A 494,599-nucleotide genomic window follows, 5' to 3' on the forward strand; every position below is an offset into this window, starting at 1 on the left:
GCTCATTGGGTATGCACACTGACAGCTGCTGGGCTGACTGTACTGTATATTGCTCTTCCAGACTTTATGAGTCGTGTGTTGATTTTAGACCCTGGGTTAAACATCTGACAGTAAAATAGAAACAATGGCTCTCACAGGGCCTTCCAGGGCACTGTGGAAAATAAATAAAGCCAGAATTCCAAGGTAAAACCTGTCTTTGTACACTACTCATAGAGGGGACACGGTTAGTACCAACCTGCAGACCATGGAGCCCATATCTGACACAGACCAGGACCAGGTTCCAGAGGATCTTGGGAAGCTGACTGAAGTAGACAGGGCCCGGATCGGCAGGGTGAGTTCACTGTTGATTCTTGAGTGGCCTTCCTCACTTATCTCAGGTCTAATGAGCATTCTCGTATAGTACTTTTTGATCACTATAAATGCACATTTATATATTAGCTCTGTGATGATGAAGAAGTCTTTCCTAATTTATATCAGCAGCAGTGTTCATGGTATTGCTCTGTACCCTGACCTTTGCTGCCCCTGTGTGTTCCTGCAGGTGAAGCTGGAAATGTATATGGAGTACTTCAAGACCATCGGCATGGCGCTCATCCTGCCCATCCTCTTCCTGTACGTCTTCCAGCAGGCAGCGTCGCTGACGTACAACTACTGGCTCAGCCTGTGGGCCGATGACCCCATTGTCAACGGCACCCAACTCAATACAGACCTGAAGCTGGGCGTTTATGGGGCACTAGGCTTTGCACAAGGTGAACGACCACTTTATTTCACAATAAGGAGCACACAGAATCACTTGCTCCATCCATTGTATGTTTATAATTATATGTTTACAATGGCATGTGATGCTGAGGCAAATTTGTTGTTGTTTTAGGGGTGGCTATTTTTGGCACAACTGTGGCGATCTCAGTGGGGGGCATCATCGCATCCCGTCACCTGCACATGGACCTCCTGAACAATGTGCTGCACTCCCCCATGTCCTTTTTTGAGTGCACGCCCAGTGGCAACCTGCTGAACCGCTTCTCCAAAGAGGTGGACGCCATCGACTGCATGATTCCTGACGGCCTGAAGATGATGTTGAGCTACCTGTTCAAGCTGTTGGAAGTCTGCATCATTGTGCTGCTGGCAACGCCCTTCGCAGCTGTGGTCATCATTCCCCTTGCACTACTCTATGCCTTCATTCAGGTATGCACAAGGTGCCTCTTGGAAAATATGAGTTGTGGTATTGTTGGACTGTACAGATTTTGGTTATAGTTTTAGACAGAGTTTATTCCAGCAGCTGACCCAAGCAGTTTTCAGTGCCACTGGGAAAGCTGAATAATCCTTACTGGTATCGTAGGTTCACCAAAGCCAGCTAATTTTTTCCACTGTGTTGCAGAGTTTCTATGTGGCCACATCCTGCCAGCTGCGGAGACTAGAGTCTGTGAGCCGCTCGCCCATCTACACCCACTTCAATGAAACGGTGCAGGGTGCCAGTGTCATCCGAGCATTTGGGGAGCAGCCCAGGTTCATCCTCCAGGCTAACCACAGGGTCGACCATAACCAGACCTCCTACTTTCCAAGATTTGTGGCCACCAGGTCAGTTTCAGTGACATTGTGATACAAGACTGACCTTGGTAGAAGGTTTAGCGGCCAAAGTCTGACTCTGAAGTCTAGACAATAGGCTCTCTGTAGTGCAGGCCATTGGGTCCACAACATTAGTTATGAGAATGAAATTATAACCCATGTGTTTTCTGTAGGTGGTTGGCGGTGAATCTCGAGTTTCTTGGCAATGGCGTGGTCCTAGCGGCTGCGATCCTCTCCGTAATGGGAAGGGAGACTCTGAGCCCTGGAATTGTGGGTCTGGCTGTGTCTCACTCCCTCCAGGTAGGCAAAACTCACTTTGTAGAGCACAACAAATATGACATTGATAGATGCGGATCCAATGCAATGTGAGAAAAATATCACTGCTCTGCCATTTCCTCATCTGGCAGCATGGTGTTAAAATCAATCAATCCTTAATTTGAGTGAGTATGAAAATGACTGAATGCTATGCAAGTGAGGGTGGCTACAGATATTAACATGCTGCTACTCTGTGTGTTGTAGGTGACTGGAATTCTGAGCTGGATTGTGCGGTCATGGACAGATGTGGAGAACAACATTGTATCGGTGGAGAGGGTGAAGGAGTACGCTGACACTCCCAAAGAGGTGAGCATCCAGCTTTTAAAGATTGCCTTGTTGACAGCAACACACTTTGAACCCTGTAAAATTCATGCTGATCGTGTGTATCCTGCAGGCGGCTTGGACAGTGGAGAGCAAGCCCCTCCCAGCAGCCTGGCCTCAAACAGGCGCCATTGAGTTCCATGACTATGGGCTGCAGTACCGCAAGGGCTTAGAATGGGCTCTCAAGGGCATCTCTTTGCAAATCCAAGAGAGAGAAAAGGTCAGTGTAAACATCTTAATATCCATTCATCCATTTTCTTAAACCATTTATTCCTGGTCAGGGTGAGGTCTATCCCAGCATGCACTGGGCGAGAGGCAGGAATGCACTCTGGACAGGTTGCCAATCCATTGCAGGTCCCACACACCATTGGCTCACACATTTATACCTACATCCAATTAGCCTACTGCATGCCTTTGGTCTGTGGCAGGAAACCAGAGTACCCAGCAAAAACCCACACAGACACGGTGACATGCAAACTCCACACAGAAAGGTCCTCATTAGGGATTCAAACTCGATACCTTCTTGCTTTGAGATTTTTGGAGAAAAGAATACCTTTGTTTAACACCTCATAATCATACGACCTCTCGGTTTTGTCCCCCTCAGGTTGGAATTGTGGGAAGAACTGGAGCTGGAAAATCCTCTTTAGCCCTTGGAATTTTTAGGATCTTGGAGGCTGCCAAAGGAGACATTTACATTGATGGAATCAACATTGCTGGGATAGGACTTCATGACCTGAGGTCTCGCATCACCATTATCCCACAGGTAATGTGAATCAGTTGTGTACACATAATACATTACAGAATACTGAGACCTTTTTACTGAGAGTGTATGTGCATCTAGTCCAATTACGCCCTAGTTACTGAGTAGATGGATGAAATTTAAGGCCACATTTCAAAGAAAGTATGCTTACGTATTGTAGAAAATGCTTATAGGCATATAAATGGTAAATGGTTGGCATTTATATAGCACCTTTATCCAAAGCGCTGTACAATTAATGCTTCTCATTCACCCATTCATACATACACTCACACACCAACGGCGATTGGCTGCCATGCAATGCACCGACCAGCTCGTCAGGAGCATTTAGGGGTTAGGTGTCTTGCTCAGGGACACTTCGACACAGCCCGGGTGGGGGATCGAACCGGCAACCCTCCAACTGCCAGACAACTGCTCTTACTGCCTGAGCCATGTCGCCCCTAATTAATTCTAATTAATAGAATTATTAATAAATTATAAACACAAATGCCCAAGCACAAGACAGCAAAATGACGATACAGTAGAACATCAATGTTAAAACAAATCTTTGAGCCGATAGTGTTACCATTCTTTCAAGTTAAGCCTTTGAACTTCACAACTGGTGCCTGACTGGTCTGATGTGACAGTATAGCTTCTCCACTGCTCCCTCACAGTAGCATGATGTTCCCTCTGCCTCCCTCAGGACCCAGTGCTGTTCTCTGGCTCCCTGCGCATGAACCTTGACCCCTTCGACGCGTACTCCGATGAGGAGGTATGGAGCGCTCTGGAGCTGGCCCATCTCAAGAACTTTGTGTCTGGCCTCCCGGACAAGCTGAACTATGAGTGCTCAGAAGGAGGAGAAAACCTCAGGTAGGAATACCGCCGTGTTTCTGCAGCTGCGCCTTCCAGTCTCCAAGCCGTCTCTCTATTAGCCTGTCCATCTCTGATTCATCCTCCTGATGTCCATGTCATTCTGCAGTCTGGGGCAGCGCCAGCTGGTGTGCCTGGCTCGCGCCCTCCTCCGCAAGACCAAAATCCTGGTTCTGGACGAGGCCACAGCGGCTGTAGACCTGGAGACTGACACCCTGATCCAGTCCACCATCCGCAGCCAGTTTGAAGACTGCACCGTTCTCACCATCGCTCATCGCCTCAACACCATAATGGACTATACCAGGTATGAAGAATTTGACAGTTTATTAGAACACGGTCAAAATGCGAACAACACAGATACAGAAGATTGCAGAATAAAACATTGCAACATTACAAAATAGTACAGTAGAGCATGCATGTCGATTGATGTAAGCAATACTATGAAATATAGTGCACTGCATAGAGTAACTAAACTGGGAGGGCTTAGATACCAGTGAGAGATTAGAACGTGGAATAAATGCTGTTAATTTCAGCCATTTTGAAAAAGATGAGTAATTTTCATCTCCCTTCATAGAGTTATTGTAATGGACAAAGGACACATCGCCGAGATGGACTCCCCATCCAATCTCATCACGAAGCGTGGCCATTTCTACAGAATGTGCCGGGAGGCTGGGCTGGTGTGAGCCCTCCAGGCTGGGGAGAGCCAGAGGCCCTGCTGCTTCCTCCCAGTCATCCTGAAGAGGGGGGACAGACCAGCTCAAACAGGGCAGCTAGGACTTCTGAGGAAATCAAAATGCTTTTTTACAAGCCATAAAAATCCAGTACTAAAGCTGAAGGTGTCATGACCCCCATCTCTGCTGGCCTGTTGCACAGGGCTGTGCAGTGATGTCAGATACCGTGCAGGTGCTCAGAGAGGGCGAAGTCATGGAGGCTGATCTCAGAACAGCAGCATGAGACATTCAGGGGCGACTGTGATACTGGTGCTCATAGTAGGCTTCGGGAGGACTCATTGGTACTGCGCATGCTGTATATAACTGTACATACAAGTCTGGAGACCTAGGAAGAAGCACTACAGGCAAACTGGACAGGTTTGTAATCGCATCAAAACTATGTAGGAAAATGTTAATACCAGTGTCCATTTTATATGACTATTTGTTAATGTTTTACTTTCCAGAGCATTTTTCTCATTTCCAAACATAATTCTTCATGCTAAGGTACTAAGGAGTCTCCACCAAAATGAAACTCTCATATTACTGTAAATAGAGCTTCAGCAGAAAGAGGTCAGCTAATTAAAACCTGGTCTTGTGTAATATGTCTAATGCACCAAGGTTCCCTAAATATTATGTACTGTGGCATCAGTTCTCATTTCAGTACTGTTTTTCTAGCTTAACCTTTAAAACCTGCATTGCAAGAGTCATTGCAATCTCACAAGGCATGTTAGCAAGCATTTTATGAGTGTTATGCAAGGACAAAACACAATAATGAGCCAAGGCATTGGGTTTCAAGTATTTTGTGGTGTTTGCTTTATTTTGAGCAAAGTAAACATTTAAAACAGTAAAAAGACTGCATTTTTTAAGGTAATTTAACTTGAATGCTTAACCGTGGATGTTGCACTGGTACTAGTGACACATACACACATACAGAAAGCAAATGGAAGCCATGCACACAGGGGTGAAGTGCCTGTGCTAGTCAACAGGGGGCAACACATGCCTGCTCCTCTACTTCCCACTCCAAGCTGGTGTTTGGCAGCTCTGAAATGTTATTTTTGTTCACCTACATGTTATTATATTTTCTACTTTCTCATTTGGCTACCGAAGCCAATTTGAAAAAGCAGGCATTCTTGTAGGCTTTTATATAAAAACTGAGTGTAAAATTATTTTCAGGAGAAAGCGTTTGCTGAAATTTGTGCATATTTTTTTGTCTTATTGGTAAATACAAAATGAAAAAATACAAATGTAAAACTATTTTTTTGTAAATGTATGTGCTTATTAATACAAATGTAAAGAATGGAATGATGGAATGTTATATTTATACTTTTTGTATTAAATCTTAATTTTGTAGACTACATTAAAAGGTTTAATTGTTTCTCTGTTGAAAAAAATAAAAATTTGAAAATAGTTGGTTATTGAAATTTTAATGGTCCAACAGTTCATTGGGACACTGATGAGCTTTAGAGACAAAGAAGAACTAATATATATAAAACTGATGTAAAACATCTATTGAAACTTACATACCTCCTTCTTCAGTTACATATCATGTGACTCTATTTATTTTACCTCATACTGGAGGAGTGGCCATATTGTGATATAGATATATGACTTTATTTATTTGATCAAAATTAAACTATAAACAGTGATCTTCAGGTTTTTCTAAGGAAACATTGCTTGTTGACACATTATTTAACTGTCAACCAGAAAAGAGAAGATTATGATGCGCATGTTCACATAACCCACAAGACTGCAGATTCTCAAAACCAGTCTCTCATCATCCACATCCTTGAAATGACACACTCAAAGGGTTTGTGCTCAGCCTCACAATAAACTTTAATTTAATTGCTTTTATTATATACTGTCAGTCCCTTGACACAGCGGTTAGTCATTCACATTGAAACAGTCTGTCTGCAGTCTGTTCAAAGCTGTACACAGTCATTTAAGACATACTGTTAACTGCATATTTGCAAAGCCAGGAATGTATGCACTTTAGTCACATACACAATATCCAATTCATCCAACTAAATTTAAATCTGATTGCTTCACTTGTACATTGAGTAGAACCAATCACGTCAAGAAAATAGCCACAGAATTAACTTAAAGACCAGGCAAAGAGTTTTAACAAGTAATTTTAAGTTGATAGATTGGTAACATGAATATGGTTCATGTTTTTTAATGCCTGGAATCTCTAGAGGGAATTGAGATATGTTTTAATCATATTATGCAATTATGGTTTGTCGACATACACACATATTCAGCAATATACTGAGCATCATTAACACCTACAAGATCAATGTATAAACATTTTGGCACTGCTAATATTCATATAACTAATGCATCATTTTATGAGCTGTATGAACACCAAGCACATCCACTGCTTCCACAAAGCAAGTACATTTAGTTACATTCATATTGCACTGGTCTTCAACACACTAACTTCTAACTTAAATTGTGCCATTTGAGGTAAACTCCATGAATGTTTGAAACAGAAATTTACTCTGAGGCAAGTTAAACCTAAAAAAGAGAGGGAACGCAGAAGAGGAGGGATGTGCAAGAAAGCATAAAAATGAAATGTATACCCATGTTTTCATCCAAACAGATGCCATAGGATTAACAGAAAGTGGTTGATTGTGGAGATTTTGAATAGATTTATTATTAGGTTTTATATTTAATATTTAGATTTACATGAAATTGAGGTAGAGGTGATACATAAAAACAATGTAAACTTTGCAGTAAGAAAAGCCTGTACTTTTGTGGCTATTTTAAGTGTTTTGTACCTGGTATCTGCAGGGCTGTTACTCTGTTGAGCTGCGCATGAAGTGTCTTCCAATGATTCATGTCTGTGTGAGCCTGACATATCAACTGTAGTAAGGAAAAAACAGCAAAGACATGCATGATTCGAAGAGCATGCTTGTATTCAGCATTTCCAAATTAATTACAGAGGTTGCAAAGAGTGTGGTCACGTGAGCATAATTGTGCATTTTAAAAACAGAGACACAATTGTATAGTAAACACAGGTCTAGCTGTTCACAGGGCAACAATACAACATACTGAATGAAAACATTGAGAAGCCTGAAGTTTTTTGGAACAATGTGCTTTGAACTGAGGAAATCAAAATTGATCTTTTTGGCCACCACCAAAGTATGTTTGGAGAAAAAAGGGTGAAGCTTTTGTAGAAAAGAACACCTTGTCAACTGTGAAGCATGGAGGTGGATCCATTATCCATTATGGGGTTGGGTGGCAGCTTGGGGCACAGGAAATATTGTGCAAGTGGAAGGAAGAATGGATTCCACGAAATATCAAGAAATTCTAGAGGCTAAGGTCAGTCCAGACACTGAAGTTGAAGACAGCATATCCCGAAATCAGCCATGAAATACCTCCAAGAAAGATGGATGAAGGTTTTGGAATGGCCACCACAGTCCCCAGACTTGAATATTATTGAAAATAAGAGATCTCAAACATGCTGAACATGAAAAGAGGCCAAAGAATATTTAGTATATAATATGTTCAGCAAGGAAGAATGGTGAAAAATTCCAAAAGTGAGAATTGAAAGAAAAAGCTGGCTACAAGAAGCGTTTACAAGCAGTTATAGTTACAAACTGACAGGGTTCCCGAACATTTTTGCACAGGGCCTTTTTCCTTTTTTTAAATTATTTTGAAACTGTAAAAATTAAAATTAAAAGTAATCCTGATTTAAATTTGAAGAAATGTGTCATGTTTAATGTTGTACCACATAGAGGTCAGGTTTGCTTCTGTTCCATCAGATATTAGTTGTAAAAGGCTTTTTGACCAGGGGTGCCAAAATTCTTGCACACTACTGTACATATACAATAACAAAGTAACATGAATTGATGTTTTGTTAGCATGAAACATTGAAAGGATTAAGAATTATTCTGCAAGTCAAAGGACAAAATAATCAAGGTACACAGTGTTCAGCTGAGTCAGACAGAGTTGAGAGTAAACAGAATCACTGAAAACACACCTGTAACAGCAGGCAGAACAGACTGTCCTACTGGCTCAACGTAACATTACCAAATATAGTGAAACAGATTCAGCTGCAATTGTGGTGCAGCCCAATACATCCCCAGCCCTCAACGGGAGTTACATAAAACCTGAAAAAACAGACACCATTCATAACATACAACACAAATGTACTAAAAGTAAAGTTTCCTGGTACTTTACACTCACACAATCATATACACCTGAACTTTTTTTAAGGAATCTCCGTTTTCCAAGAATGTGCATGTTCACATATATAACATTTAAACCACATCACACATGATGATTCCACTAGATAAATAACTAGCTAAACAGCACAAGCACTGAAGTCTACATGAATATGTGGAAACAAAAAGTCTCATCTCTGCCTTAACCACTAATCAAGCTCATCCCACCAGCTCTAAACCGCATTCACCTCAGGCTGGGCTGGGCTCCCATTCCCCAGACTGTAGTCATCTCTGAGGGATCACAGCTGCACCAGTGGCTAAATCCCTTCTAGTCAAAGCCATGGTATCCTCCTGTCAGCCACATGTTGTAAATTCCATGATATCCACCTCAGAAAACTACTTGCCTACTAACACAGACTTGAGTCTCACATCCTTTTATCCATACAGGAAGAGTAAAAAAAAAAGGCCCAAAACGTACATTTCTCATTAACCAATTAACATAATTAAAATATACAGGATACAGTCTTGGCGGCACGGATGGTGCAGTGGGTAGCACTGCCGCCTCACAGCAACGAGGTCCTGGGTTCGAATCCCCGTCGGCCGGGGCCTCTCTGTGCGGAGTTTGCATGTTCTCCCCGTGTCTGCGTGGGTTTCCTCTGGGTACTCCGGTTTCCTCCCACAGTCCAAAGACATGCACGTTAGGCTGATTGGAGAGTCTAAATTGCCCAAAGGTATGAGTGTGTGAATGAATGGTGTGTGTGCCCTGCGATGGACTGGCGACCCGTCCAGGGTGTATTCCTGCCTTTCGCCCAATGTATGCTGGGATAGGCTCCAGCCCCCCCGTGACCCTGTTCAGGATAAGCGGGTTCAGATAATGGATGGATGGATGGATATAGTCTTAGGAAGCCTCAGTGCCATTAGATGAACACTCACAGTACTTGAGATTGCCTGGGCATTGAGGGTGACAGCGCGTTGACAAGATTTCAAGTGGCCACTATCTTTCCTCAACATTTTGCTGATTGGGCCACTACATCTCTGGAGGGCTCAACAGTGAAATCCAGCATCACGGAATCACCCCTATCATATCTTCCTGTTCTTCTTGACCTCTTGAGAGCCCAGTTGAGGACTTTCCCTCTGAGCCAGAGCCTCTAAAGCAGCCTTAATGGTTTGCTGAAGTGCCTGGCTATGGATCTTGAGCTGCTTTAGCAGCCTGGTGGTTCATGAAAACCCCACATCCCAGTTCCACCAGACTGAACTTGGCATTCTGGCCACGTTGCTGTGCTTCAGCTCAGCTGCCAGCTCCGCATAGCAACGTTTCTTTTGTTTTTTATGCCTCATCCACTGCATCTTCCCATGGCACTGTGAGTTCCACAATGTAGAAAGTTTCTTGGCCTATTTTCCTCTTCAGGGATGAAATGGGAGGTAAGGCATTGGTGGTTATCCTTGCTCTCTAGGGCTGAGGCCAGGCTTTTCAGGACCTGATTGTGCCCCCAAGTGACCATCTCCCACAAGTCTTTCCAGCTGATCATCCTCCTCTCCACACCTTCCCATTGCATCCAATGGGCTTGATTAGCAAGGGAGACTACCTTTGCACACCATGCTGCCTCTTCCAGCCGACACACTTAATTAACCACTAACTTCCTTCATTCTTCAGGAACTGCCTTGCACCAAGTGGATGTACTGCCCACCAGTCTCTGGCCGCCTCTGCCTTGCTGAATTTGTCACAGAATATTCCTATCCTTCAGAGCTAATTTGGCTGGCTGCAGTGCCTTAGCTGGGGTCCATTTCCTGTCAGTTGATAGCATTGATACGCCTCTTAGCATTGGACACTTACTTCAGAGCACTTGAATTCCTCCTTAAGACCAGAAAGTAGTAGCTCAAGGGATCAGTTCCCTTAGAGTCCTACACTGCTTAGTCACCGTGGGACTCCGGGCAAATTCTTCATGCAACGGTTTGCTCCATCTTCTCCACCACTGAGATGGGACTGCAAACACCTGAGACTATACAGAAATAACTATAATACAGTAGGGATATTCAATCCAGGCCATAACCACTGCTTATCTGAACACTGTAATTGTTTGAAGTGTCATAGGGAAACTGTCAAACTTCAAATTCATACCCCTTCTAACCACCAGATGGCAGTGTATATCCATAATAAATTCTAAAGTTAAACAAGACAAAATATGAACAGGTAAGTGACTTTCAGTGCAGTGTTATTAGTATTATTTATTACTAGTTGGTGCGAAAATGATTGTTTTTCTATATAGGAATACTAACCTGGCCTTTTTAATACTCAGAACAGATCCCAGTAAACAGGACCCTGCTATCTCAAAACTAATCTTGACCACTGATCTCAAAAGTTGTTTCCCAGCATAGGATGTTCACTTGAGTGCAACCATCAAACAGACTAAATATACCCTACATCAGTGATATTCAAATCTGGCTCTCAAGGTCAGTAGAAGTGTTTTTTTTCTCCTATGGTTGATAGCCCATAGTCTAATGATGTCACCCAACTGGTGCTTCAGGGTTAAATCAGTCCTTGATGAGAGGGGAGGAATGAACACCAGCAGCAGCCGACTACTAGTCCTGATGGCCAGATGACTTATGTGATTGTCTTCAGTGAACGGAAAAATAGAAAGTCACTGAAAGTTATACTGAAAAATACATTCTGTAACAGTATTATATTTGTAGATGAGTTTACAAAAAAAATTAAAAGACAAACTTTCTTTGAATTGTACTTATTGAAAGTAGTTTGGTATTTTTATTGAATTCCTGCATGGCTGGTATGGTGAAATGATCGCTTTAGTAAATTTCCCAACTTGAAATAAAACAAAATGAAATTGCACTAACAAGTAAGAATAAGGACATATATTCTGTTAACCACAGGAATATTTACTAGAAGTGAGTAATAACTCCCAGATGGTAGAGCCTTGCATGGTAACATTCCTGAAATTATGATGGAGAAGATCTTTTTTTGGCTTGCATAATGCCCTACATTGTGGAATTTGCTAAACAGAATGGTGATATGCTTTAGCAGTTTGTTGGTTTATTTCCCAGGAAGATACACACTAATAAATATCTGTCCAATTGATAATCCATGGCACAAACCCCCAAAATAATAGACCATAATTAATACATATTTTCAGGGTTATACTGAAGTCACAATTTGATTTTGAGTGGAACTAGTCACACAAATAAAGTGTACAGTATTTAGCTGTGGAATTATATCCAAACGAATGATATGCCGGCTCACTTTGCAATTTCTGTTGAAAGTGATGTAAGAGATTATATGTCAAATGGATGGGAGAGTTGGGCTTTGTGAATCCCATAATGACGTTCATCATTTAGGCCCAAGCGAAGTGTCTTTGCTGAAATAGCTCAGACTTTAAAGACCGCACAGGCCAATGGTGTTGGAAAAAATGAAATATAGTAGTGTTTATGCGCTGTACCATGACCTTTTCACTCCTGTAATGCCAAACAATAAATTTAGCAGAACTTAGTCGGCCGGTAGCCTAACGTACACACTAGGAAGACAGGTAGCCTACACATATAACTTTACGCGTATAATCTCGTTAGTTAAAATTCCTTTACGCATGCGTCTGAGCAGGGTGGTTAACCTTTGAACTTCCAATTTGTTGCAACTGTTACGATGGCGACCATCACCGAACTGAAAGCTGGTAAGTTAAAATTGTTATAAGTGCAAATACGAATTCAAGTTTGCAAGTTAGCTCCATAATTATTTGCTTCATTCCATATAAGGAAATTTACCAGTCAGCTAATGTTACCTATAACTTCAACTAGACTTGTTAACATTTCTGTCCGAATTGAAAGCCATGGAAAGTTGCGTCCGTTGAGAGTTTACAAATCGCTAGCTAACATTGACTAGCATTTTTGCGTATTTTATTGAATGTGTCCCACTCTGTTTTCCCTCCATATGAGTTAGCTATTTGATTTAACGTTAGCAAACTTAGCTAGTCATCTAATGTATGATGTTAGCTAGTGACGTGCTAGGTAAATTGCTCTTGTACTGCTAGCACACGTCAGAGCTATAGAAAGAGTTAGATTAGCCGTGGTAACACTGTACCTGTCACTTGTGATCCCAGATTGTTTGCTAATCCAACATTTGACTGTTTGCTAGGGAATCGTTCCGTGCTTATAAAGCTCACACAAAGCTAACTGACTAACGTTATCTACCCAACTATTGGCTAACGGTTGCTATTTTTTGTGTCAGCCAACCTGTCTCTGGCTATAACGTTATGTCGATTATATCAGAGTATAATTTTGTATAGAATACACTGCTGCCACGTAGTAGTGACATAATTGTGAACTGCGAAATAATATTCTCAATTTAGCACTGAAAGAAACTCTTGAAGCTCGGGGTGTCTTGGGGCAATTGAAAGCACGGATTCGAGCAGAGGTTTTCAACGCTCTTGACGACCAGACTGAGACTCGACCTGCTCTGTCACACGAGAATCTTCTCATAAATGAGCTGATCCGCGAGTATTTGGAATTCAACAAATACCGATATACCGCTTCCGTTTTGATTTCAGGTAAGTTAACATTAACTGGGTAACGTATATTGGGTCCATCCTAGCACTATATGAATCTTGATGATGATGATGATGATGACAGGCCTATGTAATGATAGCAAGATATTATGGTTATTATATCATCATGACATGGTGCGATCCTGAACAGTTCTGACAGCTTTTGCGGGCCTGTTTTAACTTGTCTATAAAAAGGTAACCACCTTGGTTAAGAGCAGTTTGTATATGATGCAGAGTCCGGTCAGCCCGAGGTACCTCTGGATCGGCAGTTCATGACGAATGAGCTGAATGTGGTGGAAGACCCCAGTTGCAGATCTGTGTAAGTGAATGCTGTATAGTCTGCTGTCCTGTAGTTATGTCCTCAGCCAGCTGCATTGGAAAAATAGTAAGAATGCACACCCGAACAAAGTTGCTGATTAACAGCCCCATAATCAAATATGAAAAACTGAAAACCCTTCTCCATGCAATTTTTTTTTTTTTCCAAATCACCAACGTGTGGGCAATATGCCTTCATCAGGGTGTTGTAATGGTAAGAGTTCAACAGATCATTATATCATTATATGCATACCAGCAACACTGAAGTTACATAATTAGAGAACGTCTCTTCACCTTTTTCAAGTTAAAATGTTTATGGCATTCTCTCGGTAAGTCTTTGTCTGTGGCTCCTGTTTTCATTGTATTACAGTGTATGGACTCTCTGTGTGGTTTGCTTCTGTTCCTCTAGCCCCCTGTTATACGGGTTGCTGTCTCACTTCCTGAGCAGTGGTGGTGAGAAAGGAGCTAAGCGGTTCCTGCGGAGCTCAGCTGCACCAGCCCCCAGGGACAGTACAGCGTGTCCAGCAGGTGAAGCCAGCAGAGCGGGTGAGGCTACCGTGCAGCTGCAGACACTGCGTCCCACAGCCATGGTGCCGGTCCCACCTCAGACCTGACCTCACTTTCAATTACCTTTCTCTCTCGCTGATGGGTGTGAGCCAGTTTACAATAAAAACACTGCACACGTTTCAATGTGGCTCTTTGCTTGTCCACCCTGTTTAAGCAGCCACCCTGTTTAAGCCTGTAGTGTAGTGGTTAAGGGACATGACTGGGACCCACAAGGTTGATGGTTCGATCCCCGGTGTAGCCACAATAAGTTACGCAGAGCCGTTGGGCCCTTGAGCAAGGCCCTTAGCCCAGTGTTGCTCCAGGGGAGGATTGTCTCCTGCTTAGTCTTATCAACTGTACATCACTCTGGTTAAGAGTGTCTGCCAAATGCCATTAATGTAATGTAATGCAACATGACTCACTGGGAGTGAGTCCGTTTGAAACTGTAATTGCAATGATTTCTCTGCCTTCAGGTATGGCAGAACAAGTTCCAGTTGGGAATACAAGCACAGAGGCTGTTTTCCTGCAGGGTGGATACAGGTGACCATTGCTTCCCATTGCAATTTTCATGTTGCCAAAAGCGGATCAGGCTACTGTTGAATCTCACTTTCAGTTCCTCAGTCAGCTGAACCATGTGCCTTTTGGTTCTTTTATGTCCCGTTTCACTACAGTAAGGACAGAAAGGTCAAGCAATCAGTGCTCATTTAAAATGTACTGTATGTTGTGTACATAGGTTTGTGACGTTGCTGCATATTATGTAATGCGTTAGGTTGTTCTTTAAATCACATATGTTCAAAATGTTTGTGTTTTTTTAATCTACTTTTAAAAGTGTTTCCTCAAATAAATATATTCTGTTAATGAGACTTGAGTTTTGTCTGTTAATCCCATAACATCACAAAATTGCTGAGACTGGTTTTGAAGAACATGCATTCAAACATTTTTTTACAGGAAATGTTTTGTTTAATAACATTAAATGTTATGTTTATGTGATCTGGTTTTGTTTTGTTTGTACCTTGCACTTGTTTTTGTTAGGACGCATGAGTTTGTACAAGTTCAGCTTAGTTCACTATACTGGAATATCTTAAGAGTGTGGAACACCATTTCACAGCTTTACAAAATAACTCCTGGAAGAATTTCAGTCCTTTTGAAGGGTTAGTTCATTCATTTGTTTAGCTTTCTTTTTCATAATGATATATTCATGTTTAGTACAAGGGTGATGTATCAGAGTACAAAAGTGCCAAACCCAGACTTCTGTTCAGAAGTAGGTACAGTGCCTTATATGTGACTGCTGAGATAAATGGATACATTTTACATCTATCTTTATAACTGTGGCACACCATACTTAGAAGTTAGTTGGACATGAATCGCAATCATGTAAGAGTAAACCATTTGTACAGATATTCTCTGCCAGTTATGGTGTTCATAGTACGTCAGCAATATACGATACCAAAGAAAGCTCTGAAATGTTGCATACATCCAACTTATTTCAGATAAGATGCTTCATGTGATGCAGGGCTTTATTTTACAAGGCATGTAATTTAACCTTCCCTACTCCCTCCTATAAATTCCCACCAGCCAGATGCCTGCAGATATGGACACTGGCTGTATAAGGAGAATTTTGAGCTATGATGGTTGCTTCTGGGAAAAAAAAAAGGACTTGGGTATAGCCCAGATCTCTATCTGTCATGATTTGTAACACATAGGGGGACACGCTATGCTGTAGAAACATTTCCCATACATTTCCTTGAAAGAGCAAGGCTATAATCGGTTCGGTTAATCTATCCTGAAGACAAACGACAGAATTCCAATGTACACATTTGTGTCATATCTACATTTTCTATCAGTAGTAGTGATGAACTGAATTAAAAAATGCTATTTTTTTTGTATCATCCATTATATCTATTTTTACCTTGTGGAACACTCAACAATATTTAGACACTATTTTAATTCAGTGTAGTACAGACAAGCAGATGTCTGACAAAGTGTATTCAGCCAGCTGCCCCTTTTCACTCTGTAGCTCAGTGGCTGAGCCTAGCAGTCATGGCATTGGATGATTGTGGAAGGTTGGCACAGGCAGATTTCAGGCACCTGATGGATCAGAGGAGTCTTCGGTGAGGATACAGGGGAAACTGAACTCCAGCTGGCTGAGTCCCACATGGGAATCCCAGCCAGTCAATGCACGGTTGGGATCCAACTCTGGGCCATGGGGGACGCCGCTGCACTGGAGAGCAGTGCTGTAGCCTGATGCGTCACCTGGGAGGACACACAGTTCATATTTCAGCCATATATGGCTGTGCTTTCAGAGGAATTTTGTAATGTCCACCCATTCAGTAAACAAATAAAAAAAAAAACAAGAAGGAAATTGACAAAAAGATTTCTTTAGTATCCTGAATATTGTTGAAATGGAGCTGGATACTGTTATTTCATCAGACTGCCATGCAAAGTGAAATGTGCCCACCCACCCTGTTCAGCCATAGAAGTATGTAGGAGAGTGGAGGCAGTGCCTTTGGCCAGGACCCAGTGCAGGTCACACAAGCATCTGCTGTGGCCAGCTTTTCCCCATGTCATTTCCTCACACACCATAAATGGGAAACGAACACTCTTATCTACTGTTCATGGGCATTATCAAACTTTCTCTCATTGCACTGTGCATACTTCATAGCAAAGGCTTTTCAGCAGTAGTGTTTCGTCAGTGTTTGTGATCATAACTAAAATAGATTTGGAATAAATGAGCAAAATGACCGAGGGATTTGTGGATGTTTTTTGTTTAGGGGGTTTAATTCCAGGGATACTAGAATTATAAGAACCTGAAGAGCTGTATCTAAGCAGTCTATATTCCAGTGCTGTATTAAGTCCAGTGCTTTTCAGGCCTGACTGTTTTCACATACAAGATTGATAATGAACTTGGGAGTGCAGTTACGTGGCCTTCCAGTGCCTCTGAGATCTTATTGGTACTTTCTGTCACCTCTTGGGGCCGGGGTAACTACTGTATGTCAGGACATCCTCTGTGATTCACACAGAGAACACAGCTCCATGATCACAAGTGAATAATTCATCTGAAAGAAGCTTACTGTAGGTTATTTATGTAACCAATATGAGTTGTGCGTGTGTAAAACAGTTATCCAAATGCAGTGAATAAATTTGCCACAATCCACTTGTTTTACTTAAATGCATATGATCCAGGGAGAAGTGTATTTTGTTCTGATCTTAAGTCAGGATTAAACTGCATTCAAGTTGGGGCACAAAGATCTTTTCTTCAAGTGATTTGGAACAGACTGGTGTCGTCTTTATTTGGTTGAATAGCGAAGGGTATAATTTACTTCCAAACATTTTCTTTGAGCAATTAATTAAAATAAAAAAACACAGAGTGCCATCTCTTTTGAGATCATTGTATGTACAGTATATACAGTACATGACTTTCCAAAATCATCTTTCACTTTTACATTAAAAAAAACCCTCTGCACATGAATTGGTAGAAATACAAAAAATGCAGCAATCTTTTTATCATACGGTTTAATTGTACTTTTTCATTTTTATTTGCAATTCCATGATCAGGAGTCACCTGTACTGACCCTCTTAGTAGCTAAATACTCATTCACTGTCCCGATGTGAAAATCCACTTTGTTGAGAGGTGTTCCAAATGGAGAGACCTCTCTATCTCCTCTCATCCCTCATTGGACAGGCTTTTCCTCACAATGGCTTCTCTATTCCTTGTCATCAGGGGTTGTTACATTTCACAGGGGTATTTCGAACTGAAGAAAGGACCCGTGTGTTTTGGCTGGGCTTCGGCTGACAGGTTGTTTTCAGGAAGGAATGAAGAGCTTGTGCACTTGATCCCCTGAAGTTTTTCCATCCCGTGGCTCCCTTGTGCAATGTGCGTCAGCTTGCATCCTGCAAAATGTCCAATATCCTGGTGCCAGTTCCTCGTCCAATCTCAATTTGTTCCGGTGCATTAACAGTGAGCAATAACATACAGATACAAAATTCACATACAAATTCATTCCTTTTTTGCTTGCATCCTAAGATTGCAATCAATACCATACTTTTTGGCTAAAATTAAGAGTATGAGAATCTAAACAAGAGTGTCAGATTACAGTTCACATCATTCTTCGAGATCTTTAGCATTCCTCAGAAGTCTGCGGTCTGGGAAATGTATTACTTAATTAGCTGGACTTACATGCCTGAGATAAAACATTAAAAGAACGGTCAATTCTTGATAAAAGGCGCAGACAGAAGAGAATGAACATAGAGGGAGATGTTAGCGAGTAAATAAGTTAAAACGGTCTCCATGCGTGCCGCGCTGTTTGTCTTCGCAATGGCATGGCCGTTGCACCATATTTAGTCAGCGATCCGTGCCGCTTTCACTCCACTTTCAAACGGAGAATGTTGCAGAGATTCCTCGCGGACGCCACTGTCCATATATGGCACGCCGATCCTGTGCGGCCGCATGTGTCGCTCGCTGCCCGTTTCCCAGATCCCCCGGCTCTCCGCTTCCTCGCCTCATACTATTCCCCGGTTTGATGATGACCAGAGACCGCTGCCCCCGTCCAAACCCTGGTGTCCTCCGTCTCTGTCAGCGCTCAGCATCACTCCTGCACACATACCTATCTATCTTGGGCCCTGGAGAAGCCAGGTGTCCAGATCATGATTTACTGGACAAAATAGGAGGTTGTCCTTATATAGGAAGTTGTATCGGAGAGGAAGGTGGGCTGTTCTGAGTTTGAGATGATAGGGGACAGGCAGATGGGTGAGACTTGTTTTTCCAAGTTGTGTACAAGTTGGAGGAACTGCCCTGCTTACATCTGCAGGGATTCCACCTTTGATTAAAACTGGCTATCCTTTTTGGGCTTGTGTCTGGCAACAGGATTCACACCTAGAGCCAATCTCACTAAATAATGGTAAACACACACTGGCTGCCACATCTGTTCTCCAGCCACATTGCTTATGCTCATTCTTACACCTTCATTTACACAGTGAAATGCTCAGTATCAGCATGGTACTAACTGTACTTAATTTGAGTCGATTTAACACTGATCATTTTACTGTGTACAAAGTACATGCTGTTGACATGATAGAAAATGATTATGGAGTAAATATGTAGGATGTCCCGCTCTAAAGACCACTCTGCTAGCCCTATGAACTATTTAGGTTAACATTTAAAGAGTCTAGTTATTACCTATTATATATCCCCATAGGCCAATACTCATGTATCAGAGCTTACTTGTTCACTGCTTTTCTTATCATTTTATCATCTTATCACGCCATGTTAACTGAAACTCAGAGTTCAATAGGCCACTTGTAATGGATCTTTAAGTAAATCTAATCAGTTTCTTTTTGGAACAATAATGGTGAAAAAGTTGGCTAGTTACAGAGGCACAACCTAGGTAGTACTGTGTCACCGTGTGTATAAAATGTATATTGTGTATTGTGGTGTTGAAAGCTTGTAATGCAATTCAATGCTTAAAATGACTCAAAACAGAAACAGAAAAACATGCCTAGTAAAAAAGTCAATTGCACATGGTTATGTTCAAGTTTCATCTATATATCACAATCCAAATGAATAGCCCACATGCAAAAATAAAATGGCTTCCATATGATAGTTTCATTGGTTCAACACAATTTATAATCATGCACCAATTTGCCTTGAAGTGCACACAGGCTTGATCTTAAAATGACAATTTTGTAAAATATTAATTCTTCAAATGTTTTTTATTTTTTATTTATAGGCTATATAACTACACAGTAGCAACAAATGGCATTAATGCGTCAAGTCTGTGACACTGCCTTCTGGACATCGCACAGGAAACTACGACTGTGGCGATTAGAGGAAATGGTTTAGAATTTTAAAATAAATAAATAAATAAATAAATAAAAAAGCAGAACTACCATGTACATATGTCTAAGGTTCATTTCGCATACATGATTGCATAATACTTAAAATGTTTCAAGTGTAGTGATCATTTGCGTGATCATTTGCGTTCATGTGCTATTGTAAAAGCATTCCTTCAAAACACTACTTTACTCAAGCCATTATTAGCATTTTCTAGAAATTGGCATAGCTTCATAATGCGCGTCCGCACAAACATATTCCTAATGTATATCTGGCAATATACAGCTGACAGTTTGCATGTATGCTAAGTGGTGTAGTGTTTTCAGATGCTCGAGGATGGGAGCAAGGAGAGGAGGAACTGCGCGTGCCGCCCCTCCCTCAAGCGGGGCCGCTGTTTAAATACTCTTGTGAACAATGACAGAAGTAATTTGGACTGTTCGTCTGTGGAGTACCCCGCAAGCACAGAACTCTCCAAATCCCCAAATCCAGGTGATAACCAGTAGTAAATCTTGTGAGTATTTCAAATGTTGTCGCTGCGTTTCGTGAGCTTGCAGTTTTGCACAAATGTCCACCTTTTATAAATGCACATAATCGTTTTTGGTTCACGTAGCACATAAATAGTAATCGATAACAGTTAATTAAAGTTTGAGTTTTTGTTTAGTATATTTATTATAAGTGGTGTGTGACAACCTTTTTGCTGTTACTAGAAGCATGAAACAAGTAACTTGGCTTGACTTGTTATTGTCTCGAGTTTAACAGAAGTCAATGATGCGTTCCACCTGACTCAAGCTCACTTTAAAATAAGTACTTTAATGTACAGTAATGAGAATGAGCTAATAAGGAAGCCAACAATTGAAGACTAAAGCAGGGACAGACATATTTGAACAGACTAGATTCATATTTAGTTTTATTTGCATGAGTTGTGTGTTGTATTAAAACATCTACAAATGTATGACTTTAGTTTTTTAATAGCATTGTTTTTGAAAGCCAGTGTCACTACAGCCTATGAGGAAGTTGGATGCTGTGTTTAAAACAATTAGTTACCGGTCAATTTATTATATCTAGGGTATTTCCACAAGTATGTTAAAGGTCAAACATCATTGATGAACATTTCCAGCAATTTGGCAGGTTTGGTTGTGTAAGTGAAAAACTCTATTGTGCAACCTGTTATTGAACATTTTACTTTAGTGACTATCTAACTATATGATATGTCTTTACTCAATTCATAAAAGTGATGTAAAGGTGTTCCTTTATTGTCTTGCTTTAATGGTATGTTTGGCTGTCTGCCATGTTATGCCTTGTTTTCATCTGTTTCATATTGCCAGTAATTGTCTGACTATTGTTATTTGGACTGAAGACAAATAGATTATATCTAAAAGTGTTCTTAATACAAGGCTCTTGATAGCATATTTGGCCTTAGAGATGTGAACTTTGGGAGGTGTTTACTTTGGCAGTACTCTGTCACTGCTGTGATGTCACCGAGGATTGGTCTGCCTCTGCTCACACAACTGAGCATCTTTGATTAAAATGCTAAAACCTCTAAACTATGAGCGTGTTTTCAATGTTGTGACCTGGCTAAGAAGAGCTTTTCTTTCTATGGTCTGTTTATTTGTTAGAATGAACAATGATGTAGGAAATTGAAGGAAGCTGACATAGTTAAGGGGGAAGAAGCTAAACCCTAACCAAGAGTTTTTCTGTTATCCAAATATGGGTATTTAAAGCAGAGAGCTAAAACCATGTCGGGCAAGAAAATTATGACAAAGTTTATTAATGAGTAGAGCTCCAAGGTGTCATGAAGCACAACAAACATACTTAACCACCAGTATTGCTTGTTTACTGCTTGTTCAGCAATTGCGGCTAAAGTTGTCTTTCAGTTTTGATATAAAACCACATTGAATTATCCTGAATAGTGTAGAACTGAACCTGGCTTAGAAGCCTACAGTAAATATGAAATCCATCTTTCAAGTGTACAAAGTAAATCCTTGCTGCAGACTGTTGAAAATTTGGTCACCAGTATGCATACAATTATACGTTTAGGATTTAGCTGCTTTTAAGCAATAGAGACATCTAATATATGTGAGAAGTTCAGAGTGTGCTATCCAGAATTGCTCTTAAGTTCAACTCCGGCCATTCTGAGTAAATGCAATTAAATGATAAGACATTAAAATATTTGAAGGTAGTGTTTTTGCAGCTAAAGAGTGAAGTTGCAATCTTCTCAAAATCCTTTTTCGTTGGACTATTTATGGTATTGTTTATATTGAGTAGTGTACCGAAAATGTGATGAGACCTTTCTGTTGACTCAAGCTAAACCTGATGAAGTCATTGATTGATTAGTGTCCATAGACATTGTTCCCAAGGCCTAAATTGGCTGCTGGCTGAATTTGAGTTCCCTAACTTTATAATAATAATTTAATTAAGTTCATAATGTAACAGGGATGTGGACCGCCCTCTGTAAAATTGATGAGATCGTCAGTGGGTGGAGTTCAGGGGAAGGTTACAACCTTTCACAGGCCTTGGGATCCTTGCTCTACCCCTGCAAATTAAATGGTCACATGACTTCCTGGGCACCAGTCCCATTTTTGCATAGTCCATTTATCTCACCCCTTCCATAATTATTTTTCATAATGACAAAACATAAGTTAGCCCTTTATTTCATCCTTAATATGTGAAATTGAGATTCCAAGATATAGCCCCCATGTTTCTGAAACCAGCCATAGCATGTCATCCCAAGTGATTAAAGTTTATTTTCGGCTCATGTGAAAGGGAACGTTGCATTTCCTCGTTTGTTTTTGGAAAACCTTTATAGGTCAATGAGTGGACATGGAGCAAGTTACTCTACAGGAAGTTAGTCTTTATTTAGAAAGTTTTCTCTCTAGTCCTTCTCTGCTCTCTGAGAACAGCTTTACCTTCCAACATTACTTTTTGCTGCACTCTGGCCCTTAAAGAGCAGAGGTCACAGGTAGGATTTATATTTGTTTGATTTGCCCCTACGTTACAATGCTACCTTTATTAAAGTAGGATCCTTACCCAGATTACTTCACAGGGGCTATCTTGGTTTTATCACTTTATGATAAAAGGGGACCTCAAGGAGGAGGAGCTTCTGTAGTAGTCTCAGTCTACTACATATCTCTGCTGGTCGCAGTTCAAGAGATCATCAGCACTTTTCTCTATTGTTATATGGATTTTGCTATGACAACACAGAGCCTGTGAATATTTCTGCATCTGAGGTTCCCCTCTCAGCACAGCTGTAGAGATCAGTCAGACTAGTTCCTCTTCTTCCCTTGCAATACAGAATTTCCTCATAATTTTGTTCCACATAAACAAATAACCAAAGGGCTCTGAAAACCAGAAAGTCAAGATAACAGAACTAGAATAATTTTAATACACATCTATCAAAATATTAACAATGACAAAATGGGGGGGATGGAAAAATACTGTGAATTGCTTAGATAGCTCCATCATAATTCCATGGTGCAAAGACATTTCTAGAGATGGTTTAAAGATTTAGCATTTTGCTTTTTCTTTTATGACTCCTTATATAAACAACGACCTTAGGTCAGAATTCATTATTAGTATTGTGTAAATTAAAATGTGGAGACATTGTATGGTATCATTCGTCTCTATCTCTTAACAGTGTTGACAAACAGGGACTTCCGAAAGCTAAGCAGGCCAGCTGTTCTTTGTTTCCAGGGCATCTACAAATTGCTGTCCACTCTTGCTTGTGCTTATCAGCAAACTGTTATACTGTCAACACATCTCAGACATCTGTCTCCAGGTCTGCGGTGAGTGGGGGTGAAGCTGCCTGCATTGAAATGATAGGGTGGGAGAGAGAGTCTTGGACCCTGTTCGCATCAGAGAGGATCAGGGAAGCACGCATCATTTCCAGGGTTGAGGCCAAATAAGTCCAGCATTCAAATGTCACTTCATTTTTGTATCGATCGATAACTTACACATCCGTTATACTTCAAGTATTTTGAACTCTCTGCTGTGCATTTTTTTTTCCAATGTGTTGCTCCCATGCCAAATTCTAAAATGTTATGGTTCAATGGTAAACATTTTGTGTTTAATTAATTGTATACAAACATTTAAATGGCTTTATGGACTATGCCAAATTAAAAAACAAATAGTGGAGCAAATTGCTCCCAGGAGGAACTGTAGTTTACTTGCATGGTTCCCAGTCCTCATGAAAGGATTAGGGCCGGTCAAGGGCAGGCCCTGGGAGTGAAAGGTCTGCTTGGGTTGATTGAGTGGTCTCTGGCTGTGGCTGACGCACTGACCAGTGAATGGTGCTTTGGGGAGTCTGGCCCTTCCCGAGGTTAATGGTGCATAGCAGGGAGTGCACACAGTCCAAGAGATTATGAAAACAACATAAATTTTCATTTTAATGTAATTCACCAGTTGTTGTTATGAAGAACATCTTATTTTGAAATGAGTAACAATTGAAAGTGGATTCTGATAAGCTTTTTAAGCTTTGAAAAAATCTTTGAAAAAATATTACTGAGAAATATTTATGCAAGGAGATTAAAAAGAAATTGAGAGAAGACATTTAAAAGGCCTCATAACATGTTTTCACAGTTCAAGTACAACTGACAGTTAGTGACAGTAAAAGGTGAAAATAGGAAACATTACATGACATTATAGGTGTTTGGCAGACGGTCTTATCAAGAGCAACATACAACAAAGTGCATGCCCATAACCAGGGAAGTGCATGCCCATAGCCAGAAAAACATTTTAACACATGTATTTAATCGCTTTAGTTGCAAAACTAGTCGCATGTACTTATCCCTGGTTATGGGTATGCACTTTGCACTTGTACGTCGCTCTGCCATTAATGTAATGTAACGTAATGTAACTATAAGTATACGGTAATATATTTTTTGTACATTTTTGGAATGGTACATGTTTCCTTGCGCACCTGTCATTGTCCATCCCAGGCTGGGAACTACAGCAGCTAAATCCTTGTACTGCAACATCTCCTCAGAGTCCTATACTATGTGCTGTGTAAAGAGAGGGGAAAATAGCTGTTGTAACATCTAACCCTGCCCCCAGCAGCTCTGTGCTCCATGTTATCATTTTGGCGTAAACCGAGAGGCCAGCTGGAGGCATACTATTCCCTATAAGGGCTTTGTTTGGGAGTTCACTAGCTTTGCTGTTTAGGTCTACAGAAAGAGGGCTGCAGCAGAGAAGGTGCCCTTATATGGTCATCACACCATGGGTCCACTGCCCTGCTCCTTAGAGGAGCCGCTATGGTTTCTGCTGTTGCTATTACATGATTATGAATGTGATTTAAGTTGGTATTCCTATTCTGTATGTGTACTTGTGCATGAAAACTTTTTAAGTGATTAAGAGAACCCAATTTCTTTGTTGCACATTGTATCATTTATCATTTCCCAGCCACAGTCCTAAATTAGGGGTTGCAATCATCTCCCCCGTGGGACGTCTGTGTGACTGTATGTAGCGTGTGTATGTGGAGTGAGGGTGGGTGGGAATTGTTGGGTCTATGAGAAGGTTGAGCACCATAGCAACTGATGGAGAAAGGAAATTAACCCTTTCAGTAACGTCTCATTCTTTTGGAATTGGAATCCACTACAGTTGGTGTATAATGATCAATAACACACGGACCAAATTATGATAGTTATGAAATTATATGATGTTCTTGAAGTTCACTTGGCAGTATTTGCTGTATATATGTATCAATTTTAAGAAAAGAAAATCAACGTTTTTCAGAAATACCTAATGGTGTTACATTTTTGTATTTGGTAGAGACTTTTGTCCAGAGTTGCTTACATAGAGAACACTTTTTTGTATGCATAAAATCTTTTAGATCTGGATTTTATTGAAGTAATTCAGGTCATGTGCTCAAGTATACAATGGCAGCACCCCAGCCTGAAACCTTTGAGTTTCAGCTCCCTATCCTTTGTACTACACTGACACCCCAGTACAGTATTGCTATGCTTTTAATATGATTATTTGTTTATGCTTTTTGGAATTATCCGTCTTTCAGTTGGTCTTTGTGAAAAAATGGTATGATTTGAAACTCTTCCATGGAGTCAATGAATCATACCGCAAAGGATTTTTTTCCCCAATTTGATGCAGATAATTTCTTAATCTCACAATACACTGTTCTAATAATTACCTATGTTTTGCAGCTCATCCCCTGAATTCAAGATGTCCAAAAAAGCAGGCTTGACTGAGGATGAGAAGTTCCTCTTCCTGGACAAGGACTTCATCAACAGTCCTGTGGCCCAAGCAGACTGGGCTGCCAGGAAGCTGGTGTGGGTCCCCTCTGAGAAACACGGGTTCGAAGCGGCCAGCATCAAGGAGGAGCATGGCGATGAAGTGCTGGTGGAGCTGTCGGACAATGCCAAGAAGGTGACCGTCAACAAAGATGACATCCAGAAGATGAACCCGCCCAAATTCAGCAAGGTGGAGGACATGGCGGAGCTGACCTGCCTGAACGAGGCCTCTGTGCTGCACAACCTGAGGGAGAGGTACTACTCTGGCCTCATCTATGTGAGTAAAGCACAAGGCCACTTACAGACATATCCCAATAATTATTGTGCAGGTGTAATTAGTACCCAGATAAAAAGCATGTTTTAGTTTGTATTTCTGCTTATCTGTAAGGGGAAAGCAAGAGTTAGTGCAAAATTTCAGTGTGCAGAAAAAAAAAAGGGGGGGGGGGGTTGCGGTTGGTTGCAGTTGTGATACCCACGGGAAACACAGAAGTGACAATGTTTTCAATGTTTTGTCTATAGCCTATGGTGTGCTTGGTTTGACTTAATGTGTAAAAAACATTCTACTTTTTGCTTGGAAATAAAACTGCCCAAGCACAGAAAACAATGGCTGCGGTAAAGGAGCAGATACTTTGACAGATGGATGTTGATTATTCAAAAGCCACTTCAGTTTATTTTGCACATGGAAAATAGGCAAGAATAAAGAAGATTGTATGTTCGTCCACTTGATTAGATGAGGAGAAAGGACGCAGCGCAACTAATGTAGCCATGCATGTGATATTTTGGACCGGTTGCAGGAGATCTCTGCATTGATGTCGGTGTGCAAACCTCTTGGCTAGTTTGGCCAGGAGGGATGCACTGCTGCATGCACTGAGTTGACTGATGTCAGTGTGGAGCTTTGTTTTCTCCTCAACCACATTATTTTTCTTCGTTTAGCTTGTATGAACTGGCTAAATGTAGTTTCTGCAGCAAGCATACATCCAGCTTTATTGCGCTCCTGATTCAGTGGTAATTCTCTGATTAACTGAGCTGAATCATTGAATGGCTCAACGCAGGTTTGACCTCTATTGTTATTACTGTTGACCTTCTCAATGCGGAGGACTGAAACACACGTGAAATAACAACTTGAAATAACAATTGCAGCTAATCCTTTAAAGTTCTTTGAGAAAAACCCTAAAACCCTAGAAAAGTGCTTTGTTGGCCGCACAGTGTACAGTCCAAGTAAGTTGCTCTTACAAGGCTTCTGGTCACATTGTTATTACATGCCAGCAAACCTTAGTAAACCAACATGGGGGACCCATTTCAAAGGGAATGGCAACAGGCCTTACAACATGTGAGACAATGAAAGCAAGATGTACATGGTGTGTATGTATGCATTTTACTTTACTATTCTGCTCTGGCTACTATCTTGGAGAGATAGAAAAATATATTTTTAAAAATAATAATGAATAAATATTCCTCAAATAAATAATCCTGGCATAAAACCTTCATTAAAACATATTCAGATTGCACTCGTGTACCCAAGGGTATCTCCCCATTTTCTTCCTACCTCATCACATACTGTAAATTGTGTTGTGCTACTGTATAGGTACTGACTGTGCCTTCCCCTCCCTCAGACGTATTCCGGCCTGTTCTGTGTGGTGGTAAACCCCTATAAAATGCTGCCCATCTATTCTGAGAAGATTATTGAAATGTACAAAGGGAAGAAACGCCATGAAGTGCCCCCCCACATCTACTCCATCACTGACAATGCTTACAGGAACATGATGCAAGGTAACAACGCTGGTCATTCGCATCAAGCACGCAATATTCACTGAATGTTGGGCTACTCTATATTATATCTCATATTCTGGTATTGAAGGCTCAGTGTTTGCCAAAAGTCAAGTTTTTTATGTCTTGTTTGACAACTTTGAGTGGCTTTGTTGGAAACTGTGACAGTACTGTAACAGCCAAATGTCTTATTTTAGCCAGCACGGAAATGTCACAACCTGAAACCTGAGATCACCCTGAGCTGATAGCAACAAGATCTCTAGTCACAGATGTTTCAGTTTATTTTCAAGCACAGTTTTATGGGCCTTATCAGCAATGCGTAAGTTAGACAGATATTATGTGCATGTTAATGATATTAAAGGTGTACCTGAAGTGCCATACATTTGTTTTGTCATGAAAACAGGGAGGTTTCATCTGGCCTTGCCCACTTAACCTCGGATAGTTTAGGTTCCCTGAATGCTCTGAAAAACAATGGATGAGTCACAGTCTTCCAGCTGTAGAATCTCCCCACAGATCTTTTAATACCTTTTCAACCCCCTCGTGCAGTTGCATTATTTCCCTGCAAAGATGGCCTTTCACAGTTCATAAAAATAGACTTTTAGGATATTTTCACATAGCAGGTTGTCTTTTCTAATTCCTTTAATAAAATATTATGAGTGCAGTGCACTCAAGTTCATCGCGTGCAAATAATCTTTGTTGTATAAGGCAGAAACGTATTTTTATTCACTCTTTATCAGCATACTGCTGTCCAGGATATAGGCTGCAGTCAGCTGCATCCCTCATCTTCAGCACGAGCAATGTTCAATGTATGTGAGCCCAAGATTAAATGCTGTTGCTGTCTGTGGTATTGTGGTTTCATCACAATTTACACAGCTGCTGGAACTCAAGTTATCATTTGTCAGGGTCTTACTCAGCCACTCAAGTGCACAGAATAGCAAAAAGCAGAAGTGAAGTACTGTCACTGTTGTTGAGGGGTGTTCTTTATGTGCCTGTGCACAGCACTGCATTGACATAGTTGGAGGGCCTTGTTGCTGAACTACAGAGGAATTGTGTTTTTAAAAATGACATCATCAAAATGATATTAATTGAAGTGAATTGCAGTTTCTGGAGCACAATCTTACATATGCAGCTTGTTCAAAACACCGAGTTAAGTCTCACGAATCATCTGGTGTGCCAGAGTAGAATCAAAATGATTACCTCATGTTCTTCATAATGAAATTAGTAGAGCACTGCTGTGAGAACACAAGGAACCATAGTCACAGTGTTTTCACAAATACAATCCTCCATACCTCCAACAAGGCATGATGCAAACTGTATATTGTATATTGACACTGAAGTTTTTCTTCCTTTGAAGCTTTGTCAAGTAATGATATGTTTTATGGCAGTATACACCACAAAATTGGGTCAGTCTTATTGACGGGAATCGCATACCTCCAGTCATCCCAGCCAAAGAGTGTATATTTGCCCTGTGATGTCATTCTGAATATGATCTGCTAGACTATATGAATTGAGAAACATACACTATCCAAGCCATTATCTTTGTTCTGAAAAGTTCCCCACAATGTTGTAATTATTAAGTATGAATGATATAATATCATACTTTGTTTTTGGGAGGTGGGTAGTAACATAAGTATTCATTCTTCACTCTCCTGTAACTGTTTATTGTGTATTCACTTGTTCATCCATTGAAATTGATGTTCAATGTACTGTGCTAGAACTTCCACAGTCTTTTGCCATTCATATATTGTCATTTGCTTATTGTGTTGATGCTGTTATACCTACAGTATGTGGTGGATATGTACAGTATATGTTTAATATTTAAATACTGAATGCTCATGTTTCTTGAACACCATTCTTATGGTCAGCTGTTGTATGGCATCACCCCGTGCAGTTGGTTGGACAGAGCCATATGTACATACTTGACTTGGTACAGTGTTCATATTGTCCCATGAGTAAACACTGTGCAGAAGTGGCATGTAGGAAATGCCTCTTTTGATCAACACAAACAGTGGAGAGAATGTTTATTACTGGGCGTAGCTGTGAGCTCAGCTGGTGCTTTTTCCGCACTGGCTTTGTGGGATGTTGAGATTGTCCAGTGGGTGACACTGAACGGGCCACAGCTGTTCAAATTCGGAACACTGTACATGGACAAGCACCTAATGGATGGCTCTGGAATTCTAGAAGTAGGTGGCTTTCTGTATCTGTCATTTATGTGGATTTAAGTCCACATAAGTCATTTGTTCAGAATACCTATTTTACCTATCTGTGACAGGGCTGCCCAACCGTGTTCTTGGAGATGTACCATCCTGTAGCTTTTCCAATTAGTAGTTAGTAGTTCAACAAGATCTCTAGCGGCTACATGAGGTGTGCTCTGTTGGGTTGGAGTGAAAACTTACAGGACAGTAAATCTCCAGGAACAGGGTTAGGCTGCCTTGATCTACAGTATCTGAAACTTCATCTCGATGAAAATGTCTGTATGACACACACTGTAATCTCTGCTGAGTTATCCGCTATCAGAGGCTGTTTATGTTGATTGTGTGCAATCTGGGGCTCCCACTGGGAAGACTGACATTCCTTCATTAGAACTGAAAACAAATAATCTTTCAAGTCTATCGAGAGGGAAGTGAAATTCCCATGGGCGCACTTTATGCTAACCGGCATTAATTGCCTTGCTAGGCATAAATTGCAATAACTATGATCCTTGGCTGGGAATCAGAAAGAGCAGTAAATTGTGCCTGTTTTACACTGGAGCCATAGCACCACAGCATGTGCAACATTCTCTTCCATGGTGCTGACAGACACAGAGTGCTGAGCATTGCCATCCCTGTCTCCCTGCAGCTCACTCTTTAGCATTAGTTTAGACTCTGGCTGGGGAGTGTGGTGGTGCGACTGCTGTGTTTGGATCTGTTTAGAAATATTTAGGGACCTGGATGCCTTCATTTCTGCCTTAATTAGGAAGAAGCAGGAACAGGCAGCATTTTCTGCAAACCGAACCCAGCCAAGTCGTGTCCATAACGAGGAATAGCAGCCTGTAGTGTTTACAGCACAGCATGCCGTATTATATTGTCCTGCCGTAGGTGTCCAGTAGGTCCAGCAGTAACTCTGTTGAGGTGGTATAAGGAGGGGAAGTGGTTTACTCAAGGCAGATTGTATGAAATCTGAAGTGTCACACCATGGTTCACTGGTTGTGTTTAGATAATCTGTTGAACTAAAGTCCAGTTGCTTTCAGTGATGATGGATCCAATCATGGTTAAATGGCCATCCCTCAACAGCGCACCCAAGAATCTTCCTCACAGCTTGTGTGTAGGGATGCCATTTGAGAAATACCCATAAATGGAACCCCTCCATTCCCCAACAGCTTCACATTTTTCTATTTTTGGAATTATGAATTGACGGTAACCTCACTGCTGAACTCACTGAGAGTCATATTAATTTTCTGTGCTTTCTCTGTCCAACAGTGACAATTTCCTCTTAGATACATGTATTCTTAGATTAACGGTCTCGGACTGTTGGCGTTCTGTATTTTGCCTGTTATCAGATATTTCTCACTTCATAAAAGAATAAGCCTGGCCCTCAAACCTAATTAAGTTTTGTGACGTGATATTTATGTTTTTTTCCACAGACCGTGAGGATCAGTCAATTCTCTGCACGTGAGTAAAAAAGCAATGACTTAATGACTTAATAAAACCACATAGCATTATGTAAGCCTTTCTGTGAGAGAAATTATGTGGGTGGGTGGGTGGATGACGTGAAGGCAGGTTGCATTATAATATCTGGGCTGACCCTTGAGAATTAGGCAGTGTTTTCCTAACCATAGTACTAATTGTATAATATTGCTACAGTGTCATATCTGCATCGAGAGAACGTTATACACGTACAAGTTTGTGGGAATCTGCTTTTGGGACCTGTGGAGATTGGGAAGTCCTTGTGGTATTTCGGAGTAGGCAAACAGGAAGTCCAGTGGGTATATTGCAATTCAAAGAGCAGTTTTGCTGCAGTGGGAAAGAATCAGAGAAGCCTGTGGGGTCAGTTATCCCCACAGCAGTCCCGGTCACAGGAAACGCGCCCTCTGTTCTGATTCTAAAACCAGATTACACTTTCCTTGGAAGTTTGGATGCTATTCTATGTATTTATTCATTCATATTTTAGAGGAAACTACTGTATGGGGTTTTCCCCTGTGTGTTTTCATCACTCATTCTATTATATTTAAGAACATAAAAATATACTTTCTGGGTGGTGAAGTGTGTTCATAGTAGTGTGAAGAATCTGCGGTCTTCATTTGAAGGCATTTGTTTCCATGTGGAGTTACATGATGCCACTAAAGCAGGACTGCATGGGTCACAGTTGAATGGCCCTTTGGGAGTGGGCTTGTACTGCCTGTCTATGCTGACCACAACATTTCCTTAAAAATGAATTCAATGAGTGGTGATTGGCTGCTGTAAGCTACATTCCTGCCAGGCGGTATTGCCTGGACCATACTTTCAATACCACTGGAATAACACAAAACACAATGAACAGCCCTCTAGCTAAAGGCCTCTTATGAATGCAATAAAATGGAGCTTTCCTGTTAATCTTTGAGTTCATGGTGTATTTTCCATCGCTCTTACAATAGAAGCTGGTCATGCTGCATGAAAGTAAGTACGCAGGCAACCCCAAGAGAACATGGCCAGTTCCTTTGGTGCACTGCCAGGGTCCTGTGAGAAAGTCAACCAAGGATAAAATTAACCAGTCTGGGCAGAAAGCTGCCACAGCACCCATACACTGCTGAGAGGGGTTCAAAGCACATCCACTGAACCAGTACACAGCATCCCAAATATTCACTTTTCTCGATATAGTACTCTAACTTCTGTTGTCCAAACCAGCTTTCCTGTCCAGCCTCTTACGAAAGCAGTGTAGGAAATGGGAGGGTGCCTTGACTCAGTGCCTTAAGCTCGCTCTATTCTAAACTGATTGATGCCAGGATACACTATTCTGTGATCACATCTGGCTCCACCCTGCAAGCTATCAACACTTTTCCTTTGGGTTATTTGGGATACTTGTTCTGATTTTCCTGTTTATTTGTTGATGGTGGGACAGGAAGAATTAATTCCAAAATTGAACACATTGTTCCGGGCCTTTTATGGGAAACACACTGCATGAAATCCATTGTATGGCGTACCAGAAAGTACTTTTTAGTATAGGGTGGGTGGCATATAGTAGACCTTATTGTTGAAACAAACTCTATTTGAACCCAGTGTCAACAGCAGTGGAAAAACAGTATTTTTGGTGTTTCTCCTTTCCATCTGAACATTATGCTCTAATATTCACCTCTCTCCTGTTCTTTATACTGCCAAGCATTGCTCAAAATCCATAAGAAAAAAAGCTATACTTGAAATGCACATTACTACTAAAGGCATACATTCATTTGCCAATGTTTTGGCTTGATATATTTAAATGTAATCTTAAACCAAGGTCTTGTTTTTTTGATGTCCTGTTTCCTAGCTTGGCCACAATCATAGTTTTGGCTGGAGTTCAAAGCAAGAATGAACAACCTGGACATTAAAAACAGCCAATAAGTTATCATACTGACAAGCCTGTTCACCATTCCCATGTCTAAAAAAGGCTATTTTCTGTTCAGCTATTGTCAGGATATACTCTGGCACTGATCAGTCATTGCACATTATTACTAAATTCCTACATCCAATTCCTAAATCACCCAAGTATATTGCAGCCTTTCGTTTTTCAAATAATAACATTTTAAACATTGTGTAATTAGAAATTAATGAATTCATACATCAATGTATAGTTTTATAAATAAAAAGCTTGCAGCTGATTGATGGTGGAACATGCTCCATCCTGCATGAGGGGTCTCAGAGCGAGTGCACTGTGGGGAAGAGGAGGGGGTTTAGACCTGGAAAAGGGCGGATACAACTTCCTGGATTCCTCTGCCTGCCAAACAAGCCCCATCACAAGGCCCGTTGAATCACAGACGCATTTTGCCTTTTATGGAGTTGTTAGGACAAGCTGTTTGGCATTCATCTCGCTCTCTTTTATTGGAGATCAAAGGCAAATTAAATGAACAAAACCAAAACAATTGCTACCCCACTATGGTATAGCTCAGATGAAATCTATGCATGTTAAATCTCTCTGAAAAAGGCTTGAATTGTGCCTTGAAATGCCAATGTTGTTCTGAAAATGAGTTAATTTAAGCTTTCCTTAAAGGGTGAAAATGGGATAAATAGAAATGGTCAGAGATAGAGCACAGAAATCTGCTGCATTCCAGCTGCTGGAAGGAGCCGTTCTTGGATAGGGGTTGATTGGCGTGTTTTTCCTAAGCCTCATCTTCTTTACTGTCTTTCAGAGGGGAGTCTGGTGCTGGAAAAACAGAGAACACCAAGAAGGTGATCCAGTACTTGGCAGTGGTGGCCTCTTCTCATAAGGGCAAGAAGGACACCAGTGCTGTAAGTATTAATATCTCACCTTCCCATACTCCCAGGCACAAACACAGGCATGGCTGTAAGATCAAAGTAGCTAATACTTTGGACAATGAAAAAAATAAAGAAATTGTGGTTCCATAATACTGACCTAACTGCTATATCATGCACCTACGTATATGTCAAATGATTTGGGCCTGAAACATTGAAATAGGAACACGTCAATCAACATGACAGACTGGGCTTCACTGTAGCTGTACTGTATTTGTCACTGTTGAGGAACAGCTTGGACCATGACCAGTATGGAGCCGCACAGTAGCCAGCCTTAGAGGGAAATAATTAACTCATTCTTTGTTTCTGGGAAGCTGCAATAAAGTTGTGTCCATCGGAATCGACTGACTGATTGGCCTGACCTTTTTCAGCGTAAGGCTTTGCATTCATCAGTTTTCAGCCCTCGTATAAACAAATCCACAGGCATCATCCTTGAAAGGCAATCTACATCAGTGCCAAAATATTCAGCAAAAATGTTAAAGAAAACAAATGCCAGTGAATTTATTTAATTTTTATATTCCTTTTAACCCTCATCTTTTCAAGCCATTTTAAGGTTTCTCAAGCTATTCTCAGAATTGGAGAAAAAAGAATGCTTAAATTGAAGTTCCTGGTTCACTCAGCTCTTTTCATTCATTTTCAAATGCAGTGCCCTCTCTTATAGAATGGGAACTCAGCCAAATGTCCAGTAAATTGCAAAATGTAACCCCTGTATCACAATTTCCTCCAAATAGCAACAATCAGGATCACAGCTTGCCTACGTGAGTAAAGGAATGGGTTTGTTTGCGTGTGTGTGTGGTTCAGAATTGCATGGTATAGAATCTCACCCGGGTAAAATACTGCAACAGAATTCCCTCAGTGGAGTGACATTAATATCATGGTTTTCACAGCATGATTCTTTACCGTGAAATAATATTGGTGATATAAACTTGCTGAATCGGATGAATGGAACATCCATTACATCACGTGAAGCCCCAACACGCACCAGATTCTGAAAATGCAGCGGTTCCCAGTATTCCTCCATTAATTTACCTACATTGGGTAGATGAGCACACAATTATGGCAGTGTTTTTATGCAGTATTTTCAAAATACAGGGTGGTAGTTGGTGTATAGTAGCCCATGTCTGGGACTGATTCATTTTTGAATTTTTATTATTATTTTTTACAAAAAACCTTTTCACTGTCAGGGGTATAATCTGGCATTGAAAAGGTCTGTCACAGAACAATGAGCACAGTGTGAGCATGCCCATCTCCTTTCTTCTTCAAGAGGACACCATGTCCTGTCACACATACCTGCCCTTCCTCATCACCCCATCATCCAGTCCACAGACCAAATTTAGACGCAGCAGTACACTTTGATGCACAGTGTGGAGTTTTGAAACATTACTCTCATGATGAGCTGCTCATCACAGAAAGAATAATAAAGTGCTTCACTCCAAGCCCTGGCTAAGCCAAAATTCCAGCACTGAAGACGGCGTTCCTGATGGACGTAGAGTGGAAGAGTGAAAGGCCATTTCACTGCAGAGGATTTAATTCAGACTTGAGTTTTTCTGTATCATACGCAGACTTTAAGAACTCAGGAGTCCTGTAATGTAATCACAAAATCACCAGAATTCATTTTTTCTGTTTTGTGTGCATGTGTGTCTACATTCTTGATTGGACACACACTGCATTTATTTCCCTTTAGTCTGCTGAGATCAAGCCTTTCTGTTCTTGCACTTTGCTGTTTTTTTGTCTGTCCTCTCTCTTTCCCTCTCAGTGTCTCATTCAGTCAGAGGTGTGTTTTCCTTCTTTTCCTCCAACGCTGAGCTGTCTCTGGTAGATATCTCCCTTCTTTTGTGTGACATATTCTTTGCAAATCTATTGATATATTTGTAAAATGTCTGTCTGTCTTGTGTTATCGGTGATATTTTTTTACTCACCAGAAGATTCAGTTGTCAGTTTTTTGCACATGAAATAGCTATTATGGATGATTGTGTTGTTTTTCATCATTACCTGCGGGGCCTAGATTTATTTGAAGGCTGAGCACTTTGTCAAGGAGAAAAGCAACATACCTAACTATATGGATTAAGATGTTGTAAAATGAATCTTTGCTGCCCAGGTTGTTCATTCGACTGTGAAGAAACATTCACCATTTTACAAATGGTATGTCACTGACGCGTACACTGCGAGGACCCCTTGGCCATTTGTGCAACATTACAGAATTTGCTGTGTTGCCATAGCCTAATAAACCTTAGTTTATGCAGCCTGTAGCAAAGTGGCTAATGTACATGACTGAGACCCAGAAGGTTATTGGTTCAAGCCACAATAAAAGAGGCCCATTGCTGCAGGGGGGATTGTCCCCTGCTTAGTCTAATCAATTGTAAGTCACTTTGGATAATAGTGTCAACTAAATAACAAATTATTTTGATAAGGTCCAGTGATTGCATACATGCTGCTGCTGCCTTCCTAACACAAGGATATTGTTAGTGGAGCGAGTTTAGCAGGGGGCTCTCCTGCTCCTGTCCCGGGTGGTCAGCTGACTCCCTACCTTTGATCATGGGGATTAAGGCCTCTCACAGTGAGGTGGGGTCACACTGTTTCTGCCCCTCTGCACAGCTCCTGCACACTGACACTACCAATATTCTCTCTAGACAAAGAACAGTTTCATCTACCTTGCTATTACCACAGGACCCGGCAAAACATTATAGTGGTGTACTCATTTTTGCAATCAGTCTTAAATTCCTTCAGCTTGAACCAAATCAGCTGTGAAACATATGCCCCTGTTAACAAGGCTATTGCAAGTGCAATATGTGCATTGAATCGAATGTGCGATTACAGTATAACCCCTGAAGTGCTCTGTACTTAGTTGCATTGCTGGACTCTAGAGTGTATATGAAAATGTTTGTTTTTAGCCAGGCTTTCCGTTTTCAGTTAGTGTGTTGGTTTAAATAATTTTAATTATTTCCTTACCGGTAATTATGCAGTGTTCATAGCGTAATATTTTGTTAAATGTTTTTTCATGTTCATATTTGTATAAATGAGACTTTCTCTTTCTTTCGTCATTCTTTTTTTTTTATTTAAGTTGTCCAAATGTAATGCTTTATTTTGTTTTGCATGCCTACTTCAACATTAGTAAAAATGTTTGTACTGTACTTATGCATCGTGTTTTTCATTGGCTGTTTATTTTATGTTAGCGTAACTCAATGACAACTGTCCTATCATTAATGTTTCACATTTGGAATGTCTAGGGGGAGCTAGAGAAACAGCTCCTACAGGCCAACCCAATTCTTGAAGCCTTTGGAAATGCTAAGACCATCAAGAATGACAACTCATCACGTTTTGTGAGTGTGCATGTATATCATCTGCATAGCTTACCTTTACATCAAGTCAACAAATCTTAAGCTGTATGCATCCATTTGTGTTGCTTTGAAAACCATTCAAAGTTAGAATATCTGTTATATCATGTCCATTTTGTGCTCTCCCTCTAGGGTAAATTCATCCGGATTAACTTTGATGTGACTGGGTACATCGTTGGAGCCAACATTGAGACTTGTATCCTTAATCCTGTGACTGAGAGAGCAGGGGCAACGGAGAAATAATATTGGAGTTTCTGTACCCACAGCAAGGACTGCTAACTCAGATGTTTTCAGATATAACCATTAACTCCGGTACTAGTCTGTATTGATCGACAGTTCTATGCATTCTTGCTAAAAGAGTCACTGGCTGTGTCGGGATCTCTGTTCAAACACTGGTGAATCATTGACATCTTGATAGTGTCACAGTACCAAACTAATGATACAATCATTAATAGCTGAGCTGTGATAAGGGATGATGAGCTTCTGTTGCAAAATTTCTCCTTGACACCTTCACGACTTCAGACCTGCTAGAGAAGTCCCGCTGTATCAGACAGGCCAAGACTGAGAGGGCCTTTCACATCTTTTATTATATGGTGGCTGGATCTAAAGGGAAACTGCGTGGTAAAGAGTGCATTAAATACTTACGTGTGTCCATGAGTGAACTCCATTTAATGGTGCCTTAGTCCAATTTATTTCTCACTTGTCATCAGAGTTTGCTGTTCAGAATGTTTATTTTGACTGGCTTCTAAATTGATCATGATACTATGTCAAGGAAGGAGCCTATTAGTAAATGCAAGCTGATCCCCTGCCATTTGCTTCAGATAAAACTGTCAGTCCACAAATTAAATTCACACACACACACACAATAAAGATTCCATTGTTGTCTCATGCAGAGGAGCTGTTGCTGGAGGGCTTCGGCAACTACCGTTTCCTGGTGGCTGGACATGTCCAGCTTCCAGGACAGCAGGATGATGAGATGTATGATGAGACAATGGAGGCCATGGATATCATGGGTTTCACTGAGGAGGAGAGGACAGGTAAGACATCTGTCTGAGTGACGCATTCACGCCATTGTTGGTTTCATAGCCATTTCATAGAGATTCCTTGGTGTTGTACGGGTTGAGTCTCTGGGTTTTTCCTCAGCATAGCTGTTTCAATGCACTTTGACTGAAGGGGGGGGGGTTCAATCAACCAACTCCAACCAACCACCGGCCATTACACAAATATTCTCCACACCAAGACACTGGAAAACTACTTCTACTTCTTTTCTTCAAGTGCCAAAGCATATTTAATGATCACAATGGAGGCAGGATCTTGGCTTAATGTCTCATCCAAAAGACAGTATCTCTTACAGCGCCTCCCCATCACTAGACCGAGCCTTTGGTTTTTAATGCTTAGGCCAAAGGGCCCCCTGCTGGCCCACAGGGTGATAAGCTTGCTAATGTTTTTTAGGTATCCTGAAGGTGGTCTCCACAGTGCTGCAGCTGGGAAACATTGAATTCAAGAAGGAAAGGAATCAGGAACAGGCCACCATGCCTGACAATACAGGTGAAAGATGGCAAGGCCACACATGCTGGGACCCACTGCTTATTTTGTAGAAAAAAAAAACGCTATAACTCTGTGTTCTCTGACTGCTCATTGTTCTGTATTCAACTTCCAGCGGCCCAGAAAGTATGTCACCTGCAGGGCATCAACGTGACAGACTTCACCCGGGCCATACTAACCCCACGCATCAAAGTGGGCAGGGAACTGGTACAGAAGGCTCAGACAAAAGAACAGGTACAGCCAAGTTCACAAAGACCTTTCATACATTAATATTCTACACATCTCAACAATATGCAGGACTATATGTGATAGATGATGCATCATTATGAGAGAAAATACAATTTTGAAGTGGGTTTCTAATAATGTTTTGTTATGCCTTATATCTAAATGCTCATAGGGAACTAAAAATCTAAACTAAAACTATCATTGTTGTGAGAAAGTCATAATCCAGTGCTCCTCTTTACCTTGCAGGCTGATTTTGCTGTAGAGGCCCTGGCCAAGGCCATGTACGAGCGGCTATTCCGCTGGATACTCGGTCGCGTCAACAAGGCTCTGGACAAGACCAAACGCCAAGGAGCTTCCTTTTTGGGAATTTTGGACATTGCTGGCTTTGAGATCTTTGAGGTGAGAAGCTTATTCTGCCACAACCCAGGGACATGCATACCTTAATCTCTACCTGAAACATAAATCTTAAGAATAAACCTCACTTGATTTCATTTATTTTATTTGAGAAGGCCACTCATTTCTGTGGAGTGTTGTCCTAATGTTTCAATTTGTCCACAGGATAATTCCTTTGAGCAGCTGTGCATCAACTACACCAACGAGAAGCTGCAGCAGCTCTTCAACCACACCATGTTCATCCTGGAGCAAGAGGAGTACCAGAGGGAGGGCATTGAGTGGAACTTCATTGACTTTGGGCTGGACCTGCAGCCCTGTATTGAGCTCATTGAGAGGCCGGTAAGTCTACCAGTCCTACCTCTCAATCTGGACATGTATGTGTGAATGTAAATGGTAAATGGTAAATGGTTGGCATTTATATAGCACCTTTATCCAAAGCGCTGTACAATTGATGCTTCTCATTCACCCATTCATACACACACTCACACACCAACGGCGATTGGCTGACATGCAAGGCGCCGACCAGCTCGTCAGGAGCATTTAGGGGTTAGGTGTCTTGCTCAGGGACACTTCGACACAGCTTGGGCAGGGGATCGAACCGGCAACCCTCCGACTGCCAGACGACTGCTCTTACTGCCTGAGCCATGTCGCTGCAGACCTCCTAATGAAATTGTCCATCATTGCATTTGTACTGAATCTGTTTGTGTATGCATGCGTACCCTGTATTACGGTCTTGATATTGTATTTTCATGTGTCATGTTCTCCCTGCAGAATAACCCTCCAGGCATCCTGGCCCTGCTGGATGAGGAATGCTGGTTTCCCAAAGCCACGGATGTCTCCTTTGTCGAGAAGCTTGTGAATACCCAGAACAACCACTCCAAGTTTGCAAAACCCAAGCAACTAAAAGACAAGACAGAGTTCTCAGTGTTCCACTATGCTGGCAGGGTAAGGAAGAGGTGCAGAATTGTATTTCCACAGTACAGTACAGAAATAAGTCTGTCCTTTTTCTAAATGTAATATGATAGACTGCAAAAAGATTCAATAGAGCAAGCCATTTTTCGCAGAAAGTATATTTGTTGTTGAACTTTTGTGCATCTTTTAGGTGGATTACAATGCTTTCGCTTGGCTGACTAAGAACATGGACCCACTCAATGACAATGTGACAGCACTACTCAATAATTCAGTGAGCATTTTTGTGCAAGATCTCTGGAAAGATGGTAAGCATTTAAACTAAGATTAAGCCTAATTATTGTATTGTATTTTGGAAGGTTTGAGAAGAGAATTAGAGAAATCAGATAGGGTTATTGTACAAATATAAACGCATTATATAATTACATTGATTTGAAGCTACAGTGGGAGTTTAGTTATTAGTCTGTCATTGAATACAGTTATGCTCAGACCATGTTTAGGAGAGGGAGAAAGAGATAGGGAGGATAAGTAAATGCACATTGTAAGATGAAATATATCTTGAAAGTTTGACTGTCTAATACATTGTTGCATTTATTTTGTCTTGTAAATGCATGACATTGGAAATCTGTGTTGGATAAGTGCAGTTGTACCTTTGTAGCTGTTAAGGAGATGGTGGAAGCTGTAACTATATTGTTTATCCCCCTATCCCTCAGCGGACCGTGTGGTGGGGCTAGACACCATCGCCAAGATGTCAGATAGCTCCATGCCCAGTTCCTCCAAGACCAAGAAGGGCATGTTTCGCACAGTCGGCCAGCTCTACAAGGAGTCCTTGGCCAAGCTGATGACTACGCTGCATAACACACAGCCCAACTTTGTGCGGTGCATCATCCCCAACCACGAGAAGAGGGTATGCACTCGCACAGTCTGCAGTGAATACTACTATATTGGCAACCATTCAGTGCCCAAAAAGCTCAAACCTGTAGAGTTTAGCCACAGCTGCTCTGATTTCTCAATACACAGTTATTTATCATCATTTGCAGTAAAATGCAATGCAGTAACATAACACATGAAGTGTGATAGTCTGGTTGCAATGTCTTCAGGCAGGAAAGTTGGATGCTAACCTGGTTTTGGAGCAGCTGCGGTGCAATGGTGTGCTGGAGGGAATCCGAATCTGCCGACAAGGGTTCCCCAACCGCATCGTCTTCCAGGAGTTCCGTCAGCGGTGAGCTACTTGCCACAGCTGCCACTGCCACAACACCTTGAGTAATAAACAGTGTATTTTAGTGCAGCACAATGAGTGTCCAATGTTTTTTTGGATGTCAATAGGATGTCTGTATCCCTAATATCTTAACATTTAGGGGAGTATCCAAGACATGTAACATTTTTCGCTCAATGTCTGTCTTTGTATCCTAGTTATGAGATCTTGGCTGCAAGTGCAATTCCTAAAGGTTTCATGGATGGCAAGCAAGCTTGCTGCCTGATGGTAAGGAAAATCCACTAATCAATCAAATCAAAGTATTACATTTGAAGATTGTTTCTGCTTTTTCAGAAGTGTGTTCCAATGATTTTCCAAAGTCACAGTTAATTCCTCCCAAATCATCCTGCCTGCAGATCAAACACCTGGATCTGGACCCTAATCTCTACCGCATCGGTCAGAGCAAGATCTTCTTCCGCACTGGTGTGCTGGCCCACCTGGAGGAGGAGCGGGACCTCAAGATCACTGTCATTATCATTGCCTTCCAGTCCCAGGCCAGAGGCTTCTTGGCCAGAAAGTGAGTCTGTCCATCCCAGTGCTACATAGTGGGCATGCTCCATTATGTAGAAAAGAAATATGATGTTAGTATTAGGATTGGAGAACATTGCCTTTTATAAACTAATCCACGTTCAAGTGTGCTCCGCTACAGCCAACCATCACTTCTGTTTACAGGGCATTTGCCAAGAGGCAGCAGCAGTTGATGGCTATGAAGGTGATCCAGAGGAACTGTGCTGCATACCTCAAACTGCGCATCTGGCAGTGGTGGAGGCTATTCACAAAGGTGAGAGGATAGAGCTCTGCAGAGGTACTTAATGCAATGTGAGCCCCGGAACAAATTTTGAACCAAGTCCTGTGCCCACAACAGTTTATTTTTTTTGTTTTTTGTTTTTTTACCTCAAATTATTGAAGTAATGAATGTCCCAATATTGCCTTTCAGGTCAAGCCCCTGCTGCAAGTGACACGACAGGAAGAGGAAATGAGCCTGAAGGACGACGAGCTGGTGAAGGCGAAAGAACAAGCCCAGAAAACTGAAGTAGAGCTAAAGGAGATCACCCTGAAGCACACACAGGTCAGGGCAAATGACCAGTGTCATGAATCCAGTTGGGGGAAGCATTTTTCATCTTCAGTCTGCCTCACATACGGGTTCTTTCTACCTGTGCTCAGCTGACGGACGAGAGGAACCAACTGCAGGAGCAGCTGCAGGCAGAGACAGAGCTGTATGCCGAGGCTGAGGAGATGAGGGTGCGTCTGGCTGCCAAGAAGCAGGAACTGGAGGAGATCTTGCATGAGATGGAGGCACGGCTGGAGGAGGAAGAGGACCGTGGTCAAGCCATGCAAGTGGAAAGGAAGAAAATGCAGCAGCAGATCCAGGTGTGATCACATCATGTGCATTCACAGCAAAAAAAAGAAGCAGGCATTTTAATTATGGTTGATACGATGTATGGCTGATATTGCACCTTTTACAGAACACAGAATCCTTTGCATGTTCACCATTTGCTCTGGTGTTCCCAGGACCTGGAGGAGCATTTGGAGGAAGAGGAGGATGCCCGTCAGAAGCTGCAGCTGGAGAAGGTGACAGCTGAGGGCAAGATCAAGAAACTGGAGGATGACATCCTGGTGATAGAGGACCAGAACAACAAGCTGCTCAAGGTAAATATGAGACTCCCGCTGTTTTCACATGCAGAGATTGTGTTATTTCTTAAAATAACAAGAGACCTTCTGTTGATTTTAGGAGAGGAAGCTAATGGAGGAGAGGATAGCAGACTACAGCTCCAACTTGGCTGAGGAAGAAGAGAAATCCAAGAACCTGACTAAGCTGAAGAACAAACATGAGTCCATGATATCAGAGCTTGAGGGTTAGTCTGGCCCTATATATTTTCAAAAATTTAAATCGAGCTTAATCCTTATACATTCCTAAATCACAGCTGTCATCATTCATCGGGCATGTGGCTGTATCTGCATTTTAATTTTTTCCAACATTAATGACAAATGATCTGTGAACACTTGTTATGAATGCAGTGCGTTTGAAGAAGGAGGAGAAAAGCCGTCAGGAGCTAGACAAGGCCAAACGGAAGTTAGAGGCAGAGTCCAATGATCTCCAGGAGCAAATTGCTGATCTGCAAGCCCAGATTGCCGACCTGAAGGCACAGCTGGCCAGGAAGGAAGAGGAGCTGCAAGCTGCATTGGCAAGGTATGTCCCTGATGCAACGTTTGGCGTTTTAGCTGCCACAATCTTCACCAAACACTGGGGATATTCACAAAGCATTACCATTATGTTTACTTCTCCACCTATTTCTCATGTTAAAACAACCTGAGGCAAGTAATCTAAGTAAGATCTTTCATTTGCAATTCCTTAAAATTATCAAAAGGTAAAATAAAAAAATATGTATAAAATGAATGTGTAGTAATTCAGGAAAGATTTTTTTTTCTTGTTTTTTTTCTACATTTGTCCAATTAGTTTGTTTGGTGTTCAGAAATACCTTGATTAATTGCTTTTCCAAACTGGTTGAGAATGCATTGCTGTGGTGGATTTTAATGACTCAAACCCAGTGCCACCTGCCTGCATGACTGAATTGGTGGCTGTTTTATGGCAGACTGGAGGATGAGATGGCCCAGAAGAACAATGCCCTGAAGAAGATCCGGGAGCTGGAGGGACACATCTCTGACCTGCAGGAAGACCTGGACTCTGAGCGTGCTGCCCGCAATAAGGCTGAGAAGACCAAACGTGACCTGGGAGAGGAGCTGGAGGCACTGAAATCTGAGCTAGAGGACACTCTGGACAGCACTGCCACCCAGCAGGAGCTCCGGTAAGGACACCTCTAAACAGTCCAGCAGCCATCCTTGTTATATCGGTTTGTCATGTTCAGAGCCTTAAACACATGAAAAGATGACACAAGCATGGTTTGGTCATGCATCAGGGTGCATATTTGCATCAATGCTGAGTTATGCACAATAAGAACCCGGTTTTCTAACTAATTCTGCAGAATGGCATTACAGAGTTGTTAAAATGCATGCACTGTAACCCTGGTACAGGGCGAAACGAGAGCAGGAAGTGACCCTGCTGAAAAGGGCCATGGACGAAGAAGGGCGCACACACGAGGCACAGGTGCAGGAGATGAGGCAGAAACACACGCAGGTTGTGGAAGAACTCACCGAGCAACTGGAGCAATCCAAACGGGTACTAGCCGTCACCGGTGAAGCACAAATCTCTGCTGCAGTATATTTTCGTGTAAAGGCAGTTTCATGTGCAGTGTGAATTCTGAGGTGTTGAGGTGAGTTTTTCACCTGCAGGTGAAGTCTAACTTGGAGAAAGCCAAGCAGGCTCTGGAGAAGGAGTCGTCGGAGCTGAGCGTAGAGGTTCGCTCTCTAACCCAGGCCAAACAGGAGCTGGAGCACAAGAGGAAGAAGGTGGAGGGGCAGCTGACAGAGCTGCAGTCACGCTTCAATGACAGCGAGAGGCAGAAAGCTGAACTGGGAGACCGCGTCTGCAAAATCACTGTAAGCGCCCCCTCAGATTTACACTGGCAGGACAGAAGTGCCACTGTCATTCACAAGAAAATGATGGTAATGGTTGCACAGTATTAAAAACCTACTTCAATCCTCACAGGTGGAACTGGACAGTGTAACCAACCTTCTCAATGAAGCAGAGGGCAAGAATATCAAACTGAGCAAAGACGTGGCCAGCTTGAGCTCTCAGGTCCAGGACACACAGGTACAGGAACAGCCTTTTACCTGTAGTTCTGTACAACACATTTCCGAAGTGCACAATGACAGCTGTTTCATATATGCTCCTCAATGGAAGTTATCTCATTTGTCTTCCCAGGAGCTGCTTGCAGAGGAGACAAGGCAGAAGCTGAGCTTTTCAACACGCCTGCGCCAGATGGAGGATGATCGCAATGGGCTGCAGGAGCAGCTGGAGGAGGAGATGGAGGCAAAGAGGAATGTGGAGAAACATGTCTCCACCCTCAATGTGCAGGTTAGCCTCTCACTGGGCATGAAAACGGGCAGGAGCCTGAATGAACAGATATGGGATCAGAGTGTTCCCCACACGCCAGCTAAATGGTCGACTACTCACACGTAGCTGGCCAGCTCTCTAAAACATCATTATATCTTTAAATATATAAAATGGTATCTGTAATTATAAAACCAGTTGCCCAATAATATTGTCCGCTGCCAACTGCTTTGTCACATGTGCTAGCTTCATGTTTCAATGTCAGGTTAATTTATGTGCCCTCTTGCACATATTTCACATATTAGCTTGCTAGATAACACATTAAGTTCTATCAGCGTTTACCCGGTTAGTAAACTCCCCACAACAGTAAAATAGTTGCAACATTAGAAGAATAAAGTAAACCATATCATAGGCTACACAATCCCTAAGGTTCACTAGTAGGCCTAACATCTTATATCATCTTCCATTTCATGGTAGCTAACTTTACAATTGGCTACTCTGATACATTCTTGAACAGTTTACTGACTTCGGGTAATGTGATCTCAATTAACATTGATATTAATGAGAATATAGCCTTGCAATAAAACGTCAATTTCACAATTTCATAAACAGGCTTAGAGCGGACAGCGACTTCCTAAAAAGGAAGGCAGATCCCGGAACCGGATAGCAGACAATGACGGGCTTTGTAAAGAAAAGTTATAGATCACTTACCTAACGTAAATGTAAGATATAGATATCCTAGATCAATTAATTTATTAAGATCCGATTTTGTGCACGGAAATCTGTCGATAACATCAGAGACTACAGGGGCTAAACATAAGTCATAACGTTAGTGATATATATTATTCTATATGTCTAGCATAGAAAGGTGGTGAAGCTAGGCAATTGTGCATTGGAGGAGTTCATATAAACCGTATCCAACATTACCTATGTATGAAATATAACTTTTTTGCAACTCATCAATATACTAAAAAATAATAGTTTCATTCAACAAACATGGGCTAACTGCTACCCATACCATTAAACCAGCTCCCACAAGAAATAATAGTGTGTTGCTGGAGATCAGATACCATTTCAAAAAATTGTGCTGTCCACTCTGTACCTAGTTATGTAGAAGAAAATGCACTTTCCTCCGGAGGTTCTTTTTTTCATTAGCTTACTTTTGGAATTTTTTGGTCGGATGTGAAATAGGTCGGATGTTGCCCTGCTAGCGCGACCACCAGTCGTGGTCTTTCTAAAAGCCCTCTAAGCCATAAAATGTGGTGTGCATGAAAAACTATGATATTTTAGCTACATCATCTGAATCCCCCCGGCCAGCTACTTTTTCTCTTTGGCCTACTACTTACATTTCTGCGTCTTGTCCTTCCATGACACCAGCTGTCAGACTACAAGAAGAAGTTGGAGGAGTTTTCCAGCAATGTGGAGCTACTGGAGGAGAGCAAAAAGCGGCTGCAGCGGGACCTGGAAGCAGCCAACACGCAGTTTGATGAGAAGGCCTCAGCCTACGACAAGATGGAGAAGACGAAGAACCGTCTGCAGCAGGAGCTAGAGGACCTGATGATGGACCTGGACAACCAGAGGCAGTTGGTGTCCAACTTGGAAAAGAAGCAGAAGAAGTTTGACCAGGTGAGCATTCATATTTTACTTGGATTTGATGAAAATTATTAGAGAGAAAACACCCAAAGATTACCTTATTCTGACTGGTCTATTTCTCACCGTCTGTGGCTGGCAGATGCTTGCAGAGGAGAAGAGCATCTCCAACAAGTTTGCAGATGAGCGTGACCGTGCGGAGGCCGAGGCTCGGGAGAAAGAGACAAAGGCCCTCTCTTTGGCAAGGGCATTAGAGGAAGCTCAGGATTCCCGTGAGGAGCTGGAGAGGGTCAACAAGGCCCTGCGCACAGAAATGGAGGACCTGGTCAGCTCCAAGGATGACGTCGGCAAGAGTGTGAGCAATCACCTTTTTTCAATTTCTGCTTTTTATACTAAGTATAAAATAAAGCAGTAATTGTAGTAATTGTATTGTATCTTTATTCTCAGTCTCTTCTCTGATAATGTCAAAGAGTGTGATTAGTGCCACCATTGAACAAGCTATTGCTAAGGATCCCACATTAAAGCTTGTGCTCTCTCTTGGCAGGTGCATGAGCTGGAGAAATCAAAGCGTGGACTGGACGCCCAGGTAGAGGAGATGAAAACACAGCTGGAGGAGCTGGAGGATGAGCTGCAGGCGGCTGAGGATGCCAAGCTACGCCTGGAGGTCAACATGCAGGCTCTCAAAGCCCAGTTCGAAAGAGACCTGCAGGGCAGAGATGAGCAGGGTGAGGAGAAGAAGAGGCAACTGATCAAACAGGTATAGAAGCTCCATCCTATTTGCTGATATGTCATATGTACATCCATGTATTCTCACATTCATTAAATCACTGCCTTTCCATTGAAAGTCATGTAAGACATCGCACATATGAATGAGCAGGTGGTATGAGAGTCCCTGTGTGTGTCCTTTTCAGGTACGTGAGCTGGAGACTGAGCTGGAAGATGAACGCAAGCAGAGAGCAACAGTGTCTGCCGCCAAGAAGAAGCTAGAGGGAGACATCAAGGACCTGGAGGGTCAAATTGAAACGTCTAACAAGGGCCGAGATGAGGCCATCAAACAGCTGCGCAAGATCCAGGTGGGCTGAGTTTAGATGCACAGAAATAACTGGTCCTAAGTATGGCTATGCTGTTTGTTTCCCTCATTAAGCTCAACTGACTTGCATCCCACAGGCCCAGATGAAGGACTTCCAGAGAGAACTGGAGGATGCCCGCACAGCCAGGGAAGACGTGCTGTCCACTGCCAAGGAGACTGAAAGGAAGGCCAAGAGTCTCGAAGCAGAACTTATGCAGCTGCAGGAGGTGCTGAATTACACCTTATAATCACTTTTCATTCATTGATCATGAAATCAGCACACACGCGATCATGAAATCAGCACACACGCATAGCCCAAGCTAACCATTCTTTGGCTCTACTCATAGGATTTGGCTGCAGCGGAAAGGGCACGCAAGCAAGCAGAGGCTGAGAGGGACGAGCTGTCCGATGAGCTGAGCAGCAACGCCTCTGGAAAGTGAGTGTTAGAGGAGGAGGGAGTAAAGAGAAGATTGAGGGGTTTATGTCTAACAGGTGCAATAAGAGTGTGACACTGCAACATTCATATAGGTCTGCGCTGTCCGATGAGAAGCGGCGTCTGGAGGCTAAAATCACCCAGCTGGAGGAGGAGCTGGAGGAGGAACAGAGCAACATGGAAATCCTTAATGACAGACTGAGAAAGAGTTCACAGCAGGTAACAAACAGAAACACTGGTTGTGTGCACCTCCAGAGGTAACTGTGTAGGGGTGCAGAATTTGGTGGAATTCACCACAACCTCTTAAGGTGCTCACCTCATTGTTCTCTAAATCAGGTGGATCAGCTCAACAATGAGCTACAGGCAGAGCGCACCACATCTCAAAAGAATGAGAGCGCACGGCAGCAAATGGAAAGGCAGAACAAGGACCTGAAGGCCAAGCTCCAGGAAATGGAGAACCAGGTCAAATCCAAGTTCAAGTCCTCCATCTCTGCCTTGGAGGCCAAGGTGCAGCAGCTGGAGGAGCAGCTGGAGCAAGAGAGCAGGTAACGAGCAGCCATCAGGGAGTAAGCACTCTGTGTCATTCCTGTTGACCAAGCTTTATGAACTTCAGAAAGATATGTGTGAGGTTTCATACCCAGCATAGCTACAACTTGAAGTGTTTATCACACCTATAATGTGGTTATGCTTAGGGAGAAACAGGCCTCAGCCAAGAACTTGCGGCAGAAGGACAAGAAACTGAAGGACTTGCTGATCCAGGTTGAGGATGAGCGGAAGCAATCAGAGCAATACAAGGACCAGGTACTGTAAGCTATCCATTACCTCAGCACACATAGGCACATACAGTGAAGCTATTCCTGTGAATATACAAAAATAGAATGTAGCTATATTTGGAGCTATTGAACGGAGGAGAGACTCATTTTGCTACCTACCCTGAGGCCTACAGAATAAGTGACACTACTGTACCACCCCATAGGCTGACAAGGGCACCGCACGGGTGAAACAACTGAAGAGGCAACTGGAGGAGGCTGAGGAGGAGTCCCAGCGCATCACGGCTGCTCGCAGAAAGCTGCAGAGGGAGCTGGACGAGGCAACGGAGGCCAATGATGCAATGAGCCGAGAGGTCAACTCCCTCAAGAGTAAACTCAGGTAGGACCATATGCCATATGCCATCTTCTGCTGTCCCTCCACCATCCCAATGTCCTGGCATTGGTATGTTCTACATATAACACACCAATTATATTCCTCTCAGGTGGATGTGAATGGGACCCGGTTCGGTTTTTCTGTTATAATTATTTCTTCTACTTCACTTTATCTTTGGGAAGACCCCCATCTTAAACTCAGATTTAAATGTTGGACTGTCTCATGTCTTCATACCTTAGGAAAAATCCATTGAAAAAAATCACACCTTCCTCTAGTTTCCCCATCAGCAGAGATATATGATACAGCACTGCAGAAAAAATAAATAAGTCCTCTAAAGTTTTCTTTTCCCCATCCTTGTTTATAAAATATGGTACAAGATGGCATGATTCAGTCCTGAGAGAAAAGGGGTGGTCGCGAGTGTGTGGGTGTCTGTGAGGGTTTTTTCTTAATTAGCCTGTCTGCCCAGCACTGGCCTAGGCTGGATTCTGACGAGAGAAACCAAGGCCTGTCTGTCTTTATTTCAGAGGCAATCAGGACACCACGCAGTGATTTAGCAGGTACCTCTGCCTTCAGAAGCTGCCTCATTATAACACCTATTTTCCCCTTCACTTATCACCGTCTACTTCTCTCATGCTTCTGCCTGTAAGAGTGAAATATGGTTAATGGATCATAGGACCAAACTAAGGCCATCGGAGCAGAAATTTCATGCAGTGAAGTGTGAAATGCTTCCAGTTGTGCACTTATGTGCAGCTTCCACTGTGTGACCATGTTTCCCTCTATTCTGAGAGCCTGGTTTAGTGCCCTAAACCAAACTCATTTCCCTGTGCTGGGAGTCAAATGAGTGACTAAGATAACTTGGCTGCCAGTAACAGCATTAAAATGATCTTAACCATGTCTGCCGAAAAAGCAACAACCTCTGAAGTGTTCTGCATTTAGGCTGCTGAATGCAGTTCATTTTGCTGCTGTTTTGCAATCAGTACTCACTTTTTGAAGCACAGTTACACATGTAATTGTTTCACAAAGAAAGATTTAGTTTTTGTGAAAAATAATTGCATAAGGTTGTTTGATATCACTAAACCTGGAGTGAAGTCCAACTGGTTTTATTTAAGCAATAAATTAAGAGTACTTCACGAGTCAGTCAGGGAGCAATATTGATGTTCTCCTTGAATGAAGATGTCAGGTAAGTGGTAAGGGAACATGCATATCAAACTTTGGCTGACTCACAAAGGTAGCTTTATTATAAAAGCCCTAAAAACTTTCATCCTTTGTTCTGAAGTACTAACCCAAAACGTGGAACCCATTTTCTGCCTCATCACTTCATGTACATTTAGAAATATTGTACTTAGGAATGCAACTGGCACTTTTAAAAGTCTTAGAAATAAGGCCATGAGTTCCATTTGACAGATGGCGTTGTTCTGAGTGGGCCATGGTTTCATGCTGTGATCATGTAGTTAAAAGTGATGTTCCAGAACTAGTGTGAAGAGACCGGGTCTCTCACTGTCTAACTGCTCTCATCCTCACCTGCACATCTGTGGATTTTCAGACGTGGAAACGAGCCATCCTTCAGCAGCGCGCCGCGACGTATGGGAGGAGGAGGGAGGAGAGGAGTTATGGACAACACCGACGCTTCTGAAGAAGAGGGGGACTTACAGGGGGACTTCAATGGAACCAAAGCTGATTAGATGAACACATGCATCAAAACAAATTACCCCATATATTCCCAGACGTATCTGCTTATCAGTCAAAACAAATAAAGTATTGGCTACTTAATTCACTGCAAACCAAAGGGGTCAATCTTTAAGCTAACCACGAATGGATTGCACCATCATTTTAGGAGAAAGGCCATTCTACCAGCAATTCTTATAAAAAATCTTTTGGGGTGTTTGGAATTTAGGTTTGATTTGCTGTTCTGTGACGCACTGTTCCACCGCACCCTCAAATTACAGTACGTTTCCTACTTGCTCATCATTGATTACACAGCAATTGTCACACATTCGGCAGATACAGTGCTGTCATTTCCCATTTAGGCCTACAACTATAGATGTTTTACTTCGTCTCAGTCAGAAATCAAAGTGAAAGGAAAGGGTGAGATTTGAAATAGTGTTAAACAGAATGTTCCAGAACAGTGGAAACGAATGGCAAAGCTGTCTAGCTCATTCCCATACTACACGTCTGGAAAGGAGAAGGGTATTCCAAACCACGCCATGCATGTGCTCTTCATTTTGTCCATCAAATTAATGTGTTAATTTAAAGTTTTGTCTTGTTCCCGTATGAAATTTACTTTCAAATTATGAATTTCAGTTCTCTGATTATTATTATATAAGGTTGAGGTAATTGGAGACCAATCTTCTATACATTTCTGAAACATTAGGATAGCTGCTGTCTGGCTTTGTAACTGCCAACATTGTAATGCTGTACAGAAGACTATCGAAAAGACATTTCAAGAGATCATCTTTTCTTTCCTGTACACTCGTGCTACATATCCACTGAAGATTCCTTTTTGGTTATCGTTTTAAATCAGGGAAGCCAACCCAGGTATTGAATCTGGGTTATTAAAAGTAGTACTACCATTAAAGACCCCTGCGATATCCTAAATATTACACATTTGTCTGAAAGCAGGTAATTTTGGCCCTGGTCCAGTTAACAATTAAGATTGTGCCATTTCACGGTGCATTTTGTACTCGCTTTTCACCAAATGTATAGATTTTTTTTTTTACATTCTGCAATATCCACATTGGGTAAGTATACGAATGCACCAAAGACTTTCTAGGATGAAGCACCACATTTTAGGAACCCATGCCTTCATGCAAATAGGCAAAACAAGTACATCTCAGTTAACACAAAGTTATAAAAGGCCCTCAAAAATTCCCCTTTAGAGCAGGAATATTATCAAATGTTATTGCAAATGCAAATGTTCATTTAATGTGACCTTTTTCAGATATTTAATAAACAAATAACAAATAAATTATCTATTTTTCTGTACAACACAAATCAATGCACTGGTCACACAAATTATCATTCTTTTTTTTTTTTAAACTTAACTGTTGTTTTGTTGAATCACCTGCACGTAAAATAAAGTGTGTCCACACAACCCAAGCCTTACTGTACCTTTTCTTCAGCTATGTATCGATATACCCCACCACACCACAGCCAGACATGTCATGGTAAATGAATAACTACAACTCACACATTCAAGAATGTCTTTAATGTACACATTTGGATACAAAAAAGCAAAACTGCCTTAGCTATTTTACCGTACCTCAGGTCCGTACAAGAAAACCCAGATTACAAATGTGTTGTGGTGTGGATACCACACACATACTCACACACTCTTTTTGAGGCATATCCTAAGTCATATTATGAGCTGTTGCCCTCCTAGTAACAGCATAATCCATAGAAAAATAGCCCTGCCCCAGTTAGTACTTCTAGTATTATGATGTTTATTTGCGCATTTTGCTAACAGTGCAAAGATCGCATCTGCCCCTGAGTTGTAGTCTGGAACAATCAGGCCTATACAGCCAACTCCTTGAACATAACTCCCATTCTATATTAGTATTCTAAAAGGACAGTAGAAACTAATCCAACTTAATGTACCTTCCTAATCATTCTCCATTTTTAACATAAAATGCATTTTATCCTTCACTGAAGAATTCAAATGTCCTTATTTTAAAAATATGAAATGGTAAATCTTTTCTGGGAGAGAAAAAATGTTTTGGCTCTTAAATGGATTTTCCTAAATGTATCACTACCCTAAAGCATGGTTGCTACAACTACCTCTCCTCACATTCCTGTTCTCTCCATCTGAGAAGCCAGGCAAGCAGGTGCTATACCAAATATGCTGCAGTGCTCCTAATTCAGGAAGCTGAAATAAACCTCTGTACATTCACCAACCATGTTAGTAAACCCCAGCTTCAGAGCACAACATTAGAAACTCTCTTTGTTCCACAGCCCCACAAAGACATAAAATCAGTAGTTTCCAAAACCTGCACCACAAATCTCCTGTAAAGACTACACTTTAACGCAAACGCGCCTCTGAGATATGTGTCTGGAGGCACACCATGTGCCCGCACACAAATATAGTGAGAAGGCTTGATTTCAGGGAAATTGCCTCGGTGTCTAATCATTGTGCGCTTTCCTTTAATGGTTAATAATTCTGTAAATTCAATTTCAGATGTGGCCTATTCAGTCTTTTTACAAAGAAAACTATTTCAGGTCCGGTAGCTTTGCCTGGGAACAAGATTATTTAAAATCACAAGATTCAAAATCCACATAAGCCACTAAAAACAGGTGGACAATTTGCCAATCATATTCGCCAGCTGTGATATCTTACAGCTACAGAACCATCAGCAAAAACTTGTTTTCAAGAGATTAATAACAAAGTTATTTATAACACTTCTGCTAAAATATGTATCATCCCATAAACCAAATCTTTTTTTTCTTCTTTTTTTCTTTTACTAAGAAATATAATTTACTAAGAAACCAATGAATGTGCAGAGCTAGGTTAGATAGTTGGTCACATCTCTTCATATTCTGTTAAATCTGCATTGGATGAGCTTTTCATAGTCAATATTGGTGTTGACTAGGTATATTCCTTTCTGCTCCACAAAGTGTCAGTGAAGAGCTTTGTTTCATCACTGCTTGTTGAGAAAGCTTAGATCCTGTTTTACATGTCCTTTCAGCTTTGCAAAGAAAGAGATGGGGTAATCACACCACGGGCATGTATTGAACACAGTCTAATTACTTTACATAGTCAGGTATATAAGTTGTTTTGTGCAAAGCCCAGTGCTGGCATTGAGCATTAGCTTTGAGCCCTCATTAAAAAAATACATTAAAAAAAGTTCAAGCCTGTATTGACCCAAGTAGGTCAATTGAGAACTCTCATTCGCCATCACAGACTCAATATCATGTTAACTGTGGCAAAGCTTGAGATCACAGTAAGTCAACATACATGTTCTAAAACTAGCATAAACATCTCTGGTAAGAGTGCGAAAAGCATGAAGTTCTACATCAGCTTGATATAATTTCTCCATTTCTGCAATTTTTTTTTTTTACTTCGCAAGAAACAGTAGAAATAAAAAAACAAAAAAAATACAAACTTATTTTTGTCTTGCACATATCCAGTGTTTTGTTTACAGGTTGTGCCACACTGATCAATGTTCAGCCAAAGCAGGACTGTTCCCATTGGTTGTGCATTGTCAGTCTCACACAGACACACTCACTCACACACACTTCACGCTTTTCTTGGCAAGAGACTCCAGAGAGAACTGCCCGCTTCCCCCATTCACCATGCTGAAGACGGCTCACAGAGACAGAGAGAGAGTGCACTGTTAAGTTGAAAGCATTCAGGCCAGGGCCCACAGAGAACATAACTCACGGGAGAAAGGAACGGTGCCTTCCAATGCATTGTAAAAGGCAGCAGCGGATAAATGAGAACTACTGACAGGCTCCACTTCCTCCCTACGGTTAATCCCCACAAAGGAGGACAAGCCGGCATTAGATCCAGGGACAGGGAGGTGACGATAATGGATTATTTCAGAGCAAGGAAATGTTAGCTTGTTTATTCATTCCCACTGGATGTCTAACTGCAGGGCTATCTATTTCAGTGCTTCTCGGTAGAGTCCATCTGGGGACTGTCGGAACTGGGCCTGCAGTAGCCTGGTAAGAGGAACTAAGTCTGTGCACTTGGTAAAAGCAAAGGAATTGTGGTGCAGCAGAGGAAAGAATGCAGCATTGACATCTTCAAGCGATGCTAGGTCAGCCAAGTCTGTGGAGGGCAATGGGAGAGGGGTCTCACAGCAGGATCTTTACCACTCCCTGCGGAGACGGGAGGGCCGAGGAGGCGACGCTAGGAGACGCTGGCGCAAACTCCAACCGCTTCACCAAGCTGCAAGGGAAACGGAGTCCCGCTAAATCTTCACGAGCATGTTTCGGAGCTAAAATGAACTCAATGGGAAGTGAGTTGTTATTACTCCAGACACAACTCACTACACAAAATGCTTAACTAGGAAAAGGCACACATGCTATAGCCACAATGGTCAATTATGTACAAAATTGATAGGAAAATGCTATCGAACATTCCTTGTTCTTTAACCTGGCTTCTGCAGAAGGAGGGAAAGTCTTCTGACAGAACAGAACATAGGAGGACCCCCTCACCCTTTCTCAAACAGCGGCAGGCCGCTGGGGCTGGAGTGGTTTTCAGGTCCATCCCGTGGGATAGTGGGTGTCCCTGGAGCAGCAGTGAGGGTTGTTCGGCCTGGTGTCTGATCATACACAAAATCCCGACAGGAGGCCAGCTTCGACTCCAGGTTCTAAAACAACAGAAAACAGAGCAAGCCAACATGGAATGAGACACTCAGTCTCTTGCCAGAGGACAAAGGGAATTGCCTCCAGATCTACCGGAAAGGTTATGCGCATGCATGCAAGCATGTGCAAGGACATCTCAATTGAGGCTCTGTTCAGGCACAAGGCACGGTTACACAACCATCACATGATGGATAAACACAAAATAAAAATAAAAAGCAGCAAACAAAATAAACTGTCCTGTATTCCAGGGGGGGCATAACACAAAGCAGGATTGCGGTGTTAGCTGGATAAGTTCACCAAGTAACTGCTATTACTTCAGTCCATGTTCCAGTTTTGGAAGGGTTCCGGGACTGACTGTGTATTTATGCAGCAAAGTCAGTTACCCTGCTTCATGATATACCCCACCCCCTGCAAGATGTCAATGTCCATAAATGCTCCAAATGTTTATAAATGGTGTTCGGGCAAGGCTGCTCTTTACCCCAACTTTCCTCAGCAGCTCTCCCACGATGTTGAGGGCAGAGATTCTGGCAGACGTAGTGAGTGGGGTTCCAGTCAGACCATCACCTGAACACAAGCACGCTGCAGTTAGCACTCTGCAGTCTTCCACTGCACTGTCTGCCCTGGCTTTATTACGCGCCATTAGCTTTACACAGTAAGCAAGAACAAGAGTGTAAGTACCTAGCACAAATGTGAATAATTATCTTGGTAGCTGAGCTCTAAGTCACACGTTTAGCCGCAGCGTGGCTGGGGGCGGGCGGTGCTGCGTCTCACCTCGGCGGTATGAGGACGGGGGGGTAGAGAAGGCCCCGTTCGTGCCGCGCTGTCCAGAGGGGGTGGCCGGGAGGGAGCGGAGGCCAGACGGGGGTCGCGACAGCGGCTGGGTTTTGTCGCCGTCCTTGGCCGGCCCGAGGGATGGCTTGCGGTCCTTCTGCTGCACGGCCAGCTCCTGCCGCAGGTCTGCCACGCGGACGGGAACAACAGGCCAGCTCCCGTCAGGTCCCGCACACAGAGCCGCCATTCAACAACAACCCATACATCTCTGCTCGCCGCCTCAGGCACAAAGCCGCCTTTCACTCCGTATGAAACGCACCAAACAATTACCCCCCCAACTTCAACCCCCCCCCCGACACACACAGCACTGCTTTCCCGTCAGCCCCCTTCACCCGCACACCTCTGGCTTCGTCTTTCAGCCTCTGCACAGACTCCAGCAGGTTCTCCTTCTCGTCAAGTTCACTCTCCAGGAAGGCGTTCCTCTCGATCACGTGGTTCATTCTCAGCTCAAAGTCCTCCAGGGACATGATGGTGGCCCTGAGTTAAGGGTAGACAGAAAGAAAGAGGCATGCAAAAACAGCTCAGCCAAAACACTTCACTCCCATGTTCATATCCAGAGAGGCAGTGAAGCGGGAGCGGACCTCTTGGCTCTCTCCAGGTCATCGTTGGACTGCTCCAGTTCTCTGATGTACTTCTGTAGGTGGTCCTTGACAGCGGTGGTCTCCGCCAAGTCTCCCTCAAGTGTGGAAATCTGTCTGAAAGCTTCTGAATGCTGGTTCTCCAGTTTCTCCTAAAAGGGGTCCAAAAATCACACCAATAAACACACTGCTAGCGAGACTTTGGCATAATATATAAGCCAGTCATCATTCTTATTTTCTTTATACCTGGCCTGAAGAAATTCTGCACCTGCCATTTACTTCCATGTAAATGCTTCAGCTAGTTTTTCATCCTTCATAGTTTCCCATTTCAGCAATTGAGAAAACAATTTGAGTATTTCCCAGTCATTTGTAGTGCTCTTCAAATACATATTGTATTGGCATGCAGACAAAGCCTTCAGCCTTCACAGAACAGCAAAACTTCCAGCACAACAAGGCATTCACTCGGCCCATTACTTCACGCTCCCCTCCAGACAGCAGAACAAAAATAACAGTCAGCTGCTTCCTCAGCTCTGAACTGGCCCTCTGTTGACGGTCGTGGAGATGAATCGGCGATTGTGTGTGCGCGCGTGAGAGAGAGAGAGAGAGAGAGAGAGAGAGAGAGAGAGAGAGAGAGAGAGAGAGAGAGAGAGAGAGAGAGAGAGAGAGAGAGAGAGAGAGAGAGAGAGAGAGAGAGAGAGAGAGAGAGAGAGAGAGAGAGAGAGAGAGAGAGAACCGTGTAATAGAGGACTGACCTCACTCACACAGCCTGGCAAACTGCCTCTATGCTGCTGCCACACACAGCATCACAACATGCTTCTACCCACCTCATCCCAGGCCTACCTCAGACAACAAACACCCCACTGCAGCCATCTGCCAGTGATAGATGAATAACTCCCTATAAAGCAGGAAGACTGAGATCTGCCATGGTCAGCTACACATTCACTGTTTAGTACTTACGCATGGGCTGGTTCTACTTGCACTAGACACATTCGTGCTGCGGGCCATACCTTGTAGGTCTCCAGCTCCATGCGCAGGCGGTTGTTTTGGGACAGGAGCTCTCGGTTGCGAGTCTCACACTGCTTCAGCTCTGCCTCCAGCTCAGCCTCATAGTCACGGCTCATCTGCTGGAACTCCTGCAGTTCCTCCTGGGCCGCCTCCGCACTGCACACACACACAGTATGGGTCCGCATTGACCAGTCTGGCTCATCTCCTCTGACCTCTCTCATTAACAACACGTTTTTGCCCACAAAACTGCTGCTCAACTGCTTGCTTTGGATAAATCCGTCAGCTAAATAACATGCAATGTACAGCAACAAGCTGTTGCACAGGTCTTTCACTAACTTTATACACGTGACAGGCTGATCTGGGCTTGTGCTTGTTGATTCAATCTCCAGGCAAATCATAAGTTGTTGCACCTACCTCGTGCAATGGTAGTCATCATTAGAGATAGATTGTAATACATGTGAAGTCACTGTAATTTACCAAGACGCTGAATGCAAAAATAAACTAGGCTCAACCAATACAGAGGCAGTAACTATCCTTAGAGGCATTTCATTCCCCTACCACACAGTAAGAATCACCCAGACTTGCTTACCTCTGCTGCTGTTTAGCAGCCAGTTCCTTCCAGAAATTCAGCTCTTCCACTATAGAAGAAAAGTTTGATGATGTGGGTTCTCCCATATCTTACCGGGAATCTTCAGAACCTCCAGTTCCTTAAAAACAAACAAAAAGTTGATAAGGACACACATCCATGTCAAGTCAATATCACACTCATTTTGTGCAAGACTATTTTTCATTTGTGGTACAAACACATAGTTGTCTGCTAAGGCCAAAGCAGTAAAAATAAGAAGCTCAGTGTTACTGTACATCATAACCACCAGCTCATAATAGGCCCACAGGAATAATATTTAATTGTGTTCCCATTTTCTGCTCTTCGTAGCTATATTTAAACCTACAGTAGAGCCATATGTCCGCATTGACAATTGTTGATACCCGTGTACAATTGTAAATGACGCTGGTAAACTACTACCACCTGAAACAACAAAAACTGTCGACTGTTGATTTTACGTACAACGTACAATATAGGTGTCATTCTTTCCACACCGCCTCGAAATGTCAGCTGATGTTACCTAGCCCAAAAAGGGGGGGGGGCGTTCCTATGGTAAACAACCTGCCGGGCCCTGCCTGGATAACAATCACGTTGAATTATTTCTAATGTAAGCTAGCTAATGTTACCTTGTACAATTGATTTAATTGAATTGCAAATTCAGTGCAAATGTGATAAACATTGACCGAGGGTAAGATGCTGAACACGTTAGCCAAATTACATTTATTTAATCGAACTGAGACAGGTAGCTAGCATGCAAAAATGTCGACAGTCTTGGCACACCAAGCTTGGTTAAGTTAAACTTAGCTAGCTAGCTAGTGGGTAGAAACCAATCTGTCATTTCGTCGGGTCGTTACGCAGTTAGATCTCTAACGTTAAATAAAATTGAACCGTGACACACTGACTTTAGCCAAACAAATCTTGCCAATTGCAAATAGTAAACAAATGGATTTTGCTATGTCACAGATTCGAGCGACGACTTATCAGCTAACGTTAGCTGGCTAGCAAACGTTAGCCTAATGTAACAATTAACGTTACATCCATATCGACAGTTAACCTTAGTTAGCAAATGCTGACCGTGGGGGATCGTAGTGGATAGTTAGTCGACCTAGCATCAGCTGTAAATCTAACGTTACAGTGGCTAAGTGCATGGTTACCTAGCTCTAGCTATAACGTTAGGTCTTAATAGCCTACATCGTCATCATAGTTGGTGTTGTCACAAACGAAAGCAAACTAAAATAATGTCCTTGCTCTGAGGAGATGGCGGAGACAATCTGCCACAAATAGAAAAACATACTTGCTAGCTAGTTTACAGAGCTAACGTTAAGTGAAATAAGAAGCTGCCTACTTAGGAGCTAACTAACTGTTAGCAAGCCAATGTGTATGATGCTAGTCTAAATTGGCATAATATCATCGGATAATGTTAATCCGATGATTTTATTTTTACAACACTGGATAACAAGCTACCTATACAAATCAGGATTTACACAAATAGCTATACACGCTAATGCTGCCCACAACAATAAAACTATATAATTTGACTTGTCAAGCCACAGCTAAGGTTGGGTATCCATGCAAGTAATTCCAACACTCCACACCCAAGTTAGCTAGCTAAGATTAGCTAACCTGCAAGTTTATAACGATAACTAACACTATAGAGTTGTTGCACTAACCAAATCTAGGTGTCAAAGATGGTGGTTTGCTGGTCTTCTGTTACTGGTTTAAGTCCACTTTTATGATATGTAATTTAGCTAACAAGTCATGAAGAAACTAAGCTATTCCTAAGAAGAAATGGAACTTCGCAGGGTGAAACAGTAGGGAGCTGTGGTCTGTTCAGAACGTTCAAATCCAAACCGTTCTACCCTACCAATTACCGTGCGTGATTGGTCGGCGGTGAATGACAAAACCCCAAACCAGGAGGGCATTGGCCAATAATATTTATCCATTGAATTACGTCGTCTACTTTATAAAAATACTCGAGGAGAGGGTCCCATGGGTTTCAAATGGTTTTGTCCTAATAATTAACATTTGCATGGGCACAATGCTGACAGCTACATTGAAAGCGTAACTACTATACATATAATATATATCATACAATATATACACTGCGTGCCTTGTCCACCACTATTCAACTAGCTTTAGTAAATGTATACAAAAACAAAATATTCATTAACTGACCAAAGTTGTCTTCGATCTTGATCAATAGTCATCAATAGTGTTGATAATGGAATTCCATAAACACGTCCGTTACTGTACTGATTTAAAAATAAGGCGCTGCTGTATTCTGTAGTCCTTTTAATGGCTATGTGGTCAATGCTATATGTCAATGTAAGCCTATCTGATTCTACTGCATTTATTTGTTGGTGCAAGTGGACGGACGGAGTGGAGCGTTTTGGTGTGGCGTGTTCTAGTTCTGATGTTCTTTGGGTTGCATTGTGTAATGCAATTGTGTAAATGTGTCTCTAAGTATGCTCAACAGTTGTTGTTTTTATTATAAATCCTGCCGCGCCCGTTACAATAAGGAATTAAACTTATTAAATAAAGGACTGGAAATGGACTGGACCTGATTCAGGTTTGCGACAGTTGTTGTGGTGTTGGTGGCATGCCTCGGTTAGAAAACGGCTGTGGTTTCCATGGAGATAGTGAGGAGAAAGCAAGAGCTTCAGGAGGGAAGTGGGACGGTAGCTAGCTAGATGTGAAGAAATAAGCGAAAGGCTGGTAACTATCTAAACAATATGCATTATATTTCTGAAAAGACACATATGACAGAGGGAATGTGATTAAATTGTTATTTTACAAAATAAAGTCAGCGACATACACAGCTACACGAAGAAGCTTATTGTCGTCGCCAAAAAATACCCCTCAGTAATGTTAACGGTGTAACAAACGCTATTTGGCTAACGTTAGCCAGCCACTTAACGTTTCTGAAAATTTGAACCGAACGTTAGATAGATAGCATCTATTCCACGAGCTTTATAACTGGTTAAATGGATAGTACACAAAACTATTCTTATCGGAAATGTTAGCAAGCTATTTCGTGAGCCGACATGATAGCTAGCCATATCTATTTATGGTGAATATTTAGTTTGCTAGCAAGCTAACGCAACCGAGGACTCACGTAGCCCTAATGTAATGTTACAGGTAATTTACCTGCCAGTTGGCAGTGTTGGCCGAAATATTGTGGGTCGCGAAAAGTTGCCAGGTATATCATTATTTGGTCGTTTTGCCAGAATCATCCGTATTCATGGCGTTAGTTAGCGAGCTTATGGTGGAGTTGACTTGCTAAATCGCTAATTTACGAGTAGCAAGCTGCTGCTAGCTAGCTAAATAACGAATTGGAGAGGGTAACGCAGCGAGTAAGTTAGTACAGTACCTAATTCGTCTCAACGATGGCTAACGATACGTCTTAACCACTCTTGACTGCTTGGATGTCAGTTTAGCATTCTTACTTCCTGTTATCTCTCTTTAAAGGGAAGAATGAGAGAGAAGACAGGCGAGAGAATGTTGAAGGTCCCCGCAAGTTTGTATGATGGAACGTTTGGGAAAGGAAAGTTCCTTTTGCAGTTCTAGACCCTTCCAGTGGTTCGATCACGCAGATAATGAAGCCCCCTCCAGATGGAAACTCACCGATTGCTTTTCTTCCTTTGAACAATCCGCCCCTCTTCCAGAGAAACCGGTAGGTGAACCACTTACTTTCGTTTTTCTGAAACATTTATAGATGAGTCCCACTTTTCTCGTCTTGTGCCTAACGCATGAGACAAATATCGGTGGTAAGAATTTGGCAGGTGGCTGTGTAATTTTTTTGGGTTTTTTTCCCCCCATGTAGGACAAACTCGCTAGAGTTGCAGTTTCACTGTATTTACAATCAATAAGCAATAGTCTGGTTGCCTGCCTGTATAACCATGGCTAAATAGTGACTAATTTCAGTACTGTTCAGAGTAAAATTGGGCATAGCTTTAAATGTTTCTATATTGATGGGATACCTTGGTATTGAATAATGGTATTCTTTGAATAGGTGCAACTTTGTGGGAGATTATATAAAAATAATTTACATAAATTAATTTATAAAAAGAATTAATATAATCACAGCTCAGAAAAAATCCTGAAAATCCTGAAATGGAATTCAAGGAGCTTAATTCAAGGGACAGCTTAAATGTTAAAGCATATCTAGAAGATATGTTAAAGCAGAATCTACATTAAAGCATATCTACATAGAAGTTAAAGCATATCTACATTCCCTCTCTTCAACAGTCCTCTTAATACAAAGTCTGTGCAGTGCAGTATGGACCTTGGAAAATGTGACTTTAATTCAGATATCTCACTTTTAGATTACAGCCTTTGAGATGGATCATATAATTTGATATGGTGGTTTTGTTCATGGTCCATATTGTTATTAAGATGCCTGCAGTGTTTGACCTGATTGTAAGAGCACTGCCTGTGGGAATGCCAAGGGAATGTCCTATGCTATGCTGGGGGCCTTCTCTATCCATGCACATAGAGTATCATTGTGTCTCCTCCTGGAGAGTTGAAGGGACACCAGAGCACAATGCAATTTATGAGGGTGTCAAGGTCCAACGTGGCCACAGGATACCATGTGGATCATGGTTTCATTTTTTATTTTAAGATTAAATCCCGGGCGGCACGGATGGTGCAGTGGGTAGCACTGCCGCCTCACAGCAAGGAGGTCCTGGGTTCGAATCCCTGTCGGCCGGGGCCTCTCTGTGCGGAGTTTGCATGTTCTCCCCGTGTCTGCGTGGGTTTCCTCCGGGAACTCCGGTTTCCTCCCACAGTCCAAAGACATGCAGGTTAGGCCGATTGGAGAGTCTAAATTGCCCATAGGTATGAATGTGTGAGTGAATGGTGTGTGTGCCCTGTGATGGACTGGCGACCTGTCCAGGGTGTATTCCTGCCTTTCGCCCAATGTATGCTGGGATAGGCTCCAGCCCCCTGCGACCCTGTTCAGGATAAGCGGGTTAAGATAATGGATGGATGGATGGAAGATTAAATCCCAATCTGACATTCAATTGTACTGGGTGGCCGTCCATAAACCAGTCTTTGTGTTCAAGGGTGGAGTTTGAGCACCTGTTATCTTCTGGGAAACGCAGGCTGGAGATTCAAGCGAAACATGTCCAGTGATATGAAACTGTTGCACTGACGGTGATTTAAAAAAAGAAGAAAAAAAAAAGCCTACAAACATAATTTAAAGGTACAATAGCTAAATATTTTGTTAAAACATTGTTACAAGACTATTGTAAATCCCCTCCAATCATTGAGAGAGGCTCACTGACATGTTGACTCACCCTCTGCCTGTGTTTCTAGTCCTTAAATTCGGGTTTCAAAATATGTTGACGGTGGCTGACGGTGGACCAAAACATTGTATAGCTGTACAACAATTTAACCCATTGGTGGAAAATTGGTTCCAATTGCCCAAGCCAATGGCGTTTCAACGTCAGCGCGTTGTAAGGGTAATTTTCTTAATTGATTCTTAATTGACAATGTGTGTTAACATAATTTTTAATCCTTATTACTTTTAGACCACTTTCTGAATGAAGTGCTTACTAGGAGTCTTTCTCTGTCTCTCTCCCATCAGATAAATACAAAAGTTAAACTCAAGTATAGCTATCGTTGTTTTACTGGGATCTGTTTCATCAGACGATGCTTTCCCTAACAGCGTTTACAGAGAAGGGGTGGGATGAGCACTGTTGTGGTGTCAGCGTATTTGTTGCTGCAATTCCTCTCTTGACCATTAGAAGTCAGAAATTACCTATTGTACCTTTAAGCATTTAATCCAAATAAGCTCAACTGAAAAAAGCGTGACAGTGCTCCTTTAAGGACTATAAACACAGGCAGAGGGTGAGTCAACATGTCTGACAGTGAGTATTTCAATGATAGGAAGGGATTTACAATGTTCTTGTAACAATGTTTTAATGAAAATCTTGCCTATTGTAGATTTAAGTTTCAGAGGACGTAACGTTATTTATTAAAATTATTTTTTCTTTATATTTATGAAACGATAAAAAAAAATGTCTTCTGTGTTGACTCGGGTTCCTTTTGTCTAAAGATCTGCAATCATTCAGTATGACCAATATGCATCAATAGAAGAAATTAGGATGGGGCAAATACTTTTTCACTGTAAGTTGTCAGCTTTTAGATAAGCCAGTCCTTGTCATAAATGAGCCTGCCCCCCCTTAACTTGACATCGCCCAATCAGGGCATGCATCCTCCTTCCATGCTGTGTAAGGTGTTTATTATGGTCATAGAAACAGTTAATATTAATGTTCACAACATCTGCGTTCTTCTCCCTTGTTTTCTTTTTTTTCTCGCCTTAAAACTGGAACAGGGTAACACTCTGGCAAGGTATGCCTTATCGGCCTCTACTGGAAATTTCTAATTGTTAATGTACGTATGATTTACAGTGCCCTCCATATATGCAGATGTGCAGTAGATATGAAAAGAATAGTTTCTCCTGACACATTTTCCTGTTAAACTCAATGGAAAACATATTCAGGAAATATTCAATTATTATCTACTGCATATCTGGCACCAGCACGGTGGTTTGAGGCTCATTAGATACCTTGGACCATTCATGACTTAAAGCCATTTAGCCAACAAATGTGTTCCATACTGTATCAGCATAATTTACAGCTGAATCTAGTCCCACCCCATTCAAATGCAGTATTTCAGTATTGCTTGTACGACAACCTGAAAGAAAGATATCCAGACTCTGATGTTGCTAGATCACAGACATCAGGAATGCAAATGATATGCAACAAAATACTAAACATGACTACTTTTATTTACATAACATTGCTGTGTCCCAAACATTATGGTGCTCTGATAAATAACCCTGCTGTTATTTCTACATGGTGTATAAAAATACCATTTATTAAAATCTGAAAATGCACTTCACCACACATTCTTTTTAATTACAAATCTCAAATTATGGGGCACAGAGGCAAATAAATAAACAATGGGTCTTTGTCCCAAACATTTTGGAGGGCATTGTATATTCATTGTTCTATTCGACCGAACCTGTTCAGTGAACTAAATTATTTACGACCTGATATAGTTAGTTTTGACTTGGTTGATTTCACCAGGTTACTGTTTAAACTAACCTATTACGAATTTGGAAATTAAAAATGTTATTATTTTTAATGATAATCATTTAAGGGGGCAGTTCACCCATAAATGAAATAAAATTAAAGGAGTGACATTGGTAACACTTTCTAGGGTTTTATATGCAATTTGCACAAGAGGGCGTTGAAAGTAGTTCTTTAGTTTTGGAGAAGCAAGCGTTTTAAATTTTGTGTCACACGAGGATAACCACTCTACTTACCCCTCTCCCATATTTCGTTACTCATAGTTTGTGCCACTGCCCTCCAGGCAAGACAATGCAAATATTTGACGATTTCTGCTTATTGTCATTTAGCTAGTTTGCGTTTATAAGGTGACGTTATGGGTAATGTTAGCTAGCTAGTTTGTTGTCATAAGGACGCTATAGTCGCGCTTTTAGCTGAACTTCGCTAGCTAGCTAGCTAGCAAAACATATAATTGCATAAGTCCTCGTCCATACCTTACATATACTAAGTTATCTAGCTTGTGAAAATTCAGTCTCCCTAAATGAGCGCGTATCATGGAGATGGTCAGAAACAACAGTGTGTGGAAAGTGGGAGTAAACTGTCAATCATAGTGAATTGATTGTTCTCATTACCGCGCCCAGAAAGTTTTATAGTAAAAAAAGTTTTAAAATACATTTAAATTACTGAATAAAATAAAAAAATGCACATTTGTTTTGTTATTGCTAAAAGAAAACAACCATTTTACTCTTAAGGTATATTTACGCTTATCCAGTACCATTTGTCCAGCCTGAAATTTTGCAGATTTGACAAGTTTTCTCTGCAGCTCACACTGATGCAGCAGACCTCAACAGACTCATAATTTGTGGTGCTCAATGTGTTGAACATTTACATTAAAACAAACTCCGTAGCATCTTCTCTCTTCAAATAAAATGCCATGGTCAATCACCAGCATCCACAGAGCTTAATCTGTGCATGGTTGCATCGAGATGTACTACTTCTACTGAAGTACACCTACTTTGTATATCCAAGCAAGTGCAGGTGGTCTAGAAGGAAACTTGAGTGAGGCCGTTTGTTCTAGTTTCAATATAGCAACTTCACAGTTGATATTAACAGGTGTTATGTGTACAACATTTATTTATGTTTTAGAACAAAATGTATCTCACTGAGGCTTATGTTAAATGCAGACCTGGATGTCAAGACAACTCTGCAAAACTATCTGGATGGATAGATGGTAGTCTTGGAAATTTGGAATGTCATTTTTGGGGGAATTGCCTCTTGAAATTGTTCAATATTTGCATACATTTGCAACATTTATGGGTCATTTGTTGCTTGTTCCCTTTGGGTTATTTTTAAGAGGGGTTACCAATTTGAACCGTCCATCCATCCATCTATTATCTGAACCCGCTTATCCCGATCAGGGTCGCAGGGGGGCTGGAGCCTATCCCAGCATACATTGGGCGAAAGGCAGGAATACACCCTGGACAGGTCGCCAGTCCATCGCAGGGCACACGCACCATTCACTCACACACTCATGCCTACGGGCAATTTAGACTCTCCAATCGGCCTAACCTGCATGTCTTTGGACTGTGGGAGGAAACCAGAGTACCCGGAGGAAATCCACGCAGACACGGGGAGAACATGCAAACTCCGCACAGAGAGGCCCCGGCCGACGGGGATTTGAACCCAGGACCTCCTTGCTGTGAGGCGGCAGTGCTACCCACTGCACCATCCGTGCCGCCCAATTTGAACCAGAGAATTAATAATAGAGCTGGGTTCAGAGCTGCCACGCCCTAAATTGTGCAAAATCGACATCGACAGGATGCTGACAAAACTAATATCCTTGGCATGGAATCTTAATCAGTCCCCCCTAAACGTATTGTCTCTTGTCTTTTCAGAAAGATTACATGGAAAGCAGAAAGCCTCCGTTGGAGCTGAAGGATGTTCCACCCCCTCCCCCACCTCTTGCAGTCTCCAAACCCTTTCCCCTCGCCCCCCTGCCCAACCCCCCTACCTGCCTGCAGTCACAGCAGCGGGACCCCCTGCAGCAGCCGGGTAGCACCAAAGTAAGAGCGTGCGCTCACTGCGACGGGAGCCTGAGAATCCAGCACGCCGACGCTCAGCACACCCGGGCCCAGGGTTTTGGTGTGGGTGGTGGTGTTTCTCTGCACTTATCCAAACCCCTCGACGTTCCCAGCAGCCGGCTGGCCTGCCAGGTCGGCTCCGCCCTTCACCCCCCTTTCCCCGGGGCGTCCGTGGCCTGCTCCCAGTCCGCCGTCTCGGGGGTCTGCGACGCGCGCCTGCCCTCAGTGGCCACCTCCCAGCCCCTGCCCTGCCATCAGCCCCTGCCCTGCTGCACGGGGCTGCTCAGGCCTCAGCAGCCCTTCCCTCCTCTCTCACTGCCCTGTGGCCAGGCCAAACTCCTCCCTCCTGCCCCCTCTGTCCCTGCCCCTGTGCATGGGGGGTGCCTGGCCCCCTCTGGTTATTACCCCTGTAATGTGGATTACAGAGCTGCTGCTAGAGGGGACCGGCACTTCCCTGCACTTGGCGGTCTCTCCTCATCACACCTTGGCACCAATCCTTTGCACCTAAATGTCGAGCGCACGGTTTGTCTGAAGGGCACGCACTACTGCAGAGAATGTCTGGGAAAGGTTTGTGAATTTTAATTTCGTCTTCATAGTAGGTTTCTCCATTCTTTGATGCATTTTATTTCTAGGTAATTAAACAGGGAACTGGTCATTTAATGATAGAGGGTACCTGGCTAGTTGGCAACATTGCACAAAATGTCATAGACTGCAAAAAGTTGTGAGGTAGGTTGTGATTGTTGTACCAGAATCTCTTGCTTTTGCATTTTTATTGCCGAGTTTCTGCTGGCACGATTTTGGTGCAGTATATTTGATGGGTGAAGTGGGCAGCTTGTTAACAGGAATTGCCTGTTGCTCAGCAAGATTATTGTATGCAGTTATTAAAGCAGAGTGGGGCAATTTAGTCTTAATTTTCCAGCTGGTAAAGGACTCTTAAAATTAATTTCTGTCTACACTAATTAGGGAAATTACTTTAGCACAAATGGTGTTGATCCCTCCTCCTCTTGCTCTCTCTCTCAGCCGGTCACGGATACAGAGAAAGTTTGGCCCAACATCCCCCCGCTTCCAAGCCAGCCAATCCCTGTGCCAATTCCCATGTGCAACGGCTGTGGTGTGCCTGGAGCATCGTCTGATGGGATGCTAACAGTCGGCTCAAACCTGGGCAAACCAAGCCAGAAACATGGTAACGACTGTGGGCTTATTTGCAGTGCATTGTGGGAAGTGTTCATTTGGATTCATCTTAGCAGTAAAGTGTTGTAGCTTGGAGGGGGGCCTGGGGTTGTTGTAGTTAAGAGGTTCAGACCCAATCACGGCAAGAACGATAACTAACAATAACACATCGCAACTAAAACGTCGACAAAAAATATCTTTGGGATCACTTTCAGAGAGATTTCTTCCAGCTGCATGAACAATAAAACACTGACAGCTAATCAAAATCCAACCGAATTTACAGGGCTCCACGTTCAGCAGTGTGGATGCTCACACCATTACATTACATTACATTACATTATTGGCATTTGGCAGACGCTCTTATCCAGAGCGACGTACAACAAAGTGCATACCCATAACCAGGGCTAAGTGCGCAGAAAGACCCTAGAGGGAAGTACAATTTCAATTGCTACCCGTACAACAAAGATAAGGACCAGGGCCAAAAATTTTTTTTTTTTTTTTTTTTTTAACAAAAAATGAACAAACAACAAAGCAAAAGTGACCAAACTCAACTATCCAAATACTGCTTACCTAGCCAACTAAAAATACCAAAACAAAGTAAATCACAAAGACAACAATTAAGGATCACAGGGAGGTAGGGAGGGATGGGGAGAGGTGCTGCTTGAAGAACAGCACCGTTATGTTGTAGTTGTATGTCTTTGTGTGGATGGCCCCTCACTGTTGTCTGTCGTCCCCTGGGCCCCAGGGTCCCCTGAGGGCGGCGGGCAGGAGAACCTGCCCCCCGTGGGGGTGTTCTGGGACATTGAGAACTGCTCGGTGCCCAGCGGCCGCTCGGCCGTGGCCGTGGTGCAGAGGATCCGCAGCCGCTTCTTCCAGGGCCACCGCGAGGCCGAGTTCATCTGCGTCTGCGACATCAGCAAGGAGAGCAAGGAGGTCATCCAGGAGCTCAACAACTGCCAGGTGCTGACCTCAGGAGCGCGTGCTCTTTTATTGCAGCTATTTCTGGATATCGGTTGTTTTACGACCGCAACATAAAGTCGCGACGGATGCCAAAGGCCTTCCCATACCATCAGAACTATACTTTAACTATGCTTTATTTTGGGGTCTGGTGACCTTTTCCCGACCTGTTCCTTTTGTGAAATGTGACCTGCGTAACCTCCCTGCGTGCAGGTGACTGTGGCGCACATCAACGCTACCGCCAAGAACGCGGCGGACGACAAGCTGAGGCAGAGCCTCAGGCGCTTCGCGGAGACGCACACCGCCCCCGCCACCGTCGTCCTGGTCTCCAGTGAGTCGCTCGGCCCGTATTTAAGTAACGGTAACGTGTAACGGGGTCACGTTGGCGCTAACGCGCTGCGGTGCCGTTGTGTTTTTCAGCCGACGTGAACTTCGCCAGCGAGCTGAGCGACCTCCGCCACCGGCACGGCTTCCGAGTGGTGCTGGTGCACAAGAACCAGGCGTCCGAGGCCCTGCTGCAGCACGCCCACCAGCACGTGGCCTTCGAGGGCTTCGTGTCGGACCTGCCGCCCCGCATGCCCGCCAAACCGCAGGTAGGGCCCCGCACCCGCCGCACTCGAAGCAAACGGGCTGCTTTTAAAGAGCGAGTGCGCTCTGCACCCCCCTCTGAAGCGGCTGAACGTAACTGTTAGAAATAAGAGCGCCTTGAAACGCGGGCTGCTGCTCGCTCCAGAGCGTGCTTTGGCAAATGCAGATGCACGTTTGCAGTTGCCCCACCTGTTTCTTCAGCACATTAATCTTTACCAGGAAGCATGTGCTCTTCCTTTTGTGAGTGGAACCCGTTCCGCTTCCGGTTGGACCTCTGCATGACCATATAAGGCGTTTCCTTCTTAAACATGACTTGGTTAAATAAATGCTTGACTGTTAGAACAGGACAAACCAGGCAGGAGGGCTGTGTGGTGACGTCAGCATGGGCAGTGATGCTTTTCACAGCTGCAGGTGGTAGCAGGGCTTTTGCTGTCCCTCTGGGAGGACGTTACAGACACCGGCCCGCCCGTACAGTGGTTTCCTCTCGTACTTCCATTCAGAGTGTAAGGCAGGAGGCAGAAATCTAACGTGGCTCTCCAGTGAGACAAGAAAGAAAAAAAGGCAGCCCCTTTCTGTTTGCTTTTACCAGCCTTGTTTGAACCTGCTCTATGTCTACAACCTGCCAACCAACCGGGATGGCAAGAGCGTGAGCAACAGGCTGCGGCGCCTGTCGGATAACTGCGGCGGGAAGGTGCTGAGCATCTCTGCGGGCTGCGGCGTGCTGCGCTTCAGCAGCCAGGACGCGGCCGAGCGGGCCCGCAAGCGCATGGAGAACGAGGACGTCTTCGGCAACCGGATCAGCGTGTCCCCCAGCCCCCGGGCCCGAGGGGGGGGGGCGGCGGCGGGGGCGGGCAGGCTCCCGGCCCCCTCCGCCCTCCTCCCCCCCGCGGAGAAGCCCCGCTCGCCCCGGCGCGCGGGACGCACGGCCCGGCTGTGCCAGGCCGCAGAGCGAGCCTCCAGCCCCAGGAAGGGCGGCAGCCCCGCGGGGAAGAGCCTACAGGTCAGCCGCCAGCATCGGCCCCTCCACTGCCATGCCCCGCCAAAACTCATCCCGCTTAGTGCTTAGTGCTTTACTCACCCGCGGCCCCCGCTGGGAGAGGGCCGTCTCCTGCTCCTGCTTGTGTGCCTGTCTCCTGCTTGTCTCTTGCTCGTCTTTGACTCCATTTGTCATCTTTTTATTTATTTATTTTTGTCCTTTTTTTCCCCAACGAGGAACTAGAGAATCGTAAGCTGAGGTACCCAAACTTACGGTGCCTTTATTTCGTGGTTGACGATGGGAGAGATTATTCCCATGAAATGGCACTAGATGTCACCACTAGGTTCGGGCATTGCTGTGTTTTGGGTGCCTCGGTGTGTGCATGTTCCCTTCATGTTGCCCTGCTCCTTTTCCCCCTGCGACCCGTGCAGTTCCTCCCCGTGCAGCCAGTGTCCGTTGAGGACCAGGGAAGGTGTGCCAGGTGGATGTGCAGCAATGTGCATTGTGTACGTGTGCTCTGTGCCCAGGAGCTGTGCAGCCTGGAGCCCAAGGCCGCCTTCCAGCTGGAGAAGAAGAACCGCGGAGAGCTGGCGTCTCCCCAGAGTAACGGAGAAACGGCCCCCTCCAGAAGCAACCTCACCGTGGACTCGGCCTACCGGGGCAGAAGGTACAGCGCATGGCTGTCCTGTAGGGTGGAAACCGTGTGTCTGTTATGTTTCAGATAAAACTGAAATCTTTCTTATACAAGTAAACTAAATGTTGTTTTCCGTGCAAGTGTACTATAGCGTGCTATATAACATTGTGTGCAGAAGTTGTTCAGCCGTGTATGAGTAGTGGTGAACTCCAGTGGCTGTGCACGCCCCCCACAGGAGGGACTGCTCCTCGCCCCGCAGTGTGTCCGACTCCCCCGTGGAGCGGATGGACAGGAGCGTGGGGGAGTTCCAGGTCAGCACGCCCTCCGCCTTCAGCAAGATCAGCCTGCAGAGAACCTTCAGCCCCATGGTGCTCTCCCAGGGCTCCTGGTCCTCACGGTGAGTTGAGTGCAGGGCCTTTACGTGGGCAAAGGAACTGCCATATTGTGTTAAAGCTATCACGTGCAACGGAAGCTAAATGCAAGAAAATGAAGTAATTTATTTGTAGTACACACACGTATAATACGACAAAGTGACTGTTTTGAGGTTTGTTCATCGAATGAGACTATTCTGAAAAAGTGGAACTATGTTGATGTTAAAGGTGAAGATATCCTGAAGTTATGGTTATAAAACTATGCAAAACAAAAATCAAGTGGCCGGGAAATCAGCAAAAATATGCTTGGGTTAACTCAGGTGCCCTCTGTCTGTGGAAAAACAGCCCTGTTTTTGAGTGCTGCTTCCTCACCCTCCGCGCCATGCCCCTTTCTCTTGCTCTGCCCTCCGCTGCACTCATGCCCCCGACCCACCTTCTTACCCCCCCGCTGCAGGAGCGGATCCCCCTGCCTGTCCAACCGCTCCTCCCCCCTGACGACGCTCAGTCGCAGCCCCTGCCCAGACGCCCAGCCGGAGCCCTTCTCCAACGGCGCCGACATCCAGGTGGCCAACATGGACTACAGGATGTCCCGAAAGGAGCTCCAGCAGATCCTGAACGACACCTTCTCCAAGCACGGCCGGGTGAGGGGAAGGGCCTGCAGCTGTGGCCTGTCACTCCGCCGCCTTTAACGCAGCCCTGATTCGTAGCGCATACCCGCGGTATCGGTGTCAGCGGCTGTCAGTATAACATGTTCAGCGCAAGATTAAATGATGCACGCCGCGCGTTTCTTACCCCTCTACGTCGGTGCCGCTTCCCGGTGAAGTGACGCGGTTTAAAACCTGCTCGCTGGTTGGGTTCTCAATTTCGTATTTATTCATATAGCGCTTTTCACAGAGGACTGTCACAAAGACACTTTACAGTGTAACCAATGAAAGGGAAAATAGGAGCGCTACCAGGGTTCTTAGAGTGTGGTCTTTTGAGGGTTCTGGCTTCTGTGTGTGAACAGCAGCGTGATCTGTGTCTGTCTGTCTCTGTCTCTGTCTCTGTCTCTGTCTCTGTCTCTGTCTCTGTCTCTGTCTCTGTCTCTGTCTCTGTCTCTGTCTCTGTCTCTGTCTGTCTGTCTGTGTACGCAGGTGAAGAGCGTGGAGCTGAGCCCTCACACAGACTACCAGCTGAGGGCCACGGTGCAGATGTGCTCCCTGCAGCAGGCCATCAGCGCCGTCAGCGGACTGCACCGCTACAAGATCGGAGGCAAGCGCATCCATGTCTCCCTCATCACTGGTGCTAACAACCGGTCTCTCACAGCGCTCAGGTACCGTGCGCCTCGCGTAACTCCCCGCGGCGGGGTCCGCCAACGCCCCGTTTCTCACGACTGCTCCTGCCGCCGGTCTCTAATGCGCCTTCCGTTTGCCTTTCAGTTCTGAAATCATGGGCATCCTTCAGGATGCACCCGCCTGTTGCCTGCCCTTGTTTAAGTTAACTGAAATATACGAGAAAAAGTAAGTGGGGTTTTTTTTTTTTTTTTGCTTCCTGGTTTTATTTGCTGTGAAAAACCTGATTTATTTTCTGTACGCTTGTTTTATCCGTACAAGCTGCTAAATGGCTAATGCTTTCCATTTATTATTATTTTTATTATGTTTACGGTGGATAACTAGCTGTCATTTTTTGTTGAACAAAATAAACCACATTAACACCAAGTCATAGGAGGGGAACTCCTGAGTTTTTAATTAAATTTCAGCGCAAAAAGGTTCCTCGCATGTGTTAAAATAAGACCGTTATTGTCCGCCCCTGATGGATACGTGTTTTGCGGCGCCCCAGGTTTGGTCATAAGCTGGCGGTGAGTGACCTGTACAAGCTGTCCGAGGTGGTGGCGGTGCGGGACCAGGGCAGCAGCCGGCTAGTGTGCCTCCTCCCCAGCAGCCAGGCCCGCCAGAGCCCCCTGGGCTCCTCCCAGTCCCACGACGGCTCCTCCACCAGCTGCAGCCCGGTGGTGTTCGAGGAGCTGGAGTACCACGAGCCCGTCTGCAGACTCCACTGCACCCAGCACGGCTTCAGGTGCTCCGGCCTCTGCTCCTAACCCTAACCCTCACCCTCACAGGCAGGGCAGATGGGCTACTAATCCTTCTGTCAAAGATACTGAATCTCTGTCATTGACTTTCTTTTGGCAGCGAGTCGGACTTCGACCCGGACTCCTATAAGATCCCGTTCGTGGTGCTTTCCCTCAAGGCCTTTGCCGCCCAGGTGCACAGCCTGCTGCAGAGCCACGAGGGCACAGTGCCTTTGCTCAGGTGCGCCCCCTACTGGCTTCACCAAGCTATTACTTTACAGTTTACCGGAGTAAAAACGCTTCTGAAACTTGTCTTTTTCATGTTGTTTGTTTAATACTTGGGTGTTTTACTGGTCACTGTTTACATTATTTCTCCAGTTTCCCAGAGTGCTACGAGGCTGAGTTCAGTCCCCTGAAGCTGGGGGAGGAGGGGGAGCTGGAGGGTTCAGTCCCTCTGGAGCACCTGATCACCTGCATCCCGGGCATCAACATCGTCACGGCTCAGAATGGCTTCAAGGTCATCAAATGGATCCACAACAAGCCCCCGCCACCCAATGCAGGTACGCCTGTGTCCCACATGTACACAAAAGTACAAAAAGTTTGTGGGGTCACTAACTCCACGTGAAAAGGTAAGTTCTGGATGGTTGCTTACTTCATGACCGTCATTGTATAGAAAATATCTTGTTTCAAGCCCTTCCCTGCTAATTCAAAAAGTACAATTAAAGCAACTTTTTAATATTGGTATTTAAATAGTCACATCACTCTTGAATTTCCGTAGGCAGCATCTCTTGCTAAAAACACTTTAAAAACTGTAAAAACGAGCTCAATTCTCCGAAGAGGATATGCTTTCCACAGTTGCTAACTTCACATAACATCAGCAAATGTAAACCGACAGTTTAATTTGCATGAAGCGGGGTAGTGGGAAAGTTGGAAATAGAAGTCGGGTAGGAAATATAAGTAGGAAATACAGCAGGTTGACTGTGAAACGGCAGGACCGTGGCGCTGAAGTGGCCCCTGTGCGCCTCGCCCCTCAGACCCCTGGGTGCAGCGCTGTAAGAGCCCCGTGGGGAACCCGCAGCTCATCCAGCTGAGCAGAGAGATCATCGACCTGATGAAGAACCAGCCCTCCTGCACCATGCCCATCAGCAAGTTCATCCCCTCCTACCACCACCACTTCGCCAAGCAGTGCCGTGTCTCCGACTACGGCTACTCCAAGCTGCTGGAGCTCCTGGAGGCCGTGCCTCACGTGCTGCAGGTGTGCTGGCGTTACGGCGTGGAGCCCAACGGCGCCACCTACTGGTCCTTTACAACATATTTTATTACATTGTGTGTAATATAGTGCACAGTGCTTCATCACACTGTTCAGTGGCCCCAATGCCATATTACAAGCCTTGAATATTAAATGGTTTTTCCGATAGAATATTTGAAAACAAGATCAATGATTTTAGTATTGATAGTATAATGGCATATAATGTAAAATTAATATTTTGTATTTACAGTTTTTACGCAGTTAAACAGTTTCTGACAGTTAACAATTAAAATTAGTTGGGGCCAGCCCAACTGCTATTGCTCTGTCGATGCTAAAAAGAATTAGCAGGGTTGGCAGCAGAGGAAGGTCTACAGCATGTGGAATTTGCAGTGCTCTATGATGTCATTCTGAATGCACGGCTCTGATTGGCTGCAGATCCTCGGCATGGGCTCTAAGCGGCTGCTGACCCTGACCCACCGCGCCCAGGTCAAGCGCTTCACCCAGGACCTGCTGAAGCTGCTCAAGTTCCAGGTCAGCAAGCAGGTGGTGATCCGGGACTTCATGCAGGCCTACCACTGGTAAGAGCCTCAGCAGTGCTCACCTGTTGGCACTTCACCGTACAGAATGATGAATGTTTTAACAGCTGGGAAAGAGCATGTATTAACGTACAGAGGGGACTCCCTTTCTCATTCAATTTTTAGTTTTTCCGGTTCTGTTTCAAGGGAGGCTGTCAGTGGTTGTGTGGGATCACATTTGTATATAAGATGTATGTGTCTCTGTCTCTGCAGGTGTTTCTCCAGGGACTGGCAGGTTATTGAGTACGGCATGTGCGACCTGATGGATCTGCTGGCAGAGATTCCCGACACAACAATCACCATAACACAGCAAGACAATGACACGCTCATCTCCATTCCCAAGAGAGGTGAGTGTGTGAGAATTACCTCCTGGAAGGAAATCACAGGCGTCCTTTGAAGACTGCTTCTCATGGTTAATACCTGCCCCTGGTTTTATGTGCCGGTTGCCTCCCCTCAGAGAGGACTCCAGAGGAGATGGAGAGAACCAAGCAGTTTGCCAAAGAGGTGGTGGACCTCCTGCGGCACCAGCCCCACTGCCGGATGTCCTTCAGCAAGTTCATCCCGTCCTACCACCACCACTTCGGCCGCCAGTGCAAGCTCACCTACTACGGCTTCACCAAGCTGATGGAGCTCTTTGAGGCCATTCCCGAAGTGCTGCTGGTGGGTCAAACCCTCCTGGCCCTCGAGTCTCTCTCATCTTTGTCTTGATGACATCTGTTCTCTTCATCGCATAACCTGGTCAGATGTTGGGTTATGTTCAGTACCTCCATCTTGTGGCGACCTGCATAACCCTATGTAACTGAGAGGCATGAAACAACATAAAGTAATTTTCATTGTTAAGATGGACACTAGCTGGCCCTGCTCCATGTCAATCCATGTCAGTTTTAATCGTGTAGTGTATTGGGGCCTGTGTGTGCTGAAGCGTGTGACATACGGGCTGATGTTGCGTGTCAGGTGCTGGAGTGCGGGGAGGAGAAGATCCTCACGCTGACGGAGATGGAGAAGGTGAAGGCCCTGGCGGCACAGCTGGTGAAGCTGCTGCGCTCTCAGAAGGACACCAGCCTCCCGCTGGGCGAGCTGCTCTCCGAGTACAGCAGGACCTTCGGCTACGGCCTGCGTCTGCAGGACTTCGACGTCAGCTCCGTCCCCGCCCTGCTGCACAAGCTCTGCCACGTCGTCAAGGTGCGAACCGCGCCCGGAAACGGGCAACGGTGTCTGTCTGTGTGAGTGAGCTCTGCATCGGTCAGTGGGCAAATGCAGTGCTCCACTGTTTCCAACACTGCTCACTAAGCTGATGAGGTATAGGAGAGAGGCTGTTCAGCGTGTGCTATGTAGGGCATTAGTCACCGGGGGCTTCAGTGTTATGAAATTATGAAAAGAAAATTATACCTTGTGGCACCGTTGGAAGGTCTGAACAGACTGAAAAATGTAGCTCCTGAGTGCCGTTCTGCTGATGCACATTTTTACAATGTGACAGCTGGAATAAAATCATTGTCACGATGCAGCATGTTAGCATTTTTAGTTTTTCATTTCATTATTGGCTTCGCAATAAAGTCAAAATTAAGTGTAAAGCCCATTGCAGTCATTTGCTTTCCTGCATGATAATCTGCTATGATTATGGCGCTGTAATGGGACTCTCTCTCCCCCTCCCTCCCTCCTCTCTCTCCTTGCAGGTGGTGGAGGGGGCGCAGGGCCGTGAGGTGCAGCTCATCAGCAGGAAGTCGCTGCGCTCCCTGACCGCACAGCTGCTGGCCCTGCTCATGTCCCTGCCGGACGGGAGGGACTGGCTGAGCGTGGAGGGGCTGAGCCTGCAGTACGAGGCCGTGCACTGCGCCCCGCTCAACCCCTGCGAGTACGGCTTCGTCTCCCTCAGCGAGCTGCTCAAGAGCCTGCCCTACCTCGTCGAGGTGCGTACAGGCATCCCGCATGAATGTGCAGGTCGAATGGGAGGTCAGCTCTGTTTAAAACTGCTGACCTTCACCTTCTGCTGAATTTTTTGGTGCTACCCACCCCCACCCCCCCCTTTTATTTTAAGAGCCAATATCTTTAGGACAACACATCCAAAAGAGGCTGTTTTTTGTATGTTCTCTGTATAATATAACATAATTATAAATAACATATACACAAAGTTTGAGAAAAATAGGAGTGGTCAACTGACACATCTCTGGTTGATGTTTTTCAGAATGACCATTATTGAATTCCATGTGAACTAGCAGAGATGATGACAGTTTGGAACTTAAATTATAATTTATGGCTGTTATCCCTTGTAATCCTCCAAGAATAATGGCATTCTTATCCCTATTTGTCCCTGAGATACTGTCATCTAAAAAGGATGCCTCAGTAGCAGCCTTTTTGGATGATCATTGATGATTTATTTCTCAATCGCAGTTAGGTATCTGGAGCTCCAGCTTCGGTTTAAATCTTTATGGATTGGAAGGGAATGTGTCTGTTATAAATGAAGGGATTCTGAGGAACAGGCCTGACCGCTTGATGCGGAGGGGAATGTGTCCGCAAAAACAAGTGCACTGTCTGCCGTGTAAGCATATCTTTTTATGAGGGTACTGTGCTTAGTTTACAGGTTCACCTGCAAACAAAGCATTCTTTCATATCATTAGTAGCCAGTTAAACAAAAATTGCGATCAGCAAAATTCTTACGACCCGTCTTAATTGGCTAGACTGGCAGCAAGTAACATTTCGCAAACAGCCCTGGGTTTCTGAGCTCCTCAATAAGAAGAGGACTTGCCAGACCTGTTTCAGTCTGTGTTGAACTTGCCGGCCAACGTTTGTGGTCTAGGACAGCAGTCCTACAGCTGGCATTGAATTCCAAGGAACACTTATATTAATCCTTAATTTGTGGGTATAAAGAATTCAAACAAACCCACTAATTAATCCAAGTAAAGACGCAGGTCTAATTTGGATTGGTCATCTGATCTGAATTGAAGTGATTTGCAAGGTTTCTGTGATCAGTGGGCTTGTCATTCGTGCTCTGCTGGGCGAATGAGTGGCGTTAGCTGAGGCTGCTAAGACGCCTGGAGCTTCAATCGAGTAAGGCTTGTGCACACAGTGCTGTCAGGGCCTGCAAATCACTTGTATTAAAATTTCCAGCTTTCGAAAACTATCCCCATAAAAGCAATGGCCATTTTAAGACATAACCGGCAATTGAACTGCAACATGCAGTCAACAGATTTGTGCGGTTTGTGCACATGAAATAAAAAAGTTGTTTTCCCTCTCTGTGTTTCCAGCTGTTTGAGAGCGATCTGGAGGATCGGGAAGAGCGTGTGAGGTTGACCCGGCTCTACCAGTTTGCGTGCAGTGTGAGAGCCCTGCTGCACACCTACCACTACCACCAGATCTTCCTCACCGAGTTCTCAGGGGCCTTCAGCAAGTACACGGGCAGGGGTCTGCAGCCGCGCTCCTACGGGTACAGCACTCTGGAGGAGCTGCTGGCGGCCATTCCCCAGGTGAGGCTGCGCTCCTCAGCCAAACACAAAACACTGCTCTCCTGTTCCACCAGGAAACACACAAAACACTGCTCTCCTGTTCCACCAGGAAACGCATGAAACACTGCTCTCCTGTTCCACCAGGAAACACATAAAACACTGCTCTCCTGTTCCACCAGGAAACGCATAAAACACTGCTCTCCTGTTCCACCAGGAAACACATAAAACACTGCTCTCCTGTTCCACCAGGAAACGCATGAAACACTGCTCTCCTGTTCCACCAGGAAACATACAAAACACTGCTCTCCTGTTCCACCAGGAAACACATAAAACACTGCTCTCCTGTTCCACCGGGAAATGCATAAAACACTGCCCTCCTGTTCCACCAGGAAACACACAAAACACTGCTCCTGTTCCACCAGGAAACACATAAAACACTGCTCTCCTGTTCCACCAGGAAACACAGAACACTGCTCTCCTGTTCTACCAGCAAACACATAAAACACACAGCTCTCCTGTTCCACCAGCAAACACATAAGAAACACACCCACTCCCCTGTTCCACCATCAAATGCATAAAAAAAACACACTGCTCTATCCTGTTCCACCATCAAATGCATACAAAGCACTGTTCTCCTCTTCCACTGTCAAACATTTATAAAAAAAAACATACAGCTCTCCTGTTCATAAAATACATTAGTCTACAAGCAAAACACATTAAGCACAGCTCTCCTGTTCCGCAGGAAAATGCATAAATTACAGTAATCCTGTTCCTCAAGTAAATGTTTAAAATAGTGATTCTTTTCCAAAAGCAAATGCATAAAACCCCGCTCCCGTATTCCAGAAGTAAACACATTAATCACAGCTATCTTGTTCCACAAAAAACAGAAACAACAGCTCTCCTATTGCACAAGCAAACGCATAAAACAGCTCTCCTGTTACAAAAGCAGATGCTCAGTATGCTACACATATCGCTATCATTTCTCAAATTTAAGCAAGTGGCAGAAATGCACTAAATCATTTGATTCATAATAACTATTTCCTCAGATGTGGGCTATAAACTGTATAATGGAGTTTCATATTTTTTTGCATTTGGGGCTGCCTTGAGTAAAGAAAATCTTGGTCAACTAACTGGCAGTGTTTTTTACTAGGAATGGGTTAGTCAAAATAGTTTTGTGTTTTTCCATGTTTTAGGACCAATTAATTAATTAAAATTCCAACATCGTATGCACTGCTATTGTCTCTTCCTATTGGCACAGTCTGTTTGATGGGGCTTATGAAGGTTTACACTAGAGGGACTGCTCAGAAACCCAAAATATACCCGAATATTTAGTGTCGATGCACTGATTCTCTCAGTGCCGACCTGCGGGATCTAAGATATGTAGAATTGAATGCTGCCTTATTTGGCTAACCAAACCCTGAAATAGCTTTCTGATAATACATTATCTAGTAGGCTTATTCTAATAATGCATTAATCCATTTGCTGGTTTATTGGGTTAATTAAACTTGCTCTTGGAACTGCAAGAGCAAGTTAAACCATAATAAGAATAGCTTTTGTCCCATGTGTTTAAAAAACTATTCTTCAGAACCAGAAAAACAACAAACATCAACAAATGCCTGTTTATATGCCTGTTTGTTAAGAATGCGGGAAATGAATGAACCTTTTTAGTCAAATCCCAAGAGTGCCATATGGACTCTGAACCTAATGCCTTTTCAACCAATCAAAATGACTGCTGTACTATTGTTTTGAGCCCCTAATTAAACCCTGCTAAATGTTCTGAATTTCAAAATCTTCTCAACCAAAGCCTTGGGTGGTGCCACTTCGTATCGGGCTTGGGACTGAAAGGGTTAACGTGCAGGCGTGAGTAAATGACAAAAAAAACCCAAGAAAAATGGCGATGTAATAAACAGTTTTTAGAACTGCTAAAAATAATAATTGCGCAAATCCAAACCCAGCTATTCTATAAACTGCACCCAGCAATTACAATCTGCTTACTCAGAATTGTGCGCTGCATGCCTTAGCTCGTGCAGAATGTGAGGGGGGGAACAATTGCAAGACTAATGGAATCCTAGCTCGACCGGCGTGTTTCAACTGATGGACTAAAGGAAATAAGTCCTAGTTTGCGTCAATAGGGTTACTTTATGGGTTTCATTTTATGAAATGCCCGCTTGCACATTTGCAATATTAAATTCCTCCAGTTTCTGTCTCCACTCACGTTAGACTAATTCTCTAAATGCCTCGCAGTTATGGCCTCCCCGGTTATGAATATTCATAGGCTTTGTCTTGTTAGGGCAGCAAGACTACTCCGTTACGCCATTGTTTGATTATTTTGGCCCACAGGTAGTCTGGATTAAAGGCCACGGACACAAGAAGATTATCGTTCTGAAGAATGACATGAAAGGTAATGGCACTGGGGGGCTGGGCTCTTACTGTGCTGTTTGGGAGGGGGGGAATGATAAACCCATGTAATTGGCAGTGGCGCTGAGGTATTGTGGGTTGTGTTTCTAGTGCGGGCGAGCCCCAACACCAGCGAGAGCCCCCAGCCAGACGGGGAGAGAGGGGGGAGCCCATGTGATGCTGTGGAGCTCAGGGCACAGAGCCCAGGTAACGGCATACCTCAGCACCACAGTAAATATAGTACATATAAAAACATCAAAATCCTAGTGCCTGCATCAGTGACTATGCGGCAGAACTGTTGGGATGTGGTGGAAAGGTGTTTGATTCCTTGGCCAGTCAGTGAATGTAATAGGAAGAGTGAATGGAGAAGGTGTTTAGCTGTGTTCGGTGTGTAATGGGGAACGTATTTAGCTGTGTTCAGTGTGTAATGGGGAAGGTGTTTAGCTGTGTTCAGTGTGTAATGGGGAAGGTATTTAGCTGTGTTCGGTGTGTAATGGGGAAGGTGTTTAGCTGTGTTCGGTGTGTAATGGGGAAGGTGTTTAGCTGTGTTCGGTGTGTAATTGGGAAGGTGTTTAGCTGTGTTCAGTGTGTAATGGGGAAGGTGTTTAGCTTTGTTCAGTGTGTAATGGGGAAGGTGTCTAGCTGTGTTCGGTGTGTAATGGGGAAGGTATTTAGCTGTGTTCAGTGTGGAATTGGGAATGTGTTTAGCTGTGTTCAGTGTGTAATGGGGAAGGTGTCTAGCTGTGTTCGGTGTGTAATGGGGAATGTGTTTAGCTGTTTTTGGTGTGTAATGGGGAAGGTGTTTAGCTGTGTTCAGTGTGTAATGGGGAAGGTGTCTAGCTGTGTTCGGTGTGTAATGGGGAAGGTGTTCAGCTCTGTTCAGTGTGTAATGGGGAAGGTATTTAGCTGTGTTCAGTGTGTAATGGGGAAGGTGTCCAGCTGTGTTGCGTATGCGTTGACTGGACTGGGTGTGTCCAGGTGGTAGTGGGACAGAGGCGGAGCTGCTGTGCCTGAGTTCGGGCTCTCCCGTAGACCTGCTGTGTGGGCCCGTCCCGTCCTGCCTGCCCTCCCCTCAGCTGCACCCCGACCCCGTGCTCCTGCAGCAGGCCGACCTGATCCGCTTCGAGGAGCAGTCTCCTGCCCCCCCGGGTGAGCGGCTCCTCCCTCTCTCTCCCTGTCTCTCCCTCCCCCTCTCTCCCTCTCTCTTTTTCTCTCCCAATGCTCTGCTCTTCTCTCACCACCGCTCTGCCATGAAGGGCTGCAGTGTGCACTCCTTTCATGCATTTTACTGTTAGCCACTGACCATATTACACACTGCAGTCCATGCTCTACTACAGGAGACTCGGGGCTGGGTCATTCCGTGAAAAGGTATAATCTACTCCTGTACAAAGAATTGAGTTGATACCGCAATGCCTTTGACAAATCCAGTGAGGCTAATATTGTTGCATTTTTTTCTCTTGAATGTATAAAGAACATTTACGCACAGTTTGAGCAGTTACCTCCCCACCAAAATAACTCAATCTCAACATGTATACAAGTCTTATATTTTAACTAAATTTTATTTATATCATTTCTTTGTAACATAAGACATATGAAATACTGCCAATGGGGTGTGAGGGTGTGACTGATTTCATGATTTGCCATAGGCCATTTGCCATGTGGCCAAAAATAGAGAGGGAAAATAAATAAATAAATCAGTTGCAAGGCAAAATCACAAGGCGTGAAGACTGTCTGCTTTTGCAGTGTAATCAGAGGAGAGGCACATCCCGCTTTCGGTGATATCCTGAGGGAACCTGGCAGCCAGCTGAGAAAAAGTAATGGCTATGTAAACGGAGACTTGGTTGTCTTGATTTCACCCTATCCCCATCAGGACAATGGCAGTTTTATCCCACTACTGTGGACTCAATCATCTCCAGACCGTGACATAGCGTATGCTCAGACCAGCAGCTATACAGTTCAGCTTGGCTTGGTAGCGATTACCTTTCTGTGAATCTGAACGCCCCCCCACCCTCCCTCCTCGTCTAAAAGCAGAGGGTGAGACGGCGGACCCCCCCACAGCTCCTGATGTCTGTGAAACCGCCCCGGTCCTCAAGGACCCTGCGTCCGTGGGAGAGACCCGGCCGCCCCCCGCAGAGCCGACCGCCGCAGCCAGGCCACCGCAGCCCCCTGCCCTGAAGGCCGCCCTGACGGACAGCCCCAGCAAGAGGGCGTCTCGCAACCGAGTGAAGCTGGCAGCCAACTTCTCCTTCGCCCCGGTCACTCGCCTCTGAGCGCCTGCCCCTGCCACCTCTGTACCCACAAGCCCACGGGGCAGGAGAAGCATCGTCACGTTTTTACTTTTTCCTGTCCTATTGAATCTTCACACGTATCCTGTGCTTACTTTTCTTGCTGTATCACTGTACATGTTGAGCATTTTCTTTAAGTATTTGTACACAGTCGTATCAGGGGTTTTTTATTCAAGCTGCGGCTTGGTCTCGGGACTCTTGAGGTTTCCTGGTAGGACACCTCTGCAGATTTTCAGTTTTCAAAGCAACATGCTTTCTGTTGAGGTTCCGTATGTCTGAAAGAGACATGATTGTAACGGATGATTGCGTATTTATCTTGATATTGTTTTAAACCATGTAGTTTACAGTTATACTGAAGGGAACTGGGCAAACCAGTGCAAAAAAAGTATTACAGATGAGTTGGTTGAAACTGCATAGAGGGGCTTCACGAACTTTAACTATTAGGCTATGAAGAACAGGCTCTTTCCCCCCCATCTGAAAATGTCACCCCTTGAGGAATTTGGGAATTTCACAAACACAGGGATTACGCCTCAAAACCCTGTCTGTTCTGCTGATATTGTTTGGAATAATGCTTTTGTTAGAAACCTTAGTGTTTCAAGGTGGCCTCAAACCAATCAAAAGCTTCTCACCTGTTTTAGTCACCTCCTGTCAGGGCTCAGGGATATAGTGTAATGCAGAAGCAGACTGATGCAAAGCAGTGGTAACTCGAGCAAGGCTGAATTTATGTATTTGTAGAGTATTCATAGGTAAGGTATTGACTTAAGGGCACAATTCTAAGTATGAAGATTATTTTCCATGCCCCCTTCTGTTGTAACCTTCTTTTCTTTCAGCGTACAATGTAGCAGCAGTGAATAGTTGATTTACTCTAGAATTCTTTAGAGTCCCAGATTTTCCCCTCGCTTGGAATTTAATTAATGGGGGAGGGAAAACACCTATTTTAGGGTGTTTTTTTAAAGCCTTCATCTCAGGTCATTTGGTTTATTATTGCAGCCTTTTGATGTAATCGAGATCCAATCGGGAACGTGTGTTGCATGTCAGGTTCGGATGGCAGTCTTGAGACACAGCTCACTGACGGAGCTTGTGTCGAGGCGTTTCATGCAGGCTGTTGCAATCCGCTTTGCTCCGGGATGGCGGGAATGTGGAGGCTCCAGGCAGCTCGAGCCTTAGTTCTCGCAGCGATTTCGAGTCTGCCTTCATGAGGCTGGCTGTGTCTCAGGGCGAGGCCGGCCTTGGCTTCGGACTCGAGGGTGCGTGACCCTGGGAAGGCCTAGCACTTCACAGCCAAGAGCCGAGCACAAACTCGTCTTCGTGTTTTTTGTTTCGCGGCACCCCTGGATATGGACTGCGGTTCACACCTCCGTCGGTGGTGTGAAGTATGCACATAATGCATAAATCATTTTATGCATGGGCAGACTGAAGGGAAGCTATGTGTGCCAGTGGTAGAACTCGTTTAGGTGAAACCACATTTTTAATTAAGTTACGAGCACCATTTCCACAGTACTTGACACCGACAAGGGATTATGCGCATCTCCTTTATGGTTCCTGTGGAAATGTCAAGGTTGTTTGCTTTAACCTTGTTGGTTTGTCTCTCTTTTTAACAGAGCAAAAAAGCAAGAGATGTACCTTTTTTGTGTTTGTGTTGGAGCGCTTGATGTGCAGAGGAGCCGAAAGCTCACTCACTTTATTTTTAGCAATAAAATGGCTGGTGTTTTTAGTGGTGTTTGAGCAGACTGGAGCTGGATATGAACTGCCTCGAGTGGAACATCGCCACGGGCCCCCAGGGGCCCCAGGGAGCAGAGGGACAGACAGAGGCCCTCGGAGGTTCTCTGGACAGAGCCTGGCTTTTACAATGGCTTGTATCAGCCACGGCACGAGAGAGCGACTGGAGCAGTTCTCCAGCTCGTATCTGTGCGGTCTGTCAAATCGTTTTTTAGTTGTGTTGTGTTGTCTTGTCTTTTTTTATTTGTGAATCCGAAGACGTATCCCGCTTGTTGGAGCATTGCGTGCAACATACAGAATGTGAAGTCACATAGTCTTCCTGCGCTTGTGCAGGACTGGAGAAAAGCATGTGCTGGTTTGGAAAAAGGAAGGTCAACATCCATGTTACTTTTTGTGTGCTGGGAATCCAGATGTAAATCTAAAATGGGCAAGAGCCCATGAGGTCCATCTCTTCATCGAAGGGTTGCTCTTCTCCATTTGTTCCTGAAGACTGGTTTGTTCTTCAGCATTTGCGTATCCCTCTCTCCAGCCTAGTTTAGTTTATTTATCATTGGACTTCAGTTGGCGACACGAGAATTATTGCCGTGTTCTAGGCCAGATGACTTAACGTTAAGAGTAAGGGGAGGAAATCGCCCTGGAATGGTTTTTATCCCAAGAAATTCCTGTCACCTGGGACACTGGGTGGCAAACAAAACTTCATGAGAATATGAGAGATCTGCAGATGTTTAGTTAATTATTTAAATAATTTTAAGACCAGCTTTTAATTGATGTCAAAACCCTGCTCCTTAGTTTCTTTGAGAGCGGGGATAACTACAGCCAAGACAGAAAACAATTTGCCTTAAGTGATGCATCTAAGCTTTTAGCTGGACATAATCATTACATTTTCTCTAAAAACAAAAGCTGTGTACTTAGTAGCATAAATTATCAAGCCCTCTCATTGCAGTTACAACTCAACTCAAATGAAAATAGATGAATTTTTACATTGTTGCATGCTTCCAATTAATGGAAAGCTCAACCTACACTTTGTTTATGCACTTTTGCATAATTTAGGTTGATTAATTTTGGGTAAAATCCTCCATTGTGATTTGATGAGTAGAAAGTGAAATGTCCGAAGTATTTGAGGCCCTGAAGACCCTGCCGTGTTCCCCTGAATGGCCATGTTCAGATGTTGGGTTTGTACGCGTCTGCTTCTCTTCTGTAGGGCGAGGATCCTTCTGTCGCCCACGGTTGAGCACGCATGTGCTTTGGTTTGCACTCTTATTTGGCACTGCTCTCGTCAGCAGAACCCTGTTGTTCATATGGAAACCCTTCCAAATTGTCGGTTTTTTTTCGTAGATTACCTCGTAGCTGCGCACTTGTCCTTTGTGTATATTTCTTTTCTCTTCCTTCCCCCCCCCCCTCATATTCCCCATAGATGAGAAGTTGCTGTAGGAGTTTGATTTTGTGAAGGGACCAAATGATTTATGTAATAAATCTCACCACAAGCATAACCCTGTCTGCCCGGTGTTTGATTCCACTGTGTCAGCGTCTCACTCTGATGAATGTAAGGGAGGAAACGGATGACAAATAAGAAGAGTGCATTCCAGAAAGATGCATTTATTCAAACGTATATACAGGTTTCATATTTCAGCACAGTGCTGCATAGAGTGAATATTCTTACTTCAGTACCTTTCTTAAAAATTCACAATCACAAATTCACATTTTGTTTGTTGACTCCAGATGAGCTGTGATTGACTATGGCAGGGGTGGGTTAGCCACCGTTGAGGGTTGATACGTATTTAGGGTTCGGTTTCTAGATTCACCGGTTTCCACTTAATGACCTAATTATCTGTATACATGAACGTTAGTCATTCAGGCCATAGTAAAACCATAGAGCATGTTTTTATAGTTGTCCCTTAAACTGAATGTTAATTGCAGCATTGAGCTAGTTTGTACTGGTTATTCATGTTAATGATGTAGGCTAGCTAACGTTAGCTACAACGTTAGGGGATGCTGACAGCTAACGTAACATTAGCTAGCTAGACGACATCGTGTAAATCATATGAATAAAAAAATTGGTTCAGTTTTCACATTATTTTTGTATTCCAATATTGACTTGGTTAAATGACACGGAAAACACTGCCTGCTTCATATTCCTCAACGGCAGTAGACCGCAGAGCCAGAGCGGCAATCCACCCCGAAGTTAACTGCTGATTTTATCTATACCACGCATGGAAAAATAACCGACCGCCTAGGGCAGATGCGGCATTCTGATTGGCCGAGATGTGTCACGTGGGATTAATTTCGTATAACTTGCTAATAAGAACGGATCGAACAGGTGTGAAGAATTTTTTCACTGCTGAAATGTCCAACAAATAGAAAGGCGCGCAACACACACTGCTATGCATTGCATTTCTAATTCATGTAAGTAGTTCGGTTATCATAGCCGACTTGGTGAGACAAATATGTTGCGGTACTGTGGCTACATATTCTGTTAGCTACGCTACACATTGCATTGTCGAACGATAACCATGTAGCATAATGTAACTGAGCGTGTTAACTTGGGCAGCAATAATAAAATCACTTGCAACACACGTGAGGGTGAGGAGAGCAAGATAAAACTTTTACTGGCTGTGAACACTCCAGAAAACAAGGCAGTACTACAAGCGCAGATAAATAATAGGCTACTTAGGAATGCCTCGATTTTTATTTTAGCAGTTTAGCGGGACTGAATGCAAGAATGAGACATGTCAGTCGATTGAGTGCTGTAAAACCAAAGGGAATTATGAGGTCTTTCTATGCTTCCTTTTAAAATGGCTCTGGAATACAGCGTCAAATTTCTATTAATTGCTTGCCATTATACTGCGAGCTAACATTACTAATAGCCTAACGTTATATTTCCTTTTCGGCGATGGTGAGCTAGTGAACATCGGCAATGATGCAGTTAGATTTTAGTGGCAGCAGACAATTTTAGGCTGCGCAAAACATTTTTATCTCGCCAACAGTCACTTTTTTTTCTTCTCCCGTTCAGTTGTTTCATTTAATTAATTGGTTTCTAAACGAAAAATAAATTGTCCACTGCTACATTACTTCGGTAGGTTAGCCGTGGTATAGCCTAAGCCGGATAATACCCTATGAACTAGTTATGATGAAATAACTGACTGAATGAAAGAATGAATATACTTTAAGACGTATGTGTTTGCTTATGAAGAATTGACTGAATTGAGGAAAAGGTGAATTTTGGTCTCAGGTGTTCTTTGAGAGGAACCGGTTTGACCCTCCTTCCCCACGCCGAGAGTAAATCACAGTTTGAGTAAATCCCAGAGCTGCTATGCACTTGCTTATTGATTCTAGAAAACATCCCTCATAACATACATTTTACATGGACTTTTACAAATTGCATACACCTCTTGATCAATTCTAGTTTGTATGTTTAGCATGAATATTCTAACCTCTAAACTCTTAGCATTTTAACATGCAAATGCATCTTCATCCCCTAAAGCAATATTAACGAACATGTTGAGAATGATGGAACTACCTCTAAGGTAAATCAATTTCCCTTCACATAATAGGATTTGATTTACAATGCATGTCTGAAAAACGGCCTGAAAGTGATCATACACATCCTACAAAATATACAGTTTGCATTTTTTTTGTGTGCAGACACGTTTTGTTCACACAAAGATACAGGAGTGGAGTTTCCAGACCATCCCCCAACTTTATGCACTGGTTTCTGCAGTTACAAATATTCCACATATTTAAACTTTCCTGTCATATATTTACAGCGTCCTACCCAGGTCCACCTCTCCTATCAGTCCTATACTTGTCAGTGAAAGGTGGAAAAACCCTATCGCTGTAGTCCAGTGTTATCTTGGATTGAAAGCCAAAAGTGAAATTCTATATATGACACCTATTCCCTGGATGTCATGACTGAATACCATGCAAGACAGTTCTTGCAAACCGAAACTGCTTTCTATAGTCTTGCTTTCAGATTTTCAGTTAATGGCAAATGGAAACTCCATTCAGTGAGTCCACGTTTATGGTCTTGTGATAAAACAGTGAGAGAATGCCTGGTATATTTCCAGTAAACCAGAGATAATTTAGAGGAGGCGGTTGGTGTTTCGACTATACTCTTAAAGGGCTAGTAATAAACATAAATAGCCCTGTTATCGAATACAGAAATATAGCATATACAGTGGACTTTATAAGGACAATGTTATTTGCCTCATTCCCAAGTCTACAGAGAACCCTGGTTTAAATGCATGTGGTAAAGAAACCATAAACTTGAGCAGAAGAATACTTGATCTTCATTCTGGGGTAAGTGACCTCAATAGTAATTACCATTTTGCAGACTGCTGCCACTTTTTTTTTTTCTCCTGAGCTCCTGGGAAGAAGTATACATTTGGCACTTTAATCCATCTGCCTTGTGGCAGACTGCAACGCAGTACATTCCTGGCAATACAAAGCAAATGAATCCTGAAGTGCTTGAGACAAATGAAGCACTTGCCTTTCGCTTAAGTTTCAGAAATGTTGCCGCAAAGTAGCAATCGAATCTGTGCTTCTAAATATAATCTAGGCGACAACAAATTCACCTAAAATGTTAGACACTTACTTGTAAAGCGCCTGTCTGTGCAGTATGTAAGTTGGGCTGCCTGAGTGTTACCCTGTGCACATTGCCTTTCGGAAGATATTCACGTGTGAAATGTATTTGTCTGCCCGTGTAGTTTGGCTGTCGTTGTGTGAAACGTGTCTCTGTATTTGTTCATATGTGAAATATGTCTGTGTAAAATGTTTGTGCAGTTTGTGTATGTGAAATGTGCCTGCTTGTGTGATAAGTTTGGAAGTCCAGGTGTGAAATGTCTTTTCTGTAGGATGTGCTGAGTGTGTTCGTGCCCCCCCCCCCCCGGAGCTGGTGTTCAACCAGGGTTCTCTGGTGTCTGCGATGAGGTGAGGGTTCTGCTGGAGACTTGGGTCGGGTGATTACAGATCACGCTGTTCCCTGGGGCCAAACGGTCCCTGTGGGAGTCGCTGCAGTTACATGATGGCACACTGGGTGGCGCCACAGCAGTCCTTTATTATGGCAGCTCCTGATTTGGCGATGGATGGCTTGTTGGGGGGCGGCTCGGGGACGGCCTTCTTGGGTTTAGGTGGACCTTGGGACACAGACGGAACGTGTCGGTGAGACCTTGGTCACCAGCATTTACAGTCGAGGTGTCAGGTGAACGCTCTCGGTACAATGATATCTTCTCCCACCAACTCGCCTACACATCACGGTGGCACGGGGGAACAAATTAGACTATGGGAAAAACCTACTTGAACATCGCAAAATCAAGAGGCTTTAAAATATCACTTACTCTGCGTGACTTTGGCCAGCTTCTCCAGGGACATGAGCTTCAGCCTCAGAAAGTCAGCCATTTCCTTATCTTCCTCCTGCTCCCTGTGGGGCGGGCAGAGTTAGCGAGCTTAGGCACGGCAGCACCGATCATTAGCTACGTGTGATACGTAGGCAAACAAGGTCCTCAGTCTGTTTCCCCAAAGAATATGATCAGTTAACCCAAGGAATTGCCAGTAGGATTCAGTGACTTAATTTGCCGTAGATGTGAAAGTACTTTCATCATATGCTGGCGGGGGAAGATGGGACATCACTGAATAGTCATAACATCTCTCAATTTGTGTATGCTGTAGGTGCTCAGTTAATGAATGCATCACCGCTGACAAGGTAGTCAGGCACAGAGATATGAGAGATGTAAGATTGGAAGGGGGAGAGCTCTTTGCATGGATCCAATCTCTGCTGTAAATTCTCCCTCTGTACAGATTCTGGGTGATATGGCTCCTTCGTCTGGAAACCAGTTACCTTAATCTCTCTACTTCTGCGTCGTCCACCAAGAAGTCCCGTTTTTGAACCAGTTTATGAATGTTCAGGATTAACTCCTCCTCCCTCTGTCTGTGCTTCTTGGTCTTGTCTTTCTCTGATTGGGCAAGAAGGGGTCAGATGAGTCACATGTTCATAGACTTGTTCTGTTCCACATCGCTGCCCCCTCCACTTAATTTTAGCTCACCAGCAGCCAACACTCCCATCAATTCCACCACTCTTGGAGCCTTTCGTTTGTTAAATCGCTTCCAAGTAGTTTGAGGACTACACAACAAAATGTGCGATGGAGTATAGAGATCGATTATAAGTTGTTAGGGCAGACCCCTAGAATCAATTGAATGCACTTGACCAGTTTCAGGGCAAATGGAATTCTGTTAAACCAGGGTCAACACCACACCTTTTCCTGTTTATTGGATTTTTCTTCATCACTATTAAAGTTTGTTTGACTTAACTCAAAAGGTTGAAATTGCATATACCCTGAAACGAAGTGAATTTTTTTTTATCTCGGCAATGTTTTGGAAAACATTGGCAAAGGTGTTTTAAAAATGTACTGCTGTGTAATGCATTATACAGTGTACCATCCAGTGATTATACATCCAAAATTACCATACATCAATATAGAGGCTGTGGGGGTCAATTACTAATACATATTCATACACTGTGCATACACTCATCATCCTCCTAGAAATAGACAGTTGTTAGGATAGAACTAACTGCAGTTACGGCATACATATCTTGCTTCTTGCTTTGTAAATTCTAATTCTTCAAAATATCAGCTTCACTACTGGTTGAAATCTATTTTGTTCTAGATAAGTGGAGTGCTTATAAAATATCTCTAGTATTTTAACAGTGAAGGGAATACGCAGCTAAATTAATAGTGATGTACAGTAAAAGGTTTTCTGCAATTTGTAATTAAAAAATACATAAATACCAACACCAAAAAAGCTGCTCTTAAAAAGTTGAACATTCCTCAATATTAAAGATTTTTTGAGATGTTCACACTAATATGCTATATGGTGTCAGGTGGAAGCCACCTCTTTGGGAAAACAAAAGTAACACATTGAACTGTCTGTCTGGGATGACCTTTGATAGAGTCCTGCGCCTGAAGGGTCATGAAATAAATACATGATAAAATCAGCCTCAGCTCTGCATGAATGTCTATGGGCTTGAGTGCCTCCCTTGAAGCTCTGACTGCGGCCAATGAGAGACCTGCCCCTCCCACCTCTCCCAGTAGCACAAATAGGCAAATATATAGTGTGAATAAAGTTGAAGCCACTGCGCTATGTACGTGCCTGTACACGTGCACGCATCAGTAATGTATTTCTGTAACTGACATCTCATCACGCTACGGCTATGATCTGCAGTGTTTACTCCTTCACTCTGTCATTTTTATGCACTGGATCGTATTTGTTCTTCATATTTAATTCATGAGGTAAGTGCAGCACGATGTGCCGGCATCGTTCAAAGACGCGCTGCTATTCTCGGCCGCTGACTCCGTATGCAGTGCTCATAAATGCATAAAATATTTCAGCGGGGGATTTATGAAAATGGATTTGTTTGTTTTACTTTGTTGACCTTCACACAGCGCGAGGAACAGGAAGGGGAAGAGGGGAGGGGGAGAGCCTCACTGGCCGGGGAGCAGCGTGCTGGAATATGGAAGAGCAAAATCAGCTCTTTTTGCAGAAGGAAATTACTGGGGAGCCGTGCAGAATCCCCATAAGTGAAGCGTCATGCACTCCCACAGGTGCATAAATCTGAACGCCGCTGTGGGATCGTGGAGCCGCCTGGCTCGGGGTGTGTTGGTGTGGAGCTGTGCTCTGCTGCTGTCAGGGCAGCTTCTTCAGCTCTGCCCAATCACACACAGTGTCACTGAGCTTTCCTATGACTGTCCTTCAGCTCTGCCCAATCACACACAGTGTCACTGAGCTTTCCTCTGACTGTCCTTCAGCTCTGCCCAATCACACACAGTGTCACTGAGCTTTCCTCTCACAGCCCAGGGGCAATTCCTCGGACTATCACCCACAGCCATAGATTCACAGGTACTTTATTATTCACAAGTAATGCATCATTCAGAAATCAATCTGATGATTTGTCTTCATTATGGTCCTAGTATAACCCTAACCCAGAGATTAATGTTAAAAGCAGAGGTGGAAAATCCAGGTTCAGAAAGTCTATTTTGTTCCAATTGCCTCTGTTTGCTATATAGTGCAATTCTTCAGCCAGAAGGTAGAAGTAATTAGTGAAAACAGCTGGCTAAGTTCATGGTTGGAAGAAACACACAGCAGGACTTTACCTTAGACCCTGCACCTCTGATTAAGTGGAATGTAGAACTCTTTTCAGATAAAACTCCCTATGTTCTGCTGCGTAACTCCTCAGAAATTAAGTGTGTTATCTTGTGTCTAGTTATATACTGTAGGACTGTAGGTCAAGTTATTTCACATTAAAATCACGTATAAATCTGCCAGCTGATCTTACCGGGTACTGCAACAATCTTCCTCAGCTCCTGTTTTAGGCTCATGATGTCTTTGCACAGCTGAATGTCGTCCATCCTAGGAAAATAAATTCATGCACTCAGACCAGGGGCCTGTTCCTCAAAGCAGGATTACTGAGTTAGCCCGAAACCCCACCCAAATCTGGAACATGGACTGGAGTAACAGTAACAGTAGCTGTTTCAGGTTTTAGTTATCTGGCTAACTGTGGAACAGACCCCAAGAATCTAATGTGATATCACAATCCCACACAAGGCACACGCATACATTTATATACACTGTGTTTATATTAAAAACATTTTCATGGCATGATTTTACCCCAATTTGCATTTGGTTGTAGGCCTGTGTCATGGCTGCGGATTCAGTGGGGTATGTGCATCTGCTGAAGTTCTAGCTTTTTCTCAGCTGGGCAGTTGGTGCATGGAGATCAGACCACAAGCAGCGAGTTAACCACAGTCATCACAACTATAAGATGAGGTGGAGAGACCTTCAACACGCAGCCAATGAAATCTGTCATAATGCGGTAATTTTCTATTGATGCATACAAATTAGAATGCAGATTTAGCAGGGATTTAAGAATTCATTCACAGTGCCATCACAGATGTCACATTGAAATTAAATGTAACAATTCTCCACAATTGGAACGGTATTTAGGATTTTTTTTGCATCATAATTTCAGTGCTGCATTATGTATAATAATATGTTTTTGATGTATTCAAATGCATTGTTTAGTTATACTGTAATAAGTTGCCCTGCTATTAAGACAGTTTAGAAATTCAATAATAAGGAACATAACTCTTAATTCAGTTTGAAGGCAGTCGTTAGAGGAGAAATGTGTAGTTAATGAGGTGGTTTCATTCCCAGGCCGCGCGCGGTTGAAGCAGATCTGTTTGGTGTACCCCACGCTCTCCCACCCCCAGTGCTGTCAGCTCCCTGTAAATCTGCTCTGCCGCCCGGGGAGAGAGCGCCTGTCTGTGGCGTCAGCGAGCAGTGCCTTTAATCTCCGTGCCATAAATCCGAGGCCGATGACTCATCGCCGCTCTCCCACCGCCTCCCGCACCCCGCCTGTCTGCTCCCCAGCTGCCGCGGACTGCAGACCCCAGTGTGGTGGTCTGTCGCGCGTGCGCGCCTCTGACTCATAGCGCACAGCTCAGAAGAAAACTCCCAGCACCACCCTGGCAAGGTGTGGCGAACAGGAGGTGAGGTCACACAAGAGGCATGGCAAGAGCCACGCTATCTAGACTGACATTACAATGGTACATTAGTGATGGGATTTAGCCTGCTATATCCCATCATGCACCTTTTCTTTTTGAGGGCCACTGACTCCTTTGCCTGCCTCTCAAGCCAAAAAGCCCTGCTGACAAATAACATTCATGCAAATAAAAAGCTTGCTGCGCATTGCCATCACAGAGCGCGACAGATGTGGCGGTCTATTTCCGATGAAAGTGAGATTTAAATCAGTTGAGTTGCTGTTGCAGGAGTCTGACTGAGGTCTGCAGCCCTGTATCTGCTCTTGCAGAGTTCTGTGAAAACCACCCTCTGCTTGTTATCTTTTTTTTATGTGAATGAGAGCCAGAAGGGGGAAGTCCTCACAAAGCCTGGCTACTGAAGAGTTGCAGTCTGTTAGAGTGTTTGAAGTCTATTTATTGCATAACCATCTGGTCTATTTGGGTATCTGGGACTGTTTATTGGTGCTGGGATGCAGCTCATTACCCAAATTCAAATGTGATGCAGACAACACTGTCGCATTCAAATCCGACAAACCCCCCATCTCATACTCCCTCTCTCTGCCCTGACGAGCAGTGGTTTTGACACGGGAGTTTTGATCCTCCCATCAATAGTAATCAATGAGAACAGAAGAGGAGAACAGAGCTGATGTCAGCTGTCCCTAAAAACACTTTTTTACAGCTTACTCAGCTTGTCAGCATACCATTGCTCAGACACTGAGATCATCACTGAAAATTTACTGAGATGACCGCAATATTCTTAGTAATGTGGTTTCAACAAAACTTCCCTATGGACATATAATGTCATTTGTTCTTTGTGCTCACAAAAACCTAAATCTAAAATTCCTATATTAGGACATCTGCATTTGCATATGAGAATGCTCTTCTGTGGGTCAACAAGAGATCACATGACTAACATGACCACATGTGACAGTGCTTACATGAAGCGCAGTTCAGACTCCCGGCGCACAAGAACCTCACGAAGACGCTGGATTCGTGCCATCTCCACCTCGATCTCGTCTGGAGACATGGAGCTTTCAGCCATGGAAACGTCGGTCTGGGCTAAGAGAAGAAGTGAAGAGGAAGCTGGGATTTAGACTCCATAAAGCTCTGTGAGAGACACTGGCATAGAGTCATCAGACAGGCCTCTAAAGCAAAGTGAAGAGGGTGACATTACAATGTGTTTTAGGGCCCTGTGAGTAATACTGAATTTCAATTCAGTAATTGCCTTGCACTCAAAGACCTGATCAGTGACTGCAGAACCTATTAAATTGGTGGTTGTGGCTAGTTTTGCTGATATGACTTTTAATCTGTTACAAATGTCTCTAGAATATGGAATAAATCTAGAATAACTGAAGCCTTAATCAAACAGGACTGTTTCTGGAGGTGATGTTCCAGGCCAGCCATACACAAAGCTGGTGCAGTCTAGGACAGCTCCTACTGTCACAGTGATGTCTTTACCCATCAAGTAAGAAGAGTGATTGCATCAAAGCAAAAAAAGTTAGAAGGAACCAACAGGGACCAACCATTGGTCTGGGAAATGCATCACAAGGGCGAGATCAGTTTTTCTATGAAGTGACAGAGGTGACAACTTCATACGAGGTTTAATTCATGCTAACAGACTCCAATAGTCTAATGTATGTATGCAAAACCTTGGTGTAAAATCCAGCAATGAGGAGCTTGAAATTACCAGCTACCAGCTCTGCCAACATAGCTCGAGCTGGTCTGAACTTGTCAAACAGCTACCAGCTCTGTCAAAACCTAGTATAAGCTGTTTTTTTTTTCAGCAGGGAAGTTAAGCTGCCCATTCTGTATAAAAGTGCTGTGTTCCTAGCTTCTGGCTTACAGGCTTGCAGTCATGATTTGGCCTGGCCTCTCCTGTTATTCACCCTAATGGCTCTCATTAGGCCAGAGCCCTTTTGCTGCGCGCATCTTGTTAACAGAACGGCACAGCTCTGCACAATCTCAGGGGGAATGATGCCTGTGGGCGGCACTCCTCCTGTTCCCACCGGGCTTAAAGACCAGAAAGCGACACAACAAAAAACACAACATCTTTCCAGCACCACACAGTTGTTTGTTTATGGCTGTTATTTATTTTTGTGCAGTGGCTTTTCTTAACAGTATTTCAAAGACTAGACTATTAATGACTGAGCAGTTTCAGTTTATCAGAAAATAGATGTTGCTATATAACCTTGTTGCTTCCTCAACAACCAGCTCTTCCACTGATGAACATAAGCCTCAAGAAATATGATTAATTTCTCTCTACCCTGGCCACACATCCGAACCCTCAGCAATACAATTTAAATTCATGTTGCTTTGCATTGATTGAATTTTTTTAGGAAAAAAAATTATAATTAAAAATAGCTTTAGAGTATAAGTGTCTGTCATAATGCTGCCTAGTTGACTCTTTAACAATCCCCCTGCATGCATATGTGTACAGCCTTATCTACAAGGAAAGTCACAGCCATGACTTAAACGCACTATTAAAATAACAGACAGCAAAGGTGAGACAGTAACATGTTGGCGTAATAGACATGCCTGGTGTAATTTCTGGCTGTTGACACCGACACAATGAAACCATCGTTTCACCATGAGCTACTGGGCACACGGTGGGACATTAGTCTGGCTTGGCTGAGCACACTGCAGCCCGCTACACTGTGGTCCTGCCACCTCCTCACCTGCTGCACTGCACGCTGGGCTCCATCATCATTCCCCCTGAAAGCGCTGCGATTCAGCCAACCTCCAGAGCGCCGTAACACTATCTACTGTCTCTCTGTGCTTATTAATATTTCACAAGCTACACCAGAGGGAGCCAAGCCATCCTGAGGTCCTGGATGTAGTGAGACACTGTGCCCTGTCTTTACTCCCACTGAGTGACAGCTTCATGATGGTTGAGCAGGTAGAGACCAGCTATGCTCTGTAGGTCTAGCTGGCTTCTGTCCACCCGGGAACTCCCTATAAGCAATTAGACAGCAGAATTTAAAATGATATTCCCCTCTGCTGCGAGTTTCTGCCAGACTTGCTGAATCTGCAGCTTCAGTGCTACATTAATTTAAACATGTTTACGAACCATCTAGCTAGGTACTGTAATTGTGCTGAGCGTCGCTGTGACACGTGTGGCGATAGCCAACAGCTTCATTTGTTTGTTGAAGTTGTTCGCGGTGAAGTTGCTTGCAGTGGATTTTCTAGATTTCTGTAATGTTAAGGTAGCTAGCTAGTTAGTGAGCTTGTTTGTTATGTCCTACCAATTTTTCTGGTTAAATTACCTCTGGTCTGAAGTGGTCTAAACACACTTTAATTTGCGAGGATGGCTGAAAATCCTTAATGTCTAGCCATTCTTCACCTACGTTTAGCTACTCAGCACCTCCGTTTCTGGTCCTTCATGTTAGTTAATTTAACAGTTAGTGTGCAATAACATTAAAAGCTTATATTGATGGACCCTGTTGGCTCATTGCTGTTGTTGCTACATGCATGCATACCATTTTAGCTACAGTATCTGCTGTAGCTAGCTAGCAATCTGAACTAGTGGTATTTCACAAAGCAGGATAACTGCGCTGAATAAACCCATAAGGGCTGTTTTTATTTCTACTTTCCTGATTTGGTGGAGCAGGGTTCTATTCAGTGCCGATATCTAACTAATTCGGCAATCCGGCTTCGCTAAATATCCCCTGAATGCTACTGTCAAGTCAGTTTGTCAAGCCTACAGTTATAGATTGTTGCTTCTACAGTATGTCAACAAAATGGCGGCCAGAATGTTAATTATGTCAGTCAAATACCATCTATTGACTGGATTGTACAACACCTGAACCACTATTCTTGAATGTACACTCATGAAGTCATCATGATACTTCATATGAAGACACGATTTTGTAATAATGTATACCGCAGTATGTAAAAATACCTTTATTTCAGCACCATCCAAGCTGCTGCTGCACAGTTTTTAGAGTGCATGTATTAACAATGAGGTTGAGAGCATATAAATATATGAGACCATTAACTGAAAACTCACCACTGATTCTACTTTATTGCATCTGAGACCTCCAGAAAACCAAGGCCAAAATGTGTTAAATGATTAAACTATGTTGATTGATATTGATACCCATAAAAGCGAAATTGTAATCAAACAGCACAGTGGTAAATGCACTGCAGCACACACACACCATGCTGAACATTATTTGATTTCTCCTCAAAATTAGAGTGGACAGTTCATCACATTCCTTCATAATTCCTATTGCTTTATGCAGACATGGGTAAATCAGAGAGGGATTAGGCGGTCAAAAGTGCTATCGCAGAGGATTAATCCCCAACTGCACAGGGAGACTTGAGAGTCGGCTGCCCCATGGAATATCTAATATATATCTAATATCTAATATCCGTGTTAGCCATTAATGTGGCCAGCCCCAATAGCATGCTGACCAAAACACCAGGAATTCTACTCACACAATTTAATTGCTTTTTAACCAACTGTGATCAGTGCTAAGTAATTTAGTTTAACACATCCCACACAAATCAACTGCTCAAGAAGATTCTCAATACGTACATTTGTGTGATGTGTGGGCGTTTCCAAACGTTCATTTTTATTACTGTTGACTGAAGCACGCAGTAAAATCGAGTTTGCAGTCATTCTACACTGAGCTTAAGATAAAGAAATACTACAGTCCCCTCCAAAAGTATTGGAACAGCAAGCACTGAATACAGTTGAGGTTGAGGTAAAAAGATGAACACGACACAAGAGTTCAGAATTTCAGCTTTTATTTCCTGGTGTTTACACAGAGATGTGTTAAACTACTTAGAACATAGCACCTTTGGTATCAGACAACCAAATTTTTAAATGAGCAAAAGTATTGGAACATTGGAGCTATCATCTCATGCACATCTTTTAACCTCAAACACAATTGTATTTTGTGTGTAGCAAAAACAAAGGAATTGACCTTGCTTTTCCAATACTTATAGACGGGACTGCAGATCAATGAAGAAAGGCAGCACACTGCGTTTTCTAATGACACTGTCAATTTCCCGTTATTTCACAGACCCAACTGCTGTCATCCTTTCTCCTTCTATTAGAAACACTGCACGGTGAATGCACTTTAGTTCACACACAGGAGAAAGTCTTGTCAGGACTGCTGTGGCTGTCTGTAAGATAGGAAGCAGGCAGCAATCAGGCCCGCCCCAGGCTGCATGTGGGATGTGGAGCACAAACTGCAGCGGAGTTTTTCACGCAGTAGATTATCCCAATCTACAGCGTGTCAGGGATGCCACAGCTGCTTATTGAGAGTGTTGGAATCTAGTAGCAATTACACTGACCAAGCTAATCTTCACCCTTCTTATCTCAAATGAGAAAAAAATAGAACACAAAAATCATGAAGGCATACATCTCAGATAACTAGAATAAAATTACCAAGAGCTGATTTATCTTCCTACTCTAATATAAATAATAATACTAAATAATAATAAAGAAATACACATAGGAGGAGGTCAGTTAGATTTCACTTCTGTTCTAAATGTATGTCTTAGAGCCTTATTTCTTTATCCTGGAGTAAATTGGTGCTAACATATTTCTGAAAGATGCATTTGGGAGAGAAACACCTTTATCTACAGACATGCCTCATACTGTATCCTTCTGTTACAGTGTTTGGTTGTTTCGTCATTTCAAACCAAAAGCTCTTCCAGAAATGCAAGATAATTTATTCAGAAATATCCTGTATTCAGGCAATTCGATAAAATGGGCTTCCTTTATTTGTTATTTGAAGTTAGAATGTGGCAGAGGTGTAATCATAGTATTTCCCTTTGTCATGTTTACATATTAGTCAGACGCCACTGTGTGTCTCTTGCCTTATGTGACTACATACCTTGTTTTGGCTGAACTGTATTTCTCATTCAAATATGCTGAACTCCACTGCCAATTATTTGCATACTATGAATACTGATTTTCTCATTTAGAAATAACTCCTGAGATTTGGTGATAGAAGGACATTTTAAGAGAAAAGGAAGTTGGTTGTATACATGCAAAAAGAGCATCCTTTTGCTTTCCTGCCAATACATTTTTTAGAATGCAAACATCGCAAAGATAATGTTGTTTTGAGCCAATGTCATCTGTGAACAAGTGCATAAGATAGTAGCAGAATGTGGGCATCAGAGTGGGTTTTCTCACAGGCTGCTGGAATGAAATTTAGGTTCCTCCAGTGCTGAAAAGGAGGAATCGGATCATGTATGACATACAATATTGACCACTGAAGAAAGACCTAGAATTTATACGGACATCACTTCACACATCCTACAAAACAGGAAGAAGAGCCCATATTGATTTTCTTTCAACTAGTCATTTTGTGGAGGCCTTGACAGAGTTGTACCTTCCAAGGTTGCCTCTTCCTGGAAAAACATTCAGTGCAAAAATCTGTAAGAAGAAGATGCCCGCTACACTACATGAATGCACTGTCTATTTCAGAAAATAGCTAAAGATTAAATAAGTGAATCAACAACTATACAGAACATTGAACCCATCATCCTCCAATCCTTATTTCCTTTGATGCAATCTTTGTGCAATCACAACAAAAAGAGAACCCAAACCAAAGCATCTATGCAAGTGAGTGTGTGTATATGTGTGAGGAAGAGGGGAGCATGTCAAGATGGTGCAGATGACAAATGCATAGCAAAATGGGTCAAATGCAGTGAAAATTATACAAACACTACCTTACACAAATTTAACTTGGAACATTCCAGAATTTCTCCAATGTCTTCGAACACATTGGGGCTTAGCAGACGTATGCATGTTATATATAGTAACAGATTTGTCACCACAATTTCCAAGTTTGTCCCAAATTTCAAGTCTAAAACTTTTGCCCCAATCCTGTGTATTAGACCTGCTCAATTACATCAGCAATCAAAGCATCCATGTCTTCTGCTACACCAGGACAGAATAGGCACATGCGTGCCATGAACAGTATTTCCATTCATATTGTTTCCATTCAAATCTTACCCAGGTTACTCTTTTGCTATTTTTTGTTCAGTCATGCTTGACAGTAACTTTGGAAGCTGTGGAAGTTTGGCCCCTAAAATAAAATAATTTCAACAATGGAGTGATATCTTGCTCTATTTGGATCATGTGTCACCACCATGTATGACACTAAAATGTTGAATGCGTATTTCAGCCAAAGTTACTAAGCACATACAGTCAGAGACTATAACATTATTGACACATTTTATGTTGTCTGCCTACTCTGCACAGTAGAAATAATAACTGCACACATAAATGAAAGATGACACAGACTTTGTTGGCCCTGCTGTTTGTCCACATAAATAGAATTAGAATAGTAATAATGATGTTACTCGGTTTGAAAGAATACTGATAATATCAGAGCCTTTTTCATTGTCCCTGTTGCTGTGGCATGGAAGTGTGATATGTGGACTGATTGCACCATATGAATTAGCTTAATGACACAAACATTTATGCCTCCAGCAAGAAGGAGCAGAGATTGCTAGTGGGACATCACATATCAGTGATCAAAGCATGCTGTGAAACCTTCGCCCTCATGTTATTTAGTCATCACGATCTCATAAATCTTGTTGGAACACTCACGAAACCCCATCTCATCGTTATCATAACATGTCCCTCCTGAGGTGAATAAATGCTACCTCAATCAACCTGCAACACCTGCGACAGAACTGGATCTAAGTTACCGTATCCAATTTGCAGATACCAAATGCACCGTAGCAGACACCGATCATTTAAGTTTATATTCCTACAACACTCAATGACGCAAACAACGTTAAAATATCGTGGCATAGCACTAGAACTGTATTAACATTGCGTGTTGATTTGTAATACACGCTTTTATTCAGAATGGCAAAGGCAACACACACCAGTATTTTAAAGAACACACTGACTCCAGATATTTCGTTCGTGCCACGTTCAAGTCATCCAGTGAAGGCACAATAGCTGATATGAACGACGCTCACCTTTGTCCATTTGCCACTCTGTCTCAAGCACAGCGCCGTAGCTCTTCAACGTTCGGTCAGTTTCCGAAATTGATTTCTTTAACTCCATAGTTGGTGCCAGATGGTTTCTATCACTGTCTCTTTGTATTTTCAGTCGCCTGTTAATCGTACTATGCTTTTACGTTTTTGTGTTATTTAAGCCGGATTACTTTCGCTCAATTCTCAGATTCCACCAACCCAAGGCGTTCAGCATCGTTCTCCTCCGTTAAGGGACTGGAATGCACTGAGGCACTCCTGACATGTGATGCGTTGGAGGATGCAGGGAGCATGCGCACAGTGGATCCAAGGTGAGGAAAGAGGTAGGGGCTGGGTCTGAGTCTTTTAAATGTAAAGCACAATGCTTTTATACATCCAATATACCGTTTCTCTATTGATGCTTTGCTGGGTACCTACCTACTACATGGCTTTATTTGAATTTGTGGCTAAATTAAAGGCTACAAATTTAATATAGGGTCGATATATTTGGGATGAAACTGATTACTTGTTTGCAGTCAGTGACTTATTTCGTGCTTTTTCACCTAAGTATGCAAAATATCCACATGGAAAATGTACATTGTTTACCACCATTGCAAGTAAAAGTAAGAACATTGAGTTGTAGCCTATTTGCTGCCGTTCAATTGAAAAATAAACGGTCAAGTTTCAAACGAGAACTCCAAATTCAAGCTATACAATTAATTCAGTTTAATACAACAATTCAGTTAAACATTACAAATTCAAATTATTGCAATACAAATTATGTAATTAAGATTCCATTTCTACAGCCACAAATTTCTACCACTAAAACAAGGTAGCATTACCAGACTGCATGCATTCTCAGTAATGTATAGTTTATGAGAATTTATTTAAATGCATACAAAAATAATAACAAATCACTGCTAACGGTTGTTCATGTGATATGGACACGTGTAAAATACATGTGTAAATACAATCAGTTTTTGATACATTTTGGTGTAACTACCCACAAATGAAATTACACTTTTGCAAAACATGGAAAGGTATGCCATTAAAAAGTGAAAAAGCTGGGAAAAATGGTTGATTCTGCTATGTGACATCCTAGAGACACACTAGAATTTTGTTGGATGTTTTTAAAAGCCCATAATAAACCGATTACTATCCATGTGCATAACAACATGATTGCTTGAACATGCTTTTCTTTTCTTTAAAACAACAAATCACAGTGCCCCAAGACACAAAATATTACCCTGACATAAACTATTGTGGTATAGTATATTGTTTTGATAATCAGATATGTTCCTCTAAAACAGACAATCACAATACTTCCAAGACCATTACACATTTTAATGCTGTTATAAATGACAGTACATACAGTAATCCATAAAAGTCTATTCATACAAATGTCTCTACACAGTAGGGTAACAACACCACAAGTGTCTGAATTACTTGACTTTTGCATTTTTTATTTTATCTATGCCTATAGGAGAATAAAAAAGACTGTATTAAGCTATCGGCTAGGGTATCTGAACTCCTTGTGTGCTGTTGGCCTGTCACATTTGACCTTTAAAACAGAAAAACAATGAGACACAAACCCCAAAGTAGACACATTACATCAGCCCCAATGAAGGATTGAGAATGGAAATCCAGAAGTTTCCAAATCAGAAGAGCATTATACATATTTCTGGAGAAGCAGAACAAAATGAGTACACAAGAGTGTGCAAAGTAAAAATGTCATTTATGTCATTAAAGCAAATGCTGAATTGAACAGTGTTAAAGAGAGCAAGGATCACAAGGCAAAAATGACACAAAGACACACCAAGAAGCCTGGTTATATAATGGATTCAACCAAATATGCTACACTTTTTATGACAAACTAGTATTTGGTGAATCAAGATGAACTTCAGTAAGCCAAATATAGCCAAACTGTATGTCTGTGTAATCTATAAACAGGGTCATAATATAAATCAGTTACAAAGAGACCAAAGGGCTAGATTCTGGAAATATTATCCATTAAAGATCCAAGCACTGATATTAATTACAGTTGCACCACTGGCATATTCCGAAGCTTGTACATGCTTATATGAACTCCTATACATATTCATGATATGTATAAATGTGCATGTACCAGTATGTTGATTTATTATCTCTGTTTCTAAAAATGTATTATTAAACTCCTGGAAATCATTAAAAATGACACTGATTTGTATGAATTCACGCAACTTCAATAGACCATTCCATTGGAATTATAAGGTACAATACTGAATTAATTGGCCACAATATTTTTACATTACACATTTGCATCCAAGGTAATGTATAACTTAGACTTCACTACACTAATTTGTACAACACAGCTCATTATTTACTGAAGCAATTTAGCATATGCTATTTAGCACTTGAATATGCTGTTTAAAAAACATACATCAAAACACCACAATTTCTAAGTAAACAAACATATATAGAATAAACATATATTTAAAAATGTGTTGATATTCATGGTAAATGATATCAGCTCTTTCAAACTCATTTGGAGGAATGTGGAAAAGGAAAGCACCAAAAATTCCAGACATACGCTCAGAAATAAAGTGACAGTCGAGGTACAATTATTGTTCTTCAAGGATGATCAAATTTCCAAAATGTATGTTTTCCAAGAAAAAAAGGTACAAATGAATTATATATTGCTTAGGCACTTTTCATACCTTTATTTCCGAGAGTGTAGCTGAATAATTGTGCTGACTAAAAACCGGAACAGCTCTTTTTACTTCGGTCCATGTTCCTGATTTGGGAGCGTTCCGGGTTTTATCTAGCTCACTAACTCACCTGTCACGAAAACAATCAAAAACATTAATCTTACAGATTGGCAATTTAAAGACAAAAAGTATAGAGTTTCTGGGATGAAATACATGAAATCTTGAAGTAGAAATAGAAAAGCCATTCCATCATATTGTTTAAAGTCCAACACAGGTGTCTTTCCACACAAGTACATACTGAACAAATCACGGTTTCTTTCCCTCTGAGTGGCCCGTTTTATCGACCATCTCTGTCTGAGAGGGTTCACTTCCCTTCGATTTTTCACCTTCTGCTGATGGGAGCCTCTTTTTGAGGTCCAGGATCCAGGTGAGGGCGGCGGTTGCTGTGCCGTCCCCGCTCTGTCGTGAGAAGCACAGGAAGATGGCCCACACGAAAGCACAGCCGCCTGTGAATGTTGTTCTCAGATACAGAGGCACCAATGTGAAGTTCAGAAACTGAAGGCCAGAAAGGGAGGAGGGCGAGGAGAGAATAGACGTAAGGTACCAGATTAAAGATAAAATATCATAATGAAGCCTGACCATCACTTTCAGCATGTAAGTTGCGTAACATATTATCTGATATTAATTGTACAATTTTACTTTCTGTAATACAGTAGCTACTACCATTTTAAGTACAATTTAATAATTGAAGGAATATCCCATGCTCAATAATTACTATGACTAGGTATTGGCATGTTTATAAGTAATGACACAATGACACATGAATTTTAACAAATATGATGCAACTCACAATGCACATGAAGTTTTAGTTTACAGAGCAAAAATATGGCCATAAACAAAAGTGTATGCAATTTATTTTACCCCCATTCTGTTGCACACTCCAAGCCTGCTGAGTATGCACCTGTTGAATACCTAGAGGGCATTATATCCTTAGGACTGTAATCTAGACAACAGGGCTCAGCCTGTCCTGGAAGCCACTTGGAGGGCCCATTACATGCTTAAATGAAAACATAAATGCACACATACCTATATTGGCAACATTGTTAGTCCTGTGCACCTCAAAAACATCATTTAATTTTCCATAACTATATAAATTGCAATGGCTTTACCTGCACAAACGGCCAATACATGAGTCCAGTCTACAATTGAAAGGAAACAAAATGACAAAATATCTATCAAGCAGTTTTGAGAGTATTTCAGAATGTGGTACAGCCAGTGTTAAAAGCGGCATAACCCAAAAGCCCACATGTATTTAAATGCTGTTGATCCAAAATATGAACATTTAAGAATAAAAACTTCATCAAGGGTGTTTTTTTTCTTTCTTCATTACCTTATAGGTGTTAAGGAATTTTTCCCTCCAGTCCTGGAAAATGTCGTCTTTACCCTCTAACAAACTCATCCCTGAAGAAAAGGAAGATGTTAAATTAAGTGAAAGGGGCAGAAATGTAAGGGCTGGGCATTTCCACATGGCTGTTGGTAAACACAATGGCCTAGCTATGCATTTGTCATATTGTCGACTTTATCTCACTCCAGTGTTATTTTTCTCTTACCTGTATGCACAGCTCAGTAAACTTTTTGTGTAGTTGGCTAATATTGAATAACCTGATGCAGTTTTTTTTTTAAGTGATTACAATTTTGTAACACAACCCCACTGATAAAAACTTTTACACAACAAACGCATTTTATTTGCAGTTAAAACTAAAATTCCCCAGCTTCGACCTGTATAGAAGGCACTGGTGGCTATCGGTGAAGAAATCGTTTGGTCCAGGATCACTTTGCGAAGTACCATTCTGGCAGAATTTCCCGGAAACCGCCGCTCCAAACCGCGCATCCAGAAGTAGTTGAAGTTGCCGTGGAAACTAAAAGCCACCACAGCAACATTTCCAGTTTGCCGCCAGTCCATTTCGTCTCTTCGTGAAAACCACTGATGTACGAAATCCCCACCAGCGAACAAGCAGCCAAACAGACTGACATTCGTTATCCATGGAAACCTTTTTACTTGTTTTAAAAAAGCCTTCCTCATGATTTGTCTGAAATTGCTAAAATTGACTAATTTAGCTATACAGGATTGACTAACGTTACACCAAAAATATCCCAAAACTAGCACTTCATCTTCCTTTTATTTAAAAAAATGTCATAAAAGATATTTTATTCTACAGGCTATTTAATTCAGGATTAACGAGCCATGAAAAACGCTTTGTCTAACAGTTCAATACAACACTGAAGTATAAATCATCAAAATGGCATTTATTGGCCGGTATACACAAACACTTCCCACAGACATCGAAGAGAACACAAAATGCGTCAACCGCTCAGTGCTCATGCTGGCAGCATATACGACATCGAACAGATCACGAACTGGAACGGATACCTAAATACCCTAGTCGCTAATGCAACGAGGTAGGGTAGTGGTTTGGGTAATGTTTGGACAACAGGGAAGACTATGATAGTCTAGTATTAGTACAAATACATGTACAGTTTTAATAATATGCATTTAATTGTTATAATAAGGTTAATAGTTTTGTTTATCTGTCGAAGACAGATATTTTCGTAGCATCCGCCATATTGAAAGTATTTGTAAAGGCAAGTGAATACTGGTGCTGTGTATCCAGTTGGTATAGAAATCCCTTGCGATTGTTCCTCTGCTGACCAAACGAGCTATGGAACAGTCTCGCGTGTTATCGTTTATCCTCGTGCGAAATATTAATGTGTTTTCTTTGGTCATAGTAACTATATTAACCTTGCCATTTAAACAATAGGGGAGATTCTTTTTTTCTGTAAATATAAGATGCTTGAATTGATTAGGTTGATAGATTGATTGTCATACGTGGGTATACACTGTTCCTGAAACCGAAATGATCTTTATACCTAATCTTTATTAGGTATACCTGTACACCAGATTGTTAATGCAAATATGTAATCATCTGCCAATCGTGTAGCAGCAACTCAATGCATAAAAACATGCAGACATGGTCAAGAAGTTCAGCCTAACACTCTCTTAGAGTTTGCCGAGAAAACCAAAAAACATCCAATGAGCGACAGTTCTGTTTCTGTGGGCAAAAACGGCTTGATAATGAGAGAGGTCAGAGGAGAATTATCTGATTGGTCAAAGCTGACAGGAAGGTTACTGAAATAACCATGCGTTACAACAGTGGTAAGCAGAGGAGCATCTCTGAACACACAACACATAGACCTTTGAAGTGGATTTGCTTGGGGAAACGGGAGTCAAGCATTGATGTTTCAGATAAGCAGTGATGTTTCTCTTACTTAACAGCCTTGCTATTTTCAGCTGAAGTACAGTATATTTAATGTCATCACTACTGCTGGTGAAGAAGTGCCACCATAGCTAGCTAGCTTAATGTTTACATGAGCTGATTTATTTTGTATTAGTGCGCTTAAATCCCACAATTAAGAGTTTGATGTAGTCCATTACATTACATTACATTATTGGCATTTGGCAGACGCTCTTATCCAGAGCGACGTACAACAAAGTGCATACCCATAACCAGGGATAAGTTCGCTGAAAGACCCTAGAGGGAAGTACAATTTCAACTGCTACCTGTACAACAAAGATAAGAACAAGGGCCAATTTTATTTTTTTTATTTTTTTTTGAACAAACAAACAAACAAGCAGAGCAAAAGTGACCAAAGTTAACTATCCAAACACTGCTTACCTAGCCAACTAAAAATACCGATACACAAAGCAAGTCACAGAGACAACAATTAAGGTTCACAGGGAGGTAGGGAGGGATGGGGAGAGGTGCTGCTTGAAGAGCTGTGTCTTCAGCTTGCGCTTGAAGGTGGGGAGAGATTCTATAGTTCTGACCTCAACGGGGAGTTCGTTCCACCACCGTGGCGCCAGAACAGACAGTAGTCGTGAGCGTGAGGTGGAGGTTCTGAGAGGGGGAGGTGCCAAGCGGCCTGTGGAGGCTGAACGAAGAGGTCTGGCAGGGGTGTAGGGTCTGATGATTTTTTGCAGATAAGCTGGGGAAGACCCTTTAACTGCTTGTCCAGACCTGAGAGTATAAACTTCTTAAAACATTTTAGCAAGTTATCTGCGGCATTACATTTCAATCCACTTCACAATTATTGGTAAAGTGTAAAAACTCATAAACTAATGTTTAACTGATGTATCTAAAATAACATCAAACTCATTTCAGTGCAAAAAAAAAGCTTCCCTCTGTTTTTCATTTCAGCACTTAAGTACATTTATAAGTTGGTTCTGTATTTCCCAATTTTAAGTTTGTAATCAAACAGTGCAGATGTGCTTAAAATGCACATTCCCAGCTTTTATTAAAGGGTATTTCTATGCAGTTTGGTTTTGCCTATGACAGCACTTTTTTTACATAGTCAGCTATTTCAGCGGATCAGTTTGGGACAAATGGATTTGGAGGTGCTTCTGATTATTCAGGTGTATTCAATTGCTTTCTTGGAGCAGGTATAAGAAAGCTTTCAGTATCTAGTCTTGATTCTAGGCTTTTGGAGTCTGTTATTGGTCTTTGTCTGACTGCGGACTAGAGTTGCAACAATGAAAGTCAAGGTAGCCATTATTACGCTGAGAAAAAAAAAAAATAGTCAGATACATAGGCCAACATTAGACTTACTAAACTGTTACATTAAGAGTGAGTGAGCTCAATAATTGCAAAGGACCCGGTAAACCAAGGAAGATCTCTACAGTTGACGACCAAAGATTAATAAATAAAAAACCCCAAACACCTGCCTGACAGATCAGAAACACTTCCACGGCCCGGCATGGATGTGTCAGTGACTACTGTCAGCAGAAGACAGAAATACTGTCGGTAGAAGTGACAAACAGAAATACAGAGCCAATGCTACCAGTTAGCTGCAAAAATAAGATTACAGCTTGATAAGAGCCTGCAGTTCTGGGAAAAACTGTTTTTTTCTTATAATAATGGCTTTCTTGACTCTGACTGGCACAGCTCTGGTCCTTATGTTGACACACACCGAACAGTCTGCAAAGGCAATCAAAAGCCAAGAATCAAGACTAGACTCTGAAAGCCTTCTTATACCTTCATTACATCACAGGATTTGACTAATGATTTGACACAGGATTTGACAAAAACAGCTGAGAAGTCTGTCAAATTACTTTTGGTACGCTAAAATGTGATGTAATTCTTACACGGGTCATCCACTATGGATGTAAATACCATTAAATCAAAGGTGACTGCACTTTAGGCTCATGCACATTGTTTCATTTTAAATCCAATGTGCTTGAGTACTGAGTTGAAAACCCCCCAGAAATTGCACTACTGTACAATACTTGCGGACTCCACTGTATTTTCAAGAAAGCAATGCAACGCTTGTATCTTCTAAGTTCATTTAATTGTATATGCTTCCTTCTGGGAGGCGTTATCGAGCTCCCACGGCAGCCATTAACTGATACAAATGGTCTTTCACCAAATGCCAAAACCATATAGGATACCTAAATTGATTCAACCTCATTGCTCAAATGCAATTGATATTGCTAACTGTGTTCTTTATTTATTACTGTTGTGTTGTTGCACTTGTTTTAACCAACTTTGTGAAGCTGTTGGCACATTTCCGCTTTCCAAGTACTGTTTTATTACCCATTAACTATGAACAATGATAATAGTGACCATGTTAATCAATAAATACATTTTAGTCACATTTCTAAGCAGTATCTCGGGCAATATTTCAAAATATGATTCAGTGCTCTTCTTTATTAAATAATTGTATTAATGTGTGTCTATAATGTGCTTGGTTATTTTGTTGTCTATAGTTTCAATTAATCACAAGTAATGTTTAGCAGCAGACATGGTCAGGAAAACGAGTAGGCAGTTAAATATCATTCAGCTCTATGTTCTTCCTCTGTGCAGCTGGAAACCTGCATCAGGTGCAGTGCATCTTTATATGAGCTTTCTGGGAGAGCCACTCGTAACCAGCACATTCTCTTCTTTCCACTAGCAATTTAAGCAACTGAAGAAGTCATTTAAAGAGCGCGCGCACGTTTGCGGTGGGAGCTGAGGTTGTGTCAGAAGCTACAGCAGTAACAACGTGAAATACGTCAACGCTGCCAGCGTGGAATAGCTACGGACCGGCTTTCCAGGAAGTAAATTGAGATAGCTAGTGGTTCGGCAAGTACATAATCAGTGAAATTCATGAACTGGTGGACACGGTCGCATACATAATACTACTCAATTATTACTATAAAGGGGACCCAAACGGGATAGTCCTGACCTCCCGACATCATGGAAGAAACCTATCAGGTACTGTCATACCGGTTTGAAGTGTGTTGGCTCTGGTTTGTTAGATCTGTGACGCGGAATGCTGGCACTTGTTAGCTTTACTGGCTAACATGCGAATGCTTTTTTCTGAGCGTTATGGATATGCTTCAGTGTTAGAAATTGCTGCTTGTCATACACAGATTTTATTTTGATCTACGGGCCTCTTCGGAGAGTGACGCGTCAGAGCACCCAATGAAAGATAACAGTGCTCCATGTTGATCGCTAGCAAGCTAACCATAGGTTGCTACGCGTATAATACTACTCTTGCAGCAGTGTGTTGTATGACGTTGGGCAGAGGTTAAACGAGGATTTTGGAGCTCTTGAAAGCACCTCTGTCTCGTTCGTTATACATTTCTAAATTTGACTGTGGAGATGATTTGTATTCAGGGAAAGGTGATTATGTGTTAATATACGATTACTTTTAAATGTAGGGATTCCTCCATATCAAACGTTACACCAGCCGTCCACGTTCTCGGTGAAATCATATCGATGAAGGAACGTTTCTTTAAAAAAATGGCACATTTACGCTGTAAAGGTGACCATTAAGATCCAGCATTTAAGAGAAGGGCTGCTGGCGGTCCCACGGTGTGCACTGACTGGCTCTTAAACTAGCCTACTACTGTAAAATTATAAATATTTTCTCCCAAATAGGCTATGTGGCAATACCAATGCGATTTAAATTGTTATATATTCATTGGGCACATTCAAAAGTATAAAGGTGTTATTTAGAACTTGTAAACACGTTGCTGATTGCGGGCAAGACATAAAATCGTTGTATATTAAATCCATTATTACATTTCCATTCCAATACTAATTTGAGAGTTCATTGGGTAAAATGTTAACATTTTATTACATGGAGGAAGTATGTTCTATAATTTATTTTCTAATCCGTGCCCCATTAAAAGTGACACGCATTACATATCTTACATATTACAGTTATGTTCACTTTATGTTCAATCCAATTCAGGGTACAAGGTTTTGGGGGCCAAAACTCAAACTGTCAGATTGCAAGCTAAATTATATCTGCTAAATTTGCAAGCTAAATTATGAACTGCTAATCAGACCATTATTTAGTAACATGAGGATGATGCTTTTATGTATTTTTATATATTTTTCTGAAACTTGAAAGTGCTGTACAGTGATCAGGCGGACTTCTACTCAACCACCACCAGTGTGTAGTACTCACTATGTGCCATACACAGCGGCCCTTTTACACCAGAATGGTCACCACACATCAGCCAATTAAACTGGAGGATGATTGGGTTGCAGGTTGAGAGTTTAGCCAGGACACCAAGGAGGCCACTACTACGACTAATAAGTTTAATGTGTTTTTTAATGACCGCAGTGAGTCAGGACCTTGGTTGCATTCTAAAAATGGTGTCTCCTATGGGCCAGTGTCCCTATCGCTGCACTGGGGTCGTGGGGTTTATTTAAGCTAAGGGAAGGTCACCCCCTAAAGCTACTGTAGTGAAATTGAGCATGCCTCAAAATATGGCCATAATCACTTCAAATCCAAATATTTTTATAGTTTTTAGGAGGAGTGAACCTTTTGTGTTTGATAGGATCATGAATACAATTGATGAAATGCTTCCAGAATATCCAAACCTCAATGAACTCAACATGTGTCTTACATTGGCTGTCTAAATAGTATGGAATGTGATGTTCATGTGTCAAGTTTGTAAAATAAATAAATACAGCAAGCCAGAAATTGTTGCAGTCTTGTGTCATTTGCTGTCGTACTTCCCCTAGAAAATTAGTTATTTTGCTTTTTTCTAGATGATTGTTGACCCCATGCTTGCTGAAATGGGTAAGAATTTGAATGAGGCCATGAAAATTCTTGAGGATGGTCAAAGGTGAGTTCATTTCCGTGGATATCATCCTGTAATGGTCAAGTCAACACGTAGAGGCATGTACACACACCACACTGTTCCTATTATTATTTTATTTTTTTACTGCTCTCCTCCACTTTGAAATACTAAATGAGTGCACCCCTGTTTGTGTATAGGTAGCAGGAATGCCCCTTGACTAACTTAAGTTACTGTAAAGCCACTCCCACCTTGGGCAATTATTGTGCAATGTTTGTCATTCCATTTTGTATTCCCTGAGCTGCAGCTGAGTGAGATCTCATATTAATTTCATGTTTTTCTCTCTGCCTTTAAGGGAGGTTGAGGAGAAACGGAGGTACAGCCGAAGGGACATTCCAGGGCCGCTGCAAGGAGGGTAAGTGGGGTGAATAAACATTGGCCGTGGCTATTACTGCAACTCTATACCACCAACTCGCATTCAGACTGGTACAATGAAAGCTTACTGTCTTTGTGGTGTAAGGGGGCTTCAGTGTAATTAGCAAGCAATACCTGTTGCCAGGAGGTAACCAGGGAGTACTCTGTGGGACATTGCTGTTGCATTCTTGTGCATTTTACTAAACCAGAATATATGAATTAAATATCCAGTTCTATTAAATAATAAGTCAATCTGTCATCTGTAAACCAACGTGGTGTCAGTTAAAGTAAATATAATGTAATATAATAATAATAAATACAGCTCACACTTTTATTTCAGTATTTTTAATTTCACATTAAAACCCTGCCATCACAGTTAAAACGGTTATCTCTCCTTGCAGTGGTCAGGATGTGGCCAACATTTTGCAGTTGGTCCAAAACCTCATGCATGGAGACGAGGAGGAGGAAAATCAGGGTCATCGGTAAGGACATGGCTGTCAGGAAAGGGCTGTCAGCAGTTTTTACTGAAAAGCAAAAAACGTACTGACATCTGTGGTGTTGTGTGATGTCACGTAAGGAGTGCCCCTGGGGTTATGCTGTGTCTCTGTAGCAGGATGCAGAATGTTGGGGAGCAGGGTCACATGGCCCTGCTGGGGCACAGCCTGGCGGCCTACATCTCCGTCCTGGACCGGGAGCGATTGAGGAAGCTGACCACCCGTATCCTGTCAGACACCACACTCTGGCTCTGCCGGCTGTTCAGGTTTGTAGTTAAAGCTCTCCACACTCCCAATTCAGACAGTTTGGCCATGCGGTTTGGATATTTGGAGTGTGTTTGCACTGCTGTGCTCTAAATTGATTCGTTGTTTCTTTTGTTTGACAATACAAACAAAGCAGGTTTGCCCGGTTCATTGGGTGAATTAGTAAACGCAGAGCGGTATTCATCAATTAAATTTAGAAGAGCACAGTAAAGCTGAAACAGGAAGCTGAGATCGGCTGTAGCTTTAAGAGGAAGTTAAATTAATGTTTACTTTTATAGTTCTTATTTCAGTCGTCTACTCTGCTTGGCAGGTATGAAAATGGCTCCGCGTATTACCACGAGGACGACCGGGAAGGGCTCATAAAAGTGTGCCGTCTCGTCGTTCACTCCCGCTTCGAGGACTACAACACGGAGGGCTTCACAGTACTCAACAACAAACAGCCTGTGGTCTACCAGAGCGCGGCATGCCGGCCAGGGCTGGGACAGCACCTCTGCAGCCAGGTACGGCACGCCTGTAATCACCCCGGGCCTCCTCTGCCTGGGGCGGTCCTGCAGTGCTGCGAGAATGAGCTCGGATTATTTAGTTACTCAGTAGCTTGCTATTGTTGAGAATGTATCTTGTCTTACAGGATGCTGAGTGGAAAGACCAGTTTAGCCTGTCAGGCCCAGGAATGACAATGAGTGTGATGTGCTCTGTAAGCACTACTCACAGCAAAGCTTTGAAGCCGCACTTTAATAAACACAGGCGTTAGAACGGTCTGTGATTTGTCATTTGTGGCCCAACATCGGAACTTTAGGTCCAAACTGAACTGCTTTGGTATTATTGTCCATCAAAGTATACTGTATCCATCACTTTTACATAATTCAGCGTAGTACCAGTAAAATGCTTGCAACAGCTGTTTTCATACTATTGTTTCACATTATACACTTTTTCTGCTGATATGTTATCTACGTAGTATCTTGTAGCATTGACTTATTGTGCCTCTCTCTCTAGCTGGGTCTGCCCCTGTCCAGCCTCTGCACAGTACCCTGCAACACTATGTTTGGATCACAGCATCAAATGGTAGGTATCAAGATTCCCAAGACTCCTGAGAGGTGAAATTACTTATACATTTTGACATAATACAAGTGTCTTGGAAGACATTAATTGAGAGTGAATATGGGGTCTGGGTTTTACCTGGATTTGCACAGCAACATATTAAGAACAGGAGTGGCTAGCTGTGATGTGTGTCACAGCAATTGTAATGTGGAATGACTGACATGAATGACATCTCTGTTCTGAGCCAGCCTTCTTTCAGGAGATACCCTCAATCTACAGGTGGTATAAATGCCTTTGCATAGTTCCGACTCTAATATTCCACTTGTCATTTTCTAGACCATTGTGTGTTTTTATGTGTGTTTATTCCTCCTGGGACCTTTCACTGCATTTGTATTGATATTATAGATTTAATGATTGGGTTAACATCTCTTCCATTGCTGCAGGATGTTGCCTTGTTGGACAGACTTATCAAAGATGATATTGATTCTGGGAAGCTTCCATTGCTGTTGATCGCAAATGCAGGTGAGGGAATGCTGTTGAGAATTTTATACAGGACCTTATGTACATGTACCTTTTAGCACACCAGGTGTGTAAACAAATGTTTCTGTATTTGTATGTCCACAGGAACACCAGGTGCAGGACACACTGACAAACTGGGCCGTCTGAAGGAGCTGTGTGAACAGCACAGCATGTGGCTCCATGTGGAAGGGTGGGTTTTAACTACACACATATTGTAAATATACACCATGTACACTTTCTTTCTCCCACACCACACACACACGCACCCTAACCATCCTGCTTAATTTTCATTGTTATGGTCTCATAGATATGATTATACACTGAAAGCTCCATTCTAAGATTCCTATTAATCTTCATCTTCACGTATCACTCCTCTCTCTAATAATGTTGTGTTTTTTTCAGGGTCAACCTGGCGACACTGGCTCTGGGCTATGCAACATCCACGTCATCAGTGATGGTAAGTCTCCATTCTAATTTGCTGGGATTCACTCGAGCAATTGAACTGAGATTGGTTTTGTTTGTGCGTTACTCCCATTTGCACTCATATGACTTCTTCCGATCGGCAGGCCGCCACCAAATGTGACAGCATGACCCTGACCCTGGGCCCCTGGCTGGGGCTTCCTGCCGTGCCTGCCGTCACACTGTACCGCCACGAGGACCCGGCCCTGGTCATTGTCTTATTTTTAACACTAGCGTCGTCCATAATTCACAAACATGACCGTCAGGTTAGAGTATGCAAAGTGGCCCTTTGTAATATGTGCTTCCTTCTTTGTGGCGTGTTGTCTTGCAGTCTCTGGCTGCAGGCCTGACGTCCAGCCAGCCAGTGGAGAAGCTACGTGCTCTGCCGCTCTGGCTGTCCCTGCAGTACCTGGGGCATGATGGGATCGTGGAGAGGATAAAGCACGCCTCCCAGCTGGTTAGAGCAGCAAATATTTTTTCCTTGCCTATGATACTTAACAGTTTATGAAATGGAATGCCTGTTCTCCCGAATTACTGTGCGTTCGAATTATCTGTGTTCTGTCTCCTCAGAGTCAGAGACTCCTGGACCATTTGAAGAAGCTGACCTCTATAAAAACATCAGTATGTAATTTCAAGGCTGTCTTATTTGCTGTGATTTTTTTATAGCATTTATCAAATTGCTTGCTTGAAACTTACTTCCTTGAATGCCTTTTTATTTGCTAGTTTATGATGAAACTATAACAATTAAATGGAAAATATTTTACGATATTTTGCTGTTTCGCCAATATATCTTGGGGAAGAATTACTGGTTACAGAAACTTCAATGCGTTAAAAATCTGGTATAATAAGCTTCCTAAATCAGTGTTTAAATTTGATTTGTTTGCATAATGCTAATATGCGCTAATGCATATGTGACATGCAACCCCCCTACCCAAAGCAGGCTTGCATTTCCACCCAAGCAGCAGTAAGGCATCTCTGAACAGCATGAACAGAGTTAATGTGAGAAACCAAGCTCCTGTTTTGTGTTGTTATCATCAGGATGACCTTGACATGCAGATGTCTCTTCTCGAGGCTTTGACCATGGTAAACCGCAAAGCTTGTTTAACAGTGAAGCTCTGTTAACCAGTCATAACCAGTAGTGAGAGTGGGTGCGTTGGTTTCAGGGCGTGGTGTCTCGCTCCCGGGTTCCTCTAATCTCCGGGGGCTCTCTGCGGGATGTCCTGGGCTCTCTCATACTGTCTATTGTAGGTTGGATCTACTCTTTTCCTGCCTGTCCACCCATTCTCACCTCCCTCCCTCCTCATGGCCACTCACGCATCCTGAGGCCTTCATTGGGTGTCACACCAGGCTCTTGATGCTGCTTACGTAAAGGCATGTCAGCCCTGCTTGTTCAAAGGCATGCCGTGCCTCACTAAGGTATTAGCCTAAGGTGGCTAAAGCCCAGTGCCTCTGCCTTCCCTCTATGGCCAGTACATCAGTGATAGATAGTGTCCACTGTTTCATAAAACTCAAATGTTGAGTCCAACTATTTTCCTGGAGATCTGCTGTCCAGTTTGTTTTCCCTAAATCACCTGTCTGTGTAGGAGCAGGACACCTGTTGATCACTCACAGTTAAGTGGTTCCATAAAAGAATGAAGGTTGTTGATTTCTCAGTGATATAATATATAATTAATAGGTCATTAACACAGTGCACACATCTATATTTTTTCCCACATAGAACCGCATGACAATATGTTTGGATGCTGTGTTCTTTGGAAATGAAACATGAAATGTATTGAGAGTTTAAAGAGCTGACAGCTCCTTGATTGGATTACATTATGTTCTTACAAAATAATTTGAGTCATAACTCCTGAATCATTTTCAGGAGTTTACAGGTTGAACCAGTTCTGCAGAATCCAGGGGATTTAGTGTGATGGAAAGCAAACTAGGTGGACAATATTATAGGACCAGGCCTGGGGGCCATTGGCATACATACCCCAGAGTAATCCAATACTTCTGAGTCTGAGTCATAGATGGAATGCAAGCCATTTTGAAAAGCCCTTTCATGAGCAACGCCATCAGCAAACTCTCAGGATTGCAGCAGATTCCACATTTCATCCTAAGAAGATGAGAGAAAGTGTCGATTTGCATGCTACTCTTGTCCTGCTTTCGTAAGTAGCAGCTTCGGCAAGCTAACTGTCCATAGTTTGATATGGCTAAGTCTCGCAGGGGGACTGATATGGCTGACTCCTGCCTTATCAAGCAAATAAACCACTGACCTTGAATTTGCCCCTTGAGTAGTAGATGGAGTTGGGAAGGAGGGATATGATGTTACCCGTGTTAATGGTGGACTTGAATGTAAAAGCATTGGTCCTGCTGAGCAGGGTGGAGGTGTTTTTGAGACCTTTTCATGCAGGCTGCCCACTTCTCAGCGCTTGTTCTCTGTAGCTGCTATGTGACTCCTCTGTTACTGGATGTCGGCACAGCACTTGGTAGCACAACGCAGTCACTGCCCTCATGTGACACTGTTACCTCTCATACTGAAGTCTGCATGCAGGGAAGCATGTATCTCTGAAAGAGATACTGTACTATTCACTGAACTGTACTTGCGGCATGGATCTTCTATAGATCACTGATTCAACACGGCAGAGTATTAAGTGTATTATGTAGAGGACTTCACTGGACAGGTCTCAGAGGAAGACTGTGTACTGGCTCTGTATTTTAATGTCTTAAGTCAATGCCTCTCATGCTGTGATCACGCAGGTTAACATGACAAAAAAAAATCGTGCTCATCTTAACCTGTGGTTGTATTGCATACATTCTACAACTTTATGCTTAAATTTATTATACTCAATACTTAAGAATAAAATTGGCTTGAGACACCAATGCTGTTGAAGTGAATAGTTCAAAGCCAAAGCACATGATTCAAAGCCATGATTTGGTTTGCTCTCACCAGATCTTTTGTATGTCAGCCCTTCAGTGGCATCCGTAGTTCATGGCCATCAGGCCTTACCTCTCCTCTATCGATCTGTCCATCAGGTGGAGGATGAGATTAACTCTCCAGTGGTGGTATTCAGGTTCTCGCAGGAGACGAGTGAAGGTAAGGAGCCGTGTCCCACTGTAAAATGAACTTGAGATTTGAATTGTGTCCGGTGGATTTGTGACTTGCGCTGTGCATTTTAAATGAAAGAGCGTCTGAGGTGAGAATGGTGACACAGATCACATCTCTCTGATCCTTCCCCACCTCAGCATCAAGCAGCGATGGATACTGTGGAGGTGACCGAGAGGTGCAAGATTCCCTCAACAGATGGGTACGGTGTCTTCATTTATATAACCTGTTGTCTAACTGGCGTAACAACTAAAAGATATTCTTTTTCAGACATCTCAAAAAACAAATGTAATGTCTACGACTGTAATAAGCTATATTATATCTTGGTTATATATTGGTTTTGTGAGTTTTCAAGCTGAGTTGTACTGTACTGTGCTAGTGCTAATGCTAGCCCACCTGCGTCTTCTCGCCCCAGCTGGGTGAGCAGTTGGTGCGTTTGGTGCCGGCCTGTGGGGTAGATGTGGTGGAGCTGGAGGATGAAGGCACCTGTGTTCGGTTCAACCCCCTCATGACTGCTGCAGGTAAGGGCTATGTGTGAATGTTATTGCCATCATATTAGGTCATGGAGAACAGATGACCAAATGGTGTGCTCTTGCATGGGGGATAAGGATGGGGGCTGTTAAAATATAAGTAAAAAAAAAAAAGAATATACCTACTGTATGTTTATTGTATTATCTTGTCACTCCTGTTCCTCAGTGACAAGAGAAGTGTCTGAGTATAGAAGGGATAACGTACTTGGCTAGCTTTACCCTGAACACATTAATGAACGGGGTAGACTCGCAGTCCATGACACCTTCCTAAAGTGTCAAGAGAACCTGGGTGGCTGAGTGTCAGGGCCTCGCTGGCCACCATACTGACAGTGCTGCATGCTGTCTTGCGTCCACAGTGCAAGGCACTCAGGAGAGCGACGTGGACACCCTGGTGGAGAAGTTGAGTGAGATGGTGCCTCTTCTCAGCAGCACACTGCGCCTCAGACAGGACTTCAGGGAGGAGATATACCGCCACTCAGGCCTCAATTACATCGAGGACCTCAGCTGGCCAGGGCTGGGCATCATCAGGTGAGAGGGGAGAGGGGGACTGAAGATGGGAGACTGATATGGACTGTGGGTGGCACGGACTATTGCCTAAACACCAGAGTTTTGTGGCAGGTACGAGCCCATCCGGGATGAGCTTGATGACAGCAAAAACCAGCTGGAGGTGGAGACGGTCAACTGTAATCTGCTGAAGAAACTGCAGGAGCTGGAAACGGACTTGACTTTCTCCACTGGTATGTTCCCATCCTTTTCATCCCATGAGTTCATCATAGGCCTCAGAAGTTGTGTCATCATCAAGGCTCGTTTGCATTCTTAGGACTTTCGGGTCAAAAAAAATGTGAGTTTTTCTAATTCCTTAAAAATAACATTACATTGGGATGTTTTGTATTTATATGGAAAAAAAATCCATCCATCCATCCATCATCACCCGCTTATCCGGAGTCGGGTCGCGGTGGCAGTAGGCAAAGCCGGGTATTCCAGGCGTCCCTCTCCCCAGCAACGCATTCTAGCTCCTCCTGGGGGATCCCGAGGCGTTCCCAGGCCAGGAGAGATATAATCTCTCCAGCGGGCTCTGGGTCTCCCTCGGGGTCTCCGCCCAGTTGGAAAAGAAATGCTTTTCATAATAAAATATAACAAAATATCTATATTATTGTGAATTAAGAATAGTGTACTCCATGTTTCTTGAAGGAATGTAATGCCAACAAACTAACAAACACTCCCTCTAACTTTAAAATCACTAGGACCTGAGTTTGGGCAGGAAAAAAACTGTATATTCATTGGCATGGCAACGGAGGACCTTGATGTGGCAGAGCTGACAGATACCATTGCAACAATGGGGCGAGAGATTGAGGAAAGTGGCAAGGTGAGGAACCATAATTATTTACTCTTCTGTTTTATCGTGTTTTGTTTGTTCAGTCTTGTTTGGTCTTGGACTATCATGTGTGATGAAACACTTTTGTCTTCACACTGCTGTTGATGTGTGTGGCGTTAACTGATATTCCTCCTTTCCTGCATGTTCCCAGCTATTGGAGAACATGACAGAGGTGGTGCGGAAGGGTATCTTGGAGGCTGAATTGCAGCTCCAGAAAGCCAATGAGGAAAGGCTTATGGAAGAGGTATGTTTATTTTTCACAAGTCTGTGATAGCTTATGTGCGCCAGACACTATATTATATAGAAAAAAAATTCTTTAGATATTGGAACAATTTAAAAACATTTACAGAGAGAGAGAATTTTCAAGGAAATATGTTACTTACGAAAATGTATAATTATTTGAAAGTTGATTATAGTTCTGAATATTGTAAAAACAATTATTTGAAAATAGTCAACATTTCCACAAGTTTTACTGGTGTCTAAAGGGCCAAAGTATTTAAAATAATTATTTAACCAAGGTCTAGTGTGTATAGGAGATTCCTGAGAAATACCCCATTCTGTACAAAATTGGGGCAGAAAAATGATGAAAGAGTAATTTCAGCGTCCTTTTCTTCCAGGGTGTGCTGCGTCAGATCCCCTTGGTGGGCTCTGTACTTAACTGGTTCTCTCCAGTCGAGAGTACTGTTAAAGGCAGGACCTTCAGTCTGGCTGCAGGTATTGACTCCTTATGACGGTAGCTGGAAGAATGTTCTGTCTTTCATTAGAATGTACAACAAACTCAGGGAAAGTATTTTGCTGGAATTATCTTGTATATATAAGCCAGTCTTTTAAAGGCTTTTACTTGATGTATGCTGGGAACATCCATTAAAAGGCTTTCTGCTGGAGTCCTTATAACTTATTTCCTGGGGTAAAAATCACATTACCTGCATGCCTCAGTTAAATACACACATTAAACCCCACTTTTAAGGTTACTGATTATGTTTCAGCGAACAACCAGAGATTACCATTAATTGGGCATGTAGCAGTTTATGGCAGACATGAACTTTCAAGCTGAAAAGGCAGACCTTGCAAAAACTAGTCTGAGCCAGTATTCTAGTCTTATATTCAGACTTAAAATCATATTAGACTGCAAACGTATTGCCAGTGAGGTGAGAGCTTTCAGGATATGTCAATGGGGTAACAAGCTAATATCTATTCTATTTGAGAGAAAAGAATCAGATCATTACAAGACTAAAATGCTTAAGCTTTTTTAAAGTGGAGATATCAGTCTCAGTGATGTAGAAATGGCTGTCTGTTGCTGTTTTGAGTGAAGAATGTATGTATATCTTCCAAAGGCTCTTTGGACTCTACAGAGCAAACCTACTCCATGAAGGCACAGGCTGTCAGAGGGACCCCTCCCACCACCCCCAATGCATCCAAGCGACTGCCAGGCAAGCCTTCCCTCCCTCCATTACCCTCAGTATCCACAGCCCTTCTGTGTTTATTTCAGCCATATGCTGCTGTTGAGATTTTCAATGTGGAGTAGGCAGGCTCATTTACGTATTGCGAAGGGGAACTGCCCACACAAACTAGACTAGCACAGCTATTCTGAAGGGCTTTCACATCAGAGAGGTGGAGTGGTTGTTCAGTCTCTGACTCTTTCAGTTACAGGGTTTCATAGCGTCAGCACATCCGCTCCTGCTTGGAGGACTGGTCTCCCAGTCTGTAAAACTCTAGTACTCAACCCTACCGATTTACATATCTGGGCCAACAGACATTAATGAGAGTAACTTATGTATCATCCTCTATCCTACATTTGCCTTTTTGAGCATTGCCTGGATTCCCCTCAGTCAAGCCTGCCTGAACCTACCTGTGTGTGTGTGTGTGTGTATGTATCTGTGTGCACGCACGTGCTTATGTGCATGTGTTTGTGCATATTATAGTGGTCTGTGAGCAATTGGGGAAATGATTTTCTTTGAAAATCTTGATTCCAGGTCAGAAGTTGTTCCGGCGCCCTGGAACAGGTTCTGACATGCTCAGTGAGACCAGCTCTGTTGGCCATCCAGAGGAGGAGGAGAGGGAGTCGGTCCAGTCTCCAGCCCCAGAAGGCGCGCCCGAGCCCGTCCCAGAACCCGTCCCAGAACCCGTTCCAGAACCCGTCCCAGAGCCCATCCTGGAGCCCTCAGAGGACCCAGACACAAGCCCTGAGGTCACACAGCCAGCGCCGGAGGAGCAGATCGAGGAGAGACAGCCAGAGCTGGAGGCTCCAGAGACACAACAGGAAGTGTCCATCAGATAGGGGAACCCACAGGTGCAAGGCCAGGGCTGGGACGCCAGGATGGGGTGGAACTCACACAGATGTAGGGCCAGCAAAAGGCTCCATTTTCTCACAAACTAGGCAGCAAGGAGAGATGAGAATTAAGCAGCTTATATGCAAGTAATTGATTAAAATTGTGATTTAAGTTTCATATCTGTAAATATGTAGTTTAAAACCATCATAGTTTAGGCTTGATCACTGAGTGTATGGTTAAACTACATGAGGCTAAGGGTGAAATGCACATTTATGGATCAAGTCAGATTCCTTTAATAAGGAAAATCACGATCTTGATCAGCTTCTAAGACCCTCTGGTGAGCACTATGTTTCCGTAGTTATGGAGTAATTCACAATAGCCGAGGGAAGAGATGCACTGTTTTTGGTTCATTTTCCAGGGTAGCAAAAGTGTGGCCAGTGACAGGAAGGGGCTCTGCTAGGATCTTTGGGAAGTGATGAGGGGTCAGTCAATTTATGGAACTAAGAAAAACAAGAGAATTTCTGACTTATTGCTGCTTGCTTCCACTGCCCTAACACTGTTTGCAGGCTTTGTTTATATAGCATATGATCAGGATAATTTGCTTCAGGACATTTGATCCTGCTTTGAAGCTTTCCGTCCATATTCAAACAAATTACAACCAATTCACAGTGTTTCAATGGATTCACATATACAGTGAGCAGGATTACCTTTTTAAGGAAGGTATCACTATCCAAAGATGCACAAAGCCAACAGTGAGGTGAACAGAAGTAACCAAATAGCAGAAACCAAACACACTTACCAGAGCAAATACAAAAAGATGTACTGCTCATTTGCTTCATTTTATTTTTAATGAGCAAATTCTATAGTACATTAAAATCACAAGCGTTTATTAATAAATAATTAATATACTGTGTATTTTCCACTGCTAATGTCAGATATTCCTGCCACTGTGTACATAAATCCTAATTATTCCTGGCCACCTTTCCCTATATTCTACAAAATATGATCATTCTTAGAATGTAGTCCTAATCTGTAACATCCATCTTAAACCACATTTGAGTAGTCCAGTTGCATTCCAACAATACTGAGCTGCATTACATGTGGCTGTAGGAACAAGCAACATCTGAATTGTTAGGTATCCATAAAAATGTTGAATCAGATATTTATTTTCAAATCTTGTCAAATTGAAGTCCTCTTAAGTAAAAAGTTTATTGTCAGACACTGTGCCTGCAATGAGAGGGCAATTATTGGGTGAGTTTTTTTCGCTGTGTGTAAACTGCTAGCTATATGGATTGAAGCAGCTTGATTTTATGGAAACTTGAGCCTTATTGCACTAGGTGTGTTCTTTTTTTTTTTTTTACTCTGTACAAAATCAGTAACTTTATTTAATCACAATGGCAGCATTTTTTCCTGAGAAAGATTATTATTTATTAGTGATGAATTTATTTATGCTCATCTTGATTCGAAAATGTCCATGTGGTACATAATTCAAAAAGTAACTCATTATGGGAAAAAAAATGGGACATTCCAAATGTGACTTGCGTTGAGTTCTCTCATTGTCTTTTCAAAATGTCCGCTCATTGAACATGTAATAAGTATGAAATGAGAATGTACTCAACTGTGTCCCTTTATCTCTCCTTTTTCTTTTTGTCTGGATCCAGAATGTTTGCCTCATGACCATGTCTTTGACCTCTGTGGAGCTTTTATAACTCTGGAGTTACTGGAATAACGACTGCTACAGAAATAACCATAGTCCAAAATCAAAAAAGTTTATGGTCTCTCATACCTGTATATATTACATCTTTAACTGCAGTACTCTGCCTTTCAAACGGTTCTTGTCTGGGGAGACATCTTGGTAGGGCCTTGGCCTGAGGTGGATGCTTTCTTTGCATCTTTGTAGACCTTTTTCTGCCCTGACCCATCGATCCAGTACTCTTGCATTGCGGAGAGCATTTATATCTACTTTTCTATAGTTGCTAGCCTACTGACAGTACAGTCATTTTGTTTTATGTTCCAATACACACAACTTCATAGCAATATCTGCTCTCTGCATATTGAAACATAAGACAGATTTACAGTACATGGAATGTGATCGGGTTTCCATTTATTTTCTTTAACATATTTGTTATTTCGGATTCCTTTAGGGAAGTGCAATTTTTAAGTGCTTTCAGATCTTGATGGTCTTCCGTTTTATATATTTTATTCTTTTGGTGCAATGAAGATACCTTATTTAGATAGAACATACCTTGCCGATTTTAATATATATTGTGAGAACATTTTATTCATCTTGATATTTTACTTAACAGCATTTTGCTTGTTTAAATAATCTTATAATTGTTGTACTTTTGTTTATAAATTTGTCTTTTTTTTTTTTTCCCCCAAAGCTCATTAAGAACCAGTGTCCTTGAAATTGTAATGCTGGAATCCAGTTAACTTGATTAAAAACTGCAGCTTAAATTGTATTTGTATTGTTCCCATTCATTGAATGTACTACTGTGCAGCATGTGTCTGGACCTCCTTATAGGAAACGTCTGGTTCTGCTGTGTGTGAATGTGTGTATAATTTCTTCAACCCTTTTCACATGGTCAATACATTATGCTGGTCTACAGATAACTTCATTAGAAAACATCCATTGTCTGAAGTGTAAATAATCTTCATAATTGCTTTGTTTTTACTGAAAAGACACATACAGTTGAATAAATAAGAACACTGGGGGTCTGAAGAATGTAAAGCAACATGTAACAGTCCAGACTTCTGTTAACTCAAGGAAAGAAATGGGAAAAAATTAAAAATTAAAAAACTAATCTCCAAGGAGCTTGTCCCATAATGTTTATGGTAATATGCAGTCAACTGAGGCATCGGCTAGAGGCTTTCTAACAGCTGACAAATGTTCACACCACTTTCAATCAAACTCAGGAAATCAAAGCAAAAGATAAAAATAAAATAATGAGGAAAAAATAAACATTCTTTATGACTTGGGATTTCCCCTCAGTTCAAGTAAGACAGTCACAGTGACTCCAGGTGTCGGGGGATGTAAGCAGTGTTCCACACTCCCCCAGAGAAAGGCTCCACTGCTAAAGCACCCTCTCCCAATCTCCTGGCTCCGTCCTGTGGTACAGCTGGGGCTGCCCCTTTGGGAAGAGGCTGTCGGGGTTGGGGTGGTCCAGAAGAAACTGGATAGTGGTCTTGATGTGCTGCACGAAGTGAGGTGGCTCAGCCAGAGGAGACGTTGACAAATACTGGAAAGACCAGAAAGCAAAAATAACTCAACAGGCCATTACACTGCACATATACTCAGTGAGCACTTTATCAGGTATTTATTAAGACTTCTTTTTTTAGACTTATTGGTCTTCTGCTGCTGTAGCCTATCCACTTAAAAGTTTTGACGCCTTGTATGTTCAGAGATGCTCTTCTGCATACCACTGTTGTAATGCATGGTTTTTTGCATTACTGCCACCTTCCAGTCAGCATCAACCAGTCTGGCCCTTCTGCTCTGACCTCTCTCATTAACAACTGGATGTTTTTTGGTTTTTCGCACCAGAGACTGTTGTCCATGCAAATCACAGGTGATCAGTTTCTGAGGCACTCAAACCACCCTGTCTGGCACCAACAATCGGTCAAAGTCAGTTAGATCACATTTATTCTGACATTTGGTCTGAACAACAGCTGAAACTATTGACCACGTCTGCATGCTTTTATGCATTTAGCTGCTGTCACGTGATTGGCTGATTAAATATTTGCATTAACAAGCTGGTGTACAGGTCTAAACTTGCTCAATGAGTGTATATTACACTAAAACAATTCAATTTCCACCCTTACCTTCAATATTGTTTTGTCATCCTGTGTCAGCCAGAATTTAATATCCTTATTGGGTGACCATTTGCACGGGCCAATTTTCACTTGCTGTTTACTTGAATCATAGAGGTCAACCATCTGTAAATACAATATATGTTCTTGTGAGACTGGAACTCTTTTGAGATATTTAACAAAATAGATTCCATCTTCCAAAACTTCCATCTTACTATTCTTAAACCCCATCCACACATACAGTATATGCTATCCATCACTCTCAGTTATCTAAACATCACAGATGGTAAATGGGTTCACTGTTGCAACTAAACACAGAACAAGTCTACTGAAAGGTCTGATCTTGTATGTTCTGTAGCATTCTGTGAAGAGTCATAGGCCTTCTCATGTTTAGGGAACAAAAACACATTTCATTACTGAACCTGTGCCTGGTGTTTGGGTGAATTTAGATTTGTACAATTTTTAGATATGATTTTGCTATGGAATTTAAAAATCCAACTTCTTTAACATAACTTAGTCTAAGCACTTCAGTTCTTACAATATGCTTGCGACTTATAAAAACAATTTTAAAATGTCATGAATGACTGCAGACTTGTGTACTGCTCTTCCCAAATGAACAAAACCATTGAATGTGCAATTGACAGAAGTAATTTCATTTAAATGTGAAGCCCCAGCACGGTTTCCTCATGCAAACAGGCTAATTGACTTCAATGAGGGAGGCGCAGTCCCGAGACGGCACACACCGAGCCCCCTGTGAAGGTCCGTGCTGAGCGCAGCTGCTCGGCAGGCCCTCTGCATGGGAAAGAGGCTGGAAACACCTCTCCGCTTTTAACATCCACTCCTGTAGAAACACACCAGCAAAGTCAAGCCACCACACAACAATTTATATTGACTTTATTCATTCCAGGAAAACACCGTACCTATTCCATATACAACTGGCCTGTGAATCCCATCTGTTAAAATGTCATTCAATTCTGTGAGGGCAGAAGAGAAACCATTCAGAATACAGGCCTTGAGAAAATAAATACTCTTAAAATTTAATTGGAACAAAGGCATCCAACCTGTAATACAGCATGTTACCAAGTGAATGTCTTCTGTCTGTTTCTGGAAGGCCGCTGCCAAAGACAAAGTGAAAACTTGTTAAGGACATCAAGTTGTGGAAATTTCCACTCACCTCCATTCATTCCGTATTCATGCAATTCACAAAAACGACAGTGGGGCTACTCACCCAAAATACTAAGGCTCAGATTATGAGATGTCTTGGCCTCATCATCAAAGCCACCGACAAGGTGCAGCTCTAGCCTGGACAGCAGCAGAACCAGTGTTACTCAAAACCAGAAGTGTCTGTGGTATTTGCCGATGTGTAGGTGTATGTCTGGCATCCATCCAGAAAGAGACCTACCTGCCCTCTTTGGCATTACTGCTCAGAGTGGTGACTGCTTTCACAATGAGAGCAACTTCACTCTGTGTGCTAGAGCCATCACAGTGTGCCAAACAAGCTGCTCCACTTCCTGTCAAAGAATGCAAGGTTTGTAAGCATTTGGGGCTGAGACAGATCCTTCAAAAGAATAGACTATTGAAGTATTTAAATATAGTGGAATCACACCCTCTCAGTTTGTTAGCTGTTGGGGTTTTGGAGCTAACCCAATTATTACCAATTTCTGCTTGCATTACAATTCACTAAAACTCATTGTTGAGTGACAATGTGCTGTGCACTTACCTGTGTGTCGTACTAATACCAAGTGGCAAGTTGTTGCATCGTCAGATCCAATAACAGTAACAGAGTCTGTGAAAAGGTACAACAGCACCCACACATCAAAAGGCATAAACACAGTGACTATCAATCTAACAGTGAACAGTTCTGTCACAAATTTAACAAAACTGACTCGGGCAAAGCACCGTGTTTTTTGGGAAGGGAAAGTTATGAAAGTTGGAAAGCTTACGATACATAATGCAACAAGACGTCAAAACAAGCGCAAACACCACTAAATTAAAGTGGCGGGTGCCAAGACAAAAATGGATCAATGAGGCAAGACGGAATTGGAGTAAGTTAACTTCCGAACTTAGGCTTCATAGAATTTCGTTCAGTTGTCAACCTCCGATAAAATACATAGCTATTTGCTCAAACATAGTTCTACTGTATTTTGACAACACACACTTGACAGTTTACTCACTATCAGCTGGGGTAGTGGCTGCAAATTCCCTCTGTTGCACATAGAGGAGGCGCTTGGGGTCGACGTCCACAAGTGCTTTCACGCGAAATGCTCTTGCATTTTCCTGCAGAAAAACGAGTTTGTCACAAACTAAAAATTTCCCAAGTAGCTAGCTACGTTAGCCAGTCACATAGCAAGCAAAATCCATGCGTAACTCCTGCAAACGGACAATACCTGCAAATGTGGATATTTGGCGAATAATTCTGCCGTTGTACTTGTCCGTTCGATTTTGTGGTTTTCAGTAAGAAGGGGCATTTCTTCACTGAATATAAACAACCGAGTTCCTTATGTATAGCTACCTAGCTAGCTAGCTACTGACCCTACCCTAACATACTCGATGGCAAAATACTATTTACGTTCCCGAAACCAAAATCATTTCTTCCTGTTTCTTTCGTCAGACCGGACTTTTCAGAGCTTGTAGTTTTGTCATCTCATATACTAAATGTTCTTAACTGAAATATTATTCACCAGAAAACAGCATTATCCAGAATACATTGCGGGGGGTTAAGTATCGCGACATCAGAACCACCAGGACACGCCTGGCGTCTACTTGACCACAGGCAGATTCAATATCTTTGAATCTGCATTGAATGTCTACAAATAACTGTAACGTTATGTTCAGTGTTGTCTCAGTGTATAACGTGTAAGATTCGTTTGATTTATGGCGGTTAGTCAAGCTGTCAAAGAGACACTGTAACATTATTTAAAACCCAAGTTGAAGATGTACCTGGCTGTCAAATTCAACGACAAAATTAAACATTTTCAACCACTTGAGGGCGGTATGAGATTATCAAATTACGCCAAGCAAGAGTTTTTTTTTGTCTGAGTTATATTAAACATAGTTTTCATTCGCATACTAAGTTTGTGTGTAGCCGCCAAATGCTGTTGGAAATGATCTGACAGTTACAGTTTTTCTCCAAATGCATGTATAGAGAAATATAGAGAAATATTTTGCAGCTGTGTAGAAAAATGCAGAGGTACAAAACTTTTGAATCAATAACCAGTATGAAGTCACACATAAAAGTGTGTCTTCAAGGGGGAGAGCCGCCAAGTACTACTGTAACCACAGAGCTATGAACCAATTACAGTGTACTGCCCTACATATGCCAAATGCTGTACATGTAGCTTGCTTTGACATTGTTTTTGCATGATGTACTACTACGATGGGAAATATGTTTTATTGTACACTATACTGTAAGGTTGAGAAAAGACCATATGCTGCAAAATCTGCAGCTGAACAGGAGAATGTTATAGTAAACATGGTCCTTGAAAACAATGTCCTCTGCCTGAAAGACATAAAAATCAAATCATTAAAGACAATGCTGTCTTTCAAAATATCACCACTGTAAATTTGGCCAATTATTGACTGAATTTTGTAGAGGAATGTGATGGTAAACATTAAGCAAGTCCATAAGGTACATTTGAATGGAACACTGCCATGGTGAAAGAACTGTGGTGTCAATAAGTTAAGGTATTCACTGTATTGTCTGTAATTATATGGCACACTATTGGACTGTGTGGTTAAAATATATAGCCTAATGCAAATGACAGGCAAGATATGGGGTAATAAACATATATGTATGAACTGAAAACAGCCTAAAGCATTGTAAACATTTTTCTTTCTTTTTTTTTGTATCAGGACTAAATTATTGCTGGGTCTTTTGAAAAGGAGTGAGGGGATTTTGTGATAGTGGTATCTAACACAAAATTCCCAGACTACATGCTTTTGTTATTGGAATTAAGAGTTTTGAGAAAACAAACACATGTTCTGCATGCATTTACTGTTTTGCTAAATTAAATACAGTTTTGTTATGTTTGTTTTCTTTCCTCACCTATTGTAATAACCGGAACAGCTGTTTCTATCAATGCATCCAAACAATTAAGAAAAACTAAATAAATAACCAATCGAAAAAACCCTACTGTCTATTTAGAAGCATCAATTTAGAACAGGAATAGGATAGTTACATTTACCCAATGCCGTGTCAGCCTATGCATTGCAAAATACATGCAAGTCTTCCCTGCCTGCTTCAAAACAAATCAACTGACTTGGTAGCTGAAATCTAACCCATGTATGGAAAACATATGGGTTAGCAATTCATAAATCACCCCCCAAAATAAACTAAACACCATGTCCCAGAATGCATTGTTGCCGGCTCTCCTCTTGGATAAGGGAGGCTATCGGTAAAATTCTAACTGCCAGGTTTGCCTTTTTAAATAATATTGCAGAACTGTCACAGATTTTGTAGATTGAAGGATGCAGACAGACAGACGCAGCTGAAAAGCCATTTATTCTAATTTACTTTTAAAACAAAAACATTGCAACACTTAATGCAAGCCACCTTTTGCCTTCAAATAGAAAGAGTGACTTATGCCTTGAGTAAAGATCACATTTATTTCTAAGAACAAAACTAGTAAGACGTAAGAAGTTCATTAATTAATTCCAGAACCAGTCATTTTATTTCGGCCAGGTGATGTCACTGCCACTTGGACATGGAAAACAGTCTGGCAACCCTAGTACACACGAGGGCTCGCTTTGAGCGTTCAGTCGAAGCTCCCTTTCTCTGGTGTCGCCGTGAGAAACCGGCTCTTGCTGTGTTCTTTGAAAGAAAAAACGATTTACATGTTTTATAACGTCAGATACTTGAAAAGAACGTTTTGGAGGTGGTTATAAATCCAACTGGGTGGCTATTATTCACCACATAGCTAGCATAGCTTATACATAAATACCCACGATGGACTCGACAGACACTGCCCCTGATTCCTGGGAACAGGAGGACGATGTTGAGGCCCCGACCGACCAACTTCAGTCTGCCTTTACCGGGCTTAATGTCAACGCGAGGCCGTTCGTTCCTAACATTAACGCCCCTGAATTCGTACCGACTTTTTTTCAGGAGTCTCCAGAAAACAAAGGGTCCAACGGTAAGTTCACGGTCGCAATCTTGTGACATAAACTATTTGACACTAGGTTTTCACTTGAAGTTCGCTATCCAGCTATGACATGCAAGTTGTATGTCACTAGCTAACGTTGGTAACATTATGTTAGCCGGTTACTGTTAGCCAGCGAATGTTAGCAGACAATCTATTAAAGGCTACATGACGGTGCGTAAGTTATAGCTACATACAGTATATGCACCGTCAACTAACTTTAGGGTTTATTTGATTATTTCAAATAAATTATTTTAGTTGATTTGCTCGCTATGACAGTGACGTACAGTGTTGCGGTAAAGTTAATAAGTTGGTACAAGGTGTTTGTGAGATTGAAAGCGCGAGCTCGGTAACAAGCTGCTGCTGTGGCATATTTTGCTAGCTAGGTTAGCAGCACAACAGTGAAGTTGCCCAGTTTGTCAATTTGGTTTACAGTAGCTAAACGTCGACACGACGAATTGAGGGTGACATTCTTACAGAATTGCCACAACGCTACATTTATGGCTTATGCACGGCGGGCAATCTAGCATGTAACGTTAATTTAGCTAAATTATCGAAGCAGGGATCTAGCTAGCTAGCAATCAAGCAGTTTTAGTTGGCGAGTAGTTACAGAAGCTAGCAACTGTACTGTACCGACATTCCAAAGTTTGCTTGCAAGGCAGTTCATTAACATTATAATAACCGATATTCTAACTCACTAAGTATATGTTTAAGAGGCATTAAATGTCATTTACACAAGCGATATAGCTAGGTAACTTAGTAACGTTAGCTCTACCCTCGCTGTCAAGGCTGCTGGAACATAGACTGCCGCTAGTGCTGAAATGGTAATGTTGCCGAAAAGAAACCTAGATAATATAACTGAAGTCCATGTACAGAATAAATCTGCGAGTGATGTAGCTAGCAGGCGTAGGTAAACAGCTAACCTTCCATTTATGGACAATTTAAAATCTAGCAAATGTCTTTGTGAACGTAAAATACTAGCTAATCTATACTCTTATTATTTAACACTTGGTGAGGGAACTATAGTTTGTGCGCTATTTCAAATATTTTCTTTTTAATTATTAACACGGGATAATGCAAGAAATTAGCCAAATCTAAAAACACAAAAACACATTTTCTTTTTGTGGGGGGAGGGACGTGTCCAATTAACCTTAAAGTGAAATTATGTACTCTTTCTCCGTATAGGTACTGAAACTGTCGTTAGTCTGGAAGATTCGGAAACGGTTGGTATGTACCTGTGCTATAATGTTTTTTTCCTTCTTATAGTCAAGGAGTATTGATGGAAATAATTGACTGAGGTGTTGGACATTTTAAAGCCACGTTGCCTTTTCAAAATATCGTCAGTGTCATGAAGAAACCATACAAGTGTCTTTTTTTACACTGAACATTCTCAAAATAACTCAAAACAAAATTGTTTCTGATTAGTCAGCTATATTCAATTGCTTCCTTAGTGCAGACATAAGAGAGCTTTCAGTGTCTAGTGATTCTAGGCTTTTTATTGCCTTCTGTAGCCACGAGGACCAGAGTTACACTAATAAAAGTGAAGGAATCAATTATAGGGCTCAGTAATGAGGAAAAATATCCAGATACATAAGCAAAGCTTATGCTTACCAGCTGTTTAGAATATCATTAAGATTAACATTAAGCCCATTCTTCGTTTGAATTGAATGGCATCCATTGGGTAAGTTAAGGGAGTGCCTGAGCCATCTCTTCCTTTATTCTGAGAAGAATCCAAGTGGTATTGAATAATCAACACAACCCTTATGTTAATGTGAATTGTCCTCTGTCATAATGCTGGGGCTTGTATCACGAAAATATCTCAACTGAGTTGAGAGAAATCCAAGACAGCTGGGTCACCATCCGAAACAAGGCAATCCCGGATAACCAGTATCACAACGCTGGTCGTATAACTCTCTCTGCCAGTCCTGGAACGATGAGTCCAAAGCTGTCTGTGTTCACATAAAATGGGTGTGCCAATCGCACAGAGTAACGGAGAGAGCCAGAGTTCACTGTAGGCCTATGTATAGCGGCATTTTTTTCCCCCGCTGGATGAATTTGGTAGGTTTGTGAATTTATAAACGCAGCAAATTGACGGATGGAAGAGGGATTAAGACTTGATTACTTAAAAGTACAATAGCTAAGATTTTGGTGTTAAAATATTGTTACAAGACCATTGTAAATCCCTTCCTATCATTGAAAAAGGCTCACTGACATTTTGACTCTGGCCTCTGGCTGTAATTATAGTCCTTAAATTCGGGTTTCAAAATATACAGTTGATAGCCCGACACTCTGTACCAAAGCATTGCATAAATTACAATAATTCAAGCTCATTGGTTGAAAATTGGTTCTAATTACCACAGCCAGTAGTGTTCCAACATCAGCGCTTTTACAGAGAAGGGGGAGGGATAAACAGTGTTGTGGTTTGAAGGTGTTTGTTGCTGCTATTCCTTTCTTGACCGTTAGAAGTCAGAAATACTTTACCTGTTACCTATTGTGCCTTTAACTTTGTTAGATCCTTTAGCCTACTCATTTTTGTGTTTTTGAGTGAGATTCTCACATGAAGATCCTCACTGTTATGAGCATCAGGGATGAACAGTGTGGGATGATGTAGTGACCAGGGGTGCAGGGGAGCACTTGACTGAAGTTTATTTTACATGTTATAGTGGCAGTAGAGAGGGGTCCTAGCCTGGCATAGCAATTTTGATGGAATTCTTTGTTGCACATTTCATTTGCTTCTTTATTTGGCGACCTTCAGGATATTTTGTAACCTTGTGCCATTTCATTCAGATTGTCTTTGGCAAAACAATATATCATCATTTTTTAAGTGAAATGATATTGTAGTAGTTTGGTGTATTTGTATTTAAAATGACTTCAATCACGTCTTGAGTGTTCAAGAGAGGAAAAGTCTGATATCGAGAGCTGCATGGTTTGGTTTTCGCAAACAAACCAGTTTAGTAGAAACCAGGAAAAATGTTTTTCTTGCAGTAATTTTCTTTAATTGATCAATTCTGTGCTGACTAACAAGCAAAAATAGGAAACACAGAAACCCTGTGACTGTCCTGGTCTGGTTGTTGCTAAAAAGAGAAAGTTATCTGAGTAAATTGTCTGCAATGTTATTGTCAGAGAACCATCAGAATATTCTTTAACAAAAGCCTAGCATACAGTGCAGTGTTGCTCTTTGTGACCAAGCGTGCATGTAGCCTCTGGACTAGAAATGGACACCATCAATTTGAGCAGAGACCTAAGTATTTCATGGATCAAATGCTTGCAAAGTATATCTTTGTGTTGGAAAGGCAGCAGTGCTGAATAAGGGTGTTCCAAATGTATTTGTTACTCAGCCATATAGCTGCCAACTTGAGCGAGCTCCATAAGGCTGAGAGCACAGCAGACGTGCTCAGGTTACAGGACCTGTTTATCTTTAGTTTTAACACCAGCAGCAGGACTGCAGGGAATATAGAGAGGATATGGAGGAAGCCCTTTAAAGGAAGACATTTTGATTGGACTTTAGTTGAAAAATGAAAAGAGGGAATTTGGTGAAAATGTGTGGTTGGAATAGTGTGTGTCTTGATTTTTGTAACGCTAGTGTGTAGTGTCTGTTGTATGTTGTGCATGGAATGTGAACAATTAAAAATATTTTTGATATGAGAATATCAGTCAAGTCACATGTCAACAAAAAGTGCATTTAAATTTGGTGTATGACACTGCTTACCATGCCATGAAGGTTCATATTGGGCAAACACTCTTACCTTGAGGGTATTGGTGTTTGTTATCAGATTTGAATCCATTGTATTTGTGATTCCTTTTAATGTTGAGAACTCTGGAAAAAATTTTCATATAATTCCATTACTTCCTTTTATTGCTCGATGGATGCATTATACCAGTTTAGCCTTTGTCATTCTATTGTTTGCTGAAGCTGTTTGTTAACTGTTTAGCAAAAGTAGAACAGGGCTTTGTGCATGATCGCTGAAGTGCTTAATTCATCTGACAAGGCATTGCTTATGTACTGACGGAGGAAGAGGGGTTACTCTTGTGTACAGTGCCTAACCAGTGTAGCTCATACTCCTGCGATGGAAGAAGAGTTCAGATGTCATGCAGTTAAAAGGTGATTGGATGCTCGTCTTGGTTAGTAATTCGTGAATCCCCCCCACACGAGCGTGTTTGAGCTAACTGACACATGATCTCCGTGGTGTTGCGGGTCAGGCGCACCCGGCTCAGGTAAAATGCTGTTTTCACAGCGCCGGTGGAGAACGGAGCGGCAGACATGAACACGGAGGAGACGTGGGAGCAGAAGGAGGAGCCTGGAGATTCGGAACCCGGAGGCGGGCCCTTCAGAGACGGGGACACCGCTGATACCGCTCAGCAGGAGATGGAGGAAGAGGAGGAGGTGCCAATGCCAAAAGTAGCCCCCGCCCCTCCAGATGCCCCCAAAAAAGAGCATGTCAACGTGGTGTTCATTGGACACGTGGGTGAGTCATTGTGCTGTTCAGTCATGCTCCTGGTGGAAATATATTTCTGTATATTCTGTTGTTTATACCCTCAGTGACCACTTTAGTAGGTATTTATTTGACTTAATTTTTGGACTTATGGGTACTTCCTCTTCTGAAGCCCATCCACTTCAAGGTTTGACGTGTTGTGTCTTCAGAGATGCTCTTCTGCATACCATTGTTGTAATCTGTAGTTATATCTGTCACCTTCCTTTCAGTTTGAACCAGTCTAGCCATTCTTCTCTGACCTCTGTCCCTAACAAACCATCAAGCCACCCCGTCTGGCACCAACAACGATTCCACGGTCAAACTAACTGTCACATTTCTTCCCCATTCTGATGCTTGGTCTGAGCAACAACTGAACCTCCTGACCTCTACATGCGTTTATGCAGTGCATTGCCGTCACACAATTGGCTGATTAGATATTTTCTTTAACAAGCTGGTGTACAGGTTTGCCTGATAAAGTGGTCACTTGAGTGTGTGTGTGTGACAGATTAAGATGGGTATCTTATAAATGCATCTCCATCAGTACATAATGGCTGCTGTCAGATGGCTCAGATACCTCTGTTCTGAATTTAAACCGTGTGTGGAATAAAGTGCTAATAATTGGTAACACAGAATAAAAGGAGGTGAATGGTTTTGTCCTTGAAGCAGGGCCCTCTGCTCTTCAGGGTGATTGGTGAGACCAGTGTGAATAGAGAAATGACTGTGTGGGAGTGACTTCATCTACTTTAGGCCGGCTCTTGTTCTCTGTGGCAGGTTAAGTTTTATGTCTAAGACTGGAGACAGTGTTCCCTTTTTAGAACCCAACCCCCCATCCCCCCCCCCCCCCGCCGTGCACACAACTTATGTCTATGATTTTTCTTGTCTCCCAATATTCAGATGCTGGCAAGTCAACTATCGGTGGGCAGATCATGTGAGTGGTCCCCTGTGTTTTATATGGTTCATGGTTCACTTGGGATATAGACATAAGTTCACTCCTGCACATGGTTAAAGGGGTGAATTCTTTGTTAGAAGAACGTAAGGGGCATTTCTTAACATGGAGCTTTTAGTCAGTCTGCAATTTTTCAGATTCACTATCACAAAGCCACTTTATAGAAAAAAACATATAGACAAAAACCAGGCCTGAACCCCTCAAGCAATTAGGGTTAAAAACTCCCCAGTGGCAAGAAAAACACTCAAATGATCCCATCTATATGAGGTTTATCACTGATGGAATGAAAACTAATTCTGTTTCAGTTGAAAATAAAGCTTTGTCATTGTCTTGCAGGTACCTGACAGGGATGGTAGAAAAGCGCACGCTGGAGAAATATGAGAGAGAGGCGAAGGAGAAGAACAGAGAAACTTGGTAATTCTGTGACACTGATGTCCTTTTCAGGACGTTGGTCAGCCTGGCCCTTAATTTGAGTTGTGCATTATGATTCTGTGCAGTGTGTACTCTGAGAAACCTCACTGGTTATCCTGCACAGCGCAGCCTTATCCTCAGGGTGGGGGGACTCCCCTGGTACTGCCCTGGCAAGGTGCCACTTGCAGAGACCATGTCCGTACAAACCTCAGTGGTTTTAAAGCTCGTCTTAACACTGCTCTGAGATTAATGTCATTTTTCTTCCATTTATATCATGGGATAGTGAAGTTGGTAATGGTAAAATGTATAATTGAACATTCCGTTTTGTTTCTTGGATTTTTGTTATCAGCAAAAAACATGATGTTTTTGTGGGGGTTTTAGACCAGGGTATGCACTGAAATGTATTCAAATGAATTTGCGTTTGATTTTGACACGCACACAGAACAAAGATTTTCATTTCTTATGTTTGTTCTCTGCAAACTCATAGCTTTAATATTGTATCACTTATTGGTATGCAATAGATTAATCTGTAAGCCTATAAAACTACTTGAATGTTTTGAGTAATTTAAAAAATCTGTTGCTGGTTACAAAACAGGTAGGGTTTGGTGCTACAGTAACAGGTTTGTTGTTCTTGGCTTTGCACCAGAAATCGAGGCATTAACACATCCACTACCATTTAGTTCAGATTAACCCATTTAAGAAGTAAAAAAAACCTGCTTCATTTCCCATGGGTGTCTGCAGATGTATGCAGTCTTTGAAAGTCTTTAAAGCATGTTTCTCTCTGTGAATCTTACACAGGTACCTCTCCTGGGCCCTGGACACAAACCAGGAGGAGAGGGACAAGGGGAAGACGGTGGAGGTGGGGCGGGCCTTCTTTGAGACAGAAAAGAAGCACTTTACTATCCTGGATGCACCAGGCCATAAAAGCTTTGTCCCCAACATGATTGGCGGTGCGTCACAAGCGGACTTGGCAGTGTTGGTGAGTTTTTCCAGGCAGGTTTGTCACTCAGCCTTACAGAAACTGCTGGCAGCAGTTCAGTCCTGCACTGCAGTGGCTGTATGCAGGGTTCATTGAACAGAGTTTGCATAGTTCGGTATGCACTACTGGAAAATCTTCAGTATTGGGGGGGAAAGAAAATAAATAAATAAACAAAACATCAGTAGCTATTTTTTGTCACTTCAATGCTTGAAAGGGAAAATCCATATGATTAATCAAGTAAATGCCTGCTTGCATACTCGCTCAGAATAGCGGTATTCAAATGAATACAATCTGAGTACTGCAGTCTGAAATAATCTATAAATATGATGAGCGGTTTAGTGATTTTGGCACAAGTTTTAGAACTGCTTCCACATAATTTAAATTTGTCAGGGAAAGTAATGGTGTAATGGTGAACTGTAGTTATAACAAAGGTTATAACAAAGACTGCAGGGTAAACCTGCAAGGCAAATGTGTATTACATGAGAAATTCAGCATTCTTCAGAAGAATTTCAATATGGTAATGGAGTGTAAATAGAACCGTATTAAAAATTACGGATATCAAGAACATGAAAGTGGTGTGTTATTCGAGCGGTATGCCCCACAGTCCATAGGAGATGTTGAGTTTCAGTGCACAGATTTCCCCTCTCATTGTGTGAGAGCTCCTACCTTTACCCATACACCAGCAGAAGAGTAATGACTGCAGTTCTGCTGGTGGACTGAAGCCTGAAGAGAACCAACAGCTGGCAGCTCTCACTTCAGTGGACCCGCACACAAACCTGCACCTGCCCTCACTGATGTGGCTGCTGCAGCCAAGAGACAGCCCTGCGCAATACCACTGGGCAAACCACACTGGCAGAGACAATTAAAGATGGCTTCTGATTTGAAAAAAAAATAAAAAAATAAAAACCCAACTTGCTGACATGGAAAATTATGTTTGTGTATGTAGGAGTAATGCTAGAATCATTGCAACCATTTTGTTTTTGTGTGACATCATGACATTAAGCGTAACACTGTCACTGCTCACTGCAGGTCATCTCTGCCAGGAAGGGAGAGTTTGAGACTGGCTTTGAAAAGGGTGGCCAAACCAGGGAGCACGCCATGCTGGCGAAAACAGCGGGAGTGAAACACCTGATAGTTCTCGTCAACAAAATGGATGATCCCACAGTGAACTGGAGCTTGGACAGGTGGGACATCACATGCAGGTTATGTGTGGGGAAATATGGCTGCTGGCGAGTGAATTCAGCTGCCAGGACCTAGTGTCCTACCCAGGCTAGTGCCAGATGTGGTTGGCAGCTCGGCAGGGGCAATACTGCTAGCCACAGGGATATATGGGAAGGGATTCACCCGGCGAACCCTGTTGGCAGCCCAGGTGCCAGAGTCTGCGTATGATTGGGTCTCCTCCACCCCTGCTGTATGTGTGACATCACATGTTTTGAAGGAGAACCGCGTGTTGTCTTCATTCACCCAAGTCGGCAGCAGGGGGCAGAAATGAGCACACTTCTGCATAGTTCACAAATTGGATATTTAAATAAAAATGATAAAAAATGGGATAGCGGACACAACCTGCTTTGCCATAACCGGAATGTCCGGAAATTGAATCATTAAAATAAGTACTCTGAACGTAATGATTGTGTAACTGAAGGGAAACCTTTGTGAACTGGTCTACAGATATGAAGAATGCAAGGAGAAACTCGTGCCATTTTTGAAGAAGGTTGGCTTTAACCCTAAAAAGGACATTTATTTCATGCCCTGTTCTGGACTCACAGGAGTCAACCTGAAGGAACCTGCAGACTGTTGCCCTTGGTATACGTAAGTATAGCCTGCTCTTCACACCACACTGAGCCTGTGAGGATGGAGCTAATGCAGTGATGACAGGAGGCCCACTGCCTGACCTCTTTACTCTTTACCTCCTTCAGTACAGCTGCACCCACAATTCCTGAGCACATTTCAGCCAGTATTTCTCCCTGTAAGGCTATCTGAAGTAGTTAGCTTAATTAAATCGATCAACTTCACTCAAAGTGAATATTATTTGGATGTCATGCCTCATTTGTGGTGGGTTCCTCCCAGATACAGGGCACCTCTGCTATTTAAAAAGTCTTAAGTCGATTCAGACGACTAGTGATTGATGTTTATATGATTATATTTGAGTAATGTCATGCAATGAGGCCAGGCAGTTTTCTTATATTGTCACTGTTCAATGCCAGGGGGTTACCATTCATTCCACATCTGGATAGTCTGCCAAACTTCAACAGATCAAGTGACGGACCAGTCAGATTACCCATAGTTGACAAATACAAGGTGAGGAACCACTTTTGCAGGTATGGGTCCTGTGTGGGGGTACATTGATCTGTAATTCCTAAAGACAAAAATACGGCAGATAGTAGTTTGTATTGAAAACCTCATTTTGACTGAAAGACAGTGAGCGCTGTGATGTTGACTTTGTTGCATTTCTCCATTCTTTCCCCCTGACTGGCTTTACTGCATAAATAAAGGCTGATGCACTGCAAGTCCTCTTTCCCCCACCGCTCACCTTCAGCGCATGTGCTCAGGGCTCAGGCACTCACCCCGTCTGATCAGACATAATGCACAGAGAAAATATATTCACAACAAAGATCTGATCAAGGACTTGGCTCATTTTCTCAGCAGGCAGATGGAAAACATGGAGATAGATGGGTACATTTCTGCATGTGAGGAATACAGTACAGTAATACAGTACTGTATTAGAAATACAGTATGATGCTTTCATATATTTATTTGTTTAATAAACAGTACTGTTAAACTTTCTCAAACATCCTCATGTCAAAACAGGTCTGCTTATGTCCTTCCAGTTCACCTAAAGCTTTCCATGTCGCAAGATATTTAAATTCACTGGTTTAAAGTTGCAGTTGTGTGTGGTTACGTTTTGGCATGAGGTTTACTTTTTTCATACTGTTTATTTCATCTATTTTTTCATCTTTTTAAGACCTCTCACATTAACGAGGCATTTTTGCCCACAGAACTTCTGCTCACTGGATGTTTCTTGTTTTTCATACCAATCTCTGCGAAACTCTAGAGACTGTTGTGAAAATCCGAGATCATCAGCAGAGACATTCAAACCACCCTGTCTGGCACCAACAATCATTCTTGAAACTCTTGGCCATGTCTGCATGCTTGTATGCATTTAGTTGCTGCCACATGATTGGCTGATGAAATATTTGCATTAACAAGCTGGTGTACCTAATAAGTACTCAGTGAGTGTATATTCATTTTCTTTACTATTGTTAAAATATTAATTCACGGATGTAATTACAAATGAACAGCCATGATGGTAAGTTCACTTGTGCCATAAGCGGCTTCCTGTTCACTAACTCTTGACTGCAGTTTGTGCAGCATTTTGTGATTACTGTAGATCTGCATAATTATATGTCATTGCACCCCACCTAATATTTTAGCTGTATAAACTATAATTTCACAATAGTAGTATTAAACTAGTATTGCATACTATTTATGCACAGTTAGACATATATAATTAAACAGTGCTTGGGTCCAGCCTTTAAACTATGCCTTTGGGTTAAAAGGTTTAGAAAATCTTCAGTAGTCTTCCTAAATGTTCTGTCTCTTGTGACAAATGTAACCTGCAGCTTGTGCTTTTTAAACGCATATGAATAAAATGTGTAGAAGCACTGTATTCAAATCAAACCTATATGTCAGCATTTCATTTCAGTATGAACATTTAAATTTAAATGCAAAGTTTTGGTTTGCCCTTGCAACGTTCCATGCATTTTACAACCCTATGAACCATCACTTCCTACTGGTACTATAGCATTTTTGTTTAATTATTTGTCAAAACGGACAGACTCCTTATCATAAGACATTGCACTCCTTACCAATCTCCTGCCTCTTGTTTACATTTCTGTACAGGATATGGGCACAGTGATCCTTGGCAAGCTGGAGTCTGGGTGTATTAGTAAAGCACAGCAGCTCGTCATGATGCCAAACAGGGTAAGATTCAATGTGTCAGTAGTTAGTCTAACGCCTCGGGGGGGAACATGAACGAGAGGTGGGGGCAGTTCAGCATGTTTGAGGGTGAGCTGACGTGCTGTGTTCACCAGCACACGGTGGAGGTGCTGAGCATGCTGTCAGACGATGTGGAAACGGACGACGCGGACCCCGGGGAGAACCTGAAGCTGCGGCTGAAGGGCATCGAGGAGGAGGAGATCCTGCCCGGCTTCATCCTGTGCAACGCCGAGAACCTCTGCCACTCCGGGCGAACGTTCGACGCCCAGGTAAACAGCCTTGCACTTAATTTTACATCGTTGAGGATGTAAATTTCTTAATTGTTGGATTTTTTACATTTGTATTTTATTCTTTGTCCTCGGTTTTCAGATTGTGATCATTGAACACAAATCAATCATCTGCCCAGGTTACAACGCAGTTCTACACATCCATACTTGCATTGAAGAAGTGCAAATTTCAGTAAGTTATTTACACAATCCAAAGTGTTTATCATGCGTGGATTTAATGGCGGATATGAGGAATTAATTTCACTCTGGGCTATTCAAGTTGAAATGTTGATATATATATAGATTGAATACGATTTGTCAACAGGGATATTTTTATTCTGCATTTTGCTCCTGTAGCACTGAGCCCTGGAGCCCACCTTCAGTACACACTTCAGTTATTTAAAATGTTAGGATAACCTGTCGCACACATTGTCACTGGTGTCCATTTTAATTAATCCCATAGAGAATTTTGCTCCGTGGGTCTCGCGTGGGGTATTTTCATTATTCAAACTAAAACTGTTGCTCAATTTCTCCCTTAGGCCTTAATTTGCCTGGTCGACAAAAAGACTGGTGAGAAGAGCAAGACGAGACCTCGCTTTGTCAAACAAGACCAAGTATGCATCGCTCGCCTGCGAACTGCAGGAACAATCTGCCTTGAGACCTTCAAAGACTTCCCCCAGATGGGACGGTTTACCCTGCGAGATGAAGGTGAGGCTAATTCTCACAGGACAGGCCAAAAAGTAAACTGAGAATATATGATGCAGAACACAAACACACAATAGACATTTGATCATCATCATAAATAAAATAAAAATATTGTTAAACTGATTGTTTCCACATATACCAGACTAAATGTCATGAATGTAGACAGCTAACTGGAGGTGGAGCCAATTGACAGAAAATCTTAGTGACTTTAGAGAGTTGTATTCACCAACAAGTATTTGTTGCAACATCTGTGGTAGACAAGTCATTTCATTTTATTTAATTGTTGAAATGTTCTTGTTTCATAAGAGGTTAACTTTGCAAAGGCACGTTCTCTACTAAGCAGAGAAAACACAAAATGGCTACCTAGTGCTCCACTCACTTCATTTTGGTTCCAGAATGAACTTAAGTGTGATGTTTACTGTTACTGCAGTGTGCCCTTGGTATAACTCAGATTTCTTCTTGCAGGCAAGACCATTGCTATCGGCAAGGTGTTGAAGCTGGTGCCAGAGAAGGACTAAATAAAATGCGAGGAGGTTCTGTCGTAGTCGACTGATTACAGAGGTGGATCCTGCGAAGGTCCCCTTCCCAGGCCTCCCTTCTTATCGAAGATTATTTGAAAACACCTTTAGGAAACCAACCAAGTGAAAGAAATCAGTTTTTAAGAAAAACAACATAAAACAGAACCACCTCCATGTGTCAGCTTTCTCATATTGAGAGCTCAGCTATGCCATGTTCCCTGACCATGACAACCTCCCACCCCAGTGATCTGCACTTCCAATGACAATGAATGCCTTTCTTCTAAACTGCTTTGCTTCCTTCAGAGAGAAAGTGGCACAGTTGCATTAATGTAGACCTAAGGTCTGCTTCCAAAAATATAAGAGAAATTCACTGAAACCAAAATAATGTAAGACTTTGGTTGTACATGTCTCCCTTGCTTAAATACGGATTGGTTTGTCAACAGGAAATGTTCCAGCCATGAACACGTGTTCACGTGTTATTAAAACAACCACAGTGACAATAAAATATTAAATTGAATAAGTGTATTGTGTATAGTGTGTTGCATTCCTCATTCCTTCCTTTACAGTATAAAAAGACTGAACATTCTCGTATTTATTTCCCCCCATGACAACAGTTGACGTTGGCCAAATGGTGCAGTATTTTGCCTACCACCATCAATTTATTTTAAAATTAGGCCTGAAGTTCAGAGTCATGGCCCAAAGTGAGGGCTGTTTAATTTATGTAACCTATAAATAAATTGCCTAAAAGTGACGTAGGCCTGTTCAAAATTAATTTCATGTTTTTATCTTCCATTATAAACCCAAAATGTATATAATTTCTGGCAAACTGGGATAGAGAGATCATTTTTGTTTAATCAAGTAAAAAAAAGTTGCTGTAAATACATCAACATCAATAAATGCATCTCCCTCGTAAAATAACACTCCACATTTTGGGCTGTACAACCATAATACTTAATTCTTAAGACCGAGAGTCCACATATGTGGACATCATTTTTCTCAAAAACTACATCATGTCAAAAGATGATGCTTCGTTTTATACTTATCAGGTCCCAATAAGCCCAAATAGCAAAGAGAAATTAAAAATGCATACCAAAAAAGAGTGCGGGTCTTAGGAGGATAAGGCAAGATGTTGTGAGAGTCATGTAACAAACATTAGACCATATGCACGCATCCAGTCACTGAAATATAAAGACCCGAACGCAGTCTTAATAGTAAGACCGGCGCAGCCTTTTTAAATAAAGTTTTCTGAGTCAAATTTCGCAGGCATGCTTGGATCTGCGCATGTTCTGCTGACGACACACACGTGGACGACATGGCGAGTGATCAGGACGAAGTTATGCTGGACCAAGCTCAGGTATTGACGCGAAATTCGAAGTTAAAGCAGATCTTTATAAATTAAAAAGGAGGAAAGCGTGACGGTTATTGAACTGTAGCATCGAATACCACGAATTTCCAAGATTGTGAATACTCTGATGGATAGCTACCCATCAATCCGTTAAGTTGCCTCGTGTTTACGATTAGCGAAGTTACTGTTAGCTCACTTACCATTAATTCATTGAATTTCTGGCTTTGATTAACATTTTTAAAGTAATACCGTATTTGCAAGGTGATGTCACTTTGTTTATATTGTTAATTTGCCTTTGCGATATCTAACTTGGTACTTTGTCATGTTTAACTGAGCTGTGAAGGACTTGACTGCCCATCTACCATCTATTCAACCGAATTGAATACACGTGGTCACATCTAAATAATAGATTTCGTTGAGTTTCAGCGTAGTTGAGGAAATTGCACTATTTGCTGTGCTGTTAGTGAAAGGCCACCTTTTAGTCTAAGTGAATGACGTGCTGTTAAGGGAATGTCTGCTGATGGCAATGCGAGTCGGTTTTCACTGGTGTCTGTGTTTGAAATTGTAAGAGAACCCTTGTATGTTTTTCCACCTTGTACAGGTGAAGAAGGCTGTGCAGGCATTGCAGGCTTACCTTAAGAGCACATCCACGTCCGAGTCTCTTCTACTGAATGAAAGCCAGCACATCTCCTTGCTCTTCACGCTATGGAGGATCCCAAAAAAGGAACAAACCATCCGCATGTGAGTTCTCTTCCTTTTATTGCTTTAGCCCCATGCATAATCTCCCATGCAACACAGAATGGTTAGGCTGTATCTATGTGCAGTGCTATATGTAGTCAATAGACCTGTGATGTCTTTGGTAGTGCACTCCAGCAAACCCTGTCCGTCTGTGTCAGTACTGGGCCAGGGCAATGCGAGGTGCCATAGTGATCCAAGGTATATCCAGACGGGCCTCCCTTCTGTTGGGGCTTGTCTCTACAACCTTGGCACATGAACAAAAAAACACAGGATAAGGACAGTTTAGAGCAGGAGTCAGCAACCCTGGTCCTGGAGAGCTACAGGGTGTGCTAGCTTTTGTTGTTACTCAGCACTTAATTGATCAATTAAAGCAGTGGATTACTCAGTTAACTGGCCTCACCTGGTTTCTTCAGTATGAATCAGTTGCTGGTATTAAGGCGAAAACAAAAACCAGCACACTCTGCGGCTCTCCAGGACCAGGGTTTGAGAAGTGTGAATGTGACGAAGCACATGAAAGTGCAATGGGTTCTGCGTCCCCATGTAATTGCGTTATGATAAAGACATCTGTACCTGTCATCTACACAACAGATATTGAGACATTTTGATCCCTTCCTTCATAGCCCTTTGCCACATGGCATGCGCACAGACACAGCAGAGGTCTGCCTCTTCACTAAAGATGAGCCGAACATGACTGGAGACCAGACCGAGCGCTTCTACAAGAAGCTGCTGACTGTGAAGGGGGTTGAAAGAATCACTGAGGTACTGCCCCAGTCACTACAAGATATTTATTTTCTTCAGAAAATTGTTTATATACCTTTTTTGCTCCCAAAACAAGAAAGCATAATATGTTTATCTTCTGCTTATCTCTCAGGTGATCCCTTTCAAGGTGCTTAAGACTGAATACAAGCCATTTGAAGCCAAGCGAAGGTTACTGGGGAATTTTGACCTCTTCTTGGCGGATTCACGCATTTACCGCCTCCTGCCCTCTCACATCGGCAAACACTTTTACGAGAGCAAAAAGTAAGCTCAGTATCAGTCAGTGCACAGTTTCTACCTATAGTTTACATTCTGCTTTGTCGACTTTCAATTAATAGCACTATTTTGACAGTTTCAGCTTCAAGTATACCTATCTCAATACCCCGATTTCCAAGTATACACTGGCCAACAACATTAATGCAATGGTTGAATTGATTGAGCAGTGGATTTGAAATCCAGGTTGTTTTAGTCGGTTCTTGTTTGATAACCTCTCTAATGGATGGTGTGTAATCTCCCCCCCACAGGGCTCCCCTCTCTGTGGACCTGCAGAGTAACCAGCTGGCCCGGGACCTCCAGCGGCTCATCCAGGGCTCCGCGCTGAAGGTCAGCAAGAAGGGCAGCTGCTGGTGAGGATTCGCTCTTCTGCCCTGCACTTCCGTCCTGCTTAACCTCCTTATACTCACTGCATTACTATGTCAGAGAAACGGGGTGATGTAGTATTTATCACGAGAACATATGGAACCTGTGGACCTTCCTCCTGTGTCTGGTTAAACCCTTAATGCAAACCTTTTGATGAATATGCAGTGTTCATCAGCTGTCTTTGAGTGGATTATTGCAAATGTGGCTAATTGTCCTCTGGCTGAATGTCAGCATGCCAGTTCCCCTCCCCTCTTCGATTTCTTAGACTGTCGGTTGCAGCTCCTAAAATTCAGGCTTGAATAAAGAAATGGATGATTACATAGCTGAAGCTCTTTTTTCAATAACCTTAGGGTTGGTTTCAATTTGTCAGTAGCTTGGCTAATTTTAGGCGTGCAAGAACAGGCAGTACGCTAGCGAATCCTTGGCCAGGCTAGCTGCGTGCCTGTGGTCTGTGACCTGTAAGTGAAGAGCTTTCTCCACTTAATAATTATTAATAAAAAACATTCTTATGAGAGGGAAACATCACGGAAAAGCTGGTTTTAACTCACTGGAATTGTATCTTCTTGCTTTCATCCCGTTGCTGTCCATAACTAGGCAAGTTGTTGCAATGTGAATAAATAGCATAAATATTTGATCGCACACAGGAACTGGACCAATCGGAAACATGCACCGAAACTGAAACGAAACCCCAAAAAATCCAAAGTAAACTGTCCCTTGAAGGGGATTCTTTCGATCCAAGGCAAACTCTCAATGTGGCTCTTTAAAACTGTCCATCTGACCATCATCATTTTACACGTGGTGGTGATTGAGGAGTTTTGTTATAGTGAGATATTGGGATGCTGGAAAGGGATACATGTATGCATAAACCAAGTTAAACGCTTGTCTGTGATAAGGGGCACCCCAGCAAACCCTACTCTTCTGTGTCAGTGCTGGGCTAGGGTAATGATGGTGCCATAGTGATCCAAAGTGTATCCAGATGGGCCTCCGCTACATTGAAGCTTGTCTCTACAACTTTGACACAGTGCATAATGCACAAATAACGCAGTAGCCATGCCTGTTTAGTACAGCCATTACATGGGCTCTCTGACCAGGCTCTCTCTAAGGGAGGGTGTGTTTGTTTTGCAGCATGGCCCGTGTGGCTCATTCAGGTATGACGGCTGACGAGGTGGTGGAAAACATCATGGCTGCAGTCAGCACTATTGCATCCAAGCTACCCCTGGTGAGTCAGCAGTATTGTTTGCTTGTGTGTGTGTGTGTGTGTGACATGCAACATGCAACATGCACACTGCATTTTCCAGCGTGTGCCTGTGTGTGTAATTTCCACACTGCGTTTTCCCCCACAGAAAGGACAGAGCATCAAGATCATACACCTGAAGAGCCAGTCCTCTGTAGCTCTGCCCATCTACACCTCTAACCTGAGTCACCAGGTCCTGGTGGAGGAGGCTGCTGCCAAGACTGACTCTCCTAAGGTAGGTCTGCACAGCTGCTGCTCCTCCTGCACTGTGCACTGTGCCCTGTGCTCTGTGCCCCTGCACTGTGCCCTGTGCTCTGTGCCCCTGCACTGTGCCCCTGTCGAATTTGAATAGAATTTTTTTGTTGTGTTTTTTCAGAAGGCGAAGAACAAAGCAAAAAAGAAACAGGTTCAACATCCCGCTGGAGAAAAGCAGCCTTCAGATGAGGAGATTCCACAGCTGGTTCCCATTGTGTCTCCAAGCAAAAAGGCCAAGCTGGAGGTGAGGGCTTCTGACTGGGGTAAAGTCAGAGTGAAAATAGAGACAGGACAGACTAGACTGCACTCCATGACATCCAGTCTTGAGTGTCCTGAACACCTGCAGATCTTAAAGGTCTGCTCTGTGAGAACCTGAATGCGGTTCAGATACTGTGGGCAATGATAATTGTGCCCCTGGTTGCAAGATGGATGGAAATGCAGCCTGTTTCCATGTGCTGGAAGCAAAGTAGGATGTCCTTACAATTAACAGAATATTGTGTTAGTTTACCAGTCTCTCGTAAGTGATTTTGGTCCATTTGCCCAAAATATGTATGTATAGCAGAGGGTTTATCATGCTATTCTGTACTACAGCGTTTCCTTACTGAATATTTTCTTTTTAAAATCATCTCTAGACTCCATGCACAGAAGGCCTTGAGAAGGCACCCAAGTCTCCGAGAGTGAAAGCAAACAAGAAAAGCCCGTCTTCCAGAAGACCTTCCTCACAGGCCAACAGCAAGCCTGGCACTCCGGCCACAAAGGCGCCCAAAGGGGGTGTGCCAGGCGAAGGACTGAAGCAGAAGACCCCCAAGATGGGCAGAGGAACCCCTGGAAAAATCAAATCCGCCAAATTGGCAAAATCTGCTAAGAAGGCACCAAAAACCCCAACACAGAAACGGATTAAGAAAGTGCCTCAGTCGTGTTGACACCCTCAGAGGAAAAGGGTTACCAGATCTTTGGACTTACAGTAGGGGGGAGGGGGAGGGCAGGTGCTCATTTATCTGTACATGCACAGTTGTTGAATTAAATGGATCACGCTTTCATATGAGGTTTGAGAGTCCTTTATTATGAGGTCCTTAAATGTGCATATCCTGTGCAAATGTGTTGTCCAGTCAACACTTTATGTACCGTAGTCTCTTGTATATGGAATATATTTGTGTTATTGGTGCATTTGCAGCAATTCCCAACACTGAAGTTAGATCATGGCTTTAAGGATATTATTAGTAATTATCTTAACTTGCCTTGCCTTTTTTTTTTTTTTTTGCAGGTCATCATATCTTTGTTCTTGATTTGAATTATCTTAAGGCTGGCTATAATGCTTTGAATGAAGAGCAGTATTTCTCTTTATATTTGCGATACAACAGGCATCTGCCATGTTAATGCATGTGCATTTAAATGAAAGGTGTGCTCATAACTGCCCGCAGTATGCTTCCATGCAAAGTATTCACCGCTTTATTTACACATTCCCGTCACACATTGTCAAACTCCTACTCGAGCTCTCAGCTTAATCTAGGTATAATCTTTCTGCAAGCATATTTGAATGGGTCTTTCTTGTTGACATTACTTTGCTTTCCAGCAAGTAATTGCATTCGTGATGCAGAGAACTTTGTACAAAGGCTGCAAATTGAATGTATCGGATGACAGGTGTGTGGTACAGAAATGACCTGTTGATTTAGTCAGCTGTTTGGTTTGTAGACTCTAGGCTAGTACACGTTGTGTACACTAATAGGTCACAGTTTTTGGTGTCAGTCCAAATGTGCTCAAATTGTCCTGATTTATTCTTGTGGATATTACTGCTCTAAAACATTTAGATACTGTGTTGACAGAATTATCTGATTAAGGCAAACCACTATTCAAAGGAGACACACAAGGTAATGGACTTGATATCTCAGATTTCCTGGATTGCGAGTTTTCATAAGAGAAAATAAAAGCAGTAATTGGAAAAAGGCTAAATGTTAATTTAGTTAAATAGTTAATACATTTAGCTAAATGTTTTATACTGTTCATTTGGTTACTGTATATTTAGCTAAATGTTTCAAATACTTCGCTAAATAATAAAAGCCATTGCATGATTAAACATTTTTCTTATATATAATTTTGGGATAACACATTTCATATTTACCTGTCATTTAAAATATTGCAAATGTATGACAAAAAAATAATTTTTTGCTTAAATATTTTTTGCTTAAAAACGCATATAAATTTTTTATATAATGTTGCATTTGTCACCCCATACTATACTACTTTATTTTCTCATTGCAAAACTAAATTTATTACAGGTTTTTAAGTATAATGTATTGAATCATTTTAATTTAAAGATTAGATGGAGGAAACAGACATATGTATAAACCTCAATGTTCTTTGAAGTGTCAATGCTCCAGACTGACTAGCTCTCATTACAAATGGAAGTGCTCTCCTGGATGGAGTTTGAAAGGCCAGTAAATTGCCACTCCCTTAAACAGAAGAGGATGAGCAAATCATGTTTTTCAAAAGACATCAGAAGCAGACACCGGTGGCAGCATCAGTTTTGACCAAAGGGGTACAGAAAACACTAGATTTAGGTAAGTGAATATTTATTGTTGAACGGGTTATAACTGAATAAGTAATTTAATTGATGAGTACAAATGACATTTCAGGTATTTTGAAACGCTGAAATACTGTGAAAAGATTCAATTTAATGACTGATAATGCAGTGATGTGTACATAGAGCAACCAGTTTGTGCAGTTTTCCACCACCAAAAGACAACAATAAAATAGCATTGGATGTAATAAAAATATTATGCACACAGTTCTAAAGTTTATATTTAAAATGGAAAGGTTTGTCTTTTGAATTAGATTTAGAATAATTCATATCCCAGAATTCACTCAGTGATATTTAAGTACTATTTTCTTGTGAAAATAATTTGGAATTGCCCAACCTGGATCTACACACTTGGAACCTGCAATTGAGTCTAATGGGAGGATTGTCACATAGTCTGCTCACTTGCTTGGGAAAAGAAAACCTGACAGACTTAATGAATTGTTGAGCTGGTTGACAGAAACATGTCTCATTCTTTATTGATCAGGGTTGTAATGCATTGTATGTTTGTCCGCAAATTCATAGAATATCTTGGCACATGTGGCTCATTGTAAGACATTTTTCTGTTCCATCTGTTGATTTCTCTGATCTGATATACTTTCAGTGGTTTTGTTCTTTAATTTAGATTTTATGCAAAGCAGTCATATGCAGCACATGCTTCTGTTGAAGTTGTCTAGCTGACGGAATTACCCTTCTGTTGATTCCATTCTTGTTGAAAAATGTTCATAATTCAGGATTGTCCACTTTTCTAAATGGAATATTTGCACATAGGAATGCATTTGTTAAATTCTGAATGACATCCAGCCACTGCTCAAAGCTGTCTATTCCTTTGATGACAGATGATTCCTGTCAGTATTAATCTCGAACCTTAATTCATGTTTTTTGTTGTAGTTAATTGTAGGTCTATTGCACAATTATTTGCTTGATTTATTGCTGAATTACAAGTTGTGCCAAATTACATTTGTGCACAGAGGAAATCTATTGCACTCATTCATTCAGATCAGCTGGTCACAGTGTGTGAATTGGACATTTAATCCATGTTCACTTTCATTCTTTTCACTCTCCCTGTAATAGGTCAAGAAACTCTTGTACTAAACATCACAATAAACAACTCAATTGTATAGTGACTTAACTGTCTACAGACCCCCCCTGGTGGATAACAACTAAACTATAAATTTAGTAGTTATCCTAGGTTCTATTTTCCAGTATGAATGTTGCATGGTGCCTGGGTGCAGTCCATGGTGTGGGGGTGTAGGCACACTGGATGTGGCTACTGAATGTTGGTATTTTCATTAAAACATGGCCAATGGCCTGGATTATGCTGAATACATTATCAGAATATTTATTGACATATAGTTAACTGCATAATTACTGGTGCCCTCAATAAAAATAAAATGCATAAAATAAACAATACCAATAATCTATATTTTATGTTCAAACATATGGAAAAGACTAGATCCATTTATTTCAATACATTTGCTCTCATATTTCAATGTTTTTCTTAAGTAATAAAATAAAATTATCAGCACCCCTAACAATTATTATTACAGAGTTGAAATCGAGGAATCCGAGGAATCGCCACCTTAACGTGGTGGAGGGGTTTGTGTGTCCCGGTGATCCTGGGAGCTAGGTTGTCGGGGGCACTGTTAGCCCCCAGTAGGGTCTCCCAAGGCAAATTGGTCCCGGGGGAGGGGCCGGACTAAGAGCGATTCAAAGACTCCCATGACACGGCCACACAAAGACCCAGTTACCTCGCCCGGAAAAGGGAAACCGGGGCCCCCTGCTGGAGCCAGACCCGGGAGGGGAGCTCGTCGGCGAGCGTCTGGTGGCCGGGCCTTATCCCATGGGGCCCGGCCGGGCACAGCCCGAACTGGTCACGTGGGGTCGCCGCCCTGTGGGCTCACCACCTGCAGGGGTCGGCATCGGAGTCGGGTGCTTTGCCCAACGGGCAGTAGGCAAAGGCGGGGATCTGGGCGTGCTGATCCTCGGCGTCGCAGACTGGTTCTGGGGACGTGGAACGTCACCTCTCTGGTGGGGAAGGAACCTGAGCTAGTGCGGGAGGCGGAGCGGTACCAACTAGATATAGTTGGGCTCACCTCCACGCACAGTACTGGTTCCGGAACCAAACTCCTGGAGAGGGGCTGGACTCTGTTCTTTTCTGGAGTTGCTCAAGGTGAGAGGCGCCGGGCGGGTGTGGGGATACTCACAAGCCACCGGCTGAGCGCCACTGTGTTGGAGTTCCACCCGGGGAACGAGAGGGTCGCTTCTCTGCGACTACGTGTCGCTGGGGGGAAGGCTCTGACTGTCATTTGTGCGTATGCACCAAATGGCAGTTCAGAGTATCCGGCCTTCTTGGAGTCACTGGGTGGCATCCTGGAAAGGGTGCCACCCGGAGACTCCATAGTTCTGCTGGGCGACTTCAACGCTCACGTGGGCAATGACGGAGAAACCTGGAGGGGGGTGATTGGGAGGAACGGCCTGCCTGATCTGAACCCAAGCGGTGTTTTGTTATTGGACTTCTGTGCTGGCCATGGATTGTCGATAACAAACACCATGTTCGAGCATAGGGTAGCTCATAAGTGTACTTGGTACCAGAGCACCTTAGGCCAAAGATCGATGATCGACTTTGTGGTCGTATCATCAGACCTGCGGCCGTATGTCTTGGACACTCGGGTGAAGAGAGGAGCAGAGCTGTCAACTGATCACCACCTGGTGGTGAGTTGGATCAAGTGGCCGGGGAGGCTGCCTGACAGACCCGGTAAACCCAAACGTGTAGTGAGGGTGAACTGGGAACGTCTGGCGGAGGCCCCTGTTCGCGAGGTCTTCAACTCCCACCTCCGGAAGAACTTCTCACGCATCCCGGGGGAAGCTGGGGACATGGAGTCCGAGTGGGCCATGTTCAAAGCCTCCATTGCAGAGGCGGCAAGCAGGAGCTGTGGTCAGAAGGTCATCGGTGCCTGTCGGGGCGGCAACCCAAGAACCCGCTGGTGGACACCAGCGGTGAGGGAGGCCGTCAAGCTGAAGAAGGAGGCCTTTCGGGCTTGGCTGGCCCGGGGGTCCCCTGAAGCAGCAGACAGGTACCGGGTGGCCAGAAGGGCTGCAGCTTCGGCAGTCACTGAAGCAAAAACCTGGGTATGGGAGGAGTTCGGGGAGGCTATGGAGAAGGACTTTCGGTTGGCCTCGAGGAAGTTCTGGCAAACCATCCGACGACTCAGAAAGGGAAAGCAGGGCTTGTCTCAGGCTGTTTTCAGCAGGGGAGGAGAACTGCTGACCCGGACTGGGGATATTGTCGGACGGTGGAAAGAGCACTTCGAGGAGCTCCTGAACCCGAACAACACGTCCTCTGTGGAAGAGGCAGAGCCTGAAGACTCGGGGGAATCTGCACCTATATCCCTGGCGGAAGTTGCTGAGGTAGTCAAAAAGCTCCTCAGTGGCAAGTCGCCGGGTGTAGATGAGATTCGCCCTGAGATGCTGAAGGCTCTGGACATTGTTGGGCTGTCTTGGCTGACACGCCTCTTCAGTGTCGCGTGGAGATCGGGGACAGTACCTGTAGAGTGGCAGACCGGGGTGGTGGTCCCCATTTTCAAGAAGGGGGATCGGAGGGTGTGCTCCAATTACCGGGGTATCACACTCCTCAGCCTCCCTGGGAAAGCTTACTCTAGGGTACTGGAAAGGAGGCTCCGACCGACGGTCGAACCTCGGATTCAGGAGGAGCAATGTGGCTTCCGTCCTGGCCGTGGAACAGTGGACCAGCTCTTTACCTTGGCAGGGTTGCTGGCGGGGTCATGGGAGTTTGCCCATCCAGTCCACATGTGCTTCGTGGACTTGGAGAAGGCTTTCGACCGTGTCCCCCGGGGAACCCTGTGGGGTGTACTGCGGGAGTATGGGGTACCGGGGCCGTTGTTACGAGCCATCCGGTCCCTGTATAACCAAAGTGAGAGCTGTGTCCGCATTCTCGGCACAAAGTCAAGCACGTTTCCGGTGGGTGTTGGACTCCGCCAAGGTTGCCCCTTGTCACCGGTCCTGTTTGTGGTATTCATGGACAGGATCTCAAGGCGCAGCCGAGGTCAGGAGAGTGTCCGGTTTGGTGACCTCAGAATCGCATCTCTGCTTTTTGCGGATGATGTGGTTCTGCTGGCTTCATCGGACCGTGACCTTCAGCACGCACTGGAGCGGTTTGCAGCCGAGTGTGAAGCGGCCGGGATGAGAGTCAGCACCTCCAAGTCCGAGGCCATGGTTCTCTGCCGGAAAACGGTGGATTGCTCCCTCCGGGTTGGGAACGAGTCTTTGCCCCAAGTGAAGGAGTTCAAGTATCTCGGGGTCTTGTTCACGAGTGAGGGTAGAAGGGAGCGTGAGATCGACAGGCGGATCGGTGCAGCGTCAGCAGTAATGCGGGCGTTGCACCGGACCGTTGTGGTGAAGAAGGAGCTGAGCCGGAAGGCGAAGCTCTCGATTTACTGGTCGATCTACGTCCCAACCCTCACCTATGGTCACGAGCTTTGGGTAGTGACCGAAAGAACGAGATCGCGTATACAAGCGGCCGAAATGAGCTTCCTCCGTAGGGTGGCCGGGCTCAGCCTTAGAGATAGGGTGAGGAGCTCGGACATCCGGAGGGAGCTCGGAGTAGAGCCGCTGCTCCTTCGCGTCGAAAGGAGCCAATTGAGGTGGTTCGGGCATCTGATCAGGATGCCTCCCGGGCGCCTCCCTTTGGAGGTTTTCCGGGCTCGTCCAACTGGGCGGAGACCCCGAGGGAGACCCAGAGCCCGCTGGAGAGATTATATATCTCTCCTGGCCAGGGAACGCCTCGGGATCCCCCAGGAGGAGCTAGAATGCGTTGCTGGGGAGAGGGACGCCTGGAATACCCGGCTTTGCCTACTGCCCCCGCGACCCGACTCCGGATAAGCGGGTGACGATGGATGGATGGATGGATGGAGTTGAAATGGCAATAACATTTCACTTCATTTAGTTAATCTCTGTCTAAATAAACTATATTGTGTAATTTCACCACTTCCTGTTTCACTAGAGTATAATGATCAGGTAACAAGGATGCTAAATCCATTTGTCATCCTTCAGCTCGGGAAAACTGTCAATTCAGAAGAGACACTGTTAAATTACCTTCATAAGTCAGGGAATGAAAACAAAAAATATACATATATGGTTAAACATACCACTTAGCACTGTAAGGGCAATACGTTATCCCCACGGGCAGTGAGGAAGATGGTAAAGGAGGCTGTAAATAACCCAAGAATGACAGAGATTGATTGTCTCAAAATGAACCATAAAACAGCACATCCATACTAACTTTTTGGAAGGGCAGCACCTGGAGAATCAAGCATCTGGAGCCTGTCATTGGAATTATGGCTGGAAGAGAGTGCTATGAGATGAGACCAAACGTTTTAACACTTTGCCAGTGCTACAGCTCCCCACCCGCCAGGCACTGCCCAGAAAATAGAGCCCATAATCTCTGCATGTCGTGTAATAGACACAAACTGGTGACTCTGCCAACACTGAGGCATGTGTCACACATGGTAACACATCATCCAGTGAATTATGTTTTTTGATTGACAGGGTAACCTCTCCAACTCATATTGCCAATAGAGCTCTTCAGCAAAGCCCGTTCAGCTCTCTCTGGCCTCTCTCTGCAGGATGCTGTCAGCGGGAATTCTGGGCTCCCTCGGTGAAAACAGGGCAGGTCTGGAGGACACAGCGCGACGCTCCTTGTTCCCAAAGCGTGGCGACGGGGCGGTGGAGCCGCCTACCTGGACGCATTTCCACAAACCCGTCATTGTTATGGTGCTGGGGGGCCTGCTGCTGGGCACGGGCTGTGCCCTGTCGCTGCTCCAGTACACTCAGGTGCTGAACGTGTCGTACACCATGGGGACGGTTTGTCTGTCCATCGGCCTCATATTCCTGGTGACGGGGATGGTGTGGCTGCCGGTCATCAAGCAGAAGCTACAGCGCAAGCGAGCGGCCCAGAAGGAGCATGCCAGGTCCACTGCCGGCTGAGTTTGCACTTCCTATCTATAATTAAGATCTTATTATTATCATCTTCAGATATTTAAGCAATCTGGCTGTGCCCACATGGAATCTGCGGCAATGTATTCGGCAGAAGTTACAAAGCCATTTTCATTGTTGTTGCTGTAGTGCAATCTTAGCACCATATCGACTATCAATCCCGCCAATGTCTGTCGCAGTGAATTAGTTCTGTTTATTAATTTATTATATTTATCAAGGACAGTTATATTAATCAACATTTTCAGTTTCCACATAAATGTAAATGCGCAAGAGTTAGCTAATTAGTTCATTTTCAAGTTAAGAACGTAAGACTGCTTTTTTTTTGGGGCTGCTTTTCTCGGACATGGGTTAAGCCTAAAGCCTAAAAAATGAATTCAGTGGAGATCTTCATTGATTTTTTATTTTAGTGTAGGCTTACTTTTATACTGAATCAGCAATGTTTGGTCTTTTAAACTGTTTTCATGTATTTTACTATTATATCGATGTCAGAATAAAAAGGCAACCTATTATTTATTCTTTTCAATTTTCACAAATAAAACCTTCAAGTTTTATTTGTAGAATACTGATGGCTCATTTCCACTATAACAATGTCTACAAATATAACAACAGAAAGTGTTGCATTTAAAACAGGTGTTCTACATGGAGATACAAATGACAGTAATATGGGAAGTACTAATCACAGAATGACTACTTGAGAAAGTTTCACAGACTGTTTACTGGATCTCTTTGTAGGGGGTAGATTTAAGTAAGAATATACTGTTTATTATAAACACAATAATTCCATCGTATAAAGATGTTCAATTTATTTTCTATATTTATAATGATCCATGCTAATTATTTTCTACATATAAACATTTAACTAGAGCCGAGATTATATTTGCATGTATACATACACCAAAATGATTCAATTAAATGTTTGCTTAACGTTTGAGCTAATAGTCTGTGGGCAACTAGCATGGAGCAGGAAATAACTTTTCAACCTTTTTATCATCGTATTTTGAACCTTATTTTTATTATCATGTTCATTGTCAAGTTAATAGAAAAAGCTCCATAGAATTGTGTTTGGGCATGTAATAAATATGAAGAAAATTGTATTTTAAAAAAAGGATTTAGTTCGAATACAGCACCATCTAGTGGCTAAAAATAAAGTAGCAAAATAATATAAACACTCTCGGCAATGTCTTCAAGAATGGGTCAAGCAAATTACAGGATTATACACTGATGGATTGAAACAAAGAGTTTGAATGTAGGAAGTATACCCTAATGTTTCCTGTAATACATCACTTGTACTGTTTTCTCTATAAATGCTACCACTGAACAATATCTGTTGAAAGTTATATTTGCTTTATTTGTATTATTCTATGCTACAACACTACACTCTTTCAGGTTCAGGTTAGATATGCCCATGAAGCTATCAATACATTTCTACTTCTTTCACTAACAGAAGGATTTGTGATTCAATATTCTTTTATTTGGTTTTGTGCATTTTCATGGTGAAGAGTGATTCTGAAAGAATGTATTTGATTTGCAGCTAATTATCAACATTTTTATTTTTGTTCCTTGGGTACTTTCCACCTGTACTGTTTCACATAATTTGCTACACTTTTCTACAAATAATGCAGTAATAACTATTTAAATGTAACTAGTTTATGAAATGTTTTCTTAATAACATATTATTATATTTTATATTCTGTAAGGCTGCAGATGTGTTTGTACAGGAAATCAATAATAAAGTGATTCTGAAGGACAATCTTTTTCCCAAAACCTGTATAAAGTTACTAATGACAGGTCATTTTCTCTTATGAGATTAGATACAATATATGGTTTAGTTCTGGCTTTCTGTGATTACAAAAGTTACCTGAGACATCCTGTTGGCTAATAAAATTCAGCTTTACACCTCCACATTGTGAATATTTTATTTGATAAATACTAATAATTTTATTTACATATTAATGTACTTATTATTACTTTAAATACATTTAGCCACAGGAAATCTGTCTGGGTTTTATGGCTTCTGGATTCATATCGCTAAAGCTTTACATATATTCTGTTTTCATATTTTTTGACTGTGTCAAGCACATTTGGAGTGGTATGACATTTTTTATTTTAGATTTCTTTTAGAAGGGTGCAGTATTTAAGATTTTGGAGGCTCCAAGTTTCTTCCTTCCAAAGTGGGGCTTTCCCCACAGTGTAGGTCATTTACATGTCCCTATTCCCCTATAAAACAGGGCCTGTGGTTTGAGCCCCACTTAGTCGAAAGCTGCACACGAGAGAATGAATCTGAAGCTTTAGTTTCATTATTAGCATATTAGCATATTGCATCCTGTTACAAATGGCGAGAAGCAAATGCACCCAGAATAATTTTTATGATGGCCTGCTGGAGAAATGCATGCCCTGCCAACTACGCTGTTCCAACCCACCGATCAGCTGCACCACATACTGTATGAGACGTAAGTTAAAATGTTCTTAATTGTTTAATACCCACTGCTTTTATTTTCGATTTATGTTTAAAAAAAAATCATTTTAGAATGAGCTATAGCCAGTCCAATTTTACCTACATGTCAAGGGTAAAATCAAGGCTACAATACAAAACAGATGCTGATTTATTTTACCAATATTGTTTTGTTTGTAAAATGAGAAAATGAAATCTTGGTGGTAAATGTTTATTGTCTGCAGTCAATGCCATTGAAACAATCAGAAGGAAACATGCCCATTTTACATTTTTTTAATTTAAAATTTTATTTGTGCTTTTGCCCTTAATCAAGTTCTATGTGATGCCATGGAGTTTCATTGTTGTTGTACTCTGGGGTTTTGCTCTACAGCTGCAGTCAAGCCCAACTCCAACTCCAGCTCTGTGCCTGAGAACAACAACCTGTGGCTGATCCTGCTTTTCTCATTGCTGTGTGCCTTTACAACACTGACGCTGCTCATTCAGATGCTACGCAAAAGGAACTGCCAGCCATTCCTCAGAAAGAAAGGTGTGTAGGCAGGTGCAGGCCAACACCAAGATAGGCTTATGAAACAAACTGGATACGAACTTAATATGCGGTACCCACTTCCCACATAAGGAAAAAAAACTAAAAAACAAACAGGACAATTAGGGTAAACTAAATCAAAACAGTTTACTTGTGTTGATTGTAGCTACAACTGATATGTAACTCTGTTGCAGATAACTATATCCCTTATATTATTTCAATATTATGTTGGTTTCTCATTTACAAACCAATTTGCCTATCCTCATGACAGGGAGACACCAAAAGCAAGGGGAAGACTCCGAGCATGACAGAGATTTGGAAGAATCAAAGGAGATGGATGTGGCACACGATAGGACCATGGTCAGTGAGGAATCAGAACCAAAGTACAACGACACTTATAATTCAAGTCTACCCCTGCCATCCACTGAAGAGGGAACCACCATCCTAGTCACCACAAAGACAGCACGGACCTGCAATCACACACATTTCTGTACACAAGACAGGACTCTGGATGTATGTAGGTCTGTCACCCTAGCCTGATAAGCTTCAAATGGAACATGAGTGTTATCAGAATAAAGAAGGGACAAATAAGCTGAAAAATACCAGGAGACTGTAGTTATCAGCATAGCATGTTGCTGAGGTTTATGAACTTTGGTCACACATGTGAATTATTCTTTATAAATGAGAAGACTCTTTAATTTAAAAAATTCTAATTTGACAGAACATTTTCAAGTTATATTGCCTTTCTTCGCAAACTCGGGAGAAAACTTGTATTTGAACAAGGATTGTAATGTTAAGGATAACTGTCGAAAAAATGTTTATGAACTTGAATAAGACCAACTAACTGTAGCCTACTTTGTGTTACAGCCTATAGTACGGTCATTTCCTGCACAAACCAAATGCCACAACGCCAAACAAGTTACAGAATTATTTTTGCCAGATGAAATGATCTCCAACAGTGGAAACATTACCTCCATGTGACACTCGTTTGTCAGTCATGTGACCATGCTAACGGTGGTCATGTGACTTGATGGTTTTGTTTTGCCTCTGTTGAGAGCAATCTGTATTTTTCATTTTAAAGTCATCTTGTGGTTACCTCAAAGATCAAGGACGCTAAACTGGTCACTTGCCACTTTTTTTGCTGTACATTGTCTCCACCAATGTATGTTGCTGCCTCGCTAACGATAGTCTGTAGACTTCAAAACCGCTGTTACACTCACAGATGAAGAGGCCTTTCTGAATTCAGAAACAGGAGTTCATAGAAACTCGGCGGCACATAATAGCAAATTGTGGCATTGCGACAGACTGTTCTGCGCTGCACCTCTGTATATTCTCCGCTTCAATGTATTTATTGATTGTAAGACAATACTGAATGTTATTCCAAACTGCAGCAAACGTAGGTTTCGCTCAGCCACGAAGAGTGCAGGAAAGAACTGTATACCAGGCCAGCTAGCTGGCAAGCTAGCCATCTTCATGGTGAGGAATAAATTGATTGATAAAATCTGAATTGGACTGGCAGAATGAACGGTGAGTGGTGGAGTCATCGTCTTTCAATAAATTCAAAATGTTTCGCTAAGCAGTTCCACGCCTTGGACAGCTAGCCAGCCATGGCAATGATATTTACGTAAGCTAACTAATTGCGTTTGCTAGCTAGTTAAAACAGAAGGTAACCGTGTATGATCCTGTTTTAGTGTGAAGTTACTGTTTATTTCACTTCTAAATTCCTATTTTATTGTGAATGGGAGCCTGGCGTATTTTCGAAAATACTGACAAAAAATGATGAGGCGAAAACTTTACCTTGCAGTATTATCACACATTAAAACCTATGATACTTTCATTTTCAGTTCCTTAAACCGTACATTAGCTAGTCTGATGTAGATTGTTGGAGCTCATCATTACCACAGATTAATTGTGAACGAGCTGGCTAACTAGTCAGTTAACGTTAGTAAAGTTGTATCACTTCAGTTTTATAGTCTTAAAAGTTGTTCAGTAAACGCCCAGCTCTTTGTAAAACTGTTAGACTGCCTCGAGTGTTAACTGAATGCTTGTACTGCAGGGCCAACTTATGTGGACTGAGCATTAGCACACACGTAGCCCACCTCAGTTTATAATGAAAAAGTTCGCTCCCTTTATTTAATAGGCTAGTCTCTCGAACTTAGGGGCAGAATGTTAGCAAAAATGATTACTGAACATTATTCTTTTGCTTGAATGAAGACTGATGTTAGGCAATTCGCCAACACGTTATTTGTTTCCATAATGTTTTAGGCTAACTAGGCATTTGGGGGTTTTGTCCAACGCAACAGGTTTATTATTTCACTGATCACTGTCGGATCTAGGCTATGTATATGCTAACGTTTTGAAGTGGTTTTATGGTGTATGCATTTTGCAAGCATTTTTACAGATTTGCACTCGATTTAGTAAAAAAAATGCTACATTGCTGTGTTGGTGAAACTTCTGTTTTTTGCCTCTGCAGCATTGTATTTGATATAACCAAATCTTTCAACAATAGCTAGGACAGCTTTTTCCTGTTTATTAATTTTATATTTTGCCAGACATTCTTGGATATCTTCACGTAGCCTTATGCATTACGCAGCTGAAGGGGCTGTTGATATTGTCTTCATAAACCTGTTTCCATTGCAACTTTTATGATGGAGAAATGGCAGAAATGTCCACTGACTATACACTCAAGCACAACAAGGTCCATGCACGAACCTTTTACCTCTCGGAACATCATAACATGTCCTTTTTTAATACGTTGCTTCAGTTGTTTTTTGGAATGTATTTAATTCCTCGTAGGGTTGGGGATTTTTTTCTTTGTGTTGTTTTTTAAGGAAAATATAGAATGTATAGAGAATATTTGCTTGTAGTTTCAATGCACACAAATAGTGTATGTATAAAATTGTTGTTTATCTTGTGCTGTATAGCAGTTTGGGGGAAAAGAAAATGTGTTTGCTTCTATCTTCTATCTATTTCTCTTGGGTTGTTCTCTGCTACTTTTGCAATAATAATAATAATAATAATAATAATAATAATAATAATAATAATAATATGCATGTAATGTTATAGATGTATTTTCTGCATTTTGCATGTATGCTCTTAGAATAATAAAGAAGTTGTATAATATTTTCACTAGTACTGGTTTAATATTATTTCAAATGCTCAGTGATTGTGCATTTATATCCATATATACACTCAGACAATTTGGATGAGTTCCCATTATTTTTGGAGGTTCTGGACAAAATGAACCAGAATAATCACTTTTGGGTTGTCTTTGATCTTATTTTAATATTTGTGTAGGTTTTCAATTGTAAAAGCAACTTTCCTGTGTATTGAAGGATATTGTGGATGTTTACCGACATTTCTGAGTACAGTACCTACCATTATGGGGCTATTGTTAGTTTATGGTCTAAACTAAGAAATTGCAGTTGAAGTAGGCCTAACTCCCAACAGCGTGCTCATGACCTTTTTTTTACATATACCTGTAGACATCAGGAAGGCAAGACATCCTTATTACTGTTTATGAGTTCTGCTTTATGTTAAATCAAGCTCTGCATTTGGCTAAAAATGTCACCGATATATTGCTTTGTTTGAAGTTATTTCCTAACTTTAAAGTTTAAAGGAAAATGTTCAATTTTACAGTCTTTAATTGTGGAACTGCTGAGTGAAACAAAATTTCCATAATGGAAAATCAGTTGTATCCCTTGTATGACTGAACCCCAAGCAATGATAGTAACTTATTCAGCATCTTTCAATATTTTTGAGGTCTGGTTGTAAGCATTACAAAGCTGCAATAAAATTGTAAAATATAACGCAAAATGCAAAGAGTAATATACACTCAGTGAGCACTTTATTACATGTGAACATTAACTGAAGCTCCTGACCCATATCTCCATGTGTTCATGCATTGCACTGCTGCCACACGATTGGCTGATTAGATAATCGCATGAATAAGTACTGTACCGGTGTTCCTAATAAAGTGCTCAGTGAGTGTATGTTTGAAGTTCTGAAACTTCAGTGGTGTCTAGGTCCCTCAAGATGTAATTTCTATTGGGGTTGGGTTCTCCAAATGACTTGTCACTTGTTCATTTGCTAGATGAACAATGAGTATAATACAGTTTTATTTGCATAGAATATCAGAATTTAGCCTAAACCCTCTGCTGTAACAGGTTTTTAAAATGTGGAGCACAAATAATTTCACTAATTGTAGCTTGTAGTTTTAGCTTGTGCAGATGTACTGTTAAGGGATTGAGTAGAAGGCAGTTTGGACCTGGGGAACATGACCACAGCATTTTGTGTGAGTTAAATTTCTTGCTGGCCAGTTTTATGAAGCCATTGTTCTTCAAATAAAGTACTGAAATAATTTGTTTAATAATCTGTTTACCAGTGTTAATACTGTCCATGCAGCTCTTAACCTGTTGAGTAAACTTGCCTTATTCTGCCATAACCTGCCCAAATCTCTGGCTTTTTAGGTACACAGCAAAATGACACAAAAAGGCAGCATCTACTCGAGAGGCTGTTGGATGCGGTTAAACAGGCGAGTACAACAGAACCTTTGGTTTATGAATATGTGTTCAGTAGCGCTTCATTATGCATTTCAATCTAAATGTAATTGTATTGTTTTTTATATCCTGATAGTGACCCCCTTCACTCACATCTGCAGTCTTTGTCCTGATTCGGACTAAGACTGACTCAGACAGTGAATCTTGTTTTCCTATGGCAGAAAGCAAAATGCATTATACGCTGGGTACATTTTACATTTTACATTTTAGTCATTTGGCAGATGCTTTTAATCCAAAGCGACTTACAAGTGCATAGGTTCTACCACAAGTCAAAGCATCACATCCAGAACTAGGAAAATACACCTGGACTGCTGTTCTAAACATATAGTCGTCATCATATTGGCAATTATTTTTATTTTATTTATTTATTTATTTATTTTTTTGGGGGGGGGGGGGAGGGTTAGACAGGGATAGGGGTATCAGAAGGGGGGGGGGCGGGGTAAATCAGGAGGGAGGACTAAGGTAGAGTTTGAAGAGGTGTGTTTTGAGTCTGCGTCGAAATAGGGGGAGGGATTCTGCTGTCCTGACAGTGGTAGGCAAGTCATTCCACCACTGAGGAACCAGAACGGAAAACACGCGTGAACGTGCAGCTCGACCGCCAGGTGCCCGTAGAGAGGGAACCGTAAGGCGACCAGAGCTGGCAGACCGGAGTGGTCTAGCTGGGGAGTAGGGAGTGATCAGGGATTGTATGTAATGTGGGGCAGTCCCCTTAGCAGCCTGAAATGCCAACACTAGGGCCTTGAATCGGATGCGTGCGGCAATAGGAAGCCAGTGGAGGCCAATGAGAAGCGGGGTGACATGAGCCGACCTGGGCTGACTGGTGATCAAGCGGGCTGCAGCATTCTGGACCAGCTGGAGGGGCTTGATGGCGCACGCTGGGAGACCGGCTAGGAGGGAGTTGCAGTAATCCAGGCGGGAAATGACGAGCGCCTGGACTAGGAGCTGGGTGGCTTTCTCCGTCAGGAGATGACGGATGCGGCGTATATTATACAGAAAGAACCTGCAGGTTCTGGCAGTGGAGGATACTTGTGGAGCTAGGGAGAGGCAGTTATCAAGAGTCACCCCAAGATTCTTTGCCGTACGGGAGGAGGAAACTACAAAGTCCTCCACAGTCAGTGAGAGGTCGATTGACGGAGAGGATTTAGCAGGGATGTAGAGAAGGGTACAGGGAGCCGCATTGCCACCTATTGCTGTTGGTTATGTGAATTGGGCTTATAGAGCAGGTTATTAGGTATTTCTTAGACTAATTAAGTCCTCTGCTGCTGTAACCTATCCACTTAGAGGTTTGACGTGTGTTTAGAGATGCTCTTCTGCATACCACTGTTGTAATATGTGGTTATTTGCCTTACTCAGCTTTGACTTGTCTGGACCTCTCTCATTTACAACACATTTCTGCTGCTCACTGGATGTTTTTGGTTTTTTGCACAATTCTCTGCAAACACTAGACACTGCATGAAAATACCAGGGGATCAGCAGTTTCTGAGATACTCAAACCATAATTCATGTTTGGCATTGAAGCGGAGATGCATAAAAGGAGAGATGCAAGTTTCACACAGAAATTTGGTAGTGGGTCAGTGATGTTATGGGTGGTGGTGAAATTAACGTGTCATTTTTTGCTGAAAGCAGGGAATTTTCGCTTTCAATGTCCGATGGATAAATAGCCTAATGATAATGTATTTCTTTATTTATTTTATATCGATACCACATAGTGGAAAGCGAAGTTCAGTTTGCAGGTAGTTGAATTTGCGTGTCTTCGAATAAACAGGGAAAAAACACAGAAAGTTACAATAAGCAATAAATCAGGCAACAGCTACAAAAATTATTTGATAACTCTAATACTGTAGCATCCAATTCCCTGTGGTTTTTGCATTTTAAACTCCCTGAAATGGCCAGATTGCTTGTTCGAACCTCTGAAGCTAGTCGACTGCTAGTTTAGAACAGCAATAATATGCCTGGCGATGAATGTGCATTTCTTTTCAACTGAGCTTACAATTTCACCTTCCGGAAAAAAATATTGGTTATCAGTTATACATTTTTTGTAACCGTTTAAAAATCTGTTTCGGGTAACTGGTTAAACGTTTATCTGTTCGCACCCCTAGTTTGGGATGGTGTATAGGTTCTGATAATTGTTGAATATATGCAGAGGCTCCCTTTACTGCCTAGTATGCCAGCACCAAAGTTGCAAAGTCCATAACAGGCAGCCAGTGGAGGTCGCTGAGCAGGGGGGTGACGTGAGAATGTCTGGGGACATTGAATACCAGACGAGCTGCGGCGTTCTGCATCAGTTGTAAGGGTCTGATGGCAGATGCTGGAAGGCCAGCCAGCAAAGAATTGCAGTAGTCCAGGTGTGACAGGACCATTGCTTGAACGAGGAGTGGAGTTGGTGGTGAGGAAGGGCACCAATGCAATGCTAGTGCTTTGTCTTGGTTGGCATTTTATATAGCGCCTTTATGCAAAGCGCTGTACAATTGATGCTACTCATTCACCCATTCATACACACACTCACAATGGCGATTGGCTGCCATGCAAGGCACCAACCTGCTCGTCAGGAGCATTTGGGGGTTAGGTGTCTTGCTCAGGGACACTTCAACACACCCAGGGTGGGATCGAACCGGCAACCCTCCGATTGCCAGACGACTGCTCTTGCCACCTGAGCGGTCTTATTCTGTATCTTCACTGGTCTGTCCTTCTCATGTGTCTTCTGTCATGTTGCTTCCCAGACACCTTCATAGTACACTGCTGTCCCCATCAATAGCTGTCCCAGAATGTCAATTTTACAAAGAAACCAGTTTTTTTTCCATAGTCTGCTGTTTCACTGTAAGCTCAGTACCACAACTGTAGATAAAGCGTTGTGTGTGTGATACTTCAGTTACATACCTGCCTGGGCCTATGAACCCCGTCCATGTTGGGAACACCGCAGACTTATGAGGGGCAAGCATTTGGCTTATTTTTTTCTATTTTGAACCACTGTTCACAAAAATTCCTTCAAACAAAACTGCCATGTGTTCTTCTAAAAGGCTCCTGTATTGCTGGTTGAGTATCAAGGCCAACTCGTAACGAGAAATATGTTCTGTTTCAGTGCCAAATCCGCTTTGGGGGAAGAAAGGAGATTGCCTCAGACTTAGACAGCAGGTAAGGCCTTTGCCTGTTGGGCAGGTTGTTATGTGAAGCTTTTCTTATTGTAGCAGCAGCAGCAACTTGTTTTTTTCATTAAAAAGTAATGAAAAAAGGTATTTGCTTTGTCCTCGTTTTTCTTTCAGCATCATTAAGCACCAGGGCATTTTATTTTGACGCAGAAACTGTTCCGCCAGGGCTTTGAACTCCAGACAGCTCAATCAACACAGCCTAAATAGGCTTCTGTTGTAACTGAAATAAGATTTTTTTCTGTCAAGGTGGCAAGCTCCTTGGGGATCACACACTCGCACTCATTTCACTTGCTGTCAATTTGTTAACAACTGAGATTCTCTTTACACCTTTTATGTCAGTCCAAACCTCAAGTTCGTATTTATAAATAAAAACATGTGTTTGAAGCAAGTGCTGTGAAACTGAGGCAGTGGGATTTGGACTGCAAACTACCATTTGGATTACCCTTTGGAAAGGTGAAAGTAAAAATGATTTAGTGCTTGTCTTTGTTGGGTAAGTTCTGCTCTAATGAAAATCCATGATCTTTTTTTTTCTTTTTTTCCCTGAGGGGGCTCTGGGTGGCGTTCACAGCAGGGTTGATCGATTTTACTGTGTGTGTGCATGTGCGATTTATGTGTGTGTGCGTGCGTGCGAGTGTGTATGTTGGGGTCTGTGAGTACGTGCGAGTGTGTTTATGTTGGGGTGTGTGCGTGCATGCGAGTGCATGTATGTTGGGGTGTGTGCGCGCTTGAATGTTGGGGTGTGTGAGTGCGTGCGAGTGCGTGTATGTTGGGGTGTGTGAGTGCGTGCGAGTGCGTTTATGTTGGGGTGTGTGAGTGCGTGCGAGTGCGTGTATGTTGGGGTGTGTGAGTGCAGGCGAGTACGTGCGTGTCGGTGAAGCAGCGCTCCGTTGACCCCCGCTCTCCCGTCTCTCCTGCAGGGTGATCTGTTTGTGTGCGCAGTTCGAAGCCGTCCTCCAGCATGGGCTGAGGAAGAGCCGGGGCCTGGCCCTCACCGCCGCTGCCCTCAAGCAGGCCGCCGGTTTCTCCAGCAAGGCTGAAGCAGGTCAGCAGCGCGGAGGCAGTCCCTTACACTACAGTGAGACTATCCAAACCCAAACCCAAACCCAAACCCATACCCATACCCATACCCATACCCATACCCATACTGATACTCATACTCATACTCATACTCAGACCCAAACCCAAACCCAAACCCATGCGCTGGATGTCTGGGCAGGGCTCCACAGGTCTCGATAGCGAAACGCAGGGCGTCTTAATGCTCATCTCAGTCGCGGAAACAGATGCAACACGTAGTGCCCTTGTGTGTGAAACTAGAAACCTTATGCAACAGAATGGTTCATACGAGGGAAAAAAAGGAAATACTATTTCTCTGCGGTTTGCTGAACACCTGCTGTGGTTTATTGAAAAAAACACTAACACTAACAAAATTGACTAACACTGATACTGACACAGCTGATTATAGTGCCGTCTAAAAATGATTTAGTATCATCTAGTATTTTTGGTCATTGCAAAATAAATGGGGGACACCCCAAATGAACAGCATGTGTGTCTGCTAAATTAAATTAGTGTCCCATAATCTGGTTGGGGGGCATTTGTGATATGCGCTGAGCAATATGTTCACCCATGGTGTCATAATGATGACAGCTCTGTTAAAGCCCCTTCTTTCATTCTGTCTCAGCCTTCTACTTTCCTGTGCTACTTCATTTGATTGATAGTTTTTCCTCCATTTTTTTCAGCAATTCACTGTCGCTAAGGTTGACTGCCCAAATCTCTCAGTATTTCAGTCATTTCCTCGGCCAACCTGTTGTTTTTAGCAACACCTACCATTTTCCCAGATGGACCTGTGCACAATAAAAATGACATTGGGCAGGTTATGTGAACAAAGTGTTTATATGCCTGATTTTGGAGCTGATTCTCCAAGATATAGGCCAGCCCTTTCCTGTCGTTCTATTGCGGCAGATATGTTTTTATGAGAATGAGTGTTCATTCTGACTGCAGTTTATTAGGCTGCTTGTTAAAGCAGTCTCTGTCTAATGGCATCGATGAGAGAATATAGTGTTGCTGAATGATCCATTAATAGACCAGAGATCCCTTACTGCCAGTCTCTCATGTTTGACCTCAGTAATGGGTCTCTATTTATTTCCTCTATTGAAAGTGGAAGATGGAGTGACAGGCCTCTGCAGTTAGAGCTGAAGAGAATCCCTCTGCTATACATGCCAGTCATGTGGTCCTGGTAGCTCTCCCCAAAGAGTTCCCTCTGATCAGTACTGCTCACACAAACATGACTTTCGGGGTGGATATACCGATGGTGTTCATTAAGACTACGGGTGTCAGACAACAGTGTGACAGACAGGGCTGCCGTGTCTGCTGGTTTTCAGTCCGTTTCAGCAATAGAGATGAATTTATATGTTTCATTGGATATGTGCCTTGTTCCCGAGACCATAATTGGCTGCTGAAATGAAAGGAAACCACAAAAATATGCAGACGCTGCAGCCCTCCAGGACTTCAGTTTGACACCCCTTATCTCGTCCTTGGCAAGCATGTGCAGCAGTGTTGGGGAATAACAGGACACTGTTCAGCTCTTCACCCCGTTCATAATCATGAGTGTTGGCAGAGACATGATGAAGAAAATAACACCTGATTCTTTAATTCAGTCACTCTAGGCTGAAAATAGATATGCTAAACCTAATGACAAGACGTTTGGGGTCCATATGTTTCGTCTCTGGAAGTGGGACACAGTTTCCTCTCTCTCTCTCTCTCTCTCTCTCTCCCTCTCTCTCTCTCTCTCCCCTCTCTCTCTCTCTCTCTCGCTCTCTCTCTCTCATCCTGATTTGCATGCACTTGAAACTGAGAAAACATGCATCAATTGAATGTGTACTAGAGAGAGCACTGTTTTTTTTTTGCTATAAATACACTTAGGTAGGGGGGAGGGGGACTGTGGACCTGCAAGCGTGCTCCCTTGTGGTTTTATAAAAAACCTTTTTTGTTAAACTAGGCTCCCAACAGGTGCTCAAGCATTCTGTCAGCAGTGTATGCTGAAAGAATGACAGTCATGATATATCATTGTTGACTGAAAAGACAAAATAAGTGTTTCCTGTCAGATTGAAAAGATTTCCGTGTCGAGCTGCCAGACAGAGGTCCTTTCTGACTTCCTCATTTCAGTCTGTCATGTGCCTTTCTTTGGCTCTCTGCTCCGGTTTTGTGCATTGCCTGTAGTCGCTGTGATGGGCTGTTTGTGCTTTAGTTTAGGTCAGATTAATCTCTACTTTTGTGTCAGGAAACATTTGAAAGGACTTTCACAATTGTGAAACAAGAATTCACAATTCTGAGGATGGAATAAATATGCTTTCCTGTAACCTGGCTGTCCCCTGAGTGAGCATGGGCTGAGACGAGTACCAGGCATGCTTTACACTGGTTGGGCCTGGTCCTAGGAATGCTAACAAGCAAGCTATAACAGGCCCTGCTCCTGGGCTACCTTTCCCACGGCCCGTCAGCTCTACTTTCAGGATATTTACATTTGATACATTAGTGTCAGAATTGCAGCTTTTTAAACATAGGTCCCAATTTTAGGGCTCACCTGCTTCCTGGCCAGATGTGTGTCTTTGCATCATTAGTTCATGCACAAGAACGCTAACTAAAGGTCGAGAGTTGATACTGGGTGTGACATTGGCGTTTGTTGCTCTTGTCTCTCAGTTTACTGTGTAGGACACAAGAACATCTTGGGCCATTTTCGCAGACATAGATTAAGTCTTTCAATTTCAATGTGACAATGGGCATCTCAGTCTCCAGATTTAAATTCCATTGAAAAACCTGTTGTCTGAATTGACGAGGGTGGTCTATTAGCGCAATCCCAAGGATATCAATGATCATGAAAAGTTATGGAATTATCAAACTTATTATTCCTTCAAATGTGTTCTCTAGCCTTAAAATGAATTATAGGAAAAGTCTCATGGCTGTTATCTTTGCCAGCGGTGATTGAAGAAAATACTGAGTCCGAGCTGCTAATAATTGTGAAATCTTTTTTGGGAAATTCATTTTTTATTTGACTTTGGTTGAATCCATTGAATCATTAATAAAGCACACTACTTTACAAATGTTGGAAAATAAAGTTTATTTCAATAACAGTATTATTCTTTAGTGCACAGTAGTCTGTGCATATATGGCAATAGTAGAGCTAATAATTCTGCGGCCCACTGTATATTTGTTTGTCAGTAGAAATGATAACGCATGAACAAGAGGTATTATTAGACAAAGGCGTGTGCAGGTGTCAAACTCCAGTCCTGGGGGACTGCTGTTTTTTGGTTTTCTCACCACCTGTGGTTCTATCATCGATTGGCTAAAGAATACACACAACTTGTTCTCAAAGACTTAATTTGCAGCTGATTGAAAGGAAGCCACAAAAACCTGCAGTCAGTACGGCCCCCTAGGAATTTAGTTTGACCCTGGCCTTGAGGAAAATATGTTTTACAAATCTTCAGCATTCTGAAACCAGAATAACAGTACTGCACGTCTGTCATTTGTGTTATGTAAGCAGTACACTGTTGTACACCATACACAGAGTGCTTGGGGGGCATAACTGCTGAAAATGAGGTGCTGGGGCCTGGGGTGGCAAAATGAGATCGGAAAGGGCTCCTGTGGCTTAAAAAAAAAAAGACAAACACAAAAGGTTTGCTTTCTCAGGTCAGAGGACATGCGTTTCAGCATATGGAAATATTGATCAGTTTAGTGTCGGAGCCACCGTTGTTGACCTGGCTGTGGCTGTGGCTGTGTGTCTGTGTCTGTCTCTGTGTGTCTGTGTGTCTGTGTGTCTGTGTGTCTGTGTGTCTGTGTGTGTCTGTGTGTGTCTGTGTGTGTCTGTGTGTCTCTGTCTCTGTGTCTCTGTGTGTCTGTGTGTCTGTGTGTCTGTGTGTCTGTGTGTCTGTGTGTCTGTGTCTCTGTGTCTCTGTGTCTCTGTGTGTCTGTGTGTCTGTCTCTGTCTGTGTGTCTGTGTGTCTGTGGCTGTGTCTGTGTGTGTTCATGTGCTTGTGTGTTTGTTCCAGAGCTCTCCTTCTGGTTCTACGTGAAGGAGCACTTGAACCGGCACGAGCTGCAGCGCTTCTACTCCCTGCGGCACATCTCGTCAGAGCTGGGCCGCGGCCGGGCGTGGCTGCGCTGCGCGCTGAACGAACACTCCCTGGAGCGCTACCTGCACACGCTGCTGGCTGACCGCACACGCCTCGGGTACGTCTGCGCATTCCCACTCACAGATCCGGCTGAGGGCACTGTTACTGCGCTGTAATAATGATGATAATCAGAATAATAATGATAATGATGATGATATATTTTGTTTATGTAGTGCATTTCATCATGCAGGGATCATCTCAAAGTCCTGACCTTGGGATTATAAGGTTCTATCTGCGTTGTGAGTGGATTTGAGATATTGAGCTTCAAAGATACCAAAATGAATGGGCTCCAAGCAGATACAACCTTTTAAATGTAGAATTTTTTCATACTGTTAAACAGTCTTTTTGTGCAAAGCTTCACGCTGATACTTAGTGCCCTGACAAACTAACTCATGACTAACTCATTTTTGTCAAAATAGTCAGAACCTGAATAATTCTAAGGACTGTACGAAAAGTACTCCCTACTGTACTCCCTACATCCATATTCAGGGGGAGGGGAGAGTGGCTCTGTAAGGCAGGGTGTGGTGTCTTGCCTGTTGAGATGACTCCAGTATGGTCTGACACTAAGGAGTAGGAGCTGTCCTACTCACCCCTGAAATGCCACAGGTACCCATTGGACACTTTTTTAAAATCTTATTTTGCAGTACATTTTATGAAGACTGGGCGTTCATCCTGGATGAAGAGCGAGCCAGTATGTTACCCACTATGGCTGCAGGTAAGAGCGGCCCGTTGACCCTGAGATAAGGTCTCACTAGTTTCAGCCGCAGAAACTTTTCTTTGCTTCAGCGTCGAGCTGACGTGAAATGGATATTAAATTTATATTCCGATTTTATGATTTTCTTCTTGCATTAAGTGTTCTCGGTGTATCCAGATGGCTCTTTTTTGGAAAATTACTCCGATGTGGGCTATATGGCAGTCAGTGGTCAAACAAATTGCACGGCCAAACCGCATCAAAATTGCCTTGCAGACTTCAATTAATTGCATTCAATTAATCCACATAATCCCGTAATGATATTTAATTTAATATGGAGCACTTCAGTGACTGAGTCTGGCTTTAATTAATTTTAAGTATATTTTCCAAATGGCAAATAGTTTTTGACTTTTCTCTGAGGCACTCAGGACAAACTGAAGCTCACTGTGTGGTTTATATGGCATTTTTTATGGTGGCACACTGGTGCAGTGAATGGCACTGTTGACTCACAGCAAGAAAGTACTGAGTTTGAACCCCAAGTACTCTGATTTCCTCACAGTCCAAAGACATAGGCTAATTGGAGACTCTGAATTGCCCCCAGGTCTGAATGTTTGAGTGAATGGTAGGCCCTGCGATGGATTAGTGACTTATCCAGGGTGTATTCCTGCCTCTTGCTCACTGCTCACAGTTTTCCTCATGACCCCAAACTCTGCAATTTGTGGCTTTCACCATGAACTATGACATTAATACACTAAATGCATGTAGAACATAATGAAATGTTGGTTTTTGTGTGTAATACCCCTTTAAATGCTTTTATTTATGTATTTTGTCCAGGTAAGCATTGTTGTCCATTTTGCTTTTGCATACTTCTACAAAAGTACTAATACATAGAAATGCTATTATGTAGCTTTTGTATTGTATTGTGAGGTCACGTACGAGCTTCTCTGCAGTTGCAGTAATGCAGTTGCTAGGTATAGGCGTTCTCCCCATCCATGCGCAATTAACTACAGTATAAATTCTGTCCTGCAAAGAACTGACTACGTGCATGTTATTGAAGTAATGCTTGAAAAGCATTTTAGCTAATGCCATTACATTTCCAAAAGTGTGTAGTTTGTTAGGCTTGCGTAAAATAACACCTTTTTTCATCTGCGTAACGAAACTGTAGCATTTTCAGGAGACTGTTTCGAATAAGAAATAGTATGCAAAACTGTGTTTAACTTGTTGACAGGGATTTGGGTATTTGACAAAAACTTCAAGCGATGGAACTCAATGAGTGTATTGGTATACAGGATGTTGTTATTGTCATTATTGTACAGCGAGGTAGGGGAAGGGTGACAGACGGGGAAGTGGAAACATGTTTAAAAAATGTTGGATATTTTATTAAGCAAACTCCAGCATTTTAAATGGTAAATGGTTGGCATTTTATATAGCGCCTTTATCCAAAGCACTGTACAATTGATGCTTCACATTCACTCGTTCATACACACTCACACACCAATGGCGATTGGCTGCTATACAAGGCACCAACCAGCTCGTCAGGAGCATTTGGGAGTTAGGTGTCTTGCTTCGACACACTTATGATTATGATTTTATTTTACACCTCAATAAGACCCATAATATCATCTATAATCACTTTTGTAGTCTCCAAATGTCCTTTTTGGAAAACTGCCTAGACATATCTTAGAAAAAACTATGCACAACGCTCATTTCTGGTGATATTGTTTTCAAATTTGAAAGGGCATTTGTCCAATGTTGTGGCTCCATTGTGCTTTTAACCACATCATCCACAGCCCCAATAATCTGTATCCATTCAAAAACAGAACTTATTTTCAGTGAAGATAAACTTCTTTCTCTGTGTTTGGGCTTCTGTGACTTTGTTTGTGTAATATTTGGAGTAATTCTGACTTGTGGACAACAGACTGAAAGGTAACCCCAAATGCTTGTGTCAAGAAAAGGGGTGATACTTAAGGCAGTCAATTGCACAGGTAACTCACCTCACTTAGTTTCTTGGGTCTGAATTGGTTGCAGATATTAAGGTGAAAACAAAAACCAATTCAACCCGTGGCTCTCCAGGAGTGATGAAGTTGTGATCAGATACAGTGGCACAGGGACACGTGCTGTAACATCTGTTTCTGTGTTGGCACAGGACTGAACTCCATCCTTTTCGCCATCAACATCGATAACACGGACCTGAACGGACAGAACCGGACGGGGCCCTCAGTGTCCAACCTGCTGAAGGAGTCCACGCAGGGCGTGAGCAGCCTCTGGAAGGAGTCCACTCAGGGGGTCAGCACGCTCCTGCGGGAGATCAGCACCGCCACCTCAGTGGTGCCGGGGTTCAGCCCCCGCCCTGACTGCCACTCCGATCCACTGCCTGTGCTACCCCGCAGCACCTCTGCAGGTAGGGAGGGGAACGGCATCCTGGCTTTTGCGATTTCACTAGATTGTGATCGGAATGGGATGCTCTAAAGCAGCCATTAAGTCGGTCATTTATTTAAAGTGCATTTCCCAGACGTTTCCAGGCACTGTTCTTTTAAAAAGAGAATAAAAGATGCGAAATGGTAATATGCAGCGCGTTAAGAGGCAACGACAGTGCTAATACGCAATGCGGTAATAAAAGCTAATACACAGCGCACAGCAGATTAAAGCCTTATTAGTGTTTTAATTTTTTTCTCTGGAGAAGTAATTACCGTCATCGATTGTACTATAGCTTTTATCCCTCACTACAGTGTATTTGCAGATGGAATTGTAATGGTGCACATTGGTGGTGTCTTAACCAGACTTTTCTGGGCTTGGGTTTTGTCTCTGCCTTCCAGACTCCGGCTTGAGGAAAGAGCGGAGTCGGAGGAAAAAGAAAGTCACCAACATCATCTCCTTTGACGATGAGGAGGATGGGGGCGCAGAAGACGAAGAGGAGGACATGGGACACAGTCTGCGGAAGTGCGGGGCCCCTCACGGGAGCTCAGAGGAGGCCCTGGATCACCACTTTCCCTCGCACACGCAAAACGGCGTGCTGGAAACCGGCATCGTCAGCTGGGGACGGGACCACGCCCATAACGGGGCGCCCATCGACTCCAAGAGCGTCGACAACGAAGAGGAGGACGAAGACGTGTACGGCAAGAGCCGGCCGGAGCCAGAGGAAGAGCAGGGCGGCACGGAACAGTGAGTTCTCAGGGAGCAGTCGCTGCAGCTGCTTATGTGTTGATTGTTGTGTTCTGTTGATGGCTGTACATTTGGGCAAATATTTAGGCTTTTCACTGGGTAGAGCACTTTTTGTGAGGGACACTGGGGGACGAAAGTAAATGCAAAAACTTTCCTTCAAAAAAAAGAAAAAGTGAAGCTCTTTGCATTTGTGGTCTAAGAATATTACTTTCAGTGTACCTCAGGAATGGAAAACAGAGCTTGCGGTGTTTTTTATGCATAAGTGTTTGGTAACTGTGGCAGGATGAGACTGATAAGTTTCCCCTCAGGGTGGTGGTGGGGAGCTTGTCGAGCGTGTCCACCTGGAGCCCCCTGCAGATGATCAACGACAACGACAGCTCAGACCTCCTCATCCCCCTGGCCTCCACAGACTCCTACTCCCAGACCGGTGGGTCTCCTCCCCCCTCCCCCCTCAGTGTGTGTAAAGGCTGCTGCTCATCAGCTCCTCAGCACGTGTTCACAGGCATCATTTCTCTCTCAGAGAACTCTGCGGAGCCCCTGGACCGAGGGGAAGCTGAGAGCAGCGGGGCTGCGACTGACCCCACGCAGACACAACCCCCACTGCAGTTCAAGTAAGCCCTCAGGATCACTATCACTCCCTATCAGTCTGCGCTCTGCCAGAAATCTGTCTCAGTCTTGACTTCAAATCTTACTGTATTTTTCACTTTCAACCAGAAAATATAAACTTAAGTTAAACTTTTTGGTTGACAAGTGAAATTTCCTTACCATGTGTCAAACTGTCTCCCCTCATTCTCCCTGCAATCCTTTTGTCTTATTTAGCAAAAAATAATAGATATGTATAAAAGTAAGAGAAATACTTTCTTTAGAAATCTTATAAGATATGAGATATGAGCCAAAGAGATTTGGCTTTTGCCTTGCATATGTGGTGTGTATTGATCCTCACACTGTACTTGTGGAAATAACCATTCTCTCCCTCTCTCCCTCCTCCCAGTATGGAGCCCAGCCCCCCTGTCCAGAGTGCCCCCCTGAGCACCATGCTGCCCACCCCAGGCCTCCCGGAGTCCATGACCGTGGGTAGGTGCCCGTCCTCTCTCCCTCTCTGGTGATTGGGACGTGACGTCCGCGGGTTGGTGCCGTGTGGAGTTTAGCTTACAGCGCGTAGCGTGCGCAGAGTGTCTGCTGACGAGCCTCCTTTCTCTCCCAGAGCTACGGAGCCTTCTGCTCCCGCTGAGAAAATGCCAAACTCCCTCCGGCCAAATTTTCAGAAGGGGACTGCGACCTGTTGTTCCTGGTGTGGCATTCTGGGGAGGCGTATGGTCGATTCAGCAGCTTGGGGGGTGGTGGTGGTGGGGGGGGAGCACTTTACTGGAAAAGGATCATATAAATTTAGGATTATCTGGAGAGAAGCTCTCGGAGAGACTTTTTGAGATCGGTTGGCTGCAGTTCCTGTTTGTGCCAGCAGGGGCAGAAGTGGCCTTTGCAGAAGAGCGGTAACCCAGATGGGCTGAGTGGCCTGTGGAATATTCACACTCGCCCTATTGGCCCAGCTGCCTGGTCCAGGCTGCTGTACACAGCCCTGTTGAATCCTAGTGGAACAGGGAGCAGAAAATGGAAGTAGAACAGGTTATAATAGCCTAGAAATGAGTCTGAAAATACATCGTAAATTTGTTGTTTGTTGATTGATTGAGAAGATTTATTTTAAAGAAAAGCTGTCAGTTTTACCTCGTTTTTGTTTAGATAAATATAATATCTTGTTTAAGGGTTGCATCAGAGCATTGAGGAGGTGGTGGGTAATGTGCTGTAAAATCATTTTTTGCAATGTTTTCAAATTGCTTTGCTTTAACATGTGGAATGCAGCAATAAGGGCAATATAATCTGTTTGCCACAAACCTGTCTTTGGTAAGCTATGTTGATTGAACAAACTGACTTGGGATTTTTAAGATACATCCATGCTTGCACATTTGCTGCCATACTCTGTACATTTGACTTGAACATTTCATGATTTGATTCTCTGAATACCGGATTGTATTATCTCAGTGGGCATATTTACATATCGTCACTGTTGTAAAAAAAAGAAAAAGAAAAAGAAAAAAAAAATTACTCCAAAACGACGACTTTCCAGGAAGCGAGATTGCTGCTTTATTACATGAAAGAAGATTTAACTTTGAATAAATGTTATTAGTTAGAGACCTGTTGAGATGATGTTCTAACTGTGATTATTAAGAATAGGGACTGTGGACATGGCCTTTTAATATTAGTCCTAATAACAGGATTCATTGAGCGTTCGGATTCATAACTTAATGCGCGCGCACCGCAGATAACGTTTTTATAAAACTACATAAGGTTCATCATTATATGACGACTGTCACCGATAACATACAGGCAAGGCAAACAAAGCCAGAAGTGAATGGAGGCTTCGCTCTGCAATGGATGTGGATAAGTGTGTCGTACTTGTGAGGCGAGCCTTAAATGACAACTTTTATCTAGTGTGTTAGTGTGTGAGTATGCGTATGTATGAAGCTTGCACACGTGCGTGTGCTGTGCCTGTACATTAGTAGTAGTTGTGTACGCGTGGGGGCACACGCATACGTGCGTTTGTATTTCTCCACTACGCTCGCCTGTGGCAGATGCGATGGCTACAGTGCGGAGCTGACTGTGCCCCGCGACAGGAGATGATGCCTCTCTTTCCCTGCCAGTTAATTGGCGGATCCAGGCCGTTTTAATTGGAGGCCCTGTCAGCTGTGCCGATTCTCCTTGGTCGCAATGATCCCGCAAATAAAGACACAATGTCTTAGTTCCGGAGCCTTCCAGATGTCAAGACAAAGCCCTTCTTAAGCTATTCTGGTGCGCTCGGGGCTTGGGGGGATATTAATAACCGCGCGTCTGTACGGCGGGGTTGGGGGCTGAGTGCGTCTCCGCTGCTGCCTGCTCCACAGCCCTGTGCGGGAGATTACTCTCCCGTTCAGAAAAGGATCATTTCTCTCCCCTTTGGTTCTCCTGAGACTTACGTGTGGGACTGTCTGTTCCCTGATAACATTTCTCTCGTGTTTGTTTTCTGTTATTAATGGCGTTGCGTCGTGACATTGCCGCTTTCGTTCCAGATATTACGTTATGAGCGGCTATTCTCGTGAATGATAAATCATTTTTTTATTTTTTTTCTCGGAGTAATTGTAGCAGGTTGTATTTTGCTAGTATAAGTTTACTGAATTTGGGTGGTAACTGTAGAATTAGTCACTGATGGAAAGCAGTGCAAGCGGCGTACTGACCCTGCTCCACCAGCAGATGGCACTCTTGGCTCGCGATCCCAGGGCCTCTCGTGTCTGGTATCGGCTGGGGAGAGGATCAAATGAAATGGGCCAGGAGATGAAATACCCCATTTTAAGAGGGTATTTTTATAAATAAAAAAAAAGAAAATAAAAAAATGAAGAAGAAAAGAAAAAAAAATGAAATTGAAAGCAGGAGAAAATTGGAAGAAAGTTGACGGCGGGAGGTTTGTTTTGGTCCTCGGAGAGTGCTGTGGGTTTTACTGCCGACCCGGCGTCCCCTGCCTGCCATCCCTGGGCGCGTTAGCGCTCCGCTGCCCGCGCCTCGCCACCTGGACGCCATCGATCGGCGGACACGGAGGCTTCACGAGCGCACGGGTGACACGGCTCTTTGAGAAGCGCCTCGTCTTTTACGACGCAACGCCCCGCCGCAGACCCGCCTGTGATAAAGTAGAATCATTCTCTAAAGTGGGTCATTAAAGTCCCACTCAACCGTTTTCCTTCCCTCCCAAATCAAGATGACAGTGAGTGTTCCACGAGGGGTTTCTCTGACCTGAGTCGCTCTGTGTCCTGTACACACGAGGCTCCTAAGGCACGTGACTGGGACCCGGAAGGCAGGTGGGTCAAGCCCCGGTGTTGCCACGATAAGATCTGCACAGCTGTTGGGCCCTTGAGCAAGGGCCTTAACCCCATATTGCTCCGGGTGTTGGCCCCTGTTCATTGTGTAAGTCACATTGGATAAAAGCGTTAGCTAAATAACAAATTATTATTGTTATTATAACAAGGTGCAGGGGCAGGAAGAATGTTGCCTGCGCTCCACGTCTCAGCTGGTGAGACAGCCCACGAGAAATAGGCAGCACGTTTGAAAATTCCCCGGAGGCCTGCTGCAGCCATGGCTAATGTTCCTGTAGGCGTTTCAGAGCCCGTGAATCGCACCCAGGGCAGACTCCATGGTACTGATGCAGCCCTGTTTTATTTGGGCTCCTCATTTCCACCGGAGGTGTGCTCAGGGGGCCACGCCAAGGTGCTGGGACCAGATTATGTATCAGTAACACATTAACACTGTGAAATCTGTGTGCAAAACCGACTCGTACTCAATTAGCACGTCAGCTAGTGCAAATTGGTAGCCAGTGTCAATCAGTGCTTCCACTGTGCCCTGTCAACGTGGCTATGCTGAAGGGTTTTGGGCATACTGGTATGGTGCCCTGTGTTTAGACTGTCGTTTGTGATAACCGTAAGTTGTGGGTTCAGTCTTTAGGGCTGCACTAGGGCAAGCCATGACAGCTTAAATTGTCGTCTATATTCGAGAGAGACCGTCCTTATCATAGACTCACGTTCTGTCCAAAGTCAGAGCGCGTTCCAGAAGTGTGTAAACTATAACCGTGTACTGCCTGCTTCCATGAAATGACATTTCAGAAGCCTGTGGGTCTTTAGCCCACTTACATTGGATAAGAAAAGTGAACTGGAAATTGTGGCAAGTGTCTGCTGTATTACACTGCTCTACTGGGCTGAGAAACCACTTCACCCAAACATGTCTTATGTTCTGCAGCAGGCTGCTGGTTGTCATTGTGTGTGTTTGTGTGTTCGTGTGTGTGTGGTGGTGTGTGTGTGTGTGTGTGTATGTGTGTATGTGTGTATGTGTGTCTGTGTGCTTGTGCTTGTGTGTGCGTGTGTATGTGTCTGTGTGCGTCTGTGTGCTCGTATGTGTCTGTGTGTGCGCACGCGTGTGCGTGCATGTGTGTGTCTGTGCGCTTGTGCGTGTGCGCACGTCTATTGGAGAGTTGTGAAGTGCGTCTGTTTCTCTGTGAGCCTCTCTCTCTCAGTGCGGAGCGAGGAGCAGGGTTCGGGCCTCCCATGGAGAGGGCCTGGATCTGGCTGGCTCCCCTTCACAGCTCAGCACACAGAGCACCGATCTGCCAGAACTCACCGCCGGCTCTGACGCACGCAAAGCTTGACCCGCTAAACTGGGAGAAATCAATCAAGCTCGTCATTTTCCATCAGTCATTTTTCACTGAATAAATTAGCACTCATTTTCAGGTGCATGCAGGCATCATGTAGTGTTTTTCATGGAGTGTTCTACAAATATATTTTGGGAACATAGGAATTTTGCTACCGAGTTAGAAGATATCCATATTCCAGGAGACTTCCATTTGATGTATTATTGATTTATGCAGCCGAATACACATTCGGAATTGAACTCTTCGCTCGAGGGTAGAACACCAGGATCCCACTCGCAATTCAAAATTGCCCCAACTCGGTTACGAGCCCTGATTCTAAATCAATACCCCACACCCCTGGCCTCCAAAAGTTTTGGAATTGGTGTGCCTGCTTCACAGTAACAAACATTTCCAGAAGTCAGTTCATTAAAGAATTGAATTTGTCAGGAAATGTGTGCCCGGGAACCACCAGTCGTTTTCCGGAGCCTTCTGTGGGTTGGAGGTGCTGTGGGTATATGACAGGACTCGCTGGGTTATGGCGCAGTGTTCACACAGTGAGGGAATGGCGGTGCTCTGCATGGTGATGGGGTAGCTCTGGAGCGTGTGTGCAGGGGGAGGGCTCTGTAAGGTGGGGTAGCTCTGTGTGTGCAGGTGGAGGGGAGAGTGGCTCTGTAAGGTGGGGTAGCTCTGTGTGTACAGGGGGACGGGGAGAGTGGCTCTAAGGCAGGGTGTGGTGGTGGGGTAGCTCTGTGTACAGGGGGAGGGGGGAGGAGGGAGGGCTCTGTAAGGCGGGGTGTGGTGGTGGGGTAGCTCTGTGTGTACAGGGGGAAGGGGAGAGCAGCTCTGTAAGGTGGGGTAGCTCTGTGGTTACAGAGGAGGGGGGAGTTGCTCTGTAAGGTGGGGTGTGGTGGTGGGTAGCTCTGTGTGTACAGGGGAGGGGGGAGTTGCTCTGTAAGGTGGGGTGTGGTGGTGGGTAGCTCTGTGTGTACAGGGGAGGGGGGAGTTGCTCTGTAAGGTGGGGTGTGGTGGTGGGTAGCTCTGTGTGTACAGGGGAGGGAGGAGTTGCTCTGTAAGGCGGGGTGTGGTGGGCAGCGAGGCGCTCCCAAGCAGGACGGGGGGAAGGAGCCGCACGCGATAAATCATCCCGGGCCGCGTGTCGGAGGTGGCAGGGAGGCACGGCGGTGTCTGTTCCCCTTCCAGACGGACTCTCTCTGGGGTTAGGGTCATCTGCTGGCCTCCTCAGGCACATCCTCCTCTCCACACGTCTGTCCGCAGGGACTGTGTCACGGTCACGGTCCGACAGAGCTCTCTGCACACGGAGCGCAGCCACACGCACCGTGAACACGCACACACAACGAGCGCACCATTCAAACACAACGCACACACACATGCACACACACTGGCCCATGCGCGCACACACTCATGCACGTGCACTTACACACATACACACGCAGAGGCACACACAAACGCACACACACGCAGTTGCCACACTGGCAAGCAGCATGCCGAATGCCAGACATGTTTGGGTGAAGCGGTTTCTCAGCCCTGTACAGCAATGTAATACTGTAGAAAATCACTTCAACCTCAAGTTTGCTTTTGTAATCCAATGCAAGTGGGCTAATTATCCCAAGCTTTTGATCTTTATGCTGCATATTGATTGCAAAGTAGGACTGCTTAGGGAACGGTAAATCTCCCTTTATTTCATCTTTCCCGGATTTCAAAAGAATGTGCTTCATTAGGAATTTTTGGTCATGAAAGAATAGAACTGAGCCTGCTAAACTTCTGTCTCTTCTCCCATTCTCCCATCACACATATGCTGCGGTCATACACTCGGTCATGAGTGTGCTTCTGATGTCTTACGGCCTTTAATTACACTCCCGTTTAAAAAGAAGGCGCAAAAAATGCGAGCCAGCCCAACTCTCTCTTTAAATTTCACAGAGTGAGGTAAAAAGACGGCCCTGGTCTTTATAAATAGCTGAGCCGAACTCCCGTGGTGCTTAATTTGGTGATTAGGGGGTGATGGAAGTACAAATGCATTGTTTCCTGCAGACTCTCGCACTAGCCCAGGATCTGGCATTGATCTACGAAAACAGTGCGAGAGCACTGCTGGGCTCTCTTGCTCTCTTTCTGTTTATCTCTGTCTCTCTGTCTCTGTCTCTATGTCTGTCTGTATATCTCTGTCTGTCCGTCTGTTCGTCTGTCTGTCCAGCTGTACAATTGTATTTGGTCTACCCAGCTCAGTAAATGTCCTCGGTCTACATGGCCATAATGGTGTGCAAATCATTTGTCAATAGAATGCAGAAGAACTATGGCAATACTAGTAAGTATTATTTGCCCATCTTCACACTTTCTAAGGACTATGGATTGTGAATGTGAATAGGGAACAAATGGTCAAAACCTTGGTCTTATTGATCACTGTTCTTGTTGGATTTCCACTATGAATGTAAACAGTAGAATGCTAATGCATGCTGATTCCTCAGGAACATAAGTACGGTATGTAGGTCAGAAAATGGTGTTTCCCTCATTTCTCCGCTCCGTGCTCAGCTTTCATATTATGATATTTTGCCCCCGCCCCCAAAAAATAATGGACTAAGCCTTTTGTAATATTGTGATTGTCAGTATTGCTATAAATTATGATACTGCAATTTGTAAGAATGAGGAAAGTGCATGCCAAAACAGCAGGATGCCTCTCTACTTCATCTTTAGTGCGGTGTTATTGTAATTCCTCTTGAAATTGCTGGGGTGTTGTTATTGTTTTTGTGGAATTGAATACTGTCGCACTTCAGCGGAGCTGCTGCGATCGGAAGGAAATGGTACTCCGCAGAATTGTAAAAATTATTAGTATTTTTTGTTGTTGTTGGTTGGTCTATGCTGTTGGTAAAATCGGTTGTTTCTTCTCCGCAGTTGAACTACGTCAGGCCATAGTAGCCATGATGAACAGGAAAGATGAGCTTGAGGAGCAGAACACGTGAGTACACTGCAGTAGTAACAATCCATATTTCAGTAAGACGAGCTGAAGCATCGGGAAGTCTTCCTCCTCTGGAGTCATTGTATACAGTGCCATGACAAAGTATGTGCCCCCTCCTGATTTCCTCTACTATTGCATATTTCTCACACTGAATGGTTTCAGATCTTTAAATAAAATGTAATATTACACGTGGAACCTGTGTAAACAGATTCTAACCTGAACACATTTTCTAAACTATTGTTTCATTGATTTAATGAAAAAAGTTATAAAACATCCATGTCATACCTTTGAAAATTCTATTTTCAATCACTGTGGTAACAGGATTTACTGTTTGAATGTGTTAAATCTCACGGTTCTATCTGTATAACCTATTTTAAAATGTGATTTGCTTTAGCGACAACAGTTCCTTATTTTGTAACATGGGTGGCAAAACAAGCGTGGGGGGACCTCACACAGACAACACAAAATAAGGTAATGCCAGTGTCCTTTTCACAGCATGGGTCCAGCGAACCAAATGCATAATAGTAAAAAGTTGGAGAAACACAAAATGCAATGTTAATGGTTAATTTCTCCAAAGGAATTATCATTGTTGTCCATTTGTCTGTTGCATATTTCTACAAAACTACTTGTACATAGGAATGCTATTATCTATGTTTTGTTTAGGCTCTCTGAATCACAATGAGCCTATGTACGAGCATCTCTGATCAGAATCAAAAATGCAGTTGATCAGAATAAATGTTCCCCCCATCCATGAGCAAGAAAATACAGTACCATAACTTCTGCACAACGTACATCTATCTAGGCATATGCCATTTGTGACTCATCTCCTCATCGAACATTAGCCTGAAAGGCTTGGGGATCACCCAGGTGCTTTTTTTTTTTTTTTGCAATTGTGAGATGTTTCCTTTTTCTAGTATTATATTTTGTTTAAAGATCTGAAACCATTTTGAAAGGACATCTCACCAAAAATATAAAAAAAACTGAGGAAATCAGGAAGGGGGCAAATATTTCTTCACGGCGCTGTATAATGGAACGGGAGTGGGTTAGCAGTGGGCCGCTTGGTTTGGTTTTGTGTGCTGATGGTCCTGGCAGTGCCTGAGCTCTGTGACTGAGGGGCTGTGGTTGGCCAGGTCTCTGCGGGGCCTGTTGGACGGGGAGATGGAACACTCGGCTGGGCTTCGGCAGGAAGTTGACGGTCTGAAGAAGCGTCTGGGCGAGCTGGAGGAGCGACACACGGCCAAAGTGCAGGCCCTCGCCAGGTAGGTGGCACAGTGAAGAGACAAATTTCCCCAGTAGAGCTGCAGAGCATCATGGATCTGCATTTGACACTCGCGTGTGCTTGAGCTATTTTTATGACTCATGGCATTAATCTGAGTGTAGAAATTTTTCCTGTATGTGACCTTTTCATATAGCTCCCAACTAGTTCTGTACGGCTCAGTTTCCTATAAATACAGCTCTGTGAAACAGTGCCTGTTTTTTTGCATGGAAAAAGTCATCCTTGGAATATAGTTGGTTTGCCCGATGATATACATCACCCCAGAAATGATCTACCTGCACCTCACTGCACATACACACCCACTCTACCTGTGGACTATAAATGAAGACTTGTAGGAGCTTTGCAGGGTTATCTCTGTGCAGGGCACCTGTTCTCTGAATGCATGACACTTTCTTTTTGCACCTGATTGATAACACAGTTCCTGCGCTCTGCCATCGATCCTCTGGCAGATTTGACCCGAAGGTCGCACCGTGTACACGTTGTTAATTACCCTCATCAAACAAGCAGCTTGCTCTCTAATCCCAGTCACTTGTCAAGTTGACAGCAGTGAACCGGGGTGTGGAAGCCAGTGGGATAAAAACGGCCTGAGAAGCGGGTGGAGTTCTTCTGAGCGCTGCCTCGCGCTTGCAGCACGCTCGCTGTCGTAGACGCGGCTGAGAACGGGAAGTGCTGCTGTCACTCCCAGATGTTTTAGTTTGGTGGCTGTGCTCAATATTTAACCAGGCCTGTTAGTTGCTGTAAATATATGTTGTATGTCTTTGTGAATTGATTTATTTGTACGGCTTTGGAGAAGGCTTCTCCCTGGAGGAGGCCCGGATCTGCAGTGGAAGATCATGAAGCTACGAGGGCTTCTTTGTACCCCTACTCCCTCTTCTCCCCTCCTAATCCATCCTCTGTCTTGGAGAGCAGAGCTGGTCCCTGGCCATCTGTAATTTTACATTGACTCAACAGCGTTATCCAGTCTGTGGAAAACAGCAGCCAGAGGAAGCCATTTGATAAAACAAACCTTGCACTAACCTGGTTTTCTTTGTGCAGGCAGAAGTGTGCGGCTTTCTCTGTCTCCTCAAAGCATTTGATTGCTGTTTTAATGGGACTTGTCACACGTGGTCAGTTTATTTTGGGTAAGATGAGCTGAATTAAGCCGAATTAAGCAACAACAACGAAAAACTGGAAGTGCTGTAGAGCAGAAAAGCATGAAATATGATCATGTTTTTATGTATGATTTCACAGGCATATTATTGTTATTTTAGTGTCTGGGGATGTTTCATTAAGAGCTAAAGAAGATCAGAGCATAAAATGAGCATAGTAAAAAGGCTTTCTAGTGTTTTATGTCAAAATCCTACAAACGGAGTACTACTGTTGAATCTATAACTGAATTGCGGTATTAAAGTAATTGGCCTGCTTCAAATGTGCGCAATGTAAGTTTTCCCTGTAAGAGCATTAGCTCAGAAAATAGTTGTATATCGTATTGATCATTCTTAAATGCTTTCTTGAGGAAATGGTATGGATAGATGCGACCTAATTTTTTAATTTGAGTTAGCAAAAAAAAGGTACATTTCAGTTCAGGAGCCACTGGTGAATGAATTACCACAAATATTTGATGGTGAACTGTTTGGAAAATATGTATTCGACAATTTCATACAACATAATGCATGTGCTGCATAGCTTTAACCTTGAAAAAGCTTTAGAATGACATTGGTGCTTTATCATTGTATCATTGTATCATTGTAACACCAGTTTGTGGAATAATCAGCACGTGGCATGAAATTACCCTCCAAGAACCCAGTAAACTGTGTGAGAGACACAGGTGCCTGGAAGTTCTTCAGTCCTCCTCCTCCCTGTGGGTAAGGGCACGGTCTCATGTTTCTGGGATCTTTCTTTCAAAATATTTGATTTCCCTCTCAGATATAGAGGAAATGAGTTCACCAGCACCAGTGGGGCCTTAATGCTGGACAGTGCTGATTGATGGCAGGTAGGCATGAAGATGGGAGTTTTCTGGGCATGGACTTCACCAGATTGGTGGCTTGTTGCTCAGGTCCATCTCTTAGTTGATGTAGTTGTAGTAGTTGACAAGTAAGGGGGGTAAAAACCCTGGTTGCCATGTTGTTTATAGATAAATTAGTACATTTGTTCATTCATTGGGAACCGTTGATACCGGAGATAAAATCTGTGTTGTGTAAGAGGGGAAATGCATGCATCCCAGAGTCTTTGCATATTCTCATTTTCAGCTGGTTAGTTTTCCAGCAGTTCTCTCAATTGCATTTTCTTATTTCAAACTGAGGCCTTAGGAGGTATCTACACTCAAAATAGACTTTGGGGAGATGGAACACCTGACAAAAAGCATGCTGTATGTAATGTTTTGTGCAACTTGCATCTCGATATGTCAAAACCCAGTACATCTAGTTTCCCCTTGGACTTATAGGGAATCATCGGTTAAGTGACAAGAATGCGGGCCAAGTTTGACTTCATCAAAATTCTTGTTTTCCAATTACAAACTTGAATCAGAATTATGGAGGCATTGTTGCCTAGCGGTTGAGAGCAGAGAGCATAATTCACATTTGTTATAGATTGACGTAGAAATGGCAGGGAAAAGATCTGATAAATTGGTAACCAAGGAAAATGGCTTTGGAAGTTTCCATTTTTGCCTCTACTAATGAGGATGGTGGGTCTGGAAAGACAGAGCATTTGCCCTGAGGTAATGCTCTGTCTCTGTATAGATATATCCATCGGCAGAAAAGGTTCAGTGATTTTCATGTTTACTATTTTTAGTGTCAGAAAATGTTTGATTATTCTTAGGTCCATCTGTAAAAATAATAACATTGTGCATAATATGTAAACCAGTCCTCAATATTCCGATGTTCTGTTTTCATTGAGTACACAAACATGGCACACTATTTGGCAATTTGGGGTTTCATTTTAACATTATTTTTTCATGTTTCTTTGAAATGATGCATCTCCTTTTAGTGACCTGCTTTGACCTCTCTTTATGTTGTGCCAACACTACTCCTTGGTATTGAGCCAAGCCAGCCCTGAAGTACTTATATCAGGGATTGGATTATTATTTTGGAATCAGAGAATCGGATGCATTCACGTCCAAACAGTTCAATGAGTACACTTTCACTCCGTGGCTGGTGTGACATGCAAATCCCTTCAGCCTCTGCCAATGTCAGAGCAACGTTTTGAGGCTGCACATGTGAGCAGATTTTATGGGGTTTATTCACAATTTTTAATGTTGTGCCAGTGTGTAGAACGGCGTAAGAATGCTCTGTAAAAGGAATGCTCTGAAAAGCCACAAATAAAATGTATTGCGCTAAAATCAATCAATGGGAAAGAAATGAAGTTAAAATACAACCAGAGATTTTCAAAATAATTCAGATGAAATCCTCAGCTGAACAGGGAGCCCTCCTCTTTTCATGCCAGTGTTGTGCCCAAGGTCAGCTCACCTTGTTTATGCCATTACAGCGTCTCACTTAGACTAAATATTCTGCCTTTGTTGTTTGGGTGCGACTCTGTATTAAATACTCTCCAAGTCCTGGTAGTTCAGCAGATACATTCCTGCCTTTCTCCTCAAGGACATTTAGAAAGTTTCTGCTTTTGAAGAGGTCATTTGGATTTGGACCTGATTTTGTCTTTGGGAAAATAAGTTTAACCCACAGCAAGTTTGTGACTCTCTCCATATCCAATATCGCTAATGGGCCAGGAGGCTTGGGGGAAGGTTTAAATTTAGAGAATTAATCCAAGCAAGCAGCTTTTAGTGAGGCATATCCTATTTTAGACTCTCAAAAAGTTTGGTTTCAGGTTAGCTATTTTATTTTGACTGAGTCATTCAGTGTGCTGGTACACACACGCATGCACACACACCTACTGTCATGTATGATAGTGACATGCACATACATTGCAACAAATATGGCTAACCATTGTTGTTCTGGTCCTGCAGTGAAAGACAGCGGTTTGCATCTTTGGTCTGTAAAGTCTAAATGACCTTTGTGGATGAACTGGAATTCCATGTGTAAATACGGTGCTTGTTGTTGAAATAACCGCAACGGCTTTTGCAGTTCAGAGTAACCAGTGTCGGTTATAAATATGGATTATTTTCATCATTGCCATTGTTAGTTGAATTCAAGAGTTGTAACCCTTGCAACCTGCGATCCCTCCTCGCTTATGACTTGTTCACAATTTCATCAAAGGAATTTTTTCGCGTTAGGAAAATGGTCTTGTGCTCAGTAACTGAGCTCTTCAGGACTTTGCTGCAGGTGCACGGAGCCAATAACAAATAAAGAAAGTAGGAATGAGGACCGCAGATGAGTTGAGAGGAGTGCGGGTCAGTTCTCTCTCCTTTCACATTCTTTGCCTTATCCCGACGGGCAGAAAGAAGGGAGGGTATCAGATGGGGACGCTCTGCTGCTGAGAAACAGCCATAGTGCGGATGGAGCTCCCACCGGCGCTGTGGAATTGCCTACGACTTGAGAACCTGCCGCCCAACTGACTGTGCCTCACGTCCTCCCACAGGCTCAGCCTTTTAAAATAATTTTTAACGGAAAACCAGAGGAGGGAATGGGGAAAAAATATATTGTAGTGAGCTATATGCAATAAGAGGAAAAGCTTTTGCTGGGATATTGATTTTTTTTTTTATCCCAATGGAAATGGGATATCTACTGAAGATGAACATCATGCAGGTTCTATCACTGTTTTATGTTTCTCGGTCTGGAAAACAAAATCTCCATGACTTGTGCTCTAATTGAGGTGTCCTTTTTGGCAGACTATTCAGTAGAGTATCTCGACAAATAACAACACTCAACAATCAATGATGGGCTAATTAACTGAAATGTTTTAGATGGTGCTGACAAGGATTAGTTATAATTCGACTGACAACAAATCGAAACTGACAACATTATCTAGCGAGTGATCTTTTCATGTTAGAATGCAGTTCCGTCTTGTACTGTTGCTCCGTATATATGGGGCCTTCCAGCCAAGCTGAAATCGTATTCGTATTTTTAATGAAAGTGTATGGTTTAATTCTTTGTTTTGCCTTTGCCTTGCAAGCTGGGAGTGGTACACATGCCACAGTGTGGCCCCCTGTGTAAGGGTCCCACCATAGTTTTGCCTGTAAAACCAGATTAAATTGCACCTTTTTTATGTGTTAGTTTATGGGCACATGGGCACAGGTTCCCTTGTATTTTGCGGCAGCGGTAGCTTGGAATCAGCAGTCAGAACTGGGACTGAGCCATGGAGCAGCAGTACTGCCATTTTCAGTCTATCAGGATTCCTAACTGTGCCCTACATACCAACTTCTGTTTTAATGTCCTGTAATATATGGTGCTGTGTGTGTAAAATAGGAGCCTTTGGGAAGAGAACAGTCCAACCCTGTTGGGGTGCGGGGTGGATTGCAGGAAGTAACACTGCCATTTTAATTAAACTGAAAGTAAGTAGTTTCTTCCACTGGGATTCTACTGCTCAGGTGTGTCTCATCAGTCTTCCAGTGTTGCAGTTTCTCCCACAGAACCTCCCAGCAAGCTGAACTGTCACTAATGAGCACTGCCTGCAAACGTAAATCTTAACATTTACCAATCCCCCCTGGGAAGGTGTGAGAAGTCTCCGGCAGTCCTCCTAAGGCTTTTCTCCTGGGATATCTCTTGGAGTAGCCCGCCAAGGGAAATGGAAGAATGGAAGATTTCTTCACGCGCCACTTCTAGCAATCTCTCTCTTTCCCACACCCCCACATCGGGCCCTTTGATAGCGATGTTGAGTAATTAGATATGTAAACATATTTACTCATGTTGTCTGGCTGTGCTGGATTAACACAAAGTCATCCTCAGTTTGAAGACAATGGCCCAATTTGAATGAAATGAACCCGATGCCTTTGGCTGTTTTCTTTCAAAGGAACCTTTTTCAAACTTCTGACTCATTTGCTGTTCAGCGAATCTATTCAGCATGCCCACTCACACCAAACTGTCATTCTTACGCACCTCTTTTCCAGTGAGGCATTTTACAACGTACAGATCTTTTAATGAGATTCAGCGCTTTGCTACATGAATTCCCATTTGTAAACCCAGTGCCTTTGCGGAAGCAGAATAGCAGGCTATCTCTAGTCTCATGAGGGCTCCGATCAACTGACTTGTGATGTGTGTTGAGAGCCTCATTTTCACAGGCACTGCAAGTTCATGTAAAATCCTTAATACATGATTGAATCTGAAATATTCGTCTTGAAGCCCTCTCAATGTATCCAATATTTACAACCTTTCTAGGATCAGTACACCTTTTCTTCCAATTGAAGAAGATTAAATCAGTACCCTGATCCTGATAAATAAATATGCACTGGAAATAAAAACAAAAACAGCTAAAATATTCACTCTACAAAATGAACATGGCACTCCTGAGTTTGTTTAGTAATTGAATTGTACAGTATAGTTGTTTATAACAACAGTGGATGCCCACATATCTCTTTATTGAATTCCTTTATAACATACAACAGGACAGCAACATTGTCCCTCCTGTGTCACCTCATATTTGATGAGTTTGCCAAAGGAAAGCTGAATGATCGTATGTGGTGAAAATGTACTGGAAAATCGGCATATAAAGTGCTCCTTTGGCAGCCATATTGGATGTGGCCATTCATTACACAGCATCTGGTGTCTTGAGCAGGATTGGAATTTATTTATTTCCACATAAGAAAATGTGCTCTTGGGTGTTCTCTCATCTTTTTGTTGGCACTTTATTACGGATACTGATAGCAGCAGCTGGATGTGTTTGTGTCTCTACGTGCCCTTTTTTCAGGGAAAGAAGTGGAGACATTAGCTCAGTGAATGTATTGCTCCGCCTGAGATAAGAAGGATAACTCTTTCCTCTGCAGTATGTAGCTGCGAAATTGTGTGTAAGTGGCGAGTCTGACAGTAATTTGCTGTTTGTCTCCCAGGGAGAATGAGGTGCTGAAAGTCCAGCTGAAGAAGTATGTGGGTGCGGTGCAGATGCTGAAGAGAGAGGGAGGCCAGAGCAACCACGGTAAGGAGCACATCGCTGAAATCCTGCCCGTCAGAATCATCCTCCACTCCTGCGAATGTTAACGGGTGCCTGTGGTCAGGCAATAGTGTTGAGTGGGACTCCGAGTTACCATGGTGCTGCATTTAATTTTAGTAATTTTTAAAAATATATTTTTTTATTTTTTTACAACCTGAATGCTACCGCAGCTGTGCTCATGTGTGAACCCCACTGCGATGAAAGGTGGACCCCTAACTAGAGCTGGGCGAGAAACCGCATCGTCAATTAATATTTTTTTAAGCATGATAACAGTAATCTCTGCTATGTGTGGTATTGGCTTTTATCATGATTTAATCATACCTGATGTAGAAGTAAACATCGAGTCTTCACAGGCCATGCTTCTGGTGGGGAAAAAAAAGCTTATGATTGACAAAAACACATCACATGATCACATGGAAGCTGTATGTCCTTGCTGCTGATTGGCTGTCTTGTCAACACCCAGTAGATATCTGCGATGATTTTCCAGATTCATTTCTAGTGGTCTCTGAAGAATCATTGTTTACTACCACATCAGGTAAAATTAAAGAAAAGCAGACCTACGCTGCATGGCAGCGATGATTCTTATCACGCTTTTAAAAGAAAACCTTATGATTGCAAATATATGACTGCATCATACCTGCATCATGGCATGGTACCTTACCGGAATGAGCCACCCAGCAGCCATGGTAGTTCTCAGCCAGTACGCTGTTGCACGACAGGCTTAGTGAAATGATTCATTGGTTGGGTTCGAAGCTTGCTTGTGTATTGCAAGCATTTTGTTACACTGTTGGCTTGAACATTTGGTGAAAAAAAAAATACCCGCTTTTTCTAAATTGCCTGAGGAGGAAAATTTAAAGGGTGTTCAGATAAGGTTGCTTAATCAAAGGCAAACAAATGAGGCAGATTTCTGGAGAAAAAAAATACTGAATTATATTAAAAAATTGTGAATTGCTTCAGCAATCCTCCTGCCCTGGCTGGGATGAAGCTGTAATGCAGTTATAAGGCCAGCCTCCTGGCTGTGTGGACAGCAGTGCTTCATCTTCCTTTGCTGTGAGTGCTGAGTTCCGGTCTCCGCCATTTTGTGCTTAGGGCTCGCATAAGGGTTGGTGAAGGCCTTGGAAGAAGGGACTTTGTGTCTGTGGACATCCACTAGTGCAGAACTTATGTACTTATCTCACATAATAGTGTAAACTGTGTGAGGTTTTTAAAGTGATGTGTGTTTTCTCGTGGAGTGTTTATTGTTTTATTTTATTTTTTTAAATTCATATGATGCTTTTTCCAGTTTATCGGCAGAACTAACAAGTGAAAGCATTTCACAGCAGTTTAGCTAGAAATGATCTCATGAAGTGTGATAATCCTGCATATTATGCCGACGTATATATGAGCCTGTGAAAAAAAAAAAAAAGAGGATGTGAATTTTAACGTCTGGAATGATAGGATATTACCCACGTTGTGGTGACAAGGCTGGACAGTTTTATCTTGTTGATTGTAAATATGTGTTGCTGATCATCTTTGACGCTGGGGCAGAGTCCTGGGTGCCAGTGCCAGTACAAACAGATAGACATGTTGAAGCCTGCAGGCTTGCAGACTCTGTTCAAACCAGTGCCTGTCAGTTGGCAGATGCTGAACACATCTGCAGTGAGCCATGTTTGTTCATCTGTGTGCTTATGTAAGCACAAACCCCCTCTTGTGTTGGAATACAACAATACAACAAATAGCATTGGACAGTCCCATAATTGCGGTCCATGTTTCTTCCGTAGATTAGATAAGCAGGTGCATTTTTTAAGAGCATCTCGATCTCAGCTGCGGTTCATCGTGTTTCTGCTTGCAATAATTGTATTATCAAGATCTTTATCACCACTGCTACTGATAATTTATGAGCAATATGTCCCTGGTGGGGGAAATCTAGAATCTTCCATGGATCACTAATAAAGCCTGTTTGCACAGCAACCTTATGGATTACCCTCAACATTTAATTTCCCAATGTGGTAATCATTCTGTTGTTGTTTTTTTTTATTCTTAAACTGCAGAGGAACACAGAGGCTTTGAATTGTGAGCATGCGTGTTCCTGCATGGCTGACTGTGTAGCAGAATATGTAGACTAATATAGATTAGTTCAAGAAAAGGATGGTTGAACTACAGGAAATTGATCGACTCTCCCTCAGCAAGTGCTGATTTCTGAAACTATCATCAAAATGTTTACAGATCATTGAAAGCCTTTTCAGACTTCCCTAATCCCATTCTGCAACAGATGCGATTGAGACTCGTCTTTTGAGAAAAAAAAAAAAACCCCCTGACACATTGTGAACAGCTTAAGAAGTCAAACTGTTTTCAGATTTTCTTTTATTGAGCATTGTTTCTTTATCATGTGTTCTTTCTTGGCTACTGCCGGGTCTGTTACAGTAGGTTTCTGTTTGTTTCTGGGCCAATGCAGGAACAGCCAGTTGTGTGGCTGGGGATTCTGCATTTCCCCTTGATGGAGTGCTGTGAGTTATGGGAAGATGCCCTTTAGGACTGCACACAGAAAGTAAAACAAACAAGCAGTAATAATAGCAGCCAAAAGGCTGAGCAAGCGTGACGGAGTGCTCGGCCATTCGGGAGATCATATTAACAGCCAAAGCAGCCCCCAAGTTGCAGTAATTTCTCAGTTGCCAGCAATTAAAAATAAGCGATGTCATTTCCTGGGGAATGTGTTAAACCCTGAACCTGACAAGCTGGACCCCCTCCAATTTGTCTATGACAAATGGCACCCTCTCCCAGCAGCACACAAATGCTTATCTTGTTCCTTTAAGGTCTTTGCTGAGCAGATAGCTGGTGGCTTTGGCTTAGGAATAGGCCAGGTGTAACTCTAAACATTGTAGTGCTGAGGCCAGGGCACTAACCCTGGGGCCAGGGAGAGGTCAGACACGGGCACCATTTTTGTACCTGCTGATTCATGAGGCTGCTGTCAATGTGATACGAAGGAAATGCTGATGAAGTAGAGGAAGAAACTAGAGATACTGGCATAATAATATGCGTGAAGCCTCGGGTGTTTGGGAGGCAGCTTGGGTTTGTGAATTAATGGTGCTGGTGCAATTTCCTGTTTACTGTTTATAACTGTCCATATAACTGTTTAAGGGCTCCTGAGAAAATGATTAATGTTGATCAAAGATGACAATGCATACGTTACGCCACGAGGTCACTTGCACAGTCGAATGATGACTGTGTGAAGGATTGCTTGTGCCGTGATATTACCCGTGGCTTATTGTATCCAAGTTAACTTTTTCAGAAAAGTGTGGAAAATGGGACATGGATGACTGGGTGTAAAATTGTTAACTTGATCAGTCACTTTCAAAAGAGCTAGTGTTTATGTAGTGTCATAAGTGAGATAAGTAAACGTGTTGCTTTCTCTCTCTGATATTTATTCAAGGTTTGCACATGTATGGCCAATAATCACACCTGTGAGTGAATCAATGGCATTTAAAGTAGTCAAAACATGTCTGACAGAATACTACTTTTTCCTGGCTGTTCCTGGTTAATAATATGACGATTTCTGTGGAATGGGTTATTCCATTGTATGAATAGATCACTTACTTACATATTAAATCTTTTTCTCTTACTTTTTTATTTTGTGTCAGTGCTCGGACATTTGTGTCACCTTGATTCTGTGTGAACACGCACAGCTGAACAAATTCACAATGAATCAGCTCTGTGAAGTTCAGAGTTGGTAACAACTACTTGCTCTTTATTTCTGTTCTGCCATATTTTTACCACGACCTGCATGGTTGACAGAACACACCGTCTACATTTTCAGTATAGCCTGGTGATATTCATTGTGGATGTGCTTTGTTTTCAGTTTTTAATTTTTTAACTTTTTTTGAGCGTGTGGGTAATTTAATCCATTTTCACCTCTAATATGATGGGGTTTCTGTTTGAGGCTTAAGTGTTTTTTGAGGATCAGAAGAGCTCTTGGTCAGATGAGATAATACATTTCACAGAGGCTGGAGCCTTTTGGATGTTTTTACAGAGAGCTCAAGTGAAATGAAGCTCCAGTCTTGCTTCATTAGCAAAGCAGACCTCTGGTGTAACTGGGTGACTGCCAAATTAACACAAAATGTTCAAACACTTCTTTATTTACCCTGATTTTAAACTGACCAGAAGGTTTTTGATTTATTTAAATACAATATCCTATAAAACATTTTGCATTACTCACAACCGTCAGCTTAAGTGAAACAGTGTAATTCAACCGGGGACACCCTATTAATTGTAACTGGTTAGTTTGTGAACAGTGTTTTTAAATGCAGTAGATATGAGTACAAAATAAGTAATTATGTTTTTTCTTTTCTTTTTTTGTTGCAATGAATGCATAGCCAGGCTGTATAAAATAAAGGCTAGTTCAGTTAGCCTGAGGCATCTGGACTGTGGATTTAAAAGACATCCAGCTTAGCATTTAAATTATATGCACATCTGAGCTATGTTGGCTGAGACATGTTCTAGTGACCTCTAATGTATTGGGCGAGCCTGTTACTTTGGGTAGCCAAGCCAAAATGGCTCCTTTTTTTTCCTGAAGTGCTGCCGTTTTGTTTTAGGATGTGACCAGGGTGTGACCTTTAAGAATGTTTTTCTTCATACTAGGTGTTGTATAATAATGTTTTATTTAACTTGGAAAACAATCAGTAATGTTAAATCGTATAACTTGGCTTCAGTTTTAAAATCATGGAAAAGAATAACAATGAACTCAAACAACTAATTTATTGTGACTGGGAAAAAAAAAAAATATGATCTCCCCTTGACCTTTCATACAGACCATGGAGGGTGGTACCTGAAACCACCTCCAAGCCTGAGCTCTGTTCGTGGACATGGCAATATTTCCTTGGCTTTCTCCAAAGTGTGGTTTGGAGTTGGTTGTAGGTATGCGTTTCTTTCCCTGTAGTCCAGCACAGTAATTTCTGCTAGATCTTAAAAGTAAATCCATGGTTACCCTTTAGATTGGTAGGAGGCCTAATCTTTTTGCACCATTTTGCCGCTTATGATGACATGATCTCTCGCTTGAATTTACCAAAGAGATTTCTACTGCATTTGACCTCGGAAAAGATGTAAGGGGATGCAGCTCATTTCACAAGGTTAAATCTGACCGTTTTTTAATAAAGTGGCAGCCTCAATTCATCAAAGTTGACGAAATAGATTGTGGTGCCAGTTCAAAATGAATAAACATAAAAAATAGCGTAGCCTCTCCTTTGGCAGCTGTGGTTAATGAGATAATTAAGAATATTTTTCATCAGGCCACATGAAAGACATGAATAAATGCATGTTACAAATTCATTACACATAATCGCAAGTCCCTCATCCTCCCTCCCACTGCTCGTCTCCATCCAGCTGACGAGGCCTTGCGTGCGGAGCTTCTGAGCACTTTGGAAAGACTCGCTGCGGGCTCTTCCAAACATTGAGAATTGGGTTTATTGTGTTTTTTTTAGCTAATAAAAGCTCCCAGCAGGTTGTGGGCTGAGTTTTTTTATTAAGCAGAAGTTGCGTGTTTACGTGGGAGGAGAGGTGTGAGGGATGGCTGAGCTCCGCGCAGGTGGGGCCAGGTGGTCGGCGATATGGGGGTGACAGATCCAATCACCTGAGCTGTGCGGTGTTAATGAACATTTTAATCAACACCTGCTTGTTAAACAACATTTTAATATCTCCCCCGTCGCTGTTTTCAATTACCCTGGAATGGCTGGCTTTAGCCTTGAGGGGGAAGAGCGAGCGGGGGCCGGTGCTGGCGAAAGTTGGCTTTGAGCGCCTTTGGAACCTTCTCCTTAAAGGACTGAGGTGTGAATTCCCCACCTGCACCTGTTGCCTCCGGCTGCCTGTGTTTTTCAGACGGTAAATAAAGAACGTCCCACACCTCAACAGGTGCTTCCGCCATGATCTGGCCCACGAGAGCAGCCCCCCGGGCTCCTCACAAGAACAGCCCAGCCCACCCGGCCTGCCGCCTGCTTAGCGGCTCAGCGCTACGCTCAGCAGCTAGCGTGTAACCCCAGCCAGCAGAGAGACGGGTGGCGCACGTCTACCCATAGAGGCAGAAAACCGTTTTAATGGATGTGGTTAGTAGCTGAATACGTTAACCAGCACACACACTCATCAGCGGCTCAACGACAGCTCCACATTCAGTGGAGAGAAAGTGCCCTAACTGCATGAGACTGAAACGCACATGGTTATAATTGGTTTCATTTTTATATTTTCACACTGGGACAAAGTCACCGCTCCCTAGCCCACCACGCCTCCTTTTTGGCGGGGGGGGGGGGGGGGGGGGGGGGGGGGAATTAAAGAAACGGAAGCACGTGTCAGGGCACTGCAGTTCAGTGACATTATGCAGATAGGATCCAATTTAAAAGATATCACAATGCGACTTCAGTCAAGCATGACAGGTGTCCCGGGAAGGTGTCATGTGTGCCAGATTGACTTTATCTAATCTGCATCGCTCATCAGAGGAAATCCACGCACTGTGGTACTCCCCCTGCTCGCTCTGCAGCCTTGAAATCAGCTGGAATTCAGTGGGAAAGCCAGTTTAAATGTGACACTGTTGAGATGAATAGCATACTGCTATGCAGATGGAATCTAGCCTCTCTCCCACACCACCCATGCTTTTTACATTGCCACCGCTTACAGTGCAGTTCTTGTTTCCTTTTTTAAAGTTGCTTGATTTTGATAATGCGTGGGATATAGATGTTGCAAGATGCTGTGGGATTGTTGATGTAGATCTATATATATCTATATTTTTTTTTACTACAGTATTTACAAGTACAAACAGCCTAGTTTTCCCATCTTTTCTTGCGTCCTGGCAGTGCCTGCCATCCTTCAAACACCTGTGGGCTTTACACTGGCCGGATTTGAGTGAGTCACTTAAAGTCCCCTCTGCAGTTCCTTTGTTCTGCTTGCTTGCGTGCTTGCGTGCGGGCGGGCGGGCGGAGCCACATGGTGTCCGGCTCTGCTGTGTGCAATGAAATGGCAGTTAAGTTTCCTCAACAGCTGGCATGACCTGTTATTGGGGTCTGACCGATTGAGTGGGACTCAACTGGTGATCATCTTCTGGTTGTAACTGTGTACTTTGGTGGTGGAGAAGGTTCTTTGAGTGTTGTATTTTGGTAACAATTATCCAGGTGTCTGCTTCAGCATGTGCATTTCCGTTCTGCCTTATCAGGAGTGGGTTAATGAGCGATCAGTGAACACGATAATTAGTTCCATTTGACAGTCACTTGATACCCATTTAAACCCCATTTACCCCCTTGAATAAACCATTTAAACATATTCTGCTATGTAATTATAGCAAAATGGTTGGCTGAATGCTCATTATTTTTGTTTTTGAAAAGTTGGTTTCAGTGGGAAGTCTGAGTTCTCCTGTTTTAAGATGAATGAAACATGTGTAATCATTTTCCTGTTAGCAAATTCACTGTCACCGCTCAAGATAAAGTGCATACCTTACATTAAAAACTGAAATTAGTTTGGGTAGCTTAATTAGATTTAATGATTGTACTTTTGATTGGGTTAATTATATTTTAATGTTGAGCCACACTGGTTTGCTATGGCTTCCTTGATTAGTGAGTATATGTTAGATGCTCGATAAGAACATTAAATTAAATTCTTATTAAAGTAATGTAATAAGAATTATGGCAAATGACAATTATGGCAAATTGTTCTTTTTGAAAATTATGTATCTCAGTTCAAATTGATTTCCTTCTAATAATTTCACCCTGAGGAAGACTCAAAACATCTCTCAGGATGAATCGGTCTCTCATCCTGGTTTCTCAGAGACCCAGCACATTTGCCCTTTGGAAACCCAATCTGACTAATTACATTTGGGAGGAATAATTGTTTTAATGACAATGTGAACAAATGAAAAGCTCAGACTCCAGCCGTGTTCGTATTTTCATGGCTCAGTCTTTATGACAAGATACCTGGAAAAATGCCTTGGGCCAAGGGCCAGATGGAACCTGTAGCATTGAGGACTATACCAGCAAAGTTGTGTTCATCTTTATGGAAAAGTGTGCCTTTTTAATAACTTTGACAAAGATGCATTTATTTGGCATGTCAGGTGTTGAGCTGTGTCACTTTTTGAGAGCACGTTGTTAGTGCATGCATGGGAATGGTCTCTCCAAATTCAGACTCTCCCTGGCCGTGTCTTCTGACCTGGTTTGGAGCTGCCAACCATCACCAAGTGCACACATTCATCTCGCACAGGAAACATTTTGGTTTGAGGCCTAACAAAGTAATTTCCTTCCTGTTCTCAGAAAGAATGGTTTGAATTATTCTGCTTTCCATTTTGTCTTTTTCAATTTATGCATATGACATGCAGTATGAAATCAGCAGGAGCCAGGCGTTGTCAGAGAGGCTGTCAGCACCAGTGAAACTCTTCTTATAGCTTGCTTGAGTGATGAGTCTTTGGCTGCTACTCGAGCAGAGGAAGCAACAAAACAGAGAGAACTTTGAAAGAAGGGCGCACTCTCTACCCCAGTTCACCATTTGGGTCATTTACACAGACTTTTATTGACTACTGCTTTTCTCTGATTACGTGACAGTGTGGCTTTCATTCATTACCATTAATTCTTTTTTATTTCCTTAGTTAACAGGTGTTTATATAAGAATCTTTTTGTTATAAAATATCATACTGTATTCCACTGTAATTTGGAATATAAAGTCTGCTATTCCAGCCATGTTCATGATAGTCATAATAGGAGTCCACTAAGCTCTGATCTCTGTTGCTTGACAACTCGGACTTTAGAACTTTAACTCCGTTCCTCAAAACTCTGGACTCAATTAAAAAAAAAACAGCCATGATGGCTAGAGGCTCCATTTGGTTAAAGCGGAATGCAAATGCGAATGCAAATTCTGATCAAGGATGTTTGCAAAAGGCCTGCCGTTGTTGTTTGTTTAGCTCTTGCCGTGGGTGGGTGGAACGTGGCTAGGTGGGTAATTTTGGGAATGTGTAATGGTGCAAATGCAAGGTGACATTTTAACAGATTCAAGTGAATCTGTTAAAGATTATGCCACCTGAAAAGGGTGCCACCAGGAGCCTGGTCGGAATGGAGGCAGCCATGCCCTACAATCTCAGTCAGATGGATTATGAAAAGAAAGTGTAATTGGTTGAAAAGGTTATTGAGGCATCACCACAGATACCACTATACTAGCAATGTCATATTTAAATATCACAGCAAAATAAATTATTGGCACCCATGATAAAAATGGAGAAAAAAGGCTGCATATAATACACAAATCAGGTATGAATCTATATGTTATGTTCAAACTTTAAACAATATATTTAATTTCAATACATTTACTCTCAACTCAAAGTTTCAACTTTTAAGTGATGCAATTTATTTATGTAAACCACCAGTGTCAAAATTATGGGCACCCCTAACAATTATTGTAAATAAAATCAAAGAAAGTTAAACTGCCGATAACATTTTACTTAATCCTTTAAACCGAGATGAATTAAAGTTTCATAAAATATTCACAATAAATTCAGAAACCTGGTTTTGAGCAGTGCTATGGAATAGATGCTGGTAGTATATAAACCAAATATGTCATGATTTGCCTCTGAGAGCAAGGTGTCCTCACCTTTACTTAACTGAGGCCATAAAAGCTGCATCTCCTCCATAGACTTGTGTTGCCTCTAGTGATATTTAAGCATATATGTGAAAATGTGACATTTTTCAGTAATGGCATTTATATGAAGGGGTTGATTCTGTCAGTGTACAGCTGGATCATCATGCAAAATCTTCCATGTCTTACAGGGTCCCCAGTTCTCCCTGATCTACAGAACCATTTCATTTTTACTGGCTGTTACCTTTCAACTGAAATTTGCAGATGAACTTAACCAGACTGCATCACAGTTGTCATCCATTCAAGACGCGAGGGCATTTGCCTTATCTGATGCCTCCATGCACAGCTTAAAGATAACTTTGGAGCTGTCAGTCATGGGCTGTCAGTGGTGTGTTAATGTCCTTGAGATGCTGAACTGATTTGAACATGCTTGTTTTTAATCTGTGCTAGTGCCTGCCTGAGCGTTTGCCAACTGCCTTTGCATTTACGAAACAGCCTCGTATATGTGACTGAAGGTGTCAATCTTAATTAACCCGAGCCTCCTAAATGAATAAGCTATGCATGCGTATTAATGGATTTTAAAGTAATGGGTGCAAAATATAATGTGTTTTCTTAATGTGATTGAGGTTTCTCCTCCATAAATTTCTGTTTGTGTATATAGCCAATGGTGAAGGGGTCCCTGCTCCTCAGCTGTAAGTGTATTTGTCATCCGGTTGCAGTGTATCCACTGTACCTTCACAATAATGTGCTTGAGTATTCCTCTCCCTCCTGTCTCTGTTCAATACTGCATTGGTTCACCAAGCACAAAATCTGACCCCCTTTCAGATCATTTTACAATTAGCATTCTTTTACACACCAGGGATAATTCCTCAGTCAGTGAAATTAAACCCAGAAATCCCCATTCAGCCCCACACATTGCTATGAGTTGAGCCCCCCCCCCTGCAGTCTCTAACATCTGTAAAATCTCTGAAAACAAAACTTCAGCTATGGTTTTGTGTTTGTGCCATCTGTAGTTTTGACATTCAACACATTCAAATGTTTTAACTATTTATACACCCAGTGACCACTTTATTAGGTAGACCTGTATACCAGCTTGGTAATGCAAATATTTAGTCAGCCAATCATTTGGCAGCAACAAAATGCATAAAAGCTTCATCAGTAGCTTCCCTACACCTTGTTATAGGATATAGTCTGATTCTGTCAGTAAGCAGTAGGCTTGAGGTTAGCCCATGGTGTTAAATTGAATATTTATAAAACAAATTGGCCAACAATTAAATAAAATGCAGGCTGTTTGGAGGAATATAGCCCTGCGAGAAATAATAGTTTTATACAGGTTCAGATTTCTGAATTAGATAAAATCTTTAGGTCGGGCGTTTGGTGGTTGAGTGATTGATGAGTGTGTGGATTGAAGTGAGGTCAGGGCACCTGCTATTCAGTTGGCTCACATTACTTTCATATTTTCTGAGACAGAAAATTGTATTAGAAATCTGTCTGCGAAATGTTGGAGACAACATGTTGGGTATGTTTTTGTCCACTGTAGAAATTAAAGGGATGCTATCTTGTGTGCAGCTTTGATTCATGGCCACACCTGTCAGCAGCAGATCAGTTAAAAGTATAACATTTGAAAATAATTTAAAAAGAAAATCTCAGCTATTTCCATGGACACATTCCAGTAGTGCTCAACGTTTCTTCTGGAAATAGCCAGGCCTGTTTTAAATGTGACAGACGGCTACATGGCTGTGCCGTGTGCTCCACCCTCCCACTCACTCCACCTTCTTTAGTGAGGCCGCGTTTCCTTAAAAGAAAAGTACAGGTGACGTGAACCACATTTGCAGCTCCTAAGTTTTTTCCGCAGAGCTCCTTTCATGTTTGCTTTGTATCTAATTGCTGCCTTTGATCTCCAGTCCCTTTCGAATAATTTATTTTACGTGAAGTCGCTTGTTTGTTCTATGAACAGAGGCATTAGCTTGCAGCATAAACTTGTGGAAGCCACTTCAATGCAGCGCAGATGGCTTCTGCAGTCAAAACCCCTGTTGACTTCTGCTGTCCAGTTTCTCATAGGGTTAACACGGTATCTCCGTGAACTGAGATTAGGCAAGTACAAACATTTCCCTGTGTACTCTTCCCTGGACTCCTTTAGTAATGTAAATCCACCCTCTTGTTTGCTCTTCGGTTTATTCTTTTCTCCATCTTCATTCCCCCCACCTTTCCTTATTTTTTCTCCTTTCTCCTTCAGTTTCTCTCTCTATTGTTCTGCACCTTTCTTCCCCTGAGATCGGTGGTGTGACTCAGGGGGTCAGCTGGTCACAGAATGAGTGATGGCATGTTGGCTAGGCTGAAACCTGTTTGATCGGGCCATTATCAATAATTAAAATCTTAGTTATAAATTGGAGAGGATTTGACTGGGAGGCAGGAGATGGCAGCCCCTTGGTTGTTAATTAACTGGACCTGGAGTCCTGTGCAGTTCACACAAGTTGCAGGGATTCATCACTTTTTCTGTCTGTGGCAGCAGTGAGATATCGCTAATTTGTACTTGTGAGAGTTCACCTCTGCTTACGCTCACTTTGATTGCTGCGCTTTTCTGGGACTGAACTTTTCCCCCTTGATCGCGACTTATCTGCATGTCCTGTCCGTCGCGGCACATCAAGGGGAAGGAACAGTTCTTAATATGTTTGTTTGATTTACGTCAAATATCTCGCTAATGCCGGGTCGGGCAAAGGAATATCGTAGCCTCCACATTCATCACCTCAGGGGATATGAGGCGAGCTCTGTCGTTTGCCGGAAAATGGAGGCTGGTGCTCTCTGTTCAGATTGTCGTGTTAACCATTCCAGGGGGGCCATTTTTATCTTCTTTCATGCAATATTATTTATTATCTGCTCTGCAGGCCTGGAGAGTTCAGTATGGCAGAAGACGGTGTAATCCCGGGATGGATAATGTAGCTGAATATCTTCATTACTGCATGCCTGTTTCACATGATTACGTGCCATTACTGCCAAGCTCCCTGGGCCAGCCATTTGCCAATGAAAAGATTCTCTTTTAGCTGAATTTAAAATGAGAGATGCTTTTAAATGCCTGTTTGTTATACGTCCTTTCTGTAACATGCAAGCAACAAGAAACGCAAAAAATCAGTGTTTAATTGCTTGGAAAGACACTTGATAACCTTACGGTAATGTACCTGTAGGTTGCTAGACTGCATATCATGTCTATGGTTTCTTTTGTGGTGTCCCTTAAAAGCCACTGCAGATTATTTTAAATCAAACGCGCTGAATGCAATTGAAAGTTCAGGTTTAATTCTACGAACCCTTGAAGCATTTCTTCTTTTTTGGCTCTTTTATGAATCACCTAGAGGAAGTAGTCTCTTCCTGCTATTGTTTGGCTGTTAAGTATCAATTAGTTCCACTCATGGAGAAATTCAGTGAGGTGTGTTTTTTTTTGTTCGCAGGTTATTATATCCCAGACTGTAGCTAGAAATAGGGCGATGAAAAGAATTCAATTGTAATTGAAATTGGAGAGAGATGTGAGCGTTTGGAATGAGTCATTGGCTGGGAGCAGATGTACGAGCTGCTTATTGCAGGCTGTTCTCCCTGTGCGCCGAAACAAAGAAAGGGGAATGTGCTGAACCAGTCTAGAAACTGTGTACATATGTAACACATTGTGATATGCTTAATGTAAAGTCCAGTGATCATCCATGTACTTGGGGAGGCCTTTTGTCCAGACTCCACCTACTGTCTACAAAAAATGGGTTGTGATCGGGGTAAAATACTTTTCCATAACAATGCAGTCAGGATTTAGTGGAGTAGGAAGTTATAATCTGCACATTCCCTTATCATGTTGCTCCCCTTTTCTTTATGTTGTAGTCTGCTCTGTGGCAAGGTTCATCTTTGGGATTTAATTAACCTTCATATTATTTTCTGTTTCTTGTGAGTTGCCTTTTCTAGTTTGTCTAGTTTTTAGTTTGCCTTTACATAAGTTTGTTTCTGTCCATTAAATGGATGAGAACACACATGCATATTTTTAAGTGTGTGCTTAAAATTCTGTACTTAATGCTGCTCTCTATTGACCTCATTTTGACAGAGCATTTTGTAGAATGAGGGTTGTACACACACTCTCTGCTATATATATATATATATATATATATATATATATATATATATATATACACACATATATACATATATATATATCTGTCTTCCATACTGTATAAGCATAATTTACAGCTGAATATTGTCCCACCCCCTAATTTCCATAGAGATCCATTCAAATGCAAAGAGTTTTAGTATCACTTGTATGACAACCTGCACATAAGATATCCAGACTCTGATGATAAAATAATGTAAACAAAGCTGGTTAATGTCAGCTAACGTTAGATTCAAGAGTGGCATCTGAAACTCCATTATGCTACACAATGAGTTAATAGATGAGACTAATTTTCAAGTGATACTCTTTGCCACTAGGTAGCTGAACTTACTCGGTGAGCAAAAGCCAGAATCTTGAGGTCTAGCACGGTGGACATCTAGCTTGAGAGCTGGTTTGACATTCAGACCAACTTACGTTCCAATAGCTATAACCCCAACATAGTACAAGTCATTTAGTGAGGCTTTGACTTTTCACCAAAAGTAGCTGGATTTCACCTGAAAGCCAAGATGTCATTTCACCGACTTGACTTGAAACATTTTCAGTGGGTAACATTTGGTAGTTGTACTATAATAATACTTTGTTCACTTTGCATTTCTTCCAAGTCGTTCTTTTTATTCACTATTGAAATGTATGTTGTCATTATCAAAGCACAATATGTTATTACTAGTTTGTGGTCTTGGTCAGCCAAGTAATGCTAGCTAGTTACTGTACTTTCAGCCTGGTGCTGCATTACCACCCTTGAAATAATTCCCATTGGGCTTCGTTACCTACGTATTATAATTATATGTATATTAAGTTAGCATTGGATTCTGCTTGATGTGAAAAGAACACAAAGTACAGTCACCTGCAGCCAAAGGCAGCGCTCAGTGCTCTGTGTACATGCTGCAGCCTCAGCTTGTGCCTGTTTAAGCTCCTGTAGGTGGTGAGAGTTCTCAGGTTTGATGAGAACACAATCATGCCAGTGACTTTGCATTTTCATGCATTTCACCTCATGTGGGAGGATTAGAGAGGGGAATGTCAGAATATATTTAATGATGCATTTTCCCCAGCTTCCAGGTCACCATTATAATCTGCATTAAATAAGAGTGGTTGTGCTGTTCAGTCTGAGGACAAGTGAGGTACTATGGATGATAGAAAATAAAATAACCATGAAGGGTTTTACTTACCTCAGGGTGATGTAGAGGAGTTCCCAGTTCTGGGGATAGTGGTACAGTGTTGTCAAAGGGCGGCTGTCGTGGGGGAGGCCCTGGCAGTAACAAGCTGCAGTGTAAGGCGTGAAGCCTCACAACTCTGACTGACGTACAGTACAGGAGTGCCCTTCAGGCCTCTCCAAACTCATCTGCTGAAGAAGAAGCAAACTTTCCTCAGCAATAGTTAGTGGAAGAGTGTCTTTAATCATGCAGCCTGCCAGGCGGACTGGAATTGGCATGGGCTGCACATCGACTGCCGCCACAGTAGTACTTCTCTGACTGATGGTGCGTGTGCGCGTCCTGCTAAAGCACAAGAGCCGTTTGTGTGCATGCATTTTGCATATCCGTGTAAGAGGCAGCAGCTCTCAGTCCTTATGCTGACTGTTTGTATTTGGCCAGTCACAGGGGAATGATACAATTAGCGGTGATTTTCAGGAATACTTTTATAAAAATTCACTGGATATAAGTTGCTGGCAGATCCCTTTTTAGGGTTTGAGGAGACTTGGTAGGTGAATCGGTATGTGACGCATGCTGTCATATTTATGTGGATGTGAAGCTACTGTAAATGTATGTACCTACAAACTTCTATGCGCAAATGACGTCCACAGTACAGAAGTAACCAAGTAGGTCTTTAAATAGTGACCCTGGAACAGCAGGAACTGCTGCCTCCAAGGAGGAAACAGGCCATTCAACCTGGGCATTTTTACAGTAAATTTTATAGCCTGGAGTCCAGTGATATAATGAATCCCTGCAAGCAAATGTAATTAAAAAAAATTCAGCATTTTCCTCAGTACTATTTATAATGATTTGGCTGATGGAAGCCTGGCTTTTAAGACTTGGAATGAACTTAAATGAAATTCTGGGTTCTGTTTTCCACCACTTTAATTGTGGGCTTTGTAATGGTCCATGGAACGCAGCATTTTGCTGACCTGGCCTGGCCTATCCATTGTTCTCTCCCGAATACCTATGGTGGGCAGGAATCTCATTTAACGCAGTGTCAGGCTGCTTGCTTTTATAATAGGCAGGTGATAAGATCATAATATCATAGAGCCTGCTGCAACAGAGATAGGGGCTCATCGCTCAAAAAACCCTGAAATAGGAAATGTCTAAATTACACTTGCTAATGTGATGGAATGAGTGTTTTTTCCCTTTAAAAAAAAGACAATTCCGTATCAGGTACTGAACATATTTGAACTGATATGGAGAGAAAGGGCTTTTCTTCTCAACGCTAAAAGTAATGTTGAGTGAGGTCCCACTGAATGCTGTGAGCTGTGTTCTGTAGCCAGGAGGGGTAATTTGCAGACTATCTGTACAGACAGCAAGCTTCTTCGTTCAGTTTTCATGCAGAGCTCCTCACTTTCTTTCTGTAACAGATGGCACCATCAATACTTTATGTCTGTGAAGCCGCTCTGGCAAATAAGTACTCAGGCGTGAAATCAGACTGGTCACATCAAAACCTATAAAATTAAACTCACTAAGAATGTACTGAGCAAGTATGTTTCGCTTCTGCGAGTTGTTTTCTTTCTTAATGCAAGACATTGATGAACTTGTTTAATGCACGTGTTTGAAATGGAACACGAAGGTGGTACTCAAGAAAGTTTTTTCAGGTCTCGATGAACCTACTCTTAATCACAAATTCGAGTTTTATAATGGATGACTTAAATCAACCTTACCTTCAGAATGTATTTGCTTCAGTCTAAAGTGCCTTTCATAACCAGTGCTATTTAACCAGAATGGATTTACTGTAGTAATGGGTTCACTCATGCAGAACTTGTGATCTCCTGAAACATCTGCAGCAGTTTCAAAGCCTGTTTCTAAACAGGCTACTATTTTCTGTAACTTTGTCTGTTCAAGTTCTTAGTGTCCTGTTCCTTTCATTGTAATCGTAAATAAAATGCACATATTCATTGTTGGTATTTATTTACTGTGCATATTTGTTTTATATAAAAAAGTGATTCAGCTAAATTGTGATTATGGTTGGCACACAGCATACGAAACAGGGCTATCGTTTACCGCAGACAGTGAGATAGCCTGTTTCCCTCCACATACTTTTTACTGCAGACCTAATCTTAATTGGATCATTGTAAGAATTATACCATTATTTTAAGAGGCAGTCAGCCATGCTGGGATACTAATCATTAGTTTTGATGAAGACAAATAAAAAGTGTCCAACCTCAGATTATTCTGCTCTATCTAAGATCAATGTTTCCCGAAAGCTTCTCTCAATGTTCTCTCTCTCTTTGCTTGTTACACTATTTGCCTATGAGGTTTAAAACAAAAAAACAAAAACGACCTGAATTTAAAGCTATTACAGTAATTGAATTGACCAATTTATGCATTTGTCGTTGGTCAGCGCAGAATTGATTGGCTGCTGAGCACGTAACGATCACAGCGCCCTGCGTGCTCCTGTCATTGAGATGTTGTCAAGGCTATTATTGGAGCGTTGAAGGTCGTTAGTCTCACTTTGAAAGTTCTGCTGATTACAATGCGCCAAGGGGGACCCCCATCTTTGATAAACCTACTTTAAAAACACCGTCACACTTTACTTTTTATTTTTGGGCAATCAGACAATGATAACATCAAACTCTGGTATGGCTTCAAGGACTTTGCTGTCAACAACGTTTGTATGTAGTGCATAGCAGGTTCGTCTTTTTGAGCTCAGCAGGTTGGATTGGAAAGCAAACTAAAGGCAGGTATTCAGTTAGCATTTGTTCATGAATAAGAAAGTGCAGTCCTGTCCATTTCAGCTGGTTCCAGGTTCCTCTGGTAATGGCAGCTGCCTCCAGCCGAGAGTTCATACCGTACTTTGTTATTTGTGAAAGTGGCAGACTCTTGGTCCTCATGTTTCAGTGAGCTGGGGGCAGGCTTTTCTTCTAAAAGGCTATCCAATTAATGTGTCCTCACCTGCTCCATTCTGCGCAGCCGGCCAGCTGTAGTGGGACATGTGAGCGCTAGCTGCTCGCTCCTCTCATTCACTGCAGTGACATTGAGCCTGGTGAGGCCCATCAGTCTTTTATTCTGTGTGAGTGGAGAAGGGAACAGACGGTCTCTGATCGTTCCTGAGTGGCCGTCATTAGAGTCTTGTACCCAGCTGCAGCTCCAGCCCGTATGACTCTCTTTTAGCCGGCAGCACTTGAAAGTAATGGGCCCCATGAATGCCGTTTCTTTGCCCTAATATGAGAATCTCTATCGCACATATTGTGATAAAGATGAACAAAACCGATTGTTTGAAATACATAATGCCTGTACTGAACTATTTCCGTTCTTAGACCTAAATAGTGGAAATTACTCCACTATTTAAAAACTACTTTTGTAATAATTCAATGGGAACGGCCAAAATAACCAAAATAACACACTTTTTTTCGAATTGCACATTCACTTTTTTTTTTTTTTTTTTTTTACCACCTTGTGTGCCCTCCCTTTGCAAATATAACCGTATTAAGTCATCGTCAATAGAGTTTTATTAGTTTGGCTAATAAAAACATAGAGATTTTTGCCCATTCCTCCCCACAAAATCTTTCAAGGGCCTTAAAATCCTCCTGTTCTTTAACAAGGATGTGAATCATTTTGGACTGAGTGAATCATGATACAGTACGTGGTGCATCATGGTATAACACATGTCTTTTCTGGACATTATGAAAACAGCATCTGTTGTTTTCGATTTTAACTGAAGATGAAAAAGAAAAAACAAAAAAAAAAAAAAAATTCCAAGCCCCAAGTTCTATCTATGATAATGGCAGTTTCAGCTGTCTGGTCGTCTTTTTGACGGCGATTAGATAATTCAATCTTATACCTGAGAGCTGAAAAGAAGGAAGCCCACACACTGAACTGCTCCTTACGCACCTTTTCCATTCCGGCATTGTGCTGTTAATCTGAGGCTTTTGTCTGGGCTGCGGCCTTTCCTCCTGAGTCATGTGCATTCATTTGTGATCAACTTTTCTGGGTACCCTCTTTGTCTGAAGTGTGTGTTAATTATTATTATTATTAAAAAAAAAGAAATGTTTTTCAGAATGAGATTGCTTCCTACATATTCTATGAATGCGATATGATGGGCAGGCCCCTTTTTTGAGGTGTAGTGTGGAAGCTATTACCATGCCAGGAGTTCCTGTCTGTGGGCTGACTGTACGAATCTGTGCTGAACCCATTAGCCTCTCTACTGAATGGAAAATCTAAAAAGCCGGTGTGGCGGATGGTTCACACTGTAAAGACACTTGTTCCTCAACAAAGTATGAGCCTTTGGACTGGGTGTTCGAGTCCCAATTGCACCATTGCTGGCGATACCGTTGGTCTCATCGCTCTTTAGCAGCCACTCCTGGTCAGAACAGGCACCTGCAGACACACTAACTAATAACTAATAACTATGCTGGCATCCTTGTCCTCCGACAATATGGCAGTATATGAATGGTGGTGCGTCTATATCGAGAACCGGTGTCTCACGAATCGGAAGAGTTGTGTGTCTGTCGTCTCCTCCTGACGAATAAGTGAATAAGCACCTGACCTGTTTCCGTCTCCTTTAAAATTATTATCAGGCTTTTGTGGAGTTACAGGCTACAGAAATGTTTTTGGTAAACATTTCATTCAGCTATTCTGGGAAACAAAGATGTAAAAACAGAGGAAGCTAAGATACATCTTAGGTATAGTGTATAAGTTTATGTCTCTTGTGTACACTGCATTCGATCCAACGGCGGACAGCAATATAATATATGGCAATGCTAGCTGTGTCTGTGCTGGCACAGTAATCCAGAAAACAAAGTGCTTTTTAAAATGTATTATACTAATATTCAAGTAATCGCGTAGTCATTCAGCCTTAAATTAAATCAAGCCACGGTTTAATTGAACGGCATTTCTTTTACTGTTTGATCATTAGCTTTATTTCTTAGTGAATTTTTATGTTGCATGGTCTTCGGATCTTGAGGTCAGAGAGTATTAAATATTTCGTTTAAAATATGGAGAAATATTATTTTGGAAAATTGGAAGATTGACAAATATGCAGTACTGTGCAAAAGTTTTAGGCAGGTGTGAAATGGTGTGAAGTAAGAATTCTTTCAAAAATAGAAATAGTTTATTTTTATGAATTAACAAAATGCAAAGTGAGTCAACAGAAGAAAAATCTAAATCATCGAGTCTGTCTGATATTACATGAAGAGATAGCATTTGAGGCTGCCTGAATCCACAGAAGAACTGTGGCTAGCTCTTCAAGATGTTTGGAACAACCTACCTGCCGAGTTCGTTCAAAAACTATGTGCAAGTATACCTCGAAGAATTGATGCTGTTTTGAAGGCAAAGGGTGGTCACACCAAATATTGACTAGATTTAGATTTTTCTTCTGTTCATTCACTTCTTCTGTTCATGCATTTTGTTAATTGATAACATTTTTTGAAAGTATTCTTATTTTACAGCATTTTTTCCACACCTGCCTAAAACTTTTGCACAGTACTGTACATGCAACAACAAAGGCAATTGCTCCTCCACATATGTGGAGTCTTGCTGTCCACAAACATTAATGACAGATTGCTTTGCTTGCAGCTGTAAATCATTCCGAAGGCTGACAGTCTGCACTTCCAGTGGCACTGTCAAGGTTAAGCGGTGGACTTATTTGTTCAGAAATGGCAGTAATGTCCACTTCCGTTTTCAGGGGTTTGAAATAAACATCAGGAAAGGCTCCAGATGTTCATAATCATTGAATGTGTCATTGAACTCAGATCGGGTCAAGAGTTCACTTTCCATGACTTGTTATTGTTCAGTAAGCCAGCAGCAGCAGCTTTATTTTCTGCTAAAGTTTGGACAACAGGAAGAAAATATTTTGCATATTTTCCCTCTGCACTTGCTGTATGATAAGGTAAAATTTCACTTTGAAGGGTGTAATTGTACAAAATGTCTTCTCCTTTTATTCCACCATATACTGTTCAGTTTCTCTGTCACATCTATTATAAGTGCTAAATTGCAAATATAATTTAGTCTTACCTTCACCTATTGACATTGGGAAAGATTTGATATGCAGCAGTGATGATTCTGAGCCAAATAATTAGCAGAAATAAATTGTGATACTTGACATGTTTCTCAACCTTTTACAAAAATCTAATGGCACACCAATTTTTCAAGCTCAAAAACAAACAAACACGCAAATTAACAATAATAAATAAATCAGGCAGCGTAAATTATTATGTCTGTGATGAAGCTCTCTTTGCTTTCTGTTTGACAGCAGGACATTTGCCATTTCTTATATTTTACTGTTTTGTTGACTTTCACTCATAATATTAATTACAGTACTTATATTTTCTGAAACATGTTTTTAGTAATTAGTGCTCATTTATTAAAATCTAAAACTGAAATCTCTAATTTATTTAAGTATTCAGACCCTTAATTCAGTACTTTGTAGAAGCCCCTATGGCAGCAATTACAGCTGGGCCACACAAGGACAGTCAAGGTCTGACCAGTCTCCCTGTCCCTGCCTCTGAGAAGCACTCTCATAGCATGATGCTTCCGGCAGTTTCTCCCGCCTCTGCAGAGGACCTCTGATGCTCTGTTAGTGTGACCATTGGGTTCTTGGTCAACTCCCTGACCAAGTTACCCGGATACTCGGTTTGGCTAGACGGAGTCCTGGTGGTTCCAAACTTCTTTCATTTCTCAATTATTGTGGCTTCTGTGCTCTGGGGAACACATCGAACTGTAGAAATGCCCTTTCCCTTACCCTTGCCCTCATCTTTGCCTCACCACAATTTGATCGCAAGGTCTACAGAGAGTTTCTTGGACTTCATGGCTTGGTTTTTGTCCTGACATGCAGTGTGAATTGAGGAACCTTATATACACAGGTGTATGCCTTTATAAACAATAGCCTATCAATTCAATTTGCCACGGGTGGACTCCAGTGAAGCATCTTAGACACATTTTAAGGGTAATTAAAGCAAACAGGATGCACCTGACCACAATTTTGAGTGCCTCAGTGAAGGGTCTGAATACTCAGATGGCAAAAATGGCAATAAAGTGTGCAAAGTGGATGAAGGGGTCTGAATACTTTAATATATGAACAATTGAACAATTGTGTGTGATTTTTTGTCTTCACAACAATTTCAGAGCTTAGTTCATTTTTGTCTGAAACAAAGACGGCCATTCTGATCAAGAATGTTGTGATGTGGCATGATCAAGAAAACATGATTTGAGGTTTTAATTAAACCATCCAGATTTTAAAATCGATTATTCTGGATTGAATAAATGGGATTAATTAATTTGGCATTTCTCAATTAACATTGTTTTTTTAATTTATTGAAATATGATTATAATATGAAATGCTGTGATGTAAGGATAATGTTTTCAGAGGTAACTAACATTAAACTGGACGCATTGAATGAATAATTATGATAACAGGGGACACAGACCCCTGATCAAACCCCAATATTCTGGCACAATGTCCTTTTTAGGGATGATCCGTGTCAGCTGAAAAAAAAAGGAAACCAGTGCCTGTTTTGCAATGAGTTTGATGAAATCTTGTTGCCATCTGTTGTTATTGCCACTGTGTTCACCCATGATTAGCCTATTGTTACTTAGCATTATTTCGAAAATGTTTCCTGACCTTGTTCTAGATCTCAGGCAACATTTCACCTCAGAATGAATAATAACTCGAGTGACTCACAGCTGAACAGTGTTATTTGTGCCAGCTTCAGTGAAAAGAGCTGCTTTTATCTCCAATTGTTCCATTGTATTTGCAGATACAACATCTTGGCAAAAATATTCTGAAAGTGGCTGCATAAAAATAAAAAATATATATTTATCTTTCTATAAGGACTTGGCCACCAGGGGCATCCCACCTTTAACAATCACTGCTTCGTAAATGTTACAACATTGAAAGATACCACATTACTTTTTTTTCATAGCTTTTTTCTTTAAAAAAAAAAATTCTTCTATGTGCCTTTTTAGCCCATGCCATGGTGCATCCTACAGACTTTGATGTATTGTCTTACTGTTAATATACACTTCTTTGCTTGGACGGTCTATTTCACCAGCGAGCTTTATTTCACCCTGACACTGGGCTGGCCGGCGGCCGATATGTGCCCCGTCTGGTCGGGTTCCTCCTGAGATTTATTCCGAACAGGGAGCTTTTTGCACCACTATTTCAGTGGTTTTTTTCTTCTTCCCACCGGGAGTTATTATCGCTTGCTGGTTTTTTTGGGCTTTGTGTCTTTGGTCTTTGCCAATTCCCCTTTTTTATGTTTCCCTGTAAAGCGTCTTTGTGACTTTGAGAGGAATTTGTATTGCAGTTTTTACTGTCGACTTGTGCACTGTTGCAAAGCCTTCCACAATGCAAATATTGATACTCCTTTCAGATATAAACAGTGTATGGATCGGCCTCTGAACCCATAATGCTGGCACGGTTGCTTACACTAGTTGTCCCACGGCAGGCCTGCTAGCTTACAGTGTTTTAGCACTCATTACAAGAAATCTTCCTTTTTCTTTGTATTGTTTTACAAATAATTCATTTGAGCTAGCCATAATAATCTATACCGACAGTGTATGATGCCATGTGAGAACTTGAGAGGCAACAGGATTCAGGTCAGCAGGCTGCAGTAATCTAAACAGACTTTCTAAAAAACCCAAAAAAATAAACATTTGATTTCAAAGCACTGCTAGAGTATGGATCGTAAAGCAGTTAGCTAAACATTATTTGTGACCAAATACCTCAAACAATTCAAGATGTGAAATGAAGGTCTGTGTGACAGAACAAAAATATTCACATGGTAGGGTAGTCAGCGTTGGAAATGTTGGACCCAACATGGAACTGAATACAAAGGAATACACCAGGGAAGAATCCTACATGGCCACCCTGGGATAAGCATACATAACCTTTGGTTTGAAAAAATGTAATTGATGTTTTTCTGCTTTAATCTCCTAAAACTGTCTGAATGATGAGACTGTGATTCTTTGAATTCTTTGAATCACTTCACAAGAAGTGCCTTGACATTTCTTTTTGGACATTTCATTTAGAAAAATCCTCATTCTGCTCATGAAGCGGCAAGTCTTGTTAGCAAAAACAAATGGAAGAAAAGAAGATAAGGAAAGTGTTTGTGAGAGGATTAGAAATTGCTTTGAAATTACTCTGTTTAAAAAAAAATATATATATAAAAAAAAAAAGAAAAAAAAAAAAAAAGAAGAAAGTTTTTACTAGTTTGCAGCCTGGCAGGTGTAGATGGCTCTGAGAAATGTATGATGAAGCAGTGAGTTATCACAACTTTGAAATTGCTTCAGAAGTGGGCTTCATGACATCTGAAATTGGCTGCATTCCTCTGGTAATTCTGGACTACTGACTTTTCAAGTGTCCTGCCTTTGCCAGTGACCCTGTTGAATGTTTTTTTGTACTTATTTGACAGAATAATTACCCCAATTTAAATTGGACTTGATTTAAGGTCGACTGAACAGTACAGGGTGCCTGGTGAATAAAAATGAATGAATTAACTCTTCTGTTTTGGTGCTCAGCAAGATGTTTTTGCTATTGCCATATTCTGTGCTTGTCCTCAGCATCAGGAGGCAAAAAATAATTATTATCTGTGCTGTTTATTATATGCTGCATTTTTTTCTTGATTTGTATAATTTTTCAGAAGAAGAAAATGGCTCTAATTCTGGGGCCCACTGTATCTACTGTATTCAGAAATTCCGTCCATCTAGTTGTCTAAATTGTATTGGTGAAAAGGTGAAACATTACATTCACATTTGCCATGACTCCCATACAGTGTGTGCACCGTATACGGTACAATTTCAGGTCTGCATATGAAATTACATATGTCATTTAGCATTATTAGTGAAGGCGTAGCCCCTCATGTAGTGATATGCTGCCTTTATCAGAAGACACGACGGTGTTTGATTTGAAAATGACTGCAATACTTCAATTAGCTTGGTCGGTTTTCTCCGGCTTTCTCATAATTGACCATCAGTGTGCACATGCGCTATTGGAAAGCCTGAACTGTTTCAGCTCTGCTGTGCAGAGAAGACCACACATGGGACTGGGTGCATGAAAGCAGTGGCAGATGTGCGTGGTATTCGTTTATGCTCATTTATGGCTCATTGGCGAGACTTGACCGAGATTCTTACCGTAGGTGCGTCAACGGAAGCACAAATAATCCATTTACAAGGGCTGAATTCATCAGTCCTTAACCCCCATCCCCATGTGGCCATTAGCAATTGGAGCGGTTTAAAATAGAAAAGTTTGTGGCGGAGTTACTTAAGCGCTCAGCCTGCTGTTGATGAGAATTTTTCCCCTCTTGCTTAATGAGTGAAGGGCGGCCCGAGGCCTTGTGCTGTGGCTTGACAGGGTTATCTGGCTCTTCGTCGTAAATGATAATTGCTAAATCCCCTCTCATTGACTGCACCCACGTCTGAGACAAGCGAGACTTGGAGAAAAGGTGAGACGTCAATGTGTCCCCGTGGCTTTTGTGGGCCGTTGAACTGTAACTAATGCTGTTCCAGTCCACTCTGTCCCTAAAGGAATCTTAGGCAGCTGGGCTGAGAATCCATGCCCATCGGAAAGCGTGTCATTTGCCATTAGCAGAAACATGAAAGCTTATGTATTGATGGAGCTTCAAGCCATTCAATTTTGGTTGGATTATTTCCCTTCCGTTCCCTTCCAAACACAATGGCAGTCATGCACACACTACAGAAAGAAGGAATTAAAATGTCTTTTGAACCTAATGGAACTAAAATTTAACTTTTGCAAAGGACATGTTTGAGTGGTTATATTTGTACTTTTTGTGCAACGATTTTGAACTCTGTATTAGCATCTCGTGCCAGAAATTGGACTGTCGTCTGATCATTTATTGGACTGAGCCTTGTGGTCTAGTTTAATTACTGGCCTGCTAGAAGGTGATGTCAGATGTCAGGTGATGTTATGCTGGTATGTACTCTCCATGTGGGCTGCCTCTTATAGACTGAATGCACAGCCTTGCAGGGATAAAGGAACACTGAGATAATACACGATTTTATTACCCATTTGGCCATTGGAATAATGGAGTGGCATTTTTTGTACTTCCTGTAGAAGTGTAACATGCCGTGTTCGCACACTTGTACACACACACACACACACACACATATACGCCTGCACATTCACACTCATTAAAATAATGCAGGCCTTGTGTTACTTGTGTTATTATGCGGGCCTTGTGTTATTCATACCTGTTATTATGTCTTCTCTGGATGATACTGCTGAATCTTGAAGCCAATTCTTCATTCCTGGATGAGCCAAATTGCCACAAATTGGGTAGAGCTGCAAAATGAGAGATGCACCACAGATATTTACAAGAGGGAGTGAGAGAGAATTGTGTGCCTTCATTGTGCCAGGGGTATGATTCACGACATAGCCACATAGCATTTGTGCTCTGAGCCGCTGGTCAACACTGGGTTACACATACAGTACAGTATAGGTGTAAACTTCACTTCATTTTGCAAATGACCATGTGTTGATCATATTTTGCAAACCCAGTCTTGGCAACATTTCCTGATCAGTTAAAAAGCACAGAAGATTAAATAAGTGATGAAGTTGCACAGCCATGTGGAAGGCAGCCCAATGCAGACTCTCATTTTGTCCCACTTATATTAGTTATTGGGCTTCTGTGTGCTCTTGCACACACGAGCGTAAGCGCGCGGACACAAATACACACTCGCATGTGCGCTCACGTACGCATTCGCATGCACGCACACACCGACAGAGGCGCATGCATGCATGTGCACTTACGTAGAGGCATACACACGTGCGTACGCATGAGCTCATCCTTAATCGTGCAGATGTTCGCTCCAGTTCGTCCGTTTGCAGCGTTAGCATATGGGGGTATACCCTAGAAAGCACACGTTCACTGGCAAACACAGACATACACACACACAGTCCGACATCTGCTCTAGATCAGCGCTGAATTAGCACAGTTATTACAAGCCAGCTGCCTCTTCCATCTCCACAGTATTCTCTCTCATCTGTGCTGCCACTCACACACACAAAAACACACACACACTCACACACACAAACACAGTGCATCTTGGTACTTCACGATAAACACATGATCGCCGTTACAGCTGATGAGTGTCTGAACAGGAAGCAGTGGAGTTGAGAGTGAACTGACTGTGTGAGGATGCCCATTAGCCTAGGTATACAGAGATATGACACTTTCCAGAAAACGCAATGCTTGAGACTGTCATTCCTACAGATTCTTTTACCGTGCGTTTCGTTGGAAATAGTACCATTCTCAGCCCAGAATGTATATCTATATAGCACAGAATGTATATATATATATATTTGTATATATATATGTATATATATATATGTATATATATATGTATATATATATATGTATATATATATGTATATATATGTATATATGTATGTATATATATATATACATGTGTATATATATATGTATATATATATGTATGTATAGCATAAGAATGTATTGACCTAGCACCTTGCTGTGGCATCGGCTGCCTTATTTCGCTCTGAAACAGCAAGTCTGTATTTCAGTAATGGGCACTAGGACTATTTAGCTATGCTTGCCTGTCAAATCCCACAATCAATCCCCTAAAATGTGTTCCTTCCAAGACTGGAAATTCAGTTTTGATAAAGATTCAATCTACTCGATTCTTCTCACAGTTTTCCTTTTTCTCTCCAAATATAATACTGTTTATTTTGTTGCTTTGCTAGAGATATTGCTTTTTCCTATGCCCTTGGCTTCTGAAGACAAAATATTTTCTGTTGCAGAGCTGTTTTGTATTTGTCGAGAAAAAGTTTTAATATAGTTTACAGAAGGAAAAACAGCCAGTCTTGCTCTTCATGAAAGGTATTGAGCCCAACTGTTTTTTGGACTTCGTATCTGCACTAAAATGGATTAGACTGTGTTTCCAGGCTATCTAAGACTGTGGACCTATGCCTGTTATCAACTCAGATGATAGACCTCTTTAGAAAATTTGTGGAGAGCAAGGAAGTTTTTCAATCTGATAACAAGTTGAAAGCTCGAAAGAAACTCTTCAAACTAACTTTGTGATGGTGATTAAATGAATTCTTCGCTTGCCACTGCTGCCAGATAATCACCTCTGTTCACAAGAGGGTTTTTAGCAGTTTTCAGCAAATCCGTCCGTCTCGGTTTTTGATTTGACTGTAATTTCAGGGTGAATCAAGGTTCGTCACCCTGTGAAAAGTATTATTTTAATGCTCTTCTGATCACCCTGTTGAAAGTATTATTTAAAGGTTCTTTTGATCATACGGATTTTTGTCAGTGCAGAATTTCATGTTATTTGGCAGTGAAGATTGCACAAGCTGCTTAACCCGCTATCAACAGGCGTGTGGCAGTCAGGCTGGATACTTGCTTACAGATCGGGTTTGGTTTGTTATTTTTCTACTTCTAAATGTAACGGTGTCTGTCTTTCTCTCTCTCTCTCTCTCTCTCTCTCTCTGTCTCTCTCCTCTCTCTCCTGTCTCTCTCTCTCTCTCTGTCTCTGTCTCTCTCCTTTCTTTCTCTTTCTCTCTCTACCTCTCTCTCTTATTTTTTGCCTCTGAATGTAACGGTGTCACTGTCTCCCTCTCTCCCGCCTGTCCCCAGCTCTTCCCCAGCTGAGAAACTGTGACGGCCCCCCTCTGGCCCCTCAGCCCAAGTCGGTGGGTGACGTGGAGGAGCTGGCCTCCAGCTACGAGCGTAAGCTGATCGAGGTGGGTACTGTGCCCCGCCACAGGCACTGGGACTGGGGAGGCCATCTGTCAGAGACACTCAAATGCTCTAGACCCCGTATGAAGAAGGGGTCAGTTTCAAATGTAGATTGTGCGAGCAGGCAAAAGGAATTGCTTGTACTTTGTTGCGTAATGAATCGGTCCTCCCAGTTTTGTGTGAGGATGGGAATAGGAGATGACTGAGATGTTTGGCTGTGGTGCTCCACAGCATTGTGATTAAATGTGGGATTTGGGAAAGCACCTCGGTGGTGAAATGCAAAGAGCTTTGGTTATGACACTTGTCGAAATGCCCCATTTCCTTAATGAAAAATAATTCTGCTTACGCTCCAAGAAAGCATCCTTTTACTCGTTTATATATCGGAGCTTTCTGCATTTGTTTGTCATATTTATTTATCCATGTGTTCATTTACTTGGCTGTCGGTCTCAATAGGCATGTAGAAGGAAGCAAGCCTGCTTCATGAATCATCTTTCAGGAACGTAGCTTTGTTTTTCCTAAGCGGATTCATTATTTCCGTCTTTACAAACGACTGTAATGCGTTTTTTCCCTTGATGAAAATGTTCACTAAGCAGCAGTATGGAACTCATAACGGACTCATACAGTTGGAGAAAAGGTTGGGGCCTAGAGTACTGGGAGGGAAGCAGAGGAGCTCTTCCTCAGTTGTAAACTATGAGATGAGTCAAGTAAACAAGGCAGGTGAACTTTAATTCATCGTTGAATAGGAGTGGGTGAGCGCTATCCTTGTTGAATTCTACGCAGGACAAAGTAGTGTCGGCCTCCCCACTGCGTTTCCGTATGTCAGACATGTTCCAGCGGTGTCCTGAGGAGGCTCGGCCGTGGCTGGGTCGAGCACCGGAACGCCTCGGCTTCCGCTTGTCGAGGAGCAGGAGGAGAAAACGCGGCCGGCATAAATGGGGAAGAGTAATTGATCCCCTCCAGGATCAGCTGTCGTTTTCCCTGCGAGATGACGGGGCCGCCGGCCCTTTCAGACGAGGCTGGGAGGACGGCTTCACCCTCCAGCGCGCCCCGGCCCGCGCCCCGGCTCCTAATGCCTCCCATCAATGATGCACATTATCGCTTCAGAAAGTTCCTGTCATCTCCAGCTGCATTGTGTTCCGTCTCTGAATGTGATATTGGGCTCAGGGCCCTACTTTCCACCGTCACTTTGAAGTAGATGATTGCTTCCCCCCCCCCACCCAGCTTTCTCATTTAGATTTGGCCTGGTAAACGTGGTGCGGTCGCTGCTCTGATCTCTGGAGCTGGAGCCTCAGGCGTGGCTGGAGATCTGGGTTCACGCTTCCCGCGCACAGCTCCACGCCCGGGATCCAGGCACCAAGGTCCCTGGGTAGGCAGAGAGGCCCCTGCAGGGTCAGCAGGGCTCAGGTGGAGACCACAGCAGGAAGGAGATCCGGACGGGTTTACACCTGTGTCTTCTGCAGCTCACTGCCTGCTAACGTGCTAATTTTACCCATGGTGAAACCAGGCTACCCAGTCAATTTTGTGGAAGATATTAAACCCTGCTAACTGCAGGTAATAATACAAAAAGTTCCGTAACATATGCATGTTCTTTTAGCTGCAAGGAATCAGAAAAATCCACTAAGTAATGCTCAGTAAAATGGCCTTCTTCTAGACAGACTTGAGACTAATGACTGAACATTTTCGCTCATTTTGAAATGACCAAAAACTGTGCTCCACTTTCCTTTCTTTTCCCAGTGTTATTGTTCTGAATGCTATCCAGTTCAATTTCAACAACTTAAGACACATTTTTGAAAACGTTTTCTTTAGCTTTTGAAGGTACCAGGTATCTGGCATCCCTTCCTTATCTATAACTGTAAATGCCAGGCTTGTGAGCGGAGGAATCCACAGGGACAGCATGTATGGATTGGTTCACAGATGAAAGGAGTGGCTTTTGGCGGTTGTATGTTTGCAGGAAGCAGGATTGTGTTGTAGCGTAGCGTGCATAGAGGAGCTTTGTGATCTGGGATCAGTCATGCCACACAGACCAAGCCAAACCTGGTCCCTGGAGTCTCCGTGCTGCCGTATGGGAAGAGGAGAGTGGCTACCTTACATTTGGCATCTCCGTGGGAGAGGAGCTGGGTTCAAACGCCTGTATGCTGTGGGGCACCCAGAGGAAAGTGTTGGCGGGTGGAGGGTCGGATTGACAGATCAGCAATGTGGGTCAAAGTGCCTAGCGGGAGCCTAGCGCACAAAGCATATTTCCTTTGATCTCTTTGCTCATTAACATCAGAACATATGAAAAACCAAACAATTAGCATTCTTGCTAGGCCCCCTCAGGGGAAAAGAAGGTTGACGTGCGCTACCTTCAGCATGTGGGCTGCTCGCTTCCGCTGCCTGCGTGCGGATAGGATCTCTCTTCTACTCCCACAACCTGGGAGAGACGGGGATGGCCTTTCTCTCGTTCCGTGAACAGAATAATGTCGAGACGGGCCCAAAGAACATGGGAAATTAATCGGGTGATGGGGAGGCAAGCCCTTGTAGCAATGCAGAACTCATAAGGCAGTATTTAGATCAGGAGATCTTCTTTGAGTGATCTTGAGTCTTTTTTGAGTGACCTATAAGGGCGAAATTGGCTCAGGCGGTAAGAGCAGTCGTTTGGATAAAGGCGCTGTATAAATGCCAACCATTTACCATTTACCTTGAGCCGAACTCTGTGCCCTGTTTGCTTGTACTCTGCTGTGCTCTGTCCTTGGTTGCTACTACCCATTGGCTGTTACCTTTTCCTGATAAACTCTCTGGGCTGTTGGCTTTGGCACCGTCCTCCTGATTGAGTTATAACTGTATTTCAGTATACGGTATGAATTAGCTAGATCAGTGTGGGTGAGTTATAATTAAATGATTATGAGGATATTTCACACTCTTCCTCTCAGCAGGAAATATGTTCATCTGTCAGCTTTGCCATAATGTAAATCTGTCTGCGGGAACATGTTATTGAAGCTTACAGTTTCTTGGCATGAGCAGCGAAATCAGAGCTCACATATGGTACACCGTGGCAAAATGCATATGCCTTGGTTTGATTTCATGGCTCTTATCCTGTTTTTTAGAAATAATTTATTGCCTGGCCTTTTCTCCTCATGTTAACGAGCCTTATTTAAACGGGAGTATTGTATTGTGTACTTACACCAGTTGCTGTAAAATGTGTGACTTTTCCCTCGAAGGCAACTAGCCTGATTAGAGAGCTGTGCAAATCTGCTCCACTGTCTTTCCAGACAGACTCAGGCGTCGCCTACAGGCCTAGCTCTCATTCTCGCTTACACAGACTCTTACTCGTATTGCTCTTTCAATTCAAAGGTTCACTGATCCATCACACAACTTGACGCATGGTTACTTCTGGAAGGGGTTTCCCTGCACAAGGATGAAATTGTACAGGAAAAAAGGATAACGGAAAGAAATGGCTCACAATACTGATGGGTGGCTCTGGGTTAAGGGGCAGTCCGGTTGGTCCCTGTCAATCTGTACATTGTAATTATATAATATCAGCGATGCGTCACCTCGATGACTGGGAGTGATGTGAACCGCGAACGAACAAAGTACAGTTATTCCAGAGCCGAAATGGCTGCCAGTGATGTGCTGTAATTGGATGTAATCTTTTAAGAGCAGCAGTTTGGGGGCAGGCTGTACAGTAGCTATTGCTCTTTACGGGAGCAGGTCTGGCTGGGGGTGGCGATGTGTGCGTGATTGTGGGAAGTGTTGAGAGCGTGTGTGGATGTGTCTAGGGGGCGAAGCGGGGCTTTAGATAGATCCTGGCAGGCTCCTCCACTCCCCCGGTGGGCTCCGCTCTCCTACAGACCCCCTGTTCTAGCGCAGGGCGTGATGAGGGCCCTCGTCTCTGGCAGCCAAATGCAATCAGCAGTCTGCCTTTTTCACAGAATGTCTGGAGTGGGCTTCACTCGAGTAAGCAGGAAGGGCTCTAATTAATTTCCTATATCATTTACAGCCCTTGGGGGTGGGGGGTGGAGACTGGTAAACAAGCTATTATATTTAGATATTAGCTGTAGCTGCCCACTGTAATGAACATTAGAATATTTTGGGATCCTTTATGAGTTGTTAAGACCAGTTTTCTGAATGTTATGAGTGGTCTTTCCGGACTTTTCTCTCACTTTTAGCCAATAGGAGCAGCACATTAACAATGCCTTTGTTATTAGAGAAAGCCTGGGTAATTGGAAGGATCTTGGTTGCTGTGGGAAGTGCTGGTTAAGTTTGCTTTGGCTTGCCTTCTAACATATCACTGATTAATTGAGAAGCTGCTGATAATTGCCAGTTGGCAAAGGACACTGGAGGTCTGACTAATTAGACCTCTGATTGATGATTTATGATTTATATATTCCTGCTGTAGCTGTGTGTGTGTGTGTTTATATGTGTGCTTCTGCCTGTGTGTGTCTGCATTAGTGTTTGCTTGTGTGTGTGCGCATGTGTCTGCATGCATAATGTCGGTCTGCATTTCCATGTGTGTGCGTGCATGCATGTGTGTGTGTATTCACTTGTGAAGTGGACTTTTTGTATAAAACTAAAATTGGAGCCTTATACTTCATCTTGACAGCCGTTTTTCTATTTTAATAGAATGGCCATCTGTTCTCCCCACTGCAGCTGTTTCTCTGCCTTTTTCAGGCTGGGTTGTACTGTGATATTTTCATATTGTTGAAATGATCAATACAGGCATATTTGATCATATATTCTAAATTTGTGTCTCTGCTGATTGCAGTTGAAACATGCTGAAGCTTTATTAATGAAGAAACACACCTTTATGATGTTATGGTCTCATTTTGTGCTGCAAAGTAATGCATAAACCAATACAGGCTTTACTGTACAGGAGCATATGGGAATAGTGAGACAAACCCAGTTGAAATAGTTTCGACTGTGTGGCAGACATGCACACATTCTGTGTGTTTCTAATGAAATCAATGGCAGACTCCATTGTTTTTAATCGTTCTTTATTTTCCCAACTTTGAACCTTTTTATCTACTAGTGAAGACTTGGTAACTGTGTCATATTGTAGACTTAACTAAAGATAAGTCAATCCAAAGTATTTTAGTACATGTATTGAGGCATATTAATTGTATTTACTAAATAAGACAGAACTATTGCCAACAAGGTAAGACAATTTGACTAATTTCAAGATTTGCCTGTGGGATGTAAGATTTTACATCTCAAGCAGATATTAACTTAAAACAAGGTAATATTTTCTACTTGAGAAAACAAAAAATAAGATCTGAAGTCTCATCATAAGACTGAAAGCACTTGTGAAGACAGCCTTTTTTGCGGTGAATACATTTTAAAAAAGCGCTTAAAAGTGCAGAGTTTTAAAGGAAACTTAGTTTGAGGTGCGTACGCCCGTGTTTTATTAAAGCTAAAGCACACTTGGAGCGGCGGCTGCGGCAGCAGTAATCAGTCTGATTATCACCATTAGGTTCATTAGTGTTGTTAATGTGCGGGGCCCCGGACGAGCCGCACAACCGCGCCTCTGACATGCGCCAGTGTCAGAGGTGGTATAATTAGCTAATTGTTTTGATGATGATGGCTTGCTCTCTCTGGCTGCTTCGCCTCGGCAGAAGTCTAATTAAAAAAACGCCTCGGCCTCGTGTCCGCTCCCCCGCAGCCCTCTGTGTGAGCGGACTGTCCAGTTCTGTGTGTGATTTATATTGTTATCCCTCTGTTTCTCTCCCCCGGTCCCCACAAGCCCATCTTCTGCTCTCTGCTCTTCTGCTCTCTGCTGGGGCCTTTGAGAGCCATCACTGAAGTAGAAGCCCCAGCATCCTCCTCCCTCCTCCCCTCTCCTCCCTGTCTCTGGGGCTGGAGGGAGCGTCTCCTGCCTGTCTCTGTCTCTGGGGCTGGAACGTGCGTTTCGCCCCTGTCCCTGTCCCTGTCCCTGTCCCTGTCTCTGGAGCGTGCGTCTCGTCCCTGTCTCTGTCTCTGGGGCTGGAGCGTGCATTTCGCCCCTGTCCCTGTCCCTGTCCCTGTCCCTGTCCCTGTCTCTGTCTCTGTCCCTGTCTCTGTCCCTGTCCCTGTCTCTGGAGCGTGCGTCTCGTCCCTGTCCCTGTCCCTGTCCCTGTCCCTGTCCCTGTCCCTGTCTCTGGAGCGTGCGTTTCCCCCTGTCTCTGTCTCTGGGGCTGGAGCGTGCATTTCGCCCCTGTCCCTGTCCCTGTCCCTGTCCCTGTCCCTGTCCCTGTCCCTGTCCCTGTCCCTGCCCCTGCCCCTGCCCCTGCCTCTGTCTCTGGAGCATGTGTCTCGTCCCTGTCCCTGTCCCTGTCCCTGTCTCTGGAGCGTGCGTCTCCCCCTGTCTCTGTCTCTGGGGCTGGAGCATGCGTCTCCCCCTGTCTCTGTCTCTGGGGCTGGAGAGAGCGTCTCGCCCCTGTCTCTGTCTCTGTCTCTGGGGCTGGAGCATGCGTCTCCCCCTGTCTCTGTCTCTGGGGCTGGAGAGAGCGTCTCGCCCCTGTCTCTGTCTCTGTCTCTGGGGCTGGAGCATGCGTCTCCCCCTGTCTCTGGGGCTGGACGGAGCTTCTCCTGCCTGTCTCTGTCTCTGGGGCTGGAGGGAGCTTCTCCTGCCTGTCTCGGTCTCTGAGGCTGGGGCTGGAGGGTGTGTCTTACCCCTGTCTCTGGGGCTGGAGGGAGCTTCTCCTGCCTGTCTCTGGAGCATCTCCTGCCCATTTTGCTTATACTCGAAGCCGGTTTTCACTTCCAATCGGCCACACAGTAACACAGGTCACTCTTGCTTACCGTTTCTGCTTAGGGTCTTGTTTTTCCCCTCTGAGCACTTGCATCAGCAGAACCGCTCCTGAGTATCGGACTGAAGAGTGGAGACCGGAGAAAGGGGCTGTCAGCATAACCGGTGTCAGGGCGTATCGCAGCGCAGTGAGAACGCTCTTCTGGTGAACTACCCAGAGAGCAGCAGCCTTTAAGCAGAAACTCTACACCGTTTCAGACACAACCTGCCCTGGCTCATTAGTGCATGCACCGGGTTAAGTCGTGCAGTGCATGGCTTTGCTGTTGTGTGTGTGTGAATCGTTGCTCAAGCATTGCAGAAGGTTGTGTTCCATGTTGTGGTTTCATGTGATAATAAAACATTTAGATGCTCTGAATTATTAATAGGAGAGCCCAGGGAAAGGGACCTTTTGATATTATCAAAGGAGTCTGTGTAAACAAACAGCTGGCAGCTTCTCTTTTAGATCACCCAACAACCTGTGCGCCCCCCCCCCCTCCCCCCAAACTCATAAAATAGGGCAACCCCCCGCCCAAAAAAAAAAAAAATTAGACACGCATATGCACACGCAGAATTGTTCTACCGTTATCAGAGCCCCTGACAAACCAGCACAAGAAAGAGAAATTCTGCAAATAGCACAAAAAGCAAAACGGACGAGGGAAGCTGTTCATTTAATCTCAGACTCTCTCACCTGTAAAATGACTGCATTTGGATGCCTTTGTGAGTGTCATTATGACGGTCGCCTTCACTGTCTCCGCGGTGTTTAATTGCGCCCTATCTGCTAAAAACAGATACAGTTGTTCATGCTCGTCACTCACCTTTGTCCCTCCTCATTCTTTTCTTGCGGCGGCATTGAAGCCGAAATACAAACGTATGCTAATCTGCTTTATTTTTAAATGGCAGTTTATGGCGGGGATCTGTTGTTTTATCTCTCCCTGCTCAGGCTTTAAGTGGGTAAAAAGTGGAAAAAATGTTCCGGGAAGGACGGAATCGATAGCGCGGACTTTCTCTGCTGAAAACAGCATCACGAGCGAGTGGGGAGAGTGGGGGAAAAGGCCGTTTCCTGAAAGTGAGTGGAAATAATGAGGCTTGATATTCCCGCTCAATGGGAATCAGTGGGAATGGGAATCGGAGTCAATGGGAATGGGAATGGCACTCCGCGCAGATTCGGGGGAGCCGCAGCACGTGTCCTCGGAGTTTCCGAAAATACCCCAGCATGTGCCGAGATCAATCAGAGCAGCGACGGAATAACAAACTGATTAGCTCTCACGCAGGGAAATAATTACGCTCCGCCACGCTTAAAATTAATTCCTGTTTTTTTTTTTATGTCCTATTTGAAAGTTTGAGCACAAATAAATAAAGGAGATGAATGAACGCTGAGATTGGACCCATAATTTCTGCAGGTTTCAAAGTGCCGTTCCTTTGTGCTTAGGGAGAATACAGACATCTTTCCTGTGGTACAGTCCTATGGAGGGACAAGTATCGATACAGTGCCCTCCATTATATGTTATATTCACTCTACCATTACCATACTGTATGTGCACCTGACATTATTTCCCAGTGAACAATTTTGTGGTGAAAGCCATCTAGGCATTTTATTATTTCCTATTCCCAGGTGAATCCTGAACTATACAGAGGTTAACCATGTCTGTTTATGTCGAAACGTCTCTCAGCCTACCTAGATTTTCATCCCCCAGACTAGATTTGCACACTGGCTAGACGCACATTTTTTGGGTTCACTTTAACATTCCAGTATGCGCCTGGCAGTGGTACTCTAGTGGTCATGGTATAATTCACACATTTGTCCTGGAACACGATTGGAAAGCTCTTCATGCCCTGATAAATACCAGGCACCACCATCATCACTTGCTTTTCCCCTTACTTGGGTGAGTTTGATTCTTCTTGTGTAGAAGAAGAATTGATTTGAATTTGAATTGATCCTAATGGAATTCGACAGCAATGATTACCTTGCGTTAACTTGCCCGCTTGGTTTGCGGCGTATTTATGATAGAGGTTCATCACGTGGGTGTGTTTTCTTATTTTCAGCAACTTGTGTGACGCTAGTGCCCCTGTAGTCCCCTGCGGTGGAGAACAGAGCCTGCGGTTTGATTGCTGGCCTGTCTGCGGTGAATTGAGGGAGGAAAACGGTCCTGGGGAGAGCTCATGGTTCCTGATGTACTCGCCCTGTGATGGGATACGTGTGGGAGATAAATGCACCTGAGATCCAGGCAGTTCTGTACTATCAGGAGATCACCATAGGACTCAAGCGGTGCCACTTTCACAACGCACGCAGGGTGATTGAATCATTAAGGTGATTTGACTGTTGCAGTTGTTATGTTTTCTGTTTTCATGCGGAGAGATTGCAGATGGAAAATAGCTCAAGTGTGGATAAGTTTTCCGTGAACGTTGAACATAAGTTTATAAATGTGGAAAAGTGCAGATTTTTGGTGACACTGCCAGCATTGTGATAGTATTTGAGGTGTTACGGTGTACCTGTAACTGAATCTAAAAGGGTTAACCCTCAACACAAAGACTGGATGACTCGCATTGTCTTTATTTCACAGAACAGTGGGTAGGCTGCCCTCCTGTCATATTTTTCTTAGAGAAGTGAAAATCAGAGGTCACAAGATTCGATGGTGGAGTGTTGAATCTCTGCCCCCGTATATGACTCCAGAGTTGGCTTAAGTTGATATTTCACTTTGGTATAACGTATGCCATTTTGTGGCACTTACTCCACTTTATTTGCATTGTGTGAAAACTGGCAAAATCAGCTGTCCCTACCGACCACCAATGCCATCACCTATTTCCCATTTGTCCGGCTCCCAATTCACTCCCATTCATTTTTGAGACCTCGTGAAAATGAAGCACACTCTACAGTAACTACGGAAGATAAAAACGTTTTCATTCACTTTTCATTCACAGACCCTGAAGCTTAGCAGTAGCGTATTTTTTTGGTTTTTTAGTTACTTGGCTAACCTTGGGAGCATGGGAGGCCTAGATAAGTTTGCGGTGAACAATGATTGGCTGGCATTTGCACAAGACCTTGAAGGTGGCATGCTTTTTATTTGATTTCTTTGATTTCCTTACGCAATTTAACAGAAACCTGCAGGCACATTCAGTGTATGAACAATTGACATTCATCTTCTGATACTGGAATTCACACAACATTGAAGTTCTGTGCATGCTTCATGAATCTCATGTTGTATTTTCTAAGTTGTAAAACTAAGAGGAATTTAAGAGGCTTTGAGAAATGAGACCCATTGTCTTTAAAGCTCAGTAGGGTTTTTCGGTCCTCATAAGGTGGAGAGCACCTGTACGCTTGTTTAAGAGGCCTATAGAGAAATGCATTGCGCCTGCATTAGTCAAAGTGCCCCCTGCTGTTTCCATTTAGCAGTTATGGAAGACATCAGCGATATCACACTGTTTCTCAAGTACACTTTGAGGCTCAATACATTGAAATGGCTTTGAAAGCAGAGCTAGTGGGGTTTTGATGGCAAAAAGCTTCAAAGCTTTGCATTAATTCTGCTTTTCATGGCTGGATTTTCATTTGTGTCATTTATGTTCTGCGTAGGGAGTGTCATAATGAAAAAAATAGGTTTTTATTCAGATAATTATGGATAAAACAAAAATAGATATTACATAGTTTTCACCTGGAATTTATTTGTCGTCTTTTATGGATTTTCTCACGTTATGGAAGCATGGGGTTGTTTGGTAAGTAAAAGTGTATTAACATTACTTCTGTATTAATAATAACAAGTTTTGGCAGGTCCATGCTAGAAATAGTGTGCTTCCACACATCAGAGTAAGAACATCAGTGTAAGAACATTACAGTTTAATATACTGAATGAATACAATAACATTTTTTTTATATCTGCTCAGTTGAGCGAATTCTGTGTCACAATGACATTACAGTCTATCACTGATGGCTTCTGATTGTAAGGTTGGACTTTTGGATGCCATGTACTGTTCCCCATCTGCCATCATGGATAGAATGCATTGCTTCCTTATTGCTTTGCATACGCTTGGCTCAGAGCACCATCTCATTCTGATATACATCCCTCTGGAGATAAACAAACCCAAGATATTTAATTCCCAAACGTGGCAGGTTGAGTTGCTGCTACTGAGATGTCATTATCATGTAAATGGTACGATTGATTGACAGTTCTACTCTCACCATGAAAACATGTAAGGAACACCTTGAGGAAGGTTTAAATACTGATCCTTACCATCAGACATTTTCTGATCTCTTCCATCCGTTTCGTTACGGATGGCATGCCTGCCCTACATCTGCTAGAAATATAAAATGTGGCTGGGGTAAAATTGTAGGTGTAAAATTAACACGTTTGTGAGAGCTTTGGATGTGTCATCACATTTACTATTTCGGAAACATGTCAGTGTTCTTCTTGACAGGGGTGGTTTTATAATATTCATCAGGCTGTGACACGGAATTGCTATTGTACATGTCATACCTGAATGGTCTGGGTGACTAAGAGGCAGGGAATGTAAAAGTTGTTTTAACGACAGACGAGTGATGCTATCATTCTGTGCTGTCTTATTGACCTAGTTGAAAGCATGTTTGCAATTATATTTTCTTGGCAAAAATGGCAAATAACCAATTTAGGGATTGTTGTACTTTTATGGGATCATTTTATGCTGTTACTGTCCTATGGGGCCCTAGGCTCTGAGCCTTTTCTTGGTTGCTTGTTAAGATCATTGAAATGCTGCTGAGGCTTGTTTTTGCGTCCGTCCAACCTCCAGTTAACGGATCAAGTGCCCATTATGTCGGTACAGTGGCTGAATAATCAGGTACCAGGCGAAAACTGGCCAATGTTTACTCCAAAATACAAACGAGACATTAACTGTGCTTGTTCATTGTCATGCTGTTTTGTGCCACCCAGTTGGGGCCACTAGCCTATTGTGGCATGATGGGCATGATGTGAATCCAGAGCAGATTTTTTTCTCTTTTATAATTTATTTCTCACAGTTGCCATGGCAATGTGACACAATTAACCCCTCCCATCGCCAAGAAAATAATCGAATTACAGAAACATGTTTGTTTAATGAGAGAGCAGATCTAAAAATCAGAGCCAAACAGGTCATATGCATTATTCATGAATTAAGGTTGTTTTTGTGATCTGCTTTCATTAAAGGTGTTCTCTTCAGGTAAACAAATTAAAGGGGCACTCCACCCCAAGGTCATTAATTTGTATTTAAATTTATTTGTAATTATACATGGGTATGGGCATAATCTTTAAACAAAGAGCAAAGACTGGTCCCTGAAGGTCCCTGGATGTGTAGAGCGATCAGCTATCAGATGAGCATCATTTTCACAGAGGATGTTGTACAAGACTGAACGGGCCGATAGAGTGCTTAAAGATACCGTACAAGTGCAACTGACAAATTGGCTCTAAGCATGCTCGACTGCTCCCACACCAATTGTTTTTTACATCACAGTATATGTTTATTCATCACAGCTGCACTAAAGCTTTCTAACATGCAAGAAAGTGCCTTGAAATTGTGTATATTTCAGTAAATACAGCTTTGGTGCACTTATAATGAATAAAACAACTTGATCGTTTTTGTTTTATTGCACTTTGTATGAGTCAGTTACAGTTACTGTATAAGCAATAGCACATAAAAAGTGTTACAATGTCCCTTTAAGTCAGAAGAAATGAATGAAGTCACTGAAAGTGTCATCTTCGCATGGTTTTTAACAAATTAACACAAATTACTTTCCGTATTTCATTCACTTGATATCAATGATGTTTTAGAAAAGAGTTAATATGTTCATCTGGCATACATAATTGTCCTGGAGCTTGCAGGGAGGTTTACAGATATTTGTCATGAATCTTGCATACTTGATAATTTTGCAAATGTATTTTCAAACCATGGACACTATTCCATTATACAATACCCTTGTCAGACCACAATTGGAGTAGTGTTTGCAGTTCTGGGAACTGCACTACAAGAAAGATATAGAGGTGTTAGAAAAGGTTCAAAGAAGGGCAAACAGATTGATTCCATGTATAAAAGATATGAGCTAAAACTTACTGTAAAATTCTTAATCTCTTTAAGCTTAATAAAAGGAGGCTTATGGGGATTTGATTGAGGCATTTAAATTCAGTAAAGGGATTAACAAAGTGAACTACAGGCATTTTTCCGGATGAGCAGAACGAGCATACATGGATAAATTCTGCACAGGCATTTAAAAGTATTTTCTCCACACAGAGTTGTCACTGTGTGGAATAGCTTGCCAGGACATGTACTGGAGACCAGGCTTGATACGGTGTTAGAGTAGGTACAATTTAGTGGTAGGAAATGGTGTGCATTTGCTGGGCTGAATGGCCTGTTCTTGCCATTATTAAAATATTATAAAAATATATTTAATTAAATTAAAATGATTCTTGTTAAAACAATGATGTGCTGAAGTGAAATTTTTTTTGGGTAGAAAAACCTACAAGATAGTCTTGAATTTTTCTTGTTTGTTTCTTTTTTATTTTATATAAAAAAACAAAAACATATTCTGCCAGTTGACCAACAGAACAAAACCAACAGCATTCACAGTAATACGAAGCCCACTGTGCTTGTTTTGAAACTGTGGCTCTTGAAAATGTTTTTTAGGCTCTGGGGAGAAGTGTAAACATTTCAGAGCTACAGTACACAGCGTTTAAAGCTGGCCTGAGCCACACTTCACAGCCCCGCATACTCACCTGCTAAGCCCTCCTCAGATACAGCGCTGTGCCCCTCGCCCCCTCCCCTCAGTAGAGTGACCCAGGCGTCCCTGGGTCTCCGCTGTGCACTGCCCCCCTCACTGCGAGCGGCAGGGTTCCTCCTTCCAGCTGCTGGAGAGCGGTTTGAACCGCATCTCCTCCTGCCCACTGCCCTTAGGCGTGGGGTGATTTACCTTCGGTTGACCCCTGAAATACAACTAGGACAGAAGCTCTGTTGTCAAACAGAAATAAACTCTTATTTGCATTTTGAAACTGCATGTACAGTATATCCAGGCATACTGAACTTTATTTGTTTTCTTTGATCATATACTGTGTGTGTGTGTGTGTGTGTGTGTGTGTGTGTGTGTGTGTTTGTGTTTGTGTTTGTTTGATTGATTGTGCGCGCGCGTGCGCATGCATTTATTTTCTACTCAAAAGCATGGCTAAAATAGGGTTAAGCAGTCCTGTCTTTACTTATTTCCAGCCTGCCAGCACATTAGCTATTGTTTGTGATGCAGAGTGGGCAGATGTTTACGTTGTGGGGACCGGCCTTGTGAGAGCTGGAAGGACTTCAGTAGCAACAAACACATCAGAGCTAAACAATTCAACTGTCAAATGAAATGTCAACTCTGTAAATATGCATTGACTTTATTTTCATAAACAAATTAATGTTTGCAACAGCTGTCAGGCTGGCTGTTTCTTTTATTGACTGTGACTTGTCGTAATCTCTTTGACGGACTTCCTGTCTCCCAAGCTTGATGACGACTGACAGCCAGCTTGGCAGGAGTCAGGCCCAGTTCTGTCGACCGCGTCTTAACCACGGAATCCCTCCTTCCTAAACCGCTAACGTGCTAACTGCTCATCGCTGTCACTCCATAATTGAAAAAATTTCAGTCGAAATTTACACACACACACCCACTCACACACACACACACACACACACACACACACACACACAATTGCATTCACACAGCGAGAAATATCAAATAGGAGCTTTTTCAAGTGACTGGAAAATTGTAAAATACTGTAACCATCAATTATCACAGAGGGAGGCATCTACTACACATCCACCAAATATCTATTAAAAAAAATAGATTTTTTGAAAACAACAGAACTAAACACCTCCCAAAATTGTATTGGAGAAGGAGAGAGACTAGAAGAGGGATAAAGTTGTTAGAGGGGGATTAAGAGCTGAAAAATAGCTAGGTGCAAGCTTCACACAAAAAGACCCTTGGTCTGGATTCCCAACCTAGACATTGTTATGAGGCGACGGTGTTATCCACTGCACCAACATATCGGCACATTGCTCACGCTACAAATCTCTATAAAAATCTCATTAAACTATGGGAGGAGATATGCAACAAGACTAAAACATTTATTGGCCATTCGGTCAGGGAATTCTTGTTGTAAAGATTAGTCTTATAAGTTTATATTGCAATGCATTTGATTTCTCTAATGTTGCTGATGCTTAATACATACCATACTAACGCCATTCATTATAGTTTGAAGCCATTGACAGATTTACCTTAAGCATGATTACACATTTAGGGTTTAAATAGTTTTACATCTGAAGACATTTTTGTCTGTGAACCTAAAGCATCGTATGGCACAGGGCTGCTGAAACTGGCAGTGGCGTGCGGAGGTTGACTGGGTGACTGGGTGCGGATAGCTGTTTGAAACTGGGAGTGGGGTGCGGAGGTTGACTGGGTGCGGAGAGCTGTTTGAAACTGTCTTTTCCTTTCCAGGTGGCCGAGATGCACGGGGAGCTGATCGAGTTTAATGAACGACTCTACCGTTCGCTCATGGCCAAGGACCACCTGATCAGCCAGATGAGGCAGGAGCTCATCGACCTGCGGGGCCCAGTGAGTGATCCCCATCCCACGCACACACACACGCACTCGCACACGCACGCACGCGCGCATGCACACTCCTATCTCTCCTCTGCAGGCTTCCTCCTCCCCAGGCCTGGCCTCCTGTCTCATTGTACAGTCGTTCAACAGCTCGATACCGCTCCGTTTGTGCCAGGGTCCCGGTGCTGGTAATTCATTGGAATCGTCTCTCCGGTGCCTGACGAGACATTGCCCTTTTTCTCACCTGCCTGTTTTCCCATCCGTCAAGCCTTGTTTGTGCACTGTGGGGAAGACCGGCCACTCAGCACTAAATGAATTAGATTGATGCGTAGCCTTAGGTGAGAAATTGGAGCTCTTATCCCTGTCTCCCTCCGACCTGTTCCCTCCTCCGTGTGGAGCGGTATTGGCTGTTGCATGTGACCTCCTCGATGTGCTCTGATCCTGCAGGTCGCTGGGCGTGACCGCAGTGTAGAGAGCGCTGCTAAATTCGGCCTGCTGAGCCCGACTCCTCCAGGCCTGACTTCATATTACACTGCTGCTGAGGAGAGGGGGCTTTGAGTCTGCTTTCACCCATGGCACAACACACACAGTCACACAGTCACACACACATACATTCACATACACTCACACATGCACGCTTACATTCACTCACACACACACCCTCTCTCACATACGCATATACACAGACATGCACACGCAAACATACTGTACACACACACACAGGGATTTTGGCATTAAGGAGCGCACACAGTAGCAGGTTTAAAGAGTAGAAGAGAGAATCAGGCGGTATTTGGGGAGAAATTAATCTGTCACTTTTTTTAATCAATGAAGGATTAGCTATTTGAACAAATCTTTGGGATTATAAAAGGTGATTGATTAGGGCATATATTTGAAGCAGAAGGTTGAGGTGTCATATTGCTTTTTCCCATGCTTATTTATTTAGAGTGCTCTTCCTAAGTGCTCAGAAAGTATTGGGCTTACATCAAACATTCCTAATCGCAGTTGAAGTACCGTGGATGCTAACTGCTGCGCTTCTAGGATGTGCCTCAAATCATCTCCTTATCTGCATGATATACACTTGTTAATGGCTTCAAAATATATATATATATGTGTCCCTGGGTTCCTCCTGCTAACTATTACAGACCGATCTGCGGGCCCATGTGAGAGTCCTGAAGTCCTTGTTTTATCACTGTCATCACTGTCATTACCTTGCCAGTAGTTACAAAACATTAATTGGCTTCCAATCCCTTTATTGCCTCTAATGATGTGTCAAAAGCTCCCTGCGGGCACATTTACACATGTTTTATTTATTGATAATCATTGCCTAGAAAAAAAAAAAAAGAAGACGCTGGAAGGTAATTTATTTCTGCAGCGGTGCAGCTCCAGTAACTCCGTGGTTTGATTCACATTGACACAGCCCTTTCAGCGCGTGTCAGAACCCCGTGTATGGGTTCCAGGGCACATTGCTGTTAGTCGGTACACCGTGTACAGAGATGGACTCCTCCCTGTTATTACCGCACGTGAGAAGGGGGAGGGAGGGGGGGTCTGGCATTTCAATGAGGTCAGTGTGGTTGTCTGGCTCTGTCAAGGGTCATGTGTGTTAATCTGAGGAACAATAGTTGGTAGTATTAACAACACCAAGGTGAGATATACAGTGAGGTCCAGAATTATTGGCACCCATGTTGAAGATAACTCAAAATATATAAAAGAAAATTGTATATATATGAATAATATCTATGCAAAATAAATGAGGACATAATTGAAACCCAGCTACTCTCATGAAACATTATAGAAGAGGAGTATAATTATTCTTGCAATGACGGTGCGCAAAGAACTGAATACAGGGATGCCAGACATTTTTACACCTTTTTGGGAAATAACATTATTACTCGTTAAAAACAAAAGTTGAACAATTATATTAGTGTAAAAATATGTACCATTTTTGAGCCTGCAGTATAGCTCATGAATGGTGTTATTTATTTTACAATATACTGTATAGTCTTTGTTTATGTCATCTTTATCATGGTTTCCTCTAATGGTGGACCTGACTGTATTTATTACACTCTGGGACATTGACCGTGTCATGGATGGCTTGCTGTAGCTAAAAGTGTTCTGAGTTCAGTTTATCATCTCTCCATTTTTTGTGTTCAAGGTTCCAGGCGACTTGAGCCAGACTTCTGATGACCCCAGTTTATCGGATTTCGAGACGTAAGTCTCTTCCCTCTGTAACACCTGAGCTGTGGGAGGGCTGGAGATGTTGTCAGGCATCCATCTTAGCTCTCTGTGAAAGTGTGCCTGGCCAACAGTCAGATGGCTTAGATGATCCATTAGCTTCTAATAGATGCATGTGAAAATTGAAGCGGAATGAAATCTCCACCTTCTGTGTTATATGGAGGTCATCGTGTTATAGGGATAGATGCCTTTTCTTTGTATTCCATCTGTTGTGTGCCTCTTTGTTTATTGCAGTAATTGGTGGTTTTCATGTACAAGGATAAATGTAATCACCATTATGTCTTTGGGCATTAATGCAAATGTTGACTCTATCTGATGACTTCATTCTGTTCTCTGGATGTTTGTACATTTGGCAATATGCCATTCTGCAGCACACACTGCTGATCCCTGCAGCATTAACTTAATTCTTGCCATGTTATATCATGCAAGTGTCTAATGTGTGCAAATTAATTCCGTCCATCGCAGGAATTCCAGATAGTGTTTACATTGTCACGTCGGCCATCTTTTTGTGCTCCATTCGGAATGAATAAAGTACTTAACTTCACTGAGGAGCAGATATGAAGTCAGAACGTGATTGACAGTTTAATGAATTATGAAGTGGAATGACAGACATGATCTCTTGAGTTTTCTTCTTTTTCAATCACCGAATGAAACCCTGTGCAGTGCTGGTTCAGTGTATGTAATGTTAAAAAGTTGCCTTTTGTTGACTGAAGCACGATGCATGTTGACCATGTTGTGTGGTTGTTCAGGGCTCACCGCGCCCTCATCAACGTGTGGATCCCCTCCGTCTTCCTCCGGGGCCGGGCGGCTAATGCCTACCACGTTTACCAGGTAGGACAGCTTCATCCCTCTGTCACTGTATGCTTTTCCTTCTTTTTCTAATGTACGATTGTCCTGCTTTGTAACATGCCTTTATTTTGGAGAACCTTTGGTTAAAAGGGTTCAAGGGACAGAGAATTTCGGTAATGTGCACCGATACAAAGCTTCCAGCGAGCCGTAATGGTTCACAAATTTTTGATTACTGTAATATGCCTCATTTACTTTGAGAGTACTCTCCACAGAACATTGGCTAAGATAATTTAATTTAAATTATGCTGATATAATTTGATTTGGTTTGAAAATGTTTTACTTACAAGGAATGCCATCAGGTGGGTCTAAACCCATCCGCACATGTCCTATTTGTGCAATAAATTGCAGATGATGGATTCACTCGTGGGTTTATGGGTTTGATGGTTCACTTTTATTATCCGCTTCTTTAGATCGGCAGATGAAGCTGAAGCGACTGTAATCGGAAGTTACATTTTCCTTTTGCTATTTGTAGTCTAGCTTGTTCAGCCTTGGCATTTTGGCAACGTTTTGCCCCGCAGATGAACCTTTAATGATCTACGCATGTAATGGCACCATATGAAAGCGCTTTATTGTTACTAGAGGACGTGATTCATGGTGTTTGCCTGCCTCCCGTAGTTTTACATTTAAAGGTCATATTGTGATTCTTCTTTGCCTTCGATTTCCTGCCCGTGATGGATCGCTCGGGGCAGAGAGTCCCGTTCCGTACCCAGGGCCTCAAGGTCTTGGCACAGAAGGTGAAAAGATAGTGAAAAGATACGAAGACAAGAAGTACAGGCTGGGAAAGTACCAAGATCCCTCTCCTCCCTGCATTTGGGTCACATTAACTCCTCTTTATTCCGATTCTTAAGCACTGCCATCTATTCCACTCAAGAAAGTACCGGAACATAATGCATCATGTTGCGCGCCGGATTGAAACGGTGAAGAAAAACACAGCTCCCCCGGCTGCCAGTACGAATTTCCTTCCCATAGGTTGCAGGAGATTATCAGGGAAGCAAATCGCTGCCATTGTCTTCTCTGTCTTCGCGTTTCTCCAAAGCCGATTGGCTCGGGCGTTTACGGCGCGCTGTGAGATAAGGCTGGGGTTCGGCCTCCCGCTGGAGAGACCCGATTGATCTTCGTTATCGTCACCGCCGCTGTTTTGTTTTGCGCAGAAGTGCCGCATTTCTTTTCTCGGCTGTCATCAGTTGCATAATGAGAAAATGTAATGGCGCTGAGACTTAATCGCTCCGTTCCTGCACAGCCTTAGCAAAACACTATGTAATCAAAAATGAATCAATGGCAGTAAAAATCGTTATTCCTGTTCGAGACGGCATGTTACGTACGTATGATTTTTACGACGTTATGTATGAAATCAACCCTATAGCATAGGTCTCTTTATTATTCCTTGTTGGAGGTTTAACCCACATGTGAGTGTTCCATATCGACATGTGTTGGTAAAAAGCAGACCCTCAAAATGTAAATTCAGTTAATTTGCTGCAGTACTTGTCCAGTGTAAACCGTGGCCTGTGTTTCAGCTGCAGCGGGGTAGTTTAAATATCACGATCACTCAAGGCCTCTAGACAGGGCCATCCCCACCAGAGACTCTTCTCAGTCAATATGCCAACAAAGTCAGTCAGGTCATTGGCTGCATTCAGTTACACCGTCCTTTTCAGTCTCCTTCCCTAACTCAGTTCAGCATCCTTGCAGTGTTCTGACTGAAGGAGGAGTGTTACTGCACTTTCTCTCTGACTGAAGGAGGAGTGTTACTGCACTTTCACTCTGACTGAAGGAGGAGTGTTACTGCACTTTCACTCTGACTGAAGGAGGAGTGTTACTGCACTTTCACTCTGCGAAGGAGGAGTGTTACTGCACTTTCACTCTATGAAGGAGGAGTGTCACTGCACTTTCTACTTTCTCTCTGACTGAAGGAGTGTTACTGCACTTTCTCTCTGACTGAAGGAGGAGTGTTACTGCACTTTCTCTCTGACTGAAGGAGGAGTGTTACGGCACTTTCTCTCGGTGAAGGAGGAGTGTTACTGTACTTTCTCTCTGACTGAAGGAGGAGTGTTACTGCACTTTCTCTCTGACTGAAGGAGGAGTGTTACTGCACTTTCTCTCTGTGAAGGGGGAGTGTTACTGCACTTTCTCTCTGACTGAAGGAGGAGTGTTACTGCACTTTCTCTCTGACTGAAGGAGGAGTGTTACTGCACTTTCACAATTTTCATGCATTTTTACTGCAAGTAGGAAATGTGCGACACCGTTTTTCTTTGAAATTATTACCTCGTATTTTTGTGAAATTTTAGAAGCTGCAACCCTGACTGCTCGAAATCCGTCACAATCTCAGTGTATTTAAGTGATCAGATAGTTTTACTTTGATATGATACAAACTCTTGCCTCCCATATCTCCTCCATTGAGGCTCAGAGAGTGCACTGATTCAGTGTTATCATTGTGTCTCTCACCCAGCATGGGATCATTATGTGGGACACTGAGTCTCCCCAGCATGCAGGCAGCTCTTTATACATATTATTTTTTTGGGTCGTATAATCATTTGAATGATATGACCTAGCTGAAATGACTCCATCCCCTGTAATTCTACCACAATTGAATGCCTGTAGTCATGAGGTTATAATGAGTTCAGGAATGGTACATCGGTTCAGCAAGTAAAGATGTGCGAAACAAAGCTTGTGCTTTAAGATCGATGTGAATTTCACTCCAGCCGGTTCAGGAAAGACCGCAATGACATTCCGTTATCAAAACCTGCTATCAGTTTTGTTTTTAAAGTTTTTGTATTGGGTGTCTTCAACAGCAGTTGTAACTTTATCCCTCTGATATGTGTTCACGTGGAAAACTATGTTTGATAATGTAAGAAGTGCAAACAAATAGTCTGATTGAGCAGTGTGACACCAGGAGCAACACACTGATGTGGAGAGCTGATGGAATGACCCGGGGTAAGAAAGGGAGAGGCTGCAGCTATGGCATGCTTCATTGAGTCAGACATCCAGGATACAATGGGTAACCTACCTTCATATTATCACAGATGAATTCCAAAAGTCACATGAAAGGCACACAATCAGATTGAATATGAAAAAAATGCGATTGAAAGATCTCAAGGTTTAAGCCATGCGTGAGTGAAACCATGAAGAATGGCCTGGGCCAACTGAATGTGCAGCATGCTGTAAGGAGAAAATGGCGCTTTTACATCCGATGTGAGCGCATTCAAATAATTAATGAATCCAATTAAACCTGAACAAGCAGCATAGCATATCATTTACAACACAAAAATATAGAATTCAGTAATCCCTCGTGTCATCCAAGAATAGTTTACACAGTGCTCTTAATTAGCGGTGCTACAGTCTACTGTGACTGATTCAAGAGAATTTTTTTTTTTTATAGATGTTCTTAATCATCTTGAATATATTGGTCTTAATTTAATAGTCTTCAAATGTACTATGTTTAAATTACACCATTTTCAGTGTTCGCCAACACTTGCCTTTGAAATGTGCTTTCTTTATAATCACATTGGCATTGTAAAGTTCTGTTGTCAGATGCACACACACCTGGGACCTTGGAGCTCATTTCTGAAGTGTTACGCATTGATGGTCTCCATAATTGTTTCAAATGAGGCCTCTTTAGTAGTGCACAGCTGCCAATAAGACTTTTTTAGATGGTCTCAAAGGATCATTTCTTTGGCAGATGCCCTTATCCGATTTACAGCGCATTTAGCAGTAAGAAAAACTAACGTCAGATAAACAAGTATAGTATTATCCATACCGAGACATGTGAGAGTGCTCTTAAGCAGTTAAAACTGCAGAAAGCTAATGTAACGCCAGTCCTGATGAATAGTGCTGCATAAAAAAAAGTTTATTTCAACTGGCAGATTAGGGCAGGTTTCAGTTGCATGAACACCGGTGCCAGGGGGTGTATCTTGAGAAGCTGATGCAAGGTGCCTCATCTCACCACCAGGGGGCCAAGGCTGGGAGTGAGCCCTGTCTTAAAGAGGGGCATCAGGAAGGGGTGAGCATCACAACCGGGGACCGAAGGGCCAAGCCGTTGTGTAGGGGACAAATAAGGCTGCAAGTGGAGTAGTGTGGTTAAGGGCTTAGTGTGGTACCAGGTGTTGGAAGTGTGTGCGAGCTGTGATTGTCTGTGAGAAGAGGGACACGAGAGGGCTTGCTTAAGCGGGACAGAAAAGCCAGTAGAGCTGTGGAGTCCTGGATGTGTTTTAGCATTCAGATGGTATTAGCAAGGGTGCCAGGCAAAAGGCAGTTGCTGTAGGCCAGGTTGGTCAACACCAGAGTGTCGACCAGTAACTATAAGGAGCCAATGGCAGGACCCAGGCAGGGTCTCCATATCAGACTTACTGTCAAAGTAGTATAAAGACATAAAGCCAATGTATAAACGTAATTCATTTCACTCGGTTTGGAGTCTGCGTTTCAATGCTCGCTAGCGACCCCCCACTGTTCGTTCGGGCACCATCAAAACCCCATATCAATGGCCTTCCTCCGACTCCACTGTGTGCTTGTTTCGGAGAACTACGGATGTCTACAGTCTCCCAAATCGGCAGTGGGGTTCACACATGAAGGCAGCTGCGTTTGCACATAATTGGACATTACTAATTAGGGTGGGAATTGGACATAATCAGCCCCAAGTTTGGAGAAAAAAAGAAAAAAAAAAGACTCCTTGTGTAGTTGGCTGTTGGAAATGCTGTGGAGTTGACTGGTGTTTGGCTTGATAGAATGCTGGGGAAATGTTCGTGTTGTGTATGGATCTAATTTATATTCTGTCCAGGCAGAGAAGGACCAATGAACAGAATTCAGACTCCTCATCTTAAAGTGCAACACGGATTTTCAAGGTTTGGGTGTCTGAAGTAGTGGTCTTCTCCTGCAGTCCAATGTATCTGTGGTGAGCTGAGTACTTCCTCCAGCTTTCTTCCTGCCCAGCTATTGCAGTAAATATGGTATGGCCCAGATAGTTGGATGGAAAACATTGTTTCTGTATGGAACAGAGAAATGGGGTCATAATTTCACAGTGAAGAACGGAATGGCAGCCTTTTTGAAATGGTGATTTTAATTTACTGGGCTTGTTTGTTTTGAGGACTTAGCAGACTGTCAGAGATTCCTCTGACACTGTTGATGGCAGCACTGCAATTGACATTATAAATATCAGACTGAATTAGTGTCACAAAAAGATAATGACCGGAAGTGGTGGCATGTCTCCCATTGATCTGATGCACCAGTATACACTGCTTTTTTGTTTCCCTAAGTAAACACTGCATATAAACAGGCTGCCCCCCACACCCTGCATCCCGCATAAAAAAAAATAAATACAAAAATGTGTGAGCCTCATTATATCGTCATGGTTTTCTCAGAGTGAGTTCTTCCCTTTGATCTGCAAAATCAGCTGAGCCAATTGCTCTCTACCAAGGTCTGCCCAGCAATTTCTCATGAGATGTAAATAGCTGAGAAATTGCTGCAATGTTTCAAAACATGCATGCAGTCATCTGAACCTGCATATTGGTCAGTTTTATTCTTCCAGTACATGCACCATGGTTTATCACCCTCAGCTGGCTTTGCGTCACGTCAAAAACAAGTGCAAGTGCGTCAAAGCTTTAAACTCGGTCTAAATGCTTGTGTGTGGGTGGGACTATTGTTTTTTCATTGCCCGAGGGATCTTCTTTGCAATATTAAGATATGTGCATTTTAAGTGACATCCATTAAAGTGTTATTCTCATAAACATCCTAATTTACAGGAAGCTGTGGTTGGTCGTATCTTATTTGATATTTTTGTGGTGATTATCCAATTCCCCAGAGAGAACTGTAGCATTATCTTGTCCTTGTTCTCTTGTGGTTTGATAATATCTTGATATTGTCTTTTATTTCAGCCTCTTGCTTATTTCAGAGTCCTTGCTGTTTCTCTTCTGAGCAAATGTAGACATATGCAACATTTTTGCTGGTGTGTATTTTATATACTGCATATTTATATACATGCTTATTACTGTATGTGAGAATTGTAGAAGTATTGTTCTGGCACTTTTCTTTTGTTCTTTTGTTATTCCACGGTCTTGCTTCTCTTCACACGTCATTCAAAACCAGCCTTATACAGCACTCTCAATGTTGTAAGGTGTCAAAATTGTATATCTCTGCAAGATTGTGGATGTATAATTCATTGTTTTGAGCATTATTGGATGCATTAATGAATGAACAGGGCTTGAAGCAGTTGAAAAAGTGGCTTGTCAGAAGCCTCCTGCTCGTCGGCTGACCGGTGCAGCCCTTCCAGCGTTCCCTTCCTGATGCTGTGTGTTTTATGACACTGCTATTTCCATCCCTAGCTTTACCCTGTCGAATCTACAGTATGTGTTTTCTGCCTAGGGCCTTTCTTGGTCAAAAACCCTCAGTGTCTCTGAATTGGACACATGCATCCTTTCTTTCTGACATTTAAACCTAGAATTTGTCATGTTTTTTTTTTTTTTTTCATTTTTGAGCAGAAGAAGGACAGTTCTTTACAATGCTCTTCAGTATTGGTATGGTGGTAAATTGGGAGTCAGCCACAAAGGCGAGTTGTCTGAGTCAGAAATCCAACAGTTTTTGAAGGGGGTCTAAAATTATGAAGAGCAATGGACAGTCATGGACTTTTCGAAATTGCAAAAAGAATGCAATGTTGAAAAAAATTACAAGATAAAGAAAAATAAACAAAAAGTTGAATGTTCCCTCACTAGGTCAGGAGATAATTTTCTGAGCTTGCAGTTCTCTCAATTTGTAATACATTTAAATGTCTTTATAGACTAAACTTTGATCCTGTTTGGGTTGAAATGACTTGATATAAATGTTCCAATGACTGGACTGAACATAATGGCTCTGTTTGAGTTATTGTTGACAGGGCTGAACATGACAGCCGGGCATGACTTTATGGAGTTGGACAGAGCTGTACATGAGAACTAGGCGTGACTCATTATGGAGCTGGATAAGGTTGAACATGAGAACTAGGCGTGACACGTTATGGAGCTGGATAAGGTTGAACATGAGAACTAGGCGTGACACGTTATGGAGTTGGACAGGGCTGAATAGGAGAACTAGGCGTGACATGTTATGGAGCTGGACAGGGCTGAACATGAGAACTAGGCGTGACACATTATGGAGTTGGACAGGGCTGAACATGAGAACTAGGCGTGACTCATTATGGAGCTGGATAAGGTTGAACATGAGAACTAGACGTGACACATTATGGAGTTGGACAGGGCTGAACATGAGAACTAGGCGTGACGCGTTATGGTGCTGGACAGGGCTGAACATGAGAACTAGGCGTGACACATTATAGAGTTGGACAGGGCTGAACATGAGAGCTGTGTGAGACTCGTTATGGAGTTGGACAGGGCTGAACATGAGAACTAGGCGTGACACGTTATGGAGTTGGATGGTTTCTCATTCATCCCCATTGTCATGGCTCTGAAGCTCATGGTCAATTTATTTGGGAGAGTGGGAACTTTTTCTGGTAAAGCACCCCTGCATGTGGGGACTACAGAGATCAGTATGTTGACCGTAGATCAGTATATAGGCTTGCCACAATGGTGGCACACATACACAGTTGTCATCATGATTTCACTAGTTTCATGCACAAGTCTCTGAAAGTAAATCTGCATTCAAATGGAGCAAAATAAAGCTAAGGGGAGCACAGGGGAATGTGGTGGAACAGTGTGTGCACCAGAAAAATTATCCCACATTCGGGCGAAATATTTTTGTAGCTGTGAAGCATTCATGGTACAGCAACTGTCACAGTAAACTGGCTTCCGTGTGTGGATTTACTTTGCTTACAGGCCCATGGTTTATAGCCTAACTCTGAGATGTGAAGCATGACGAGGCAATATCTTCCATTTAATTGACAAATAAACATTTCACTTTTTAGTGCCCTCCTTGGCAGCCTGCACACTTAATGGATCCTTTTGCTCCCCCCAAACTCATCCAATTTCTGTGTTTTTGAATTCCTGAGGGTCCTCCTAACAGCCACCAGCCATTAGTACCCTCTTCCACAAGTCGGCAGGACTCATGTTCCGGTTCTGTCGGAGGTTTTTGAAGTTGCTGTACTTTCAATTTCATGCTCCAGGCAGATAAAAGGCTGGGTCAATTACTAAAGACTACAAGACCTACAAACTTCCATGATTCTACAAAGTCTCTTTTAGAAAGACCTGTACATGTCTCACACACATTTGGGGTGGTAAAGATGATCTGCTTTCCCTCATCTAATACATTAGCAGCCAATAGCTGTGGTATTGGACACAGGACGAGCACCATTCCCAGTGTTAATGAACTCCACTTGAAGGTCAGAAGCATTGCTGTGTTGCTGCTTTTCCCTGTGTGTCCATATATTATTACGGGGTTTCTGCCATTCATTTTTTAATATCTTCTTTTTTGTTTTTGTTATGTTTCGTATAATTATTTTGGCTCTTGTTTTTATCGCAAGACTTCCTTGACTTAGTACATTAAATATAAATTATAAATAAAATATGAAACCCCCCCCCCCCCCCCCCCCCCCAACCAACAAAATCCCTCCCCCAAAACGAGGGTATAAATATAGCCCCGTTATGCAGGACGGTGTTTTGGTCTCTGAAGTTTTGGTGTGGCAGGCCTGCTGAGCCTGAGGAATCCCCTGCAATGAGCAGCGTCCTGCTGAGCCAGCCACTTTCAGCAGCACACCCGAGACTCCCTCATATTTATTTATTTATCTGTAGATTTTCCTTTCCTCGTCACGGTAATGTATTCGGTGCTTTTTTAAAATGTATTTCCCGCCTGAGCTTCCTGACACCGGGGACACACTGTACAGTGTTGGCTGGTTCCTCACTCATTCCAGCCACGTTGAGCGGTGGCCTATGGAAGGTAGTGTGCAGTGATGGCGACCCATTCAAGGAGCTTGACGTCAGTGCTCAAGTTTCCAAGGTTAAAAAATCGAGCACTGTCCCTTAATAAGGTAGCACGCATCACTGGATAATGCGGTGTTGAATTTCTGTTATTTTTGTTTTTATTTCTCTAAAACATTTTTCAAGATATGCCAAGATGTCTCCAAAGTAGAGGTCATGTCGCATACGAAGGAAATCTTAGGACGGATTGTTCTCCAATAGCTGTTCCCCCTGAAAGAAAATAAGCCTCAATTTAAGTTGAACAATCTGCCGATTCGGAACGATTGCTGGGGAAATGCATATCACCCTGGTGTGCACAGGCGCAGGAAGGGATGCTGTTGCAAACGGCAGCTGAAAGGGCTGCTCCCTGCTTCCTCCAGGGAGCCCTGCTCTCCTCCTGGGCATGAGAGATGAGCGTGATGATGGGCAATCAGGGCCTCACTCCCCTCTCGCCCTTGGGCTCCACTCTCTGCAGCTCCCTTTGCCTCTTTCACACGATTGTATCATGCACCCTCCGCCGTTTCACCAGCAAGCCTGTGGTGCTCCACTTTCCGCTTTGAGTCAGCACATTCTCGCTCCCTCGTTAGGTGTGCTGCTAGTGGCCACGAGGCATTGGTCTCTCTGAGAACTCCCCGAGAAAAAGACAGGCCACCAGCACAAACAGATGGGCTGAACACGGATAGGACAAGGGAAGGACTAGGGTCCAAAGTTTCTTCCCACTGTGGCCGATAACTTTGTGCCAGTGGAGTGATTTGTCATGTGTCTGGGATAATGGGGAGCCATGTGTTGTATATTTTCCTGTCAACAGTTTAATTAAAACCACAGGGAGCGGGCTGTGTGGCATCTTTTGTTGTGAAGTCGGAGCATTTCCACAAAGATAGGAAAACTTTCGCTTTGTAATGGCAGTAAAATGATATTAGTCTGACAGTAGTGGCTGTCTAAAAATGTGATATTGTAACTTTGACATTTATGTCTTTCTAAACTGGGCTTGTCTGATTCTTGCAAACTGTATGGAGGCCTCCTTTGGGAACTCAGCTGAATATTTAGGTTTTCAATGGCATGGAAGTGTAAAGGACTTGACAAGACTACTGATCGAATTCTTTTTTTCTGTACCTTTCTGAGAGTAGAGTCCTTAATAACAGTTGCCTTTGACATATTGTACTGTAAGTATGCTTCAAAAACTGACTCTTCACCGTGGATGTGTTGGGCTATGATGGGGATGTGATGAAACCTGCTCACAGCCTACTGTATTTTCCCAGTTGAGCCCAAAAATGTTAAAGAAACACTTTTTCTTAGATGGTGTAATTACTGTAAGCTGTATAGCAACTCATTCTTTGTCCTGTAATAAAATAAACTACATAAAAACTTGCCATTTTCACTGTAAAACAACGCTTTTAGTATTCAGTCCTTTGCAAGGACTGTATTTAGGTTTTGTTGTTATTCATTAGGTTGGTATTAATTTGATTTGGTCCTGTGCCTCCCTAAGTATATTTTTCTAAGTCTCATGAAAATGTGTGATGCTCTCAAATCACTTGTAGGTCATGGTGCCCAAGGAGAATGCTTTAACCTGTGTACCAGCACAGTGTGAATGTTTACAAAGGCACTTAATCTTGGTTCTAGACACAGACATGCAGATAATTGCATCTTTATTTGTAGCACTTGCGCCTTAATGGGAAAAGTATCAGACTGATTTAAAGCCGTGCTGTGGCCAAACTCTGCAGGATCAGCAAGGATGTTTTGTCTCTCCACGCTGAGAACACTGCATTGAATTATACTACATGCCTGGATAAGACAAGCTCATTTTTTATTGATTTTACATGACCCATAGGTGCTGTAAATACTGACGGCTTTTTTATGGTTTTTCTGTTGTGATTTTTGTGGTCATGCACTGTGCAGTCATAGACTGGAAATATACCGCTGAAAATGTTTGTTTAATCTCAGTCTCCAGGGTGACATACGAGGGGGATTTGGATGGAGATAAATACTCCCTAAAGCATTACCGGTACTGAGTAGGCTTGTTTAAAATGACCGTGTCATAGACTATCATTGTCTTTAGGTCTGGGTGATCCAGCTTATTTAGGTCTGATGTTTTTCTGCGAAATTCATCTGAGAAAATGTCACTGTCTGTTCAGTTCACCTCTTTTGTATTGTAATCAGGTGTCCAAGAAGTGTCTTCAGTTCTGGAGATTATTTATGAACATCGGTATGTGCAGTGTTGGTTCCCTTTTAGGCTTGATTTGTGTACACTGAACAACCTGCAGTGCCAAGCTTCCGCAACAAATTAACATAAGTCAGCCATATATTACAGTTGCTATTAGAATTTATGTTGTTCCATAATTTCCACATCTGCAGTAAATTAACGAGAACTTCATTAGCAGCATTGCTGTATGAGTTGTAGTTCTTCATTCAACAATTTAACGGCATTGGTACAGGTACCATTGGGAAATGAAAACCTTTCAACACGTTTTCACATCCAGTCGTGCTGCGGCCTATTTATACTCAGTGGCCCACGCTACTCTTTCCCCTCAAGGAATATGGTCCATGCTTATTCTAAATTACCTCCGAGCACCCGGAGTCCTTCAGTGCCTCTGTTCCCTGATCTCCTGTCGTGTCACACTGGCAGGCTGATCAGAATGACTGCAGCGTCCCTCAAGTCCTGTAATGAGCCCCTTACTACAGCTAAGATAATAATCACCTCATTCCCCAGTTCTGGCACTTAAAGCGCCAAAGAATAACGCAATTCATTAGGCCATCTGCCCAGGCCTTGAAGTGTACGATTTGCTTGTACTATACCATTTCTCTCCCTTATACACACTCGACCTAATTTTATTACCCGCCAATAAAAATCTCCTGGCTGCGGCCCACCGAGCCCACTTACACTAGATTTGACTAGCGTTTCAATTTGTTACTTTGGCCACAGAGGCAGTCTGGGTAATTGGTCAGAACAGTTTAAATGTAGCAGAAATGTATTACAGTGTCGCTCTTCAAGCCTTGGAGCCACGGCGATCAATACTCATCAGACCCAAAGGTCACACCGTACGTACGTTAGCGCCATTTCCCTGCTCCTGTCCATTTCCCATGCGTCTGATGAGGAAGGAGGGAGCTGAGCATAACAGAGACAGATAGTTATCTTAGTGGAGCTGCTTCAATGTTCTTCTCTTTTATTCTCTTTTCTCCCTGCATGCCTGATTTAGACTGGGTTTATAGTGGCATTGACAATAAGCTCGGCGCCTAACATTAATCAGCTTCCCCGTCTCTCAACTAGTTGGCCCATCACAGTGCGGTGACAGCGCGGAAAGTTTCTTTGAGCAACGTCGAAACTATCGTCTTTAATGTTCGCCAGCTCGGTAAAAGACCGGTTCAGTTTAGTTCATGCATTAAACCCAGCAATGTAAGCATCTGCAATTGGTAGCATACCTAAAGATTTTAACACACTTTAAGATTTTTTAAAGGAGCTTAACTAGCATGATGTTAAGTAAAACCGAATTAGCCCAAATCTGTTGAAAATGTAACGGTCCTCCATGTTTCATATGGTAACTGCATGACAAGGAACCTGAAAGGAGCTCAGAGAAGATTTGGAGGATCAGAGGAGAAAGAGATGGGTATGAAGGAGACGCGATCAGTCATCGATGGGCATCCTACTCTGTTTCCTGTCTTTTTCCATCCCTTGCTCCCACCCGTCTCCAGCAGCTGTGTCCTGCTCTCTGAATTACATGCGGGTGGCAGATGCTGCCATTGAACATTCCTAATGGCAGATTTCCTCCTCTCCTTACTGCTCTCTCCTTCCCTTCCCTCTGTAATTTTCCAAATGGATTCTATTTTCTGCCTAATTTAGCAAATTTTCTGTCCTGATGTCACTGAAGGGGAGGGGGGGGGGTGTCATGTGAGTGGTTGGCTAACTCAGCGCCACTCTGCTTTAATGCGTTTTCCCCATGAATCCTCTGAAGATCATTTACTGTAAGATTGAGATAACTGTCTGAACCAGAGACTAAGATAGCACATTGTCTTTGGTGGTACAACCATCTCTAAGGGTCTTGTTTTTCTTTTTTTTTTTTTTGTTAAATTTCCTTTGGTAAAAGTAGCGCTGTCATCCCTTTCCAAGATTTGAGTATACTCAGGATATATTTATGTGGGTTGTGTTAGGACCGTGGTACATGGCTTTGTAGTGTTCGCCTTGATTCCTCGAGCTGTAGCGCTGGGGCCTCGGCTGCCGACAGGATCTGCCTGCGGCGGTGTCTGTCCCCAGCCTATGAGAAAGCAGACGTGTCATCACTCCTGTCCTGTCCTGTCTCTTCCTCAGGCCTCCACTCACCTGCACGGAGCAGAGGAAGCTGTGAAACGAGTCTCTCTGGGAATGTTTCCGGGCCTAAAGAATCCTGACGGTTGTCGGACATGTCACTTTGATGCCAGGCGCGTCGTCTTGATTTCGGAAGGAGACTTTCGTTGAAAATTATGCGTCAACCTACTCATGGCGTGGTGCGTTGAAGGGTGTCCTGAGAGTCCTCGGGTTTTCGTCTAAACTGCGTGAATGTTGCCTAAACCCGGCGTCTCACAGCGCTGCCGTCTAAAGTAGCAGGTTGTTAGTAATAGAGAGGTACCCAGGTGAGAATGGCACTCAGACAGTCGGAGACAGTGGCGCGTTGAAGCCGCTTGATTGTCAAGAGCGGGATGAGTGCCGCAGTTCTCAGGGTAAAAGTTCCAGGAGAGAAAGTTCTACGTCTGTGCAGGAATGTGACCTGTCACACTCACTGAAACTTTCCCAATTACCGTTAGTACTGAACTAAAAACTCATGTCGCGTGTGGAAGGTACTGTTTATGCGTGAGTCTAGAGTTTAGATGAAGTATGCTTTGGGCAGCAGTCATGTTCGCTTCCAGTGCTATCTTAAGACATATTGCTCACAAACAAGGTAGCAACACTTGCGTTGGGTACGTGTCATCTTGCGAAGCCAGCAAGCGTTGTCGGTGGTCTGTAACAGAGGGCTCACACGGAGCATATGAGTGAGATGAGTGAGTGATAAGTCATTAGCAGAGCAGCTGGCTGCGACAGCTGTCCACTTAGACGGCTACTGATTATTGGTCTTAAAAGAAAGCATAGGGTAATGCTATGATACCACCATTTTCTGTGCTTGGAACGCAGAAAATTACTGTTGCCTTTTCCGTTGAAGCAGTTACTCTGCTTCCCGCCGCTCTCCTGTACTTTCTCAGCGGAAGGCTGCTCACTGAACAGAATAGCGTCTTCATTTGAAATGTATTACATGGAGCATTCGCTCCCAGATTCGCCTGTCTGTAATCTTGGGGTGGGGGGGGGGGCGATAAAACATCTGAGTTTCAGGGAGTGACAGTGTAATAACGCCTCTCGTGATGGTGTGGCGAGCGTTAAAAACACACGCTGCGGAATAACAATGAGGTCTGAGAGTAAAGCGGTGTCGCGCTCAAACCAGCTGCAGGCAGAAAACGGTTTGAAGTGGATCTGGTTTTGGCTCTGATTAGATCAGTTTTTTTTGCATTTTCTTGTTTTCACAGTGAATTTGCACAGCAGGGTATGGATTTCAAATTTAAATTTAAAGAAGAAAAGAATACACAGTTGCTTAATAGCGTTGCAGATTAAAGGCTTTTTTGGAATTTATGGGTGACGGGACCGCATATTGATTTGTAAAGATGTTTTATCAGATGAGAGAAAACCAGTTTGAAAGAAGATTAGAGTGTTATATATGGGCATATATGGTATACATCTATTGATAAGGCTGTTCTGTTTATATCTTGTTATGTTTAGGTTTTGCCAGATATGCTGTAATCTTTTCTGGCTACAGCAATGTAAATTGTATCGTAAGTGCAAAGAAAGAAATTGTCATGATCACAGTGCACTGATGGTAAAACACAGTAGTTCACAATATGCCCATTTCATTGTGCTGAAATATTACTAATATCCTTTTTGTGATTCACAAGCTGTCGTTTACATCCAGAAAAAATATAGAACGGCAGATTTCTGTTAATATGGCTGCAGCCAATGGCTTGTCCAACATGAGGAGCTGAATTTTTAATAAATGTAAATATGAATATGATAGAGTTTGTGGCTGAGGATTCTGGTGATGGCAGAGGAGTCAGTTACTGCCCTCTTTGTGCATTCAGTGTGCTCAGTGGCACACATGAACGGGTACTATAGCTCAGGTTCGAAAATACAGGGCTGGGAGCTTTTTTGCTGGAACCCATGACAGCTGGGATGTTAGCCTACAACCAATGATTAATCGCTCCCCTGCATTTTCATGGATCATTGCAACAGGCCCCTGCAGTGCCATCACAGCCTCCATGTTGGGAAACAGTGCCAAAATTACGCCACACAAACATGTTGCACTCACACCAATCTGCAGCAGAAGATAGGGTTATTCCATCAACCTAATATCACCCTTAATGTGCACTCCAAAGCACATTGTCTCTGATCCTATAGTATCTCCTTCAGTCCCTGGGCTCTGGAGAGCTTTGGGGGTGAATTAAGAACATACGCTCAGGAGTGAAGTGAACTGGAGGACATCTGTAGGTGCTTTAAGGGAATGATACTGAGGGTTCAAAAATAATATTGCAATTGATTTTTTTTCTTTTGAAATGTGTTTTTAGCAATGATTCAACAGTCATTCTATATGTAAAACTTTTTGATTGATATTTCCCAAAGACCAATCCGTTTTTAATTAAGTGGATGAACAAATGCAAACCACAGGAGACATTAACAAGCTTAATTGCTGTATTATAATATTCATTGATAATAGGTGCTGAATCAACATTTACCCTTAATTTTGACTTTCAAATAAAGGAAGCATTACAACTTTTTAACACAAACTCCATTTTGCAAGTTGACTAGTGATTGCCACATTCGGCAAGTTGCATTTGTAAAATCTTTCTTTTAATTGTTCGTCCCCCAGAAAATTATGTGCTGTGCATTGTGCTTGTCCCTTGGCAAAGCTCAGCACACATTACATTGACAGGCACCCCTATAACCTCATCAGGAGGGACACTGATTGGCTGTTTCCTGTTGGGAGGTAACGACGAGGGCTCTGTTGGATTCCTCTCTGAGATGGAAACCGTGTGACCACAGCTTTTACCACAGCCGGGGTCCTACAATTAAATAACCTGCTGCATTTCCTCTCTCCTGGGAGAGAGGAGTAGCCCAGGCTCTTCACCTTTCATTGCCGAGCTCTGAATTACAGCGTCCCAGCGAGGCACACAGCGCTCTGGGGACCTTTCACAAGTGCACTTCTAAACACCTCTTTGTTTTTCTCTTTCTTTTCCTATTCAGGAAAAGGTTTTAATGAGCTGCTGTTGCTCAGTGTGATGTGTAATATTGACAAATTGCAGTATCGGGCATGGGAGACAACCGTGGTGATATCACGCTTGGCAGACTGCTGTCTGCAGCATAGGTGTCTATGTTAGGGTTGACAGATATCCAGTAATACAGTATACCATGGTATATAAAACATCTAAACTTTTTTAGAGTGCATGTATCAATAAGCATTCCTTTACACAATGTCTGACATTGGCATTGTGATGCGCAATGTTACAAGTGACCGTATTGACTTGCTGAATTGTTGCATTCAATCAATCAATCAGTCAATCAAACTTTATTTATAAAGCACATTTCCTACAGCGGGTGCAACCCAATGTGCTGTACATAAAAGACGGAAAAAAAACTGGGTGATTGAAACATTTAAGACCAGAGGACAGAAATAAAATCATGATAAATATTTATTGATATCAAGGGTACCCTGTATTTTGACATTTTGTCCTGGTTTCCTCAAGGATGTCAATGTCCTGCAGTTGAATTAAATGATAAAATGATACATTTAAAAGCCATGTTAAAAAAACACGTAACGTAAAAATAAAATCTATTTCATATCAGTCATTCTCCAAAGTTGCACTGAGCATCTGGTACCCCACTCACTCATTGTCATTCAGGAAGTTTCTATGGGAACAGTGCTACATCATATCTCCAAGATGCAATTTGCACCAGTCGAGGAATCCGATATTGATATTGCTAGCTAGCTATAGGGATTTTCATATTGGCGCTACAGAGAGATAAAGAGCTGGATATAGTCTATGCCAGTCAGACCTGGTCAAATACGTAATTGAATTATGGATTTTTTTATTTTTTTTATGTGGTCGATTGATCTTGCATGGTGCAATTGAGCCAACCAAGAGGACCTGAATGTGGGGTCTTCACTTTTAGTATTTAGTATTTCAAAGGTTCCGATACACCAGACAAGCTCTGTAAAGCATAGAAAAGTATTTGAAGCCAAAACAATTATGTATTTGATCCTGGCCTGATGACAGGCAATGTATAAAGGGAGTAGTACATTTCTCAGTTTTCCACAGAGGGGGATGATTTGTGATCTGACATGTCGCCAGTGATTCTCGCCATTAAACTGTCATGCCGGAATAAAGAAGTACATACGTTTAATGTAAACTTAAGCATCTGTAGATGCAGGTGAAAAAAACAGCATTTACCACACTGGGCAACACAGCCTCAAGATACAGGATAGTATACAGCTGCCTGTAGCAGCAAATCATTTCTGAAAGTATCGGTAGTTTGTGATGACGGGTCAGCTTTCCAATGGCTGGTATAGGGAACACTGGGGTTTGTGCAAAATTCTCTTCACTTTGCTCCAAAAACAGCTTGTGCAGCGCGCGACGAGGCCCGGCAGCGGCGTGTTAATCTGTCCGCTAACAAGCGGAGACTGTCGCAGCCCCGTGGCCAGGCGGGAGGTGGACCGGACTCATTAACGGGCCGCGTCTTATCTGCGCTGTAGTAGCGGTACCGCTGGTTCTGACGGACGCCCGTGGCGGCTGGTGTTAATCTGGAGACATTATCAAGTCAACGCCACAGGAGCCACTTATCAGTGTCAGAGTCTTTGTTCTCCCAGCAGATTGAATCATACATGAGCGTTGTGAGACAGGTGCTGCCTTACTGCCGGGAGGGACAGAGGTACTTAGATATCCTCACACATACGCACACTCACACACTCACACACACACATACACACACACGCACACACACACACACTTTCTCTTTCATACTGAAGCGATCACACCGTTTTGCACTGACACCGCGCTCGAGGCTTAGGAAGAAGTTATTATTTATTAATTTCTGGCTGATCTCGTTTGCATTTATTTGCATTTCATTTGAATTTGGTGTAGCTCACTGCCGACCGTGGGTTTCAGCAGTCGCACGACTGATATTACCATGAATATTTTCAGCGCTCTGATATCAGCATGAATATTTAATCTCAATATGGAATTGCGACTTTATTGCGTTGGGCCGATATTGGAATGCGGCGGCGGACTGTGTTCCTGAAATGATTCGGGGCGGCCCGCTTCAGAGGGTTCTAGCGTGTTCTGGAATATTGTTGTGGGTGCGTGCGTTCCGCTCCAGTGGGCGGAGCCCGTGGCGGAGCGTGATGTCACCTCCGCTGCTCGTGCCCAGTCGGACGGCAGGTGTCATCACTTCATATTCCAGACACAGTGCTTCCTCTGCCTTACTGTCCTCGCCAGGCCATCTGCTCGGAGGAACAGGGTTAAAAACACAGACGGCAGAAGTTGGGGCCTAGCCCTGCTGCCCACAGCATCTTTTCCTTCATGTTTTTGGCAGTCTGCTTGAAAAATCCGGATTAAAATATTGTCTTTCCATGTGCCTGAAATGCAAATGGTGCCTACGGTGTAGGACAATTGAAACAGATGGTCTTTTTTTGGGGGGTGGGGGGGAATCCGCATAGTCAGGGAATCTGAAAAGGCCTGCAGACAAACCTGGAACAGACCTAGGATACGATTTACAGTGACATATGGAAAAAAAAATTTGAACTGGTTCATACATCACTCCTTTCCCTCAGAAAACAATCGTGCCCTTTGGCGTTTAGATTCTTTTTATTCCCTTGCTTATCTTTCCCGTCTTAATTTCCCTTTGGCTATATGTCAAATCCTGTCATGTGTTCAGGGCATTCCAATACAAATATCTGTTAAATGGAAACATCACCTTCAGGTGTCTGTTGTACGCTGCCCTCACCATCTCTCACCTCTCGCTGAAGTGACAAGCAGAGCCGCAGCGCAATTCAGAATAACCAAACGGATAGGTGTGTGTTCAGTGTGTGTGCGTATATATAGTACGTTTGCTCTTCAAGAACTTAATTTGCTGTAAAGTTGAGTTATTCCACCTATAGCACCACCCATACACCAGTCCAGGGTCTGTGTATTAATATAAATACATATGAATAATAATACAATAAATAATATATCTTATTTGCTGCCTGTGTTTAGCATTTGGATACTTAAAGTATGTGTACCAGAGTGCATTATTCCCAGATTGAACCCTTGAAGGTGCTGTTGTGGGCGTCATTCTTGGATAGATTGCATATTCCTCTGGTCATGACCTAATTAAAAGAATATTTTTTTCCTCTGAAATGTTGCTCTCCAAGGATGTTTTAATGAGCAGTATCATACACTCAGACAGCTGACTGCTCGCCCTGACATGGACACGAATGCTAATTTAAGACACAGCTGCTGTTCGTATGCAAAGCTGCTATCTCCAAACTGAACTCTCACCTCTCGCCGCGCTCTTTGGTCTGAAGGCTGATATCTGTGTTTTACGTCTGCCTTGCTTTGGCAGTGCACTGGCAATTAGGGACGTGCCGCTTGTGTGTATGACCTTCAGGACTTGTTTTTCAATTTGTTTAGTCTTCATCTGTGCGGCCGCACTTATTGGTGCAATTATGCAGTTTCCGAACTTCAGGCTGAATATTTACAAGACTCTTTACTCCTTTCTTTCTTTCCCCCCATTCCTTTTGTGAGTTCTTCCCGTTATTTTCGCCGCAGACGACTGCAGTCTGTAGTGGCTGTAATTAGCCAGGTAATCTGAACAAACTGTGTAATTAGTATGAAAGTTATAAGAAAACCAATTTAGAACACTCCTTATAGCTTTCTGCACAATGGAAGGTAGGATTGACTCGACTGCACAGATAATGGTGTTTCTGTCATAACCTAAATATAAAGGCTATGGAACTTCCCAGAACAGACCAGAAAATATTTCACTTTATTTTTCAGAAGTGTAAGATGGCTGCACATTTGCATTTCAACAGGCATTCATCAGCTGCTCTAATTTTATTTTAGGTTTTGTGAATTCTGCCTTCCAATCACTAGGATAGCTTAACATGACTCTTGTCAAGTTTCTATAACAGGAGCGAGTAGTTTCTCCAAAAACTCATAATGTCTTCCCACAATGTCCCATTTGCCTCTTTTTGTGTTTTCATCTCTTCCAAGTTATGGTCGGTTGTCGTCTTTGTCCTGTTGTGTCTTGATGCGTCTTGATGTGGTCTGTGCATCCAAGTTTCACTTCCTCTACACTTTTCTGTAACAGTCAATTAATAATGTATCTGTGCTTATTACATAAGTTCCCAAAGAACTTTGAATGCCTACAAGGACACCTGGAGGGTAACGGCTGGAAATCAGCTTGACAGGCCTTCGTCACACAGAATTTTAAGCACCAGCAGGCTGGCCCAGAGAGAAGTCAGACGTGTCCATGTTTCATCACAGTGTATGGCGTGTGTGAAAGCATTACTTGTCAGACATGTAGTCAGAGAGGAGTGCATTCTGTAGCTCAAATAAGTAAGAGAATACCCTTTCCAAAAGGCTTTTTGAGTATTTGACCCACAGCAGGTTTGTAGATTGGATTTTGAAGCTTTCAACTCGACACTTCCAGCTTTTTGACATTACAGGTACCTGGAAGCCAGTGATAGACAAGTATATTGCACAGAAAAAATCTTAAAGCCATTTTTATATAAAGCTTTAAATTTGCTTCCCGGCTCAGCACAAAAAGCAGAAATGTGTTCTTAGTCTGCTATCGGAAATTCTGCCGAAATCAATTCATTACATAATATAGGCTATTTAAAGTAAAGAAAATCAATAATGAGATGTCTTGGATGAGTTATTTTCTGGCGCTCTCCTCAGTGAATCAGAGCGGGCTGTGCGGTCACATGCTCACTCTGGAGCTCGGGGAGAATGACGGCGATGTGGAGGCCGCGGTCGGTGGCGTGTGTTTCCACGGCTGCTTTGTGTATCACCCTCCTCGTACGTCCAAGTGTTCTTGGCTCCGGTGTCGGCCCTGGTGGAACGGAGGCGGTCAGCCTGTTGGAGCTCCATGTGAGTCCCAACCAGCGTGCGCGGTAAATAAATGTGAGCCGTGGCCCTGAGTCATCCCAAGAAGCGCTCCCTGGTCTCTCTGATGGACGGGCCCTCCGGCCGCTTGGTGCTGTGGTGTTTGTAGTTTGCCGGGGCCTCTCTCCAGAGTTGCTGATTGGCTCCGCTCAGGCATGTTGTGACTGAGCTTTGGGACTCACGGGTTGAGCAGACTTGTTAAGTCTTCCCTTATGGGCATAGTGTGTGGGAGCAGCAGAGTTTCCCTGGGGTTTTAGCAGCCAGGCGAGGCTCTGGGAAGGCATTATGCATGGACGTACACCATGTACATGCTTTTATGCTTCTCTCCCCCGGGTGAGTCCTGCTTGACTTGATGTGGAGAGGCAGAGGGGCCGCCATCCCCCATGGGGCTAGCCTGCAGTCTGGGGCTCTCCCAGTGGACTCAGGGGCAGTCTGCTTCTCTTCTGAGTCTCTGTGTGTCTTCTCCCATCGCCCTCTCTGCCATTATAAAAACATGGTATCTACCAAACAAACGCCTTCGGCATTTTAATAAAGTACTAACTTTCTGTTAAACTTGTGATATCAGTGTCATGCCAAGTGTTGGCGCATTATGTTTTTAAGAACCATACAAAGCCCCCTCTTTGCTGAGTGGGAAATGCAGTGGCGCTTTCAGAGTGGTTCGTGTACAGGGGATATGCAATATGTATAAAAATAAACCGAATGTTCATTATTTTAGTATTTTTTCAGACGATTAGAGCTGTTCTGATTTATGTTAATGCAAATGCCATTTCATGTGGAAAGGCAAGTGTAGGATTTGTTCAGGACTTGAAATCGTCAAGGACAAAGAAATAATTAATTTGCAATTACTGATGAGGGGGAAGCAATTGCTCCTTAGAAGATCTGTTTCCATAAATATGCATGGTAATGGAGAAGTGGAAATTGAATTAGGATGCTTATCTTCCTAATGTTTTTCATCTTTTCCTTACATTTGCTGGGAAGTATGAAATCCATCGCATTAGGTTTTCTTTCAGTAGCCATGCTGAAAAGCCCCTGTATGATCTTTATATATTGACACACAAGTATCCAGAGGATCATTCTGTAAAAAAATCAACCAGGGGTGAGGGGTGACCACTCAACTTTGAGCAACATTGCTCAAACTTTGTGTAAATGTTCCTTATATATTCACTACAGAACATGCAAAACATTTGCCTCATTGGGTTTGCCGTTGTAGAGATAATGGCTTTTAAAAATTTGGGGGGGGGCGCCCAAAAAGTCGTGTACAGAGTTTTGGCTTTGTACTCAAACGTGTTTTATCTATACAGGTTGTTTGGATTAAATAATACATTTCAATAACACTCATGGTCATGGAAGTAATTTCAATGCCTGTTCTTTGAGAGTTACATTTGTTATTGCAGGCATATTTCTTTTTATTTTCTAACTGATTTATTTTAAGTTCACAAACAGAAATTCTGCCTTTCTGTTTATTTCTCATACACACCGTAATACTCATCCCGGTTTTGCCTTTTGTAGGTTATTTGTGCTGTGCTGTGGTCTTTCGTGTTTTTCACATAGGGGTTAATATTCTACAGATCCTTCCTATATAGCTTCCTTTATATCCCTTTAACTTATTGTGCAAACAAATCCCTGCCGAATTAGTGTACATTTATTGTTATATATTTCAATAGCTTGGCGCCGATGAGAGGGATTACCATGAAAGTGTCTTGCAGGCAGAAAGCAGAGCTTATGTCTTTGTCATAAGATTGTCTTGCAATAGGCCAGTTGAGAAAAGAGAGCAGTCTTGACTTGGGTAAAGTAATAATACGCATGTATTGCAGTCCATTACATAATGAAGTTGAAAACTGTAATCTTAGTATAGCAGTTTTGTGTGTGTGCATGCATTATGTGTGTATTATATGTCGTCTTCCCCTATATAGAAATTACAGAATAAATACTTGTAAATGTAATGCAAATGGGTCTGTTGTTTTGAAAGCTCAATATGGTAATTTTGCTCAGTGTTTAACTAAATGGGTTGTTCCCTTTCTCTGTATAATGCTAAAGTACTGCACCTCAGATCTTTCTATTGGTTTTCATTTCATCTTGGCTTCACCTGGTTGAGCAGCTGAGAAAAACGGAGTGTTGTCTAGATATAAATCCTCTCGGTGCCGTGGACCTTCGTGGTGTTGTTATTGTTCAGCTGTATATTCTGGGAGGGAAACAATAAGAAAATTACTATTGGCATGTAACAATGCTAACAAATGGCATTATTGTTTTTTCCGACCCTTGCTTATTTTTTTGGAAAGTTAGAGCAATCGATTTCCCAAACACTTGAAAACGCTTTCCTGAATTCTTGGGTGAAGGGCAAAATGATTTCCCGCTGTTGGTTCTTGAACCTGGGGGCTGAACTGCTAGTGTGAAGAGGGCTGAGTTGTGATGGTACTCCAAACAAAGTCACTCCAGCAGGAAGAGCTCAAGCTTAGCCTTATCGAGAGCCTGAAAAAACGTTGTAGCCCAGAAAGTCGGAAGGGGGAATGTCCGTATTCTACAGATGACGCCTGGCAGAAGAGCCAGATGGCACCGAGTGTTGTATTAAATCTCTGAAATCCCAAAGCCATCTGCACCAAAATGTTAACTGATTAGTTCTGGCTTTAGCCAATCTCAAGTTTGCAGGTGTCATATTGTGAGTGTTGATCAAAGGTCCCATAATCCAGTACTGCGTGTGCTCAAGACATCACGCGGAAAACACCACGGCAGATAAATCGGTTACACGAAAGTGAGGGAAGATTGGTTGGGCAGAAGACACGGTGTATGTCAGAGACATGCCACGTTGTCGTGAGGAGACGTCCGGACGGTGGATGGAGTCAAAAATCCAAGAGGATTTCAGACAGTGAGTGACAGGCATCCGCTGGTGTGAAATGCAATTGATCTTATCAAAGCTCTGGAGCAACTGACAGTGTAGTTTATTCAGGAGAGAAGTACGGTCAGTCACCCCCCTGTTCTCTCCCCTCTCAGTCCACAGGAGACAGTGGGTTAGTGCACTCTCACAGGGGGATTCTCCATCTTCTCCCTGCTCATTATTGGTGAATGTGCCTTTAATCTGCTGTTCAACAGGCTGGCCCTCCCAGGAGACCACGCATCCACCCACTCTCCCCTTTTCACTTACGCCTTTGATCAGACCAGCGATGGGCCAATCACTCCAGGTCTTCCAACGACCCGGTGGAAATGTATTCATGTGCCACGCTGGTGGGGGAAAGAAATAGAAAAAATAACTGACAGTGGAAAGTTCCGGAACTACAGGTGAAGTGAAATGGTTTTCGCAGGTCTCTCCCCCCTCTTAAAAGCGTGTTCACACGTGTCGCCTCAGATGAATTTGTCTGCTCGCTGCCCTCTGAGAAAGCGGAGCCCCAGCCCCACGACGCCGCTCGAGTGTTGAGCGAGGCGCCCATGATTGACTGCTTCCTCGGTTGGGAGCGCAGCTTCTGCGCGGGCACAGCAGCTCTGAGCGGCGGTCCCCTGTCGCCGCGGTCTGCCGTCAGAGCGTGAGGGAGCGTAAAGAGTTATTGCGTGTATTGATGTGGATGAAAGCCCTGTCATGAGAGCTGTGAGAAATGTTTGTGCGGGACTTTTATAATGTTTCTCCGGTGTGTGTGTGTGAGAACCTCAGGTTTCCCGTGTGCTCACGCGACGACACTCGCTAAACCGAAACCTCACGGAAACAGGCTCGAAGGGAGAAATGTATGTTTTGCATCCCTGGCAGAGATGGTGCCATCTGTAAGAGCAGCGAAGTGTCGGTCCGCTATTAGGAGGGTTTATTGTGCTAATTTGTGCAATATGCTACTACAGTGTGCAGTTGTGGAGGGGAGAGCGCGAGGTGTGAAAACTGCATCTTCTCCTTTCCTCGCTCCTCAACTTTATTGCTTTTGTTCTGCTCCCTCCCTGCCCAGCTGTCTGGCTGACACAGAACATCACTCAAAGGAATTATTATCTAAGCCATTTTAAAAAATGCATGAAATAAAACTGAAAAAAACGGTCTTTAAATTTTTGGTGCCGAAGTAAGTCTGTTCACCGCCTCCGCTGCGGTTATCATCTCTGAAAGATTGTGTTTTTTTCAGCAGACCATCATCCGTTTACGACCGTTTTGGCAATGTCTGTGCTGTGGCCTTGTACACACTTAAGCTCATGTGTCTGATTGGAAGGAGCGGGAACTGCTGTGCTGTTTCCAGGGGTTTATTTACGAGGTGTTTCTCTCTCTCTAGGTGTACATCAGGATTCTGGATAACGAGTGGAACGTGTACAGGCGCTACAGCGACTTCCGCACACTGCACGGCCGTCTGAGGTCACAGTTCCCCCAGGTGGACACCTTCAACTTCCCACCCAAGAAAGCCATAGGAAACAAGGTACCACTCAGGGGCGTGCTGCCCTTTGTAGAGCAGAGATGAGTCTCGAGTGCAGCCTGCCTTATGACTGTAGTCATCCTACTATCCCAGCAGGGCGTGTACCAAACAAATCCCTTGTGTTCTTCATAATGTTCTTTTTGTGGCAAATGCGCTCCCTCAACAATCTGCGACAGCAGTGGCAGTCCCGTCTCCTGCCGTGAACGCACGAGTGTGTGAGTGTGTGAGTGTGTGAGTGTGTGTGTGCGCGTGCGTACATGTGCATGTGCGTGTGCACGAGTGTGTGTGAGACTACGTGTGGCAAGGGAGCCATTTATACTTTTGATGAGAGTTGGTGTTGTATCACGGCTCAGGAATAAAAAATAAACGGAATGTTATTGGCAGTCAGAATGGGTGAGGTCAGCTGGAATACATTTGTCTGGACTTGTGTGAAGTCACCTTTTTAGCAGTCAGTGAACACAGCAGGATTAATTTCAGTTGCAGAGTAGGTGAATGGGCTTTGTGGAAGAAGTGCTAACAGCAGCATGTTGGTGCTTTAGGCTGGCCCTCACAACTAGCATATAATATTCTTAACTCTGTCCGTTCCAAGCTTGGTCACTTGCCCAGATTATCAATCTGGCTGCTTTGCTGGTCTGCTGATATCATTCCCTGTACTAAGCCCAATATACATAAAAACAGGGTGGTGGCAGGCTATTCTGCCATAGCTGTGTGATGTGGAAGGAATGTTCTAACCGTTGACAATATTTCCTCTCAGTATGCAATTGCCTACTTATATGTATAGTGTTGTCTAATGCTGTTTGAACTTTTGACAGCAAACTCCATGACTGGGCTCATGTCAGTTGCATTATCAGTCACCACTCTACTGTAGTTTTGTTTTTATGTTCTGTTCCAAAGGTGTATTAGGTCAGAAATAGCTGTTACGGCACTAAAAGCTGTATTTTTACCCGCTGACATTCTTATGTCTGGAGTGATTAACTAGCCACTGTTCTTTAGACTGGTGGAACTTTCTGTGTATGGTGGTCTATTTTGGACTTGTCAAAGAAGGATATGGATTCAAAAACTTTAAAGTAAAAGTTCCAGACAGAAAGGATGGTGTTGATAGGAGGGAGCCAGCAGGAGGAGAGTGTGAAAGAGTCACTCACAAAAAAAGTGTCTTTTCACATCAGCATCATGCAGTGCTATTTTATTCAACACTGAGGAGAGTGCTGACAACATGAGAAGCGATATGCAGATTTTCAAATTATGTCTTGTTGGTGATTTTTCAGCAATGGCTGAATGTAGTTTGTTCATAGGACCCGCCCCTAACTTAGTTTGATACCGCCAGTGCACCTGTCCCAATTCATTCGACTACTGAGGAGTGTTTTTCTCTTCACTTCATTTTTATATTTTGTCATTCTTCCCAGCACTACTGTAAAAATGTGGTAATCTTTGGTGCTAATGCTTGGACTTTTACTTTAACCACTCTGCTAATGAGGAGGGGAAACAGAGCAACCGAGAGAGAAACGCACATCTTGTACCGGCATAAAAAGGGTCTGAAGATGTACTTCCATTGCTTCACTTTTTAAATTCTCCTCTCAACCTCATAAAGTAATTTGCCTGTGGCACTTTTTCCTCTCCGTGACGTTGAAATATTCCAGGGAAAACTTGTTCTGCGCTGCGACCTTCAAAGGCAGGTTTTTTAGAGCATGAAAGTGAAAGCTGATACGCTGGAGCATGTGCCGTGCGCATGTGTGCGAGAGCCAGACGCACGACCCCAGACTTCATTCTCAAGGACGACCTGTCACCAGGGCCACTGTGGGAGCAGCTTGAGAGCGTGCTGCCGGGGGTTTCTCCCGCCACGCTAGTGCCCCCGACCTGTTGCAGTGGGCGTGCACCATCAAATGAAAGCACATTCGTTTTCATTTGATCGCACCGTCAACGGGTTCCAGCCAATTGGTCGTGTCGCGGGTGTCATTGTCTCATCGAGGGATTGAGAAACAGGACTTTGCAATCTAACTTTGAAAGAGCCACCCACAGAGTGGCTACTACATCTCACCAGTTGAGCATCATTCAAAATCCATTACTGCTTCTGAAATATCCACTACTAGAACAAAAGTCTAAAACAGCACTGTGAGGTGTACTCAAATAAGAAAATAAATCAGGCCGTTTTCACCATGTTCCTCTAACCTAAGAGCAATAGGATTTTGCCAGTACCAAGAACACAGATACTCCACAGCCCCTTTCTAAAATCACCTTCTTAGAGCTCCTCATACTGTCTGAGCCTTGAAAACATCTCATAGTTTCTTCCCATACTGTATAATCCACTCTACAGTCCCTGCAGTTACCTGTGTGCTTTAGCTCGTTTGCTATTTCCTCTAGTGATGTTACAATGTATTTCTTCTGATTGCCAAAGTGCTCTAATCATTTGGAATTAGTGTAATGCACTTTAAGTGGAAGATGCAAATGCATTTAGTGTACCTGTCGCTACTTTTGATGCTCCTTTTTTGAACTCCCGTTCTCTTCTCGTTCGCTGGTAGCAAAATGGCGGCCGTGTGGCCCTCGTGCGCCAGCTAAGTTAGAGGCCACGTTGTGTTTTGCGAGCTGCTGCTCTGGAGCAGTGCAGCACTGGGGCTGGGAGCCGAACTCGGCTGTGCCCGGGGGAGGGCGGGGGAAGAGGGAAGACCGTTGCACGTCGCGCCGAGCTCCGGGATTTCATGTAACGGGCCCGGAATAATCTCCTGGCCGCGAGACTCGGGTGAGATAAGAGTTGACGATCTGATAATTCTCTCCTATAAAAAGCTTCACAGCTCCGGAGGTGTTGTATTCTTCAGCAGCTCGTGAGTCAGCACTGCAAGCTCCACATGATGCAACCATCTGACACAGGCTGTTTGTTATCGTTAATCACGGTTATTATCGGCACTTGTTTATTACTGGTTGTTTACCCTGCCTTGAAAATTGCCATGGAGGTTGTTACTTTTACCCTATATCTTACCTAAGTATATGTAACCGTGGTGTAGTTGGTCTGATCTACGCTGGCCTTGATGCGGCCGTGCCCTGTGCTACAAACTCCTCTTATACCGAAGGGAATGCTCTGCGCTTCTTCCTTTCTTCACGTTTTCTCTCGAGTAGCTCCGGAATACAGAAATAATATTGGCGTAGAAGTTTTCTGCTAACTTTGACATGCAAATGCGCTCCAACACAGGGGCCCCGAGGGCGATATTTAAAGGAGAAAGCGGGAGGGAACGGGAACGTGTCTTTAAAGTTGAAACGAGCGGCACCAGAGATTCCGCGGCAGCGCGATTGTGTTGGTAATCACTCGGTCCGCAGAGATTAGCTGTCATGTTGTTTTTAATCCCATTGTTGTTTTCTCTGATTCGCCTTTTCTGCGCTCTTAAGGAGCATTTTGTAGAGATGGGTCTCATTTTTTTCCCTTCGGTAGAGAGCAGTGCATTTTCTAAAAGCGCTTTTTCCCTTGTTTGTTTAAAGCCTCTTCATAAGAGCGATTGCACCCTTTGTGTGTGCACACTGAGGGACTGCTGTGTTTGATCAGGGGAAGTCTGCCATTCATTTTACACTGCGGTTTTCTCATTCCTCTGTGCCAACCAACTGCTCAATCTCACAGCCTGCTGGGCAAGATGTTGGCCTGTGTCTAACCTTAGAAATACCATAATTCACTGATTTAAGACCAATTTGTGAATGTTATTATCTGCGAGGCTCTCATTTATGAATGCGCTAGCATTCAGCACTCAAGCTTAGATTTCCCTGATGTTCAGTGTGAACTTTTGTCTAATCCAGCCATAATTACATGCTGTCGCTGGTTTGGAATTTGATGATGAGTGTTCGGATTAGATGCAGCAGTTTTCTGAAATTAAGCAGCGGCTGGGTCAGTTCCCCTGAGCTCCTGTAGTCTGTTCTGCCCAACCCGTTCTGCTGTTTCGAGCTAATGGGAAGTAAACTGTGGCAGGGCTTGGCCTAGGAGTGGAAAACGGGCCATGTGACCATACTGGACTGGTTAAGTGGGCACACACACACCACACTTGTGTTAGGTAATCAGCCCAAGCTTTTAAAATGTGCTTCTTTTCGCAGTAAGTGTCCAAGACCGGAATCTGCACGCTGAGAGAGTGAAGGCAAATTGAGCTGAAAATCTGTCATGGTGTTTCAGTTTATTTTGTCTGTGTTATTTTAGTTTGTTATTTTGGCCAGGGTCCTGTGAAGGTAAACGGTGAAGATACGTGTGTTTGTTTGTTTGTTTAAGAACTTTCTCTCCCATAAAACACCTGTGCAAACTGGAATAACGTATCTCCCTGTGTCCAACCGTTCTGTCCCTCCCGAGGGTGTCACCCGGAGTGTGACACAAATATTTGCAGAACATTTTATTTGGAAAGCCACCTCATTTGTATTCAATTATTTATTCAACTACAGCAGGAACATTAGTGTAATGTTTTGTTTAACCATTTAAATTATTTTAATGTTTTCTTTGTTCCCTCACAGAGCACAAATGCGTGATATAATGACAGTATTTCGCTTTTTATTGTGAAATGCTAAATGACTGAGCAGGACTATTTAGCCTTGCGGCATCGTGACACCTGTGTCTAGTGATGCATAAGTACTTTAAAACTGTACATTAGCACAGTTTAAAATGTTGCGTGTAATTACAATGTGCCACCTATCTCTGTAACCGAAAACCACTACAAAAAAAACACAATTTGCACTATAAATGCAAATGCCAATCTGTTTAAATTTTGTAGCGGTAGAGGAGGGAAAATAGGACAACCGTTGAAATCCCATCAAATATGTGTGAAATGGGGAAGTGTCATTTCAGTTCTACGTCTCGCATCCTTATCCTCCTCATTGACATTCCGAAGCAAAAGTAATTAGACACCAAGGAGCCTTTCACGGCTGTTTAAGACACTCAAGATCTTGAATAAAATATAAATCTAGCGCTGAAGCTTAACCGTAGTCGAGAGTCCAAACCGCCACCGTCCTGCTTTTTACGAATGCAGTAATGCCTTTACACTCGAAGTAAAAGCCTTTTTTTCTTTCCGTTTGCCTAATTTTCTGCCTACAACGACCATCTCATCTGAGATCACGAGCTGACAGCTTTCGTCATGGCTTGAGAATCTCGTCATGGCACTGGAAACGGTCGTATTTTCTCGGTGAGAGGTTTTGTCAGGTTGCCCTCCTGTGCTGACCAGTGCCATTGTCCACAAGCATGTCAGCTCTCTTTGTGCGCATGCATGCTGACAACTCATAAACAGTTGATTAGTCGGGGGTTTGCTCAGCATACACGCTAACTGCTCCCCAGTCTGCCTGTCAAACCCCGACTAACTGCTCCGGGAAGATAGCAGGCGACAGAGTGATGACATCACACTCAGACTGTCTGGGCCGAGAGTTTCGCTGTCTGTTACGGAGCTCCTTGTCGACTTGTATTTTTGGACCTGTATTTTTGCACAAAATGTGTGTGCTTTCCGCCATTTATTTTTTTGTGACAGGTGCCAAATGCATTTGACAGCATGATTAAAATACGAAAACAAAATCCAGCAATGATGATGGAAATAGCTACTGTCACGAAGACTGACAGGAAAACGGTTAACTGAATTACCTATAGTTTAGGCATTCGGCCATTGGGTGCTTTGGCCTGGTCCTGTCTGCGTACAGTAGTTCTCGGATATTTTTTGGAAAATATATATGTTTTTGATGACCTGTCAGATTTATAATGGCAGGACATTTTTAAAGGTACAATAGGCAAGATTTTTGTGTTAAAACATTGTTATAAGACATCTTTATAGTCCTTAAATTCGGGTTTCAAAATATGCAGTTGACGGGCCGACACTCTGTATCAAAACATTGCATAGTTGTACAATAATTCAAGCTCATTGGTTGAAAATTGGTTCTCATTGCCACAGCCAATGCCGTGTTTTCTTGCATTAGACCACAAACTCCCAAATACCCTATACATGCCATTGTGAAGCCAACAGGTTGTCAGATTTATTTCTGTAAATATGTAAAGTAAAAAATATATATTTAATAAAAAAACTTGTCTGGGTCAATTGAACACGTACACAAAAACTTAAATGATGCCAAAAATCCCCAGAAGGTGAACTATCTCCTTAAAGCCTCTTTAATGTTAATGGGCTAAATACCAAGTTTTTGGTACACTGTTATGAATTCATACAGCAGTATACAGTTTTACAATACCGTTGACAGTAGTTTTTTATCCTTTTTCACCCAGTGTTAAAAAATGACACATTGTTGCAACAGTTTGATAAAGAATTTCCGGCATAAACTTAAGGTGAAATGTCTGTTTTGAATGCGACTCGCACCATTCCAAAAAGTGTGAAGTGACTTTGCAAACAACAAGAGGTTTGTGTCGACGCGTGTTTGTGTCTGAGCGCAGTGGCACCAGTGCTGAGAGCTCTCAGCCTCTGCTGCGTCTGGCCGTAGGGGTGTGCACTCTGCTGTAAGTGCTGCGGGCTCCAGGGCCCTGGCCATCGGCCCAGCGCTGTGTGTCACTGCAGAGATAACAGCAGGGTGTGTCTCTGAGCACCGGGGCTTTTCCTGGAGAGCGCACGCAGGATTAGAGAGCGATCCGGGTCGCCTAATAGCAGGGTCTCTGTCCGGCACGCAGCGGAGACCGTGCCCGTGTCGAGCTTATCGAGGCGTGGGTGCGATCGATCCCTCTGAGAGGCCTGTTAGAGAGAGCAGGGTGTGTGCTGGCCACAGACCACGGGCCTGTCGCTGTCTGTGCTGCGGTACAGAGCCAGTAAGCAGCCGTGCTCAGTGTTACAGAACACCGTGGTGCTCTGGTACGCCCTGCTTTATCCGTGCTCTGTGGTATGACGTCCTGCTGTGCTCTCTTAAAATGTTTTTGTTTATTTTTATTTATTTATTCTTTATTTAACCAGGTGAGTCCCATTGAGATTGTTATCTCTTTTATGAGGGAGCCCTAGCCAAGGGAGGAACAAGCAGAGATTGCAACATAATGTTCAATGCAATACAAAGGCACAACACAATTACACATTAATACAATCTCAAGTAAAAACAGTGTCAGGTAAAAACAGTCTGAAGTAAAACAGCTGCAGACCTCAGTTTTTAGAGTCTGAAGTAAACTTTTAAAATGACTCTCAGGAATGAAGTGATCCCAAATTCTGTGCATGGACGAGGGACAGTAACAAGTGGCAGGTTCTGGGAGCGGAACTTATTTTCCAATTAAAACGGCAATTTACATAGCCTGGGAGTTGCCTAATATGGCGATTGGTGGCACCTGGAGGGTGTGTGTATTACACCAGCACTTCAATTCCCACACCTTTTACCATTATCCCGTATTGTTTTAAATATATATATATATATATATGATTTGAAACCATTTTTTGTTCTGCCTCCTTTACGGGCTGGCTGTAACACACTGAGACAAAGGGGCGCAGCACTGTGAGGTCACACGCACCCCATTACTGCTTGTCCTGTAATTTCCTCAGAGTCTGTCCCCATGCGTTTCTCTCTCACCGGTAATGCGGATGGCGCTGACCCAGATTAAAATGGCTGCCCCCGTTCCATCAGCGTTTGGCACTGGAAGCCGCGTCACTGTTCCTCTCACCGCTCCTTCTGCTGGCTCAGCAGCTGTTCCTCCTCAGCTTTTTGTCGCGTCTTGTTTGGGCCCGGGACGTCCCCTTCAGTCTTCATCTAGCAGCAAGGGTTGGGGCTCGGTGACTCACCTGTCATTGTCTGCAGTGATTCCGCTCTTGCTGATCTCTTTGTGACTCATTCCTTTCCCGAGTGATTCACTCAACAACACTCGTTTGTCACCAAAGCAGCTTTACATCATCGGCAGAAAGCGGTTTGTATCCAGTGCCGTGAAAACGTATTTGCCTCTTCCTGATTTGCTTTCATGTTTTAGTGGTTTCATATCTTTAGACAAAATTTCATATTAGACAAAGCACATTTTTAAAATTATTTGATTTATTTAATGGAAAAGGTTATCAAACACCCATGTATGTATTTTATATAATACTGTGTGTATGTTACATACTTATTTTACTTGCCAAACTTTAGGTTGAATGTTTGATTGTGGTGCAGGGATTTATGATTCATGAATGGCGTTCATCATGTAGGCCTAATTCACCATCGACAGAAGGCGTAAGCAGTTTTCCCACTACATTTTTCTGTTTTAACACTGCAAATTACAGCCTCCACACGAGTGGAATTTCAGGCTGTGTGAAGAGCCATCTTACGCAGCCTCTGCAGCAGAGTCGGTTGTGTCTGGAAGTGTACCCCCAGCTACTTCCTTTTCCCTCACAAATTATTCATAATAACTGACATCTCTGAAGTCGCAAACAGAGAACTCACTTTCTTCCAATGAACGCGTTCTACAAAAAAAGCCGGGTATGATTTGTGTATTTTGACAGCAAATAAGGAGCTGAGATGAGTGAAGGAAATTTTAGTTTCCTTCAGTCCCCTCCTGCAGATTTAACAGGAGGGGGTGCTGACCATACCATGGAGTGGAGGGAGTGAGACAACATTGGTAAGAGCCTCTGTGAAAATACCAACAGGGGAGTTTTTCAGTATGCTGTGGAGCGGAGGGCGTCTGACAGTGTGGGGGTAAGAGCCTTGGCAAATGAACAGGGAGTTACTAAACGTGCCGTGAAGCGGAGGGAGTTAGTCTGTGTGGGTAACAGCCTAGCCAAAAATGACAGCATGTTCTGTTTGAGGGGTGGTCCAAGGGCTGTGCCAAAGCCTCCCTCCCATTCTGCAACTAGCTTATTGCTTCAGCAGCGGGCGAAGCCAAGCCTTTACAAAATCGCCTTTTTACGCATTTCTGGTGTAAGCGCCCTGTGACATGCATTATGCTAAAGGTCCTTTTGTCAAAATTGCAGGCAGCATTGCTTTTCCTGCCTAGATGATGTCCCTGCCTGCAATACTGAATGCACTAAACGAGTCTCCCCTGTGCCCAACAGGGAGCTAGCTTTCCCTTTGATTGTCAACATTTCTGTGCTAAATCCATCAGTAGTTCAGTTTTTTTGCCATTATATTCCTCATTTGCTCAAAAATGCCTGTGGGACCCCGTCAACAGCGGTCCCCAACCTCTCTTATTATATATTTTTTTATCCCGTAAAAAAAAAAGAAAAACGAAGAACAAAACAGTGGCGCTATGAATAATACAATAGCGATAGACCTGTTACGTCTGTGAATTTCCAAACCATTAAGAGCGTGAGGCTTGTTTTAAAGACGCGTCCGACAGAGGCACGACGTCGACGATGCGGTGGGAAGCTGAAAGCCTGTGCACCGGGGGTCTGAGAGATCATAATTAAGCTCTCCGCGCTCTCTGCATTAAGGGGACATTAAGGTTCCTTCCCCCCCCCGCACTTCCCGTCTCCGCGATGTTTCAACACCACGCATTTTTCTCCCGTCCACACCTTGAGTGCGAGGCGTGGGGTGAATAATTTATGGGGCTCGCATGTTGCCTCCAACATTACATTGTGCCGCCTAATGCATACATAATGCGCACTTCAAACATATGGCGAGAGGCCCGTGAGAACGGGCGCTACGCAAACGCTCCCTGACAGTCTCGCTCCGGAGGCGATGTCGGAACAAGTGTTGAATCCCATTGTCTTGTCACGGCACGCTCGTCCCGCTCACCGGCGGAGACGCCGTCGTTAGGTGAGAATCAGCTGAGGAGCGTCTTCGGATCTCGCCGAGGGTTCACCCCGTGTTCCTGGGACCATCTGGCCCGTTCCCGCGCTTGAAACTTTAGCGCTCGCTCGTCTGTCGGCGCTGTGCGTCGGGGCACTCCCGTGACGTTCCGAGCCTCCGTTCCCGCTCTTCGGGAATCTCTTTAACGAAGAACGCGACAGCTGTCGCGTGTCTGGTTGTTTTAATTGATTGGTCGATCGATTGATTTATACCCTTAGCTTTAACTTTACATCTCCTTGAATAGCCGAGGAATGACAGAGAAAAATGTGTGTGGTGCTCTCACATACCACTGATAAATTGTTATTAATCATCATTAATATAACAATAATGGTTTCTGGAAGGAATATAATTATATATTTGCTTTGTAGGGCATGCAGTTTATTTTTTAATAAAATGCACTGCAGCTTGGATTTAGTTTCATTGTTCCTCAGTTGTGGTGGTGTGTGCGTTTGTGTGTGTTTACGGTATGCAGAAAATGAACTTGGTTCTGTATGGGACAGAGGTTAATAAGCCGGGCTGCATCAGAGCATGGGCTGCAGCCTGTGAAATAGACTTGTTACTGGCAATGAGGAGGGGATAGGAAGGTAATTCAATCTCACACTGAGTTTAAAAGAAACTATATTATACACGGCTTGGCCACTGGCACTGTGGAAACGATTCTCAGCGATGTCTCTGTGGCAAGGCTGGAAGTTATAAGAAATGTGCTACTGAGAGAAACCTAGGAACCAGCCCCACTTACATAGCCCGACATGCATATCTTCTTATAAAAAGAATAATCTTGAGAAATGCAAATTGAGATTCATAGAAACAAAATCTTTTGCCGTTTGAGGATTGTGGGGCGTTTTCTCACTCTCTCAAAGCTCTCGAAAAGGTACTGTTTACACTCCCAGTCAGAGTAATCCCGTATATTTACATCTGATTACCACGTTTGTAATTATATGCATTCCCAATGAGATGATGAAGTCAAGCGCTTTATTCAATATGTGTGTGATAATAAGAGGCAGTGTGAATAACCAGATCAAAACTGATGAAGAAAGACCTTGAGTAGCTGGATTTGCGAGGATTAAATCATCTTCCTAATTTTGTGTTGATGAAATGGCTTAGCCCTACAAAAGAGTTGATGTTTCTTCATCAGCGGAAGGGACTAAAGTGGGTGAAGTGATTGTTGCCGTTTTGGGAACGCTGTTCTGAGTGGAAAAGTTGAAATGATTTCAGTTCTCTGAGAGCTGACTGCACACGCGGATGGATGGCCGGGTGAAATAAGCAACCGGGTGGAGCAGTTTGGCAGCAGAAATACAGTCCTTATCGTAAATGAATATGTTTAATGTTGTGTATCATTTAAATGTGTAATATCATTGGTAAAGTAACTTTTTTATTATTGGCATGGGATGTCAGGGGGAGGGGGTGTGTAGAGGAAGTGTATTAAAGGAGAAATGTACTACAGGAAAGAAATGTCTACAGAAATGTATTCTGGAAAAAAACGCCACTTCTGTACACATAAATAAAATAATGTGTAATAAAATAATAGTACCTCTTTTAGCCCAATGCACGTAGAAGAGAAAACCGCTTCTAAACATTAGTTTTGAGTCTGAGGTCACCAGTCTTTTTTTAATAAAAAGGAGAATTTGTATTGCCTCTATGCTGGTCGGCCATCTGTGGTATTAAGCCGTGTGATTTAAGGTTTACTGGCAAAGTCCTGACATTTAACAGGCAGTGCAGCTTTGATGAGCAGTCCGAAAGCTGGTTACGAGCATCTTTTACGTGACATCAAACAGGTTCGTTTAACATGAACGTCTTACTGACAAGTGATTTTATTATAGAAATCTCCTTTGGGGGAAAAAGCACAAGATGAACAAGTTTCATGTCCTGCTGAATGACAAACAGGCTAGTGCTGAGCGCAGAGGAAATGAGGGCAGTGAGGCCGGGGAGGGAGGCGGTGAGTGCCTCCTGGCAGCTTTGACATACTGTACTGTATCTCACCTGTGGGAGTCGGACAGTATGTTGTGGTGAAAACCCTCAGTGTCTCTTGTAGCCCTGCCTTGGGGTTTAGTGGCTGTTTTTATTAGTGGGGATGTGCAGTGTCACTTAGTCATAAAATATCAACTGCGGGAGTTTCATGCCGAACCGCTACTTTTTCAGTACTTAACTTGGGGGTGCTTTGGTGAATATCTAATGTTGTACAATGATTATTACGATACAGAGGAAATGAAACATTGAATCCATACAGTGTATTCCACCCTGGGTAAGGAAATAAGTAATGTAACCTTGTACTTGAGCTGTAATCACACTAAAGGATTCCTGCAGCCCTCATTAGCATATGCACTGAGATTGATGGCGGAACCAATAATCTGCACTATGAGCATAAATCAGGCCTTAATTACAGCTATCGCTGAATTTGTCTTCATTGCCCTCCTCTCATTGCTTGAATATAATTAGGACGTGTCTCCTTACAGGACACAAGGGCTCGTGTTACACCCATAACGATGTTAACAAGTTGTACCATAAGGTAGACCTCATCTGTTTCCCTAGATGATGTTTGTAAATGTTGACAGAGTCCATCAGAATGTTTTGAGCTTATTGGGAGATTTCTTGATCCGGTTCTCCAATCTGTTCATACTGAGAGACTTCATTTGTAGACACTGTGTTGTTTAGAAAAGTTATATATTTGTTGCACATATTATCACTGCTCCTTTTCACTAAACTGCCTGCTTAGGGTTTGCTATTAGCACTTTTCTGTGCCCTGAGGCTAATGTGTTTTGACTGAGGTTTACTCATGAATGGGACTTTAAATGACCATTGTTTTAGCGTGCATTATTAACGTATAGAATGAGTCTAGCAGAAAAAGCAGCATTTTAGCGCTCACTTCAGAGAGCTTGAGTGGCAGAATTAGTAATAGGGAAAAGTGCTGCAGTATGTATGGACTCACTGGAGCAAAGATGGCAATATGGGTGGCTATGGAAAAAGGTGGGTGAGTGACTGATGGTGAATTACACTTACAGAGGCACTGTTCGCAGTCATCTGTGCTAGCTTTGCGGCAAACATAGAGATTTTTAATACATTTGCAAACATTTTGAAAAACATGTTTTTCCCTTTGTGATTATGGTTTATTGAGAGTAGATTGATGGGCAAAAATGTTATCCATTTAAAAGTACAATAGGTAATTTCGGACTTCTAATGGTCAAGAGAAGAATGACAACACCTTCAAACAACAACACTGTTTATCCCTCCCCCTTCTCTGTAAATGTGCTGACGTCGAAACGCCAGTGGCTGTGGCAATTAGAACCAATTTTCAACCAATGAGCTTGAATTATTGTTCAGCAATACAATGTTTTGATACAGTGTCGGGCCGTCAACGGTTTATTTTGAAACCAGAATTTAAGGACTATATACACAGGCCGAGGGTGAGTCAACATGTCAGTGATGCTTTTTCAATGATAGGAAGGGACTTAAAATGGTCTTGTAACTATGTTTTAATCCAAAAAAATGGAAGAGTATCAATTGTGAAGATGTTGCACAGTCATGGGTGGTCAGTATTCAGACTGATGAGATTCAGTAGGTGTGAAATATCAGAAGGGTCCTTAAAACAGAAGTCTTGTACACACTCAGTGGCTTTTCAAAAATATGATATCAAGTTTAGAAGGAGTGAAAGCGTTGTGCATGACGACTGGACAACAGCAGAATCGGGGGAGTTGGGAAGGGGGGCTATGTAGCGTGTCATCACCCCAGGACTCCCAGCAACCATTTCACAGCCATATGGTGCCGCCCACATGTCACCGATGGCGCCCTTACAAATGGGCAGCATTATCAAAAATACGTAAGCATCGATAAATGTGTCCACAACACTGTGTTCTTTCATTCCACACTGCTGGTTTCAGTTCCCTTATTGTTTTTCTTAGTTTGACTGAGGTTTTTTTTTCTCAGTTCTTTTTTTCCCTCTGATTGTAAAACTGACAAACTGCCTGAGGACAGACACTGGGCCCTGACTGTTTTGTTTCATCAAATAGTTTTATATGACTGCAAGTTTTCCTGCAATTGTGCTCCTGGGAGTACCATGCAGCCTGCGTTTGTGAAATGAGCCTGACATCCTGTCTTCCTGCCCGGTCGATCCATTAGGCAGTCCCCGGGGGGTTTCATCCTGTTCTGACCCAGGGAACCCCACCCTTACTCAAAGGCATCCGGATAGCCAGATCGGGGCAGCCAGTAGCCTAGTGGTTAAGGTACAAGACTGGGACCTGCCAGGTTTGATCCCCGGTGTAGCCACGTTACGATCCGCCCAGCTGGGCCCTTGAGCAAGGCCCTTAACCCCACTCTCCTCCAGGGGGGATTATCAGTCTAATCAGCTGTAAGTCTCCTTCCATAAAAATGCTAGAGTTTTTTTTTGTAAAGGTTGTATAAACAAAGGTTTTATAAAGATTGGGGGGTTGAGTTTGTGTGATTGCAGTCCACCTGCAGAGCTGGGCTTTCGGTTGAAAACTCCATGAGGAACATCAGCTTGTAACTTTCCACTGCTTTGACTTGCATTGAACTCAGGGATGGATGTCAGATTGCAGGTGGAGGCAGGGATGGACTCCTAGACTAGGCTGGGGTTTTAGCTCCAGGTCAGCATCAGAGCTGTAGTGAAGGATGTCAGGCTTGGGGAGTGATGGAGCGGATGGAGCTTTGGTGGCAGCACTCCAGGGGGGAACACGACAACATGATCCCACGTGCCTTCAGTTAAAACCTTGGAACAGACCGTCTCCATGTCTGCCAGTTCCTCAAACGGTAGCTTGACCTGACAAAACAATTGACGACTGGGGTCAAATGAACGTTTGGATCTGTTGTTTCTCCTACCATAGGTCCATTCTCGTTCTCCTGGAGTTCCTCTTTAAGCTCACTAACTCAGATTGTTGTGAACCGTTACCCAGGGAAGGCCCCTGGTTTTTCTGTCAGGATGCCAAAGCTTTTCACTGCAGTGATATTTCCCACAGTGCCCTGATCTGTGGGCCAACTATTAAATTAGCCTTGGCAAACAGGGGAAAGGCTTGTGGGAAAGCAGGCCTGACAGCTTCACTGTTGTCCACACATCCTCTTTGATAAGCAACTTTTATGCTTTCTGTCATGGCTCAAAGAATATAGGATCTTTATTACAATATAAGTTCAAGCCATGGCCATACACTATTTCTATAAGGCTCCACGATGGAAATCTTTTAGCGATAGATTTCAGAAAAATAAAGAAACGCCGTTTGACTTTCGCATAAACACGGTCAGTTTCCATTTGTGTCTCCTCGTTAATCGGCGAAGCGGCCCTGAGAGGAACGGGACCGCAGTCCCCGCATGGTCAGGGGCGGGAGAGCTGAATTACGGAGCGTAGCGCGCTGGCGCTAACCGGCAGAACGGAGCCCATCCGTCAGCTGTCAGCCCCCTGCCGGGCTGGAGATTTACAGCTCCCTCACCCTGTCAGCAGACTGGAGGAGCTGTCTCAATCACCGCGCCTCCTGCTCACTGACCCGCCCTCGGATCGGTTCAGCTCCCCCCGCATCGCCCCCTCTACCGGCCGACTAGGGGGGGGGTTCATTAATTTGCTGAGCGCAGACCTCTCCCTTACGTCACCTCTTCTCAGAATGAGAAAAGATGGGCCTCTCTGAAGGAGTCTGCTTTAATGGTAGTGTATGGTAGCTGTCTGTTCTATTCTTAATGAGATTGTGTCGGTCACTTTTTGAAGGGAATATGGCTGGCTGCTGTTGTGTCTGGGCATCTTCCAGCTTTGTGAGTGTGTGTGAGTGTGTGTGAGTGAGTGTGAGTGTGAGTGTGAGTGTGAGTGTGAGTGTGAGTGTGAGTGTGTGTGAGTGTGTGTGAGTGTGAGTGAGTGTGTGTGAGTGTGTGTGAGTGTGTGTGAGTGTGTGTGAGTGTGTGTGAGTGTGTGTGTGTGAGTGTGTGTGAGTGTGTGTGAGTGTGTGTGAGTGTGTGTGAGTGTGTGTGAGTGTGTGAGTGTGTGTGACTGTGTGCCACCCAAAAGCCTGGAGCATTAGGCCTCATTAGTTCAGCACACCACAAGCAGCTTGTGCTTACGTATTCTGTTTGCTTCTCCGTTTACCTCCCTGCTTGCACTCATTCACCGTTATTACAGCCAGGGATGTTCTGTTATGTGCCCACTGTGGCCTTTGGGTAAAAATGGCCGCAGAAGAGTCATTATGAAATTTCATAAATAGTTTTATCTCTTACAATTTACATATGGTCAACCAATACACAATGCTTAAAATCACAATGCACCATGTATTTCAGATCCTGCAGCTGAATTCTATTGCCTCATTAATCTGAATATGTTTGCACTAATAAATACCATTTTTATTGTATTGTATTGATTCATCATTGTATGAGTTAGTTGACTATTGTTAATGCAAAACACTGATTCAACACAGTCTAATCTGCGTAGCAAAGAAGCATTGTAAACGTGTCTCTGCATGTAATAATACCCTTTATTCCTAAGTATGTCAGAAACTCACTGCATTGTTGATCACCATTATCTTATGAAATGTGCTTAGAACTTCCTCTTGGTCTAGTTTTAATGGGCAATGTCATCTCCTTGTGAAATGGCGATGTTTATTTATAGCCGTAAGTCCATGTATCTGTGCGTGAGTGTGACAGATGGTTTCTTTGACATTCTCTTCAGGATGCCAAGTTTGTGGAGGAGCGGCGTAAACAGCTTCAGTGTTATCTGCGCGTCGTCATGAACAAGCTGATTCAGACCCTGCCCGAGTTCTCTGCCAGCCCGACCAAGGAAACCCTGCTGCAGCTTCTGCCTTTCTGCCAGTGAGTGCCCGTGCCCACGCCCGTGCCAGCTGCTCAGGGCCCGCTGACCACTCCTGCATTCTCCCTGTATGGGTACTCCTGTAACCAGTCCTGCCCTTTGAGCCAACATGGAGGGATGCAGAATTTATTGCGTCTGTGCTGCGGGAACACGGCTTGCATCTTCCATCAGCTCACTGAACCCGACAGTTCCTTATCTGTGTGTGTGTTTTACCTTGGAGGAACAAATGGTTACAGGTGTAGAATTGTTACATATTTTATTAAAGTGTGCTCTCTCTCTCCCTCCTTCCCTCCGCCTGCCTCGTTTGAAGATGTAAAAAATCAGTGTTCCCTGTCGCATCCATTCACCCCAATCAGGATCTTATTTTTCATCGCAGAGACATTTATTTAAAAAAATGAACTGGACAATACGGTATGCTGTCTCAGAATGAATATAAATATTGACTGTGGAGGTTAGGCTGCTTATTTATAACGATTATGCAGGCTTATATAAAAGACTTGATGAGGAAAAACAAAGCTCTTCCTTCACTATTAATTGATAGAGGAACATGACAGATTAATCTGTGGATTGTAAATGAATGTCATACATTTCTATTTCAAGCAGTAATTAAGATGGCAACAAACTGTCTGGCATGGAAAGTGTCTGGGAAGCGGGATGGAATGAGATTGCTTTTCCATGAATAAATGGCTTAGCAAACCAGGAAAGGACCAGGGATCATCGACACCAATGAGAAAATGACAGAGAAGGCACAGCCTGCTCTAATTACTCTGTTTTTCTTACATTTGATTTGTTAAAGTAGGTTTCTTGCATTTTGAGTGCGCTTTTCTTTGATAAGAACTGGAAATGACTTGCATACGTTTGGTATCTACTGCAGAATTGGCAGTAGTGGTTTTAATGCGGAATAAGCACAGAGCTCTTTGTTTTTAATGCAGAATAAGCACAGAGCTCTTTGTTTTTAATGCAGAATTAGCACCAAGCTCTTTGGTTTTAATGCAGAATTAGCAGGGTGCACTTTGGTTTTAATGCAGAATTAGCTCAGAGTGCTTTGTTTTTAATGCAGAATTAGCACAGAGCTCTTTGGTTTTAATGCAGAATTAGCGCAGATCGTTTAGTTTTTAATTCAGAATTTGCACAGGGCCCTTTTGTTTTAATGCAGAATTAGCTCAGAGTACTTTGGTTTTAATGCAGAATTAGCACGGAGTGCTTTGTTTTTAATGCAGAATTAGCACAGTATATACAGCATTGTAGTAATATGAGGCTTGGCATTAAACACAATCAGACCGTCATTACAGCAGTAAATACCAGCCCTTTCTGAAGGCATGATGGAGGAGACCACGGTGATCAGAGCAGACAGGTGTGGGCACGGGAGCCAAGTGAAGGATATTGTTGCGCTTTCAGGGAACAAAATGGGCTTTTAAACCTTAAGGGACCGGCCTTTCTAAAATATTAATCACCCTGGCTTTAATTATTCACCGTATTATCACCATAAAAGAATGTTTTGTTCTTTCAGGAGAGTGCTGCGTATTGGCTTGTAGTCCAGGACACGGGGCAGAGAGTTTCTGAGAGGCAGGACGAAGCACGAACACGACCTTGAACAGGATAATGCGGGGCAGAGATGGCCGCCATTTGTCAGAGTTACGACTTGTGATTTGTGCCCGGTTCCACCTGGTCTTTCTCCTCCTATTGCAGTGTTTATCTGTACCGACAATTTAAACAGGACAGGCTTCCTGGCTTTCACACGTGAAAGGAGCTGCCCTGTTGAAAATAGACACTGTAAATAGTGATGGACTTCCTCTGGGAGAGACCAATGCCCTGTGTGAGATGAGCTCACACTGTAAGACGCCGTTTCAGCTCAGGAAGAAATGGCCAAATTCCCACTATCCCAAAAAAAGGAAAGTGGCCACAGGGCTTAAATCGTAAAATCTTCAGAAGCTTTCCACATGGAAAAACTTCCAAGTTGCTGAGTCTATAGAGGAACTTTGTGAGGGCAGGCTGAGCCTTGTAGTCTAGGCCTCACTGGGCTGGTTCCTTTCATTGTCATTAGCCAGCTATGACAGGCAGGTCACTGCAGTGGAACGTGGCTTCGTCCTGCCGGGGTCGGTTACGCTTCAGTTTACCAGGATTTCTGTGCCTCTTCGCTCCTCACAGAGGGATACCAGTGGGAAACCAGTGCTGAGAAGTAAGAGATACAGCTCTTCTCCAGTCAGGGAGAGCTCTCCTGTAGAGCGGTATCTCAGAGCAGAGCCCGGGCCCAGCTGCACTGCTCCCTCTGCAGGTGCAGGTTCAGGTGCCAGTCAATAATGAGAGCTCAATTACTCATGATTACAAAATTGGGAGAAGGCAATGTTTATAATACTTCAACTATTTTGTAAAATGTCATACTTTTAAACAGCCTGGCAGTACCTTACATCTGTGTTCTGCTGTTACAACAGTTCAACTCTATTATTACAGCCTGATATGGTGTTCTGTGAGCATGCTCAAACAATTGGATAACATAACAGCCGTTCTATAATAGAATAAAATAACATCTGTAACCTTATTATATAAATGTTAAGTCACATAACTTCAGGTATGGAAGATTGTATTTATACGAAGAGTTGATATTAATGTGGCTTTTTTTCATCAGATAAAGTAATCCATTTAGCTCTTATAATTGCATAGATATGCTTTTGTCTACACACATTTTAAGCCTCAGGAATATGTGCCTGTTCCTTCACTCTTCACTTGAATGAACAGAAAAGAAGATTTTAGACAAATTCAGAAAGGGTTAGAAAATCCAACATTTTTGTCAATTTCCAAAAGGAGCCTCATTTAGAAGCAGGCTTTTACTGGAAGTCTTAATTCAATTGCACATGCTGAAAAACATACTGTACTCTGGGAGAAAGGGGAGTTGAGTTTCCGGACCTTCTCTTTTCAAAAGCCCTTAGTTCAGATTGTCTTTTCTTTCTAAGCAGTTCTTTTTGGTGCAGGTTTCTTTTCTTTCCTTTTTTAACTTTTTGAAACCTCTTATTTACTGTCTGTCTGACTAAAAGACACAATTCTCTCTGTATTTAATGGTATGAAATGGAAAAGCAGTTCATAAGAAATGTGAAGGGATAAAGTGCATCGGCTAAATTCTTGAGGACGACTTAAATTGCTTTTCTGGCCTCGCAATGATTGTGTGATGTGATTCCTGCATGTTTACAAGCAACAGCACCTTTATTCTGTGGTCACAAGCATCCATTAGTGGAGAAACACATCTGAGTGTCTGTAATGTGGGCTTCTTACAACAATTGACATTTATTTCATGAAAAGAATTAAGACTCAATGCAGCAACAATTTTAGTTTTCAGGCTGGGCTTTGAAGATCACTGATGCAAATCTGTTTGTGAAGAGAGGATTCTCACATTTTAAAGTTGAGGCACCAAGTACAGCCACCTCCAAAACGACTGGCGCCACTGATAATTATAAACAACGGGGTATGAAATGAACAGTAAATCTAACAAGCAATGTGTATGCTCAAAGTAAAGGTGGCAAGAGTTATCGGCACGCCTATTTTCAGTACCTCCCTTCACAGCCGTACCTCCTCAGTCATCTACTTGGAATAGGTAAACATATTGTGTGGATTTCTGAACTTTCCTCCATACTATATCCATCAGATTGTTCTGTTTGTTCTTGCCCTCTTCAGTTCAAACCACCAATTTTAGATCAGGTTCAAATCGAGAGACTGTGCGGCTCTTGGCCATTGTGAAACACAATTTCTTGGCTGATTTTAGGGTATGCTTGAGGTCACTAACTTTGGAAAGATCTTTTTACTGCAAAGTTTGAGATTCTTGGTTGTTTGCAGGGTTGTTTGTTGTGTTCATGCTTATTGATTGTGTGCCTGGCCAAAAAGTAAAAGTTTTGCCTCATCTTACCATACCAAATTGTTCCAATTAGCAAATTCAGCATTGTCTGGAACTTTGAATGCGACAGAGTGGTGTATCTGACGATTGTTTTCATTGAATCAGCAGTGTGTCTTAAATTGGGTTACACTTTCAAGAGAGAGACAGAGACAGACAATGCTATGCATGCTTTATTGTAAGAGTAAGATACAGGGCAGTTGATATGTTGACCGAATACACTGGCACCACTCCCTTTACTATTAACATAGACCCACCTAGCAAAATGGCTCTTTGGTTGGGAAATTAAGGGAATTTTTGTTTGTGAAAAAGAGAATGGAGTGCCTCTGGACTTGTGTATTAGGTGAGCCGTGCACGTTGTATGCCACCAACAGTCAGAAACCAAAATGAGTCCAGAGGAGAGAAGGACATAGAGAAGATGAGAGAGGAGAGAGCTGGGGATTGGGGACCGTGAGCTGAATGGCATGGGAGATGACAGTATTGGGAGGCAGGCTGCATACATGGCTGATTTTACACACCCGGGCCACATACAGGCATGGAGAATGTAGACAGACAGGCTGCAGAAGCTGTTTCTTATTAAAGCTTTATGTGCCTATGCAGCACTGATAGTATACAGATCTGTAGCTTCCACAACATTTAAACCGGCACTGTACTCACACTCACTTTCAATTGATAGCTCCAGTTCTTTTTTGGCCCCCTTTGTTTTAATTGTTGTGATCTGGGTAATGTTTTGCTTTACTGCAAAAATATTAATGTGCTTATTGTTACATTTGTATTTCTGACATCACAGCTATTGATTGGTGGACAGCCCATAGCCTAGCCGATGCACGTAGCGCTGCCATAAGATCCATACAGCTGTTGGGCCCTTGAGCAAGTCCCTTAACCCCACATTGCTCCAGGGGGATTGTCCTCTGCTTAGTCAAATCAACTTTGGATAAAAGTATCCACTAAATAACTCTGATGATGATGATTGTGCCTGTATAAAGAGATACATTTTCAAAATGATGATGGACCTTAAAAAGTCTCTGATGAAACCAATTAAAGCCACTCTAAACGCTATCTCTGGTTGTCTTCAAAAGTTTTAACGTTTTGAAATTGAGTATCTAACAAAGTATTATTTAGGTATATTAAAATGTGCTGCCCTGTGAAGTACAAAATTCAGTTCAGCTCATTATTAGAAGAAATATCCTCAAAAATAGTCAAGATAACCAAGGCAATTCTTGGCAAGCCTGGCACTGAGAGATTTGATTCATGTGACAACAGATGCAGAATGTCCATCTTGGCCTGGAAGTCAGGATGGACACAATGAAATGGGAAATTGGTGCCTCTCAGCCATAAAATGAACCAACCTCAGCCACGTTACTGTGTAAAACCCAGTCAGAATACGACCAGTGAAGGCACCATTCAGAGCTCAGTCTAATTCCAGCTGTCAGAAATATACGGTTATTTCATTTAAATTGAACAACCAGACAAAAGTCAAAAGTGACAGATCACCCTGAAGCTACTCTGGCTATGTGCCATTGTGCCTTTCCTGTCTGTCATTTGGTAAGAGGGATCGATGCGTCTTTGTACTGGACATCGACGAGAATGCCGTCGTGTAGTCACAGCGTCGCCTTATTGTTTCCTGTCAAAACCCCTGAATACTGGAGGAGAAGTGTTTATTTTACTCTAGAAATTGGCCATTTTGAGCTGTGGTGATGGACGCCTGGCGGAACAAAGGCAGTTCACAGTTCTGCAAAAGCCCTGCTGGAAATGAGAACACAATGAGCTCTGTTCATGTACTGTACTATATAATCTGTTTTGGGATAGTAGCATGCTTGCTGTCACAAACTCAGTCTGTATAATATGGCATGCGAGTCGATCTGAGAAGATCTGTACGTGCTGGTCCTGCGAAATGTGGCATGCAGTCTCTTCATGCTAAATCCACAAACCAGCTGAAGCCAGAAGCTTGCCTTATAGAGGCTTAAGTACTGTAATTGGCAATTTTGTGGGAAGTGTGTTTATTTTTGTGTTTCCTGCCTTTTATGCTTTCTTCTCTCTTGAGCGGGAGTGGGTAAGGTGTGAAGTATGAGTTGGGGATTTGTGAAGGAACCGATTTGATTGTTTGACTGTTGATTGAAGCAGCACACATGTCCAGTGATTTCCCTCTGTGGTAGCTTGATCTATTCACTGTGCAGGTAATTCTCAGGTAAAGCGTTTAGGAGTGTCTTGTTTGTGCTATTTATGTTTCAATATTGGCATTTATGTATGCTCATTTTGTATACTCTTAGCATCCATTTTTTGTAACCTCTTTGATTTGTGGCATGGTTAAATCATAAATGCAATTTGTTTTAATTTAGTTAAAGAATTCATAGTGTTTAGCATTGATTCCTTGGGTTGATTACAGCACCTGAATGCTACTCTCAATATATAGTAACACTTTTAAATCATATTTTGTGCGATGCCTAGTGTTTGAGAAAGACGAGAGAACAGGTTGTGAAGCAAACTGCGATTAAATGGGCACCACCACCCCTACCATCAGTCCACTTCATGCAGATTGATTGTGTAACAGCTCTGTTTAAAGTGTCTATAGTATCGTCGGTGGCAAAATCCAGACGTGGGCTCTGGCCCTTGATGCATGGCTAGATTGAACTGTGTCTCCGTAATAAGAGGGTGGATTAACATCAGTCTGCTACCTGGGGCTAGTTAGCCCCCCGCTGTTTGGTCTTGATTGAAAGCCACGAAGCAGAGAGCTCCTCAGGCTAAGTGAGCCCATTCCAGATGGTAGGATGTTGGCAGTGCAGTCCCTGGCTTTCCGTCACACGAGATACGTGAAGCGAATGTCACCCAAGCGCTAAGTACCGTTCCTGGGAAGAGCCTGCTCTCGATGCTCACTTTTTCCTCCCCTCAATCAGCCCCCCACACGGTGGCTCAGCCTCCTCCAGCGCTGGCATTATTAAATCTGCACGTAGCGCCGCACGGCGGGGAGCCAGCCCGGAGCACCCTTCATAAAGAGCCGTCTTCTCCCTCTTCTGAGGAGCCCGTCTGCAGCAGGAAGGAGGATGGGCGAGGCTCACAAAGAGCTGGCTCCACCAGGAGGAGATGAAACACTGAAACCTGCCCCAGCCACGGCAAACCCGTGGTCAATATTTTTACAACTTCAAGAGAGCTGAAGAATGCGCTAAACTGGATCCCCGGTTGTGTACGGGGAGAGGGAAAGTGCTTGTTAAAGTTTCCTGTTTACAATTTGACAAGGATATACCCCACACGCTACTGGGTTCCAAATATAAAAGCTGTACACATTCACATTCTGACTTGTGTTTCAAACTCCAGATAGAAATGTCTGCATTTCCTTCAGGAGACAGGACTTTGGCTTTCTCTCTCTCTGTCTTTCTAGCATGTGCCACAAAGGCAGGAGGCATGAATTATTAAGGCGGTCCATTGTACTGCAGCTGGAAGGAAGCACAGTCACAGCTAGTGACAGAGTGCCTGGCCTCGGTATTCCTGATAGCCGGGCGCAGGTGTTCTCCTGCGACACACTGACCCTTTCAATCCGTATGATTTTTCCCGCGGCCGGGTAGAGGGGGGGTGCTCTCCAAAGTTGCGGATTGATTTGGGCTTCACTCAGACACTAATGAGGCGGTTTACAGAGCCTCCACTCCTCTGCCAGACCTGCCAGGGAATCAGTGTGGGAGAGGCCCACTGGGCAGCACCTGTTCACGGCCCGTTCACCGGCGACAAGCAGTTAATGCGGACTGTGGGCTCATTAGCGTGGAGTAGGAAGGTGGACCGCAGTGTCCAAGGGAATCTGGGAGTTATCTCTTGATTTCTGGCGCTTTACAAATGTCTCCACTCCATTTTAAATGTGTCACTGTCTCCGAATGAAGTCGTCAAAGAATGAAATGTTTTTTCCGCTTGAAATTAATAAATAAACCATACAGTATTTCAGACGGGTAACTGGAGCGTTAGGCAATTTAATGCATTTTTAATAATCTGCCTACAGGTACCAGCTTTCTGCTCTAAATCATGGCCGGGTTGTAGTTTTTGTTTTGAAATGTCGTTTTGTCTCTTCCCAGGGACGCCCCGCAGGCTAACGAAAGCGGAAGCAAACCCAGCCGCTCCAGAGTGTCCTCCAGGTTTCCCAAACTGGGCCGCAGCCAGAACCGGGAATCGCGGAACCCCGAACCGCAGAGCGGGGACCTTTGACCTCTCGACCATCGGGCCAGGAGTAGAGACGAGACCTGAGATCCACCACGGACCCTGTTGCAGAGAGTTGGTGGAGCGAGGGAGAGGGGGAGGGCAGGATGCTGCCCTATTTCCTCAGTTGCTGATGTATGCCGTCGTCTGACTTTCATGGAAGGAAATCCAGCTCCCTTCTCATTCCAGGATGATTGAATGACCACAGAGAAAGACTAACAGGATGTAGGACAGAAATAGACGGAAGATGGGTTTTACACAATTTTATTGAATTTTGTGGAGAAATGTTATTAATCATTGTGCCTACAGCAGATTTTTTTCAGGTTTTCTTTTTTGCTCAGACAAAAGAGGGCCTCACTCTTGCTGTGCTAATTTTTTAAACTAAACTGAACTTTATATTGTGGTGCCAAATGGAAACAGCCCCTATCCAGTTCCCTGCAGGAAAACGGTGTCAAGAACTCGTCCTTTCATTTCTGCAAAGCTGAGATTGTTCAGGTCTGTTAGGCACAAATGATCATGTAACTTTATCTAATGAATTTATCAAAAAATGATAGTCTGGCCTGGTGGGTCCTTATCTGGATCTTGCAGTTTCAAAAGTTGCGATAGTGATATACTGTAGCAAGAAAAAAAAGTGATACATTTATCGTGGATGAATGTTTTATGGTGGAAAAAACTTGAAAAGGCTGCTTGGAGTCTGAAATGCATGTTAAGGAAAGTACTCCTCCTTGTGTGGTTTGTGTGCGGCACTGTGCACAATGAGACAGCAGAGGGCTGAACAGACCCTGTGTTTATGAATCTACCTTGTTGAGTAATATGTACAGTATATAGCCGGGGAAGAGGACCAGTAATCATAGTTCGTGGTATCAGCTGTGATTGGACTGTAAATGTTAGAGGCACTGTACTGGCATCAATAGGGGAAGCTGCTGGAAGTTGTTCAGATTAAACATTTGTGTGCTCATTATTTCTAAGGACAACCGTAAAGTCTTAAAGAAACACATAATATAGTGCATTATGTTTACTAATGGCAGTTTAGCACATTGACACTTAACCTTAGAACACAATCATAAACAGTAGACAATGAAATCATTACACAGACTGTTGTAACCTTAAAATACATGGTTCCTTATCCAAATAATAGCTATTCTCATTATACACAGATACGTCTATTTCCTGTCAGTAAATAGCAAGTGTTTGTCTGTTCACCTATCTGTACCTGCATCCTTAAGGCAAAACTTCAGACATTACCTGTAATAACCGCACATGTAATCTTTAATGTTGCCATTTAAATACCACTAATGTGTTGACTTTCACTTGCAATCCAGGGTGACCTGTAGCAATTTATTCTTATCAGCTACTGCCTTCTGTTGGCTTCACATGTAATCACTGTCTGTATTAGCAATGCAGTTGGCCTTCAAATGAATACAAAAATAAACATGCAGTTGGAGAAAAATGTAATTGGCTTGGCTACACTGTTTTTGGTGGTTATATTTTGTGTATGTTTTAATATGTGTTTGAGGGCATTACATCTACTGCAAGTTCACTGATTTAATAAGCTTGTAAAATGGCAACAACCTCCACTTCAGTAAAATCAATTAGCCTATCCACAGGTACATGACCCTGGAGGTTACTGTGGCTATGCTGGAAAATGACTTCCAAATATTCAGCAAAATGTTTCAATGATTTACATCTAGTGCAAATTGTGTTCTCCTGATTCACAAAAACATACATTTGTGGTGCTACAACAGAAATGTTGTTGTGACTAACATTAGCTGACTAGTTAGTTTGCTTTTCTGTCGCTTGGTGACATTGTGCATAAGCTATCATCGGAACCCAATATCACTGCTACTGATATACAGTAACAGACTTGCTGGAACAAGTCGAAGGCTTTGCAGCCTTTAGTTGAAAACCAGCATTAATATTTTAAACATTTTTGGTAGGTGTACTACTTGACGTGTTTTACCAGAGAGAATGGACGTGTAATGTATTGGTATTTATTTGAACACTTTCACTGGGAGGATCACATTCTGATACTGCTGTAATTATATGGAGGGAGAGTAGGTTATTTTTCAGTTCTCTATTGCAGTAAGTCTAATATTGTATTTTCTTATTTCTCCATGAAGAATGTTGTGTCTATATTTGGTTACCTGTCCATTGTTATTGATAGCTGCATTTAGCTTGCACTCAGAGGACCTCTGTGTTTAAAAGCAGGGTGCCTTGCCAAGCCTATGCTGTTGCTGTTTTTAGTTCTTGCTTGTAAAACGGTTGGTGTTCTGCCCTAAATGAAAAGCAGGCTCGGGACATCTTAATTTATTTATTTTCCCCTGATGAACAATTATTTTGTTTAGCTTTTCATCCCCTGCATCCAATTCCAAGCAGTACTAGAGGATTAGTGGCATCATAACAGCCTCATGGTCAAATTGTATCTTAAATAGGGTATAGTTCAACCTTAGGAAAATTACTTATTGGCCACTGTAACATTTTTCATTATTGCACGTTAATGTGAATTTCTCATCATGAGATTTATACAGTATATAACAGGTGCCTACGGCACAGCTACATCACTTTAAACAAACTCAATAACTTGAGACTCGGGCCTCAGTTATGATTATAAATTGAGCACAAGCACACCTTAGTAAAATAATCTTTAAATGATGCTGAAATTTAATCCAAGAGCATTTTTATAAATTAGGTCCCAGATTGTAAGACTTCTTGTGTGCAAGTCCTTAGTTTCGACTTTCTAATTTATTTATTTTATAATAGTACAATGTTTGCATACAGGGTGCTATAACAGCTTCTATATTACAGTGTATTGCATTGGCTCTATGATGATGGTTGTTGGCATACGTTACATTGGAAAGTGCTTCTCAATAATTATAAATGAATTTTCTTCTACATAGCCAGAAAACATGTTTCTTTGAACATGTTCCAAATTCATTATCTCACCATCAATATTTATGTATGCTTTGGGAAGTTGCTCTGGATAAGTACTGTAATGCAGTGTCATGCATCTATAAACACAAGTGAACCTGACACAGATACTGTTACAGGATCCAAACCCATGTCGTGGCATTACCTACAGTTTAAACCTGTACCCTGCCGCCCTTTTGCTTATGGTTCGTCTTTGTTGTTTCAGTCCGTAACACCTGTTCAGAAATTCTTATTTCTATGCTTATATGCAAATTCTGCATATTATGGAGAGGAGTAGCATACATATTGCAGAGCTGCCTTTGTAATGCTGCTTCCTCTGTTGCCGTAAACCGCCTGTTTAACTCTAACAAAGGGTATACGCGTCCAAGAGGGACCGAGTGTACTCTGAGTCGATTTAATACTGAGAATTTTCTGTGCTCCCAGCACTCTGGACATTATTGGTGATTCAGCTGTTGTTGAAGTTTTTCATGGCTGCTTTGAGCGCTTGTCTGCAGCCAGCTACTGATGTCGTCCTTGGCTGATTTGATTGCAGTTGATCACTAGAACCCCCCAGTGATTTCTTCATTTAGATGTTCCATATTGTTTGTAATGTTTAATGTATGTGCTATAACTATTTTCTTAAAGCATAATTGCCGCTAATAGACGCTTAGTCTGTGGCAAACGGTTCCTTAGTTATTATATTGTTTCATTATTTGTAAGACTGAACATGAATGCCAAGGCAAGGGATGGTATTGTAAATGTAGTGAAACATACAGTACTTAAGCATTTCATTTGTGCACGACCACTCCTCAATGAATAGTCAATAAATAGACAAACAGAACAACTATGCACAGTCCCCTCCATAATTATTGGGACCGGCACTGGATTCTAGAATTATTGACACCATTAATAGAAATAGAGACAAAAAGCTGCTTAAAATAAACATTTCAATGTTTTTGTAACAGTCTCAGCATGCACATTGAAATTGCTGTGGTTTTGTTACGCAGGCAAAAAAAGGTTTTATGCAAGCTTAACTTACTATACATCATTGGAAATGTAATGTTATTAGCTAAAATGCTTCTTAGTTGTTACTTCAATATCATACAACTAGCCGGTTCTAGGGTAAGCTGAAGATAGTTGTCTTTTACACAAAGATTCACTTGTATCAAAATAATGACAAGAGCAAAGTGTGGAGACTTTCCAAAATTCAAACCATCCCACCGTATCTGTGAAATGTGGGCGACATGGCTCAGGCAGTAAGAGCAGTCGTCTGGCAGTCGGAGGGTTGCCGGTTCGATCCCCCGCCCGGGTTGTGTCAAAGTGTCCCTGAGCAAGACACCTAACCCCCAAATGCTCCTGACGAGCTGGTCGGGGCCTTGCATGGCAGCCAATCGCCGTCAGTGTGTGAGTGTGTGTATTAATGGGTGAATGGAGAAGCATCAATTGTACAGCGCTTTGGATAAAGGCGCTATATAAATGCCTGCCATTTACCATTCACGTAGTCATGGTTTGTGCATGCTTTGCTGCCACAGGTGAATTCTGAAGTGTACAGAAACATTTGGCCAAGTTGATCTAAATCCATTTGAACATGTATTTCAAGTGCTGAAGAGAAAATGCCTAGCCCCAGAACCAGCAGGAGTTGAAGATGGCTGCAGTAAAGGCCTGGCAGAGCGTCACCAGCAAAGATACTTGGCAAACATTATGGTACCCTGGAATGGAGGGATATGTATAAAAAGTCATTTCTACACAGGGAACCAAAATGTATCCTGTAAAAATATCCTTTAATAATATAAAGTCTGCATTTTATTGTTTGATTACAAATCTAAAATTGCGGAGTTCAATTCAAGAACCAAAGATAAAAAATTAAGAAGAAATACTGTACTGTATGTCTTTGTCTCAAATATATATATCGAAAATGGTTTGATTTACGTTTCTCAACTTTTTCCAGCATAATTTAAGAAAATAATTTTTCTACAGACTTGGTTAATGCCGCTAAATAATGGTGTCTCCATTCCCTTTCAATAAAAAAATTAAATTGGATTGTGTAAGGCAGTCCCCATGGACTAATATATAGTACAATAGTGACAGCTGAGTCATTTCCCACTCAATACTGCCATTGAAACTCTTTCCATCAGCTAACAATACTCCACACATGCTGGAATGGGTCATTTAAACCAGGGAAACCTTGCATAAAAATGGGCGTCATTCATGGTGCACTATTGAAATAAATACTTTCACCTAAGGAAATTTACTTGAAATAATGAAACCCAGAATTAATATCCAAATTAACAGATGCAGAATGAACATCCAAAACTATGAGGAAAATATATTATTGGTGGGTTATGTAACTGAATTGTTAGTCAATATTATATCCCTTCTCATTTGACAATTCTGTGTTACCAAGCGTGCCCATTGCCTGGTTTACCTGTCCAACCATGGATTACAGCTGGCAGGCTGGAATATGGAATAATCACTGTCCAATGAGTTTTGTCTGAAAAGTACTTATAGGTACCCTTGATATTAGTACCCTTGATAATGATGACCAAAAATGGTTGTATGAAATCGATAACACAGCTGCAACATAAACATTCTTCTTCTAATTCCAAGCACACCACTGGTGTATCTGGCCAGAAATGTGGTCTCAATTTTCTGGACCTAACTGCATGTGCATTTGAACAGCTGATATGCAAAGAGCCTCCTTCATACCATTGCAAAGTTACCTTCTTTAGCTTTCCGATTTCAATTTGCCCAGGTTTTCCATTTTCATATGCATTGCTTGCAAGCAAAACAGGTTCTTGTTGGTAATGGAACAGAAGTCTGGTGAAACGAAAACCCTCTAAATTAGAATTTAAAATAAAGCTTTTTAATGCAGTAATTAGATATAATTTCTATCTATGTATAGCTACATTCAGGCAGTAGTCTTCTTTGGTAGGATTAACATTAAAAGAGATTATGCACCAGTTTGTTCTCTCCCACTCAGAGTAGGCCGTGGCGATGAAAAGCATGGTCCTGTTCTTGGTCCTGCGGGAACCTTAAAGCACTCCACAGCAGCAGATGGGTATACCTGGGAATGCTTGTGTTTCTCTGCATGTCCTCTGTCTTTCCACTGTCCTCCTAATAAAAGTGACATATCCCTGCCCTGTCATATGCATATACTGAACTGTATATTCAGCTATCAGCTCTGAAATTCCTCTGCATGGTATCTTTATTTTTCTGCAGTGTTTGAAATCATTGTTTAAATCAAATGAAAATCTAATGAAAATCTAATCGAATCGTCAGATGTCAGCTGTCAATGAGACGCTTAGTCTGCAAGCAATCTCTTACATTATGTAAATAAATAATTTTAAAATAGATTTAAACAGAATAAAAATAATAATAGAGTAAACTATACAAAGATCTAGGTATACTATACCTATACTATACATATTATTCAAAAGGAAACATTATATGCAGAATATAAACAAGAATTGCACAGAGTAAATAAAATAAAAACAATCTCTAATGAATGATGATGATAAAAATACAGAATTGCACAGAGATACAGTATATTACTGTACACACAAAGTTACATCATGAATACAATGTTAGTGATATGAAGATGAGTGAGTGTATGTACAGATAGCAGGAGTGATGTACAGTATAGTCTAGGGAGACTACGGGTATCTGTGCTGGCGGTCAATGCCTTGCCTTTAGGGAGTGTAGGGGGCAGGGGAGTTGAACAGCCTTATGGCCTGGAGATAGAAGCTGTCTCGGTGGTTGCTGGTCCGAGACTGGATCCACTGACACTGTTTGCCAGATGGTAGCAGAGAACACAGTTTGTTGCTGGGGTCCTTGATGATTTTCTGAAGTAGTTGTCCTGAAGAACTGACGGCTCACTCCCTGTGATGAGTTGGGCTGTTATCACCACCCGCTGTACAGCCTTGCGGTCAAGGGCGGTTCAGCTCCCATAGCAGACCGTGATGCAACCGGACAAGATACACGCGATGGTGCAGCTGCAGAAAAACTGCGAGGATGTGGGAGCGAATGCTAACTTTACTCGGCCTACAGAGGAATAATAGGCACTGCTTTAACCACAGTGTTGGTGTGATGTGACCAAGTCTGCTGCGATGTTGACACCCAGGAAATGAAACGTCTGATCCTCTTCAGCACCATTGATGTGAATGGGGTGTGAACCCCCTGCTGCTTCCAGGATCCCACGATGATCTCCTTCGTCTTACTGATCTTCAGAGAGAGGTTGTTGTCTCTCACCTCTCTGGAAGCACACTTGTCACTGTCAGTACTCAGCCTCAGCCTCAGATGCTACGATGGTGTTGGAGCTGTGGGTGGTGATGTGGTCCTGGGTCAGCAGGGACTACACAGTCCTGGGGGGCTCCTGGGCAGAGAGTCAAAGTTGAGGAGATGTCAGTGCCCACCCTCATTACCTCCACCATTTTCTCGATAGAAAGCATTTACAAAGCAACCATTTTACCGCGTTATCTATCTGTTCAACTGGGTGTTTACTGAAGCAATTCAGGTTAAGTACCTTGCTTAAGGGTATAATGGTAGTACTGTACTCTCCTGGGAATTGAACCTGCAATCTTTGAGCTACAAGCTGAGTTCCTTCTTTTAACTGGGACATTGCTTGAGAATGAATGAGCATAGAAATGAAGCACAATTAAGATGCAGTGAACTTTTTCATGTATTTATTTATTTTATTTCTCCTTTGTTTAACCAGGTGTGTCCCATTGTATTCCGCTTGAATAAATGTGCAGTAGCAACTGACACTGGCCTAATTTCATTAAAGAGATGTACAATTACCATAAAACTGTTTTCCATAGGTTCAAATATGTTAAATACTGTAAATGAATTCAAATGTTCATATAATTACTTTACATGAAAATAATTGTATTTGTGGGAGTAGAATGAAAACTACTAGGCCACAAAAGCTTAAAGGGGCAGTGCACCCCAAAATGAAGTAAAGCTATGTGCTATGTTAGAGTGCTCGTCATCCATCCATCCATCCATCCAGGTAACTTGTCGATATCCACTGCAGCTCACCCTTATACAATACAACAGGCATCAATGGGACAAAGTTTTTGTGGTGTTTAAAGTGCCAAAAAGCAAATATATAATGGCATGGTTACTCACAAACATCCACAGAGCTTGTTGTGTATAACTGTGTTTATGCTCACAAAGTCTCAACCAAAGCATATCAGTGTTATGGGGTGCTGTAATTGTTTGAAAACATTGTTTCAAATGTCAAAATTATCTGGATGGATGGATAGCACTCGGGACAGGGGAAATAGCTTTATTTCATTTTTGTGCCCCTCTAAGTTTTACGTTATCTCTATCCAGAGTTATTTCTTTGGCGAAGGTAAATTTAATATACTGTATTAAAGTTTAACTTTGAAAGGCACTTTAAAAATGTTTGATACCTCTGAAGTATTGTTCTCTTGATTGACAGCGGCAAAGATCAGCCCAAACATCCCAATCGTCTCTGAACAGACATGAAAATGTCAAGCAAAACTCAGAGATATTCATGCAGATTTTACAACATTGCAAGCATGATTAGATCTGTTCAAATGGATTCTTTCAGCTGCCTTCACACACAATAACCTTCACTTTAACTGCTCCATATTAACATGTGACAACTCAATAACTCCGTACTGCTTGCAGCGACGACTGTAACTGTATTATGGTGATGTTTGGGTGTTTCCAATGAATTATGATGTGCAGGATTTTCCTATAGAAAATACCTGTCTTTCTTTGTAAAATGCATTCTTGTATTGAAGATGGTACCCATTCTTTTATTTCTGAAAGATGGTTTCCTGTGGTGAAATCAGAATTGAATAGCAAACTAAAGGCTTTACATCATAACTGTTATGGACTTCTAATTTTCAGGGAGAGCACGGCTTCAAAATGTTTACACTGATGTGCCTCAGTTCAGATACTTGAGTTAACACACAAATGTCTCCTGTAGAATGAGACATCACACCTGATACAGCAATAAAACTCAGTTAGCTTCGGTTGGGACTCTTGATCTTTACAACATATAATTGAATCATGTTACACTTTTAACCAAAGTGACTTACCCGAGTGCATTTGACATGATCAGAGCATATAATAGTCCCTTTTATTGTGTGGAGTGTCTATGGATTAATTGGTTTGAATCTGCCCCCCTTGCACTTACTGTGTGCTTATGCTATACTTGAAATGAGCCAGGAGCAGTGAATTCACATAATATATGAAGACTTAAAAGATAAAGTTAATTGGAACAGATGTTTTGCTTTGCTATTCAGGTTAATTTTTCCCAATATGTTGTGAAACTCATGAAGTACATCCTTTTCAAAGCAATATCCTTTACTATACTCATTGCCACAAGAGTTTAGTATTTATTGAGGTGCATCAGCTTTGTTCCAATTTTTTTTCAGCACCATTAACGGGCCAGACTGGCTGTCTCAGAGCCCCGAAACAACTACAGGGCCAGGAGCTGTTTTTAGCTACTTACTCTCACTGGGACCCTGTGTGCTAACAATGCTAGGGAGAAAATGAGAGGGACAGGCAGAAGAGGTGAGATGGGGAGAGAGAAGAGCCTGCAATGATAATGGGAAAATGGAGACTCACTAAGGAAACACAGTTTGGCCTTGCTGGCATCAAATTTGTGGGTCAGCATCGGGCAATTTATAAAATGTTGTATATTATAGAATGTATTTGCTGAAATTTTATCAATACATGAAACCTCACATTTTTGCCAGCTTTGGCAGGGTGATCAGTACTTTAAATTAATAATGGACAGAAACTTGTCTGGTAGAATGTATCTGATACAGTTCACCTAAATATAATCAGCCTGAGCACGGGAATTTGTCTTCATTAACTTGCTTAATTATGCCTCACAGTTTAGCTAGTTGCATTCTTGGCCTTTCACCTCAACTGAATAATACGAACAAACGTATTCCCCCAGAACGTGATCGTTTGTTCAGTGTAACTAATTGCAGTGCTATTGTGCCCCAGTCCTGTCCTTCACAGACCTGTAGCTCTATAGCTGAGCTGTCAGGTGCTGGCTCCTGCTGCATGATGAATGGGCCCCAATGAATCATGGTCTTCAGTCTTTCCCTTGATTAGCATGATTAATAATAGAATCGTGCAGCCTAACTAGCTAAAATGGCTCTTTATAGAGGGGAAACCAGAACAGTAGACCCCACACTGGCACCTGCACAAGCAGGAGAAATGAGGACAGCACACCTGCTCTGAGCTTGTATTGTGTCCTTACTGCTATTGCAGGGTGCTGTGGTTACAGGAACCTGTTACTCACTCAATGGATGTTTGATTGAAATGATGATTATCATGCTCATTGATTGTACTAAACCTGAAATACAATATGTTCTTTTAAGCTTTCAGGCAGAATAAAAATGTGCCACATTTGCTATAGCTATGGTTATGTTTAAAACAACTTAGTTGTGAAAGGTTTTTACAAAATAAATGATGTATTCATGTGTTACAGAATGAATTATATACAGTACATAGATAAATCATTATGTATAACATATCACACTGTGTATATCACACATTACTGTTTTCACAGAACAATGTCAATTAATGATAATAGAAGGAGATGAATAGAAGTAAAATAGTACTGTTTTCAAACAACCATTTTCCATTTCATTGTCTCTTTGCAATATGTAGATATCATATGACAGCTACAGCTTGGTATTAGTTGATTGAGGCTGTGCTGGTTGGTTAATGGCAGCAGGGGTTCATCGCTGCTGTGGCATTAGCTCTCCTGTTGTATTGTGCTGCCTGCTGTCTTTTGTATGATAGTCGCTGGCTCACATGCAAGTGTGTCCGCCTATGATGCAGTGCTTCATATGCATATCCAGGTGGCATGATAATTCAATAGGCATGGCTGCCAATTCCAAATTTGGGAGAGTAAAGGGGGAGAAAATGTTTGCCTGCTAGCCAAAAATGGAACAAACAATGGCAACTGATAGGGTATTCCTCATTTGCTGTCTGGGTGATTTAGCAAATGTGTAATTTGTAGCCTGTAATATTAATATTTTTTTCAAAGGGCAGCTTATGAGGAGGGTGGGTTGACATGTTGCTGCAAGCAACACTTAATTACAATTTGTAAAACCAGTCTCTGAAAACACATAGCCCCAACCATAATATTTATACTTTTCTCATAGCAGTTGTTGAATGTAGGTGATGATTTTAACATTTGAAATGGTTTCCTTTTAATCGAGATGATCCTTCAAAAGAGCAGATGTCCTTAATTTGTACATAATGTTTATTAATGAAGTATGGGTTATTATTTAATCAAAATATTTTTCCTGCCTGCGATCTGTGGGGACTTACAAATTCAGGTCCTGCATAAAGACTGATGGTAATAAACAAATTTACGCCAAGAATCTATGCTCGGGTATTGCATCAAAACGAGGCATAAAAGTTGCACTGAAATAGTAAGGTTATCTTGTCTCGTAGTGGCTTTAAAAATCACAGAAGAGAAAGAGAATAAAGAAAGCGAAATTAATCTTCTGTTAAACCTTTTTAAGGAAGCCATTGGAATGCGGAGTAAATATTTTATGGGAGCAGCCTTATTACGTTCACATTGGTTTATGTTAGAGATTGCTTTGTTTTTCTCGCCATGGTTTAATGGTGGAGATTAAGTATGGCAATTCACATTTTCCCAGTTGTGCTGAGACAAATAGGTGCAGGGGAACACATATATAAACAGCAGTCCCAGGAAAGAGCATTTTATTCTCACTACCTTAGTCTGACTTGATTCTGGAAGAATTTTCAGAACATTGTTATTACAGATTTACAGTATATACAGTAAACTGTGGAAGCCATTACACTTTTGACATTTACCACCTTGGGCACTGCTACATTTTTCAAAAGGCCAGATCTACATACGGAAGAGGTACAGTCATGTTATATTTATGTGAAAGCTCCTAATCACTTTAGTGTCTCTAAACAAATGTTCTGAAGGTTAACTATACAGCCCCCACATCTCTGTACTCATTCAACAATCTTTTCAGTTTGAAGAATAAGGTTGCAACCAGCTATGTGAAATGTCTATATGAAGTATTAACTTATTCGTCATTAGTTCAAAATATCTCAATCTTCTATGTTCAATAAGTGCCATGTTTTTATTCATTTTTCTGTGAATACTGTCTGAATAAATAACCTGTGGATCCATCAAATATTTTTTTCTTCACTAGGAGCAGCTTCTTCTTAAAGACCTCTGGTGATGTAGTTTGGTTGGCTGGCATGAGATGCTATCCAGGACCTCATTTGTTGTAGCAGAAAATGAGTAGTCATTCTCAGTCTGTTCCTGCAGCTGTGCAGGCTGGACTGGTTCTCTCAGAGGACCAGCTCTGTGCTTGCTTTGCAACTCGTAGCCCTGAAGACCATCTTCACTCTGTGAAAGCACTTGAATATAGAAATATAGATTGTAATTGGCTTCTTCATTTTCTTGGCCGAAACATCCAGAAGGTATGGTTTTGCCCCAAAATTGCAGTTCGTCAACAACATTCATTCATTTTAACTTTTTTTAACAACCGGTTTAGCACAAATAATAATCTACTCAGGGGCTTTGCATGCTGCTTCTAGCTTATTTCTGAAAGAATCCTTTAAATAATGTAGTGAATCTGCCAGTCCTGTTTGGAATCGTATTCTGTTTACATAATCCTCTTCTACTCCCATGCATTCTCATTTAGCATGGCACCAATTATCACCCTGACCCTCTCACCACCTCTGCTTAAGATGTCAACAGCCTTCTTAAAAAGCCTGTAGACAAGCAAGGTATTAGCTTTTGAGAAGTCCAGATACATATGTATCAATGAAAAAATCAGCATGCCAAAATGAGCACTTCAGCATGAGGGCACATAATTGCAGCTCGGCCCAACAAAAGAGTCACTGGGTATTGTTCTAATGGAACATTTGTGTAGCCTCTTGAGCATTTCTGCCTGAACTAATTGAGTAAGCTATCCTCACTGAATATCTGCAGTATTCACATCATAATTTCAGTGCTGCATTTGTAGTGTAACATTTCAGGTATTTTCTCTTTATAGAACACATGGAAATCACTATAGTCCTATCACAGACAACAGTGCAATCCAGCATGAAGAAGTTATCTGACTCATGTTAAAGATTTATTTTGTTATACAGTGCCACAGTTCAACAGCACAATTGATGGAAACGGAACAACATTACCTGTCAACTGTCAATGTTACATTACAGCTCGCCTGCCTAATGAAATGCTTGGTTCAGTCTCAGGGATGCAGAACACATCAAGTGTTGAAACAGCCGACAGGTTTGTAAATACAACATGAGCCATTTGCATCAGCAGTGAGGACTGGAAGACAAACCTGATTTAGATGATAATTTGCTCTTGGTTGGGGATCATCTGTTCATTTTGGCTCCGTCTGCCATCAACAAATAGATGGGAATTTGAAGGTTCTGGCACAGCTTAGAGAAACAGAGGAACACCCTTCTGTTTGCTCCGCTTGATTGCTGTTCCAAAGCTCTCTATCCCATACACCACGTGACCAGCATGAGCCAGCATACATGTGTACATTATGTTCCCTTCCATCACGATTAAACAAGTTTCTGTTGATTCAGCTGCTTGTATACATAACCCTACAGTAAAGTGCACCTATTTTGTGTGAATGTAAGAAATGTAACAGTAACATCAAGGTGTGAGTATAACCCCATACTATTATTAACTTTTTCAGTAATGAACATTGTGTTCTGTATCTTTTTCACAATTCCTGTTTTCCCATCAACTGGCTTGAATGGGGTAAAGCTGGCACAGGCTTTGTGTCTGTTACTAAGAGGGTTTGTATTTGTTACTCAGGGGGTTGTGTCTGTTACTCAGGAGTTTGTGTCTGTTACTAAAGGGTGTTTGTGTCTGTTACTCAGGGGGTTTGTGTCTGTTATTCAGGGGTTTGTGTCTGTTACTCAGGGGGTTTGTGTCAGTTACTCAGGGGTGTTCTGTGTTACTCAGGGGGTTTGCGTCTGTTACTCAGGGGATTTGTGTCTGTTACTCAGGAGGTTGTGTCTGTTACTAAGGGGATTGTGTGTGTTACTCAGGGGCTTTGTGTCTGTTACTCAGGGGGTTTGTGTCTGTTATTTGGGGGTTTGTGTCAGTTACTCAGGGGTTTTCTGTCTGTTACTCAGGGAGTTTGTGTCTGTTACTCAGGGGCTTTGTGTCTGTTACTCAGGGGGTTTGTCTGTTACTCAGGGGCTTTGTGTCTGTTACTCAGGGGGTTTGTGTCTGTTACTCAGGGGCTTTGTGTCTGTTACTCAGGGGGTTTGTGTCTGTTACTCAGGGGCTTTGTGTATGTTACTCAGGGGGTTTGTGTCTGTTACTCAGGTATACTAAAGGGAAAAAATAAAGTGAAGCTGGAGTTTTGCAGCTCTATCTGGAGAAATAGTTGGCAGGGGATATGGCTTCGGGCCCCTTAAATTATAGAATGACTTACCTCATCATGTGCAGGAATCAGAGACTATCTTAATATTTAAAGCCTGATTAAAAACCTCATCTCTTCAGCCTTTCTTAAGGTTAAAAGCCACCTTCTCCATAATGGGCAGTGTTCTATCCAGCTAATACCCACAGTTTTGCAGCTTCCAAGGTTCAGTCATATCCTCCTGGGACCCAAAATAAAATAAAAGTAAACATATTTGCATTTACATTTTGACATAGTGCAAGTGTTTTGGATGATAAAAACATATTTTTCTAATTATATCAATTCAATTTTGTTAATTTGAATATGTCTTGTAGAGTATGTTTCACCATGGAATAGAACATACAGCCAGATATTAATTAATTGTCTTATGTCAAGAGGATATCACCTTGGTGTGGGCTGTATTATGTATTATCTCACTCCTACGGTATTATATTTCTATTTCTATTCCACAGCTGACCAGCTACCAGCTCATACAAGCTACCAGCACTAGCTCATACCCTTCTAGATCACCTTCATGACCTTGGACATACTGATTGACCAGCTCATAGCCATCTTAATTTTCAAGCTGGTCAAGCTGGCAGTGAATATCTGCTATAAATAACATTGTTTCAATGAAAAGTTTTATTTTTTTAATTTTTCTTCATTTTTGTCAATAGTGTAATTTTATGAGACAAAGCACCTGGCATGAATCAGCTGTTTTGTTTTTAAGACAAAAAGGAATTCCTGAAAGTATTGTATGAATAATATCCCTGTTTACTATATTCACCTGCCTGCATTCCGTGTTTTCAAATGTAGAGTTTGTGTACTAGAAATATTGTTTTCAATAATCGCAGTAATTTTTTTGACATTGATTTTGATATATCTTTGAAGTATAAAATGCTGTCTGAAAATCACAAAACAGGGAATGAAGGATGTTCAAGAGGCAAATCCAATATAAATAGAAAGGAACCTTCAAACTATAATAAGCAAACATTTGCTGCCTTTGTATTTAGCAAAAGGCTAGTTATTACTTAAGAAATACACCAAAATCCTGCTTTTGCTTGCTTATCTACAGTATGTGGTATGTGGAGGGACTTTGAGACATCTTGCCAGGCTAGCAGAAGAATAGCTTTTGCACTGACTGTCAATACATAAGTCAATAGATGTTTCTATGTTACTGTTGAAGGGTTGCTGCTTTCCTTTTTATCTATAAGTTACAGTATGAAACACTGATGTTAACTGTACTTGTCAGACCTAGACAATATGGAATCCAGTGTTGGGGGTAGAGTGAGACAGACTGTCATAAGACAGATCTGTGATGTGGCTCAGAGCTTTGAATATTGTCTCATTTTAAATACGCTTAGCCAAGTGGAATACTGCATGAGTAGCTTGTTCCCATTTCATAGCTTAAAAGCCTAGGAATAGAGAAGCTGCATAAACAACCTTTTGGTCACGTTGCTCTGAAAAAATATTAAGAGAATAAATAAAAGAATGAACATAAGATGAAGGGGTAATATTCACATTCCTGTTTTTGTAGTTTACAAGCCATCATTGTGGTCTAACCTGATTACTGTTCTCTGATTCAGACCTCTTATGTGTTCATTACTTTCATATACCTTCACTGATCTACAACTAGCTTGCTCTGCTTATTACCTACACACGGGGAGGAAATCAGGAAAAAAAGTTCACTGGAACTATCGACACACCTTATAAAAACATCTTCTGTTCTGCAGAAACTCTGTGGAAGGGCTTCAGGATTCCCATGCGCACCGCCTCTCAAGACATTCTGTATTGTAGTCTAAAAAAGTTAAGCGGGAAACCTAATTGGGCACTTAATCATGTGGGAGCTGCCCTCCCTGAAGGAAAAGCCAGGAAATGAATCGGACACAACAATCGGATGGCCCAGATACCAGCCGTGTTAAAACTACTGTGTGACGGCTCCCTCCAGCTCTGCCTTGCCTACAGGAGGACAGTGCCACACATAGTCAAATTCCCTGAATGGTGCTGATCTGATTTTTGGTCAGATTTTTAGTAGGACAGGAGATCCCACAGGAGCCGTGGATACAGAGCCTCTCTGCAGCCTCTTGTCATACAGACTTTTATTTCTGATTCATATTGGGGAAGGTCAACATCAAGGCGATCCGTACTGCCAGAGTTGATTCATTTTACAGTGCAGTGTCTGGAGGTCAGCTTAATTTATTTAAGACTTCAAACACCATCTCGCTGGCCTGCAAGGACATATGAAAGATGGGACCTGAAAGCAAACACATGCTGTGTTCTTTCTCACTACTCTAGTTCTGCCCACACAAAAATGTTAATCAAAACATCAACAGTGAAACTGCTTTCTGTGACCAGGCTCTCCAGACATTCCAGTTTTGGTTTTTTGTTTGGATATTGATTTGGCTAATGAGTGCTCTATACTCTTGTATTCTCTATGTTCTTGTCTGTTCTTTCTATCATGTTGTGAATTGAGATGGAAATGTATACAGTATGTAGGTGCAGGCCATTATAGTAATAATGCAATAGTGCCATATTTATATTAATGAGTAATATCCAATATTTGCATGTTGACTGTATTTTTCCCATAAATAAATATTGGTTAATAATACACCATTTGTATTATTTCAGCCTGGTCATTTATGATTCAATTCAATTTGATTCATTTGTATTTGTATCGCACTTTTTATAGCATTAAATAGAATAGCATTTTAGAGGCTACTTCATAAGAATCAGATGCACATGAGTTAATTTAATACTGAGGTCTCAAATTTCAGTCTTGGAGGGCCAGAGTCAGTTTTTGAGCAATTTCCTTTCAATCACATATTGGAAACATTATGTGCAGATTCTTTAGCCAATCAATGACATTGAGACCCAGCAGAACAGGCCCTCCAGGGTTTGAGATTGAGATCCATGATTTGATGGAAGCATTTATACACTAACATCCTCTTGCAAACCTGTTACATTTTGAATGTGTTGTTGCATCGGTATTTGTTATTCACTGATGCCAGATTTGTCCCTGCACAGCTGTGCTAAACAGATTTTTGGGTTAATGCAATTTGATGATAACATCTTGTTTGCAGAAGATCACAGTAACATACAATAATGTGACCTAACTTCAAATAAATATACTCTCACTGAGTGCTTTATGAGGAACACCTGTATGCTTAGTTATTCATACGATTATCTAATTAGCCAATTGTGTGGCAGCAGTGCAATGCATAAAATCATGCAGATACGGGTTAGGAGCTTCAGTTAATGTTCACATCAATCATCGGGATGGGGAAAAATGTGATCTCAGTGACTTTGACCATGGAATGATTGCTGATGCCAGACAGGGTGGTTTGAGTCTCAGAATCTCATAAACTGTTGATCTCCTGGGATTTTCAATTATCAACACAGCCTGAGCCAGATTTACAGCTTCAGTCAAGAATAGGGAAACCCTAAGAGTGCACAGTCCATTAAAGGGCAAATAGAATGTAAATGTGCGTTCATGAACCCGTAAAGTGAGGTTTATTGCCTGAATTTGTATTGTCTGGGCTCCACAAATTCTATTATCAACCCGAAACCCAGCCAATCAGTTGAAATCCAAAATATCTCCTTTCTGGCCGTGAATATAAGGGAACCAAGATGCAGCTGGCAAGCATGTGCTCAGCTCATCTGTTCATCATCCATTCACAGCCCACGCTGAACTACACATCATACGACCATCAGCACAGCCCACGCTGAACTACACATCATACGACCATCAGCACAGCCCACACTGAACTACACATCATACGACCATCAGCACAGCCCACACTGAACTACACATCATATGACCCTCAGCACAGCCCACACTGAACTACACATCATACGACCATCAACACAGCCCACACTGAACTACACATCATACGACCCTCAGCACAGCCCACACTGAACTACACATCATACGACCCTCAGCACAGCCCACACTGAACTACACATCATACGACCCTCAGCACAGCCCACACTGAACTACACATCATATGACCCTCAGCACAGCCCACAATTAACTACACATCATGTGACGCTCAGCTCTTTTGTTAATCCCGCAACGCCACTCTGATTGGATAGTGAATATGTCGGTGTGTGGATAGTGAATGAAGTTAGATTATTCAGCTCCTCCATGGGCATCTTAACTGTACGTACATTCACCAGAGTGGCTTGAATCTAGGAGCATCCAGTTTGAAATTCGAACTCATTTGTCAGTCTTATTTTGAATATCCTGTATGTACAGTGTGTGGTACTGCACAATTAGTGTTTCCCTGTATGTACATTGTGTGGTACTGCACAGTCAGTGTTTCCCCTGTATGTACAGTGTGTGGTACTGCACAGTCAGTGTTTCCCCTGTATGTACAGTGTGTGGTACTGCACAGTCAGTGTTTCCCTGTATGTACAGTGTGTGGTACTGCACAGTCAGTGTTTCCCCTGTATGTACAGTGTGTGGTACTGCACAGTCAGTGTTTCCCCTGTATGTACAGTGTGTGGTACTGCACAGTCAGTGTTTCCCTGTATGTACACTGTGTGGTACTGCACAGTCAGTGTTTCCCCTGTATGTACAGTGTGTGGTACTGTACAGTCAGTGTTTCCCCTGTATGTACAGTGTGTGGTTCTGCACAGTCAGTGTTTCCCCTGTATGTACAGTGTGTGGTACTGCACAGTCACAATTTGCCTTCGGGCACCCCGCTATTGATCCTTCTGAAGGACAACTTTTGTTTGTCTGCTGGGAGTGAGTAGAGGCTGGGCTGTGATGGGAGATTCATGCTGTGACATTGACGCCTATGAACCACCTTGACTTTCAGTAACTAGACTCTTTTGTACCACAGCACTTCTGACCACAGAACACAAGAGCCGGCTGAAAGAAGTTTCAGTGGAGCCCCAAACACGCCTGTGATTCCTGTTGATTTACAGAAATGTGTCTTCAGAGAGGATTCCAAGAAGCAAAAACAGAGGCAATACAAAACAGGAGACTAAAAGTAAAATGCACGGAGTGGCCACAGAAAACAAAAAGTGCAATAATAATGTAATGGGTTCTGGTACTATAAACAATTTTAGCTTATCTATGCCTTGGGGCTCAGGTCAGGTTAGGCTATTATTCTCCCATTAGTCATATAATATTATGACCCTATCATTAGTCATTTTTGAGTCATCTGCATTCAAATGTGACTCACTATTATGTCCTCTAGCCTATGTTAATGTTCAATGTTAGTGCTAATCTAGAGGAGGGTTGGACTGAAACCATCAACATTGGATGCAATTCTCTTCCTCCCTGAAAATGTAATACACGATGGTAAACAGTTCACTAGTTATTTGACTGTAGTCACCTGACGGTAAGCTATATGCTAGGCTACGTTAAACAGAAAAGGTGTGGTTTTTATTGTTTTGGATATAATGTCAGTTTATATGTGCAGACTTGGAGTTAGTTTTTTATTTTTATTTGTAATAGTAATGGTGCTACAAGTAGGAAGAGGAAGGTATTTGTCCAACTGTGTCCACTTATAGACTATATCAGGGCTACTTATGTCAAGGTCGTGTGGGCCACAATATCAGCAAGGATTTGCTCCAGCCATCGACAACACCACCTGATTTCTCAAATGATCTTACAAGGAGTGGTGTAGTGCATGGCTGGGGCAAATACCTGCAGACATTACTTTCCGCACTGGTCTTGATCCTGGATTCTGAAATTTGGTCTTCAAATCCAAATCCAGCTCTGGTTTTTCTTTTCTCCCAGGTAATTAACTGGACATTTGCTGCTACTGATTGGCCAGGCTGTCTTCACACCTGACTCTCAGGTAAAGTAAAGAGAGGTTTGAAAACCACTAATTCTCAGCCCTCAGGGACCATGATTTGAGAAACATGGCTCTAGTTGCTACACTAAAAATAGCTAGAGACATTAGCTTTCTAACTATTTGGCTCACGGGAATGGTACCTAATGTACTACTGTTCATGAAACATCTGAAGCGTAGCTCTCTAAATAGGTTATTGCTGCGAAGTAATCCAGAGAATGATAGCATACGAATATATATATTTTTGCAGACTGGAGGAAGTTGGGGGAAGACCTTTCTTATGTGGGCAATTGACCAGTGGGGTCACTGAAACATGGCCTAACACCCCTAACTGACAGAATCCTCCCATACCCTAGGTGACACAATGGGCAATAGTGCATTGCCCAGTAGAGCACAGCTGGCACTGGCATGGTTTAGCCTTGGGGTGCCTCTATTCACCACAGCATGGTGCCTGAAGTGAATGAGCCCGGCGCATGCAGTTTCTGTATGCAATTAAGGGTATTTTAGACATTTTGAAGGTATTTTGAGAAGTTTCTGACAACCTGCTGGCTCTATGATGGCTGGTATAGGGGCATTTGGGGCTGTGTGGTCTAAATCAAGTAACTGCTAAGCAGTGGCGTTATGCCTCCAGAAGTTGTATATATGTTTGTACATATATTGCCCAATTATTCTTTCAAAAATTACATTTAATCTGATTTTCATTAGTTTCCTTCAGTGCATGCAACCTCAGAACACTGTACTCATAAATATTGGTGCAATATCAAAACTTATATTTATGTTTATATTAGTGAATGTGTTCACATTTACAACCTCTCAAAACATTCTACTGAGCAAGCTGCTTACTTGCCTATCTTAAGCAGCGATAAACATTTCTAAAACAAATTCCTCATGATAGTATTTTAAAGGGCAAGATACCAATATAGAAATGTAAAAGTGCATATTTTATTAATTTACCCCATAGTGTAAAATGTGCTTTATTTGCCAGTGATGGCCATAACGCTGTTAGCTTCAGGATATTTGCACTTGCCCTGAACAGATGTCCTTCTTCATCAAACATATCCAACTGAGTCTTTTTAGTATAATTCCCTGTTGCTCACTTGCACCATCATCTCCAAGAATGCATAAAACTAAGTGGGAACAGCTGGGGTAAATGTGAGGCAGGCAAGGTTTTACTGATTTTGCCTCCTCTCCAGATTTTCATTCCTGGGAACTGCGACTACCTGGCAACTCAACATGGCTTGTCATCAAAGCACTAATTCCCCCAATGTCTGAAACCTGCCCTCTCAGCTACTGTACTGACAGCTGCAAAAATAGAAAAACACCTACAAGGCTGTTTGGAATTAATTTTGAGTGTAACTCAGAGAAATCATAGCACTTACAAATAGTGTGGAACTTCACAAAAACATTTTTTTGTTGTTTTTCCAAATCAATCCAATTCAGCTTTTTGGTCTTTCTAGCTTTATTTCTTGTATTTCTCAGTAAATCGAGAACCTTTTCAGTAGCGAAGTCACAGGCATAAATAGCAATAGTGTCAATTTCTAAATCTTAACAGCAGTGTCTTTGCTACAAGCTGTTTTATATTTAATAAGATTTAGTCCAAAAGCCCCAGAGTTGCATGAGAGGAAACAAAGCCAGCTCTCTAGTGCTGCTATTCTACAGTAATCCCCCTTGTGTCTGTACCCCTCTGAAAAAAAGCAAGTGCCCGGGCAACAGTTATCTCTATTGTTGTATGTTTTATGCTTGGCTGTAAATGTTATTTCTTGAGGATTTGTGCCTCATTCAGTGCCTTGGCAGTGGCTCTTGGCCCTGCCAGCATGTGATTGAATAATGTCAGTGGCTCTGACACTTCCATTCCTTACTCTGATGATGTCCACTTTGGTGGCTGCAGCCATAGTCAAGGGCTTGTGCTCTCCAGGCCTCAGATATTCACTGTGTTTATAACAGAGGTGTTCCCTCATTAGGTTTATATAAAGATTTAAATGCTAAAAGACTGAGGGCAAGTTGACTGCCATTGTTAACAGCTGAAAGTCAACAGTGATTCACTGGGTAGAGTGAAAAGTGTGGTATAAATGACAACTGCTCAAATTATGATGGCATTTGTTAATTACTGTCAGTGGCCTTCCCGCCCCATTTGGTGTTTTGTGTTAATTTAGAGAGCTTTTAACCCAGTAAATCCCTGTCCTCACCCCCACCTCCAACATAGCTATTTATCTCATTTATCCTGGCCTGCCTGGCAACTCGACAGCTTAATGGAGATGTAAAAACGAACCTATATTTGTGTTTCAAATGGATCTAGAAAAAGTTTTCATGATTCAAAAGGCAGTAATGTTGCATTTTCTGAAACTTCTTCAAGTCAATAAATTACACCCTGTACTGTGTGTTTGGAGAAACAGAAAAAACTGTCACATGAGTAATAATGATAATCACTTTATTTTATTGCATAATTGATCCCAAGGTAGATTTCTCACAAAAGGTAATCATTCTAAGTTCTCTGTACGCATGATTGCCCACCAACAATGCATTTTCGGCGCCAATTCTCTATGAAGCCAAATTGTTAGCCGACTATTGACAGTTAAGTTTTTATGCTCAATCTAACACTATTGTTACAGAACAAACAAATACAAACAAATAAAACCCATTTGCCAGCCAAGTTCTTGTGTTATGCGTTCCTGGAAGAATAAATGGATGTTTTAATGTCCCTTATTCATAGGATACTTTTGCAGAGAGGAGGCCTGGCAGTGATGTTCCCATCGGCAAGCTCTTAGGGTGGCAGCCTATGGATGGATGTGAGCTGAATGCTGTCATAGACATGACTCTGCTGTTCTAGGGCCATGTTTGGGAATTGTGCATAGCCATTAGCTATATTCACAGCTGTACATCTGATAGCACAGGCTGGGGAATATGGGAGCAGAATGCACAAGCCAACACAAATGAATGCCGCTGAGGTAAGATGGTGAGGAATTTCCCAGTGGAAAAATTCTTCTCCACAACATGGTTAATATGGAGGTTAATGAAATTCATGTGATGCTGAGACAAGATAAGTTTATTTGAATCAGATGATTCTGGAAGATAATACATATTCCTTTACCACAATAATGAAACTGGCACTAAGTGTTTGGTTCTACATTCTTTGAACTTGTAACAGGGGCATGGAAAAAAATTTAAGTTGGGTTTGACTATTAATGCAGAGTTCCACTCAGTGAGCACTTTATTAGGAATTTATTAGACTTTCCAAGTCTTCTGCTGCTGTAGCCTATCCACTTAGAGGTTTGACATGAGTTCAGAGATGCTCTGCATACCACTGTTTTAATGTGTGGTTATTTGCATTTATTTCCCCTTCCTGTCAGATTTGACCAGTCTGGTCCTTCTCCTCTAACCTCTCTCTTTATCAACACATTTCTGCCAACATAACTGCTGCTCACTGGATATTATTTGTTTTTTTGTACTATTCTCTGCAAACTCTAGAGACTGTTGTGCATGAAAATCCCAGGAGATCAGCAGTTTCTTAGATACTCAATCCACTCTGTCTGGCACCAACAATCATTCCACGGTTAAAGTCACCTAGACCACATTTCTTCCCCATTCTGACATGTGGTCTGAAAAACAGCTGAACCTCTTGACCACGTCTGAATGCTTTTATGCATTTAGTTGCTGCCACATGATTAAACATTTGCATTAACAAGCTTGTGTACAGGTCTACCTAATAAAGTGATCACTGATTGTATGCATAGCAGAAATGGCTCTGTGGAAGAGCAGTGTGGAAATAGCTTGATCTCACCATGTGTGCTGCAGTGCTGCAGAGTTCCAGCTCTCTGGTGAACCTGTATTTTAAGGTTGAAATGTAATGATATACTTGCATGTATTTAGGCAGGTTAATGTCTGGTGTGAACTTGGCAATTTATTGAAAGATATACTAAAATACAACTATTTGACAGAAAAAATTAAGGACATTGAATTGCAACAAATGCCGATTGAATCCAATCATTTGGTTTAGATATGTTTTTCATCACAAGTACAGTTTTGCAAGCTCAAAGATTGCTAAATTTAACTCATGAGGCTGTTGTTTTTTATTTGAAAGCGAATTTCAAGGACAAAATATTTATTGAAGACAGGCTGGACTTCGCCCTGTGTGAAATATATGTCTGCCATTTTCTGTGGGTGTATGGCCAGCCATTTGACATCCAGACTTCAATTAAGTTATGACTTTTTCGTTTCATTGCACTTGGTGCTGTTGATTCGAAAAAGTAGTTTGCATCACCTGGAAGTGTGCCGATTATGATTTTTACATAGCTAGCTAATGATTGATAAGAAAAGATGTGTGTAGGCGATACATGTAGGTGATACTATTAGCCAGTCACATTAATCTTATATTAAAAGCTCAGTTTAGTTTTTTATTGCCAAGTTTTTCACCACATGAAACTAAACAAAATATCCATGTAAATACACATAATACTGGAAAGAGAACCTGTAAATTGTTGTGATGTACAGTAAAAACACTGGGAAGATTAGCACTCAGTCTGACATAGATAGTTCTTTCTGCTACTGTATGCTTGCAGAAGTCCTGAGAAATCCTTTGTCGGACACTTTAGATCCAGAAAAGGCTTAATAGCCTAATCCACAATTAAAGATTTGCACAGCTGAGTGTTCTCAGTGTATTGTGTGGCTGAAGCAGAAAAACTGACTACAGGTCTAATTAAGAGCACTTAATTTCTCACACATATTATGAAAGACCTTTATTTTGTCATCTGGGAAGATGCAGAGAGAAATTGCATATTTAAATCATAACATTTGAGCCTAGGAAATTGGAATCTGCCAGAAACAAATCACTAAAACAAAAGCATATGTCTTGCTTTGCTCTCAGTATAAATGTTTTTATTCACATAAAACGAATTCTCAAATACAAAGTCTGGGTGCTAATAAATGTGATGTTGTTGTGTGTGAGATGGACTGAATGTGATTTTGGCCTGTACTTCAAAGAGCTTCACCAGACAACATGGGAAGTGTGTTGTACAGTGGGGGGTTAAGATCATTACTGTAAACAGAGTATTTCCACATCTTCTGAGTAATTTAAGCGTTTACTTATAATAGTGTCCTTTTATAGTTTGCATATGATTTTCATATAAATTGTATACATTTCATATGTATTTATTTCCAATTGCCCATTGTAATACTTTCACCATCTATGTGTATGTCATTGAAACCTGCAAACATCAATAACAATGTAAACATTAGTTTACCTTTTATCAGTAAGGTAATTATTCCCAGTTTTTCACTCTCACGATTTTAAGAATCAATTTCAAGAAATCAGCTACAATGGGATGGAAAATTCCTTTCCTGAAGGGCTGCTGTGTATGCAGGTTCTTATTTATACAAATTACTCCGCCACATTGATCTATTTAGAAGTATTTACCAGTTCAGCTGTATACAGTATAAGACCACATTAATATGTTTCATATAGGATAGAAAATACAGCTATTAGCCGTAAGCCATGAGGTTATTGAAACAAAACGCTGATTGAATAATTCAGAGGAGAAGATGGAATGAAATTCAGACACAAATATGGCCTTCCTTGTCCACCCGTGACCTACAGGCATAAATTAAGTTTATTATTATTATTATTATTATGTTACATACGCACACAGACACACGCACACACCGCTTTATTTATTTTCAGGTAAAGTGGATGCCATAAACAATGGTGTGCTTTATTGCTATTTGCTGTAAAATATTCTGGATGCGAATTCTACCATGGCATGTATTACATTATATTCACTTTGTATTATCTATACCTACAACTGAAAGTCACATGAAAGTGACTTTCAAGTTTCTAGGCACCAATGTGGACCTTTTAACTTATGCTATATTTAATAGTAGCCAATTTATACATCTTTGACCTTCCTCCCTGCCACCCCAAAAAACCAAGAATGTATATTTCCCCAGTGATGGCCGTTACTTTTGATCTGAACTAATGTTTAACCACTGAGAGCCAATAACTGTGTCATATCCAGCACCCTGCTGAGTGGTGATCATGGTCAATAACAGCAGTTGGCCCATCGGACGCATGGTTGTATTACATACCAGAGCAGAGTCCAGCCTGCCAATAGATTTCAAGACCACTAAAGCGAATGCATGCACTATTTCAAAACTAGTTTTGTCAGGCTATGGAATATATTTTGACATTTTTACTATAAATATCAACTTCTCTTTCATACAGTACATTTCACTCTTATTTTACTTAAAAATACAAATCTACCAAGGCATACAGAATTCACCTTTTAAATGGCATCCCTCACTTGGTGATGTTATTTACTGAAAGCTGAGTGTAAATTAGTAGCTTGTCATTGGGGGTGGTGAATGTGTTGAGGGGGATGGCTGTTAATCGCAGCTGGTGTATTCACCACTGCACCATATCACTGACACACATCTGGAGGTTTGCTGCTGTTCAAAATCCCATTTTCCTGTCTGCCCTTGCTTAAGTGGAGGTCATGTTTCTCGTGCTAATTTGTTTGTTTGGAGACTGCATGGAAATACACGTGAAAAGAAGCTGTCAAATGGCTGGGTATGGCTTTTATGCAGCTATGGCAGTGCAAGCTTGGGATTTAACAGGGTGAGGCCTGGTGAAAATAACTATAATTTAAAAGGAAATAGATGGAATTCATGACAGCTTGTAGTGCTGGCCAGTACAATCAGTTTGGCAGAAAAAACACAACTTATCATGAATTATGTTATTCATAGGCCAGATGCTTTCTCTTGATTATGACCGGAGGTCTTGTTTGTGTGTTTAAAACACTGACTTTAGTGATGTCAATTATTTTCCTTCTTGACGTTTAGCCATAAAGCCTTTTTTGTGTCTTTGAGCAATTTACCTGCAGCAACTGGAGCATGGCTAACAAAGAAAATACTTTAGTGTGTGTACAGTAATCAGGCGCTTAGCAAACCACCCAGAGAATACTTACACTGTGTGGGTGTTCATGTATGCAGTGTGGTCTTTTACATATATGCACTGTACTCAAAGTATAATACCTGCTGTAGAACAGATATTTACCACAAATGTAAGAGCTACTTAACGTACTGTATATCAGAGATGGACAAAGGATAAATCCACGTGTCTTCTGGGCTAGCAGCCACATGGTAGCCCAGCCCAGCTGAATACTCATTGATGTAATTCCAGGGGTATTAAAAAAAAAAAAATAATAATAATAATAATAGAATAATAGAATATTAGATTTATTTGTAAATGTGGAGCAAATTCTGAGCCAAATTCAGAAAAGAAAAATTGTCTTTGTCCAGAGACTTACAGACCTGTCTATATACTGCAGCTGGCATGCCTGCGCTAATGTTAGTTAAGAAATTCTACATTGCTCTCTGGCATAAAATGAAAATCAGTGCTTTGCACAGCCAGAATATAATGCCTACTTATGACTAGTTCAGTAAAAAGTTTGTAAACCATTTTTAACCAGGGCCAAGAGATTTCTGGTTGTCCCTGGGTATAGGTGCAATACAGTTTGGTTGTCCAAATCTAGACATTATTTTACTGTTACTGTTATGTTACAAATATATTCCCAATATAACAATTGGAATGTACCCCTGCTGATTGGTTGATCTGCTTCTTTTAATAGAAATTCCCTATGTTCTGAATTTATTTTAAATAACTTCTTGGCTGCATATGCTCTGATGCTGTAGTTGCCAAGGCAACCAGGAGTCCAAAAACATTTCAGCACAGCTTCTAAGTGGAGAAGCACAATTTCCTAGCTTCTTTCGTCCAATCTCTGAGACCTTTTTTGTACAATTTGGGTTTTGAACACCAGTCGGAATGCCATGAAAGGACGTCATTTAAATCAAGGAATGAAAGAAAGAAAGAATGAGCCGTAAGTAGCAAGGAAGACTATTGGCAAATTATTTGTCAGTTATCTCAGGTAGTGAGGGACAGGGAAATTACAGTGCACTGTCTGGCACGCAGGTGCAAGCACAATAAAACCTGAACCAGTCTAAACTCCACCAGCTGGCTCATGGTCCTCCCAAACAGCAGAATACAGCTGAGATATTAATAGCATTCCAACCCTTGGGAAGGTGCTTTCTGGTCAGGAAAGTTCAGGCCACTGACCCTGTACAGGCCTGGCACTTTCTTTTCTCCATTTCACTGGAGGAGTTTGTTTGGTGTTAAAAAGATGGAAAACAAACACAAAGCAGGTAGTTGCGCGAGTTAAAGCAAAAAGGAAAAGGAACAATGAGGCCGCAAAAACCTTCACTGAACTCCAGCTTCTACCAAAAAGCACGATTGCTGTCTGGATGATCCAAGCTTGGAGAAATGTACTGAATGGGAAAAAATCAAAATAAAAGTAGAATAGTACATACTTGTTCAGATTAAATGTTTGAACCTACTACCAATAAGAAATAACACAAAAAAAGCCAAGAACAAAAGCCCCCCCCACAAAAAACTACTGTGTTATTTTATGTATGTGCTTGCTTCATTTTGTTTTACATTATATTATTAAACAACATGAGAAGAATTACAATTGAAAACAATTGATTAGTTTGTAATCAAGTGTGAAGTGACTAAATACCAGAATATTAACGGTACACACACCTTTCGTCGGGGCAGAATCACAAATAATCAAATGTGCTATTGGTGAAATTTTCGTGTAGACAAAACATTAAAAGACATCCAGAGACATCAATATGTAACCAACAAAATCCCTATAATCCCTATAGAGCTCTGGGCAAAATTTCATTAATAAAAAAATCTATTTTTATGATTTATGTGTTATTCTGATTGTGCTGGTGTCTTCCTGAAAAGGCAATTGCATTGTTTCCAGATCTCAACCAGCCTCGCTTCCATCTCATGTGTCCATGCAGAATGCAGGGGGCTGGGTTTCTTTTGAGGCCATAATGCTACTAGTCTGCTGTGTCTATTTCCAGCTTCGTTCAAAAGGCTTTCTTGCAAGCTCATTGGTAGTTGTTAATCACCAGTCATACAGCTTGTCAAGACCATGGTTTGAGGAATCTGTCTGCTACCTCCATTTAAGAATGTGGAGTTATGTTACTCGGATATGTCCATAAAGGGGTGATAAAAGAAGGTGCAATCAGGACTTTCCAACTGTCAGCTGAATCCCTGGCTCGTAATGAATGATTTATCAAGTGAAGGCATTGAGCAATGTTATGATGGCGCAAATGTTATGCTGGGCAACATGCATGGAGTACAAACTATCATTCATAAAGAAGTGTCACATGTTGCTTATATCCACTGTCATGTGCGGAGATTGAATCTTCTGCTCATGAACTCAGTATCTGAAAAGCTTGAAATGTTTTTTTATTACCATTTTGCAGGCTTGCACAATATTGTATTGCTATTAGTATTATTGCAAATAGCAATACCTGGCTTATGCTTTTCGTTAATGCTTAGACTTCAATTCACCTCTAAGACCAATGCAGAGGAATCCATGGAAGATGGATGAAGATGCTGACATTGTCTTTTCTTGTCCTTCTACGTTTCTCTAGAGGAAGTCCTGAGCCTTACTTATGGGTTGTCTGAGCAGCTTCAGACAAGTGGCATTGCCATCACTACAGCTGCCATTCATATTGATTGGCAGAACACATAAAACCATTCAAAGGCAATCACTAAATAAGTGGATCTTCCATGCCATACGCCTCCTCCTCTAACCTTCATGAGCAGGTCTTTTTAAAGCTGGGTCAAGCAGTGGCCAGTGACAAACAGATGATTACTGAGACCATTTTTTCACTTTAATCAGTGCTTCACAGAGAATGAAGAGCTTATCGATGCAGTCCCCCATTATTCAAATGTGGGTACGATGGAAAAGTTTGCCAAAGTCTATGAAAAGCACATTTATACCACCTTGCTTCAGGCCCATTGCCAAACTGCCAAAGTCTCTCAAGGTTGAGCAGAGACATAAAAATAAGAATGACAAGCAGACTGCAGTTTTGGTTTTTGTCTTTGATTCTCTGTATTTTGCTGCATTTGCATTTCAACTTGGCATCATGGCTTGACTTGATATTATTTTACATAATTTAATCAGTCAAATCAAATTGCTCGTCAAGATGGATGTTTCAAGGCCTCTCGTTTTGTGATGCTTTAAGATCATAGTTTATGATGACTGCTGTATTTTTTATATTTACATGATCAGGGTGAGAATTTGGGGAACTTTATTTAATGTTGTTACATGATTTCAGAGTTGATGCTGTCATCAACCCTTTTGGTGAAATTGATGCCCTTGGCTACAGAGGTCTGATGGCAGGGGTAGGGGGGGAAGCAAGGCTCTACTGAAATTGATAATATTAGCTTGCCAAATTCAGATTTAGTTACCTACATTCAAAGTATAAACAATTTAATAAAAATCAGTTTTGTCACAAAGATTTTAATCACTGCATACAAAGCTATGAGCAGGGCCAGACTGAAAAAAAAAAATCTGACCATCACAATAAATGCCTTTACCATCCAATTCTCTAATGAAATGCAGAAAAAAATGTTGTTGCACAGCACATCTGCAATTTATAGCACAGCATGGGACTATGGTCAGCTTCTTGCCTAAAGCCTTCATTTTCCACCAAATTAATCATTGACTCTAATTCTTCAGGCTCTTGGAAAAAAGTAGATTCAAACTCGCCATTGTCAAACTTTGCTTGCATTCTGTCGGTGATGAGATTAGCTTCAGACTAATGCTTGTTTGGGTGATGTCTGTTCAAATGGTCTCGTAGGTTGTTTGTGTTCCCTGAGTAATATTAAAGTCTTGCTTTGGTCGAGTCCTTTGTTTGCGCCTAAAGTGAGCCAGAATGTCAGCTTTGTAATATGAGTTTTTTTCAGCCAGTTATTATGTAAATAATCTATCAATAGGCGATGATGAAAAATTGATGAAGAATCGTGAAATATAGAATTGCATTACTTGATTTATTTTCACAGACCTAAAGAGAGTGCCATGAACCTTTAATACAGATTCACATCCTTAGAGTGCAGTCACTTTCTTATCCCATGAAAGACTTTACCTGGTCATTTGTTAAAAGGTTCCGTGAGAATCTGACAGCATTTGTATCTTACTCGCTCACCGATGTTCCCAGTACTAGGAAATGGCTCCCTCTCTTTCCCCTATGCACTGATCTCATTTTTTTTTTTATCTTCCTCAGGACTGGCCAGATATATCAGTGTTTTGTGGACAGGTCAATTATTCAGTGAGTAGAAACTATAAATAACAAGTGTTTGTTCTAATCAGTTCCTCGTTTTAGCAGTTCAATTCTTCCACCTTCAGATAACCTCCTTCATGTAATCTGAAAAGGATTGACCTTGCTTTGTTGGGCCTTGCTAGGTTCTGCCTTACTGATAGGATGACCAGGTGTCCTGCACAGCATTTTGACCCTTTGTCCCGCATCCCATGTATTGAGACAATGTTGTACATTTTGCAAAATAAAATGTACAACATCCTCTTACTGGCAAAAGTGGCAATATGTAAGATTCCCATTTTTGGTTGTTTAAGTGGCATCAGCTTTGGTAAGTGGTAATTACAGTGGAATTGCAACTATGTGGTATGTACCTGAATAAATACATTTGAAAATATTTTTCTGGTATCCAAGTTGTGTTTAAGCACCTACACCCATGACAGCATTAAAGACTGACTAGTCTACAAAGACGAGGCTTGTTTGCAGCACTGAGGTCATGTATGCTATATTTATATTTTTCGTTGTACGTCGTTGTACGTCGCTCTGGATAAGAGTGCCTGCTAAATGCCTTGTAATGTAATATTTTAGAAAATGGCTTGTCACTATGCTCTACTTGTAAGGATCTGGCCTCTACTATAACCATGGATGTGTTTTGGATTTGGCAAGAACATACTGTCTCATTAAAGATGCTTTAATGCAAACATAAAACTTCTCAACAGTTTATCTGTACTTCAAAATTCACTGAGTTTTCAGATTACAATTAGCATTACAGAACAGAGAGCTGATTTGGAATGAGACAGGGCTATGAATATATTAAGCAGTTTTTATAGCAGGCAGTTAATGAATGCAAGCTGAAAAACAACTTCCTTTTATTGATGGGTTTATTTATTTATCATCTGACTGACATACTCAACCAGGGCTATTACGTGCAATTAACAACAAGGCACCTAAATTACACAGCATGGGTAAATCCTTCATATGGTACAGGGCAATGTTTCCCTAATGAGAATCTGTTTTTGAGTTAACTGCATCTGCAGAAATTACCTATGTGAAGAAGCATGTCCTCTAACTTGCCCCCTGTCAAAACAAGAGTGGTGAAGGAATTTTCACCAGAACCTACATACACAGTTGCATTTTTAACTGTAGTACTACCTGTCCACCACCAAATCTGCATTACTTTCAGGCAGCAGTAATTATTTTAATTTTATTTTAGAGACATGCATGGGAAAACCCCCTGCTAGAATTCTCTCTCTCTGGCTCTCGCGAGTACAGACTCTGAGAGAAGGGTTTGGTCTGGAAGGCTCACACTTGGAAGACTAAACTTACACAGAGCACAGCATCAAAACACAGCATTGCACCAACTGTGATGCAATCATTGTTGCACCACAGCAGATGTGTGGACTGATTCCACTGTTTCTCGTTTTTGATAATGCTGGCCAGCTATCTTGTTTTACTGTCAATGAAATTAGGCTCCAAATCACAGCTTCCCTCAAACCAGCTCTTGTCTTGTCAACAGTCTGTGGCAGCAATCACACATATTTACCATCCACCAGTCAGACTAATTTGTTATCAGGGTTTCCACATGTTCTTTTTTTTCCCTTGCTCTGGGCCGTCTCCTCTCATTTTATTCCAAACAGCACACTGTATTTTCTGTCAGCCTGACGAGGTTGCTGCAGCCACATTCCTTTTTAAACCATTCCACATAGGCACAGTGGAAATCAGGCTCATCAAAATTCATGAGCTCATACTTAGCTATATTTCAAGTGCCCATGTTTAACCTGTTATCAATCACTCTGCCCTTACACTAGGTTCATTCAAACACCTCCTGATACTGGCGCTCCCATTCTCCACTCTGCGAGTGGTTCTGCTGGGACTTTCAAAGCGAGCTTACCACAACAACCAGTGTTGAGGTGAGGTGAGGCCTGTGGGTGATGCACACTCACTGAACACTTTATTAGGTAGACCTGTACAGCATTCGTTAATGCAAATGTTTAATCAGCTAATTCTGTAGCAGCAGCTAAATGCATAAAAGCATGCAGACATGGTAAAGAGGTTCATCTGTTTTTCAGACCAAATGTCAGAATGGGGAAGAGTCATATCATATCAACACATCATAAGTCTAAGTGGATAGGCTACAGCAGTAGAAGTATAAAAAATAAGTCTTATAAATACCTAATGAGGCGGCACGGATGGTGCAGTGGGTCGCACTGCCGCCTCACAGCAAGGAGGTCCTGGGTTTGAATCCCCGTCGGCCGGGGCCTCTCTGTGCGGAGTTTGCATGTTCTCCCCGTGTCTGCCTGGGTTTCCTCCGGGTACTCCGGTTTCCTCCCACAGTCCAAAGACATGCACGTTAGACTGATTGGAGAGTCTAAATTGCCCGTAGGTATGAGTGTGTGAGTGAATGGTGTGTGTGCACTGCGATAGACTGGCGACCTGTCCAGGGTGTATTCCTGCCTTTCGCCCAATGTATGCTGGGATAGGCTCCAGCCCCCCTGCGACCCTGATCAGGATAAGCGGGTTCAGATAATGGATGGATGGATGGAATACCTAATGAGCTGCTCACTGAGTGTATAACTCATCTACATACCTGTGAGTAGATCCTGTAGATGTGAGTAGATCCTAAAAGAACATTTACATTTACATTTATGTTTATGTTTCTTTTTATTTAAGACATTTTCTGACTTCCACCATCATAGTTGTGCCAGCATGATTCGTCAGCAGTCCATCTGACGCAGGACTAATATGCTTTTGCTGAAGAGCATAGGCACCCATGTAGAGCTGGGGTTGACAGCTGTTTGAGGCACTATGCAGGAACACATTCTTCCTGCCGAACAATACCCAGCCCAGCCTCCCATTCGGCACCTTGAACAATAACCACCCTCTTCTAACCTGGTCTTGGCTGTCTGGCAAGTGGATTCTAGACTTAATCCTTTATATTTGGGTCACATCTTTATTGGCTGTTAAATGCAATATTTTGCTCTTCCAGAATTATTAGTTGCCTTCTAATAATTTTCGTCTGGGTTGTTGTGTGAACATTTTCATTATTAGCTGCAAATATTAAAAATGGTACTTGTTGCAGTATGCCCATAATAATGTGCACTGGGATAGTCATAATCACTGAATTCAGGGGTACTCTTGCAAATGAAGGAGAAAAGTACATCTAATTCAATCTGTTCTATCAAAGAGTTCAATTACTGGCAATATTTTTGGGTCTTAATGATGCACCAGCAAGAGTTTTAATTAGGTCATTACACTACTTTATATCTGTAAATGTACAGTAATTCTGTCTGTCCTGCAGATGGTGGTTAAATGCTGCGATGAAAACAGCATCAGTGGGGAAAAAAACATTGTTTAGAAAAGAAAGAAGAATCACTCCTGGCATTTTCACCAAGCAGCCACATTACAGAGAAACATAATGATGCTTGTTAAAATGGAGGTTCATTAAAAATGCAGACACAGACCAACAGCAATGGCTGTGATTAATCCAAGGACTTGGAATGCAATAAACATGCAAATAACTGCTGTCCTTTTCTAAATAACAAAAATGGGAATACTTTGGGTTCTGCTTAAATATCTCTCTCTAAATATCTCTCTCTCTCTCTCTCTCTCTCTCTCTCTCTCTCTCACACACACACATACACACACACACACACATACAGACACACTCATTCACACGCACACACACAATATGATATCCTGCTAATTCTGATCAACAACTTGTTGTGTTTTAAAACAATTAAATGACATACATTTGTCCAATAGGCAGGAAAAAACAGGAATTATTTCTTTTCTGAATTAAATTAAAGCTTTATTGATACAGCATCACAATACAAGCTTGAAGGATTCAAGCACTGAAGAGATGACAAGTTGCAAATCAATTATTTTTGTGCCATTTAATCTCAGTTGTAGCACCCAGCTCAATTTAACATTTTCAAAAACAGCAAAAACAAAACAATTACTCCAATCACCATTTTAGAGCAGGTACCAAACTAACATAAAATGCATTCATTTTGCAAGCATTACTCCAACATTTTCCCTCACATTTTCACATACTGTACAAATCCTTTTCCAGTCTACCCACTGACTCCACATCTTCCCCTGCTTTCCTCTCTCTCCTCAGCACATGACTCTCTCTATCCTCTTGTCTCCAGGCCTGCTCGATCCTCCCCTCCCAGCCCATGGATTTCCAACCTTCTACGTACCTCCAGGGCCGGCCTATGTGCAGCTGAGAGGAAGTGGGGGAAACACCTCTCTTCCTCCCAGTCTCTCCGGGCGGCGTTCTCTTCCACTATCACTACCGGCAAAAGAAACTACCATCAAACTAAAAGTCATAAGTCCACTTCTAACCCTTGGCAACATTTTATCCTCTCTCCTCTCCTCTCTCCATTTTCCCTCACGTTTTACAAGACATCCCCATCGTCTCACATACAGTATAAATGTGTCTATATTCTTTAAACACTGGGATCAATAAATTCATTTGTCAACCTTAATATATACAGATTATTTAGTAAACCTTATAATTAACAAAATATTGAAAATGATAAATGGAATAAGAAGCTTTGACATTGGCAGTTATATTCAATTCATTTTCCTTTGTATATGGCACCCTGTAGTTGGTAACAGCAATGAAAACCTGCATGCCTACAGCTGGTGGTGGAGCCATATCATGTGTAGCCATATGAAGGAAAAATGATGTAAAATACGGATCAGTTACCAGAGATAATTATATTTTTTAATAAAAAATAGTCAGGTTCCGGATCTGAGCTCCATGAATAAAAATTGAGAACAAATGTATTTCCTGGCAAACACCTGACCCTCCCCTTTGACAAACAGCTCTGATTCCTGTTCTGCCTGTCCCAGCTGTGTGCCTGTCTGAGGTTCCTGTCCTGTGGTGTGACTGTGCTGATTGAAAGCTGATCTAGTTTGGTGGATGTGTGTTCAGTGCTCATGCCCTGCTGGGTCGCAGCAGTCAGGCGGTGGAGGTGGAGGTGGAGGCGGGGGTCCGCCCGCACACCTGAGCCCTTCTTTAGGCCAACTGTCCATCAAACCGACTCCACTCATCAAACCGTGTCAAAGGCCTTCCTTTGGAGTGACCCCTGTGCTCTGAATCACCAGCAGCCCGGAGGAGTTTCTTCCCTCCATTTCCTCAAGTCCTCCCTCAATACCCCCCACCCAGGTACCCCTAAAGAACACCACAACCTCTTGCAGATAAGCATTGCAGGAGACCTTTAGGAAAACTAAAAAACACTTGTTTGATTTACACATCGACAAAGCATGGAGAATAAACCAAAATGAAGGTCAGTGATGTTAATCACCTGCATTTTAATAGAAGTCAGACACGTTTTAATACACAGTGCTGCAAGGCATGGTACTGCCAAATCAGTGAGGTGTAGATGATTGATTACATTGTTGTGTTTTTCAAGAAACAGCTTCTCTGCAACAAGTGACAGCACCTGTCAGCTGTACATCTACATAATATATGGACAGCTAGGTGATAGGGCTTTTATAGCCAGTGTATGGTGGTGTTTAACATGGCAGTGATTCCATCAGTGATATATGACTCTGGACGCATTCATCATCTTGATGGCGCATGCAGAATTTGGAAATGTGTTTGGAGGGGGGAAGTGGTATCATTACTGTTCATTAAAAAGCTACAAAGCTGTATAAAGCATTTAGTCAGGTTGTTATGTTAAACATGGGGTGGATTAATCTCAGGCAGCAAGAACACGGGACTAGGTGCAATGGATTAGTGTTACTACCTGCACATTTGATTGTTACTCTAATACATTTTTGTAATATTTCCCTTGCTAAAACAAAGTCTACATCAGGGCCATAAAAACAATAGGTACAGTAGCACGGGATAAAGCAGTTTCTGTATGGACCATGCAGGAGTCATACCCCAAAGTCTTTACCTGCTCTGATTCAGTACATGCTGAACTCACGCAGAACACGTAATCCTGGGCACAAAAGGTTAACTTTACACATGGATAATTCTTATACATTGCCTACACCTACACAGAACAAAAGTCACTTCCAATTTGCTAATAAGGGCTCACAGCATTGATTGTGCAGCCTACATGCTTGAGCTGGTCACAGGTCCAGCTTGTCTGCAGTGAAGTATGAATTCTCTTGTGTGCAGGAAGGGGAACGGAGGTGCATTATGACAGGCTGGGACACAACTACAGAACACATTAAAGAGAAATAACGTAGCGTCACATATCTATTATGTAATGTGCCCGCACAGATGTTCCAGGCTGGACCCAACATTTGAGGATTTCTACAAGTAAATGAATGATGTCTTTGTTCAAGCCCCTGGAAGAAGGGACAGTTTACATAATATGAAATGGACACAGAAACATCATGTCCCTGTCACTACAGATGTTTACTGATGTCAAGCCTGTCACGTACTTTCTGACTCTCCTGGAAGACTTAGCCATGTTGACCTTGCATTATATTTGCTGCACAATGGTAATGAGTGTAATGTAAAATTGAAAATATTCTTATATTATATATATTAATATATATTATATTCCCCTCCGAGGAATCGCCACCTTAACGTGGTGGAGGGGTTTGTGTGTCCCGGTGATCCTGGGAGCTAGGTTGTCGGGGGCACTGTTAGCCCCCAGTAGGGTCTCCCAAGGCAAATTGGTCCCGGGGGAGGGGCCGGACTAAGAGCGATTCAAAGACTCCCATGATACGGCCACACAAAGACCCAGTTACCTCGCCCGGAAAAGGGAAACCGGGGCCCCCTGTTGGAGCCAGACCCGGGAGGGGAGCTCGTCGGCGAGCGTCTGGTGGCCGGGCCTTATCCCATGGGGCCCGGCCGGGCACAGCCCGAACTGGTCACGTGGGGTCGCCGCCCTGTGGGCTCACCACCTGCAGGGGTCGGCATCGGAGTCGGGTGCTTTGTCCAACAGGCAGTAGGCAAAGGCGGGGATCCGGGTGTGCTGATCCTCGATGTCGCAGACTGGTTCTGGGGACGTGGAACGTCACCTCTCTGGTGGGGAAGGAACCGGAGCTAGTGCGGGAGGCGGAGCGGTACCAACTAGATATAGTTGGGCTCACCTCCACGCACAGTACTGGTTCTGGAACCAAACTCCTGGAGAGGGGCTGGACTCTGTTCTTTTCTGGAGTTGCTCAAGGTGAGAGGCGCCGGGCGGGTGTGGGGATACTCACAAGCCACCGGCTGAGCGCCACTGTGTTGGAGTTCCACCCGGGGAACGAGAGGGTCGCCTCTCTGCGACTACGTGTCGCTGGGGGGAAGGCTCTGACTGTCATTTGTGCTTATGCACCAAATGGCAGTTCAGAGTATCCGGCCTTCTTGGAGTCACTGGGCGGCATCCTGGAAAGGGTGCCACCCGGAGACTCCATAGCTCTGCTGGGTGACTTCAACGCTCACGTGGGCAATGACGGAGAAACCTGGAGGGGGGTGATTGGGAGGAACGGCCTGCCTGATCTGAACCCAAGCGGTCTTTTGTTATTGGACTTCTGTGCTGGTCATGGATTGTCGATAACAAACACCATGTTCGAGCATAGGGTAGCTCATAAGTGTACTTGGTACCAGAGCACCTTAGGCCAAAGATCGATGATCGACTTTGTGGTCGTATCATCAGACCTGCGGCCGTATGTCTTGGACACTCGGGTGAAGAGAGGAGCAGACCTGTCAACTGATCACCACCTGGTGGTGAGTTGGATCAAGTGGCCGGACAGACTGCCGGACAGACCCGGTAAACCCAAACGTGTAGTGAGGGTGAACTGGGAACGTCTGGCGGAGGCCCCTGTTCGCGAGGTCTTCAACTCCCACCTCCGGAAGAACTTCTCACGCATCCCGGGGGAAGCTGGGGACATGGAGTCCGAGTGGGCCATGTTCAAAGCCTCCATTGCAGAGGCGGCAAGCAGGAGCTGTGGCCAGAAGGTCATCGGTGCCTGTCAGGGTGGCAACCCAAGAACCCGCTGGTGGACACCAGCGGTGAGGGAGGCCGTCAAGCTGAAGAAGGAGGCCTTTCGGGCTTGGCTGGCCCGGGGGTCCCCTGAAGCAGCAGACAGGTACCGGGTGGCCAGAAGGGCTCCGACTTCGGCAGTCGCTGAAGCAAAAACCCGGGTATGGGAGGAGTTCGGGGAGGCTATGGAGAAGGACTTTCGGTTGGCCTCGAGGAAGTTCTGGCAAACCATCCGACGACTCAGAAAGGGAAAGCAGGGCTTGTCTCAGGCTGTTTTCAGCAGGGGAGGAGAACTGCTGAACCGGACTGGGGATATTGTCGGGCGGTGGAAAGAGCACTTCGAGGAACTCCTGAACCCGAACAACACGTCCTCTGTGGAAGAGGCAGAGCCTGAAGACTCAGGGGAATCTGCACCTATATCCCTGGCGGAGGTTGCTGAGGTAGTCAAAAAGCTCCTCAGTGGCAAGTCGCCGGGTGTAGATGAGATTCGCCCTGAGATGCTGAAGGCTCTGGACATTGTTGGGCTGTCTTGGCTGACACGCCTCTTCAGTGTCGCGTGGAGGTCAGGGACAGTACCTGTAGAGTGGCAGACCGGGGTGGTGGTCCCCATTTTCAAGAAGGGGGACCGGAGGGAAAGCTTACTCTAGGGTACTGGAAAGGAGGCTCCGACCGACGGTCGAACCTCGGATTCAGGAGGAGCAATGTGGCTTCCGTCCTGGCCATGGAACAGTGGACCAGCTCTTTACCTTGGCAGGGTTGCTGGCGGGGTCATGGGAGTTTGCCCATCCAGTCCACATGTGCTTTGTGGACTTGGAGAAGGCTTTCGACCGTATCCCCCGGGGAACCCTGTGGGGTGTACTGCGGGAGTGTGGGGTGTACTGCGGGAGTATGGGGTACCGGGGCCGTTGTTACGAGCCATCAGGTCCCTGTATAACCAAAGTGAGAGCTGTGTCCGCATTCTCGGCACAAAGTCAAGCACGTTTCCGGTGGGTGTTAGACTCCGCCAAGGTTGCCCCTTGTCACCGGTCCTGTTTGTGGTATTCATGGACAGGATCTCAAGGCGCAGCCGAGGTGAGGAGAGTGTCCGGTTTGGTGACCTCAGAATCGCATCTCTGCTTTTTGCGGATGATGTGGTTCTGCTGGCTTCATCGGACCGTGACCTTCAGCACGCACTGGAGCGGTTTACAGCCGAGTGTGAAGCGGCCGGGATGAGAGTCAGCACCTCCAAGTCCGAGGCCATGGTTCTCTGCCGGAAAACGGTGGATTGCTCCCTCCGGGTTGGGAACGAGTCTTTGCCCCAAGTGAAGGAGTTCAAGTATCTCGGGGTCTTGTTCACGAGTGAGGGTAGAAGGGAGCGTGAGATCGACAGGCGGATCGGTGCAGCATCAGCAGTAATGCGGGCGTTGCACCGGACCGTTGTGGTGAAGAAGGTCGATCTACTGGTCGATCTACGTCCCAACCCTCACCTATGGTCATGAGCTTTGGGTAGTGACCGAAAGAACAAGATCGCGTATACAAGCGGCCGAAATGAGCTTCCTCCGTAGGGTGGCTGGGCTCAGCCGTAGAGATAGGGTGAGGAGTTCGGACATCCGGAGGGAGCTCGGAGTAGAGCCGCTGCTCCTTCGCGTCGAAAGGAGCCAATTGAGGTGGTTCGGGCATCTGATCAGGATGCCTCCCGGGCGCCTCCCTTTGGAGGTTTTCCGGGCTCGTCCAACTGGGCGGAGACCCCGAGGGAGACCCAGAGCCCGCTGGAGAGATTATATATCTCTCCTGGCCAGGGAACGCCTCGGGATCCCCAGGAGGAGCTAGAATGTGTTGCTGGGGAGAGGGACGCCTGGAATACCCGGCTTTGCCTACTGCCCCCGCAATCCGACTCGGGATAAGCGGGTGATGATGGATGGATGGATGGATGGATATAAGAATATATCATATTTGCAATCTCCAAAAACAATTCCCAAACACAGCAGCAAAGCTGCCACCACCGCCGTATTATATTTTGATGTAAAAGCAACGGAAAAGTGTATTATTGAGATTCTGCCACACTACATGTTGCTAATATGTATATACAGCCTAAGGTGTTGAATTTCCCATTACCTTTGTGCAAGTCAATTTGCTTGCCCACATGGCAATTCTGAATGAAATGTGAATTTAATTTGATATTTTATTTTTTACATTCAATCAGACCGACAGTTGTACAGACTGACTGGTATATTGTACAATATGTTACTTTCCATATAACGTTTTCACATTTTGATTATTATTTCATTTTTTTCTCTGCTATTTTATTATATATTACAATAGCATATCCTTTTTTTTTTTTTTTTACATATAAACATAAAAAGTCACATTTTCTGAGTAATGTGACATTGCATTATACAGGTGCGGCCAAGATGAGATGCCTGAAACTGAATTCATCTTTTTTTCTCCAAACATGCCTTGTTTGGTGGCCAAAAAGTTGCATTTTGGTTTGGTCAGTCCAAATCACATTGTTTCAAAAGGCTGTTTTCTTTCTACTTCTACTTTTACTTCTTTTGCATACTTCAGTTGCTTAATGAAGCCTCCCCATAAGGGGTGGCTTATACCAATTGTTCAGTTTCTTTCTACATTGATTTCCAGCAGGAATTATATACATCAACAGACTCCAACAGTCCACCCACCTGTCTAAAACCACTCTCCAGAATTGTTCTTTTTTTTCTTCTTCTGGCCGGGCGGCAGAATCTCAGAAACCCTGGAAGTAGTCCTTGTACATCAGAGATGTGTGTTTACTTAAGTTGTGCAACATCTATTTGTTTTGTCACCTTGACCTACTTTTCCAAGATGGTTATATGGCCCGTTGAAAAAGAGGTGCAACAAAAGTTGACACTTTTTCGGGCTAAAAATATAATTGCCTATATATACTCATGGTTTGCACTAATCTATGCTGTAGCGCAAGAAGGTGAAAAGCATTAAGCCCAGTTATTAAATCTGGACATGAACATACTTTCAAGATGGATTTCAACTTAACCGCCTAGCATAATTTACCCATCTCAGTGTCCCAACAAGGCATAGTTTTCCTGTGGTGAGTCATGGTCTGCAATATAAAAGGACCTCTATTGAAATTGGAAGAAAATGCTCAGCCCTGAAATTATACTCACCTCACTCATTGAAGCCCTTTTGAGTAAATCACCTGGGTCTGGGCCTTAGTAATCATCTTTTTAAAAAGTAACAAAGCATAATCCAAAAGGGCCCTTTTTCTTTTTTATAATTTTAAAAAGCAAAACATTTTGCTTTTATAAGCTTTAGAATTTGCTGAAAGGGCTCATGTTTAACTCCATTTAGAGTTCAGGTTTGCTTTCGATCATGTGCAGATACATCGTAACAGACCGGCGGTGCCCAGATTTCTGCACTGGACTGTAAGTCGAGTAAATTTAATATAATATTAACTTACCATGTATGTGTGTGTATGTGTTCTCTGTCAAGCATCCCCCTACATAAATTCCAGTTTCAGAGTTTGCCTATTTCTCCTGACATCATCAACAGGATTGATTATGTGTGTTAATACCTTGTAAATAAGGCTTAGGAGTAGGCATTAACTGTTTATCAACACAGTGCATCTGCCTCCTTCTGTATTCTTTCTGCAGGTCCAAGTTGGACATGATTAATTGCTCCCATTTCTTCTTAGTAAGTTTACTATTCTTATCACAGTGTGAAGCATCAAGAAAACATCAGGTCCAGGCAAGTGATCACATTTAAAAGGCTAAAAATGCAACTCAAGAAAAGGAAAAATAACTGAAAATGATTTGATTCTGAATTTCTTTATGTGTTTGTGGTGTGTGGGTGCATTTATCCCTAGGGGCCAATACTGTGTGTGTGTGTGTGTGTGTGTGTTTCTATGTGTTCTGTGTGTGTGTGTTTGTATGTATGTGTGTGTGTGTGTGTGTAAATACAGATGGCTTTCTGAAGCCAATTTGAACAGACCCAGCTGTCTCGACTCTAATCACATCAAACAGTAAGAAAGCCCGTGTGAGACACACATCTCTTATTTTTCTGATGATGAACTGTCAATGAATGCAAGCTGAATACACAGTGCCTGTTACAACAGGAAAATCTGTGCTAGCTGAATAAACTCAAACAGCTGGCTGAGACCGAACATGGCAAGGGTCAGTTCCTTTTTCACTCTGAGACACTGGGTGGGCTCAGGTGCTGGACCCATATATCTGTTTCTGACCACAGAATGAACTTCACACCGGATCGTCAGAGGAGGAAAGGGTCTGGACCGCAGAAAACAGCATATACAGTATTATAATATATATATAATTATAATAAGTGAAGTGTGTGCATGCAAGTGTGTGTATGTATAAAAGATGGAGGGCTTAATTATAACTGCTGTTGTAAGAATATAATATGCCTTCATAATGGCCATCAGTGTGTATACCCAATAATGTTATATTCTTATTTTTTATTTTGGTTCATCAGACAATATACACTTTATTAGGAACTCATGTACACCAACATATTCATGTGATTATCTAATCAGCCAATTGTGTGGCAGCTGTGCAGTGCATAAAATAATGCAGATACGGGTCAGGAGCTTCAGTTGATGTTCATATCAACCGTCAGAATGGGGGAAAAATATGAGCTAAGTTACTTTGACCGTGGAATGATTGCTGGCGCCTGACAGGGTGGTTTGATAATCTCAGAAACTGCTGGGATTTTCACACACAACAGTCTCTAGAGTTTGCAGAGAATTGTGTGAAAAACAGCTTGTGTCAAGAAAAGGGGCGATACTCAAGGGGTTAATGTATTTGTACATCATTAATTCATGTTAACAACTACAATAGTTATTCACAATTCATATGGGAATGAAAAGTCAGTTCATTTATTTGTTAATGATTAACTAGATTATTTTTATTTTCACATTAACGAATGAAAAGTAATTTCATGCTTAATTAATGTATTTGTCCATCATTAATTCATGTTAACAACTACATTATTTAATGTCAATTCATGAACCTTATTGTAAAGTATAACCCTACTTGGCTTTTGCAATCTTCTACTTCTCAATCTTCAATGTATAGGTCACATTTCCCAACTGTGGCTAACCATTGGTGGAAAAAACAGCATTCCATTCCAAGAACCACAAAATGTCTTATCAATCTTTACATCTCTAGTTCTCAAAGTTGAAGTGGATGTTAATGTATGGTATACTGCTCAGTTGATATTAAAATGTTAAAAATACCTCTTTATTTGCTTATTTTACAATAATTTCCCCATGCCTCATTTAATGACTTTAATTTATCCTGAAATATCTGAAATGACCTGACGTTTACCTTTTCCTTTCACTTTCTGCAAATTATGCTTAAATATTTATAACAGATACAAGAAGAACACAACAACAATCATGTTGTCTTAATCCCCTGTCTCAATCAATATAACCATATGTCCGATCAAAATAATACGCTGTAGCCCACATTCCTGCTGTGTAAAGAAAAAGTTTCTTCCCAAGCAAACCTAGCAAGGCAATGTTATCCTCTGCCTTTGTTGTATCCCAATAACAGTACCTCCAGGGCTAATGGAAAAGATAACTGTTAATGAGCTAAACATTCACAGATTGAAAAAAGAAGGTATATATGTCAAGCGGCCTGGGTGTCAGTCAGTGGCTGGGGCTACGACAGGAGCAGGGGGGTGAATGAAATGAGAGGCGGGTTCAGAGCAGGGTGGCTGCCCTATTGAACTGTTTTTATTAAATTGTAATGAAGACTCTGCTTACCTTATCCCTGTGTCCTGGGTCCTGTACAGCTACTGTAAAACATTTTTTGGGTTTAAAAGCTTTCTCTCAAAACAGGTTGGTCATTGTTTTGAAAGCTATTCCATGTGTGACATTGCGAAGAAACTGAACATTAAAGGTTTGCACTACTGGCTTGAAAGAAGTTCAGGATCATAGACAGCCATTCAAATAACAAAACAGATAATCCAAAGCCAAAATATAATTTTCTACAGGAAAGAGGTTGACATCTTTCTAAGCAACAACAACATCAACACCACCAACAACAATAAGAACAGCAGTGGACATGGTACATGAATGGCATATATCTCTCTGAAGCTCTTCACCCAAGGTGGTAACAGTACCACTGCATGGTAACAGACTCTTGGTGAAGGAATATCGTTGTCTCTCTTTCCATTGTCTGCCCCGCCTCCTCTTGGCTTGCTCCTGTGGAGTGTGGACTGACTGACAGGTCAATGGAACACTGCAGCAAAAAATGAACTGTGTCTATTATTAATGGAAATATGGGTCAGAAGTCAGCAAGGGTGGGAAATGAACAATAAGAGCTTGCAAGGTTTTAAATCGCCCTTTCCTCTCCTCTACAACCCTACATTCCATCATCCTCTGTGACCCCCATTAAATGTATTTCCCTTTTGATTAGAGACAGTGCCACAGGTATGCTACTGCTTGAAATTGAGCATGGCCCTCGTATTCATGAGCTACTAAGACAACCAACCTTATCCTCTTTTTTAGCCCCACTTTCATCATGACATTGTACCACTGTCCTCACTGTTTGCTGGAGAGGCTAAGTACCAAGTAATCCCTGTTCTTACCAAAATAAAAAATGGGAGGTAGTTTAATCTTTGTTCTTGCTGTCATCTGGTCCCTTTTCCACTGTTCGGGTGTCCTAATTTCTGGCAGAACAGAAAATCTACTTTTCTACAAAGTCAAACCTCCCTGCATTTTTGCAGCATTATCCTTCAGTTGTTGGGCAAAATGGCAGACTTACAGATTACTGTATATGTGCTATCAATACTTTTTTTTAAATACATTCTATTTACCAGTGGTTTCAAGTTTCCATAGTTAGTGTTCATACTTTATCATTAACTTGGGAATTATATATTTACTCATTGTTTCATTTATACTTTACAGTAGTGTCTAGATAACACAGCCAATAGTTTACAGTATTCTACTGTATGCAAAAAGTCAGCAGTATCTAACTGTATTGAATCGGTAGCATTTTAATTGTTTTCACAGTGTTTTGCATGCAAGTTGTTAAAATTTATTTGAGGGGAAAAAACAATGTTTTGGCATGGGACTGGGTGTGGCACAACAGCACCCCAGCCCATCTGACCATCTTTCAGCGCACGCAAGCCTGCATCCCACTCCAATCAGCCACTGGGACAGCGGTGCTCTGCCAAAGACCATTACAGTCCCTGGACAGCAGCAGCAGACCATTATTCAATCAAAGCCTTGTGAAATTCACCACTGCCGCAAGTTCAGGGACCGATTGGCAGGTGTGCCATGAGAGAAGAGTCATGCCCAAGCTCTGGAGACCTGACCATGGCTTCCCCTGGTGTTGTAACTCACCCCCTCTCCCCTCTGTTTCTGTGTTGTAGAATCTGCATGAAAAGCCTGGAAATTGCCTCTCCCGGAGCAGGCCTGCCTCACCCGTCTGAACGACCCTTCTGATGAGGTGGAAGATTTCACCTGTATTTTTGATTTGCTCTTTAACACTCCCATAGTTTTTTACAATACTCAAAGGTAGTTGTATTAAAATCTTTTTTCTGTAAATAGACTGGCTGACCAGCCTATTTTCCCCTGTATTGGTCTCTTGACGTTCCTGCCTAGGCCGACAGCCCCTTGTCAGTGCTGCAATGTGTTTTCACGTTCACCTTACAATTTTGTGGCTTGGTTATGGGGGGGCAGGATAACATAAATGTTTACAAAATGTTCTTGCCCCACCTGGAACCTGGACTCCTTGAAAGTACTGTACAATACGTACATGCATAATGTCCACTAGAATCTTGTTAAATAGTTATATCTTTACCCTAAAGCTATTTCTTTGACTGCGCATTAATGATTTCTAAAACACTTTATAAAACACATACTCTATTTAGTGCTCAAAGCATTTCCAAAAAAACAAAAACAAAGTGTTAAAAAAAGGAACAATCAAGGCTCAGATAATGCAGTTGTCGGAAAAGGGAACGATCATGTCATTTTCATCTTGATAATCTTTCCATTGTGCCTCAGGAAATAGCATAAATTAATTTGACCAATTCATGTATCTGTAATGGAATGCTATCTCTGCCACTGGAATTGTAGGGCTCTATCTGCATACTGTCAAGAGGGAGCTAATAACAAAAGAATGGGCTTTGCATTGCCTTTTTTTGTCCAAGGAGATAAACACCTGAAATGGCTTTTTAATATGCTGGACCATGCATGATGTAGTGTACAAGAGGGTCGTGACATGGGACAGGAGTTTTGAATATGCTTCAGGACTATATTGGTCCATTAGGGATATACAGTATGTGTACATCGTGGTACATAGTGCATGCTTCAATTGCCCGCAATAATAATAGCATAAATCACACAATTTACTTTATATATGCAACTAAATGTATTATCTTTTGTGTGTCCATGTACATTTATTAATTTGTTAACTTCAGGCACAATAGGTACATTTGTGGTTCTGATTGAAATATGAGCATATTTTCCTTTATATCAATGATAAAATGTATAGTTTACGGTATAAGATGTCAGTAAACACACAAACATCACAACATTGACTGAAGACACATTATCATGGGACTTTGTCTAAATGCTCTGCTGCAAATTACTGTGCTTTTGTGAATGTTCTTGAAAGTACAGCATTTAGGTAAGAAGGAACCTTCTAGAGAAGAGCCTTCTCAAGAGCTGCACCTTGCAATGTGACGACAGCCCCTGTTCCTCTATTTCTTTTAAAACAGAGAACCTACAGTATGTAGTCTTCCTTCCATATGCATAGGGTGAGTCCGCAGAGAATTCACTGAAAGCAACATATTTAAATTATAACAGATCATCGATTTCAACTGCTTGCATCACATATGTTTGTTGCTGACTTAATGTTCCAAAATAGAGTGAAATCCTTTAATTGTATGCAAATCATAGCTTTAATATTCAATATTTTGACACAAGTATTTAGTAAAGATTTTTTGCAAATTCAACTACATGTATCATTATGCAGAGAATTGTGAAAAATACAAAAAACATCCAGTGAGCAGCAGTTCTGCGGGCAGAAATATGTTGTCAATGAGGGAAGTCAGAAGAGAAGGGACAGACTGGTTAGAGTTGCCTGGAAGATGACAGTAACACAAACAACCACACATTACAACAGTGGTATGCAGAGATACAAACACACAATGCACCAAACATCTAAGTGGATAGGCTACAGCAGCAGAAGAGCAATAAGTCTATAAATAGACTAATAAATACCTAATAAAGTGCTCAGTGAGCATATATTATGTTCCCTTATTACATTGCTTGAATATAATCATTATATGAAAATTGAAATAGAAAACTTTGTTTTAAATGGGTAATGTTGAATGTAATGTTAAAATGTGTGAAAAATGAATCCAGCCTACAAATGCATGTTGGGTAATAATTTACACTACTGTTGATGCTACTTCTACTACATCATGAGAAACTGATCAATCGATCTTGGTAATCAAAGAGAGAGAATGGTTTTGTGTTGACTGCTTAGATCACTTTTCCAAAAGTCGAAATTTCTCAATTTAGCCTAAAATGCGGATACAGTCCAGGTCGCTCTTGTTTGTTATGTTGTATGCGTGGAATTGTATAGGCTGTGGGCTATAAGCAACATATAGTGATATGGTTTGGTGGATGGGAGCATTGGGGAGGGGGTCCATGGTCAATTTTTGCCCCAGGACCCAGTGTACACTTGTTCTGCCCCTGTATGTACATAATAGATTTAATAGATTTTGTAAAGTAATTTCATGGTTTAAAGCACTTTTTTTCAAACTGTACAGATTCAGTTATTACCCAGTCTCCTACTTTGGCACTTGCATTTCAAAGAAATCCATACTCAGCACGTTTATACACATGTCAAGAGGGAATATTCAACATAAATGAAAAGGGGCCTGAATATTGATACCTTACTCACAGGAAGAATAAATAAAATGACCTTCATGATTAAAGATAGCTAGTCAGTTGCTGACTCATTATAAGCACTGATAATAGACAAGCAGTCCTAAAGGAGATAGCTCAAGCTCACGCTGGGTTTAAACCAGGGACCGAGCCTTAGTGTAATCAGCATTGTACTGTTCTTTGTTATGCTTTGTAGTTTTTATTTAAATGGCACCGGAATAAACTTTCATCACCTGAATGTCTTTAAACTTTCTACGCTGTTGAAAAGTTTTGTTTCGTATCTTGACCCTATTTTGCTCAAACATTTTAATCTCACTGGACTTACTCATGCCAATGTATCAAGCCCCTTTGTTGATTCCCTCTACTGTGGTATAAAAAACCAACACCCAGTGGAGCTACCAGGTGGGGAGTGAATGACAGAGGAGTCCATCAGACTGCTGTCAGAGCGATTACCCTAATAGCTCCAATTCCTCCAGTTGTTGCAAGCCTTGAAATCAGGGCCGGTACTCTGCTTCAGAAAGTGAATGCTCCCTGTAATAACTAGAACATGGGGATAAGGTGGGGCAGTTGTACAACAGGACACGGCTCAGCAAAGTCTGGTTCAAGGCTTTTCTATGGCAAGTAGAGGAGACTCAGTCACACACACATGCCCAAGAGCACTGGTACTTTTCTGTCAAAGGAATCCCTGTGTTGTAATTGATCAAGGTTCGCCTTGAAGCCCATGACCACCTGAGGTCAGATGATGAACTGTCTTTCAGTCTGTAGGAACTGTGAAGTAATAAGAAGCTTTCAAGAGTTTGGATGAAAGAGACCTTTAAGAGAAGCAGAGTTTTTTTGTGAGAATGTAGATAAAATAGTTTTGTCAGGAGTGTGTGTGTGTACAGTACTGTGCCAAAGTTTTAGGCAGGTGTGAAAAAATGCTGTAAAATAAGAATGCTTTCAAAAATAAAAATGTTAATAGTTTATTTTTATCAATTAACAAAATGCATGAACAGAAGAAGTGAATGAACAGAAGAAAAATCTAAATCAAATCAATATTTGGTGTGACCACCCTTTGCCCTCAAAACAGCATCAATTCTTCTAGATATACTTGCATACAGCTTTTGAAGGCACTGGGCAGGTAGGTTGTTCCAAACATCTTGGAGAACTAGCCACAGTTTTTCTGTGGATTTAGGCAACCTCAAATGCTTCTGTCTCTTCATGTAATCCCAGACAGACTCGATGATGTTGAGCTCAGGGCTCTGTGGGGGCCATACCATCACTTCCAGGACTCCTTGTTCACCTTTACACTGAAGATAGTTCTTAATGACATTGGCTGTATGTTTGGGGTTGTTGTCCTGCTGCAGAATACATTTGGGGCCAATCAGATGCCTTCCTGATTGTATTGGATGATGGATAAGTATTTGCCTGTATTTCACAGCATTGAGGAGACCATTAATTCTCACCAAATCCCCAACTCCATTTGCAGAAATGCAGCCCCAAACTTGCAAGGAACCTCCACCATGCTTCACTGTTGCCTGCAGACACTCATTCTTGTACCGCTCTCCAGCCCTTCGGTGAACAAACTGCCTTCTGCTACAGCCAAATATTTAAAATTTTGACTCATCAGTCCAGAGAACCTGCTGCCATTTTTCTGCACCCCAGTTCCTGTGTTTTCATGCATAGTTGAGTCGCTTGGCCTTTTCCAAGTCGGAGGTATGGCTCTTTGGCCACAATTCGTCCATGAAGACCACTTCTGACCAGACTTCTCCACACAGTAAATGGGTGTCACTGGGTCCCACTGATTTATGTTAATTGATAAAAATAAACTATTAACATTTCTATTTTTGAAAGCATTCTTACTTCACAGCATTTTTCACACCTGCCTAAAGCTTTACACAGTACTGTGTGTGTGTGCCTGTGAGTGTGTCTGTGGATACGTGTGTGCATATACGTGTGCATGAGCACATGCGTGTGTGCCTGTGTGCGTCTATGTATGTGTGTATTCGATGAATAAACGGGTAACTCTCTAACAGGCTTAATTTTTATATTTCTAGATGCCTCCTACTTCAATCCCTCCCAAAATGACACATATGTCATCATCAAAGGCTTTCAGAGGCAGATCATACCTACCAACTTCACTCATGTTTGCTACTAATCCCGTGTATACACTTCACTGGCATGTGTACGGTCGAACATACAGCATTCCCATTTTTATCCACTCCCACCCTCCCCCCACCACCACCTTAAACCTAATCCTAACTCTAATCCTACCTCTTAATTTAACCCATGAAACGTGATTTCATTAATTATTTAAACTATTTTTAGTTTGAAGATCCTTTATTCCACAAAGGTTGGTACATGTAGTGAAATAAACCCGGTCCACAAAGAATATGTATTTCCTCCTTCCTCATTAAGAAAACCAAAAAAGAAAATAATGTAATGTAGGCTGAACATTTCATTACATATACTTTACAAGCGTGAGACATTTTTCCTATGCACCTCCTCGTAATAGTCAGCTAATTCTTATTTCCAGTTCTTTTATGACAACATGTTGTGGTTTATAATTGCAATGCTCTTGAAAATGCAATTTGTACTCATTACAATAGCTGGACTGGCACCAATAATTGTGTGGAAAAGGTTGTTTTTAGTCAGCATTGCTTTGTAGGACTCACTGTTGATGCCCTCTGAACTGAACAAAACAGTTACAGTTTCAGCTCCATGTGCAGGTATTTTCTTTTCCTGTTGAATTACTATGGAATGTTCATGAATAATTCATAACAACCATCCCAGCTTATTTTAATGTTATTTAAAGGTACAATAGGTAAGATATTTGTTACAAGACCATTGTAAATCCCTTCCTATCATTGAAAAAGACTCACCCTCAGGCTGTGTTTATAGTCCTTCAATTTGGGTTTCAAAGTTTGATTGTTTGTGTAGCTGCCCAAATTGCACTCCAGACAAGTGATCACTGAAACTCTGTATTTGTTATTATCCAAGTGAAGAATGCATATAACATGTTGTGGTTTGAGGTTTTTTGTTGTTGCAATTCCTCTCTTTACCGTTAGGAGTCAAACCAGTTGCCAGTAGTCTTATAAACGATTTCTTAAACCTCACTCAAAAACGCAAAAAAGCAGGTAGGCTAAAGTATCCTACAAAACATTGCATCCTCTGTTTGAAATCGCACGGATACGCTCCTCGCTATTGCATTCAGGGATTTCTCCATTGCAGAATGATCAGTGCTCTCTCTAAGGTGGATCTAACACCTGCAGAAACACACAAATACAAGCAGATGCTCACACACAGTGGTAATACAGTATTCAGTACATTTTGAAGAGCCTGAGTTTGAACTTCATAAGCATGATGTATTCTGCCCTCTTCTATTAATAAAACAAGTACATTCATCTGTCAATATTTAGCTAAATCCATTTGAACATGGCTGGGTCGCCAGCGGGCCTGATAAATGAACACTGCTCGCACTGGTGACTGTGCCATTACTGCCGCTCCTGGGAGATGAGGAGTCAGAACAGGAAACTCTTTCTGCTTCCAAATGCTATCTATAACACTCTGTCTCAGAATTGCTCTCTTGAGGTAAAAGATGATACAAATCTGAGGAGGGAAAAAAACACTCATTCTCCTGTGAAAAACATTGTTATAGTTCAGGACACATATGGCCCACATATCATATAGTAAAGCCAGGTTCTCAGTTAATCTCTCAGTGGTATTTCTCATTTATCACAGGCTGCTTAAGGATATTTGACTATTCTACTATTATGCTATATCCTACTGAAAATAGGAAAATACAGTAGTATTTTCATTAATATAGTGTACGAAACAGACTCATTTACCAAACTCAAGTAATGTTGTTCACCTGCAAGGGAGTTTCCAACAGCACTGTTTTAATCATGGAGGTTGATGCCTAGACAATAATTCAGGAAGGAGATCCAGGAGTTCCTGTGCATCCACTAATAATTAGTTATTGAGTGCATTAAAAGCTGAGGCTGCCCCAAGCCATCTACTCGAATGACTACGTAATTAGTTTGAGAATTCATTGAGGGACAGGGTAGCTACATAGATACATAAAGCAGATGAAGCACAATCAATGTATAATCACTATATTGATGCCTCAGTCCAATTTATTCTAGAACCAGCTAATCCCAGTGCTATAAACCAGTGGATCTGAACTGATTAGTATGTGCCACAAGCACAAGTAGATATCCACAGCTAGATGCTATATTTTCTTAATCAAGAAAGCTATATATATATTAAAATCCGTATTTATTACATTCATTATTTATGCAGCTGCAATTGACAGCTAATATTGAAATAACTTTGATGTTTTGCTGACTTCATTTGCTAAGTAAATGCTAGTGGAGAGGTGTTTTGAAGATCAATTATATGAGTGCTAAATGCTAAAGGACAAACAATCTGTACAGAGTGGCATGGAGTATTTGTCTATCTCTTGAAAGATGAATCTACTTGACCTGTTGCAACCTTCTGGGATTGGCCAAGAGGCTACAGGAATTAGTCTCCTGAAAATAAAAAATGAATTCCTGGAGATTTTTAGATTCGCTGAAATTATAATAAATTGAAAACATTTCAATTAAATACTTGGGTTGATGATTATGTATGCTGAGTTGCCAATGAAAGTAAATTTTAAGTAAATTAGGTAAATTTCAACTTTTGTAATTCATTACATAATAAATTTCATAAACTAAGACAAATGAGGCTCTGATAGCATATACCCAAGGGACTCAAAGAGTTAAATAAGATCATTGTTTAACCCCTTAAGTATCATTCCTTTTTTTACCACAAGCAATGACATACCAATAATAAAATGGATACTGTTCTTGAACCCTTTTGACTACAGGCATAATCCTGGTGTTCTGAAAGGTCTTTGGCATTTGTTTTTCAAGAATCATATTTCCTCTAAGTCTAACTAAAACAAAGTTACAGAAGCTCAAACACAGTGGAAGTGGACAATTTTTTTTCTCACTGAAAAGATTTTCTGTTTTTAGTGGATACAGATTATTGTGGCGGTGCCTGGTGCATTTAGAAGCACAAAGGCAAACACAGAGCTAAAGCCAAAACAATGAACAATTCCCCTTTATCACCAAAATGTAGCAACTGTCTGTAAAGCAGTCACAGTCCTTTAGTAGGACTGGCTTAGAGACTGACATTTCACTTAGAGACTGGCTTTATTTAAATTCAAATACACATTTTAAAAATGATCAGTAACATGGCTTCAAATCTGCTTACCAGTCACAACTGCAGTGGAAGGAAAAACATATATATTCATGGGTAATCAGAGGTATTGGCTTAAAAAGAAAGAATTAAATGAAAATCTGATATGAAATCTGTGAATATCTAAGACAAAGGCCATGATCAATATGTTTTAAACAAAATATTTCCATTACATATTTGGAAAAAGCACAAAGCAACTGTGCATTTTGTCAATTTGAAACATTTTAACACCGATTTTATTCATATGGCTCAGCATATTTATTTTCAGATAATGGTATTTTGGAATGGGATTACAGAGATAAGCTTTGTTACAGCCAGCCTGCTTGATTTAGGAAGCGTATAATTGAGTGCAGTGCTGTGGATCACCATTTAATGGATTTATTCATGGTTAAATCAGATTGCCAATCTGAGTCAACTTTCCGGCAGAGACCTCAGTGCAGGTCTAGTCTGGGTTTGGCGTACTGTGAAGCACAGCATGTTCCAGCATGTTCCAGCCCTGGTGTGTGTCACCGTGGAGACAGATGTGACAGTAGAGGACAACCAAAACAGGAATCTGTAAGGCTGGAAACAATATAAGATTCAGATAATGAAATCAAGGAACCAGAGACTGCACAAATCCATTCTAGTGTTTTTGATTGTTTCTGATAGTAGGCTACAATGTGCAATGAAGCACCCTAACAGACCAACTCATTAGATACAATTTGTTATACTGCAGGTAAAATAGAATAAATTGATCCATTTGTGGCATTAAATAGTAATTAAGAAATCTTGCACACCATTCCCTTACTGTAGAGGCAGCCTGATCCTGTTCTGGTGCTTGCCAAATGAGTACATTTGAAAAGTACAGTGTATGTGAATGATCAGCAAGTGTAACACTGGCCAGTTATGCTAGTGAAGTTCTGGTCATTCCATTGTGATGTGGGGTTAATTTTCCATAATTAGGAAGCTCTCATGTCCTTAGAAGGCTGCCTATGGATAATATATTATATAAAAACCTGCCCTGCATAAGAGCAGCAAGAAATGTCATTCCTGTCTGACCATGACACAATCATGAGTCATAATCATGATCCTGTCAGTGCCTTATTATGATTCTGATTTGGATCAGAACCCGTGGTTTGTGCATCACTGCTCCAGCTAAACCCTGTTCAGTTTATGTGATAATTTGTTGAACTCATTAGGATTAGTCTCTCGTTATCTAATGAAACATCATTTAATCACAGCTAATTACTGTATTACTCAAAACTTTTTAGCTTTTTAAGGCTTCTGTTTAGTCACTTTGCTTGTGCGTTTAGGAGTGTTGATCTAAGTGACTTTGGAATGAGTGTTGGTGCCAGATTGGGTGGTTTGCGTATCTCAGTATTTGCTGATCTCCTGGGATTTTTATGCACAACAGTGTTTGCAGAGAATGGTGCGAAAAACAAAAAACATCCAGTGCGCAGAAGTTCTGAAGGCAGAAATGCCTTGTTAATGAGAGAAGTCAGTGGAGAAGGGCCAGACTGGTCAAAGCTGACAGGAAGGTGACAGTAATACAAATAACCAGGCATTACGACAGTGGTAAAGCAGAGCATCTCTGAACACACAACACATCAAAACTCTAAGTGGATAGGCTACAGCAGCAAAAGACCAATAAGTAAACCTAATAAAGTGGTCACAGAGTGTACATTTCAAGTTACAAGTATGTAAAATGTTTTCGAAGAAATTGATGGCAAAAAATAAATAAATGATGTATTCTAACCATAACATTTGGACCCTTTCAATTCAGTGGACAGCTCTAGAATTCTAACTGATAGCAAGGAGACTGAGTCATTGCAACCAAATCCCATTAAGTGAGGCCATAGCCATACTGTAAATGAGTCTTACATATGGGTGCTCTGTTTTTGTGTTTCAGGCTTCTGTAAGCCAGCGGACACAAAGATTCTGCAGTTGTGAGAGAAACGTCAGTGGAAGTACAGAGGATCTGATGCAAAGAGTGAAAAAATAGAAGAGAAAAGACTTTCTCCAAGGATCACTGCGTACTTTGGGGAGAAACTGTCACGTTTCAGGTCTGTCTTGCCATGTTTTATGTTTATTCATTTTGTCTTAGTCACGTATTGTCTTATCACGTATTATGTTAGTCTAGGTTCGTCATGTTGTTTAGTTTATTTCTTGTTACGATTTATTTTCTCGTCATGTCTAGTTATGTTTCGTTACGATTATATTACCTTGTTATGTTGAGTGGTTATCGTCTTAGTTTCGTTTTGTGTTATGTTTTGATTTATGTTTATTGTTACGTAGACTGGTTACTGTTTAAACATACACTTTTACATGTCTTTCCGCAAACCTTGCGTTCCGCCTTTCTCTCTCTCTCTTTCTGTCATTCACACCCTAATTGTTTCTATTTGGCGATTTACTAAAACTACTAACGCTAGATCAGGATTGGGTAGAACTAACAAACTAATCATGTGTTCATGTTACCTTACGTTTCTCGTGCATGTCATTTACTAATTTACTAATGCTAGGGCAGGATAGGTTTATTACTAACGATTACTGATTACCTTGTTTAACTTTCTTTTCTATTTTCTTGCTGCGCTCTAACTAATTGTCTACACCTGTCTACACCTGCATTTATATCCCAGTCGCGCTACTGTTCGTTGCGAAATTGTCTGCCTCTTGTTTTCAACGCAACTCTTGAGCATTATTTACTGTTTGATTCACGTTATGATCCAAGCCTGTTTTACCGACCATTGTTTATTGATTTCTGTTTCGTTGACCATCATTTGTTTTTTGACCACGTCTTCGCCTACCGTTTTTGTACCTTTGCCTCGCTGATTGTTTCATGGTTTCGACTTCCGCATCACCTTTGACTACGACTCTGCCTGCTGTCCGCGTGTACTTCTGCCCCGCTGACGGCTCTCCTGCTACCGGACCTTCCTGCACGTCTACCGACTACGAGTTTGTCTCTTCCCTCGGCACCGTGCTTTTTGTTTGTTTATTGTTTGTTTGGCTGGATCTACGTGTATGGACTTTGCCTGTTTTGACTACGCTCCTGGGATTCGTCCCGAATAAAGCCCTGATGGGACTTTATTTTACCATTGTTTCTGAGTCGTGCATTTTGGGTCCAACCTCCACACACCCGTCTCAGAACAATTTCACCACAATGGACCCTGCTGACTCTACTGCCATGTTCCACGCCCTCCAGGAACAAGGAGCCATCGTCCGGCAGCATTCACAAGGGATCTCCGAGCTTCACCTGGAGATTCGTGAACTGTGTGCGGAGATGAAGAGGCTCGCCGTCGCGGTCCTGCCACAACCACGGGAGGAGCCTACCCACCCACCCGCATCCCCAGCATTCAGCCCCACGGGAACGTGGCAATTCCGGGAGCCCCAACAACCCCGGTGGAGAACCTGAGAGGTGTAAGGCCTTCCTACTCCAATGCGACTTCATGTTCAAGCAACAGCCCCAGACCTACAACAGCGATGACCGTCGGATTGGCTATGTGATGGGGCTACTCAAAGGGAGGGCGCTGGACTGGGCTACGGTGGTGTGGTCCGGGGATTCATTCCCTTCTCATTACCCAGTCTTCGCCGACGAGATTCGGAAGGTCTTCCAACACGCATCCAGCGACCAGGAGCCATCCCAGAGACTGATTGCTCTGCGCCAGGGACGGAGGACCGCGGCAGATCACTCCATCGACTTCTGCACCCTCGCGGCGGCTACTAGCTGGAACGATGTGGCGTTGGCGAATCTCTTCCTGGTCAGCCTGAGTGAGACGCTCCAGGACGAGTTGGCGCGACTGGACCCCATCACCCAGTTCGACCAGCTCGTGTGCACCACGATCCGCCTGGACAACCGTGCCAGACAACGTCGGTCTGAGAGACTGATCCCTCCCGGCAACCCGTACCCCAGGCATGGGCCAAGTCCTCGACGGGAGGAGCAGCAGCCTGAGGGATCTGAACCCAGGGACCTGTCTCAGGCTCGGTGCCCCTTCAAGACCAAGAGACCAGTGGAGGTGAGAGCATTCAACAGACAGGAGGGTTCTAATAGAGACAACCATCGTCCCACGCTCACCACCCTGCTTATTCTACCCGACAGAACAACCCGGGTTAACGCGTTGGTGGATTCTGGAGCGGACGCCAACCTCATTGATGAAGCGTTAGTGTCTGAACTGAACATCCCCACCCTCCCTCTACCCCACCCTGAGAATGCGCGGTCGCTGGATGGAAGGACTTTCTGCCGCATGACGCACATCACCATTCCCATTCAACTGGTCATTTCTGGGAACCATCGGGAGATGATCCAGTTCCGCGTCATCCAGTTCCCCAATGACCAACTAATCTTGGGATTACCCTGGCTCCAGAAACACAACCCCACGATCAACTGGAGTTCTAACCAAGTGCAAGCCTGGAATCCTAAATGCCATCTGTCCTGCTTGCGTTCCGCTCCACCACCAGCAGAGGGAGTGCCAGCTCTACCACGGACTCCCAAGCCCTCCCTGGAGAGGGTTCCCACTCCTTACCACAACCTGGGCACAGTATTCTCCAAGACTCAAGCTCAGTCACTGCCGCCTCATCGACCCTACAACTGCGCCATCGAGCTCCTTCCCGGTTCATCACTCCCCTCAAGTCGCCTATACAATGTCTCCAGACCAGAAAGGGAGGCTATGGAGAAATACATCCGTGATTGCCTGGCTAACGGACTAATTCGCCCATCTTCCTCTCCCGTCGGTGCGGGATTCTTCTTCGTACAGAAGAAGGATGGCTCCCTTCGCCCGTGCATCGACTACAGGGAGCTGAACAACATCACGGTGAGGAACAAGTATCCTCTGCCCTTGATGGACTCCGCGTTCCACCCTCTTCACGAGGCCACCATCTTCACCAAGTTGGATCTCCGCAACGCTTACCACCTGGTCCGTATCCGTGAGGGCGATGAATGGAAGTCCGCCTTCAACACCTCTCTCGGACACTTTGAATACCTGGTCATGCCATTCGGCCTCACCAATGCTCCTGCTGTGTTCCAGGCCCTGGTGAATGATGCTCTTCGGGACCTGTTGGGCCGCCATGTGTTCGTCTACCTAGATGACATCCTAATCTACTCGACTAATGCCAAGGATCATGAGAAACACGTCAGGCAAGTGCTTCAGAGACTCCTGGAGAACAGAATATTCGTCAAGGTGGAGAAGTGCGTCTTCCACTCCGACACAGTTGAGTTCCTTGGGTTCATCCTTGAGAGGGGACGGATCAGGGCGGATCCCAAGAAAATTCTGGTGGTCACCGTCTGGCCCACACCCACCTCACGTAAGCAACTCCAGCACTTCTTGGGATTCGCCAACTTCTACCGAAGATTCATCCGTTCCTATAGTCATGTGGTCTCCCCTCTAACCAAGCTCACGTCCCCTGCGGTGCCATTCTGGTGGAGCCCCGAAGCTGAGACGGCCTTCACCAAGGTCAAGAGACTGTTCTCTTCCGCGCCCATCCTGGTACACCCCGACCCCACCCGCCAGTTTGTGGTTGAGACGGATGCTTCTGACACGGGGGTGGGAGCTGTGCTCTCTCAGGTGGCGGCCGCGGACAACCGACTACACCCCTGCGCCTTCTTCTCCAAGAAGCTGTCCCCGGCGGAGAAGAACTATGACTTTGGTAATCGAGAACTGCTGGCAGTCAAACTGGCGTTGGAGGAGTGGAGACATTGGCTGGAAGGGGCCGAGAAGCCATTCATTGTTTGGACCGACCACAAAAACCTGGCATACCTCCAGACAGCCAAGAGGCTGAACTACCGACAGGCCAGACGGGCACTGTTCTTCGGGAGGTTCAACTTTTCACTCACCTACCGTCCTGGTTCCAAGAACATTAAACCTGACGCCCTTTCTCGCCAATTTAACACCTGTGTTGAGCGTGAGGTTCCGGAGACCTGCCGGCCTCCTGCACCGTGGGGTCTGTCACTTGGAAGATCAAGTCGGTGATCCAGAGGGCTCTACGGGAGGAACCCGATCCCAGATCCAACCCCAGATTACGCCTATATGTGCCTTCAGCCGCTCGGACACAGGTGCTGCGATGGGCCCATTCATCGCTCCTTTCCTGCCATCCCGGCTTTACCCGCACCTTGGCAGTGCTTAAGCGTAGATTTTGGTGGAGTTCCATGATCCCTAACACCAGACGCTTCATCAAGGCTTGCACCACATGCGCCAGAAGCTACCACCCTCAGTCCAATGGTCAAACTGAGAGGGCCAATCAGGACCTGGGGGCCGCTCTACGCTGCGTATCGGCCAAGAATCCTGCCGCATGGAGCAAGCTGCTCACCTGGGTGGAGTACGCACACAATACCTTACCCTGCGCCGCCACCGGGAAATCGCCGTTTGAGGTCTCCCTGGGCTACCAACCTCCACTGTTCCCTGACCAGGAAGCCGAGATCGCTGTTCCCTCCCTCGCCATCCACATGAAACGGTGCGCCGAGGTTTGGAGGGATGCCAAGGCCGCGCTGTTAAGCACGGCAGACCGTAATCGGCGTGTTGCTGATCGCCACCGCAGTCCAGCTCCTGCCTACAAACCAGGTGACTCCGTCTGGCTGTCCACTAAGGACATTCCCCTCCAAGCCACTTCTCACAAACTGCAATCCCGCTTTATTGGTCCCTTTAAGATCCACAGCATCATCAACCCTTCCTCTGTAAAATTGTCACTCCCTGCTTCCCTTAAGATTCACCCCACATTCCATGTTTCTTGTATCAAGCCTGTATCCTCTCACCCCAAATGTCCCCCGGACCCCCCACCACCTCCCCCCCCGCATTATTGACAACCACCCTGCATTCACTGTTAAAAAACTCTTGAACATTCGTAAGAGGGGCCGTGGGGTGCAATACTTGGTTGACTGGGAGGGCTATGATCCTGAGGAGCGTTCCTGGGTCGCTCCCAGTCTCATTCTGGACAATTCGCTCATCAAAGACTTCCATCGTGACCACCCTGACAAATTCAAAGGACCCCCAGGAGTCGGTCGTTAAGGGGGGGGTCCTGTCACGTTTCAGGTCTGTCTTGCTATGTTTATTCATTTTGTCTTAGTCACGTATTGTCTTATCATGTATTATGTTAGTCTAGGTTCGTCATGTTGTTTAGTTTATTTCTTGTTACGATTTATTTTCTCGTCATGTCTAGTTATGTTCGTTACGATTATATTACCTTGTTATGTTGAGTGGTTATCGTCTTAGTTTCATTTTGTGTTATGTTTTGATTTATGTTTATTGTTACGTAGACTGGTTACTGTTTAAACATACACTTCATACATGTCTTTCCGCAAACCTTGCGTTCCGCCTTTCTCTCTCTCTCTTTCTGTCATTCACACCCTAATTGTTTCTATTTGGCAATTTACTAAAACTACTAACGCTAGATCAGGATTGGGTAGAACTAACAAACTAATCATGTGTTCATGTTACCTTACGTTTCTCGTGCATGTCATTTACTAATTTACTCATGCTACGGCAGGATAGGTTTATTACTAACGATTACTAATTACCTTGTTTAACTTTCTTTTCTATTTTCTTGCTGCGCTCTAACTAATTGTCTACACCTGTCTACACCTGCATTTATATCCCAGTCACGCTACTGTTCGTTGCGAAATTGTCCGCCTCTTGTTTTCAACGCAACTCTTGAGCATTATTTACTGTTTGATTCACGTTATGATCCAAGCCTGTTTTACTGACCATTGTTTATTGATTTCTGTTTCGTTGACCATCGTTTGTTTTTTGACCACGTCTTCACCTAACGTTTTTGTACCTTTGCCTCGCTGATTGTTTCATGGTTTCAACTTCCGCATCGCCTTCGACTACGACTCTGCCTGCCGTCCGCCTGTGCTTCTGCCCCGCTGACGGCTCTCCTGCTACCGGACCTTCCTGCACGTCTACCGACTACGAGTTTGCCTCTTCCCTCGGCACCGTGCTTTTTGTTTGTGTATTGTTTGTTTGGCTGGATCTACGTGTATGGACTTTGCCTGTTTTGACTACGCTCCTGGGATTCGTCCCAAATAAAGCCCTGACAGGACTTTATCTAACCATTGTTTAGTCAGTTATTGTCAGAAACTTGATTGTTTTTTTAATTTATTTTTTTAACAGAAATAATGTTTCATAAATACCAGGCCTAACCTGAAGATTATTTTCAGTACGCATTTTTATATTATCTACCGTAATGTGATCAAGGGTGTTTTGTGCAGGCGGAGGAAAGGCCATTAATTTTCTCTTGCTTAAATTCTGAAGCTTAAATCATGCAAATGTTTTGGTTGTACACTCCTGCTTCCATTTTGTTTATCTGCAGTTCCTTACATACATAAGAATTCTGTTGTATTTTAGTAGCCTAAGCCAAGCGAAAAAAAAAACTAATAAAAAACCATTACTTGTCTATATATTTCAATTAACCAATTACATATGGGATTGTAAGCCAAAACAAATAACTTGTAAATGGATGCTGCATACGCCCAGATTCAATTTAAAATATGACATTTAATTTCCCTACACATTCAGCCATTAAAACACAATTTTTAATAGCAAAACATTATTTTCTGGCAAAACAGGGATTCCCCAGGACCTTAAACCTGATCACTGTTTGAAAAACGTAGTGCTGCAGAAGTGGTAGTCCATGACTCAATATTTTTATATTGTAGATTTTACGCAGCGATGCCAACCCCAGGACAATGTATTTTAAAAATGTTTTTTATTTCATTTATTTTACTTTTTTTTTTAAATCTGCAAGCGGTTCATGTAGGGTTATATGTTATGTCCTCTATTATATAGCACTACGTTTTTATCAATCAGAGATTGAAGTTTATGTCAGTTTAACAAAGTATGAAATAAACAGATAATTGTAAAGAATTTAAAGGCAGAAATTCCACTCAACCTCAAGTTCTGCAGTTCTCACCTCAGCTACTAGATAGAGTATGAATTTAAACTGATTTACATGTACTGCATACATTCTTGTAGGATACATGCTCTACAACAGGCTCATTTTCACTAATAAAATAACTCCCATTAGGAGAGACAACTCATTTTCAAAGTTTCTGAGAAGACAACAAAGAAGACAATATAAGGAGTCATGGGCCATCTCATTTCTTGTTCACACTTTCTCACACTGAGGTTTTGCTCAACAGAACATTTAGATGGTATGAGTTCATTAGACCTATTGAGGCACTGACATTTCCGCACAGGTTATGCGTACAACCTATTTTTATTTGGATGAAAAATAGGATTAAGCAGCTTGGGCTGTAAACTTTCTATCCCAACAAGCAGCCTTTACCAAATTTTCGAATGACTTAATTAGACCATAAAGTAGAGACTATTGTGCCACTCAGATAATTTGGAATTTAACACAACAAAATGTGATGCAGCAAAAGGGAATACCAAAGAGCCCGATGGAGAGCACTTTTAGTTACATTCACAGTCAATGTGTGGGAAATGTCTGGAAATTATATGTTTCAGTAGGTGTGTGGCATACATAATTGCTATCATTGCTTGGATGTACAATATCCAAAGATTTGGAGTACCATATGGGCACCATATCCAAAGAGTTACAGCTACATGAAATTTCAAGGCTCCCAGGATCTTCAGTTCTTGGCGCAATGCAAAACTGAGTGCTTATCCTAAAGGGATTTTACAGCAGGTTGATTAAATTCCTTCTTCACATTCTCATCCAGCATGTCTAGTGGTTGGAATGTCGTCCTGATGCATGCATTTATTTTGTTCTGTATTGCTTCACAGATTACTTATACGGGTAGCCTAGAAGTAGTTTTACAGCCATTCTGACACATTGGAGGTAGCTTTGGAGCTTTTTGTAATGGATATTTTTCAGCACTTTCACGTTTATGATTCTCTAAAGGGGTAGTCCAGTCGTTAGCCCAGTCATTTGGCAATAACTCAACATCTTCTAAATACTACTCTGCTTTATTTAATGTTGCATTCAGGAAACACCTCTAAACTAAAAGTACCAAAGTACAAAAGACTATATGATGTATACTTGGCCTAAGAAGATTTTAGGAAATGTTCCCCAGGGTAGTTATGTATATAGCGTAAACTGTAGAGAATATTTTTGGTGAAATATGAAATTAGATTTTCACTTCGGAGATGGGATTGAAAGAAATAAAAAGAATGACTGGTCCTTTACAGACATGGTTGGTGTTCCAGGATTGACATCATAATCACTGGCTATTAATCAGTTGCTCTCAAATTATGATGAGCCAAATGGGGTTCCTTCTGTTTCTGCAGTTTTAAAGCAACATATACAGTACACACTGTCAACAAGCTTCCAGAATTAATGCAGAGCTTCAAGAAACACGGTTACAGGAATCCAAACACATTTGCAATTCATTTAACACAGAAGCAGCAGATTTACTGCCCAGCCAGCCATCTGTGACTATTGGCCTGAGGCCCAGCACTGGGATTCAACCGGTATAGCCAGGTCGGAGCGGAACTGAGATGTGAAATTTACTTTGGAATTGGTGGCGTGCATAAACACTACAGCATAACTTTATGCAGAATGCTGTTTTTTGATTTTATTACACAATTGCTGTTATTGCAGTACTCCCCGAATATCATCTTTAGAAATCATTTCCACCCAAACTGGACTCGACTACTGGGTTGTGTATCAAAATACAATATTTAAAGTATGTGCTTTACTTTAAAACTGTATTGTTCACATTTACTGACACTTTACCAAAATAAACCAGACTAGACAACTAAAAAGGCAATGCACTTTAACAGCACTGTAAATCTTAAATATGAAGAAATGTGGAATTACATTTCAATAAGTATCATGTTTGAATGTTTCTGACTATTGCACTTAATTTTTAATTTAATTTCTTGCCGTGAATATAATTTTGCAGTGCTTGTGTGCAGCATACTGTGAAGTAAAAAAGGGGTGCTCTCAAACTGTGAGCAAACAGCTCTCAATTATATCACAGTTGCTGAAGCCAATATTTGTGGAGTGAAATCACTGTCTTTAATACAAGAGCACAAAAACAAAGGAAACTTAGTCCTGTGCTCGCTTCTCACAAGTCTGTGCTCATGATTCTCAGTTCTGTGTGCTCTGGATTCTCACTTTTGCTCACGTTTCTTAGTTCTGGGCTCTAGTTTCTCATTTCTCTGGCTTCTTACCTAGCATACATAAAAGCTAGATAGTATCTAGCATGGTATCAAGCCTGGTCTTGAAAACCCCCAGCTAATTCTGTTAACCGAACTCAACCTGAAGAATCTCTGGTAGTTCACCTTGTAATCCCTTTAATAAATCTAAAAGCAACAATCAAATATCCCTTAAAAAGTTTCCTTTTACTAATCTTGAAAAGATTAAGCATCTTAAGCGTCTTTGCTCACAATGTTTAACTTTTATACCAGGAATCTATTTGATTGCCCTACTTTTAACCTTTTTCCTCTGTACCCTCCTTGTAGTATGGTCCCTAACACAATTCTCTGAGTGTGGTCTGACAAAGGCATGATATGACAAGGGAAAACTAAACTCAAGCTTAATTGGAAATAATTTTGATATGAGATATTTCAGAAAACAACATCAGGCACTCACTGAGCACTGTACCTACTCATTAATCTAATCAGCCAATCATGTGGCAGCAGCATGTCCATAAAATCATGTAGATATGGGTCAGGCGCTTCAGTTAATCAACCATCAGAATGGTTTTGACCATGGCATGATTGTTGGTGCCAGACAGGTTGGTTTGAGTATTTCTGTAACTTCTGTAAAAATGTAGCCTGGTCTGATGAATCTCGATTTCTGCTGAGACATACAGATGGTAGGGTCAGAATTTGGCAGCAACAGCATGAATCCATGGACACAACCTGTCTTGTGTTAACTGTCCAGGCTGGTGGCGGTGGTGTAATGGTGTGGGGAATGTTTTCTTGGCACACATTGGGCCTGTTAGTACCAATCAACCAACGCTTGAATGCTGCAGTCTGTTTGAGTATTTTGCTGACCATGTGCATCCCTTCATGGCCACAATGTACCAATCTTCTAATGGCTACTTCCATAATAATGCAGAATGTCACAAAGGAAAAGTCGTCTCAAACTGGTTTTATGAACATGACATGAGTTCAATGTTGTTCAGTGGCCTTCCCAGTCACCAGATCTGAATCCAATAGAACACCTCTTGAATGTGTTAGAATGAATGTGCAGCTGACAAATCTGCAGAAATTGCATGATGCAATCATGTCAACCTGGAAAAGAATCTCAAAGGAATTCAACATCTTGTGGGATCCATGCCATTGAGTAGGCCTCCATTTGCTCTAAAAACAGCCTCAACCTTTATTAGGAACACAATACTAATACTGGGTAGGTATCAGTATCGTGTACTTCATGAAGTGCTCAGTGAGTGTAGCTCCACTTCAAGGAGTCCACAGTGATCAAAGTTAATATTTAAAGGAAAATAAATGATCAAAATGAATAATCTCATGACTTTTTAATGTGTTGTTTTTCACCCCCAGCGTCTGCCTATGTTCTTCATCAGGAACATAAGTGTCAGTTGTTGAATTGGAGTGAGAGTGAAGTATTCTGTCTTCATAAATTACACTAAAGCTTGCGACTCACACTTTATTATCAGCCGCTAAAGGTGCAATTGAGGAGTTTTTTTCCTGGTTCCCTGGGTAGCTCTGAAAAAAAAAAGAATATATCTGTACTATTATTTAATTTATCATTCCATTTATTTCCTCAATTTATCGCTATTGAGACACTCTTCATTATGAACTAAGGCAGCTGTGCACAGTGGTGTCTCCTGAGCTCAAAATTGGTGGGGCACAAAACTTTTCTTCAAACTAATTGATCTCAAGCTGTTTTCTTTAATTTTGCCAATGATCTGACTAATCAATCGGAAAATAACATGCAGCTTCTTCACATTGTGTTAAATTACAAATACAATTGAGAGAAATCACTGAGCAATGGTGGAGATTTCCCCTGATTTTCCCCTGATGAGTATTAATACAACAATGAATTCACAAAATACCATGAGATATAGCCAGCTCTCCCCAATTAGGCAGTTTAGTAGTCTATGCATTTATTTTTTATTTGGGTTACGAAATTGTGCACATTTTATCCACATTACTTGCGGACACATGTACACTTATTTATCTGCGCTCACACTCAGGAAATAGAGTGAAGTGGAAAAGATCTGCAATGACTAGATTGTATTGGTATTAGTCTCAGGTCTCATGGACACAGCCTGCATGCAGGTGTAGGCACACGCACCTTGTAAAAATACATTAATCTCTATTTTCACAACAGTGTAAATGTTTTTTGGCCATATAAATACTACCGTAAAGCAATGAGATTTGTGGTTTGGAAGTTCTGTGCTCTTTCCAATGTTTTATTCCTGCGCTGTTATGCATTCATGAATATTTTATTCACTAGAATGTGTAAAACACAGATGAGCAGTTTCTTTTTTTGTTACATTTTCTCCAATGCAGACTCCTTAATGTGACCAATTCCTTACACGTCTCTCAAATCCATGTATAATGGTGAAGGATGATAATGTATTTCTTGATTCTGTACATCATTTTTGTATAGTTTCTTTCAAATGACAACTGACGACTGAGTGATTTGTTCCCTTTCTTGCCCCTGTCAGTGCTTCTGACAGTAAAACCTTACTCTACAGGAATTCCTCATTCATCAGTCAGGAACTATATTATTTGATATGTTCCCTCACTTGCTGGCTTATTCAATATTCTGCACAGTTTGAATATTTATTTCTCTTTATAATGATAATGTTGAGTCCATATGTCATTTATCTTGTCTACTACATATTTTCTTACATTACTGAAATATTTTAATGGTTGAAGAATAACATGGCAAGCATGGCAAGCACGCACAGATACAGTTCATCGAAAATTAATGAACACAATTTAGCCCATATTTTGTCTTGTTGGGTGATCATTACATTAAAGAACATGCATGTTTTTATCTTTGAGTACTGTTTATACACAGATTCAAATTATGTTCAAATTATTTTATCTCAAATTATGTTGATTATATTATCAGTAGATTATATTTTAATGAAATAAACTACATTAGCCACTGATTTAACCATACACTTGCTGAAAGCTGTGGGGATCTTATTGTGGCTACATGGCTTAGAGCAAGAAAATACATTTCAAGTTTTCTACGTTTTAGTTCATTCAACTAACAATGCAGAGTCCCCAGGTTGCAACCCAATATACAGAAGAGTTAAATTGATGATAATGTTTCAAGAATTATGTTCTGCAAATTAATCCTCCTATAGCTGCAGAAGAAGTTGGTAAGTACTGCAGGATGTTGCAAGTTATTAATAATAATCAAAGTTATTATTGGCTGTGATGCAAACTCCATGTTCGGTTGTCCGCTGTCTGTTTCTCTCACTCAGGTAATTCTTCCTCTGTAAATTCCAGTTACAAATTCCTGTAAGGTTGTATCTTTTCATCAAATTGAAAGGCCTCCACACATAATTTAAGCATTTAATTCAAATAATCACAATTGAAAAAAGCATGACAGTGCTCCTTTAAAACAATATTGACACTGCACCCCATTATACTCATGAGCTTTGGTTGAGACTGTGTAGATATACACAGTTGGCATAATTCCATAGAAAGTGGTTTTCAATTAAACAGTATACTGTGGTCAGGCAGCAGTCAAATCTACACACATGCATAAATATGACATGAATCATATTTGTGACTCCAATGAAACTGCACAGCCAGTGACACATTCTTAAAGGGCAGAATATTAGTTGGGCCATATTGAACAGCTGTGCTTATGAGCTTCTTCTGCTTCATTAATACACTGTAATGCTTGATCTATTTCCTTCAATGTTATGCAGGCTTTTCATGGTCCTGCCCAGGACTTACATGGGGGATGTGGGATGGAAATCTTCCTATATTCCTCTGCATGCCAATTTGCGGCTGCTATGCAAGAAAATATACCTTCTATATATCTGTGCGGTATTTATCATACCTCAACTGTCTGATTAGCACTGTGAGGGGAAGAGGTATTATCTCAGTGTTCAGTTCAGCTGCCCCCCCTTTGAGCACTGGATTAAAGAGGAAAAACTCAGGCATCTTAGCTTGATTGGTGTATTTACTAAAAAACAGATTTTTAGCCAAACATCTTGCTGCTCTTAAATGTTAAATTGACATGGTTTATGACAAAAAACCTTTTCATCAATTAACTCTTTGAAGCCTAATGACTCAATTTATGTCAAAAAGCACTTAATCTCCATCGAATAACTATTATTTGTGAATGTAAAATCTTTTTTTTTGTTATGCAGGGGAGACTTGCCAATCTCAAATATGTCGAATTGATGGACAGGAAAGCGGGGTTGTGTTTGAAAATCACACCTACATTTAGCTAAATTTAGGCTGTTTCCTCACTTTCTGGGGTTGTAGAGCAGAACAACCATGCAGCTGAGCAGAACATGCAATTGAAAAAGAACTTAAAATTAAACTAATGTGAATTGCACTCGTATAATAGGCTACATGCTGTTTTACTGTTTGTGTAATACAATACAAATATTAATATTGAAATTTATAAAGTAATGGCATGTCCTATTGACATGGTTGTATGATGTGGAACATAATACTTCTAATGCAGGGCGATACACCTGAACAGACACTTTTGATTTTGGAGATATACACAAGTGAACATATTTTTTAGTAAGACAAAAGTTGGGCTCACCAACTTACAGTAACAATGTCATATCCAGGCCTACGCTTGACCTTTTGGCAATAGGGACAGGTCATGTGAAAAATGAGGGATTGCACAAGGGGTTTTCTATTAGATAAACCTGTTTAATCTGTTAAACTGAGAATAGTGAGAAAATAATCCAAATCACCCAAGGTCTCAAAGGGTTAACAGGGAAAACATTTTTTAAACATAGGACACTGTGAGGAGAAAGTCTCTGCTAGTTCACAAGTGAGAGGAGCCTTCTGTGTTCTGTGGCATGGAGCCATAAGCTGGCAGGAATGATGATTGATCTTTTCTTGGGAATAAAAAGTACACTTGTTTTTATATTTCAGAGGCTGGCTTTTCTCTATAAATAAAGACTGTTTGACTTGTGCTGTGACAATGACACATATTATGGATAGTTTGGATTGTGGATTTGAATGCTATATTAAAATAAGTAAAGTTGATCTGTACCATCACTGAAACATTTGTTTGACAGCACCATCATGCTTTCTGTCTGTATTTTTCTGTATGTTATTTGGAATCACTGGTCTCTCAATTAGACAGTGACCTACTGAAGTTTTTAACCAAATGGCCTTGAAAAGTTAAGCCTTTGGTGAAGTCTGAACAGTAGATGTCTCAGGATAAGGAAGGGACAATGCCACTTCATTCAAGCAGCTACAGAAACTGTGTCAAAGGAAAATGTGCAATGATCTCTTTTAGATAGCTGTGCATCAGCTGATAAATATACAGGGTAATTTTGGAAAATATGTTACTGAAAAGCTGATACAGGGACTACATCTGGAGGTTGTTAATAGGTTTTAATTAATTAACATGGAAGAATGAATTAAAACAGGTCATTACCTTGTTATTGCAGCTTAAAGTTTTCTCGAGTACTTTCCCCAATAATAGACAGCCAACAAGATATCAATTAAATTACATTTTCTGTCTCAATCAGAAACTGATAATAGTATTTGTCAAGAAAACAAATCCTTTTTGCAGTTATTTAGAGTGCTGTAGTATAAGAATATACTATATCGTCATTTACAATACTTTCAGGCAATATTGATTGGAATATTATTACATATTTCAAGTAAGGTAATCGGAGATTCATTAAAGGATGACAAAAGATGTTGGCTACATTTCTTAGTGCTATATTTAGAAGGAAATCTTTAGAGAGAATAAATTCAGTTACATGAATACATTTTCTTCCAGTCTTTATTCCCATAATATTTACACTTTATATTTTTCTCCTAAAGGTTCAATAGCTGAGAGAGAGAGGGTGTCACATTTCAGGTCTGTCTCGCCATGTTTTATGTTTATTCATCTTGTCTTAGTCTTGTATTGTCTTATCAGGTATTGTGTTAGTCTAGGTTCGTCATGTTGTTTAGTTTATTTCTTGTTAGGATTTATTTTCTCGTCATGTCTAGTTATGTTTCGTTACGATTATATTACCTTGTTATGTTGAGTGGTTATCGTCTTAGTTTCGTTTTGTGTTATGTTTTGATTTATGTTTATTGTTACGGAGACTGGTTACTGTTTAAACATACACTTCCGCAAACCTTGCGTTCCGCCTTTTCTCTCTCTCTCTTTCTGTCATTCACTCCCTAATTGTTGTCTATTTACTAAAACTACTAACGCTAGATCAGGATTGGGTAGAAACTAACAAACTAATCATGTGTTCATGTTACCTTACGTTTCTCGTGCATGTCATTTACTAATTTACTAATGCTAGGGCAGGATAGGTTTATTACTAACGATTACTAATTGCCTTGTTAAACTTGTCATCCATCGCACCTGTTTTCCATTTCCTTGCTACGCTCTAACTAATTGTCTACACCTGTCTACACCTGCATTTATATCCCAGTCGCGCTACTGTTCACTGCGAAATTGTCTGCCTCTTGTCCGTCAAAGCAACTCTTGAGCATTATTCACCTTTGATTACACGTTACGATCCAAGCCTGTTACCGACCATTGTTTATTGATTTCTGTTTTGTTGACCCTTGCTTGTTTTTGAGCACGTCCTCGCCTACCGTTTTGTACCTTTCCCTCGCTGATTGTTTTATGGTTTCGACTTCCGCTTCGCCCACGACTACGCCTCTGCCTGCCGTCCGCCTGTTCTTCTGCCCCGCTGACAGCTCTCCTGCTAACGGACCTCCCTGCACGTCTACCGACTACGAGTTTGCCTCTTCCCTCGGCACCGTGCTTTTTGTTTGTTTACTGTTTGTTTGGCTGGATCTACGTGTATGGACTTTGCTTGTTTTGACTATGCTCCTGGGATTCGTCCCGAATAAAGCCCTGACGGGACTTTATTTTACCATTGTTTCTGAGTCGTGCATTTTGGGTCCAACCCCCACGCACCCGTCTGAGAGAGAGAGAGAGAGAGAGAGAGAGAGAGAGAGAGAGAGAGAGGCTTGCCAATGCAGTGTATTTTCATTGTACTTTAACTGAGAACTTTATTTTAACATATCAACAGATCAACGTCTTAAAATAAATTCTGTTTTCGCTCTGCTAAAATATTTGTAATATTACGCATTCTTTAGAACAGTATTTGAATCAGTAATAGGTAGATACATTACACATTTTTAGGATGTTTCTTTCTATTTTAGATATTCACCTTCTTTACATTCCTGCATCATCATCAGTTTCCAAAGTTACAACTCTGATACGAGAAATAAAGTGGTTTTATCCTCACAATAACTTCAAAAAGATCAGCAAACCTCTAGTGGCTATGCTTTAGTAGATATCAATTATGAGGTTTCAACATATCTTAACCTCTCTGTAATATTGAATTAGGATGCATTAGGATGCACTGTTCCAAACTGCTAGAGTATGTTCAGCACTTTTAAAACTGTATCTTCAAACTAAGGTTATTGGTCTTTTTGGCCAATTTCCAGGTATGTGTCTTTGTTTTTTTATTGAATGCAAGCTTATCCTTTTTGATGACACTTTACAGCCAAGTTACAGTAACATTAACCAATTTGTTACTCGTGTCTGTTAAGTTAGTCATCGACACATATAACCATGTTTTGTGGGATTTCTTTGATATTACAGTATTATTGAAGTTCTATTAACAAGCATGAACTATGCTTCTGTTTACTGTACATATCATTTAACCACAAATCAGTATACAGTATAATAGCTACTCATGATTAGTCATGATTGAGGAATGGGATTGATTTAGACTTTTGGATTTTTGTTTTCACTCAGTGTGGGTTACCTTTAAGATGGCTTCATTCACTAATTACAGATCCACTTATCAAATCATGTCACAATAAAATATATTGGAATATTGTTGCAAGTAGTTTTTATTTTCCAGTTAAAACACTGTTAAGCTTTACTTAAATGCAATGCAATTGGCCTGAGGCCTGGGCCTGAGGCAGCCTTCATCCCCACCTACATTCCAAGTGATAGAGTATGCTCCACTCCTGCACATTTTGCCTATGAGTTTGCCCACGACTGGGTATGCTGTGCTTTTTTGTCAGAAAGCTGTAATAGGCTATGTAGTACACCTTGTTCATAGCTTTTAGATGACTTACAGTTGAAATGTTGAGCTATGGCTTTTGCACTGTATCCAGGTGGATTGAAAATCTAGCTATACTTATCTGAGCTCTGTCTGCGTTAATTTATATGTCTGGGTAACTGCTTTTCAGTGTTTGAATATGCGTATATGGGCTCAGTATATTTGTTTATAAACAGGAATGTAGTGATATACAGTAATATGTATGGTACAACCCACCTCACCACTCAGCCAGCCCATTTTCACCCATCTACAGCTATTGCCGTGGAAACATCAAGAGATTTTCTGAGCAGTGGCTAAGGGTTTTGTCACCGTGGCAACAGTTGGCTTTATTCTAAGCGCTGGGGTCCTGTCTCTGTCTCCCTAAATATGTTAGACTGACCACCTACAGAGGGTATCCTGTCATTGATGGTTTGTGTACCTCACTGGTCTACCTAAGCTAATTTATTACTACGTAATATGGTGCTAATTAGAATGTAATAATAATAATACTATATTTTCTACTCTGTAACTTCATGTGAACACATGCTGCAACTGACAATTCTTTTAAGTAATACATATAGTTATTAAAAGCAGATAAAAATAGTTTAATGGAGGCTATTCTCAAGCATACTTAGACTTAAGAGTTTGAGGAGTCAATGAAGTAACCAAACATCAAGGAATCAAATGAGACATGAGATGGCTAGATGAAGAAAACATGAGTAGCATTGCTTTGGGCTATGATGTGCTTAATTTCTGTGGAACATTTTGATGAGAAAGCTAGATGTAGCATCATCTTGATATCATTAAAGTGATATTTGGACACAGCACTAAATGCAGAAGGCAGCGGGGTTGCAGCTGTTTACATACGCAACACTTTTTTAGAGAACCAAATTGAATTTCCCGAAATAAAAGTCAACAACATGTGCAAGTTTAATAGATAAACTCATTTCGGGTAACCTTTGATAATGACAAGTTAATATTTTGGGCTTGTTTCTGATGATGTCACTTGTTGGTCACTCACTTGCCTTTGCAATATCTGCCAACACTGAATCTCATGCTTTCCAGCAGTTAAAAGTTAGCAGCTTTCTAGGCTACCCATGAGAAAGTCAAAGCTTTAACCAACATTTGCTTGCTACCTATCACATCATTATAAGTTGAAATAGTGCTGATGTACAATTCATCTTGTCTATATGTTATTTCAGTAAGTTGGCCTCTACTGACTGCTTGAATTACTATTAGGTGAATCAATTATTAAATGAACTTCATGGAAAATCACTACACCGCTGTGCAGGTCATAAAGTCTCCCAGGGAAGGAGGGATCCAGCTGGCTGGGAAGAACGTGTCTAGCGACACCCATTGGTCAGTCTCCTAAAGGAGGAACAGCATTTAAACAGGATAAAAGGACATTGCAGTAGTTGAGCCTTGATGGGATAAAACATGAACAATATTTCTGTGTCATTAAAACATAAAGTTACTCTGGTTTTAATCAGTAATCAGTAGTCAGCTGTATAAAATGACATCCACTAATTCATATCTGACAAAAAACACAGGTACTTGAAATGTGTCACCTGGATTAACTTAACATTTGCAAATGCTGTCTCTGCAGACAACGTGTTAAGAGAAAACTGAACATGCCCAATAACTGATCCTTGATGGACTCCAATGGAAAGCATGACAAAAAGCACTCTTGACAGTTTTAACAGAATTCTATACTTCAGAGATACAATACTTTAAACTCAGTTTAATGGATACTAAAACTCAATGATAAATTCAGCCTTTGCCTCAAGCTAAAGTATATGAAAGTTGAAATGTATACTGTATGTATATGATATTAAAAAAGATCAAGAGAACTAAAACAAGTATACAGTATGTTCAGACACAACATTATGCTTGCCAAGTATACATAGTATAGAGTTTCCAGACCACAGGACTATGGCCTTTAATTAAAGAAGAGCCTTAATTAGTCCTTAACAGTGCCATACTAAATAGGAGACAAATGGAGGAAGAGGACCATAATGCTGCCATTAACAAGAAAGAAGAGTTCAAAGATTTAATGATGCAGCCGTTTGGTTAATGTCTTGCCTTTTTATTAACTCTCTCTCACTCTCTCTCTCTGAATATGTGTGTGTATGTGCATGTGTATGTGTATGTGTGTGTGTGTATGTGTATGTGTATGTGTATGTGTATGTGTTTGTGTATGTGTATGTATGTGTATGTGTGCGTGTGTATGTGTATGTGTATGTGTATGTGTGCGTGTGTGTGTGTATATGCGTGTGTGTCTGTGTGTATGTGTGTGTGCATGTGTATGTGTGTGTATGCGTGTGTGTCTGTGTGATTATGTATGTGCGTGTGTGTGTGTATGCATGTGTGTGTGCGTCTGTGTGTGAGTGTGTGTGTGTACATGCATTTGCCATGCTTGACCCTGTGTTTCAGGACACTTGTCCCTCCATAGCTGCAGCAGTTTGTCAGCTCCACGGGAGAGCAGAGGAAGGTGGACAGCGATGTTCCTCTGAGATCTCAGTTTTGTCTCTTGCCTCCGGGTTAGCAGGAGGGAAGGGCATTAGTCTTAAGCACACTTGGCATCTTCACCATGCGCTAATGAAGTCTCCACCATGGCTCCTCGGCAGCTATTTCTGCTGTCGTGTAGCTCAGTGAATAAGCACCAGGCTCCTGCTCGTGACCCGAAGGGGCATCTGGGAGCCTGTGCAACTGCTGCTCTGGTGTCTTGAGGGAATAGACTACTGCTTAGCGCATAGCCTTTCTTATTTCAATGATGCATGGGCATTCATGGGAAGATTAGTTTGTATTGATGTCCTCTCCTGGGAGTGATGGCTCCACTTTAGGAGACTGTGTTCAACAGTAAGTGAAGTCTATGCGCACCTGGCCTCCAGACAGCTTGTCAATACGTTAATCTCCTTGTCCAGTCTCACAGGAAATGAACTGCAGAACGCCAGACCCTTTTTTAATTACTCAAAGTTGATAGGCTACATCCAGATGTTCTTTCCTAGCAGTCAAATTAAAGTCTGTGCTTGTGTCGAAGGGTGTGCTTGTCTCAAAGATGGAAAACATGACTATTATACATATTTTATTTGGATATCCACTCATTATACTATTCTAGTTTTTTAACAGCATTCTGAGTACTATCCCTGTTATTGATCATTAGAGATCATTAAAGTCCAACCACTGATAACAGTGCATGAAGAGTGCAAATTCATTTAGATTTAAATTCACAGAATTTTTTGCAAATGTGAAATAAGTCTCAGCAATGTTGGAAGAGCATTAACATGTTACAGTATAGCCGCATACCATGAGCATAGGTAAAGCCCTAAAGCCAAGGCATTTGCCGGTTGGTTGGTGTGGCCTGCTGTGTCTTCAGTGTTCAGTCATATCCAGGCGGGTAACTGCTTGCTGATTGAAGGTAGCTTTGAAGGTGAGAACGCTCACTCGCAGTGGTTGTCATGCCTTTTGTTCTCTTTGGGAATGGTAATTTCTTAGAAGGTGAAACAACAGTGAAGACAAAGCAGCAGGTTTGACTGTGGTTGGTACATCACAGTGGGCTGAAATCCAAGGGCACGTTTAGTCACAGTGCTGCTGGAACAAAAACAGAGCTGTTGGAAGTGCAGCATTATTGAAAATAGACAGTAAGACTGGAAAATAACCAAAAATAAATACAGGCCAACTGCATTTGTTTAAAGAAAGTGTGTATTCAGTTTTATTGCCACGTAAGAAATTAATATAGTACAGTGAATATATAGATTACAAATCAACAACCTTAGGGCAGAAGCCCCAAACAGCCAACAGAAACAAAATAAAAGAGAAATCAATGTATCCACATTATTAGTATTTTTAATGATATGATTTGACAAACACAGGTTTACCGTTTCTATTTAGATGTAAAAATATTATCCAAACATACAAATATTCTATTTATGAATCCCACAAATTGAGGGTGAGTTCTGGGTAGGACTGTCAACAGTGGGGTAACACTGTGTACTTCATTAACTGTGCAAACATGGAGAGGGAAGGGGAACTACAATAATCTTTATTAACTCCAAATGCAGTGCAAAGTCATTCTGACAATAACAATACCAATATTTATATATATATAAATATATATTTACCACATGAATATAATATATGTATATTTTGTGTTACTGCATGACAAACAAACAAAAGAGCATGGAGTTATGGAATTGATTTAAAAATTGTAATAGTGTCTCACTTGGCTGTTTAAAATTCAGTAATATGTGATTAGAATGACAGCTTCTTGAAAAATATGAGAAGAATATATATGTATGTCTCTTTGCAGGTTACATGTAGCTACAGTATGCATAGTATGTGATTTTATTTGGGATTTCAAAGTTATTGATGTACCTTAAATGTGAATTGGTGTATCTTCAACTTGACCACATCTTAATCTGGAAACATTTCTTCTCAGAAAGCCATGTATGAATTTGGAACAATAAGGCGTGGAAGAATAGTCAAACTAAGATGCAATAATCATTCATTATGAAAACAAATGAAATTTACAACATGTATGTTCCTATCCGTATACAGTATGAATATGCATATGCATGTGCATAATTACTGCTCCAAGAGCAAATCGTGTTTAGGAAAATATGATATTGGACCGGTTAAACATGTTATTAGATTTAAATATGCTTATACTCCTCAAAATGTGGTTGCAAGTTTTTTTTAAGGAAACTAAAATAACTGTCTATTGTTCAGATACTGGGTCAGGGTATTATATTTGACAGAAGTTATTTATACAAGATGGTCCAAACAGATACATCTCTTAAAAATGGAACAGTGCTAAATTAGTATCTATAAATTTTAAAATGTCTTTCTAGATCTATGCATGCCAATTATTCCGCAATTTTCTGTGTTTAGTTGTATATTAGATTGATAACTTTTGATGGTTTATAATACTTCAATTTTGAGCATGAGTGTGTTTTTAGCATTGACATAAAAGAAAATTGGACCATCAAAACAAGTTCTTCATATACCCATTCAGTATTTATTGTTTTAAACTAAGTAACGAATTCACAAGGATAATAAAATGATTGCAAAAAGTTACCCACTCCTTCAACTTAATTAGTTGAAATACCACCTCCCTTCCACCTGACAGTTTAGTGAATAATTTAAAAAAGTATAAAAGTAATGAAAAAGCCCTTGAAATAACATTCTGAATGCTCTCAATTGCAACCTTTTCAACAGTCTTACTTGTATTTGTTGGTATCATTTTTGTTTTGTGATATTCAATATTAATGTCCAGTGCAGTATGTACTTTCAGTAATCTCATGATACAACTCTTGGATAGCTTTGCTTTAACTATAAAAATCACAATGCTGTATTTTCTCCCCTGAATCGTGTTTATTAATAGGTAGCTGTATGTTTTTTTTTTAATTGTGGAGATTACATAGATGCAATATTTTGCTTTCTGATATCTGAGGACTGAAAATATTTAATGTTTACAGTCATTCCAGCAGTGATTTTCAACAAATTAATTGGGAATTAAGTTTAATTGGTTCATCTGACATTTATAAATATCACACTTCTTAAAACAACATGAATATTTTAATGAATATAAAAAGTTTTACTTGCATTTTCCTTCACTTCATTCTCAACAGCATTCTCATAGTAAGGAAGAGCTGCAGTGTAGTGTGTGTGTGTGTGTGTGTGTTTCCTCATATGAAATGTGGAGATGCTTTCATCAGATCACCGGGCTCTTAAATCATCAGAATAGGATAACATGATTCTAGCCCCATTAAAGTAAACAGTTGAAATAGTTAAACTCAAGACATTTGAGAAATATACTATGTAAAGCCACTATTGCGTTGATCATGATTCTCTGGTGTGAAAAAATATGTCAGTTGAAATTGGGATTGGATACAATACATTTTCAACTGGTTTTATGCTCGTGCTGAAGGAAAATAACTGCAAGTAATGTTGGCTGAAGAGCAACACATCATTTGAATCCCAGAGATGACCATAATTAAAAGGTTTTCCGTTCTTCTGAAGATTGTGGAGATTACATATATACTTTTTGGATTAGAGGTGGAGAGAGGGTAAAGCCCTTTTTAAGGTCAAGCTAGTGTACGTGTGTATGTGCATATATGTGCATGTACGTGTGTGTATGTGCATATATGTGCATGTATGTGTGTGTGTATGTGCATATATATGTGTGTATGTGCATATATGTGCATGTATGTGTGTGTGTATGTGCATATATGTGCATGTATGTGTGTGTGTATGTGCATATATGTGCATGTATGTGTGTATGTATGTGCATATGTGTGCATGTATGTGTGTGTGTATGTGCATATATGTGCATGTATGTGTGTGTATGTGCATATATGTGCATGCACGTGTGTGTATGTGCATATATGTGCATGTATGTGTGTGTATGTATGTGCATAAATGTGCATGTATGTGTGTGTATGTGCATATATGTGCATGTATGTGTGTGTATGTGCATATATGTGCATGTATGTGTGTGCATGTGCATATATGTGCATGTGTGTGTATGTGCATATATGTGCATGTATGTGTGTGTATGTGCATATATGTGCATGTATGTGTGTGTATGTGCATATATGTGCATGTAAGTGTGTGTGTATGTGCATATATGTGCATGTATGTGTATGTGCATATATGTGCATGTAAGTGTGTGTGTATGTGCATATATGTGCATGTATGTGTGTGTATGTGCATATATGTGCATGTATGCGTGTGTGTATGTGCATATATGTGCATGTATGTGTGTATGTGCATATATGTGCATGTATGTGTGTGTATGTGCATATATGTACATGTACGTGTGTGTATGTGCATATATGTGCATGTATGTGTGTGCATGTATGTGCATATCTGTGCATGTATGTGCGTGTGTATGTGCATATATGTGCTTGTATGTGTGTGTGTGTGTGATCGTACTCTGCTACCTAGAGACACTGCTATTATTTCTAAGGATGAGGAAGAGGAGAAGCAGTTTCCAATTAAAGCTCAGGCCATATTCTACAAATGTCTGAGAGTAGGGAATTGAGTAAGAACTTGGCAGAAAAGCCCCACCTTTCTCTGGCAAATGGCCAGTAAGTGCACATTTGGGACAAGCGGATTAAGGGTGGGACTCAATATTTCCTTTTTACAATTTGTACTAAAATACCTTTTGTTCTGGATTTCAGTTTCTCAAGGTTTGCCTTTTTGTCTTGATTGAATTCACTCCCTAGGCTTCTGATTGATTTACCCTGTCTGCTGAACAGGGGTGAGGATAAGGAAAGTTTGATTTGGCTTTTTGCTAAAGAAACACAATGGCGAAAATGCTCCTGCAATAGGCCAGCGAGCTGATCTCTCCTTTCAGCCTCTTGTTTTAATGGCTAATAAAATTTGGCTGGAAATCTTATTAGCTGATTTATACTTGTGCTCAAAGCATAAAGACTAATCAATCAAAGGACCTTTGTCTCTCCTCTATTTTATTTAGCATCCCTTCCACTCCCCCAGTTCTCCAGGGGACTTCTACATTTCACATGCAGTCGATGAATCCTCTGCTTCATGACAATGGGATGTTTTCCAGGACTCTGGATTCTAAACCTTGGTCTCTAGGTCACCAGGAAGGAATTTACCTTCAAAACCTATTTATACCATGAATTTGTATTTTGTATCAAATGTATATCACAACAATAGTTAATGAAACTTATTATTATTATTTGTGTTCTTTGTACTGTATTAGTGTTGGAAAAGTCAACTGGAGTAATTTCACCATGCTCTCTCTTCACACTCGTAGTTGGGCCTGCAAACAATCAACTCCAGAAAAAAAGAGCTTTTCCTGGAATGAAAGAAACTACCACGTTGAGACAAAAGAAAAGATGGCCATTAGTTCAACCATCGAGTAAAACATCCCCTGTGAAATACTGCACAACTATACAGCTGCTTCAGGAAAGCAGGCAAAAGATGGGGAAATGGACTCCACTACTGCACAAAATGCACCCACATTCCGTACAGCACATACTTTTAAAATATGGTTTCATAGCATTAAGAGAATAATCATAACACTTTTTAATGTGAAATGAATGCCTTGGACATGGTGACTGATGTGCAAGTTCTCTGCCCATTTTCCTGTAATGATAATTGAATACTTATTAAAAATGCCATAAATACTAAAAAATACATTAAATATTAAGTGTATTTAATCGTGAAATAATTCTGTCATTGTATATACGATATTAATATATGTTTAATATAAGTTTATTTCAATTATAGCCATACTAGAGTGGTCATCTCCACAGCCAATAAAACATTTCAATTACTCTAACATTATCTTTTCAAGGTGTCATTTGGGTATGAGGTGGCCTTGTAAAAAAACATAAGGTGCTGTACATCATGTTAAAATAAGTTAAATATCAAAGCTTGATAAAGACTTTTTAAGTTACAAAAAATAAGATTATCCATATCGCAAGATAATATATCTCCAGTAAGAAAGGAAGCTATTGCAATAAACTGTGGAAATTGTTCCACACTTCTCATTATTGAATATATTTGGTAGCAGAATTCTATGAGAGCCCTGTCTTGCTGTGGAATGATTTGCAGACTGTAATGGCCAAAACAACAGTTAATAAACTGACTGAAGTAAAGTCACGTCAAAATAAACTTCTTGAACTGATTGAGGATACAATGACAAAGAAGAATAAAGAAGCACCTTTTTGTTCCATTACAGCAAGCAATATACACTCAGTGAGCACTCTATTAGGTATTTAATTTCTCCTGCTGCTGTCAGCTTTTTCACACGTTGTGTGTTCAGAGATGCTCTTCTGCATAACACTGTTCTAATGTGTGCTTATTCGCATTACTGTCACCTTCCTATTAGCTTTGAGCAGTCTGGCCCTTCTTCTCTGACCTCTCTCATTAACAAGGCGTTTCTGCCCGCAGAACTGCTGCTCACAAGAGACTGTTCTGCGTGACTGTTCCAGGAGATCAGCAGTTTCTGAGATACTCAAACCATCCTGTCTGGCACTAACAATCATTCCATGGTCAAAGTCACTTAGATTTAAATTTCCCCATTCTGGTGGTAGATGTGAACATTATCTGAAGCTCCTGACCCGTATCTGCATGTTTTTATGCATGACACTGTTGCCAGTGTATATATTTTGAAAACGTTTTTAAGGGTCCTGTCAGTCATTCTGAAATTCTCTAATTATCAACACAAATTTCATATTTAGAGTCACCAGTTACTCAATGTTCTCTCATTTCAAAAATCTCACCACCTATGTGATAGCAGACAGGGCTAGACGTCATATTAATACAGTGATAACATTGCTGTTAATGTATCACTTTAATTAAGTCTGTCTTGTGTTTAGCTCTCTGAACCGATTTGCAGGATGATTTCATTTAGTCATTTGAAATGGAGCTTCAGGGCCACCTGTGATGACTGATGGACCCAGCTAAAGGCAGAGACAATGAGCACAATGTGGAGCACACATCAGGGCCTCTCTGCTCTGCCAGCCCGGCTGAGAGCAGCCACTCAGCCTCTATATATGGAAGTAAGATGTACCAATGTGCTATAGGGCAGGGCCTGAATCACTAGGCTGGGTAGCACATCAGAGATCGTGAGCCCTTTTTATCTGAATGCAAATATCATTTTTCTACATATATTCACAAGAAGTAATTTACAGCCCTGACATATGATTGTTTTTTTTGGGGGGGATTGCTAAAGGATAACCAGATGGCAAATTAAGCTAACCTAAAGATAAAGATCCAAATGCTGACAGTATTTAATGTAATGTAATGTAATGTAATGTAGATTGTGTGCAATCTGTATTCGTCAGTGTCAGTTCCTGTTTTTTTTTAGACTATATTTAATAGGCAGGAGCAACCTTCCCTTTGCATAATTTCACAATGCCTTTTTGAAAAACAAACAGAAAAACCCCCCAGTATTTTTAATGCTTTTTATAATGTTTGAATACTGCACAACTGGTCACATTTTCAGTGCCAATTTTACCCCCTATATGTTTACCCCCACAATGAGGAACAAAAACAAAAGAATCATACAGCTAAAAAAATTGTCAAAAGGGAGGTTGGGGCTCATTCGAATACAATGACCTGGTTGCACTATTATCAGTCACCATTACCATATGTCCTTTAAGTAAGTACAAAGGCATCTCTGTTCTCTTTTTGAGCATTATCACTAAAGGAGGCTAGCAGTGGGGGAAAGGAAAATAAGCTTTTAGAGAAACCACAGCTTGACACAACATACTATATACTGTAGACTGCATGCATTCAGCGCCACTAATTTTAATGACACATCAATTCCCTCAAGTACCAAGAATATTTTTCCCCTTTAAAAAACAGGTCTGTAGGTGAGATTTACTTGGCAGTCTCAGCACAATGATTATATGATTGGTTACTTAGCACACTGAAACTGTCAGTTCCCTTAATTCGATATATTAGTTAGCAAATATTTCAGTCATCATATTTCATTGAAATGTACAGCAGCATAACCTAAAGACAGCCCTCTTGGTTTTACATTGTTAACCCTGCGGACTGTGAAATCAGCACAGACTTTCACTATAACATTTAGAACAGAGAACCCCTATCTCCCTGTTCTCTCTCCCTGTGGTTTTAAAATGAATTCATGTAGAACTAAAATTATTGCAAATGGATGGCAAAAATGAAATGAACTCTGAAGGAAAGAGAAAATAGAATGAACATTTGACCAAACAAGTTCCCAGATACCAGTGATCTCTGGGGATGTGTTTTTGAGAATTAGTCCTTCAGTTTTATTTTCTCCATCCATCTATTTACACTCAACAGAGTTTTGTGAGTTTGACTCTCAGACATAAAGCTACCTGTAGCAGTTCCTAAGAGCACAAGAAAGGCACAGCCCAAATGTAGAGGATGGAGCCCAAGGCGGTACCAGCAGAGTGTGACGGTGCATTCTTCGCTGATCATAGCGTCCCTCCTGGTTCGTTGTGTTGTCGCAGGATAAATCCATGTAGTCCTCGGTCTCCACTTTCTGACCATCACCCATCACACACCATGATCATTGTTCTCTGCGCTAAGATTCAGGGAGAGCCATAATCTTTCACAGGACACAGATGGTCATGAAGGTTCCATTTATAGTGAGGTACAGTCTCCATATTAACCTCCTTTTCCTTAGGGCTTCCTTACTGTGACTGCGTGATGGATGTGACTCACCCAAAGTTGTGGATTCAAATATAAAATAATACAGTTTGAAATTGTAGGAATACTCTTTCAATGCTTTCAATTTTACTAACTGGATTTACACTTGCATTCCTATTGTTATTTTTTCCACCCAACACCACTGATACCACTAATCTATTGCTTGCATGTTTTGGTTTATCCTTTCTTGGAAGTCACTCTCGTTTAATCTAATTATTGTTGCAAATAATCTTATGGTTTATAATTATAAATTGTTTAGCAATGATTTCCTCATGGTTTTGCCCTCTGCCTGACATAAGTCCTGTGCATGCCTGTCAAATACAGTCACACAAAACGCCACACACACTTCTTCACTGGGTCCTGTCCTCAAGGGTTATAATTCGCACCCATGCCCCGGGACAGGTCCCGAGGGACGCCTGTCGTAGGACTCGCCATTCTCTCGCTCTCTCTCGCTTTCTCTCACACGGTTTGGGGGGTATCAGGCCCTTTCACACAGTCACCTCTGTCTTGCTGTTGGTAACAAAGTAGGGCTGTGGGGGCAGATAGTGCTGGCTGCGGGCGGAGTGGAGCTCGTTGACCTGTTCCACGGTGCAGTGCTTCTTCGGGCCGTAGCTCTTACGCCTGCCCACGGTCTCTGTCCCGTTCCAGCCTTTCACCAGCCCGGTGTTGGCGATGGTGTTGGAGCTGTAGGCCAGGGGGTGGGGGCCATGGCCCTTGCTGCTTTTGGACTTGTGCCCGTTCTGCTTTGGGCAGGGCATCTCGGGGCTGTAGGGGGGTCCGGGTTCGTGCTCGTGACGGATGGGGTGTAGAGGGAGGCTGCCTTTCGCTGCCAGTTCTGCCAGATGGCGGCGCTTGCTGTAGAAATCGTCGTTGGCCTTTTCAGCTAGAAACATACAGAAATATAAATTCCAGAAAAATGCAAAAAAGTGAGAAAAACAAGTAGAAAAGGTAGGAGGATTAATGTTTTTAGTATGTTTAGTAGAGGACACTGGAAATATGAACCTCATTGAGTGTATTATTACTGTTCATTAACAAAACTAGTTGTGCGTGTGTGTGTGTGAGCATGCATGCTGCCGTATATGTGGGTGTGCATGCATATGTGCGCATATGTTCACTTGGGTGTTGGGGTGGAGTATGACTGTCATGTGTGATTAATTTCAAACACCCTCACACTCCCCTGTTCTGGGGTCTAATTACTCATGTGTTCAATGTAAAGGTCACTGATCAGTAGGGTTGGTTATTATTTTTATTTTATCGATTATGTTTTCGATTCCAATATGGTTAAAAAAAAAAAGGTCACAGATTGATAACAAAAAACATAATTCTTTTAAATGTTTACCTTACAACCAAGTATGTTCTTTCATTAAAATAACTAAACTCAAGATCTTTTTAGCTTAATGTTCACAAAGTAAACACATACAAAGAGAATAAACACTTATTACTAAAGTGTTTTGTTTTTTTTATCCTCAAAATCCATAGATAATCATTATCTAACCAATAAATGAAACTTAATCAGTAGCCTTTAGTTTATACACTGCACTCACCAACATATAAATAACGTTTACAACGCTATCTCTATCGTTTTTGCTTATTGGAGTATATTCAGATAAAACTTCTATTAATTTAAGTAAAGTTGCAATGACAGCAGCTATCCAGCAAACGTATCTATTTATCACAACCTAGCTAACTAACTATATTATTACTGTTACAATTGTTTCATCGTCGGGTCAAATGCAAGTCTCTCCACTAATAGCGTTAAATGGATGGAATGTTGACACATAAGGTTGGAGAGCTGGCTTCAGAGAGCTGGCTAGAACAATGCTTAATAGCATGGACACTATAATGTTCATGTTTATGATTTATACATTTGGATGGTCTGTTAATATATGTTGGTAAAATGGGAAACCACACCAGTTAATGATGTTTTTGGCAATACCTTCTTTTTTTAGCAAACCCTAACCTGGCTGTTCTGTTCGTGAAGCTTACCAGTGTTTTGCATCTTATGGTGATGTTATGCTGATGTTATGCTGATGTTGTCTTCTATTTATGATAGTTTTTGACCATGTCTAAATACTGGAGAGTAATTTTTTTGCTTTTTGTTGGGGATGCCTATAAAGGCCCCACTTCATCAAATTCCCCGGGGCATTCCTCTTTTTTCAGGTGAGTTTATAGGTCCAGGGTCACCTGTGAGATAGCACAAGTCTGGACACACTCTCAACATATATTGCTGGATTTTGTTATACGTGGGCTCTCCTGTGGCTGAAGCCGCTAAGAAGGTGAGGGTAGAAGTCAGAAGCTGACCATATTATACCAGGGAAATTCCCACAATAATGAGGGAACATGCTGCTGAGCTGAGATGTTTTGTCAGACACATGAATCGTCTGCGGGGACTAAAATATTCTGACTTTAGGCTATCCGTTTTCTAGGAGATAGGTATACCTCAGAATTTTACTTTCAAATGACAGAGAAAAACAGAAAATCTACTATATTTCAATTCAAGAGAAACAGTGTGGTACCTCAGCTACCTAGGTTGACCTTGCCTCATGTGGTGGCAACCTCATGCAAAATAATAATACAAAATAAGTGTGAAATAACATCCTTGACAATGCTTTTTTATCCACTAGCACAATACATAATAGCCAGTTTTCCTTGCTAATGAAAGATGTTCCCAGAAGTTTACTGTTACTTCAGTTTTATTATGAGTTCAGGGAATGTGCTTTCTGACAGTCCAACAGATGGTTGGGTTAATTGGAAAAAGTGCACTGGGTTATTTCTATTATGTGCTGATTGATGTTGGGATTTTTCTTTTTAATTGAAACAATAGAAGCTACAAGCCATTTAAAAGTTTTAATGAATTATTCATGCTTCCAGAGACTGATTACCTGGTATTTATGCTGTTTTGTTTTTAGTAACCTATTGTACATTAGTATCATGATCGAGCACACATTGAAACACTCTTACAGTGGTCTTACTTTTTTAAGCTGCAGCAAATGCAAATTTACCTGTTACTTATCGGTCATCATTGGGCATTTATACTTTGCACTTGCAAAAACAATATGCTTTACATTGATATTTGCTTCTGATGACGGAAATGTTTTCAAACCTGAAACTTCAATATCTCACTAACACAGTGAACACATTTATTAATTTTCTGTTTAAAATTGATTAATTTTATAAAATACATTTTAATCAATTAAATTGTGGTCACAGTTTTTTTAGCCATTTCTTTGATTTAATTTATTCCAGTACCCACTAAAATACCTGATCAATTATTTTTTTGTATAATCTCAATGGGTAGTTATAACCAGTATTCACATCACAGTCTTCACTGTTTCAAACCAAATGCTAGAACTCACAGTTTTGTTATATTTCCCCAGTCGTAATCGTCATCGTGCTTTTACAATGAAAAAGCGAAGCACTCGTGCCATCATGTTTAGATCTTAGCAGCTTAGTAGCAGTACCACTCCCATTCATCGGTTACTGGAGAGATTCATGAAGTTCAGGCTAAAGGACTGCAGCATTCCATAGAGCTCATTTTGAACAGTTTGGCCTCTCACCTCACTGGCACTCTCCATTGTTTCCCAATAACATCTCTATAGAACTGAACCTCATTGGAGAAAAATGGGAGCAAGCCTCACATTTCACAGAGAACTTTGGTGCTCACACTACTGAATGCGTAATCACAGGCTGACAGCCATCAACTGACTGGAGGTGTCAGCAAAGGTCTGGGTTTCATGGCAAATGAATGAGTCTGATGGAATCCTTAAACACCTTTGTTAAACTCAAAATATTAGAGTTTCCTCCGGCAGTTAATACTGTGGAATCTCTCTCAGCAATAATATACAGTATATGGCTATAAGGCCATTCCTCAGACTGTTCATACTTTGCGTCATACCACTAATTTGAGTTTTGATCTGAGTAAACTCAATGAGTGTTTTTCCATTTGTGTTTGATAGCCCATCACTTTAACACCCCCTGAAGATAAAGATACGGTATGCTCAAAGTCGCCTTTCCTGTTCAGTCATAAATTTTGTTAACTGCTTCTCTAAAGAAGGCAAATCACACACTGTGCACTGTGGAAGTACCTGGCCTTGGCATCACACTCAGCTGACAGGTGACTCTGTTCAAGAATTACAACGTCATTACTGTAACAACACACCCATTGAGAGCCATTACGAGTCTGGATACTGGGCTTTCTGCAGATTTGAAAATGCAGAAATAAATTGTCATGGTGTCATTATCCTCATCCAAATCAAATTTGATCAACTGAACAGGGACAATGGGTTTTTTTTCTGGGTGGCGGAGGCATCATTTGAATTAATTGGTCGCAATTTTTGCAGGAATGAGATTTCCAAATATCTACAGACTAAAGTGCCTGGTACTTTCCTTTATTAGCTTGCTGTATCTGCTTCACCATGTCTGAGAGGAATCCAATAGTGTGACCTTACAGATGCATTTAGGGACAGGACAGAAACTATTGATTGCAAGGATTGTGGCTGGTCTGCTCTCAGGCCTGAGATTTTGGGTTTTTCGGGAATTTGAGGAAGCACATCATACTGCACCTTCAACCAAATGTTAGTAGACGGGAAATACAAAAATGTACATCTTATCAATTAAAAAATCTGAAAACTGAAGTTTACAAAATATTATGTCACTAAGAAAGGGGTTGTCTTGTTTGGAAGAAAAAGTCTAATGAGATCACAATGGCCGTTGGTTTCATTATTCATTGTAAACTTAAATGGATGACTAAGTGCAAAATTAATAATATCAGTCGAATAATGAGAACCACAAATAATACAGTTACATATACTCTTCTTATTATATAATAATAGCATCATCTTCCCGAATGTCTTGATAATAATAAAAAAGATCACAAATCAAAATTATAGCATCATCTGTCAATTCTTTTACAGAGAGTTAAACAGATTCAAGGGCCAAATCTGCTTAATTAATCTTTTCTATTCATCTCAAAATACTGTTTCAACACTATTGTGTACAGATCTGTCTTTGAACAGAAACAGTGTCATATAATTAAACATCTCTCAGGAAACAGCCAATCTTTTCATTTGATGAAAATAGGAATGAAGGCAAAGGTTGGAAATGATAATTAGAGTTAACCGCACATTTTCAGGAGCTCATATATTTTATATTTGCACAGCTTTATCTGCAGTGTGACAATTGGCATCTCTTTTAATCTTTTGATTTTAGTCAGCTTTTTTGTGCAGCTGTGCTTATATGGAACTAGCACACTTCAACAAGATATAGTACTTTGCCAACTCAGCTAAATATTACCAGAAAAAAATATTCAGTGTTTTAAATAAGGACCCAGTTTTAGTCGATGTGCTGTGAATTGTTCCCCATTGACTCAAGCAGAATGTTTGCACTTTGCCACATGAGATTAAAAAAACTTTCAATATATTGAAAGTCCAAACCCGACTCCTAAGTGTAACAAAATGAGTCAGCGCAAGCTTTTTTACTAGTGAGAGCTGGTCTTGCTGCTAGCTGGTAAAATAAAAATAAATAAAAAAGGCACTTTTGCTGTCTCAGGGCCGGGGACATATGCTTCAGCATATGCTGGTGGCGTCTATCCGTGCATGTGCCAATACCTTTTCACAATAAACAAGAACTGTGCAACTGGGGGTGTTGCAGCCATGCTATTGTACTTCACTCAACAAACCTACACAGGGCTAATTTGGGCAGGTTACAGATGAGGAGTTCTCCAGAGAATAGTGACAGCTGGTTGGTTCTTACCCACAGCCTTGAGTGAGGCGTACTTGTTGAGTTCCTTGCTTGGCTGCTGCTGGTCGTATGCATGGGACAGCTGGCTCAGAGCAGGATACGAGTGTGGCTGAGTCATAGTGGGCAGCAGAGGTGAGCCAGGACCAACATTGTTCATTTGGGTGCCCTCTGCAGCAAAGAAAATAGGAAAGAATGAGCAGGGTATACGCTTCTAACATGAATAATAAATATCTGCATTAAAGGAAGGATGTCTTTTAAAGGAATTTCTGTCAAAGGGAACTGAGAAGAAAAGTGATTAAAATAATGATCACATGGTACATTTCAAATACACTGGCTTTTAATTTCATGTGCCTTTTAATATAGAAATAAACCTGAAAAATGGGAAAAAAGACAGAAGCTTTTCCCAAATGTGAGGTAACACCCTTATGCACACGCATGCACACACACACACACACACACACAGACACACACACAAACAGTTTTTCCTTTCTATAGTGACAAAAAGAGAAACCATGTGTTTTTGCTAATGCTTTATTGATTTTTACAGATAGTTCCACATTTCATGAGAATGGATTGGACAGCTATGAAAACGTACAGATCAAGGATGCCAAACCTGCCTTCCACAGTCATCACAGAGCACCTCATTCAGCCACTAATTAATCAATTATCCTTGATACAGAGTAGCTGACACATGTCTCACTGGAAATTATCACATAATGAAGTTCAATGCTTAATGGTTCAGTTCAGTACAGAATTACAGTACAAACGCATATAATTTCCTGTTGATATGTGTGGCTCTTGTACAATACACTAATGCCTTTCAGTCCTTTTAAAAAGATAAATTACTCACCAATGGTGGACAATTCAATACATTGGGCAACAGATGTATACTACAACTACTATGACAAGTACTACTACTACTACATCTGATACTGCTACTACAACTACAACTACTGCCATTACTGCTGCTACTACTACTACTACTACTACTACTACTACTACTACTATTAATGTTACTGAAACTACTCTGGCTACTACTACTACTACTACTACTACTACTACAACTACTGTTACTGCTGCTACTGTTCCATAACTTCAAGGAGGTGGGTGAGGCTCCTATCTACATGCAATGAGAACTAACACTCACAGAGATCTCCACATGGTGGATAAATCAATACATTTGTCTACTACCAGTACTGCTACTGCAACTGCTACTGCAACAGCTGCTGCTGCTGCTGCTGCTGCTGCTGCTGCTGCTGCTACTACTACTACTACTACTACTACTGTTGCTGTTGCTGTTGCTGCTTGTGGTTCTGTAACCGCAAGGATGTGGGTGTGGCTCCTATCTAGATCATTGCCTTTATACCCTTGTGCAAAGTACTCAACAACTAATTGCAATTAATGTCCAGCTGTCATATGAATTATATTTTAAGAGATCCATGCCACCCCAGATACGTGTAAATCAATAGTGTAATGTAATATATCATTGTACAGAGAATGCTCAATTGCTCTGCCATTTCACTTTGAATATTTATGTATTTTCATTGCCACAGATGGGCCAACTGTGATTCATCAATTTCCTTTGTTAATTGGAGCTATTAAGGTAAGATTTACAGCTGCTTACACCCAGGAAGAAAAACTCTGCAGCTCTCTGAATTATCCCACCTGGTGCCTACAGCTAAAAAACAAATCTGGCATCGATCTAAACCAGCCCCTTATTGAAATACCAATGTCATCTAGAGGGGCTTTCTGACAGGGCTATTTTCAAAGCAATGGTGTGGAAAAGCAATTTTATGACTCTTTGTTTTAGTTATTTAGCTGTTAAGACATGAATGATGTGTTTTTGAGGACAGTTCTAAATGATGGGGTTGAAATGCAGACCTGGACTAGTAGCAGGTATTTAACCCATTAGCCCAATGTGCTTATTTTTCCAAAATATTTTCATTGGGTTAAGGACAAAAAGGGATCCATCCATCCATCCATCCATCCATTATCTGAACCCGCTTATCCTGAACAGGGTCGCAGGGGGGCTGGAGCCTATCCCAGCATACATTGGGCGAAAGGCAGGAATACACCCTGGACAGGTCACCAGTCCATCACAGGGCACACACACCATTCACTCACACACTCATACCTACGGGCAATTTAGACTCTCCAATCAGCGAACATGCAAGAGAACATGCAAACTCCGCACAGAGAGGCCCCGGCCAACGGGGATTCAAACCCAGGACCTCCTTGCTGTGAGGCGGCAGTGCTACCCACTGCACCATCCATGCCGCCACAAAAAGGGATAAATATTCTAATTAAATTTTGTGTGTGCCTGTATGCATGAATGTGTTTTCTGGGTGCTTGTGTCTGTGTGTGTGTTTGTGAGTGTTTGTGTTTGTTTGTCAGTGTGCGTGCCTGTGTGGGTGTGTGTGTGCTGGGAGGGGAGCTGTAGGTGAATATGATTGCACAGATACACATCATCTACGGGGAAATATGCAGGTTTTTGAAAGCCTTTGAAAATGCAACATCAATTCATATTGATTACTGTTTTTATTTCCTGTGGCACGGTTCGTAAAGTCTGTAAAGTCTGTACCTCACTCCATTTGACCTCTTGAGAGGCAATGTAGCAGAGCAGCATGTATATACAATAGTGTACATGCTGTACACGAGAGTGTAGCACATGCATACAGAATTCACAAAGGACTGACAGCCTTCCATTTAAACAGAGAGCGAGGTGCCAGCAAAATTCTGAAGATCAGCAAGCTTCCCAAAGCATTCCCAAAACGTCAAAGGCCAAAGGTGGGAATGCTTTGGGAAGAGTGGGAGGTCCCTGGCATTATGCCTGACTGCCTTGACACCAAGACTCTCATGTAAGTGGCCTTGCTCTGGAAGATCAGTTTGTCCTGTCATCTGTCATTGTGGAGTCAAGGATGGGTCAGTGTGTGGTCTCTCAGGACCTGTAATATGGTACAAAACATGCAACGAGAACTAATGGATTTTGAACAACAACATCTAATTTAACTTGATTGCTATGTTGTCATGCATGCTGTTCATTTTTATACAGCAGATTTTTCATCCTACTCATTTTGAAATTAACACGAGGTGGGAGTTTACTCAACAACTGTTAAATGCTTTGGGCTTGTGTTTGTTTTAGGACGCTGACTCACCACTCTACCCATGGACTTCCCTGTTCTTGCTATCTTTATTTGACTATACCAAGGTAAATTGCACCATGAAGTACTGTAAGTACAGTAATTTGGACCATGCACTTTTGATATATTGGTCACCAGATCAAAGTTTCATACTCTTTTACGTTTTTAATTGTAATTTTTTTTATGTACAGATTATCAGGCATTGTACAGTATGGATCTCAGGACACATTATGCCTTCTAGCATCTTTTGGGATATAACTGCTCATCTATAAGGTCCAACCCAGAGGTGAAAAGATACATCAATATCTTTTTCAATCTGGATATCCCTCTAGCTCCCAGTTTATTATATTTTTTGTTTGGAAAAAAATGAAGCAGTTAGTCAACAAATAAAGGTGAAACATCTACTGTTATTCTCTGGCTTAGTCTACGAGGTAGCTCAATGGAAGTTCCAGCACAGCATTTCGTTATTGTCAGGGGAATGCAGTATATGCTTCAGAGGAGGGGCATATGAGATGGATTGGCATTACCTGCTCACATATACGTAGAACAGAGAAGATGCCCATTATGTGCATGAGTACAGTACCAGGTGTTCTCTGATGAGCAATAGGCACATACTCTTTGGTTTGATAAGCAGCAGGGTAATCTCTCACCAAAAAGATGCCTCCAGCCATCACTCATTTTGAAGCCCTTTGTGTGATATGGAGAAAGGCTGCACCTGTAGATTACACATGCAAGTGCTGCTCTACAAAGATATTTCAGTGAAAGTCCTCTTTAATTTCATATGTCGTGGGAAGAAACCCCGCAAACCATCACTATATTTAAAAAATAAGGGGACAGCTTCCATTCTTCACTTGCTGTGGCATACACACAGACAAACTGCTATCACAAAATCAGGCTGGTTTTGGGCAGATAAAAGTCATATAAATTTCTACATATTCAGTACCACATTCTCAGTGTCTTACACCATCTTACAAATGCCACTCCACCTCAAGCCATCGATTAAAATCAGTCAGGCAGTTTTAAATAAGCGTATAATCAGTCAATCTTTTCTAGCCTTTATAGACAGGGATACTTTGTCTAACCTGTCAGTTTTCCACCACTGAAATGACTCTTGTACCAGTACAGAAGAGACTTTCTTGATGCTATCGCTTCCCTTTCCTTCCCACATCTACAAGCCTGTATCTCACGCTATTTCTGGAGAAGAAAAACACATTTAATTGACTGAAAGGATGCATTTCAGGGTGGATAAACCCATAACACAGATATACTGAGGTGGACTCATTTATATAGAAGCGGTACAATTACCTATTTAATTTAAAAGGTTTGGGAGAGATACCTTTTACCAGCACTGAGGAATGTACTTGTGATTTTCCGGCAGTTCTGTGGATTCCCTACTGTGATCTGTTATTGCATCTGTGCCGTAGAGAGCCTGCATCGTGCCACAAGGGTTTAAGAGCCAAATGCACCTGTTTTATCCACTTTATTTGTAGATGAACAAGATACACAACAAGCACAAGCTTCAAGCAGGAGCTTCTAACCTTACTATATATGTAATCTTGATATGGTATTCTGTAGTCCTAAGTAAGGCAGAACAGACAGAATAAGAGATATATTGTGTATAGAGGGATAAAATGGAAACAGAAGGGTAAGAGAATGGCATCTTTTTACATGTAATTCCCTTGGTGCTCATGTAATACTAATTTGCAGGTAATTGTTGAATAATTTAACTAGCAGTTCAAAATAAAAAAAGGGTAATAAATGTTATATATAACAGAGTATAAGGGTCAATGGAGGATAAAAGGCTATGTTATCTATATAGTCTATGCAAATATTTGTTTGCTGCAGTAAAGATCACAATAATGTAATTGCATGTAAAAAGTAAGAAAGTAAGAAGACTATACTCATTAGCCAAACCATGGGTTGAGTTGGCATCATTAGCAATACTGTATTTCCTTTGGGGGAAAACTCAAATTATGAAAGAGTTGAGCAGAGAGCTTGAATCAATTTGAACACCATGTGAGATCCAACTAGCTGTTGGATGTTGGATTTGTTGGTTTAGCACATCAGGGACATCAGAGAGAAACTGAGAGGATAGATGGCCTCCAGATACAGTTGAAAATGTCATAATCCTGTGTAATGAGTGAGTATCCTGGGCTTTATATGCCATGGCCCATGAAAGCTAATGGAGACTCTCACAAGGACCACACAGACCTTTGTATGCTATGAAAAAACTAATGGACGCTTTAATGGACAACAGAGCAATGGATAAACAGTTAAGTACCACTCTACTAAATTTGACATGTATCCTATTCCGGTCACAACCACACCACGCACTCACATTATAGCCGCGGTCTGTTTCACTTCGGAGCAACCGACTAAAGAAAAACAGAAAGAAGACATTTTTGTATTGTGTCGCTTACATTTTTAATCTGGTCATTACACGTGGTAGACAGCGGTGCAGGTTTAAAATAGAGTGCAGCTGAATGAATGGGGGATGAGCCCACCCATCCACTGCCGGGCACAGATTATGTTGCATGGCATGGCTGTCTCGCCTCCAGCCTGCTGAAAAGCAGCAGGGCTCAGATTCTGCTCTCCGTAACGAGGGAGCAAATGGCCTCTGTGAGGAAGCTGCTGGAAGGACCAATGGGATCGCTCTTCTTAAAGGAAACATAATTTCACTTCTCTGCATTGAGAGAGTGAGATATGTGCATGACAGATTAATTGTGCCTTATGAAATGTGATTTTGTTTTTATTTGTTGTTTTTTAGGAAGCAGAACATTTGCTAATGTAACTAATTTATGTATGGAAACGTCTTGACTTGATTTTGTCTGGTTGTGAAGGAAAGTGCAGGTGACATGGGGGGGTGGGCTGGATGCACAGCAGTGAAAGACTGGGGGCTCATTCTAATGGCTTATTTATCTTATTATCTCCTCCTTTTCTTTTTCTTTTCTACTTTTCTTGCCCCTAGCTCCACCCATCGGGAGAGAATAGGAAAAGCTGAAAGAGTAAAGTTGAGAAAACGTGAATTAAGCAAATGGAATGTCCTTGCTCCTTCAAACATCAGCTCAAAGCCACGTCAGTTACATATATGACAGCTGCGTGGCAGATGGGGAGAGGTGTTATCAGTTATACGTCAGGCTTTCCAAAAACATTCTACCGCTGAGGATGTGCTGATTTTTTGCTCATTTTGATTGGGAGTTCCTAACCTCTACTTCTATCTCCAAGAATGAACATTTATGGGGTTGGACTGTCCTCAATGAAAAAATAAGTGATTGGAATGAGCCCTGCATCTTTGTAAATGGTAAATGGCAGGCATTTATATAGCGCCTTTATCCAAAGCACTGTACAATTGATGCTTCTCCATTCACCCATTCATACACACACTCACACACCGACGCCGATTGGCTGCCATGCAAGGCCCCTGACCAGCTCGTCAGGAGCATTTGGGGGTTAGGTGTCTTGCTCAGGGACACTTCGACACAGCCTGGACGGGGGATCGAACCGGCAACCCTCAGACTGCTAGACGACTGCTATTACTGCCTGAGCCATGTCGCCATACACTGCACTGCCTTTCTACCAGTGAGCCTCCAACTCCTATTCTCCCCACTGTTCATTCCTTCATTTGACCTTTGAACTGAGTGGAGTGCTGTTGGCAAGACTGATAATGGCTCCTGCCATTGCACTGCTATGCAAATAATAAATAAAGTAGCAGGTGACCTTTGAGCATGATGGCATTTTCATTGATCAACACAGAATGGGATTAAATCCACCTGTGTACAACCCACACTACATAACCTGTGTCTGTTATAAAGAATCAATGACGCAGATCCAATACACTTATTATAATCAGACTTCATTCTATATTCCATCTGTTTTTTATATTTTGACTGTACTCAAAACTCATTAATTTATTCATTATTTAGGAACTGGCAATGTCTCACGGGCAATAGCAGGAAATATAGCAACTCTAAATTTACTGTAAAGTTCCATTACTCTCAGCTATTATTGGGCATACCAGCTTGTGGCAGGAATGGAATTTCTCATATCCGGAGACTGTTCATTGTATCTTTTGTTTGGCATGTTCATTATTCAGACAGATAATTAGAGAGATGCTAAACATTACACAATAGATTGCCACAGTGAAGTCTCTTCATCAGATCCAAGTACCATGATATTGTAGGAAAATACACTCAGAGAGCAATTTACTAGGTAGACCTGAAAACCAGCTTGTTAATGCAAATATTTAATCAGCCAATCATGTGATCTAAGTGACTTGTTCTAAGTGACCGTGGAATGATTGTTGGTGCCAGACAGGGTGATTTGACTATCTCAGAAACTACTGATCTCCTCAGAATTTCACGCACAACAGTCTCAGAGTTTGCAGAGAATGGTGCGAAAAACTAAAAACATCTAATGAGCAGCAGTTCTGCAGGCAAAAACACTTTGTTAATGAGAGAATGAGAGTGGTCAGAGGAGAAGTGCCAGACTGATTGAGGCTGACAGGAAGGTGACAGTAACACAAATAACCACAAGAGTGGTATGCAGAAGAACATCTCTGAATACACAACACGTCAAACCTCTAAGTGGATAGGCTACAGCAGAAAAATAAGTCAAATAAATACCTAATAAAGTGCTCACTGAGTGTATATCTATTATCATTTAAAATATTCTATCTAAATTGGTTGGGTGAGAGCTGGGTTTCACCTTAGGACTATATATTCCTGATGTATTTTTAAATGAATACCTCCAGGTCACTAACACAATTCTCAACACTTATATTCATCACAGGGCTAATGGCTAAAGGTCATGTAAACTTTAAAGACAAATGAGAGTCAGAAATTGTGGGAAAAATGGTTATCAGTCTAAAAATGAATAACTCACAAGTTCTTTTTACAAGGCCGATACTTCTCCAAGGATCCGATAATCGATAAAAGAAAGCAATTAGTATGAGAATTAGACTAATTTTGAACAATTATTCAGTTGCATCCAGGCTGTCATAGAGAATGTCAGTCCCCACTAATTACTTTGAGAATACACTAACTTGGTCTCTGCATTCCCATGAAAAGGCAAGCATAAAAATAAGTTTTACATAGCTGTCAAATAACTATCACCTTCCATATTGAATAACGGTATTCATGTGCATGTTCAATCAAATACATTAGTATTTGGATTCCCTCATGAAGAGTCTCAGTTTCGACATGCGGTAAGGTAATGGCTTTATAAAACTGACTGCACTCTCTTACTTGTCCTCTAGACAACAAATACGGCACCACAAGGACAAGCTCGATGACAATACATTCTAAAATGGAAAACATTTACTACTTCCACCATTTAACCAAGTGTTTGTACATCACTGCCAAATAAACCACTATTCTGTGCTCTACATAGCTATTGAAAATGCTGGTGTTGATTTGCAAATACCAGCTCTTTGATCTGAACAATCCACCCAGTCCATCTGCTTGGGAGACAGATGCATTCTCTTGATGAGTAAGTTTGTGCCCCCACATTTCATTCTTTTAAGACTTTACAAGCAGTAAATAAAAAGGAAACAACAGATTGTTTAGATTAAACAAAAAAACAGGAATGATAATTGATTATCTAAAATGTGTTAGGTGATTAATTGGATGGTACAGCCTTATGTGTGTGTGTGTGTGTGTGTACGTGTGTGTGTGTGTACATGTGTATGCGTGTGTGTGTGTGTGCATGCATGTTTTTTTGGGGGGGCCATTTCTTTAGGGTATTTGCCTGGGGTTTTTACAAGGCACAAAGACAGAGTGTGAGTATGTGTGTATGTGTGTGTGTGTGTGTGTACATGTGTATTTGTGTGTGTGTGTGTGTGTGTGTGTGTGTGTGTGTACATGTGTATTTGTGTGTGTGTGTGTGTGTGCGTGTGTGTGTATGTGTGTACATGTGTATTTGTGTGTGTGTGTGTGTGTGTGTGTGTGTCTGTACGTGCATGCATGTTTTTTGAGGCCGTTTCTTTAGGGTATTTGCCTGGGGTTTTTACAAGGCACAAAGACAGAGAGTGAGTATGTCAACACACCAGGATGAGATACCTCCCCTACAGCTTATAAAAAATGCAGGAGAATATTTCCTGAGTGGATGCCCCAGAGGGTCTGGTACTATGAGAAGGGCACACTTGCTCACAGGTAATTTCCTGTCCAAACTGGAACAAACTCAAGGACTCAAATCCAAGGACTTTTTTGGGGGGAAAATGGAAAGTTTCCAATGACCTAATTTTGAAATGAATAATGTGAAAAATAAAATTTTAGACATCTTTAAAATTTGAATTCTAGTTAGCCGTCTATTTTCATTTGATGTTAATATATTGACGCAAATACCTACAGTAGAAAACAACTTCGGGGTGTATTAATGAGTTGACACATGAGTCATATAATACGTAACATATAACATTCTGTTTCCCCTCTAACTACCCTTGCAAGTTTGCTGTGATTATATGCACATGCACATTAGGCTATCTTGATATATTTAGTGCAATGGTAAGAGATTTTATGCAATGGGGGGGGGGGGGGGGGGGGGGGGGGTGATGGAGGCCAGTAAAGTAAATAACGTGTTATTTAGCTGACACTTTTATCCAAAATGACTTTTAAATCAGTTGATGAGACTACGCAGGGGGACAACCCCCTCTGAAGCAAGCGCCCAACAGCTGTGTGTATAGTGTGTCTCTGATGGCCCCAATCCAGCAGTAGCCTAGGTGCAGTGTGTGATAGGTTCACTTGTTCGCTGATAATCTTATGTCTGATGTTATTCTGTCACTTGTGTCAACAATCATTTGAGTCAGTTTAGATAAAGATACAGCAAATGAGAATCCAGCAGGAAGTTGGGTCAGGCTGCATCAAGGAGACGTGACACAGAAATCAAAGGTTCAGCGATCACATAACAGGAAGGAGTTGCATAGAATAAAAAGGGAATTTATTATTATTATTAGGAGTAGTAGTATTAGTCATAATAGTAGTGAAAGTATAATGATAATAATGATAATAATAATAATAATAATAATAATAATAATAATAATAATAATAATCATCATCATCATCATCATCGTCATCATCATCACAATAATCATAATAATTAATACAATCCTCATTTTCAGATTCTAAAATAATCACATTTTGATATGTGTACAATGAAATTTCTGTGCATAATCTAATTGTTGATTTTCAATTGTGCAGATCTATGTTACTTGCCCTATCCTTTCACAGTGTGAACCAAGCCATGAATGCCCTATTTAGAGCTCCGTTCCAGAACTAGAAACAAAGCATGATTGGTTCTGGTTGCATTAAGTTCAATTTGATTTCATTCTACAAGTCATAATACATCATCATTCTGCTGAGTCACTGTATTTCTGTACCAGCTGTTTTGGTTGGGCCACTGTCCATCCATTTTAGTCATGGTGTCAGCATCAGAAACCAACCAGCAGAGCAAGCTAAACAGTAAGGTATACCAAATATGGCTTTTGGAAACAGGTATAAATAGACTGAACATTGTAGGATGACAAACGAAGGAAATTAGTACCTTATCAACACATTAAAAGACGAAACTGAGTGTGACATTTGGGCTGACTTCTATCTCATACAACACGGGCATAACTAAGCTTTCTGAGTCATTTGCACTTGTCATAGACACACCGTGCTTCACAGATGGAGCAGCCCTGTCAGTCTGAATAAACAAAACCCTTCCCTCCCAGGGATTTACCAGCATGCAGGCTTTACCTGCCACAGACGACAGCAGCATCAACATGTGTCCCCTATTTCTGCTAATACACGGGGAAACATGGATCCACACAAATTCCTATGCTTTTACATTTCTGTCAACAGTGAAACTGAGGAAGGATGTGAGTTTTTAACAGCATACATTTATCATACAAAGAGAAAAACTCACATCTCAGCCAAATAATAATAATAATAATAATAATAATAATAATAATAATAATAATAATAATAATAATAATAATAATAAATAAGGTGGCACGGATGGTGCAGTGGGTAGCACTGCCGCCTCACAGCAAGGAGGTCTTGGGTTCGAATCCCGGTCGGCCGGGGCCTCTCTGTGTGGAGTTTGCATGTTCTCCCTGTGTTTGCGTGGGTTTCCACCGGGTACTCCGGTTTCCTCCCACAGTCCAAAGACATGCATGCCAGGCTGATTGGTGAGTCTAAATTTCCCGTAGGCATGAGTGTGTGAGAGAATGGTGTGTGTGCCCTGTGATGGACTGGCGACCTGTCTAGGGTGTATTCCTGCCTTTCACCCAATGTATGCTGGGATAGGCTCAAGCCCCCCTGCGAGCCTGTTCAGGATAAGCTGGTTAAGATAATGGATGGATAATAATAAATAATAATAATATTTTATTAACATATATTAATAAGAATAAGTCAAATGATGCATGCATATGATCATAGATATGACACATACATATTCAAAAAGTTATCAAGATATCTCTACAAATATTTTGCCTTAAATTTGAGTATCTGTCTGTCAATAAAACCTGACAGCCTCCCCTTCTTACTTCAATCACTGGATTCATTTTATTCATTTTGGCAAAGTACCGAGTACCAGCTGCTACTGTAAAAACTAACAGTAGGTTAAACTGACAAAAGCTTTGCTGAAATGCATCCGATTCTTGATTATACATTTCCATGGGGACACATAAGTTGTTTCAGCCAGCAAGAACATCTTGAACAGATATGGCAGACAATTCTTCAGCAAACAAAGCTGGAGCATTTAACTGTCAATTTGTTTTCCGGGTATTGCCTGTATCTAAACACAACACATATAGTCATAATAAATATTTATTACTCAGTTACTCAATGCCACAGTTTAATAAACTGTCATAGCTAATTCGAGCTAGTTAGCTGTCACTATGGTAATGAGTTTGCTATCTAGCTAGCAGAGCAGGGGCCTGAATCACAAAGCAGGATAACTAAGGCCCAGAACCCTCCCAAATCTGAAACTGGACTGAAGAAAAAAGAGCTGTTCCAGGTGTCACTGAGTGCAGTTACTTTACTGAGTGCAGTATTTTCTATCAATGAAAGGTATGACACCAGGTTTTACTTCATCAGTGATGATAAAGAGTGATTATAAAAAACTTGATAATGGCAGAGCAAAATTGTGTAGGCTACTAATTTTTCGTCTGTCAATCTGCAATGCTGAGGTTCTATGCCATGTCCAAATAGATTTTATGCATTTTATGCATGATATTATGGTTGTATCGGGGAAGCAAGGCAAAATGAACGTCTCATTAACTACACAGGAGCTGGACTTGGGGGCAATAGACTGTTAAGATCTGCCATACATTTTCTTTCTTTCTGCAGAATAGAATAAAACAGGGATATTTTACCACTTACAGTATTACAAGACCCTACACCTTTCCTCCTTTGTCATTGTCTCATCAAATATTATTAAGTATAATCGAGGAATTTATCAAGCCCCATGATCTTCATTGTAAATTCACATTTCTATGAAGACATTCTGGTGGTTATTATTAAAGCATGAACTTTCCCTCTTTGTCACTGTCTTCTTCTTTTTCTTACCTGCAGGTTTTGTCATAATTGCTTTCAGGCCTGTCGTGAAAACAACGCCCCTTGTGGAATTTGAAGTGAGGGACTCTGGGCACTCTTCCAAGTGAATTTCTGCTCTCTGTCAGAGCCTCTATCAATGCAGGCATTTTTATTATAAAAATCCCTGGCAACGCACGATTGCGACAATTAGAATCGGATATAGCCTCATTCGCCCATGCATAGAGGAAAAATTAGAGCTAATAGAGCAGGGGATCCAAGTGTGGGGGAGGAAATTATAAGCCCAACTTGGAACACAGGATATCTAGAAATATACTCTAAGAGAAGTACTAAGAGAGGTATATGACGCAGAGCAAGAGATTCCAAGCCTTTTGTACTTTTATGTGAATTTGTGGCTTTCCACTAGACCACCCTAACATGAAAAAATCATGCTTCCGGTAATTAGAAAGTACGTTAAAATTGACCAAACATTGGAATATCTGTCCATACTTTCATCTATGTAGGAAAATGTTTGTCGCTTTGGATTAAAACATCTGCTAAATAAAATGTAATGTAATGTAAATTTTGGCAGCCTGTAATGTCATGCAACATTTGAACCTGTCTTGTGACAGTGTGCATGGTGTATTCATACAGCATTGAACTGTGCAAGGAAAGTTGTACATTGATGTGTAGTAAAGTTGCTTCACTGATGTACAAATGACAGCAAGGTTTGTTCAAGCAGACCCTGTACAAAATTGTATTATTGAAACATGGAGTATAAATAATTGCAATGCATATTTTAATGTACGGACACAAAACAAAGACGACTGTTTAACGTCACATTAAGATAGCCACATCATGACCTGCCACTGTCAAGAACTAGGTGCTATTATATTACTATATATAATTATTGAAAGAATAATTATAAGTAATAAAACCTGCAACAATATTCTCATTATGACCTATTCTCCTCTGAGCATAAAGATAATTTTTATTTCCGACAAAGAATCATTTTCTCATTACATAAAATATCTATCTATTCACATTCTACACCCATTATTCATCTTGAATAACTTTTAATATGATTTACCTTTATTTTGCATGATTTATTTGAATGTGCAGCAAAAAAACAGTTCATTGTGGCATGTTTTCAGGAGAAGCCAAGAATTCAGAGGATTGTTCAGACTGTACTACTGCAGCCAACCTTGACCATCTGTGGAAAAAATATGCTAAATTTGAAGGATGCTCTTTTGTCTTGCTAGAAGCTGCCTGAATCCCATTTACAGAATTGTATATTCATGTAATAATATGAGAAATGGCTGGAAATTAAATAGGCTACTGTATAAAATACAGACTTGAAAGAGTGAATAACTGTAGTGCAGAGGTCATTGTGCAGTCCTAACTGAAAAAATCATACCGAATACATGAATATTGTAAGAAATTATGAATACTTCTGGTGTAGCTTGGTAGTGCATCTTCAGCACAATTTTCTTAGAACATGTTGCTTGAATGTTGTCCAAGATATTACAATTGTTTGCGTAAGATGACATTCATTTTATAATATACACTCAGTGAGCACTTATTGGTCTTCTGCTGCTGTAGTATATCCACTTAGAGGTTTTACGCCTTGTCTGTTCAGAGATGCTCTTACTCAGATGTTCAGTGCATACCGCTGTTGTAATGTGTGGTTATTTGTGTTACAGCCAACTTCTTCTCAGCTTTGTCCAGTCTGGCCATTCTCCTCTGACCTCTCTCATTAACAACACTTGCAGAACTGCTTCTCATTGGATGTTTTTTCACACCATTCTCAGCAAGAGAATGTCGTGCGTGAAAATCCCTGGAGGTAAGCAGTTTCTGAGATACTCAAACCACCCTGTCTGGCACCAACAATCATTCCTTGGTCAAAATCACTTAAATCACATTTCTTGTGCCACATAATTGGCTGATGAAATATTTGCATTAACAAGCTGGTGTACAGGTCTACCTAATAAAGTGCTCAGTGAGTGTACATACTGTATCTCTCAGCACAAATATGGATGGTCTCCTGATTAAACTTTCTTCCCTGCTACATTTTTATAGCCTTGTCACACTCACACCACGGTGAGAATCTAGTCCTGAATTAATTACTGAATGTACAATCATAATGGGCAACACAGTGGTGCAGTGGATATCACTTCCGTGAGGACTTTGCATGTTCTCCCTGTGTCCTTGTATGTTTCCTCCTGGTGCTCTCCTTTCCTCCGTCCATCCAGGTTAAGTTAACTGGAGAGTCTAAATTGTCTTGGGGGTACTAATGTGTGTGTGTGAATAGTGTGTGGGCTTTGTAATGGATCAGGATTTTAGTGCAGTGATGTGTATTTATTCCCTCTGAAAGTAAATACAACAAATCAACCCCCCCCCCCCCCCCCCCCGAAAAAAGTGAAGTGCAATCATAACAAAACAAAAACACAACAAGGGAAATAAAGTAAAGGGTTATAAAAACAGGAGTCACAAAACTGCAACTCACCGATCGCATGCGGAACGCATGCCAGAAGACCAGGAGCAGTGGTCTTCTGGCCAGTGAGTAAACATTGTGCAAACAATATTTGCAATTTCATCAGATAGCAGCATGTACATATCAGGGAAATTTCTACAGGAGTTTAAAATTCTGGGTTGATTACAGGCAGCTTATCTCACAGATGAGAGAAGCTGTTCCAGCTCTAAAGTAATTCTGTGGTCTAGTCTAAACTCTTAATGTTTGCAGTTACCTATGCAATGCTATCAGGTTTAATAAGGGAAATATTGATGATTTTACTGTAATTTTTTTATGGGTAACAATGAAAAATGTAGGTGTAAAATATTGTCACATCACAAAGACTAAGCAATTCTTATTTTTTTAATCAATTCATTGGCTGATTTTGTTTTGTATTTGTTTTATTTTGGCTGCAACCAATTAAGCCCCTCAGGAATGACGATTATCTCAAATTTTTAGTTGATTAATCAGATGATACCGCCTTGCATATGCATGTCCGCTACAGAGGCCTGCCAAGGTCCCCTAACATGGGGGACGATGTATATAAAGGCCTGTAATTCCTAGACAGTCCACCCAATATGGATTTAAATACCCCTAAAGCTGATCAAAGCCAAGCCAAATCAGCACCCTTCATCTGTGAAACATGTGGCATGTATAGCTGTCACTGGAACTGGCTCACTTGGGTCTTCACTGATTATGTGACCGCTGATGGCAGCAGAAGGACGAATGCTCAAGTGTATAGAAACATCTTATCTGCTCAGATCCAACCACATGCCTGAAACCCCATTGGGGGGCTCTGCTCCTTGCAGCAGGGCAATGATCCCATTCAGCCAAAAGTAGAACGTTCCTGACTGGCCAGGTCAATCACCCTGCCTGAATCCAGCTGAACATGTTTCACTTGCAGAAGGCAATGCATACGTATATATGCATACTGGCTGCATATACTGTTTAGAGAGAAATGTATATGGACAGATTTTAAACTGTTAAGCAGTATCAAACATTAGAAATAGATATTGGTGGGATGTAGGTTTTATGTGTGTATTATGTGTGACAGTCCCTCAGTAGGATGGAGCGCATGGCTGTGCAGTGTTCTGGCTACAGTGGGAGCAAAATACTGCCTCAAGCAAAATATCTCCTTCTGTGGCATAGAATTAGCCCCTGCCAAGCACATTACCCTTTTATAATAAGAGGGAAGTAGGTCAAAAAGCAATCCCATATGGGGCTGTTTTCCCTCACTGCAAAGATTTCAAGTACTTGCTCTCCGCTGCAAGCCTTGCAGCTTGATATACAGTAGGTCCACAGGATTCAGAATTATGGGAAAGGATTCTCAAGAATGTCACACAAGAGTATAACAGCAGTTGAATTGTAACTGTATCGCAATACTAAACACCTCTACGTTACGTGTTCTTTCTGTGGATTCCTTCCTTACCCTCATTGCTATTCAGAGAATCCAAATGATATACTTTAATGTACAGTGCATCCAGAAAGTATTCACAGCGCTTCACTTTTCCCACATTTTGTTATGTTACAGCCTTATTCCAAAATGGAATAAATTCATTTTTTTCCTCAAAATTCTACACACAACACCCCATAATGACAACATGAAAGAAGTTTTTTTGAAATTTTTGCAAATTTATTAAAAATAAAAAACTAAGACAACACATGTACATAACTATTCACAGCCTTTGCTCAATACTTTGTTGATGCACCTTTGGCAGCAATTACAGCCTCAAGTCTTTTTGAATATGATGCCACAAGCTTGGCACACCTATCTTTGGGCTGTTTCACCCATTCCTCTTTGTAGCACCTCTCAAGCTCCATCAGGTTGGATGGGGAGCGTCGGTGCACAGCCATTTTCAGATCTCTCCAGAGATGTTCAATCGGATTCAAGTCTGGGCCACTGACTGGGCCACTCAAGGACATTCACAGAGTTGTCCTGAAGCCACTCCTTTGATATCTTGGCTGTGTGCTTAGGGTCGTTGTCCTGCTGAAAGATGAACCGTCGCCCCAGTCTGAGGTCAAGAGCGCTCTGGAGCAGGTTTTCATCCAGGATGTCTCTGTACATTGCTGCATTCATCTTTCCCTCAATCCTGACTAGTCTCCCAGTTCCTGCCACTGAAAAACATCCCCACGGCATGATGCTGCCACCACCATGCTTCACTGTAGGGATGGTATTGGCCAGGTGATGAGCGGTGCCTGGTTTCCTCCAAACATGACGCATGGCATTCACGTCAAAGAGTTCAATCTTTGTCTCATCAGACCAGACAATTTTGTTTCTCATGGTCTGAGTGGCTTCCGTCTGGCCACTCTACCATACAGGCCTGATTGGTGGATTGCTGCAGAGATGGTCGTCCTTCTGGAAGGTTCTCCTCTCTCCACAGAGGAACGTTGGAGCTCTGACAGAGTGACCATCAGGTTCTTGGTCACCTCCCTGACTAAGGCCCTTCTCCCCCGATTGCTCAGTTTAGACGGGCGGCCAGCTCTAGGAAGAGTCCTGGTGGTTCTGAACTTCTTCCATTTACAGATGATGGAGGCCACTGTGCTCATTGGGACCTTCAAAGCAGCAGAAATTTTTCTGTACCCTTCCCCAGATTTGTGCCTCAAGGCACTGTCAACTGTGGGACCTTATATAGACAGGTGTGTGCCTTTCCAAATCATGTCCAATCAACTGAATTTACCACAGGTGGACTCCAATTAAGCTGTAGAAACATCTCAAGGTTGATCAGTGGAAACAGGATGCACCTGAGCTCAATTTTGAGCTTCATGGCAAAGGCTGTGAATACTTATGTACATGTGATTTCTTAGTTTTTTATTTTTAATAAATTTGCAAAAGTTTCAAAAAAACTTCTTTCATGTTGTCATTATGGGGTGTTGTGTGTAGAATTTTGAGGAAAAAAATTAATTTATTCCATTTTGGAATAAGGCTGTAACATAACAAAATGTGGGAAAAGTGAAGCGCTGTGAATACTTTCCGGATGCAATGTATATAAATATTGCAATGCTGAATTCGATTTTAACAGATGTTATATTAATGAATCAAAGTGTTACTTGAGGCAGAAAGTCTGATTCTGAAGTTAACAACTGAAGGAAATTATTTTTCAAGTAAATGTATTTCCTATGTGTATTGCAGTTGCATTTTATTCTTCATCACAAATTTCAGAAAAGCAGTGAATTTTTGTGTGTAAGTCAGCTCCTGAGAGACGACCCCTCCCATTCCATGCATGTGCAGCACATGTGTGCACCCTCACATACAGCACATGCATCTGTCGGGAGAGAATGGCATGAGCTTTGCTTAAAATGAGCAACGTATAAAACTGCAGCCAGCAAGTTCTGTCAGGAAACTCTTGCTGCAGCACCCAACCATTGGTTGGCCATAGCAACCGCATGTCCTCATACTCAACCAGTGACATACACACACCACAACATGTTCTCATACTCAACCAATCACATGCACACGACACTAATGGAGCACTTGTTTCTACTGTGTTGCTGACTGCCTGCTTTGCTTGCTGCAGCTTACAGAAATGTGCACACCCTCCAACACCCTAGCTTCCACCTGTTGTTTGGATCTGCTTCTAGGTACCGAGAGGTTGTTGGTATTTCTCCCACTTAGCAGGGGAAATGTATCATGTTCCCTGTTCAGTAGGTAGCGCACAATGATGTGTGCACACAGAATACCTAAAGCAAAAACATTTTACCAACTGCAGCATTAAAGGCATGCTATACCAAATTTTTTTGCCTTGTCAGAAGTCTCCTCCTCACTCTTCAACCTCTTCAATAGTCAACAAATATAAAACCAAAGCTTGTTACGCATTTACTGATGATAATTTAGTATTAGTTAATCAAATTCCCGCAGTTGGTTCTTTGCTATGCAGAAGTTACACTGAATTTTCTTACACACGGATGGGGATAACGCATTTTCTCTGCAACTGCATTACCCTTCTGGTCAGAGACCCTGGGTAATGCAGTTAACAAACAATTAGGGAACAATAAATTATCATTAGTAAATGGTTAACCCCTTAAGTGTCCCAGGCCCTGGGTCGATAATTTATTGTTCGCTAATGTAGTTTCTGTACCCTATTGTGTAAATTGTTCATATCTTTACCAATGATTAACTAATATAAAACTAGAGCTTTTAACTGATAAATTATCATTATTTTATCTGTTTCACATTAGTTGACTTTTAGTAAATATGAAACTGACACTTCAAAAGGGTACACAAATTGGATTTAATAATGACTAATACCATTAGTTAATGTACTTAAGCTATGGTTTCAAATTAGTTAATAATTGAGTATGACAGGGTGCCCTGCCACATAGAACTCTCTCTCTCTCTCTCTCTCTCTCTCTCTCTCTCTCTCTCTCACACACACACACAAAGACACCTACAGTAAACCAATATATTAATAAACAGACATGTGGAGAGGCAGTATGAGGTATTAACCTACACATTATATATCTTTGCATATTCTCAACAAGCCTGTCACAAAAGGCAATGGTTCCTGGAAGCTTTTCGAAGGATGTCTAAGAACTGCTGGCCATTTAACTGATTAGTGCGTAACCTGTAGATATGCAGAGCTGTTTGGACAGGCAAGATCTGTTGACACAAATTAAAGCCTATTTAAAAGAAAAACAAGAAAAACATGGCATTGCATTGGAAGTCAAAATAAATGTTTTTGTTAATTTTTTTTACTCCACCACTATGCTTCACTGTAGGGATGGTATTGGCCAGGTGATGAGTGGTGCCTGGTTTCCTCCAAACATGACGCATGGCATTCACGCCAAAGAGTTCAATCTTTGTCTCATCAGACCAGAATTTTGTTTCTCATGGTCTGAGAGTCCTTCAGGGGCCATCTGGCATGGCATTGCATTGGAAGTCAAAATAAATGTTTTTGTTAAATTTTTTTACTCCGTATTTTCTTAACCAAATAGCAGTTATTGCAGCTAATATTGATTGGAGGTAGGCAAGCAAGGTTACTATGATATTAACTCTAGTATGTACAGCTTCTGGTGGTAATTAAAATGCAAAGCTTGTGCATTTTAATGAAACAGTATGGATTCAAATATTCATTCTAACCTGAGGGAGAGCAGCAACTAAAACTCCTTAAAAATATGAATATTTTTTTATTTTACTTGCAACTTTCCCCCAAGAGTTTACACAGTTAATTTGGCCAAGACAGATAATTGCACACCTTTGAAAGGATGGGCCACATACATACAAATTATCATAGTCTATTATCACAACGGTCCATGCATTGTCATAACTGTTCTATTAGTGCTTATTAATTAAGTTCATACCATCAGGCACAAGCTGTTGACACAATAAAATGTTATTTTTAAATGCACATCATTTTTTATGGCTCTCTTTTTGGCAAAAAGTGCAGAGACTTTCATATCCCTTTAGGTTGGCTCTCTCCTTGATAACATGGTTGTGGCTTCCAGTCTTTGATTGACTGCCCCTCATCCTGCATTACCTCCCATTACCTCCATGAGTGATCATGTAATCCAAATTGCTGGCAACAATTCCTTTTTCTGTGGTGGCACGGATGGTGCAGTGGGTAGCACTGCCGCCTCACAGCAAGGAGGTCCTGGGTTCGAATCCCCGTCGGCCGGGGCCTCTCAGTGTAGAGTTTGCATGTTCTCCCTGTGTCTGCGTGGGTTTCCTCCGGGTATTCCGGTTTCCTTCCACAGTCCAAAGACATGCAGCTTAGGCTGATTGGAGAGTCTAAATTGCCCATAGGTATGAGTATGTGAGTGAATGGTGTGTGTGCCCTGCGATGGACTGGCGACCTGTCCAGGGTGTATTCCTGCCTTCTGCACAATGTATGCTGGGATAGGCTCCAGCGACCCTGTTCAGGATAAGCAGGTTAGGATAATGAATTAATTCCTTTTTCTATCCTACATGCTGTGTTGTGCAAGCAATATGTCCTCCCTGCTCTCGCACTTGTCACCTGCATTGGTCTGACATAGGATGTAGATTTAATTCTGTCACACTATGCAGCGCTTTGAGTATTTCAATGCTTGAGCCATCTCTAGTTCTTCAGCAGACAACTGACCTCCTTGATGTTGTTTGGGTATTTGATACCAGTCTGGGTTATGGTGCATTGGATTGGTGTGAAGGCCTTGTGGGCCTCAGAGGTGACCCCTGGCTGATGTTTGGTTATGCTTTTGGCTTTCACTTGCCTGGCTAGATGCCAGCAGAAATGCTTGGTTGACCCTGTGCTCCTGGCTCTGTTTGACTGACCTGCCGTCCAGACCAAAATCTGACAGCTTGTGTGCCTTATGTTTTGAGCCTACTTTTTTGTCTCCCTTATGGCTCCTGTGCCACTTTCTTTCTGGTTCAGACTGACAACCTAGTTACATGATTATTATATTTATGGAGCCTCCCATTCAGTAGTACCTTGACATCAATGTAGCAGATCACAAAAGTCAACCACACAGACAAACATGAATATAATCAATCAGTTTATAAAAATGTGCAGAAAATGCCATTTCTTAGGTTTCATGGAAGTTATATATCCTGTATTTCTGGTTCGTTTATTGTGGCATGACAGGGGACAATTGCTCCATGGCATGCACGGATGCATTTTTAATGATGCGTGCATCATTAAATGATGCGATGTCATACAAATCGGTTTATTAATATTTATTGCTCAAGCACTGGCTACTGCTTTCAAATCAGAAAATTAGACTGGATAATTCAGATGAATTTGTAAATTACTTTCATTCATATTATCCTTTAACATATATTTCAGGAGCAAGTCAGTAGGCGTGCAATTTCCATACCTTGCTTTCCTCTGCATTTTGAATTATTTTATTTGGATAATGCATCAGCAGGAGGTAATTATGCTTGATGCCTTTGCATCCTCGAAAGGGAAAAGGGCCAACTAATGCCTGGTGCACACTGCAGGCTAATCGGGCTGATTTCGGCCCACTTCACCTCCCTTGACAATCGGATGGGCGTTCCCAATTTGAGTCCTGGCTAAACCACTAATCCATCCAGATTATTCCAGATTTACACGGTGGTTTCAAAATGTAAATTTCAATCCTGCAGTGTGAGGTAAGTAGTGATGGAATCTCACATAGAAACCCGCAATAGCCAATGAGAGCTGACTGGGAAGCTGAAGCCAGGGAAATCACAATTTCAAAAGAAACAAGGCGGCAAATACACTTCTACTCCCGCCTGATCCAGGTGCATAGTAAATATGGAAAACAAGCTAGAATAATTACGGCAACAGTATGAATGCTTATTTAAATGTGCCTCCACATTTGTTTTGCTCTAAAGTCCTGTTGGATCATGGATGCTTCTACAAGGTTCCTAGATTGATCAGGAATATAAACGTTAAGTGTCTAAACATTTGCGTCTTAGCCACATTTTCTAGTGTGTGTGTGTGTGTGTTCTGATGTCTGAAAGACAAAAAATCTATGAAATCTGACATTATCTGTGGGATCTCCCATATTTTCAATATTGGTTTGGATTTGAAAAGTTGTGTGATGTGCACCAGGCATAACATATGCATGCATGCTGTTGACAACTTCTGGAGATGCTGGCAAACATCCATAGCTGTTGCTGTACTGTATGTGGGTATGTGATTAAATGGATCTATTCCTTAAAAAACAATTCAATGATATATAGTGTTATATGTAATGCAATGAACATGCTAACATATTGATGCACTAAAATCACACAATAAAAAATAAGAAAATATACAGTCCCACTATCTGTCTGAATTGAGCGCCTTAACGCCGAATGGTAAAACTGTCAAATCTTTGGCAGTTTGTTCTGTGTAAGAGTGAATTAAGAAATCTCTATATCTGCACCAACAAAAGGGGTTTGCTTCTGTAAAGGCTAAGCAACTCCACTTGTTGGGGGACGGGATTGTGTATTTCATCCTCACAAACAATGGAATGCATATTTCTGAATAAAATGATATCACCTGCATTATGGATGTATACCTGGTGTGATACTACCTTCAACACGGGTCTGTCTGTCTGGAATGTGTGAAACTGAACTCAGTGTAACAGGATGTGATATGGTTGTGGTGCATCACCTAGGGCGATTAAGAGCAGGAACAGTGCCGAGGCTTAGTGCACCCATTAAGGTGAAAAGAGTGGAAGGGTGATGGCAATAAATCCCCTGATCCCTCAGGTCAGTGCAGAATTCTAGTGATTCTGTTGAAGGGCTATCTCCCCTATTAGTATACACTAATGGAAAAGCACAGTCAAGAACGGGAAGGACAAAGAAAAATCGATCAAATGGCAGGAATACATGGCATGTAATGTTCCTGCCGGCGGGTTTTACATAACAGAAGAAACAAAAATCATGCTATTCAGATAGAATAAACAGGGTTCTCTAACTCATGGGGATACAATAAAAATGGATACAATTTTGTAGATAAATGAGTAATAACATGTGAAGACTATACTAAGGCTTACACAGATATAGATTGATTTGATAGGATTTAATCACAATTATATACATACAATTCAGTTCATACATCCTGATGGCACTTCTTTTGTTGGAAATATGTATATAGAAGCTCTTCCCTCCAAGGGACCTGTGTAGTTTTCAGAAGCAGTTGTCATCTTTGGTTGAAACTACTCCCTATGGTCATGCAACATGTGTGTTTTCTTGATTTAGGAACCCCCAAATTCCCTGATATCCACCATTGGATAGCCAGTTGGCCATCAGAAACATATTTAAATATCAAAACACCCTTCATCACACACACACAAAACTGCTTAGATCAAAAAACATACACTAAGACTATTCTCAAAACACTCCAGAAAGTGAACTATCCCTTTAAGAAAGTAGGAAATGTTGCTGTCTCAGTGGAGCTGGTTTCAACTTTCTTATCTTCTGAAACTCCAAGTGGGTACCAAGGACAAAAGTGTCAAGGATACATTTCCAAAGTATTCCATATCAACTGGCACATAAATTCACCATGGTACTTTTCGGTCCAAAAACACAAATGAGGTAGTGTTGCTGTCTGGTAAAGATAAATCGATGATGAAAACCTTATATTTGTGAATATACACGTTTATATTTATTAGAAAATATGAGACAGGCAAGGCAATCATTCTTTGTTGATTAGTTGTTCAATGATCCTTGTAGAATGTAAACGGGAAAATGGAGAAATAATTATTAATGCAAATGCATGAGTGAGATTAATTTTAGGCACTTTCAGTTTTCTGAAGTATAGACTTGATGTATAGGTTGTCGATCATCAAAGGAACATGGTATTAGTTCTCAGCATTGCATGAGATGCCATGCGATTGAGAAATGACCTGGCAGGCTCCAACCACTGTGCTGAATAATGACTCGTATACTGTATGTATTTCTGTTGAGGAGAATCACTCAAAATGAGTATTTGCCTGCATAACGCTGGAAAGCCATTGTAAAATGTGTTATAACAACAACCTTGTATTTGAATAGCTAGCACTCAGGCTTTTACCACAGTAAATGTGGAGTGACTTGAACCGAGGTGGCATTATCAAGGTCATTCCGGCAAAGGACAAAAGGGTTGGTTTTGTAAATGAGTTTCCACTTAAGCACATAGGCTTTGTCCCTGGAGTTATGTTCAGCACAGGCTAATATGCTTTTAAAAATACAGGTTCAATTGGAATGCCTCTGAAATCAAGACCCCAGATCAGAGGGTTACCTTGAAAAAGTACTGTTTTATTGTCCCCCAAATAATCATATTACTTTCTTGGCTCCAGTCATTGTATTTGAAGGGCATCTTCGGCCATTTTCAGAGGAATAAAATGCGATAGATGGAACGGCAGATGGAGTAACACATGAGGTTCCTATTAAGATGGTTTATATAATTTCTGAAGTTGCTCTAAAAATCTCACAGAAGGAACAACTTCGACAGGCTTTTGAAGGTTAACGGATATTTGTTCCATCAGTGCCGAATCAAGTGGTTCTGTTCAACTACCTAAAAAGTGGCCCTATCAAAATCATATTGGTCAAGTGTTTGTTTTTGTTGTTACAATTATGTGTATACAAATTGTTATGCTTGAATGATATTAATGTTTGATTTCTAGAGCATAACAGGAACCAGTAAAATATTTGTAAGAGTACAGTCATCATGCCAGCCATCATGAGTATTTTCACTCAAAAACATCTTGCAATGGGTTTTTAATAGGTTGTGCTGCAGTCTTTTTCTGTCTCTTTTGTCCTCTGACTTGCTGGAAGTCTCCCAATGCAAATCGTTATGTCACTGTATTCCAGTTCATTAGCACTCAAGAACATTTAAGTAAAATTCACAGTTTCACAGTGCTTGTAAAATCCAACAAAACCTAAAGTACACCCTTATAGCTGATTGGAAGCAAATTGAGGATAAACATTTGGTTACAAATGTATAGTGAAGTAAGAATGTAAAAATAATTTGGTATTGAGTATTAATAATGAAACAGGCAATAAATTGGTCATCCAAACAAACACATTTCCAGGACTAGCCGGAAAATAATAAAAGTACAACTTGCTAGAAGCTTCAGGCACACAGAAGAATGTTAAAAAGCCTTTATCATAATGGAATATCTACTGATATAGTAAAAAAAAAAAAAAGCATTGTTTTGAAACGCAGGGTCTTCATCAGGGTATGAAGAAGAAATGTCCAGATTTTTGTATGACATTACTTCTTCTTTAACAGCTTCTTTTTTAATGCAACTTCTTTAGCATTGCCAACAGCACCAAAACCGTTTAGCACTGTTATTTTCAGCTCAGTATTAGCTGATTATTTAGCTCATTTTTTTTTCAATCTATCCATGCCACATTATTATTATTATTATTATTATTATTATTATTATTAGTAGTAGTAGTAGCAGTAGTAGTAGTAGTAGGAGTAGGAGTAGGAGTAGGAGTAGCAGTAGTAGTATTAGTAGTAGTAGTAGTAGTGATTGCAAGGTTAAACAAGCATTTCCTGAACAAAAGACAAAAGCTTGCGATTCAAATTAACAGTGGCATATCTGCCACCCATCCCCTCCCAGGACAGGAACAGCACCCCAGGACATGGGCCGGCAGTCTGTCAGTGTTGGCAGTGAATTCAAAGCCAGCCGTCTCCAGAGCAGTGCCCTGAGAGACTGCAGGCCTGGCTGCCACAGGTGTGCTGGCACAGGGGGCCTCTGCGACATGGGCACAGCGGCGATGGTGGCGGCTGCTGAAGACCCAGCCTGCACCCAGGAGCATGAATCATGGCACAGGCTTGTCTGAGGGGACTGTGGCTCCTATGTGGACAATAGCATTTCTGTGGAGGCTTTCCCACAGCCAACAGCCCCCAAAAGCATCCCTCCCCCCCTCCATCACATGGGACCAAGCCGAGCAGAAAGAGAAAGGAACTGTGCAGTGAATAACGGAGTCCACCCATAAAGGAACAGCACAGTACTCGACACTTTTCACACGCTAAACACTATGTACATGTATACAATCTAACATTGTAGGAGTGACAATAATCCAAATGATTTTAAAAAGGTGATGTGTAAGAATGTAAAATGTATAAAATAAAAAAGGTGAGACAGTCAGAAATGCATTCAATACATCAAGTCAGTCTGAGCTTCTAAACGTTTAGTCCAGAATGCAATTGTCTGTTTTAGTTCCATTCGATTTTGGGAGTAAACCATAACTGCAAAATATTTGTTTTTCTTTACTGCAATGAGAGTAGTCAGTAAGAATGCACAATTGGACATGGATAACCCCAGAGTGGATGTGTACAGAAATACTGTAGGGGATGGCTGTACCTTAACATGAATAACCTCAGCTATCACCTTGGTGACATAGAGCCAACATGTTTTTATGATTGGACATGTATAAAATGGATCAACTGATGCGATAGATTTTTTGATGAATGAAAAGCATTCGCCCAAACTCTTGTCCAATGTAGAGTTTCTCCTATCCCATACAGAAGTTACACTGAGGGGGCTAGCATTATGCTCTGCAAATCAGTGATATACTGTAGATAAGAAGTCTTTTATTAGGAACCATTGTATAATCAGATGTTCTAAGTACTGCAGATCTAATTGTGGAGCGGTGCCGGAGAGAAAAGAAAAACGATGAAGCTAGGAGAGAGTAGGTATACTTTATGGAATGTATGCTGCAGTTTGGGCCAAATACGTAGGTCTTTAAGAGCATGGATGCTTTTATCAGGAGGAGCTGTTAACACATTCTCAACACATTTACATATTTTCAGCATTTGTCTCACAATAGAGCCTAATTTCATAGTTTAATTTTGTTTTATAACTGGTAAAAACAATGTCTTGCGATCTGTGGGGGTGTGCCAGAGAATTCAATTGTCCTCCAAGGCACCTGCACATTTGGGGTGCACCAAGTTTACACAGTCTCCAATTGGAAAGCCCAATAATATAATTTAACATTTGGACCTGAGTTATTTAAACGGAGCAGTGAAGAGGGTCTTCATCTTTAATATCAATGTAATCAATGACTGGTGTCTTCCTCTAGAACTTCCCTTTGTGTAGTACTCAAAGGGGAAAATTACATTTCCCAGCAAAACCTTAAAATGATCTTCATCAAACTGAACTTCAGATGTACAGTATACAGTTTGTATGTCCTTAAAGATAAAACTGATTTGTTTAGGGTTTCTAAGTAGATAGTTCTCCTCATCCCTAATAGCGTTAAAATGAGTGTCACTGTCAATCATACACAAAGTGGCAATCACCTTATGCATGGCATGGCCTGCAAACACCAGCTATTTCAAGCAATGTGAAAATAAATCACTAATGCGACTGATTGAAGAGAATCATCAACTAATTTTCTCTTATTTAGATTTTTTCCTTAGGTACATAATAATTTGTGGTCCTGACCTGCCGTACGAATTATGTAGCCTACACTTACCCTGCTGTTATTCATTAGCTGAATGACTGAAATTCTTTCTCTGGGTATTATTTATACTATTTATACATTTTGTGCATGCCTGAATATACCATCTTTACAATAATTCAGGATGTTCTTTAATTGTCCTCCACATATTAATGACAACAAACAATTCAAAAACAAATAATGCACTTAATAAACCTTCCTCCACACACAGCTTTCATACTGAGGCCAAAAGTAAGCACACCTTTTGGGATGACCAGTCCTCCTGGGTTTAAATTGGGACAGTCCTGATTTATGAGCATTCATGCCATGTGCCGACAGATTAATTAAGTGGATGAGGATCAGGGGTCCTGAAAATTACACTGATGGGAAGATTTCGACAGAGAATGCGATGCAATGGATGGGGATGGGCTAAGTAGTTTTCAGTTGGTTAAGTTAATAGCACATTAAAAATAAATTAAAAATGCTTTGCTTAGTGAAAGGTAAACACTATGTTTCATTTGTGAAGGAAAAATGTTGCCTTGAAGCTGTAAAATCCTTGCAAAGGTCACACTTTACAATAAGGTCCCATGAATTGGCATGAACGAATGTAGTTGATAACTATCTACTACTGAGAAGTTAATCTGTACTGTAAATGTATTTGTATCTGCTCTGTTAATGTATTTGTACATCATTAATTCATATCAACAACTACATTAGTTAATGCCAATTAATATTGGAATGGAAAAGACAGTTAACATATTTGTTAATGCTTAACTAATTATGCTACGGTTTGCTAATGTATAAATATTCATATACAAATATGTTAGTTAGTTGTTAACTAATAAAAATTGTATTTCATGCTTAATTAATGGCAATTCATGAACCTTTCTGAAACTGACACTATTATCCCCACTTTTTTCTGCAGTGTAGAGGTCAGTTGAAAGGAGTGGGACGTGGGAAGTACACTAGTGTAGAATATGAGTGGGATGCGGGAAGTACACTAGTGTAGAATATGAATGAGATGTGGGAAGTGCACTTGTGTAAAATATGAGTGGGACGAGGGAAGTACACTAGTGTAGAATATGAGTGGGACGTGGGAAGTGCACTAGTGTAGAATATGAGTGGGACGTGGGAAGTACACTAGTGTAGAATATGAGTAGGACGTGGGAAGTACACTAGTGTAGAATATGAATGAGATGTGGGAAGTGCACTTGTGTAAAATATGAGTGGGACGAGGGAAGTACACTAGTGTAGAATATGAGTGGGACGAGGGAACTGCACTAGTGTAGAATATGGCAAGACCGTAGTGTTTGAATAGCATCACAGGATATAACACCAAATTTACAACCACAACACATATTACTGAAATCTTTTGAGGTCACAGTCTGCAATGTCTTAATTTATTGACAGAATATGAATATCTGTTGCCAGTTTGAGCACTTTATGTACATTTTAGCATTTTCTAAACATTAAATAATTACCATAAATATGATATTGATATCATTACATTGCTTTGATATTGTTGACATCTTAGCCCTTGCATTGAATGCATGTGGGGTGTCCAGATGTCATCTCTCCAGTTTTCTGTAGTCATAATGTTGTTAAAAATGCTGTGTAGCAATGGTATGGAAATGTGTAAATCAGTCCTGCTTTGGACATTTTAAGCATGATATACCAACTCATTATATTTTACAAATAGATCATTTCATTTGTGGTGACAGACACATATTAATTATGCTCAAATTGACTTAAATTAGATTTGAGAATATGGCAGTCGCTATAATCAGGCCCATCTGATACGACTTCTGCTATTTAAACATGTGAGGGATACTGCAGTTGCCCCTCACTACACATCAAACATATATATATATATAAAACATCAGATGTGTGTAGATGACTCAGTGGAACACGTCAAACCACTAACGGATCAGCTCAGATCCTCTCAACAGCACCTGCTGGAATGCTGCTGATTTACAGGGAAAATGAACCCCCACACCTGTCAACCTTAAGCCCCCCTTTACACCTGTCATAGAGATTTGACTAGTGGCTGGTAATGAACTGATAATTATTCCAGGGGGCGGTGAAGTAGAGAGGTGGGTCTCTGATTAGAAGATTCATTATTTGCCCATCAAGTCTGGCTTTCTTCTCAGTGCACAAAGGAAGAAATCTGAGTTAGGGGAAAATAAATGGTTGCATGACAACTTGTAATTAATCCCCACGTTTCTGCACAGTACATGTTATGTTTTATAGCAAGAGCAATGCAGGCAGGAAGAAGGGAGAAAGCCAGCACTTAGAGAGATCTGTTTTGCCTTGACATTACATAACTGAATACATTTTTACACACAAAAAAGGATACATACAAGCAATCGAACTGCACTCATAGATATGTCTCATACTACTGCTAAAAACAGTGCAACTAAAGATGCTGCATAAAGCTGTTTTCAGTGCAATGTATTCTAAAATTTTAAATGGAGAACAGTAAGATATTTATAATTATTTCCATCACAGATTAATTTTATTTTCTGGCATGCAACACTAAAAATAAACTCAACATTTCAGTACATGGTTTTGCTACAGGTTGTTTGGTTGTTTGCGTGACCTCAGGATTTATCTATCAGGAAGTGATACAGTGAACAGTGTTTCACTGATGATGCACTGAGTACAATATAGAGCTTACCTAACTGTACCACCTGGCTCTGGCTGGGTTACCATCGGGAAGGGAGACCAACCAGGGTTACTCCATAAAGCTCTCATTCTGATCTGATCATAATATTGTAGACAGCCTAAATGCCTAATAAACCCCTTGCCTATTCATTGACCGGTTGTGTGGTCAATATGATCTCGCATTCATTTTTCATGCCCTGGAAATCAGTTCACATACCGAATCTTGGATAAGCACCACCCAACACAGACATTCTGCAATTGCAAGGTGAAATATAATAGATATAAATATGAGCAGATATATTAAATAATAGATGTACCCCTGTCATAATTTACAGTAACTGTATTAACACCCACAGTGCATAACAAAGCATTCTCCTCATACTTCATCCATAGAACACATACACTGTTCTTGTCAGAGTTTTCACTCAGTACTCAGAAGTCAAGATCCAGAAGGAAACAGACAAAGCACTTTTTTAACCTTTTTTTAAAAAATATTTTCACCGCACAAGGGTGTAAATTCATTACAACCTGATGTCAACAACAGCAATATTCTACCCATAACCATCAGAGGTGCAATATATTGTGCCTGATTAAATCCTTTGTGACCATACTGAAGTATACACCTTCCCAGACGAGTGCCCTGTTGGTAACACCTTTCTCAGATGCATAATTTTCACCTTGGTCCAATATAGGGCAGATGTTCCCACACGCCTCACCCCCCAGGGTCACCAGCACACAGCAGCCCCTCACTATACACGGGCCGCCCCCTCCCTGAGATGATTTCAAAGGCAGGTCGATTTCACTCATATACGGCGGCACTGGAGCCTTATACACAGAGCATAATGAATTTCTACTGTAAGCCTTTCTGTGGAAAACCACATTAAGGTAATTAGTTTAAGCAGAGGCAGTGTGATGAGCTACTGAACTAAAGTGTCAGTGCATGGAGATTGAAGCATTGAGAATGGGAAATGACACTGTGTCAACACAAAATCATCTCAGTGACCGATTTCCCACATGTCCTCCAATGAGACAGGGTGATAGCCCATACGGTTTCATTATGCTACCTGCATCATGTAATTTTATTTTCCAGCCATTGAATCATATACAGATAAATATACTGCCAGTCTACATTTATTTCAAAATAACTTAATAGTCTTTACTACTATGTCTTCTATTTGAAAGTGAATATATTGGCTTGCCTGTTAAGTGGTTTGCTGCATTCCCAGTACACTACCTCATCCTGTGACTATTGGTCAAGCTCTGCATATTCTTTAAGATAAGCACTGTCTGTCATCATTGATTCCACAAGTTGAATCCATCCCAGTAGACAGGCTGTAATATTAAAATCTGTTGGAATGTGCTTTAAGTAACATTCTCTGTCCCTGGGATCACCCAGCGCTCCTTTCTATCAGGGAGCCCTTGGAGTTTAAAAGGTATTCATTCCTCCTAGGACTCATCTTTAACGTTATCTGCTCACTTACATTGTATTCATTTATTTATTTTTAAACAATAGTGGGCTAATGTAATGTAATGTAATGTAATGCCTCCAGAATTATTGGCTAAATTTGATATTGATAAATATGCACAAAAACTGCAGTAAACTCAAAAAAATTATTATTGGCATAACCTTTATTTTCCAACATGTGTAAAGTAGATATGATTAAATAATAATAATTTTATTTTTTAAGTCACATTGCTGTATTAAATAATGTAGAGATATTAAGATTGATATCATGTAAAAGTCGGCGCTTCTCTCGAACCACTGGACTTTTTCTGTGCTTTCACCCTCGCAAATTCCGTAATGTCCGTAAAGTCCAGCAGCCAGTTGTGTACCAACCCATTCGCGCCCATGGGTTTCTTTCCAAATTGGGCTTGACATCGGTTGCAGGTTGCCATCGTTTGGCCACTGATAACACAAATGTATCCAATTTGTAATCAAGTTTATCAGTTAGAATCATGGCAGTTAAGATAAATGAATACAGACACACTGTTGTGGAGATTTCGTCACTATTATGGGTGGCTGAGCTTTAGCATCTCAGCGATCAAAGAACGCAGAAAAAGACTTTAAATGAACTGAAATCTCATCGTATTCAGTACATAGCTATGTATTTAAACCATGAAAAACATACTTTTAATCCAGACTTCAATGTTACATAGTTTGTTTATATTTAGCTTTCACCGCTCTATTTAATTGGGAGCAGTATACCGGAAGTATCGCTCCAGATACATTCACTTTACCTCCCTATAAGCTATCAGCGCATTCGCCGCGATAGATGATTAGTATGATGATTTAATTTGTATGATGTAAAATGTAAATGTAATGATGACTTTTACATCCACTGAAACTGAGAAAATAATGATGGCGCAATTTACTCATTAGCCGTAGCAAAGTTGTTAGTCTCATTGTCTCTCTAACTAATGTTACCTGATGTAATGTTAGCATTTTAGGTTTGCCACCTGTACTCGTGCATGACTCTTCCATTTAAGGTAAAATGTTAATTTTGTTTTGTACTTCTTCATTTATCCTGATGTTAGACGACATGCTAGCTTACAATGTGATCCGCAAATAACTGAAAACTATGGCTTGTATGAAAGGCCAATCAAGAGCATTTGTTTTAGATGCAGAGAGTAGACCTTTGCAAATGAGAGGAGGCAGTGGGGAGGAGGGAATGCAAATAGGCCTACATTTTGTGTAAGGTTTTGTTCATTTTATTAAATGTAGTTTTATATGTGTTATATACCACATGCACACATATTTGTTGTACTGTAATTAACATTAGACACAAGCCTATGACTGATGAAAAAACGATTGAACACATCCTGGGGAGGCCCATTGGTTTAACGCGGCCGTGTCTAACATTCCTGGATTTTGAGAAGGAAAGATGAGGAAAACTTTTAAAGACAAAAACTTTAAAAGTATATTTCTGTACATGAAATGCAACATTTAATTTGCAGAATTTTACCTAATTCTGTTAAAATTATATTATAAGGGTCTCTCCTGGAACATCGCAGGGATGTAGTTTGTCCTTATTATTTATCAATTTCTGCCAGCTCCTGTTCTAGGTGGACAATGGTCTACTAAGGTATCAACACCATAAATCCTTGATTCTTCACAAAGAGCTTTTAACAACACTGAGCAGAATTTTGATAACAACGGGGCAGAGAGAATTACAACAGCATGATTGATGCTAATGTCCAGCCGTTTTCAAACAGACACTTGGAGCTAGAAAACACCATACTTCTTACCACTGCAAATGAGGAGGTGTAGCTGGTGTAGCTTGGCTAGTTAGCTAGTACAGTGAAGTGCAAATTACCATGGCAACACACTCTGGTGGCAAAACCCTCAGGTTCCAAATAATGATGTTGCACATAGCTAGGGGCATTTTCTTTTCTTTTGCTGACTGGTAACGCTTTTGTCTTTGGAGTCTTTGGGCAAGTGAGAGACACGGGTTCAAATATCACCTTGGGCGAGTGCTTCTAACTCATAACATTGGTGCCGTGACCTGGAACAGAATCATAAAAAAGTGTTTGCTGCCGAGGTTCAAATTGAGGGGAAGCCAAAGGGGAATTAGCGTAGTAGGTGTACACAGGTTCAGATCCCCCCTCAGATGAGTGTGTCTAACTTCTTATAGAAGCAAAGGCTTACCAAAAGCTTGCTTTGTTTTTGTGGACCAGCTTAATAGTTTTTAATCATTGCAATCATGCAAGACTTCCATAATGAACTGCAAATACTGTGAGCAGCAACAGTAAACGATCAATGAAATGTGTTCAGTTCCCCATGAGGACCGTACAGATGACACAGTTACAGATTTATTGCGGGGTGGCAAGGGTGTATTTTTCCCATTACAAGTAATGAGAAATTATCTCCATTTTCCATTTTAACAACCATTAGCGAGGAAGCCAAAACTACTAAAGCCAGCTGCCATACCACCATGCTCCTGCTGAATGGTCAAAGCTGAGCAAGTGTGGGATTGGCTAGCGCATGGATGGGAAGTTGCTGCTAGAAGTGACCGAATAAGGGGTGATCTTCCTGGTCAAATGCCCCAGTCAAACCCCAATGCCCCAGTACAGTGTTGGGGACACTGTGCAGTGGGAGACACAGGATTTTGGATTAGTTGTTAAAATTTTGTCCTGGCTCACTGTGGTCAAAGATCCCATGACACTTATTCCAATGTGTAGGGGGGTTCCCCTGGGGTCCTGGTTAAATTCCCAACCTGGCTCTCTCAACCAAATCATCCCCCAATCTAATTGGTTAAAAACGGTCCTCTCCCTCTCCATCCCCAGCTGATGTGTTGTGAGCGTTCTGGTGAAGAATGGCTGCTGTTGCATCACTGCATCAATGGTGGCAAGTTTCCCCTTGATCACTGAGAAGTGCTTTGAGTCGCTGGCAAACTGAGCACTATAAAAATGCAAGGAATTATTATTATTAAGGATAATATGCTGAGCACTGAGAGAAGAGTGGTGGTTCTCTTATTTATGTTTTACCAACAATGAAAAGTAGTGCTGATTTAAATGGTCTTTTTAAGCTGTGGATTCCTAGGCCTAGATCAGTATGCCCTTGGATATTTTTTGCCTTAAAACTCAGTAAAAAGAGCCATTTAATTGCTTTTTAGCAAAGAAAATTTATCCAGCAGGGCTGGAAGGATGTTCACCTCAACCCCTCCAATGTTATTCTAAAGCTTTGTCATGGCTATTAATGATGAATAATTACTAAAATGGGAAAGACAAAAACAATATATTATTTCACTGCAAGTCCTGCAAAGATTGTGAGCTATGACTGTATAGTATAATATGTTGCAATGAATGGCATATAAAATGTAGTAGTCTTTAAATTATATTCATATATGCTCATATAGCCCAGGACACAATACCCTTTTGGTCATAATAAAGACTTCATGCATAAATATAGGGTAATTGTTTAGTAAAATAATATAAAGTGAACCACTGAACCACTGAAGTTCCTCCTATGACTGGAAGTGGCTCATTAACCATAGTGCCGGTTCACAGAGATAGACCACACAGGGGTACAAGCTACCTATTTCACACCACTTCATGTATAAAAAAATATTTTCCATCTGTCAAAGTAGAGGATTCTTACAAGGATTTCTTGTTCCAAAGGAAATTAGGCCAATTTATTAAAATGTTTTGTTGTTGAGCAATGCCACAATACATTTTTAAAGAGATAAGACATTGTTCATTTGCATTTAAATGTAATATTAAACACTGCATTCACAATTAACTGCACACCACTAGCAGGATGCTTACAGGTTCTGGGTTTATTCTAATGTAAATTATATTCATCACTTTATCTTCTTAATTAATGCCATGCATTGTATTTTAGGTGCGTTTAGAGGTTCTGGTCACCTTTGAATAAAGTGGAATACATCTCTACATATTTTTGCTCTCTTACTGGGAGCACAGTTCTTGGCCATCTCAGAGCCTATTCTCCTCTGTTGTCAACCCCTGCTGGTTTTCTCCTCCTTTTTCCTTGACAAAAGTTATTCCTTTCTACCATCACATCATACTTCTGCTGCTTTTCCAGGTGTTTTCACACATTCATTTTGCAACTGTAACCTCTCAGGTGACTTTCTGACTGCACCAGTTCCATTCTAAACATGGAGTGTTGAATTTGACACAATTCTTTGAGCTGGTTTCTTTTGCCCTCTACTTATATTTTCTCAATCATGATTCACTTACCCCATGACTTGTGGTGCCATCTTGTTCTGTGATCAAAGCTCATTGTCCATACGGTAGCTAAGTCCATTGTGTATTTTTGTGGCCTCTAAGGTCCTCTCAGATCTTCCCTTTACACTTTCCTCTTACAGCTGTGCTCTTACCATCCCTTTAGCCTTACCCCTTACCCTTCCCAACACTGATCTGCTCCTGTATGCTCCTCTCTGCAAGAACTAAATACTGCTATACCAAAAAAAGATAATAATAATCACTTGCATTTGTGTTGTACTATAACCCCCCCCCCTTTTTATATTTAACATACTGCAAGTCTTATTTTTATTTGCTATGTGTTTCAACTCTTCAATTTCCACAAATGGTTCAGTCTCAGTGACCTGGGGGTCCCAGATGTCAATAATTGAATTAATTTGAAATATAAACACTTTTCAAATGAGCAATGTCTCATATAACACAATACAAACAATGAAAGCATTCACTGGTCTGAGGGATTAAATGTCCCAGGATGTGAATATGGAACATCTGTTGTTCTTAAAGTTTAACACACTGTAGCAAAGCATTGATGGTGCAACTAGCATTCACATTCGAAGTGTCAAGATATCTGTATCTTGCTGTTGAAAGTTGAAATCAGTTTGTTACCAGTCAGAGGGTGCAATAACAGTTGACATGAAAGCCGGTATACCGAGCGGCCCCTCAGGACTGACTTTGAGAACCACCACTTCAGCAATTCTCCCATTCCTGTAATTTACAGTGGCTGATTTAGCCTCCCTGCTTTTACTGCTGTGAGCAGCAGTGCTCTTGGAACTCCCTCCATACTGCTGCTCAGGTGTTCAGCTGCTCTCCACTGGAGAACCATAACAATGCATTATCTGCCTCTCACTCTCTAGGCCCTCTTGCTGCCTCCCAAATGCCTGCTCTTTCAAAGCAGATGATGTAGATTTATGTCTCACCTTCTGGTTTGCTCGTTTTCAGCTTAATTTGGACATGTCCTGTGTGTATTCAAACGCCTTGAGCAGACCCTGTTCAAATGGTGTCCTTGATGTATTTTCCTGCATCGCTTACTTTAATCTGATAGCCCTCAAAATTCCTTCCTCCCTCCCAGAAAAATGTTTTTAATCATTAGGCATTAAGCAAATCCAAATGAGGTTTCCTTCAAAAACAATATAGGATCAATGAAAAAGAAAACTGAATTCAACTGAATGTTTTGAAATGCAAGCAATTTTTATTTACCTGTGCTATAACATAATTTATTGAAATATGTTTATTTTTCAAGCATGCAACTTTGATCACACCAGCAAGGGAAGGTGTAGTATCAATGCTCCAATGGCAATCATTCATATTCTCTTTCAAGTAGTACCAGTAAAGTCAATGAAATCATTGAAAATAAGTGCAATAGGATCAGCACTACCACCTGTACAGTGCAATCAATAATACATTATACATAAATCAGTGCCTAATTATTCAAAAAGAAAAAATGTTACACCATTTTACCAAATAACTAGTCATTGTAACCCACTTTAGTCTTCAAATAACTATGCAAAAATGGCACAACTAACAAGCAAAAACACATGGAAATCTATACTTCACTGTTAGTATTAAACCCAGTGTTAAATGGAATATCTGTATTTGGAATGTTTCACCTGTGCATAGCCCAATGAAAAAGCTATCACACTAAACATACTATGGTGAGGTTATCTGCTGCCACTGTGTGAGGCTCCTGTGGTAAGTGCAATAATAGGTTTGGAGTGGAAGGCGCCAGCAGTGTAATGCTTTTATGCTCCTGTGCTCTGTGACATACCTGGCTCCCAGCAGCCAGAGACTCAAAAGTGTACATTTTTATTTGTTTTATTTTTATTTGTAATTGTCTTCTTTGTTTAGTGACACATAATTTACTGGTGGTTTTGTGTCCTTAGTGCCTATGATGGCATACAGAAGATACATATTCATACCAACCAAATGGTGTTTGTGGGCATTTACGATCCCAGACTCACCCTTTCTGATCTGAATATTATCATAATTTTTTGCTTGGACTTTCCAGCTAATTCAATACTTCAGGCTATAGTTTGCCCAAACACTATTTGCTTGGATAGATTTGCCATTAACAGTCTATTACCATGTTGCATATTTAACTATGGCCAACAGAGAATGGACTCATCCTCTATAGCTGCATCCCTCTCAAAATGTATTTTCACTGGGTCTTTTGCCCTCCGACTGCAGGGTGTTTTAACCGAGCCAATTTCTTTAGCTGAGACAAAAAGATATGCAGAGGGAGAAATTTAGGAACCCCAAACTGCACAAATGCTGCTAGTTTCACAGAGCTGACATTACACGTGTCATGCTAATAATGTGATAAAAAATTATCTGCTTTAGCATCTCACAACTCTTCACTTAGCAGCATCAACATTCACAGGAGTTTCATTGAAAATGTATCTATTTAACTGAAATCGAAACTCTCCAACCGCCAATGAGGGTAGACTCAAATTGAAACTGAAGGAAACGACTCCTCGGTAATCCTCATGAGAAATTGACCAAACAAATTGTATTCCATGTCTCTAAACCTGCTGAGATGCCATTTATTCCTCTCTCTGGTTTGTGATATGGGTCTTGGTGAACCCAGGGAATGTTCCACTGCAGAACTCAAATAGAAACCGCCAAAAACATGAGCACAGTTACGATTCAGTTGTATGCAGGTACAGCTGCAGCAAAGCTCTCTGAAAATTGTTTCTTTGTTTCTTTATCTTAAGGTCTTTGGGCGTCTCTAATTGCGTTCCTCAGCAGAACATTCCAGCTTTTACCCAGACTCTGTGCTGCGACTCGGGAGTGCTGTAAAAATAAGTGGGTAGGCCTCTTCTAAAGGTATACGCTTTAACTTACCAGTTAGTTTATGCAAACAGTCTGGTAAAAAAAGGGAGTATACAGTGTATACTTGCATATACCCTTGACCTCGCTCAGCAATATAAAATAAAACCTGTTTGGGTTTTTCCCTTTTAGAATGGCTATACTAATACAATATAATTTATCAAACTGTAAACAGTTTTACAATTGTGTTAATAAAATGCTTGTAACAGCGCTCAACCTGCATCACTGTGTATGCCTCATTACTTGTATGAGATTGGGTATACTGGATCAATGAGGACCCTTACCTTAGTAACATAAGGGAGGTGTACTACTCCCACATGGAGACACTACACAAAGTTACACATTATATATATAATATATAATATAAAAATATAATCCCTAAGTGTGCTACAAAAAGACAACATTCAGTGCAGTTTTCCTGTCAGTCGGTGTGAACCAACAAATGTAGATGCAATTACCAAAGCCAATAGTGAATATTTTTTCAGTGCTGAAGGGTATTCAGCTGAGTGTAGGCACATGACTATACACACATCATATTGCCTCCCCCCAAGAAACATGTGTACAGCAACCAAAATCATACTTAAAGTATGAATGCAAAGACTGCATGAAGAGAAGTGTTAGGGTGAGGTGCCCAGGACACAAACACATCAAGAAACTGTTTAATCTGTGATGAGGACAGGGCGCGGAAGATAGAGAAAGCCCTTAGGCAAGCACCTCAATGAACACCACAGAGCAGTCAACGCGTGCAATTTGGTTTAATGATGTTTTCAAAGCTTGTAGACATACCCCATAGTTATATGATTATTTTTATTTGTTTATGATCCTGCCGTCTTCATAGAACACAGTGCCTAGGGGGTAATGATATGTTCACTTTAAGTGATGTTTAAAGTGACAGTTTGCTGCTGTATTCATTTGCATAATTAAATATAGTGAATAGTCTTCTACTCTGTGCATTTCGAACAAGAATGAACACATTTTCTTTTAATATATAGAGCAATTTACAGTTTCTAGTCTGTCTCTTAATGACTTTCACCTAATCCTGGTACAGGGAGTGGATAATTAAATGTACAGAATATCTTGTTCTTATAGTAACCTACGCAGTAAAGCCTGTCGTATATGGGGTAGTTTGCATTCAGTTTGGGTTATATGACTGCTTCACTTGTTAAAAAGAAGTACTTCAATCAGTCTGTCAGTTGAAACATATTTTGTATGTTGGCCTTGTTCCTCTCGTCATCTTGTGTCTTTCTTGACACAGCTTTCTCTCTCTTTATGTCTCACTCATTCAGCTTTGAAGCCCTGGCTTTGAAATGTGGGATTTTCATCTTTCATCTGAATTAAAAATATGTTCAATCTGAAAATGGCTTGAAAGGCAGTATCTGATCACCAGCTCAACTGGGATTTCATTGTTTCAGGGCCATGAAGCACACACTAAATTGAACCTTTTTAATATATACAGTATGTAGGGCTTCTCAGACCTACAGGGCATAACAAAAACATTGACTGATTTGGACTGCAATTTTACAAAGGTTAGATTCTGAGGCAAGTTTCATTCATTAATTCCCAATTTAATTTATATTATCACAAAATGATCAAATAACTTGGCATATTTATTGTTCTGAAAATATGCATTGTACGTCCAGAACAGGGACAGCTGTTCAGTTGGATACAAATCTTCAACCTGGTTTCCTTAATTAATAAGCAAACAATCAATTTGCTTAAAATAATATAAAAAAAATAGTTGAGTTGCCCATTTGAATTAGTGAGTGCAGTGCTTTTCTTTACACCACATTTTCATCACAGGCTAATTCAACTTTCAGTAATTATTCATAACATAATAATTTGTTATTTAGCTGATGCTTTCATTCAAAGTGAATTACAGTTGATTATACAAACAGACAATCCCCCCTGGGGCAATGTTGGGTTAAGGAGCAGGGCTCAACAGCTGAGTGGATCTTATTGTGGCAACACCAGAGCTTGAGCCACCAACAGGGTTCCAAAACTTTTGCACAGGGCCTTTTCCCTTTTTTTTTTATAATTTTGAAACTAAACTAACTTTACTAAAAAGTAATTCTGCTTTAAAATTTGAAGAAATGTGTCATGTTAAACATTGTTTTTAGAGGTCCGGTTCGCTTCTGTTCACTTAAATATTAAATGTAAAAGGCTTTTTTGCAATTGCTTTATTTTAATAACTTTTAACTTTTTTTACATTGAAAATATAAGTGTTCATTATACTTTCGGAAGGCCATGAGGAGGTATATGTATGCTGAACTATTTGCGTTTTCAAGATATTTAGTATTCCTAGTCATTTTTATCAATCAACAAGAAGGTTACAAGGTTGTGTGCAGAAGACTGATCTATAATGTGATAGGAATTAGTGTTCCTAAGTTTGGCCATTAAGACACACAGTAATTAAGGGCAGAAAAACTATGAAATCTGTTTTTTACAGGCAATTTGAAAAATCACTGGGAATCATCCATTATAAAGATGTGGATGATATGGAGGAAAACATTAATTGGTGTATCTCGGTGAACATGGTCTAGAATCACATACTGACCATCAAAATATGAACTGTAACTGGGTGTGTTGCACGGCATTGCATGCAATAACTCTTGTAGCCTTTCAGACTCTTGCTAATAATTCATGCATTATTAAAAGATTGTAGGGGCTATCTTGGGGTTGCAAGTAATAATTTATAATTTCACATTTTTGGAATGAAAAAAAAAATTCGTAGTTATGAATACAATCTAATGGGACATGATAATCCACGTCTTTCTGTGAGAGAGATACAGTACAAGTAAGTGAATTTACATTAGACGCATTAAGCGTTAAATTACCTTTCACGTTTTGTAGCTGTAATTGTCTTTAGAGGGAGGCACATTAATTTTGCATTTGGTCAAGCTGGAAATGTCTACATCAGCACAAATTGCTTCCCTCTCTAGAGAGCACTGAGGAGATGTTCCCACAGCCTGTTTTAGTCTTTTACTGATGGTCTCCCATGAGAGCAGGTTCCTCCTTTAATGAATAGATTTAATCTTCTGGTGGAAGAGGAACTGTGAGATATACTGACTGAACAACTGAACTAGCTGTCAACATCGTCTCAAAGGTTCTTCACATCGTAGCTCTGAGGCTTGCATAAAGATAAGCTTTTGAACTGCTTCAGAGGTCCTCTTTGGTGAATTCAGACAGAGGTCAGGTTTGTCTTATGACCACATTCTGGATACTGGAGAACTCATGCAGAGCACTTTTACTGCAAGAAGCCTAGGGGAATCCCTAGATGATTAACTCCTCTTCCCCTTTCATGTAGTGAGCAGGGCAGGCAGTTTCTTTATGTACAACATCTGAAGAATCCACATTTTCCTCACAACCTACTCTACACAGCTCCTAGTACAGGTCCTGATACTCTCAATCCTACTGCAATTCCATTCTCACTGGTCTTATACTGTCTGTACCAGACATCCACTGAAGACCACACAACTTGCCTCATCTCAAGCCTGTTTGTGTTACAACTCTCATCATCTCACTTCACTGGCAACCTGTTAACAGCTCACATCAAATGTAATATCTTACATTTACAATATCTTACACCAGGCTACAACAAGGCATAGTAAATAGAACAACTCCAGCATATCTCCAGTGAAAACCAGCCAGATCTCCCAGTTCCTCAATGGGCAATTAGCTGTTCCCTCCCTGTTTGATTGCTCTTCATAGTCAAGTTGTCTCTCTAAGCTAGAAAGAACGTCCCACAATAGTCCATCCATCCATCCATCCATTATCTGAACCCGCTTATCCTGAACAGGGTCGCAGAGGGGCTGGAGCCTATCCCAGCATACATTGGGCGAAAGGCAGGAATACACCCTGGATAGGTCGCCAGTCCATCGCAGGGCACACACACCATTCACTCACACACTCATACCTACGGGCAATTTAGACTCTCCAATTAGCCTAACCTGTATGTCTTTGGACTGTGGGAGGAAACGGGAGTACCCAGAGGAAACCCACGCAGACACAGGGAGAACATGCAAACTCCGCAGAGAGGCCCCGGCCGACGGGGATTCGAACCCAGGACCTCCTTGCTGTGAGGCGGCAGTGCTACCCACTGCGCCGTGCCGCCTCCCCACAATAGTCAGGATGGCAAATTAATTAAATTAAATTAATCCAATACCGACTGAAGACCAACCTCTTCAAGCTGCATCGTGGCTCTCCTCCAATCATTTCCTTTAACCATCTCATTGAATATTTCAGATTATGGTATTTCTATGTTTTATAATATGGTTTATTATGGATATAATCTATGTCCTGGATTTAATGTGTTCTGGATCTGTATTTTGATGCTTTGTTAAACTGTACACTCTCTGGTCTGGGAATAAGAGCACATACTGTATGTTCTCTTAAATTACCAGTTTCTCTGGATAATACCATATGCTAATTTAACTGTAATGTACTGTAACATGGTTTGATACCTGTGTCATGCTGTGTCCTAGCTAATGCTGTAAAAGAAAAAAAGTAATAATAATTCAATATTTTCATTTAGTAGATTAAGTTATTTTAATTTGTTATCCAAATGTTTCTCAGAAGACATCTTTGTTACATCCATTTTCAACATTATGTAAAAGACTGCATCAATTGTAACAGTTTGACAAAAAGGCAAATACCGTTTTCTGGGAAAGCACATCGGTCAATGAATGTAAAACTTTGTATTCTCAGATGCCAATTTGTGAATATGAAATATATGTATAAGTGCTTGCCCCCAGTAAAAAAAAAACAAAAAAACAGACACACACAATTAAATAAAATATTTGGATGCCTTCCACTACTAATGGAAAAATCTATCTGGCTCTTTGACACATGAAAAGCCATCTCTTTGGCTCACAAAAGCTTATCCTCACCCAAGGGTAAGTAAGCATGGAACTGGTGACAGGACCCTTTGTGCGATAACACAAGATCTCAAAGGTGACTGAGAGTCATTCTAATCCAATGGATTGAAGGACAGCGGCGTGTAAGGAGGGGCCTGCACAATGGCAGAGATTACCTGGTGCCCAGCGCTACGCCCGCCTGCACACTGAAATCCACATTGAAATCCACAGCGCCTTTGTCTCTGGCTGCCCTGCCCTTTCCGAGCTCTCACTGCCAAACAATGCCCGGGCTGACAAGTCCCTAATTGCAATGGGCTTTACTCGCACACAGCAGGCTGGTGCCTACTCTTTCCGTCTTCATCTGTAATTCCCATCCACACAGAAAGGAGATAAATCAGTCAGGGCATGCCACTATGCTGGCTCCTTGCCCTGTGGCCATTGCAGATAATAAAGGGGTAAGCCCTTCATGAGAAGAATTAAAGTTGTGGATTGCAAAGCTATGATCCTCAAGCCAAAGGTTTTGAGGCATTTGGCTTCCCAAGCTGCTCTCAGAGAAAGAACTGTCAGCACCTTTATATCAAAGGCTCCAAGGCAAGGCCAGTATTTTTACCTTACACTGATAATGTTTTCTTATGCATTTACCATTTTCCTGGTTTCATATGTGCAGATGACCACATGATGAAAACACACACACACGCACACACGACAGTCCAATATTGTCGGAATTCTCACTATTTAATTTTTTATGATTAAATATACCAGTCCTCTGAATATTTTAATTAAACCTTCTTGTTAAATGTGTTCCAGAGGTCCTACATGTGTATACTACTGAATTAGTCTTTAAAAATAAATGTAATCTTACTTTTAGTGGGATGTGTTTCCTACAGTCAAGCAACTAGAGCTCAAGGTAACTGACATGGCTTCCTACATCAGTATTTCTATATGGGGCTTTGAGAGTGAAGAGCTTGTGTTGCTTGAGAACTGAAGGGAAGGAGGCATGATAAGAACTGATTTCAATATTTATAAATCATTCATAAATTCCATAAGATGTAGTTATTCTGTTGGGAGCATAACCTTGCTGTCCAACATGCGTTGGAGTTATTTCAAATGTATTTTCTTTTTTTTAAACCACAATCCCTTGAATGCCCTGATGCCTACTATTGTCATCCGGCAGGTCGTCAGAATCTCCTATAAGGAGATACAAATATTAAAACATGACACACACATAAAATATTTTACACATTTTAAAAGATAAAGAAAAAATAGTGAAGTTATTAATCATTTGTAGCTTGTGCCAATATTGAATGAATCGCAGAATAATTACAGTAGACTCTTCCTGAGGGATCTGAAAAGGTTTTTGTTGTTCTTGCCGATTAATTGCATTAGCATATAAAAAAGGTATTCTTTATCCAACAGGAGTTTTTCTTTTTGGAGTGTATGATACACATGAAATGCGGTTCTGTTTCAAATACTGTTTGGAGAAAATATTCATGAAGGCCTTTATGGGGAAATCACTGATCACTTTGTCAATTTGATGCTTGAATATCATAAAGAATGTGCAAAGCAACACCACTATTACTTAGACCCTTGAGGGCAACTGTTTTCACATGGTGTGCCCCCTGACTGAGAACATCTTGAAAGCTTAGAAAACAGCCATACTGTATTTGATTTCTCCCCTTGGGACTTTCTCATTCCAGTCCAAAATTGCAGAAGTGCTGCACCTGTCTGATAAGTAACAGGGTGATGATGACACAAAATTGGCCTGAAGGTTCAATATCAGTCTTGCATAGAAAATAAAATGACTAAAAGTCATCAATGACACATCTTGAATCAATGAAAACTCGACTTGATGATCTGTATGTCTCTTCTACTTTTTCTACCTGTGACAAGACTGAAGGTATTTCCAACACTAACATTCATCAATGAGTAAATGATTGGACTGATTAAGATCTTATTTTAACAGTGCAGAATATTAATTGTGAAAACAGTTTTCTAGGAAATGCATTTCATTTTGAATAGTAGTTTCAGCAAAAGTATCAGTCACACAACAATAAAAGCTGCAGCAGCACAGACACGGGATTTGTGCATTTGACATTGTGTTTAGCTATAGATGAGGCTAAATGTCTTTGCAGTATTTTTATCTGCTTAAAACCAATCATGCAATTTTCCAATGAAACTAAAACAGTGAAGCATTAATCTCTTTCCAAAATAACAGGTTGCGCATTGTAGTGTGTGACATACAAATTCAATGTTCGTTTTGGGTCCTATTTCCGCAGTGATGACGCAATTGTCACACTAGCAGTAACCCAAGGTGCTGGGGAAAATTAGCGCATGTCCAACTAAATGAAAGTAATTTTGTCACTCTAGCACCACTGTGTGAGAGTGACTGCAGGGCAGTTGTAAAAGAAGCAGGTTTTACAAGAATAAATTAACTGTGGCCGTGCTCCAGACTGTGACTCAACAGTCACATTTAGTGACCACTTTTTTTGGTGGTGCCACTCATTTTATTTTTTTAAAGGACACAGCTATGCAACTACAAAGGTAGATAGAAAGATGAGACTGGAAGTTACATATTGAAAATGTATTCCCCAAAAACAAAATATATATATTTCCATGTATATGCCAGTACTAAAATGATAATAAATGGTTCCTTGATTCCAAGAGCGAATATTCCCCAGGAACAGGAGGCAGCCGGCAGCCTTTCCATTGTGCTGCTGCTGCCCCTGCTTCAACTGGACAGCCATTGTGCTTGTGAACCAGAGGGCACAAAGGAGATGACACCACTTCATCTAAGTTTCATCCATGCACTTGATAAGATGAATGTATACTCCCTGAAAACAGCTCCACAGCTCCCTTGTGCCCTCCGTGCCTCAGTAATCTCCGTCACAATCATCACATTCAAATTCTGTCTCTCTCCATATTAAAGTCCTATAATGTCCGCTGTGAGGTCTATGTCACAGCCAAGGCCAATGGCTACGTAGTGTAGAACACATCAATGCCACAAATACTTTGCTGTCTTTCTCAGGGCTGTACTGTAACGTGCCACCAGACCCATCCAAACACCTAGCCCTGCCAATTACACAATTAAATGCTCCAGTGTGTTTTGGGCTCAATGTGTAAGTAGCCACTATTTTGAAAATACGAATGATACAAATTTGCACTTGCTCCTGACACATCCCCTATTGCGCTGCCAGGTTGACACAAGAAGGTTTACTGCAAATCATAAAACTACTGAACATAGAAATATTCAATTTTCAGGAGATGAAACTAGAAATTCCACTTGTACCCAGGCACATTTGCGCTTGCATTGTCACCAAAATAGGGCCCGTTGTCTGTACCAGGACATTCACATGTTTTGCTGGTACTATCCTGCAGCAGAGACAGGGATAATTAGAGATAATTAGATACTTTTAGTGTTATGCAATTACCGTATATCTGAGCAACTGCTGCTCTGGCTCACAGGACTTACCAGAAATAGACCATTTCCATATGTTTGTTTCTCCAGTGGAAGCACAGAATCAGCCAAGGCCAAATTTAATGGGGAGGACTCTACTGCAGCCACTTTAACAGAAGCAAGTACTAAAGAACAGCCAAATGCATACTGTAGGTGCTGAGAACCACAACTTTCTGCCACCATGCACTAAAGCTTACATCTTAATTTTTAATTGAGCTATGCTGGGCTATGCTGGGGTTCATTTTTATGTAAATTATAGGTTTCAGAGGATAATTTTATTTAAACTCGTTGCAATCAGTAAAGGCCTATAAAATCCTCACCACACCAAATAGGTGGCTAAGTGGGACCATAATTCAGAACTCCAGTCAGCTCACCATATTTTATTATATCTGGTTTCCATAAAAGATAATTATTGTAACTTGCCGCCCAATGATACCAACATTATTCAAGCAATCTCACAGAGAATCACAGAGCAAAAATCATGTTATCATAGAGCTGCATGCTGCGTGTAATTTCAGAAAGTGATCATAAAATGAACAAGTTGATTTGAAGCTATAGCCATATTTCGTACATACTGTCAACTGCATAATGTTGTCTGGTCATCACTGGGGCAAATGCCTTGGACTAAAATATTTGTAAACTTTTTTCACATTTTAAACATTTGTCATGTCATTTGTGATGTTATTTTAGATAATTTCTGGTATTTTTAGATGTATGGTATTTATAGAATTTCATACACATACAAATACGTATGTGTATGTGTCTGTGTGTGTCCTTTGGACAATATTTAAATGTTGTGAGAATATTTAAAGCATTTCTTTTGAGGAATATCACCTCCCTACACCCTATATCTGTACATGTCTGATAAGTACTGTTTTAGCAAGTAGCACTACTTCCCCAAAATTACTACTTTTGTGGATGAAACATTAGCTGATAGCATTAGAGACACCCTTAAAACATAATAATTGATGTTTGCTTGTCTTCATCTTAAAATGTATCTTTCATTAACCAAACAGGGTAATATTGGGAAAAAGGTGCATTCAATTGCAAAATACATCATCATAAAACTACATACATACATCAAATAAAAATGAATTTGATGAATTAGCCACTCGACTTACGCAGATTGTTGGCCTTTGTTCGGGCTTGCACATTCTCGTAATGTTGCACATGCATGCCCAGGTTGTCTTCCCGATCCAGATGCTCTCCTGGACAGGGGCCTTGCTGTCGCATCACATTTGCGAGAGCTCTGCAGAAAGAGGACTTTGTTGGTTAGTAAGCCAAATATGTAGACCTTTACTTTTTTAAATATGCCAGAGAGTGAAGAGCAGGACAATCCTTTTATAGTTATATATTAATAAAAAGAGGATTTTCTTAAATGTACCTATTGCCTATTATTCACCTCTCATGCCCCATTCTACCCTCTAGACCCATCTGCTGGCCATATGTATAGGCTAGTGTCTCTATTCCCCTTTTTTACTCTTTGGTGATAGCTTCATTTGCACTCATGACCTCCCTACTGGTGTCCCTCAAGGCTCTGTACTCAGACCCCCCATCTTTCGGTTTACATTAAATCTCTTGAGGTATCATCTCCTCTCATTGTGTTGCATACCACTTTGATGCTGATGACAGTCCTTTCCTCCATCAGACACACAGACAGTTTACCTGAATGACATCTCGTGCTGAATGGCAGACTATCACCTAAAGCTCAGTCTGAAAACTGAAATTCTTTTCATTCTCTCAAAGTCCTCACCACTGTAAGACTATTTGATATGACAGGAGAGGTCATTTACAGCACTTCTACAGCATGAAGCTTAGGAGTAAATGTAATAAACTGTCCTCCTTCACCCAAAGAGTAGCAGTGAGCCAGTTTGTTTCTAGAAAACATTTTCCACTTACTCCACGCCATGGTACTCTCGTGTATCACCTATTGATTGTCGCTCCTCTTAGTCAAGACGCCTTTTTGTCTGTACCCAATGGTGGAAAGAACTTTACATGGTGGTCAGGATAGCAGTATTGTTGTTCCTCTACCTCATCTTGATTTCCATCCCTTCCCCACCCCCTAACACTCCTACTGTTTGTACCAGTTCCGATTATGCTATATTTATAGTTTTAGTTTATTTTCCTCAGGGCTTGTTATGGATGATTAGTATGCTGTGGTGCGGGGATGCTTAGCCCCATCCCCTGCAGAATTCTCCCTCTCCCCCATCACCTCCCCCACTCTCCAGCAGCTCTGGCACCATGGGCAGTGGCCACAGCCCAGAGCGGCTCTGTGCAGACAGTGCCCGGCTAATGCAGTGATTATTCAATCACTGAAGAGCAGCCATCGACAGTCATCAGTGCCAGATGCAGGAAATCAAAAGCTCCTCAGCTTTCCTTTAGAAAGGCAGATATATTCCTACTCCGTACATCAAATAATCTCTTTCCAGACACAGAAGCAGAGGAGCTTTTGCCATGGTGAAACCGAATACTGAAAGTTATTCCATTCTATTTCATTAAAGGTACCATAGGTAATTTCGGACTTCTAATGGTCAAGAGAGGAATTGCAGCAACAAACACGCTCAAACCACGCAATTAGAACCAATTTTCAACCACTGAGCTTAAATTATTGTACAGCCATACAATGTTTTGGCACAGAGTGCCAGCCCGTCAACTGTATATTTTGAAACCCGAATTTAAGGACCATAAACACAGGCAGAGGGTGAGTCAACATGTCAGTGAGCCTTTTTCAATGATAGGAAAGGATTTACAATGGTCTTGTAACAATGTCTTAACACAAAAATCTTACCTATTGTACCTTTAAACCTGGACTGTCCTATTCTGGTGTCCAACTGAGCCAGGAGACTCACCCTTTTTGAGTTTTCGCCTAAATTTCTGCTTAATCTCCACTATTCCTTCACATGGCTGTGCAACATCGACTAAATAAATCATGCATACAATAAACTTGTCTCTCACCTATGCTGCCCCTCTGGTGTCATTTACATGATACTTTCACATTGTATTCTGCATTTGTATTTTTGTTCTTGTGTCATGGTGCCATGTATATACTCATGGGTTTGGAAATGTTGTTAGTCAGGTCTGTATATATAAATAAATACATATAAATCAAATGAATGCAATTATGTTATCTTATTATGTACAAGTCTGAATAAGAGCATCTGCTAAATTAATATGTCATGGGGTTTTGTTTCCAGAACTCAATTGCCAAAAATCCTCAAAGCAAATTGCAACTTGCAAGAATGAAGAGATCCATACACAAACTCAAATATATGTTTTACACATTTTAATTTGGGTATTTATGGTACAGAAACAAAACTAAAAGAACCAGTATGGCTTGTAAAATGGAGAAAATATGCAATGTACAACCAATCAAGTGGCAGCAACTAAATGCATAAACGCATGCAGACATGGTCAAAGGGTTCAGCTGTTGTTCGGGAAGGTGACAGCAATGCAAATAACCACACGTTACAACAGTGATATGCAGAAGAGAATCTCTTTTTATTTTTTTGCCGATTTTTTCCCCTTTTTCTTCCAATTTGGTAGCCAATTGGACCCCGTCTGATTCAATTAGAACTAGTATTAGATACACCGCCCACACCCCGTCCCTCGGCGGCCAACGGGAGAGCGACACGCCTTCTTCAAGCCGTCTCGCCTCCCAAGCTGTAACCGTGATTCCGAGGAAGTCCCTCCCTCTGGAGCAGCGAGCCAATTATTGCTGCTCCACGTGAGCCGGCCAAACTTGGCTTTTGGCAGGACCGAGAATCGAACCCCGGTCCCCGGTCCCCAGTCCCTAGTCCCCGGTGTGCAACTGCAGCAAACTGCAACCGCGAGTCTGCTGCGTCTTAGCCTATTGCGCCACCGCGGCTCCCCCCAGAAGAGAATCTCTGAACACACAACGTGTCAAACCTCTAATTGGATAGGCTACACAGCGGAAGACCAATAAGTCTAAAAAATAAGTCTAATAAATACCTAATAAAAGTGCTTACTGAGTGTATATCCTTACCTTAAAACAGTTTTTCTATTGTAATGATTACATTGTTGCTGCTTCAGTTTCATTTAAAGTTGAACATGGGGAGCATTACTGAGTAAGACAAAAATGAACACACACAGTAAATCTTTTCCCCGCAAGCTCTACATGATTTCTGCGGGAACATGGTGGAGCTGCTATAATGAGGAGAGAGTTAAATGCAATCCCAAAAGTTATCTTTTCTTAAATAAAGTGTTCAGGTCTTGAGTACATTGGCTGCAGTCGCATACACCTGGGAGAACCATACCAGACCCCACCCATGCCTGTGAAACAAGTTTGCACTAGTTCTGTTCAGGAAGACTTCAGTGGTCAGTAGTCACTAACATATCCAAGCGGGTCCATTGAGGGTTTTCCTCAATTATGTGAGAATTCATCGGTAATCAACTGTAGAGGTCTTTCTTGCCTACCAGGCCCTCTTTGTGATTGCCCAGAGCTTACTTGTCAATAATATTTAAAAAGTTGATTTTGATAAGCCTAAGATTTGGCCAATTTCTCTGACTTTATTTATTTATTTATTTATTTATTTATTTATTTATTTATTTATTTATTTATTTATTTATTTTTCTTATGTCTCATATAATGCTTTATAATGGCTTCCTTGACTTTCACTGATACAACTCTGGTCCATATGCTGACAAACACCAGTAACTGACCCCAAAGGCAATCAAAAGCCTAGAATCAAGAGTAGATACTAAAGGCTCTCTTATATCGGCACTCAGGAAGCAATTGAACACACCTGACTAATCAGAAAACTGTTGAAGCCATCTGTCCCAAATGTTATGGGGCCCTGAAATGGGGGGACTATATATTAAAACTACTGTAATTTCTACATGGTGAACCCAGAATGTATTGTTGAGTACAGAGCCAGATCAATAAAAAAATGTCTTTGTTCTATAAACATTATAGAGGTCACTATACTTACAAGTTATGTTGTTTATACAGATACAGTATTTATTATTGAAATGCTATACTGTATATCACTCATAACTCATACAAGCCACCAGTGGCGTTGTGGTGGGACACCGATCGGCTTGTCAAGCCTAGCAGTGACTATTGTGAGCCTCAACACAGTTAGTTTGACACAGTGATTAAACCCTTATAACACACTAGACAAAAGATGTTCAAATTCAGGATGAACAAGAAATAACATGGTTCACGGTTTTTGCCAATTTCGAACTTGATCACACAGGAAGGTAATCAAGTTAGCTGGTATAATTATATGGTCATATTGTTGGGAACCTGATCTGCAACTGCACCATGCAATATCACAGCAAGCAATATCACAGAATTATTAAATGAAAATGAATCTAGCAGAAAGGGTGGTGCAAGCCATTTTTTTCTTCTCATTTCCTTAATTAAACTTTCTGGTGTGAAATTTACAAAAGCACCGCATGTCATTAGCCCAGCTAAAATGTAAAAATTGGTTGTGTCAAAGGATTTAGCCAAACGTAGGATAGCTACTATAACGTTACAACATGCACGCTTTTTCAAACTGCTAAATAAGCTGTTAGCCAGGGTTTCTTCTGATAAAGCTGTGAGTTTTATCCTTTCCTGCTTGGGTGATGCAAATATTTTCTGGATGGTGGGGTCCCCTTTTGATCGCCAGTTTCTCTTCAAAAGGTCACGTGAGAGAACAGAATTTTGTGGCGAAGAGGTTTTCAGCCTCGTTGATGGTGATATTTTAAAAAGCTACTGACAGTATAAACTACTATGGCTAAAAACTTTGGATAAAAGCATTCGCTAAATAACTAATATAAATATAGCTGTAATGTAATACAGCTAAGCTACTACGAAAGTCTATCACGAGTTATAGCACTATCTGATAATAATATAACGTGATAATAACAAGTAACAAGCTTCTGCTACTATGAGAAATATCTAGAGCTAGCTAGGCAATTGACGCATAGCTATGATTTCTGAGCCAGGCACTTGACCTTTATGTGGGCATTACCAGATGTGTGGCGAAGACAATCAGGCCCCACGGGCCAACCTATGAGGACAACATTGAAAACCTGTTATGAAATACGCCTAAGGGGTACCTTGTCATACTGTCAGGGCTATTGTCAGATATTTGCCAGCATCAAGTGCCGTACATTGCACGAACAATTCTTTATTACATTGAGTGCGTTGTGAAAGAGGAATAACGGATAATTTCTAGCAATGGTTGAGTTATTTCAAATGAATTCGCTTAATTGAACTGCAGTTCTTGATATTTGGAAGTCAATGAGAGATAAGAACACAATACCGCCATCTAGTGGTGGGGCCAGGCCCCACTGGCCCCTAATGTAGAAATGCCACTGCAAGCCACTAATATAAGCCTCATTTGTAGGTTATTGCAAGTTTCTCTTTTCAGATGGCAAAAAGTACAGAACAGAACAGCTGGAGGAAACCCAATATCCCCATAAGTAGAACTCCCTGTGCGTGCAAGCTGCTGCCAGAGATGATGCTTAGATCATTATGGTGAGAGGACATACTGTATGGACACATCTTACAAAGCAGTGGTTGTACCTGACCCTGAAAATCCAATCACTGAATATAGCAGTTCAATATATTTTCCATTTAAGAAAAATGTAATGCTTCTCTTTGAGTATTGGCTACAGTAAATAATTAAAAGAAAATATGCATATGCATGTTGCACATTGGTGGAATGATTGAATTTGAACTGTGAAATTGTGATACTATGTGGGGATGCATAAAAGCAAATGCAATCAAGTTTTCCATATATATGCTGCTAGACTATAACACTGACCATAATACCATGATTCTCACTTGAATGTCATTAGAGCAATTCATAAAATGATATACCCACAGGTTAACCACTAATCTCTACTGTGACACCTGGTCGTGTCTGGTCTTTAGCAGATGGATGAACAATTTATTAGGCTACTTGTCACAAATAATCATGCTGAATGTGTTATTTATTGGTGACCAAAAATGAATAATACTTCAATGGTCATTTGAAGCCAAAACACATGAATCAGAAAATAAGCAATGACCATGTTTCTGTGCAGTCGTGATAGTGGCAAGCACTGATGCTGCAATACAGGCGGGGAGTCATTATCTCACGCGCCAGTGTGCTCTCTGTGTATTGTGAGCTGGGCGCACAAATACAAAGTAATACATTTAATAATCATTTTTCATTAGGGGTGTGTAATGTTCTGTGGTACAATCAGAATTATCTTTAAAGTTACACGACTGTATTTTCGTGAAAAGGACAAAAAAAAATCGCAAACATAATCTTTTATCAAAAACTGCCCCTCCTAAACTTAGCGCCGACATAGAGGGATTGAGGCTGTCTGATTTGCAGATTTGCTATGGATTTGATTTCCCTTGAAAATTCAGGGGATTTCCCTAACCTGTATCCTTATCTCCTACTGATTGTAATTTCCTACTATCGTGATTTCATCGAAATTTGCGGAAGAAATAAGACGAGGTATTAAGCCTTATTAAATTACAATGTGGGAGTAGTGTACAGAATTAAATGTGTTTGTTGTAAAGACAAGTGCAATAATGGGCGGTGTGCGTGTAGGCTATACAAATAGCCTAGTATAAGTAGCATCAATAAGCTAAGACCTCACTACGCATGCAATTGGGTAGCATATACATGCGTTATTCAAGAGTTATGGAACTTTTTTTGTGAATAAAAAAAAAAATTATTCAACAAAAATTCTCAAACGGAACATTCAACACATCTTCTTTCCTCTTAAAACATTCCCTCTGACCCCGCCATAGTGACACCTCAGAACTGATTTTTAGAACCCCGCCCCAATGCGCCTCCACAACTCCACCACCTGGACAAGCTCATTTCTGTGCAAGAGGAAACCTCATTTTTAATGGAAAAGAGGCCTACGCTTGCCCGGGCCATAATGCATATATGTTACTCTGAATTTTATCACATCCTCGATGTCCAGAGCAAACTGACTGAACCTGTGACCTAATGCTTCAACTGGCTATATTAATTGATGCTATACTATATTTCCAGCTGGGGTTCGACGAGAAGATACCGAAGTCGCTTTAGAATGCGTTGTCCTGCCGCGCCATCTCCTTAGACTAGGTTGCTAATATATGGACACAAGATAAAAAGCATCAGTATTTAATTTAAGTCAGCTCACCTTCAGCCATTCATCTGTATAATATTATAAAGATATATCGCTATTACCGCGCTCCAGCTGAAGGAGATAGGCAAGTAAAGAAGCATGGAGGGTTGGCATATAGGCTCCCTGCCAGGCGGGCGATAGCCTAGGAGAAAGTAGTGTGGCTAGTTTTTCAGTTTAAATTCGTTTTCAAATCAGTCCTAATCATTACAATATGGAAATGCGTGAGGGAACTGCATTTTATTTTGCAAACCAGCGTTATCTTGCATCTCCAGTAGAATACTTTAGGTAGCGATAACTTTAATTGGCGGTAGATTGTGCGTGTGCGTTGTATGGGGGTTGGGATTCTTACTAAATGTAACGGATATTCACACCCCATTGAAGTGACTACCGGGTGACTACGCACACACACTTAGGCTAGATATATGCTGAATTGTGAAGACATTGGTTTCAGGGCACTTTCCTGGACTGATGATTTTAGCCTACTCCACACACAAAATTCTGATTAAGGTATGGATGTATTCGACTGGTTGAATTCCCCACCTGGCTGGGACCCTCAATCAACAACAACCACGTTATATAATTGGCTTAGCACACATAAAAAAAGATTGCTCGAACAAAGTAATCTTTTATTTTAATAACCTTTTTTTTCCCCAACAACACTTATCTTTACAAGTATTATACTGACTGTTAATGGTGGCTGACTTCAATGGTTGACTCCACATCGCGTACGCCTGCCTTTAGAACAGTTGAAGTAAGGAAATACACGAAATCACCTTGAGCTGCACATAGCATATGATGATGATGATGATGATTGTTGTTCTTGTTATTATTATTGATAGTAGTAGTGCTAGTGATGGTGCGGTTGAAGCCTACTCTGATTAAACTCCAAAATGATGTCAGTGAATGTTATGCAGCGGTCAAATTAGAAAACTGCTAAACGTGGATCCTATACCAATCGGCTCCAATTGCATAGGCTAGCGGAATTTCTATAAACAATGATTTGAGTGCGTAGCTCGAGTCTGACAACGACTTGAACCCACTTTTCCTGATTCGATTAGTGCGCGGGAATTCATCATGTTTATCTTTGAGGTGATATGCAACGGTGTATTAAAAGTAAACATACACTGAAAGCAGATGTTGGACCGGATAATCCGATTTTGTAACAGGAATGCGTACCAATGAGATTTGAGATTAAATATCAAGACAACTTGCAGTCGGAGGGGCAGGAGGAGTTAAATCTGGAATGTAGTTTGGTAATGTCGGTTTTTGTGTTAAAGTAGAAAGGTTTGCACATGTGCCCAATGAGATTTGATTTATTGCACATTTCTCGATGCGATTATAACACGATGATCTTTCCATATACAATTTAGTGGAATTCGTCACATTTGGCAAAGACTTGAAAGACATACTACTGCGCTTTTAAACAAGGCGATTTTGAACGAGGAAAGGAGATCCTTCTAGCCTACCTGTTGACCCTGATCTGTATGTAGCCTAATTTCCACTCAACGGCATCATTTGTATTACATAAGAAAGGTATTTCTCAAATGCACGGCACATTCAAAAGCATGTTATGCCATGTAAAAGGTTTATTTCAGTCTTACAAAATTAATTACAGCGCTTAATCGGGGGAAATAGAATTAATCAACTTGTTCAATTACGTTATGTAGCCTACATTCAGTTTCAAGTTTAATTGTGATTAGGCACAGTGGGTAGCTGGCTGTTTAAAGCTTTCAACTTCAGTGCGTATACACTTCGCTTCAATCCTTCCCTCTAAGCGACATTGCCTTGCATCTTGCGCAGAGTGCCCTCGAGTACCCAAGCAAACCAAGTGCGCAGAGCGCTGCAGCGATACTATCAGAGTTTAAACCTACCTGGACATGTTTTCTCTCTGAGGTCTGTGTGCCTTTTCTAGTCCAAGTTTCGTGAATATCCCAACAAGTGCCATGATAGCCACTACTCCGCAAATGATGTAAACGATCAAGTTAGTTTTATCCTTGGTGGGGTCGTGTCTGGCGTCATTTTTCTTGAAAGGGGTTTGACCTGTCATCATCCATACAGGAGTATCGTAGTTGTTACAGGTGCTCTGGTCCAACCGCGAGCTCCTAAATGCGCAACAGAATCGGAAGCCACAGGTCCCGCAGCAGTACAAATAATTGCCCGTTTTGCACACAAACGGTGGATCCCATTGGCCCATCACATCGTAGTATCCCCGACATCTGTCTTCTACATGTGGGGTTTCAGAAAAGGCATTTTCTTCTCTAGATCCGTTGGACGCAGAAACCATAACGAAACCATCGAGCTGCTGTCCGGTTTCACCTTCTGCGTTACACACCAGAGCCAGAACTTTGACCAAAAAGTAACCAAACAGTAACCCAGTGTTTTTCATCCTGCAGTCTCCTTTTAGTTTTCTTTTGCGCGGTGAAAGAAAGAAAGGAAACAGCCTGAAGACAGCCTGGTTTCATAAAAAGTCAAGAAATATATTCCCAATGAGCACGACATCGCCATTCGGAACCACTATGTTTTTACGCATTTATCTGGATGTATGTTTCCTATGAATCCCCAAACTAACGATTCGCTTCGTTGATACCATATAGTAACCGTGCAGGTAGTATTTTCCCTACTGCCGTTCCAACGCACACACAGGTGTATTATTAAAGAGAAGTCTCTCACGTGACCCTTGCGATGTCTGAACTCCTTTCAGTAGCTGTACTTCTCGCGTTTCTTCCCTTGGTAGTCCTGGTTATGTGCGCTCCTGCAGTTCACTCAAGAATCGATGGAGACGAAACTGAACAACCAATTCAAGAGTGAGTGAGTGAATAACAGAAAGAGGAAGGGAGAGTGTCAGTGGATCTAGTGAAGGGGGGGTCACCATTGCCCCTACATCATAGCAACAGATTTCGGAACAATACATTGTTTTAAACTAGATTTAAGATTCACACAGCCACACCACCCCATATGATTTTATTATATAACCCTTAAGGCATATCGAACATGTTTGCGTAAATGGCGGTGTCTCTGGCATACCTGAGGCTATAAACTAAATGTAGCCCAATGGAACAACCGGATCTTACGAAGTGTAGTAGGCTATGGCGATTATATTCATGGATATATAGATATGAAGACATCCGTGTTACTAATATGGAGCAAAACGCGTTTTTACAATTTCCTTAAATTTTTGTTCATTTCGCAAAATACGGTGTTTTCTTTCAACCATTACATTACATTACATTATTGGCATTTGGCAGACGCTCTTATCCAGAGCGACGTACAACAAAGTGCATACCCATAACCAGGGATAAGTTCGCTGAAAGACCCTAGAGGTAAGTACAATTTCAACTGCTACCTGTACAACAAAGATAAGGACAAGGGCCATTTTTTTTTTTTTTTTTTTTTTTTTTTTTTTTTGAACAAACAAACAGAGCAAAAGTCACCAAAGTTAACTATCCAAACACTGCTTACCTAGCCAACTAAAATACTGATACACAAGTCACAGAGACAACAATTAAGGTTCACAGGGAGGTAGGGAGGGATGGGGAGAGGTGCTGTTTGAAGAGGTGTGTCTTCAGCTTGCGCTTGAAGGTGGGGAGGGATTCTATAGTTCTGACCTCAACGGGGAGTTCGTTCCACCACCGTGGACCACCGTGGACCACTTCTTCAAGACTGTTCTGAAATGTGAGAAATGACACGACGTAAACAGCCTCTTACCATCAGTGGTGCGCAACTTTGATATTCCTAGATAGCCTACACATGACTTTGAGGCAGATGTCTTTTACACCCAGCTGTGAGACACAGTTCAGCCCGTCTTTGTACCCATTGACTCTGAACATTTTGTAATTTCAAATGTAGATCTGCAAGAAGAGGAATTCTACCATAACCGATTTAGCCTACTTAATGATTTGAGGTAATAATAAGGGACTAAATGTAGCCTATCTCAACAGAAAACGTATAAAGTGTCCTTGTTCAATGTGCCAAACTTAAATTTCTGTTAATTTAATATTTTCTTAGCCTTGATAGGCCTTAGGGCTATATTCATTATTTTATGCTTGATTTATAACAGGAAACAGGATGTTCGGTGCAATATATTTTTCCGTTCTGTATTGGCATGTTGTAAATGGTAAATGGTTGGCATTTATATAGCGCCTTTATCCAAAGGAGCATTTAGGGGTTAGGTGTCTTGCTCAGGGACACTTCGACACAGCCTGGGCGGGGGATCGAACCGGCAACCCACCAACTGCCAGACAACTGCTCTTACTGCCTGAGCCATGTCACCCCTGTGTTGTACAATATACGCCTAATAGCATATGCAGCTATGTTTGTACACTGTTACGTTTCTATTACATTGTTAAAGTCTTGAACATTTTATCTAAGGATTCATTCATTTAGAAATACATTTTGTCTGTAAAAGCATACACTCATTGGATTAAGGAAAGTTTTTGACTTGTAGCGCCTTTTCTGCCTATCAGTTCTACACGGATTAAGACTTGTAGGCCACTTTATGTCAGAACGCCCTATACCATTTACCTCCACGTACAGCTTTTAAACTACGGTAGTTGCCAAAATGTAATTAGCTTCCATGTGCTTATGTTGTGGTACACATTTCTGATTAAAAAAAAATTCTAAAAAGTTATTTATTATTAGTGTGATTGTGAAGCCATTTTTTGACGGCCTACTATCGACACCAACCAACCGGCTTGGTCCACAATGGTAAAATTCCCATTAATTTCTGCAATATTTAAGGTTTTCCAGGGAAAAAGTCCTATAGGAATGAATGGCGGAATGTTCAGGTTCTAGAGTGGTGCAAGTTGGAATTCATACTGATTTACACAATGTTAGCAGCATTTGGGTAGTACTTATACTTTTTGAATTATGAGCATTTGCTGAAAACAGCTTTGTTTTCTTCTCACTCTAGCAGACATTCTGCAGTTCAACCAATCCAAATTATTTATGCAAATTACCTGTGTTCTCATGGAAGCCTGTGATATCCCAATAGCCTCTGCCCTTCAGCAGAGTTCATATACACTCTTTACACTTTATTAGGTACACCAGTACACCAGCTTGTAAATGCATATATTTAAATACCATAGTATTAGCAGTCGGAGCAATAGTCCACCGATTTGCCGCAATCACACTCCTCATTTTCTTTAGGAAAGGCACATCTTTAGTTATTATTATTAACAATAATACAGAATTCAATTTATGAGTCTTCATTTTTCATAGAAAATGAAATCCAATGCGAAAATGGTCTCAAATGAAGGTAATTTCAAAATGCATCTACTACTCACGACTGTCAACTGAACCAAAAAATGTATTTGAAGGGAGCCGCAGTAGCGCACAGCTAAAGTAACGGACCTTGATGCAGGCATCAGTTCGTTACAGTTCGATTCCCGGTTCTGCAAAAGCCGAGGTTGGCCCGCTCTCGTGGAGCGGCATAATTGGCTTTTCGCTCCGAGGGAGGGATAGAGGCAGATAAGGTACAATTCATATAGGATTGGTTGTAAGGCCATGAATATAAGTCCAGTACACAAGGTAGATAGGCCAAGTCTGTAACTACCATACCAAGACTACAACTTGCAGAACTTGCAGTAACAAGATTCATACAAATTCAAAGCCCTAGATTAAGGTATACAAGTGGGTAAAGACAGACAGGTGTAAAACAATTGACTATAGATTAGGGCACAGTGTGAAGATATGAGTCTTCAGACTGCAGTGGAAAACGGGCAGCGAAGTGAGCAGTTCTTATGGAGATAAGGAGGCCATTCTACCAGTGGGGAGCTCCGCATTTGGGAGACTGAAAGCCATTCACACGGCTGGCAGGATGAGCAAGTTGGCCTGTGGCAGCTGAGTGGAGTGGTCGAGGTGGTTGTAGGGCTGAATTATGTCCTGTAGGTTGGGAGGGGCCGTCTTGTTGGCTGCAGTGTAGGCCAGAGTCAGAACTTTGAATCTGATCCGAGCAGCAACTGGTAACCAGCGGAGTGACTGTAGCCTGCTGTTCCAATTGTAATTGTGAACTTATGTGATTTATGTGCTTTCCATTTTTTCAGAGATTATTTTCCCTTTTAACTCACATCAAAAATAGCATGCAATGCAATGAAGAATAAAAGCCCCATGTTGTGTTTACTGTGCTATATTGTAAACCATTTTTGTGTATTTTTATGATTTTATTTTATCAGTAGGCTTAGTTAGTGAACACTATGACAACCAGTTTAGTAAATAATGAAGAATTCAAAGACATTGCAAATGATAAGGAGGCAAATCTGCACTCTGTTAATCAGTTTAAGGGGGAACATTATGAAAGAATTAAACACATGTGAAAATCCTCTGTACGGTTGCACAGAGATGAAAAGAATATTGGATAAGCTTTCTTAAACACTGTCCAGTTTTTAGCCTCTCTTCCTTGGTTTCGCAGAGAAACCGAACTGCTGCATTTATCAAACAACAGCAATTACTTGGGCTATGGAGCCCCCCTGGACACCCTAGGTAAAAAAAACATTGAAAGACAGAAGTCTGTACTCCCAGTTCTGCAACCCCTGAGTTCAATTTGCCGATCTGTACACTCTGTTTTTAAAAACATTTGCTAGGTTTTCAGTTTTGCAAACCTGCTTTCGGTTTGCCTATCTATACCCTCAGGTTTGCAAACAGGGCACAGATTGGCGAATTGAGGTCCCGGTTTGCAAAATTGAGGATACGGATTGCCAAACCGAACACAGAAATTGCAAAACCAAGAGTACGCATTTCAGCATTTAAATACTGTATTTTTTTTTAACCTTTTTTACCTACCATACTTGCAAAACGCGGCCAGGTCCTAGGGACATCATGGACCTGTCTGCATAGATCACAGGAGAATGAAAAGGGCTGGAAAAAGATGGAACAGTCATCATCTGATAATTACTTGTCATTACAAATTATAATTAGCAAGATGTGGTAAATCTGATCACATGATCATGATGAAAGTACCTCCCTATGCCTCATTTCGAGTCAGGAAAAACCCTGGACGTTAACTGGTAGCCAGCTAACATAGCACCAGTATCTGATGTCAAAGCTGACAAACCATATTGAATAGGCCTATTTGAAATTCCAAATAGTACCGATGGTCTGTAGTCATAGCAAAGAGATGCATCTTCTAATATTTGCTCTAATATGTGTATATATTTTTAAATCAAGTGAAAACCTAAAAGTTTTAGGTTGTTCCCCAGGCTCCCCTACTCCTAAACCATTGTTTTTGTTTTTTTTTTATGGGAAAAAAATTAAATTAAATTAAATTAAATTAAATTAAATTACATTTTATTTGTATAGCGCTTTTTACAAAGGGCCTTTGCCGCAAAGCAGCTTTACAGAGGAACCGGGCCCCAAGAGTACGCCTAGGGCAACAGTGGCAAGGAAAAACTCCCTGGAAACAGGAAGAAACCTTGAGCAGATATATCTTTTTGGATAGCATATCCAGTTGGTAGGTACAGTTTGACAGAAGGAACAGCTTGGAGCCAACCCACAGTACTTATCGGAACAAATGTGTGTATACGGTTTGTGTGCTGGTCACAGCTTAAAGGTAAAGGCCATTGACCAACCAATCTACAGGATAGAATGAGAAACATAGAGAAACATTGGAATGCCAACAGAAGGAAAGTGGAGACTATGATGGGTCACTGGGATATTATGTAATAATTGTGACCTACGGGTACACAAGTACAGTAAAAAATAAAGCATTTATTCAAAATGGAGAATGGTACAGGCATCAAGAGAAAATTAGTAATTAGTAATTAGTAATTAGTAATAACAGTCCTTAAGCAAATAAGATAAATAATTGAATGATACAAAATAATTTGAATGGCATAGGATGAAAAAGTAATAGAATGGAAAAGCATTAAGACAATAAACTATATGAAACATTAAGATTTTATCATATTATTACAGCTTACAGTAAAGCATAGCCTCAAATTCCAAAATTGTAGGGAAAAAAAAAATTCTATTAAGTTTTTAAACCTTAAAGAAAGAGAGAAATGTGTGGCATGGAAATTATTACATGGAGATGAACTCTTCCTTACATTACCTTTCTACAGAGCACAGGTTTGCTTTTTGAGAAAATACTGAGCCTGGGCTGGGAAGGCCTTGCCAGTAAACATGAGGCAGAGATTGAGGATCAAATATATGGTAAGATGGATGACTGGAGTTCAGTGAAACATCAAGAGGAATCCAAAAGTATGTGTAGAAGTTCTACAAACTTATTAATTTTAGCATGGAAGGGATAGATTTGTGTGGAAAAGGGCTCCATGGTCTGCCTGCTTTGTCAGTTGGAGGGTATAAAAGGAAAGGCATGTATGTAAAAAAAAAAGGAAAAGAGAGTGCCAAAACATACAGAAAACACAACACTGCACTGAGTGACCACTTTATTAGGTATACCATTCTAGTACTGGGTAGGACCTCCCTTTGCCCCCAGAACAGCATGAATTATTCATGACATGGATTCAATAAGGTGCTGGAAACATTCATTTATTGGTTACATGTTGACATGATAGCATCACACAGTTCCTGTAGATTTGTCAGCTGCACATTCATGCCGTGAATCTCCCGTTCCACTACATCCCAAAGGTGCTCTATTGATCGAGGTCTGGTGACTGGGGAGCCCAGTGCACTAAATTTGTTGTCATGTTCATGGAACTAGCTTGAGATGATGTTTGGTTTGTGATAAAGAAGTAACCACTGTGCTCATAAATGGATGCACATGATTAGCAACAATACTCAGGTAGGTAAGTTGACTACAGTAGTCTTTGGTGATCTACCAGGTTGTTGTTTTTCACAGGGGTGATATGGGTGTTTCATAGCTTCTTCTTTTTTGTTAATTTCATTTATTTAATGAAAATAAGCAACAAGCATTTGTACTTTTTTAGGCAATTTTCATGGCTTGTGCATGCATCATATACTTGGTGGGATTGTTGCACTGGACACCACCAGTGGAAAATATCATATAGAGGAGAAATTTCAGAAAGCAAACACTTTGAATCAATATTGCTGCAAATAGGCCTGAAAAGGTATCACATATGTCATTTTTATATGAAAACATGAAGGATCGGCACTTCAAATTATTTTATCTGGTATTTTGTATTTTCAGAGCATTTTTATGATTGGTTAAGCAGAGTTGGAAATAAAATGAGTAACATTAACTTGAAAAAAGCGTAGTATATATTTTTTTTGGGGGGGCTAGATCGAGTCCCATTGTGGCGAAGTCATCCTGCCATCCACGTCAATTTAATGTAACAGACAGAAATAATGTACAACCGATGTAATGGATCAATGAACGAGGGAGGCAAAGTCTGAGTTCTAAAAGTACACTGGCTGAGAATAGATAACGCTAACTTTCAAAGTCGCAATTAGTCATGGCTGCAGATGAGAACATGTTTCTTAGAGCGAAAGATAGGACCTTTACAGGGCTGACTGAAGGTATGTGCATGTTCAACTGCGTACTTTGGAGATATGTGGTTTGTGTGAGACTGGAATCAACGTCGGATAGCTAAGTTAGCGATAAGATAGCTACAGACTATAACGCCAGTCGGATCAGGTGTAGCTAGCTATATATCATATACGCATCAGAAGCTAGCTAACCAGTCTAATTTCTCACTGCCAAACTCAAACAGAATATCCATGGCATGGAAATTATATTAACGTTAGCTAGTGTAATCAAAAATGCAGCTAGCATTTCCTCGTCGGAAGCCGTTCTCTGTTCAAAATCTGAATCTTGTGGAGTTGGCGAGCGCTGTTACTTTATACAGGAATTACTCACAAAACTGATGTTTAACTAACTTACTCGTTGTTTTGAGTTCGCTTCAGTATGTGCTAGCTCTATAGTATTTGACGGTATCCACGTAGCTAACTAGCTAACGGTACCTAACTTAAGGTCAATTCTTCGAGAAGCTAGAAAGATAAAGCGCACAAACCAACCTGATTTACTATTCACAGTTAAGCTTACTGCAAATGTATTTGCTTCGCTAGTTAGTATCTAGTTTACGTTACTATTGTTGGGTGCGTGTTTAACAGAAGAATCACGATCACACTAATAATCATCCGACTAATAGCTTGCCAGGATGGCGTGTTTTCGAGTGATACTTTTTTCTGGTGCATATATTTTCAAATTGTTCAATCATCGACCAATCATCGTGATATAATGATGTTAATATCGTTTTTACGCTGTACACCGCACATTACAAATTGTTTAACCATAAACCTTTTTTTTTGCCAAACTTTTTGTCGAGATAACGTAATAGCTTTAACGTTTGAGCTAATTCGTAACCTAAACTAAACATGCGGTGTTAATTGATATATTTCTATCATAGCTTAAACGCTTTGTTTAACATACAGATTTGCCTTACCATATTACTCATTGGCCATATGCTATAGGGTAGGGGCAGCACATGCTATACAGATGTTGTTATCCAAAATAGAGGAAATTCTCCCACATGCACACTTGAATCAATATAAATAATAATTTAGCGTGATTTTAAATGTTCTTGTTTGACGGCATCACCTAATTTGGGGGTAGGTGGACAGTTAAGTTTGTTTTCTGCGGACTTTGAAAGTTGTTTTCTGAATAATGAAAAAGCTAAATACTAAATTCTATACCATGAATACTGATTTTGCCCCAGATCTGGTACTCTTAGGCCAATGGTTGATTGTATGTGGAATCAAAATCAAAGGTATATCAAACACGTTCGGGTTGCCTAACCCTCACATCACAGCTATACTCACAAGAAATGAGTTTTTTTTTCAATTAACTATACACTCAGTGAGCAATTTATTTGGTATTTATAAGATTTATTTTACTTTTACTGCTGTAGCCTATCCACTTGGAGTTATGGTGCGTTGTGTGTTCAGAGATGCTGTTCTGCATACCATTGTTGTAATGTGTGGTTATTTACGTTAGTCACCATCCTGTCAGCTTTGACCAGTCTGACCATTCTCCTCTTACATCTCTCATTAACAAGGCGTTTCTGTTTGCAGAACTGCTGCTCACTGGATAAAAAAATAAAATAATTTTTGCACCATTCTTTGTAAACTGTGTGCGTGAAAATACCTGGAGATCAGCAGTTTCTGAGATACTCAAACCACCCTGTTTGCCACCAACAATGATTCCATGGTGACAAAGTCACTTAGATCACATTTTTCCCCCAATCTGATGGTTCATGTGAACATTAACTGAAGCTCCTGACCCTACCTGATTGTATGCATTGCACTGCTGCCACATGATTGGCTGATCAGATAATCGCATGAATAAGTAGGTGTAATAATGTAAAAATGTTCCTAATAAAGTGTTTGGTGAGTGTATATAGATTTTTAATAACTTTAGCAGTGCTAATATTATATTAGTGATTCCTACACTTACATACTACTTATGATAGCTACTGCTCTCATTGCACCATGTATACACAGAATTAATTGATACCCACTATCTCAGAGGGGCAGATTAATTCTTTTGTACAGTGCCATACATTCGTCTTAAGCCTGATTTATACTTCTGATTTATGCTCCTTTATACTTCCTGATTTATACAGAAGTGAAAGTGTCTCATAATGTTTTGCATTCATACTTTGGCAGAGGCCTGCAGGGAGGATTCTGTTGTCTCTATGGTGATGAGACGCCAAACTGCTGATGTTTACATTTGTGCAAACATAACGGCATCGTAGCCTCTCCACTGTAGACACAATGAATTCCAGTGTTCCATCTGGCTGTCCAATTAACACTGGACAAAAAGTATGACCTATATACAGTGGTGTCAGAAATTATTCAGACCCCATCATTTTTTTAATACACTTTATTGTGTTGTAGATTTAATTGTAAATGGATAAAATTGACAAAATTAACATGTCTGCCTATCAATCTATACTCAATAACCCATAATGACATGAAAACATGTTTTTAGAAAATGTTGTAACTTTATTAAAAATCTATGTACATAAGTATAAGTATGCCATGGCAAATTGTGGTCAGGTACATCCTGTTTGCTTTGATTATCCTTATTATCCTAGAACTTGATTGGAGTCCACCTGTGGCAAATTGAATTGATTGGACATAGTTTAGAAAGGCTCCCACAATTCACGCTGCTTGTAAGAACAAAAACCAAGGTATGAAGTCCAAGGAACTCGCTGTAGACCTGTGCGATAAAATTATGGCGAGGGATTGATCAGAGTATAAAACGTTTTCTAAAGCTTTTAGTGTTCCCAGCACTCTTCCTAGAGTTGGCCTTCTGGCCAAATTGAGTAAGCAGGCAAGAAGGGCCTTGGCCATCCAGATGACCAAGAACCCAATGGTCACTCTTACAGAGCTTCAGAAGTCCTGTGCGGAGATGGGAGAACCTGTTGGAAGGACAACCTTTATGGTAGAATGGCTAGATGGAAGCCTGGCGAACACCAGGCACTGCCTAATACCATCCCTATGGTGAAGCATGGTGTGGCAGCGTCATGCTATGGGGGGTGCTTCTCAGCGGCAAGGACAGGGAGAATGGTCAGAATTGAGGGTAGGATGAATGCAGCCAAATACAGGGAGTTCCTTGGAAGAAAACCTGCTCCAGGGTGCATGGGACTTCAGACTGGGATGATGGTTCACTTTTCAGCACACCAATGACCCGAAGCATAAAGCCAAGATAAATCTGACTGAGTGGCCCAGGCTTAAAGCCCATAGACCATCTGTGGACAGACCTTGAGATGGCAGTGCACAGACCTTTCCTATCTGACAGAGCTTGAAAAATCTGCCAGGAACAATGGGATAAACTGCCCAAATCCAGGTGTGCAAAGCTTGTAGAAGAAGACTCAAAGCTGTAATTTCTGCCAAATGGGCTTCTACAAAGTACACTTTCTGCACTTTATTAGGAACACCTACTTATTCATGAAATTATCTAATCAGCCAACCATGTGGCAGCAGTGCAGTGCATAAAATCATGCATATTCAGGTCAGGAGCTTCGGCTAATGTGAATATTAACCATCAGAATTGGGGGAAAATCAGATCTCGGTGATTTCGAACACGGCATGATTGTTGGTGCCAAACGGGCTGGTTTGAGTATTTCTGTAACTGCTGATCTCCTGGGATTTTCATGCAAAACAGTCTCTAGAGTGAGCTGAGAGAGGTCAACAGAGAATGGCCAGACTGGTTCAAGCTGACAGAAAGGCTACGGTAACTCAGATAACCATTCTGTACAATTATGGTGAGCAGAAAAGCCTCTCAGAATGCACAACATGTCAAACCTTGAGGTGGATACGCTACAACAGCAGAAGACCACATTGGGTTCCACTTCTTTCAGCCAAGAACAGAAAGCTGAGGCTGCAGTGGGCACAGGACCACCAAAACTGGACAGTTGAAGACTGGAAAAATGTAGCCAGCTTTGACTTTTCCACATTTTAGATTAAGAAACCATTATAGGGCGTGATTGTTTCTTCAAGCTTGCAGCAAGCTATCATCCTCCATTTCAGGAATTTAGGAATCCGCTATCCACTATCAGGATTGTCCATGATACTTTGTAAAGGTTGACTGGTTTTCTTTTTCTTGTGAAAAGTCAGCAGATAGAAACATGTATGCGGTGCCAGATCTTATTTGAAAGATACATTTTTTTTTTTCTGTGATTACTGTTCAAGCAGAAATAATTCTCTTCAGAGAAGATAATTACAGAGTCAAGAACTTGTTAGGGAATTCCCAGTTGTGAATATCTCTTTTTGTGGGTATATTGTGGAGTGGAGTGGAGTGGAGTGGAGAATTACCAGAAACCTTCTGGAATGGGAAGCACAGGCTGCAAGTCAAACATTTTAGATGCAGCTGAGCAGAAAGCCCTGGTGACTGAAGTCCAAACTATTGTAATATTAATTTGTCATCCTTTGCTTCAGAGGGCACTGCATGGGGGAAAAAATGCCTTACACTGGTAGCTTATAAACCAGCATGACCAACTAGAGCTAGATTTCTGAAACATGGTAGCTTGTAGTTGGTAGCGGGTAACCAGCTAGAGTTGCATTTGAGAGACCTGCTGGCTGGTAACCAGATAGGGCTGGGTTTGTGAAACATGGGGCTCATTCCACTCACTTATTTTTCTCTTCTTTTTGCTTTTATTTGCTCCTGAACCAGAAATTGATCGCAGTCCACCATCTTTAAATGTTTCTTATAAGAGCTAGAAGTAGAAATGAGGAACTCCCTATCTTTCCTTTGAGCAAGAAAACATCAGCGCATCCTTTGCGGAAGTATTTTTTTCAGAAAGCCTGAATTATTAAATGATCAACCTGTGGGTCACCTCTCCCCATCTGTCACGCCTGTAACTGACGTGGCTTTGAACTGCATAATTTCTCGATTTTCCTGTCTTCATTTATTTTCTTTGCCTCTTTTCCGAGCCCCTCTTGATGGGTGGAGCTAGGAGTAGAATAAAAAAATAAACAATTGGAATGAGCCCAAAGTAGCTGGTAGTTGGTATCTAGTGACCAGCTTGAGCTAGGTTTGTGAAGTTGGTACTATAGCTCATTGTTGGTAGCTGATGACTGGCTAGAGTTGGGAGGTGGTAAGCAGCTTAGATCTGGTTACACAGTTAACAATGAAGAGTTTTAAATAATGTATATAAATGTGTACAAATGTAATCGGGATAATAAGAATAATGAAAGGAAATAAAGGCAATAGCAATTCCTGTAAAGATAATTGTATGTGTGTGCATTTCCATATACACAGATCAGCCCAGCTCAGGTACTCCTGCTAAAACCAGCTTGACTAGCTACATTTCTACAAGCTGCTCTTGAGATTACATTACATTATTGGCATTTGGCAGGCGCTCTTATCCAGAGCGACGTGCAGTTGATTAGACTAAGCAGGAGACAGTCCTCCCCTGGAGCAATGCAGGGTTAAGGGCCTTGCTCAAGGGCCCAATGGCTGTGCGGATCTTATTGTGATCTTATTGTGTCCCAGTCATTTACCTTAACCACTACGCTACAGGTCGCCCTAGTCTTATAGGTAATTAGAATAACTCGCATTAGTTGTTTGCTGGGAAAGCTTTTCTGTCTTGATGGCGGAAAGACATGTTCTCCCCTCTTTCCCCCTCCCATAGATGAGCAAGGAGAGTGGAGGGGGCCATTCTGCTTCATCCAGGCAGCCGACCCTCAGCTGGGCCTGATGAAAGCCTGGAAAATGGGGGACTGTGATAGTGGAGGTGACGAGTGGGCAGATGAGGTGCGCCTGACCAAACAGGCCGTGCAGGCAATGAACAAACTGAGCCCCAGGCCTCGCTTCATGGTGCTGTGTGGGGACCTGGTTCATGCCATGCCAGGTAAGCCAGGCGAGGGCTTTCTTTGTTTCTCACGTGGCTCATTGTTCCTTTTTTCAAGCCGTGTGCTGGAGGTCTTTACATGTAATAAAAATGCAACCTTTGACCGTTGACAGTTGTGTTATATACAGTGCCCTCAATAATGTTTGGGACAAAGACTCATTGTGTATTGATTTGCCTCTGATTTGCCACCATTTTAGATTTGGAATGACACAATTAACATTAAGGTTAAATTGCACATTGTCAGATTTTATTAAAGGGAATTTCTATACATTTTGGCTTCACAGGTGTTTGTAATTGCTCAGGTGGGTTTAATTGCCTCCTTAATGTAGGTAGAGAGCTCTCAGCACCTAGTCTGACAGTTGATTAGACTAAGCAGGAGACTATCCTCCCCTGGAGCAACGCAGTGTAAAGGGCCTTGCTCAACGGCTGTGCGGATCTTATTGTGGCTACACCGGGGAGCGAACCACTAACCTTGCGGGTCCCAGTCATGTACCTTAACCACTACGCTACAGGACGCCCGTACATCATTTAGAAGATGATATGACTGCTGATGTTAGTAGCAAAATTAATTCTGAAGTGTATAGACACATCCTATCTGTTCAAGAAGACACCCAGCAACTGGTGATGACCACGAATCACAGACTTCAACCAGTCATTGCATGCAAATGATATGCAACAAAATATTAATACATGACCAGTTTAATTTACATACCATTGCTTTGTCCCAAACATTATGGTGCCCTGAAATGGGTGGACTATGTATAAACACTGCTGTAATTTCTACATAGTGAAGCCAAAATGTATGAAAATGCCTTTTATGAAAATCTGACAATGTCCACTTCAACCACATGTGGGTTTTTTTATTACAAATCTCAAATTGTGGAGTACAGAAGCAAAAAAATAAATGATGGGTCTTTGTCAGAAATATTATGGAGGGCACTGTATGCTTTTTTTTATATTTTAGGGCATTATGTTTAATTAATAAATGTAAAACCAAATGAATTAAATTATTTTAGAAGATACATTTTCATGTTTGTTTGTTTTTGAAATTTCAGGTAAACTCATTTGCTCTTTGTACAGTATATCATTTAGAGAGAAATTTTCTAATACAGATTTTTGTATGTTTTGTAAATCCTTAGAAATATAAGTATGTATAGACTGTGTTCTTAATACATTAAGACAGTGTGCGAAACTACTGAGCTGAAACATTCAGACTGCAGCATGTGACAGTTGATAAGGGGAAGTTGGATTTTGGGCTTCAAAATACATTGGGCAAATGGAAATATTGACTGAGGAAGATGGATATTCATGTGGGGGAGTAACATGTTTACAAAAAAAGATACACACTTTCCAAAGCAGAAAAGATAAGGCATGGCTTCTGTTTATTTAATTGGTCCACACCAACCCAACCCCCTGATCAGCAATCATTGTGACGCATACCCTTTGGTAGTAAACATCTTACGAAAAACTGACATTGTAACTTGGACATTAGTGGCATTTGGCAGACGCTCTTATCCAGAGCGACGTACAGTTGATTAGACTAAGCAGGAGACAGTCCTCCCCTGGAGCAATGCAGGGTTAGGGGCCTTGCTCAAGGGCCCAACGGCTGTGCGGATCTTATTGTGGCTACACTGGGATTGGAACCACCGACCTTGGTGTCCCAGTCATTTACCTAACCACTACGCCACAGGCTGCCCCATTGTAAGACTGGTAAATGGTATGTGTTAGCCAAAGCAACCGGTATAAAGGGGGACTGCCACTCTTGCACTTTAGGGAAAGTGTTGGAAAGCATATACCCCCATTCTTTATTGGCTTGCAAGTACGAATAAAGTCTCAAAATACTCTTGTGTTGAACCGGGTTCTTCACCCTCTACTGAAATAGGAAAAAGAGGATATTTCCATGACAAACAGACCAACAAATCTGTTCTGGATAATGTTAGAACTTGGCTGCTTGCTGTGTGGTTTTAAGAGTGCACTGTGTGCTTCTTCAAAATAGGTAAAACAAGATTCTGCCAGGGCTGTGGCCACTAAAATGTAACTGCCCTTCTAGGGAAGAAGGATGCAGCAGTCCAGAAAGGGTCACACGCTGTTGTTCTGATGCATAAAGTGACTGTAAAGTGGCTGTAAATAGTTAAAATAACCATAAATTCTCCACAACACATCCACAAACTATCTACTCAAAGTAATGTAACTATAATAACACACATTTCACATCAGATATGAAATCTGTATTGAAAACAGTATTAGGATTGCAAGGGGCCTGGTCTGGACCGCCCCACCACCCTCCCTATGGAAATGTTTAGACTGATACAAGTTGAGATTGCAGTGCATTTGATTTCTCTAATTTTGCTGATGCTTAATGCATGCCATAATAACCCCATATGATGTAGTCTGGATTCACGGATCTGCCTTCACTTTAAGTCACTTTAGTCATTTTAGTGATAGATACTTTGGAAAGCCAAATTATCAGATTATTCAGTAAAAATATTTGTTTAATTCCCATACAGTAGTAGTGATATTATTAGTATCAGTCAGTGGCACCTGCAGCCGTATGCACTGTGTGTACCATCACACCTACACAGTTGGAGGAAAAAAGTGTTTAAACCTTTTTTCATCCTATCAATAAAACTGCAGAAAGGCTTACGGATTCAATTTCGCTGTTTGGAAGTGTCTGCAGTTTGTCATCTGCCATTAAGCTTTTCCGAAAAAGAATGATTGGCTTGTTATTTTTTGCATTGGACTGATTAATTACTGGAAAAAGCAGCAAAGTACTAGGTAGATGCAGTGGTTGGTAGGAAGTAACTAAGATGGAAGCAAGACTGAAAGCATGAAGCAAATAATGTGCAAACATTAAACAAATCTCTTACAATTTGTCCAGAAAAGGAGGACGTTTGTGATATATAGTCTAACTGGGATTCATCAACAGCCTCGTCTGGCAGCGAAAGCTCTCCACCAGCAGCTTGGCTGAATTCTGCGTAATTATACACTGTGTTGAAGATTATGCCAACAATGGCGGTCTCGCCCGCCTCTGTGGAACACTCATTTCGCAGTTTGCATCGTTTGCAGACAGGCCTACTTATGCAGTTCAATGACTGACAAGTGATTTAATTTCATTTGCATTACGGAAGATCCAACATGGGGCGGCACGGATGGTGCAGTGGGTAGCACTGCCGCCTCACAGCAAGGAGGTCCTGGGTTCGAATCCCCGTCGGCCGGGGCCTCTCTGTGCGGAGTTTGCATGTTCTCCCTGTGTCTGCGTGGGTTTCCTCCGGGTACTCCGGTTTCCTCCCACAGTCCAAAGACATGCAGGTTAGGCCGATTGGAGAGTCTAAATTGCCCGTAGCCATGAGTGTGTGAGTGAATGGTGTGTGTGCCCTGTGATGGACTGGCGACCTGTCCAGGGTGTATTCCTGCCTTTCGCCCAATGTATGCTGGGATAGGCTCAAGCCCCCCTGCGACCCTGATCAGGATAAGCGGGTTCAGATAATGGATGGATGGATGGAAGATCCAACATGGCATCAAAATAGAGAGTGAGGTAGTTCTGCGTTTCATGCGACACAGAGATGAAGAGTTAACTGCAAACGGGTAGGAAACGTGTGTTATATCATCACACAAGCTGTGTTGTGCATGGGTCTAGTGGTTTTGGTTCTGGTTTTGAAATTAATTGTAAGGTGTGGACCGGAATGATCCCAACCCTCCCTCCCCTCCTACCCGCTCCAAGCCCCAAACTTCCATGCTCAGTACATTTTCATTATTGGAGAGAATTCATCAAAAGGCCATGTCTAATCACAGATACACAACGTTTATTGTGAGAGGGTTAGCAAATAAAAACCAGGATCCTAGATGTTCCAGTTTTTAGTAGATGTATTAGTGTTATTTATACCTAGATATCTCAGTCTAAACCGATTAGGCCTGTAGTTACCTGTAAGTGCTAACAGCAACTCTAATATAGTTGAATATAGTGTACTTGTTCTTTACTGGATGAGAAAAGCTCATGCAGACCATGTGCCTAATCATGGTTCTAGTCCACACTCTGCAACATCTTATCTGCTTGGCTGGTTTCTCAGCACAAATATTTGAAAGAATCCTGTGGTATCATGAAATGTATGACACCATGGGTTGCGAAATCGTATAGTTTGTGCACTTCTATCACTGAAAGACCAGTGATTTAGAAAAGACTTGTTAAATGACTGTGTGGGAGGCCTTACCCAAGGGGCAGTGTAACACATGTTATTACTTGTGTAATTCTGCAGTGTTTCACATTGAAACCAAACATTTCACTCCATTGGAAATAAATAGGTAAATAAATAAACAAACACAGGCAGCAGATGCATCCTGAAAACAGACGTGTATGTATGTTGACATGCTGTATTAATTAGGTGTTGTATAGTGTCAGATTGCAAATGCTTAGCAGTAAAAATAAAGAATGTATTTAATAAAGAATGTCTTAATTTAGAGATGGAACTTATACATTATTTGACAAGTGAAAACTATTTTGAGTGTTTACCACCCACATGGAAAAACACCCTTTCTTAACAGATTTCAGCAGACTACAGTATGCGACACAGAATAACAATGATAATAAATTGCAGCTGTTCCTCAGCTCCCATTTCCGGGTGTTGCCATTTGCTGTTCTGCCTGGTATTTAAAGATGAAATAAACAGTATTATGCAGTTTTTAAAAATAGCACAGAATGCATGTACCAGAATAATATAAATCAGCATGATGCAGATGGAAACATAAAGGCAGATCCTGGGATACCTCACAATGTCATCCCTCAGGTGAGACAGAAAAGGCTATAATGTGGTGTTGTGTTGACACACTTTTTTGATCATGTCGTGTTCACAAGTTCTTGTGCATGTTTTATTTTTGCCCATTGTCTGTCTTATGGAAAGGCAGGCGTTTCATGTGTGTTCCTACCTCTCTGCCTCTCCTTATTGCCTGGAAAGGTAAAGAGCTGAACACATTGCTTCGTATCGCAGAGCTTTGTATCTGGACGATAGCAACAATTTGTATGTGCAAAAGGCGACAGCTGTTTATAGAACATGACTGTCTAAGGGGTTTTGTGTTCGAATGCAATGCAGTTTCCATAAGGTGTGATCAATTCGTACACATTTTATGAAATTCTCTCTTTTCTCAAGACTCCAAACTGTTTGTCATGACATCTGATACATTCAGTGGCTTTTGCCATTTCAAACTGTCAAAAAGGTAAAAGACAAGTGTTATTAAAATGATGATTTTTGTGGGGATGCATAACTATATATTGCTATTGCTATACATTTGATATATAACAACCAAGTTTACACTTTACACTTTAACCACATGTGAGTTGTTTGATTAAAAATCTCTAATTGTGGAGAACAGAGCCAAATGGAGAAAAATGTATTTGTCCGAAGACTTATGGAGCTCACTGTGTGTGCTTCAGTTTTCCAAACCATCACTATTCATTTCCAGACGGTTCTGTCTTTATAGTATTTATCAGTGTCTAATTTCTCTGCAATATCCCATGTTTGTGTAATAAGGTAACTTAGTAGAAACTAGAGTAGCTTGGTTTGAGGCCTGTATGATACATGCCTTTACAGCTTTGAACTTGAGCTTTTAGCTTATGTTGTGCATAGGAGAGTGTTGGGTTTATTATAGTCTTGAGGCAGGCACTTTGAGGGCATCACTTACATGATTATAACTTTGTCTAGCTATAGTGGTGTTTGCTTATCATGCGCAATTAACTTTTGTTGCATTGTTTTTGTCACATTGCTTTAAATCAATTGGCCAAAAGTATCTCCCAAATGAGTTCAATGGAGACTGTTTTATTTGTATCATTACAGGAAGTAAGATTCAAAATCGTTCAGCTGTTGTCACATTTATAACCTTTCCTGGAGTGGGAAAATTGTCAGTTAGAAAAACATTCTCAGAGCACTTTGCAATTGTGTTTGTATTATAAGTCACTCTGGATAAGATGTTCTGCTAAATGCCAGTAAAGAATGGTTGAGAGCTTGACTTTCTTTCTTTTTAATGTGGATAGTATATACCATTGTTAAGCTGTGGTGAAGTGGTCATGCAATACTACATGAGAAAATATTGTGTCTGATTACCAGTCCTAACCTGATTGCTGGGTTGTGAAAAAATGAAGTTCACTGTTATTTCTTGTCTGCTTGACATGTTTATAAGCAGCAGCATGTCTAGCTGAAGGGGTCCTGTGGCTGGAGTCTTAATAGTCTTGCCCATGACTGTTCTTATATCTTTGTCATAATGCTATTAGACATTAATCCTGGTGGGTTTGTTATGCCTGATACAGTAATATTAGCTAGCTACATTAGTTGGCTGTCTAACATTATGGCTAGCCAGCCTAGCTAAATTCACCCTTCATCAAATTGCAAGCGGATCAACAGGTCATTGATCAGAGAGAGATGTCCAGATCATAAGTCATAAGCAAAGTGTGCTATACGTGTGCTATTTTTCTGATTTGTCAAACAGCAGACAATACCAATATGTATGTGCAGGTAGGCAAGGATGTATATAACTTTCAACCGGGCACAAATCATCTCAACCTTTGCTTTCAGTTGTCTAGCCCAAGGACACTGGCTCCCAATGAAAACATTATCACACATTCAAATCGGAGACAAGTGCTGCCATCAGAAGTGGAGTGGCTATGTTTAGACTACTCACGATGCAAAAAATAATCACATGATCACATAGCCTGCATTTACCTTTTTCCACATGTCATTCAAAAAACTAGTGAAGATTTTAGATAAGAAACCATTACAGAATGTCAAAATAACAGCGTGTCCTACGCATCAAACAGTGACGGGACTCAACAAGCTGAAAAGCTGGTCAGCTCCGAGTGGCAAGCTGAAAGGCTGCTGCTCCGTTTCGCTTTCTTTTGTCGTCATCTCAGATTATTATGTTAGTTTGTTAGTTTTGCCTTGAACCTGTGGGGGAAGGGCAATTACTTTTCATTACTTATTTTCTGTTGGTGTGGGTGAAATCTCAACAATATTTTGGAGGTTGAAGTTTTGGTTCTTTCCTGCACTTGAGAACTGGTCTCCATTTTTACATCACAGCCTGAAATTTATATCACAATATATTTTCAATTTTGGACAGTATATAACGATATATATCACGATGTATGCTTTTTTTTTTTCCCCTCCTAATTTCAGCAGAAGCTGCTTTGAGAGGAAAACAAGGCTCAGTGTACAACTGTTGCCTTAAGTTAAGCGGAGTTAGTCAGTGTAGCGATTTGCTAAATACTGGAAGGAGAGCACTGAGCTGGACATTAACCTTTTTTTCACCAATGTTCTACTTGCCTAATAGGCCGATATTTCCCCTGGGCCAGCTGGCAAAATACATATACCCCATTTTTTCTGGAGATTATAATATTAATAATTTGGTATTTTCTAGTTTTCAAAAAGGTGCACCATTTACATGGTTAAGGTGTATTATTTACAGTGAACTAAATGGTGACATTTGGTTAATGTCTCTTTAAGAAATCATGCGCAGTTTAGTAAGAAAAAGAACAATAGAGCTGCAGTTTTTGAATTCATAATTTAAGTATACATTTTTAGACAATGTCAATATAATTGGTTAGATTAACTGCATTCATTGAATAAGTTTGTTTGGATCTTTAATGTGGAAAAAAATACCTTCTTTATTTTATTCACAAAAAGTCATGGTGTGGTTATGCTCGATTAAATCAGCGACACCCGTCAACTAAAGTTTCACCTTATACATACAAGCATTGGAAGCTACAAGTGCCAAACGCCACAGCGCTGGTTTCAAAAAGAATGTCTTATGAAACTCATCTTTAATAAAATACTTTTTCCACTGACACTGTGTAGCCATCAAAATCCATTCTCTACCGATATACGTAGACGATGTAGCCAAATCCATCTTGTGGCCCATATTTCTATCGTTATATAGTTTTTATCGTTTTATCGCCCACTCCTAGCTGAAAGGGCCATGTACTGTTGACAACCTGTGAACTACTACTAAGTGTTCATCATTTTCTTCATTGTGAGCAGTGGAGACAAACCAGGAGATGAGATTGAATCGATTACAGGGCCTTCAGCTCCATCAACCGGCATCAGAATGTTGGTCTAATGTCTTATTTCTGCGAGAAGTGGAAAATGGGAAAGTGTTGATGTACATGTTCCAGAAGGAACATGGGGTCAGAGCAATGTATTAGTTACACTGTCTTATCAGCCCTGGTACCCAGAGGTAGGTTGATGCATGGGTGACAATTTAGGCACATCCAGCACCTCTAATCTGATCTCTGAATTTCTCACTCTGTGCCTCCCTGCACTCTCCAGAGACCCTGTGAACGAAATTGCCTTTATATGACTGGGTCAAGAGAGGACACTGTCTAACTTAGGGTACAGGTACCCAAGGAAGAAAAAGAATAACAAGTCAAGATTGCAAAATTGATGTTTATTTTGAGGAGAAACATTTATTCTCAAAGGAAAATGAAAGAATTTAGGTTATGGGGAACCTCCACTGAAATCAAACTAAAATGCAGAGAATAGTAAATTAATACATGTCCTTTGTTTCCTTCTCCTAGGACGTATCCAGGCTATGTCCAGGGAAAGGCTGAACTATTTGGATTAACATAGTCCATTTATGTCAACGCATCTCTTAATATAAATTTCCACCTTTATAGATATAGATTCTGCCTCATTCTCGCTTGTTTGCATAAGCAAAAGGCTGCTGTCCTTTTTAGTAGCCATGGAATATCTGCAATAAGACATACTTATCACTTCTTAGCAGCCAAGAGTTCTCGCCTGTTTGGCTGGAGAGTTGGTGTTTTTCACATGTCTGAAGGGGGTAGTATCCCTAAGGCCTCACTTGGCTGGCACTGAAGTCTCCCTAGTGTACTGTTATACACACTTGTTATACACATCCTGTGTTGGAGAACACCTGGAGAATAGGGGTCCATGCCACATGTGTTTAATTACTACATTTTAGATTCTGAATAGAAATGTCAATGTTCGAGATCATCAAAGCTAGTTTTAGTATTGACAGTGACAGGAGGGTGTATGAAAAGGGCTGTAATTCCTACATGGTTCACCAAATATGGATGTAAAAACCCTCAAATTGAAGCTGAAAGTCTGCACTTTAACCACATAGTGATTATTTCAAGTGTTTGTTTGCTAAAGTGCAGAGTGAAAACAAAAATGCGTCACTGTCCAAATACTTATTGTACACTGTTTATTTTTTGAGCAACCGTTGCAACCTTTAATTGCAATTTACTCTCCTGTTGTTCACCTCTGTGTTATAAATTGATAAAGGATATGCTCATTATCTTAAAATGTTTTAATAAATAGCTCTGACTACCTTTAAATGGAGATTTTAAATGAGTGCATTAATGCTTCCACAAAAACAATTACATTTTTAGCAATTGGTATGTAAATTGGCTTCATTCTTTAAAGAAGACATTTTAGAATACTTTTGTCTTTTTTTTTTTTTTTTTTTTTACATTTTAGAGTGGGTTTTCTGGTTGTTTGTTTTACCAAACAAGTAGCTCTTTTATAATGTGCCTCTGCTTTGTGTTCAGTATCAAATGTCAATATATGGTGCAAAGTTATTATGCATATTAGGCAGTATATGTATCGTGGTTTTAACCTTGGGTGTTGTTATGTACGTGTTGTATAGTATTGTCACAGATTGCCAGTGTGGTAGCCTCTGCGGAGTCACAAACTGACCTACAAACCTGGACTTCCCTTCCTCTAGTCTATAGCGCGAGACCTAGGGGTATTTGAGAATAGTAACATGTCTCAGACATTCAGCCATTTTCTCCCGTCAGGGGAGAATAAATGGAACGGATAGTGAGAAGTGATCTCAGAATCCCAGGGTGCCTGTTGACCAAAGTCATTTCCACTAAACAAGCACTAACACAGCTTGCCAGTAACTTCACTGTATTTGCTCACATGTTCAGCTACCTGTCACTCAGAAGACATTGTAGGCTTTTTTACTCGGATGTGCTTTATAGATACAGTGGAGCCAAGAGTCTCATCTTAACAAGCAAGAGTTGAATTCAGTGGAAACTATGTTTTCTTGACAGAATCTATTATCAGTCTTGGTCAATGTGCTTAAGTGGTGGTAGTGCGTTTAAATGTGTTTGTGTGTACGCATGTGTGCTTGCATGTATGTGTTCATGTGTGTTCTTGTGTGTGAACACAAGCATGTACGAGTGTGCATCTGGACAGTCCACAGTGTCATAGGCCCTTATTGGCTTTCTCATGTAATTATCTCAATACAAACAGCTTAGCAGAGGGTACACAGCACGGCTTCACAAAAATAGCATACTTATCTTGGATCGGATGAGTGGACTTCTGTTTGTTTCAGCAGTGAATGAAATTTAGTCTGTTGGTAGTTTTGCCAAGATTCCATTTTTTTTGTTTTTTGTTTCACAGATAAAATCAGTGTTTCTATTTTTGATTTTAATCAACACCTCTTTTCAGAATGTCACAGCCATGTGTTGTCAAATATCAATCATTTCAGCAATGAAACTCATACCCTTGTTGTGATGAAGCCGATTTGACTAGTTGATAAGCATGTGGAAAGGTACTGTTGTAATCGCCTTATCCAAGTAATGTCCTGTTGGCGGCAGAAGGGTTGACCAGCAGCACATGAAAATATAAAGAGTAGATGCCTAGTGTTAGGGAGCCAAGTTGTATAAGTGTGTATTTTCCTTTATGATTTATATTGGTCTGAAGTCTTGGCATGCTCTGGGGTTTGTCAGTTGAATTTGGTTTGTATTCAATTGCAGTGATGCGTGTTCTATCAGTAGGGCGTTTGCCGGAAAGAGCAGACTAAAAGGTCCCTTTAGATCATGAGAGCACAATGAGGGTTGATCCATTTCAAGATTTTGTGCCAGCTTCGCTTAATTTAATTTGCTCAGTAATTTTTTGGATCTGCCATTAAAAAAGTAATCCCTTACAGCTGTAGACTGCACATCTGTCCTAGGTGTTAAAAAGTGTACTCAAATCCAGTACAGGAGTGAAACCAGCATACAGACTGGTCCTCCAGTTGGTTGTGAATTATGGGAAATGGTAAATGGCAGGCATTTATATAGTGCCTTTATCCAAAGCGCTGTACAATTGATGCTTCTCCATTCACCCATTCATACACACACTCACACACCGACGGCGATTGGCTGCCATGCAAGGCCCCGACCAGCTCGTCAGGAGCATTTGGGGGTTAGGTGTCTTGCTCAGGGACACTTCGACACAGCCTGGGCGGGGGATCGAACCGGCAACCCTCCGACTGCCAGACGACTGCTCTTACTGAGCCATATCGCCCGCCATTATCTTGTTCAGTGATAGGACTGCTATGTTTGTACAGAGTGATTATTGATGCAGACAAGTTTGGCGAACAGTGCGTCTTTTGTTTAACTAGGTAACCCTTTAGCTTTATTGTTTCATTTGCATGCATCTTATCAAATTTGACCCTTTTTAAAGTTTATGAATTCATGTATTTTGGAACTTGAGTTAAATTGAACAGTTTTAATTAAAAAATGAAATTGAATGTATTACTGTATGTTCACTTCATGCAAAAACTAATTGCATAGAAGCCATTCAATCTTTTGCATTCCTGGGCAATTCACATTATTACATTAAAATTTAAAATGTGTATAATCACACTTTACTTATTAATATGAAGCCTGTGGTAATGTCCTTTTTATGCACAAAACAATTGTGTGCGCAGTGCTACAATGGACCAAGCAAGCAATTATATTTATAGTATTCTACAATTTGCTTCTAAAATGGGCCTGCAGTAAGCATTTTTGATTAAAAACTTGACTGTAGGGTTCTTCCTTCAACTCTCCGGACTTTCTTTTTATAATTTTATAGTTTTATTTTGTGTCTCCACTGGTAGTGCCACGCACTCCTGAAAGCGCTTTAATGTTCTGCTCACAGCCTTACTTCCCATGACCATTTGATGCAGTTTTGCATACTAATAGACCAGCTGAAGGCTTGACTTTCATGATGTGAAGAATTTGTAGCGTGACTTGTGTATTGTTTACAGGAATCTCTTTCCATCACATTTAAAATGTGAGGGTCTCAAAGTGATGGGTTTATTATTTGTAATTTAATGTATTTCTCTAAGCCTTTCACTTTCTTTAGTATAACGTCCATAATTCTACCTGCTAACAGGTGTATTATCAAGATTAATTATTTCCTGAAGAACTTCCTGAAGAAATCAGTTCCTGATGTTACTGTAGCACTGCCGTTCTCCTGAAGGTGTCCTTCCCCAATGCTGTGCCCTTCTCTTAAGTTAGGAAATGAAAGAGTGCTGTGAGCCTTAGCAGACAAGCTGTGGGTGATGTAAAGGTGTATAGAATAATATTCATACTTTTATACACTCAGTGAGCACTTTTTAGTTGCATTCATTCAACTTCATTTTAGACTTATTAGGTCTTCTGCTGCTGTAGCCTATCCATTTTGTGTTTTGATGCATTGCGTGTTCAGAGATGCTCTTCTCTAGAGACTGTTGTCCTTGAAAATTACAGAAGATCAGCAGTTTCTGAGATACGCAAACCATCCGGTCTAGCACCAACAGCACAGTCAAAGATCACATTTTTTCCCAATCCTGATGGTTGATGTGAACATTAACTGAAGTTCTGACCCGTATCTACATGATTGTATGCATTGCACTGCTGCCACACGATCGGCTGATTAGGTAATCACATGAATAAGTAGGTGTTAAGGTGTAATAATAAAGTGCTCAGTGAGTGTAGATTGATTGATCAATGCCTTAATCTTGCCTCTGAGCATGGCTGACTCCCTTCACTTTTTTAAAGCAGATTGAAAAGACAGAATAGCTATGATATAGCAGTCTCATATAGGATAAACATTTTTGATTGGTCTTCAGAGTTACACTTTATCACTTCAGAAAAAGTTCTGATAGTTAATCCTTCCATATTATTATCCCATTGTCCAGGAAGGTTACACAGATGTTTAAATCTTATTCCTTGCAATTTTACGTGGGACAATATCCTGTAATTTATTGTTATCTACTTAATTTATATTTACGCTAGGATAAACAACCTCTAAATGCTTTGAGATTTTTTTCTGGGAACACCTGGGATCTTTAAATGGTCCAGTGTCAACACGCATTACTGTCAGTCTCTGAGCAGGTTGTGAGTGCCAGGCACATTATCTGGCATGTCCATTACAGCATACCCTCTCCACCATTCTCTAGGGCAGAGCTGCTCAACCTTGTTCATGGAGATCTGTCATCCTGTAGGTTTTCACTCCAACCCTAACAAAGCACACATTGTTAAACAGCTAGAAAGCTACTAATTAATACAGGAATCAGGTGTGGGGCATTCAATCACTTTGCATTCACTTCACCATTATAGATTTCACATTCATACATTTTTTTAAACATGCTACAGTATTTATGAGAGTGTTAGCATGTGGTTTGATGAACCAGAATGAGGGTTAGTGTGTTAGACTGACCTACCCATCATACACTTAGAAGTCTGCTATTGCTCAGCTGATAGTGGGCACAACATGGAAACGTCTGGAGACAGAAAAAAAATATTGAAATTGTGGATAACCTTGTATTTAAGCTTTCCGATAATAATAGACCCATGCCATATGCACTCACTGAGAACTTTATTATGTAGATCTGTACACCAGCTTGTTAATACAAATATTTAATCAGCCACTCATGTGGCAGCAAGTAAATGCATACAAGCATGCAGACCTGGTCAAAAGGTTCTGCTGTTTCTCAGACCAAATGTCAGAATGGGGAAGATGTGATGGAATGGTGCCTGACAGCTTGGTTTGAATATCTCAGAAACTGCTGATCACATGAAATTTTCACGCGTCTCTAGAGCTTGCAGAGAATGGTGCAAAAAACATCCAGTGAGCAGCTGTTCTGCAGGCAAAAACACCTTGTTAATGAGAGAGGTCAGTGGAGAAGGGCCAGACTGGTCAAAGCTGACAGGAAGGTGACAGTAATGCAAATAACCACACATTACAGAAGTGGTATGCAGAAGAGCATCTTCTGCATACAGACAACGTGGTAAACCTCTTAAGTGGATAGGCTACAGCACCAGAAAACCAAAAAGTAAAAAAGTAAGTCTAATGACTAAGTCTAATAAAGTGCTCACTGAGTGTATCTGTGTCTTTATATGGGTCAATATCGAAGGCCCCTGAATGGTTGGTCATTCTGGTTAATCAAACCATACTCTAACACTCTCATATAGGTAAACATATTAAAAAACAATTTAATATTGAGGTGAGGTCAGGAAGTGATTGATTTTTGGCTTTATGCCCCATGTGCCAGAGTACTGTAGGGTTGATATGAAAACCTACTGAACAATAGATCTCCCGGAACAGGGTTGGGCAGCACTGCTCTAGAGTATATTGCCCAGTTCCACTATTTCTATAATTTGTTTTGTAAACTTCTTGTTTGACGAGCGTTTTGTTGGGACCAAATGTAGCAGAAATATTCCTGTTTGTTGCCAGTAAGATAACCAAGGTTATTCATCACTGCCCTGGTGAGCCACACTAGTGCATGGTGACTCAGGTACTTTGTGTTCATTCTCATGATAAGGAGCTGGCCATTCTCATTTATCTTTCACTCTAATATATGTTAATTAGCTATTAGTGATGGGGCCTGACCATTGCGGATATAAATTGCTTCTGATCGTGGAGGTGAACTTGAGAACAGAGGATTTGAAGGACAGTAGGCAAGGCTTGATCAACCTCTTCAGTCACCATCGCCTTCATTAAACACGCCCAGGCTGGTCACACTGAGGATCAGTGCAAACCAAATCTGATTAAATTTCAAAACACCCTGCACTCATAAGTCTTTCCTTGTAATGATCGGCCTGCAGAACGTGTAAGATGAGTGAGTAATTGATGGCTCGTTCCTCCCTTCCAACGAAAGTCCTTGAGTGTTCAATCTCCGGGGCCATCTTTCTTGATCTTAAAACAAAGTGTGGTAACATGATTAGATTAAGTATGATGCTGGAGTTTAACCTTAATGAGCATCCCTCTGGGATTATGTTGGAAGCTGGCAAGGTGGGGGGGGGTTATGAAAACGTGAAAAGGAGGGCATTTTCATCCAATCTGTAGCACCAACACGTGAGCCCTGTAATTGCTGTTGACAGTTGATAAAGTAAGGATCTCTGGGATTTCAGCACTTCAGTGGAAATGACTTGTGGGAAATCAGGTCAGAGGCCCACTCTGTGTATTTTGCTGATAGGAATCTATCTGGTCTACTTTTAATGGGTTTCTTTGGGGTTTGGAACAGTAAAAAGCAAGAGCGGGGTCTGCCTGACCAGACTCCCTTGTACTGTGGTCGTGCAGTGAATCTTTCATCCAACCATTACCCAACAGCTTTGTACAGTACAGAACCATGCAGTTATCTATTTTTTATTCATTACAGATATTCATAACAGGGATTATGTTAACATTAGCCGATACTAGAATTCAAATGTGAATATGAAAAGTAATGACGGAAGTATGCCATATCAGTGACCCCAGAATCATTTAAGATGGAATGGAATATTCTGTTTTTCTTGAAGTTGATCAGCACTGTAGGTGACTACTTTCAACAGTTGCCATATATTTTCATTGGAATATCAGTAATCCAGATTAGCATGCCATTTCTGCCAACAGGAGACTGATGTCCAGCTGTTGATTTATTGCTAAAGGTCTATGTGCCTGTATTTGCACTGTATTTATGTAGCTGTGTTGTCCCTTTATTTCACAGGTTGTCCTCACTTTCACCAACACGGTAAAAGCCAACTCATTCCAACTCCTGGCACATTAAAAGTAAACAAAGACTGTCCGTTCACAGATTCACAATTGCACTGCCATTTGGGTGTCAGCTGAGAACATTCTTTGCCACTTTAGAATGAATCCTCTTTTCCATTTTCTTATGTTTGATAACAGGTTTTGTTTTACTTTGTGTCATTTTTATTGACAGTTTTGTGATAAGAAATATTCATTTCCTCAATGCTCCATTTTCTCAGAAAAATTTAAATAATGCGGACAAAAGTTTAGTCAGTCTCATGAACCAGGTGAATCAGAATGAAGCACATAGTAGTGTGCAAAGATTTGGCCAAAAAGCCTTTTACAATTAATGTCTAACTCAGTTAGTACTTTGTAACTCGTCCTCAGGCAACTATAACAGCTTGTAAACGCTTCCTGTAAGAGTCTTTCAATACTCGCTTTGTCTAAATTCCTGGCAGAACACCACAAGCTCAGAAATATTCTTCGGCCTCCTTGCATGTACGGCATGTTTGAGATCTCCCCACAGATTTTCAATAATATTCAAGTCTGGGTACTGTGTTGGCCATTCCAAAACCTTCATCCATCTTTCATGGAGTTATTTCATGGTTGATTTCGAGGTTTGCTTTAGATCATTGTTTTGCTGGAATACCCAACCTCTCTTCAACTTCAATGTCTGGACTGACCTTTGAACATTCGCCTCTTGATATTAGAATTTCTTGATATTTGGTGGAATCCATTCTTCCTTCCACTCGCACAATATTCCCTGTGCCCCCAGCTGCAAAACAACCTCTAAGCATAATGTATCCACTTCCATTCTTAACAGTTGTGTGTTCTTCTCTACAAAGGCTTCACCCTTTTTTCTCCAAACATACCTTCTTTAGTGGTGGCCAAAAAGTTTAATTAGTTTTATTTAGCAGATACTTAATTTTGTGTTGTTCTTTCTGGTAACTCTGCCATGTAGGTCTTTGTTGTTTAAAGTATGTTGTATTGTTGTCCTGTGAACAGCTAGACCTGTGTTTGCTACTCTTTTTTGCAGCTCTTTTGCAGTGATGTAAATTATAAACTGTAAAAAATGAAAATAAAAATCAATCTTGCTTTAAAATGAGCAGAAAGTAACTGTACCATTTAGAGTTCAGGTTTGCTTTCGATCACATACAGATTCATTGTAACAGATATTTAAATCAGGTGTGCCCAAATTTTTGACCTTCATTTCTGCAGCAGCAATATTTGACAGTGTTTATTGCAAAATGGAATCACTTCCTCACTGGATCATTATCGACAGCGATTGCCCAAATTAAGGCTGTGTGATACGGTCGTTTTTCAAGGCTGAAATAAAAGGTTTTGCTTGCAGGCTCAAGTCTGTTGTTTTTCCTGCTGGGGTTCAGAAGTTTGAACAGATCTGTTTGTAAAAAATAATGGCTGACGCTTATTTAATTCCCGAGTCCCCCAATCTGCCCCAGGCTCCACCAACCACTGGATATTTGATTGTTATCATATTTCATTTTATTTTCTTTCTTGCTGGAATTGGTTCTCTGATGGTTTGATTTTACCCTGGTGGGCCAGGTGTTGTATTGGCAAAGATTTCCTTCTCCCCCTGCCCCCAAAATTCATTAAAGGTACATGCCATGTCCTAAGCGGCATGGGCACAGATGGTGTCCCTGCCGTGATCTGCTGCTGTTAATAAAAAATCACCATGGTATGAGTTACTTTAATCCCTTTGTCATCACAGATGCTAAAATGTTTCAAAGAATAATGCAGCAAAAAAAAAAATGCAACAGCTTCACCCAACACCAGGAGCTGTCATCCTCATGATTTGTGGTCTTTGTTTAGCCTTGTAGCATTCATATCACATAATCGCATCATCAGAGTAGAAGTCAACTCAACTCTGTGTGTCACGTTTATTGAAAACCTGTTGGAGGAGACCAATCAAACTCTAATACTCACTGTGTCATATAATATGCATCAAATATTTACACCCGTGATTGACATCCGGCTCCACGGCCCCTTCTCTGCCTCCTTTTGATGAGTCGCCTGGTGTATCTGCCTTATCAAATTCTGCCATGTTTACATGGTGAAAAATTAATGAGCCTGGCGGTTTCTTCAGAAAAAGCATGTTCTTGTACATGCACATGCTAAAGATTTGTATCTACTTTAGCGGAATGTCTTTAAGTATGGATAATTAGCATAATTTGTTTTCATATAATCATGAGTACTGTTGTATAAATGAAAAATAACAGTATGAAAGCTAAATGCATATGATAACTGAAATCTTGGAATCACCAATATGAGATTTGGTCTCGAAGCCTGGACAGAGAACTGGATTACACCAATGTGAATTCATTTAATAGGGTGTTGGTTTGGCCCATGTCCTGTGGGATAGGGTCTGCCGGTGTAAGATATTCTGCAGAAGGTGCATAACTCCACTTTCCCTCAGAAAGTTCAACTCAACTCACGCTTAGTTGAAAGAAGTGAGAAGTGCTCTCGAGTATCATTCCAAAATATCCTACGAATGCTCTTTTGAATTCATATCTGCTGATGGGGAGGCTATGACATGGGTAACATCATTGTCACGCTGATTAAGCCACAGGCAGACCATACCTGCTCTGTGGATGGGGGCATTGTCATCATGAAAGACCTCTGCAGGAAATAAATGGTGTAATGTGAGGTGTACAGTATCACTCAGTACCATTAAGCAATGATTCATTCATATCAACCGTGCCTTCTGAGGGCATGAGTGCACCCAGGCCATGCCAGAAAAATGCACCTGCACAATTACCGAACCATCAGAACCTTTCACTGTTTGAACAATGTTCTTTTTCAGTTTTTTTGTTCAATAGCTGTATATAACAGCACTTCAGAGTCCTGTGGATCGTGTGCAGAGTCGATTGGGATTGAGTGCATGAGGGAACAGATGATGCACCCTTTATGGGAACATCTCCACTGAAGCTCATCCCACCCGTAGTGAGCTGTGTGCAGATGGACTCATCCCAGCCTCTGCTTGTTTTAGGCACGCCTTACAGGGACGAGCAGGAGCGGGACCTGAAGGAGGCTCTGAAGGGCGTGGATCCCGCCATCCCGCTGGTGTTCGTCAGCGGGAACCACGACCTGGGGAACGTCCCCACGGCCGAGTCGGTGGAGCTGTACCGCCGCAGCTGGGGCGATGACTACTTCAGCTTCTGGGTGGGCGGGGTGCTGTGCCTGGTGCTCAACTCCCAGTTCTTCTTCGACGCCTCGGCCTGCCCCCACCTCCGGGACGCCCAGGAGGCATGGCTGGAGGAGCAGCTAAAGAGGGCAGCGCGAGGCCCCTGTCGCCACACCCTGGTCTTCCAGCACATTCCGCTCTACCTGTGCACCCCGGACGAAGAGGACGACTACTTCAACCTGCAGCGAGGCATCAGAGAGAGCCTTATCAAGCGGTTCCAGCAGGCAGGTATGAGTTCTCCTCACCCTGTCCCTCATAGACGCCTATTCATATCACAGCAGCACAGTTCTTTCAATTAGCCACGGGACAGACCCCATCACCAGTGGCGCTCTTGTTTACATTTTGTGACTTGCTAATGCCTGCTAATTTGTTCCTTCAAGTGCTATTTATGATTATATGACTTAAGTTTCAAAAGAAATGATACATGTCACTTTCTCTCTCCTACTCACAATGTCAGAATGAATGAATGAATGACTAGTATCAGTTGTGTATCAAACTTACATGGAAGTGTTGCAGAGCATTTCAATGGAGCTCACAGACTTGCATGTGTGATTACAAATTTGAGTCAGGGTGGGTGCCGTTTTATTTAACACCAAGTTGGATCAACATGAACATTCTTCATTATATTGAATCCGTGGTGTGGTTTTAATACTTTTCTATTTCCAATATTTGTGTAAAATCTTTTTGGCTCCCTGATTAGATTTTAGCCGTGACGAAAGTTTTACATCTCATCTTTGTGATCTCAGATATTTGCTGGCCTGTAATACTGCACCGCTTCACTTCACACTGCAAGTGAGGGCTTTTTATGTGTCAGGAGCTTCAGTAGACTTAAATGCACCCTGGGTCTGGAAGCCAGGATGTGCATAATCTGAACAGGAGAACTTCAGCCCAGCGGCTGTATTCAAAGGGGGTAAATTTGAGCGTCCCCACTTGATTGAAATGCGCAACCCTCAAAAGAGCCCAGTGATATGACCTCACTCCCAGCTTCCACATTCTGTTGTGAAAAACATCCAGTGAAATTTGGGAGCAAATGAATGGAGAAATAGGCCCGACACAAGAAGTGTTTATGGTGGTTTGTTAGGATAGTCTTTGGGCTCAGAAAGGGGAGGGAGCGACACAGCTCTATGAAGTGGTGCCCTTTTCTTGGCCTGCAGTCTGTTCTGGTGTCACATCTGTCTCAGGTCATCTGTCTCCCGTGTATACAGGCAGGGACAGATGGCAGATCCATGTGCTGTAGTCTAAATTGGAGTCATTTCAAAAGTGGGTCATTTTTTATCCTGTGAGGTCACCTGAGAGATGAGGAATTGATTGCTTGCACCTATCAGATATGAAGGATAGTCATCTTGTACTGGGGTTAAACTCATATCGGGCAGTGAGTTTATGTCCAACTTTTTCCCCCACTTCAGAACTTGATGAAGCACTTGTGGATTTATGGCCAGGGTCTTCAGACTTGTCTTTTGTTTTGCTTGACCCTCGGTGTCATTATGAAATGAGGTTTGTTTAAGAAAATGGATGGGTTCACTGTCAAAACTAGCTCACTCCTATTAGCCTTCGCAGCCTGCATGTTTGAATGCATAGACATTTGGGAAAAGGGGTGGCATTGGTTTCAGGTGAAAGATGAGAGGAATTTTATGTTGTCATGTAAAGGAACAAAATCACGTTTACCATTTTTATGGTCCAAGCAGTAGTCTGGTTTGAGCCCAAGTGAAATTTCTTGAAGTAAAGCCAAGCAAATTCAGTCAGCCACTGCCCATTCCAAGCCTTTCTTTTATCAGCTGGGACAGTGCACCAGGTGTCAGATTTTAAAAGACTTTAGCGCCTAATCCTCCCGCTCACCGGGGACAAGTTAACCAAGTGCCAAGTCTCAGCATTGACAGTCATGTCAATGAAGGATTTGGCCTGTCTTTTTTTTCCCTCTTCATCCCTTTCTCTCTGCTCTGAAATGCTTACACTGTTTGTCACAGTTCCATGGCCACAGTCCATGTCTCTCTCTTCCTGCTCGCGGCGGTGATTTGCCTGTCACCTGAAGAGAGGAGCGATGCAGGCGCATAGGCACGGCACTCTCCCCAGTCTCCGTCCCGACACCTGCCTGTGCTTTCCTATTTGACATGTATGGAAATAATTTCCCTGTTTCCTTTGATGAGGATTAATCTCCCCTTTTGTTACGCTCCTCCACTCCGTTGTTTTCCCTTCCTGCATTGGCAAACCTTTCAGGACAGTGAAGTTGTCTCCTCTGGGCATGTCCAGTCATCTGAGAGATTCAAATAACTGCTCAATCCTATTCAGTTCCGTTTGAAACCTCAGAAGCCGTCGTAGTGTGTTTGCTTGGTGAAAGTGTTTATGCTGGAAAACATTGATAGAATTGCACTCCTTTGAAGGACAGAACTGGCCTTTTCAAAGGCCTGTCAAGCTGAGATAGTCAAAAATGCATTTATAAAATAACATCTACGCATCTGTGGCATTATTTTTTCCTATATTACTGTTTAGAATGATATTGAAACAGCAAATGGAGTCTTGTAACACTGGAGTCCTCGCAAACTCATTTCCCAATTCTTATTGGAACCTTCAGATCTAATATAACAAAGCAATTCCTTTCGTATGAATTCTGCAATATTTTATACAAGTTGGCTTGGTTGTGGGAAGCTCATTCAAAGACATTTGCCCCCAGGCTTTTGTTGCTGATCAGTCTGTGTTATCAGAGGGATTGCTGGAATTGCTTCCATTTATAATCATCAACATCATACTCTATTTCTGATTTCTTGCTTTGTTTATATAACTTCCATTCTTCACCTCGTATTTTCCATTCTGACAGGGCTCTGGAGGATTTCCTGTTTTTAAACTATTTTTCCACATCCAGTACCTCTTCTATTACAGCTAAAACTGTAATGGGCATACTGTATTCTTTGCTGTAAGAATCTGTACATTACATTCTTTATGGAAAAGAGGTCTTTCATCCTATGCTTGGAGTTTTCAGCAGCAAATAAAGAACATGCTCTTTCCCCAGTTTCTCTTTTAGTCTTTTTTTAGATAAAAATTAAACAGATTTTTGCATTTAATGGCCAATATTATTTGAACAATGGTCCCCCTTTTTGCCACTGGAAAGTAGAAAGAAAGGTGTTTAGTGCTTGGCTCAAACCTTAAATGGGTATTTCATATTGGCTAATAAAAAAGTATAACAGCATTAGTTTCATTTCCATTTGAGTATTGTGATCTGATTATTATTCATAATTTATTTGCTTAGACACTTTTATTGTGGTGCTTAACCTTTTGTTTTTATAACATCTCGCAGAAAGAATACTCTTTCACTGACCCTGAGGGTAGAGCATGTTTATTCTTTGACAGGGACACAGCTATTGCTTTGAAATGGTGTGATTTCATAGAAAAAAAACAGTACAGTGTCACCGGTTTTGTGTGCCTGTTTCTATGAGTTAATATTTCCAAGCTTGCACTGCTTGCAAATAGATAGACTGTAATAAGGGAGATTTCAAAGCTGATTAGTGTTCATTTACCCATTCAACTCCAACACAGAAAACAGTTTGGTATCATATCATAATAAATCAGTGTGCAGTGTATATATAAAAGTGGAAATATAAATTACATGATAGTTATTTAGCTGACACTTTTAACTACAGTTGATTCAACTCAGTTGATTAAACTAAGCAGGTGACAATCCCCCCTGGAGCAGTGTGGGGCTAAGGGCCTTGCTCAAGGTCCCAACAGCTGCGCTGCGGCTTGAACCATCAGCCCTGCAGGTTTTATTAGTTTTGAGTCTTACTACCTTACATTTTTTATTTGTTTAGCATTTTATTTGTCCTCTGCTAACATACAAAAATAACAGTCAGACCCCAGTGAGTGTTTTCCAGCAATATACCGTATTTAACCTGTCAGCGTTATGCCAATTAATTATACAGCAAGTATAAATCAAACCTCTCACTTCATAATAATCTGAATGAACTCATAGAATCATTTAAAATCACACTAAAGTGGCAGAACTGCAAATATGCTGTGACAGCAGTAGTTTGTTTTTGTTTTTAGGCTATTAAGTTCCATTCTTCTATTCTCAGCTATGGACACCTCAGATTTGGATAATTGGTCACAGTCAATCCAGAAAGAGTGCATGGTTGCAACAAGTTAGTCTTTGGAATTTCAACAACAATATTGAGTTTATTTACATATATATAACTCGTGGTTGGAAGTTCATTTTGTCTCTCTTCTCGTTTTTGCATCATATTTGAAGAAATTGGGATAAAAATGCATATTTCACTGGCATTTGATTCAACCTCAGCTGATAAGATTGTGTACACTTCAGTATTCATTCTGCTGCTGCTATCAGAAGTTACTTAATCATTGAAGAAAAGTGAGCCAGTACCAGTGTTAGCCAAACATGGAAAACAAAGACACCCCCACCACTATGTTTCACAAATGCAGGGCTGCTTTGGCTGTGTGCTTCTGAGGCAGTTCCTTTTGACCTCCACATTTTTCTCTCGCCATCACTCATCTGTCCACAAGTCCTTTTTCCAGAACTCTGCTGGCTCTTTTAGGTACTTTTTTTTTTTTTTTTTTTTTTAGCAAACTGTAACCTGGCTATCCAGTTTTTGGGGCTAACTAGTGGTTTGCATCTTGCAGTGTATGCTCTGTAGTTCTGTTCATAGAGTCTTCTGTGGATAGTACTCACTGGTACACATGCATGCGTACCTCCTGTTTCTGATCTGTCGGACAGGTGTTTTGGGGTTTTTCTTCGTTACGGTGAGAATTATTCGGGTATCAACAGTAGAGGTCTTCCTTGGCCTACCAGGCCCTTTTGCGATTACTGAGCTGACCAGTGCTGTCTTTCTTCTTAACAATGTTCCAAACAATAGATTATTTAGGCCTTTAAAATACTTTAGCACTTTTGCTCATTTACACCTGTCCTGTGTCTGTTCCAGCCCACATTCTCACTCAGTCAGTGCAATACTGAAACAACAAAAATGAACATTTTGGTATGAGCTGCACTGCAGTTGCACCTTTCTACTGAAAGCTCAACAGAGGTGGGAGCATTGCTGTGGGACTTGGGACCTGGTCATAAATAGGACTAAGCCAGATAGCACAAGCCTGTGTAGCATTGTACTTTTGCTTCTTTTTATTAATCTCATTATGTTTGTGGCAACATGCATTGCATAGCGCTCAGACCAATGAATAAAGACCTCAGTGAAGATATAGAAGTGAAGGCAGTATACTGAAGCACCTTTAATTGCAATTCCCTGAGGAAACAGCAGTTGCTGTTAATTAGTTTCAATTTTATAAATAAATTGAAATATAATTCAGTTTAATTTTCTTGGCCATGGAAAAGAGGGGTATATTTCTTTCTTTGATGCAGTGAAATATTTTCACAATGGCATAAATAAGAGAGTTATCAAGGTGAAGCAGCTTCACAGATGGGAGGTGACACCAATTATTCTTCATGCCGGAATGCTGGCCCCGAATTATCAAGAATAGCTTCTAGTTACCCGGCTAAAAGGCTTCCCTCAGCTTGGATAAGTATAGAGAGGATAAAAGCTCCTGCCAGATAATTACCCTGGGAGCATTTTCAGCACAAATCTGTTTGTTTGTAGCCAAGCTACCATACATTTTTCTGGCAGGTTTTATGCCCTTTAATCTGTTTATATTATATTTGCGATAGTTCTTCTTAAGTATTTGTAAACAACTGGATAATAAAATGTATTTAATTAGACAGGATTTGCCTTTTCTTAACATTTTGTTGAAATTCAAAATGTGTACCACTGAAGTGTGATATTTAGTGTGTAGTACTTAATTGACAGGATGTGGCAGTCTGCAATGTATTGACCCAAGTAAAATAGAGGAACAGCATCTGACAGGGTAAGCCCATTCAAAAAACACAAGATAATGTTTAATTATACTTTTATTTTATTTGATCATAATTGTGATTTCATCATGATTTTTTTCATTGCTATGTCCTTTCGGTCACAAACCAATAGAATATGAAGTTAAGATACAGTGGTGTGCAAAAATTTGGGCACCCCTGGCCTAAAAGGCGTTTACAATTCATATTTAGTACAGAAGCGAACCTGACCCCTAAATGGTACAAAGTTAAACCTGAGACATTTCTTCAAATTTTAAAGTAAGATTACTTACTATTTTTTACAGTTTCAAAATAAAAATAAAAAAAGGAAAAAGGCCTTGTGAAACGTTTGGGAACCCTGTCAGTTAGTACTTTGTAACTCCTCCTCGGGCAACTATAAAAGCTTGTAAACGCTTCCTGTAGCCAGCTACAGTCTTTAAATTCTTGCTTTTGGAATTTTTCCCCATTCTTCCTGGCCAAGCACCTTTAGCTCAGGAATATTTTTGGCCACCTTGCATGTATGGCATGTTTGAGATCTCAAATTTTCAATAATATTCATAAAATGTGATCTGTATACAAATACTGCTGTATGCTACATTAAGGTTGAAAATCAATGAAAACACTAAGAACTGAGTACATTGCGGAAATGGGAAAAGTCACAGAAAAGCCAACAAAAAAAAAAAATCACGTGACTTCAGTGCCAAACAACCAGCTTTACTCATGTTCATTTCACTTGATGTGTTTGCAATGAAAATAGAGATTTGTGCCTTCAAGGTGTGTTTCCTGATTTTAACCATTTGAAGTGTAACCTTGTAGAGAACACCAGGTTATGTTTATTTTAAATTTAAGTAACTTGAAGTTCTCTAAGGGAACTTCCATACAGCTTCTCACCTGTATTCTTAACATGCATCAATGTTGCTTTCTTTTTGTTTTTTCTAAAAGGCATCTGGATGGTTCTATCACGGCTATGTAGCAGTACACTTTACATTGTGGTGGGCCATAAATCTCCTGAAGTGACAGTTAAATGTTCACTCTCTGAGAAATATTATCCGAAGTATTATCTGGAAATAATGCATAGCACAACACATTCTGTTAACCAGAATGAAGACACTCACCTGTGTTTTCATTAATTTATCATTTATACATTTTGGAGAATGATTTTTTATTTAAAGATGTGCATCTTATGGGAATGTTTATTTGCAGTTTGTCAGATCTAGGTGTGGTTAAGGATGGAAAGTAGGTGGTATTTTGGCATGTCATTTGAAAATGTCATATGCACCAGTCGATGGGTGTTTGTTGGTTGATTGAGGATATAGAATGATATATGAATGGTTTGCGTGCTTCGAACATCTTTTTGTTTCTTTTTAAATCCATTCTGTTCCTACTGATGTTCGCCCTCCTTGGAGACAGTCTAACAGTAATGAGCTCAAGGGGGAATTAAAATGAATTCCTCTCAGTTTGGATATTTACTATTGACTTTCCTTTCAGTAATCTCTCAAAACTCACTCACAATCACCATTTGACCTCTCTCCTTTTGATTTTAATGGATTATTTCCACACAATGAAAACCCCATGGGCTGAGAGTGTCACAAATGAGGTAAAAAATTATCTGTGCCTGTATTGATTTCCATTGGGAATGACCCTATTTGAACAGCATTCTTCCATTCTGCTTTCCAGTGTCCCTATAAAATTGTCAACCATTGTATTTTGACTGAAAAATGATATATGACAAAACCAGTAAACCCAGCTTTGGGGTCTTAGAATCAAGTTTGGCTTTCAGGTGCTTTTATGGATATTAAACAAATAAAAACAGCAAATATGTAAATAGATGGATTTTTTAACCATGTAAACATTTATATTTTAGCAATTAAAAATTCAACCAGGCAGATTTGCAATTAGAAAGGATTTTATTGAGTTGCCAGAAAGAGACCAGATTACTCCATCTTTAGTTAGCTCAGGAAGTATGGATTCACAGAAGGTACGATATGCATGCCTAAAGAGACCTTGTCTATGACCAGGATCAGTTCTGAACTGTCGAGCACATCATTGAATCGGGCGATTGTGCTTCATGTTGGTGTGTCTCCTGGGAACCTGGAGAGTATTAATTTGACTGTTTCAAGAGTCTCAAGAGTTAAACCTCAAAAGGTTGTTGAATATATTTTCATCGTGTGAATAATTTGAATGTCACTGTTGAGAAAGTATAAGTGGCTGAGATAAATTAAAAGCGGCAGATTTTGAGTTTCCTATTTCCGATTTCTTGTGTTCCCAAAAGCTTGCTTCTTGCAAGAATCAAACAGTAACTGTGGAAATATTGAAGCTGAAATACCACCTGTGCTCAGGAAACACAGATGCACAGAGTTTGCCTTTTTGTGAACTCACATGTACGTTCAGCTTTTTCGTCATGAAGTTCACCATCGATGGAAATAGAATAAAGACAGTGGTATTGTTCTAAAGCAAATTAACATAGCTGCCATGTTCCCTGATTCAGGATTGTTTTTTTGTTTGATTGGGTTTTTTTTTGCCAGAGGGAGTGCATATGAAGGGTGTCTATGTCTGTGTCTGTGTATGTGTGTGCATACTGTGTGTGCATGGTGTGTGTGCCATGCATATGCAATATATGCAATATTTGTGTGGGTGTGTGTGTGTATATGTGTAGGTGTGTGCATGTGTTTGGTATTAAATATCTTACTTGGAATGTCAGACACCCATGGGTACATCATCAGAGATATCCTTTTTATATTGCTTGCAAAATCAGTAAACTGGTCTGTAGGGGATTTTGGCTGAGTACTTGTCAAAAATGACATTGGCATAATAGCCACATTCCCAATGTAGCATTCTCTATCTCTATCACCTAATCACTCCCTACAGTTAACTGGCTGCACGATACCATGTGGTCCTTTTTATAATAAGTGCTGGTCTCCCTGCTCATCCCATAAAGAAGGGAAATGCAGTGTCCATGCTCACGATAAACAAACCCACTGACCAAACCATTGCATCAAATGCTAGTTACTAAGCACAACTAAGCCCATAGTTTTTATTATAATAATAGTGGTATATGCACCCTACGACCTGTCTCTCTTGTGTTTCATAGGCTAACTTGAAACTGCTTCCATTTAGAATTCATAGAATGAATCACTGATATACTGTTTTTTTCAATTATCTTTATGTTTAAAGGTGCAAACTACAAAAAAGGTAAACTGTTTGTACCAGTTTTGAAATCATTATTAAAATATTGATTTTATATACCTGTGTGGTTTACTTTCCTTGTGGTGGAGACTTTCAAATTGCCTCCTCTCAAGGATCCACTATGGAAGAATCTCCAAGATGTATTGCAAAATTTGCAAAAATGAAGTAGGAAAGTAGAGTATTGAGATTTTGTGGCAGTTGAAAGGAAGATACTGCTTTTAAATTCATGAAATCTTTACAAATGTAATTATAGGATTACCCTACAGCCCCTAGCCTTTAAGCTTATGAAATATAAAATCAAGCAAAATAAAGCTTTCCTTTACAATAACCAAGATAAACTTTCTTTTTCAAACGGGGACAAATCATAAATGGAGTGGAGGATTCCGAGGTCGATCAGTGTTGACCAGCTGTATCTGCTGATCGGGGCAATACTGGTTCAGCTTTCTCATTGTAACCTTATCTCCCACAGGAGAGCTCCATTAGTGGAAACCTTCGCTGTAATCAAAAGGGGTGAGGTCAATTGGCAATTGATTTCAGATGGATTCACCCTTGAGTAATATGAGATCAGATTAATCTGGACTCCGGGGCCATAAAATGAGGTTTCCTCTTGGGTACTTCTACAGTTTCTGTCTATATGAAGGAACAGTCTGACATTTAGCGTAATTTGTCCCTGCCCCAACCAGAGGAAACCAGAGCAGTTGGGCAATGACAAAGCAATGAGGTGGATAGGCTGTGAGAGAAGGCTTATCTACTGGAGTGCCCTCCTATGGCTGTCAAAGTATTGTATTGCTGTATGTACAGAGTACAATCAAATCCTGTCTATAGTGCTGTTTAAATATTGGGCAGCGACACATTTTTGGTTGTTTTAGCTCTGTACATTGGATTTGGAATTAAAATATGAGCATGAAGTTAAAGTTATTTTGAGAGTATTTAGATCCAAATCAGGTAATGTGTGTAGGAATCACAGCCATTTTTATAAATAGTACCAATATTTTAGTGGAACAAAAGTAATTGGACGAGTAACTTAATCTTCAATAATGCTGTCTTATTTCTTGCTTGTTGACAAAACCTTTGTATTTCATGACTGTCACCAGACATTTACATTTACATTTTTGTCATTTGGCAGACGCTTTTAATCCAAAGTGACTTACAAGTGCATAGGTTCTTTCACAAGTCAAAGCATCACATCCATAACTAGGAAAATACACATGGAATGCTGTTCGAAACATATAGTCGTCATCATAAGTGCAATTTTTTTTTTTGGGTTAGACAAGGAAGATAGGGATGTCAGAAAGGGGGGGGCGGGGGAAATCAGGAGGGAGGACTAAGGTAGAATAAGGTAAGACACTCAGGTAAGACACTGAGTATCTTCCATGGTGATGGTCTACCAGGCCTGTACTGCAGCCATTTTCAGTTTCTAATTGTTTGTGGGGTGTTTTGCCTCCAATCTTGTCTTCAGCAAGTGTACCGCATGCTCAATTGGTTTCAGGTCAGGTGATTGCCTTTGGGCAATCATAGCCATTTCACTTTTTAACCCTGAAAAACACATTGGGTGTTGGCGTCCTTTCGCAAGGTGAAGTTCCGTCCAGTGGGTTTTGAGGCATTTAGCTGGACCTGAACAAATGTTTCAGTACACTTATGAATTTGTCCTGCTGCCGTCAGCAGTCACATAATCAATAAAGACAGTGAGCCAGTTCCAGTGGCAGCCATGCAAACCCACACCATAACACTACCTCCAACATGTTTCACAGAATAGGTGGTATGCTTTGGATGATGAGCCGTTCCTCTTTTGGGTGGATAGCTAAATGCTAAAAGTAGAAAATGCAATGAATTTCACATTTGAAGTGAAATACTCTCCATACATGCTAAATATATAATCTACAACTTGGAAACCTGTGGTAATTGGCTTGTGATAAACACCAGGCTTTTGAAAGGCCATTTTCCTCAGGGGACAAACAAGATTTAATTTGACTGTCGTAATATTTAATATTAAATAATGATGTCATGTAAATTGTGAATTATCCGCAGGGAATGATATTTTTCAGTAAATTTTTAATGCAATTATGTGCCATTGAAGTCTTTCGGGTTATAGCCCTTCTGTCTCTGATTGCTGCAGGAGTGATATGACTCCTGATATAGCAACTTCTTCCACTAGGGCAATGCTGGGAAATAATTTCTTGACACCACAAAATGGTGGGCAAAAGGCACTCCAGGGGGGAAAAACTAGGAACTGGAGATAAAGAAATAGACTTGTAAACTAAATGGAAATGGAACTGTCCATTGATTAAAAAACACTGGAAATACACATCGTACTCCATAACTGCATGCATGTTGGGTCCATTTCAAATCAGATAGTTCCAAATGCGGTGGCATAATGAAATGAAAACGATAATTCCATTCATGCAATCAAACATACATTGTAACACATTTCTTGACACAGACAGATGTATGTAAGAAACAGTGCTCTGTAATAGTTTCTCTATAATCTACGTGGGCTACATTCTTTATAACCAAAAGGTTACTACGGTTTGATAAACTTATATCTCCTCCCCTTCTTTCTTCTTTTATCAAGAGCAATCATTTCCTTCGGTTGGCATTTTTCTCCACAACCGAAGGGTTAAGTCACACACGTGGAGCTGTTGCTGGGCCATTGTGTGTTTCTGTGAGGAATAACAATGGCACAGACCACAGTCTGAGCAGGCTGTTCCTCACCTAATGTTACCATGAAAGGCTCCAGAGGGATAAATGACTTATATTTATTGCCAGCTCTGCGATGCGTGTCTCCTGCATGATCTTTGTCTCACCTGTCATACAAAATATCTACTGGCAGGGGCTCATTTTGGGTGGGGGTTCATTTTCATATATATATATATGTGTGTGTGTGTGTGTGTGTGTGTGTATGTGTGTATATATTTATACATTTAGCTGCCATTTTATTAAGTGAACCTAGCATTGGGTAGGGCCTCCCTTTGCCCCCAGAACAGCCTGAATTCTTTCTGGCATGGTTCTGGAAACATTTCTTTGAGATTCTGGTCCTTGTTGACATGATAGCATCACGCAGTTGCTGCAGATTTGTGGGCTGCACATTCATGCTGCGAATCTCCTGTTCCACCACATCCCAAAGGTGCTCTATTGGATTGAGAGCTGGTGACTGTGGAGTACCGTGAACTCATTGTCATGTTTGTGGAATCAGCTTGAGATGATGTGATATCTGGCTTTATCCTGCAGGAAGTAGCTATCAGAAGATGGGTAGACTGTGGGCGTAAAGGGATGGTCAGTTTGTATTAAGGGCTCTAATGTGTAAACCACCAACAATCAGTCATTTTTTCTTCCGTATTCTAATGCTTGGTCTGAACAACAACTGTATCTCTTGACCATTTCTGCATGCTTTTATTCATTGACTTTCATTGGCAGAATTCTGGTCATCATGTTGACAAGTGCCAATAACACACTCCAAAGGCAATCAACAGCCTAGGATCCTAACTAGATACTTTCTTATCCCTGCACTAAGGATGCGATTGAATACACCTGACTAATTAGAAATGGCATAGAAGACCACTGTCAAATTACTTTTGGTCCCTTAGGAGGGGGTTGTATAAAAAGGAATTTCATTCTGAGACAGACATACACGGGTGTAAGTGTAAATTAAAGGTGACAGTCTGCACTTTAACCTCATATTCATTATTTCATTTCAAATCCAATGTGCTGGAGTTCAGAGTACAGTACCACTGTCCTAATACTTACAGACTGCACTGTATATGAAACAGAAGGAATCGATCATTTCCTTACCATTCAGGCTTTGAGAGCAAATTGCATTTGAGAGTGACAGCTCTGTTTAAGAGAGGCTCAAGGACAAGAAAAATCTACGTTTTTTATATATGGACATATGGACTAGAACTTAATTTGCTGTGGTGTGATTTTCCCTGAGCTCATTATTTCCTACACAGTTTTCTGGGCTTTTCCTTTTTAGTTCCTACTTGTGCACATTTGTGCACGTTTTCCCTTTCTCTGAGGATGTCCCTAGATTCCTGTATTTGTAGTAAGTGGTCCATAATGGCTGACAGCTTAATAGATTTGTTGGAAAAACCTAAAAAAAAAAATTAAAAAAAGAGATGTAGAATGCTCAGCAGTTCTCGTTTGCCCTAGGTGACCACCTATGCTAGAAAATAAATACGAAAAATATTGACAGGGGTTTGGGAAAAGCACAGCTGTTGACATGGCTTCAAAATGAGAAACTCCATCAGCTGTCCGAGGAACAGTCTGTCCTTTGCCATTTAAAATTTTGTGAGTGACAAAAATTCGGCTTTTAAAAACTGAATGGGCTGTCGTTTTTTGTTGTTTAAAGTCATGTCTGTTAAAACTTATGTCTGTTTAAAGTTATGTCCTTTGAATTGCGCATCTTATTAACCCTTCGATTAAGTAAATTAGAAGAGTAATCTTCAAAGAGCATGACAAGTGTGAGCCGATTAAGCAGAAAAAGTACACTTTTGTTGAGATTGAACTTTGAGCTGAAAATTTGACAGATTGCTCACAGAATTTTGAATTGCCTAGCAGAAGTTATCATTTCTATGCAGGTGTGCTTTGATATTTCCAGGAAGTCTGTGATATCTTGGATGTTTGGTTCATTTTCCAGTTCACAATGCTGTTGAAATACAGGGGTTTCTGTTAATGCTTTGTCTGTTTCCCTTCAGCATGAAATATTGCATTGTTCAGAAACCACTGGAAGGTAAGGTCTCATGATTCATTTTAGGGAACCAGAAGGAAAATAATGCATTGATTAAAAGGATGAAAGTGTTCCATTAGTCTTGGGCTACACAGTTCGGTGCAGCAGCTGTGGAGAAAGCAGCCAGTCTTTGCTGTTTATGAAGACTGATATCAAAACAGTTCACATTACAGCTGGGGTTTCCATGGAAGAAGAAATTACATTTTATACATAAAATTACCAGTGTATTAAAATATGACCAAAGAAGGATCCATCTCTGATTGGTCTCTGGTCGATATTTACAGGACTTTCCGCAAAGCTAGGCTGCAAGCCATTGTCTGCATTACATTGATTTGAAGAAAGTGGACACCGCAGGCAGTTTTTGACCTCCAAATTATTATTTTTTCATTTGAAACATCACATTAACACCTGTGTTGGCTACAGCCTCTTAACAGATTTAGTGATATGGTATGTACTCTCAGAGCTTCTCGAATCAATGTTACTTGAACTATGTGAGAGCCAACATGGTTTTTATAAGGGTAGGTAATGCCTGACAAACCTTTTGGCATTATTTGAGGAAGCTACTAAATGTTAGCAGGGCTAATGATATTGTATATTTAAATGACAAACTTATAAAAATGAGGATGGTAGGAATTACAGGAGCCATTTCAGAGTGGGTTCGGAACTGATTACAGAATAGAATACAAAAAGTAGTAGTAGGACCTTATCTGAGCAGGGTGTTGTGGGAAGTGGAGTCCCACAGGGTTCGGTACTGGGGCCACTGCTCTTCCTCATTTACATAAATGACCTCGACAGAGGCATTGAAAGTACTTTAGTTAAATTTGCAGATATGATATAAAACTAGGAGGTTTAGTGAACAGTTTGGTCTCTACTAAAGTTATCCAGGGAGATTTAAACAGAATCCAGAAGTGGGTGGATTAATGAAATTGCTGTGACACCACAGTAATGGAAATTTCCCAGGAATCAAGATTGAAGAAAGGATGTAAAACATAAGGCCAGCATGGGTTCAGAATATATTTAATTCTTATGCTATACCAGCGTCACAGTGCCCAGAGACTCTGCAGAAGCCTGCCTGCTAAATGTAACATTCTGCATGTGGGAAATAAAAACATTAGGCAGGATTATTTTGTGGGTGGTATAAAATTGGGAGGTGTTCATGTTGAAAAAGACTTGGGGCTAGTAGTTGATTAAAACCTTTCAGGCTCTAGTCTGTGCGGAAGCGGTAAAAAAAGGCCTACAGGATGCTTGGATATATATAGCCAAGAGTATTGAGTATAAATCTAAGAAAGTTATACTCACTATTACAATCCCCTTGTTAGACCATACTTAGGGCCAGATTTATGTACATGAACGGAATACATAATCAGCCACACTTACAATCTCTCCACTCATTTGCGCGATCCACCCTTAAATGCATTTGCATTAAGGACATAAGCACATCTTGTGATGCCTAGATCACAACGCATGTTTCCTGGGCAGAATGCATCATACGTGAGCCTGAAAATCATTGCAAAAGGTACATCTGGCAGTTCCACCTTACAGTTCTGTATGCAGTTCTGGGGACCACACTATAACAAAGATATAGAGGCACTGGAAAATGTTCAGCAAAGGGCAACCAGGTTGATTCCATGTATAAAAACGTTATGAGGAAAGACTTAAGATGCTTAATATCATTAAGCTTAGTAAAGACTTAGGGGGGATTTGATTGAGGCTTTTAAATTCATTAAAGGTATTAACAAAGTGAACTACAGGAAATTCCTCAGAGTGAATTTGGTTAGCAGAATGAGGGCATAAATGGAAATTGGCAAAGAATACATTTCACACTGGACAGCTCTATTTATAGAATGTGCAAATTTCTCACCATCCTCTTTCTATAGCATATGACAGTGCCTACATTCCAATGTAAATGCTGAAATGAAAAGTTCATGCCATGTCCCAGAGACAAATCTGTTGTCTGAACACATATGGTCTTCTTCAGTTTGCCATACCTGATTAGAACAGTAAATGCAACTCTTAATTGTCATAAACGGTTACCTTTCGCAGTACAAGGGCTATTCATACTAAAGAACCGTTCATTAAAGAAAGGAATAATTTGGAGAAAATAAAATCCCCTTTTTCTCAGTTTTTCAACTTAGACTGTGACCACAACAGGAGGCGCCTACATTTTTAATCGAGCGCTCTATCTTTAGTTAGTCCAAGCTGACCTACATAGGACAATGCATTGCTTTTTATGGATTTGTCACTCCCAAGCTTCTTAAAGAAGAACAATGAGGGAGTCGAATTACGGTATTTCTCTTTTTTTCTCCAAATATTTCTGACAGGCAAGGCGCAATCATGTGTACCATCGATATACAGTACATACAAGCTTGAGCCATTCTTGGTTTAACCAGGAGCTGGTTATGGCATTGATTATAACTGCTTGTTGGTAGTGTCGATGCAGTATGTTTACCTGTTTCTAGTTGGTTGGTGATGATTTTAATGATCTGTAACCTTACTAATTTCTTAATGGAGATAATTGTTCTGGTAATTCAGATGGTGCAGTCATTAGTACTGTAGTGTCCTCTGCAACTTGAGAAAGGTAGTCTGTGTAACTGAAATGTTTAAATAAGAAAGCAGAGATTTGGACCTTTTCTCTGCCTGTGTTATGATGATGGTCCTGTCTATTTTATACTGATACACATTCATTTTATATAGCTTTCAAATTAACTGATTTGACTTCTGGATCCTCCTTTTTATTGGATGAAACAGATTTTATTAATTTGCATTGTTTTCACAGTGCATTTCTTGTTTGTCTGTTCTTCATTACTCAGCTCCTTAGGGACGAGATAAGTATGTGGAGGCATTTGTATCAAACTGTGCACAACACACTGTACTCAATCGTAATTAGTCATTTTTAATATGAGGTGTTTAGCTTCAGAATATCATTGGAACATACAGACCACAATCAAACCATGGCCCAAGGTTTTACTTCCAACTTTCTCCCTGGAAAGGCAATTACTAAAATTCCATGAATGATGATTATAATTCAAATGTGTGTTATAGTTTAACACTATAGGTGTTTTCCAGATATAATGGTATTTTATCAGCATGTGTAAGAATGAGTGCTGCTACACTCTCTGAGCATTTTATTAGGAACCTGTACACCTACTTATTCATGCGATTATCTAATCAGCCAATTGGGTAGCAGCAGGGCAATGCATAAAATCATGCAGATATGGGTCAGTAACGCAAAAAACACACATTACAACAGTGGTATGCAGAAGAGCATCTCTGAACACACAGCGCATCAAACCTCTAAATGGATAGGCTACAGCAGCAGAAGACTTAATGAAGTCTAAAAAAATAAGTAATAAATACCTAATAAAGTGCTCACTGAGTGTATACGTGGACTGGATTCTTTCTTAATTTTCAAGACAATTGTGCTAATTACCTTCATGCAAGAAAACATTTGTGAGAGTCTCTTCTGTAAAATTTTTTATTTATGTAGTGTTATCAATCTTCTCACTTGATTGTTATTGTCTTGCACAACCAACTTGCTGCGTACAATAAAACCATTCCACCTCACATTTTCGGCAGTAGAAAAGTATAAAAACGGAACAATTCTAAATTCACCAACTGCTCTAGGGGACAGATGGAAGTCATCTTGATAATGATGTGTTTTGTAATGGAAAATAAATTGCAAAGAAGTTCCATTCATGAAAAAGTTACCATATCATTTCTTCCCCATCTATAAATAAAGGCAGCCATTTCCAGCATTTCTCACACTTCTCACGAGGAAAAGACAAAAAAAATTTCAGAACATATTAATTTACGATTCATTACAATTTACAATGTTGCTGCATTCTGTAAACACATATTAATTTCTGATCATGTTCCAGTTTTTAATGCTGCACTATAAATACATCTCGTTATCTGTGAGAAATAAATCTTGTGTCATTTCATGCTTTGATCTGCAGTTGAAGCAAAAATGTCAGGATGCCAACAGATCTCTGATGGGAAGATGCAAATTAACTGAATATTTTATACTATATTTAATAATGTTGTTGTGTGGTAAAGAGAAGTAGTTTTGACACAGAATAAAGCTCCATTTCCCTTCCCTGACTTTAAAGTGAACTTATCTTAGATTTGAAATCAGTATACTGTGGTGCCTATCTTATTGATATGAAAGTAGCCTTCATTTGTGGTGAACTGGGGTAATAAAGTTGCTGTATCTGTTTTAGTGCTGCAGCCACCTCATATTTACCTCCTGTCTCTCTTATCTAGGAGTGAAGGCGGTTTTCTCTGGACACTGCCACCGGAATGCTGGGGGGAAGCACGATGGCTTGGACATGGTGGTGAGCTCAGCAATTGGCTGCCAGTTGGGAACAGACGTTCATGGTGTGCGGGTCGTGGTTGTGACCGCTGAAGAAGTGGTCCACCGATACTACGGTCTGGACCAGCTGAGCGAGAGTGGGCTTGAGGAGGATCTGAAGAAACTGCTGGCTTGAGTACAGCCCCTCACAGCCTTCTCAGCCTATGGCGTTCAAGCTCCCACTGTGAGGAAAAGGACTGTCTGTCTTCAGAAATCCAGCAAGAATGAGTAAAAATAAACTAGCCTAATCATCTTCCCTGTTCCCTGTACATCATTACTGTGTTCCACCTCACTGCCCAGCTACATTTGTGGGCAGTAGAATTGTCTCAGGGGAAGTCTTGCAGAATCCACAAAATGGTGGCCAACCTACCATATTCCAAGGAACAGCTTTTTAATTCCTCAAGAGCTGCTCTCGTTAGCTGATGAAGAAAACTGCAAATTCAGGTTATTTGTTTAGTTATTATTATTTTTTTATTATTGACTGTTCCAATCATGATGGCTCCTGGGGACATAAACATGTAATTGATTGTCTATTTTCCTGAAATGCCAAGGACATCTTTGTTCATGATTGGAAGCGCTAAAAGTGTGATTGTTCCTTTCCTGTATCACTGTGCTTTTATTTAATCATCCAGCCACCTGTTCCTGCCTGGGGTACTATTGAGGTAGTATTTTGGGTAAGAGAGCATGGTTGTTGTGTGTACATGTTGTGATGTAGCCCCCTTTACCATGTACAGATTTGCCATGGACAAATATAAAACACAGCCTAAATGGAAAGCTTGCTTGAATACCAAAGACAAGCTTTTCAAAGGAGAATTGTCCCCATTTCACACTATAGCAGATTACTGTCACAAGGCCCTCCACCTTAAAATAATATACTACACATGGTGAGTGCTCAGTCAAAATTGCAGGGTTATAGTTACTAGCCCGAGCACTTCTGTATTCTGCCTAGTTTATTTTTAGTCTGAATCTGATTTCCGAGTAATGTCACATTTCCACTATTAAGAATGATTTTTAGATTTGTAGAGCTTTGATATTTTAATGAACTTTTCATGCAGTTCAGTTAATGCTGGTCAACATAATATGCTGTGCATTTTATTGCTGAAATATTTTAAGTGGTATTTTTGTCTTCAAATAAATGATCATTAAAACAAAATGTAATGGACCATAACAATGATTTTACTGAACTTTACTAATATGATTACAACTGTAATTCAAGGCTTGGAATGTGTGCCATACAGGGAGTGAAAAATGGTGTTCAGCATAAATTGTAAATGAATCTTCTCAACTAAACGCATCAAAAGTGTGTCAGTTTCCCTTCTGTGCTCTCAAAGGAATTTGTGAACAAATTGCTTAGCAAAGGGAAACAAGGTGACAGAGAGTAACACAGGGAATGTGTGAGTGGAGTAGCACAAAGCAGCAGCAAATATTGCATATGAGGTCTCCAGTAGCCAAATATGTCATTATTCATTACAGGCGTAACAGAAAGTGTCAGGATGACCGTGCTGCTTTGAATGGGTTACGGAATGCAGGAGCATATTGATTTTGTGCACCTCAAATTTGGCCATCTGGTGGCCGATTGAAGCTGAGGTGTGTAATTGGTTGCTGCATGTGTAATTATCAGTGTCCAGGGTTTAGTTGGGCTGGTGGAGGCTGTCTGGGGTGACAGACCCCCCCCTCCCCCTCACCCTGACTCACGCTCCCTGACTGGCACATCCTAACAACCTCATCTCTTCCCTCCCCCCATACTATCAAATCTCATCCCCACTGTCTCACACACTCCATCTCTTCTTTCTGCTTCTATTATGGGCGACATTGAGCAGGCTGCTCTATTTGGAAAGTATTGACCAGCTATCATTGGATGGTTTTCCTGAACTATGAGTCTTATTATAGTATAACTATGCCCAATTAGACGGACCTGGGGCAGGGAGACAGGGGAGGAGGGGTATGTCGTGAGTTGGGGGGGAAGGGATCGGGTAAAGGCTCATCCATTTCAAGGAATTTGTTCATTCTTTAGTCTTGTCGAGAGATCATTACATTTGTCTTCCTCCCCTTGCTCTTTTGCTCCTGAGGTGATACTGGGATTTTACTGATTTCTCGTGAGCAGCATTGTGTAATCCAGGAAGTGGTAGTGGTCTGTAATTCTCAAAGTTATCATTCTTTTGTTTTTAGCCTTCATTTTGCCTCAGCAAATTCAGTTAGCATTATTTTGTTTTTACCCTTCATTTTACCTCAGCGCATTCAAACAGTGCTTATGGCTATATTGAGGAGTTGAGGTGTTTACAGGATTGTCAAGGTTGACTCCTGGCTTCTTCCTGGATCAGAGTAGGGGGATTTCCCTGGTGGTGCCAAGTGAAAGTAAGCAGTATCTTATCGATCACATCTGACCTGTTTCTGCCTCCTTTGCCACCTGCAGCTCCACCAGTGACTTGACATTAGATGGCTTTAATGGAATAATACTGTACAGCAGCAAATGCCTCTCCCTCGCTGTGCTCGCCAGGGAAGTTAGAAACATAGAAACGGTA

The 494,599-nt window shown here is 41.6% G+C and overlaps 14 protein-coding genes, 1 long non-coding RNA gene and 2 other non-coding genes across 26 annotated transcripts in view; 13 read left to right on the forward strand and 4 right to left on the reverse strand.

The window, feature by feature from the left end:
* LOC133113547 (multidrug resistance-associated protein 1-like) overlaps window positions 1–5,812 on the forward strand; it is a 25,479-nt gene extending 19,667 nt beyond the window's left edge. The window contains exons 21-32 of the mRNA XM_061222966.1: window positions 1–9; window positions 214–331; window positions 539–746; window positions 869–1,179; window positions 1,373–1,572; window positions 1,734–1,860; window positions 2,080–2,181; window positions 2,270–2,416; window positions 2,801–2,959; window positions 3,636–3,802; window positions 3,912–4,106; window positions 4,377–5,812. The exon at window positions 1–9 is cut by the window's left edge and continues 66 nt beyond it. Coding sequence (XP_061078950.1) covers window positions 1–9; window positions 214–331; window positions 539–746; window positions 869–1,179; window positions 1,373–1,572; window positions 1,734–1,860; window positions 2,080–2,181; window positions 2,270–2,416; window positions 2,801–2,959; window positions 3,636–3,802; window positions 3,912–4,106; window positions 4,377–4,485 — 1,852 coding nt within the window. The 3' untranslated portion in view covers window positions 4,486–5,812. The remainder of the gene's footprint in view (window positions 10–213; window positions 332–538; window positions 747–868; window positions 1,180–1,372; window positions 1,573–1,733; window positions 1,861–2,079; window positions 2,182–2,269; window positions 2,417–2,800; window positions 2,960–3,635; window positions 3,803–3,911; window positions 4,107–4,376) is intronic.
* A 6,431-nt stretch (window positions 5,813–12,243) lies between these two features.
* On the forward strand, window positions 12,244–14,949 carry cep20 (centrosomal protein 20). Its single transcript, XM_061230642.1, has 5 exons — window positions 12,244–12,355; window positions 13,031–13,228; window positions 13,460–13,544; window positions 13,950–14,086; window positions 14,560–14,949. Exons 1-5 carry the CDS (start codon window positions 12,328–12,330, stop codon window positions 14,628–14,630), a joined length of 519 nt encoding a protein of 172 aa, XP_061086626.1. The 5' UTR covers window positions 12,244–12,327; the 3' UTR covers window positions 14,631–14,949.
* Window positions 14,950–20,339: 5,390 nt separating this feature from the next.
* myh11a (myosin, heavy chain 11a, smooth muscle) lies at window positions 20,340–53,323 on the forward strand. Of its 3 annotated transcripts, XM_061232279.1 has the most exons (42): window positions 20,340–20,427; window positions 26,066–26,429; window positions 27,766–27,922; window positions 31,542–31,569; window positions 34,260–34,359; window positions 37,611–37,703; window positions 37,851–37,914; window positions 38,241–38,339; window positions 38,612–38,755; window positions 39,171–39,266; window positions 39,379–39,497; window positions 39,735–39,887; window positions 40,047–40,220; window positions 40,653–40,826; window positions 40,984–41,098; window positions 41,504–41,697; window positions 41,891–42,012; window positions 42,204–42,273; window positions 42,402–42,562; window positions 42,718–42,826; window positions 42,983–43,114; window positions 43,210–43,416; window positions 43,558–43,695; window positions 43,778–43,901; window positions 44,065–44,236; window positions 44,640–44,852; window positions 45,079–45,223; window positions 45,337–45,543; window positions 45,653–45,757; window positions 45,869–46,021; window positions 47,375–47,623; window positions 47,730–47,942; window positions 48,132–48,344; window positions 48,499–48,660; window positions 48,755–48,883; window positions 49,004–49,092; window positions 49,185–49,308; window positions 49,426–49,634; window positions 49,782–49,890; window positions 50,066–50,238; window positions 50,757–50,789; window positions 51,776–51,912. In XM_061232279.1, the coding sequence occupies exons 2-41, from the start codon at window positions 26,085–26,087 to the stop codon at window positions 50,779–50,781; spliced, it is 5,808 nt and encodes a 1,935-aa protein (XP_061088263.1). In that variant the 5' UTR covers window positions 20,340–20,427; window positions 26,066–26,084; the 3' UTR covers window positions 50,782–50,789; window positions 51,776–51,912. The 3 variants fall into 3 exon arrangements, with proteins under 3 accessions (XP_061088263.1, XP_061088261.1, XP_061088262.1); XM_061232277.1 differs by lacking the exon at window positions 50,757–50,789 and having other exon boundaries at window positions 51,776–53,323; XM_061232278.1 differs by lacking the exon at window positions 50,757–50,789 and having other exon boundaries at window positions 20,364–20,405; window positions 51,776–53,323.
* A 95-nt stretch (window positions 53,324–53,418) lies between these two features.
* Window positions 53,419–61,402, reverse strand: LOC133122337 (nuclear distribution protein nudE homolog 1-like). The gene is made up of 9 exons (XM_061232281.1): window positions 61,224–61,402; window positions 59,539–59,656; window positions 58,952–59,105; window positions 57,948–58,096; window positions 57,707–57,843; window positions 57,307–57,492; window positions 57,014–57,099; window positions 56,386–56,540; window positions 53,419–56,116 (listed from the first exon to the last, which is right to left on the reverse strand). The coding sequence occupies exons 2-9, from the start codon at window positions 59,622–59,624 to the stop codon at window positions 56,023–56,025; spliced, it is 1,047 nt and encodes a 348-aa protein (XP_061088265.1). The 5' UTR covers window positions 59,625–59,656; window positions 61,224–61,402; the 3' UTR covers window positions 53,419–56,022.
* A 792-nt stretch (window positions 61,403–62,194) lies between these two features.
* LOC133122093 (meiosis regulator and mRNA stability factor 1) lies at window positions 62,195–88,597 on the forward strand. Of its 3 annotated transcripts, none has more exons than XM_061231794.1 (26): window positions 62,195–62,268; window positions 63,022–63,226; window positions 68,525–69,277; window positions 69,731–69,893; window positions 70,626–70,840; window positions 71,051–71,168; window positions 71,258–71,430; window positions 72,929–73,068; window positions 73,271–73,432; window positions 73,861–74,047; window positions 74,540–74,718; window positions 74,825–74,905; window positions 75,225–75,461; window positions 75,575–75,694; window positions 75,832–76,013; window positions 76,488–76,708; window positions 77,138–77,280; window positions 77,491–77,624; window positions 77,735–77,937; window positions 78,232–78,459; window positions 78,951–79,184; window positions 80,520–80,738; window positions 83,058–83,118; window positions 83,226–83,321; window positions 84,093–84,263; window positions 85,143–88,597. In XM_061231794.1, the coding sequence occupies exons 2-26, from the start codon at window positions 63,077–63,079 to the stop codon at window positions 85,382–85,384; spliced, it is 4,812 nt and encodes a 1,603-aa protein (XP_061087778.1). In that variant the 5' UTR covers window positions 62,195–62,268; window positions 63,022–63,076; the 3' UTR covers window positions 85,385–88,597. The 3 variants fall into 3 exon arrangements, with proteins under 3 accessions (XP_061087778.1, XP_061087780.1, XP_061087779.1); XM_061231796.1 differs by having other exon boundaries at window positions 85,146–88,597; XM_061231795.1 differs by having other exon boundaries at window positions 62,199–62,264.
* A 101-nt stretch (window positions 88,598–88,698) lies between these two features.
* On the reverse strand, window positions 88,699–109,649 carry LOC133122780 (bMERB domain-containing protein 1-like). Of its 3 annotated transcripts, none has more exons than XM_061232937.1 (6): window positions 109,101–109,649; window positions 97,626–97,746; window positions 95,445–95,518; window positions 92,952–93,066; window positions 92,452–92,534; window positions 88,699–92,250 (listed from the first exon to the last, which is right to left on the reverse strand). In XM_061232937.1, the coding sequence occupies exons 1-6, from the start codon at window positions 109,402–109,404 to the stop codon at window positions 92,132–92,134; spliced, it is 816 nt and encodes a 271-aa protein (XP_061088921.1). In that variant the 5' UTR covers window positions 109,405–109,649; the 3' UTR covers window positions 88,699–92,131. The 3 variants fall into 3 exon arrangements, with proteins under 3 accessions (XP_061088921.1, XP_061088920.1, XP_061088919.1); XM_061232936.1 differs by lacking the exon at window positions 109,101–109,649 and adding an exon at window positions 104,641–104,878; XM_061232935.1 differs by lacking the exons at window positions 88,699–92,250; window positions 92,452–92,534; window positions 92,952–93,066; window positions 95,445–95,518; window positions 97,626–97,746 and adding exons at window positions 105,418–107,876; window positions 108,491–108,520; window positions 108,712–108,782.
* On the forward strand, window positions 94,637–98,110 carry LOC133122781 (uncharacterized). Its single transcript, XR_009708140.1, has 3 exons — window positions 94,637–95,008; window positions 95,864–95,981; window positions 96,323–98,110. It is a non-coding gene; the product is annotated as an uncharacterized LOC133122781 (long non-coding RNA).
* Window positions 109,650–113,456: 3,807 nt separating the features above from the next.
* Window positions 113,457–128,365, forward strand: pdxdc1 (pyridoxal-dependent decarboxylase domain containing 1). 2 transcript variants are annotated; one of them, XM_061229687.1, is made up of 24 exons: window positions 113,457–113,629; window positions 115,424–115,500; window positions 115,808–115,867; window positions 116,268–116,348; window positions 116,477–116,626; window positions 116,935–117,124; window positions 117,618–117,686; window positions 118,106–118,184; window positions 118,287–118,371; window positions 118,584–118,638; window positions 118,748–118,849; window positions 118,972–119,097; window positions 119,211–119,261; window positions 119,679–119,723; window positions 121,659–121,719; window positions 121,869–121,930; window positions 122,144–122,249; window positions 122,615–122,786; window positions 122,877–122,995; window positions 123,503–123,624; window positions 123,785–123,877; window positions 124,251–124,347; window positions 124,968–125,063; window positions 125,607–128,365. In XM_061229687.1, the coding sequence occupies exons 1-24, from the start codon at window positions 113,612–113,614 to the stop codon at window positions 125,909–125,911; spliced, it is 2,421 nt and encodes an 806-aa protein (XP_061085671.1). In that variant the 5' UTR covers window positions 113,457–113,611; the 3' UTR covers window positions 125,912–128,365. The 2 variants fall into 2 exon arrangements, with proteins under 2 accessions (XP_061085671.1, XP_061085679.1); XM_061229695.1 differs by lacking the exon at window positions 119,679–119,723.
* Window positions 128,366–128,551: 186 nt separating this feature from the next.
* ntan1 (N-terminal asparagine amidase) lies at window positions 128,552–132,292 on the reverse strand. 2 transcript variants are annotated; one of them, XM_061229718.1, is made up of 10 exons: window positions 132,098–132,292; window positions 131,885–131,987; window positions 131,431–131,496; window positions 131,113–131,221; window positions 130,939–131,012; window positions 130,772–130,825; window positions 130,631–130,684; window positions 130,454–130,551; window positions 129,723–129,836; window positions 128,552–129,142 (listed from the first exon to the last, which is right to left on the reverse strand). In XM_061229718.1, exons 1-10 carry the CDS (start codon window positions 132,176–132,178, stop codon window positions 128,978–128,980), a joined length of 918 nt encoding a protein of 305 aa, XP_061085702.1. In that variant the 5' UTR covers window positions 132,179–132,292; the 3' UTR covers window positions 128,552–128,977. The 2 variants fall into 2 exon arrangements, with proteins under 2 accessions (XP_061085702.1, XP_061085694.1); XM_061229710.1 differs by having other exon boundaries at window positions 130,631–130,825.
* Window positions 132,293–134,404: 2,112 nt separating this feature from the next.
* On the forward strand, window positions 134,405–147,661 carry gspt1 (G1 to S phase transition 1). The gene is made up of 14 exons (XM_061232645.1): window positions 134,405–134,842; window positions 136,034–136,075; window positions 139,084–139,314; window positions 140,215–140,248; window positions 140,603–140,680; window positions 141,476–141,656; window positions 142,686–142,840; window positions 143,325–143,465; window positions 143,861–143,954; window positions 145,557–145,637; window positions 145,748–145,921; window positions 146,022–146,111; window positions 146,458–146,626; window positions 147,089–147,661. Exons 1-14 carry the CDS (start codon window positions 134,656–134,658, stop codon window positions 147,139–147,141), a joined length of 1,710 nt encoding a protein of 569 aa, XP_061088629.1. The 5' UTR covers window positions 134,405–134,655; the 3' UTR covers window positions 147,142–147,661.
* Window positions 147,662–148,350: 689 nt separating this feature from the next.
* On the forward strand, window positions 148,351–153,148 carry rsl1d1 (ribosomal L1 domain containing 1). 2 transcript variants are annotated; one of them, XM_061231844.1, is made up of 9 exons: window positions 148,351–148,495; window positions 149,088–149,227; window positions 149,845–149,983; window positions 150,096–150,244; window positions 150,505–150,606; window positions 151,745–151,838; window positions 151,963–152,088; window positions 152,230–152,352; window positions 152,741–153,148. In XM_061231844.1, the coding sequence occupies exons 1-9, from the start codon at window positions 148,454–148,456 to the stop codon at window positions 153,029–153,031; spliced, it is 1,206 nt and encodes a 401-aa protein (XP_061087828.1). In that variant the 5' UTR covers window positions 148,351–148,453; the 3' UTR covers window positions 153,032–153,148. The 2 variants fall into 2 exon arrangements, with proteins under 2 accessions (XP_061087828.1, XP_061087829.1); XM_061231845.1 differs by having other exon boundaries at window positions 152,233–152,352.
* Window positions 149,351–149,480, forward strand: LOC133123019 (small nucleolar RNA SNORA55). Its single transcript, XR_009708191.1, has one exon. It is a non-coding gene; the product is annotated as a small nucleolar RNA SNORA55 (small nucleolar RNA).
* Window positions 151,515–151,643, forward strand: LOC133123018 (small nucleolar RNA SNORA55). Its single transcript, XR_009708190.1, has one exon. It is a non-coding gene; the product is annotated as a small nucleolar RNA SNORA55 (small nucleolar RNA).
* A 9,818-nt stretch (window positions 153,149–162,966) lies between the features above and the next one.
* Window positions 162,967–164,487, forward strand: LOC133122011 (tumor necrosis factor receptor superfamily member 17). Its single transcript, XM_061231658.1, has 3 exons — window positions 162,967–163,148; window positions 163,521–163,676; window positions 163,945–164,487. Exons 1-3 carry the CDS (start codon window positions 163,031–163,033, stop codon window positions 164,211–164,213), a joined length of 543 nt encoding a protein of 180 aa, XP_061087642.1. The 5' UTR covers window positions 162,967–163,030; the 3' UTR covers window positions 164,214–164,487.
* A 180-nt stretch (window positions 164,488–164,667) lies between these two features.
* snx29 (sorting nexin 29) lies at window positions 164,668–295,175 on the forward strand. Its single transcript, XM_061231657.1, has 21 exons — window positions 164,668–165,200; window positions 168,143–168,207; window positions 171,312–171,364; window positions 172,296–172,420; window positions 176,418–176,598; window positions 177,185–177,255; window positions 179,378–179,632; window positions 180,048–180,393; window positions 180,702–180,820; window positions 180,914–181,004; window positions 181,385–181,467; window positions 188,498–188,561; window positions 189,692–189,820; window positions 196,751–196,836; window positions 225,312–225,418; window positions 240,605–240,721; window positions 242,862–242,917; window positions 243,691–243,772; window positions 269,079–269,219; window positions 285,532–285,671; window positions 293,605–295,175. The coding sequence occupies exons 1-21, from the start codon at window positions 165,194–165,196 to the stop codon at window positions 293,732–293,734; spliced, it is 2,448 nt and encodes an 815-aa protein (XP_061087641.1). The 5' UTR covers window positions 164,668–165,193; the 3' UTR covers window positions 293,735–295,175.
* An 83,709-nt stretch (window positions 295,176–378,884) lies between these two features.
* Window positions 378,885–442,141, reverse strand: shisa9a (shisa family member 9a). The gene is made up of 4 exons (XM_061233208.1): window positions 441,627–442,141; window positions 432,753–432,880; window positions 384,148–384,303; window positions 378,885–379,279 (listed from the first exon to the last, which is right to left on the reverse strand). The coding sequence occupies exons 1-4, from the start codon at window positions 442,139–442,141 to the stop codon at window positions 378,885–378,887; spliced, it is 1,194 nt and encodes a 397-aa protein (XP_061089192.1).
* Window positions 442,142–449,010: 6,869 nt separating this feature from the next.
* Window positions 449,011–492,330, forward strand: cpped1 (calcineurin-like phosphoesterase domain containing 1). The gene is made up of 4 exons (XM_061232186.1): window positions 449,011–449,187; window positions 454,809–455,027; window positions 473,784–474,206; window positions 491,990–492,330. Exons 1-4 carry the CDS (start codon window positions 449,124–449,126, stop codon window positions 492,211–492,213), a joined length of 930 nt encoding a protein of 309 aa, XP_061088170.1. The 5' UTR covers window positions 449,011–449,123; the 3' UTR covers window positions 492,214–492,330.
* The last annotated feature ends 2,269 nt before the right edge of the window (window positions 492,331–494,599 follow it).

Source organism: Conger conger, chromosome 2, assembly GCF_963514075.1.
Source record: "Conger conger chromosome 2, fConCon1.1, whole genome shotgun sequence".
Taxonomy (NCBI): domain Eukaryota; kingdom Metazoa; phylum Chordata; class Actinopteri; order Anguilliformes; family Congridae; genus Conger; species Conger conger.

Excerpts from the sequence above, each read along its gene's own strand:
- cep20 (XM_061230642.1), top strand. The coding sequence starts at position 12,328 with ATGGCGACCATCACCGAACTGAAAGCTG. Across the intron at positions 13,545-13,949 it reads GACCCCAGTTGCAGATCTGT|CCCCCTGTTATACGGGTTGC; the intron begins GTAAGTGAATGC and ends CTGTTCCTCTAG. Across the intron at positions 14,087-14,559 it reads AGGTGAAGCCAGCAGAGCGG|GTATGGCAGAACAAGTTCCA; the intron begins GTGAGGCTACCG and ends CTCTGCCTTCAG.
- myh11a (XM_061232277.1), top strand. The coding sequence starts at position 26,085 with ATGTCCAAAAAAGCAGGCTTGACTGAGGATGAGAAGTTCCTCTTCCTG. Across the intron at positions 41,698-41,890 it reads TCCCCAACCACGAGAAGAGG|GCAGGAAAGTTGGATGCTAA; the intron begins GTATGCACTCGC and ends CAATGTCTTCAG. Across the intron at positions 47,943-48,131 it reads AGGATGACGTCGGCAAGAGT|GTGCATGAGCTGGAGAAATC; the intron begins GTGAGCAATCAC and ends CTCTCTTGGCAG.
- LOC133122337 (XM_061232281.1), bottom strand. The coding sequence starts at position 59,624 with ATGGGAGAACCCACATCATCAAACTTTTCTTCTATAGTGGAAGAGCTG. Across the intron at positions 58,097-58,951 it reads TGGAGCTGGAGACCTACAAG|GAGAAACTGGAGAACCAGCA; the intron begins GTATGGCCCGCA and ends GACCCCTTTTAG. Across the intron at positions 56,117-56,385 it reads CTGCCGCTGTTTGAGAAAGG|CTTGGTGAAGCGGTTGGAGT; the intron begins GTGAGGGGGTCC and ends TTTCCCTTGCAG.
- LOC133122093 (XM_061231794.1), top strand. The coding sequence starts at position 63,077 with ATGATGGAACGTTTGGGAAAGGAAAGTTCCTTTTGCAGTTCTAGACCC. Across the intron at positions 74,906-75,224 it reads ACTGAAATATACGAGAAAAA|GTTTGGTCATAAGCTGGCGG; the intron begins GTAAGTGGGGTT and ends GCGGCGCCCCAG. Across the intron at positions 75,462-75,574 it reads TGCACCCAGCACGGCTTCAG|CGAGTCGGACTTCGACCCGG; the intron begins GTGCTCCGGCCT and ends TTCTTTTGGCAG.
- LOC133122780 (XM_061232937.1), bottom strand. The coding sequence starts at position 109,404 with ATGAGGAAGGCTTTTTTAAAACAAGTAAAAAGGTTTCCATGGATAACG. Across the intron at positions 95,519-97,625 it reads GAGTCTGAACTGCGCTTCAT|GATGGACGACATTCAGCTGT; the intron begins GTAAGCACTGTC and ends TTATTTTCCTAG. Across the intron at positions 92,535-92,951 it reads GCAGAAGTAGAGAGATTAAG|GGAGCAGGAGGAAGATAAGG; the intron begins GTAACTGGTTTC and ends CCCGCCCCACAG.
- pdxdc1 (XM_061229687.1), top strand. Across the intron at positions 118,372-118,583 it reads ATGTGGCTCCATGTGGAAGG|GGTCAACCTGGCGACACTGG; the intron begins GTGGGTTTTAAC and ends TGTTTTTTTCAG. Across the intron at positions 121,720-121,868 it reads CTCGCAGGAGACGAGTGAAG|CATCAAGCAGCGATGGATAC; the intron begins GTAAGGAGCCGT and ends TCCCCACCTCAG.
- ntan1 (XM_061229710.1), bottom strand. The coding sequence starts at position 132,178 with ATGCCCCTTCTTACTGAAAACCACAAAATCGAACGGACAAGTACAACG. Across the intron at positions 131,497-131,884 it reads AGCCACTACCCCAGCTGATA|ACTCTGTTACTGTTATTGGA; the intron begins GTGAGTAAACTG and ends ACCTTTTCACAG. Across the intron at positions 130,552-130,630 it reads GCCAGTTGTATATGGAATAG|GAGTGGATGTTAAAAGCGGA; the intron begins GTACGGTGTTTT and ends GTGTTTCTACAG.
- gspt1 (XM_061232645.1), top strand. The coding sequence starts at position 134,656 with ATGGACTCGACAGACACTGCCCCTGATTCCTGGGAACAGGAGGACGAT. Across the intron at positions 145,638-145,747 it reads TCGTCATGATGCCAAACAGG|CACACGGTGGAGGTGCTGAG; the intron begins GTAAGATTCAAT and ends TGTGTTCACCAG. Across the intron at positions 146,112-146,457 it reads TTGAAGAAGTGCAAATTTCA|GCCTTAATTTGCCTGGTCGA; the intron begins GTAAGTTATTTA and ends TTTCTCCCTTAG.
- rsl1d1 (XM_061231844.1), top strand. The coding sequence starts at position 148,454 with ATGGCGAGTGATCAGGACGAAGTTATGCTGGACCAAGCTCAG. Across the intron at positions 148,496-149,087 it reads TTATGCTGGACCAAGCTCAG|GTGAAGAAGGCTGTGCAGGC; the intron begins GTATTGACGCGA and ends CACCTTGTACAG. Across the intron at positions 149,228-149,844 it reads AAGGAACAAACCATCCGCAT|CCCTTTGCCACATGGCATGC; the intron begins GTGAGTTCTCTT and ends CTTCCTTCATAG.
- LOC133122011 (XM_061231658.1), top strand. The coding sequence starts at position 163,031 with ATGGCGAGAAGCAAATGCACCCAGAATAATTTTTATGATGGCCTGCTG. Across the intron at positions 163,149-163,520 it reads CACCACATACTGTATGAGAC|CTGCAGTCAAGCCCAACTCC; the intron begins GTAAGTTAAAAT and ends TTTGCTCTACAG. Across the intron at positions 163,677-163,944 it reads GCCATTCCTCAGAAAGAAAG|GGAGACACCAAAAGCAAGGG; the intron begins GTGTGTAGGCAG and ends TCCTCATGACAG.
- snx29 (XM_061231657.1), top strand. Across the intron at positions 179,633-180,047 it reads ACCCCGCAGCACCTCTGCAG|ACTCCGGCTTGAGGAAAGAG; the intron begins GTAGGGAGGGGA and ends TCTGCCTTCCAG. Across the intron at positions 269,220-285,531 it reads AGAAAGCCATAGGAAACAAG|GATGCCAAGTTTGTGGAGGA; the intron begins GTACCACTCAGG and ends CATTCTCTTCAG.
- shisa9a (XM_061233208.1), bottom strand. The coding sequence starts at position 442,141 with ATGAAAAACACTGGGTTACTGTTTGGTTACTTTTTGGTCAAAGTTCTG. Across the intron at positions 432,881-441,626 it reads CAGAGAGAAAACATGTCCAG|AGCTCTCGCAAATGTGATGC; the intron begins GTAGGTTTAAAC and ends CTCTTTCTGCAG. Across the intron at positions 379,280-384,147 it reads CGCCTCACTCAAGGCTGTGG|CTGAAAAGGCCAACGACGAT; the intron begins GTAAGAACCAAC and ends GTATGTTTCTAG.
- cpped1 (XM_061232186.1), top strand. The coding sequence starts at position 449,124 with ATGGCTGCAGATGAGAACATGTTTCTTAGAGCGAAAGATAGGACCTTT. Across the intron at positions 449,188-454,808 it reads CTTTACAGGGCTGACTGAAG|ATGAGCAAGGAGAGTGGAGG; the intron begins GTATGTGCATGT and ends CCCCTCCCATAG. Across the intron at positions 474,207-491,989 it reads CAAGCGGTTCCAGCAGGCAG|GAGTGAAGGCGGTTTTCTCT; the intron begins GTATGAGTTCTC and ends TCTCTTATCTAG.